The following is a 520035-nucleotide window of genomic DNA, read 5'->3' as shown; positions in this document are numbered from 1 at the left end:
GGAATATAATTTAACCGAGTTTTATAAGAATAATGAGTAGCGACATTGATATCAGCTAGCAATAAGCATCTAGCTGAGTAAACAAACGGAATCTAATAAGGCCTATGTAAATGTTTTCGGCGGAATCGAGTTTGCGCGGGAAATCGCGTTACCGCTCGGCATGTTCCCCGCATTACTTTGAGTGACTGTTTTATCAGTTTTGACGCAAATTGATAGCAGGTGAGTATTTTGTTTCATGCCTTTTATGCCCCGAATTAGGCTACTTGACCTATATTCAATTTCATTGAACAAATACATATTTATAGTAGAACTTGGCCTAGAAAACCGTATTTCACCCTTATCGTCTAAAATAAAAGCTTATGATTGATAAATAAAGTCGATTTGAAAATATAGTTTTATGAAAATAGGATTTGTACTGACGAAAACGAATTTGCGGTACTTCCGAATTGGATGTGACGTCATCTCATTCCTAATTTAATATCTTTTATTTATCGCGCTCGTTATATGTAAGTTTATTTGTACATAAATAATAAAAATAAGCCTAGAAAGATTTGTAAAATATATTTTCTTGAATAATTCAAATAAAACATCAGTTTTATAAATTATCTCCATTTATTGTAGACGTGAAATGAAATGACCAAAACTTTTCTTCAAATGTTTTCAACATTACAAATGATTTCTAATTTCTTATTTAATTATTTTCTAATTTTTGGGTACTTTTAGACGCGTACATTTAGCATATAAAAAATGTTCAATAAAGAGAGCTTAAAATACAAAACGTATGACGTCACACTATGGCGGACAGTGTTTTCGGCAATGATATTCTATGTTACTAAGTATTTTAGAAACTCATTGGTTTTCGGCGCCATTTATAAGGCATATTTTTCAATTAACATTTTTATGGGTTTCTACTGTGTAAAATATTAAAATATAAGTTTTTTTGTAATAATGAATAATTATTAAGCGATAAGCATGAAGAAAAAAATTAGGTCAAGTAGCCTGTGCACCACGTTACTATACTAAGCTCGAGAAGAACACTCTAGTCACATTTATAGTGCTAGTTCACTGCATGATTGGTGCGAATTATCACTCTAAAAAATCAGCCAAGTGCCAGTTGGACTCTCGCACGAACCACGAAGGGTTCCATACCGTTATAGAGCAAAAATAGCCAGAAAATTGTGTTTTTTGTACGGGAGCCCCCTTTAAACTTTTATTTTATTTTAATATTATAATTAAAATATATTAAAGTGGCAGATAGCGTGTTTAGTAAAGGACTTTGTGAAAAAATCAAGTGCCTACGTCTTGTTATTGATATCGAGCAAAAAAGTCCAAAACAATCATGTTTGTTGTAAGGGAGCCCCCTTAAATATTAATTTTGTTTTGTTTTTAGCATAATTGTTGTTATAACGGTAACAGAAATACTTATAAAATCTGTGAAAAATTCAGAAGTCTAGCTACAGCGGTTCCTGAGATACAGCCTGGAGACAGATAGATAGACAGACGGACAGACAGACGGACAGATGGACAGACATCGAAGTCTCAGTAATAGGGTCCCGTTTTTATCCTTTGGGTACGGAACTCTAGAAATGTATGACTCCCTAAAGTGATATACTTAGTTATGAACACCTAGAACATCGCAGAAGTCATTCCAGACCCCTTCTAATCACAAATCCCAAAGGGTTCGCTACCACTACGTAAGACCTTTGTTTTATTAAGAATGAGCGACACAAAACGATATAATATTATTTTAACATAGAATCAACTCAACATAAAATGGAAATCAACTTTTTTAAAATATTTAAAACCAGAAAGATAACATGATAAAAAAATTACAATCTATCTATCATCATAGTTCAACTGTCAACATACTTAAAAATACTGGAACGAAGTTCCTTATCGCGCGTTCGGCGTAAAGGAGGCTAGACAGAACGATACTTGACCTCGACATTTTTTATTAGTACCTGCATGGCAGATGGCGTTTTTTGAGAATAAACAGCGACGCGTTCTTAGTATTCCTGGGCGTCAATAGATGGCGTTTTTTATTAATTTTTTTGAGTACATATATTATGTTGTAGGTTTTTTGAACATTTAAGAAAAAACTTCGTTCCATTCACCTCTCAATTTTTTATGCTCCCTACTCTTAAAATATTATGTCGATTTCTATTTTATAGTCTCTACGAAAGTAGCGTATTAGCAACATGTCCGCAGCCTTAACGTAAATTGAATTCACGTTAAATGTTAATTCAGTCGGTTTGCTTTACGTTAAAGTAATCTAGATCGTATAGATTATTGGCAGAGTCGATCCTGAGATGTTTCGACAAGATTTTAGCCATAAATAATTTTTAAAAACCTTAAAAAAATTTAATCGAACATTATGGCAAAATAGGCGAAAGTTTGTGACAGTGTTTGGGACCATATTACTGAGACTTCGATGTATGTCCGTCTGTCTCCAGGCTGTAACTCAAGAACCGCTATAAATAGAGTTCTGAAATTACAGATTATGTATTTCTGTTGGCGCTTTATAGAGGCATTTATAGTATTTGTTCTTATGAACAAAATATACTTAAAATTCAATAAAATAAATATTTAGGGGGGCTCCCATACAACAAACGTGATTTTTTTTGGGTTTTTTCGCTTGTAATCAATAATGGTAACAGCTAGGCACTTGAAATTTTCACAAAATCCTTAATTATATTTTTAATTTAATAATACAATTTTAATTAAGTAAATATTTAAGGGGGCTCCCGCCCCGCCCCCATACAAGAAACACAATTTTTTGCCTACTTTCGCTTTATACCGGCACGGAAACCTTCGTGCGCGAGTCCGACAAGCACTTGGCAATTTTTTTTTTATTTCTAGCAAAACTATTGAACGAATGGTAAGCTTTGGTATGCTATTCAGTATTCTAATTAAGGCTCTACATTGGCTTTCATTACTTTTGAGCCTGTAAAAGGACAGTGTTCCCATGGGTTACTGTATTTGAAGCTGCAGGAAAATCTATAAATATTAAATACTTACTTACTTATCTCTCAGTACTTTTAGCACAAGCTTTCAAAGTAACTCCGAAGAACCAAGTCACTTTTTCATCTCAATCGACGTTTCAAATAAAACTTGTGACAAACTTATTGATTGCTCGGTTAAAAGTTTCGGTGACGTCACAAAATGGCGGCGCGTTTTTTACAAGCAATAAAACTTTGCGGCCAACGTTACCTCAGTGTCTGGGGACACGGGAAATTAATTTCTAACTTGTCTCCTCGCTCATTTATTGTTTTTAATTATTTTTAGGGTTACGTAGATAAGGGTTGAAACCTAACCTATACTTAATTAATTAATTAATTTATTTATTTACAGTAGGCTACATAGGCCCATACAATATATACCTTAATGACTAACATACATATAAATTATATACACTTAATAACTATTAATAACTTAATAACTTTATCACGAGTTATCGGCGACGTGATGCGCGCTTCATTCCGGAGTCTTCCCCGGAACCTTCGGTAGACTGTTTGTCAATCCAAATCGTTCCATTCGTTACCGAAAGCCTTTTATGCAAACAATCACTGCCGTTATCTTGGTGAAGTCTTGTTGACTGTGAAATTAGTAAGGAACCTCATTTGTGACGTTTCGATCCATGGATCCAAAATAGCAATCACCTAAAATGTGCTTTTAGCCAGCTTCATTGGGCTATTTATTCAAGTACTTTTAACTGTTATTTTAGTCACAAGTATTATTGACTAAAGTATATGGTCAAAAGTAACTGTAGTTTTGACTGATTTTGCTAGTCAATAGTACTTTTGACTGGTTAAGAAATTTGACTGCAACATATACACATTATTTATTTCAGTTACCAGTAAATAGTAATACAGCCAAATCAAAATATATGTACCTAACTACTAGCCTTCAATTTTAAGTATTTCGTACGGAACGATACGCGCGGGTTCTACTCGCACTTGGCTGGTTAGTGGTTTTATAACGGTACAAAACTCAACACTCTTGAGAATAAAGCCATTAGGTAAAACTCAAACAAGTAGAGTGCTCTATAAGTATTCACTTTAACATGTCTCAAGTTAAAGCCTAGGCATGGTCTAGGTTGGTCGAGGCTTAGTTAAAGTCTGGGCTAGTCTGGAGGCTTAGTGCGACTAAGTTCAAAGCTTTGACTGTATTATGTTTCAGAGAAACGAGCAAATAAACAGAGCTAGACAAATCCTAGTTTTTGAGGAGTATTTGAAGTCAGCTATAACTACTGAACCACTTTCCTACACTTTTTATTCCCAACACCCTTTACCTACTTAGGTACTTCGTAAATCGTAACTATTTATAATTTAAGAATATTTTTGCTTACAGAAAAAAGTTACTTAAATATTATGCTTGAGTTCGTCCAACTTTTAGATCGTTCAGTAAAACTGAGGTCTTAACCGACACGTTTTCCTTATCACTTCTTTATAGAATAGCATTATTGACAATATGCGTTCGATAATAATATTTTTATGAAGTCGAAATCAACATTAATATTAAGATCGGCTAAATAATTATAAAGATGCTGTGTAAAAAACTAAAAACGTCTTGGCCAAGGGCTCTGGTAGGGGAAGAACGAAGTGTTAGATATTGTTCACATACGACGATTGGCAACTCCAATTCCGTCGTTCTTAAAGTTGCCCACAGCCTATATCCACTTTGAAAAATTGTGAACCGTAATAAAATGTCATCGGTAACCCGCGGAAGGAAGATATGAAATTAGTTAAAAGCTGCGGCCTCCAGGGCACACTGTAACTATCTATTACTTAGCCAAGAATGGGGTTATCCGTATCGGGAAATGTGACACGAGGATCAAAGTACCGGGTAAGTGCGAGTCGGATGAACTTGTGAGGGGTTCCGTTCATTTCAGCAATGGGTAAGTTCTGAAATAATATCCAGTATAACTAACTGACTAGCGCGTGACGTCTTGAATCATCCTACTGTTGATTTGTCATTTATTATACGATGGAAATATTCGCAATTGACGTAGTACTTATATGACTTTTTGGGGATGTCATATAAAGGAGTGAGCACTCTGAGACGGGCCGTGCCGGGGCTCAGCGTGCCCGGGCTCATCGCAAAAATCCGCCTCCATACAATTTGTATGGAAGCGGATGCGCGTATCGCACACTGTGTCGGGGCGCAGCGGATTTCCGCTTCCATACAAATTGTATGGAGGCGGATTTTTGCGATGAGCCCGGGCACGCTGAGCCCCGGCACGGCCCGTCTCAGTGTGCTCACTCCTTAATACGTCACACTTGTCTTACTAGTGTCAAACAAGTGCAATATGGCGATTGGCGACCTATTCAAATATCATTAATGTACTGGCTTGTATTAGGTTAATTTAGGAACAATTACTGTATTAGCTACCATGGTTAATGGGATAAAGGCTGGTGACAGCGGATCCAGTAACATGTTCAGTTTTTTACTTTGAACATGGAACCCTGAAAGCGTAGGTTTTACTGTAGGATAATTACGTTTTTGGTCACGCAAAGTTTAATAAAAATTGCTACATTATCTTTTGATCAAAGGGTAATTGTTATGTTTGCTATGCTGCGTATTTACTTACTAATATAGTTATAACAGGCATAGTAAAAACAATTCGTAATGTTGGTGTTTCGAATCAATATTTTTTGTCATCGTAGAGACAATGATTGTCAAGAGCTTCTTGGACCAACTACTACAAAGCCCCAATTCTCTTATACATATAAATTAGTTTTACAATAATTAAAAAAGTTGCAATGTGAACTGACCATTTCTGTGACAAAAATCACAGAAATTACTACGAATACCTACTCAATAAAACAGATCTATATCTTTGTCGTAATAAAGTAAGTATTTTTTTTTTGTGAAATAAGGGGGCAAATGAGCAAACGGGTCACCTGATGGAAAGCAACTTCCGTCGCCCATGGACACTCGCAGCATCAGAAGAGCTGCAGGTGCGTTGCTGGCCTTTTAACAGGGAATAGGGTAATAGGGGAGGGTAGGGATGGGAAGGGAAGGGAAAAGGGGAAGGTAGGGAAGGAAATAGGGTAGGGGATTGGGCCTCCGGTAAACTCACTCATTCGGCGAAACACAGCGCAAGCGCTGTTTCACGCCGGTTTTCTGTGAGAATGTGGTATTTCTCCGGTCGAGCCGGCCCATTCGTGCCGAAGCATGGCTCTCCCACGTATAAGTTATATAAGTATATTTTATTGACCGTCTCTTTTATTGACAAATCTAAAACATCTCATAATCTGCTAGGCATAAAGGTATTCCAGATTCCAGACGGATCGTAAAGTATAAATCATATAATTCCAATAAAATGTCAGCTGACGACAACTTTGAGGATAAAATTTACCTTTGAGTATCAGACGTAACTTGAATATAGTGTGGTAAAGACAGGCCCTAATTCACGTAAAAATGTCTCTTAAACAAATGCCTTATGCTTGCTTCATGAAAGTATAGATTTAGGTCTGACTTTTTAGACGCTCATTTTATTATATTTTGATTGCCGATTTGATACTTGAAAGATCATATTTCTTATAAGATAATAAATTGATCAGCCCGAATTAGCCTAATAATAGCTTGGGGTTAGAATCTACGACCTAAGCTACGGTCGAAATAAAAACTTTGAACTACTGATCAAGGTTTGCCCAAAACTCTGTAACTACAAAACTGTCATCAGCGATATTTAGCAACTACCAATTACAGTAATTAGTAACTATTAATTCAAATGTAGACTTAAAATTTACAAGTGAACTGTTTGACTTTCAACTTGGCTACGGCAAATGGACTTATCCCTACTTCAGTATCATAGTTGGTATCATGTTACCTTCGTTATTTTGCTTTTATTCGATCATTGACAATAGGTATCAGGTGTAGCGTCGATGTAAAATGATAGAATAACTTTGGGAGCCATTTCCAACGAAGTTAAATGGAGCTTGAAGTGAAAAGTTTGGGAACGCAAATGAACCGTCAAGGCACGGTCGGCAAAACTTTTTTTAACAGTTTGGTGGGCGGGTAAGTTACCTATTTGACATACACATAATAATAATTAATATTATTATGTGATGTTGTGTGATTATCGTGATTAAAAAAACTTTTTTTTCTTAAACGTTTATTCTAAATTTTTTACAGTATAAAGCTAAGTTATGACTTATGACTATTCATCGAAAATACATAATTATTGTCGTACAAATGAAATGATTTTTACGGAAACAAAGGTATGGTTTGGAGGTATAATTTATAAATAATGAGAAAATGTCCTTCAAGCTAAAAAAATACACATTTCTCATAATTTCTAAGACGAGGGTTTTGACAAATTTATTTCTTTACTAAATTTTTTATTCATTACTTAAAAATACACGTGGTCTCATTTAAATGTACGAAAAGATTTCTTCTGATGTAGGCCTTGTTGAATTACAACTTGTGTTTTTTGCTTTTTACATCAAAGTTGGTTTGTAGACATGGGCGTACCCAGATAGGGGCAGCCCTAAGGGCTAGGGCTAGAAGATAAAATAGACGTCAATTTTCATGATTTTTTGTTTCAATATACCAGATCGACCATTTTCTCGAAACAGTTATTATAATGAGCTGCCCCCCAAGCTGAAATCCCGGGTTCGTAAAAACAATAATAATATGTTATTTTATTTACATCAATGGTTTTTCTAACAAGTAATAAAAATAACGTTGTTTTAAGTAGTATCTATTTTTAATTATCGACGTAAATATTGTAAAATGCCTCCCTGTAATGATTTACCCCGATACTAATAAAAATATTTACAGAAAGAATGGCAAAGTCTTATTTTTGTCTGGAGAATGGACCCCTTAAATATTTATTCGCTGCGTACATAATATCTTTATTAATAAGAGGGTACTTATTTATAAATATATTTTTCAATGTAATGTGAAATGTATGAAATCTATGTGTTTGGATGAACTTACTCGATGTAATAAATATAAGAATAACGTTAAAGTACTTAATATTAACTTATCTAATGGTAGAGTGACCAAATGTTGGGAAAAAATTCAGATTTTTCTCGTTTTAGATTTTTTTTCTTTATTGTAAAAGAAGGCTGCACGTGTCAATTGATAATATACTTATATGAGACTTTCTTTACTTAACACAGTTTGAATTAAAACAATTTTAAATGTAATTTGTAATTTGGAGACTGCGAAGTTTACAAAAGTGTTGATACAGACCAAACTAATCTTTTAAGTCTTGTTTAGGGTATGTTATTCGAATATTCGAATACTCGTTTTATTTGAATATTCGATGATTTTATTATTCGAATATTCGCCAAATTATTTTTCGAATAATTCGAATACTAAAAATATTTTTTATTTTTGTTTAAAATGCTATCAAACATAAAATTAACATGGAATAAGAACATAATTAAGTTTATTTCAGAAAAATAATATTATTTATGAATATTCTACATCTTTAATGATATAAGTATATAAATCTGTTTTTAGTCTAACTAATGAGTATATGACCATTCATCGTCGCCGTTGACCATGTTTTTAGTTCATTGTTGTTCATGTTCATTACGCCAGAAGGGTGTATAATGTATATAAAACAAACTCGTTTTTTAAGAAGGTAATAAATGTAAGTGCAATATTGAGATTTTTAAAATATGTAGTTAAAATACAAAAGATAATTCTTTTATACGGCTTTCTGGCTTGAAGCTCGCGATGTGATCTATTCGATATGTTGATAAAAATTTGCTATTCAAAAGCTTTACCACGGCAGTCCTCGACTGATAATTGAAACAGTTAGTACAGTATCAAAAAATGTCGATGGCTCCTTAATATCATGTTATTTGTGTTATCAAACTTCAAGTTACTAAATTCACCAGCTCTAGGATTGTTTCACCCTCCCCCAGGGCTTCGTTGCAATTTTTTTTCTTTGTTGTGGGGTTGGTTTTCTAGTGGCCGTTTTTTATAATTTCGAGCCACATTGACACAGGTGAAGCCGACTAGGTGAACTAGGTGAACGTGGATCGAAAATATCAAAAAGACGGGTAAGCTGGCTTAGTATTAATGAACAGATATCATAACGTCGAATATCATATTATTATTTAATCTCAACTGCTGCCTAGCAAGACTTAAGCATAATCACATGAGAAAAGTAAAAGGCGCTACGATCGAAAACGGTTTACACTTTACAGCCTTTCTTTTATTGCCCAGCTGTAACCTTAAAATATACATTTTTAAAGTGTTTCACAATAAAAATTAATTATGTCTTTATAAAGATTTATGTTGATAAAAGTAAAAATAAGAATTGCTTACTTTATAGCATTAACAAAATAGGTTGTACATGGCTGTACGAAGCTTTTTGTTACTTTAATCCAGAGTTTTCAGCATTTTTCAATATTTTTTAATTATTCGAATAGTATTCGAATTATTCGAAAAGTTTTGTAAAATATTCGAATTCTTCGAATAGTAAATTTTTCGAATAATAACATTCCCTAGTCCTGTTACAAATTACAAAAGCAGTCTAAAATGTTTATTTTGTTTTAACTCGCTGACAAAAACGGATTAAAGTAATGAAAACATATTTCGGGAGCATGTTTTCGGAGGAAAATTAGGCAATGCCTGCGATTATTATACGCTTTTCTTAATTATTCATTACTAAAATATGGTTTTAAGTTGATAAGGCGTCAGCAGAGAGCATTAATTTTCATTAGAATTTGCTGCATAATTTTAATTTAAATAATAATTCTGATTAAATGTAGAGAAAACTACCTTATTGTTGGCATCGTAATATTGATATTTGACATCTTAGATTTTTGTTTGAATTTATATGAATGCCAATAATTATAATTTAGAATTTTCTGTAACTATTAAAGTGCCAATAATAAGGTGTTTAACCTTACAATTTTTTTTTCTTTAGAAATAGGCGGATATAATGGAATGTCCTGAAATTACGGAAATATATTATGGTCACTTAGAGTATTCTTAAGAGCATTATGAAGATTTGGTAAGGTAAGTTTAGGCCTTAGGACCAGTGTGGTTTGAGGCCTAGTTTCTGGGCCTGGGGCGGCCTTGTTGCTGGTCTTGGTAGTCGTTGTTGTTTGGTCTCTTCTGTGGTGTCTGGAAAGAAAGAGAAAGTAATGAATATTTTGCTTGACATGGTTTAATAGATTTTGAGCTTAACCTATTTAGATGACAGTATACTTTTTTACTAATATACGTTAAACTAAGTAATACTTATTGTGAAGTAAAAAGCGATGAATATTTTTAAAGAATTTTGTATTTGAGTAAAAGATGATGCGAGTGTCTGTGGGCGATGATTTACTCAATTATTCTTTGATTGAGTAAAGAGATTTAATTTTAAATTTTAATCAACCAGGGGATTTTTACTCGGGGACTGTGGCCATCAAATTATAAATAGCAACTAAGATCATTTGCGTATTACGAACTATGTAGTTGAAAATTTTATAGTCTGGCGTATCCATTTTCCAAAGGGCATCAGACCGAGAGATTACGAGTAAATCCTTGGCCCAATGCCGTGGCCAAGCTTTCCGATAAAACACCCATATTTATCATGATTATAATTTATAATTAAAAAATTGGCCAAGTGCGAATCGGACTCGTGCATGAAGGGTTCCGTACCGGTATAGAGCGAAAGTAGACAAAAATTGTGTTTTTTGTATGGGAGCCTCCCTTAAATTTTACTATTAATTATTAAAGTACAAATATAATTAAGGATTTTGTGAAAATTTGAGTAACAGCCTGGAGACAGACAGGCAGACAGACAGACAGACAGACGGACGGACAGACAGACAGACGGACAGACAACGAAGTCTTAGTAATAGGGTCCCGTTTTTACCCTTTGGGTACGGAACCCTAAAAACCACGACTTGGTAGTCATACATGGCCATGTTTATCTAGATCGTGACCACAGTCTGACAGCGTGCGACGCGCAGCTGGTGACTCTGTGGTCGCAACTAGATACTGTTTATACATGATAGTGAAATGGGTGATTTTGTAACCATACAGTCCTATAAGGATGTTTGCGTGACTGAAACCGCTTGTAATGTGGCCCAAGAGAGGGCCACATACACTAAAGGCGACATAGTGGCGAGTAATGGATTATTATTAATTTATTACATTCAATCCCCCATTCTAATATCATTGTAATTATACCATTATCCGTTATCCCCCATGTCAGTATTACAAGATCCTTATTAGATCTGCATACAGCATACTGTCAAGCAGAGCCAGAAGTAATCAAATACGTTTTGTTTAAGTAACATGGATGACATTATACCCAAATACAGTATAGGACGAAAGGATGTGACAGGATGTGACATCTAAATGGATTGGTGCCGTGTCACCAACTGGTGTTGGCACTTGGCATTCATCAGTCCTGGAGTTTTGGCTTGGCTGGATATAATATCGCGTATTTGTGTGTATGTTTGTTATGCATTATGCAATAGAGACATATGACAGACAGACTGTGTGTGCAGCTACGAATAATATAGTTTTTATTATTCGTAGGTGTGCAGTGTATGTGAAGTATTTGTACTATCAGATAGTTTGATTCATAGGCAGATTACGGACCTACGTAGTTTGGTCGAGTTATGTCAAACTCAGACGCCAGATCGCGACTTACATGGAATTGACGTAATCCGACCAAATTACGTAGGTTAACATTTTAAACTTTCGCGTTGCATTATAATTAAACTTTTTTAATTGTGACCACGGCCGTTGCAACACGGCCGAAACGTCGAGGAAAGTATGTACTCGTAGTAGCATTACTACTTAAATAAGTCGCGTTAAGTCCCGATTAAAAAAGTTTAATTCAAATGACGTAGGTCAGTCAACTGCCAACGAATCAATTTCTTCGATGGTACATGCGCCCACTTACGTTGGGTTCCTCCTCCGGCGCGGGTGGGGTGGTTGTCGGTACATCGCAGTCCTCAGTCGGCGGCACGACGCAGCGCAGCGAGCGGCGGTCGAACACAAGCATCGCCGGGCAGCGCTGCAGCCGCGGGTAGCCGCCCTGGCATTGCCAGTAGCGGTTGCAGGACTTGCCGAGCGGCACGTTGCCGTTCGCGTCGTCGTTGCAGAGAGCTGGAATGATGATGATGAAGTTAATAATAATAACTCCCACGCCAGTTTCGGTGACGGTGGTTGGCTTCATTGAAACCAGGCCAGATACGTGGGAGTAATTTTATATTGCCTAAGTGTGTGCGCAGTACACAAGAGCACTCTCTATTTCTTTTACTCTCATAACCCAGTGAGACGGATGACCGACACGACTGGTGAGAGGTTAGGCGCAGGACCGACTTTTTACAAGCCCATCCGACGCATGGATCATCTTACTTGTCCGACAATTAGGTGATCAGCCTTCATTGTCCTAACTTAACTTGGAAATAACATGTTTCCAAAGCTGGAATCGAACCCACGACCTCCTAGTCAAGAGCCACGCTCTAAACCACTGGACCACGAAGGCGTTAAATTGGTTAAAGAGTAATGCCAAAAAAAAAGATTTAAAAAAATATAAATTGCAACCTAAAATAAAGCAGAAAATATAATAGATATCGAAAAGGTATCGATAACAAAATGTGATTTAAGCGAATTTATAAATATAGGACAATACGAATTCCCAGACGTCTAGATTCAACAATAGAGTTTGCACGGAGAATGCTTAATGTGTACCTAGGACCAAAGCGTCTGGAACAAACTTGTTTTCGAGTACAAAATATAGGGGTATTTTAATATTATACAGTAAAAAAATTCATTAAAATAATAAATCCATTGTAAAGCATTATCCTCATTCAAAAATCAAAATAAATAGGCGAATTGTTGGCGAAAAGAGCGCGTTCCTAATTTTAATTTCGTAAAATGACAATATTATATTTTTTATTCCAAAAATGAATGACTTAGAAACATGTTATAAAAGTCCATTATTTTTAACAAGTCACAATAGAGTAGAGATTATAATTATTCTCTTTGCGCTAGATAATGCGACACATAGCGTTGAAAGTAGATGAACGGCTTATTACTGATGATAATTACAGTGAAAGCTGATCCGATGAATCGAGTTGAGTGTCCGCCGTACACGTACATTATTAATAATATTATGTCATGTTCGCGAAACATGTTATGTAATTAGCTACATTCTATCCCAGGCATTTCTACATGGGACACTACGGCTATAATTGGCATAGCTTGTTTTATGCTTGCGAACAATAATATAGAGTCCAAAATAGATAAAATTCGCTAAAGAGCAAAGGACTAGTCTGTATCCATCTCTTCATTAAAAAATATCACAATAAATTCAAATTCAGAACTTCCGATGTTTTAAAAGCAACATTTTTTTTGACTTACAACCATAAAGTTAATATACCTAGCGGAAATATTAACTTTATGGTCACAGCTCACAAGTCACAGCTAATATTATCCAGTTTTTTGATTAACACATGAACTCACGATGTTTCTGACAGCCGTCAACGTTCTCCGGCCAGTCGCAGGAGTGCGCGACCTCGTTGTACAGCAGCCCTCCTATACAGAGCTGCTCGGTGGCTGTGCCGTTCCAGCATGTCCAGTAGCGGGTGCAGGAGGTCTCGTGCCCGAAGATACCGTACAGCCAGTCGCAGTGCTCCGTGCCGATTGGTGGATCTGGAAAATGTTGTTAAATGAAAGAAAAAAGAAGATAAGTATTATAAATGTTGAAAACTTTAGCTTAAAATGCGAAGAATTTGTGCTCTTCTAGGGTCTCCTTCGTCCTTAAATCATTCAGAACCCCATGACAAATGCTTACCTACAATACATTTTGCCAGATAGGAAAGCAAATTTTCAAAAGATTTTAGGCAGAACCCAACAGTTCTGCAAGAGGTTCTGCTAAACTCTTAGGTCTCATCGAACTCACAAACACCTCTCTAGTTGCTTTTTTAATGCCCATTTGCCCACTACATATTTTTTTTAAATGAAATAAGGAGGCAAACGAGCAAACGGGTCACCTGATGGAAACCAAACTACCATCACACATGGATACTCGCAAAATCAGAAGAGCTGTAGGTGCGTTGCCGGCCTTTTAAGAGGGAATACGCTCTTTTCTTGAAGGTTTGCAGGTCGTATAGGTCCGGAAATACTGTTGGTGACAGTAATTCGTTCCAGAGTTTTACAGTGCGCGGTCTACCGCGTAAGAAAGTTACGCGAAAAACGCACGGTGCAAGACTGCCACTCATCAAGGTGATGAGGATGGTATATTTTTCGCGTAAAATTTTTCCACCACTGCAATTCCTTCAAGCCAGACGTCAGGATCAACGGCGGTTACCGACCACAATTCCTTTGATATGATCTCCGAGTGTCCAGGAAATAAGCTAGTACTTAGGTACTTTTTTTTTATGAAATAAGGGGGCAAACGAGCATACGGGTCACCTGATGGAAAGCAACTTCCGTCGCCCATGGACACTCGCAGCATCAGAAGAGCTGCATGTGCGTTGCCGGCCTTTTAAGAGGGAATAGGGTAATAGGGGAGGGTAGGGAAGGGAAGGGAATAGGGGAGGGTAGGAAAGGGAATAGGGTAGGGGATTGGGCCTCCGGTAAACTCACTCTCTCAGCGAAACACAGCGCAAGCGCTGTTTCACGCCGGTTTTCTGCGAGAACGTGGTATTTATCCGGTCGAGCCGGCCCATTCGTGCCGAAGCATGGCTCTCCCACGTATGTGTACTTATTATTAAGGCACTGTATTATGAGTGCAGTATGAGGGAGACACTCTTGAAATAAATTTAGAAGAGAGTGGAGTAGGAAGAAAATCAGAAGTCTCTAGTTGCTTATCTGCACCTTCGGGTACACCAAAAACACTTACTTATCTGCACCTTCGGGTATTCACAGTAATTCGACCTCCACGGGTAGTCACATCCTTCGGTCACTCCTCTGTGCTTGCCAGCGAACACCAGCCCGTTGGGGCAGTCATACTGCACTGACTGTCCGCCGTCACACTCCCAGTATTTGTCGCAGTACTTGTCGTCTGCTACCACGCGAGCCTTCGTCTTGCATGGGTCTTCCACTTGGGCGCAGGCAGCCAGCGATAACGCTGCGAAGAGCACTGGAAATAAAGATGGCGGTTAGCTTTATATTTTTGGGCAGTCTCATTTTTACCTTATTATACCTACCCGAGTATAATAAGGTAATAAATGAGGCGGTGTCCGTAGCTATATTAAAGATATAAGATGTGTATTATGTGATGTGATGATGTAAAGCAACTTCCGTCGCCCAATGGACAACCGCAGCATCAGAATATACAGTGAGAGCTGCAGGTGCGTTGCCGGCCTTTTAAGAGGGAATAGGGTAATAGGGGAGGGTAGGGATGGGAAGGGAAGTGAATAGGGTAGGGGATTGGGCCTACGGTAAACTCACTCACTCGGCGAAACACAGCGCAAGCGCTGTTTCACGCCGGTTTTCTGTGAGAACGTGGTATTTCTCCGGTCGAGCCGGCCCATTTATGCCGTAGGATGGCTCTCCCACGTATGTGGTTATACTAATATTATTCTACTTCATTACAGACAATAGAGGTACAATTATATCAGGAAGTGCATTAGTTTACAAACTCCGAAGTCCGAGATCCAAGATCCAATCTACATCGAGATCCCATTACTTCAGAAGTTTGGACGTGGAGGACTCTTGTCCTTTAACTCACTAAATTTATACACTGTTACGTGTTAAAGAAGTTTAACTTGATTCTAAAGGAATAACTTTGTCCACACTGTGCCTTTTTATGTTCGTCAAGGGCATGCGTTATAGCGCAGTCAATAGCGAACGTGAGGCATGCCCGCGACGCATGCCCTCTGACCGTATCCAAAACTTCAAAAATGACAATACTGGCGTTGCGTTAATTGACGCATTCAATTATTGAATGCGCCAATATGAAAATTGAAGATGAAAGTGCACACTGCACAGTGTGCTGCACAATTAAAAACTGTAAAGTGCGATACAAGTCACAAGGCTTTATATGAACGTGGGCGGCCTGCTGGTAAAGGAGAACTGTCAAAAATACGTTTTTGTATGAGGGCAGTGTTAGTTTCTTTTTTCGCCACGTTCATTTAAAGCCTTGAAGAGTTGTATGTAGGGGTATCTGTTATGACAGATACTGCTAATGTTTTGATGCTAGAGTGCAGCACCAGCACAGACAGTAAATAAAAATTTTTGTTCGACGTTTGAAAAGGTCAAAAGTAGGTACGTAAGGTTTAAAAAACGTTCCAACTTCCAAATCATCAATTTCGCAGCATCGAAAATTGTTTCGATTTAAAAATAAAATTTTAAAAATAGAATCGAATTAAGAGCAGCCGGCATCAAACAGAGAGAACTGAATAGAAATTTTAAATCGAGCCTGATTGTACTGCCATTCATATTCATGGGTGGAAAGCCGAAAATCGCCGTTACTCGATCAAATGCGCAAAAAATTGAATGCATTTTCTACATTTAGTTCAGATCGAAAATTTAAATTGAAAAGATTATCTTTGGTTAAATGATTATTCATTCCTGATTTTCATAGTGATTGTATTCATTGCACGTTAAAATATAAAGATGGATTTTTTATTTTTAGAAAAGATACTTCATACTGGAAAAATTATAAAATATTGTATACATATAGCCAAACGTACTTTGTAAAATTGATTTGATTTTCAATTACTTAATTAATTACTCAAAAATATCTACAACTGGAAATTGGTTAAAACTTATCATGAGGTTTGGTGTCTGTTTGTCTTGCAACATGTAGCTTATAAACATTACATAGCTGTTACCGAATTTGTTATCACACACGGGGTGCGGCGGGTGAAAGTGCTGTTTCGCAACGGAGAGAATTTAGTACAATTTGTCGCCTCTGGAACTTTCTGTGATCTATGATAAATTTTGATAGTCCTTTGGATTTTGAACCGTATGTTACCTAAAAATAAAATTGAAATTTGAAATGCAGGACTTTTCTCTAAATCTGTTTTCAAAAACCAACTGTATATCAAAATGTGAAGGTTCATTTTACTTTGTAGTTTTCTCTGTAAGGTACAATGTGGTAGCCATAGAAGTCTATTTCGTGTAATTAATCTTGTAGAGTTGTTTGATAGCCAAAACGTGACTGCATGTGTGTGAGAAGCACGATGTAGAAAGCGGTTAGAGGATCATAGAGGTTAAGATTTTTGAGGATAAAACTTCGGAAAGAATACCTAACGAAGGAAGGAGAGAAAGTTAAAAAAATACTAAGACAGCACACCTTATTAAATAAAGCGTAGTTTTGTTAAAATAACAATCTGTAATTACACAGCGAGGCGTAGTTAACAATTAAACTCTGTCTTTACTTTTAAATATAATATTATAAATTATAATTAATTAAATGAAAGTTAAATCGCAAGAAATTCATTTTTGTGCTGATTAAAGGGGATAATATATTTAACGAGCTTTTACCCGCGGCTTCGCTCGCGTTAAGAAGTATTATTATATACAAACTTTCATCCCCTATTTTAACCCTTTGGAGGTAGAATTGATTAAAATCGTTTCTTAGCGGATGCCTACGTCATAATATCTACCTGCATGCTAAATTTCAGCCCGATCGGTCCAGTGGTTTGGGCTGTGCGTTAATAGATCACCATATCAGTCAGTCACCTTTAAGTTTTATTATATTGGTATATAGATTAATAGATTAAATATATAATTAATGAAATGAAAGTTAAATCGCAAGAAACTCATTTTTGTGCTGATTTAAGGGGTTATAGATGATATATTTAATTTATGTTGAATATTATCTATGAAAAAAGACAATGCGAAAGTGAAAATTCCACGAGGCATTAAGCCCGCCTTTGTACTAAAATGTGCAAAAACTTTAAAAGAAGAAGAAAGTATGGCGATATTTCTGCCTGTTTGTCTCTTATTTTTTACGCATAGATTATGTTTTATCGCGGTAAAATCAAAGAACAGATAAACTGAGGTTAAATAGAAGTCTTTGGGTAAAATGTACTATCAGAGAAGATGGTTCCTAGGCAGACGGTGGACCTAAGTAATTTGTTCGCGTTGTGTCAAACCCATCCGACCGATCACAGACATTGAATTGACATTTAAAGCCGACCAAATGACAAAGGTCCGTCAACTGCCTAGGAATCAATTTCCTCGATGGTCCTTTTGGCGCAACGGAGTGGCGAGCGTCTCTATAGGCAAGTTGCATTTAACTCTAAACTAGATCGAAGCTTCTAGAGCGACCAATTACCGCTATATTAATACCATCAAATCCTCGCATGGCATTTCGTGAAAGGTCACAGGTTCGCATCCGGCCCTTGCTAGTTATGGAAAATAACTAAGTGGACCACTTATGTAATAGGAAAATTACTAGTTTTACTAGTAGTAATGTTAAAAAATATACATTATATACTTATTACATAATATATAGAATATTTTCTTCGACGAAATTTATTTATCATAAATGTTAATTTTCGGTTGCTTCCTGGGATTTGAAGTGTCTCTATAGAGACACCTCAAATACCAGGCAATAAAGCCTGTGTGTGTGATTTTGATAAAATTGAGTACTTATACCCAATTTCATCAAAATCACAAACGGGACTCAAAGTATCTCTAATCACCATGCTAAATTTCAGCTAAATCGGTTCAGCGGTTTGGGCGTGAAGAGGTAACAGACAGACAGACAGACGGATAGACAAACAGACACACTTTCACATTTATAATATTAGTATGGATACTAAGGGAGGAGTATAGGGGCTGTCAAGGTGCAAGTTATTATTGATGTTACAACCTGACGTGTTCATCCATCGACTCAAAGTTATCTACTTTGAAAGTTTGGTAACTTCCTGTAGATGAGCATAATTGATTTACACAATAGTTAAACAATAAGTTTAAGCACGATGTTTGTTATGGTAATAGGAGCCGTTATGTCAATTTCAACATGTTACTTTACGTAACAGTGTACGTGTATGTGAATAAATATTGCATTACACAAAAACTATTTTGTCTTCACCTATTGGTTTGGAAATAAATATACAGTGTGTAACAAAAATAAGTCATAATACTTTAGGGTGTGTACGTGTTCCTTGTAGAGAGTTCACTGTGAAAGTAGCAGCACTGAAAGACGATTTTTTTTTTCACTTTTGTATGGGCAAGGGCCCGAGCGTCACAAATTTCCTCATACAAAAGTGAAAAAAAAAATTGGTCTTTCAGCGCTGCTACTTTCACAGTGAACTCACTACAATTAATATCACTTATTTTTGTTACGCACTGTATATTTGAGATATATTTCTTGTAACTAACACAATTTATTTCTCGTATACGTAATATAATATTTAATAGATTACATTTTATAGGACTAGTCGATAATTAATATGATTTGTATACTAACTAAAGATGTGCTTAGAAGTCAGAACTGACAGAAGCAACAGCCGCGTTTAGGAAAAAAAAATATTTTATGAGTAAGTACTACTTAGTTAATCCTGGAAAGATAACCATATTTTACCTTACACAAAAGATAACCATACGCTTGAGAAGCGCACAAACTCCCAATGCGATTTTTGTTACTGTACAGTTAAAATATCTACAATTTATTTAGATATTTAAAAAGTATATAAGGAATATGTGTATAAATAAAATGCATTGTTTTTATACTTATGAATTTTTTTAATATTATTAAACTGAAATTACAAAATTCTCAATTAAGACCCGACAAAAATGACTGTCTTTTGTTTAAAGGAACAAATCTTATGAATTTTCACAAAAAATCATAGTTTTTTTTCTACAATTAAGTAGGCAATAGTATAATCAGTCTTAAAAATCACAATAAAAAAGAATTAGCAAAATTTTAAGATGTTTGTGGCAAACGTCAACTTTGTGTTGCACTTTAACATTTCGCGCAAGATATTATGTTGGACATAATTTTCTTTTTATACGTGCAGAAGTTGCAGAAACGCCTTTTTTAGATGGAGGTTCTTCTATGAAGCCCTCTTCATAATCACTCTGTACCTCATCTTCCGACAGGTGATCCTCCCCCTCGCTATCACTTTATCAGCATACATCTTCTTCATTTTCCTCTCACCTGTCCAATATTTGTCTTATTTCATTGTATTTAAAGGCCGTCTACTAGTCATGATATTCCCTTTATGTTTTGCCTAAAACAAAACAATAATACGCTTTATACATAAAAAAATAAAAGAACAAAATACATCGTCAAAAGTTACGCAAAAGATAACCATACGCCTCGCGAGCGCACGTCAAACTCATAACTAAGAAACTGTGTTACTTACCACTATATAACAGCCGTTCCGCGAAAGGATAGATCGGCGACTTAGGCATTGGCTGGAACGCACACGCAGATTCGCCTGCTACTTAAAAAATACAGCATATTGTTTTCTGCGCGGGCGCCTCAGCGACGTAGGTCATCTTTCTAGGGTTAAACTTAGGATACATAAACTCAGTATTCCTTTTAAAAAATATGATTCTTATTGACCCTTTTCAGGTCCGTGGGCTAAGGCGTTTTATGAAGATTTGTAAAAGTATTTTTCTGACAGACGGCATCTGACAGATGTTTTAAATGTCGACCCTTGTCCCTGCACTCATTTAGCGGAGGTCAATGAGTTATAGTGATGAGTGCGATGACCTTTATCGATATTTTTACTTGATTTTTCTGTAGTACTGAATGGTATTCCAATTTCCATATTAAAAATAGCGTTCTTTTTTTGAAACCAAGTGAGGGTATTTCATATAAAAAACAGCGTTAACAGACATCAATAATTTATTACTAACATGCGAGCAGCGTGACCATAGACATTACATAATACAAATAAAATATAATGATAATAAAAATAAACGGCGCCATAAAAAAACGATTTTCCTCCTTTTTTGGTTCTGGAAACATTTTGTTGATTTGATGTAACCTTTTTGTTTGTTATAGCGGTCGTAAACTTTACTAACTGTTTGGGTCATAGGAACTTTAGGGTTCTTATCCTAAAAATAATCTAGTAGGCCGCTGTTCTATAAGCCGTATTAATACAAAAGGGTTGTCCTCCGTAAAAATTTGTATTGACTCTTGTGAGTGGAATTAAAAAAACCATTCTCAGTGAATGTCTACATTCAACAATGTGAGCGATTAATTTTTAACCACGTTTCGTATTTTTTCAGTATAAAACACTCCTGAATATAAAGGTGCAAGCAGAGGGCGCTGTTAGCACATACGGTAAATACAACCAAAATCCAACATTCAGTAGTGCACTTGGAAGGTGCAACCATAAAGTTAATATACCTAGTGGTATTAACTTTATGGTGCAACAGAGTAGATCTTCACTTTAGTCTACTTAATAAGTTTTTATTGTACAAAGTTACAAAGAGCCAACAAAAGAACAAACGTTTTATGTTACATAAACATTTCTCAAATCATTGACATTGTATAATCTTCCGCATTTAGCCGTGAGAAGAGGAAGTTACTTCTTTTCATCTTTTTATTTGTTTTTTAAAGTCGTGAACGAAATGCCTGTTAAAAATTGATATCCTATGTAAAATTTCTTAGATCTTCTTTGACCCATAGTATTGATATCTATATAAATATTATAAAGCGGAAAAGTTTGGTCGTTTGTTATTTTTGAATACGCTAATCTCAGGAACTACTGGTCCGATTTGAAAAATTATTTCAGTGTTAGATAGCCCATTTATCGAGGAAGGCTATAGGCTATATTTTATCACGCTAAGACTAATAGGAGAGAAGAAATAGAGGAAAATGTGGAAAAAACGTGGACTTATACAACGAACTACTGGAGTATTTTTTTTGTTACATTTGGCACAGATAAGAAGTAGACGACGTGAAGGAGAATAGGCTATTTTTTGGCAGTGTTCCCGTAAGATATTTAAAACGTGTGAAGCTACAAGCAAAAGTAGGTTATTATCATTTTGCTCGTACGGTGAAGGAAAACATCGTAGGGAAACACACGTGGTTAGTCCCAGACGTATTGACCAGCAGGGCTAGCATCACCACACAACAGTAGACATATGGGAAAGAATCATTGACATAAAAGAATCGACATACTGACAGATTATACCGACAAAATGACGGATTTCCATTGTCTAACTGTCACTTTGTCTTGTCTAACTGTCATTTTGTCTATTCTTCCGTAGAAAGAAACCTATTCTATGGTGACCATGCTACGCCTGCTGCTCATTCCTCTGGACTAGGCCGACTATATTGCGAGAATGCCGTATGGACTACGGAGGTAATTTGAGTGCCGGGAAAGGACATAGGGTATTTTTTATTCCGAAATAATATAGGTTCCTGCATGATAAAAGAATTTCGGTACAACGGATGTTGAGGCTTGCGTCGCTATATAAATTAAATGCAACGATGCAAAAGGCTTTTCTGAGTAAAGCATAATGTGAAGTGTTTTTTTTAATGAAATAAGGGGGCAAACGAGCAAACGGGTTTACCTGATGGAAAGCAACTTCCGTCGCCCATGGACACTCGCAGCATCAGAAGAGCTGCAGGTGCGTTGCCGGCCTTTTAAGAGGGAATAGGGTAATAACTAATAGGGGAGGGTAGGGCAGGGAATAGGGTACGGGGATTGGGCCTCCGGTAAACTCACTCACTCGGCGAAACACAGCGCTAGCGCTGTTTCACGCCGGTTTCTGTGAGAATGTGGTATTTCTCCGGCCGAGCCGGCCCATTCGTGCCGAAGCATGGCTCTCCCACGTATATAAAAGTACTTTATTTATTACTAGATGACCCCCGGCAACTACGTTGCGCCAAGACACGATTATGGCGCGGGAATCGTGCATTTTTCCGGGATGAAAGTATCCTATGTCCTTACCCGGGACACAAAGTATCTCCATACCAAACAGAAAAATTGGTTCAGCGGTTTTGTACCTCTTTTAAGACTTCTGTCTGTCTGTCTCTATCTCTTATGTTGAGATGTAACAGATAGAGACATGCTTCGCATTTATCCATACTAATATTATAAATGCGAAAGTATCTCTGTCTGTCTGTCTGTCTGTCTTGCTTTCACGCCAAAACTACTGAACCGATTGCAATGAAATTTTGTATACAGTTATTCTAGAGTCTGAGAAAGGACATAGGCTACATTTTGATGTGGGAAAATATCTTATTTCCATGAAAATTTCGATGAAAATGAATTCGCATTGCGCGTGGCCAGCGCACATCCCGGGGGTCCTGGGTTCGAGTCCCGCAGGCGGAACAAAAAGTTTTCAATGTTCCTGGGTCTTGGATGTGTATTAAAATAAAATTTCAAAAATCTTAAACAAATTTTATGTATAATACTAGCTGTTGCCCGCGACTTTGTCCGCGTGGACTTCAGTTTATAGCGCGCGATGTCAACAAAATTGGTGTCAAAAGCTTTTATAAAAAAACCCTGGTACCCCTTAAATCAATAGAGCTGTGCAGTGTGCACACAATAAGTATTTCATTTTTTTATATTAAATTTTATATTTTATGCCAAATTTTAAAGCTTATTTAGCCCTCCAATTACACAACTTTACCCATAAACTATTTATCATTGATAGATTTAAGGTTACGTCACACACAGATAAAGTACTGAGTTATTTAATACCGTAGAATAGATATAACAATCGAAAAAAATCGAAACTTAAATGTAAAATAATACCACGTCTTATAGAAAGACTTTTGAGCAAGCGTCAGCGCGATGTAGAAGACTCACGGCGCCATCTATTATGAATTGTTGGAACTAACTTAATTTGAACAAATTTACGCATTTTCACCCCCTTACAACCCTTTTTTCCAGTAAAAAAAGTAGCCTATGTCCTTTCTCAGGCTTTAGACTATCTGTATACAAAATTTCATTACAATCGGTTCGGAAGTTTTGGCGTTTGGCGTGAAAGCGAGACTGACAGACAGACAGACAGACAGACAGACAGAGATACTTTTGGCGTTTGGCGTGAAAGCGAGACTGACAGACAGACAGACAGACAGACAGAGATACGTTCGCATTTATAATATTAGTATAGATTATGTGCACACTGCACAGCTGTTTTTGGGTATTTTGATTAATTAAGGGCCGCGCTACACCGGAATAGCAGCGGCGAGGCGAGCACTTTCAGCGCTGCCATTCCGGTGTAGCGCGGCCCTAAGAGGGGTACCACTTGCCAGGGTTTTAAAAAGTTTTTAAATTTGACAAATTTTGTTGACACCGCGCGCTATAAACTAAAGTCCACGCAGACGAAGTCGCGGGCAACAGCTAGTAATATTATATAGTGTGGATAAGTCATGCATAATTTAATTTATGTCATAATATAATGTGTACGTTTATTATATTAATTAATCTTTTATATTTCCTGTGATCAAGAGATATTCTAATCACATAACAAGGCTTGAGTTATCTCATTTTCGAAAGCAGGTACATTGTATGGGTTGCGAAGGCTGTGCGAATTCTATTGTTAGAGTTTTGACTATAATGTTGCAATAATAATTATACTGGGTTTAACTATGGTTCATTTAACCATAGTTATGTTTATCTTTACTAATAATATCATAAATGCAAAGGTAGTCTCAAGTCTGTTACCACTTTACGCCCAAACCAAACCAAAGGAAAACCCATTTTGCTTTTTGGTATGAAGATACTTTGAGTCCCGGAAAAGTACTTAAGATACTTTTTCTCGGAACGTCTGATGCCCGATTTCTATGGTTTTGATAGAAGTTTATCTATCTATCTATCTAAGTTTATCTTTTCACATTAGCCAATCCAAATCAATCAATCAAAAAATCACAGTGCCGGTTTTAGCACTACTATCGCGCTGGCGTGATTTCTTCGGCGCCCCTGTCGAATTCTCGAAGCGCAAAAAGGGTGCCCCTTTTTAGCGCTCTGGGCGGTACTGTATACATAAACTTCAGTCAAATACCTCAGAAACTAAACACGGGACCTTTGCTTCGCACTCCATCACTTCGAAGGGGGAGCGAAATTCTTTGGACAAGATACCTACCATAACTAAGAGAGAAGGAAGAAGTTACAGTCTGTCAAGAAATTAAATAGTGGCAACATCGTAGTGCCATCCCTTTCAAATCAATCTAAGAAAAAAGGGATGACACTACGATGTTGCCATTTTTTAATTTCTTTACTTTCTTGACAGGCTATACGAGACAGTAGACCTACTACGATAACGTTTTGAGACTCAAACGATCGGCTGAGAATGCCGCGTCCTACGGGGCTAAAATGGTCACATTTAGCAATTCCTCTCAATCAATTCAGCAAATGAATTGTCAAAACTGTCAAACTGACAAATGTCAAATCAGTACAAAAATACAGAAATGAATTGCAAACAGAGTTGCATTTTGCGATTTTAGAAAAATGAATCATATTATGATTCATATCATGATTAACAAAGTAATTTCTCGTTTGTTAGAGGAGGACGCGGCATTCTCGTACGACTGTTTGAGTCTCAAAACGGTTTCGTGGTACGGCACTTAGGTTGACCAACTAGCACGAGCGCCATAATCGCGCTATCAACATTTTCCAAAGCTGGCTTCGGCCTGCGGTGCTAAAATGGTCGCTTTGGAGAATCATATATTGAATCGTAATATGATTCATTTTTAAACTCCTCTTTGCGTGCAATTCATATAGTGATTCGCGGTTTCGCGGTGACCAATCATTAATCGAAGCGAATCACTATATGAATTACACGCAAAGTGGAGTTTAAAAATTAATCACATTATGATTAATTATAATTATGATTCTCCAAAGCGACCATTTTAGCCCCGCTGACCGAGCATTCCAAGTTCGGTTGAAAGATTTTCTTTTAAAGGCTCTCACGCAATAATTTATATAACTTTAGTCCTTACAAGATTCAAGACTATGAAAATGATGTTTTTTATTAATGTCTAATTCAATATCCGTTACATTGATGTAAAATAATGAAATGTTTCATTATTTTAACCTAATTGATTGGGGTCAAAACTTAATCACGTTAATGTACAGAAAATGTCTTTTTATTTCCCCTAAACATCGGGTCACTTAATTTTTAGGTTATTTCATATTTGGGTTAATTGGAAGGTGAACTCTCGTTAAAGTTAGATTTAAACGGATACCTAGGGCCGTAACTACGTAGAGCTGGCTTAATGGTTTCTTAGAATTTTTGTTTGGAGTTTAATCCATGTTTACAAAAAACTATTTAATAAAATTAAACCCATATACATTATCTGTCAAACTCATCATTAAGGTGCTCCCCCTACGGAGATGCCGTAATTTACCGTTTTTAAAGTAAATAATATTAACTCATAATTTGAAAGCTACAAAATTATAATAAAAATACAGCAATAATCTTCAGCATATCAACATTCCTTTCTCTGTTATTAATTTCCTATTTTTGTTTATTATACTCGACATGATATCTGATATCAGCTCCCTAAGTAATACCAATTTATTTAAATTCAAGCATACATTCAGCATCTCCCTAGTATTTACAAATTACGTTTATTTGAAACACACGCCAATAGATCGACTATAATATCATTAACTACATTTGCCGTTTGATTTTTTTAGGTAAATTTTGAACTAAGATAAGTAAAAAAAAATAGGATTTTTGTGCGATCTCGGCAACGCGTCAAATGTATGGTCAAGGTCGTTTGCTCAGGAGATGGGATTAAATTGAAGTAATAAAAGGCCATTCTTATTACGGTCTCCAATTCTCCATTACGGTCTTAAAACTTACCGATTAAGCTCGTCGTGTGATGCGTCGCCATGTTGCTTCACTTGTCTGAAACAAAAGACGATCACTTTAATACTAATAGCAGCTAATATCTTTCACACCAATCGCTAATAGAGGTAGGTAATAACCGATTGGCCTGCCGCCTCCAAATATGTATATATAAAACTCAAAGGTGACTGACTGACATGCTGATCTATCAACGCACAGCCCAAACCACTGGATCGATCGGGCTGAAATTTGGCATGCAGGTAGATGTTATAACGTAGGCATCCGCTAAGAAAGTATTTTGATAAATTCCAACCCCAAGGGGTTCAAATAGGGGATGAAAGTTTGTATATTATAATACTTCTTAACGCGAGCGAAGCCGCGGGCAAAAGCTCGTCTAGAATATTATTTGAACTGAATAATACACCTTCATATTATAGTGTCTACAGAAGCTAAAATCTTATTGTCCCTGTCCGATACGCTGGAAGAGGCGCTTAACAGACAAAAACAAAACATTGTTTAACTGTAACTTTATCATTATTAATATTATATCATATTATATTTATTGTAAACATCTTTTTTATTTTATTGATAACGAGCTTTTGCCAGCGGCTTCGCTCGCGTTAAGAAGTATTATTATACTACACAAACTTTCATCCCCTATTTGAACCCCTTGGGGTTGGAATTTATCAAAATCCTTTCTTAGCGGATGCCTACGTTATAGACCTGCATGCCAAATTTCAGCCCGATCCGTCCAGTGGTTGAGCTGTGCGTTGATAGATCACTATGTCAATCAGTCAGTCAGTCACCTTTGAGTTTTATACAGGGTGTAACAAAAATAAGTGATAATACTTTAGGTTGTGTACGTGTTCCTTGTAGAGAGTTCACTGTGAAAGTAGCAGCGCTGAAAGACCAAATTTTTTTTCACTTTTGTATGGGGAAATCGTTACGCTCGGGCCCTTGCCCATACAAAAGTGAAAAAAATGTTCGTCTTTCAGCGCTGCTACTTTCACAGAGAACTCTCTACAAGGAACACGTACACACCCTAAGGTATTATGACATATTTTTGTTACACACTGTAAGTATATATAGATAGGCGTTACTATATGCCTCTTTCTCATCTTAATTAATCTTAGTTAAGATCAGAATGACGTCATCAGGGAAACGTCTACTTTGTCCAAAAACTTTTCTATATTCCGTACTGACTGAAAGGCTCATAAAAATTATATGTACTATAAGAGAAGTTGATTCCTAGGCAGATGGTGGACCTACGTTAATTGGTCGCCTTATGTCATACCCAGCCGACAGATCATAGCTAACATTGAATTGCCATAACCCGACCTAATGACGTTGGTCTGTCAACTGCCTATGCATCAACTTCTCTGATAGTACATTGTACCTAGTTACATGGCAATTTCTTCGATGGTTACAATAATTCAGAATTCAGATCAGTGTTCCCGTGAATTTTTGTTTCAATGGGGTCTTTTGGGGTTCAACACAATAAAACATCTAGAATCTAAATCTATTCGTTGTTGTGGAGTTTTCTAGATTTTAGATAGCTTTTATCAATGGGAAACTATGCATTTTGATTTATTATTAAAAATCAGCTTAGTTTATCAGAGCAAATAATGTCGTTATTAAAGATTCCTCGTGTCATGCGTAAACGGTAAAGTGCAATGTGATTTCTCGTAAAGCCGGGTCCAGACGAGTGTAACGTGTAATGTAAGATTACGTGTATTTAGCGTCAACAGTGTGGACGGCACACGAACTCAAAGCGAATTGTCTAAACGAGCCTTTGTGCTCGCGCGAAAACCGACAGCCGATGGATAAACCCCGAGCGTTACATGTAATGCTCGTAGTGCCGCGGCCGTCCACACGTAGAATTCGTGTTACAAGGTAAATTACATTACACGTTACACTCGTCTGGACCCGGCTTAAATGAATCTAAGGATAGAACATCGTCTGCGTATCCGCCAAACTCTCACTCCGTTACGCCAAGATTAGTTTATTGCGCAGGAACCGTATATTTTTCGGGACAAAAAGTATCCTTCGTCGTTTACCGGGGTTCAAAGTATCTCCATACCAAATTTCAGCAAAATCGGTTCAGCGGTTTGGGCGTGAAGAGGTAACAGACAGACTGACACATTTACGCATATAATATAATATTATTACGTGTGCATGGTATTACTTAGTAAGCCCTTTTCTCAACCTATTTCAAATTTTTAAGCAATGTTCCATACAAAAAGGGCCCCAATTCTAAGACTCCCAACAATGGTTAGTAGGTCACGCATTCGATTCCCAGGCGAATAATGGGCGTTTAAGATATTATGGTGATTGTGAAAATGTGAGAAAATGTGTGAATAGATTGACCAAATATGGTCATGTGCGATCTAGATAACAACGCAGTAATGTTCACATCCGTTCTCGTATTCTAGCATTTTGCAGTTTAGAAAGGTTTGTTTTTACAGATTAATATGAAAAGATCAGATTAAAAATACTAATTAATTCTACTCTTCAACTTAACCAATTCTAATCGATCATCGTGTTTTGGATTTTCCGGTATGCTCTCATCTTTCCATCATCGAAATGTCTAGCTGCTTATGCCTATCTTTTTTTATGAAATAAGGGGGCAAACGAGCAAACGGGTCACCTGATGGAAAGCAACTTCCGTCGCCCATGAACACTCGCAGCATCAGAAGAGCTGCAGGTGCGTTGCCGGCCTTTTAAGAGGGAATAGGGTAATAGGGGAGGGTAGGGATGGGAAGGGAATAGGGTAGGGGATTGGGCCTCCGGTATACTCACTCACTCGGCGAAACACAGCGCTAGCGCTGTTGCACGCCGGTTTTCTGTGAGAACATGGTATTTCTCCGGTCGAGCCGGCCCATTCGTGCCGAAGCATGGCTCTCCCACGTATAAATATATAAATATAAATATCTGAGTAAGTCCTGTACAGGGTACTAATTAATATTATATTATTTTTCTGGTTCTTTGTATTCATAAATAAAGGAACTAGCTTTTTCCTGCGGCTTTGCTTGCTAAAAATGAAATATGGTATAAATATATTACCGAAACGCTAGATGCAGCACAGACAGCACAGACAGTAAATAAAAAGTTTCGTGCGACGTTTGACAACGTTTCTGTCAATGTTCTGATATGACGTGTGCAATGTCAGATTATTTGCTGTACGTGCTTGTAGCGCCCTCTGCTCCGACCTTTGCGTATATTTCCCATTGAAAATGAGGAAGATATATAACAGGCTTATAAATTGTAAGCCTGTTATAAATCTTACTTACTTCCTTACTTCAGAATAAGTTATAATTCTAGTACGGATAGTCATAAACATAATAAATTAACACAGGGTATACTAGTGGTCCCAAGTGTAAGCCGCTGACCACTGAGGAAGCCACGGCATTTCCTCTGGTCGTTTACGGTGGCTTACATCACGCGCGCTTTCACCGCACACGTTTGCGACATTCCTGATGCTGTCGCAAGATGACACGCGGACTGACATGCGAAAAACTCGTCACGGGATGACTGAAAGTAAATTGCTTAAATTTCAGAACACACACCTCTAATGTCTTTTTTTATGAAATAAGGGGGCAAGCGAGCAAACGGGACATCTGATGGAAAGCAACTTCCGTCGCCCATGGACACTCGCAGCATCAGAAGAGCTGCAGGTGCGTTGCCGGCCTTTTAAGAGGGAATAGGGTAATAGGGGAGGGTAGGAATGAGAAGGGAATAGGGGAGGGTAGGGCAGGGAATAGGGTAGGGGATTGGGCCTCCGGTAAACTCACTCACTCGGCGAAACACAGCGCAAGCGCTGTTTCACGCCGGTTTTCTGTGAGCCCGTGGTATTTCTCCGGTCAAGCCGGCTCATTCGTGCCGAAGCAGGACTAAAAATAAATAAATAAATAAATAAATGTCTAGAGGTGTGTGTTCCAAAATTTAACCCAGTATAATGATCCGTGCTCATATCTCGAATGTAAAGGCCACAACTAGTAGGTAAAGTTAAAATACTTTTAGGGAGATCGCAGACGACAGACGTCTACCATGCCTACTATAATATAGTGCAGTAGTTTAGTCAATTTATCGAAAACTAGCTGTTGCCCGCGACTTCGTCCGCGTGGCCTTTAGTTTACAGTTGTTCCCGTACATCGATTGAGACGTTTACGCGCAAATCAGAAAAGTATATTGTAAGAATCGCCCATTTTTCCAGGACAAAAAATATTCCTTGTCCCAGATTCAAATTAGTATCTCCAATCTCCATGCCAAATTTCATCAAAATAGATTAAATAGTTTAGGCGAGAATCATAAACGTTTATTGTGCGGGAACCGTATATTTTCCGGGATAAAAACTATCTCTTGTCCTTTCCCGAGACTGAAAGTATTGCCATACCAAATTTCATTAAAATAGATTAAATAGTTTAGGCGATAATCATAAAAGTACGGTACATTTTCCGGGACAAAATTAGTATTCCTTGTCCTTTCCCGAGACTCAAAGTATCTCCATACCAAATTCCATCAAAATAGATTGAATAGTTTACGCGCAAATCATAAAAGTATATTGTGCAGTAACCGTACATTTTTCCGGGACAAAATGTATCCTATGTTCTTTTTCGGGACTCAAAGTATCTTTATACCAAATTTCAGCAAAATGGGTCCAGCCGTTTACGCGTGATGTCGTGACCACGCGAAATATAACGTTCCGCGCAGCTTCGCCCGCGTAAATTAGATATTTCATAGACAAATTAGTCTTCAAAAAATAGCCTATAATCCTTCACGTCATGGTATATTTCTTATCTGTGCCAAATAACAGAAAAATTGCTCCAGTAGTTCGTGAGATAAGCCCTTTCAAATAAGTTCTCCCGTTTTTTTACACTTTCCTCTATTTCTTCGCTCCTATGAGTCTTAGCACGATAAAATATAGCTTATAGCCTTCCTCAATAAATAGACTATTTAACACTGAAAGAATTGTTCAAATCGGACCAGTAGTTCCTGAGATTAGCACGTTCAAATAAGCCCTTTCAAATAATTTCCCCCCGTTTTTTCCACACTTTTCTCTAATTCTTCGCTCCTATTAGTATTAGCGTGATAAAATATAGCCTATAACCTTCCTCGATAAATGGGCTATCTAACACTGAAAGAATTTTTCAAATCGGACCAGTAGTTCCTGAGATTAGCGCGTTCAAACAAACAAACTAACAAACTCTTCCGCTTTATAATATTAGTAAGTATAGATTACCGTGAAATGCTTAATAAAAGATACACGGCTAAAAGATCAATACAAACTGTACAAGTTGACAATCGGCGAGTGTTCCGGAAGTTTTAATTAACGGGAAATTGTTCTTCCCGGAAACTTCCCGGGCAACTCCTAACTTTTACAACTTTCGAATAATCGTAATCTTTGTAAGAGTTTTGTCTTACATGACACGTACCTTCTGTCGCAAATATAGAGGAAGTAATGAAAGAACGGGGTGAAACCACATTTTCAGCCCGTTCTTTCATTACTTCTTCTATATTTGAATGTGAAAATACGGGATGAAAATGCGGGGTAAAAACTGAAAACACGGGGTGATAATGTAGGTTGAAAATACAGGATGAAAATACGGAGTGAAAATACGGGATGAAAATACGGAGTGAAATTACGGGTTGAAAATATGGGGTAAAAATATAGGGATGAAAATACGGGGTGAAAATGCGGGGTAAAAGTCTATTTAATAAAGGAGAAATGTCACGTGACAGTAAAATTCTGACGATCTCTGTGGCTCAGTGGGTGGGCTGTCGGTAGCTCAGCCGGGGGTCGCGGGCTCGAATCCCGCCGACGGAACAAAAAGTTTTCAAAGTTCCTGGGTCATGGGTGTGTATTAAATATGTGTATGATATAATAAAAATCTTAAATATATGTATAGTATAAAAGTATTAAATATAAAAATGGTGGCGGTAAATCGATGAAAGTAATTTCAATAATTATTATTGTACAAGTGCGCCGATCTTAAGATTGAATTTATCTACAAATACGAATGTACGATCAGAAAAATAAATTTATAGATTAATGAGTATATTGCAGCAGATCTACGTTATTTGGTCGGGTTATGTCACAGAATAGGATAATAGTTGGTTATGTCAAGACATTGACAATTATTACGTCTGCTTGACATAACGCAACCGAATTACGTAGACCTCCACCATCTGCATAAGAATCAAATTCTCTGAGTGAAGCCAAACGAGCGTCATTTGTGAGTTGTGAGTCGCAGAATTTCGGTCGCGTGAGTAAATATCTTTTCATACAAATCATGATTCACAAAATTACGCTCTTGTGAATCAAACAGGACTTTTGTATGAAACTCAGTGACGGATTAAGACTACATGATGCCCTAAGCAATCCATGCCTGTGGGGCCCCCCTATCCGTATCTCAACTAGAATCGGTCTTTGAACCTTTACTCTTCTGGTGTCCGCTTAGACGTGGTGGCCTAGGCAATTGCTTAATTTGATTAAGGGCTAATCCGTCCCTGATGAAACTGAATGCAGCAGAATTTCTGCCAGCCGAAATTCTGCGACTCACAAATTGCACTCGTTTGGCTTCACCTAATTCTTAGTATAGTTAGTACCATGGCAGCAGCCGCAGCGCAGCAGCGAAAATTGAAACACTGTTGAACTTTTCTTTGTATAGGTAGGTACATCAAACAAACTTTCTTCACTTACTACATGAATTCAAGTTCACAAATCTTTTCTATGTATATATATATATATATATATATATATATATATATATATATATATATATATATATATATATATATATATATATATATATATATAATAAGTACATAGAAAAGATTTGTGAACTTGAATTCATGTAGTAAGTGAAGAAAGTTTGTTTGATTTATATGTATATATATATATATATATATATATATATATATATATATATATATATATATATATATATATATATATATATATATATATATATATATATTTTTATGTGATAAGGGGGCAAACGAGCAAACGGGTCACCTGATGGAAAGCAACTGCCGTCGCCCATGGACACTCGCAGCATCAGAAGAGCTACAGGTGCGTTGCCGGCCTTTTAAGAGGGAATAGGGTAATAGGGGAGGGTAGGGATGGGAAGGGAATAGGGGAGGGTAGGGAAATAGGGTAGGGGATTGGGCCTCCGGTAAACTCACTCACTTGGCGAAACACAACGCAAGCGCTGTTTCACGCCGGTTTTCTGTGAGAACGTGGTATTTCTCCGGTCGAGCCGGCCCATTCGTGCCGAAGCATGGCTCTCCCACGTATACGTATATATATATATATATATATACGTATACGTGGGAGAGTATATATATATATATAATAGAAGTCGTGACATGTAATGGCGAAACATAATATATTATCCAACCCACGCAGTAATTACACATATAATTGTTTTTGTTTCAAAGCATACAATGTCATTGTCCTACTTAAAAAGTCCCAAATTAGGATCTGCTCTTAAAGCCCAACGTAACTGAAATCTAGTTTCGTTGACGTACAACTATAATGAATGTCGCACATTTTTTGTATTCGGGGTTCATGAACGTGCTCTATTATATAAATCCTATATTATACAATATTGTGACGACTGAAGTTGATCTATTGTGATTTCGTAGAAAATGGACTGAAATGTAATGCAGTATAATAGACAGCTTGGTGGAATAAGAGGGGCAAATCCATACTTCCATACTTCCATACCTACTTATCCATACTATTAAGTACCATATTATATTTCACTAAATATGTACCTATCATATGTACTAAATCTACCAACAGCGATCCGAAAAAAATGTTTAAGGATGATTTAAGGATTCCTTTAAGCGCGCGAGAGGGGCAGTCTCAGAAGGGAATTGAGTATTATTTCCTGTAGCTACGTAATCGTATTTTTTTTATGTCAAATGAATATAAGCGGTCAAAAGTTTTATACGACCATAATATTGATAAGTGATAACCATTAGCCATGTCCACACTGTGCACTTTCATCTTCAATGTTCGTCATCAACCTTCATATTGGCGCATCAATAATTGAATGCGTCAAAGAACGCAACGCCAATATTGTCATTTTTGAAGTTTTGGATACGGTCAGAGGGCATGCGTCACGGGAATGCCTCACGTTCGCTGTTAACTGCGCTATAACGCATGCCCTTGACGAACAGAAAAGGCAAAGTGTGGACAAAGCTAATGATCACAGAAGCTCATAAGTCACGAGTCATGACTATTGAATGTCATGAAATATTTTATAATGAGTATAAAAGTGTGACGTCCATTTAACGATACGTAGACGTAGTTAGTATATTATGCAACATTAAAGTCCCGTAACTTTTACCCCATATCCCAGAATGGATCCCGGGTTAAGGAACAAAGCCCGCGTGTGCCACCAACTTTTGTATAACCGCGTTAAAATATTTATGGCACATTTGGGTTACAGTGCCGTCATCAGCGAAACGTCAAAATTGACAAATTCAGTCGAAAATTGCTCATATCAATAAAATATTCTTTGTGCCTTGCTGGATGCAGTCCGTTTTTTATCAAACTACAAAATGGCTTCCTTATGAAAAGTCAAACGTTTGTTGGACTTACTATATATTGCTGTACGATCGAATAAGGAATGAAGTTGCATTAATGTTGATTTAGAATAGAAACGAGGTGTCACTATGAATAGCTCATATTTTGCTGATTGCTTGTGCCTAGGACCTAGGTCAATGCTAAGGGTTCACTACAAACTTAATGCAAAAATAGTTTTTGTTGAATCTAAAATAAAATTATCATCGGTGAGTAAACGTACCGGTTAAAACAAACACTGACTGTATTGGATCGTCTGCAGTTAGGACTAGGGTTGTCAACGAGAGGAAAATGTAATATTTGAGATCTAGGTTTTGCCCTAGAAAAGGCTAATAATAATAATTTTGCGATTAATAGATTAAAAATATGCAATAATAGTAAATCCGATGCCATTATATTGTAATGGGACAAGTGTCAAGTACAATACATAATATAGGTACCCCGCGTTCCATTAAGCGTTAAATCCTATCAAAATGCCTCCTATTTGAACGTTTTGATCGTTTTTAACGCTTGTCTGACCGATTTAAGTACTTTTTTCATTAAAGCCTTCTTATTTAATAAGTAAATGAAAAAAAAAGAAAACATAGGGACATTGTATTAGTGGCCGTAGATATTCAGGAAAAAAATTATAACTCTACTAGCATTATCCAGGGAGGAAACAGGGGACAACGTTTGTATGGAAAAAAGGGCGGTGTGGTCTCCTCTTGGAACGCGGGGATTATGTAGACGTATAGCGTAGTAGCCAAAAGCCATATTTGAAACAATGTCATTTAAAAAAAAGTCTAAGTCAATGCACCGCCGGTCAGAATATTTTACGAGTTAACAGTAATAAGACGCCTAGTTGTCTCGCTCTTTTACTTTAGACAGCAAACTATGTTTAAAGTTTAGTTTATTTTATATCTTTAAACGAGCAATTCTTGTATATATATATATATATATATATATATATATATATATATATATATATATATATATATATATATATATATATATATATTAATTATATATATTATAATTGGAATCTCGGAATCGGCTCCAACGATTTTCATGAAATTTTGTATAATATAGGGGGTTTTGGGGGCGATAAATCGATCTAGCTAGGAATCATTTTTAGAAAATGTCATTTTATTCGTGTTTTATTGAATACCGAGCAAAGCTCGGTCAAACAGCTAGTGTATTATAAAAGGGCACATGCCTCATTTATCCATATGTTAGGCTAGGTAGAGCCAAGGATTCACTTCAGATATAGCTAGGATAGAGTGACAGCCCTAACTATCAAGGGAAAATATTGATTCGCTCGACACAACAATCATAACGTGGGCTACCATTGGACGGGAATGGCGGGCTTTATCCTACTACATATTATAGAAAATACTGTGGTTTTATATTATGAGACTTCAAATATACCAAAAGTGGTAGAAATACCATCGTACCATCTTAGAAATTGATTCTAATAGGCTTACGTTACTTAGGTTGCAGTAGATATAACCCGACCAAATAACGTATGTCTTCCATCAGCTATGTATCAATTTCTCTGAGAGTACAATATGAACAATCTTAGTACCAGTTGACAATACTAAAAAGTAAAAATACCCCGTGCTAGTTACTGACGCCGGTTTTTCTTGCCTAGTATTTTACACTTGCAAAATGGTCCTACCACTAGGCTAGTATCGATAGGACCATTTTGCAAGTACTATTGAGCAATATTATATTAATACAGACATTAAATATTTTGAATACAATGATTAATGTAATTTATACATTTAAGAACATATTTTCAACAAACTAATATAGAAAACTATACTTATTATACAGAGCTATTTCTCACAGACTTGAGTTAAGCTTGTTCAATGTACTGGAAACGGGTCTGTACACAATAAAACGTAGTCAACATGCACAATAGGAATTTAATGGAATAGTTTAAAATATACTGACTGATGTAGGGACAAAAATAATAAAGAAAAGCTACAATCAACAAAATGGATTCATAGACAGATCAAGATGGCGTATCTATTTGGTCGGGTTAAGTAAAAGTAACGTAATGTTAGTTATGATTTGTTGACTGGGCTTGCCATAACTCGATAAAATTAAGAAGGCCAAACCGCAAAATGAAATAATCGCGCGATCTCTGGCTCTACAAACCATTGAGCCACAGGGTTTGACAAAATATTGATGCCATATTAAGTTCAAGAAGTGTCCATATTTTATATAAACATACGGTCTACCTATTTTGTTTTAGGGTTGGTCCCGACTCACGTAAAAAGGTCGACCCTCAACCCGAGCCAAAAATACACAGGGTTGTTATTGAAGACACGATTAGACAGAAGTGGGTAACTAACATTAGAAGAGTAATTACTCATTTTTTCCCTTATAATTTGAACAAACCTTGTATTTTACCTACTTCATCATAGAGCTAATAATTATATCCTACTAGTGCTACTAATATTATTATGAAGGCGAAAGTTTGTGAGGATATTGTATGGATGTATGTATGGATGTTTGTTACTCTTTCACGCAAAATTACTGAACGTATTTTAATGAAACTTTACAATAATATAGCTTATACATCAGATTTTTTTTTAATGAGATATGGGGGCAAACGTGCAAACGGGTCACCTGATGGAAAACAACTAACGTCGCCCATGGACACTCGCGGCATCAGAAGAGTTGCAGGTGCGTTGCCGGCTTTTTAAGAGGGAATAGGGTAATAGGGAAGAGTAGGGATGGGAAGGGAATAGGGTAGGGGATTGGGCCTCCGGTAAACTCACTTACTCGGCGAAACACAGCGCAAGCGCTGTTTCACGCCGGTTTTCCGTGAAAACGTGGTATTTCTCCAGTCGAGCCGGCCCATTCGTGCCGAAGTATGACTCTCCCACGTATTTAGAATAACACATAGGCTACAATTTTAACCGACTTTAAAAAAGGAGGAGGTGTTATGTTCGTTTTTGTATGCCAATTTGAACAAACCTTGTAACTTACCTACTTCATCATAGAGCTAATAATTAATCCACATTAATTATTTTCTTTTCAATCATTTTCCCTCATAAAGCCTCCATTTATGCAAAAAAAGTCAGATTTCAAATTGTTAGTTACTAAGTTCATCCACTGATGTCTTCAATTTATTCGGCCCCAGACGAAGTGTACGAGTACAAGCGCTATTTTTAAGAAAATAATTTTTCGTTATTTTGTCGATGCATTTATATTTTTAGACGAACCCTCTATAATATTTTTTTCCTTACCATACTTATATTTAGTTATTCTTATTATAATATCAAGACGTGAGCGGATGAATAGGGTAAGTAACATGAAAAAACTTCCCGTTTTTTTGTTTTAATGGAGGCTTTAGGGCCGGAAAAAATATTAGAAATAGAAAAAGTATGGATTATATGTGTAGCCAGATATATTAGCTTGGTTATGAAGTAGATAAGTCACAAGTTTTATTAAAATATTTAGGGAAAAAATGAGTTATTGTCCGTATGTTACGAAATGTTACTTATTCGATTCTTCCACTCACGTCTTATTATTTAAGTGTGTCGTAAGTGATAAGAAAAATTAAGTTTTAGGCTTAAACTATGCCCAAAAGTATTGGTATCTGTGAGAAGGAGCTTTGCTAGGCGCTAAAAAAATTGAAAATGCGCGGTTTCCCAAAAAAATAATTTTGGGAATGAAACAGGAGTCAGGACGAATAAAAGGATGATTCTAGAAACCTTTATATACTTAAATATTCTTACAATATTGGGTCATTAGTATAAATTACATATTTTTTTATGTTTTTTAATATATAGCAAATAGAATTTCATATTATTTAAATTTTAAGCCACACATTATATTTTATGTTACTGCTCGTACAATAACCAACGGATTCGCGCACACTTCGCTCCTATTACAATAGCCATAAAGTTCAAAAGTGGGCTTACAATCTATTACGGTTTTAAACAAGTATTTACTTTTTACAAAACAAATAATGAACAAGTTATTCGAGTCCACAGCCTTGGCATTTCGATACATCGTGGACCCCTCGCATGCTAAACACATAACAGTATATAGGTTGAATATCGGTAAAAATTCGCCAAGTGCTAGTTGGACTCGCGCACGAAGGGTTCCGTACCATTTATTAATATTGAGCAAAAACGGCAACGAAAATACATAAATGAAATTTTCAGATTTCTTGTTATTACCATTCTCGAGATACAGCCTGGTGACAGACGGACAGATATCGAAGTCTCAGTAATAGGGTCTCTTTTTTAGCCTTTGGGTACGGAACCCTCAAGTAGGTAACTGAAGACATAAGCCAAACGTGCATAGGGAAGGTGCTGCGATCGTGTCACCAAATTGAAAACTGCAGTGACGTATGATTTAGTTGAAAAGTACTTCCAAGAGTTCTTGTTCGTTCATTCAAACGTTCTCTCATCAGAAAGTGCTGCCTAATGGTTTCGGGAAAAGCTGTTATTGCAAATAATAAGGGTCCATTATGGAAGTACAGGTAAGAGCGTTTTCCCTGCTTTTCCTTTAGCCTAGCTCAAAATTAAACATCAAGTTTGATTGATCGTGCAAACAATATATTTTTATGTATCACTTTTATGTCCATTTTCCAGTCACTTTGAAAATGTATAATAATAATTATCATTATTTAATTAAATATTATTAGAATAGTATACGATAAGTAGTAATAAGCCGATTCACAAAATATCACAGTAAGTACAGGAAATTTTTATAAATTAAAAATAAATTAATCTATAATAAATTAATTTCATAAATTTGGTAAAAATTAAGTAACTTGAATTGCACATGATGAGAATTCATCACTAAAGTAAGGGTTTGTGATAATCTATACATCTATACATATAAATAAAATTGGAGTGTCTGTTTGTAATATTGAAAGAACCGTTTTTTACTATATGCATATGAATGTATGTAGGGTACAGACACCAAAATAACATTTTGTACAATTTTTGTCTGTATGTCTGTCTGTCTGTCTGTCTGTTTGTTCCAGCTAATCTCTGAAATGGCTGAAGCGATTTTAACGGGACTTTTTTAGGCACATAGCTGATGTAGTAAGGAATAACTTAGGCTACTTTTTAACCGACTTCCGAAAAGGAGGAGGATAATCCTCCTCCTTTTCCATTCCATTCATTTTCTTTTTATAAATGAACCAAGGGTTTTTTTTATCTTTTTTATTATCTTTGTTATCACATTTTGCTGACGCGGACGAAGTCGCGGGCAACAGCTAGTACCTAATATATTCCTGATAAATAAACCTCTATAGAATGGAAGAGAAATTACGAATTTAGGAATCGTTTGAAGAGCATAACGTTAGTTTCTTTATGACAACGAAACTAAGCATACATAGGAACAAGGAATGTTTAACTAGTATAACCATTAACAATTCAACGGAATAAAAGAAAGAACATAAAGACGTTTTTGGGGCTTTTAATCAAATTGTAATTTGTACGCGTCTTTGAACAGTGATAATGGGGTTTTTATCTATACATCTAAACATATAAATAAAATTGGAGTGTCTGTTTGTAATATTGAAAGAACCATTTTCACTACATGCATAATATGAATGTACATACAGTACATAAGTATACCAAAATAGCACTTTTTACTATTTTTGTCTGTCTGTATGTCTCTCTGTTTGTTCCGGCTAATCTCTGAAACGGCTGGGGCAATTTTAACGGGACTTTTTTTGGCAGATAGCGGATATAATAAGGAGTAACTTAGGCTACCTTTTAACCGACTTTCAATTATAAAGGAGGTGGGTATATATTAAATTTTTATATTTGTTCATACATATTTTGTAATTTCAACTTTCTAGCTAGCGCGATGCTTGAGATATATCAGCCTGCAGACATACGACTATAATATTATTGCCACGGACGAAGTCGCGGGCAACAGCTAGTCTACACTAACATTATAAAGAGGAAAACTTTATTTGTATAATTATAATGAATAAGCTCAAAAACTACTGGAACGATTTTAACAATTCTTTCACTATTCGAAAGCTACATTATCCACGAGTAACATAAGCTACATTTTATTTTGGAAAAAATAGGTTTCCGTGAGATATTTGGGTTTTTCGGACACAAGGTGTAAAAAATCAACCAGAAAAGTTACTTATTTTGGTAACGCTGCCTAAACTATAAAAGATAGAACCATAAAATGTTCCAATTAGTTGTAGATTTTATAAATATCTACAAAAAAGTCCGCGACATACTATACCTGTCTATGTCGAGTGAGGCACAACAACCATTTTTTTATTTAAAAAATCTTGATTTTTTTTGGATTACATTTAAGCGCGTTAATTTTACTCATGCTATTAATCCTTATCAAAATAAATTACTTAATCACTAAGTACAGTTTATGTAGATAATATTTGGTCTTTGAATGACTAAAATTGGACGTTTGGTTTTGAAGTTATGGCGAAATTAAAATATTATAAAATAAAATAATATGGGCAAAACAACGTTGCCGGGACAGCTAGTTAATCTATAATTTCATTTAAAAAAACAGAATAGAATAGAATAGAAAACATTTAATTCAGACAAAAATGTGCCCATACTGATATCATTATGAAATATAGAATAATATCCATTTCCAGAATATAGGAAAATTTTGTAATTATTATTATATTATGTATTTTATAGAATGAGTACCCAATATGTACATGATCCCCTCACTATTGAAGGCAAGGGATGTAAGATCAACAGCCGAGGTCGGCGACGCGCATACATTTAAACGCTCATGTTTGTGACTTGGTGAATACGTAAACTGGATAAAGCTTCGGTTTATAGTGAGGAGTATAATATAGTGCCAGAGTATGAGCGTATTGGAAGACCGACACGACTGACGAGAGATTAGGAGCAGGAATTTTACATGCCCATCTGCCGGGATTCAACTGGTAAGCTACCATTCTATTCATTGGTAAAATACTGTTTCAATGTTTAGGTTAGGGCGATGCCGGTTGATGACTTGTTTGTCAGATGAGAAAAATGATCCAAGCGTCGGATACTATTAGCATACGTTTTAGGTGTGGTAGGACGATTACACAACCGCTCCTCTGGCGGCAGGATGTCTTCTAATTGCGCGTGGAAGTGGGCGCGGAATCCCTCGTATTTATTGCTAAATAGTTATGTTATATATTCGAAAGTCTGAGATGGAAACGATTTGGCCTTTGGGATACCAGCTGAGAGACTAAGCTCAGAGTATAAGTGTATTTGCCATATTCATTTTAGGAGTGCTTTTTTACTTTTACGTTTTTTTTCAGAAGTAGCAACTCGCGTCAAAGGGGAAAATATAGAGGGAGCTGGTCGAAATGATCGTAGGCGCCATGAGATAATGTGTCGCTTTACTATTTTTTAGGATTCTGTCCGTGTATGTCGGTCACAGTATCTCAGGAAGTGTGATAGATAGACAATGAAAATACAAAATTTATTTTATCAATAAGTGGGTAAAGTAAGTCGCCAGCAGTATTTCCGGACCAACACGCAATGCAAACCTTCCAGAACAGAGCGCATTCCCTCTTAAAAGGCTGTCAACGCACCTGCAGCTCTTCTGATGTTGCGAGTGTCCATGGGCGACGATAGTTGCTTTCCATCAGCGGGGCTAAAATGTAACATGATTCATTTGTCTAAAATCGCAAAATGCAACTCTGCTTGCAATTCATTTCTGTATTTTTGTACTGATTTGACATATTTTGTCAGTTTGACAGTTTTAACAATTCATTTGCTGAATTGATTGAACGGAATTGCTAAATGTGACCATTTTAGACCGCCAGGTGACCCGCTTGCGCGTTTGGCAACTTATTTTATAAAAAAGTGATTAGAAAACCAAAAATTCCAAAAAACATAAAATTAGTGGCGTTTTAGTATTGGTGGTTGGTATTTATAGTAGGTATGATAAGGTAATTTTAGTATTAACTTTTTTTACTTTAAAAAAATGTGCTCGGCTCCGCGGGCCACAAGGTAGCAGACAGCGGGCCGCATGTGGCCCGTGGGCCGCGTGTTGGCCACCCTTGCTTTAGGGTGTGTGTGTGTATCCCCTGTATAGAGTTCGCTGTAATACTAAAGGGTGTATAACTGTGTATGTGTCCCTTATATAGTTCACTGTGAATGTAGCAGCGCTGAAGGAGCAATTTTTTTGTGATTTTTATGGCCAAGCGCCCGATGGTCATTAATTTCCTCATACAAAAGTAAAAAAAAATTAGTTACTCTTTATTATCACCTAGATTCGTCACACATTGTAATTATATTAAAACACTCTACTTACAACGAAGAAAAAAGTAGAGTTCGAAAATTAATCCGTTTTCGAAAAAAATTCACACGTTTTTCGCAAATCGTTTTTCTTATTTTTCCGAAACTCTGACCTAAGTTCATAATTCATATTACTATTATCTTCTAAAGTAAAGCATAATAATTACTTTCGCATTTATATTAATGTATTAACTATCCATACTACAGCTTTAATAGCCGTAAAACAGTATTTACTTGGAAGTTGGAAGTACAGGCACAGATTACTATTTAAAGTAGTTATTAGAGCGACCAATGGAGCGGATATACGAATGTGATTGTCTGGTCACATCTAAATGTCAGTAAACACAGATGACCTAGAGCTCAAATAGGTCTAGATTCTAGTCTATTTACGTTCTACAGAACTGGATTCGAGGACCTGATTATCGAGAAAACGTTAATCCTTAATACGACCACAATAGACATAAATACGACGGTTCCATATTTTTCCCAGATATAAATGGATGAAGATCTTTTAGAAGCAACAATAAACAATATTTGCCTACATTTCATCTAGAATATTTTATTATTAAGACTTTATACAAGGTGTAACAAAAATAAGTGATAATACTTTAGGGTGTGTACGTGTTCCTTGTAGAGAGTTCACTGTGAAAGTAGCAGCGCTGAAAGACCAATTTTTTTTTCACTTTTGGATGGGGAAACTCGTGACGCTCGGGCCCTTGCTCATACAAAATTTTTCGTCTTTCAGCGCTGCTACTTTCACAGTGAACTCTCTACAAGGAACACTTACACACCCTAAAGTATTATCACTTATTTTTGTTACAGACTGTAGTTATTTGGAAACAAATCGACCCGTATCAACTGGTATCACAGAAGAGTCTAGCGCAGTGGTTCTCAAACTTTTTTAGTAGCGGAACCCTTTTAAGAAGTATTTTTGATAGATAGAGAAAAAAAAGAATGTTTTGTCTTCTGGTGAATTGTGTCCATGCTCTGCAATTGTGTTAAGTTCGTAAATCTTAAGGGTTATATTATTCAAGATGCTAATGAAGCATCCATATTGGATAAGAAAAGAACTTCTTGCTGTTGGAAACTAATTTGAAACACAATCACAAAAGTTAAAAGCTCGCCAATAATCAATAATATGTACTTTTTTCATCCGATTGCATCAGATTTTAATTAATGGATATTATCGAACAGAAAAACGCTGATGATGAATTAAATGCAACACCAAATATGAACTCTATTAATTTATTTAACTTTATGATGCGACAAACAGATACGTAATGCCTGGGTTACTCGGTGCGAGCTGACATGCGAGCAGGCCTAGTCAGTTACTGAGATGCATCTACTTGCATCGTGTGACCGCATCATACGAGTAACTTTCATGTGCGAGTGGGTCAGCTGCTTGGGTCCGAGTTACTTCAACATTTTTTGTTTTCATTCGCCACTCGCCTTCCCCCACCACAGATACAACTCGACTAGGCGATGTCACTGGGACTGGGGACATTGCATGGTGTAGGTTTGACCCAGGGAGGCGAGTCGAGCTGCTCTCTTGCGAGTACACAGGCCCAGTAGCTGCCTGCTGTCATTTTAGTTGCTCGCACTGTGTAACCTATCCCTATCTTATAACAAACCTTAGTTTTTAGATATCGAAAAAATATGTAATTATTTACTTTCATAACAATAAAATTACTTTAAAATAAAGATACATAATATAAATTGCTGTGCATTTTAACATAACGGGTATCTACTTAAAAGTTTAAGTATGTTATATAATTTGGTCACATTATGACGTTTAATTAGTCATAATCTATGTAATTAATATTTATAATTAATTATTATGTTGTATAAAGTTATAATGTGTGAATACAGTTGCTGTGTTGACTTAATGAAACGGAAGTGCTAAACAATGACTAATTAGGTGTGTTTCTTTTTCACATAGAAAATTATGTTAACAAGATTTCTCCTCGTTTGACGGTTTTTCTCTAGCTTTTGAATGACTTTCAGTCATAGAACTTAACTATATTCTTTACAAGTCTTTATTTTATCAATAGCATAATATTCTGCACACATAACGACGGCTTCTGTGGCTCAGTGGGTGAGCGCGTTGGTAGCTCAAGCCGGGGGTCGTGGGCTCGAATCCCGCCGACGGAACAAAAGGTTATCAGAGTTTCTGGGTCATGGATGTGTATTAAATATGTGTATTGTGTATCATGTAATAAAAATCTTAAATATTGTCTGGTACCCGTAACCGGTAACACAAGTCCTTCAGGTACATACCACGGGGCCAGACTGACGTGATGTGTAGCGTCCATAGATATTATAATATTATGTATTAGAGAACGTAAAATAAACCAGAATTCTGGGCTCTGCAACGGCCTTGGAGACACAACAGCATGGAGAAAATTCATTTAATTTCAAAGAGAATACTTTTTCGGGGCGCGCGTCAAAAATGTCGTTTCTTAAAAGGGTTCCACCACCACCAAAAAAGTTTATGAACCGCTGGTCTTAATTAACTAATAAATAATAACATTTAAACATTACGCATATCCATCTTTAAAATATTAGGGTTTTTTGATTTAAACAGCTACTGTTAACCACAATACTTAGTGCATTGTGTAGATTTCTCAAATGAAGTGGTTATTTGTTCTGGGTATTATGTCATACGTCGTGAACATAGTGAAAGTGAGGTTTCGCTTATAATCGATTCTACTGTGTGTTTATCCTACGCAGGTAGTATAGTCTACTACAAGTAGTTGTGGAGGTAGAGTAGGACCTTGTAGTAGAAAGGAAATTAGAAGTTGAAATATTAGGGCTAGAGAATTTAGAAAATTTGAATTTTAATCAGGTCTTAAGGTGTTAAATTTATTGTGGATAGTGATGTTTATTACTATGAAAACAGTCAAAACTTTCTTAAAGATAAAATATACAATAACAAGGAACATTTTTACACGAAAAATATATAAATAATTTAGCAAATTATCAGAAAGAAACATCCTTCCGCAATATCGCGAGGAAATAAAATATATTAATGTTAATTAAAAATAACGCTCTGATATACATAATTAAATAATAAACATAATTAATGATTGCATAATGGTATCAATAGCGCATTAGACGCGAAATTTATTCCTTCCTGTGAATATTAAAGTGGATTAATTGTGTTTATTAACGAAAAATATTTGCTTTATTATCATTTTATAGCAATGTTTGTATATACGATTAAAATTTTAATTTAAATTTAGAAAAGACTACACGACTGTTTTGTTCTGACAAAGAGGTCAGAAGGTGCTACTCAGGGTCAAGAATAAGGCCCGTATTCTTTCTACGTTTACATTAATGACCAAAGACAACATATAGTTTACTTTTTCAATGCAATATCGCTTGCAACACTTTAAAAATAATTGTAAAATTCCTTTAATAATTGTTTTTATAAGCTTTTTATGGTGCATTTAAAACAATGTCTTTAACCTTTCCGCGGGATGAATCCAACGATGCGTTTTATATAACGTGATAATTGTGCCAGCATTACGTTAAAGGCCAATCATTGGGGTCAGTTACGTCACGACCATCGTCAGTGATGATCACAACATGATCACAGCTATTAGCTGTAATGATCATTGCTGTATCGCAATGTATTTTTCTTAGCTAATTGTTATTTTGTAATTTTAATTGTATGTGAAGGTTCTATGGTTTCGTTAGTTGGAAAGTGTGGGAATGTTTTTCCGTGTTCGCTAAATGTCCTGTAGGCTTTGTGTCTTTCATTTAACTTGGTTCAGTAGTTTCTGAAACTGTTCGATAAAATCTTTCTTCCTTGTAATATATCTGCTAGAGATGCGCGCGGCTTCGCCCGCTCATAAACAGTATCCTGCAGCTGTAATCTTACATTTTCCGGCAATGAAAAGAAGTTCTTCCCTATGCCAAATTGTCTGGGTTTCTGTTACGGATATGCCATAGACATTAAATAAATATGGTATCGAGGTCTTGAGGTTGCCTAGGGTCATTTATATATTTAAGGTAATTTTAACGGGTGACCCCCAATGTCTTGTCAACATTTGATTATAATATTTTATGATGAAGTTTTATCTTGTCTTTTATCGTCGGTCGTTTTGAAATGTGTAATGGTATGTATGTAAGCAACTAGCTTGGATTTCGCTTTTCCAATTTTCTAGAGCCTTCTCGTATGTGCAACGATATTGGCCTGGTTGTTGCAATCGTAGTGATATGCGAGCATTTGAATAAAAAGTATTGCAGTCGTTACGCGCATAGTAAAATGCTCGGTTACTGAGGTTTATTCACAAATTTTATGTGAGTACGAGCTTTTTCCCGCGGCTTCGCTCGCGTTAAGAAGTATTATTATATACAAACTTTCATCCCCTATTTTAACCCCTTGGAGGTGGAATTGATCAAAATCCTTTCTTAGCGGATGCCTACGTCATAATATCTACCTGCATGCCAAATTTCAGCCGGATCGGTCCAGTCTGGTTTAGGCTGTGTGTTGATAGATCACCATGTCAGTCAGTCACCTTTGAGTTTTATATAAATAGATTATTTAAAAGTTTTTGGACATTTTTGAGTCGTTGATAGGTTTAGTTTACACTTAACTAAACAAAAGCCTTGGTGAATACATAAACTCCGGCCACAAAAATTCAGACTCCCGGCATTTTAGAAAAATAAAAAGAAAGAGTTTCCAAAATGAAAACATAATTTTGGTAAGTACTTCTTAAATTAGCTTAACTTATCTAGAAAAAGTTTGTAGAAAAATAATTTCAGTCTTCAATATATACCCGATGAAAACTAAACTTATTATTTTAATTCTTTTTCTATTGCATCTAAAAATATATTCTGCGACCCGAAATTAAAAAACAAAAAAAAAGATACACACAAAGACTTACTCTTTAACTCAATAAAATAAAAAAAACTTACAATATTCTCGTATAGCACTAACAGGTGTCCGGCTGAACTCGCGGCTTGAGACTGAGCGTGCGCAGGTGAACGTCGCCGGCGACCAGAGGTAATGGGCAGCTGCGGTCGAGCCACCACGACCACATGCACACCTCCTCAACTTAGCAGGTGTATACCTGTGCGTTGAACTTTGCGGTCTACTTGACAATTGTAATTCATCTCGAGTAGCTAATTTTTATTCGAACTGACAGGATGTTCGTGGTGTTGAGAACGTAAATGTTAAAAATTATTGATGCAGTCCGCAACTTTAGAATGGCGCTGGAACCGTACTTTTTTCCTTAAAAATTCATGAAATTAAGTTAAAAATTAAAAAGTTAAAAATTTAAAAATTGAAAAGTAAATTATAAAGAATTAAGTTAAAAATTCATGAAAGTTAATTCATGAAAGTTCAGCGGCTTGCGGTGGAGCCAAACGATCGTAATTTGTGAGTTGTGAGTCGCAGAATTTCGGCTGGCAGAAATTCCGCTGCATTCAGTTTCATACAAAAGTCCTGTTTGATTCACACGAGCGTAATTTCGTGAGTCATGATTTGTATGAAAAGATATTTACGCGACCGAAATTCTGCGACTCATATGTCACAACTCCCAAATTACGCTCGTTTTTCGCAAAAAAAAAAAAAAAAAAAAAAAAAAACAGACAGAGTTTCTCACTCATAACGATGCATTTTTAACAGCCATACCACATAATAAAATATACTAGAGATCGCCTAATGGTCGAAATTCGACCTTAGTTTCAACGACATTAGGACTACCACCTATATTTTGTAAAATAATATTGACTTTATCATATTTTATTCAACTCTTGCGTCTGGGACTCAGCTGATCTCAGACTGGCCGTGTAATCATTGCCTAATAGTATCTAAGATTCAATAAAAAAAACTATAATCCATTTTCAATTTGTCACCTTGTTGTCAACAGACTTCAACCATAGATAAAAGAGTATAATTCGTATGTATTGCTTGTCACTCAAAAATCTGTCATTTTCCTAGTGTGTGTGTTGTAGTGTGTGTAATGTTTTATTTGTTAAACAAATGTATGATAAAAGCATAATTTCAAAATAATATTAGCTCGATGCACTCCTTTACCATATAAACTATAACTGTGCAAAATTTCATTCACCTACGTTTCCCATTTTTCGTCAAAAGGGATACAAAGTTTTTGGCTCACGTATTAATATATAGATTATGTTGGATGCGAAACAAAAGAAGAGCATCGAGTTTTCACGCTAGAAAGATTTCAAATATTTTATTTAAAAACTTAGTTTGAACAAAACTTTTACGAAGCTAAAAGGTTCATATGAACCTAGAAATTATTCAAAGAAAAATGTGACATGTTCAAAGTATTTATAGCAGAAAAAATAACGACTTGCTCGTATAAAAAAGGCTTTATTTTAGGTTCAGTGATACTTATGTAGGTATAATTAATTTAAGATGTTGCTGAAGTTTCGAATTTATGGTTTAAATAAATGGTTAAGAAAATAAAATACAAAAAGAGCTCTAATTTTCATTCAAAAAGTTGGACATTATTAGTTTCGGTCTGTCTGGAACACTTGAAACGAACTTAACTGAGTTCGATTATGAAAAGCACCTTATTTCTCATCACAAGATGACGCAAGTTACATGAAGTAATTTATCGTGTTCCATAATGACAACTTGAAATATTCATAAAATCCTTAAATATATTTGTATTATTAATAATAAAATGAAAATAAAATAAATATAGAAACAAAAAACATATTTTTTTGCCTACTTTTGCCTTAAAACGGTACGAAACCCGTCGTGCGCGAGTCCAACTAGCACTTGGCCGATTGTATTTAGTAATATTATATTCTTTTACAGGTCATTCATAAAGAGGAAAATAAATAAAAACATATCTTCAAGCTGGCAAATGAAGCTTTTATTTTTATATTCTTTATTATATTCATGTAAAATAGTAGAGAAAGGATAGAGTCAAAGCTCTTAAAGTACAGAGCTCTTTAGTTTCAACACGAGGTTTTCTTAGCGATGGAACGAGAAAATTGTGTCTTATTTTCTGCAAAATGTCTACCCCGAGACTAATCTTGTTATACTCTAAATCAAGGGTGGCCAACACGCGGTTCGCAGGCCACATGCGGCCCGCCCGCGCCGTCTGTTACCTTGTGGCCTGCGGAGCCGAGCACAATTTCTTAAAGTAAAAAAGTTAATACTAAAATTACCTATCATACCTAATATAAAAAGCAAACTAAACACTTTTTTCTTTTACTTTTAAAATCAACACAAAGTGGGGCTGACTTTAAAATAACGTACTGAGCGCGTGACTGGGGTGTTTTCTTTGCTTATTACAGTCCATTTTTTGTTCTAAGTTCTAATCGGAAAAAATTGTATCCGATTTTGACTGTGCGCAGACTACGAGTATATTACATAAAATTTGGTAGTGCGGTCCGGAGTAAAATTCTACTTTCGAATTTTGGCCCAAGTGTCGAAAAGGTTGGCCACCCTTGATCTAAATCTTGCCATCTTACGAATATAAAATACAGAAGTTTGTGAGGATGTTTTTAATGCAAGAAACCGTTGTACAGTTACTAAATGACGCCCGTAACTCCGTTGCGATAAAATTCCCTTATCGCGTGGAAACCGTACATTCTACCGGGATGAAAAGTACCTTATGTCCTTTCTCGAAACTCAAAGTATCTGCGTACTAAATTTCAGAAAATTCGGTTTTGCGGTTTACGCGTGAAGCGGTAACAGGCAGACAGACACACCTTCGAATCCATACTAATATTATAAATGCGAAAGTGTGTCTGTCTGTCTGTCTGTCTGTTACCTCTTCACGCCTAAACCGCTGAACCGATTTTGCTGAAATTTGGTATAGATATACTTTGAGTCTCGGGAAAGGACATAGGATACTTTTCGTCGCGGAAAAATGTACGGTTCTCGCGCGATAAACGAGTTTTGGCGCAACGGAGTTGCGGGCGTCAAGGTTATAATATTAGTATGAAAGTATGGATAGACCTGCAATTCTATTGTACATCTATATTACATCTATATCTATACATATAAATAAAATTGGAGTGTCTGTTTGTAATATTGAAAGAACCGTTTTTTACTACATGCATATGAATGTATATAGTACGCGACATACACCAAAGCAACATTTTTTTTTAATTTTTGTCTGCATGTCTGTCTGTCTGTCTGTCTGTTTGTTCCGGCTAATCGCTGAAATGGCTGGTGTATACTGGAAGATAGCTGATGTAGTAAGGAATAACTTAGGCTATTTTTAACCGACCTCCGAAAAGGAGGATGATATATTTTACTTTTTTGTATTTGTTCTCGGACAACTACGCCATTTGTGGACCGATTTTCAATTCTTTTGAGAGATTTCGGTAACATGAACTAAAGTTTACGCAGACGAAGTCGCGGGCAACAGCTAGTGTTTAAATAATAGACATTTGTCGAGGTAAAAAGCGTGGTAAAATGACTTTATTTCGGACTTGTCGGTCCATTTTGACATGAGGTACAACAGAAAACCTCTTGGTACAAGGAAAGGCCGAAAAAAACCACGGTAAGAAACCGTAGTTTTTTAAACCACGGTAAGAAACCGTAGTTTTTTAAACCACGGTAAGAAACCGTAGTTTTTTAAACCACGGTAAGAAACCGTAGTTTTTTAAACCACGGTAAGAAACCGTAGTTTTTTAAACCACGGTAAGAAACCGTAGTTTTTTAAACCACGGTAAGAAACCGTAGTTTTTTAAACCACGGTAAGAAACCGTAGTTTTTTAAACCACGGTTAAAAACCGTAGTTTTTTAAACCACGGTAAGAAACCGTAGTTTTTTAAACCACGGTAAGAAACCGTAGTTTTTTAGGATCAATATTCACGAAGTTGCGGGCAATATATGTAGTGTTATAAATTGTAATACTTTGATAATGTAAACTTATTACATAATACGTTTATTAATGAAAATGACTTACTTGTATTTGGTATGTCGTCGAACCTTGTCAAATATGTAGCGCTGATTTCTTAATTAATTCTGAATCTGAATATAATTAATTGTAGTTGAAGTTGTTACATTACCAGTTTCCATGACGTGGCTCAAAATAATATTTGTTAATTGAAAAGTTTTTTATCATAAAAGGTCTTGTGTAAAAAGTTTTCTTTCCTGATAAAATTATTTTGCCGTTAAAACGTTGCGAACTACGATAAATAGGACGAACGTACTATTAATAAAATAAATTTGAAGATCGGTTTATTTTAACGCGCTTATTTCAGGAAGTACTGGATTGAATTGAGAAAAATAATTTTGGATTACATAGTCTATATTTTATCGATAAGGCTTTATGCTGCGTAACATTACGCTGCGACTAATAGGAGCGAAGAATTTTATGGAAAATGTGGAAAAAAACGGGGGAAATTGTTGATACATAGTACGGACTAATCTCACGAACTACTCGGCCGGTCATTTGGCAGTTTTGGCACCATAAAGCTAATATACCTAGCGGAATAGAGCAACAATCTCAAGCTGTCAAACGAAACCGAAATTGATTTAGGTCTGTGTGTAAAAATATGTGTGCGTATGTCGTATATACGTACATAAGCATCTTTTTATGAGATTAAATTGTCAACGTGCCGATAGGCGCCGACTGGACGTCAAAAAAAGAGTTCTGCTGTCATGTATCACACGACTCTTTTTAGTTTTTGCCATGCAGTGTTACTAACAGTGGCATCTCGCTTGCTCAGGCCTTTGTTTTTCTATTCCGTGAGGTATATTAACTTTATGTTTGGCACAGAAACAGAATAGAATTACGGGCTACATTTCTGTGAGAAAATGTACAGTTCCTTAATTCCTTATTAACGCGGGTCGCGTGAAACGTCTAGCAAAAGTTATAAGGGCGTTCACCTCCAATTTCCAGAGTAAATATTGGATTTTTATAGCGTTTCCCTTGAAACAGATTATCCCGGTACCCAATTTCGGGAACCTCTTAGACTTGGCCATTTACCGTGTTCATTTAACGAATGACTGGTAAAACCTGAGTTTACCTAAGGTCCATTTGCGACGAACCGACTTGTGTTCAAATAGATATTATGCCTTTTTAGTTTTTAGGTACAAACGAGAAAATGCTTAACCGCGGATTAATTTCAATGCAGATTAGCGGCGTAAAAATCTAAAAATATATTTAATTGGGCTTAAAACCAGGCCATTTAGCCGAAATTTTTTCGTTTTCGTTTCGTTATAGAATCGCCGATCAAAATGTATGGAATTGACATTAGACGAGACGAATGTCAACGTCATTTTAACGAACGCTTATGTCAATTCCATACATTTTCATCGGCGATTCTATAACGAAGCGAAAACGAAAAGATTTTGGCTCACCCCCCAGATGTACCTACAACGCAAATAATACTAGTGAATAATATTATTGTCTGATTCGAGACTTTGCAAATGAATACATTCGTAGCGGTGGCAAGCACATAAGTATACTTTGATGGAATGTAATAATATAATTAATAATACATATCTTGACTTTTAAGTCTATGCATAAATAACAAAATAAATAATATATCCACAGTCGAACATAATATAACCTCCTCGTTTTTTGGAAGTCGGTTAAAAAGAAACTCACTTTTATCAAATGTGTTGGATGGACCCAGGGCTTGTACTATGAAACTGTTTTGAAACTCAAACAATCGGACGAGAATGCCACCTCCTACTCTAACAAACGTAAAATGACGTCGTTAGAGCAGGACGCGGCATTCTGGTCCGATTGTTTGAGTCTCAAAACGGTTTTGTAGTAGGTCTACAGACTCCAGAGTTGTTAGTACAAAATAATTTTTCGTTTTTGAAACTGATGAATGAGTGTGTATTTCCTTGCGGTGGATACTGCATACGTTAAGGTTTTATGTCTGGTAGACATTTGTGTACAAGACTATTTGTTAGCCTTGTTAAAAACAGATAAAAAAGTACGTAAGTAGTTATATTCCATTGGCCATAAAGTATTAAAATATGCAGGCCGTGAACTAGCCCGTCCAGGCAGATGCTGCAGATATCCTGGCCTTGATACGAGCAACCTGTTTGGGCCAGACAATGAGAATTAACCTTACTGGTATTTTCACTTTGGAGGTTTAATGACCGATATTGTAAGAAGAATGTGAAAATGCTGTTTTTTTATAGGCTGAAATAAAACTGAGTTGACAGATATACTGTTTACGTTTTTACTACAAACTTTGGTTTACATGGATGTATGTACCTCGACCTTCGACGACCTCTGTGGCTCAGTTGGTGGGCTGTTGGTAGCTCAACCCCCCCCCCCTCTGAATCATGTTGACGTCCCTACTAAGTATATTATCTAGTACTTTTATCTATAAAAATTAAAAAGTAAGAAAACGATTTTTTGCCATTTGTTTGCAATACTTACTTACATTATTTTTACAACTAAAAATTATTTTTCATACACACCTAGCTTATAAAAAAATCAGATTTTTTTAAACATATCCCTCTGGCCCAGAACCTGGGTACGCCCATGCTAATTGTGTGACATAAACAAAACACTGTATAACTATTCAAAGCTTATATGTTAACGTATTTTACTCTTTCACGCAAAAACTACTGAACGGATTTTAATGAAACTTTATATAGCTAATACATCAGAATAACACATAGGCTAAAATTCGTTCGTTTTTTTATGTTCAACGATTACTCCGCCGTTTGTGAACCGATTTTCAAATTTTTTTTTGTGCATAGATTATCATTCCAATTTGGTACCATATTCATAAAAGCGGTGATCTGATGTAGGCTTATATAAATATACGACGGAACTCCTCAAAATTTATATGAAAACATGTAGTGACTTCGGTTTCGTGAGTAGGATTCTAAGCATATTATGCTGATTGCTACCAACAAGTAAGGTTTTGCACAAAGGTATACCGTGGTTCGGAAGGTGCTCTTTAAAGATACAAGTTTGGCAGCTTCGACGTTGCATGTTTTAAGATCGGAAAGCATATGCTACTATACCTTGCTATACAGGGTGTAACAAAAATAAGTGATAATACTTTAGGGTGTATACGTGTTCCTTGTAGAGAGTTCACTGTGAAAGTAGCAGCGCTGAAAGATCAAATTTTTTTTTCAGTTTTGTATGGGGAAACTCGTGACGCTCGGGCCCTTGCTCATACAAAAGTGAAAAAAAATTTTCGTCTTTCAGCGCTGCTACTTTCACAGTGAACTCTCTACAAGGAACACGTACACACCCTAAAGTATTATCACTTATTTTTGTTACACTCTGTATACCTACTATACCGTAGGTAACACCGCGGGGCACAGCTAGTTGTTTATATTAAATGTTCTATAAGTTTTATGTGGCTGCCTGTGTATGTGAATTTTTAAAGCCAATAATTATTTTTACTCATCATATTTTAATTATTATAAAGGTTATGCTAAAAATATACGAAATATTCCTCTAAAAGACATATAAATATATTTCATAATGCCTAAATGATGTTTCACTAGTAGGGCCATAATTATCATTGTGTTGCTTCACACATTTTGACTGCAGGATATATTACAAATATCTACTAATAGCTTCATTAGGTAATGGCATTTCACGTACCGACCAAAGCTAAAATTGTTATTTTAATTTAGATGTAAACAAGTATGTACTATGTTAAGTATAATAGATGTGTAATTGAAACCGAAACCGAAATAGAAACAAAATCAGAAACTGAGAGGTTGCTGGAAATGACGGATGTTAGGCGCTACGTAGCCGTAGGCTCGTAGCCCGTAGGGTATATCGTGTCAATTGTCGTGCCAAACAGCTGTCATATGACATGAAATAGCTTCCACATGCCACGATATATACTGTTATTATAGGTCTCTCAGACATATCGAAAACCCTAATTTTCCAACCACTCTCCTGGAGTTGCTGGAAATTGGATTCCGGCGCGACTTAACGGCGTCCCAAATTTTCACTGACAGTTTTAATTTTGGTCTAACAATGTATATGTTACGCTCAAAGACCGAAATCGCTCAATGAGGGAAAAAATAGCTCACAATGCGTTGTGGTCACAGTGAAACAGCCACGACGCGAAATTTGCGACGTGGCTCTAATGAAAACGGCCACGACGCGTTCTGGCAATCACAAAATGACCATAACGCGAAATTCGTGTTGTGGCTGATATTATGCTATTCGTTTTTCTTGATTTGTTCATGATTGATTAATCGTCCATAGGTATGGAAGATTATATTTGAATTACCACGCGTACTACAAAATATTTTTTCTTTTACTAAATCACTGCATAACGTGTTTTTCATTTTTATTTATAAAATATCCATAACATATATAATAAATAACGTGACATCCATTATATTTGCGAATATTTAATATTCAACTGCCAACTTTCGCATTAATACTAAAGAACTGATAAAAGTTCTCAAGCCTCAGAGAGACTGCGGCTACGTAATTAAATTTTTACTGTAGTTATAATGAAACATAAATTATTTATTATCTGTAGAAAGTTATTACTTTTTAGTTTTTTACATTTTCTCGCACTGATAATATTGAGCTGTGTAAACGCTTTTGAATAATAATATTATTAATCCGTAATAAATGCATGATATTACGAGTCTTAGCAGATTTGCTTTGTTAAATTATATTTACGGCAGCAGAGATATTTTATGAGAACTTTTTTTTTATGAAATAAGGGGGCAAACGAGCAAACGGGTCACCTGATGGAAAGCAACTTCCGTCGCCAATGGACACTCGCAGCATCAGAAGATTATTTCATTAAAAAAAATATGAAATACGATTGATACAACTTACGAATAACCTGTATTTAAGAGTATAATGATAAAATTCATAAATAGTATGTATCAAACTATGCTGTTTGAAAACAAATGACCCACGTGTGGACCATAAAAGTTTGAAAATAGAATTCTATACTTAGATTTTCGGTAGTGCAATTGGTTCTATCTCAAACGACCTCAGATAGAGGCTGTGCGATATTGCATGTCGCCGGTAGGGAGCCATTGTTTACACGTTAAGGTAGTGGCAAGATGACGGAAAATGTCGCTGCGTTTCGATAAAATGTGCGTTACTTATCGACGATACTGAATCGTGGTATATTTTTACAAGTTAAGCAAAATGCATGATATTATTATTTTTTATTGGTTATTTATCAGAGCCGTCCAAGTCAGACGTGATTTACTTCTAGGTAGATGCGTACAAAGATATTATCACATTAGCTAAAAGCTTTTTTTGCAGATTTAAGTCAATGATGAATTATGATAAGTAATATTATTTGACTGTATCACGAGGATTGATTTAGGTATTCAAAAGTAAAATTTTTAGCTTAACGTTTTTGTACACCATATCATAAAGTATTTTTTGTATTTGTAGGCTTATAACTGCTTCATTTACACTGTGTCTCCTAAACGTTGCCGCATGTATGTCAGTCTGCACCCACCCTGTTATCACGTTTATATCTATCTGGCCAAACAATACAGCCTTGTGCTGCTCGATCGTTTGCAGGCCTCCCGTTGAATATAACTCAAATCAATTGACCTTATACCTGTTCAGACTTCAGAGCCAGACAGAGTCGTCATCTACCCTGTCTAAAAGGCGTTAATTAGTACACAGTCTTATGCTGCTCAATGCATACTAAATACTAATATAATAAATGAGTAAGTGTGTCTGTCTGTCTGTTGATTTTGCTGTTTGGCATGGAGTTGCTTTAGGTCCCGAGAAAGGACATAGCATAATTTTTATCTCGTGAAAACGTACGGTTGCGTTAAACGAGTTTTGGCGCAACGGAGTTGCGGGAGTTATCTAGTTGCTTAATATAACTCAAATCAATTTAAGTTTGTATCGACGCAGCGTAAGCCCGTTAGTCTGCGTACACCCTGACACCGCATTAATATCTAGCACTGCATACAGCCTTGTGTTGCTCAATTGTTTGCTGTTACTACTGTTTTATTTACTTGTATAGTCTGATTTGATGCTTATTGAAAATCTGTTATATGGTCCATAAACTAACCATAAAACTTGGTGTCAAATATCAACATTGGTATGATCTAGATTCTAATTTCTAGAGTCGTGGCTTGGCTTTATACAGTAGAGTGATTACAAAGTAATAACTGTTGCATTGAATTTTTGCTTGTCTATCAAAGTATAAAATGTCCTAAAAATTACTTTGCAATAAGGTTGGAGTGTCTTGAACTCTTGACTCTTTTTTATTCAGCAAAATTCAGATAATCCACACAATGTGACGATGAAAAATATCACGACGAATTTGACTTGACATAAACCGACCAAATAACAGTATAACGCGACCAACTAACAGCTCAATCTGTCTACAATTTTTCTCATGTAGGACGTTTACAACATTCAAGGCCAAAGCTCCATGGATCTTTACCTGATGATATTTCATTAATATTAGCATTACAAACACTGTATGAAGATTAATTGCGTACCTCCATGACAAAGGTAGACGTTTCGTACGTTAATCTCCTCATTCATTACCCCTAGGACTGAACAAGGACAGGACATTATCCGTGGCTTTAGATATGAATGCCGTATGCTTGCGTCACAGTCCTATTAAATACAGGTAACTTATTTTCATTAAAACGAGAATGCGAGACGGGCCAACAAAAAAGCTTAAAGCATAAGTGCGGATGTTTCATCTTAGGTGGTACTACAGGGTTAGGATAACAATTAGAAACGGGAAAGACATACTGAAAGATTTTAGAGACAAAATGGCGGATTTCCATTGTCTAACTGTCACTTTGTCTATTCTTCTGTAGAAAGAAACCGCTTTTTCGGTGACCATGCTAAGTCTGCTGGTGTACACAAGACTTGGGCGTTTTAGCTTGGCATTTAGTATAAAACCCAACAAAATATTATATCATTGAACCCCATTTTGCTCAAATGACTTTCGCAAAACATTTCCGACAAATCCAGATCGAGTACCTGAGCATTCGATGTACGAGAATCGCAATACCAATGCAATTCTCGCTTATTGAGTTGTTTATAGTCCAATATGGGGAAAGGCAGCATAAGGGCAAAGCCACATTGGAGCGTTGCAGTATCGCAGCGGCAACTCTACGACGTTTTCGTATTTTTTAAATGTGTAACATTAACGCTTTGTTATATGTTTTCATCACGGTGTTTTGATGACGCGTTGCGGCGTCACCGTCTTGAAATAGGGAATATTACCCAAAGCAGAGGGCGCTACTAGCACATACAGTAAACAATCCGACAGAAATCCGATATGTTGCAAACGTCATATCAGAATATTTAGGTATAACGTAGTCAAACGTCAAACAAAACTTTTTGTTTACTGTCCTGCAGGCTTGTGCTGCACTTGAGCGGGAAAACTTTGCAGTAATAGATCCCAATTAGTGTTGGTGTTGTGCGTCACCACAACGCTGCTATGTACGAACGTTTATGGCGCCTCTTCACAATCGGCGATGATCGGCAATCGTTGATCGCCTGTGATCGGCAAGGTAATCGCCACGATCATCGTGCAAGCATCTACACGATCGTCCGCGTTCATTCATTGAGCGGCAAGCCATCAAGATAGACGTGGAGGCTTATTTTTATCTTTGTGAAATTTATGTTTGGGATTCCATATTACTGGGTGGTTTTGATAAAGTTCTATGAACTTAAATGTCTCTACATTTGACCACCCAGTAGCCATGGTTTTGCACTTGCACTAACTTTTATTTTATAAACAAAAGCCGACGCGACGGACGCACGCACGGCTCCGCTGTCCTCCGGTGAATGAATGATCGGCGATCGTGTGGGCACGCGCTGCCGACTACACGCGATTCCCTTTGATGCGTGTCCAAAAAACCGACAAGTCACCGATCGCGGCGATCACGACGGCGATTATGGACGATCATGGCCGACTACAGGCGAGTAGCCCCTCTACACAATCGTGCTCGCGCGTAATCGCCTATGATCGCCGATTGTGAAGAGGCGCCATCACGTTCTTGCGACGACGCAACGCACAGGAGTTGTGTGGCGGCGCTCTAAATGGAAAACACCTGTACCATACCAAATGGACCTTGGCTAAATTTAAGTACCTACCCTATACACATGTTCAGTAGGTTACAGTTTTGTCTGTGATGTTAGATAAAAAGGTATGTACGAAATGAAACACTACACATAGCAAACGCCATCATACTTAGCGGTGCATTATTATTAAATCCCACACATTATAATGATACTACTAGCTGTTTGACCGAGCATTGCTCGGTTTCCGATGAAATTGACATTTTCTAGAAATGATTCCTAGCTATATATATTGACAAGAGCAGCATAAGAATTCATCATTACGAGTACATAACGATAAGAGCAATTTATATTTATCTATAGGAATATCTAAAAAACTATTATAAGAACATAATAAGAGGCACATAAGAAAGAAATTAGGTTTTGTAGCCAACATTAAGATAACACAATTACTCTACTGACGTTCTAGTGGTGAATATTTTTAAAACCACCAATAATCAAAATCAACTAAATAAAAACATCAACAAGAGTTTTTTCTTTTAAAAAGCATTTCCTATTCTCTAATGGCACACCGTAGTTAAAAGTATTTTAAGTTAAAGCTTCAATGGCGAAATGAATTGAAATATGTATAATTTATTTTGTATGTTTCACGCGAACGGAGGGCTCAAATTCCGTGCCGAATTTATTTTATCGTAAAAGTTGATGAAATAGTTTTAAAAAACTTATGGGCCTAATAAATTCGTAAATTGAAATGATATTTTTTAAATAAAAAATATTATTGATGCACATTTTTTAATATTTTAATATTATTGATGCACATTTGTTAAATGAATACCTAAACAATGTATTTTGATAAAAATTTCATTTATTTAAGTATTTTTATGTTTACAAATAAATAAATCGCGTATTTTATTGTAACTACATTTTAAGATTTTTACCAAAATGGCGATTACCGTCGTATTCTATTAATAAAAATGGCCTCTAGATTAAATTATCTATAAGTAAGTATTGATTAGCAGATTTACTCCTAAAATTGAGCTAAAGGTAATTTTAAGAGCATGACAAGTCAACTTGCACTTTCACCAGAAAAATTAATCTTTCAATAGTATAATTGTTCAGACCATCCTATCGTAATCTATAGAAAGAAATGTTTGTAAACTATTTTTTCTTATAATTATCTACCAGAGTATATTCACACTGGCATTAGAAGAAGGTGTTTTGTTCGCGTTTTGGTGATTTTTCAGTGCAATACCATATATACTTAATACTCTTAAAATAAAATGTTTAAAGCCTAAGTTCCCTAATGAAGGAGGAAACAGGACTTTCACTAGAGTATACACTATTGAGTATCTAGTCATTGATTCTATAAAGTATAGACTTAAAAAAGTGCCTAACAAATGCATCTAAAAACCTTTTTGATGACTTTTAGAGTAATTGTTCTACAAATAATTTCAATTCTTAAAAAGTATTTGTGATAATAAGTCTTTAGAATAATTGAACTACAGCAGCACTTTTAACAGAGCAAATATAGTCCATAACAAATCAAATTGCCCTTAAGTCAGTGTAATGAACTAATAAAGGTTTTAAAACAAGGAACACTAGATTTTTTTTTCTATTAGAAACTTAGTTCTTATTCAAAACCATGTATAGAATGCCAATGTCTATTATGTCTATAAAAAGCCATGATTAGTCTAAAGTATAAATAGATTTAAGGCGTCTGAAGTGTGCTACTTGGGATCGACAGAATGGACTTGACTAAGTACCCTGGCTTTAAAAACTTCACCAAGCATCTACGATCAAACCTGTACCCTTAAGGAGTGAGCCCATTGAGACGGGCCGTGCCGGGGCTCAGCGTGCCGGGGCTCATCGCAAAAATCCGCCATCATACAATTTGTATGGAAGCGGATGCGCGTATCGCACACTGTGAGGCGCATACAAATTGTATGGAGGCGGATTTTTGCGATGAGCCCCGGCACGGCCCTTTTCAATGGGCTCACTCCTTTAGTCAGGTATAATAGGTACAGGACAATGGAAGCAATCTAAGGAGATTTTCACAATATACTAAGCACCATTTAATCGCTCCAGTAGCGAGAGTAACTCTCGCTGGAAGTCCATTAGCGATCTTCCCACCATTGTGAACTCACCTTGACCTGAATCGCCAGCATTTTATTATGTTTAGATATTGCACCTTTGAAAGTGGATAGTCTTATCCGTTCTGAGTTGTTCTACCTCCAATCGTTTAGTTCTCAATGGCAATGGTTTAAATAGATTGCGCGTACGAGAAAAAATTGATCGGATTATAACTCCTGCTATAGGTTTATGACCGCTCGTTTCGATCTATCGCGTATAGCGTCGCTACTTCTGATAATTTTCTAATGATGGAGGTCTCAAAAGATTTAAATATACATAACTACCGAACCGCCCCGGATTCGCACGGGTTTAAAATAATATTATATTATGATATATGTACATTATACATAGTGTAACAAATATAATATACACAATGTAACAAAAACAAAATTATAATACTTACTTAGAAGTGTGTATGTGTTTCTTATTTTTTGCGATTTGTATGGGAAAACGCAATGAGTTTAAAAAAAGTTACTCTTTCAGCGCTGCTACTTTCATAGTGAACTTTAAACAGGGGATTTTTATCTCATGTCCCTCTATAAAAATAAGCTGTATGTTACTTACTATTATCGCCATAATGTAAAAGGAGCTTAATTACACCTAACTTATAAGTACACAGTTTACAATGTTACTCATGTAACATAGAAAAAATAAACATAATCTAATTAAGAGAAAGATTATTTCTCCTCCCACCAGCAGTGTAATAGCAGAAATAATATTCTTGCTTATCTCAAAATCACAAAGCGAAAAATAAATGTTCAGAACAATTGCAGGAACTGAGTTTACGTCTGTGTGTTTAAGGAATTAGTTAAATACTTTAATACAAATCTTTACTACTATTACTTTAATACAAATCTGTATAAATAAAATTGAATTTCAATTTCGTTGATTCCTTGAGAAACGCTGAACCGATTTGCCAAATTTTAGTCATGTCAGGGAAGGCCAGGTAATACGAAGAAAAAATTTAAGAGTAAAGTGGTACGAAGTTAACGGGCCATCTGGTAATATTTAAAAGAGGAAGATTGTTTGTTTTCATTAATAAAGTTGGCTAATTGTATGGTTCGACTGTTTTATTTTGAGCCAGTTGGCTAAGTCTAGGTTAATCTCCCGGGTAGGCCACGATGCGCTAGGTGTTCCAGCGCATCGTCGCGGAGTAATGTGAAATGGTGTCCACGAGTTGAGTCTGAAGAGGCAGAGGTGTGAGGCGTGTTTCCCGTAGTCCCACCTTCAGGAGCAGGAACGCCGTTGGGGTTTTAGTGGGTAGTCCCGGGTGCGTCTTCCGTCCGCCCCGGGGAGTCACACATACCTCGGTGGTCCTCCCCAGGCCCCGGGGATGCGTAAACGCATTCCCCCAACGAAAAAAAAAGTCTAGGTTAATCACGACTAAGGGCAAGCACACACTAGAGGTGAGCTGTATCTTGGTGTTTTGGTTGGATTACTCTTCGATAAATGATAACACTGCATGTGTAATGGCTACATGTCACTATTAAGGGCAAGAGCACGCTTAGAGTTAACTCAGACCGCAGCGCGACGAGGCGAAGCGAGGCGCGGCGCGGCATAAATTTGTATGGATTTGACAGATTTCAATTGCGTGAGACGTCTTGCGAATCTGTCAAATCCATATAAATTTAGAAATGCATCTACCCGTCGCGTTGCGGTCTGAACCAACCCTTATAGGGAAGTAGATGACGCCCGCAACTCCGTTGCGCCAAAATTCGTATATCACGCGGGAACCGTTCATTTTTCAGGGATAAAAAGTATCCTAATATATTGTCCTTAGCCGGGACTCAAAGTATCTCCATACCAAATTTCAGCAAAATTGGTTCAGCGGTTTGGGCGTGAAGAGGTTACAGACAGACAGACACACTTTCGCATTTATAATATTATTATGGATAAAAAAAATACTATATTGAATGTATATTAAACTCAACGAAATTGTTAAATTAGTATTTCTTTATTTCTTGGCTTCTTCAATTGGTTGAGCTTCAGCTAAAAAATAAGAATAAATTGAAGCACTGTTTATCAGGTATACGTCCTATTGTAAAATTGTAGGTACAATAAGCAGACTGTTCATGGTTTATTCAATAAGCGTGTATCTTGTTTCCGATTGCATTCTACCTCCACTGTGCACAGGTGTGCCTCGGAAACTCAACTCATCGTCTGTCTAGACCAGTGAACCCCAACCTTTTCTTCATAAGGGCCACAAACCTGTTTTCGTTTTGGTGTTGGGCCGCAACAAAATTTATTAGGTTTAAAAAATAACGTTCTTCAAAATTAACGATTTAAAAGTGACAAAAAAAAATCAGGACTTTCACGATGACTACATTATTTTGCCGATGGGCGTGAATTTCAAAATGGTTTACAATCACGCGGGCCACAAATAAAGTCCCAGCTAAAGTCCCAGCTAGGGATAGGGTTAGGGATAGCTGCTCTAGACGTACTTGATAAGAAACTGCATGATGACTTTCAAATACAATTATTCTACAATATTATACAGTGGTACACTTTCGGGCAGAGATTCCTCTTACAATTGTTCTTCCGTCAAAATTCGCATCATACTGCGCTCTTGAGGTATTTATACACAATTTTTACTCGTCAACCCCCACTCCAAGTGAAGCGAACGTAGCCTTGGGATTGCACGTTGTCAGTGTGGCCAGATTTAAATATTAAAACTACCATCTAATTTAGTCAAAAATAGTTAAGTTACAATAATTTAGTATTCTAAAAACAAACTAAGTACTGAATTACGTAAATCATAACATACTCGTGTTACTTTTTATAGAAGTTTGTAATAATATTATGTTATCTACGTTGCTTAATATGTTCCTTGTAAGTAAGTCTATCAAGATCTAGTACACATCACTTTGAATTGATGCCTGATGGTCCTAAAATATGGACTGTTTTATTTGTAGGTGTTACTCTTAAATTATATGACTATTAATCTATCAATTTACAAAAATCAGCTCGTTAGGGTTCCGTTATACGGTTCTGTAATCAACAAAACTTGGTTCACGCCTCGCCTTAGAATGAATGTGTCATCAAAAACTAAGAGTAAAATTTCCATGATTTTTTTCGAACAAAAATTCACCGACACTTGTTGACCGCGGTCACGTTAACTAAACTAAATACTAAATGGTGCCACCTAGTTACAAATTCCTGCATTTTTTCGATTGACCATCTCTCCCGTACGGCCATCTCCCCAGGAATGACCCCTATTATATTTTCTTATTGGTTGGGTCTGTCTTGCTAATAAACATTTTGATTTGATTAGATAATAATATTGCAAACTTCACAGAAAACATAAAAAGAACCAGAACAAAACAAAACAGAACGATAAAATCCTGAATGTAATTATTGAAATCATAGTTTTTCTAATTTTTATTATTCGTAGGTTTTTCACTGTGGTTTTTCATCATGAAAACTGTCAACTGATGTACAAGTTTACAGGTAAAATAAATTCTGAACAGCGAACTTGTTTATCGATAAAATAATAGCAAAAATATAGTATGTAAGATCATTTCAATTATTGCTTTTAATTATTTCATTGGAGAATCCATCGAACTTCTCAAACGAACAAAAACATAAAATTAAAGGCGCCTGATTTATAATTAATGCAATTTCACATAATTGCCCGCTGGTCCGATCGCTAGGCGCTTGTGCAATGCTTAGAATTTAATAAAGTTAAAACTTTTCTTAATTTCAGGTTATTCAACTATGGTTATTCAACTTTAGGTTAACGATAGACGCATCTGTTTTGAATAAGGTCGTAGTAAAGACGGATTTTAATAATAAATAATAACGACAAGGATACAATTATTAACAGACCTATGTAGATTTATTGTTACTAATAATCATCATGACTTTAGAAATTAGTAATACGGTTAAAGACTTTAAAATTACTTTACTTACCGTGCGCACCGGACATCCTTACAATCGAATAAAGATTTGGAGCCCAGCCCCCGTAGACAAGTGGCAAAACGCTTACGCTAACGTTAACGCTAGCGCTACAAAATGTATGGATTTGACATTAGTATTCGCTAGCGAAGCGATGACTTATGTCAAATCGCATACATTTTGTAGCGCTAGCGTACTTGTACCACTTGTCGTTTGAAATTAATACTTTCTCTCTGGGAAGTAGGACATTGTTCAGTAAACTCATGTAGAAGTTAATTTTTGTATTGTTGAAGTTCATACCCTAGGGAAATCAAGATACGGTTTTATACGGAACGACTGGCGGGGTCAAAGTTATTTATATAGGTTATGCTAACATATTCTAGTTTATTTATAGAGGAAAAGGATCTCTAATTGTCTTGTCCTTTAAAAGGAAAAGGAAAAATAAACTTGAATTTTGTACAAAGTTTTTGCCTGGGCGACAAAATACAAAAAATATTATCAACAGTTCATTAGACGTAAAATATAATAAACAGATAGTTTTTGGGAGTTGGATTAAATATAATCTACGGATTAATCATACTTAAAAATAAAATTTCCTATAAATTTTAACTTTCAATATCGCATTGTCTACATTGAACAAAACTTTTATGATAAATATTGTTATAAAAATACAGTTTATTTTATAAAATTAGGGGGCAAACGAGCAAACGGGTCAGCTAATGGAAATCAACTACCGACCCCCACGGACACTCGTAACATTAAGGGTGAAACCAAATGAGCGTAATTTGTGAGTTGTGAGTCGCAGAATTTCGGCTGGCAGAAATTCTGCTGCATTCAGTTTCATACAAAAGTCCTGTTTGATTCACACGAGCGTAATTTTGTGAGTCATGATTTGTATGAAAAGATATTTACGCGACCGAAATTCTGCGACTCATAAGTCATAACTCCCAAATTACGCTCGTTTGGATTCACCCTAAACGAGATGCAGGTGCGTGCGTTGCCGCCCTTTTAAAAGGGAATACGCTCTCTTCTTGAAGGTTTTTGGTCGCATTAGTCCGGAAATATTGCTGGCGACTACAGAGTTTTACTGTAAGCAGAAAGTTACACGTAAAGCGCATTTTGGAAGACCCCCACTCATCAAGGTTATGGTAAAGTGAAGGGAATTGCATACGTGGGAGAGCCATGCTTCGGCACGAATGGGCCGGCTCGACCGGAGAAATACCACGTTCTCACAGAAAAGCGCTTGCGCTGTGTTTCGCTGAGTGAGTGAGTTTACCGGAGGCCCAATTCCCTTTCCTATCCTCCCCTATTCCTTTCCCTTCCCATCCCTACCCTCCCCTATTACCCTATTCCCTCTTAAAAGGCCGGCAACGCACCTGCAGCTCTTCTGATGCTGCGAGTGTCCATGGGCGACGGAAGTTGCTTTCCATCAGGTGACCCGTTTGCTCGTTTGCCCCCTTATTTCATAAAAAAAAAGTGGATAAAATACGGAACCCCAGTCAACCAAATGATCAATTGAGTAGAAAGATGCGTCAGATATTATGGTGAAAACATTCTTCTATTTGCATAGATATGCCAGCATCTGTCGTGACAGTACAGCAATCTGCATACTTTCTAACTATTTGTAGAAATGCGAAATTCTAATTTCCATAGCGCTCAGGATTTCAGGTACGTTTTTATTTCATGCTCCAGTCCAACTCTTTGTTTTTCAGAATTGGTATTTAACTTAATATAATAACACCTTGCACAATAAATTACTCTTCTTAACCGACTTTCAAAAAGGACACGACGAGTTTACAATGAGTAATGACGCCTAACAACGCGCGACGGTATACAGGCTGTAACGAAACATACTGATAATACTTTACATACAAGCCATGTATCCTCTGCATAGCGTTCACTGTAAAAGTAGCGGTGCTGCAAGAAGACTTTTTTTTTACTTTTGTATGAGAAAATTATTCATGAAACTGAAACGCTTGCCCATAAAAATCACGAAAAAATCGCTCTTTCAGCGCTACTACTTTTGCAGTGAATTCTATACATGGAACACATACACAATATACATAGGTTCCCAATCTTTTTCAGCCTGCGGCACAGTTGCACGTAGATTATCATAATATTGACACGGCGCCCTACTCCACCTAGCTATTAGAAAAAGATACATACATAAACACATTATTTTAATGATTATAGTAAGGTTAAGCAAATAAATTATAGTAATAAACAAATATAATATTTAATCATCTATCTGCTTTACTCAATTAACATTATAATTTAATTTTACTCATTATATTTGTGGTTTCCGATAATGATGGAGGATCGACTTACGGCACCCCTCTTGTCTTTCCACTGCGCACCAGGGCGCCGCGCCGCGGCGCACAGTTTAGGAACCCCTGCCCTAAAGTATTATCAGTTTGTTTAGTAACACCCTTTATACTTGTATAGTAAGCCCATTTGAATAGCATGCAGCTTGAATACATGTTACAATTCTGAATTTACATTGTAAGAGTAAGGAACCACAGAATATAGAGAACTTTCCTCTCTGTAAATGGGTGCTTAGAATAACAAGCTGTACGTTTAAGCAGCAGGTAAACGTTCCCTGATGGTGTGCATTCAGTGAAAACTCTGAATGGCATGGCATATTTCCGACCGAATTCCTAGCATTATATTCTATGCCAGTATTTAGTTCACTGTAGGTTGGTGACGTATAATACTACGCTAACATAGAGCATGCATTAAGGTAATAATTACCCTAGTTATTGCATGTTCTCTAGCTATCTTTTCCTATCTAGGATACTGTACATTATTATGCTTTCCTCATGTGCAAAGTGTGGAAATATATGCGTGGCGGCCAAAGGAAGATCTTCCGACCGAGCGAGGTGGTATGCTCGGTCAGGCCGAAGCCCCACGTGATACATTTCAGCTGTCGTATACAGTGTGTAACAAAAATAAGTGATATACAAGGTGTAACAAAAATAAGTGATAATACTTTAGGGTGTGTACGTGTTCCTTGTAGAGAGTTCACTGTGAAAGTAGCAGCGCTGAAAGACCAAACATTTTTTTCACTTTTGTATGGACAAGGGCCCGAGCATCACGAGTTTTCCCATACAAAATTGAAAAAAAAATTTGATCTTTCAGCGCTGCTACTTTCACAGTGAACTCTGTACAAGGAACACGTACACACCCTAAAGTATTATCACTTATTTTTGTTACGACGCGCTCAGAAAACGTCGATAGCACGATGCAGGAATATTAGGCGAATTGGGGGTACCGCCACAAAAGGAATTGTGTGTTAATTCATTCATTTCATGTATAAAGGAATTCTAAGCAGGGCCCGATCTGAAGGAGAGCGAGCCGGGCAAATCCCCAGAGTGGCAAAAAATGAGGGGCATCAAAATTGATTCATTCCCATCTTCTAAGTTCCAACATAGCCATTAGCCATTGCAATTTTTTTTTTGACATTTGTATGAAAAACGCCCCAGCGTTATGAATTTTCCCATACAATAGTTAAAAAAGTTACATTGTCAGTGCTCCCACTTTCACAGTGAACTTTACACAAGCACAAAGGACACCCTAAAGTATTATCACTTAGTTTTGTTACACCCTGTAGAATTCACTGTGAAAGGAATATATTATACGCAGTACGCACCCTAAAGCATTATCACTTAGTTTTGTTACACCCTATATTAAATCTATAAGTTTTGATTAAGCCTTTGTGCTGGATTTGAGAACTTTGAGCTAGCATAAGCTAGCGATCGAACCCAGTGGTTTGATCGATACAATGAGTAGGCAACAAAATATACAACAAAAGCAGGATAATCAATCAATTCCCTCAGATCCGCTAAATCGAACTTAAACTTTTTACATTAGCGTAAATTGACTCATTCATAACGATTTTAAAATATGAGGGTAGAGACTAGGGAGGCTGAATCATAATAATAATTATTATGATTATATATCATGGTGGGCGGTGGCGAAAAGCGTGGTGAAATGAATGGCCCCATTTTGGGGTGTCTGGGGCCATTTTAACAAAGTTTGAAATTGATGTAGATGACGTTGAAGACGATCTGTCAAATATGCACGTGTGTTGTCGCGTATCATCTGGGATTATGAATTCTTTTAATATGATACGGTTAAGAAGTTGTGTAACGGATCTTTGTAATATAGCCAAGTATGTACCATCGAGGAAGTTGATTCCTATGCAATTGACAGACCAACGTTAATTGGTCGAATATGTCATTCTTCGCGCTCTAAATAACGTCATTGTTTAAATTGTATATCACGCTATCCTTTCTAACACGTTACAAATGCATAAAGAAGAAACAGGCCGACTAGTGACGCCAAAACTCGCGCAGCTTTAGTGAAAAAAATTTAAACACGAGTCATTCAAAACTGCGCCATATTGCTGTGGCAGTTCTTCGTTTTATGATCATGTTTTGTGTAAAAAATATGTATGGTGGCACTTGAATTTTGAGTTGTATTTTAAACCTAATATGAAAAGTTGTAAATAAAATATATTGATTACTTCCAAATGTTGTAATTAAAATTATAGCCGAAACTTATCTAATATCACAGTACTTTATGTTGAAAGTTGTATGTTAGCTATAATTGAGTATTTATATAGGAATGGTTGAAAGTGAATAAAGAGTATTCAATTTACAATAAGATTTATAACTTGAATTGACTTGATTCGTACTAGATACGGAAAAAATCCAGTTACAGTAAAAGTCTAGGGCTGTCTGTTGACCATACCGGTTTCCGGTACCATAGACACAGCAAAGTGGCTACTGTCATTTCAACATGCGAAAGGATATACAATTGAAAGGTACCATCGAGAAAATTGATTCATACTTCTAATGCTTAGTACTCACGTACGGTTTTGCTAAATAGTTGTACTTCAAATCGAGTAATAATAATTACTGTGTGGACCGCAAAACTTACAGCTCGAAGGCTCGCATCGAGCCGGCTTAATGGAGTAATGCTGAATGTGTGGGCGAATGCCCAAGCCGCGGGTTTTGCTCGATCGAGCAAAACCGTATATACTATGAGTACTTAGCAACTTTAGGCAGTTGATGGACCTAGGTCAATTGGTCGTACCATGTCAATTCAATGATAGAGATGTGATCTGTCGGATGGGTTTGACACAACGCGACCAATTTACGTAGGCCCGCCATCTGCATGTGAATCAACTTCTCTGATGGTATATATAAAGTACTACAAAATATTATGTTGATAAAAAAATATTTTTTCCAAGTAAAACATCCTCATACTTAGAAATATCTAAGCAAAACTAATACATATATTTTTATTTCCGCATTTTCCGAATCCTATACTAAAATACATATTTTCTTATGACAACGCAAGCCATTATCCATAACCCAAAAAGAACCTCAAATACCTTTAAAAATTATATTTATAGCTCCCCAGAGACGTTTACAGAATACAATAAGAATTTCCCAAGGAATACAGAATGAAATTTTGTTCATAAATCATGAAAATGTCAAATGCACATAAATATTTATACTTGTTGCGCGCGAAGTTTTCCCCTTCAGTTTCAGTCGGGCAGCCATAGACTACAGACGCGCGTTCGCGCTAAAATATCCGAGAAAAAAATTTACCGGCAATTCATAATAATTCAAAACTGACTTAGTATTGTTTTAATAAAAAAAATTACAGTTAAAAGATGTGCTTTTTAAATTTCGAACTCGTATAAATTGTGTTTAGTGCGTGCAGTGTAAAAACTTGGGAATTTGTTTTAGTAATTTGGGTGAGTTTTCATTTAAGGCTATTCAATGTTACAGAATTTTTATAAAACTATTAAAAAAGATAATTACAATATATTATACAATTTATATAAATATTTCTCTTTGAATATTGAATTATAATATTTAGAATATTATTAAAACTTTTAGCACAGTATTTATCACACATTTTCTATTACAATTTAGGGATTTTGTATAGTATTACTTATAATAATGTAGATCGAAAAGAAATATAGTCGGAGTTCTACAAACAATAACGTGAGGCCAGTTTTTCATATATTATTATGTGTAAATAAGGTGGCCTCAGAGAGATTAAATTCGTGCGTTATCTCGCTCTTTTATTTGATCTCAGGTGCAAATAAATCCATATTTCTATACTAATATTATAAATGCGAAAGTGTGTATGTCTGTCTGTTACCTTTTCACGCCCAAACCACTGAACCGATTTGGCTTAAATTTGATATGGAGATACTTTTGAGTCCCGGGAAAGGACATGTGGGAAACTGTTAATCCCGAGAAAGCGTACGTTTCCCGCGATACACTAATTTTTAATCGACTTCAAAAAAGGAGGTTATCCGTTCTGGAAATATAACATACATATGTTATATTTCCAGAACTGTCCAGTTTTCGTATATGTTAATCTATAGCAGATTCTGAACACATTTCCAAATTTCAAAAGTGTATGTATGTATGTTTTTATGTTTGTGCACGCATATCTCCGGAACTACAAGTCCGATTTAAGTGATTATTTTTTTATAGTACTAGGTATTGTTCAACTTAGGGAATACTGCAAGTTTCACCAAAATCGGTTTAGTAGTTTTTGAGATACGGAATTTTAATTCATAATTACGTACAACTTGAAGTCGGTTTTATCTTTTTTTTTTAAATACTATTATGGCGTAACGTAGTTCCGGGCGTCGTCTAGTAAATAATATAAATAAATAATATTACAAAGTCGCCATATTATTGGCTTATTTATTTATTTCTTTATTATTTTTTTGTGATGGGAAATTCTTACCAATTAACAATTTTCTTGTGAGTGTGTTTCTATTGTGTTGTGAGGTAATTAAATATTATGTCATCATGATAATTATTTATGATTTGTTTTCCGTTTTTATTATTCTAATTACAATTTTTACTATTAATTAGTTAAAAAAAGTTGTTGATTCTATTTTTACTACTTATATATAATATAATTAGAATCAGGGAACATCTTAAGCTTTTTTTACCAACAAATTATTTGATTAAGGTTTTAGAGCAAAAATAGGTAAAAAAATGTGTTTTCAGGGTTCCGTAGCCAAATGGCAAAAAACGGAACCCTTATAGATTCGTCATGTCTGTCTGTCTGTCCGTCCGTATGTCACAGCCACTTTTCTCCGAAACTATAAGAGCTATACTATTAAAACTTGGTAAGTAGGTGTAGTCTCTGAACCGCATTAAGATTTTGATACAAAAATGGAAAAATTATTAAAAATTTTAGGGGTCCCCATAGGTACAACTGAAACATTATATTATATACACGAGCTTTTGCCCGCGGCTTCGCTCGCGTTAAGAAGTATTATTATATTCAAACTTTCATCCCCTTTACCGGAGGCCCAATTCCCTTCCCTACTCTCCCCTATTACCCTATTCCAGGGGTCGGCAAGTACCTACTTTTAGGTGGGGTCCGGATACTAGCTAAAACTCTCTAAAGTTTAGGCTTTAGAGTCTAAAGTCTAAACTTTAGAGAGTTTTAGCCCCCTTATATCATAAAAAAGTACTTACTACAAGTGCTTTGTAGTTACTTGCAACATTTATAACTTCATCACTGCAAGCAAATAAAGGACACTAACGACTATTCTCTGTTTAGTCCTGTGATGCTGGACTGAATTCAATTATCCAGTAATAATGGCGTCTGGCCCTCGTTATTGTAACAATGTTTGTAACAGTTTTTAACTCTTATACCATGGCATTTAGCTGACAAATAAATAACTGACTTATGAGTCGTCAATAAATTACGAAAATAACCTAAGATTTTTGTAACAGTCATGTTTTTACTCATTTTGCGTTTATGGGAGGATTTTCCAAAAATAAAAAGTACCATTTTAAAAAAAATAATTGCTAAAACCAACTTACATTGCTAAGTTGGTTTTAGCAAAAAAAAAATATCATATTTGCTAAGCGTTCACTTATTCACCATGACATAAACTGTGTTGACAGAGTAGACAGAATGATAGAGTATACCGACTTAGAACTGATGTTGAAATTTTTAAATTTGACGTATTATGACGAAAATCGTCGCTAGGGTTGTTAACTTGTTACCTACGAATTTAAAACTATGACATATTCGATGGACGTGTTCCTCTTTGGTCGTATTGTTGTTTGTGTTTTGGCACATGCGATTAAAATTGTCAGAATCCAATTTTGAAATCTTTATTTTAAATATTTAAAAATAAATTATATCAGCCAGCGCGAGGCACATTCCGTTCATAATCCTAGTGAAACCCGACGAATTTGACAGATATTGAAACCTGTCCGTCTCTTTGCAGTCGAACTATTGGTCGTTATGTCTATTGTGGTGTTGAGGTTGGGCTGGAGGCCTTAAAATAATTGACGTACAGTACTCCCAAATTAATAATGCGCATGCAAATCTTCGCTAATTGTCGTAATCACGAAAACATCCGAATCTATGAAACATAAGAGCCCCAAACAATGCACTTGCATTTTGCACCTTGTTAAAAGTAAATAGAAGTAAATATATATATCTTATCTGTCTCTTTTTCTGTATACGAGTATCTGTCCGCTGTCGCCGGTTCGTCAATAAGTGCTATAACTCACCGGGAAGCCATCGCGATGTGGCCAGTGACGTTACCATGGTAACGTCCAAGCAACGTCTGGCGCCTCTACGTTGCCGCAAGGCGCTGTTTTTCTTAAAGATAAGTTTAAAAACAGCGCTTTACAGCGACGTCTATTTAAATAGAATTCTTTGGCATCATCACTTTGGGAGCACTGTAAATAATTAACCTCCCTAGCAACAATCGAGAAAAGTTATTTCGTCGCGTGACTTGATTCTTGGTTTTGCCGCGCCAAAAAATATTTAAGTGGTTCCATCTACGTCATACCAATTACCGAATTATCTAGCGACTAGCGTGACTAGGGTTGCCAGGCTTCCGGATAAAGCCGGACACAAGCAGACCACAGCCAGGTTTTTTGACTGCGTGTCCGGCCAAAATTTTGGGGAAAACAGCGCTTTTGTAGAACTTTGAATCTTTAATTTACATGAAAATCCTACTTATTTTAGACCTGGGGGTGAGCCAAAATCTTTTCGTTTTCGCTTCGTTAGGGAATCGCCGATGAAAATGTTTGGAATTGACGCGTTCGTTAATATGACGTTGACGTTCGACTCGTCTTAATATGTCAATCCCATACATTTTGATGGGCGATTCTATAACGAAGCGAAAACGAAAAAGTTTCAATCTAATAAGAATTTAACTTTTATATTTTATTAGAAGTTAAGATGATAAAGAAGTTAAGAAGATGATGAAGATATTTAATAAAACAAAAAAATTGTACAGGCTTTTGTTTCGGGCTTTTTATACAAATCGAAAAGTCATTTTAGCCGGAGCTAAGCTGACGGCTTTGTCCGGCTTTTCGGTTTAGCGAACTGGCAACCCTAAGCGTGAGTCAACCGAACGAAATGACTAGAAATATTGCAAAAACCTATCTAGTTATTAATTAAAAAGCACTCTCAAGAGTTACGAAAACATATTTCAAGGATTTTTACTTGACTGCGTCAAAAGGATGATGATTTTTCGAGTATGTATGTATTTTTATTTTTCTAAAAGGCTCTAGAGTTTAAATTATAAAGCTTTAGTAAACATTAGATTTGGCAACAGTAATTTTTGAGTGCGGAAAAATACATTGAATTGTAGTAGGTTTAGTTTCTTACTTCGTTGGTAGTCAGCTTGTGATAGTCAATTTTTTTAACCGACTTCCAAAAAACCAGGAGGTTATAATATGCTCGGCTGTGGATATATATTTTTTGTATGTTCAACGATTACTCCGCCGTTTGTGAACCGATTTTCGAAATTTTTGTTTTGTTGTATTAGGTTTCACTCCAATTTGGTCCCATTTTCACAAAAGTGATGACCTGATGATTTATATGGAAACATTATATGGTGATTTTGGTTTTATGATTTATCTATGGACGCTTCACAGCACGTTAGTCTGGTCTCGTGCTAAGTACCTGAAGGACTTGTGTTACAGGTACCAGACAACGGAAATATATTTTCTTAATACTTTTATGATATGCATATTATATTTAAGATTTTTATTATAATATGATACACATATTTAATACACATCCATGACCCACCAACTGAGCCACAGAGGTCGTCTCTGGCATCATAATATTATTTACACTAGAGTTGTATGTTTAAATTTCATGTTTGAATGCCATGCCAGATTCTCTGTAGCAGCGGCTCTCAAACGTTTTTGGTGGCGGAACGGAAAGTGTCATTTTTGACCCAAAAAAAGAAATGTTTTGTCTCTAAATGAATTGTCTCCATGCTGAGGTGTCTGATGATATTTCTAAAACAATTTATGTATCGTTCGCGGAGCCTCTACAGGGCCTTTACGGTGCCCCAGGACTCCGCGCACACTTTGAGAAAGGCTGCTCTATGGTATGAACTCTTATAATAATTTGGTGTTTTACCTTAATTTGATCGTGACGTGTTGCCATGCTTGGCTGCAGCGTCTTTTTTATATAAAACTAGCTGTTGCCCGCGACTTCGTCCGCGTGGACTTCAGTTTATAGCGCGCGGTGTCAATAAAATTGGTGTCAAAAGCTTTTTCGAAACCCTGGTACCCCTTAAATCAAAATACCCAAAACAGCCGTGTAGTGTGCACATAATATGTTTTTTTTTAATTAAACTTTTTTTATACCAAGCTTATTTAGCGTTACAACTTACACAACTTAGCTGCATAATGCATTACACAACTTTAGCTTTGCCCAATACCCATAAACTATTTAGTATATTTTATTATTGGTAGACTGTTGTTTCTGATATCTATGTTGGTAAGTGAGTTATTTAATTACATGTATAACAATCGAAAGAATCAAAAAATTAACTCAGAATGGTACCACCTCTTATAGAAATACGCATGAGCAAGCAATAGCGCGATCTAGGGGACTCTTGGCGCCATCTGTTTTGCATTTTTGGAACTAACTTAATTTGACCAAATTTACGCATTTTCACCCCCTTACAACCCCTTTTTCAAGTTAAAAAGTAGCCTATGTCCTTTCTCAGGCTTTAGACTATCTGTGTACAGAATTTCATTACAATCGGTTCAGTAGTTTTGGCGTGAAAGCGAGACAGACAGACAGACAGAGATACTTTCGCTTTTATAATATTAGTATAGATAAGGGGTCAAAGGAGCAAATGGGTCACCTGATGGAAATTACAGTCGCCCATGGAAACTCGCAACATCAGAACAGCTGCAGGTGCGTTGCCGACCTTTTAAGAGGGAATAAGCTCTCTACCGCCATCATCGATTAAATTAAGTCTGGTGTGGTTTCTTAAAAGCTTATTTGAATTTCCTTCCTTCCCTTATATTAATAATTGTATTACATCATTCACGCCTAAAACATACCTACTGATATAAACATTATGTAAGAACATAATTAGTTTCTCTTACAAGAAGGCAAACAAAAGGAAGACTACTTATCCTTATAAAAGCTATAATTAAGAGCCCATATGACCCTAACTTGACTACATACTTTAACCTAGATCTCAAAATCTGTAAGGTCTAGAAAACTGATTTTTTGACACCAGTTACTTCAGTTCATAAAGATTAAATGCTCAAGACGAAAACACGATTACTCAAAAAATGCTCGATAGTTTCTTTTTTACAAAAAACCTTGTTTTAGACATATTTTTGCTTGGATCTTCGAAGTTTGCTGTCTTTTCTTTAATATTTTTTAATATCTAAAAAGGTATTGATAAAACCTAAATTTGCTCAAAACACTTTTTTCATAATTATTATAGTTCGTCTTTTATTCAAGTAAAACTAACTCGGCGATGATTCCGCGCCGTCCTTTTCCACCTGGCATATGAAAGACGAGGGTGAGTGTGAGGAGAGAAGGACGATGTTTGATTTTTAGAGTCAGGTGAGCTCTTAATGTTTTGTTTTCGTTGCTGTTATTTTCGTGATCTTAAGAGTACAAGATGCTTAAGGCCATCCTCCGAGCAAACGACCTTGACCATACATACATTTGCCGCGATGCGGAGATCGCACCAAAATCCTATTCAAAAGAATAGAATTTTGGCGCGATCATACATTATTATGATAAGTAAAAACTTATCATAATAATATATGAAATGTCGATCTATTGGTGTGTGTTTCAAATAACCGTATTATTTGTAATTACTTGGGAGATACTGAATATATGCTTGAATTTAGATAAATTGGTATTACTTTGGAAACTGATATCATGAGTACAAAAAACAAAAATAGAAAATTCATAACTATTATGTTCATAATAATTATGCTGACGATTATTGCTGTACCTGTGTTTAATTATAATTTTGTAGCTTTCAAATTATGAATTAATGGTTCTAAAAACGGTAAATTACGGCATCTCCGTAGGGGTAGCGTCTTAATATAGAAGTCCCTTTCCATAGAATTGGGGTCAATTCACACTGAAACGAAGGAGCTTAACGACGCATGAAAGCAAACAAAATCGGTATAGCGAAAAGCGTGTTGCCGTTTCAAATTTCCTTTCAGGCAAAAACTACAGAACGGATTTTATTGAAACTTTACAATACTATAGCTTGTACATCAGAATAACACATAAGCTACAATTTTAACCGACTTTCTATACCGGGGAGGTGTTATGTTCGTTTTTTTATGTTCAACGATTACTCCACCGTTTGTTGACCGATTTAAAAAAAAAATTCTTTTGGTATATAGGGTGTCATCCCAGTTTGGTATTATATTCACAAAAGTGGTGATCTGATGAAGGATCCATAAGTAACCGAGGGAACACCTCAAATTTTATAGGGAAACATATTGTGATGACTTCGGTTTCGTGAGAAGTATTCTAAGCATAATATGCTACCAACAAGTAAGATTTTGCACCGAGGTATACCTGGTATACCGTGGTTCGAAAGGTTCTGAAAGAACTCCTGATTCTTTATAGATACAAGTTTGGGAGTTTCGGCGTTGTTTTAAGAACGGAAAGCATATGCTGCTATGCAAATTACATTCATCATCATCATCACCACTACGATATTATACCATGCATCGTCCCATGATTATGAGCCTATTATGACCAACGATATCAATGATTATGACCCTGTTATTGGTACTTTTCATAGTCTTTTAGATCGAGACTCGAGTTTGTCAAGTGATAATTTAAAAAAATCTATACATAATATTATAAACCTGAAGAGTAGGTATGTTTGTCCGATTGATTTCAGTGTTAGATAGCTCATTTATCGAGTAAGGCTATAGATTATATAATCATGCTAAGACTACCGAAGAAACTTAGGAAAATGTGGAAAAAAACGGGGGAAATATTAAAAAGGGTTTATCTCATGAATTACTGGAGCAATTTTTATGGCAATATTTGACACAGATATTATAGAGTAGACCACGTGAAAGGAGTAGGGACATAAGCTATTTTTTATGGGAAAATGTACGGTTTTCGTTAAATTCCTAATTTACGCGGGCGAAGCCGCGCGGAACATCTGGAATATTATAAATGCGAAAGTGTGTCTGTCTTTCTGTCTGTCCTGCTTTTGCTAGGCATGGATATACTTTGAGTCCCGGGAAAGGACATCTAGGATACTTATTATCCCGAAAAAATGTACGGTCCCTGCGCGATAAACGGATTTGGTGTAACTGAGTTGTGGGCATCACTTAGGTAATAAATAATAATAAAGTCTAAATTATTATCTGAACTATTTATACTTACTAATATTATAAATTCGAAAGTGTGTCTGTCTGTCTGTTACCTCTTGACGACGAAACCGCTAAACCGATTTTGCTGAAATTTGAGTGGGAGATACTTTGAGTCCCGGGAAAGGACATAGGATACTTTTTGTCCCGGAAAAATGTACGGTTCCCGCACGATAAACAAGTTTCGGCGCAAGGGACTTGCGTCTTGCGGCCGTCATCTGGTTTCAATATAATTTCGCAAATAGCATGCGAAAGGACAAATTGAGTTAAAAATGTAGCCTATGAGTTCGGATTCCGACGTCGTTAGCTCTCAATTTTACATATGAAAGCACCGTCGCAATTTCTAGTTGAGCAGAAAATCCTTTTGCTGTTCATTTACAGAGGCGCTGTGATATATTCCAAGAATTCAATCTTTAGACAGGGGGTCAAAGTACTAAACAGTACTTTTAATAAAGTTGTATAATATATTTTAACCGACAATTTAAATTTAAAAGAGGCAGTGATGTTCGTTTTCCAGAAGTATAGAATTGAACTTTAATTGGTGCTAGTTACCTTCATCGTTGGTATTGCAGACACAATAGATTTTCAATTGTTATGCGGCAGCCGGCTGCCGCTTGGGGATTGATGAGTTAAAGAAGTATTCTACTAGCTTAGTTTAATGTATTCCTCAAATTTTCCTTTCAAATAATATGTTCAATCATTATTAAGAAGCCACTAATCAAAAACTAATAAGGGAATTAAGAAAGAAAAAAAAAAAGAAAAAGGAAATTTATAAGGGTATAAGTTAAAACAAAACACGGAATTTTTCCACAGAACCTTTGTGAAAACATCACATAAATTCACTCCCACTGTGACCTTTGTATATCTTATTTCTACATGTAACATACGTACATAATACATATTAAGTAGGTATATGGTTCTGGAAAAATTTACTTTTTCGTGGGTAGAATGTTAAAAGTTGATAGCGTTATAATTAGAATTAGGGAACATCTTAAAAGCTTTTTTTACATATTCAAAGATTTTAGGGACAAGAAAAGATCGGCCAAGTGCGAATTGGACTCGCGCACAAAGGATTCCGTACTACTTCCGTATTATAGAGCAAAAATAGTTAAAAAATGTGTTTTTTGTATGGGAGCTCCATCCTTCATATATATTTTATTTAAATTTTATTATTAATTATTAAATTATATATACAACTGAGTATTTTGTGAACATTTAAGTGCCTACCTATGATCATTTTTGATATCGAGCAAAAAATGGCAAAAATTGTTTGTTGTATGGGAGCCCCCCTTAAATGTTTAATTTATTTTGCTTTTAGTATTTGTTGTCATAGCAGCAACAGATATACACTATCTGTGAAAATTTCAGAAGCCATAGCTATTCTATTCAGAGGTTCTTGAGATACAGCCTGGAGACAGACAGATGGACAGACATCGAAGTCTTAGTAATAGGGTCCCGTTTTTACCCTTTGGGTACGGAACCCAAAAAAAGTATATTAAAATATTATAGCATCTCTTAGTAAGGCTTCACAAAACTTAAGTCTCTGTGTCGGTTGAGTTACTATACTGTATGCTGTATGATCATTATATTGTGGCGTCGCAGTCGATGTTGATACCCTTATTAAAAAGTTTATGATTAGAAATTTTCTGGTATGAGGTATCCCATTCTTTACAAAAATTCGAAAGTCGGAGGGTCAATTTTCAGGAAAAAATTGGCATACATTTTTATTATCTGTATGCAAGTTCTTGGAAAGGAAAAGATATTATATTGAAACTCTCGTTATATATGAAAAGCTTGAGTAATATAAAAGTTTTGTTAGGCTGACGAAAATCTGGGCCTGTGGTAAGATTCTTATTTCTTAGTTCAAAAGATTCTTGTAGATACTATTTTCAGATAAACATTCTTTAGAATATTTCTAGATTATCTGGAATATATTATAATATATATATCTATAGTATCTGTTATAATAATTAACTAGCTACATGACCGAGCTTTGCTCGGTATTCGATAAAAACGAATAAAATGACATTTTCTAAAAATGATTCTTGGCTAGATCGATTTATCGCCCCCGAAACACCCTATATACTAAATTTCATGAAAATCGTTGGAGCCGATTCCGAGATTCCATATATATATACATATACATAGCATATACAAGAATTGCTCGTTTAAGGATATAAGATTCCAAATATATATTATATATAGTACAAGAATTGCTTCTTTAAAGATGATTAGTAAATTATTACAACTCGAGACTGACGGCGACCATTGTTTGTGGGACGGGATAGCGATAGACGATGTATATAGGTGTATATATATATATATATATATATATATATATATATATATATATATACAAGAATTGCTCGTTTAAAGATATAAGATAAGTACTAAGTAGGTTACGCGACGACGACGCTAATCGCTATTCCACATTTCAATTAATCTTTAAATGCGTCGAATCTCGCTTCGTTTCGGTATTAAAAGTAAGAAAAAATCGTTAATATACATTTTAAAACATACTAAAACACATTAAATAGCAATGCATAATTTAAATAAGCTGATTAAAATTTAAACGTTCTGCAATTTGCACTCGTGAATCTTAAAATAATTTTGTGAAGAGCAAAAATAATAGCAAGCGGACATAATTTTAAGTGGTTCGTTAAAAAAACAGTTCTTACTACTCATTACATTTTATACTGTGTGTTTCTATGGAATTAAAATTAAAAACAACTTTTTACTACTCTACATTTTAAAAAGTAAAATTTTTAAAATGTAAAGTATTTTAAAAATTTTACTTTTCTTTGTCCGCTAGTAAAAAGTTTTTGTGAAATCTTTATTTTTAACAAAAAATTAAAACCGACTTCCAAGGTTTAAACAATAATAACATCCTTATAATATGAACTAAAAAGTATTAAATAATTTTTCCTATCTAATGGTGCCTTTTTCCGAATCATCTTCTTATTGACGCATAGAGAAAGAAATGATCTATCTTTTAATGATCGAATATCAAATTCGACACATTTCGAGTTACGACACTATTGTAATAGCAGTGCGATATGCTTAGGACGTTCATAAAACCAAAATCACCATATGGTCTGCGGTGCCCATACAGTCGGCATGGCCGCGCCATGCCGACCGTACTATGGGCGCCGCAGACTCGATCGCACAAAAAGTCTGTCGTCTGCGATCTCCCTAATATAAATTTTGAGGAGTTCCCTCGATTACTCAGGGATCCCATGATCAGATCACCACTTTTGTGAACATGGTGTGTCGTGCATGCGCAGTGTCGTCTTCTTCTGGATGTAGTCCACGACGTCCTCGACCTCCATGGACCAGTGCAGGCGGGATATGGGGCAGGCTCCGCAGACGCAGCTCAGGTACATATGGAGCGGTGCTGCGATGGTTGCGGGTGGCGGGCTTCTTCTTCCTCCTCTCCACCAGAATGAAGCCCTCCTCATCGCACCCCCTGCTCTCGTCCTTGCCAGGCCGAGAAGACTTCACTTTCCACGAACGCTCCACGCTCTTTGTAGCATTGCGGCTCTTCTTAGTCTTGCGACTCTCCGGAGCCTTGCGGCTCTCATTCTCCCATTAGTTTTCGCCCGCGTGGGAGGTGCGGGGTGACCAGCAACAGTCGTGTAGTTTTGCTGAGTCGCTTGTGAACTCGGCGTCAGCGCAACCGGGAGGGGAACGCGGGCGGGGGCAGCAGCGGCGGTGTTTGTTGACTCGTCCGATAATGCTGACGGGCTAAACGTGATTGCCTGTGCGCCTCGACGACAGTTGACGAATGCGGCGTCAGGTGACCTACATAATGAATTATTACTTTTCAATTGTGATAATTCACTACGTAGGTCACTGATGATAGATTCCGACTCCACACTCCTTTCGGTTCCGTCTCTTCGTCGCGACGGCATGTTCGACGGCGGTATACAAAAAGTTTTCTTCGACATATTTTGACAAGGTTTTTGTCAATATTCTGATACGGGCAAAACTGTCGGATTTTGGTCGGATTGTTTGCTGTGCTAGTGGCGCCTTCTGATCTGACCTTTGCGTAATATTATTCATTGAAGGAGTTCGAACTTTTGTTGTTTTTCATAATAATATGTCCAAAGTATTCAGAGAGTTTTGTCTAAACAGAACGGCTGTACGGTTCAGCGTCTCGATGAACTCGCACGTTGTGCCGTACCATCAATTTATTTGTATAAACATGCAACAATGGAATCAAAATAAAACAGAGCATTATTAAGCATCAAGAGCGTATTATTTGACACCTATCATCAGCATCAGGATCACTATCAGCATCAGCATCAACACTATCATCCCAATTCAACATTTATCACCTGTAGGGGACAACCCCTACAACGGCTATGATGCTGCTCAATCTCTATCTCTAATATATATAAAATTCTCGTGTCACAATGTTGTTTATCGTACTCATCCGAAACGGCTTTACTGATTTTAACTAAATTTTATATGCATATTCAATGGGTCTGAGAATCGGCTACTGGGTACTTTTTATGTTGATAAGTGCATTTGTTAAATAAATAAAAGTGAATTATTACAACTCGAGACTGACGGCGACCATAGTTTGTGCGACGGGATAGCAATGGACGTTGTCACGGTGACATACTTATTTAGTCACTTCAATAAAATAATACGGGCGAAATACTTTATATAGCATAGAAACGTTTGCCGGGACAGCTAGTAATTTCATATTATTACTATCGAGACTGCATCAAAATTCAAAATCTACTCAAAGCTATAATGTACAATATCTTATATCTATATTTAAAAACCGGCCAAATGCGTAGCCAAGCGCAATATAGGGTTCCGTAGTAGAGCTTGTTTTTGATATTTTTTTATGGTCAATGAATGTTGTAAGTACATTTATAACGTGTTTTACACTACTATCAATATCATCTCAGTTATGTTCAAAAGAATTTGAACAAAAAGTTCCTTTATACTTCACTGAATACATTTTTTTAGTTGATCGACTATTACTAACTTATGAAGTCTTCTTAGCCGTCATAGTTTTCCTTTTGAATTTAGCATATTTCCTACTCCTGTGATTTTTTTCACATTGTGGTAGGAGGACACTGGACTCTATTTTTCCACTTTAAAACTTCACATTTCACAAATGGATCCCTAAATCAGTAAATGAATCAATACTCGTAATATTTGAAAAAAAACCTATCCAACGATACCCCAATCCTCGCCTGATGTGTAGGGGAGGTACCATGAAAAATAGTTTTTAAAGATTTTATATACCATTTTGTCGGCATCATTAATAATTATGTGCATTCATGCCGAATTACAGCTTTGTAGGTCTTATAGTGTCTGAGCAAAACCGCAGACAGACAGACGGACAGACAGACGGACAGACAGACAGACGGACAGACAGACAGACGGACAGACAGACAGACGGACGGACAGAGCGAAACTATACTTAAGGTTTCCTTGTTAACTACGGAACCCTAAAAATTAAACAATTCGTAACACTAACACCTTATCAAGTCGCCCTCAAATACGGAATCAAGGAACATCTTATATTATGTGGCCACCTAAAATATTCTATGGTCACCTTTTGTCAGCTGAAGGGTCCTAAGGGTACTATTGTTGGACAGGGTTAGGGACTAGGGTCACGAATAAGGTTTGTGTAGGGTGCGGATTTCACTAACAAAACCCCGTCGAAATTGAACTAATAAGGTGTATAAATGTGATATATATATATAAAGTATTTCGGCTGTATTATTTTATTGAAGTGACTAAATAAGTATGTCACCATGGCAACATCCATCGCTATCCAGTCGCACAAACAATGGTCGCTGTCAGTCTCGAGTTGTAATAATTAACTTTTATTTATTCAACAAATGAACTTATCAATATAAAAAGTACCCAGTAGCCGATTCTCAGACCCACTGAATATGCATATAAAATTTGGTTAAAATCAGTAAAGCCGTTTCGGAGGAGTACGCTATCTAACATTGTGACACGAGAATTTTATATATTAGAGAAATATTATCTTGTATGAGAAGTATAGTTCATCGCAAAAATGTTGAAAATTTTATACTGGAGTTGTATTTTTTCTTTATTTGTAGAAGGTATCCTAAATTCAATAAACTGACTGAAGGAGGCTAACTGGAACTGGCCTAGACGACAGAACTAAAAAAAAATGGTAATAAAACTCGAAGAAAAACGTCAAGAAAGATTCAGGAGAACCCAGTTTGGGAATCCCCGCTCGCATCATAGCCATCAGACTAACATTACAGTTAAACACATTAAAAAAAAACCTATCAGTGTTAAAGAATAGCTTTCGTATTTCGTAGCCAGCTGGACGCTGGTATATTTTATTTGATTTGTGAGCCTATTCAAAATTTAATAAAAAAAATCTAATAAACATTTGAAAAGTCTGAAAAGGGCGAAAAGGTAATAAAATGTAATGAAATTCGACTCGAAGTTTAGACTCGATTGTTAGTGAAATCGATAACAAGGAACAAAGACTGTCCAAACTTTGTGTATTGAGATCGAGATTATAAATATCGATTTTGACCTTCGAGTTCATTAATGAGATATTCCTTATTGAAGTACGTACAATCCCAATTTGATAATGGTTCGTTAATCATTGTAAAGGGGACCTTCGATCCTTGCGGCAAGCGACCACGACCTACTTAAGATGCTCCCCCTACGGACATGCCGTAATTTACCGTTTTTAGAGTCTCATTAACTCATACGCCTCCCTGGTCTAGTGGTATAGAGTGCGGCTCTAGACTCGGAGTTCGTGGGTTCGATTACCGCGTTGGAAACATGTTATTTCCAAGTTTGGTTAGGACAATGCAGGCTGATCACCTGATTGTCTGACAAGTAAGGTGATCCATGCGTCGGATGGGCATGTAAAAAGTCGGTCCTGCGCCTGATCTCTCGCCGGTCGTGTCGGTCTTCCGTCCCGCTGGGTTATGAGAGTAAAGGACTATTCAATAGAGAGCGCTCTTGTGTACCGCGCACACACTTGGACACTATAAAATTACTCCTGGTCCTGTGTAACTGGCCTGGTTTCAATGAAACCGGCCACCGTCACCGAAACCGGTGTGGGTGCTATTATTATTATTAACTCATAATTTGAAAGCTACAAAATTATAATAAAAATACAGCAATAATCTTCAGCATATCAACATTCCTTTCCCCGTTATTAATTTTCTATTTTTGTTTATTATACTCATGATATCAGCTTCCGAAGTAATACCAATTTATTTAAATTCAAGCATATATTCAGTGTCTCCCTAGTATTTACAAATTACGTTTATTTAAAACACACGTGACACGACAATAGATAGGCAATTTCATTAACTACATATTCCCCGTTTGAATTTTTTTAATCAATTTTGAACTATTGGAGTGCCTATAAAGTACCGGCCGTTCCCAATATTTGATCTATCTCTGGTTTTGCCCCACTAGAGATAGGAATAGCTCACATTAGACATTAGAGACATATATTTTATATCAATTGTTAACGGCCGTTAGAGTAAAAGGTAGTAGAGATATAAGTAAAAAAAACATGGTTTTTGTGCGAGCTCGGCAACGCGTCAAATGTATAGTCAAGGCAGCGCCAAGGTCGTTTGCTTGGGGGATGGCCTTAAGTTCAAATAAAATGTCACATTATGAACTAGGCTATAGGTTTAATTTTTTACCGATATTGGTCTAGCCACCCATGCTGCCGCCGCTTTGTAGTGACATAGACTCTAGAGCAAATGAACCAAGTGACATTCTATTTGAATTTTTGTCGGTCGCCGCAAGGATCGGAAACTCATAATAGGTGCCATCGAGGAAATTGATTCCTAGGCAGTTGACGGACCTACGTCATGTGGCTTATGTCAAGTCAATGTTAGCTGTGATCGGTCGGATGGGTTTGTCTTAATGCGACCAAATTAGTTAGATCCGCCATCTGCATAGGATCAAGTTCTCTGATAGTACATAATACATTGCATTGGTACACGAAATAAAAATACTTATTTGAAATCACTTTTTTAAACTAGTAGTAGTAACTAGGTACTTGATGCTTAAAATAGCCCTCATAAACAGCAGTAGTTCATATAATATAATAGTGAACATTAGAAAACGTCGTTAAAAATATTATCTAAATCTAATAATTTTTATGTAATAAAATTTGTGTCTGTCTGTTTTGAACTTTTATTTGTTTTGTTTGTACTTTGTGTCCCTGGAAAGAAAATGGGATAATTTTATGCCGAAAAAGGATGGCAATTTCTACAGTCTAATTATTTTTTAGTTCTCTGTATTAACCTTAAGCAAAATGATTGTACAATAAAAACAAGCCTCGAAGCCATAAGGGAAAAGTACAGAATTAAAATTCTACGAAACATAAAAATTAGATCTAATCGGCAAAAGAGGAAAGTAATTGAAGACGTTAGTGGAAGAAGCAGGTATGTAACAGTTAAAAAATTGCCGGTTTTTTTTGCATAAATGGAGGTTTTAGGGCCGGGAAAATGATTTGAAATCAAAAAATGTGGATTTTATTTTATACAAAAAATGAATTACTAGGTTTGTTTAAATTATAAGGAAAAAATGAGTAATTATTCTTATGTTAAAAATGTTAGTTACCTGGTTCTTCCACTCACGTCTTCAATTTTGTTCGGAAAATTAGAATTGCTCCCCGAAGACAATGCCCAATGACATCGAAATAAAATGTTGAATTACGGTGTTCAGAGCCCCGATTCTGTTCTGTTAGAACGTTATAGCTGCGATATCTTTTCTATAGGCAAAATATTTTGAGATGGCACCACGGTCTAGTCTAGGAGCTATGTAAAAATGCTCGCACTGTATTTTGTTATCTTTAGAAAAAAATTAACTCTTATAAAGACACAGAAAAATGGCAGTAGCCATATTATGTTTCACGATAGCTATTATAAGTCACGTCACGAAAAACTTTTGTCTCTATAGACATAAAATTAGCAGCGCCAAAACTTTTGTATAACAGTCAGTACTCTAGATGTATCTCGGTCTCAAGACACAGTTCAGGGTCGCATCTTAAAATATACTGACCACTTATACACGTAGATAAAGGTGGGCCTTTATTGCCGTATTGTCATGTTTTAGGAAGACTATGGGTAGTCTTCCTAAAACATGACAATAATTCTAAAGTAAGCGTGACAAACACAAAGACCGCAAACAAAATCTTATTTTAGTAAAGCTGGATTCAAATCCGTAACTTTTCAACTCATAAAATTACTTCATTACGTTGTTTTAATCAGAGAATCTCCCAAAATATCCTGAGATGAGTTCGTCTGATAACAGGGTGAATGCCCGCTTTTGATTGGCTGAACTTCATTCTAATGAAAATTCAGGTACCTGTTAAAATGTTAGTTTTCTAGTTAAATTATACTTTTGTTCGTCTGAATATCTTTATATATAAAACTCAAAGGTCACTGACTGACATGGTGATCTATCAACGCACAGCCCAAACCACTGGACGGATCGGGCTGAAATTTTGTATGCATGTAGATGTTATGACAAAGGCATCCGCTAAGAAAGGATATTGATAAATTCCAAACCAAGGGGTTAAAATAGGGGATGAAAGTTTGTATATAAAAATTACTTAACGCGAGCGAAGCCGCGGGCAAAAAGCTCATTAAAAAATAAAAATATACAATAGTATATTATGTCTGTCTGTCTGTCTGTTACCTCTTGGCTCTTCAGTTCACGATTAAAAAAAAAACTTTGAACCCTAGTAGAGAACAAAGGTTCATTTTTGTTGGAGAAAAATAGAAAAATGTACGGTTCTCGCGCGATAAATGAATTTTGGCGCAACGGAGTTGCGGGCGTCATCTAGTTATATACATTATAATATGTCAAAATGTGACGTCGAAATGTAAAATACTAGCTTTCCCGGCAAACGTTGTTTTGCCATAAAATGATTTTCCCTGTTTTCCTGCTGTTCTCCTTAAGTTTTTTCTGTTTTTTTCTATAGACCTCACGGAGCCCGAGACCTTTCCAACGAATGCAAAACCGTCCTGACGCTATAACTCCCGGAAAACCCGACTTATTTTTATATATTAGAATATATTATACAATATACATACTACATAGCTGTTCAATTTTGTGTCTTTGTTTGGCAACAAAAATATTTAAAGTAATAAAACGTTGTGTATTGTGTGTAGACATTTTACTAGAATTATATCTATTTCAATTTTTTTTCCTGTATTTTCTAAGTTAATCAATTCATCTTTTTTTAAGCATACTAATTAAATAATAATGAATTCTAATTATTTTAAATAGTTACTAGTTACTCTTAGGTGAATAAAAATGCACATTCAATCAAAATTTTAGCTAGAATTACAATAGCGAAAATTCACATAGTTTTTAATAATGGTTGAAAATATAAATCATGAATATTGTTAAAATACTTTGAAACCGAGTATTTTTATTACTTAAGCAAAAAACATCTAAAAATATGAGAGTATTTTTGTGTAACGGTATAAATAGCAGTTTTCGTCGGCGCGAGAAAAACATGAAAGATAATGAAAAGCTCGTACGAGAAAAATGTTACGAAAAAAATTGTACGTGCTTTTGTCTGTAAATCGAGCATCGACCTCCGGATATTACTTTTTAGGTACCGACCACGCTAAGGGCCAGGCCACAACATTGCGTTGCGGCGTCGTGTCGTAAAAACCACATCGCACAGAAATGCGATGCGTTGTCACAACGCAAAACATCATCGGAAAAAATCGTCTGTTGTGCCAAAATTCGTTTATCGCGCGGGAACCGTACACTTTTCCGGGATAAAAACTATCCTATGTCCCTTCTCGGGACTCTAAATATTTCCATGCCAATTTTCAGCAAAATCGGTTCAGCGGTTTGGGCGTGAAGAGGTAACAGACAGACAGACAGACACACTTTCGCATCTATAATATTAGTAAGTAAGTATGGATGTCATACAGTGGCATTTTATCGGCCCAAAGTAATCTCGTTCTCGGTGGACGGCGGCTGTGGACACCATCACCCTTACTGTTGATTCAATCCGAAATATTCTGGCCAGTACATTTTTTAATCACATATTATACGTCACATTTGTTTCACAAGTACAATATTGTGGCATACCAGTTTAATAAACGCCTCCGTGGTCGAGTAGTTTAGAGCGTGGCTCTTGACTCGGAGGTCGTGGGTTCGATTGCCTCGTTGGTAACATTATTTCCAATTTTGATTAGGGCAACATAGGCTGATCTGATTGTTTGACAAGTAAGATGATCTATGCGTCGGATGGGCATGTAAAAGTCTGTCCAGAGCCTGCTCTATCGCTCGTCGTGTCGGTCGTCCGTCCCACTGGATTATGAGAGTAAATAAATAGAGAGTGCTCTTGTGTACTGCGCACACACTTGGGCACTATAAAATTACACCTGCGTAACAGGCTTGGTTTCAATGAAATTGGCCACCGTCACCGAAACCGCTGTGGGAGTTATTAATACAATATAGCGTCGTATACATAACCTTAAGAGCACTGGCCTGTATACTGAGTTATATTTCGGAACACAACGTAAATCCGCCATCTTCTGAATCAAGTTCTTGGATGATATATAGCATAATATTATAAATGGACTTGTCAAACGAGCAGTACACATACTTGACCCTTTCCGTCCGCAAAAAGCCCAGGAATTTCCTAAAAAGCTTTATTATCGTGTTGTTAAATATCAGAAAGGATGTTCAAGTATTCCTTTAGGAATGAGAGTCTTCCCAATGCAAAGTACTCTCTTATTTTGGGTGTATAATGTTTTGTGTCGTTTATACAGCGGATAACGAAACTAAGTGAGAGAAACTTTAGACTTTAGGGTGAGTATGAGTCCCCCTGTTTAAAGTTCACTGTAAAAGTTTTAAATTGCAGCGTTGAAGGTCGAGTTACTTGTTTTAATTATTGTTAGAGCAAATTCAGGATGTTGGTGCATTTATCATAGATACAGAAGTGAAAAGTAACTCTTTCCCGTTTTCACTTTCCCAGTGAACTCCATATATGGAACATACAAACTTAAAGTATTGTTACTTAGATTTGTTATACCCTGTATATTATAGCGTATTGAAAATTTAGTTGTAAATGCCTTGAACATTATTTCTCAGAGTTCTAGTAGTAAGTAGCACAATAGGAACCCATTTTGGTCGTCTATTTTTATAAAACCCTCTAAAGAGCGAACAAGTGGACATGTTGGACAGGAGAAATTCCAGTGTCCCATTAAATACCGCTTCCGGTGTCCTACTATATATCGCTTGAAGTGAACAAACGTGCTCCAAGTGTAGTGTGTCGTCTCCGATGTCTTCAATTCTAAATGATTTGAAATTTTCCCAAGGTCTTATACTTCTACATTAAGAGTTTATATTGGATATTTTATATTCTCTTTTGTGGGTTTTTGAATTTAAAGTTTTGAATGGTTTTTACACCGTGTGTTTAGTAATAATAATTAGATATTTTTTTGTGCAAAGGAAATATCAGAGATTATATTTTAGTCCCCTAATAAAACAAAAATATTTACACTATGTACCAAACCTTTCAGTTATACAGTGTTTTGTCCGTCTTTTACACGTAAGAAAAGTGTCTGGGTGTCTGGACAGAAAATAAAAAAACATTTTCAACAATAACGTTTGTATCATCTTTTTATCAATAGGTAAGGGACAAATGATAATGAAGTTACAAAATTGGGAATTACGTTTGTAATATTTTGCTTCTTGACAAAATAAGGCAAAGTTTTCTTCGAGATTGAGCGATGTAACAGTAGTATATCTATACATTTTATTTCGTGTCTATTTTAACTTTTTATGTAACGTTTTCACAATATTAAATTCTAATCTCGAAAATAGGTCGTCTAAATCAAAATGTAACATCTGCAATAACCCGGTGCGTTGATTATTTTTACAAGCGCGGCTCCATGCCTGCGGTCTGTATGCCGTGGCGTAGCTACGTAGCCGAGTATCCTGGGACTAAAAATAAAGTAGGACCCCAGCTGCAGTAGCGATGCAACTCGCAAGACGTAAATTTATGTTGGCTAGGCCCCTTGATAAGAGGCGTATTTGGTTTGACATGCCAGTTATCTTTTGCAAGTTAAAATCTAATTGCTATCTCATAGTTGCCCTAAAAATAGCTGCAAAACAACTGTAAATCGTTATTCAGAGACTGAGGGCCCCAGGCGGCGCCCCATTGGCCTTTAGCAGATATGCCACTGTCTATATGACAGCTTTCAGGTGATTGGCAGTCTGCCATGTTACATCGGGTCTATTATACACTACATAACTCCTGTTTACTACCGTAGTATTGATTGAGGAGAACAAAACACGGAGGCGTGAATGCGAAAACATCGTGTAAATGCGTAGTGTCTTAAATCTAAGGGTCAATTCAGACCGCAACGCGATGCGTAGATGCATTTCTAAAGTACTGAATTGACAGATTTCGTGAGCGTGAGATGTCTCGCAAATCTGTAAATCCATACAAATTTAGAAATGCATCTACGCGTGTAGTTCTGAATAAACCTAAATAGGTACACTGTCTTCAGCACAAAAAATGTAAATGACAGCGCGACTGCGCCGCTATTGAAATAAATCGTTATATTTGCTTGTAATCTCGCGCTGTAGCTGCCAAGCCGCGCGTCCTGGCGTACACATAGGCGACGGAACTTCCGCGGCTGATATTTTATATAATATTGGAATATAATATTTTGCGGATATGACATCTGTCAAGGCACTTCTCTATGTATATGAGACGAGGACAAAACATTGTGTAACATATCGTATGGACACCGTAGATATTTTCATAAATATGTAACTTCTTTTATTTCAGAAGATTTTTACTTCAGAATAACCTGTGAAATGTTTTGTAAAACTTAAATGAACTATTATTCCATAAAATAAAGTTTATAGCTTTCATGCCATATCAGAAAAAATGTTAAAGACCAAACACGCAAGTAATTACAATTACGTCAATGTAAAATCAATAAAATAGAAGTTTAACAATTTAATAGGGATACGTAGAGGTAGAGCAGATGACGCTACTAGCATATACTATATAATATATATATATATATATATATATATATATATATATATATATATATATATATATATATATATATATATATATATATATATATATATATATATATATATATATATATATATATATATATATATATATATATATATGCGTATATATATTGCGTTCCTTTATATACCATGAGCAACATTACATTTTGTAAAATACTAGCGACCCGCCCCGGCGTCGCACGGGTATAAAATATTATATAGCCACTGAAAAAATGATTAATATTATCTGTGCCCATAAACTTATAATGCATAGACCAACAAAGAGTGCGAGAGAGAAGAAAATCCTTTATGGAATTATAACAAGATGAAAAGAGAGAGGCAGTCTAATGAAAATTGTAACAACTTTTATTTGACAGGTCGTCAAAAGTCGTCAATCGTTTTTATGCCCTTTCGGTATTTCCAATATATTGTTCAATTTGTTTGTTATTTTTAATAAATATTATTATATTTAAAAATGGTTACTTGTTCTGTACTTGTTTGCAGTGTAAATCATAAGAATAATCCTGAAAAATATACATTTCACAGGTAATTAATCTTCATGTCCTAATTGCTACGATGTGTTTATTTTTGCTCTATTCTGTCTTTAGCTCTCTATTTCAAATAAAATATTATGAATCCTCCCTTTTACTTTCATATTTTGCGTAACTAAAGTTACTATTGTTCTTATATTACACAAATTTTGAAGAAAATTTTTTAATTAAAACTTTTTACATAATATACGCTAGTGCTTGAATCAAATTTATCGATATGCTTATCGATATTTTACAATAACATAAAACTATAATAAAAATCATTTACCTTTAAATTTATCACCTTAAAAATGACATATTAAGTATCTTATTTTAACGATTATTTTTAAGTAATAAATATCTTTTGACCTAGTATAAAATCAAGGTTTCACAGATCAGTTACTTGAATCTAATACTCATTGAATGCAGCTTTCAATAATATAATAGACAGTTCTCTGACAGAATAGGTATAACTGCAACTTATATTATACTTATTAATAGGACTGGTACCGACTTCAAAATTATGAAGATTGAGAACAGAAATACTGAGTACAGAATAAGGATTATTTAATACATTTTAGTTCATTTAAGTATAATATTACTATTGTCTTTACCTTCAAATCGGTTCACAAACGGCGGAGTAATCGTTGAACATACATAAAAAATATTATATCCACAGCCGAGCGTCTAACCTCCTCCTTTTTGGAAGTCGGTTGAAAATAATTGTAATAAAACGTATTAGGGAGTGCCTCCGCTGCCGGCGCCGGTTGCCGAAATGGCTGCCGGCGCCGTTTTCCGAACTCCGAAGTTTGCCGAAGTCACGCGATGTTTGCCGAATAGGCTGCCGGCGCCTATTTGGCAAACATCGCTTGTCAAACAGGATAATGATCAAAAACATCAGACTTGAGCTAAATGACTATGAAAAGTACAAATAATAAGGTCATAATAATTGTAAGGATGCATAATTATTTGAATCCTTCGATCGGGGATTCTCGGAAATGCTATTGTATTCTATTGTTGTCGCGATCACCGGTTCTCGTATGGGGTTTGAACCTTGGATGGGTTAATGGTGGTGATGATGAAGATGCTGATAAATGTGATCTGAATAGTAGCATTTAAAGACAATATCTTTGCTTCTTTAAGCAACGCTGAAACTCTCTAACATGTATAAGGAATCTGAAGTTCTGTTCAGTACCTTCGGAAGTATACCACGGAGTTTATAACTGTAGCTGTGGTGCAAAATCTTACTTTTTGGTAGCTGAAAAAAGATAGCTAAGGTAAAGCTAAGCTAAGAAAATGCATCACAAAAAACTAAAATATCCACAGCCGAACAAATAGGTACCAAACTTTCACCTTTGGAAGTCGATAAAGTCGAATATATAAATTGAGATTATAATTATTATTTCTTTTTAAAATTTGTATATCGGCACTGGAACCTAGCGCTTTACGCATTATCACCGGCTCCCATTTTGAGTGCCAGCTCCGGCAGTCGTTGTTTTAAATCTCGGCTGCCGGCAGTATACTTACCGTAGTTCCTATTACTGAAATTTTTGGGAGCCGGCGCCGGCAGCGGAGACACTCCCAAAAGTATTATGATATGTATTTAATTTAAGAATAAAATATAATATACTATGTGTGTTGTTTACTTTCAACGTTTACTTTCAATGCAGCAATGTAAGGGCTGATTTACCAGAATATAGATTTTACCTGAGTAATAAATAAGTAACTTTATAATGTGTTATGTGTACGAGTATGTGGCGTTAAACCTGTAAAATAAATACTTACTTACCTATATTTGTAATAATAAAACCTTTATTTTCTTACCTGTGCAAATTATAATATAATGTAAACTTAAAATTAAAAATACATAAACTTGGCACTTCGCTAAAAGTCACTTGCGTTCAACTCTTTCTGGAGCGTCTTATCGCTCGGCGCAGGAGTCTATTGGCGGAGCGCGCCACTCGCATTCAGTCGAGCTCGGGGCTCGGGCATAGAACGGATGCACTTGTGTTATTATTCTCCTTATTCCTTCATTGGTGACCCCGACGTGATTTGAACACGCAACCTTCTGATATATTATTTACCCCTATAAGAACCTCATGTCATAAGTCATAACATATCCGACGAATGACGATTGAAAAATCATTCCAAACGAAAATGTGTATCTACTTTTCAATCGTCACCTTTTTTGCCAATTAAAATTTATAGGTATAAATTTTAATTGGCAAAAAAGGTGACGATTTTGAGGTGAAGATTTTGTATTTCAAATTAGGTAATTTGAAATACAAAATCTGTCAAAGTTGCATATTATTTATTTCTTATTTCACTCAGGTAAAATAACTCGAACGGACTAAACTATCGATAGCAAAATACTATACTATCGATAGTAAAATATAAATCACTAGCACACGCACACATTGACAGATCAAAAATGGTCACGCATTTTCGGGTGTAAGTGGTCTATACGACAGTATATTATAAGTTTATGTCTGTGCCAAATAAAATAAAAATTGCTCCAGTAGTTCGCGAGATAAGCCCTTTCAAATAATTTCCCCCATTTTTTCCACATTCTCTTATTAGTCTTAGCGTGATAAAATATAGCCTATAGCCTTCCTCGATAAATGGGCTATCTAACACTGAAAGAATCATCAAAAAGTTGCGTACTTAGTTTTAAAGATTAAAGGGAACAAAGGGAAAAAAAAAGCGACTTTGTTTTATGTATATAAGTGTCAGGCCACAACAATTCGTTTAGTCGGAGATTTTTACGATGTAACCTCGCAGAACACATCGTGGAAATTGGCGATGCGCCAGCGAGATTTCCGATGAAAGTTTTGCGTTGTAACAACGCATCGCATTCCTGTGCGATGTTGCTTTTACTATACGACGCCGCAACGCAGTGTTGTGGCCTGGCCCTATCTTAGTTTTCTAAATTATGCGTTGAATATAATAATACATTAAATAGGTACAGCGCAATAGCTTGATCCACCATTTCAGAAGAGTGATTTGGTTTATCGTAACACTAAAAAGCCCTGCTGAATAAACTGTTTGTATTCTATTTTCGTTCCGAATATCCTTTGCGATAGATAGATTTGGAATCATTGGAAAACTCAACCGATGTTTCGTAAATTCATATTCCATATTCAGCCACACGTGGCGTCGGGTTTTTACAATTTGGGCGATGGAAATGGACTACCAGCGCTATCTTTAAGAGGATACACCAGGGGCTAGAGAAACGAAAAAAAAGCACGTGTAATATCTATAGCTGTCTCCCTTACCTCAAGCCTATACCGCAGAACGCGATAGAGACAGCTGCAGAATATCCAGAAAATCAACGATTCGTTGTCCCCTGATTCCTTCTCCAAAACTCAACCGATTTAAGTACTTTTTTTAATTAAATATTAAAAAAAGGCTTGAGCTGTGTTCCTATATTTTGCTTTTTTTGTATAATCTAGCCAAATCTGTTTTCTGGACGTTTGAACACAGCGGAAAATCTGGCCATTTTTTGGGTTTTAGGACGTTCATATCTTATTTAATAATTAAATTATGAAAAAAAAGAAAACATAGGGACATCGTATTAGTGGCCGTAGATATTCAGGAAAAAAATTATAACTCTACTAGCATTATCCAGGGAGGAAACAGGGGACAACGTTTGTGTGGAAAAAAGGGCGGCGTGGACTCCTCTTAAGGCGACGCCTTGATAATTTGGCTGTAGCGATATCGATTTTTCTCAGCAATGACTAAAGCTAAGAAATTAAAGTTTATTGTTAGTATTCATCATGTCCTTGTCTTTGAATTACCAATAGCATAACTATAACACAGAATAATCAATCAAAAAGACAAAGTAAAAAAAGGTATTCCTATTTTGCCAACAGAGGAGAGTGATTGAAGCTTCCATTTGTACATAGATTGGTTCAAGCATACACTTTAATTTAAGCGTTTTTAAATTACGCGACAAAAACCATTTTGACGCTTACGCCCTTTCCATTTCTTGTTTTCTATGAGAGGCCGGGCCGGCAGAAAACAAGCAATCTAAAACATATTCCAACACGGTTTTTTAGTTTAACGCGGTGTCACCTTAACTAACTTTTGTGTTTACAAAATCCAAACTCCGTTTGGAGTTTATAACATCGGCTGGGGACAATTGAATGAAGAATTAAGGGAAAAAGGAAAGTAATATGATATTATGTAATTGTTTTCTAAAAATAATTTTCCCTTCTTTTTTTCTTTTCGTCATTAATGAGCAATTTGCGCTAACACAATTAAAACTTTTACGTATATATACGTACTCATAATTCGAGGTGTGCAGGGGGTGAGCCAAGATCTTTTCGTTTTCGCTTCTTTATAAATAGAATCGCCGATCAAAATGTATGGAATTGACATAAGCGTTCGTCAATATGACATTTACGTGCGACTCGTCTTATGTCAAGAAAACGAAAAGATCTTGGCTCACCCCCCAGGCTTACCACTTTATGACGCCCGCAACTCCGTTGCGACAACGTCGTTTATCGCGCTGTTCGTACATTTTTTCCGGGACGAAAAGTATCCTATGTCCCTTCCCGGGACTTGAAGTACCGCCATACCAAATTTCAGCAAAACAGGTCTGTTTGGTCTTGAAGAGCTGTAACAGGCAGATAGACACACTTTCGTATTTATATTTGTATGGAATATGGATACATTAAACTAGCTAAAAGCCGACCTTTGTGAGGGCTCGCGTCGTCACACCTTGACTGACTGATGACTGATGATAACACATCTACATAAAAAAAATTACTATGTAAAAGCAACAATAGGCGTGCCGCGTGATAGTTTTTCCGTAAAGTGTACCACAAAATGTACAGGTTGTGACTTATGGGATATAATAAAGCTCGATGTATTTTTCCACTTAAAATCTGAGTATATATCAAATCAATTCAAATCAAATAATTTAATTCGGGCATCAGAGGCCCATATAACAAATATCTTAAATCTAACATACATATAATATATAGGCACGCTTATATATAGGCATATATAGGCATATAGGCACGCTTAACGATAGACTTCACATTTATATAAAACTAGCTGTCCCGGCAAACGTTTTATGTGGCAAACACATAAAGTATTTCGCCCGTATTATTTTATTGAAGTGACTAAATAAGTATGTCAACATGGCAACGGCCATCGCTATCCCGTCGCACAAACAATTAATAATGGTCGCCGTCAGTCTCGAGTTGTAATTATTTACTATTATTTATTTAACAAATGCACTCATCAATATAAAAAGTAGCCAGTAGCCGATTCTCAGACCTACTGAGTATGCATATAAAATTTGGTAAAAATCAGTAAAGCCGTTTCGGAGGAGTACGCGGCCTAACATTGTGACATGAGAATTTTATATATAAGAAGATTAACAACTTTCCTATTTCCTACAATGTGTCCCTGTGCCAAATCCCAGATTTTTTATTCGTAGAATTAATTTAAAATAGACGTTCAAGCTTCAAAAGTTGTTATTTTAATCGCAACAAAGATCTTATATTCTCTTTGAAGATAACGGCAAAGTTAATAAGCGTTTCGTTAATACTGGCAAGAGACGAAACGGAAATAACCAAATGCCAAGATAAATCAGTAAGGCGATACAAAAATTTGGCACACTTCGAGAAATTAAAGTCTTCCGTTTATCTTAAATATAGTTTATTGTCTTACGGCCGTTCCCAATATTTGATCTATCTCTGGTTTTGCCCTACTAAAGATAGGAATTGCTCACAATTGACATAAAATATATGTCTCTAATGTCTAATGTGAGCTATTCCTATCTCTAGTAAGGCAAAACCAGAGATAGATCAAATATTGGGAACGGCCGTTAATCTTCAGCATAGTTTATTTGCTTTGTAAATATACTCATATTTATATTAAAGGGACCTTTTTATTTTATATTGCCTGGATATAAACTTGTCTTATATATAAAACTCTCGTGTCACAATTAGGGTTGCCAGGTGAGTCACGAAAAAATACCGGACAACCCCAAATGGGAGGGGGGGTTATAAAATTGTGGTCGCCATAAACTAACTATAACTTACATATCGAAATAAAGGTAGGAGCTTCTAAAAAAAATACCAGTAACACCGACGTTCCTCAAAATACCGGACATTGTTCTGTCCGGTATGACCGTTTATTTTTTATCGGACAGGCCTCGAAAATACCGGACTGTACGCTTAAATACCGGACATCTGGCAACCCTAGTCACAATGTTAGTTACCGTACTTCTCCGAAATGGCTTAACTGATTTTTACCAAATTTTATATGCATACTCAGTAGGTCTGAGAATCGGCTACTGGCTACTTTTTATATTGATGAGTGCATTTGTTAAATAAATAATAGTAAATAATTACAACTCGAGACTGACGGCGACCATTATTAATTGTTTGTGCGACGGGATAGCGATGGACATTGCCATGGTGTCATACTTATTAGTCACTTCAATAAAATAATACGGGCGAAATACTTTATATGGCAAAACAACATTTGCCGGGACAGCTAGTATTATAATATCTTCGTTCCGTTGATAGCGGCGACTCAACCAGTCGAAAATCGCAATGTATAAAGCATAAAGTTAATACCTAGCGGAATAGAGCAACAATCTCGAGCTGGCAAACGAAACCGAAATTGATTTACGTCTGTGTGTAAAAATATGTGTACGTATACGTATACAAGCATGATTGAACATGAATTCTATGAGATTAAAGGAGTGAGCACACTGAGACGGGCCGTGCCGGGGCTCAGCGTGCCGGGGCGCATCGCAAAAATCCGCCTCCATACAATTTGTATGGAAGCGGATGCGCGTATCGCACACTGTGCCGGGGCGCATCGGCGCGGATTTTTGCTCGGCGGATTTCCGTCAATGCGACACGGCCCGACAAGACCCGGCAACAGTGTGCTATAGCAAGCGGCGCGCGGATGTGATGCGATGCGGCCCGGCAAGCCTCGGCTCAAAATCCGTCAATGCGTTGCGCGCCGAACCGCCCCGGCACGCCCCGGCACAGTGAGCGTTAAAATCCGTCAATGCGATGCGACCCGACCCGGCAATAGTGTGCTATAGCGCATTTCGCGACCCGCCCCGGCACGCCCCTGCACGCGCCGACAAAGTGTGCGCGAACCTTAAACTGTCATCGTGCCGAGAGGTGCCGACTGGACGTTAAAAAAAGAGTTCTGCTGTCATGTATCACACGTCTCTTTTTACCACGCAGTGTTACTGATAGTGACATCTCGCTTACTCAGGCCTTTGTTTCTCTATTCCGCTAGGTATATTAACTTTATGGTATAGAGACAGAGCGCAAATAAAAGACACCGCGGCACCGTGATCTTCTCTACAGGATGTTATAAAACATAGTGATAATTATACTTTAGGGTGTGTATGTGTTCCTTGTAGATAGTTCACTGTGAAAGTTAAGCAGCGAGGAAAGAGTAAATTTTTTTGTGATTTGTGTTCCCAGCATCATGAATTTTCCAATACAAAAGTTAAAAAAGTAACTTTTTCAGCGCTGCTACTTTTACAATGATAGCTGAACATATTTCGTTGGTAGCGGTGACTAGAAGCGCCGCCATGGTGCAACAAATTTAAATATTAATAATAAACTTAATATTATTACTAATATTAAAATTTATATAAACATGTATGGAAGCTTCCATACAGAAAAAAGCCTTTTTTTTGTATTTTTGGTCGGTAGCAAAAAATGGTGCGGAACAATTCGTGCGCGAGTCCGACTCGCACTTGGTCGATTCGATTGCATATTATTAGGTTTACACTAAATCAAAATGTTGCGAGATTATTAATAAACTTGCAATCAAGAAGTGGATTTACCGTCGTCCGTCAAATAATATTCCAATTTCGTATCGGGTTCGTCGTTACTTGAAATTCAATATTCTGACTTAATTAAATATCAAACTCTAAATTATTTAATCCAATTTGATATTATTATTAATTTTCAGTGTCACTCTTAACTGTTGCTTCTCAATATATCCTATGAAATGTATTATATGTTAAAAATAATATAATATAATATCAATTCAAGAAAAAATGTTATACCCATGGGAGAAATACTCCTAATAAACATAAGCTTGAAATTCCGGTGACTAGACTTACTAAAGTCAAAAATTCTTTTAAAGGCCAATGCATACGCCTTTAAAATAAGATCCCAGAAATCGTTCAAAATCTCTCAATTAATATAATATAATAGATAAAAAAAAGTTGTTAAGAACGTTTGTGTACCAAAACGTACTATAAAGTTACTGATTTCATGAATGATAGTATACCATGGGAATACCTAAGGTCGCCCCCTGCAGAAACGTGTAAAAAGAGATATAAGAGTGGGAGATTTATAAAGTGGGAGAGCCATGCTTCGGCACGAATGGGCCGGCTCGACTGGAGAAATACCACGTTCTCACAGAAAACCGGCGTGAAACAGCGCTAGCGCTGTGTTTCGCCGAGTGAGTGAGTTTACCGGAGGCCCAATCCCCTACCCTATTCCCTTCCCTACCCTTCCAAATTCCCTTCCCATCCCTACCCTCCCCTGTTATCCTATTCCCTCTTAAAAGGCCGGTAACGCACATGCAACTCTTCTGATGCTGCGAGTGTCCATGGGCGACGGAAGTTGCTTTCCATCAGGTGACCCGTTTGCTCGTTTGCCCCCTTATTTCATAAAAAAAAAAAAAAAGAGAAAGAAAAAATTGGTCATTCGGCGCTGCCACTTTCACAGTGAACTCTACAAGGAACTCTAATGTATTATTACGTAGTTTTGTTACACCGTGTATATTACACACTACTTTACTGACTTTCTTTAGATAATGAACTGACAGGTATTCCTCTAACATTTGCAGTAGTTTACTGACTCTATGTCTCTATGTTCTATTGAACTGAGTTTGAATAATGCATACGTGGGAGAGCCATGCTTCGGCACGAATGGGCCGGCTCGACCGGAGAAATACCACGTTCTCACAGAAAACCGGCGTGAAACAGCGCAAGCGAGTGAGTGAGTTTACCGGAGGCCCAATCCCCTACCCTATTCCCTTCCCTTCCCTACCTTCCCCTATTCCCTTCCCTTCCCTACCCTCCACTATTACCCTATTCTCTCTTAAAAGGCCGGCAACGCACTTGCAGCTCTTCTGATGCTGCGAGTGTCCATGAGCGACGGATGTTGCTTTCCATCAGGTGACCCGTTTGCTCGTTTGCCCCCTTATTTCATAAAAAAAATGCATTATGATAGTTCTAGAGTAGTCACTTGGACGTCGGATGGTCTAGTTCTGTATGTTATCTACTATAGCTGTTTATGCGATTCAAGGCAACAGCGATTATTGACCCCCTGATTATCGTCAAAAAATGCGACTGAAAATCAAGATGTGACAAATGCGTAAAACATCTTAATTTAGATACTTCGTTGGAAGTTGGAACTTATATTATTAGTAAGCAGTACATTGCTTTGGACTCAAAAAAGGTATCAAGGCTTCTAATAATCTGCATCCTTTTGAGAGGGATACCTACCTCTCAAAAGGATGCCGATAAAAAATAATAGTTTGTATCTTTATAATTCAAAACAATAAACAAAAATGGACCGTAACGGAGGTGGTAAACTAGTAAGGCCATTGGACGCTCCTCGTCCCCCATATCGACTATACACACATCAACGCTCAAATGAATTTCAACAATAATCTGACCAAAATATAATTTTCACATTCCTGAATTTCGGACGAGTATTAATATTTAATACCAACACGTGATAACCCAAGAGCCAGGGACAGCCAGACTTTCATAATTTTATAAAAGCTGAAAGTTGCTTGTATACGACCCATATAGAGGTAAGAACGACCAGACACTATGGTATCCAATTCTGAAGGTCTGCCTGATCGAATCGATATCGAAGGCGATAAAGTATAAAGCTTTATCTTTAAGTTTTATCTTGTTTTCATTGCGAAATGACTGTAAAAAATCTCGTCTTCCACTGACGGACATATTTGACAGTTGCTTCCCACTGCCAGACACCCTTAAAGTTTATATTATATTAGACTCTGAGGTACTCGTAGTATGGCAGTGTGAAGTACCCGCGACCTAAAACTCCATAGTTTCTGGGCATTCTAATTATCTTGTAGTGGTCATATACAGGTATTTCAGCTTTTATAAAACAACGAAAGTCTGGCTGTCACTGGCTCTTGGGTTATAAACAGTCATTGCCTTGTTATTTTAATGCGATGTATAATATCTCACTTTAAACTGTGACAGCTGTAAGCTCAACAAAATGCCTTACAAATTGATGTCCCTATTTCGTGATACTGAAATAAACTTTTGTTTGAATTTTGTAGAAATCGATTATCTAAACGAGCTATGGCCGCTTTAGCAAACGAAAATACCTCTTGAGAAAAGTTGTAACTTATTATACTATAAACACAGTTATGTATCCATTATATCCAAAAGCTCGAACTTCGGTAAATCTTAAGATTTAAGTGTAAATCTTAGGATTTACCGACACAAGTTGGAAAAGGTAAGTATTTCTAATAATACGACGATTTTTTCGAACATTTACCATTTCAATTCGGTATATGCTAGGTTTTACTACTGTCAACTAGTAAATGTTGGTTTTAGGAATAAAACAATGAGTAATTCTTAATTTTTTACCTTAATGAACTGTTAGACAAAACAGGTAGGCACTTAATAAGTACTACTAACCTATTTAAATTATTTTCATACAGCATATTATAATTTATGATAATATTATAATTTATAATAATATTAAAATAAAGATTAAAGGGGGCCTTCCATACCAAAAACACAATTTCTGGCCTGTTTTTGATCTATAACGGCACGGAACCCTTCGTGCGCGAGTTTGACTCTCACTTGGCCGTTTTTTTTAATGTATACCATTAACGTAAATCCTAAGATTTACCAACACAAACACAGAATTGTGACTCACGTAGGAATCCGCTAAGAAAGGATTTTGATCAATTCTACCCCCAAGGGGTCAAAATAGGGGATGTAAGTTTGTATATAATAAATTAATAATACTTGCTAACGCGAGCGAAGCCGCGGGCAAAAGCTCGTAAATGCAAAAGTGTGTATTGTCTGTCTGTTATCTCTTCACGCCCAAACCGCTGAACCAATTTGCTGAAATTTTGTATGGAGATACTTTGAGTCCCCGGTAAGGACATAGGATACTTTCTCTCCCGGAACAATGAGCGGTTCCCGCGCCATACATTTTTAACGCAACGGAGTTGCGGGCGTCATTTAGTATACTACTAGCTGTCCCGGTGAACTTCGTGTCACTTTAAAACCTTCCCTGGACGTCTACGAATATTTTAAGACTAAAATTAGCCCAATCCGTTCAGCCGTTTTCGTGTTTTAGCGTTACTAACACTATAGGCTACTTGACCTATATTCAATTTCATTGAACAAATGCATATTTCTAGTAGAACTTGGCCTAGGAAACCGTATTTCACCCTTATCATCAAATAAAAGCTTATGATTGATAAATAAAGTCGATTTGAAAATATGATTTTATGAAAGTAGGATTTGTACTGACGAAAACGCTTTTGCGGTACTTCCGATTTAGATGTGACGTCATCATACTTGTAATTTAATATCTTTTATTTATAGCGCTCGTTATATGTAAGTTTATTTGTTCATAAATAATAAGAATAAGCCTAGAAAGATTTGTAAAATATATTTTCTTGAATAATTCAAATAAAACATCAGTTTTATATACAGGGTGCAATTAAACCTTCCTGCCAAATTTTTATATATTGATCCTTGTTAAAAATAAAAATACACGTATTTTTTCTTTTATAGTCACTCAGTACTAAAATGTTGAGAAATAGCTTCCGAAAGTTATCCTAAAAATCACTACAATTAATGGACACGATGCGTCGGCCGCGCGTGACATGCCCCCGCGCGCACGCCTCATCCCGCGTTGACATTCCCCCGCTCCACGAGTTACCATTCTGCAACGATTTTAAATGGGATAAAATATGTCATTGAAAAAAATAACACCCAATTTTTTTTGGTTAAATGGACTCTCCTAATGATACCTAAGCCCTGGAAAAAATTTGGCAGGAAGGTTTAATTGCACCCTGTATTATCTCCATTTATTGTAGACGGGAAATGAAATGGCCAAAACTTTTCTCCAAAAGTTTTCAACATTACAAATTATTTCTAATTTCTTATTTAATTCTTTTATAATTTTTGGGCACTTTTAGACTCGTACATTTAGCTTACAATTTTTTTTTTATGAAATAAGGGGGCAAACGAGCAAACGGGTCACCTGATGGAAAGCAACTTCCGTCGCCCATGGACACTCGCAGCATCAGAAGAGCTGCAAGTGCGTTGCCGGCCTTTTAAGAGGGAATAGGGTAATAGGGGAGGGTAGGGAAGGGAAGGGAAGGGAATAGTTGAGGGTAGGGAAGGGAATAGGGTAGGGGTTAGGGGATTGGGCCTCCGGTAAACTCACTCACTCGCCGAAACACAGCGCAAGCGCTGTTTCACGCCGGTTTTCTGTGAGAACGTGGTATTTATGCGGTCGAGCCGGCCCATTCGTGCCGAAGCATGGCTCTCCCATGTATAAATGTTCAATAAAGAGAGTCTAAAATACAAAACGTATGACGTCACACTATGGCGGACAGTGTTTTCGGCGCCATTTATAAGGCATATTTTTCAATCAACATTTTTATGGGTTTCTACTGTGTAAAATATTAAAATATTAGTTTTTTTTTGTGAAAATGAATGATTAAAAAGCGATTAGCATGAAGAAAAAAATTAGGTCAAGTAGCCTATTGAAAATCCATTTTTATATATTATATAGATAAAGGAGTGAGCACACTGAGACGGGCCGTGCCGGGGCTCAGCGTGCCGGGGGCCGGGGCTCATCGCAAAAATCCGCCTTCATACAATTTGTATGGAAGCGGATGCGCGTATCGCACACTGTGTCGGGGCGCAGCGGATTTCCGCTTCCATACAAATTGCATGGAGGCAGATTTGTGCGATGAGCCCCGTGCGATGGGCCGTGCCGGGGCTCAGCGTGCCGGGGACGCTGTGCCCCGGCACGGCCCGTCTCAGTGTGCTCACTCCTTAATTTCCACAATTGTTCGCGAGATATTGAAAACCTCTCGTGGAAACACGTGGAGCTCGTGGAAGTATTAGTTACGGTCCGACGAACATGATAAACCCCACCTTCATTACACGATTCCACTGGTTAGATTGGAGTTTACTTTGTATTATTGTATTTTATGTTGGAAGTGTTCAAAGTATTTTGTACAGAAATCAGAAATACAGAAAAGTTTCCGGGGGAGACTCCGGAATGAAGCGAGCGTCACGTCGCCGTTTACTCGTGATAAAGTGTAGTTCTTAAGTATATAATATAATATATTATTAATATGTATGTTAGTCATTAAGGTGTATGGGCCTACGTAGCCTGATATAAATGAACAAATAAAATAAAGTAAATTGTGTGTTTTAAGTTACTAAGTAAGGGAGTGGTTAAAAAAGCTTAGCAAAAGTTGATGTTTAATATTATATAGTGACGTTCCTTCACATGTTACGCTCAACATGGTGATTGGTGATATTCTGACATGAAGTTATTCAAACTTCACTTTTGACATGTCGAGTAAAATAAATAGATACAAAATTAAATACAGTTTAATCTTACATAGATCTTCCAATCGTGGAGTCTATAAAATTGGTACCAGAATGCTTGGTAAAATTGTATTCGCTAGTTTCGATAGTGGATTTAGATGTCAAAAATGTATGGGATTTGACATAATGCATTGCTAAGTGTCATGGCACAAGCGATGCATTATGTCAAGTCCCATACATTTTGAATAAGTAAGTTCGCTATCGAAACTAGTTAATGCTATTTACAATATCAAACAAAACCGAAAACATGATATTCGATAAGCGATTAGCGATCTTTATCGCATGAAAATGAAATCGATTCGTTTTATCACACACATTTCCTTCCATTAGCAGCGTCCCTAAACATATTACAGCCGTAAGCGACAAGCGGGAGAGATCAGCTACTTATATCAGCTAGTAATTTTAGTAACAACTTACAACATACGGAAAATAACCTGACAGCTTCCAATTAATGCTGCCCCCCCCTACCATGAGCTCTTATAGCAGTATTACTTTAATATTACTTTCAGAATTGACCGACAAACAAAAACCATACTTATGTTTATATAAATAGAGATCATGTTTGCTTATACGAAATCCAAAAGTAATATTAAAGTAATACTACTATAAGAGCTCATGGTAGTGGGCTGTTCTTGGAATTAGATGGCTACCCAACTAGCAAAATGGTCTTAGGAATAGCAGCTTATAATGCAAGAAGTCCGCCAAAAGCCACAGAATAGTTTTGATTGATGTATGTTGGCTTATTATTGCACTTTGAAATGCTAATCTAAGTATAGTCCTAAAGTAGCACGATATGAGACTCTAGCTCTATGTCAAGTACATAAGTATAAATAAAATCATAACAAAGACTAACACATCTCTACAAAAATGCGTCTTGAGGATGCGTAGTCTTGGGTACGCTATTTATTGTACAAGCGATGCTAGAATTACTGTAGTAGCAAGTATCGTGGCTGTTACAGCAGTAAAAACATTAAATTGGTCCTGATACATTCCTGTATGTTGCATTTTCAAAATCTTGAAGCTTTATATAAATATTATACTTTTTACGGATTTTGCTCAATAAACCACTATGGATTTGGAAAAATGGACACAATTAAAGCGATGTGGTGGATTTAGAAGAAAAGTTATATTTAAATATAAAAAAACGGCAAATGGAAACATTAACATAAGCCAAGAAAAAAGCACTGAAAAATCTAGTGGTTCCGTACATTTTCTGGAACAGTATATCACTCATACAGACCATACTGTTAGTGATTACTTAGTTGATTCACCAGAAAATTCGTTTTTAGAGGAAGCTAGTGATACAGAGGAAGACGAAAGCTGTTTTCCTCTGTATGACTAGTACTAGTAGACTAGTAGACGAAAATTGCTTGAATACAACAATTCTCGCACCAGGAAAAATCTAAATTTAACAAATGTCTAATTTCATAATCCGCCAGAATAAGATGTTGCGGATTTGTACAAATTTGTGTAAATTGACAGTCAAAGCATTTCTCATCTAAAATAAAATGAGTGATTTTCCATGGCCATTTCTTAGACCCATTAAGCAAATAGAAATCATCTTTTGTCAAAAAAGCAAATAGAAATCGTTTAAGTATTCTAACACCACCATAATAATATTTAGCCACTTGATAGGAAGAGAAACTGAAAAGGTAAACTTATAACTAAATCACAAATCACCGGCAATAACTACCTGAGAGGTAGTTATTGCCAGTGGTTTTGTAGGTCGGAATAATGAAAATAAATATACAAGGACTTTATAAAAATGCGACCGGCACACAGAAATTACATACCTAACCTCTAACATTTATTAATCTTAAACGGTTTTTTGATTACCTATGCAAGGAACCCCAATTTAAAATGGTTTCAAACTCTGCAGACACTCTAAATCGGAGCAAAAGTCTTACAATAGCATAATGTCGGACATTACATCTCATAATAGTTTATGAGAGTATTATAAGTTTGTATATTAAAAAAATATATTTAAATAAAATTAAATGTAAAAATAACAAGGTGGCATTGAAAATACACCATATAAACACATATATCAACGAAAAACTTACCTTCGCACTTAAAGCTGGACGCATGAGGTCGCAGTCAGGCCAAATCGCTATTATTTTGATGGCGTTATATATATTGCTTATAATATAATTTGTTATAACTTATAAATTGACAAACACGCGTGACGCACACACAGAGTTTTGTGCAAATCTATTAGTCTCATAACGATTCTAGTTTAGCAGTACTGAAGATATGTAGCACGATATAGTACGTTTTGAAGATCAAATTAAGAGTAATTAGCATTTTTCCTGATCTGTACAAAACAAATTCAAAACCAAAGATCCTGAATTTGTGCCCAAACGCGGTTTTAAAGTAGTCTATGTGACTGTTTTAAGTCTACTTCATACACCATTAGTCTTCACGAAAACGCAAATCTGACTTAATCAGAACCAAATTTTGCTAGTTGGGTATATTCATAGCCGATATAAAAACTGGATGACGTCTGTAACTCCGTTGCGTAGACATTCGTTTATCGCGCTGGAACCGTACATTTTTCCAGCGTAAAAAGTAGCCTAGATCATTTTCCGGGGCTCAAAGTATCTACATCAACAAAACCTGGTTTAAAACATTATCATATTCATCTTCTGTTGCCATTATAATAATTCTAAATTTGAACTTAGCAGGTTTTCGTGCTATACGTACTACGTAGTTAATTAATAATATTTAGATAATAATATTATTTATATAATTAAATTAACCTGCCAAGTTCAACTTAGAAGTATTAGAAGTATGAATCAGGCTGTTGATGAAGATGATTATGATCGATTTTGAAGTGCATCTAAACTTGGCATTGGATTTGATTTTAACTCTTTTTAGGCGAACAATTAGCCGATAGGAACTTGGCCCCTTTTTAACAGGTATGTTTTTGGTAGGATACAGATGACAATATCCGCTTTCCGCTATAACTTAACAATTGTTACTTCCCCTCGCTGAGCCGAAATCAAGCGCTAATGTTTTTCTGATAATGACCAAATACAACACAATAACATTTCGGGATTCGGGAAATAGCTTTTACAGTCACGAGGCATTTTCCGGAAAATGTAGTATATAACAACAACGCCGCGGGTCGGTTGACGGCGGAAACTCGTGACCGCTTTTCTCATATGATTCTCATACAAGTCACTGCACTTTTTTGCTGATCGCACTCTGATGGATACGTGTTGCCTGAATCTGCCACTCGCCGCGCCACTAGAGATATGCTAGAGCCCTATACTGGTTAAATTTCTCGACCAGCCTCTTCTTTCTAGACTTTTAACTTTCAATATGAATATTAATGTGCCTTTATTATTTTAAGGTTTTAGTTTGTACTACATAATAGTTATATATGGGAAACCTGTTATTGGCTTTATTGTTTGTTAAACGCTCTATGTAATTTGTTTTAAGTATGTAAGCTGTTGGTTTTCATAATAAATAAATAAATAAATAAATAAATAATTTTAACGGAATGTTATTTATTGGATATTTTTTGACATTTATTACTCACTATAAAAATATTGTGCAAAGGTTGGAGCAGAGGCAGTGCTAGTAGCACATGTGGTAAATAATCTGACTAAAGTCTGACATATTCTGACACGCTTTAAGAGGATTCCACACCGCCATTTTTTCCATACAAACGCTGTCCCCTGTTTCCTCCCTGGATAATGCTAGTAGAGTTATAATTTTTTTCCTGAATATCTACGACCACTAATACGATGTCCCTATGTTTTCTTTTTTTTCATAATTTAATTATTAAATAAGATATGAACGTTCAAAAACCCAAAAAAATGGCCAGATTTTCCACTGTGTTCAAACGTCCAGAAAACAGATTTGGATAGATTATACAAAAAAAGCAAAACATAGGAACACAGCTCAAGCCTTTTTTTAATCTTTAATGAAAAAAGTACTTAAATCGGTTAAGTTTTGGAGAAGGAATCAGGGGACAACGAATCGTTGATTTTCTGGATTTTCTGCAGTTGTCTCTATCGCGTTCTGCGGTATAGGCTTGAGGTAAGGGAGACAGCTATAGATATTACACGTACTTTTTTTTCATTTCTCTAGCCGCTGTGGTATCCTCTTAATCTATATATACAGTGTGTAACAAAAATAAGTGATAATACTTTAGGGTGTGTACGCGTTCCTTGTAGAGAGTTCACTGTGAAAGTAGCAGCTCTGTAGAGAGCTACAAGAAACACGTACACACCCTAAAGTATTATCACTTATTTTTGTTACACCCTGTATATAAAAATGGATTTTCGATTGTGTTAGTAACGCTAAAACTCGAAAACGGCTGAACGGATTGGGCTAATTTTAGTCTTAAAATATTCGTAGAAGTCCAGGGAAGGTTTTAAAGTGACACGAAGTTCACCAGGACAGCTAGTTCAGAATAAAAAATATTAAAACTACAGAAACATTATCAAATGTCGAACAAAACTTTGTGTTAATATAATTATGTATATTGTATTATACAATATACGTGCAACAAAGAAATACAAGACCACATTATTTTGGTTGAATTTCAAGTTTTTGTTTACATTTAACTGTTTTATCACTAACTACACGGAAATTGAGTTTCTTGTGTACACTAGTTTATTTAACTTTGTTTCCTAAATGTTTGCTTTTCCTTAGATTTGTGTAACAATATTAGTGTCATGTGGATGAAATATGGACGTAATATTGGCAACAGTGGGCACATTTCATAACATTTCCCCAGAATACTTTGTTTTGGTTATAATAATAGTAAGAGTATAGTTTACGTTGTAACTATGAACTATTTAGTGTAGTTTAGGTACGTAGTAAAAACATTGTTATCCTGAAGTTCCAATATAATAATGTTACAAGACAAACAACTTATATAGGTACCTAGTAGGTACCTACTCTGTTTTATGAAATCGCCATGTGTCAATGACTTTTAATCAAAATGTAAAAAAAATTGAAGCTCTACCAAAGGGGTACGAAGATTTTTATATGGTGCCTGGCCGACCTGTCCGCCATTGTTTTTCCGCGTTCACGAATATTTTTTTCAAAAACGCAAAAAAAAACAATGGCGGACATTAGGTCGGCCAAAATCTTCATACCCCTTTATATCTTTGTAGCGTCGTTATAAAATTTGATAAAAATCAGTAAAGCCGTTTCGGAGGAGTACGGTAACTAGCATTGTGACACGAGATTTTTTTATATAAGATTATTTATAAAAGCGCCTCGTAAATATATTGTGTCGGTTCTTAAAAACAGTTCTCCTTGCAACTTAAAATGGAACATTTGGCATAATATGATAAGCATATTCACATGACCACTAAATACGTGAAAACATCATTTATGAACTATAAAAAGTCCAAAAGTAGGACATCCATCACGTGTAATTATTGCGAAGTATTTCGGGAGCATTCCGCGTGTCGCCATTTTGTTTTTACCCGACCTATATCTGTGCCAAAATCGCCATGAATATTAAAACCACGAGGTCCCTCGCTGACACATCTATGCCACTGATTTGGGCTTGTGCAGACGGGCTTACAGGCTGCGACTTGTAGCTAAACAATGGGGTTAGCTCGCTGCCGCCTAAACATAATATTATGATGTAAGGCTTAACCACTGTGTCTGAAGGAGGATAGGAGGAGGATTTTGAATGTATCGATGTCTGCATTCACTATTTTTACATAAATTTACAATCTATGAATAAAGTTAGAGTTTACGGATTATTGCATTTAAGCTAGAAATAGTCGCTTAAATGCAATACTCCGTAGACTCTAACTTAATTCAAATCTATTTATTAAAAAATAAATAAATATCAATGTAAAATTAACATTTAAAACGCGTGTCTCAGCTTTGTGTCTCGGATAGCGGCCGCCTGTGGTCGGTTTGCACGTGCGTAGTAGATGCGTTGTTAACATGTCTGACAACGCATTAATTGTGACGAATCGCAGCTTTGTATGAAAATTAAATGCATTATTTTTCATTTGTATAAAAATAAGCAATATAATTAGACACATACGCGTTTCAAAAATTAGTAAGTATATTATATTGTATACTCCATTTCAATTCAATTTGATTTTAATGTAAGCAAAGCTCTACAATGAGCTGTTGCCTGCTAGCATATTCAGTGGGTCTGAGAATCGGCTACTGGATACTTTTTATATTGATAAATGCATTTGTTGAATAAATAATAGTAAATTATTACACAGCAATAATATACACTTTTCATGCACTTGTTCCACTTTTATTCATTAACAATTATGTTTTACACGACCGGTTTCGATAAAATCATCATCAGGTGATAATACATACATAACATACAGTACATACATAATTGTTAATTAATAAAAGTGGAACAAGTGCATGAAAAGTGTATATTATTACTGTGAAACATGAATTTCCATCAAGAAGTTACGGTACATTCAATATCATATAAATTATTACAACTCGAGACTGACGGCGACCATTGTTTGTGCGACGGGATAGCGATGGACGTTGCCATGGTGACATACTTATTTAGTCACTTGAATAAAATAATATGGGCGAAATACTTTATATGACAAAACAACATTTGCCGGGACAGCTAGTATTATATAAAATAGTTATGCCAACACGTATTTCTTACTTTGTGCGATATTCTTAAGTTCAAACGGCAAATCAAGGCACAATACTCATTATACGTCTTGTTATGTTAAAATGTATGAGTTGCTGTGCCTCGTTATTTTAATAATAATTTTTAATTGATGATTATTAATTTGATTGATCGTTTAATTAACGAAACCTGTAAACCGTCAAGAAAAATATCGCATCGAAATTCGTCTAAGTACTCGTGACTCTTGTGAGTTTATGTGTCTTGTGACTTTGGCGCCTAACAATGTTTAACAATATTTCTTCTAAAATCTGTTAATATTTATTAAACAGTTTTTTTTATTGGAAACACTTTGCTTAGCTATTTAAAAATGACTAAAATTAATTTAGTTTCAAGAAAATTTAATAACAACGTCCATACAATAAACATAACGTTTTAACTACACTGTATAATGTACATAGTCTGAGCATCAGAAAATAGACTAGGAATTCCAAGAACAATATGTATCATAATATGACAAGGGTTTCAGGGTAATTATAATCGATATATTATAATATTATGACGGGCTTACCGGTACGAAGGCACGTGAACAAGGACTAGAATTATTAGATAATTCTGCCAAATACTGACAAAAAGTATACGTGGGAGAGCCATGCTTCGGCACGAATGGGCCGGCTCGACCGGATAAATACCACGTTCTCACAGAAAACCGGCGTGAAACAGCGCTTGCGTTGTGTTTCGCCGAGTGAGTGAGTTTACCGGAGGCCCAATCCCCTAACCCCTGCCCTATTCCCTTCCCTACCCTACCCTATTACCCTATTCCCTCTTAAAAGGCCGGCAACGCACTTGCAGCTCTTCTGATGCTGCGAGTGTCCATGGGCGACGGAAGTTGCTTTCCATCAGGTGACCCGTTTGCTCGTTTGCCCCCTTATTTCATAAAAAAAAAAGTGTAAAAAATACTGGAAAAATGTGTTATTATATTCTTATATCTTTAAACGATCAATTCTTGTATATATACCTATATAATGGGAATCTCGGAATCGGCTCCGACGATTTTCATGAAATTTAGTATATAGGGGGTTTCGGGGGCGAAAAATGTCTTTTTATTCGTGTTTTATCGATAATCGATAAACTGAAAAATATGACTCTTCCTGACATCTATTGGCGAATAATAATACTATTTTGTGAGCAACTAATTGCTTTAACGACACAACAACAGCTAAAGTTATTCCTGCAGATGGCGCTGTTAAGTAACACGAAGTCAATGAGTGTTTGCTATACCGAGCAAAGCTCGGTCATCCAGGTACTTCAAAGTAATGTAAGCAAATATGTAATAGCTCCCACACCGATTTCGGTGACGGTGGCCGGTTTCATTGATACTAGGCCAGCTACGCAGGAGTAATTTTATAGTGCCCAAGTGTGTGCGCAGTACACAAGAGCACTCTCTATTCCTTTACTCTCATAACCCAGTGGGACGGAAGACCGACACGACCGGCGAGAGATCAGGCACAGGACCGACTTTTTACATGCCCATCCGACGCATGGATCATCTTACTTGTCAGACAATCAGGTGATCAGCCTGCATTGTCCTAACCAAACTTGGAAATAACATGTTTCCGCGAGATTCGAACCCACGACCTCCGAGTCAAGAGCCGCGCTCTGTACCGCTAGACCACGGAGGCGTTAGCAAATATGTAAATTGTATAGGAACAGGCAGAGTAATATTTTTTGGTAGGGCTATTTACAAACATTTCTTGCAACTTGCTGTAAACTATTGCAGTATTAAAACGTTATTAAAATTTGCTGCCGTACATGATAGTGTGTAGGTATTTTAATTTTATCCAGACTTTGTAATTTACAGATATAACTTTTTTATAATTAGGGGGTAAACGAGCAAACGGGTCACCTGATGGAAAGCACTGTCGTCTATGGACCCTCGCAACATTATAAGAGTTGAAAGTGCTTTGCTGGCTTTTTTATAATTCCTAGATGTCCCGCGCGGCTTCGCCCGCGTAAATTAGGAATTTTACAGAAACCGTACATTTTCCCATAAAAAATATTTCCCTCGTTTTTCCTACATTTTCCTGAGTTTCTTCGGTCGTTAATACGACCGAAGAAACTCAGGAAATGTCTTAGCGTGATAATATAATATAGCCTATAGTCTTACTCGATAAATGATCTATCTAACACTGAGATAAGTTAAATCGGACCTGTAGTCCCTGAGATTGACGTGTTCAAGCAAACATACTCTTCAGGTTTATAATATTAGGTAGGTATAGATTTTTTTTAATTATCGCTTAACAAACTCGAGTCTCGATCTAAAAGACTATGAAATGGTATAATATGGTAGTGATGATGATGATGATGATGATGAATGTAATTTGCATAGTAGTATATGCATTCTGTTCTTAAAACAACGCCGAAACTCCCAAACTTGTATCTATAAAGAATCAGGAGTTCTCTCAGCACCTTCCGAACCACGGTATACCAGGTATATCTGGGTGCAAAATCTTACTTGTTGGTAGCATATGCTTAGCATACTTCTCACGAAACCGAAGTCACCACATGTTTCCCTATAATTTTTGAGGAGTTTCCTCGATTACTTATGGATCCTTCATCAGATCACCACTTTTGTGAATATAATACCAAATTGGGATGATACCCTATATACTAAAAGAAAAATTTTGAAAATCGGTTAACAAACGGCGGAGTAATCGTTTAATATAAGAAAACGAACATAACACCTCCCCCATTTTGAAAGTCGGTTATAATTGTAGCCTATGTGTTATTCTGATGTATAAGCTATATTATTGTAAAGTTTCATTAAAATCCGTTCAGTAGTTTTTGCGTGAAAGAGTAACAAACATCCATACATCCACACACCCACACATCCATACATCCATACATCCATACATCCATACATCCATACATCCATACATCCATACATCCATACATCCATACATCCATACATCCAAACAAACTTTCGCCTTTATAATATTAGTAGGATAGGATTAATTAATTATTTATATCATTTTAAGAGGGAATACGCTACCTCCGGAAATACTGCTGGCGACGGTTCAATATGTTGCTAAATATGATATATTTTAACTTTGGTATTCTTTTGAGAAAGACAGATTTACTTCTTAGTACAATGAAGCAATAATTAGGAACTGCTAGTTCAGTTTGGCGTCTTAATGTTTATTGTAAAACATGTAATAAAGTGGATAATAATTTAAAAAAAAGTGTCCATAATATATCTTGGATTATGGAATTATTTTCTATCGTCGAAATATAGAATGGCGTATCCCTGCGATCGTTGGTAAATTCACTTACACAAACTTTAAGTTGGACGTTCATTGATATTGATGGTGTCCATTATTGGTTATTGTTCGAGTTGAGCGGTTCTCAGTTCTGACAGACTTTGGAGTTTTACATTGCCCCAGGGAGATTCTAAATAGCTTAAGATAATATATTTAGATTACATTAAGTATGTAATAAATGAAAGATAAATTATTAAGAACCCAAAAGTTTAAAGTAGTGAGCAGGCATGTTAATCATAACATGCTAAGAACACTCATGTCGGTTTTCAAAACTAAATCAAAATCGCTACACCCATTCGCACGCTACAATGCCATGGAGATACATACGCTCACATAAACCTAGACAGACAGACAGACATATTATGTCAAACTTATAACACCCCTGTCTTTTCGTCGGGGGATAAAAATTCGAAACAAGTTACCGAAACAACATTAGGTAACTTGATTTTTTCTACGCAATGAGAGATCCTAGTTTAGGTTCTTTACAAGAAAAAGTTATGGTATTTCTATAGATACTTACGGTTGCTTTTTGGAACGAAGTCGTTATCGCGCGTTGCGAAAGGGAACTAGACGGAAAAAGTTGTAACGACATGACAAAAAATGTCGGTATGTTACAACTAGGGCAAAATGTTATAGTTGTAAGCCGTGCGGTCGCCCGTGTTTCTCTCTCTCTGTCTCTTTTTTGTTTTTTTTTTATAACTTCTTTTCATCCGGGTGTGTCTTGACATCTCTCAAGTTTATTTTTGTATGTTTAATCAATAGTTTAGGCGTAACGTTCAAACTAACGTATGTACGTTAAATTTTCCTTTTGTTTTCGCCGTAGTCGCTAAAGGTTTACAAAATAGTTTAACGTAAAATTACGTCCAAATTGAATAACATTCCCCCGTACATCGACCTTTCAAATCCTGCCCTAAAGCCCTTTATCTCGTACAGCCTCATTTGCATTATAATAGTTTTAGCAAACAAATCTCTGACTATTTATTTTAGGAAATAAAGGCCGATGATCACTAGGTGCCAAGAGAGGTCCTATTCTGAAAACTCGAATATCACTTTTATGTGATGTTTTATATGATTATGTGTGCAAGAAAGGTTCTTCCTACTCATCCTATTTTCTTCTGATTAATTTCGTTGCAGGACCTAAGACAGTTTTAGCATGTCTTTCGGGCTCCCTGAGATCATATCAAAGGGTTTTCGTGGTTGGATACCGCTGACAATTCTTGCCAAACACAGTGGTGGGCCAAATCCCATTTAAAAAAAAGCATGTGTGCGAGTGAGACATGCAATGAAAATAATTTGTAAAGTTTGAGAATCGAATTGGAAAACGTTATTATGTTACAAAGCCCATCCATGTTATTTTGATAATTAGTGATGACTGATGAGCAAAATTGGTCTTGGTGTTGGTGTTGCCTCTTTTGTAAGACCAAGACCAAGTCTGCAAGACATAATTTTGCTTATTACTATTAATCATCGACATACAAGAAACTGACTTCAATTTTTAAGTGAGCGAGGACCCTTATAAAGAGAATAGATTTTGTAATGTAACATTTTGGGAAACAAGTTTGTCTTGTTACTTTGAATATTAAGTAGACCTCGCTCTATAAAAGCCCATGTTTTATATGGGCATAATTACGATCAATTCTCTTTGGCAAGTATTACACGCATCCATAATAATATCATGATTCTAGTATCACGCGATTCACAAGTACTACTGCGATACTGCGATTCGGCCTATTACACCATCAATATTATCACGGAATCGTGATAATATTGATGAGTGTAATATGCCCCTTTAAGATATATCATGTAGGTACTATCAGAATTCAGCAGATAAGTTGATTCATAGGCAGATGAGGGACCGTCTACGTAGGTAATTTAGCCGCGACGTCAAATCCAGCCCATAAAGTTAATATACGGTACCTAGCGGAATAGAGAAACTGAGAAACAAAGGCCTAAGCAAGAGAGATGTCACTATCAGTAACACTGCGTGGTAAAAAGAGACGTCTGATACATGAGAGCAGAACTCTTTTTTTGAAGTCCAGTCGGCACTTATCGGCACATTGACAATTTAATCTCCTAGAATTCATGTTCAATCATGCTTGTGTAAGTGTATACGTACACATATTATTACACACAGGTATAAACAAATTTTGGTTTCTGGTTGTTCTATTCCGCTAGTTATGTTAACTTTATGATCCAGCCAGATATATGCGTGGGAGAGCCATGCTTCGGCACGAATGGGCCGGAAATGGAGAAATACCACGTTCTCACAGAAAACCGGCGTGAAACAGCGCTTGCGCTGTGTTTCGCTGAGTGAGTGAGTTTACCGGAGGCCCAATTCCCTTCCCTATCCTCCCTTTTTCCCTTCCCTTCCCATCCCTACCCTCCCCTTGTTGGCAACACCTAGAAGTCGACATCCGGCGACCGCTGATTGGCGCGTTTTTGCTGTCTGGTGGGGTGCCATGTCGAGTGTGGTGTGTGGGGTGACTGAATAAAACGGACGTGCTTGGCGGTTTAGGGGCTTTTTGCAAAATCACTGCAAGATAGACTTTAAAAGTGATAACAGTGCTCGCGTTCCCCTTGTGATTAATTAGTTTCATATTGTTTAATTAGTCCTTAATTTAGGACGTTAATTATTAAAGTCTTCATTGAAGATTTGTGTTATTTAATGATTATTTGTAAAATAAATACCTGTTAGACGGTGTTCGCGTTTATTTAGTACCCGTTGTTAACACCCTATTATCCTATTCCCTCTTAAAAGGCCGGCAACGCACCTGCAGCTCTTCTGATGCTGCGAGTGTCCATGGGCGACGGAAGTTGCTTTCCATCAGGTGACCCTTTTGCTTGTTTGCCCCCTTATTTCATTAAAAAAAAAGACATGAGACAGATAACAATTAACATTGAATTGACATGATCCCACCAAATGACGTAGGCCTGTCAACAGCCTATGAATCAATTTTCTCAATGGTACTTTTGCTCTGTGTCGTAAAAAACAGTACTATACTCCACTCGGGCTAACTTGTCGCTAGCGGTCATGGACTCCCTGTCAAAAACTTGTCATTTTCCATGTAAACCGCGATTGACAATGAAGTGTTAGATATTGTCAATCATGGTTTTATATGGAAAATGACAAGTTTTTGACAGGGAGTCAACGACCGCTAGCGACAAGTTAGCCCGAGTGGAGTATAGTTGTTTGTTTTTTTAATGAAAACAATAAAATAACATAAAATAAATCAAATTGTCATCTTCAAAAAAATATATTTTTCTCCGTCGGGTAAATATTTATTGAAATCATAAAATGTTTCTTTTGCGGAGTCACGGATGAATTATGTATGCCCATCATGGGCCCGATTGAGCGCCCGCTTGTAAATAATTCACCACTTTATTATTTCACCACACTTTATTTTAATATTTACCAATATATTGGTGAAATGGGAAAATAAAAGACAATGAGAGTTTTATTATTAAATCCGAAGATTAAGCAACAAGACTTTAAAAGGAAAATATTTTTTTAAGTCTCTACCACACCAATTCGCCACATGCAAAGATTCCTTCCTAGACTATAGTAAGGTAAATGACCGGAGGTGGCTTAATCCATTTTGACTTCATATTTTACTTAGAAAGTTTGTACAAGTTAACAAGTACAAGTTACAAGAAATACATTCGTAGCGCTACGCGGCTACCCAGTGTAGCGCCTTGTTGTAGCAATGCTACGAGCGTAGCACCTCTATCAGGATTCAGGGTATACGTAAATCGTATACAGGGCCTGTACCACGAAACCATTTTGAGACTCAAACAATCGTACGACAAACGAGAAATTACGTTGTTACAGGACGCGGCATTCTCATCCAATTGTTTGAGTCTCAAAACGGTTTCGTAGTAGGTCTACACCCTTACTAATAAATAGTTCACCCTTACTAATAATAATAATAGAAACCAGGTCTGCTACGCAGGAGTAATTTTATAGTGCTCAAGTGTGTGCGCAGTACACAAGAGCACTCTCTATTCCTTCACTCTCATAACCCAGTGGGACGGAAGACCGATACGACCAGCGAGAGATCAGGCTCAGGACTTTTTACATGCCCATCCGACGCATGGCTCATCTTACTTGTCAGACAATCAGGTGATCAGCCTGCATTGTCCTAACCAAACTTGGAAATAACATGTTTCCAACGCGGGAATCGAACCCACGACCTCCGAGTCAAGAGCCGCGCTCTATACCACTAGACCACGGAGGCGTATATAAAACATATAAATGCGAAAGTGTTTCTGTCTGTCTGTTACATTTTTACGCTTAAATGGCTAAACCAAAATTGTCATTTTGTAATGGAGATACTCTGAAAGAAGTAAAAGGGCATATTATAGTTTTCTGTTGTGGAAAAATGTACGGTTCCCACGCGATAAATGAGTCTCGGCGCTATAGAATTGCAGACAACATACAAATACGGCCTTTTACACATGGACGTCAAATACCAAACTTATAACGGTATTAATTTGAGTAAGCCAAAAATAAACTAAACTAACGACTAATATTGATTTATAATAAAATCCAGAACGAGCTTACAAAATGTTCAATTTTTCTAAGTGAGGTTATTTATTACTAGCTGCTAAATAGTTCATTTTGAGCAAACTTTTGTGAGCTGCTTTATTAATGATAATAGGTTACTGATATTCTATTTGAGGCTTTATGTTTTATATTTTGATACGTGTTTTAATGAAAACTACATATTGTTAAATGCGTGCGAATTCGAATGGGGGCGGGGCGACGAATCGTTGCAATCGAGTTGGGCTGCGAACCAATACGACTTTTCTGGGTTAGGTTAGGTTAGGTTAGATGGCTAGCCTTGTCGTGGCGGTGGGGCTTAGTAACCGCGGCTTGGACAACCGCGGTGAAGCAAAGAGGCAACCAGGGCCGGCCGGTGTCGCCGCCTGGCCCGAGGAGGGCGCTCCCAGTGGACTGGAGGAGTCCGCTGCGGATGCGCACCGAGGTGGGGCCGCAGAGGAAGAGGCAAGTAGGTATTACGGTGCGCCGCTTGCCCTATCCTCTGCGGCCGAGGACGGATCGCGGGGGGGGGGGGGGAGGGGCATTGTGGTGGGTTGCCGCTTTCCCTACCCCCCCCTGCGAGCTGGCGGGGCCGTTCCTTGAACGGCATTGGTGGGGCCGTTCCTTGAACGGCATTGGTGGGGCCGCAGAGGAAGAGGCAAGTAGGTATTACGGTGCGCCGCTTGCCCTATCCTCTGCGGCCGAGGTGTGGTCGGTGGCAGAGCCACAGACTTGATCTGCCACATGGCCTCCAAGTAGCAGACTCGGGGGGCGTCTGCTACAGCCTTGGTGGGGGCCGAGGAGGAGGGCGCATGTGTTGTGCGCCCATCGTGGTGTCTTCGGGCCGCTGGCGGGGTCGCAGATGTGTGTATCGTTCCTGTGGCCCCGTCAATATGCGGCGTGGCGGAAGATGGGGGGGGGGGTTTTAGTGGGTATACCGTGGTCTCATTAGCTACGGGAGTCCCACATAACCGCTCGGGTCGCCCCCTGCGCCTGGGTGGTATGCGTAATGCATTTCCCCCTCCGGAAAAAAAAAAAAAAAAAAAAAAAAAAAAAAAAAAAAAGGTTAGATGGCTAAGGCGGGAGCGTAGCGCAGTGAAGCTCCCGCCTTAGCCATCGTAGTTATTTTTTTGTAAACCACCCAGAAGTAGGAGCCCCGTGTAGCGGGGCTCCGTCGAATCCTAATTGAAGCCAATTGTTTTTTTTTTTTGGTATAGGTCGCCATTAAAATTTTACCCATTTCTTTGACGTTCTGTTAAGGATTATGATTAGGGGGTAAACCCCATTTATATTTTTATATATAAACGGGGTTTACCCCCTCTCCCCCCTCCTCCCCTGCCCCCCTAAATCGTTGGGTATGATTCTAAACTTTTACCGTTATATAATTCAAGTTCCTACAAATAGAACAATACATATTTTGGGATCATCAAATCAAAGTATGAAATCCTTTCTATCTCTGTTAGCTACCACTTTTTTTCGACATAATATAAAATTGTTGTTCCTCTTATCCAAATGAAGCTACTCACAAAAAATTTGCTTGATAGTAATTAAAAAAAAAAATCTATCCCTGTCCGTAGTAGTCCCTGAATAAAAGTGTTTCATCAAATAGTTATTTCATATTCATTTTTTTTGTTTTAATGTGTGCTCATATACTCAGCTCATTAGTGTATTTTTCAAAGTGGTTTTTGGTATTCGAAACACTTCATTTAAGATAAAATGCCGCTCAGTATAAAAATTACATTTGCCAAATATTGAAAAAAATGCAGGACGTAATGTTGACACTCAAACAGATATTAGGTCGCTCAATAATTAAAAAGCTGCTCATTTTGTATTTTAAGTAACTCAAATAAATAATTTCTAAGTTGCTGTTCTGTTAATTTCTCGTCGCTCACTCTCAGTCGCTCAAATAGTAATTCTATAACCCAAATTTAGTTAATTTTGACACCTAAAACTGTAATTTACAGTCACTCGATTAAATAGTACCCTTTGTGAAATAGGCAAATAAGGCCAATACTTGATTGTTTGGCGAATACATCAAATACGCAATTACAAAAAGCCATGTGAAGTGCCACCATAATAACAATAATCAATAATGTGCATGTCGAAGTCTGAATGTATTGTTTTGTGGAATAAAAGTAAAAGAGAACGCCTTTTAGCTTATTTTCAGAAAATTATTTCACATGCAATAAAAATGTCGCAATTTCATCAAACGAACTGATATCAAAAATGAATTAATGAACAGTGAAAGCTTTCAGTGAGATTACTGTTCGAATTTAATGAATTCTATCAGAATTCACTTACAAATTCACACTTTTTTTTATTAAAGTTATTTCCACCTAAAATATTAATTTGTTTTAAAAAGTCTATTCTTAGAAAAAGAGCCAAGTTATTAGGATATTAAATATGTATTTTGCATTTTTTGCTTGTTTTTACAGATATAAAAGAAACAAGAGATTTTTTGTGTATTTGTATACTTTTTATCAATTTTTATACGACTACCCACTCAAAGTTTTTACTCCCATGAAATGTTTTGTGATGTAGGTTAATTACTAAAGAGTATATAAAACTTAGATCTCTCGGGTACTCAAGGCAACGTATTCCTCAGTAATAAAAGCAACTTCTTAATAATTCCTTTTCTAAATTGCTTCTTCTAAGAACTAAGGACAAAAGAAACGGCACTAAACATCATCAAAGTCGGGAATAAAATTTAATTTTCTTTTACTGTTGGTCTTAAACAGCTTAACGAGAAAGACAAAATAAAATATCGTTATTTAAAGAGCAAACAATACTTTTTTGCTTTATTTATGAAGTTGTCTTAATTAAATAATGAACTACTAGTTTATTTACTTACAGAAAAAAACATACATGAAAAAACATAATATTACAAATGCGAAAGACTGTCGTCATCTAGTATATAGACTAGGACGAGTCGGCGCATGAGTACCGAAAACTATTCCTAAATTAACTTTATTTTATTTTTAGTATTTGTTCTTATTGCGGCAACAGACATACATAATCTGTAAAAATGACAGAAGTCTAGCTATAGCGGTTCTTGAGATAGTACAGCCTGGAGACATATAGACAAACAAGCAGACGGACAGACAACGAAGTCTTAGTAAACCCTATTATTAAGACTTCTGAAATTTTCACAGATTGTGTATATCTGCTGCCGCCATAACAACAAATACTAAAAATAAGATAAAGTATATTATTGAAGGGGGGCTCCCATACAAGAAACGTGATTTTCTTGGCCTTTTTTGCTCGTAATCAATAATAGTAACAGCAAGGCACTCGAAAATTTCACGAAATCCTTAATTATATATTTTGCATTTTAATAATTAATAATAAAATTAAAATAGAGTACTTGTTTAAGGGGGGCTCCCATACAAAAAACACAATTTTTTGTCTTCTTTTGCTAAGATAAAAAAAAAGATATAAAGAATGAAAATTTTTGAAATCTCTATTAACAATATTATTAACTATTGTATATAGAATTAAAAAATATATATTAATTTTAGATTATTATTTTTTTAAATATATTTTTCATCGGTCGAAAGTACCCAAATTTGAGGTTTTTCGAACCTTTAAAAATTAATATCTTTAAAAATATTAACTTTATCGTAAAAAGTCATAGGACCTTTTTTATTAGTATTTCAATAAAGAATATAAAAAAAAAATTGTTCGGTTGAAAAATAACAATTCCTAGCAATTGTTTAAACAATGTTTGTTTAAACAATATGGCACCGGGTTGCGCCCTGGCATTGCATTTATATCATCAGGACGGCAATTTGAAGAGGATCGCATAAAAAAATTGAGGTGGAATAGTTTTCGGTACTCATGCGCCGACTCGTGCTAGTCTAATAATAATAAATGGTATAATATTTTGGTTGTAGCTAAGTAACTAACTTTAACGAAATACGGAATATTTTCTACGATATTGCTATTTATTTTGTACAATACGAGTATAGTTGTAGTTAATAAATATAATATCTATGGACGCTTCACACCACGTCAGTCTGACCCCGTGCTAAGTACCTGAAGGAGTTGTGTTACGTGTACCGCAGACAACGGAAATATATTGAATACTTTTATACTAAACATATATTTAAAAATTTTATTATAAGATACACGTCATATTTAATACACATCCATGACCCAGGAACTTTGAAAACTTTTTGTTCCGTCGGTGGGATTCGAACCCGCGACCCCCGGCTTGAGCTACCAACAGCCCATCAACTGAGCCACAGAGGTCGTCAATAGTTAATAATATTCTCAATATAATTTAGATTATTTTTATTTACCCAAAAACAAAAAAAAAGTGGTAATCCTATTTGCTGTAAGCGCTTAAGAGCTCACCTGACTCTAAAAATCAAACATCGTCCTTCTCTCTTCACACTCACGCCCGTCTTTCATATGCCAGGTGAAAAAGGACGGCGCGGAATCATCGCCGAGTTGGTTTTACTTGAATAAAAGACGAACAATAATGATTATGAAAAAAGTGTTTTGAGCAAATTTAGGTTTTATCAATACCTTTTTAGATATTAAAAAATATTAAAGAAAAGACAGCAAACTTCGGAGATCCAAGCAAAAATGTGTCTAAAACAAGGTTTTTTGTAAAAAAGAAACTATCGAGCATTTTTTGAGTAATCGTGTTTTCGTCTTGAGCATTTATTATTTATGAACTGAAGTTACTTGTGTCAAAAAATCAGTTTTCTAGACCTTACAGATTTTGAGATCTAGGTTAAAGTATGTAGTCAAGTTAGGGTCATATGGGCTCTTAAATTTAAATATCTTGACAATCTGAGGGGAGATAGACGTGCGAATAAGTACGCACTACGCGGACTTATCATGGCTCGACGATCTTTTTCGCCTGTGTGTCACCTTAAAAACGCGTAGTTTTACAGGCGTTTTTTATATTTTTTTATATTCATCAATAACCCCATTAGAATAAAAATAATCCATTCTTAAATATTCATAAGAATTAGAGGTATTTTCTGTTATAAATACACAGTGTGTAACAAAAATAAGTGATAATACTTTAGGGTGTGTAGAGAGTTTACTGTGAAAGTAGCAGCTCTGAAAGACGAAAAAAATTTTCCACTTTTGTATGGGCAAGGGCCCGAGCGTCACGAGTTTCCCCATACAAAAATGAAAAAAACATTTGGTCTTTCAGCGCTGCTACTTTCACAGTGAACTTTCTACAAGGAACACGTACACACCCTAAAGTATTATCACTTATTTATGTTACACCCTGTATATATTTTGAGAAGCTCTTAGAAAAAAAGTTTATGACTTAATTAAGTACTTAACCATAGACTCATTCTGCGGACAATAAAAACTACTTTAATACACCACAGACAATAAAACAAAAACATAAAATAGTCATAAATCTCCTTCAGTTAACCGAATAGAGTCGTAAACAAACTGCGACCCGCCGATATGAGGCTGGTATGGATTATGTAAACTCAGTTTAGAGACTAGTTAGTCGGATAGAGAGGTCAGTTTAGAATTCATCCTAATATTGTTAATGCGAAAGTGTACGCACGTTATTTTGTCGGTTTATGTCTAGTCGAGTCGGAATGCTACTGAATGAATTTCTTTGATAACTATTCTACAATATATTGTTAATATTTTATCAATTATAATAGTGACAAAAGATGTGTCCAACTGCTGTCCCTCTTATCTTGATCACATTTAGATTTTATTTGCTATGAAGATATTCAAAACCATAAGAGTTAAGGCGCTTTGGTTGTAGCAACTACGTAAAATAGGTTTTTTAAAACACGTTTTTAGTAAAGAAAATGTTATTATTTAAGTATAAAATAAGTAGCGTTTTAAAATTGAGAAAATTTCCTATACGCAAAGGTATATATCAGTACACAATTTGAAAAATTCTGCTCGATAGAAAAAAATCTCAAAGATGACTGTTATAACGCTGTTTTTCATAATTAAATCATTTTATGGCTAAATTACACACTTTCTAGAAAAAACAAAAAATGTAGTATACGTGTCGTAACTTAAAGTAAACGATTTGATATATTTGATTTGTGTAATACTAAAAACAAAAGGTTTTTACTCCTATATTCTATTATCAAGGCACGCGGCGAGCGCGTAACAGCCACTGTACAAGGCGCGCTGATATGAATGTTATTTTAATGTTCTTAACGTCGATATTCGTACTGACATACATCGACCTGCTTATTTTAGGGACTACTGGGCCTTAAAGGCCATGAGATTTTATTACGGAAAATGCACGGTTTTCTTATGCAAACGAATGAATGTTGTGCAAAGAAGTTTCTTTCCACCAATCTTTTACCCCTAAGCCGCTAAACGGATTTAGACGAAACTTGGAACGCAAATACTTGAAGGAAAGTATACTAGAATAGGTTTTTAATTTTTTATTTTAACAGAGGGCCTAGACAAGCGGCAAACGATTATCGTAAACGCCGACGCCAACACCACAAAATGTATGGGATTTGACATTAGTATTCGCTAGCGAAGAGATGACTTATGTCAAATTGCATACATTTTGTTAGTGTTTACGATAATAGCTTGCCACTTGTCTACTAGGCAGAAGCTCGTAAATAATGTGTAAGCTAAGTAGAATTAAATAAAAACTTAGAATTTAATCATCTTTGTCGATAAAAATACGATACGATAAAATACGATAATATAGTAGCAAAACTATTAGCCAATAAAAAATAAATAAGAACTAACCGCTGTACGTTTCAGACAATAGTTATACGGTCAATGTCCTACACATTTCATATTAAGGATCTTTTTATGAGTTGTATCTTATTTATCTTGGTACTAAACTTTATGATCTTTAGTCAAACTAACTTTTATACTCCAGTTGTGCCAAAATTACCTTTGCTTGTACTCGTTTCGTCCTACACAACCTGAATTCAGACCGCAACGAGACGGGTAGTCTATACATTTCTGTACTGAATTGACAGATTTCGTGAGCGGGAGACATGCGTGAGACAGAGTAGACGTAGATATGTCTATTGTACCTGTAGCCTAAGCGATAAGTTGAGAATGGCGAAATATAGAGATAAGGGTCATAAAAATACGTGCGATAGCTCATTAGATTCGGGAACACGTCTAGAAAAATGTATTGGAAGCGTGTATTAGCACACAAAAAATTGCAAAAGTTATAAGCAAATTCGGTTGCCAAAAAAAGGTATTACGTTTTTTGTTAAAAACTCCGAAACTAATATCATTTAAGCGCAAATAGCGTATGATGAAGCCAAACGAGCGTAATTTGTGAGCTGTGAGTCGCAGAATTTCGGCTGGCAGAAATTCTGCTGCATTCAGTTTCATACAAAAGTCCTGTTTGATTCATACGGGCGTAATTTTGTGAGTCATGATTTGTATGAAAAGATATTCTGCGACTCACGACTCACAAAATTACACTCGTTTGGCTGAATCCTACGCTTACGAGGTAGATAGTCACACTTTAGAATTCATTATAGATTAGATATTAATTTATGTTTCAATCTGTTTATGATCTACAGAGTGCAAAAAGTTAATAATAATATTTTATTGTGTGCAACTTCCAGCGCCTTCACAGTGACCTCTATACAGGGGACAAACACACACCCTAAAGTATTAATACTTAGTTTTGTTACAACTTACACACTGTATAGTGTATAACAAACCTTAACAGAAAACAGAGATTTCGTGGAGGTATTTAACTTTGAGGTTTTGATAAATGTACGGAGTTGGGGCTTGTATACGTCACGTATAATGTATGTATAGGATTAAACTTCGGTTATACATTATGCTATAAGCCCAAAGTGTTATAAGGAAAACTTAGATATTGATAATAGAATAAGAGCCTGCGACGGCTAGACTTTCCTCAGTTTAGAAAAAGTAAAGCAAAGTCGAGAAAGAGTAAAGCTCAATTTCATACTTTGAGGGTGTCTAACAGTGGGAAGGATTCCTCCACTTACCGCAAAGAATATAAGTTATAAAATTGATCTTTATAACTTTCTCGAAGGTCAGGTAGACCTTCAGAACTGGATACCTCCTAAAGTAACCGCGACCGAAACTCCATAGTTGCTGGTCGTTGTTACCTCTGTAAGGGTGAAGCCAAACGAGCGTAATATGTGAGTTGTGAGTCGCAGAATTTCGGCTGGCAGAAATTCTGCTGCATTCAGTTTCATACAAAAGTCCTGTTTGATTCACACGAGCGTAATTTTGTGAGTCATGATGAAAAGATATTTACGCGGCAGAAATTAAGCGACTCACGACTCATAAAATTAGGCTCGTTTGGCTTTACCCTAAAAGTCACAAACACAACACAACACAAAATTTCAGCTTTCCTAAGCTGAGGAAGGTCTGGCCGTCGCAGACTCTTGGTCCATAAAGTTGCTATATCAGGTACTTAACTGTAGAAGCCTTCGATTTAGGGGTCATTGCCTGCCCACGCAGCTGTCATTGTATGGTGTCCAAGTGTGTTCGCAATAGACAAGAACACTCATTGTTCTTATTTTTGAGAGAGAATATTATGTTACCAGCCAACCAAGTTGCTGGTAACATAATATGAATCTCTCTATCTTTACTTTGTTAATTTAAATAGATAATATATTTCGGCTTTTAATAACTTGTGCCTTTACTTTTTAATATATTATAGGTTTAACAAGATACTCGTACAATATGGCTGTGGCCACATTGCAATATAGCCAATACTTTTAATTTTAGCGGGAAATATTTTCATATTAGGTCGCGTGTAATAAAATGGATATTAAAATTTTGAAATCACTATTTGCTTTGCGTATTCGTACTTTTTTCATTTTTCCATCCAGCTTTCATTTTAGCTTTGTATACAACGAGCTTTTGCCCGCGGCTTCGCTCGCGTTAATAAGTATTATTATATACAAACTTTCATCCCCTATTTTAACCCCTTGGGGTTGGAATTTATCAAAATCCCTTCTTAGCGGATGCCTGCGTCATAACATCTACCTGCATGCCAAATTTCAGCCCGATCCGTCCAGCGGTTTGAGCTGTGCGTTGATAGATCACTATGTCAATCAGTCAGTCACCTTTGAGTTTTATATATACTCGTATATAGATTTATAAAGGAAACTAAATCGAATTCCAGCAGGTATAGTTTCCTGTACGCAAAATTGGATTGTTGCGTTCACCGCAGCCTACGGAAATTACCTTGATAATGTCAATCGCTTGCCACCAAATTTAGAACATGGCACTAAGGCTTATTGACATAAAGTATGCCATGTTAAAAATGATAATGTTGAACTTTTTATAAAAAAGTGCTGTAAATGCTTTAGAACCAAAAATTTATCTTGTTTTATGTTATCTTAAAGGAAATTAAAATTAAAGGTTAGAAATAAGTAAATGTGCCAAGTTGCATTTTGGTATAATATTTTTGTAGATACAATTTTTAATGAATGTAATATTTTGCGTTTATCGCGTGAAAACCGTGGATTTTTCCGGATCAAAACTTATCCTGTAAATTTTTAACGGGACTTTATAATCATCCCCCATCCCCACTTTCGTTTTGTCTGGGGCGTGCAAGCAAGCGTGAAGAGCAAACCGATATTATAAAATATTAGGTAAAGGTCGGAGCAGAGGGCGCTACTAGAACATACAGTACATAATTATTATAATTCGATCTAAATCCGTCATGTTGCAGAAATCATATCATAATATTGACAAAAACCTAGTCATGTTGGGCTCTGGCCACCCACAATTTAGAATTATAACTTAGTGTATGTATGTAGTAATTAAACGTAAGCACTTTAAGGATCCCATAGGTATCTATTACCAGGGATCGTTAGAGGAAGCTAGGAGGTCTTTGGGCATTCGTTGGTAACATCTAACTCTGCTCAGACGTGTCATACTTGTAATTAACATTAAGTTTAAACATTAATAAATTTTAATAGTTTTTAAAAAGGCATTTTCCGCTCCACAAAGTTTGACTACCTTATCAAATGTTGAACAAAACTTTTTGTTTACTGTCTATAATGCTGGTGGTGTCTCCAGCATGAAAAACTTGCAGTAATATATTAATTATTATCCCATTAATATGGATTTTATTGCTCAGAAAGTCCTTTTAATTGTCTGCTAAAGCTTTTACGACGTTCTAATTAACTAAATGTAAAATAGTTTCAACTTCCAGTTTGTGGCGGTCCGAGCCGCCATTTCAAGCACCGTCATCCGAGTCGGCCATTTTAGATTACAATTAGTTATTCAACGTTATATTTGTTAAGTTCTTCGATTACAAAAGGCGGGAAAATTTCGGCCTTTTGTTCCATTATTATCAACAGGTAATTGTATCTTAATGGTTTCGTGTTTTGATTTAGTTGAATCGCTTAAATAATTATAAAATCACCAACTCAATTTACTATAACAATACATAAAATCGAGATAGTAAGTTTGCGCTACTTTACTGCTATACTATTGTATTGTATGTATTTTCACCCCCTAAGAATTCAAGGCCCGCTGTATCTATCTCTTACGGCCGTTCCCAATATTTGATCTTTCTCTGGTTTTGCCCTACTAGAGATAGGAATAGCTCACATTAGACATTAGAGACATAATATATTTTATGTCAATCAATGTTAGCTGCGATCGGTTGTATGTCAAACCAGAGATAGATTGAATATTGGGAACGGCCGTTAATCGACTTTTCCAAATACACACAGATAGACAAAGTAAGGACTATACAAAAAATATAATTTATTTTTGGGTACAATAATTTTTTCGTGCTTTGTCGTAATTTGTAGTAACATTGTATGACGTCACAATATCGTGAATTCTTTGGCGTCAGCAAGTGCCACATTATATTGATTAGCCAACCTTTACACATTTTTGAATATCAAACTCATGTTGGATATTGACGTTAATGGAGACTAATTTATCTATTCAAAGCTTATTTATTTTTAGAACCACAACAAAAACTGTGTACCTATAATTATAATAACAAACGGGCATTACACTGTCAATAAGAGTTTAATGCCCGGGTTACACGAGGCTGTTTTTGTTTGTTTTTCTACGCGACGTGTTCTTGAGATTTTAAGATGCCCAAACTAAGTACGGAGATTAATTTGAAGTTCATACAACTCTATCGTTGCGAAAATCTACAAGGAACACGTACACACCCTAAAGTATCACTTAGTTTTGTTACACCTGTAGATATAAGAACGATTAGCAAATTATTTCAATACGTTTCAAGTAGTGAAGATCTACCAAACTGTGGCCAAAATAAAATGCTAATTTTTTATCCTATTTCCTTCGAATGTATCTGGGAATCTCGTGTTCCACTGCCGGGTACTTATGACACTGCGTTTCACTGCCAGACACCCCTGAAGGCTTTAGGTCTGGTTCATTAATCACTTTTCTTACTTAATAAACTTTGCAATTTATGCCTTATAACTTAGAGCAATAGCATTAAATTAAAAACTTGTGTAAAAACTCGTCCTGTGTAAAAACTATTATGTCGTGTAAAAAGGGAGTATTTTATTTGATTTTGATTTTATTTGGAAAACTTACAGTATTTAAACAATAACATTAATTTTTTAATGCCAATTACAACTAACTCTACACGTGGGAGAGCCATGCTTCGGCAGGAATGGGCCGGCTCGTCCGGAGAAATACCAGGTTCTCACAGAAAACCGGCGTGAAACAGCGCTTGCGCTGTGTTTCGCCGAGTGAGTGAGTTTACCGGAGGCCCAATTCCCTACCCTTTTCCCTTCCCTACCCTCCCCTATGACCCTATTCACGCACCTGCAACTCTTCTGATGCTGCGAGTGTCCATGGGCGACGGAAGTTGCTTTCCATGAGGTGACCCGTTTGCACGTTTGCCCCGTTATTTCATAGAAAAAACACAGTTTATGAAAAATATTACGCAAAGGTGGGAGCAGAGGGCTAGCACATACAGTTAATAATCCCATCAAAATCGAACATGTTGCACACGTCTTATCTAAACTTGACATACCTACGTCACGTCGTATCTTTACTCTCAAACTTTTTGTTTTCTGTCTATGCTGCACTCTAGCGTCAAAACATTGCAGTAATATGTCCCATTATCTTGTTCATTGCCTAGATTGCTTTTAATTTCATTATGTGAAATAATATTTTTTATTCAAAAGTTTAATCACTTCTATTAATAAGTAAAAAAAAACATACTTAAAAGATATTATTGCAAACGAAAAATTTTCCATTAGTTTATTAACCAGGGACTAGTGATTGAACAAAAAGTTATTCATTACGAAATTTATGATAGTGCTGAAAATGATTATGCGTACAAATATAATTGTATAATTTGAACCTTCGCATTCATTTCGATTGAGTGCGGCGTTAGATGAGGAGGCACCGACATGTTCTTCAGTAAAACAGAGAAACAAAAAGAAAATAAAGTTAGGTTAAAAATATTTTAGTTGCACGATTTGTCAATTTGTAGACTTGTTTTGATAATAGAAATTGATTTTATTGTGGTGCACCTTTCGATATCGTTTTTAGAAATTCCGTTGTAAGATTGTCCAATTTAGAGTGCAAGTTAGTATTTTTGATAAACAATTTAAATTTTAGTTTTACAAATAATATATCCGATGTATGAACCATATTTTTGGTGTGAATTCGGTTATAAAGGTCGTCTCGTTTTGTATGATACGAGCTTTTGCCCGCGGCTTCGCTCGCGTTAAGAAGTATTATTATATACAAACTTTTATCCCCTATTTGAACTCCTTGGGGTTGGAATTTATCAAAATCCTTTCTATTTATCAAAAGCCCCAATCTCGCGAGATTTGCATTCCCTAATCACATCTGTCTTGGTGATATCAGCGGACCTAAAATGGTCACATTTTGCAAATCCTCTCAATCAATTCAGCCCCCCGATGCACGATCGTCGGAAAGATCTCACGTGAAAAGATCTCATATTCTGTCAGAAAATGAATAATAGTCAAGACTGTCAAACTGACGAATGTCAAATTAGTACGAATTACTAGGTCAGACATGAATTGCTAGCAGCAGAGTGACCATTTTGCGATTTTTAAAAATGAATCACATTATGATTCATAATATGATTCTACAAAGCGACCATCTTAGCCTCGCAGATGTCATTCTAACTTGCAGTAGCGGCAAGTTAGTCTTTAAATACGAGTAGATTCTACACGGCCCGGGTTACAGTACCCGGTTATAATGGCTTATGACAGTAGCCGGTTACGAGTACAACAGAGTCGTTTTGCGATACAAAGTTGCAAGTCAACGGATCGATTCGATCCATCGTGGAGATTGGACGGGCGACCAAGGACGACGGACAATGCCGTGTAGATATTAATGAATTGTGTCATTACTCATCACATAAACGACTAAGGGCTACTGTACACTTGTAAGCGACGCGACGTTTAAAAAAACTTTCTCTTCAGCTAATAGGGAATACTAGGCAAAGGTCGGAGCCATAAAGTTAATATACCTAGCGGAATAAAGCAACAATCTCGAGCTGTCAAACGAAACCGAAATTGATTTACATCTGTGTGTGAAAATTTGTGTACGTATACACTTACACAAGCATCTTTCTGTGAGATTAAATTGTCAACGTACCAATAAGTGCCGACTGGACGTCAAAAAAAGAGTTCTGCTGTCATGTATCACACGTCTCTTTTTACCACGCAGTGTTACTGATAGTGACATCTCGCTTGCTCAGGCCTTTGTTTCTCTATTCCGCTAGGTATGTTAACTTTATGGTCGGAGCAGAGGTCGCTACTAGCACTATATACAGATTACGAGCAAAATTCGATATTATGTTGCAACTTGCACATGCCATATCAGAATATTGACAAAAACGTCGTCAAACGTCGAACGAAACTTTTTGTTTGCTGTATATGCTGGTGTTGCTTCTAGAGTGAAAACTTTGCAGTAAATATATTATTATTATTATTATTATTATTTTATGAAATAAGGGGGCAAACGAGCAAACGGGTCACAGGATGGAAAGCAAGTTCCGTCGCCCATGGACACTCGCAGCATCAGAAGAGCTGCAAGTGCGTTGCCGGCCTTTTAAAAGGGAATAGGGTAATAGGGGAGGGTAGGGAAGTGAAGGGAATAGGGGAGGGTAGGGGAGGGAATAGGGTAGGGGATTGGGTCTCCGGTAAACTCACTCGGTGAAACACAGCGCAAGCGCTGTTTCACGCCGGTTTTCTGGGAGAACGTGGTATTTCTCCGGTCGAGCCGGTCCATTCGTGCCGAAGCATGGCTCTCCCACCATTATCCTATTGGCAAATAAGAACGGGTTGCACAATGCACTACAACTGTTTGATTTTGTATCATGCAACAGCAACAGACCAGGCGAAAGATGCACTTATTTGCAGTTGCATTGCTGTCGTGAATCCATAATCGGCCAGCAACCTGCTGGAGCGCCAGCAGATATGAAAAAAAAGAAGCAGAGATACATTTTGCCAGGCGGTACGAATGAAGTACATTATATTACTTCCTTTCCACATAGTGTTTATGACTCCATCTTTTATTAACCTGTAAGATATAAAGCTAACACGTGTCTGGACGTGTATCATAGGCTTAAGAAACGTTTTAATAAAAAATGCCTCGGCCGCGGTCACGCAACGATCATTATTGTCACGTCGTTATTTTTGTTGAAACTACTAAATTGATTTAACAACCTTGAGTTAGGTTTCCAATATCTTCTATATACACAACCTATGTTGTTATTACTGTTGTAGTTATTAATGACGCCTCCGTGGCCCAGTGGCTTAGAGCGCGTGGCTCTTGACTCGGGGTCCGTAGGTTTGAGGTTGCGTTGGAAATATGTTTTTTCCGAGTTTGGTTAGGACAATGCAGGCTGATCACCTGATTGTCTGACAAGTAAGATGATCCATGCATCGGGTGGGTGGGCATGTAAAAAGTCGGTCCTGGGCCCGTACCACGAAACGGTTTTGAGATTCAAACAATCATACGAGAATGTTGCGTCCTACACTAACAAACGTGAAATGATGTTGTTCGAGCAGGACGCGGCATTCTCGTCCTATTGTTTGAGTATCAAAACGGTTTCGTAGTAGGTCTACTGCGCCTGATCGTATCGGTCGTCCGTACTCTCATAACCCAGTGAGACCACTGGGTTATGAGAGTAACACTGGGGGAATATAAGAAAGTGCTCTTGTGTACTGCACACACACTTAGGCACTATAAAATTACTCCTGCATACTGGCCTGATTTTAATGAAACCAGCCCCCGTCACCGAAACTGATGTGGGAGTTATTATATAGCTACTAATAATTATAAATCCGAAGGTGTATCTGTCGCTCTCGCCGTCTGTTTGTAACCTTTTCATGCTAAAACCGCTTTAAACGAATTTAAAGTAGTATGGAGATAGTTTGAGTCCCAAGAAAGAATGTATGATACTTTTTTATTCCGGAAAAATGTACGGTTCCCGAGCTATAAACGAATTTCCGCGCAACTGAGCAACAGTCGGTTGTTTTTGCTGTATACTTCCTCGCGTTATTTGATCGCTCATAATGCCTCCTATCTTGAGCGTTTTTAATATCAAATGGAACGCTGGGTTTATGTTGTACCTTCAGCGAGCCTTAGGTTCCAGCTGAAATCACAGCCGAAGTTTAAGGGCGAAGCCAAACGAGCGTACCTTTGTGAGTCGTGACTCTCGTGAGTCTTTTCATACAAATCATGACTCACAAAATTAAGCTCGTGTGAATCAAACAGGACTTTTGTATGAAACTGAATGCAGCAGAATTCTGTCGAACCGAAATTCTGCGACTCACAGCTCGTTTGCTTCATCCTAAAGGTACAAGTTGAAAGCCGGCTACATGAAGTTCTAGTAGACGACGTGTCGTCGCGACACTACTGGTTTCTATGTAGGTACTCGTATTTCTATATGTCGCTAGCTTCGTGTCGCTAGCAGCTGCTGCGGAGGGTATTTCATAGAAATACATAGAAACCAGTAGTATCGCTGCGAAACGTCGTTTGCGGTTGCTCAATGTCGCCTAAATTTAATATTTAACGTTAAGCACGTATTACATATTAATTCCAACAGTGTCATTAATAAAATTAAAAATTTATTTATCCATAAATGCACGCTTGAGAGTAAATAACAAAAACAAACAAGAATTGCTATTTGCTATAATTATCGACTTGCCCCAGTTACCTAACAACTATTATAAGAGACGATTATATAATGATAAAGCCGTTGAAACTAACTAGTATCATTAAAACTAATCTTCGTTAAAGCTAGATACGATAATAATAATAATAATAATATCTATTGTAGTGGTATTAGTGCCCGGAGGACTTTTATTACAGGTACCAGACAACGGAAATAATATATTTAATACTTTTATACTAAATAATATTTTAAAGATTTTTATTAAGTATATCATACACATATTTAATACTTACACATCTATGACCCAGGAACTTTTGAAAACTTTTTTGTTCCGTCGGCGGGATTTGAACCCGCGACCCCCGGCTTGAGCTACCAACGCGCTCACCACTGAGCCACAGAGGTCGTCTTAAATTAATTTACTTTACCAACTTATAGTCATTTCTCTGCATCAGGCTACTCTATGGCATAGTTTGATATTTAATCTCCGAGAAGCGATATAGAACTTTGGTCCTTAATTTGTGTTACGTGGTCTTTGACTGTGACGAAACTAGCATAGTTAGGTTTGTGTTTGTGGTGTATTAAAGATGGACGCGCCTACTATGGAGGTAGTTGGAAATAGTTGGAGTGGTCGCGCGACTACAGCGACGATCACTTCTCCACCAACAGCCGCCAGAGTAGTGTGTTCAGTTATATATATCTGTGTTTAATTTCCTCACCCAGCCATTGTACATACTGTACACCATATACACCGGTACACTCGCCGCAGCTGTAGTTGACGACAGCACAGTGTTGTATACTTGGTCTTGTTTATAGCTACACTATTGTGAAAATGAAATAGGATGGCACTAATTCATTTTCCATTCTAGTCTAGGAGCGATGAGAAAAATGCTCACATTGTATTCTGTTAACTAAAAAAAAAATACTACTAGGTACCTACTAAGGGTACTACTATTACTCATACTTTTACTTTCTAGAAATTATTCCTTACCAGCAATACTACAGGGTGTTAATTGTAATTGATGCAATAATACAGGATGTTTGATGTATTTTTTTTACCTTTTACCCACGTTAAATTTTTTCTCCCGTGGCCTGGCTTAGTAATTTTTTTCATAAAATAAAATGTTCAACTTTTCAAGCCAAGTATTTATCTCAAATTGCTATACCTATTACTGGGTACGAAGGAGGGGCATCCTCCTTCTTTAACCTGCCTAAGTATACCAATGACACCGTAATAAAACCTTTTAAAAAGGCATTAGTATAATGAGTTCGTAAGACAAAAATTGCTGCGGTTTTTTCTCTCTCCGTCCCTTTGGTCCCTTGGTCCCTTGGGAATAATTATTAACGTAATTATTTTAGCGAGGTATTGTTACATAACCCTTAAGGGCTGGCCACTAATGACATTTGTCAAGGACCTTTGCCTTGTTTATTTTGGTAAAAAAATGTAAAATTATGTTGTTATAGCTGTAGATGAGGGGTGAGAGCCAATATCTTTTCGTTATCGCTATTATAATTGACATAAACGCTCGACATTGACGCAAACGTTAATATGATTTGACGTTCGACTCCTCTTTTGTCAATTTCATATAACTGAATCAGCGATTCTATAAAGAAGCGATAAAGAAAAGGTCTTGGCTCACCTTATAATATGGCAAAACTACGTTTGCCGGGACAGCTAGTAATAATATTATATACGTTTATACTCATACTTTGTTCTTTGTTCACAGGTGCGACAGAACTTTCGCTATGACGACAGACAGCGCGCTCAATGCACAAAGGTAAGACACGTGCTATCCATACTAATATTATAATTTGTGTGTCTGTCTGTCTGTTACCTCTTCACGCCTTAACTGCTACACCGATTGTGCTGTTTGGTATGAAGATGCTTCGAGTCCCGGGAAAGGACATAGGATACTTTTAACTAGAGATCGCCCAATGGTCGAAATTTGACCTTAGCTTCAACGACATTAGGACTAATATATTGTTACGTGCTAGGGTTCAAGAATTTGGAGAGAAAGACCTGCCGACTTTCTTGAAGACTTTATTTACAAACACTAGGTTACACTAAGTCCAAAACACTAATCACTAGGTCCAATCACTGAGCACTTTCACTGTTCTAGGTCGTAGCCAAGTCGTAGGTTTCGCTGGTTCACTCTGAAATCGCCTTGACGATCGTTCGAACTGAACTGAATTACGGCCCGTCCTCCTGCGACTATTTATGTGGGTCGAGGCGAGCCCTAGAATGTTCGAGAATATTTCTTCCCGAATGTACATAATTAGCGTAAACAAGTGCGGAATACTTCGAGAAGCTTAACGCCATCTAGTATCCAAAGCGGATTTACGCTGTCTGCGTTTCTTCAATAAGTTGCGCTGGTGTGGCGCTAGATGGCTCTATGTGTCCGTAACAATATATAATGCTTCGAAATTGCTTTGTTAATTTTAAATTTGTCACAGATGACGCAACAAAATGTGCAGTCTCCGCGAAATTTTCTTCATGGAAACACATTGTATGTTTATTGATTGAACATTAACCCTAGATAGCTAACCTTCTGGGGGATCCTGTTTAAGCTAACCATTTAAGTATTAAAAAAATGAGTATTTTAATTGAGTTTTTACCACTTTCTGGACCTGGATTTTTTTTAACAAACATATGATGAGCTTATCAATAAAACAACACTTTGAATATTTACATTTTTTATTTACTTTTGAAACTAGAAAAAATATTCTTAGACCTCTAAAAAAATAGGAACATTCTCAATTAAACTTTTCTTAAACAAAATAAAATAGTACTCAAAACAAAACAATTAGTTTTTTTATCATTATATGGCACATAGAAATATAAAAAGTAATAAAAAATAAAATAAACTACTTTTCTTTCGCACATGTGATACAAAAATTTATTTTATGTCAATCTCATATTGCTCCCTTACAATGGGCATTGTCCAAAAAAAATCACATGTACTTTTTATATTTTTTTTCGTTAAAATAGGGTATTTTAAGAATATAAATTAAATAATTTTAAAATTCATTGGCTAGATTTTTCTCAATAAATTTTTAAAGTTTCGCTCTGACGTCATCATCGGCGGCCAATAATTGACCTCTGCAGTATGTTTTTTCCTTTCAATCTTATTTATAATGGCTGGTTCGTCAAATGCAAGTTCTCATTATGTGATAGCTAATACGAGAAGCATACCAAAAGTTCGAAACGTAATGTTGGTCGAATTTATTGCTTATTTAACGCCATTGAAGGTCAAACAAAGGTTAAACATATTTGTTCAAAAATATAAGTAACTAATGGGTATTTTTTTCGTTTATATACAGAAAAACGATCACTGACCTTATTCCTCGAAATGTTTTTGTAATGAGCAAAATTAAAAAAAAATGGACAATCCCCATTATAGCAAAATATACTTTTGTTCATACGCTTTTCTTTTATTAGCATTTCCCACGTGTTTTTCTTTTCCGTTTTTCTCTTGGAAAATTTGGAAAATACTCTTCTTCGTTCTCTATTCCCTTCAAAGAAGCTTGGCCCGACGACAACTGCTCTGCGCACTATAGTCGATGGCTGTTTAGAAAAAACGCTTCTAAATATTTATTTTACTAAGCTCTTGGTTTCATAAATTATTTATAGCATCTTAAATAAACGGAAACATGGTAAAAATTTACGTCAAAAATAAATACACGCACTTCAGTAGAAAAATTAACGGTAAAGCTAACCACCCGTCGAAACGACGGGCAAAGTCTGCTTAAAACCGAAAAGTATGACACTTATCTGTACGACGAGTGTGCCACTGTAACGACCTCACCGGCAAATGAGATAAATAGGCGAAACAAAATATTCGGACGCGACAATAAAAAGATATGGCGATATTAGTTTGCGCCGCCCGTCGATTCGACGGAGGTTAGGTATCTAGGGTTAAGGTTAGCCGCATACATACGTTTTTCGAATTCGTTTTCTGTATTAAGCATTCCGTAAGACTAGCGCAAACGTCCGTTTTTTTCACGCGCGAACGCGCTGGCTTAGGGTCAATTCAGACCGCAACACGACGCGTAGATGCATTTCTAAATTTATATGGATTTGACAGATTCGCAAGATGTCTCACGCAATTGAAATCTGTCAAATCCATACAAATTTAGGCCGCGCCGCGCCTCGCCTCGCCTCGTCGCGTCGCGTCTGCATCAACCCTTACACATGAAACGTACGTGCGGAATTCCTTCCGTTCGGAAAAAAACGAACGTGTGCGCCAGTTAATGTCAGCCAAACCAAAATATTAATTCGGTGTAGACAGGGCTGTATTAATAATTACGAATCGCTAGAACCTTCGAATTTCGATTACATTAAGCTTAAACTGCTTAACCCACAACCGCAATCAAATTGGCATTAGATCGGAATCGTCAACAGAATTAATTGGCATTGGACTACGATTATGTTCAAACAAACAGATTAGGAAATAAGTGAAATTAATATAGAAACTTTTTAGGGTTCCGTACCCAAGGAGTAAAAATAGGACCCTATTACTGAGACTTAAACGATGTATAACGGGTTAATTGTACACTTTAACGGGTTAATTGTACACTTTTATTAGGTTTACATAGTATGGCGATTTTTCTCTATCGAGTGAAGTTCATGATATAGTGTAATGGAATATAAATTCCACTGTGTTAGATCCTTAACTAACACATATATTTTTTTCAGAATTGAAATTACATTTTTATGTCTCCTGTCACTTTTTAATCTTGAAAATCGTCCGTTTCTGGCAATACAGGCCTTAAAGCACAATATCAATAGGCGTGACAGTTTTTCCGTGCACAAAATGTACAGGTTGTGGGATATACTAGGTCTCACTTATTATTAATAATGCACGCAGTATTTTAGAAGGACATACAATATACATATCTTCTTTTATCGGTCGAAGGGTTTTCATCAACTCTTTTTAATACGCCAATTATAACAGAGGGGTGGTTTTAATTTCATGTGTTTTTCTGTCTATCTTTGTTTTTGTGATATTATCTAGTTAATTTTTTTTTAATGAAATAAAGGGGACAAACGAGCAAACGGGTCACCTGATGGAAAGCAACGTTGCCGGCCTTTTAAGAGGGAACAGGGTAATAAGGGAGGGTAAGGAAGGAAAGGGAAGGGAATAGGGGATAGTAGAGAAGGGAAGGGAATAGGGGAGGGTAGGGAAGGGAATAGGGTAGGGGATTCCTCCAGTAAACTCACTCACTCGGCGAAACACAGCGCAAACGCTGTTTCACGCCGGTTTTCTGTGTGAACGTGGTATTTCTCCGGTCGAGTCGGCCCATTCATTATTTTCTAGCATACATTACATTACAGTATACATTTATTTACTAGCTATACTCTGATGACTAGAAATCCTTTTAAAAATACTCACAAATCTGGCATAGGTATATGCAACTTGCTCTAACGACACCGTAATTTATTTACCTGAATAAACTCAATCGTAAACAAACCCTCGAACAACCCACTCACTTCCATCGATCATAATTGCAAATGTCACCTTCGACGCAACCACAATGCTCGACTCTCTCGACAAATTTGATAAAAAATGATTGATGACTATAATTTTTGCAATGAAAAGTCAGTATAATTTTAGTACCTGAAAACCTTTTAATCAAACCATACGGTTTCCAAAAACAAAGCTTTTAAACTTGCCGCTTGCAAAACATACTTATTGAAGTATTTTTTGAGTTAAAAAGTAGCCTATGTGAGCTTAAAGTACTACCCAGATAATAAAAATCCGTTGAGTATTTCTGCGTTAAAAATTCACAAACATGTCAACAAGCATTCGTCTTTAATTATAATAATATTATTAGTGAGACTACCCAATTGCTAGCTGCGTAAACAATACTTTTTGTAAGCGTACCAAATGTTTTTGCAGAGTAAAAGCAGCCATAAATTTTGGCTTTATCAAAACAAGGTTACTTAAACATGTTCTTAGAAACCCAGCTTTACCTTTTTCAGAAAATCCCGAACTATTTTATAAAGGTAGGATCGAGACGTGGTAATTTTTCGTCACTGTTGGATTTGCGGGACCTACCTGTCGAAATGGATTCGTCCGAAAATAATATATTTTGCTGACAATACTACGCCAAAGTGGTCCTCTGAGTAAGGGACAATGTCCCTTAAAATTCCATTCCTTTCCGACGTATTACTGGATTTGGGCCCGTAACTTATGGCGCATTTTCACTGGTCGATAGGGCCCGCATGCGGGGTGCGGGAGATTTCTGAAACGCATGCCACGACCAATAAAAATACGCCATTAGTTGTCATAGACTCCCCGTATGCTGTAATCTGTATACCGTACGAGTTAACGACTAATGAAAATGCGCCCTAAGGGTAATTTTATATTTCAACGTGACGTGTCTATGCAATGCGATGCATATAAATGAGCCATTCTTTGGCCTGACATCTCAGGCGGCAATGTGTGTCAAAGTTAATGCAAAATGATACTGATAATAATAACACGGCCATACAACTTAACTGGAAGCTCATAATATAAAACTCGTCAGTTACAATGCCGTATTTAAAGTAAAACATAATATCAATACTAGTTTATATAAACCTCATTAGTAATAATGTGGATCGCTGGAAAACGTTAATGCCACAGCTATATAGACCAACTTTCCGGTAAACTGAAGCCTTCATATGTAGTTTACACCGTCCGACACGATATCGCCTGTTTCGTTTTAATGGACAATGTTAAAATATGTAAAATATTTGATTTAAAAAACAATAGATTGTAAACTTTTAACCTTCATAACATTTAATAAAAATAAAATACGTCTGTTATTTTTCGTAATAACCTTTCACGACAGGCTTTTTTATTTAACAATGATATACACAAAAATATACCAATTACCAAATACCAAATAGATACCAAAAGAATATTGCTATAAACTATTTTTTAAGAGAACATTAAATAAACAAAATTGAGTGAAAAATAATATAATTTGCAAAAATTTAAGCATGTATAATTAACAAACCCGAAACAATGACAAAAATGTCATGTCAATTAGTAATTTTAAGGTATCTACAATTCTACATCGTGTAGAATCCATACTTAATATTATAAATGCGACAGTGTGTCTATCTGTCTGTTATATCTTGACACCCAAACCAATGAATCGATTTTGCTGACATTTGGTATGGAGATACTTTGAGTCCCGGGGAAGGACATACGATAAAAAAAATTAGTATCTGAATATATCGCACATAATATAACGTATCGTCTAACATAAAGGTCCTCACGATGTCATAACTCCATTCCTGCAGTTTTCCCGGTCATATTTCTGTGTCGACTGTCACAGTTATGCAACTTTGCGTGGACTGTTTATGCCCATATACGGATTACAGAATACAAAGTGTAATACTTCTAATGCTTCCAATAAAGCTATGGATGACTTCTTTATCTTTTTCGCTATAAAATTAATGATTTTGTTTTTCAATTTTATCAAAGATAATAATGAAGACGTGAGTGGAAGAATCGAACAAGTAACATTTCGTAACATACGGACAATAACTCATTTTTTCCCTAATTATTTTAGTAAAACTTGTGACTTATCAGCTTCATAACCAAGCTAATATATCTGGCTACACATATAATCCATACTTTTTCTATCTCAAATATTTTTTCCAGCCGTAAAACCTCCATTAAAACAAAAAAACGGGAAGTTTTTTCATGTTACTTACCCTATTCATCCACTCACAAAGTTAATATACCTATCGGAATAGAGAAACAAATGCCTGAGCAAGAGAGATGTCACTATCAGTAACACAGCGTGGTAAAAAGAGACGTGTGATACATGACAGCAGCACTCTTTTTTTGACGTCCAGTCGGCACGTGCCGCACGTTGACAATTTAATCTCATAGAATTCATGTTCAATCATGCTTGTGTAAGTGTATACGTACACATATTTTTCACACAGATGAAAACCAATTTCGGTTTCGTTTGACAGCTCGAGATTGTTGCTCTATTCCGCTAGGTATATTAACTTTATGATTTAGAATCATTGACTCTCTTTTTTGTGTGGTAATGAAAGGAGACGATAAAATATAAATATTTTAACTAACAAGCTCTCAGAAAATTCTTAAAATGATCAAAAGATTGTGTTAGGAAAATATAAACTGTGGTGGGATTAAAATAAAAGTTTTTTATTATTGCATTAATAATACAATTATTGTCATAGACCATAATTGGACGCTGTTAAGCGTTAGTGTCCTAATCCACAATTTTTTTTGTCGTTAAATTTTGAATGCAGTCTTGTTCTAAATCATCTAAAGAACATAATAATAGCTCTCACACCGGTTTCGGTGATGGTGGCCGGTTTCATTGAAACCAGGCCAGCTACGCAGGAGTAATTTTATAGTGCCCAAGTGTGTGCGCAGTACACAAGAGCTTAGAGCACTCTCTATTCCTTTACTCTCATAACCCAGTGGGACGGAAGACCGACACGACCGGCGAGAGATCAGGCGCAGGACCGACTTTTTACATGCCCATCCGACGCATGGATCATCTTACTTGTCAGACAATCAGGTGATCAGCCTGCATTGTCCTAACCAAACTTGGAAATAACATGTTTCCAACGCGGGAATCGAACCCACGACCTCCGAGTCAAGAGCCGCGCTCTATACCACTAGACCACGGAGGCGTTAAAAAAAGAACATAACTGCATTCATAACTCAATACGTAATTGTTGTGTGGGTTAGTACACGAATGCTTAACAGCGTCCAATTATATCCTTCGAATTTTTTCACCCGGAAAAATGTATGGTTCCTCAGCAATAAATAAATTTTGGCGCAAAGGAGTTGCGGGCGTCATCTAGTTACTAATTACTAATAAGCTTTGAGTCGAACCTAGACCATCGCGACGTGCTAAATGATTATCTGTTATCACAATAATAAGTGAGTCAGTGATAACTGTTATCAGCGTAACGCAATTTGTCGCCCAAACCTCTAATCTTATCAGCTTTAGGGTAAATACCTCTCATTATGTTTATGTTTTGCGGTAATTTATAATCACCGCCGTTTAGTCTCGCAGATAATAATTTGTTTTTAGGCTTCATTTGCATCCGCGTGAACACTGAGTTTTGAGTAAGGGTATATATTTATATAATAATAATATCATGCCTGAAAAATGTTTGGTTCCCAAGAAATTCACGGATTTGGACGCAACTTAGTTGCAGGAAACATTTAAGGTATAACCATAAGAAGTCGGTTAGGTGTCAAAGTCGGTAGACTTTCACACAAAATTGTATAATCTATACTAATACTAGAAATGCGAAAACGTCTCTATCTGTGTTTCTGTGCCCTCATCACGCCATACTATGAGTCCTGGGAAAGGACATAGGATACTTTTTATCTCGGAAATATGTAGGGTTCCTGTATGATAAACGAATTTTGGCGCAACGGAGTTGCGGGCGTCATCTAGTATTATATTAAGTAATGTGCCTCGATTCTCTGTTTGGTCTTCAGTTACATAAAATTTAAAAGGAAAATTTCCATCGATGGCTTACTCTCATCCAATTTAACATCGAGGCTTTCCCTCTTGGAGCTGTCAAAGAAATGAAACGAATATTACGAGGAACTTGAGATTTCTAACAAGATGTTGCAATGTAGAGACTTTTTAAGAATAATTACTTCAGACATCATAATAATTGGTTCTTAGAATGAGAGCAAAGACGAGTCTTATACCTAATAGGCATGATAACTATTTTTTTTTCTTATCGGTAATTGAAAGACACTTAAAAAATAGAAACATCGTTGAAAGAATGACTCTGATAGCTTAAAAATTCACCAAGATATGACAATTCAATTAATATCTCATAAAAAAGACCTGCCCGAAACGCTCCATACAAAGTGCTACGAAAGTATGACGTCAGTCTTTCGTAGTTTGTACGCATCGGGAGAGAACTTAGTTCGACAGGTATATTAAATATTGCGTTTATGAAAGTGGTTTCATAACAAAAATTGCTTTTAATTGCATAAGTTATCGAATTGTATACAAATATTAAGAAATTTAATTGAAAAAAAATTCGACTTGAATATCCAACTTTGAAGGCGCATAACAAAAAAACCGGCCAAGTGCGAGTCGGACTCGCGCACCGAGGGTTCCGACAGCTTAAAGGTATTATAGACCTGAGTATTTGGTATGAATTTCAATTTAATACCTCTACGCGTTTATGAGGAAATGGGTAGTAAGTTTAAAATTATTAAAAAAAAATATATTATGTGATGTAACTAAAAATTTATGGTTTTCGTAATTTTTCCTTTATCTATGCTATAAGACGTTGCTTCGTACCAAATTTCAAGATTCTGAGTTCACGGGAAGCACCCTGTAGGTTTTGATTCCCTTGCAAGTGTCGAAAATTTGCGGCATAAACGGCTGTATCTTTTGATTGCGTTGGCTTAGAAGTTTGTTTTTTTCACAGCTTCAAGGGACAGTAGACCTGAGTAATTGATATAAATTTCAGCTTCATACCTCCACGCGTTCCTGAGAAAAAGGGTCTTGACAGACGGACAGACGGACAACAAAGTGATCCTATAAGGGTTCCGTTTTTTCCTTTTGAGGTACGGAACCCTAAAAATACAAATGCTATCAATCTTAAATTTTGGGAACACTTATTTTTTACCGTGATTTCTTTCTTTTATTAACAAAATTCGCTAATCTTTGACCTTGTCATCATCTCTATTACTTAATTAGTAAGCACTTGAGTCTTGTTGAGTTCAAATATTATAATGTCCAATAATATACGTAATGTGAGTAAAAATCGAAAGGGTTAAATAATAATCGAAATAAGGCCAACATGGGTATTAAAATAATATTAATCGGTAATAATTATAGGCTAAAGGCCTGTTTCACCACTTTCTGGTAAGTGCCGGATAGGCTATACACCACTTAACTTGACGAATAGAGTATGGAGAATCTGCCAAAAAATTTGTGGATAGCCTATCCGGCACTTTGGTGATGTTGGGCGATGTGGGCCACCAATGGGCCTCACACCCGTTGGACCACAAGGGTTTTCTTTTGGACTTACTAGTTTTGATACTCAAAATTTGAATATCAAAAAATTGTTTCTCTCAACTTTGCATTTTTGATAATCCTCCATCCTCTTCCGTCATTTATCAGAGGGTCTCGCATATATCTTCTGTCTTCGCTCATGTCAAATATTCTAAAATTGTAAAAAGTTGGAAAGAAATCAGATTATGTATTTCAATTGTCAGCTCACATTTACATATTTTTTCTGAAAGCAGGTTATTATAGCCCTGATGTAACTGCAACCCTTAAGGATCTATTGTGACTCCTTCGAGATTTAGAGCACTGTCCCCGACCCAATGCTGCTCATAAACTGAACGATGTGGTAGGGGTTGGTGCCACGAATTTCCTTTGTGGACACCATACCATGTACCATGTGCTAGCAGATAATTCAAAATCCTGAATTCACAGTATTCAAGTCCTCTCTCATTTTGCAGGGTATTCAAGAAGACGTCCCTGAACAACAAGCTGACATTGTACCTGGCTTCCCGAGACCTGATCGTGGAGAATGGCTCCATCGAGAAGATACAGGGAGTCGTCCATGTGGAGGGAGACCTTGAAAACAAGAAGGTGTTCGGACAGGTCACACTTACCTTCAGGTGAGTCATTAAAATCGAATATGGAACATTAACTCATACATTGGAGCGCTCACATAATCAAAGACATCAGTGGATGAAGCCGGTAACTAGCATTCAAAATATAATAGCCATTACTCATTTTTTCCCTTGTGATTCTTTTTTGTAAAATAAGGGGACAAACGAGCAAACGATACACGGCCATGAACAACATTAGAAGAGCTGCAGGCCCGTTGCCTGCCTTTTAAGATAATACGCTCTCTTGAGGGCTATTGATGCTTCATATACAACAAATTATTATTTTTGTTCATATGTAACAAAAATAAGTAATACCACTTTAGGATGTGTATGTGTCCCCTATAAGGCGAGCTTACTTGATAGAGTAATGCTGAGTGTGTGGATTTCGTCCACAGATTCACCATTACTCTATCGAGCAAGCTCGCCGTTCAGTATTCACCGAACCGTTCGAGTCAAAATATGTCTTTTCAACTAAAGAGAAGGTCGCTCTTTCACTCGCGCCACTTTTTTTTTTAATTCTTGTTCCCTGTACTATATACAGGACCATTACCTATTCTTTTTATTTATTACATTTCATTAGTTTGTTTATGTTATTTACTAATCTTTACATCACTGTTGTTAAGAATAAATTTTTATACTATTTTAATACAATTACTATTTTTATCGTTCTCTATTTTTACAGTTTACTATTTTTAATACAATTGTTATGTTATACTTTTTCATTCTAATACATTTATTTTACATTATTTATTTACTTATACTAGAGATCGCCCAATGGTCGAAATTCGACCTTAGTTTCAACGACATTAGAACTACCACCTATATTTTGTAAAAAATATTGACTTTATCATATTTTTTTTCAATTCTTGTCTTTGGGACTCAGCTGATCTCAGACTGGCTGTGTAAGCATTGTCTAATAGTATCTAAGATTTAATAAAAAAATCTATAATCCATTTCAATTTGTCACCTTGTTATCAACAGACTTCAACCATAAATAAAAGAGTATAATTCGTATGTATAAGGTTGTCACTCAGAAATCTGTCATTTTTCCTAGTGTGTGTGTGTTGTAGTGTGTGTAATGTTTTATTTGTTAAAAAAATGTATGATAAATGCATAATTTCAAAATAATATTAGCTCGATGCACTCCTTTGCCATATAAATTATCATTGTGCAAAATTTCATTCACCTACGTTTCCGTTAACCGATTTTCAAAATTTTTCTTTTGGTATATAGGGTAATATACCAATTTGTCCTACTTCCTACTAATATTATAAAGGCGAAAGTTTGTTTGGATGTATGGATGTTTGTTACTCTTTCACGCAAAAACTACTGAACGGATTTTAATGAAACTTTGCAATATCATAGCTTATACATCAGAATAACACATAGGCTACAATTTTAACCGACTTTCAAAATGGGGGAGGTGTTATGTTCGTTTTCTTATGTTCAACGATTACTCCGCCGTTTGTTAACCGATTTTCAAAATTTTTCTTAAGGTATATAGGGTAATATCCCAATTTGGTATTATATTTACAAAAGTGGTGATCTGATGAAGGATCCATAAGTAATCGAGGGAACTCCTCAAAATATATAGGGAAACATGTGGTGACTTCGGTTTCGTGAGAAATATTCTATGTCTAAGCATATGCTACCAACAAGTAAGATTTTGCACCGAGGTATACCTGGTATACCGTGGTTCGGACGGCGCTGAAAGAACTCCTGATTCTTTATAGATACAAGTTTGGGAGTTTCGGCGTTGTTTTAAGAACGGAAAGCATATGCTACTATACAAATTACATTCATCATCATCATCACTACCATATTATACCATGCATTGTCCCATGGTTATGACTTATGAGCCTATAATGACCCTGTTATTGGTACTTTTCATAGTCTTTAAGATCGAGGATTCGAGGCTCGAGTTTGTCAAGCGATAATTAAAAAAAATCTATATGTATCTACCTAATATTATAAACCTGAAGAGTAAGTATGTTTGCTTGAACGCGTTAATCTCAGGAACTACAGGTCCGATTTAAAAACTTATTTCAGTGTTAGATAGCTCATTTATCGAGTAAGGCTATATAATATTATCACGCTAAGTCTTTTTTGGTCTTTCAGAGCTGCCACTTTCACAGTAAACTCTCTACAAGGAACACGTACACACCCTAAAGTATTATCACTTATTTTTGTTACAGCCTGTATATATTCCTCATAAAAATAACTTATGAAAATATAGCATGTATTTACGACCAGGAAGAGAAATAGGTTTACTATCCTAGAGAACCTTCAAGTAGTAAGTAATCCAAAAGGCATAAACCCAAAAATTCTCGTTTTCGACGAGTTATGGTAAAGGCGGTAAAAAGCTTTATCGCAAGACTTTTACGGTTATTTTATTTGTATCTCATTTATCCCTACATTTATTACTACTAGTTTTTATATTCTTACTGAAAATGAATGTACTTTATAAGTAACTAGCTGTCCCGGTGAACTTCGTGTCACTTTAAGACCTTCCCTGGACTTCTACGAATATTTTAAGACTAAAATCAGCCCAATCCGAGCAGCCGTTTTCGAGTTTTAGCGCGACTAACACATTTGAAAATCCATTTTTATATACATAGATAGGATATAAATTCTAGGTTAACGTACGTTTATTTTATTAAATATAGACAAGACACGCTTCGAGTATATATGGACGCTGTTAAGCATTCGTGTACGTTACCACACAAAAATTACGTATTGAGTTATGTATGCACTTTTGTTCTTAAAAATGATTTAGAACAAGACTGCATTCAAAATTTAACTACAAAAAAAATTGTGGGTTAGGAGTTAGGACACTAATGCTTAACAGATAATAATTATATGCCTGTTTATTTTTATTGAAAAACATAACGAAAGTTACAAAGAAAGTAAGTAGTTTAATTATATTTTGAATCAATCGTTCAAAAGTACATAGTGCAGGTTCCCTAGAACATTTTTTTTCAATTGATTACTATCAAGCAAATTTTTCGTGAATAGCTTCATTTTGATATGACAAACAACAATTTACTCTGCAAATTATCAAAAGTAGCTTTAGCTAACAGAGATAGGTAGAAAGGATTAAGTATTTCGATTCAATGGTCCTAAAATATACCTCAATAATTATAATTTAACGAAAAATAGAAAATTAAAAGTTATGGCACGTTTCATAAGCGGTGATGAATAATATCCTGGCTAATAGGTGTAAATTGTTACAGGAAAATGGAGGAAAACACTATTAGCGTCACAGGGAAAATTATTTAATAAATGGCCGTGAAAATTGCTCGCCATTTTGTTACATTATAAAGTTCAAATAACTTTCTACTTACGCTCAACAAAGAGGTCTAAAATGTTAGTTTTAAGATGTTATTATTATACAGTGTGTAACAAAAATAAGTGATAATACTTTAGGGTGTGTACGTGTTCCTTGTAGAGAGTTCACTGTGAAAGTAGCAGCTCTGAAAGACGACAACAATTTTTTTTCACTTTTGTATGGACAAGTGCCCGAGCGTCACAAGTTTCCCCATACAAAAGTGAAAAAAAATTTGGTCTTTCAGCGCTGCTACTTTTACAGTGAACTCTCTACAAGGAACACGTACACACCCTACAATATTATCACTTATTTTTGTTACATCCTGTATAACTAGATGCTGCCCGCAACTCTGATGCGCCAAAATTTGTTAATTGCGCGGGAACGTCACATTTTTGTAGGATAAAAAGTATCCTATATCCCTTCCTGGGACTCAAGGTATCTTATCGGTATGTAACAAATTTCAGCATGGGTTCAGCGGCTTGAGCGTAAAGAGGTAACAGAAAGAAAGACCAGACAAACAGCCAAGCACATTTATAATATTATTAGTATGCTGTATGGATATCATAATATCATATTGAAGATGCAAATGATGCAATACGCATATACTTACATGGTTTATGTCGCCAAATACTGTTAAGGACGCTATTTAGCAGGTCAGTATACTGAAATTTGCTAACAGCTATCAAACATTATTTATTAAACAAAATTGTGTGAAAACCCCTAAAATTCCTTAAACAAAAAAAATCAAATTCCTACAAAAGGCTGAAGAAAATAATTTGGTCGTATTTAAAAATGCATTAGTCTTGGAAGATCACAGGCGAACCGGATTTCCGTTCGCTCTAAAAGCCTTTTCGTACGTCCCCGGGGGCAGACTTATTATGTACAGGGTAACATGATGGTTCATCATTATCATGGAAAATTCACAAAGAAAATTGAATATTATAAAAGAAATGTAATAGGATGAAAATTCAGATTTTTTCGTTTCTTAGCTCTTTGCGCGCTCCTTACTGGGTGCGTTGCTGACATGAAACCCCTAACACTATTCCTATTAACTGCCTGTGCGTAAATTGAGTATACTATATAATACATATGTTTATATTTACACGTGGGAGAGCCATGCTTCAGCCGGCTCGACCGGAGAAATACCACGTTCTCACAGAAAACCGGCGTGAAACAGAACTAGCGCTGTGTTTCGCCGAGTGAGTGAGTTTACCGGAGGCCGAATCCCCTACCCTATTCCCTGCCCTACCCTCCCCTATTCCCTTCCCTTCCCTACCCTCCCCTATTGCCCTATTCCCTCTTAAAAGGCCGGCAACGCACCTGCAGCTCTTCTGATGCTGCGAGTGTCCATGGGCGACGGAAGTTGCTTTCCCGTTTGCTCGTTTGCCCCCTTTTTCATAAAAAAAAACTTTAGCACGCTCTAGACTCGAGTCTAAGGGTCTCTAGAATCTAAGGTCTAAGGCTGGTACGCATTTGTTTTGACCTTCCCAGAATTGCTACGCCACTTCTAATATTATATTAATATTCAGGAGACATACAATGTAGCATTAGGAAATTTATTCATAGGCAGATGGCGGATCTACATTACTTGGTATGTTATATCATGGCAATGTTAGAGTCAATTCAGACCGACGCGACGCGTAGATGCATTTTTTCTATATATTTGTAAAGATTTGACAGATTTGCAATACGTCTAAGGGTCGATTCCGACGGCAACGCGACGCGTAGATGCATCATGTATTTCTAAATTTGTATGGATTTGACAGATTTCAATTGCGTCAGACGTCTTGCGAATCTGTCAAATCCATACTAATTTAGAAATGCATCTACGCGTCTCGTTGCGGTCTGAATCAACCCTAACGCTCAGGAAATCTTTCAAATCAGTACAAATTTAGAAATGCATCTACGCGTCGCGTTGCGGCCTGAACTTGAAGCATCAATTTCTCTGATGCATAATCATATCAATATTCTCCTGTTACATATAGTAAGTGGAGCTTTAAACAGCTTACGACCATGTTCCGGATTAGTTTAATTGAAGCTTTGACCGGAGTGAGCGACTAATAGCTTACTGCTTAGTTAATAGTCTTGATTGGAGCTTCATTCTCTATTACCGGGATTCGTCATCATCGTTGCTAGTAGACCATGTGCTGTATGCGTTAAAACTATTAAGGTTACGGTTTTAGCTAACTGGTTTATAATACTTGTGATTTTATATCCCACGAGATTTTTGGATAATAAACAGAATTAAAACACGTATTAAATCCATTTAGTATTTTTTTAGATTTACTATAACTATCGAAAATATTTTTCTAATAGTAATGAAGAATCATAAAAGATTCTTAAATATTAATTTCATACAAAATATAACGTCTTTGGCTAACTGATTTACCCTCTATAACAGGGGTCACTAATTAGTTTCGCTCGGGGTCCGTTTTAAGACCTTCCTGGTCCACACAATTTATATAAAAAAGTTATTAAATAAAGTTAATTAGGGAAATTACAACGGTATTTTTTAGATATCAATGAGAAAAGTAATCATTTTATGTAGCTAATTATCTCTCTGAAGTTTGGAGTGAAATATTGGTGCAAGCTATAGATATTGACATTAAATCCTGGAGATGTTGAAGTCCTAAGATGAACGAAGATCATCTTTGACATTAAATCCTGGAGATGTTGAAGTCCTAAGATGAACGAAGATCATCTTTGACATTAAATCCTGGAGATGTTGAAGTCCTAAGATGAACGAAGATCATCTTTGACATTAAATCCTGGAGATGTTGAAGTCCTAAGATGAACGAAGATCATCTTTGACATTAAATCCTGGAGATGTTGAAGTCCTAAGATGAACGAAGATCATCTTTGACATTAAATCCTGGAGATGTTGAAGTCCTAAGATGAACGAAGATCATCTTTGACATTAAATCCTGGAGATGTTGAAGTCCTAAGATGAACGAAGATCATCTTTGACATTAAATCCTGGAGATGTTGAAGTCCTAAGATGAACGAAGATCATCTTTGACATTAAATCCTGGAGATGTTGAAGTCCTAAGATGAACGAAGATCATCTTTGACATTAAATCCTGGAGATGTTGAAGTCCTAAGATGAACGAAGATCATCTTCGATCATACTCGGTCCGCACACAACAGGTCGGCGGTCCGGATACGGACCGCGGTCCGCCATTTGCTGACCCCTGCTCTATAATATACTAAATTTCATGAAAATCGTTGGAGTCGATTACGAGATTCCAATTACCTATATATATACAAAAATTGTTCGTTTAAACATATGTAATTAAGGGCCTGTTTCACCACTTCCTGATAAGGCTATCCACCAATTAACTTGACAGATGAAGTATGGAGAATCTGTCAAAAAACTTGTGAATAGTCTATTAGGCACTTTATCAGAAAGATGAAATGATGAAACAGGCCATAAGTTAAAATAAATTATCAATCACCTTGACCGATAAACTGTAGTTTATCGGTCTGTGTGCCTAAAATAACACACCTACACAGAATCAATTGGTGTACGTTTGGAACGGGAACTGTGATAGTTGCAAAATTGCGCCCCTCGTGTTCCAAGGACGTTCGAAGGACCGCCACGCATACTAATATCCGTTGTTTGGGATGCAGTAGCGGTGTTAGGTGGGGGCGACCGCCCAGGGCGCCGGGTAATATGGGGCGCTGAAGGCAAACAAAAGTTTGGAACCAAATTTTTTTAAAACTATCAGCACCCTGGGCGCCGAAGATATCTCGCCCAGGGCGCTGGTAGTCCTAAAAGCGACCCCGTTGGGATAGCTTTTCAGTTACAGGCCAGGAATTATCTTTTGAGTATAACTACTTTACTCTACATCAGGAAGGTAAATCAGAACGTCAGTGCATACCAATTTTTGACTGACTTCAAACAGAAGGTCCTGATTTACTCGAATGTATTATTATTAAGTAGGTAGTCGACGCCCGCGACTCCGTTGCGCGAAAATCCGTTTATCGCGGTGAAACCGTACATTTAAAAAAAAAACATTTTTCCGGGATGAAAATGTTTTTTTTTTCATCAATCAACTAACAAAAAACAAACTAACTAACATCAATTATTTTCTTCAGGCTTTTGAAGGAATTTGATTTTTTTTGTTTAAGGAAGTTAAGGGGGTTCTTACACAAGCTTGTTAAAGCACTTGTTTGATAGCAGTTTATATAATATTTAAGTAGCAATATCTTATATATAAAATTCTCGTGTCACAATGCCCTCGAAAGATATGTCCTTTATCCATAGTGGGGATCTTAGTGCGCGCCAGTCGTTTGGCCGCTACACAACACGATTCATTTTTAAAAAAGCGTCGCGGCGCTACACAACGAGATAAAAATAAGGGTTAAATTAGACCGCAACGCGACGCGTAGATGCATTTCTAAATTTATATGGATCTGACAGATTCGCAAGACATCTAACGCAATTGAAATCGGTCAAATCTATACAAATTAAAATCTGTGTTGCATATAATAATTGATTGTGATCTATCGGTGTAGCGCCTAAAGGTACGCTTATACGGGCAACTAAAATTGCTCCACTCCAGTCAATTCTCGTCAACTTTGACGTCACGAGTCCATCAAGCAATTTTCGGCAACAAACAGCAATATTGCGCAATACATCGCAATATAATTGAGCGATATGGCGCAACTTCATCAACTAGTTACTAGGCAATATACACGATACTCATACACGAGCCCATCGGATATTCGTCAATTCGTATCGGCGACATTGAGCGATATGAAATATCTGGTACAATATTATCGCCGAAATAATTGCCGCAATTTATTGAAATTGCTCGTGCATTCGCGTCGCCGGGCAATTATTGCCGCAATTGTTGCCCGTGTAAGCGCTTCTTAAGCCACTTCGCGCAGACGCATATTAATCGATCTTATGTTTCTACTTGTGTTACATTTTATTCATCGGTCGAAGTGAAAAATGCAAAATGAGCAAAAAATTACCAGTCTGATATCATTTTAAGTCTCGTAAGTTTCCTTAAACTTACGAGACCACCCTTATCTATACTAATATTATAATTCTGCAGAGTTTGTTAGTTTGTTTGTTTGTTTGTTTGAACGCGCTAATCTCAGGAACTACTAGTCCGACTTGAAAAATTCTTTCAGTGTTAGATAGCCCATTTATCGAGGAAGGCTATAAGCAATATTTTATCACGCTAAGAATAATAGGAGCGAAGAAATAGAGGAAAATGTGGAAAAAACGGAGGGAAATTATTTGAAAGGGCTTATTTGAACGCGCTAATCTCAAGAACTACTGGTCCGATTTGAAAAATTCTTTCAGTGTTAGATAGCCCATTGATCGAGGAAGATTACAGGCTATATTTTATCACGCTAAGACTAATAAAAGCGAAGAAATAGAGGAAAGTGTGGAAAAAACGGGGAGATTTTATTTGAAAGGGCTTATTTGAACGCGCTAATCTCAGGAACTACTGGTCCGATTTGAAAAATTATTTCAGTGTTAGATATAAGATAGCCTATTTATCGAGGAAGGCCATAGGCTATATTATTTATTCTATGACTAATAGGAGCGAAGAAATAGAGGAAAATGTGAAAAAACGGGGAAAATTATATGAAATTGCTTATTATCTTAAGATTCTCAAGAACTACTGGAGCAATTTTTATGTTATTTGGCAAACATGAAGAATAGACCACTTTAAGGGACATAGGCTATTTTTTGCGGAAAAATGTACGGTCGTGTGAAATTCCTAAATTACGCAAGCGAAGCCACGCGGAACATCTATATATAATAAAATCGTAGGAAATTCAATGCTGTACATTTAATATTTTTGTACAATAAATAATACTTGGGACGTGATCTACTATACTAACGCGGACGAAGTCGCGGGCAACAGCTAGTTCCTTAATAAGGGTGGTCATTCCAACTTTAAAATGGACGTACAAATTGGACCCCCGAAAACTCATTTTCGTGGAAATTTCTGCGAACTTTCCGGATGTTATCACGATGAGAATTTAATTAATTTTTGAGACCGGAAAATAATGGTTACTCTAATTTATGGCTGAACCCTGTTAAATGTGGTCTTAAACCTGTAATTTATTTTTCACTTTAAAAATCTAATTTCTTACACCTCATAAATATGCAATTATCCTACTATCTTATCGTAAATATATAAAATTCTCGTGTCACAATGTTAGTTACCGTACTCCTCCGAAACGGCTTTACTGATTTTTACCAAATTTTATATGCATATTCAGTAGGTCTGAGAATCGGCTACTGGCTACTTTTTATATTGATAAGTGCATTTGTTGCATAAATAATAGTAAATTATTACAACTCGAGACTGAAGGCGACCATTGTACTTTGTGCAACACGGGATAGCAATGGACGCTGCCATGGTCCCATACTTGTTCAGTCATTTTAATAAAATAATATTGGCGAAATACTTTATATGGCAAAACAACGATTGCCGGGACAGCTAGTAATATTATAAATGCGTCAGTTTGTTTGTAACCTTTTCACAAAAGCGCTGAACCGATTTTGCTGAAATTTAGTATGACGATACTTTGAGTCTCGGTAAAGGACATATTTAAGCTTTGTCCACACTGTGCCTTTTTTTGTTCATCAAGGGCATGCGTTAAGAATAGTTTACACAGAGCCAATAATCTCATTATCTCTTATCCAATCCAATAATCTCATAATCTAATCTCGTTGTCAAACGTCGACCAAGACTTTTTGTGTACTATGCTGGTGCTGCATTCTAGCGTAAGAACATTGCACTAATATATTATTACCCTGTAAAAAAGTATTAGATAAAGAAGCAATAGCTTAGCGTAAATGTATTTATATTATATTAAGCAGCCCAAGCAGCGCAAGTATATCTAGTGAAGCACTATTAGTTATTTTATAGAATTAAACTTAGTATTCTCACATAAGAGTCAATAATCCCTGAAGATATCCTGAAGATATCCTTTATGGATATGGTGCCCATTTTTACTGAACTCGGTGTTCAGTAAAAATGGGCACCTGTCTACACTATAATGACAAGAGCAGCATAAGAATTCATCAATTAGATAACGATAAGAGCAATTTATATTTATCTATAGGAATATCTACAAAACTATTATAATAACATAATAAGAGGCACATAAGAAAGGAATTAGGTTTTGTAGCCAACATTAAGATAACACCATTACTCTACTGACGTTCTAGTGGTGAATATTTTTAAAACCACTAATAATCAAAATCAACTAAATAAAAACATCAACAAGAGTTTTTTCTTTTAAAAAGCATTTCCTATTTTCTAATGGCACAAAGTATTTTAAGTTAAAGATTTAATGGCGAAATGAAATCAAATATGTATAATTTATTTTTTATGTTTCGCGCGAACGGAGGGCTCAAATTCCGTGCCGAATTTATTTTATCGTAAAAGTTGATGAAATAGTTTTAAAAAACTTATGGACCTTTTATATTCGCAAATTTAAATGATATTTTTTTAATCATAAATATTATTGGTGCACATTTTTTAAATATATTTTGTTAAAATAAATACCTAAACAATGTATTTTGATAAAAATTTCATTTATTTAAGTATTTTTATGTTTACAAATAAATAAATCGCGTATTTTATTGTAACTAATTTTTTAGGTTTTTACCAAAATGGCGATTATCGTCATATTCTATTAATAAAAATGGCCTCTAGATTAAGTTATCTATAAGTAAGTATTGATTAGAAGGTTTACTCCTAAAATCGAGCTAAAGGTAATTTTAAGAGCATGGCAAGTCAACTTCCACTTCCACCAGAAAAATTAATCTTTCAATAGTATAATTGTTCTTAAGACCATCCTATCGTAATCTATAGAAAGAAATGGTTGTAAACTATTTTTTCTCGTAATTATCTACCAGAGTATTATCAGACTGGCGTTGGACTGGCGTAAGAAGAAGGTGTTCTTTTCGCGTTTTGGTGATTTTTCAGTGCAATACCATAAAGAACCATTTCTGGTGGCCTTTCTGTTTTATATTACATATTGTCATATTGGCAAAAATATTGTCTGTATAAAATTATTAGGTAGTTGCTTATTATTTTTAAAGCAAGCAAATTATAGGCACCTCTTCATCGCCAGAATCTTCACTATCATTATCAGTTTGTAATTCATAATGGTTTTCATCAAGAATTTTTAAGACGGTGAATGGTGATTCTTCTTCGCAAGCTTGATGAAAATAATTGTCGATCTGTTGCTGAATAGATGACTGATGACTTTGAGGGCAAAGAAAGTTGATGTGACAGTCTAGCGGCACCTTTTTAGGGTTCCGTACCCAAGGGGTAAAAACGGGACCCTATTACTAAGACTTCGTTGTCTGTCCGTCTGTCTGCCTCCAGGCTGTAATTCAAGAGCCGCTATAGCTAGACTTCTGAAATTTTCACAGATTGTGTATTTCTGTTGCCGCTATAACAACAAATACTGAAAACAAAATAAAATTAATATTTATTTAAGGGGTATACCCATACAACAAACGTGATTTTTTGGCCTTTTTGTCTCGTAGTCTATAATGGCAACACGTAGGCACTTAAAATTTTCACAGAATCCTCAAATATAACTTTAACAACTTTAATAAAGTAAAATTCTACTAAAATTAAAATAAAATAAAAATAAAGGGGTGCTCCGATACAAAAGAAAAAGCGCAATTTTTGGCCTATTTTTTTCTCTATGTATAATGGTACGGAACCCTTCGTGCGAGAATCTGACTTGGACTTGGACGATTTTTATACTTTTCCACTTTTCTCCGAAAGCCTGGAGTCTTTCTAATATTATATATCTCCTGCTTTCTTCATGCTTGCAGAACGCTGTCCTTTATATACTTAATACTCTTAAAATAAAATGTTTAAAGCCTAAGATCCCTAATGAAGAAGGAAACAGGACTTTCACTAGAGTATACACTATTGAGTATCTAGTCAATGATTCTATTAAGTATAGACTTAAAAAAGTGCCTAACAAATCCATCTAAAAACCTTTTTGATTACTTTTAGAGTAATTGTTCTACAAATGATTTCAATTCTTAAAAAGTATTTGTGATAAATAAGTCTATAGAGTAATTGAAATACAGCAGCGCTTGTAACAGAGCAAATATAGTCCATAACAAATCAATTTGCTCTTAACTCAGTGTAATGAACTAATAAAGGTTTTAAAACAAGGAACACTAGATATTTTTTTCTATTAGAAACTTAGTTCTTATTTAAAACCATGTAGAGAATGCCAATGTCTATTTTGTCTTTAAAAAAGCCATGATTAGTACTGCTAAAGTATAAATAGATTTAAGACGTCTGAAGTGTGCTACTTGGGAGGTGTAACACAATACCTGCATAATTTATCATTTTCAGTAAAAAGAAATCCGATTTACGTGTCACTTACCTCATCAATTCAATTTGACACACAAAGCGGTATTGAAAGGGCCAAAAGGATATTAATGATACATCTATTTGTATGGGCGTGCATTTGTAAACTCTGAGCTCAGATGAAGGTCACGGCCTCGACCACCAGTTGGCAGGCTCCAAGGCCACAGTCAGGGTCTTTGTTTGGCCTATTGTGAATAATGGACTAGTTTTTAGGTTCTATCTAGCCACGCTTATGCCAGGTTTTTTTTATCTACATTGAATGATATCCAAAACTTCAAAAGTATGAAAGGGGCTTGGAATTTCTTTTCATCCTCACGAATTTGCAGGCAATCTAAAAATTCCGTTGTTATAATATATAACAAAGTTATTCATCTTTAGTTATGATAATTAGAAGCAAATCGATATTCCAAAGAATAATGTCAGAATTTTAGCAGAGTTTGCTAGAATTATGTCAGATCACTATCAAGGAAACACTTTACATAAAAATTCTATTACTTTCCGCTCTATTATTACCTATAAATGATTAATTTCCAGCACCTACAATCAGAATAATTGATATTTAAGTCGCAAGATCCCGTTGACATTAATTAAATAAAAGACAAAACTCTCTATGATATCATTCCTAATCCAGAAACGTAAAACTTTTTTTTTTCTGAAACAATCATCAAGTTTTTTTTCTACAGATACGGCCGAGAGGACGAGGAGGTGATGGGTCTGAAGTTCTGCAACGAGGCCATCATGAGCATCGCGCAAATCTGGCCCATGTACTCCAACTATGACCGGGAACCCAACAGCCAGCTGCAGGTGAGGTGCAGTGATACTTATTTAGATGATTTGGGAGAGAAATCTTAACAATGATGAACAAAGTTTTACATTATTATATATCATCAGGGCGAGCGAAGCGAGCTCCAGTATATCCCACAACCTGTACATTTTGTGGTACACTTTACGGAAAAACTATCAGGCCTATTGATTTGTGCTTTAACATATTAATTTTTATTTATATGTAGATGTGTCATCATCAGTCAGTCAAGGCGTGACGACGCGAGCCCTCACAAAGCTCGGCTTTTACCTAGTGTATTCTGTACTTGAATAATTAGTTTCAAAAACTATGACCCGACCACTTAATAATAAAGATTATAGCTTGATTTATCATTCATCGTGCGTTATTATTAATCTTGTGATATCTCACTTATTACAACCGAACTAGTAGTTGAGGCAGTCTACGTCGTAGTACATGGTAACGCATCGTAGAAAGATTTAGTTAAACGTAGCTTATGTAGCACATCGTAGCACGGCGTAGAACAAAGTGCGTAATGTACTACATCGTTGTTGAACGATGTATATTTGCCAGCGTAGCAACTAGCAACGTAGCGTGGTGCAGCGCGGCGTAGTAGACCGTAGTGCGTAGTGTGCTACAACGTAGAGTCTACGTCGTAGCCATCGTAGCGCGTCGTAGTCAAATAACGTAACCAGCGTAGCGACGTAGCACTACCTTGCACGGCGTAGAACAAAGTGCGTAGTTTCTCAACGTAGAGTCTACGACTTACGTCGTAGACCGTAGTAGCGCGTCGTAGAGCGATATAGCTAAACGTAGCCGGCGTAGCAAAATAGTTCACTGCAGCACGATGGATTTTTTTTTCAAAATGAAGTATCGATATAATATGATCATTAGCTGATCTTGGTATTCTTTTCAAAATTGTTAATGGTCTTATGGACACTGTTCTTTTAGAGCAGTTTTCATTTAAGATCCCTACTCGAACCGTACGTATTCAACAGCTATTTAGTGTACCACTAACATATAATAATGTGTCCAAAAATAATCCTTTGCATAGAATTTGTAATACGTATAACAAAATATGCCATGATAGAGATATTTTCAATTGTAGTCTGATTGCATTTAAACGTGATCTAGCCAAGGACCCTAAGATCTAAATGTTTGATATGTGTTGATGGCCTTTAACCGATTTTAGTTTTAGTTTGCTTAGTTTTTAAGTCATTAGAATTTGTATTACTTAAGGATATTATTTTGTTATTATTGTGGCGAGTTTATATCTAGTTATAGCTTTTAGTTCTATTTTGTTTTGTGTTTTCCCTGTCTTTCACTAAGTAAATCTTATGCTAATATTGTTACCTTCAATGCTGGTGTAGTAATTGAACCTCGGTCTAAATGCTGTGTGTTGTTAATGTTATTTTCTGTATGTTGTTATTATGTGGTCTGTAACTGTACCGTAATAAATAAATAAAATAAATATAAAAATTACTATTCCGCGGCACAAAGTTAGCAAGCTAAGTACTCACATACGGTTTTGCTCGATAGTTTTACGAATCGAAGGAAATGACATATTTGACATATTTAATTCCATCGAGCCGGCTCGAAGCGAGCCTTCGAGCTGTCAGTTTTGCGGTTCACACGGTGGTTATTGCTCGATTTGGAGTAAAACTATCGAGCAAAACCGTATGTGAGTACTTAGCATTAGGTACAGTTTACAGTTATCGTCAACTTGACATTACAACTTACCTTCATAATTAGTAATTGTTGAGTTGACCAACGCATCGCGGGTCCGAAAAGTATGTTCAATACTAATACTGCTGTATTCAGTACATACAAGGGACCAGATGTACAAGGTGTAAAGCGTCCAAAGATTATTTAAATAATAGTTGTACAAAATGTAATTAACTACAACTTATATTTAAACAACGTAGGCGTTGTTAAGTGGTAAATTATTATCACTTGATATTTAATTGGAGTCTGTAATTATGAACTCCGTCGTCGCGTCGCTCGTATAACTTCAGCTAGACAGTTATTAAAATTATAAATTGCTATCATTTTATTATTATGTTTTCATAACAATGTTTAATTATGTAAATTTAGCAAGAGGACGAGAAAATATACGTAACTAGTATTTTGTTATCTGAGCTGTCTAAGGGTCAATTCAGACCGCAAAGCGACGCGTAGATACGCATTTCTAAATTTGTATTGAATTGACAGACTTCAATTGGGTGAGACATCATGAAAGTCTGTCGAATTAATACAATTATAGGCTACTTGACCCATATTTAATTGCATTGAACAAATGCATATTTCTAGTAGAACTTGGCTGCCCCCCCAACTGCCCCCGTAGACAAGTGGCAAAACGCTAACGCTAACGCTAACGCTAACTCTAACTCTAACGCTAACGCTAACGCTAACGCTAACGCTAACGCTAACGCTAGCGCTACAAAATGTATGGATTTGACATTAGTATTCGCTAGCGAAGTGATGACTTATGTCAAATCGCATACATTTTGTAGCGCTAGCGTCAGCGTTAGCGTTAGCGCTTTGCCACTTGTCTACAGGCCCAGGAAGATAAAATCGTCTATTTTGAGCTTAAGTTTCCCATTGACATGGGCTTGAATAAACACTCTTCACTTTAACTTCTTTATCATCCAAACCTGCCTTTATCTAATATCTTCTTTAACCTTCAAGCGAGCGCGCGCTATTTTGTAACGGCAGTGGTCGCTTGTAACCTAAAAGACGTTGTAGGTGAATTTGGGAAACAAAACACTTTTCATTTAACATTATTTATTATTTCATAAATATAATTGTTACTCTTTTTAAAAGTAAACAGTTCACCCAGAAAATGTAATGTGTTTTAGTAAAAACTTAATTATTATAAAATCCGGTAATCCAAAGTAGCTTATCTTGTGTGAACAGCGGCTGAAAAAGTGATCGGAATTTTCTTATCCTAGTTCCAATTTTTTCTTCATCTAGCAATAACACTCGGAGTTATCGGTCAACGACGACTTAGTTTTATAAATAAACATAGAATTTGCCTCAATTATATGAAAACTACATATAAACTTATAAGAGAGGCGCGCGGAGTCTTTTCGATGCCGGCACCGAGACCAAAACAATTGAGGTCCTTGCTGCAAAGGGGGTGCGGAGAGTAAGTGTAAGCTATTTATTTTGTATATAGATACATTATTATGAAAAGCTACTGAGAGAATGATACAGATTCAACGAGAAATGTCGATAATATCAACGAAAATATATTGAGAGGAGTCGATTCGACGCCGCGCGACCGCTTGAAGGTTAAAAACAAATGAATGTGTTGTTAACGATCTCAACTATCATCTCATTTCATTATTATTTGCGTTAATCTAAAATTAATGTGTCATTAACGATCCTTAGAATGTTCCTTGTATCTTCTGAATGGCAGATAATTGTGGTGTTTAGCTATTCTGGGCACGCGCGTCGACGCGCGACGTAGCGCTAATGAGTATTAATATCTTTAGTAATGGCTTACTAATCGTTATTAATTAAAGTTCATTGTACAGGCTGCTCTGTCGTTTTATAGTTCAATGGCCAAATGATAAAAAGAGTGATGAGATACCAAAAATTCGATATTGTACAAGTAAAGTGGTGAAATTGTTTTTAAAAGAGATTTAAGAAATTTGAGTACAAATCTACCTACTACAAGTTGATTTTAGTTATTAGTGTGTAAACATATTTTTTTTGGAATAAAAAAAATATTTTTATTCAAAAAAATAGTTTACGAATCAATGTTTTTTATTTCAATCAATCATCAATGTTTTACTGCTGTGTCCATATGACTCAATTAAGTGGAGATACTTTAAGAGACTTGGAATGGACGTAGAAGCTGGATTGTTTTTTTTCTTTGAAAAATGTACAGTTCCCGCGCCATAAACCAATTTCTGAGTAACGGAGTTGCGGAAGTCTTAGTCCTGTATAAATCTTCTTGTCTTGTTTAATTCGTCTCTACATCCACGATGTAGAGACGAATTAAACAAGAATAAATCAGCTTTCTAATTAATTACAACAAGTTAGATTTTCCAATTTAACTCATAACTTTTAAAACTTTAATCCCATTGAGTTATTCGCCGAAGATAAAATTAATCCACTCTAAAATAAATTACAAGATTTAGAGCTTCTCTCTTTAAACATAAATATTGTATTTCGCATTATATTTTAATTAATGTACAGTCTAGTGAATAACTTACAATATTCGTTAATTTTATTAAGACAATGTATTATAACTGCCTGTCCCGGCAAATGTTGTTTTGTCATAATATAAAGTAATAAGTATTTCGCACATATTATTTTATTGAAGTATGGCAACATCCATCGCTATCCCGTCGAACAAACAATGGCATAACAATGGTCGCCGTCAGTCTGGAGTTTTAATAATTTACTGTTATTTATTCAACAAATGCTTTTTATATTGATAAGTATCAATATAAAAAGTAGCCAATAGCCGATTCTCAGACCCACTGAAAATGCATATCGGTGGAAAGGCAAAAGTTACCAAGCGACATATAGCTATTTTCACAGGAGAGCCGTTTAAAGATTCATTTTTTCTTTAAAAAATCGTAGAAAATTAGCTATTAGAGATATTTTTAAAAATCCAACGGATTTTTAAAGTATTTTAATGCCTTTATTAATTGGTTTATTAAAAAAAAGGTATTTCTGTATACTTAGCGTAGAAGTGGCGTTTGGTTACAATTTACCTAAATTTAGAAGCAGGTAAAAGTTACCAACCGACAAAAACGTTTTATCTTTCAATCTAGTAAAGATATCTAAATATATATTTTTTCCAAATGGTTCGAAAAGCAAAAAGGGTTAAGTAGAGATTTTTTTTATTATTTGAACAAGCAAAGAGGTCTAAATTTCATAATATTCCATTATTATAACAAGCAATGTTTACTATACGACTAATAAAATTCTGTTAGTGTAAGTAATTATTTACCTGCCGCCAAATAAATTTGAGCTAGAACTCAAAAGTTTTAACTTTTTAGACACAGTGAGGAAATTTGCTCAGTATAGTTATGCTGCAATCGAAAATAGCTGAAGTTAAACTGTTGAAGAAAAACCTATCAAGTATACAATACTTGAAACAGAAATATGCCTTTGCCTAAATAATTTCCAAAAAATAAATGAAGCCGAGTTTCTCATTAAAAACAATATTCAGTATTCCAATGAACCGTAACTTACTTACCGACTTCTAAAATGTATGAAGATTGAGTACATATAATAATAAATAGTTTATTTAGGCTTTGTCCAATCGTAAAAATCGGCCAAGGGTTCCGTACCATTATAGAGCAAAATAGGCTAAAATAGGTTTTTTTGTATGGGATTATTCATCTTTGTTATTTTAATTTTATTATTAATTATAAAAGTATAAAAACAATTGAGTACTTTGTGAACATTTCAAGTGCCTAGCTGTTGCCGTTATTGATATCTAACAAAAAAGGCCAAAAAATCAGGTTTGCTGTATGGGAAAATTATTTTTTTTAGAATTTGTTGTTACAGCGGCAACGGAAATACACTATCTGTAAAAATTACAGATGTCTAGCTGTAGCCGTTCTGGAGACAGACAGACAGACAGACATACATCGAAGTTTTAGTAATAGGGTCCCGTTTTTACCCTTTGGGTACGGAACCCTAAAAAGGCACTACTATAAAATAAGAATTATGTAACACTTTTTAGTTTATTCATAAGAATATTAATTTTGTTTTTGCCAAGGAAGTCAGTTCCAATTTTTGTTTGAAAATAATTTATTTTTCTCTTTTTTCCTGCTAGTCAACAAGGAACCCTTATAGTTTCGGTCTGTCCGTCTGTCTGTCCATCTATCTGTCCGTCTGTATGTCCGTCTGTCTGTCCGCGGTTTTTATCAGAGACTATAAGGCCTACAAAGCTGCAATTCGGCATGAATGTACATCTTAATCAAACCGACAAAATGGTAAGTATATAAAACCTTTAATTTTTTTTTTTGTGGTACCTTCGATACACATTAAGCGATTTATTTTTTCCGCGTCCACCCCACCGTGTGGAGTGTCATTGGATAGGTTTTTTAAAAATATTATGAGTATTCAAAGATAATTTTCCGATTTAGGGATCCATTTGTGAAATATGAAGTTTTAAAGTGGAACAAATCGTTAGAGTCTAGTGTCCCCCCTTTTACCAGCTAAACGGTTGCTTCTGGAAATGTGAAAAAATTCACGGGGGTAAGAAATATGCTGAATTTAAAAGGAAAACTATCACGGCTAAGAAGACATTCATGAGTTATTGAGTAATAGTCGATCAACTAAAAAATTGTATTCGTAGAAGTACAAAGGAAATTTTCGTTCAAACTTCAAATTCCTTTGAATGTAACTGAGATGATGTTTTTAGTAATTTAAAACACGTTATAAATGTACATTCATTAACTATACAAACATTATCAAAAATTAGCTGTACTGCGGAATATTGCGCGTGGCCCGACACGCACTTGGCCGGTTTTTTTTTCGAGTCCATCCCAAAACATTTTCATTTCAAAAATCATTTTCCGATTTCGGGGTCCATTTGTGAAATATGAAGTTCTAAAGTGGAAAAATACGTTAGAGTCCAGTGCCCCGCCCCCCCATTCTACTGTGGATGTGTCCAATGGAAATGTGAAAATATTCACGGGAGTAGCAAAGATGCTGAATTTATAAGTAAAACACTCACGGCTAAGAAGACTTAACAAGTTATTTAGTAATAGTCGATGACATAAGCAAATTGTATGAAAAGTATTTTTTCGTTAAAATTCCGTAAAAAATAAATGTTACTGAGATGGTGAAAAATTATCAAAAACTAGCGTTACTACGGAACCCTATATTGCGCGTGGCCCGATACGCACTTGGCCGGTTTTTTTTAGTTATCTAGATGTCTATTACGCATATTGTACGCAGTCAGTGGTGGATAATTTTATCTAAGTGTATATAACTACCACAAAAGTTAACTGTACCTGGGTGTATTTTAAAAAAATACACATTATTTTGATGTGATTAATTTATGACCAATAATAGGGTCATGATTGACGGTGCGTGCCGCGTGGCATAATAACTTTATGGTGATGATGATGACAATTGATGAAATTGATATATTGGCATATTATTATGCTTAAATTAGTTGTTTAAATGCTGAAATCCCTGAACATCTATCTATGAGGATTGAAAAATTCTGTACACGGAACCAAGGTATACATTTTTGCAGAATGTTACTTTTTGGTAGTACTGTATAATATGTTTGAAATCCTTCAGAAAAAGTCAAAATCACTACAGTAAATACCCCTGTACATGTTTCCTTTCACATTTTAAGGAGTTGCCTCGATTCATCGTGGATCACATCATCAGATCACAACTTTTGTGAACGTGGTACCAAATTTCATATATGTCCTATACAACAACAGAAGCACCTTAAAAATCGGTCTACAAATAGTGGAGTTATCCGCGAACAAACATAACTAAATAAAGAACATACTATCGAATTGAGAACCCTCCTCTTTTTTGGAAGTCGGTTCAAAATAAAAAGACGATTCTCTTCACAAATTCGTTTATTTTATAATCATTTTTTGCTACGCAATCAATAAAATATTTGGTATGAGTTTATTATAAAATTAATATAAGAACATACCACATCGGTAAGTTCTTATATTCAAAACAGAAACGCAAAAAATCAAATTAGCTTGAAAATAATAATTTTAATATATACCAAGTGTCGTATCGCACAAAACAGTAGTAAGGAAATGCGCGAGAGCGCGCACGCTGGTTGCCTAAGCGACAGTGGAACTACGACTGATCGAAAAAACCGTTACTATCCACCATATTAGGTATGATTTACAGCGGGGACAAGCGACAACGCATCAAGTGTTTGTTTGGGCTAACCACATTTAAAATTAAATAATTATTTCAGCAATTGGTATCCAAGTAACAAAATTTATAGATAAAACGGCAGGTAAAAGATTACCAAGCGCCACATATTATCTTAGTTTCGGCGAGTAAAATTTACTATATCGAATTTTTGATATGATTACGGTTTGTTAAAAAATACTTAACGACAGAAAAAATATCTCAAGCGTTTGTAAAAGAGTCCGCAATACCATAAATAAATAAATGTATTATAGGTAAAACGTCTCAAGTACCTAATTGATACCATCAGTGGAAAGACAGAAATTACTAACTGTAGTCTGAATTAAAAACGTGTAAAGCCAAAAATTACCAAGTAAAAAAAGAAACATGTCGATATTACCAAATGCCTACTTTTTAAAAAGGTGTCAAAAAGTTGTCGCTTGGTCGCCGAAAATAAGAAAAATACCCGTTTCCACGGAGTTCCTAAGCGACATCAAAAGTGCTCGTAGAGACATGGGACTAAGACCAATCGATAGAGAAAAATTCGCTGATTCAGAATATACAGGGTGTAACAAAAATAAGTGATAATACTTTAGGGTGTGTGCGTGTTCCTTGTAGAGAGTTCACTGTGAAAGTAGCAGCTCTGAAAGACGAAAATTTTTTTTTCACTTTTGTATGGGCAAGGGTCCGAGCGTCACGAGTTTCTCCATACAAAAGTGAAAAAAAATGTTGGTCTTTCAGCGCTGCTACTTTCACAGTGAACTCTATACAAGGAACACGTACACACCCTAAAGTATTACCACTTATTTTTGTTACACCCTGTATAAATAACTCATTTTGACCCCTAGTGTCGCTTGGTAACTTTTGCCTTTCCACCGTCGATATAAAATTTGGTTAAAATCAGTAAAGCCATTTCGGAGGAGTACGCGGCCTAACATTGTGACACGAGAATTTTCTAATATATCAAAATTTTACATGTAACTTGACTAGTGGTTTGGGCTTTAGGCTAACATTGACGTTTAACCAAAATAAAAACAATTATACTCGAAAAATATAAACTTTGGCTACAAAATCATGGTGCCAGGTAAAATAACGGGCAATGTTGTATATTTTATGTTACAAGGTAAACTTTTTTCACATTTTCATCAAGAAATACTGAACAAGCTTTGAAGTTTTGAAGAAGAAAAAATTTTCCATTCCAATGCTCCACACTTTTTCTCTACTATGCTTGTTGTGGAACGCTAGTTTTAAGATGGATATTGTCATAAAGATGCTTTATGTAAAGTTTTTTTTTTTTACATTCATGGCTAATTCATCCTCATAAAAGAGACGAGACTCTATTATATCGAGATGACCTCTGTGGCTCAGTTGGTTGCTCAAGCCGGGGGTCGCGGGTTCGAATCCCGCCGAGTAAACAAAAAGTTTTCAAAGTTCCTGGGTCATGGATGTGTATTAAACATGTGTATAGTATAAAAGTATTAAATATATTTTCGCTGTCTGGTACCCGTAACATAAGTCCTTCAGGTACTTACCACGGGGCCAGACTGACGTGATGTGAAGTGTGCACGACAGACAGTAAATAGTGTATGGACTATGGACATTTTAGTGAGAAATCAGTGTACAGCGAAAAATAGTGCCATTCAATGGGATGGGTTTAGAGCCAGTGTGGTAGTGCCGATTTCTGTAACCGAAAAGTGAGGGAGATAGTATACATCTCGAGCGGGCTATCCTTGTCCCAGACAAGGAAGTCCCGTGCGAAAGGGACAGCCAGAGGCGACCGTTATGTCGGGGGGCGACGAGGTAGTATAAATATAGGAAAAATAGATTTTTTTAATTATTTCGGTTACGGAGGTCGGCACGAACATGTTTATTATGTAAAATTATAACTAAGAGAATTGTACAAATAAAACCAATGTATATTTTGTAAAATAATGTAATTTTCGTGGAAACTCAATAAATTTTCCTTCCAAGGGGGTGAGGCATGGAATGTTCTAGAAGCTGGGTACCGGGGCCGATATAAATATGGGTCGGCCGCCATAATACGCCACTCGCTCTCCAACGTTGCCCAGCTTCGGAACTACTGTGTGCTTGCTACCTGGAACAAGACTGAAAAAGTGTTTAAATTCATCTCCTCATCAAATAGTCATCATCATCATCCTCATTACTACAAGAAGCGCTGACCTAGGCGATCTACGGGGCATTAGCGCAAGCTGTCCCCCACAGATGCTTTATGTAAAGTTTTTTTTTTACATTCATGGCTAATTCATCCTCATAAAAGAGACGAGACTCTATTATATCGAGATGACCTCTGTGGCTCAGTTGGTTGCTCAAGCCGGGGGTCGCGGGTTCGAATCCCGCCGAGTAAACAAAAAGTTTTCAAAGTTCCTGGGTCATGGATGTGTATTAAACATGTGTATAGTATAAAAGTATTAAATATATTTTCGCTGTCTGGTACCCGTAACATAAGTCCTTCAGGTACTTACCACGGGGCCAGACTGACGTGATGTGAAGCGTCCATACATATTATTTATTTATTATTAATTTATATTATTATAAAGGGAAATATGTAACAAACGCCCCAAGATTTTTGTTACGCCTACGTTATACATAAAGGGAAATAAAATCGGTAGATTTGAATAAAATTCGGTAAAGAGATTAGAGACCACAGAGTAAAAAACAAAGTTAGAGAACCTTGAATCTCGAGAAAGGAGATTGTGTTAGTTAGGAAAAAAATACGAAACTCTTTAATCATAAACTTTGTAGTACCATCGAAGAAATTGATTCTTAAGCAGTTGACGGATCTACGGGCTACGGCATTTGGTTAAATTATGTCAATTCAATGTAAATCGTAATCTGTCGGCTGGGATTGACATAACTCGTCCAAACTACGTGGGTCCGCCATCTGCTTATGAATCACTGACCTCCATTACACAAGTACGCTGGACTTATGATACCCTTTGAAGTGACAGCTACTTTTTGTGCCTATTTGAAGCGGAATCAGCGCCCCAAAGCGGGGGAAGAGAACTAAATCTGACGTAAAAATGAAGCCTGAAAATCGCCATATTGGCGCTGATAGCAGTAGAGAGAGTACTAGTTTCTTAGCAGACAGAAGCATAAAGGTCGTAGTTGACGGCGAATGCTCGGAAACTCAGTCTGTTAATGCTGGTGTCCTCAGGGCTGTGTGCTATCGCCTACTCTATTCATACTGCATATCAATGACATGTTACAAACCAACGGCATTCATTGCTATGCGGATGATAGTACAGGTGATGCTGTATATACCGGCTCCCCTAATATTTCTCGGAAAAATGTCACTGAGAGTCGAAACTAACTTGTGTCTAAGGTGGAGAATTCATTGGAGAAGGTCTCTGAATGGGGTAGACGTAACTTAGTCCAATTCAACCCCGCCAAGACACAAGTCTGCGCGTTCACCACTAAAAAGTCACCAATGGTCGTTTATCCTCGTTTCGAGGGCACATCTTTAACCATCTCCCCTAGCATTGAGATACTTGGCGTCAACATAATATCGAGCGAAGTCCAGTTTCGATATCATCTTGAGGGTAAGGCCAAATTAGCCTCGAAGAAGCTTGGCGTTCTTAAGAGGATACAACAGCGGCTAGAGAAAAAAAAAAAGTACGTGTAATATCTATAGCTGTCTCCCTTACCTCAAGCCTATACCGCAGAACGCGATAGAGATAACTGCAGAAAATCCAGAAAATCAACGATTCGTTGTCCCCTGATTCCTTCTCCAAAACTTAACCGATTTAAGTACTTTTTTCATTAAAGATTAAAAAAAGGCTTGAGCTGTGTTCCTATGTTTTGCTTTTTTTGTATAATCTAGCCAAATCTGTTTTCTGGACGTTTGAACACAGTGGAAAATCTGGCCATTTTTTTGGGTTTTTGAACGTTCATATCTTATTTAATAATTAAATTATGAAAAAAAAGAAAACATAAGGACATTGTATTAGTGGCCGTAGATATTAAGGAAAAAAATTATAACTCTACTAGCATTATCCAGGGAGGAAACAGGGGACAACGTTTGTATGGAAAAAATGGCGGTGTGGAATCCTCTTAACAGAGCGAGACAGTACTTCAGTCCGGACCAACGCCTACAACTCTACAAGGCGCAGGTTCGGCCTCATATGGAATATTGTTCTCATCTCTGGGCAGGGGCGCCAAAATACCAACTGCTCCCTCTGGATCGTATCCAACGAAGGGCTGCTCGAATTGTTGACTGTCATAGTGTTTCAAACAGCTTGGACCCCCTGGAATTACGCCGAGATGTAGCTTCACTCTGCATCCTCTATCGGTTGTATCACGGGGAGTGCTCTGAGGAATTGTTCGGAATCATACCACCTGCAACTTTTCGCTATCGTCCCACGCGAAAAATATACCATCCTCATCACCTTGATGAGTGGCAGTCTTCCACAGTGCGTTTTTCGCGTAACTTTCTGCCGCGCACTGTAATACTCTGGAATAAACTGTCACCAGCAGTATTTCCGGACCGATACGACCTGCAAACCTTCAAGAAAAGAGCGTATTCCCTCTTAAAAGGCCGGCAACACACCTGCAGCTCTTCTGATATTGCGAGTGTCCATGGGCGACGGTTGTTGCTTGCCATCAGGTGACCCGTTTGCTCGTTTGCCCCTTATTTAATAAAAAAAAAAAAAGTACTTTGAACTAACTAACTACTAGTGATGACAACTGTTGTTATTGGTTGTGGTTACGTCAGATTTAGTTCTCTTCCCTCGCATTGGGGGCGCTGATTCCACTTCAAATACGCACAAAAAGCAGGTGGGAATCATAAGTCCAGCGTACTTGTATAATGGAGGTCAGTGTTATGAATCAACTTCTCTGGTAACTTGTACAAAAATAAATAAATATTTTTTTGTTCCATCTACCAAAATACATTATTTCCTCTCTTCCCCAGGATGCCCTCATCAGACGTCTAGGCTCAAACGCCTTCCCGTTCCACCTGGAGCTGACTCCTCTGGCGCCGCCCAGCGTGCAGCTGGTGCCAGCCAAACAGTACCACGGGGCTCCCATCGGCACTTCCTATGACGTACGCGCTTATATTGGTAAGGGACTTACAACATTTTAGGTTAAGTTACTGTTGAATGAGATTTTGAAGTTGGCTAAAGAGTAAGATTAGAATATTATATTGCTGCTTATATGAGGGTTTTGTATTCCTACTTTCCAGTAGGTGCCGCTATATTGTAGCCTTAGGGTCCAACGTGTCGAATAGGCATATTATTGTCACGATAATATGCCTATTTGACACGACGGACCTCTAATCTCACTCTTGTCTGAAGATCTTTTGTATGTATAATGTATATATAATATAATATATTTTTAGGAAACACAAGCCCTAGAATGTTAGTGAATATTATTGACTTTCGTTTTTTTTTTTCTGAAATGCTAATTAATTAATTAGCATGATTACTAAAGTTAATACGTCAAGTAAACTTTTTAAATTATAAAAATACTTAACTTATTAGGCTTTATAAAGTTACTTAATAGTTAATTTAAATAAAACAACGTAAAACGTACAATGGCTGTCATTTAAAACGTAATCATAATATAATTATCATAATTAACACCTGTCTTAAAAACTTTGTCGTTGAAACTTTTCAGACTCAATAGGACAATAATTGCTTTATATTAGCAACTAATTAAAAAAGTATTTATCTTTTTCTATATTTTTATTTATTTATTATGATCGAAAGAATATTCTGAGTTCATAGATTCCTAAAACTTTTATAATAAATATTTACATGAAAAAGAAATAAGTATTTCAAAATAATTTTCGTAAACCCAAAAGTTAGGATCCTAAAAGTTTGGAAGAATTTAAATTTCGTCGAAATAAAAGTTACGAAATTTTGTTTGTGACTGAAAGGCTGACGACCCCTGGCTTCCTGGAAGATCTCTATCGAGGGTTGGTCATTTATTATCTACAATAATGTATTGATTGGAAATACTAATGGAGTAAATTATTAAATCCAGCAGACATTTAAAAATAGCCGATTAATTTCGACTATCGCCGCGCGTTAGCACCCATTATTCAATATCATACACACACGACAAAAGTTTGATCTAAAAGTAAACGGAACTACTTATATTATGCAATTAAAATACTATCCATTTATAAGAGTAAATACTCCTTGGAGAATGAATGCTATAAAAGAAATGTAAATACCTACATACTTTGCTATTTGTAGTGCCAGAAGCTTAATAGCCGCATGTTATGGTGATTATTCGTGATGATTGAATATAATATTTTCTTTCTTCATCAATTCATCTCTTTAGTTCCACATATCCATCCAGGGTCCATCACATAGTATTCCCACTGCAACTGGAATAATAAAGGATCTTTAAATCAAATCAAATCAAATAAAATAAAGTTTTGAGGATCTTTAAAATCTAGCTAATTTCATAAAAACTTATATCTGAAATGTACCATCTATTTAATGAAGAATAATTAAGAGCTCCAGACTTAAGTTTTATTCAATCCTCTTGTCTTTTAGCGGAGCGAGCTGACGAGAAGGTGTCTCGTCGCAACGTGGTCCGCATGGGCATCCGCGTGCTGCAGGGCCCGGGGCGGGGGGGCCCCGCGCCGCCGCCTCCGCACTCGCCCCTCACACTCACCAGCCTCGCCCATCAAAATGTTATGAGGTGAGTACGCTACTCATATTGCCTTGATTACCACAACGTCATGAGGTGAGTACTGAGTACGCCACTGGTCTGGCCTTGACCATTACAACAGAATAACCCTTATTCTTAGTTACCCCTATTTTTACTGACCTTTATTCTTACTGACTGCACTCATACGAGCCTCATTGTAAAGAATATCATGAGGTGAGTATGCCTCTGATCTGGATTCTGACCTTTACTACCAAAACGTTATGAGTGAGTACTATAAGTACTTATCTCATATCTGTATTAAGTAACACACGAACAGGGCTCTACACAATGTTATGAAGTGAGTACGCCCCTGATCTTAAGCTTCGCCCATCGACCAACAAAATATTAATAATAATAAATTTTGGGGGGGTCCCCCATACTTCGAACTCAAACTGATTTTTTTGTCATCAAAACCTTTTGAACAACAAAATTCTAAATAATATTTTGATATTAAAAAAATCCATAAATACACGTACCTATATATTTTATGGTTTTATTTCAATATCAAAATACCTATCATATAGAATTTTGTTGTTCAAAAGGGGGGGCGGGGGCATGTTAGACTGGGCCTAGGGCGGCAAAATGCTTAAGCCGCCACTTAAGAAGAGAAAAAAGCCGTAACCAACTTGGTATTGGACGTGGAGAGTCCACGTCCAATACCAAGTTGGTGTCCTTACAATTCATGAAGCTCAAATATCGAGGAGTCCTTCAGCGGGGCTAAAATGGTCGCTTTGAAGAATCATGATATATGAATCATAATATGATTCATTTTTCTAAAATTGCAAAATGCAACTGTGCTTACAATTCATTTCTGTATTTTTGTACTAATTTGACATTTGTCAGTTTGACAGTTTTGACAATTCATTTGCTGAATTGATTGAGAGGAATTGCTAAATGTGACCATTTTAGCCCCGCTGTAATCATCATGCAGACTAGATCCCGAAGGATAACAATCCAGCAGTGTGCCTCATGCAATGTAGTTTTTAAGTAAAGAAACACGAAACACACAGACACACACTCACAAAATTTTCTTTCTAATAATAGTATGATTTGGTTACGCGTATATGACATAACATTTCATTTTCAGTTATGTAAGTGTATAATAATAATAGCTCCCACACCGGTTTCGGTGACAGTGGCCGGTTTCATTGAAACCAGGCCGGCTACGCAGGAGTAATTTTATTGTGCCCAAGTGTGTGCGCAGTACACAAGAGCACCCTCTATTCCTTTACTCTCATAACCCAGTGGGACGGATGACCGACACGACTGGCGAGAGATCAGGCGCAGGACCGACTTTTTACATGCCCATGCGACTCACGGATCATCTAACATCTTACTTGTCAGACAATTAAGTGATCAGCCTGCATTGTCCTAACCAAACTTGGGAATAACATTGTTTCCAACGCGGGAATCGAACCCACGACCTCCGAGTCATGAGCCGCTCTCTATACCACTAGACTACGGAGGCGTTATAATATTTACAAGCGGTATTTATGAAATTTTCATGAAACAGTCTCGCTGCCAATCAAAGTTATGAATTTTACATAGGGCCAGGCCACAACACTGCGTTGCGGCGTCGTATCGCAAAAACAACATCGCACAGTTATGTGATGCGATGTCACAATGCAAACATTTCATATACCTGGGAGGCAATACTCAGGATGTGAACATTTTCCCTCGTAAAATTATCTCACGAACTATTCATGTCTACTGGCAAGTTCGAATGATACGTAAAACTCGTATTCTGGGGACCAATAGAGTATCGAGGAGTTTCTGCCATTGACATTATTTTGCGTTCTTTAGGCATTAAAAAAAACGCTACGATAAATTTTGCAACGTGCGAAGATATTTAATTGTATTCTAGTAAATATAGCTTACGAAATAATTGATTTTATTACACCACTAGCTATCCCGACAAGTTGTTTTGCGGTTATTTTGCCATATGATTAGGTAGTACTTATCTCAAATCTCAATGCATAATATACTTAATATAATTATTTGTAATTAATAACTAAATCCTCGTAAAATTATTTCTTGAACTATTCATTTCTACTGGCAAGTTCGAATGATCCTTAAAACTCGTATTCTGGGGACCAATCGAACAAATTACCAATCGACCTATCGAGGTGTTTGCGTTCCGTTTCGGCATTAAAAAAACGCTTGGACAAATTTTGCAACGTGCGAAGATATTTAAGTGTATTCTAGTAAATAAAGCTTACAAAATAATTGATTTTATAATATTACTAGCTATCTTGGCAAATTGTTTTGCGGTTGTTTTGCAATATACTTACCTATATTATTTGTAGTTAACAGAGGCGGCGCAAGGCGTGGGCGGTGTGGGTTGCCTCTCCACTGGTAGTTAATACGAGACACAATTATAGCTTATCTATTGTTATCGCGGTCGCCGATGACCGCTTGGGGCTTGAAGCATTAAAAACTAAATTATTCTTTTATTCTTTATAATATTTTGTAAAGAACAATTACTTATATTTTTATTGAAGTGACTAAATAAGTATGGCACCACGGCAACGTACGGGACGTTGCCGTGGTGCCATACTTATTTACTTTTACCATACTTATTTATTCACAAACAATAATTTGGTCGCCGAATTTACTGTTATTTATTTGACTAATGCACTTATCAATAATTATAACAAGTATTGAAACAACACTTATTATTCTAATACAGCGTTATAGTACTTGTACTATTATCTATTCTGTGGTTATAGTAATATAAGTAATATCACAATTTAACTTTCGTAATCGGAAGCGGGCGCGAGACTGTCTGCAGCCTGCCGCTGGCCGCAGCCCGAGTCGTTCCGTCGGGAGTCGGGACTCGGGACTTGTCGGGACACGAATGGCGCGCACCCGCTCGGCCTCCAAGGGCCGCGCGGCGCGGCGCGCCAAACCGGAATGGCAGCCGCGGCGAGGCTAACACAGCTAACACTTTCGGTGTCATATGATTTTAAGCTTTATCTTCATGACTGTAATACATAGTGAAGTCTACGGCCGCCCGTGGCCGGTCGTGGGCCTTGTGGCCGCTGGCGGTTTTGATAAAAATCAGTAAAACCGTTTCGGAGGAGTAAGGTAACTAACATTATGACACACACGACAATTATGATAAACGTAATTATCCAAAAAGTAGCTGTCCCGGTGAACTTTGTGTCACTTTCAAACCTTCCATGGACTTCTACGAATATTTTGAGACTAAAATTAGCCCAATCCGTTCAGCCGTTTTTGAGTTTTAGCGTTACTAACACAATTGGAAATCTATTTTTATATAAGTATATACATATATATATATATATATATATATATATATATATATATATATATATATATATATATATATATATATATATATATATATATATATATATATATATATATATATATATATATATATATATATATATATATATATATATATATATATATATATATATATATATATTATATATATATATATTATATATATACAGTTCTATTATATGTATACAGTATAGGTACAATATAATAGAACAAAAGTTCTGATAAAAATATGTAGTCTAATTCAGCTATATTTTAATTTAACGAAATTATAAATAGTTTCTTTTAAAGTTTAAACACATTAACTTATAATTAGTAAGTTATAATTAGTAAGTTATATAGTACGAAATTTTGTACTTCTTTGCTACATATCCACCAATAAGAGGGCAAATTTGTGTACGAATTCCGACATCTACCGGTCCCTAGCACTCGTATGACTCGAGCGATCTTTACACGAAACATTTCTAGTGTGAAGTTCTGAGAATACACAAACTCACAGCAACAAATTGTATCGTGCAGAAACCGGTTTCCAATCGAACGTCTATCCACCAATAAGAGTGTAAATTGGTGTACGAATTCCGCCATCGTAGAAATAACCGGTCCTACTCGTTCGACTCGAGCGATCTTTGCACGGAATATCTCGAATGTGAAGTTTTGAGAATACACAAACTGTGTTACGTTCGTAAAAATCTCATAATTGGGTAATTTTTTCGAAGGTGAGATTTTCTCACGTTCTGAGAATTGGCTTCCTGTACTCTTTACATCGGAAATTTTCACGATGCGTTCTGCGGCGTCGTAGATTTAAGGAGTGAGCACACTGAGACGGGCCGTGCCGGGGCTCAGCGTGCCGGGGCTCATCGCAAAAATCCGCCTCCATACAATTTGTATGGAAGCGGAAATCCGCTGCGCTCCGACACAGTGTGCGATACGCGTATCCGCTTGCATACAAATTGTATGGAGGCGGATTTTTGCTATGAGCCCCGGCACGCTGAGCCCCGGCACGGCCCGTCTCAGTGTGCTCACTCCTTTATACGACGCTACGCCGCGCCGCAACGCAATGTTGTGGCCTGGCCCGTACACTATCATACAGAATTCCATTCACTTAGTGTTGCTGAATAAATGAAAATTTGTTTTACTCTCATATTGTATGCATGGAAACTATTTTAAGAAATTGCTTCAGTTAGATATTGTACTTCATAATAATTTTACTTTTATGATTACTGAGGCAGGAAATAACGTGTCAAAATAGTTATGTTTTTAGTTAAAAAAGTAAGTGCTGAGAAAGAGATGTTAAAAGCTATGAGCAGTCATTCTAATTTCAATTTAAGAAAAGATATAAACATAAAAAAAAACTTGAGAGGTGTCAAGGGACACCCGAATGGAACGAAGTTATTTCTTATGTTCAAAAAACCTGTATAAGTACATATTTAATATACACTCAAAAAAATTATTTAAAAAAAAACCATCTATTGACGCCCAGGAATACTAACAACGGGTCGCTGTTTATTTAAAAAACGCCATCTAGTTGACACACAGGAATACGTGGGAGAGCCATGCTTCGGCACGAATGGGCCGGCTCGACCGGATAAATACCACGTTCTCACAGAAAACCGGCGTGAAACAGCGCTTGCGCTGTGTTTCGCCGAGTGAGTGAGTTTACCGGAGGCCCAATCCCCTAACCCCTACCCTATTCCCTTCCCTACCCTCAACTATTCCCTTCCCTTCCCTACCCTCCCCTATTACCCTATTCCCTCTTAAAAGGCCGGCAACGCACTTGCAGCTCTTCTGATGCTGCGAGTGTCCATGGGCGACGGAAGTTGCTTTCCATCAGGTGACCCGTTTGCTCGTTTGCCCCCTTATTTCATTAAAAAAAAAACTTACTATCAACGCCCTCTGCCCCTAACATGCAGGTACTAATAAAAAAGTGTCGAGGTCAAATCAAGGTCAAATATCGTTCTGTCTAGCCTTCAGATTTACGCCGAACATGCGATAAGGAACTTCTTTCCCATACAGCCGAATAAAGGTGCTCCTCCTTTTTAGTCTGTCACCAGACTATCTCAGCAACCGCGATAGCTAGAAACTTATTAATTTTCACAAGTTGTAATTGCTGCAATCATTTCAAGCCTGATCACCGAATTTTCAGGTATGTATTATAATATTGTATGTTATTAGCAATCATTCCTTTGGCAATTCATAATTAACTTAATATAAAATGATGACAAGATAATATAAAAGTATACCGGGAGTGGAAAGGCTTTTACCATCCGGTGCACGGCACTTAACTTATTAAAACCTCATTACATACTCCATTCCAGGTTGAGGTGTGGACACACTGTGTAATATAAACTATTTTTAGCTTATTTTATGTTATAGTAAAAACTTAGGTAATATTTAAACAAACAGGAACTTGGTTTCTACGCTACAGATTACTATAAAAGCTAGCGCGCACTACGAGTTTTTGCCGCGCGCTTACTACAATTAAGATAATAAATTAGATTAGGGCTCGGGACCGGTATTTTTTAATCAGGTTAAAACGCTCTTTAACCAGGATTTTGGACAAGTGTTCGCTTGGAGCGAAACTGAGATGCGAGCGGTATTGCCTGGTTGATTCCTCGCGGAAAGTAACTAGTGCAGTGATAATTATCTTCCATCCCTTTCTAGTGCACCATCTAATAGCTAATGTCTAGAATGTGTGGACAATGGGTGAGAGTCGTGGTGTGTGTGTGAGTGGGCGGGGCGAACATAATCGCGAACGGTTCTTACCGGTATTTTGAGCAGGAGCAGTTTCATTTTGCTCTTTGAACAAAACCAGGAATAATTTCGGTACGTTAGAGCGGAATCGAAATGAAAACGCTCTTTTGGAAATGTATGGCGTTTCTAACGAACAGGATCGCGAAGATTAACGAGGTTTCCGAGCCCTGAATTAGATTAATAATCGCGAGGCAGAAAGTCGAGTGCGCGCTTGGTCTAAGGCTCAAATCACACCGAAATTGCAGCGCAGCGGCGAGCATTTTCAGTGTCATAATATGATTTTAAACTTTATCTTCATTATAATTGTAATACATAGTATCGATTGAGAAACTTCGCGCGTCTCGCGGCCGCGCGTGGATATGTTATGGATATGATAAAGTTTAAAATCATATTATGACACTGAAAAGCTGGTGCCGCTGCGCTGCCATTTCGGTGTGATTTGATACTGTTAAATTCTTCTCGTAAAAAATTACCATGGTACGACTAATACTCTAGTCTCTGATATTATAAAGGCGAAAGTTTGTTTGGATGTATGGATGTTTGTTACTCTTTCACGCAAAAACTACCAAGCGGATTTTCAAAATGGGGGAGGTGTTATGTTCGTTTTCTTATGTTCAACGATTACTCCGCCGTTTGTCAATCGATTTTCAAAATTTTTCTTTTGGTATATAGGGTATCATCTCGATTTGATATTTTATTCACAAAAGTGGTGATCTGATGAAGGATCCATAAGTTATCGAGGGAACTCCTCAAAATTTTTAGGAAAACATGTGGTGACTTCGGTTTCGTAAGAAGTATTCTAAGCATATGCTACCAACAAGTAAGATTTTGCACCGAGGTATACCTGGTATACCGTGGTTCGGAAGGTGAGCTGAGAGAACTCCTGATTCTTTATAGATACAAGTTTGGGAGTTTCGGCGTTGTTTTAAGAACGGAAAGCATATGCTACTATGCAAATTACATTCATCATCATCATCATCACTACAATATTATACTATGCATCGTCCCATGATTATGAGCCTATTATGACCCTGTTATTGGTACTTTTCATAGTCTTTTAGATCGAGACTCGAGTTTGTCAAGCGATAATTTTAAAAAAATCTATACATAATATTATAAACCTGAAGAGTATGTTTGCTTGAACGCGCTTATCTCAGGAACTACAGGTCCGATTTAAAAACGTATTTCAGTGTTAGATAGGTAGCTCATTTATCGAGTAAGGCTATAGGCTATATATTACCACGCTAAGACTAATACGACCAAAGAAACTCAGGAAAATGTGAGAAAAAACGGGGGAAATATTAGATATGGTTTATCTCACGAACTACTGGGGCAATTTTTATGACAATATTTGGCACAGATATAGAGTAGACCACGTGAAGGGAGTATAGGTATTTTTTATGGGACAATGTACGGTTTCCGTAAAATTCCTAATAATCGCGGGCGAAGCGCGGGACATCTAGTAATATAATAATTTTGATACTTTTTTCCAAAAAAAAACTACAGTGTTTCTGATCCTACTTTCAATACTGCAACGTCTAGGTTCTAATATAATATTTTATTATTTATAATATATTGTTGTAACAAGTTGAAAATCTAGTAAATAACTAGCTGACCCGGCAAACGTTGTTTTGCCATATAAATATTTTTTAATAATGTGAACAGCCCTTATTACTATATGAAAAATAGATGTTGGCCGATTCTCAGACCTACTCAATATGCTCACAAAATTCCATGAGAATCGGTCAAGCCGTTTCGAAAGAGTACGGGAACGAACATTGTGACACGAGAATTTTATATACATATAAGATTAATACCGCGTTCTAATTACTTGTTAAAATTGACTATTTTTAACATAGAATGAATTAACAGTAAATTGAGCCTCTTGAAATTACACTCAATAATAATATTCTATGGCGCTAATATTAGCAAAGGGTACCCCAGGGGAATTGTCTGTTCCCAGTAATGTTTGTTTTGGATTAGCCGTATTTATTTTAATGAAAAGCTATAAATACATAGGTTAGGTAAGGTTATTTAAGAGAATAATATTATGCTTAAAATATATATAAACAAGCTTTTGCCCGCGGCTTCGCTCGCGTTAAGAAGTATTATTATATACAAACTTTCATCCCCTATTTTAATCCCTTGGAGGTGGAATTGATCAGAATCCTTTCTTAGCGGATGCCTACGTCATAACATCTACCTGCATGCAAAATTTCAGCCCGATCCGTCCAGTGGTTTGGGCTGTGCGTTGATAGATCACCATGTCAGTCAGTCACCTTTTAGTTTTATATATAAAAGAAGAAGAAGATAATCGGCCAAGTGCACTAGTCGGATTCGCGCACGAAGGGTTCCGTACCATTATAGAGCAAAATTTTTATACGTGGGAGAGCCATGCTTCGGCACGAATGGGCTGGCTCGACCGGAGAAATACCACGTTCTCACAGAAAACCGGAGGCCCAATCCCCTACCCTATTCCCTTCCCTACCCTCCTCTATTCCCTTTCCTTCTCTTCCCATCCCTACCCTCCCTAATTCCTCTTGAAAGGCCAGCAACGCACCTGCAGCTCTTCTGATGCTGCGAGTGTCCATGGGCGACGAAAGTTGCTTTCCATCAGGTGACCCGTTTGCTCGTTTGCCCCCTTATTTCATAAAAAAAATAGTTTTTTGTATGGGAGCCCCCCTTAATTTTTTATTTTATTCTGACATTATTATTAAATAACACATATAAGTGGGACTTTGTGAAAAATTCAAGCACCTATATGTTGCCATTATTGATGTAGAGCAAAAAAGACCAAAAAAAAACTGGAGATCGACAGACGGACAGACAACGAAGTCATAGTAATAGGGTCCTGTTTTTACCCTTTGGGTACGGAACCCTAAAAATGTGGTTGAAATGGGTACGGAACATGTAAAATGTTCAGTTTGCTTAGGGCCATTATACAGGGTGCAATTAAACCTTCCTACCAATTTTTTTCCAGGGCTTAGGTATCATTAGAAAAGTCCATTTAATCAAAAAATTGGGTGTTATTTTTTTTTTCAATGACATAATATTTTGTCCCATTTAAAATCGTTGCAGAACGGTCACTCGCGGCGCGGGGGAATGAGAGGGGGTGACGCGCGATGAGGCGCGCGCGCGGGGGTACGTCACGCGCGGCCGACGCATCGTGTCCATTAATTATTTACTTTAAGTTATGTTTTGTTATTTTTAAATAACCCTAATAATTTTTAATTTATGTAATACTAACCAATGGACCACACTGTAGTCTGAAATAAAGATATTTGATTTGATTTTGATTTGATTAATTGTAGTGGTTTTTGGGATAACTTTCGGCAAGTATTTCTCAACATTTTAGTGCTGAGTGACTATAAAAGAAAAAATACGTTTATTTTTAACAAGGATCAATGTATCAAAATTTGGCAGGAAGGTTTAATTGCACCCTGTATTATCATACCTCAAAATAAATAACTTTCTCGATATGTAAGCGCACCCTACATTTTCTTGTTTGAAGTTTTTTCTGGCTTACATAATATTATGCGTTTACATAAACATTAAACATGCATCGTACCAAATCCTGAGTTTTGATACAACAACGTACATTTTATTAACACGCTTTTCACCGGTTTTCTGTATACACAATCTTGCTTCCATATTTTACCTATGGCTGACATAAAATATATAACAGGTAGAATATATACGTTCGCCATTTTTCTTAACAATAGTCGGTGGAATACCTCCATATTCCGCTAATGCGAGGTCTGTTCCCCTTCCGCGTCGCGCAGTAAACCATAAATAATTCACATTATCTTGCTTTGCTGAGCATATTTTTGTCCGGGGTGTAACTGATGAGATGTCGCGCAAAATATGAACTATGTTTTGGTCATTCGTTATGTACAGTTTCGCTGTAACATTTAAAATAATAGTCAGCAACATCAAAATATGGCATTTGGCATGAACTGGTTTCTTCCATAAAGCTGCATTAGGTTTACTGTTTTTAGTACCATAAAGGAAATTGATTTCTAGGCAGTTGACGGACCTACGTCATTTGGTCGGCGTATGTCAATTCAATGTAAGCTGTGACCGGTCGGATGGGTTTGACTTAACGCGGCCAAATTACTTAGGTCAGCCATCTGCCTATGAATGAACTTCTCTGATAGTACATTAAATTTTAAAAATATTTAATTGATCATACATCACTTGGAATCAAGCCTTCGATTGATGAGATTGATCATCAACTGCGATACAAAGGTTTACCCAAGACAGCGGATGCGTTTCCTATACCATTGAATACATCTATACTAATAATATTATAAATCCGAAAGTCTGAAGCCTTCAAGTCCAATTTTGTATGGACATATTTTGAGTCCCGGGAATAGGATACTATTTATCTCGGAATAATGTACAGTTCCCGCGCGATAAACGCATGCCCGCAACTCCGTTGCGTCATCTAGTCAAAATATTAATAAGCAAAAATCGCTAAAGCCTGTGCCTTGTGCTACACCGCTTAGGCTAAATTTAGCTCATTCTATCCGTCGCCGCTTAATCCTTTTGTAAACAGTGGACGAAATATTTTTCTTGCTTTTATCCTCTGCTTAATATCATGAATTACGTCACGGAGAATTACTCATAGTTAATTAGGTATTAAAGACTTTGTTTTATGTATTCTTTGATTTATTAGTACAGAGCTACAGACCTACAAGCATAGCTTAGAGCATTATGATTTATGACGTCGCGTCATTGTCATAAGCGCTCATGTAATGCCCAATGCGCGAATGAAAAGCAACTGTCAGTCAAAATGACAATTCGTAATTTGGCCGCATGAAAAGAAGTTGGATGATATTCTCATGCGGGCTCCACACTCGCGGCGCGAAAGTGGTTTCGCAGCATTGTGTTTGCGCTTCGCGGCTTCGTATTTGTACGCATCGTGTTCACGGCGCGTAGCATCCGCGAATCGCGGCAGCCGCGAGTGTAGAGCCCGCATCAGGAAAGTGGGCGTGAAAAGGCTCTCAGAAGCCACATTACAAGATGGCGGCGTTGGTTCTGTGGTTCTGTTTCGGCCAGAATAAAAAAGTTTTAAAAAGCCTTGAAAGATTGCCATTTTATGTTATCATACAAAACTTAAGTTTTGTAAACAAGGGATTGTAAGCCAGGTGTTGCGTGCAACATCGGGACTCGTAAATTTTTCGGGAATAAAAACTGTCCATTGTCCTTTCCTTGGACTCAAAGTATGTTCCTATAACCAAATTTTGTCTAAATCTACAGTGTAAGCGTTAAGCAGTAACAGACAAGGTTTCACATTTGTTTTATTATTAGGGATTCTATTGATTTTGCCATTTATTTATATATTCAAATTGTATCCATAAAAACAGGACTCTATTACTAAGACTTCGTTGTCTGTCCGCCTGTCTGTCTCTCTTCAACTCTCCTGGCTGTATCTCAAGAACCGCTATAGCTAGACTCTTGAAATTTTCACAGATTGTGTATATACACAATCTGTTGCCTCTGTAATAACAAATACTAAAAACAAAATTAAAATAATATTTAAGTGGGGCTCCCATACAACAAACGTGATTTTTTTGGCTTTTTTTGCTCTAATCAATAATGACAACAGGTAGGTACTTAAATTTTTCTCAAAGTCCTTAATTATATATGTACTTCAATATTTAAAAATAATTTTAAAATAAAATAAAAAATTAAGTGGTAAAGAAGGCCAAAAAGTCGCGTTTGTTGTATGGGATACAACAAACGCGACATTTTGGCCTTTTTTACTCGATATCAACAATGGCAATAGCTAGGCTCTTGAAAGTTTCATAATGGCCTTAATTATATTATGTGCACTTCAATAATTAATAATAAAATAAAAATTTAAAGGGGCCTCCCATACAAAAAACACAATTTTAGGCCTATTTTTGCTCTATAACGGTACGGAACCCTAAATGCGCGAGTCTGACTCGCACTTGGCGGATTATTCTATAAAAACTGGACTATTTAAAAAAAACCCATTAAAACATCACAACTCTAGTAAAACTGTATTTAAAACACCGCGTCCGTTACCTAGTTTATGTTCAATTTATGGTGCTATAAACATCGACTATGGAAATATTATTCCAAAATAAAAATGGCTGACGTGATTAGCAAATAAAATTATGCACAAAATATTATACTTTTATTATAGAATTATCACTAGATAGGTCTTTAGCAATCTAGTAAATATTAATTCTTTGTAAAAGCGTACGTAATAAATAAATAGATTTTTTAACCGACTTCCAAAAAACGAGGAGGTTATAATATGTTCGGCTGTTAAAATGTATTTTTTGAGGGTGCTTGCATTATATTCCGGCACTGGGTACTTAGATAACTAGCATTAGATTCGCTGAACGCCTCCGTGGTCCAGTGGTTTAGAGCGCGGCTCTTGACTCGGATGTCGTGGGTTCAATTCTCGCGTTGGAAACATGTTATTTCCAAGTTTGGTTAGGACAATGCAGGCTGATCACCTGATTGTCTGATAAGTAAGATGATCCATGCGCCATGTGCATGTAAAAAGTCGGTCCTGCGTCTGACCTCTCGCCAGTCGTGTCGGTCTTCCGTCCCACTGGGTTATGAGAGTAAAGGAAAAGAGATTGCTCTTGTGTGTGCGCACACACTTATAGGGACTATAAAATTACTCCTGCGTAGCTGGCCTGATTTCAATGAAACTGGCCACCGTCACCGAAACCGGTGTGCGAGTTATTATTAGATTCGCTGTTGCTAGACCGTTAGAATTAACAGACACAGAGACATTTTACAATTACAATTATAGGTAATATTACGCAAAGGTCGTAGCAGAGGGCAATACTAGCACATACAGTAAATAATCCGAACTAAATCCGACATGCTGCACACGTCATAGCAGAATATTGACAGAAACGTTGTCAAACGTCATACAAAGCTTCTTAGGGTTCCGTCTACGAATAATAAAAACTAAGGAATCGTAACTCCCATGCTATCACCGTTTTAAATTTGGTTCCTTTTGATCTGTCATGTAACGTCAGCCTAGTACTGCTCAAGGTCACCTAGATATTGCAAATGTATTGAAATGTGTACCAAAGGTACACTTTTTTGACAAGTATTGTGGAGCATGTTTTTTGACGGAGTTACTTTTCCTTAGTTTTTATTATTCATAACCCTACGAATAATAAAAACTAAGGAAAAGTAACCCAAAGGGTAAAAACGAGACCCTATTATTAAGACTTCGTTGTCTGTCCGTCTGTCTATCTGTCTGTTTGTCTGTCTGTCTGTCTCCAGGCTATAACTCAAGAACAGTAATAGCTAGAGAGTTGGAATTTTCACAGATTATGTATATCTATTGCCGCTGTAACAACAAATACTAAAATCAAAATAAAATTAATATTTATGGGGGGCTCCCATACAACAAACGTGATTTTTTTGGCTTTTTTTGGTCTATATCAATAATGACAACAGGTAGGTACTTGAATTTTTCTCAAAGTCCTTAATTATATATGTACTTTAATATTTAAAAATAATTTTAAAATAAAATAAAAAATTAAGTGGGGCTCCAATACAAAAAATACAAATTTTGGCCTAATTTTGCTCTATAATGGTACGGAACCTTTCGTACGCGAGTCCGACTCGAATTTGGCCGATTTTATTGTTTATTATCTATACTGGTGCTGCCTCTAGCGTGAAAACATTGCGGACTTAATAATAATACATCTTTCTGTATTTTTCCCAAAATTAAAGATTTAATGAGAGGTTTCACTTTTACCAACTCCGAAGAGGCAGTGATAGCGTTCAATCAGCACGTAGAAAACATGCCTTCAGATCTGTGTTCCTCCTGTTTTAAAAAATGGTTGGATCGCTTAAAAAAATGTTTAGAATGTAAAAGAGAGTATTTTGAAAAGCAATAAACATAATATTTCGGTTATAACACGTCGTTTTTTTAAATCTCATTTGTAAATCTTTTGTTACTAAAGGAGTGAAGTAGAGAACTACATTATTATTTTGTGATTTCCGTGTCTGTCATCAACTCTGTCGAGTATCAAACAACAAAACTAAATCCCCCATACGTGGTAGTAATTGGGAAACCGAAACGCTACCCAATTACAGAATATCTTGTCAACAAGCACCTCTATCACGACGGAATAAAGTTCATAATGTATTTCATGTTGTTAAGGATATACGAAATACCCGCAAAAGCCAAGTTTTGACGAAAACACCTTTAGGCGGTCGCAATTCTGTATTTTTTGAGGATAATACAGTACGATGTACATGGATTTTTATGATGAAGGTTTTATGGAAAAAGTGTGGGCCTTTATCATCATAATATTAATAGGCGAAAGAAAAACTTTGTAACCCTTTTTACGAAAAAATGGGGAAACGTAGGTGCATGAAATTTTGCACAGTTATAGTTTATATGGTGAAGGAGTGCATCGAACTAATATTATTTTATAATTATGCTTTTATCATATATTTTTTTAACAAATAAAACATTACACACACTACAACACACACACATGAGCATTGACAGATTTTTGAGTGAAAAGCCTATACATACGAGTTATACTGTTTTATTTATGGTTGAAGTCTGTTGACAACAAATTGACAAATTGAAAATGGATTATAGTTTTTGTATTGAATCTAAGATAATATTAGACAATGCTTACACGGCCAGTCGCCCAATGGTCGAAATTCGACCTTAGTTTCAACGACATTAGGACTACTACCTATCCTCCTATTCCCGATCTAGATATATATACCCATATATATCTAGATCGAGAAGAGTTGAAAAAAATATATGATAAAGTCAATATTTTTTACAAAATATAGGTAGTAGTCCTAATGTCGTTGAAACTAAGGTCGAATTTCGACCATTGGGCGATCTCTAGTATAATTTATTAGATAGCTTGCCATGGTATAAAAGTTTTCTTGATAAATATTACCCGGCTTGTCTTTACAAGAAACTTAAAGTTAAGTACTCCATACCTAACGTGGCCATTTTTATTTTCTATCAAAACGGATCATCGTCAAAATTATAGTGGGAGTGATTATTTTTGCGATTTCAAACGATTACCTTTATGGCCCGCGCCATCGGAAACGTTATTATAGAAATACCAAACAGATTTTAGCGTTTGGTAGGTATTAGGTACTCGAGCACGGCGCGGCGTTGGTGTTGGAAAAACATAATATTAATATATTCCAGCATAACAAACATACTCGGGGATTACTTGGCTGCTTTCTGAAAGTGTATCTTGGTTTCAATGCGAAAACGGTACAATTTGGTTTTTCGACCTTAAAATTAATATACCTAGCGGAATAGAGAAACAAAGGCCTGAGAAAGAGAGATGTCACTATCAGTAACACTGAGTGGTAAAAAGAGTCCAGTCGGCACGTGCCGCACGTTGAGAATCTCATAGAATTCATGTTCATGCTTGTGTAAGTGTATACGTACACATATTTTTCACACAATATATGAAAACCAATTTCGGTTTCAATTGACAGCTCGAGATTGTTACTACACTGCTAGGTAAATTAACTTTATGGTTTCGACGTTGTCTGCGGGGACACCGGAACGGAGTACCGGATAAAGAGACAGTCCCATTCAAAACGGGACGTATGGTCACGTTATCCATACCAAACTTCATCATAATCGGCTCAGCGCTTTAAATCTAAAGAAACAACAGACTGGCTGTGATAGACTCACACATATTTTATGCGTTTCGTATCGATAAATTTTATTATGGAAATTGAACATGTCATAAGGCTTACAGACTACAATGATAATATTTAATTTGGTCGTGTAGCAGATAAGGCATCTTTCGAAGAATACTATCAAAATATTGTTTAGCACATATAATATAACTAGAGATCACCCAATGGTCGAAATTCGACCTTAGTTTCAACGACATTAGGACTACTATCTATATTTTCTAAAAAAATATTGACTTTATCATTATTTTTTTCAACTCTTGTCTCTGGGACTTAGCTGATCTCAGACTGGCCGTGTAAGCATTGTCTAATAGTATATTAGATTCAATAAAAAAACTATAATCCATTTTCAATTTGTCAACAAACTTCAACCATAATTATAAGAGTATAATTCGTATGTATAGGCTTGTCACTTAAAAATCTGTCATTTCTCATGTGTGTGTGTTGTAGTGTGTGTAATATTTTATTTGTTAAAAAAAATGTATGATAAAAGGATAATTTCAAAATAATATTAGTTGGATGCACTCCTTCACCATATAATCTATAACTGTGCAAAATTTCATGCACGTACGTTTCCCCATTTTTCGTAAAAAGGGTTACAAAGTTTTTCGCTTGCGTATTAATATATAGATATGTGCTACATTGCAGTGCAATCTATTAAAGGCATCTTAATAGATTTCTTGAACACTGTTTTCTGTCGCTACGAAGCTCAATTACATTTTCTGGCAAAATATCACCAATACAGCCTTTGAATAAATTAGATATTTAAGAACAAACTTAAATAAGACCCAGAACGAAGAGCAAATTAGAATTTTCAATTAATATTGTTTGTTTCAGATTAAAGAACAAAACGAAATTGAATGCGGACGAGAATGGTGTAGCCAAGAGGGAGGAAATTGGTGAGTTTTCGCGTTTTTCGCTCGTAAATTTAGAAACATAAAGATTAAGGTTTCTTGTACACTGACGCGAAAACGGGACAAAAAATGATAGATCGTGATGCATTACCGTCTGAAGTTAAAACAGTCCTTAGAATGAACGCTAAAGCTAAGTACTCACATACGGTTTTGCTCGATTGAGCAATCACGTAGAGTAAAAACCACGGCTCGGGCTTTCGTCCACACATTCGGTTTTACTCAAAATCGAAGGAAATTAGATATAATTTACTTAATTCCATCGAGCCGGTTTGACGCGAGCCTTCCAGTTTTGAGTTTTGCGGTCCATACTGGGTGTTTTTCTCGATTTGGAGTAAAACTATCGAGTAACACCGTATGTGAGTAGGTACTTAGAATTAGGTACTTGAAATACAACAGTCTAAATTATCCTACGACGAAGACTAATTTGTCTCATATTATAATGGTCAAAAGTCTTAGGTCTTGAGTTAAGTCAGTCTTGGCTTAAGACTGACTACAGACTGTCGTGTCTTAGGGCCTTCGCCCACTGCGACTTTTAGTAGCGATGCAGTCGCGCCGCGTGCGACTATGAAGCACACGACTGCATCAACACTAACGCGCGTTAGTCGCATTTGCTACTCCATACAAAACTACATCAGTAAGAAGACATCCCTTCGCCTGAGGGTCGAATGTCTGCAGTCGCGCCACAAGGTCAACTTCAGTTCCTTTGTGGTGAGAGTACCGACGCATCTTCTGTCGACCTTTGAAGCGCAGAAATTCTGATCGACTGATGTGGTCTACTGAAGGTTCCGGGGGAGACTCCGGAATGAAGCGCGCGTCACGTCGCCGATAACTCGTGATAAAGTGTAATTATTAAGTGTATATAATTTATATGTATGTTAGTCATTAAGGTAAACATTGTATGGGCCTATGTAGCCTGATATAAACAAATAAATTAAATTAAAACACACAGCTAGCGACTGCATCGCGACTGCCAGGTGTGCGCTAGCCGCTAACACAATAATACGTATACGTACTCTCCCACGTAAATTTTTTACGTGGGAGAGCCATGCTTCGGCACGAATGGGCCGGCTCGACCGGATAAATACCACGTTCTCACAGAAAACCGGCGTGAAACAGCGCTTGCGCTGTGTTTCGCCGAGTGAGTGAGTTTACCGGAGGCCCAATCCCCTAACCCTTACCCTATTCCCTTCCCTACCCTCAACTATTCCCTTCCCTTCCCTTCCCTACCCTCCCCTATTACCCTATTCCCTCTTAAAAGGCCGGCAACGCACTTGCAGCTCTTCTAATGCTGCGAGTGCTCATGGGCGACGGAAGTTGCTTTCCATCAGGTGACCCGTTTGCTCGTTTGCCCCCTTATTTCATTAAATATATATATATAAGCTTTCTTTGCTTATAGTCTCATTTCCGTTAATTTTATCTTATTTACCAACGCTTGGTGTAGGCCTAGATTAGAAAGTGCTTACTATGCGTGTCTAACTGCTACCCACAGAACTTATTTAAAATGATTTCAATAAATTGTAATTGAAACCATAAGGAGCTTAAAAGATTAAATTAAAATTAAAATATCAAATCAAAATTGCTTCCCACTCTCAATCGAGCTTAGCGTTATGAAAAACTTTTATGAAACGTATTAATTTTCTAAATGTTTTCTTGAAAGGACGCCAGTTGTTTCAAACTGTTGTCGATTGTTATTTCAAGCGACGATCACTGCTGTTTATATTATTAAAATGTGTAGAGCACTTTTTGTTTCATTCTAATTAGATTTTTATCCGACGAAGAAAGGAAGGGTTTTGTTTTTCAAATCATTTAAGGCCTGAAAGACTTTGGGGTGACATATCCTATATTAGATTTTGGCTTTCATGTTTTGAAAATATACAATTTGAAATCGGCAGGATGATAACGTATTTTGCGACAGGTCTGCAACAGGAGCTTGACAGCAGAAATAGCACAATGCCTGCTGTCTGCCAAATAACGTTACCAACATTTCTGACAGATATCAGATAGTTCATAGCGTACACCATAAAGCTAATATACCTAGCGGAATAGAGAAACAAAGGCCTGAGCAAGAGAGATGTCACTATCAGTAACACTGCGTGGTAAAAAAGACGTGTGATACATGACAGCAGAACACTTTTTTTGACGTTCAGTCGGCACTTATCGGCACGTTGACAATTTAATCTCATAGAACTAATGTTCAATAATTATGCTTGTGTGTAAGTGTATAATACACACAGATGTAAACCAATTTCGGTTTCGTTTGACAGCTCGAGATTGTTGCTCTATTCCGCTAGGTATATTAACTTTATGGTGTACACTAACCACCATTATACAAGTACGCTGGACCCCCGCTAGATACCCTTTGAAATGACTGCTGGTTTTTGTGCCTATTTCAAGTGAAATCAGCGCCCCCAATGCGGGGGAAGAGAACTAAATTCGACGTAAAAATGACGTTTGAAAGTCGCCATATTGACGTTGATAGCAGTAGTGAGAGTACTTGGATGTTTTTTTTTTATGAAATAAAACGAGCAAACGAGCAAACGGGTCACCTGATGGAAAGCAACTTCCGTCGCCCATGGACACTCGCAGCTTCAGAAGAGCTGCAGGTGCGTTGCCGGCCTTTTAAGAGGGAATAGGGTAATAGGGGAGGGTAGGGATAGGAAGGGAAGGGAATAGGGTAGGGGATTGGGCCTCCGGTAAACTCACTCACTCGGCGAAACACAGCGCAAGCGCTGTTTCACGCCGGTTTTCTATATTATTATAATTAATACTAGTTTCTACAACCAATAGCGGTTTGCAAGTTACGTCAGATTTAGTCCTCTTCCCCCGCATTGGGGGCGCTGAATCCGCTTCAAATAGGCACAAAAAGCAGGTGGGTATTATAAGTCCAGCGTACTTGTATAATGGAGGTCAGTGATAGTGTACAATATACACTGTCATGCTAACTTGTGATAAAACGTAGTGACAAGATACGTAATCATGCTGCGGGTGGCCCCAAGACCAGATTCCGGTAAAAAGAACTGAAAATATTTAACAGTCTAGAACAAAGTAAAAATCAATTAGACATTAGATAAAGTTATTTTCATTAACGGTCGATCGTGACCTGTCTTACAATGTTGTCCCAGGGAACATTTACAGCGCTCCGACCGCGACGGACAGAAACCACGAATGTTTTCTTTTAATGAAGTTTCAATCTAAATTGCTACTTCTTGATGCCGGAAGTCGGAACACCAGAAAATGGTACTGAATGATAAATATTTAGTCTGTAATTGTTAATTTTTAATCGATTTCAAAAAAAGGAATAGGTTTCTCAATTCGACTGTGTATTAATAATTGTTTTTAGGGTTCCGTACCCAAAGGTTAAAAACGGGACCCTATTACTAAGACTTCATTGTTTGTCCGTCCGTCTGTATGTCTGTCTCCAGGCTGTAACTCAAGAACCGCTATAGCTAGACTTCTAAAATTTTCACAGATTTATATAATATATGTTGCCGCTCTAACAACAAATACTGAAAATAAAATAATGTTAATAAGTATTTAAGGGTTCCTCCATTAGTTATAAGCTCCATTACAAGAAACGTGATTTTTTGGCCTTTTTTGCTCGTAATCAGTAATGGTAACAGCTAGGCACTTGAAATTTTCACAAAATCCTTAATTATATTTTTATTTTAGTACTTAAATAATAATAAAATTAAAATAAAGTAAATATTTAACCACTTAAATATTTACTTTACCCATACAAATAACACAATTTTTTGTCTACATTCGCCCTATACCGGTACGGAACCCTTCGTGTGCGAGTCCAACTCGCACTTGGTCGATTATTTATGTTTGTTCGCGGATAACTTCGCCACATGCGAACCGATTTTGATGATTCTTTCTTTATACACTTATGGGGTAGGTAAAATTTCGCTTTTGGAGTATGTATACGTGACTTGATCGAAAATTCGTAAAAGAGGAACATCCTCCGCTCTTTCTACCGAGTTCTTAACTGCTCCTACAGTGTTCTTAACTTCTAAAAATTATACATAATTACATTATTATAATATTGTATTGTAAAATTTACAGAACCATATCCTGAGACTTTATCTCGTGCAGCTTCTGCAAGCCTCATCAGTGTAGACGATACTTTCTCGATATTGGAAACACAATTAAATAAAACAAGCCAGTGAACTTGACGAAGGTCGACCTTGCGATATCTAGACTTATTTTTCCGATCTGCTAAACAATTTTACTAGTGTAATTTCATTTGCGATGCAGCACAAGCGATTTTATGTATATTTTCCTTAGTCTTTCTATGGTAGTAGTTAATAATTAATATTAATATTATTGGCTACTTACTACAAAAGATACTCTTTTCATTACCACTTGCAAAGAATTTTCTTCTTCTTGTGTAGATAAAGTTCAATTTTCAATTATGCTAAGTACTCACATACGGTTTTACTCGATCGAGCGATCACGTAGAGTTTACCACGGCTTGGGCTTTCGTCCACACATTCAGCATTACTCGATAGTTTTACTCCAAATCAAGTAAAAATTATCGTGTGGACCGCAAAACTCACACGCTTGATAAAGCTTGACGGTTCGTGTCGAGTAAGTTCAAAGGGAATTAGATTTATTTAATTCCATCGAGCCGGCTCGATGCGAGCCTTCGAATTGTGAGTTCTGCGGTACACTCGATAACTTTTACTCGATTTGGAGTAAAACTATCGAGTAAGTCCGATAGTAGAAGAGAGAAATAAGTGTGTCCGTCTGTCTATGTGCCTATATGTCTTCACGTCCAAACCGCTGAACCGATTTTGTTAAAATTTAGTATGGAAATACTTTGAGTCCCGGAAAATAACTTAGGTTGTTTTATCCCGCAAAAATGTAGAGTTCCCGCGCGGATTTTGGCACAACGGAGTTGGCGTCATCTAGTCGTTTATATAACTGAAACGGAGCATTGAAATCTTATAATATAAAAGAAGATAAAATGAAACGAAATGTAAATTACATTTCATATCAAGTTTTTGTCTTTTCTTTTTTATCTTCTCATATTTAGCAGGCGTCTGGTAGTGTCACGCGAATATTGAATGGAAACGTGTCAGCTGTTACTGCGTTAAATCACGTTTTCTATCTTTTTTCTATTTATATTAAAATATATTATAAGTATTTCAATAAAATAAGACCATAACATAATTCGCGCTTAATATAAGTATCTTTGTTCCATTTCATGTAAAACAGGATGCAATTACGAAGTAAAATCAGCCAAGTGACTCGGACACGGACATACGTACGAGGCCTTTATCGGCTATAAATAATAATAATTAAATAATGAATATTAACAATAATATATTTTGTCAGCAGATAACCAGGAGTCTGCACCACCTCGAGTGGCCGTGGAGAAGCCATTCCTACTGTCCGACGGCAGGTACGTGTACGGCATTGACATAAGAATACAATGGACTCATCCATCCATTTGACCAATGAAAGTAATAGGATTACTACAGGTTTCACGCTAAGCGGCATCACCAGAAAAGACAATAGTTTTGTCCACACGGTCCCTTTTGTGTCCGTCAAGGGCATGCGTTATAGCGCAGTCAACAGCGAACGTGAGGCATGCCCGCGACGAATGCCCTCTGACCGTATCCAAAACTTCAAAAATGACAATATTGGGTTCTTTGACGAATTTAACTATTGAATGCGTCAATATGAAAGTTGATGACGAAAATTGAAGATGAAAGTGCACAGTGTGGACATAGCTATAAAACACGTTCGACAAAGTTTCTGTCAATATACTGATATGACATGTGCAACATGTCGGATTTTGCCAGTCAGGTTATCAATATTTATTACTGTATGTGCTAGAAGCGCCCTCTGCTCCTTCAGCTGATTCAAAGAATATCTGCCATGCATCGATATGGTAACGGAAATAAGGCAGAACCGGCCTAATTTAAAAGCGTTAAGGGAGATCGCAGACGGCATACTTTTTGTATGATCGAGTCTGCGGCGCACATACAGTCGGCATGGCCGCGCCTAGCAGACTGTATGTTCGTCTCTAAGGCCCAATTTCACCAACGTATGTTAGTGTTAACAGCTTGTTAAAATGTCATGTCTTCTCTTTCATTTATATGAAAAACGAAGAAGTAACGTGATACTAATCCGAACGTTAACTTTAACAGTCGTTGGTGAAATTGAGCCTTAGGCTTCTTAGAGACGAACGGCACTTGCCAACAAGAGATACAACTGCAGCCGTCTCCATTTGTCGACGACTGCAGTTTTATCTGCCGTTGTAGCAATCCTAAGATAGGAGAATAATTAGCGATACAATATTGCCATGTCAAACGTACGAACGAATTCATTGAATGAATCCATTTAATTGAGAGACTAATTAAAGGCTAACTTGTCAAGTCGTTGATTACTTTTAACGTCTCAACTAAAGGCCAACGCGTCTTTGACTATAAATGGTTTCATTCAATGAATTCGCTAGTCGTTCAATCAAATAAGAGATTGAACCAGATGGCTACGAAACAGAAGGTGTTATCTATATGTACCTATCTCAATGGTGAAACGTGACCAGTCGTTAAAGGTTATGAGACATAAACAGGTGATAAACTTTTATAGAAGACTATCGATTTTTATTGCAGGTTGTCGTGCCAAAAATTTTACGGTTTTAGTAGACAATTTTAGTTCCTGACTAAACTCAGCGCGTTAAATTTCAGAACTCTGGTGAATTTAACGTGATTTTTACAATGTGATAACAGATAATATTTGAAATTATATTAACTGCTGCTGTTCTCTCCTTAGCGGCCTAAAAATGTCATAGTGTAGACCTCAACTTGAAATAAGAAGTCTCGAATCTAAGGATTTCAGCGACACGGGCAACAAGCCCACTGCCCCTACATTAAGAGGGTACTTGCGTGAGTCCAACATAAAATTCGCCGTATTTTTTAACAATTGCCCATTTTGTTTTTGCCAGGGTGGAGCTGGAGGCGTGGCTGGACAAGGCGACGTACTCTCACGGGGAGAGCGTGGTCGTCAGCGTCCTCGTCTCCAACAACTCGTCCAAGACCGTCCGCAGGATAAAGGTGAGGAACCTACTCACTATATACTCATCTAATATCTATTAACATTTATTCAACACATACACTTGTTATCCAGTTTCGAATTTATATTTTTTCATCATAGTATGCCACTTTATTTCTGCCGCCCCATGTACATCATCTGTAGGGCCTCTATAGACGCTGCCCTAGGACGCTGCTGCCCCTAGGCGGTGACCTACAACGTTCTATTTATAAATCCGGGGCTGCTAATATCTAATAAATGTTAAGAGAAACGTCTAGAAAAAAAAGTTAGGGACCTTTCGAGACAACTTCGTTGCACCAAAATCCGACATTCGAGCGGAAACTGTAAATTGTACATTTCGGGAAAAAAATGTTATTAGCTCGTTCCCGGAACTCAAAGTGTCTCCAAACCAAATATCAAAGTCAATTAAGTTGTTTAATTGTCAAGTTATAATAGGCAAATAGACACACATTCGTATAAAAATATTAGTATTATAACATTCCATTTAATAATAAAAGAATGAAGAATTCGATTCAATTCAATTTTCGAATTCTATCAAATAATGGATACACAAACATTTCCGTTCGGGAAAAGAAAGAAAAACAGTCGGGCAATCAGTGTAACGACGTCATATTGATGTGAAAACGAAGAAAAATGAGTTTTCATTTCAATTGTGTTACATTTTAGCCCCAGGCTGTGAACCTAGTGGGGCCTAAAATAATAGTCTTTGTTGAAAAAATACTTTATTGTTTTACATTAAATGTCCGTAAAATGTCAGTTTTATTAGAATAAAGAAAACTAGCTGGCCCGGTAAACGTTGTTTTGTCGTATAAATTATTTCTAGTCTCAATATAAATGGTAGATAAAAACCTATTCTCAGGCCTAACGAATGTACATGCAAAATTTCATTAAAATCAGTTGAGCCGTTTTGAAGGACTTCCTGCACAAACACACACGAGAATTTTGTAATAATATTTATTAGATAATTTTTAAATAATATTTATTAGAAATAAAAAGTTTGAAACACATTCAATACTTTAATCATAAAAAAGTAAATTCAAAACATTTTATATACCTCTATATAACAATGAGTCGCTACATCAGCTGTGCACCTAAATGCTAATTTCGAGAACGGCTGAACCGAACGGATGATGGTGTAACTTCTCTGCTTTTAGCAATAACCTCATATAAATATGACGGGACGACGTCCGTCGGGACCGCTTGTTTAATATGAAAAATGAAAATACAGCATCCAAATTCAATTAACATTATTAAGGGTGGGTTGCACCAATTTACTTTAACTATAAATTTAACTTTAACTATAACAAAATGGCAAATGAACTGTCAAATCTCTGGTTAAAGTCAAAAATTGACGATGGATGGAAAATATGGATTTAATGATAACCGTAACCTTAACAATACCTGTAGTGTAACCAACCCTAAAACAGCCAGAGTATATCCTACATATTTATAGCTCTGTGGCTCAGTGGTGAGCGCGTTGGTAGCTCAAGCCGGGGGTCGTGGGCTCGAATCCCGCCGACGGAACAAAAAGTTTTCAAAGTTCCTGGGTCATGGATGTGTATTAAAAGTATTAAATATATTTCCGTTGTCTGGTACCTGTAACACAAGTCCTTCAGGTACTTACCACAGGGCCAGACTGACGTGGTGTGAAGCGTCCATAGATATTATTATTATTATTTAGCTTGGCATACCTATTCATAATCTAGATTAAATGGCTAAGAGCTTAACCCGTCTAGTATGTTACCCAGGAGATAGATATATTTTCGTTTAGCGCTCTTCATAAATCTAGTTCTAAAGTTTCGTAACATCTTAGTTGTAAAAATTTATAAGATGTTTCCTTGGACTTTATGTGCAAAAGGTATCCCATGAGAATAGAAATATTTTGCTGCTTTAAAATGTAGCATGTCTATTCCCCTGTAGTGTATAATACTCCTGGCTTGTGACAACTGATATAGGGTTCCGTACTTATAGGTATAACGGGAGTCGGGACCCTATTACAGACTTTGGTGTCTGTCCATCTGACGCCAGGCTGATAAGTTATAAGTCATAAACCACGTTAGACAGTTGCAACTTTTTGAATAAGTAGCGTCAATCTGGACCAAAATATAATCATTATCTTGTTGACACTAAGAGTAATTACATCAAAATCGGTTGCGCCGTTCAGAAGTTTATACACGAACATAATATTTTTATAATACTACTTACTCTCTGGAATGAACTGTCACCAGCAGTATTTCCGGACCGATACAACCTGCAAACCTTCAAGAAAAGAGCGTATTCCCTCTTAAAAGGCCGGCAACGCACCTGCAGCTCTTCTGATGTTGCGAGTGTCCATGGGCGACGGTAGTTGCTTACCATCAGGTGACCCGTTTGCTCGTCCTATTCTTTGCTTTTGATATCCACATCTACTGTGGTAACGAAAACAATCTTTTGTTAAGTAAGTAAGTAAGAATGAAATAATTTCTCTTTGTTTTGATAAGTACATACTTATTACTTAATTAAGATAGTGGTGACTGTCTGAAACATATACATTGTTTTGGGTCCTTTGTCCGTTTCTATTCAAAGTTGGAACGGGACAATGCGGTTGGAGTAGTCAGTAGAGGTTGATATTCAAACTGAACTTGTAAATTCAAGCTTTGTGTAAAGCCTCTTGGCTACTGCAAATATTCATCTTACATGACTAAACATAGTGATTTACTTTGGTTTGTTAGAAGATGATAATTTATACAGGGTGTAACAAAACTAAGTGATAATACTTAAGGGCGTGTATGTCTTCCTTGTAGAGAACTAACTGTGAAAGTAGCATCGCTGAAAGACCAAAAATTATTTTCACTTTTGTATGGGGAAACTCGTGACACTGGGGCGCTTGCCCATACAAAAGTGAAAAAAAAATTTGGTCTTTCAGCGCTGCTACTTTTACAGGACACTCTTTACAAGGAACACGTACTCACCCTAAAGTATTATCACTTAGTTTTGTTATACCCTGTGTATATTTTTATTTATTTATACAGAGTGCAATTAAACCTGCCAGCCAAATTTTTAGGGCTTACGTATCATTAGGAGAGTCCATTTAAGGATAAAAATTAAGGGTGTTATTTTTTTACAATAACATACTTTGTCCTAATTAAAATCGTTGCAGAACGGTCACTTTGCGGCGTTGGGTAGAGCGGGGTGACGCAGAGGGTGGTAACGGGAAGGCGCGAGGGCCACGCCCGGTGTCGCGTAGTGTCCATTACTTGTGGTATTTTTTACGATAACTTTCGGAAGCCATTTCTCATCATTTTAGTAATGAGTGTTTTTTTTTTATGAAATAAGGAGGCAAACGAGCAAACGGGTCACCTGATGGAAAGCAACTTAAGTCGCCCATGGGCACTCGCAGCATCAGAAGAGCTGTAGGTGCGTTGCCGGCCTTTAAAAGGGAATAGGGTAATAGGGTAGGGATGGGAAGGGAAGGGAATAGAGGGTAGGGAAGGGAATATGGTAGGATATTGGGCCTCCGGTAAACTCACTCACTCGGCGAAACACAGCGCAAGCACTGTTTCACGCCGGTTTTCTGTGAGAACGTGGTATTTCTCCGGTCGAGCCGGCCCATTCGTGCCGAAGCATGGCTCTCCCACGTATAAAATACGTGATTTAATATTATTTTTAACTCACATCAATATATCTAAATTTGGCCGGAAATTTTAATTACACCCTGTATATTATATACCACGAAAAGATCAAGATGATAAACCGTCTTCAACAAGATAAGCTACTCAATAAGATTTCAAAAGTTTTACTCAAAAGATCTTTTCGACTCGCTTTTGTCTTCAATTGTATCCAATTTCATGAAATTATGCCAATGGTTTCTAAGAATGATACATAATTATAATGACTTTATAATTATATCCTCTTAAGGGGGCGACTAACCCTAAAGTGTCGATTTTATATTTCATTTTTATATTTAAAAATAAGCCCCAAATAGTTTCATTATCTAAAATTAGATACCTACTACATTATATTTTCGAGAATTCGATCTGAGCAAAAACACGATATTTTAAAATTTTCTCGATAGAAAAAATCACAAAGATGCATCTAATTTTCACGAATTTTTCATTTATTGCCATAACCGTGCATTTAACTAAGTTAATATTTTAGCACATTGTATAAAATTTTATCATTAAGAGATCGACCTAGCGGATTTTTAAAATGTTGTATATTTATCAAGTTATTGAGAAAAAACTAATTGGCGATGAATCCGCGTCGTCCTTTTTCACCTGGCATATGAAAGACGGGCGTGAGTGTGAAGAGAGAAGGTCGATGTTTGATTTTTTGGGTTAGTCGCCCTCTTAACTAGTCGTTGTTATTAGAAAGCCATTGTATTTTTTCTGCGAAACTACAATATTTCCTGTATCAATTCTCTTGACTAGGTTCTCGGAAGCTTTAGTCTAGTATGCCAGTGCTGTCTACAAGCTCACTGGACTGTAACAGAAATGCAAGCAGTCGAGTAAAACGATATGCATTTTTGATTCCAACAATTTCACCGTAGAAATAAAATGTGACTAGAATTTACTCGTTCAAAAATGCAAGGCTATTTTGCCAACTTTTAAATGGTTTGTTACAGTTTGTTTATTTGCTCGTACGGGGTAAGAAAAATAGAATTTGATATTCGTATTTTTCGTAATGTTTAGTCATATTATTTAATCCTTCTTAGGTTCATATGCATATTATAACTACATAATAATTTAGTCCAAATATTTTAAATGCAAAGGTCATGTAAGCTTGACCGATTTTCATGAGATGTGGTGCGGAGATGCTTTGAGTCCCTGGAAAGGACATGTTAGTTTATATCTTGGAAAACAGTATGGTTCCCATTCATAAACAATAAATGAATTATAGCGCGGTTGCTTAAAACTTCGAATTTCCTAATACGATAGTACCTACTACCTAGTACCTACATAGTAAAAAAAAAGTGGAAAGATTCCGTACCATTTCAGAGAGAAAATAGGCAAAAAAAATATTTTTGTATGGGAGCCCCCTTAAATATTCATAAATATTTAGTATCAATTATTATTAAATTACTAATACTATTAAGGAATTTGTAATATTTTATTGAATTTGTAAGAAGCCACTGTTGATAAACAAAAAATGACAAAAATTCAAGTTTGTTGTATGGGAAACCCCATTAAATATTTGATTTAAGTATATTGTCTTAGTATGTGTTGTTATAGCGGCAAGAGAAAAACATAATCTGTGAAAATTTCATCTCTCTAGATATCACCCTTCTTGAGATACAGCCTGGAGATAGCCATGACGGACAGACAGTCGTTGAAGTCTTAGTAATAAGGTCCCGTTTTTACCCTTTGGATACGGAACCCTAATAAACATTTCGAATCGATGTTTATTCTTTTTAAGGCGCTCCTCCTACGAGTACGAAGATGCCGTAATTTACCGTTTTTAGATTCTTATTAACTCATAATTTTAAAGCTACAAAATTATAATAAAAATACAGCAATAATCTTCAGCATAATAATATGAACATTCCTTTCATCGTTATTAATTTCCTATTTTTGTTTGGGTATCATTTAAGCTATCACCAATTTAATTAGTTTTGTGTTTCTTAAATAATAGGGTTTGTCCTCAAAATAGTAGATCTGTCACCAAAATGTAGTCACCAAACAATGCAAAATCAGTTCCACAATAAATCACCTAAAATCCTGAGATATAAGGTCTAGTACCAAATAAATGTTTTTGTATGTATTATAATAGGTGTGTCCTAATAAGTATTTAAGCAAACCAATTTAAAGAGATCACCAATAAATCATATTATGTTACTAGAAAATTGCATTAAGTTCAAATAAAAAATTAGGGTTGTCATCATCGTTTCAACCAAAAGATTCTGCTACTTAACTAGACTCCCAAGGTTCTAAATTTCCACTGGTAGTATAAATTATATTTAAATAAAATTTTTAGCAGAGTAGTAAATAAAACAATTAAAGTCAAAATAATCAATATTTATTGTTTAAAATAATTACCACTGAACAATCAGCGCTGGTTTAAAATAGCTGGCTTATGGCTAGCAGAATAGTAGATAAAACATTTAATTAAAGTTAAAATAATAAAAAAAAAATCGAACCTAGTTACCTACTACCCATCGTTGAGGCCGGATTGGTCAATTTTTAAAGCGCGCCAATTTGTCTCCGCCCCTTTGATCATTTTTTCATTAAAATTATAAATTGATGTATTAAATTGGTAACGAATACTATTAATTTAATATTTGAACGAAATAAAATGTTACTACTGTATTGGTGACAAAATATCAAATAAAAAGGAGTCGCAGTCAGGGATCGATAATCGATTTATTTGGTGACAGATCTACCATTCTGAGCACAGAGCTATTATTTAAGTAACAAAACTGTTATTATAAGAACGAAGTTTATATTTATGTAATGCAATATAATTTTATTGGTTATCGATCTCTTATTTTACTCTTATATTAACATTAATTTGATAATTCATACCTGGGAACAATTTTTGTTTATCTGAGAACGAAAATATTTCGTGGCGATAGATCTATTTATTAGGTGATACAACTTGATGACAAATATAAATTTTGGTGATAGAAAATATAGTTCCCTTTTTGTTTATTATATTAAATTTTCAAAGTAATATCAATTTATTTAAATTCAAGCATACATTACTCTCTAGTATTTACAAATTACTTTTATTTGAAACACACGCCAATAGATCGACAATTTTAGTAACTACATATTCGCCGTTTCAATTTTTTTTTGGTCAATTTTGAAGTAAGATAAGTAAAAAAATAGGATTTAGGTGCGATCTCGGCAACGCGGCAAATGTATGGTCAAGGTCGTTTGCTCAGGGGATGGCCTTAAGGTGGTTTAGCAAATATTTGTTGTTCTCACCTGGTTAAGCGCTCTGTGGCGCGGAAACATCGTGTTGCGACACCATATTATATATTACCAAAGATTACCATCTTTTATAATTAAACGTGCGAGTATGGAAAATTTTAAAACATTTTGGTAGGAACCAATTGTTATTATCATTAAATATTATAGGTTAATAGGTTTTTATTATTCGTAGGTTGATAGTAAAAGGGCTGTACTCAGCCCCTTAGTCAATTGACAATGTTACTAAGTCCAAATACTTTTTAACAAAACTTTAGTTAGATACTAAGAAGTTCGAGGGACCCACTTTAAGAAATCTTTAAATGTCTGAGCGCGGCTGTTAGACACTTAAATAGCTACACTGCTTTTAAAATTAATGTTTGTCAGCACCGAAATGCGACGCGTACGGTGCGGACGAATGTAATTAATATGCGATCACTGATGCTTTAAATAAGTGGCCACTAACTTTTTTTTTTTCAACAGACTCTGGTGATACAGCACGTAGACGTGTGCATGTTCTCCAACGGCAAGTTCAAGAATGTGGTAGCGCTAGTGCGGGGAACCGGACCGCCCATACTACCGGGCCAGGTCCACACCGACTCCTATACCCTGACGCCGCATAGGGGTAAGAGAGCAAATACCAAAATGCACGTAACATCAGAAATTATGTACCATCGAGGAATATTGATTGCTAGGCAGCTGACGGACCTATGTCATTTGGTCGGCATGACAATTCAATGTTAGGTGTGATCGGTCGGCTGGGTTTGACACATAGATCTTTGGTTTGACACAACGTGACCAAATTACTTAGGTCCGCCGTCTGCCTAGGAATCCACTTCTCTGATAGTACAGTCATTCGTTAACATACTCAACTTCCTAAAAATAATATTATTGGTTTATTTCGATGAACACGAAAAAAATGTTACAGCCTAATAGTAATTAATATAATAATTAAAAACTCACTGTTAAAAAAAGTCACTCTTTTTCCACAGGTGTCACCAAGAACTGGATTGCATTAGAAGATTCCTACTCAAAGTCTGGCGCAAGTCTTGCTTCTACAGTACTCTGCAACTCCAATTCCCCAGACGACCGCAACGTGTTTGCTATCTACGTGTCCTACTACGTTAAAGTTAAGCTTACCCTCAGCGGTATGGGCGGAGAGGTATCAGTGAAACTTCCCTTCACGCTAACACATTCCTGCATCAACGAAGCACCAACGGACAGCGTGGTGGAGGAAGCCACCCACAAAATGATTCTAGAAGGCAAAGAGAACAGCGATGAAGAAGACAACAAGGCAGAAATAGAGAAAGACAACAACGGCAATAAAGAAATACAAGAAACAGACGGTGATGATGCTGAAATTAAATCTCCCGATGGCCATCGATGCGTAGCCGATGTTCTGGTAAATATAGAGAATAAGATAAGCGACAGGCCTAAGAAGTTCGAGGGACCCACTGAAGTGCGCACTATCAAGCCAAGCGAGGAGGAATTAGACCTGATAGTGAAGTATACTGGGCCCGATACGTGATCCGACGAGGAGTTTGAGGACACAGGACAGGGAGGCAAGAAGTCCGGAAGGTCTAGCACTAACATAGTTGAAGCTATGAGAACCTGTAAGGAGGAGATGCAACACCACAAAGGAGGTTTCGCTGAGAACCTAAAGAGAGCCGTTTGTTGCATTGACAGGAGAAGACAGTCATAGTTTAATCCTATTTATCCGATAGATTATAAGATAAAATATTTTTCTAACACTATCGAATTTTATTGAAAAGTGAAATTCTGAGCAGTTTTTAACGTTCTGTGTTGGATACCTGAATGTATCATTTATAATAGACTTAATTCTCTGTCCAAGTGTTGAATTGTTATTCGTCGGCGTACGACAATTTAGTTTATTGTTAGTTAATATTTTCTTGAGAGATTTGTATGAAAATTTACATAAATTATACATAGATACATACATGACTTTCATGGCTTTATCAAATCATTTAGATCGAATATGACTTGTAAAAGGAGCCTAAAATTTTATAAGCATTTAATAATACTGCTTGTTACGCACAACTCCTTAGCATTTTTGTAAACTATCTTATTCTGAGTCTTTGTTTTTTTAGTAGTACATTTACTTGTGTTAACTTCAGCCAAAATATTTTTTGAAGGTGCTTTTTTATTGAAACTGTTGACCTTTTCGAAACCTATATAAACCTTTATTTTTCCGTTCAATATCTTAAGCGTTTATTTTATTTTATGAAGTCCCTTCATAAATTTTATTTATTTGTACAGCTTTCATAATAATATAGTATTAAATAAACCTAATTTAATGCTATTGTTAATATATCAATATTAATTATTATGCATCTTTGAGAAGATAGTAAGTATGTTAAGCACCATTATAATTTTCTGTACCTTTGTAATTATGTATATTATTGTTACTTGTCAAAATGTTGACTGAAACAAACGAATTCCCAATCTAGTCAGTAAGTTAGTTAAGATGTGAAGTTGCGTGGGGACTAGGCGACGTGACATTTCTCAACATCGCGACAAAATTCGACGACCAATACATAACTCGACGACGCGACAATTTCGTTGTTTGAAAGTAATCTGCCTGCACTATTTGACTGTAAACAGCACAATATTGTAGTAATCTGGTGCGATTTTTCAACCTCCAAACGCGATATAGTCTTCGTAGATCTTATATCTTTAAACGAGCAATTCTTGTATATATATAATTGGAATCTCGGAATCGGCTCCAACGATTTTCATGAAATTTAGTATATAGGGGATTTCGGGGGCGATAAATCGATTTAGCTAGGAATCATTTAGAAAATGTCATTTTATTCGTGTTTTATCGAGTACCGAGCAAAGCTCGGTCAAATAGCTAGTGTATTATAAAGAAAGGTGGTTAAAAGCGATAATCTGATCACATACAGTATGTGAGCAATATGAATTAAATCTCCAGCATTGGCTACTAACCGACGACAACAAAACTAGGTTTTTGAGGTTTTTTACAAGGATTTATCACTATAATATGCGCTCTTGATGTTGATGGTGTTGTCAAATTCCTGTTTAAAACCCCAGAAACCGGACTGGTGATGCCACTCTCCAGCACTTGGGAGTGTTTCTTCGGCCATGTCGCGTCGATACGCTATAGCATCATAACTCTGTCGCGTCGTTTCCCTGTCGCGTCTCTACCCTGTCGCTTCTCTGTCGCGTCGCTAGTCCCCCGCACGAGTTAGAACCTTGCCAACACGTTGGTACACGCCTGATTGGATATTACGCTTATTATAACGTAGTCGGTGTTAGATTTTTACGGAGATAAGTTCTCACACTAGCTAATTGTACTTATGTAAATACGATGTCTATACAACTTTTATGTGTTAATAAATCTTTAAAATACTCGTTTGTTTTATTGTGTTAAGCTTTCCCAAGACAGTCTCAGCTTTAGATTTCTTACGGTTTTAGTCTAGCGTTTACTCTTAGGCTTCAGTCTCTAAATCAGCGAGCAGTGGGTCGGAATCGGCGGCAGCGCGTTCCAATGTATAGATTTATATGGATAGGCTGCCTAGTAGCAGCGAGCGGCTTTTGAGGCCTGTCCATATAAATCTATACATTGGAAAGCGCTGCCGCCGCTCCCACCCCGCTAGCCACTGATTTCGAGACCCTCCGCTATTTACAATGATTTACTCTTTTGAAACTATTAATACGTATCCAATTTTGTCTCGCCTCGTGAATAAAAACTACAGTATGTCTCTACAAGAACTCCTTGTCTAGCACATTTCAGATAGATAACGGACCATGAATAGTTTACGAAACGTAAATATGTTTATTACTAGCTGTGCCACTAGTCTAGGGAATAGAACATTTTTTTTATTACTATCAAGCTAGATTTTTTGTGAGTAGCTTCATTTTGACAAGACGAACAACAATTATTTTATCTGCAAAATATCTCAAAAGTGGTAGCTAACAGAGATAGAAAGGATTCATACTTTGATTTGATGGTCCTAAAATATGGAGTGTTCTATGTTTTGTAGGACAATGTTACTTTTAAATAAAATACTATTAACCTATCAATATACAAACAAATCAGCTGGTTAGGGTTCCGTTTTAGGGTTCCGTAGTCAACCAAGTTTTGTTGATTACAGAACCCTAAAACGGAACCATAATCAGCTGAATTTTAGGGTTCCGTACCAAAGGGGTAAGAACGGGACCCTATTACTGTGACATTGATGTCTGTCCGTCTGTCCGTCTGTCTCCAGGCTGTATCTCAAGAACCACTTTAGCTAGAGTTCTGAAATTCAAAATTAAGCTGGTTAGGGTTCCGTTTAAGGGTTCTGTAGTCAACAAAATTGGTTGACTACGGAACCCTAATGCGGAACCCCAACCAGCTGTTTTTGTATGTTGATAGGTTAATTAATGGTTATATAATTAAATCCTTCGATCTTGGAAATATTTTGTTATTCTGTTATGTCTCACTCACCGGTGAGCTTATGGGGCTTGATGGGTTAAGACTAAGAGTAACATTGTCGTACAAAGTATGAAATTATTACTATCTCTGTTAGCTACCACTTTCGAGATTTTTCGCAAATAAAATTGTTCGCAAATAAAATGAAACTGCTCACAAAAAAATTTGCTTGATAGCACAGAATAGATAATAGTACAAGAGTAATAAAAAAAATTGTTCTAGAGAACCCGGACCACACGCGGTGTTACCCGCGGTTTTATAAAGTAAAGTGAATTGATTTTATTGATTGTCCCTTAAGAATAAAACATTTTTCCGAATAAAAATATAGCCGTGTTCCATATCAGCTAACTCCATGCCAAATGTTATCGAAATCGCTCTAGCCGTTTAAGCATGAAAAAGCATCAAACATACACATTACACAGTCTCATAAACTTTCGCCTTTATAATATTAGTATGATAAGGAGGTAAATGACCTAAGTATCTGTAATCCTTTGCCAAACCTAACCTAAAACATAACGAAGGTTGAGTAATTTACCTAACCTTGCACAGCAATATCTCGAGAAGCCCATAGAGACCTTTATTGATGGCACAAGTACAGATCGACAACCTCAAACGCCTTTAGCCCTGAGACCTCAGTAATGACACAATAAACATAACGATCCAGTAGGCCGACTTCAAACAAACTGACAGATCGGCGCGGAGACCGCTGTAAGCATGCGCTGCTATGAACGGCTGAGCAACGTAGAGTCACGGCGCGCGCCGGGTGATATGACATACTACGTTGTATAAAGTCGAGAGTTTCGATTAAAGTGGTAAGCGTCAGTCTGGCATTTTGAATTTTTGTCGGTCGCGGTGGCTTTTGGCAAGGATCCGAAAGCCACCTTAAGACTTCTAAGGGTCAGCGCAGACAGAACGGAGCGCAGCGGAAATGATTTTATTAACGCACTCGAAAATAAAATTTAAAATAATTACTTATACACTAAAGTGCATAAATGCTTAAACCTTACAAAAAATGCTCGCGAGTCTTCGAGGATACGCCGAATCCCTTATCGCACTTTAGCGTAATAATTTTAAAGTTTATTTCAAGTGCGTTAATAAAATCCTCTCCACTGCGCTCCGTTCTGTCTGCGCTGACCCTAAGTCGGTCTACTGGTTGGTTCTGCCTATTGTGGTAATACGCAATAAAAGTGAAGCAAGCCCCGACAAGAATTAATCAGAAAATATCAGGTACACCACTTTTTAATTAAAACCCCGCTGAGGAGTAAGGGTATAACTCAAAATTATTTATGAATTGAAGACATGGATGGTTGAAGTGGGTAAATGCCAATTTGACGACTGGCTTTTTTCCATTAATGTAGGATTTAGGACCGGGAAAATGACTTGAAATAAAAAATGTGGATTCTTATATTAGCTAGATGAAGTAGGTAAGTTACAAGATTTGTTCAAATTTTAATGGTGGCATTTCACATGGCTATTTGTATTTGCGTATTTGACGTAATCGGCAAACAATTACCACGTGTAGATGGTATGTTCGGCAAAGTATTGGCCTTATTGGCCTATTTGACAAGTATGACCAATACCAAATACACGTATCCGTACCTTTGTGGATTTTTGACGCACATCAAAAGAGTGGGCACGCACATAGGTAGGCTAGTAAACAAAAGTAAGTAAAAGTTTGGTATTTGACGGTAATGTGTGGAAAGACGTATTTGCTTTTATTAACTCGTTTTTGTATACGTCAATGATGTTGCCAAATACAAAAAATAGCCAATAGCAAATACAAATAGCAATGTGAAGTGCCACCATAGTTGAAAATACTTGAGAGGTGTCAAGGGACACCCGAATGGATCGAAGTTATTTCTTATGTTCAAAAAACATTTATTACATAATTATACACTCAAAAAAAATTAAAAAAAACGCCATCTACTGACGCCCAGGAATACTAACAACGCGTTGCTGTACTTTATGCTCAAAAACGTTAACGCACAGGAATACTATCAATGCCCTCTGCCCCTACCATGCAGATACTAATAAAAAAGTGTCGTTACAACTTTTTCAGGCTAGCCCAAGGCGCAACGCGCGATAAGGAACTACGTTCCAAAAATGTGTAATTGCTCTTATGCTGTAAAATGTTAGTTACCCACTTTATCCACTCATGTATTCATTAATTGAGAATGGAGTTGCGTATTTTACGTGCAACTTTGAAGGCTTCACTTATGAAGGCTTATGATAGATGAGAAAGTAAACCTTGTTAAAAAGACTTCAGTAAAGGTTAATCACATAGCAACGAGACGATGCAATTCTTTAATAATAATTGAAATTTATTTATTACATTACAGCAGGGCTAAAGTGGTCGCTTTGGATAATCATATTATGAATTGTAATATAATTTATTTTTAGGGTTCCGTACCCAAAGGGTAAAAACGGGACCCTATTACTAAGACTTCGCTGTCTGTCCGTCTGTTTGTCTCTCCTGGCTGTATCTAAAGAACCGCTATAGCTAGACTTCTGAAATTTTCACAGATTGTGTATATCTGTTGCCGCTATAACAACAAATACTAAAAACAAAACAAACTTGATTTCTTTGGCTTTTTTTGCTGGTAATTCATAATGGCAAAAGGGTAGGCACTTGAAATATTCACAAAATCCTTATATTCTTTCTTTGATACCTATACATCTATACATCTATACATATAAATAAAATTGGAGTGTCTGTTTGTAATATTGAAAGAACCGTTTTTTACTAAATGCATATGAATGTATATAGGGTATAGACACCAAAACAATTTTTTTTTTACAATTTTGTCTGTATGTCTGTCTGTCTGTCTGTTTGTTCCGGCTAATCTCTGAAATGGCTGGAGCGATTTTGACGGGACTTTTTTAGGCACATAGCTGATGTAGTAAGGAATAACTAAGGCTACTTTTTAACCGACTTCCGAAAATGAGGAGGATATATTTTACTTTTTTTGTAAAGGAACCTTAAAATAGGGATTTTTTCTCTTTTTTACTATCTTTGTTATCACATTTTGCTGACGCGGACGAAGTCGCGGGCAACAGCTAGTTTAATAATTAAATTAAATTAAAATAAATAATTAAGGGGGCTCAAATACAAAAAAAAAACTATTTATTTATTTATTTATTTAACAGTTTATTGCACACAAAAACATTTAACAAATTATAGATGAAGAAAAACGACACAAAAGGTACTGCTTATCTCTAAAGAAATTTCTTCCAGCAGCCCTAAGAAGAGAAATTTGAACACAATCAACAGATAGGGCGTGCAAAAACATAAACGAATAATATAAATTATAACTATGTAAGTAATACTAAATTATTATTATACATATTATGTTCAACAAAAAAAAAATAATAATAACTATTTTTAGGGTTTTGTACCCAAAGGGTAAGAACGGGACCATATTACTAAGACTTCGATGTCTGTCCGTCTGTCTGTGTGTCTCCAGGCTGTAACTCAAGAACCGCTATAGCTATACCTCTGAAATTTTCACAGATTTTGTATATCTGTTGCCGCTATAACAACAAATACTAAAAACAAAATAAATTAAATATTTAAGAGGGGCTCTCATACAACAAACATGAATTTTTTGCTATTTTTTGCTCGATATTAATAACAGAAATACATAGGCACTTGAAATATTCACAAAATACTCAGTTTTGTTTTTACTTTAATAATTTATAATAACATTGAAATAAATGAAATAATTAAGTTGGGCTCCCATACAAAAACCAACCCAACTATCACTTGGCCGATTTTTTCGCTCTTTAACGGTACGGAACCCTTTTTGCGCAAGTCCGACTCGCACTTGGCCGATTATTAAAATCGTAAAATGGTCACTCTGCTTGAAATTTATCATTCAAGACTTACTGCCGCACTCAGAGTGGAACATTATTGACTTAATTTTAATTAATTCAAAATTTTGACATAAGCCCCATACATTATCTGTCAAACTCTTCACTAAATTAAAGGTTAATCGTAATTAAATGTCTCTGAGTACGACGGAGACTCTAGTAATTTGTACTAATTTGACATTTGTCAGTTTGACAGTTTTGATAATTCATTTGCTGAATTGATTGAGAGGAATTGCTAAATATAATCATTTTAGCCCCACTGAAGATACACATAACATTGACACCCGTGGTGTTTGGGTTGCCTATTTAAATTTTAAATGGTTCATTTAAAAATTTGAGCCAACTATAGCTAGGTTACATGTTTTTTTTTATGAAATAAGGGGGAAAACGAGCAAACGGGTCACCTGATGGAAAGCAACTTCCGTCGCCCATGGACACTTGCAGCATCAGAAGAGCTGCAGGTGCGTTGCCGGCCTTTTAAAAGGGAATAGGGTAGTAGGGGAGGGTAGGGAAGGAAATAGGGGAGGGTAGGGAAGGGAAAAGGGTAGGGTAGGGTATTGGGCCTCCGGTAAAAAGCGCTGTTTCACGCCGGTTTTCTGTGAGAGCGTGGTATTTCTCCGCTCGAGCCGGCCCATTCGTGCCGAAGCATGGCTCTCCCACGTATAAACGTTTGACATAATATTATGTGGAACTTATTAGTAAAGAGATGGAGGAGTAGTGAGTATTACATAGAACAGGGAAAATTTATAAAGCATGTAGGTAATAAAAATAGTTTTTGGAACGTAGTTCTTTATCGCGCGTTGCGCCTTGGGCTAACCTGAAAAAGTTGTAACGACATTTTTTATTGGTACCTGCATCATGGTAGATACAGGTTTTTTGAACATAAGAAATAACTTCGTTCAATTCGGGTGTCTCTTGACACCTCTCAAGTTTTTTTATACTATATTTTGTCTACCATTAGCACATCACATACAAATTGAACACTTTTAATATACTATCCATTACGGCCGTTCCCAATATTTGATCTATCTCTGGTTTTGCCCTACTAGAGATAGGAATAGCTCACAATTGACATAAAATATATGTCTCTAATGTCTAATGTGAGTTATTCCTATCTCTAGTAGGGCCAAACCAGAGATAGATCAAATATTGGGAACCGCCGTTAGTGAATAAACTGTTAACTAGTTCGCTGGTTTAATCTATCATTTAATATAACAGTAACTTTGTCTTCACCTTGAACTATTATCTATTCTGTGCCTTTACTATGCGAGCAATCTCGTCTTACATGAGAATAATAGCGATCCAATTTGCATGGAACCGAGCCTTATCTTAAGATTAGGGGATAGGGGATCGGTAATGTATGACTTTGTGGATGACATATTAATAATAGTTTTTAACGTGGGAGAGCCATGCTTCGGCACGAATGGGCCGGCTCGACCGGAGAAATACCACGTTCTCACAGAAAATCGGCGTGAAACAGCGCTTGCGCTGTGTTTCACCGAGTGAGTGAGTTTACCGGAGGCCCAATCCCCTACCCTATTCCCTTCCCTACCCTCCCCTATTCCCTTCCCTTCCCTTCCCTATTACCCTATTCCCTCTTAAAAGGCTGGCAACGCACCTACAGCTTTTCTGATGCTGCGAGTGTCCATGGGCGACGGAAGTTGCTTTCCATCAGGTGACCCGTTTGCTCGTTTGCCCCCTTATTTCATAAAAAAAATATACAGCAGCTATATGTATTACAAATACCCACTTCCTAATGAAGATTTCTAAGTATAATTGAAGAGATGAGTTAAAAAACTAGGCCTTTACATCCGTTATGGATGATTTATACAGTATTTTTCAGAGCGAAGTAACCACTCCTCAAATACTGTAATGCCTGGGACAAGATTTTTAAATGTCCGTATGGTTGCCCAACCGCATACGGCATTCTCGCATCAAAGTCGGCCTAGTCCAGAGGAAAGAACTAGTCAATACGTCTGGGATCAACTATGTGCGGGTTTCCTCACGATGTTTTCCTTCACCGTACGAGCATCGGTATCATGTACTTGAGATCAGAAAATGTCTCATGTACACGCCTCCACCCGGGTTCGAACCTGCACCCTCTAAGAGTGTGAACTAAAGGTCTACCCATTAGGATGAGTAAAAGAAGCATGTAAATAACAGTTAAAAATTGCCGTTTTAATTAATAAGACCTGTATGTAACTCAAATAATATATAAGCAAAATAAAATTTGAATTTGATTTTTTTTTTGCATAAATGGAGGCTTAAGGGTGCGTTTCCACCAGAGATGTGTTGCGAGGAATGTGTTTTTGAGGACCATAGAATCGGCTGCCGTGAAAGCCGCGACCTCGCTCAGCGCAGCGATTCTATTGGATCTTAAAAACACATTCTTCGCAACAAAATACCTCTGGTGGAAACGCAGCCTTAGGGCCTGGTAAATGATTTGAAAAAATATTTATTTTTATATTTTTCTTTATTAAATAAGGGGGCAAACGAGCAAACGGGTCACCTGATGGAAAGCAACTTCCGTCGCCCATGGACACTCGCAGCATCAGAATGGATTTTATGTATAGCCAGATGATGAAGTAGGTAAGTTACAAGATTTGTTTAAATTATAAGGAAGCAAGTCAAACACAGACACATCTTTTTTTGTTAAGGCTTAAATTTCTAATTTATTGACAATCTCTTTTTAGTTGAAATATTAATTTACTTATGCCTTTCTTAATAATTGACTTTTAATTACAATATACCCAGTGCGTGGGAATATACATAATATGTAATTAATTTGTCAATCAAGTCTGTCTACTTGCAGAAGTCACATTTAAGGAATGTGACTTGCCACCCACAGACATCGACGTATCATAACAAGTTGCATAATAATAAGATAAATTCAACATAAAAATTGTTCTTGATTGATATCTCAAAAACTAATATTTATATAAGATTTTGATAAAACTTACAGTATTCCCTAAGTTGAACAATACCTAGTGTATCAAAAAAATAATTACTTAAATTGGACTTGCAGTTCCGGAGATATACGAACACAAACATAGAAGCATACATACATACACTTTTCAAAGGCACATTTGCTCAGACGCTGATTTAAACTAACATACACGAAAACTGAACAGTTCTGAAAATATCGCAAAAGTTCGATGTGAGGTAAATATCATTAAAGCAATAGTAGCAATTTTGCTAATTTTGCTAACATAACTACAGAAGAGTATCAAGTAATCTTGAATATGAATAATCTCAATTGTGAGAATATAAGATTTATTTCTTTCTTTCCATACTTATTTCTACCATTACAGGTTAACCCCAATGCGATAGAAACATACAAATAAAATCTTACTACTAAATAATATTCAAAAAATGATTGTACCTTAATTAAACTGAACAGTAACTTATTTTATACATAGCGTTCCTTGTGAGTTCACTCTGAGCACAGCAGAAAACGTCGCGTCGGTTTCCGACGCAACTGTATTAATATTACAGCGCAGTGCCCGCGTTAGCGGTGCCTGCTGCCTGCTGCAGGAGGTCGTTGCGGACGCGGGGCTCTGCGAGCAGAGGAGGTCGTCTTCGCTGCCACACGTACTTGTCTGACACGTTCAGGTTGACCCGTGCTAGTAAATCCGGGTTGTACAAGAGACCTCTCTGAATAATCCGAACCACAAACCAGACCAGCGGCAGTTCCCTCCTGAGCCGCAGCTGCGTATACGTAGACGTTGTTCGTGCTTGGTATGGTAGGGACCATACCAAGCACGAACAACGTCGGGTAAGACAGGGGATAGAATGGATATACCCCGTACAGTCGTAGATACAGGAATCTAGCAAACTTGTTCTGTATTTTTTCCACCATCTTACAATATTTAATCATTAAAGATGTACCCACTGTCCCATCTCAACAAACTCTGTGAATAAATTATTTATTAGTTCTCCCTGTAATTTTGTTATATCCATTAATTGTTTTGTAAGCAAAGTTAATTCATTCATTCATTCTTAGACTGCGACATCCCTTCCTTTTTCTTTTTTTTTTTTTTTGATGCGCAGGGGAAACCCATCATCATGGGTGCCCCGGGTCGGGGATGTGCCTCAGTTAGCTGAAGCACCCCGGGGGTATGTGGGACTCTTACCCACTAAAACCACCTGCGGTTTGCCTTCAGAATGCGACATCCCTACACTATGGTACGTCGACGTCACATAATATTATTAATTATGCGGTTAATTAGTTTCTGCGGCCGACACAAGTTGCCAGCTGTAATTACTTGGAACCGTACATGTTACAACTTACATCAAAGTGTATACGAGTTCAAACTTAAAACCGCATATTTTGTACGTATAACTTGGTAGTTGCCTGCAACTTTGTTGCGTAAAGACAAAAAGTATCCTAGCTTTCTCTAGACTCTAAGCATCTCTAAATAGCTTTGTCTACACTGTGCCTTTTTTTGTTCATCAAGGGCATGCGTTGTAGCGCAGTCAACATCGCACGTGAGGCATGCCCGCCACGCTATGACACTTTTCTTTCCAACGCGGTTGGATTTTGACGCATTCAATTATTGAATATATAATATGCCAAACGAAAGTTGAATAAAAATATGACATGATGAAAATTGAAGATGAAATTGCATAGTGTGGACAATGGAATCGAATTTCACCATAAGGCATTTTCATACTAATATTATAAATCGATTTTGATGAGATTTGGTATGCTTTACTTTGAATCCCGAGAAAGGTCATAGGTACGGGAGCCCTAGAACATTTTTTTATTACTATCGAGCAAATTTTTTGTGAGTAGCTTCATTTTGATAAGACGAACAACATTTTTATTTGCGAAAAATCTCGAAAGTGGTAGCTAACAGAAATAGAAAGGATTTCATACTTTAACTTGATGGTCTTAAAATATGGATTGTTCTATTTGTAGGACAATTTACTCTTAATTTGTCCTACAAATGGTTCAATTTTAGGGTTCAATAGTCAACCAATTTATTTTACAGAACTTTATAACGGAACCCTAACGAGCAGATTTTTGTATATTGATATATTAATAGTCATATAATTTAGAAGTAACATTGTCCTACAAACAAAACAGTCCATATTTTAAGACCATTAAATCAAAGTATGAAATCCTTTCTATCTCTGTCAGCTACCACTTTCGAGATTTACTCACAAATAAAAATGTTGTTCGTCTTATCAAAATGAAGTTACTCACAAAAAATTACCTTGATATTCAAAATCACTAATGCCACATGGAAGAAAATGCCACAAGGCATTAAGCCCGCCTTTGTACTACAACGTGCAAAAAGTTTTTAAATAAATAAATAAAAATAATCAAAAAAAATGTTCTAGGGCTCCCGTACTAATATTTTATTGCGTAAAAATGTACGGTTCTCGCGTTAAAAAACGGAGTTACGGGCGTCATCAAATAAAATATTTGCTCGTTTTTGCCCGAGGCGGGCGGCTACGGGAGCTACGTCGTAGATCCGTAGCAGCGCTACGCGGTATGCTTTACCGACTTCCGGAAAAGAGTACCAATGTTAAAATATGCTCGTTTGTACGTATTATTAGATGACTAATAATAATAATAATAATAATAAACATTTATTCAACATGTAAACACATTACACCACATTACAAAACAGAACATAGCAAAACAAAAAACAAAGAAAAAAAACAATCAGACGGACATTATAATACACATTTTAATATCTATCTGGGTACAAAACACAATGTAGTGTAATGCGAATGCTGCCGAAAAGGACCCCACTCAGGTGATGATCGCGGTATAGTACCTACACCGCGATCCCTGGTGTTCTGTGGAGCCTTGTTGTCGTTCGCTCGACAGATGCACACTGGCGTGCAAACTAATTATAATAAAATAGTATATACAGGTGATTCCTGCAACTCCGTTGCACCAAAATTCTTTTATCATGCGTGAACCGTACATTTTTCCGGAATAAAAAGTATCCTATGTCCTTCCCCGAGACTCGAGGTATTTAAATCCAAATTTCAGCAAAATCAGTTCAGCGGTTTGGACGTAAAGAGGTAACAAACAGACACACTTTCGCATTTATAATATTAGTATGGATTATTATCATTTGCTACAGATTTGTAAGATAAACAGGTACAAAGTATACATTTAATTACTGAACTACACATTTACACAAGCATACAATGCACCAACATCGTTTGGTCGGATCATGTCAATTCATTGTTAATTATTGCGATGGCTGAGTTTGACTTAACGCGACCAAATTACGTACGTCCGTCATCAGCTGCCTATAAAATATTAACTTCTCTGATAGTACATACTCGTGGTAACGCCTCCGTGGTCCAGTGGCTTAGAGCGTGGCTCTTGACTCCGAGGTCGTGGGTTCGATTTCCGCATTGGAAACATATTATTTCCAAGTTTGGTTAGGACAATGCAGGCTGATCACCTGATTGTCAGACAAGTAAGATGATCCATGCGTCGGATGGTCATGTAAAAAGTCGGTCCTGCACCTGATCTCTCGCCGGACGCTGGATTATGAGAATAAAGGAATAGAGAGTGAGCTTGTGTACTGCGCATACACTTGGGCACTATAAAAAATTACTTCTACTTAACTGACTTGGTTTCAATGAAACCGGCCGCCGTCACCGAAACCGGTGTGGGATTTATTATAAATAAGACATATTATGCTCCTCAAAGTCTTGAAACAATAATTATAATTAATAAAATTATTTCATAACAATTGACTTTTGTTATCGGACATTAAATTATTTTAATACTCATCAAACAGAGATTAAACAAAAGACATAATACTTTGATGCTGTTGTAGCCGCCGCCCACCCCAATGTAACTGTACCTTTGACTTTAAAGCAAATAAATATAGATACAAAGTCTTGTGTACACAATTACCTTTAATATATGCTCAGAGAAAATCTTCAAATGTCAAAATGGCCATAGCACCGAAGTGGGGTCATTGGTCGGATCACGCTTTTTGCCGCGATTTATCATGAAACATGCGTCTATTAGAGGGGTCACCAAATGGCGGACCGCTGTCGCCGCCGACCCGTTGTGTGCGGACCAAGCATGTTCGAAGATGAACTTTGTTAAAAATAAATTTAGGTCTCGACTTACTGATCTCCAGGATTTAATGTCAATAGCTTGCACCAATTTCACTCCAAACAAGCAACAAAAAACTGACACTTTTCTCATTGATATGTAAATAAATACCTTTGTAATTTCTGTACTTAATTACATTGTTTATTTTTTTATGTGCGGACCGTGAAGGTCATTTTATTTCTTAAAATGGACCCCGAGCGAAACTAATCGGTGACCCCTGCTATAGAGTATAGACTATATGCATGAAACAACGAAATTAAAATGCCAAAGTGTGTATAATACAAGATTTCAATAAGTAACAGTAACGCCATAACATGGCAACACTGTCGATAACGAAAGGAGAAACTAAAATAAAGGCTTTCAAAAGTAATGGATCCCAATAAGGTTATATGATCAGTTTTAAAGCTATACAGTTACGGCGCGGGCGATATGAAACTATCGATTTACGGGTAACTGCTCGCTTGCGGATTATGTGCTTTAAAGATGATATCACAGAATATATATTTAGAGGATATAGCAGAAATTGAAGAAAAATACTGTTCGTTTTCTTACTTTAAAAGTATGTTCTTCTTTTTTTTTTGCTCGGTTTTATGGCTCCTTTAAATCACTGACCTCCATTATACAAGTATGCGGGACCCTTTGAAAATACAGCTATTTTTTGTGCCTATTTGAAGCGGAATCAGCGCCCGCAATGCGGGGGTAGAGAACCAATAGCGATTAAGCGGCCATTTGCAAGTTACCTACGTCAGATTTAGTTCTCTTCCCCCGCATTGGGGACGCTGATTCCGCTTCAAATAGGCACAAAAAGTAGGTGGGTATCATAAGTCCAGCATACTTGTATATGTATAATGACTTGACATAACTCGAACGAATAAAGGAGGTTTACTATCTGCCTAGAATCCATTTGCCTGATGTGCAACACCAAGAAGTGCAACACTAATATTTGCGTTTATGTCAGCGTGAAAAAAGCAACAGACAAACATACTTTCGCATTTATAATATTCATGTTAGATCTACTCGTCTATTATGAGATCTGTAAAATCAAACTTGAAATAAATTAGTTTTCTTTTGTGAAACTGTGCTAAAACTTTTGATTTACCTGAAAATGTTTTCACTTTATTTTTGCTTTCCAAATAGATTGAGCTTACAAATCCAATATGAATAAATAATTCCAAATGCAATTTCAGTTTGTGACAGGATAAACAACAATCTGTTGTTCCAACTTGTTGTGTCACATACAGATGTAGTGCGTGATTGTTGGAATAACTATTTGTCACATACAATATGACTGTATACATATACAGGGTGTAACAAAAATAAGTGATAATACTTTAGGGTGTGTATGTATTCCTTGTAGAGAGTTCACTGTGAAAGTAGCAGCGCGCAAGATTCTGGTAGACCTATAGCACATACAGTAAATAGACCGATATGTAGCACATGTCATATCAGAACATTGACAGAAATGTTGTCAAACGTCGCACAAAACTTTGATTACCCTCTTTGCTAGTGCTGCCTCTAACGTAAAACCATTTCAGGGGTACATATCTAGCCACATTACAGCTAAATTAAGTATGAAGGTTCCAAAGAACTTTGAAAAAATGATTTCGATTGGTACATGCATGTAGAAAAACACCATATTATTGCTCAAAAATTTAAATAAACCCTCGTTAGTAGCGAGCTCGAACTATCGCTAAGAACACTTTCGAACATGAGAGCTTTCAGACGTAACGATGCTATTATACAACGGGCAGACAGCCAGACACACACAGACTGACAGACAATTGAGAGCTGAAACCATAAAGTTATGTACCTAGCGGAATAGAGAAACAAAGGCCTGAGCAAGAGAGATGTCACTATCAGTAACACTGCGTGGTAAAATGAGACGTGTGATACATGATAGCAGCTCTCTTTTTTTGACGTCCAGTCGGCACGTGCCGCACGTTGACAATTTAATCTCATAGAAATCATGTTCAATCATGATTGTGCAAGTGTATACTTACGCATATTTTTACACACAGATGAAACCAATTTCGGTTTCGTTTGACAGCTCGAGATTGTTGCTCTATTCCGCTTGGTATTAACTCTGGAATAAACTGTCACCAGCAGTATTTCCGGACCGATATGACCTGCAAACTTTCAATAAAAGAGCGTATTCCCTCTTAGAAGGCCGGCAACGCACCTGCAGCTCTTCTGATGTTGCGAGTGTCCATGGGCGACGGTAGTTGCTTACCATCAGGTGACCCGTTTGCTCGTTTGCCCCCTTATTTAATAAAAAAAAAAGTATATTAACTTTATGGTTGACTCATGAATCATGATCTATTTTCATTTTTATTTACATTAAGATCCTCCAATTAGGTGGGACGACGATCTTCGTTTAGTTGCAGGCCCATGTTCGATGCGAGTAGCAGGAGATCGGTCAACTTGGCGTTCATTGAAAGGCCTATGTCCAGCAGTGGACGATGATGATGATGATGATGATGATAAGATCTAAAATGGAAATAAACTGAAACTGAGTATAGTTCGAAATTAAAATATTATATTTTAATATTTTTCATGTATGTCTATGTATATAAAACTCAGAGGTGACTGACTGATTGACATGGTGATCTATCAACGCACAGCCCAAACCACTGGACGGGTCGGGCTGAAATTTGGCATGCAGGTAGATGTTATGACGTAGGCATCCGCTAAGAAAGGATTTTGATAAATTCCAACCCCAAGGGGTTCAAATAGGGGATGAAAGTTTGTATATAATAATACTTCTTAACGCGAGCGAAGCCGCGGGAAAAAGCTCTTTTAAACATAAATATTAAAATAAGCACATGTTTTTTTTTTTTTACGTGAAGAGGTCATTACATCTTTAACATTCACATTATTATTCAAAGTATATTAATGAAGAAACACAGAGTTCGAAACTTCAGTAACTTTGTTAGACAACTTCGTATTCATTCTTTCAAAGTTCTACTTTTAAAACCTTGCGCTAAAGATATTTTATGTCAAGTAATGATTAATGCGCATAATAATAATAATGAAAAGTTTTCGAAACTCAGGTTCGATCGATTTAGCACGAAAATAATCATAATTGCCATACAAGATAATAATTATAATTGTCGTACCCACTCTTTTTGCCTCAATATAAGTACCTTGTCTATTTATTTACTCCCTGTTTATGACAGTTAAGACTTTAGATAAGAACAAAAGTTTTACAAATTATTATTTTTTTATATTTTCTCGTTGCCGCACATGTTTTAGTTAATAAGACAAACTAGCACCTTTTTTTTTTTTTTTTTTTTTTTTTTTTTTTTCGTTGGGGGAATGCTTTTACGCATCCTCGGGGCCTGGGGAGGACCACCGAGGTATGTGGGACTCCCTGGGGCGGACGGAAGACGCACCCGGGACTACCCACTAAAACCCCAACGGTGTTCCTGCTCCTGAAGGTGGGACTACGGGAAATGCGTGATATACGACCGCAGCCCCACCGCCTCTGCCTCACCTGAGGCTCAACTCGTGGATACACCATTCCACATTACTCCGCGACGATGCACTGGAACACCTAGTGCATCGTGGCCTACCCGGGTCTCGATGTCATGGGCGACGGCAGCCCCATACCGGCGCCCCGAGCTCCCCTGCTAAGGCGGGATATCGCGACCATGTCTGGCCCTTGGTCTCCGCCTCGGCCTTCTCTGAGCCTCGGCCTTCTCTGAGTAAGACAAACTAGCACCTAGCAATTAAGATTCGAATATAAAGAGTAAAAATTAAAATACCCCCTCCTCATATGAATGATGGAGAGTCACCCTTAAAATCCAAAACATTATCTAAGCATTTTATAAATATATAACTTATAAAATATAACAAAAAATAACAAATAATACTAAGGGCCTGTTTCACCACTTCCTGATAGGCTATCCACCAATTAATTTGACAGACTCAAAAAAGTTGTGAATAGACTATTCGCCATTTGATCTAAAAGTGGCGAAACAGGCCCTAAGTATATTATAAAGCTGCAGTATCTGCACAACATTTTGTCAGTTTATATTGTTATGATACCGAAGCAATTAAGGGTGGATGGACGGACGAATGGAATTATAAGGGTTCCTTGTTGTTACCACGGAACAAATAATACCAATGAATATTTTAAAGTATTTTACGCGCTCTTAAAATATCTTGAGGGTTTGACATTGACGGAGGAACGTAACATTGACGTGCAAAAATCCACGGCTTTTATTATTCATGCAGCTTTTCCGAAATTGCTCTGTAGATTAAGAAAAGTGTGTACAGATTGGGATGTGTAAACCTTGGAGAAAATAATACATCGAAAGTGATATGTTTTTACACTTAAAAATTAATAACTTTTCTAATAGGGAATGTTACGCAAAGGTTGGAGCAGAGGGCGCCACTAGCACATACAGTAAATAATTCGACCAAAATCCCACATGTTGCACATGCACACGCCAAATTGGCAGAATATTGACAGAAACTTAGTCAAAAGTCAAACAAAACTTTTTGTTAACTGTTTAATATGCTGGTGCTGCTTCTAGCGTGGAAACATTGCAGTAATATATCTTATTAAAATCTTGCTGTGATGTTACTGTTCTATTCTATTATATTATTACATAAAAAATAAAAAAATAAAATGTCCATGGCGTGATAGACTACAATTATTACAATTAATAATATTATTTTAATTATCCTTGGTGCGAAAAACAATACAAAGATAGCAAAAAAAGGATATGGGCGCAGAGCCCATAGACGGCCTCAATTTAAATTACTTAAATAAAAAAAATAAAAAAAGCTCTTGCTGTGTTTTGAGTGGCATTTTTTTCGCATCCACGACATCAAAATATTAGCCACGCACCAAAACATCCCTGTAGGTACGGTTATAGCCGTCATCTGTCACTTGGGTCAGTAAAACAGGGCGAGAAGTAACAAAGAGTCATTAACGAAGTTTGCAGGAACATTTCGTTTAATGGTGGGACCATCTGCTGTTTTGGTTAAACGTATCTGTAAGGTGGCTTTCGGGTCTTTGCTAAGAGCGACCGCGATCGGTAAAAATTCAAATAAAATGCTACTTTATGACTTACACTATAGGTATCATTTTCTACTGACATTTGCGTGGCGATCCACGCTGCCGCCGGCGGCGGCGTAAAAGCTAGTGGTAGAGTAAAATGAAACCTATAGCCTATGTTATAAAGTGGCATTTCGTTTGAATTTTCTTCGATCGCGGTCGCTCGCGGCAAAGATCCGAAAGCCACCTTAAGAAAGTAAATATTATCAGCTAGATGACGCCCGCGTCTCCGTTGCGCCAAAATTTGTTTATCGCACAGGAACCGTACATTTTTTTCGAGATGAAAATATCCTGTGTCCTTTCCCGGGAGTCAAAGTATCTCCATACCAAATTTCCGCAAAATCGGTTCAGCAGTTTGGCCGTGAAAAGGTAACAGATAGACAGACATATTTTCGCCTTTGAGTCCCGGAAAAGGGCATAAGCTAATAAGATAATTAAATTAAGAAATTTAAAAAAACCCCCGCCAAACAACTTTAAAAAGTAATGAAATAATATATTTTACTGACTTTAAGTTTAAATAATTCCTAAGGGTAAAGTGATATTTTAGTCCATGATTGTTGTCACGGTGTGTCAGGGGACCGCCAACAGTGTCTTTTGCATTTTGTATCGCCATATCACTGATTGTCTCGATTCGGTTCGCTGTGAACTGACCCTTAAACTATAATGTTATGTGAAATCAAACATCTACATTAGCGGTCCCCCGACACACCTTGACAACAATTATGGACTAAAATATCACTTTACCCTTAGGAATTATTTAAACTTAAAGTCAGTAAAATATATTATTTCATTACTTTTTAAAGTTGTTTGGCGGGGGTTTTTTAAATTTCTTAATTTAATTTTATTTCATGCTTTTTAAACTTGTGTTGGTTATAGTGCAGAATAATTCCTATCAACAGGATCATATTATATCCCAATGAATACCATCTACGAATGGATGAGGCCGTCAATATGAGTCCATACATGAAACCTCCACTTTGGGTTCATATGGAGTTCGGCTCCTATAGAATCCACGTGATGCTGCAGCAGTAGCATGCAAAAATTTATTGGTTTTTAATTTGAATTGCGACAACTAGTAAGACGTACTTACTAGTTGTCGCAATTCAAATGAGCCCAAACACGAAACCGTTGCTCTAAGTTGGTGAGGAGTTGAGTATCCTATTGATTACCAGGTGATGCTGCAGCACCAGATCAACTTTCCATTAATGTGTAAATATTCATAAATGTCACGAACTAGAATGCAATAAAGACCACCAAACGACTGCAAGTTGCTAATCGGCCCTTCACGAACCAGATGAACCGCGATTTTTCAGCACGGAGCAGGCTGATGATGATGAACTATAGCTAAGAACACTCTCAATGAAGTCAGCTTTCAGACAAAAAAAACTTGATCGAAATCGGTCCACCCGTTTGGATGCTACGATGCCACAGACAGACAGACAGACAGACAGACTGACCGACAGACAGACACGTCAAACTTATAACACCCCTCTTTTTTGTCGGGGGTTAAAAAGTACTTTATCCCGGAAAATGCCGGCTGCCGGCAAGTGAGTTGCCGGTGTCGTAGTTAATGATTATAATATTTATTTGTTTATTTTCTTTATTGGAACAAAAACAGTTACATGTTATGTAAAAATGTGTTTTAAGGTTCAGTAGCCAAATGGCAAAAAACAGAACCCTTATAGATTCGTCATGTCTGTCTGTCTGTCTGTCTGTCCGTCCGTATGTCACAGCCACTTTTCTTCGAAACTATAGGAGCTATACTATTGAAACTTGGTAAGTAGATGTAGTCTGTGAACCGCATTAACATTTTGATACAAAAATGGAAAAATTATTAAAAATTTTAGGGGTCCCCATAGGTACAACTGAAACAAAAAAATTTTTTTCATCTAAGCTATGCGTGTGGGGTATTTATGAATAGGTCTTGAAAAATCATATTGAGGTTTCTAATATCATATTTTTCTAACCTGAATAGTTCGCGAGCGAGACTCTTCCAAAGTGGTAAAATGTGTGTCCCCCCTGTTGAGGAAAATGGTTGGGAAAATAAAAAAAAAACACTCGATGAGATTAATTCAGATATTATATTTTTCAAGAGCATAGTCGTACATACCACAGCAAAGGTTGGGCCAAGAGCGCGAGCAGAAATTCACGACTTTCTACAAAATGATAATGACAGCTGACATTTTTTTTTTATAATTAAATACTAAGGAGATTGCGTTCACTAGTTACATTTCCAACACCCCCCCCCCCTCAAATTTCTAAAGTAGGGGCATGATAAGTCTAAAAAATATATATGATGTACATTACTATAAAAACTACCAACGAAAATTGGTTTGAACGAAATCTAGCAAGTAGTTTTTTTTATACGTCATAAATGGTAAACCTAAAAAGTTAAAACCAACAAAAAAAATTTTTTCATCTAACCTATGCGTGTGGGGTGTCTATGGATAGGTCTTCAAAAATCATATTGAAGTTTAAAACATATTTTTTTTCTAACCTGAATAGTTTGCGAGAGAGGCTCTTCCAAAAAATATATGATATACATTACTATAAAAACTACCAACGAAAATTGGTTTGAACGAGATCTAGCTAGTAGTTTTTTTTTATACACCACAAATGGTAAACCTTAAATAAACTTTCATTAAATCAACTGAAACATAAAAATAAATCAAAACCCTTTTAATTTCATAAAAATAAACCTTATTGCTGCCGCGGAACCCTTCATGGGCGAGGCCAACTCGCACTTGGCCGGGTTTTTTTTAACTATCTTAGCAGTTATAGCACCTTATAACAATGGTTTTGAGCAATGAGTTTCTAAAATACTAGAGTAGCAATGTCTTACAAAAGATTCTCAGAAATGCGTAACCACTTTTTTGTTCAAAAGACAATGTCAAGTCATATATTCGTTATGTCATTATGTATGTGAGATATGCCTGCAGGCATCTTCGAAGTGGCAACGCGTTGCTACGGTAAACTTCCAATCTAGTTACGTTAGTAACATAGAATATCATTGGTTTTGAGCCTAATATTTTTTTTACGTCCGTGCCTAATCTATTATATGATTTATGTTTCATAATAAATAGTTCTACAAACTATCTACAAATAAAAAGGTGAGGTCGGTTATTCATGTGCACGAAAGTACGCTACTCCACTAAATGTTAGTGGCAAACTGGCAACTGGCAGGCATAACAAAATAATATTATGTCGAATGCTATCTTGCTTTGTTAAATTGTTCAATCAAAATGTTTCTGAACCTCTCAATTTATATCTCAATATTTAAGTTGTTATATTCGAAAATAACGAAAGAATTTCATACAACTTCATTAAAACATTTTTCTTTGACATGACAGCTTGAATAGGAAATTGGACGGAGATATTTTCTGTAACGTCTTTATCATAAACCTATACGACAGTATATATTAAGTCTATGGTCTTTATCATAAACCTATAATACGACAGTATATATTAAGTCTATGGTCTTTATGGTACATTGATAGGTATTTTCCATTTAACTAAAATGTAGTAAGGATTAATAAATTTTACTCGTGTATATGTATAAATTCAAGGAAATTTAGGTACTTACTTATAAATGTAATTTAGAGCGTGTAAAATGTAGATGTTATATTTTGCTCTTTCATTAAAAAAGTTAAATGGATATAAAAAAGATTGAACTCTTTTGGGAGGTTTTTTTTAACCCCACATAATAATTTCTAATCATTTTAGCGTGTGTACGTATCTGCCTGCTTGTAATTTTTATGTGTGTGTGCTATGGTAGCTTCTAATGCTGGCTTCTCACGGCGCATAATATCACGAGCCGCGCCCCACCAGCGGCTCGCCACGCGCCGTGTGAAGGGGGTGGCTCGATGTGGCGCGGGCTGGCTCGAGCAGGCGCGTCCGATCCGATTGAAGTCGATAACTTCAAAGGCGCGGCGAGGCTCGAGCGGTTCATGATAATAATAATATTACGCGCCGTGAAAACGGGTAGCGCTCGTGCTCGCTCGTACAAGTCGGCTCGGCGCGGCACGGCTCGTGATCTTACGCGCCGTGAGAAGCCAGGCTAATTGGTTATTAACCTTTTATAAAGGTTTATGATATAAATTAAATATTGAGTTAATGTGTCGATAATTTTATTTATTTTTATACTTAAATTAATTGGAAAGTCAGAGTTAAATACTAGAGTTCTATAGTTCTAGTGCACAAACTACAACCACACAGCTTTTAACACACATGTGGACCACACAATGTACATGATAAATTATTTAAAATATTTGATTTTCAAATACATCCTAACACAAATGTTTCACATGATCACGTCTCCCGTGGCGACAGGTTTTAATTTCGGTCACAATCAATATTCATGTAAGTACCTACATACATAATTCATACGATGTTGCCAGCTTCGAATAATTGGAGATTACCGTCAAAATAATTCCGTATTAAATGTTATACAAAAGGTGGAATTGATTCATCGGCAGATTTATCGACTGGGCCTGACGCTATGCGACCAAATTAAGTAGGCCCGCTGTTTGCCCATAAATCTATTTCTCTTTTATACGTTTGCCCTTTTTTAATGAAATATGGGAGCAAACGAGCAAAGCAGTCACCTAATGGAAAGCAACCACCGTCGCTCATTGACACTCGCAACATCAGAAGAGCTGCAGGTGCGTTGCCGGCCTTTTAAGAGGGAATGCGTTCTCTTCTTGCAGATTTATTACTTACAAAGAAGTGTGTTCTCATCGTATATTATATTTGTGTTATTATAACGACATGGGCCTGTTCCACTACTTACTGATAAGTGCCGGATAGGCAATTTACAACTTATCTGACAGAATACAGATAGAGCATAATATTCTATCAATCATACCCATCAATTTATTGCCCTAAACAAGACAATCCGAGCGGGTCATTGCAAAAATGCGTCGCATGGTATATTATGGTGATGATATTATATTGATGAATTGAGTCGTATCGCAGCGCAAATGAATGTTTTACGCTCGGTTTTACGCTGATTTTTATAATGATATTATTAAATAGCCGCATCACGATACAACACGGTAAGTATCATAATACTGGATTACGATCCAAACATCGACCATGAAATCCGTGATTACCTGATATTGAATAACCAGATTTTGCTCTCCTCCAATAAACATTTCCCTACAATTTAACGCGGGTTTCGTATGTAAATGCGAACACACGCCAGTCATAGAGCTCATGAATTCCTCCGCTCGTAACATCAAGGAGTAAGGACCGAGAAAATCTATTTGCTACGTGTAAATCACGTAGATATTCATAAAGACAGAGACAAATGTAGTCTACATAATATTTGCACAGAAGCAGGCTCAGCATTGCCAATTGCCATATAAGGGGATAGAAATATTGATAGATTTTAGAGACAAAATGATAGATATTTCTTTTTCAATTTTTCCGTACACATACTCTTTTCATGGAGGTCATGCTAAGCGGGCTTATATTATTTTTTTGTCTCGATTTAGTTAAATGTAACGTGACTATACGTCCCGCTTTGGGCGGGACATTCCCGCTTTCAGGCAGTCTGTCCCGCTGTCCCCCGCGAGGCCGAATCCGTAGATGTCCCGCTCTGACAAAAAAAAACGGTTACGTTAGTTACAGTTATACAGGGTGCAATTAAACCTTCCTGCCAAATTTTGATATATTGATCCTTGTTAAAAATAAAAATACACGTATTTTTCTTTTATAATCACTCACTACTAAAATGTTGAGAAATAGCTTCCGAAAGTTATCCTAAAAAACACTACAATTAATGGACACGATGCGCCGGCCACGCGTGACCTGCCCCCGCGCGCGCGCCTCCCCCCGCGTCACTCCCGCTCATTCCCCCGCGCCGCGAGTGACCGTTCTGCAACGATTTTAAATGGGATAAAATATGCCATTGAAAAAAAAACACCCAATTTTTTTGGTTAAATGGACTCTCCTAATGATATCTAAGCTTTGGAAAAAAATTGGCAGGAAGGTTTAATTGCACCCTGTATCTGACCAACTCGTTACATACAATTGCTTGTGATATCGCGTTGTAGCGGCCAAACCGCTCGTTCGCGCGGTTTCATATCTTTAGAACGTATATGGGTCAATTCAGACCGCAACGTGACGCGTAGATGCATTTCTAAATTAGTATGGATTTGACAGATTCGCAAGACGTCTCACGCAATTGAAATCTGTCAAATCCATACAAATTTAGAAATACATGATGCATCTACGCGTCGCGTTGCGGTCTGAATCAACCCTATATCTTCACGGCATACCTTTTAAGGCAAAACCGCAAATATAATTTCTACCTACTTCCAATCCAATTTCTATTTACATTTCCCGCGGCTTAATCTTAAAGCATTTTCGATGTCAGAAGGTCAAGTCGGTGTAACCTCGTCGGCGCTAAGCGAGAACTCTTGTACGCGGCGGGAAACCGATGTTTCAGTTCTAACCTTGTAACCTTTGACCTTAGTAATATTATATGTTTGTTACTAAACAAATAGAATGTTTGATAAAGTCTGGTCGAAGGATAAATGAAATTTGTCCATCGACGTTTTATTATGTCTTTCACACGCGTTTGAAATGTAGTATCTAGCTCTCAATAATGGCTTGTATCATCATCATCAAAATATTAATACGCGAGCGAAAAACTTTGTAACCCTTTTTACGAAAAATGGGGAAACGTAGGTGCATGAAATTTTGCACAGTTATAGTTTATATGGTGAAGGAGTGCATCGAACTAATATTATTTTGAAATTATGCTTTTATCATACATTTTTTTAACAAATAAAACATTACACACACTACAACACACACACATGAGAAATAACAGATTTTTGAGTGAAAAGCCTATACATACGAATTATACTCTTTTATTTATGGTTGAAGTCTGTTGACAACAAGTTGACAAATTGAAAATGGATTATAGTTTTTTTTTATTGTATCTAAGATACTATTAGACAATGCTTACACGGCCAGTCTGACATCAGCCGAGTCCCAGAGACAAGTCAACAAGTCAAAGTCAGTAGTAGTCCTGAGATCGAATTTCGGCCATTGGGCGATCTCTAGTTTACTTTGATTAGTCATAAGTTCAGGTGATTATTTTAGGTTATTAGTAATCAGAAGAAAAGTAAGTGTGGACAGCGACTGATTAATGCAAGTCCTTTATTTTCTCCTAATCAGTAATCACCTGCAATCGCATTAATCAAAGTGATTACAGGCCCGTACTTTCTCCTGATTACTAATCACCTGCGCTTATCACTAATCAAAGTGAATACAGGCCAATAAGCTACATTTACGCCCAACCGCGCGGTTTGGCGGCTTTGCCGCGGATTACACATATTTTGTGTCAAATCCCCGGTGTAGTCGCCAAACAGTGCATATAATTATTATAATAACCTAGTGTTTTCCCTCCGTATCCTAATACGAATTTAAACCTATTAAAAAGTGCAAAACGCCTAAAAAGTGTTGGCTTCAAAAAGATCCAGTTACATTTTTTCCTTACATTAAATACAAATCCCTCTCAAATCCGAACTACCCTTTAGGCCCTAGAATCAAGAGCATACTAAAGAAATGTACATACACTTATAAGCCTTATTTCTGGTGTGGACTGAAAAAAATTCGAAAATTTCAACGACTTCACTGTTCTTTCCTTAATACACAATAGTAATGATGATCAGGCCCTTTAGCCAAGACCTTTCAATATCGCTTCTTTATAGTATCCCCGATCAAAATGTATGGAATTGACTTAGGCATTCGTTAATATGACGTTGACGTTCACTTGACGTTCGACTCGTCTAATGTCAATTCCATACATTTTGATCGCCGATTTCATAAAGAAGCGATAAAGAAAAGGTCTTCGCTAGAGGGCCAGCACAGTTTCCTTGAAACTCCGGTTATTACCCGTTATATCTTTGAACTACTCGATACAAAAATAAATAAAAGATTAGCTATTTAAAGACTTCTCGCCCTTATGTTATTTAACGAATATTTTTCCCGTTCGGGATACTGTTACTTTCGATTTGGCGCCTTCCAAATCCATACTAATATTATAAATGTGAAAGTGTGTCTGTCTGTTACATCTTCACGTCCAAACCGCTGAACCGATTTTGCTGAAATTTGATATGGAGATACTTTGAGTCCCGGGAAAGGTCAAAAAATACTTTTTACCGCCTAGGGTTTATATTGAACGCACCCGCTTATCAATTTTCTTGTCAAATAAATTGTTCAATGATATACAAGGTGTAACAAAAATAAGTGATAATACTTTAGGGTGTGTACGTGTTCCTTGTAAAGAGTTCACTGTGAAAGTAGCAGTTCTGAAAGACGATTTTTTTTTCACTTTCGTATGGGCAATGGGTCCGAGCGTCACGACGCGAGGTTCCACGTACACACCCTAAAGTATTATCACTTATTTTTGTTACACCCTGTTTATCATTGAACAATTTACTTGACAAGAAAATTGAAAAGCGGGCGCGTTCAATATCAACCCTAGACGGCCAATAATATTGCACATTGCGTGATCTTGCGCAATACAATTGATCGTCTAGGGGCCCGCTTAGAACTTCATTATTTAAATTTCACGAAAAGTAAATTTGAATTTCCCAAGTTGTCTTAGTCCGAGGAAATAAGATTAAGAAAATTAGAAAACCGTATAAGCACTCTTTTTAACCCTTAACACTTTGATTAAATCTTTTAAGTACTCGCTTACGAAAAAGGAAGAATTTAAAAAGGTTGAAAAACACTGCCCTTTAACCTGCCGTGAACACACCCTGGTTATTTATTTTCTTTGCCTGCCTTATCCTCTGATCCCTGAACAAAATAGGCTAACCTCGTAGTTTTTGCTTTGTTCCATTTCGCTGAAATCATAAAATAAGCTTAGTCGATTTACATACAAAATCTGGAATTCTGAGAAACGTTCCTTTACGAAACCCGTCGTTTCCAGGATAGACACTTAAAGCAAAAACTTATGTTTATAAATAATTGCTAAAATATATCATAATCAGTTTTACATAAAATGTTTCTTTCGTAAATTTAATTATTGATTCAGAGTAAAAAAAATGTCAGTTCGTCAAAAAAATTGATTCAAAGAAAAATGGACGATTTTATTTAGTCCGATTATATTACGATGATACGATACTCTGTCGCCTTACTAATATAATACATAATATTATTCTGGACTTGATAAAACCCGACCAAATTACGTAGGCCCGAATCAGGAAGTTGATTCATGGCAGGTGTCGTACGTACGTACCTACGTAGTTTGGTCGCGTTAGGCCGAATCACACCGGAATGGCAGCGCAGCGGCGAGCATTTTCAGTGTCATATATGATTTTAAACCTTATCTTCATTACTGTAATACATAGTATCGCTTGAGAAACTTCGAAAGTCTCGCGGCCGTCGGAGATTTCTCAAGCGATACTATGTATTACAATAATAAAGATAAAGTTTAATATCATATATGACACTGAAAATGCTTCTTCTGTGATTCGGCCCTTTACGTTAAGCCCAGCCGACAGATTTATTACAACTTAACAATAATTATTAACATTGAATTGACATGATCCGTCATCCGACCAAATGACGTTGGTCTGTCATCTGTCTAGGAATCAATTTCCTCGATGGTACTTTTCAAAGTAATAGGGGCTAAAAATTAAACGCAATTTCTTATCACGAAGATAATTCTAAATAATGCTACCAGTAGTGACTTGAAGTATTGTAATGACTGTGTAAGGCTACGTAGGGTTGTCTATTATTAAAATAATTAAATAATAAATATTAAAATACAAATAATCGTAACTGACCATGCTACACAAAAAATGTTGATGTCAACATTTTTTGAATTCTCCAGCTTTTCGTTTTACATTAAAATCCAAAAGCAAGACAGCCATGATAATAATATAAGATCGAATATAGGTCTACCAGAATCGGATGGCAAATTTGGATGGCAGATTTTCAAAAAATATCCTTGATCATTGGATACATTTTTAGGGTTCGGTACCCAAAGGGTAAAAACGGGACCCTATTACTGAGACTTCGATGTCTGTGCGTCTGTCCGTCTGTCCGTCCGTCCGTCCGTCCGTCCGTCCGTCCGTCCGTCCGTCCGTCCGTCCGTCCGTCCGTCCGTCTGTCTGTCTGTCTAGTGTCTTTATCTCAAGAACCGCTGTAGCTAGACTTATGAAATTTTCACAGATTGTGTATATCTGTTGCCGCTATTTAACAACAAATACTAAAAACAAACAGACTCAGCCGCTATAAGGAAAAAAAAGATCAAAATGTTTTATTCCAATTTCTTTCTCTCCCTTCCAATCCAATCCATCTCCAATTTATAACTCACTTTTTGCCATCAGATCCTGGTAGACCTATACATAATATTATTTTGATTGACATCGTGGCGGACCATATAATATAGCGCTAGTTTTCCGAGTGTGTACGGAGGTAAATGATAGACAGCTGAAATCAATCTTGTTGGCAGTGGCTAGACCGAACATTAAAATCGGAAGATCTTCCTTTAGAAATAAAGGAAGATCACATCACACTCACATTCCCACAATACTATATAAAACACACAGACAAACAGACAGCGAAGACACAGTAATTATAGGGTCCCGTTTTTACCTACGGAACCCTAAATTTAAAAACAATACGAAATAATAAATATCCACAGAAAGTATTTTATTGTTTCTCTTGTATAATTTTTCCCATTTAAATTCATATTATCCTTGAAATATGATCCCGGCAGTCGAAATGCGAAAATGCTGCTACCCCGCGCATGTAACCGGAAATGACATGCCGCGGAAATGTGGCGGAAACTTCCGGACATTTGTATAATATCTCGCATCTGCAGCGTATACGGATTTTATATGTTAATCTCGTATAAATAATATATATAATATATTTACATCATTATACATTATAAAATACGCGCATTGTACTATTGTACTAACATTAAATGCAATAATACAAATTACAATGCGCGCATTTTATTTTTGTATTTTTATTAATGTTATTTTAGATCTCAAGTTACTATCATGCTCATCCAAATTAGTTTAGATTGTAAGAAAGTTCCAAAAATAAATAATTGGTCTCTAATTGTTGAACTTAATGTAAAGGTATTTTAAATAAAACAACCTAAATAAAAATAAATAAAATAAAACAAAATTTTAGACGTGGGAGAGCCATGCTTCGGCACGAATGGGCCGGCTCGACCGGAGAAATACCACGTCCTCACAGAAAACCGGCGTGAAACAGCGCTTGCGCTGTGTTTCGCCGAGTGAGTGAGTTTACCGGATGCCCAATCCCCTACCCTATTCCCTTCCCTTCCCTCCCTTATTCCGTTCCCTTTCCATCCCTACCTTCCCCTATTACCCTATTCCCTCTTAATTGGCCGGCAACGCACCTGCAGCTCTTCTGATGCTGCGAGTGTCCATGGGCGACGGAAGTTGCTTTCCATCAGGTGACCCGTTTGCTCGTTTGCCCCCTTATTGCATAAAAAAATTATATATAAAGAAATTATTTATAATGCGTTGAAATAAAACATACCACAAACACTGATAGACACTACATTGAATATAATCTATAATATAAAAATGAGTCGCTGAATGTGTTGCTAAGCGCAAAACTCGAGAACGGCTGAACGGATTGGGCTTGGGACTTCTACGAATATTTTAGTCTTAAAATATTCATAGAAGTCCAGGGAAGGTTTTTAAGTGACACGAAGTTCACCGGGTCAGCTAGTATTATATACATGTTACATACATGCATACACAGACGACAAGACAAGAATAGGAAAACAATGAATTCGGTAAACGATTTATCAACTTGGATAACTTTAAAATTGCAGCATACAATGTCATTTGGAATCATGTTCACCCAATCCTTGGGAATACGAATGTTAAAATTCAGCGCACATCGCCATACTGTATAAGTACCGACAGCGAGGGGATGAAAAGGGGAAAGGGGGGTGAAAAAGGGGGAGGTTTTATGATTTTGTGCACGCGTTTCACCCCCGCGGATGAAAAATTTTGCAGTTGAGTAATTTATATATCAACCAATGAGTAGGTGACTCATAAAATATTTACAAAGCACATGGTCTGACTTGTCTGGCATATTTGAAAAGCCGTTTGACAGAGAAAGACCTGTTAGCTACTATAATATGTTTATTAATCAATTAATAATACGCTTATTAATCAATTAAAGGTTTTTTTTATAAAATTAGGGGGCAAACGAGCAAACGTGCCACCTGATGGAAAACAACTACCATACCCCGTGGACGCAACATCAGAAGAGTTGCAGATGCGTTGCCGACCCTTAAACGCGTCGAATCAACCGCGAAATAAAAAATCCACGTAATATAAACAAATAATCGAACTTTAATTTGGCCGAGATATTTTTTCAGTATTGTACAAAATCATATAATTTAATTTTCAATGTGCTACGTAGTAATCTGCTACGAACTTCGTACAGCTACTAAAAAGTTGTAGCAAATGCTACGCAGCTAGTCTTTAAGATAATAGGGACGATGACAAGGTCAAAGAATAGTAGATTTTTTCGACTTTCAAAAAGTGTATCATGATACCCATTTTGAATAAAAAAATATTTATTATTTTATTTTATGATATAAGTATTTCCAAAATTTCAACTTCATAACTTTTTTTTTGTTATGAGCCGATTTTTTTGTACATAAATTAACTAAATATTTAATTACCATTCGATAACTTATGCAATTAAAAGCAACTTTTGTTGTTAAACCACTTTCATAAACGCAATATTTAATATACCTATCGAACAAAGTTCTCCCCCGATGCGTACAAACTACAAAACGGTGACGTCATAATTTCGTAGCACTTTGTATGGTGCATTTCGGAAACGTCTATTTTATTAGATTTTTTAATGTTGGCAAGTTTTGAAACTAACAGAGTACTTAATTCTTTCACCGATGTTTTTACTTTTTAATGGTCCTTTATTTACCAACAAGAAAAAAATAATCATCACGCCTATTGTTCGCCTATATAAATAAATATTATGAATATTAAATTTTGTTAGTCTCGCTAAAACTCGAGTACGGGCTGAACCGATTTGGCTAATTATTATAGTCTTGAAATATTCGTAGAAGTCTATGAAAGGTTTATTTTATAACAGAAGTGATACGCAGTTCACCAGTAGCCCTAGCACGGTAACCAGTGGAAATGCGAAAGTATAGACAAAATGTGGAGATATGGTGGAGATAAACTAAAGGTGTCGTTCCAAACATTTTTCGTTCCGAAAAATTCAATTAAAATGCCACTTTATGACAGACTATAATCACAAACTGTGGAGATAAACTTAAGGTGCCGTTCCGATCTTTTCTCGTTCCGAAAAATTCAATTCAAATGCCACTTTATGACAGAATAGTCCTAAAAATTCAATTAACTTACTATTACTTTATGACATATACTATAGTCTGTCATAAAGTGGCATTTTAATTGAATTTTTGTCGGTCGCGATTAGCCGCGGTAAAGATCGGAACGGCACCATAAGTTTATGTCCACAGTTTGTCTAAACTTTCGCATTTCTACTTTTCGCCGTGCTAGCACTACAGGTCATCCTGTACCTGTAGAAATGAAACAATAATTATTACACCATAATGAACCATGCAAACCATGAGTTCCATACACCCCTATTGTATCTTATCAGTTGTCACGACTCACGATGGCTCAGGGAATTTGTATGGAGTGTCGCCTCTAAGTGCAGCACGTGAGCGAGTCAACATTGTTAACCTACATTATAAATCTTCAAAATATTACATTTTAACTTATTCAAGTATACAGAGTTAACAAAACAAAGTGTTACTTTAAGGTGTGTATGGGTCCCCTATTATAAAGGGCCGCGCTAAACCGGAATGGCAGCGGCGAGGCGAGCACTTTCAGTATCATATGATTTTAAACTTTATTTTTATTTATTTTTTATTTTTATTTGCTTAGGAAAACTTACAGCTACATAATAATAACTATAACTAAAACTATTACAAAACTGAGAGCCAATAACAAGTTTCTACTAATAAAATTATCTTATCTTCATTGTAATACATAGTATCGCTTGAGAAATCGCGGTCGCCAGCGGCCACGAGCGGCCACGAGCGGCCACGAGCGGCCACGGGCGGCCGTAGATTTTGCAAACGATCTATGTATTAGATACTTTAATGAAGATAAAGTTTAAAATCATATGACACTGACAGTGCTCGCATCGCCGCTGCCATTCCGGTGTGGCGCGGCCCATAGAGTCCGCTGTGCAACAGCGCTGAACTAGTAACTTTTTTTCACCTTTATATGGAAAAAATCATGGGTGCTTGCTCATACAAATCACAAAAAAAAATTCTTTTAGCACTGCTTATTTCACAGTCAACTCTATTATATATTATAAGGAACACATACGTACACAGCCTAAATTATTATCACATAGGTTTGTAAACACCTTGTATAAAATTTCATTCTCGTTTAAGTGTTAACGAAGAAATTACTGAGACGAAGAACTATTGCTGAGACGATGAGAGAGAGAATATGTCTGTCCGTCTGTCCGTCCGTCCGTCTGTCTGTCTCCAGGCTGTATCTCAAGAGCCACTCTAGCTAGACTTCTGAAATTTTCACAAATTGTGTATATATGTTACCGCTATAACAACAAATACCATAAACAAAATAAAATTTATATTTAGGGGGGGCTCCCATACAACAAACGTGATTTTTTGCTCGATATCAATAATGGCAACAGGTAGGCACTTGATATTTTCACAAAGGCCTTAATTATATTATGTCTACATCAAACTTCTAAAATAAAAAAGTAAGGGGGGTTCCCATACAAAAATACAAATTTTGGTCTATTTTGCTCTATAATGGTACTTGGCCGATTTTTGTTCGTTATGTCTAATGTTTGTTTGTTAATAAGTTATGATGTTTCCAATATTTTTCCACATAGAAAACCGACCTTGTGTAGTTATTCACCTTAATATTTTTATTAATTAGAAGGCGGATTCTACATTAATTTTGTCGTATTCCGAGATACTTTCAATCAGTCAACGAATAAAATGCAACGTAACATACAGACCGGAAGAAAAATGTAGGTCGGACAGGAAAATGCGAATAAATCTTTGGAATGGTCGAATAAATTATTGGGGAACTTTCGCCCTAATGGTACTTACTGAAGTACGTTGTTTTTGGTATTGGGAAAGTTGTTTGATGAAAATGCATATACACGCACCTTTTTAATCGACTTCTACAAAGGAAGCCATCATCTGGGTGCACGGTAGTGCCCCCGCTGAGACGAGCTAAGCGAAGCGCAAGGGCCTACCTTTTCTCTTCGTCGTGTTTTAATATTTTCTACTAGATGTTGCCGGCAGGTTTGCTGTGGCAAAAATCATGTTACAAACCAACGGCATTCATTGCTATGCAGATAATAGTACAGGTGATGATGTATATACCGGCTCCCCTAATATTTCTCGGCAAAATGTCACTGAGAGTCGAAACGAACTTGTGTCTAAGGTGGAGAATTCATTGGAGAAGGTCTCTGAATGGGGTAGACGTAACTTAGTCCAATTCAACCCCACCAAGACACAAGTCTGCGCGTTCACCACTAAAAAGTCACCAATGGTCGTTTATCCTCGTTTCGAGGGCACATCTTTAACCATCTCCCCTAGCATTGAGATACTTGGCGTCAACATATCGAGCGAAATCCAGTTCCGATATCATCTCGAGGGTAAGGCCAAATTAGCCTTGAAGAAGCTTGGCGTTCTTAACAGAGCGAGACAGTACTTCAGTCCGGACCAACGCCTACAACTCTACAAGGCGCAGGTTCGGCCTCATATGGAATATTGTTCTCATGCTGCTCTGCAACTGCTCCCTCTGGATCATATCCAACGAAGGGCTGCTCGAATTGTTGACTGCCATAGTGTTTCAAACAGCTTGGACCCCCTGGAATTACGCCGAGATGTAGCTTCACTCTGCATCCTCTATCGGTTGTATCACGGGGAGTGCTCCGAGGAATTGTTCGGAATCATACCACCTGCAACTTTTCGCTATCGTTCCACGCGAAAAACATACCACGCACTGTAAAACTCTGGAACGAACTGTCACCAGCAGTATTTTCGGACCGATACAACCTGCAAACCTTCAAGAAAAGAGCGTATTCCCTCTTAAAAGGCCGGCAACGCACCTGCAGCTCTTCTGATGTTGCGAGTGTCCATGGGCGACGGTAGTTGCTTACCATCAGGTGACCCGTTTTATTTTAATATGCATGTGTTATTTTACAACATTTGAGATAACCGAGAATAAAAAGTTTCAACTTAATTCGCAATTTTTGCGGAATTTTAAAACGCAATAAAGATCAATCATTCAATTTTATAATATCCATAAATTTATATGCGTGAATACGTTTTAAACGCCACATTCATTTCTGCAAATCTATTCAACGACCAACAATGGTATTCCATGAAATGCCGACGGAGCGTTTGTAATGAATGGGTCTCATTTTTCAATGGATTTAAACTCCCTAAGCCCCTATCTGATATTTACATCAAAGAAATTTTAAGTCTCTAATTTCTGTTTTAATTACTCTACTGAAAATTATTAATCTTTTCATATTGTAATTAATATACAAATTTTATTAGTTACTAGAATATTATGTGCTCCGAAATTCCTTTATCGAACAACTACACCGTAATATATTTCCGGGGACTCAAAGTATCACTTTATTTAAAAATTGGCCAAGTTGTTAAGCATGTAGGTAGAGGTATCAGACCGACAAACTGACAGACAGACACAGAGAGAGACAGACATACAAAGAGACACACTTTTGCATTTACAATATCAGTGTGGATTTAATATGCGTCGTTTTAAAAACATTTGGACATAATATTGTTTATTAACATTTTGTGGTTCGCTATTTTATGGAAATGAAAACATAATATTCGATGAATAAATTTAAGCTTTTCGTAAACTATATTAAGCTTGGTTTTTGGCGGAACCAGTGATGTTCACAAAGCTTTGATTCAATTCAACCTATTATATGATACTAGCTATTTGACCGAGCTTTGCTCGGTATTCGATAAAACACGAATAAAATGACATTTTCTAAAAATGATTCCTAGCTAGATCGATTTATCGCCCCGAAACCCCCTATATACTAAATTTCATGAAAATCGTTGGAGCCGATTCCGAGATTCCAATTATATATTTATATACAAGAATTGCTCGTTTAAATATATAAGATTACCACGTTATAAACCTCACGGGCTCACGATTAATAAAGACTTGTATTTAATCTGTACAGTGAAGCAAATAGCAATTGAAATTTCATCTATAATCTTTGTCTAATGGAAAAGACACAGATAGACAAAAGAACAGTGGACCTTGAATAAAATTAAGGATACGCTCCGTATTTCTTTATATTTTATAGCAATAGGGTATTATACATGTATATTTTTATACTTTACCCTGCCACTATTTGGTAATAGACTATGGATTTTAAGACATTATACGGAACTTCAATCAGTAGCTACTTTAGACCACTTGTAACAATTTTCTTCAACAACTTACCCACTTCAAATATATCAATATGAGGTTGAAAAATTAATTGTTACACACTCGAAATACTTAAGATAACAATATATAAAGATTAATCGAAGGATTTCCAAGTCAATAGGCCGATGGCATTATTAAATAATAGTTATAATAGCAATTAAATAATAGTTACATAATAAATATTTTTACTTTATTAACAAAAATGTTTTTCAAATTGTGCTTCATGTTCTTGGCTGTTGGATTTGTTAAAGGTAAGTTGAAACTCAAGGCTTTCAAAGTTTATAAACTTATCCTAAATTAATGAGCAAAGGCTTTTAGAATTAAAAATAGGCGTCCAGATTTTTAAGTTTTTGGCTCGTTTTAAAACATATTTTTCTAATATTTTACTGTAGTTAAAATATAACGTTATAAATTAAATAAATAAATCAAGTACTTAGTGCAAAATCGATTAAGAATAATTTTGGCATTTTTAACTGCAAGATAATTTCAAATTTTCAGTTGAGATATTATCTCAACTGAAAATTACCTACATCGTGTTATTCTTTGGCCCTTTATAACTAAGGTATTTTCTCAGCATAATATAACAATTCGCGTATAATCTGGCCCCTAGACGATCAATTGTATTGTCAGTCACGCTTCAATTTTATTGAACAGTTTATTTGACAATCAGATTGACCCTAGACGGTCAATAATATTACGCAATACGTGATATTGGATCGCCTAGGGGCCTCTAGGGCGTAGGTGGCGTCTAGGGGCTAACACAACGTAGCTGTTGCTGTCTTTGTCCGTCAAGTGACTTTTTTATTGTGCCAGAAAAAGACAAGCAGAACTTGTATAATATTTGAAACATTTTTATTCGTAACAGGGTAAAGGTTTTGTAGGTTTTCTACCAGGTTGTAAATCTCCTAAAACGGGCTATGAAAATCTCTTCCATGTTGCATCTTGAATCGGCCTCCATTTTATAATATTTGAAACATTTTTATTCGTAACAGGGTAAAGGTTTTGTAGGTTTCGTACCAGGTTGTAAATCTCCTAAAACGGGCTATGAAAATCTCTTCCATGTTGCATCTTGAATCGGCCTCCATTTTGTAATATTTGAAACATTTTTATTCGTAACGGGGTAAATGTTTTGTTACAAATGTCTTTGTTTTAGCTTCGTGTACAGAACCTACAGTAGGTTCTGTACACGAAGCTAAAACTAAGACAACCTTGAAAATCACTAAAAATGGACTCTGAAAATCTTTTTTAGGTGCCATCTTGAATCGGCCGCCGATATCCAGGATAGTGGGTGGGGAGGACGCTGCAGATGGGAGCGTGCCGTACCAGGCGTCGCTGAGGAGCATCCTGGGCTCCCACTTCTGTGGTGGTACCATCATCAGCGAAAGATGGGTGCTGACCGCCGCGCATTGTACTGTTGGGTAAGGATTTTTTTAAAATTAAAACAAAGAAACACGAATGATTATTGATTTCATAGGTTTACGGTAATTATTACACATAGTATTATGTTTTATCACTTAAGTACGGATTTTGTCGTGGATATGAAAATTGCTGAGAATTTTGAAGTCTTTCTTCTTGTCTTATTTAGCAAATTCTTCATTATCTTTCCCGTAAAAGCTACGAAATTGTTTATTCTATTACAAATCCTTTCTATCTATAGGCAGTCCAAGCTCACCATGAAGGTAGTAGTCGGCACCAACAGCCTCGTCCGCGGCGGGGACACATACAGGGTGGAGAAGATCTGGGTCCACGAGGCGTACGACCCCTACAACATCGTCAACGACATCAGCCTGGTGAAGCTGGCACAGGACATCAAGATGGGGAGCAAGGTCCAGGCTATTGGGCTGCCAGAGAACGACACCGCTGGTGGAGCTGATCTGGTCCTCACGGGGTGGGGAAGAATATCGGTAAGTTTTAGACAGGGCCCGATCTAATATAAGGGGAGGTGAGCATTTTAGAGCGGCAAAAAATGAGGGGCGGCAAAATTGACTTATTCCTATCGTCCAACCTAGCTATTGGCCATCCAACCTACTTCAGGTGAAAATATAGGGTATATTCTTAGGGTCTGTTTCACCACTTTCTGATAAAGTGGCGAATAGGCAATTTACAACTTTGTTGACAGATTCTATTTTTTTTTATGAAATAAGGGGGCAAACGAGCAAACGGGTCACCTGATGGAAAGCAACTTCCGTCGCCCATGGACACTCGCAGCATCAGAAGAGCTGCAAGTGCGTTGCCGGTCTTTTAAGAGGGAATAGGGTAATAGGGGAGGATAGGGAAGGGAAGGGAAGGGAATAGGGTAGGGGTTTGGGGAATTGGGCCGCCGGTAAACTCACTCACTCGGCGAAACACAGCGCAAGCGCTGTTTCACGCCGGTTTTCATCTGTCGCCGGTATCTGATTTTGACTAATGTGTAGATTTTTTAGATTCTTCTCGTATGGCTGAAACATTATATTATTATTAAATATTTTGCCGCGCTTTAGTGTAAAATTAAGGTTTTTAGATTTAGGGCTGAGTATGTAAGGTTAGAAACTTGGCTCTACATGAGATCTCACTACTTTTTGACACCACGAACTATATGTTCTCATCTTGGCAACATTTTTACATGAAAATTTTTTTGGTGGGATATGGTTTTCTGTATATATAGGGCGGCGAAAATTATTTTTGCCCGAAGCGGCTATTTGCTAACTGGTTAAATAACGTGTTTTCTCTCTTACGTGTATATGAAGAAGCTATGATATTTTACGTAAAAATGAACCAAATTGGCGCATATACCTTAGTGAACTCAGAAAATACCCACCTATATGGGTCCCAATCACACCAAAACGCAAGACACATTTCAAATATATTCAAAATAGAACTTTATTCACTTCCTAAGAAAACATAAATATAATACATGTCTTCTTAGGAAGTGAACAATGCACTTATAATAAAAAAAAGTTTATATTTTCATAGATATTATACTTGTTTAAACCGTGTACTTACTACGTGGATTATTAATTACTCAATATGACTCACTATATAAAAGCTCGCCGCGACCTGCCGCACAATAGATATAAGGACCAGTAGTTCGACTGCAAAGAGACGGACAGGTTTTGAAACCTGTCCGTCTCTTTGCAGTCGAACTACTGGTCCTTATATTGATATTGATATCTGTCAAATTCGTCGGGTTTCACTAGGATTATAAGTGGAATGTGCCTCGCGCTGGCTGATATAATTTATTTTTAAATATTTAAAATAAAGATTACAAAATTGTATTCTGACAATTTTAATCGCATGTGCCTAAACACAAACAACAATACGACCAAAGAGCAATACGTCCATCGAATAAGTCATAGTTTTAAATTCGTAGGAAACAAGTTAACAACCCTAGCGACGATTTTAGTCATAATATTAAAATTTAAAAATTTCAACATCAGTTCTAAGTCGGCATACTCTATCATTCTGTCTACTCTGCCTGCCGCGACTATACTTTTAAGTTTTAATTCAATTACTTTGTGACAATAAATGTCAAAATTCATTAAGTATATATGACACAAAGGTTAATTTCATCGCTACGCGTCGGCCTTGAAAACAATTCCGCCTTTACTCCATTTTGAAAATTAAATTTTAAATTAATTACGAAATGATACTTCCTTGTAATTTACTCTTTATAGTATAATCCTTTTCATGAATAATTTAAGGAGTTGAGCAAAGTTCGTTTGCTGGAAAACCGTTTAGGAATTTCACAAAGCTTCTAATTATGCTTAGTGCACTTTTATATACGCTTCTAATTGTTGAGGAGAAACTTCTTGAAATACGTTAAGCTTTGAAATAGGGAAACAACTCTTAGGGCCAACCCACACGTACCACAGCCACACGACAACCACAGGCACACAACGTGGTCAGACGTATATTTCGTATTATAAATGAACTGGACTATTCACTACCACATTTTACAGTCGTTGTCGACCACTTGTGTGATACCCACCACATCGCAACCACGGCCGACCACATCGCAACCACAACGTTGCGTCGATGCAATGACAGTGCGCGCACACCGCCCGCGCTCTTCCCCTCCTCCGTTTCATTGACTTTCGTACGTAACCACATCGCAACTACAGCTGGCGGTCGCCAGCTGTAGTTGCGATGTGGTTCGACTGCCGACAACGCAACCACGTCGACATTTTGTCGATACCACAACGCAACTACAAAAAGCTGCAGCGACACCATTCACACGTAACCACTGCTCGACGGCATTTTGTCGTTGCGATGTGGTGTGGTTGTGGTACGTATGAGGTGGCCCTTGGACTATGATCAGCAGAAGTGGTAAACGAAGCAGCAGGACCTCATATTATACATTTTTGCCGGCCTGTTGAAAGGGAATATTACTTAGGCCTGTTTCACCACTTTCTGATAAAGTGCCGAATAGGCTATTCACAACTTTTTTGACAGATTCTCCATACTTTACCTGTCAAGTTAAGTGGTGGATAGCCTATTCGGCACTTATCGGGAAGTAGTGAAACAGACTCTTACTGTCCTAATCTGTGCTGGTGGTCTTCTCTCCCTCCGTCTTACTGATATTCGATCAGGTCAAAAAAAGTTTAAGACGCTGCTAAAGTTTTCACTTGAAAGTAAACGGAAGTAAAAATCACTTCTTGCCAGCAGCGGCGTTAGGGAGAGGGCAATCGTCCAGGGCGCCGGCTAAAAAGGGGCGCCTGCTAGCACTACCAGCACTCTGGGCGCCGAAGAAATCTCGCCCAGGCTGGAAGTACTAAAACCGGCGCTTCTTCTTGCAGTCCTATTTATTTAATAATTGTGCAACTATATTCCAGTTCATTCTTCCAGTAATTTCTTTTAGTATAAACTTTTAACTTGCAATTTATAGTTTTAAAGAAGCGTTCCGAAGTTAAATCCTCTGAAATAGAGTGAGACTTAATCTTTTTTTGTGCATCGGCAAAAGTTTTATACTGAAAGGACAGGTTTAAAGAAAACTCGATTAGTGTCCGTGAAGTTTAAGATATCTTTAACTCAAAATTTATAGGAAAAGTGCTGCTTTTGTTATTGCTATTAAGGTCCTGGCAAAGGCAAAATAATTTTGAACGGACTTTACAAATTGTGTACATGAGATCCGTTTTATTTCTGCGAATTGCCACCGAATAGGGTCTTAGCGAATATCGAGAGTAGGAAATTATCTTAGTTCTTATTTCTTAAGGCGGGGATTAATCTCAATCAAAAACGATAACGTTGCACACAACCAAAGACCAAGCGTATACGCATCGCAATAAGATTCATTTTAGCTTAGCATAAAACTATAGGTTCTCGGGCGAATCTTCTCTATTTTTCATGTTTTTTTTAAATATCTTTGGAAATAAATATTAAGAAACAAAATTGTTCGGTTAAAGAATTTTTAGTATAGATTTACTAACAATTTATTCAAATAAAATGTACAATTATCCTAGTTAATACTTATATTTCGATGAAATAGAGTTTTTTCGGAGGTAAGTTTGTAAATTAATTACAGCCAAAGTATTACGTTTTATTAAAATGTTTATGGTTTAAGGTATTTTGAATATTGTGCTTTATATCTCATATTTTTTAACACTTCGTTATTATATTGGAACTAGGTAAACCGGGAGTCACGGAATAACTAATTGGGCTTTATCCTCGCCTTAAACCAAAGATTAAGGTTAAGAAATAAGTGGTGCTCACACTAAAAGTGCGCACTAGGCGTATTTACTGCACAGCAGCGGAACCAAATATTCTTCATAATAATCTATAATAATATTATTATTTATTATTTTATATAATTATAAAGCGGAAGAATTTATTAGTTTGTTTGTTTGTTTGAACGCGCTAATCTCAGGAACTACTGGTCCGATTTGAAAAATTCTTTCAGTGTTAGATAGTCCATTTATCGAGGAAGGCTATAGGCTATATTTTATCTCGCGAAGACTAATAGGAGCGAGGAAATAGAGGAAAATGTGGAAAAAACGGGGGGAAATTATTTGAAAGGGCTTATATGAACGCGCTAATCTCAGGAACTACTGCTCCGATTTGAAAAATTATTTCAGTGTTAGATATCTCAGTTATTGAGAAAGGCCATAGGCTATATTTTATTACGCTAAGACTGAAAGGAGCTAAGAAATAGAGAAAAAAGTGGAAAAAACGGAGAAAATTATTTGAAAGAGCTTATTTAAACGCGCTAATCTCAGGAACTACTGGTCCGATTTGAAAAATTTTTTCAGTGTTAGATAGCCCAGTTATCGAGAAAGGCTATAGATTATATTTAATCACGCTAAAACTAATAGGAGCGAAGAAATATAGGGAAATGTGGAAAAAACGGGAAATTATTTGAAAGGGCTTATTTGAACGCGGTAATCTCAGGAACTACTGGTCCGATTCAAAAAAAATATTTCAGTGTTAGATGGCCCAGTTATTGAGGAAGGCTATAGGCTATATTTTATAACGCTAAGACTAATAGGAGCCAAGAAATAGAGTAACTCACGAACTACTAGAGCATTTTTTTCTGTTATTTGGATCAGATAAAAAGTAGATCACGTGAAGGATCATAGGCTTTTTTTGTGGACTATATTAGAAATATCTAATATACGCGGGCGAAACCGCGCGGAACGTTATATTTCGCGTGGTCACGACTCACGACATCAAGCGTAAACGGCTGGTTTGCTGAAATTTGGTATAAAGATACTTTGAGTCCCAAAAAAGAACATAGGATACATTTTGTCCCGGAAAAATGTACGGTTACTGCACAAAATACTTTTATGATTTGTGCATAAACTATTCAATCTATTTTGATGGAATTTGATATCGAGATACTTTGAGTCTCAGGAAAGGACAAGGAATACTAATTTTGTCCCGGAAAATGTACGGTTCCCGCACAATAAACTTTTATGATTATATTCGCCTAAACTTTTCAATCTATTTTGATGAAATTTGGTATGGCAATACTTTTAGTCTCGGGAAAGGACAAGGGATACTTTTTATCCAGGAAAATATACGGTTCCCGCACAATAAACTTTTATCATTTTCGCCTAAACTATTTAATCTATTTTGAGGAAATTTGGCATGGAGATTGGGGATACTAATTTGAATCTGGGACAAGGACCGTTTTTTGTCCCGGAAAAAATGTGCGGTTCCCACACAATATACTTTTCTGATTTGCGCGTAAACGATTCAATCGATGTACGGGAACAACTATAAACTAAAGTCCACGCGGACGAAGTCGCGAGCTACAGCTAGTATATTATAAAGTTGAATGAGCTTAAGGGTCAATTCGGACCGCAACGCGACGAAGCGAGGCGCGGCGCGGCATAAATTTGTATGGATTTGCCAGATTTCAATTACGTCAGACGTCTTGCGAATCTGTCAAATCCATGTAATTTTAGAAATGCATCTACGCGTCGCGTTGCAGTCTGAATCGACCCCAACCGCACTATGCGGCAGAGACGCTACGCACAAAGCGTCAGTCCTATCGAACGTCGTGTCGCGTCGCTTAGCTGCAGGCTGCCGCGCGGTGTCGCAGAAGAGTCTCGGCTAAAGGCCGGCCACATACGCACTTCGAAATAGGATCTTTAACCTGAAAATCATATTATTAATTCATAATGTCTGGAACACCATACAATATGAGTCAGTTATAGAGCTTACTTATGTTTTAAATACTGGAATCTGGAGTCCAGATACATTCTGAAAAAAAAATATTCTCAAAAAAAATATAGGTTGCTCTATTCCTATATTATCATCATCACCAAGTACGCTAGGCTGCATCGCAACAACCTACAGCTACAGCCTACCATTTCAGTACCCTGGCTCCCTACCCGACCAGCTGCAGACTATCAACCTAACGGCACTCAGCGTGGACGAGTGCCAGCAGATCTACAGCCACATGGCCTCAGTCATGGACTCCCAGGTTTGCTCTCTCACTAAGGAGGGCGAAGGCGCTTGTCATGTGAGTACGCTCTTGGACTATAAGATCTGTCGTAGAAAGAGTTAGCAGTTTGCTCTGGAGTATAAGATCCGGAATGTCCAGAAAAGAGAGTTAGCTCTTGGACTATACAGGTGTAACAAAACTAAGTGATAACTCTTTATGTGTTCCTTATATAGAGTTCACTGTGAATGTGGTAGCGCTGAAAGAGCAAAGTGTTGTTTGTGATCTGTACGGGCAATTTTGTGACACCCTGTATAATCCGGAATTCCAGAGAAAGAGCAATTAGGTTTTGGAGTATAAATCCAGTACGCCAATTTTTTTTATAGTTAGCATTTTGATCTTGGGCTATATCCAGAATGCTGAAAGAGAGCACTCAAAATAGAAAAGACTTAAACATTTTGTGAAAGAATTTTTTTTTTCTCTTTTGAATTTTTTCTTTCTCTCATCAAAATTGAACAAACCTTTATTACTTTGCAAAGTCCCGTCCCTGTCCGGAATACTGAATTAGGCTACACACACTCAGTGCTCCATAAAACGTCGCATGTTTAGAGAAAGCACAATTATTTATACGAATATTGCTAATGTGTAATCTAATATCTGACTATGTCATCTTGAGCACACTTCCCCTACGCGCTTACACGAGGCTTGAATAATTACGACTTCTCTTTGATAAGATCTACCTACTAAGATCGTTTTTTCTACTCCTAAACAAAAAAAAATTAGGTATATAAATATGTAGGCAAATAAAAAACGATTTTCTTATAAAGTTTTGGTCGGATTAGCATATGAGTCGAGCTAGAGATTTTTTTTTCAAAAGTTAGAGAAAAAAAATTGAGGGCCAATTTGTCAATAAAATATGCCATACTTACATCATAACATTAAAGGCTCGGACGCCGGTGTTGGGAAAAATTGTATATATAAAAAAATTGTATATTTTTAGTAAATTGTATATAAAAAAATATATATAAAAAAACCTGGTTTCCTGTTGGTTCCCGTCAATTTAAATAAGACAAGGATTCCGACTGGATCAAAACTGGATATTATATTATAGGATTAAAACAGCATATTATCAGGGTATTAACCTCCATGTAATTTCAGGGTGACTCCGGCGGTCCTCTGGTGGAAGGAGACTCCGTTGTGGGCATCGTCTCCTGGGGAATCCCCTGCGCCAAGGGCTTCCCTGATGTCTACACCAGGGTCTACTCCTTCCTGGACTGGATCACCAATATCACCAGCGACAATGTGGTGGTTGAGAATTAAATAAATAAATGCTAAGATGAAATTGGAAAATGTTTTTATTCAAAGCATGTATAAAATATGCGAGTAGAAACTCGATTATCCGGCCCTCAGTTATACGGATTCGCGATACTCCGGTAGTTCAAGAAAATTAGCTGAAAATTTGGCAAAAATAAAGTACGACTTTTATCTATCAGGATTATATTGATTCAGTTAATTGAGTTCCTAGTTTCTACTTACTGTAAGTTATAGTACCACAGTATCACCGCTTCGGGAACTAGCCCGGCGAGAAGAACCGGCGTAACTCGCACGGGGGCTATAACCATCTACTGTGTTACTTATAAACCGAGTATAAAAGTAATACTCAGAATAAACTTGGAATAAGCAAAATCGCGACTCATAAACAAGGTACAACTTAAACCTAGTATAAGGTTGGTGTAACTCCCATACAAAAGTTATACCATCGTTATACCAACCCCAGCCCTAGTTTAACGTCGGTATAACTTGGGTTGACAGTTCACATTTCGTAATATTATATAGCCTTAAACAGTATTTCATGAATTTATTTTTTATTTATTTATTTATTTATATTATCACCTTTACAATCCATTAAACAACAATTTAGCATATTACATAATAACAAAAACATTTCATTAGGTACACTTTACAGGAACATTGGCAGCCGTACTAGTATTAACTGTGTCACAGCCGCCTGATGTACTGGCAATAGGATATAACAACCTTTATAAAATAAAAATAAAAAACAAGTACAATGTGATTACCTACTGATTGATATTACAATTTTGAAACAATATAAAAAGTGATAACTAAAAATAAAATTGATTCAAATATAAAAACGAAATCAAATAAGATTAAATCAAAATAAATATCATTAAATTAAATCAAGTCAAATCAAATTAAATTAAGTTAAATCAAATCAAATCGAATAAATTAAATTAAGCCAAATTAAATTAAGTCAAATGAAATTAAATTAAATTAAATAACTTAAATAACATGCAATTAAATTAGAAATTAAATAATAACCATTCCATGCTATTTAAAAGATTATGTATGATTATATTATGTGTGTATGACGTATGTGCAGTGATAGAGTTTGTGGATGTGTGTTTATGTGTATGGATTTTGCATGTATTTCTCTGAACTATTGTAGTCTAATGTAATTAACCATTTTTTTAAACATTGCTTGCATTTTCGGTAAGTAAGTGGGTATATGTTGTTTAGTTTATTTGCCGTATTATAGAGGTATGCGGAAATAACGTGAAATTGGCGTCTAGCAAGTGAGGTTCGGTAACGGGGCGTGGAGCAGATTTTCCAGGCTGTTCGTTTGTTATTCTGGACATATGGTATTTCTCTATGCTTACGTAGGATTGCATTCATTATGAATAATTGCCTCACAGTGAGCACGGAGGACTCGCAATAGAGTTGGTGGGTGCTATACCGCCGGGGAAGTCCATAAATGACTTTAAGGATGGCGCGCTGGGCTCGTTCCAGTGGCAGCAAAGTATTAGCCGCACATCCTCCCCACGTGACAATGCAGTATTGAATGAGGGATTGAGCTAGAGCGAAGTACACACACCGCATTGTATCAACATCCGCGGAGCTTCTGAGTTTGCGAAAAACGGGAATCAGCTTTCTTAAGCGCGCTGTTACAGTAATTATGTAAGGCAGCCAAGAGAGATTATTGTCTAAGGTAAGTCCCAAATACTTGATGGTAGTTGTTTGCGCTAGCTTCGAACATTGACATAAGCTTCCGGAGCATGTATGAGCTATGATACAAAAATTTTTTGGTGGCTGAGAGTTGGAGCGTGGTGAGAACGGTATGTATTTTGATTTTTCTATGTTAAGCGTCAAAAGATTAGCATCCAGCCACTGCATAATCTCTCTTATAGCTGCCTCTGTGTGCAACTTAACTTTGTCCCAGGTGCTCCCATAAACAATCACGGCTGTGTCGTCAGCGTAGCTCAACAGTTTGCAATTCTTCAAGGCAAGTGTACACAATGAATTTACATATAGCAGAAATAGGGTGGGGCCCAAGACGCTACCTTGCGGAACTCCATAAGTGAGCTGAGTTGTGCTGCTCAAATATTCTCCTATCCTTACACGCTGAGTGCGATTGGAAAGGTAACTCCGGAAAATATCTAGAGCAACACCGCGTACTCCGACAGACTCTAATTTGCTTAGTAAAAGTGGCACAGATACTGTATCGAAGGCCTTAGATAGATCTAAAAACACTCCTAGCACTTTGTCTCCATTATCTAAATGCTTGGCTATCGTTTCGCTTAGCTGTAGAGTCGCATCTTCCGTAGATTTTCCCCTTGTGAACCCATATTGATTTTCTGCAATGATGTTTCGTTTATTTATAAAATTAATTAACCTAGTATTAAGTAGCTTTTCTAAAACCTTAGAAACGATCGTAAGCACAGAAATAGGTCTGTAGTTGCTAATTACGTCCCTGTTGTCATTCTTATGAATTGGACGAACGAGCGCACTTTTAAGAGCGTCTGGAAAGACGCCAGTAGAAAAGCATAAATTAAATAAATAAGTCATGTGGGGAATTAAGTACTTCATTGCATTTTTTAAAACTATTGTTGAAATATTATCTATACCAGTCGCACAATCATTTTTGAGATTTTTTATTATGTTTTCTACTTCTGCGTGATCAACATTACTTAGGACCATGGAGTCACTCTGTCCTGCGAGTCGTTGTTTTATTGCAGTATTTACAAAGCCTAATGGAGTAATTTTTCGCTTAACTAATATTGCATCAGCTAATGTTTTACCGATTCCTCCAAAGTAGTTATTTACCTGATTTACCGAATCTTGGGGATTCTGAGCAACTTTTAATAGGTCAGTGGGTGGCATGTATGAATTTTTTAAATTTGTTATTTTGTTAATAGTGCTCCACATTCCCTTGGGATTATTTTTATATTTTTGAAACTCATTTTTTTCATATGTTATTTTTAGTTTTTTAAGCAAGTTGTTACAAAAATTTCGATATCTCGTGTAAGTTAGTTGTAAGATAGCATTATTAGGATTAAGCTTGGCTTTTTTATGTAAGTTATCACGATTTCTAATACATCGTATGAGACCTGGAGTAAGCCAAGGTTTAATGGGGCGTTTTTTGTGCGGAACTCTTAATTGTGTAGAGTTTGCAGAGATCGCATTAGATATGATATCAACAAACATTGACACTGCGACATTCGCGTCGGTCGAACGATATATCTGACTAAAATTTGCCAATGCAATATCATTTTTTAAATTATTGTAGTCAATTTGGGTACGCATTATATTCACTTGAGAACGCTTGACTCTGCAATCTAAAGAATATATGATTGGTACATGGTCGGTGACCAACGTGTCCAAGACAAAAGTTTGTGATCGACGGTCCGTTTTGACCATGACGTGATCTAAGCATCTATCTAGGCGTGTGGGATGTAGATGCGCTGGGAGTAGTCCATGCATAGCTAGAGTGTCCATATACGCACAACTGTTTGTGTCAGAACATCCTTGAGCTATATTTATATTAATATCTCCGACTAGAATTACTGACTTTACATTCTTTAGTCCTAACAAACATGAATCCAAGCTATTGCAGAAATTATCTATATTTTTGTAAGATGGTGAACGATACACGCCCATAATCGCAATGTCGCTATCGATGAGTTTAATAATTACGCTATTTGCATCTATTAATTTGAAAGATATTTCTGTTTTTATATTATGTTGAATATTCGATCTAATGTAAATAGTAACACCATCATTTTGGTTGTAATAGTTCGAAGTATATGATATGTAACCTTTTATTTCAGGAATAGTTGTCAGTTTACTCAGCCAGCACTCGGTAAGCACTATAATATCACATTGAACAGTTATTCTTTCCAGCAAGAGTAGTAACGAGTCAAAGTTACAGTTTAAGCTCCTGATGTTCATATGCAAAATATTAAGAGATCTAATTAAGTTTTTCGATTGGTACTTTAGTTCTTCTGGGCTACATACTATTGATTGCGATACCTCTATGCAATCAATATCGTGTGATATATTAGTCATAGTATCGAATTTTATGTACATATACACTTAGAGGTAGAGACAACATACAAAATAGGTTTGGCCACTTACACACTGTATTAGAAAGACGTATACAATAATAATTATAATATTTTGATAATATGTCAAGCAATTTAGGTAGGGTACATTCTTTAGATGTGGAGTTTATAATTGTGTTTAGTTTGTGAGAGTGTAGATTATTATTTGTACATAGCGTTTGTGTGAAACATGATAATAAATTTAGTTTTTTTACTAACAACCAATAGATAATATTAGTTAAAGTAATTAAATGTAGGTACATAATATGAAATGCAGGCAAGTTATTATAAGTAATATCAATTAACATTAGAGATACTTTTTTATAACTAAAATACAGAAGAAATCTAAATAGTCATACTATATCAGGCGATTGAATAAGATTGTCTAGGTCCGTTTCTGATGAAATACGTCGGCAGGGGACTCCTTCTTTTTTGCGCAGGTATACTTTCCCATGGGCTGTCCAGCAGTAAGCATATGCGTGCTTCATGCTAAATTCTCTTGCTAGGTAGTATAGTCTCTTGGTATTTTGGGTCAGACATTCTGTCACAAAAATTGGTTTCGACTCTCCTTCAATTTTTAAGTGTGTTGTGCATAATTTATTGGCTCTATTTACTTTGTTATATGATTTGAATGATGATAAAATTTTGTCTTTCTGGATAACGGTCGTAAAATCAACAATAATAGGGCTATTTTGTTCTTTTTTAGTTTTTAAACGGAAAACATCACGGATTTGTTGATCATCTATGCAGACATTAATTTCGTTACCGATGTTCTTTACATAGCTAAGCAGGTCCTGTTGAGTTTCCTTTTTTTGTATGGGAACATTTCTAACTTCTATAGAACTCTTCCTCAGACTTTTTTCCGTGTTTTCCTTATACTGTTGCACCTGCTGTTCAAGGCTCTTGATATATTTCATGTTGTTGATTCTCTCTGTCTCCATTTTAGATAGTCTGTCCTTCATGTCCTCATATTGTTTTGAAATAAAATCCATAGATTGAATAATGTCCGAATTTTGTTTTTGGATGCCATTTACAGTTTCTTGAAGTTCTCGCTGCTGTTTAGCCATTAAATCGATTGATTTCTTAATGTCTGACATGAAGACTGAGAATTCATCATCATGCCGGCGTTTTCTTCCGCGCGGCCCAATCTCATTAACACTTTCTTTCTCAGAATTCATTGCCGATGCGTAATTGCTGCACGGGTCAGATTCCGTGACGGAGAATCCAGTGGTAGTAGGTGGTGGAGATCTGCTGAGCGGCATATTAATTATTATTGTAGAAATAGTATGTGCGCGGATGGTATTCGAGCCCGATAAAGATCGTTTGATGGTCGATTTGGTACAGCGCCCTCTCTTGGATATAGAAGGCGTTCGGTGCAATTGGTAGCTGTTATATTAATTAAGATCGATCGATAGTCCACTACTCGTTGTTTTAGTTCTTACATATTTACATAGATGTCGCTAGGATCGCCGCCAATTTTGCTTATTCATCCTATTTTTGTGATGATTTTATTGAAATAGTCACTAGTAATGAGCACTTTGTCACAAAAACACTTCTTGTCTTATATTAGCACTGCTGCAGAAGGGTTTTTCCGTTGCCAGTCAGAAATAATTTGAATTTAACTGATTTTTAGTTCACTGTTTTAACACTTGTTTCTAGAGTAAATCCATAGGTTTCAGGTTAGTCCACAATTTGTGTTGTGGTAAACACTTAGTCCGTCACACTGCACTTACTTTTTATAATTAAAGCCACTATTAACTATTTTTACTTGTAAAGTTTCACTAGCTAGACTTTTTGCCGTGGCTCGGTGGCGCCATCTCCCCTGAATAAAACTTATTATAAGTGATTCGAATAAATCTTTTAGTAGGTAATAAAATACATAGGTATCAGTGATAATAAAATAACCATTAAATAAACCCTGCAGATCGATACAAGAAGTGAAAAATAGTAAGAAAAATTTCGTTTAAAATATCGCTTTTCTAAACATGGTGTCCTGTTTATAAATCGACTACTAAGACGTATTTGATGATTTTGATGGCGCAATACATCAGTAAGTATAATAAGTCTATGGCGCAATATCAATGTAGCAAAGCATTTGGAACAGTAGAAATTATCTAAATCAGCTGTTCTTTTTTTATTATGGCACTATGGCTAATAAACTAAGGCCAATGTCGAGTAAATAGCGGGAAAACTATTCTTGTTACAATTTTAACAGCATCGTTTTTCAATCGTCAAGTCCAAAGTCAGAGTCTAAATAAAAGTCAATGCAGTTACTGTTAAAGAATCAAGTCAGTTGACTCAGTAAATTAGTACTTAGTAGTTTTTGGAAGTTGTATCAAGTCTTGCCCACACTTGTGCATTATTATGAATATCAATTAGTAATGGTTAATATTCCACCAATATTTCACATTAAAACCTCAGATAACACAATTTTAGGAAAACAATACAAAAATCACAACATCACTCTTTCATATTCCCGGCAAAACCTCCATCTGTTGATTTATAGTTAACAGAATTCACAGACAAAAACCGAATTTTTACTTTGTTTTATCTAATAGTATTGTCTGTTTGCGGCGTTGCCGTCTTGTGCATCGGGAATAGCGGTAGTATAGTTATGACAAACTTATACCGAGTTTTTGAGTTAGAAAATAATTCTTAGGTTATTCCTAATTTATACCGATTATAACTATTCCTAGTTTAAGCTTGGAATATCCTAAGGATAAACAACTTTTATAAGTAACACTGCTAGTATCCAGAGTTCCAGACTCCATCGGCAATATCCATTAATTTATAATTCGCCTATTTATTCAAGGACTTAAAGTACTTGTGGTCCTTACGTTGTCCCCTCGGCTGTGGCATACCTTTACCGAAGCCGGCCACTTGTATGTGGATATGCAGCGAGTGCGTGTCGCCGACCAGTCCCCCCTAATACAGTGTTCACGCTGCTTAGGATATGGGCATGGAAGGCGGCACTGCAACAGTGAAGATCAGGAAAAGTGTAGTCAATGCGGAGGGGACCATCGTAAGTCCCAATGCGAGAAACTAGATGTGAAACCACATTGTATAAATTGTGAGAGGGATGGCAGCAATGACGCCAAACATGACGCATTTAGCGTGGAGTGCCCGGTGCGGATGAGATGGGACGCCATAGCACGGGCAACCGTTGCATATGATCCCGCAGACCAATAGTAGTGACAATCCATAAGAGTTGTAATTAAGATAATTTAGTATTTATTATAATATTCAATTTGGAATTCTCCTAAAGTAACTTTAGGAGACCCAAAAGTGCCTTATGTATATAAAATATAATTAATATAATGTTTACAAGAATATCATATAAACTCATAATATTATTAAATATGGTATTTAATAATATTATGTTTATATATAACTTGTCATATATATGGTTATAAAATAATATAACATAGCATATACAGTGTGTAACAAAAATAAGTGATAATACTTTAGGGTGTGTACGTGTTCCTTGTAGAGAGTTCACTGTGAAAGTAGCAGCTCTGAAAGACGAAAATTTTTTTTCACTTTTGTATAGACAAGGGCCCGAGCGTCACGAGTTTCCCCATACAAAAGTGAAAAAAAATGTTACTTCCACAGTGAACTCGCTACAAGGAACAGGTACACACCCTAAAGTATTATCACTTATTTTTGTAACACCCTGTATAAATTAAGTAGCAAAAACAAATTGTAAATGTTAGAACGTATATTATGTACTGCAATATAATATAACACATGTTATTTAAGAGGATTCCACACCGCCCTTTTTTCCATACAAACGTTGTCCCCTGTTTCCTCCCTGGATAATGCTAGTAGAGTTATAATTTTTTTCCTGAATATCTACGGCCACTAATACAATGTCCCTATGTTTTTTTTTTTTTCATAATTTAATTATTAAATAAGATATGAACGTTCAAAAACCCAAAAAAATGGCCAGATTTTCCGCTGTGTTCAAACGTCCAGAAAACAGATTTGGCTAGATTATACAAAAAAAGCAAAACATAGGAACACAGCTCAAGCCTTTTTTTAATCTTTAATGAAGAAAGTACTTAAATCGGTTAAGTTTTGGAGAAGGAATCAGGGGACAACGAATCGTTGATTTTCTGGATTTTCTGCAGTTGTCTCTATCGCGTTCTGCGGTATAGGCTTGAGGTAAGGGAGACAGCTATAGATATTACACGTACTTTTTTTTCATTTCTCTAGCCCCTGTTGTATCCTCTTAATCACAGCAATTGCCATAAGAAAACTGTAATTACCCTATGAATAAGTACGTAAATGTAAAAATTATATTTTAAGTTACAAATTTTCAAAAACTGTATTATATCTGCATTTAAAATTAACAGACAATGTGTAGTAAACAGCAAATGTATTTATATAAATGTGATATGAATAAAATATAGTATGTATTATGTAATAGTATGTAATGTAAATATTGTCACTACTGTTGAACCTTTATGCAACGAAATGTGATGCACACCATCGACTTGCAAGCGATTATTTTGTAGGAAAATAATTTATGCAAACCAATCCGCACCATACACTCCGCGCTCAAGCGCAGTAAATTTTGAATTGTTAATAGACCTGTTAATAAAATAAAAATATATATAATATACAAGTACATAAATATAATAATAATGTACATGATATACATAATTAAAAATGTAAAAAATTGTCCCTTCCCTTCGGAAGGGGGAACATGAGGTCCCATATAAGGGGCCATTTAAAAAAAAAAAGTACTTGGATAATACTGACAGGAGAGAGTGACAGTGAGAGTAAAACAATAATTGTTTTTCAAGTGACACCTTACAAGGTAGCGGCGCACCCAGTGGCGGATTTACCAATGGGCTAAGTAGGCTGGAGCCTAGGGCGGCAAATTTAGCTCAATTTTTTATCTTACAGAAATAAAAAATCCCACCACATCCCACAAATATTTCTTGTAAAGTATTAATGAGACGACCACATAAGGTTTACGGTTTACCATGTGAAAAATATATGAGATCTCATGTAGAGCCAAGCTTCTGAATCTACACGGCCTAACTCTACTGACCCTAACTTAAACAAATTCTACATACCAGGAAATATGTACATTGGCTTTGCCGTTTCGCTACCGCACAGGGTGAAACCTTGTGTGGTCGTCTTAGCAAAAATTTTCAAAAAATGTTTTTGGTGGGATATGATTGTGAACTAAACTAACGTATTGAATTTCAAAGGTTAGTTATAGGGGCGGCAAAAAATTGAATAGCCTACAGGCGGCAAATTTGTAAATCCGCCACTGGGCGCACCCAAAACTTCCGTGTAGTTTCGAAGTCTAAATCGGGCTCTGCATGTTAGTCCATGAGAGCTCTGGTTATGTATAGGCAGTATAGGCCATGGCCTATGGGCCGCAGCGTCCTATGGCGTTCTAGGGGGTCGAAAGTGTTTTAGGATGGCGGCAGAGTTCCTACATATTATAGGGGTGACAAAATTAAAGTGACCTATACTCATAAAAATATAAATCCAGCCCTGGTCCATGATGGACAAATACGTCGATTACGAATTTGTAATCAAGATATTCGGCTTGAATTACCCGTGCCCATGACCATTGCGGTTTTAATAACAGTACAGCTTACACAATCTTGGTAATACAGCATGAGCCAACGTGGTGCTGTCACAAACAGTTCAAGACAATTTTACTTTGTTATAAATGCCAACTTTGTAACTTAATCACTTTAAACCGAGGCAGACATTTTATGTCCATTTTAATGGCACTATCAGGGTGCAATACTTACCCATTACATTTGATATAATCTATTTTAATGGTCTCTATAAAACTGCTTATTACAAAAATGGTCAAAGAGTGATTTGTAATAACCATAAAAATGAGGACTTGTAATAAATTATAATCATTTAAAAAAGTTGATTAAGCTATACAATGTTTTGCCCTTGTGCTATCTTTAGCATACATCTAAATAATAATATCATTTTTATAAGTAAGTATGTAGTACTTATTCATTATGTCGAAACATTAATATAATATACATTGTTCCAAAATGTTTTAAAGCTGAAAAGAGGGTTTACTATAAAGATTTTTTCCCTAAAAAGAGTGTCCCGTAAGTGTTGTTGATAAGCTCATTTGGGAGGACCGCTGACGACAAAATGTCGGAGCTTTCAAAATAGCGACCATTCACGAAATGACGCTCTTAGCTTACCTCTTATGTGTAATAAAATTAAAGTATGTAATGTGTGGAACTATGGATATACTTACATAAAATATTGGTAAAGTATAATATTTACATTCATTACAATCGACATTTATTAGCTAATTTCATACTATTACTACATAAATTTATATGCACATCTATTTATTTTGCGATACCATTCCCGCGAAATACAGGGTGTAACAAAAATAAGTGATAATACTTTAGGGTGTGTACGTGTTCCTTGTAGAGAGTTCACTGTGAAAGTAGCAGCGCTGAAAGACCAAATTTTTTTTTCACTTTTGTATGAGGAAATTCGTGACGCTCGGGCCCTTGCCCATACAAAAGTGAAAAATAATTTTCGTCTTTCAGCGCTGCTACTTTCACAGTGAACTCTCTACAAGGAACACGTACACACCCTAAAGTATTATCACTTATTTTTGTTACACACTGTATATTTAAAATACTTTTTTTTTACACACATAAGTCACATTTTTATTGTTTTTTTATAAAAGTGACATTTGTGGCCTATGTCACTTTTTGAGCTTGAAGAGCTTGAATAGAAGAGCTTGTTCTAAATTCAAATTAAGTTCTTTGTAGAAAGAAAATCGCTTTAGAGATTACTGAATTGTGAGCAAAATTGTTATAAATCGCAGCCAATACATTCGCATTATTTTCTTGAAAGACGCGTAACCACCAAAACACGCTCAAGCCTAGCAGAATTACGATAAAATTACATTCATTTTTGTAGATATAATATGGAAAAATAACATAAAAATAATGTCTTATTTTTTTTTTGCTTAATGCTATTAATTTTTGCAACCAAAGCGAATTACTGATGTTCGTCACCTTTCCAAAAATAGACACGCTTTAGGTTCTACATTACATTAACCTTTAGGACGAGGCCACAATGTTCCTGTGCGTTGCGAACGTCGCGCGTCAGAACTGAATAACGCATTAAACGAGGGCGGCGACGTGCGACAACACAAGTCATAGCAGAAGGCGATAAGACAACGCGTCATTCTACTCAAAATACGGCATCTGACGACGTGCTTAACCATAATCAATAACGCTGTTAATACGTCAATGCTGCACACTGCAAAAAGCGACGAAACAGCAAAAGAGCAAGATGCAATAAGACACATTACCTTTTTATTGAAAAAAGCAGAGTCTGGTGCTTTATCGCAGTTCACTGCATCGCACTAACAGCTTAATATCATAAAACGTGACATTAAAAAAGTTCGGTGCGGCCACTCCACTCCGTGGCGTTGCTTCAACGTCGGACTCGTCGTTTTGTCGCAACAATACCGGGCTCGATGTATGTCTGTATGTAACCGTGCGTCGTCACAACGCAGATGTGTCTTTTTGTTATCCGTTATAAATAAATAATAAAATAAAAATAATTCATTATCAGACAAAAAAGTCCATATTAAGAAATGTTTTGTTACAATCTAATTATATTAACAATCTAATTATAATAACAATTATGATGCAGCTCATCTTGCTACCCTGACATGTAGCTTAGTGAGTCTGCGAAGGAGAGCAGAGTCAATTGTCTCCGCTATCATCTTCAGGACACTATTCCGGCTTTCTCGAACTCTATGCACCACTGACGCTACTTTTTTGCGCATAATTGCATAGAAGTCGTCGACTCCTGCATCGGCAAACATCCCGGATGCACTGCAGTAACAAGGGAGCCGCCATAGAGACCTAACAGCAACGCTCCGCAACTTGAAATGCACTGGAGCAATGTCCCACTCTAAAACACAAAATTGACGTCACCCCAACGCAGATGTCACGTTGCGTATCCATTCCGAAAAAGCAACGCTCCGCAACCTCTTTTGCGTTACAATTCGTTGCGTGGCCACATATTGTGTTCTCTAAAATAGTGTCAGACAATGTCTTTACTAAACAACATGGTTAACTGCGTCCCTTTGAGCGTGTGCTGTTGCCCCCAACGTTTGCCCGCGGGAAATCAACGTGCGATCTCATAGTTCGCCCGTTACCACAACATGGCTAATTAAGCTGTTAGACCCGTGATTAAGGGCGGATTTATTGATAAGCGTGTTTGTTACGTCACCATACTAATATTATAAATTCGAAAGTGTGTCTGTCTGTTACCTCTTTACGTCCAAACCGCTGAACCGATTTTGATGAAAGGGATTTGAGTCCCGGGAAAGGACATAAGATACTTTCCCCGAAAAATGTACGGTTATCGCGCGATAAACGGATTTTGGCGCAACGGAGTTGCGGGCGTCGTATAGCAAATAATCCATACTAATATTATAAATGCGAAAGTATCTCTGTCTGTCTGTCTGTCTGTCTGTCTGTCTGTCTGTCTGTCTTGCTTTCACGCCAAAACTACTGAACCGATTGCAATGAAATTTTGTATACAGTTATTCTAGAGTCTGAGAAAGGACATAGGCTACATTTTGATGTGGGAAAATATCTTATTTCCATGAAAATTTCGATGAAAATGAATTCGCATTGCGCGTGGCCAGCGCTCATCCCGGGGGTCCTGGGTTCGAGTCCCGCAGGCGGAACAAAAAGTTTTCAATGTTCCTGGGTCTTGGATGTGTATTAAAATAAAATTTCAAAAATCTTAAACATATTTTATGTATAATATTATAAAAAATCCAGAAATATATCGATGGAATGAACATTTTAGTTCTAATACGATTCAACAGATGGCGTTTTATTTTTTACTTTATTGTAACATAGAACTAATCATACTTATTAGTTAGTATGTTTTTGTTTATAGTTTTTAATACGTTAGAATATTATCTATACTAATATTATAAATGCGAAAGTATCTCTGTCTGTCTGTCTCGCTTTCACGCCAAAACTACTGAACCGATTGTAATGAAATTTTGTACACAGATAGTCTAAAGCCTGAGAAAGGACATAGGCTACTTTTTAACTGGAAAGGGGGTTGTAAGGGGGTGAAAATGCGTAAATTTGGTCAAATTAAGTTAGTTCCAAAAACTCAAAATAGATGGCGCCAAGAGTCCCCTAGATCGCGCTATTGCTTGCTCATGCGTATTTCTATAAGAGGTTGTACCATGTTAAACATGGGTTTTCGATTCTTTCGATTGTTATTTTTTTTTTATATGAAATAAGGGGGCAAACGAGCAAACGGGTCACCTGATGGAAAGCAACTTCCGTCGCCCATGGACACTCGCAGCACCAGAAGAGCTGCAGGTGCGTTGCCGGCCTTTTAAGAGGAAATAAGGTAATAGGGGAGGGTAGGGATGGGAAGGGAAGGGAATATGGGAGGGTAGGGAAGGAAATAGGGTAGGGGATTGGGCCTCCGGTAAACTCACTCACTCGGCGAAACACAGCGCAAGCGCTGTTTCACGCCGGTTTTCTGTGAGAACGTGGTATTTCTCCTGTCGAGCCGGCCCGTTCGTGCCGAAGCATGGCTCTCCCACGTTATACACGTTCTATACTAATCTATACTATAATATTATAAATGCGAAAGTATCTCTGTCTGTCTGTCTGTCTCGCTTTCACGCCAAAACTACCGAACCGATTGTAATGAAATTTTGTATACAGATAGTCTAAAGCCTGAGAAAGGACATAGGCTACTTTTTTACTGGAAAAAAGGGTTGTAAGGGGGTGAAAATACGAAAATTTGTTTAAATTAAGTTAGTTCCAAAAATTCATACTAGATGGCGCCGTGCGTCTTTTACATCACGCTAACGCTTGCCCAACATCTTTCTATAAGAGGTGGTATCATCATACACTTAAGTTTCGGTTTTTTTCGATTGTTATTTCTTTGCGTTATTTAATAAGCCTTATATATTTTACATTATATTACATAGGGTGACGTAACCTTAAACCTATCAATGATAAATAGTTTATGGGTAAAGTTGTGTAATTGGGGGGCTAAATAAGCTTTAAAATTTGGCATAATATATAAAGTTTAATTTAAAAAAAATGAAATATTATGTACACACTGCACAGCTGTTTTGATTTAAGGGGTACCAGGGTATTTTTTATAATAGCTTTTGACACCAATTTTGTTGACATCGCGCGCTATAAACTGAAGTCCACGCGGACGAAGTCGCGGGCAACAGCTAGTATTATGATATATATGACGTAGCAAAAGGCGTCAAGAAAGGCGTTTGTAACATATTTTTTTTAATGAAATAAGGGGGCAAACGAGCAATCGGGTCACCTGATGGAAAACAACTTCCGTTGCCCATGGACACTCGCAGCATCAGAAGAGCTGCAGGTGCGTTGCCGGCCTTTTAAGAGGAAATAGGTTAATAGGGAAGGGTAGGGATGGGTAGGGAAGGGAATAGGGGAGGTAGGGAAGGGAATTGGGCCTCCGGTAAACTCACTCACTCGGAGAAACACAGCGCAAGCGCTTTTTCACGCCGGTATTCTGTGAGAACGCGGTATTTCTCCGGTCGAGCCGGCCCATTCGTGCCGAAGCATGGCTCCCCCCCTCATAACATTCATAAATAAATAAATAAATAAAATCTTTATTCCAATTATTTAACATTACACAACCACAATAAATAAAAAATACAAAAGAAAAAAAAATGTATGAGAGAATGATAAAAAAAAGAAAGCACTATCCTAAAATAAAAGTAAGAATAATTGCATATTTAAACAACACAGTGATCTTGGCATATACTATACACAACTGTTGGATACTGATGGAGCCAGATAGATTGAAAATAGCAAAAAGAGGTACCGTACAATCAGGAAATTGATTCATAGGCAGATTACTCAGCTATGTAATTTGATTAAGGGTGGGCACCAACTTAATTTAGCTATAACTGTAACTTTAACTATTATTAACTTTAACTACATTGCAAAATGTCAAATCTTTGGTTAAAGTCAAAAATAGACGTCATATTCAACCATAACCATAGAGCTCGACAAGGCTTTAAATGCACGTGGCGAAAAAGGGAACTAACGCTGTCTTCATACAAAATCGCCATTTTTGATAGTTCTCCTTTACCAGCATCGCCCCCGCCCACGTTCATTTAAAGCCTTGTTGGACCAGCGACGTCTTCTGTCGAATTATGTGGTCAAAGTTAAGGTTAAAGTTAAATTAGCCTTAACTATAACCATAACTTTGACCATAACTTTAACTTTAACCACGCCTCTGGTGCAACGCACCCTAAAGCTATGTCCACACCAGAGTAGACAGAATGATAGAGTATGCCGACTTAGAACTGATGTTGAAATTTTTAAATTTGACGTATTATGACGAAAATCGTTGCTAGGGTTGTTAACTTGTTACCTACGAATTTAAAAATATGACATATTCGATGGACGTGTTCCTCTTTGGTCGTATTGTTGTTTGTGTTTTAGCATATGCGATTAAAATTGTCAGAATCCAATTTTGAAATCTTTATTTTAAATATTTAAAAATAAATTATATCAGCCAGCGCGAGGCACATTCCGTTCATAATCCTAGTGAAACCCGACGAATTTGACAGATATTGAAACCTGTCCGTTTCTTTGCAGTCGAACTACTGGTCGTTATGTCTATTGTGTCCACACTGTGCACTATCATCTTCAATTTTCGTCATCAACTTTCATATTGGCGTATTCAATAATTGAATGCGTCAAGGAACGCAACGCCAATATTGTCATTTTTGAAGTTACGTCAGAGGGCATGCGTCGCGGGCATGCCTCACGTTCGCTGTTGACTGCGCTATAACGCATGCCCTTGACGAACAGAAAAAGACACAGTGGACAAAGCTTAAGAGAGGTCGAGAGAGTGTCAAGTCAATGGACAATATCAATCCTAATCTGTCGGCTGAGCTTGACATAAGCAGACAACATTACATAAGTCCTCTGCCTGAACCAATTTCTCTAATAATACCTTAGCTACGTTCCCATATTCAACTACTTAGTTGTAAGTTGTAACTAACCTACACAATCCAATAAAGAATATCAACATTCAACAATATTTTTCCCAATGGGCATTGTCCAAAAAAAATCACATGTACTTTTTATATTTTTTTTCGTTAAAATAGGGTATTTTAAGAATATAAATTAAATAATTTTGAAATTCATTGGCTAGTTTTTTCTCAATAAATTTTTAAAGTTTCGCTCTGACGTCATCATCGGCGGACAATTGACCTCTGAGTATGTTTTAAATTTCCTTTCAATCTTATTTATAAAGGCTGGTTCGTCAAATGCAAGTTCTCATTATGTGAAAGCTGATACGAGAAGCTTACCAAAAGTTCGAAACGTAATGTTGGTCGAATTTATTGCTAATTTAACGCCATTGAAGGTCAAACTAAGGTTAAACATATGTGTTCAAAAATATAAGTAACTAATGGGTATTTTTTTCGTTTATATACAGAAAAACGGTCACTGACCTTATTCCTCGAAATGTTTTTGTAATGAGCAAAATTTTAAAAAAATGGACAATCCCCATTCCCATATTATTCAAATGGTTGTAACTTGTAAGTAACCTACCCTACACAGTCCAATAAAGAATATCAACAATATTTTCAAATGTATTCTATTTTTAAACTTACGAGTTCTCGTAAATTTCCGTTTATTTTTCTGTCAATCACCTGCCAGCGAATTCAGCTGTGTTTCGTCAGCACTTCACTTGTTTGTGTAACACAATAGTAGGCAAATGTATGAACTTGACAGATAACATGTATGGGCCTTGTAAAGCGCCTTTGCAGCGAAAATGTGTAGAAAATAAAGGTAGGTTTCACTCACGGCATAAAGGGGAGAATTTTAGTAGAAAAAAAATAAACTTGTTAGTGCTTTTAAAATTTGTTTTTTTTTTTTATTACAGTATGTAACAGTAAACAGGGTGTAACAAAACTAAGTGATAATTACCTTAGGGTGTGTACGGGTTACCTACGTAGAGTTTGCTGTAAAAGTAGGAGCGCTGAAAGAGTAACTTTTTTTTACTTTTGTATGGGAAAATTCATGACACTGGCGTTGTATTTCTCGTAATTTGTAGTCTTAATTCTTATCGAACCAATTTTAGCTTTGAACATACAAGGAAGCCTGTGATAGTCCTTGCTTTTCCAGAACCACTATTAAATCGTTATTCTCTTTACAAACCGTGTGTGCACAGCCTAACGTAGTAATTACTAGAACTGTCATTCCCACTATTTACGTCTGCGAGGGAGTGACGGCTGTATTATCGATATTGTGTGGCACTGTCCTGGCACATCCCTAAATCACTGTCGCGTCTCGACAAATAATTTACGAGACGAAATTGTTACATCACTAGTCGGATGTACTGTATTGTCAGAGTAGACGAGGAGTAGACAGAATTAGCAGAGTAGACAGAATTATAGAGTATACCAAGGAGTATACCGACTTAGAACTGATGTTGAAATTTTTAAATTTGACGTATTATGACGAAAATCGTCGCTAGGGTTGTTAACTTGTTACCTACGAATTTAAAACTATGACATATTCGATGGACGTGTTCCTCTGGTCGTATTGTTGTTTGCGTTTTGGCACATGTGATTAAGAGGATACAACAGGGGCTAGAGAAATGAAAAAAAGTACGTGTAATATCTATAGCTGTCTCCCTTACCTCAAGCCTATACCGCAGAACGCGATAGAGACAACTGCAGAAAATCCAGAAAATCAACGATTCGTTGTCCCCTGATTCCTTCTCCAAAACTTAACCGATTTGAGTACTTTTTTCATTAAAGATTAAAAAAAGGCTTGAGCTGTGTTCCTATGTTTTGCTTTTTTTGTATAATCTAGCCAAATCTGTTTTCTGGACGTTTGAACACAGTGGAAAATCTGGCCATTTTTTTGGGTTTTTGAACGTTCATATCTTATATAATAATTAAATTATGAAAAAAAAGAAAACATAGGGACATTGTATTAGTGGCCGTAGATATTCAGGAAAAAAATTATAAGTCTACTAGCATTATCCAGGGAGGAAACAGGGGACAACGTTTGTATGGAAAAAAGGGCGGTGTGGAATCCTCTTAAAATTGTCAGAATCCAATTTTGAAATCTTTATTTTAAATATTTAAAAATAAATTATATCAGCCAGCGCGAGGCACATTCCGTTCATAATCCTAGTGAAACCCGACGAATTTGACAGATATTGAAACCTGTCCGTCTCTTTGCAGTCGAACTACTGGTCGTTATTCTATTGTGGAATTAGTAAGTATTGTACTTCAATATAACAGCTGTAAATTAGAATAATAATTTTGATAAAATTAAATAACACCAAAAATATACATAATATGAAAAATTTTCGCATACCTAATGATGAGTGAATGAAATTGGCACGGTAAGTTTTGTATAAATGGAGATTTCAACCGAGAAAAAGATTTGAAATCAAAAATTAGAATTAGCTAGATAATATGATGAAGTAGGTAAGTTGCAAGATTTGTTCATATTCTAGGGGAAAAAAGAGTACCTAATTGCTCGTAGTAAAATATTAGTTATCTACTTCATCCACTCATATCTTCAATTATTGGATTTGTGAATTATTGTGGTTATGAAATTCAGGTTTAAACATTCATAATTCCAGGATCCATCGTCGGAACTTCCTTTGTTTAGGAGTGATGTAGGTCAATGCTGTTCCCTGCTCGCTCGATACGGAACCAAGGCCACAAGGCCGCGAATTTAAATTCGAGGCGTTCCAGTCTCGCATTGTTTTTTTTAAATATTAGCTTGAATAATATACTTAAGTCTTTCTCTTAATCTCGTTTTTGTGTAATTTTTATTTTAAGCCTGTTTGTTTCTTGGCACGGAACTCTACTACTAAACCGAGTTTAATGCATTGCAAAATTGTTAACTGTAACTAAACGTCGTGGATGATTTTGGTAATAATTTTAGAGCTGAAAACGTCTCATATAAACTCTCCAACGCCGGCATTCTGGAATCGAATATGCACCCTCCGCATAGGCTCCAAGCCCACAGGATCCGAATTCCGATTCACTGGCCAGCGAACGGGTCAAGCCTCCTCTCGAAAATAGGCAAGAGAAATCAAAAGTCTACCTTCTAAGTAAATATACGTAGGTACTCGAGGTATAGACATAAAGCCAGTAAAGTACGGTACTTAACCAAATGTGTAATTACCTTGAATAAATCATGCCAAATGGTGGACCGCTGTACCCAGCCTCTTTGGCTCGGAAGTATCGTGAACGGCTGACTGATCAAAATCTTCAAGAGTCCTTCAGCGGGTTTTTTACCTTGAGCACCTAGAGAGCCCTCAAGACTTGTCCTTCGTAAAATATTTGTGTTCACCTCATTCTTTATTTTTTTTTGTCGGCACGATTTTATGCAAAAATGTGAATATATTTGGATGGAGTGGCGGTGGCACCGTAATTACAGCTATTTAATTCAGACCCTCACGGGGATGATCGGAATATTTTTAGGTATTTAAGGGTAGGTTGCACCAGAGGCGTGGTTTAAGTTAAAGTTAAGGTTAAAGTTATAGTTAAGGCTAAAATATATTTTAGCTTTAACTTTAACCTTAACTTTGACCGGAGAAATTGACAGATGACAGCTGATCCAACAAGGTTATAAATGAACGTGGGTGGGGGCGCTACTGGTAAAGGAGAACTATCAAAAATGCCGATTTTGTATGAAGACAGCGTTAGTTCCTTTTTTCGCCACGTGCATTTAAAGCCTTGTCGAGCTCTATGTTTATGGTTAAATATAGCGTCTTGATGGCGTCCATTAATCAAAGATTTGACATTTTGCATTGTAGTTAAAGTTGTCACCTGGCCCAGAGCAGGGACAATAAAAAGATAAGAGAGAGAGTAATAAAAAGAGGATTAAACAATTTAACAAATTTATTTAAAAGAAAAAAAGAAGAGAAACCTAGTCAGTCGGAGAGCGGGTAATGTGGGTACGAAGCCTAGCCTCAGTCTATTTCGGGGTTCTTTGAATTCACGGGTAGGGACACTACACTTATCTTGGGATCAGACAGCGACGTGGGGGACTCCAGCTCCTCAGGTCTCCGTAAGCTACCAGACAGGCGTAGGGTCGACGGCCAGCTGTTGGTGCCGAGATGTTTGGGACCCCGTCGGTGGCAGCTAGTTCAGTGTGTGGTAGGTGCATCAATCAGACGGCATGAGCAGCACGTGGTCGGCTCCAGGCGACCAAACTCTGCTGCAAGATAGTAGTGGTCCGTTGTCCGGGACAGAGCCGGGCAAAGTTGTCCGGGAAAGAGCAGGGCAGAGTAGAGTTGTCCGGGACAGAGCAGGGCAGAGTAGAGTTGTCCGGGAGTAGAGTTGTCCGGGACCGAGCAGGGCAGAGTAGAGTTGTCCGGGACCGAGCACCCCTATAACGGGGACCTTTAAAAAAGGGAATAAAAAAAGGATTATGTAGCGAGCCGGAGGGTTTTTATACCCCCGAGCTGGTATATTTTTTTAAAGTTGACAGAGTAACTGTCAAAGAACAAAGGTGGAAGGTCATTATTTTATTTAGGATATGAAAAATATATCTTAAGATAATAAAAAAAACAATACCCTTTATTTACTTAATAAACAGTCTAATAAAAAGGAAAAATATCTGATAAAAATAACAGATATCTCAGCAGAGAATTAATCAGTCTACAACATTTGCTAAGAGATGGCGCTGCCAACCTCATTTTTTTATTCAAACGATCGCAATCGATTAGACGTAAAGGTAACAAAGATGCCTAATAGATGTCGCTATGTGACATATCCATGTCGCTATGCGACAAAGTTATAGTTAAAGTTACAGTTATAGTCAAAGTTAGTTGGTGCAACCCAACCTAAGGAATATAATTTATAATAATCGCCATTATTGATGTAGCGTTATTGAAAAAAGGGCTCGAGACACAGTGTATGTAATTATCGACCTATATCAATGCTCTGTGTGCTAGCGAAGGTATTTGAAAGCCTAATCTGCCCAACTCTCACTCGCTACTTCAAAGGTATTATCACCAAAGATCAACACGGTTTTTGCCAAGGACGCTCTACAGTTACAAACTTACTAAGTTACTTAAACGATATAATAAAAAGTGTAGACGGCCGACAGGAAGTTGATGCGATATACACAGACTTCAGCAGTGCTTTCGATAGAGTAGACCACAAAATACTAATAGGGAAACTACAAGCATACGGCATTCACGATCCCTTACTCTCCTGGTTTAGATCCTACCTAGAAAAACGAGTTTTGACAGTTACGGTTAATGGATATTCCTCTGAACCTTTTTTCGCCACGTCAGGAGTGCCTCAAGGCTCCCACCTCGGCCCTATACTCTTTCTGGTCTTTATTAACGATATCACTTTAAAAATTCGTTTCAGTAAATGCTCCTTGTTCGCCGATGATCTTAAAATATATCGGGTAATAAAATCGATCGAAGACAGCGCCCTATTGCAAAAAGACCTCGACTCTATCCAGAAATGGTGCAGCGACAATAAAATGTCCCTCAATATTCTCAAATGTGCTCATATAAAATTTTCCCGCAAAAGAATTAAACTCAATACGCGTTACTCTATCGAAGGTCAGCAGCTTCAAGAAACCTCAGTAATTAGAGATCTGGGTGTCATGCTTGATAGCAAATTGTCATTCCTGGAACACCAAAACCGAGTTCTTGCTAAATCATGGTCACTGTTAGGATTTATCAAACGAAACACCAAGGAATTTAAAAACCCAGACTGCATTATTACAATATACAACGCCTTAGTACGCTCTACACTTGAATATGCATCGGTGGTTTGGAATCCTCATTATGAAACGCATATCCAAAGACTAGAGCGAGTCCAAAAATCTTTCACACGATACCTTTCCTATAAAGACAAATCTTGTCCATACAGATCCAACTACGACAGACGCATTAAACATTTCAAAATCCACTCCCTAGAGCAGCGTAGGCTGATTGCTGATCTCTGTGTTCTCCACAAAATTGTCAACAGTACACTGGACTCAACAAATTTACTAGATCTCGTCAACTTATATGTACCCCGATGTGTTCCCAGGCACCCCACAAAAACATTTATACCTAGTTCTGCCAAAACGAACCTGGGAAAATACTCTACTGTGAACCGACTCTTAGACTCTTACAACAAACTAGCCCATCACGACATCGACATCTTCCGCGACTCTCTTGTCAATTTCAAGGAAACGTTGTATGATATCGTTTAGACTTAAGAATACAAAATGCCAATAATAATTTGTAAATTGATAATTTATTATGATTTTGACATACTTACTTGTTTATTATTATTATTATTGCTAATGTATTTTGTTTGTACCTATGACATCCCGCTAGCAATTAATCTGACATTTTAATTGTATTTATTCTGACAAAAATTTAATTGTATTATTTTTATTGCTAATGTATTTTGTTGTTTTTTACCTGTGACATCTCATTACTTGTAAGTTGTAATAATTATTCTGACTAAATTAGATTCTATTAATATTATTGCTAATTAGTTTCAACCGATGACACCTTGTTACTAAACTTGTAGTTATTCTCACAAAAAATTAATTATATTGTTTTTTTTTTTTCTTAATTGCAATGAAATAAAATTAAATATTAGTTCTTCTAATTAATTGTAAGTTTGTTTACTATATTAATCATTACATAAAATATTATAGTAAGTTAAGCATCTTATGACACACTTCTAGAAACTTATTTTTAATGAAAGGAGCAAATACCTCTAAAACAGTTGCATACGCCTGTAAATAACTATTGTGTTAGTTTAAAACAAAAATGTATTAGTTTTTAAGTTATTAATGTTGTCACAATATGTTGTTGGTGTATCTTTAAATAAATAAATAAATAAATAAATAAATTCGTTGGGAATATTATGTGTAATAAATATTATGAGGTTCAACTTTTATATTGTGTCTCAGCTAAAATATTATTATAATTTATTCTGTACTGTGTACATGTAACCTTGTGCACCTTATAATTAGGTACCTACGCGGGGTACGCCGTACTGTATAGGTCTGTGCTTATAATAGATCTGTGTAATAGATAGGTATTGAAATGTTACTTTTTTAAATTAAGTTGTTAAAGGTACAAATATTTATTATACTTACATAATATTAATAACTTGCCTTACACGTATTTATTTCTTTGCACCTTTATTAAGGTAGAGACTATCATGAATAATTCATTAGTTTTAATTATTATTCATAGAGTAGAGAGAAAAAAATCATGAGAGGCTTACCGTGTCCGGTGTTCAGGCTATGGGTTTATTCATTACTAAAAAGTTGTTATCTCGGTTTTTAATGTGTAATTATTGGAAGCATAATAACCATTACATATTCGTTATCGTGTACAAGTCTAGGAAAGTGATTTAATAGCCAGAAACGTGCTCTTTTGTGTTCCCTCCAAAACCGTTTACCACTTTACTGAATCGACCGACTTGACTTCTTGACTGTATTGACTTTATACTTAGACTTTAACTAGACTTTAGACCTGAATGACCTGACGATACGGTATAGAAAAAAATGTATTAAAGAATTTTGTTTTCCCGCCATAATATTATACTCGACACTGGCCATGGTTATAGCCGAAGTGCTATTATAAGATAAGAAAAAAAAGTTTACGGTAATGACAGCTGACACTTGACAGCAATTGTCATTTGTCTGTGACAGAAGCAACAACAATCACTAATCAATTTCACGTGTTTTTAATAAAATTTAGGGCACCTTTTGTAACGGAAAATTAAATTAACTAATGAAAATACAAATTAAGCATAATGGACTTTATAGTGGATACTTGTGGTGATGAGGATCTTCAAGAAAAAACAGAATTATTAGAAGAAAATGACAAACTCTTTTTAGGTTAGTTTTATGCCTATTTTGTTATTAAATTTTTCATGTATGAATGTATGTTACAGTCTTCCATACTAATTAATGCCTAGGCATTAACTAGTTAAAATATAATATTTGAGCTGACTATCCATTTTTAATTGCTTGTCTTGTTTCAGATAAAGAAAAGAAACATCAAGATATTCTTGATTTGTTTTATAAGAAGAAGCAACAGCTGGACGACCAGTATGCAGCAGAGGAGGAGGTAGAGATGAAACTAAAAGGTTTGAAAATAGACACACAATTTGATGAATTTTACAGTGAAATGGGTTGGTCAAATTCCTACTTAGTTATGAAGAAGAAAAGAACATTGTTCAATTTTGAACAATTAGACAAAGAGACTGGAAAACTAAAGTCAAATCTCGGTGGTGTTGATGTTGATAAAGAAATGCAGAAGTCTGTTCTCCGACCTGATATAGAGAAAGAGCATGCTTTACCCAAGTACAATGTCAGTGACAGAACATTAAAACATTTGAGAAGGGTAAGTTGTATTTATATGACATTACAATTAAGTGTCTAAACACACCATGCCAAAGTTCCGCGGCGGAAGTTCGGCATGATTCTGCCTGCAATGTATTTTAAATTACCGATGACACACCATGCTGAAATTGCATTGCGTTATATTGTATGCATTTGACATCACTGATGTAATCATGCCAAACTTCCGCCGGCAAACTTTGGCATGGTGTGTTTAGACAGTTAAATGTAGATTTTTTCGAGTAATTTATTTTTATAGATGTACCAAATAATGTTGATATGAAATTAAACAAAATTTAGATTTGTATAAAGTCAAGACTAAATTAGTTTTTTTTATTTATTGTTTATACATTTTAACCTGCAGTAATATATCAAACAAGTATTCTACAAAAAGTGGTAAAATTTTATTGTTTTTTACATGAAAAATTAATTACCACTCATTTTATAATTTACAGAAAGAACGAGAGAAGACCAAGGGACCAGGTTGGTTCAACTTGGCTGCACCAGAAGTTGACGAGGATATGAAGAATGATCTGCAGGTCCTCAAAATGAGATCGGCTCTGGACCCCAAACACTTCTATAAGAAGAATGATATGGAAGTCCTCCCGAAATATTTCCAAGTGTGTATTCTTTGACATAATATGTTACAATTATTTAGCAAAATGTATACCATAAGTATTATTTTAAACCAAGTTTACTACGGCATTGGCTTGTTTTATTGTTAAACGTTTCCGCAGTGCTGTTGGAGTGCGCGTGTTCAAAGATGTAACAAACGAACGGACGAATGGTGCTGCTCAAGCGCGCGACTTTGAAACGCAACTATTACCCCCATACATCTTCGAACGCGCGGCGCTCCAACGGCGCTGCCGAAACGCTTAACGATTAAACCAGCCTTATAATATAGGGTGCAATTTATTTCTTTGATTGTGGATTCTTGGAAATCTATTGTTATTCTATTGTCTTGCTCACCGGTGAGCTTATGGGGCTTGATGGGTTAAGGACATATTCATAATTATGGAAACATAGTGGCAAAATATGGTATAAACGTTTTTTTTTAACTCTGTCCAATGTCCAATTTACAGGTTGGAAAAATTATGGATTCTCCATTAGATCATGTTAACGAGAGATTAACCAGAAAACAAAGGAAACGAACCATGGTGGATGAGTTACTAGCTGATGCAGAGTTCCAGAAATACAACAAGAAGAAATACAAGGAAATTATAGATGAGAAGAGAAAGTCAGAATACAGAACGTTCATGAAGGACAAGAGGCAGAAGAACAAGGCGATGTTAAAAAGTAACAAAATGAAGGCAAAAAAGAGTAAATAAATGTTTTATTTCTCTATGTTTTACTTTTAATTTATAACTCAACTTTGCAACTTAAAGCTTGAATTGTGTTTAAATAAATACAATAAAAATATCCGAGCATAAAGGTCGATTAAAGAAACGACATTTCAACAATAAAAATATTATGTATTTCTTTACAAAAATCGATCTAAAAAAATATATCAACATAGCACCTTATAAAAAAAGTATAAATTAAGTCCACTTAGACTAGTCTAGACTAGTTTGTAAAATCTATCTATCTAGACTTTTTTGTAAAATCTGTAAATAAATTGTTCCCAAACCTGCTATAAAGCCTTTTTTTAATATACATATTTTTGGGACTTGCCCCCCGTTTATTTTAAGTAAAATTCACTGTTTTAAAATGCTCTTCTAATTACTGTGGTTTTGTTCAGCGCATTTCAATAGTTGAAAGTATGTTTTGTTCATTTTTAAAGAATTTATCAACAATAATATTATATTTCTGTGATTAAAAACCTCCAGTAACATCAATAGCTGCACCAGTAACAAAAGAACTTTTATCTGAACTCAAGAATGTGATCACTTCCGCAATTTCTGAAAAAATATACACAAGTAGTAAAATAGAGTCATCTGAAAACTTACAAAAAATAAGAACAACTTTATGCAAAGCTTGGCTCAGTGGCGTAACTATAGGGTGGCAACTGGCAGGGCTGGCAAAAAGCCACGGGCCCCCAATCCAAAACGGCCCCGTCTCAAGAGGCCGTGAGGTCGGAAATATATACATTTGCAATATTTTGGTGGCCTTGAGCGGTATCAGGCTGACGTTACATGACAGTTCGAAAGGAACCAAAAAATCGGTAATAGTATGGGAGTTACGGTTCCTTAGTTTCTATTATTCGCAGGTGTTGTGGTAATGTTATTAACTAAAAATGTTTACCATTTGGTTCTCCCAGCCTTTGCAGTGGAACAAGTTTCAACATTTGTTCCTTAACTTTATCTGGAACTGTGCTTATTATTGGCGTATTGACAAATCCAGGCAAAATCGCGTTTACTCTGTAAAGACAAGACTTGTGTCAATAAAACAATGATAATATTTAGGGCAGCATCAACAAATTTTACATGATGGAAAATAATAAAAAACAATTTGTACTTGATATCACCTAATAAACAATGTTATTATTAAGAACAGTAACTAATTCATTAAGCAGAATTACTGTCTGACATGGCTGTTGGAAACTGGAAGATAAAAGTTGTATGTGACCAAAAATAAATTAAGTAAATAATATAGGTACCTTATGTTCAATTTCCCTAGCTCTTTAGCAGCAGTTTGTGTCATAGCCACCACTCCTGCCTTACTTGCTGCATAGTTAGACTGACCTGAAATATTTAAAATTATAATTGAAAGTCCATAATATTATGTCCAATGAAAAACATTTCTGTAATTCTTTCTTTACTGAATTTTTAATGGTAAAGTTTATCAAGAAATAACTACATAATGTTAAGGAAAAATGTCTTACCAATATTTCCATATTTTCCAACAATACTAGATATGTTAACGATGGACCCAGGAGTCTTTGCATCTGCCATTGCTTTGCCAAAGGTTTGCATTATCAAAAATGTCCCCTGTAATACAGAAAAATATTAAATATGATATCAAAAGTTAGTATAAATTCCTTTGAACATAATATACACTGTTTTAATAATTACTTTAAGTTACAATATTGTAAACAACAAATTACAACTATACCAAATTAAAATACCATCATATTTTTTCATTGTTTGGCTCATATTATGTGACACTTTGTTAGTAGCATTATAATAGCAACCCATTTAGAGCTTAAACTACATTTAAGATTAAGTTAATGCTATATTATTTCATATTGGTCTACAAACTAAAACAGAGTATTTAACTTAAATTTACTAAAATGTCCTATAGATAATAGGATACAAGTACTATTTGTATAATCTCAAATATTTACCTTCAGATTAACATTAGCAACGCTATCATAATCCTCTTCAGATAACTTCAACAACCAGTTATCTCTAGTGATCCCAGCGGAGTTAACCACAATAGTTGGTGTGGCATTGTACTGGGACTTTATTGTCTGCAGTAACTTCTGAACTGAGCTGGAGTCAGACACATCCAATTCGGCAGCACTGTGGTCTCCAATCACTGTTGAATATTTTTAACTTAAAAATATTCAACAACAACAACAAATTACATTGAGAAAAAATTGCTACAGTAGTAGTCTTTACTGGATTAGGTATTGATGTTAATATTAAGCCTAATGTTCAGACGCCATTTTTTGTCTGTTACTGTGACCATATGCCATCATTTATTAAATGTTAAAAACCAGCAAAACAGCACTGACATTAGTTTTGATACATATTTGGTTACACATTTGTAGAGGAACTGCTATTGTATAAATATTGTTGTATGTGTATTAATAACATAGTTTTTAATCTTATTTTAATAAGACCAATTATTATAATGGATTATGTTTGCAAACCAAACAATTGATTACATAAAATTCACCTAAATTTACTTAACTATTAGCACCAGAAGCCAACGCGGTGTGAGTTTTTATGGTCTCCATTGCCGCATTATAGTTCTTATCAGCGGCTATTACTGTGGCACCTTCTCTTGATAATACCTGGCAGGCCGCACGGCCTATGCCTGATCCAGCGCCTGAAAAAATAAATTAAGTACCTACAATATTTTTTTCAAACTCCGAAAATCTTTTATCACGTAGGTTTTATAATCTTAGGTATATATTTTCCAAGTATAAAAATTAAAAATATATTGTTATCTCCTATTTAAAAACATTGTAATAATAAAATTAGGAGGTAAGTAAAACATTATTATATTATTATTATATAAAGGTCAATTAATCTGCAGGACACAGAAGGTCAAAAGTAATGCTTTATGGCTATTTAAGCCTACTATTGCACCTGTTATCATTTTTATCTCTAGTATAGATTTTACTTACCTGTTACTAATGCAAGTCTTCCTGATACAAGGCCTGAGACCATTTTGGTTATCTGAATTAAAAAATTAATAAACTTATTTAATAAATAAGTCCAAAAAGGCGAAAATTTAAGATACAATATCTGTAAATAACGAGTTTGGATTGGGTTCAAAGTTTACTGTCCCTTTGACATTTCTTATCAGCTGTGAGCTGTCAGTTCATTGACGTTTGACAATTTTTTTATATAGCAATACTGCTAAATACTATTGCCAGTTTCTTGTAAAAAAGCGAAAAAAATGTAAAAAAATATTTTAGGGTTCCTTTTATTCTTAATGGTAATTAATCATGGAATCAGTAATATTGTTCTGGTCGTCAGCAGCTTACTGAAACTGGTTTTCTGAGGAAACAATGAGCATGTTATACAACTATGTATTATCGTGGGAATGCCAGACACAATAGATTTTCAATTGATATGCGGCACCTCGGGTGCCACATGGGAGTTGATTATTATACGTCATATGTATTGATAGTTATTGGTTGGGTTAAGAACTAATTGAGATAAATTACAATTATAATAATTAAACTCGTCATGAAGTATTATGGAGGAAAATATTTTAGGCTGGTTTTATAGTAGAGCGTTTCGCAGCGCCGTTGGAGCGCCGCGCGTTCGAATATGTATGGGGGTAGTAGTTGCGTTTTAAAGTCCGCGCGCTTGAGCAGCGCCGTTCGTCCATACGTTTGTTACAGCTTCGAACGCGCGCGCTCCAACGGCGCTGCGAAACGCTCTACTATAAAACCAGCCTTAAGGTTCTATAAGAAGTATATAAAACATACAACTTTATAGTCAGTTTATAAAACTGACATTTATTTGATATTTATTACAAAGTACAAAAATAAAACATTTAAGGAGATCTTAACAAGGCTTTTACACAAAACATAGGATGTGTTACTAAGGCGCAGCAGAGACGACTAAAAAGTATGTCAGGGATAGTCTGTCATCTACGCTGCGCCTAAGACTAACCTAGGCTTTACTTTGCCTACAGCTGACTGGAGTTGTTCTTAATTCAGATTTTAGACTGCAAATGCAAGCTTGCCAAGTCTTACCATCTGAATCATAATAACAAGTAATAAAAGAGTCTTAGAATTAAGTATCACAATAGAAGAGTTGAGAATAAAAAGGTTTTATAACCCAATAGGCTTAAACTGTGTCCACAATTTTTCAAACTCGTTTTTGTATTGCTGCACAATACTTGGCTGCGAGGTTACAATGACATCCTCCCAGTTACCACTCAGAGCCTGATTCGTCCAGTTTAGTGATCCAGATATAGCCACTGGGGTGGTTAGACCACTTTCGTCCATTGTGTCAATCAAGCAGAACTTGTGGTGCATCAAATTAGTTGACTTCATCCAGCGTACTGGTATATTGTGGCTCTCTAACCGTTTCAATGCTGACCCTTGAGAAAAAGCCATGTCTGCGTCCATAATAACTCTGACGTTTATTCTCCGGTATGTAAGCTTGATGATTGCGTGTGCTAAATCCATATTCGTGAGCACATACATGCAAATGTCCAGGTTGTGTTTTGGGGAGCTTAAATAATATAAAATTCTATCCATACTGGTTGTAATGGCACATCGTGAGTATTTGCTTTTCTTCAGTTGAACGTCGTTAGGAGAAAACATTATTACTTCGTGTATTTCTGTTTCTTTCTTCTTAGTAATCTGAGGTTGTTTCCTTTTTCGGTAGTACTCATAAACGAGTGTCGTAAACGCCATAGAAGCTAGGATTAACACAGATACACTTTTGTACTTGAACACCATCTTGTACTTTTATATTGAGCTAGATCTTAATAATTAATTACCTACTTACGTTAATTTAGAACGAATTAGAACAAGACGTGAAGAAATCATTGACTTTTATAAGAAATAAAAACATTGCCGGTTTTTGACCTGTCAAATGTCAATACTCAATTGTCAAATTCAATTTGACAGTTGTTTTTTTTTTAATATTTAGAAATTATTATTTAAAGGCAACCTTCGTAGTATGCCAACTAAAAATTACTAAAATAAAATTAATCAAGTAATTTTATTTTAGTAATTTTTAATCCGGGGGTTTCGGGGGCGATAAATCGATCTAGCTTAGTCATTTTTAGAAAATGTCAATTTATTCGTGTTTTATCGAATACCGAGCAAAGCTCTAGCTAGTATTATATTATTATACTGTATGGTTTCTTTAGGGAGTAACAAATAAGGCACATTCTTTTCTGATAAATATATTCTAAAAACTGTTTTCATAAAGTTATATTGTTGATGCTAAAATCATGTGGTCTCAGTCTCAGATTCAGATTATACGAACTGGGGTGGGTCGTCTGTAATGAGCCACTGTAACCACCTATGAACGAGCAAGATCCGTAGCCGTTCTCAGTACCACTGTAGTTGGAAACATTTTGGCCCATGATATTTCCGTTCGGATACTGTCTGTTGCAATTTTGCATCATCAAAGTATAATCGTTTTGGTACAAACTTGAGTTGGTGATGGGTAGCCCCAGGTTGAAATTCAAGTTGTTTGCTTGGAAATGATGAAGCCACGGTTCTTTTGTGTTACGAAAGTCTTGTCGGGGGTTTTGCGCAATGTCGATAGGCACTGGGATAGGTTCGGGGGAGCTCTGACTTGCCGCTCCTCTGTGGCCGGATAATGCTGATCTTTCGTTTCTTCGAAATTTCGCTCGTCTGTTTTGGAACCATACCTGTTGAACAAAAGGCATTTTGAAACATTATGTATGTACCATCGAGGAAATTGATTCCTTGGCAGTTGACGGACCTACGTCATTTGGTCTAGTTATGTCAATTCAATATCAGTCGTGATCTGACGGCTGGGTTTGACGTAACGCGACCAGATTATGTAGGTCCGCCATGTGCCTAGGAATCAACTTCTCTGATAGTACATACATACAACTACAAATTGCGACTCACAGATTTAAATAATACGGAAGTTTCGTCAAGGCCTGTCAGTGCTTATATCTTATAACTAGCGGTCGCCCGCGGCTCCGCCCGCGTGAATGTCGGCTGCAATTTGCAAAAAGCCTACCCAGGAAAGACACGGTCAGCAAAATGATTCCCAGGTCAATTCACAGACACCGACATTAACATCGACGACGCAGTCATTATCCGCAGGCTGTAAGATTATTATCTTTCTCTGGACGTTAAAATTGATGAGAATATTTAAATGTACTTATTAGTTTTTATTATTCGTAGCAGCTCTTCTAATGTAAAGTCCAAGGGCGACGCGCGACGGTAGTTGCTTGCCGTGGTAACCCATTTGTTCGTTTGTCCCCTTACTTTATAAAAAACCTACCTGAACTCTAGCTTCAGTCAAATTGACCCTGGACGCCAGGTCTTCCCTCACAAACGCGTCAGGGTAGTGAGTCTTCTCGAACACCTTCTCCAAAGCCGCGAGCTGCTGACTGGTGAACGTCGTTCTATTCCTTCGCGGCTTCTTTCTTTCCTCTTTTCCATCCCTTTCTTCCTCCTTTCGTGTCTCCTTCTCTTTCACGCTTTTGGCTTCGTCTATCTTCCTTCTCATGTCTTCGTACGCTAGGTAGTCGACTGGTTTGATGTACTGCCGCTGCAGGTCTTTAGGGTACCAGGTTAAATCGTTCTGGTAAGTGGGCTCGTAGTTTGTGATCTGCCTCCCAGCTGTGAGGTGGTGGAGTCGCAGAAGACTGTCCTCGTGACACTTGATCATTTGGAATAGATTGTTGTTCTCTGGATACGGGGTGTTGTAGCTTATTTGAGATTTCTGCTCGTAGTTCTTTGTGGCTTCTTGTCGATTTTGTGAATCTGGAAAAAGTTAATTAAATTTATTTTACTATCCGCGAAATTGATACATGTTGGTGAATTCACGTTATGTACTGCCATGAAAATTGATTTATTCCTAGATGGCGTAGGTATCTACATTATTTGGTCGGGTAATGTAAAGTCGATGACGTAAAAGTCGTGACCTGTGTCGGCTGGGCTAGACATAATATAACCCGAGTACCAAACAAACAAAATATGTCCAGAGGGCAGAGTACCTACTATACCTTTGTATTAGCTCCGTGGTAGGTACTACAGACCAATCCGCTCTACCACTGTAATTGTTGCACTCAGAAAAAAATCAATGCTAACTTTAATTGTACAATTGCTAACTACGTGCAGTCTATGGGTCAAACATACGCTAGCGGCTTATAGTGCCATGCGGGTCCAATATAATAATGGGTTCCCGGCACTGATGGGGCTGCCGCGATTCTGTAGCGCGTCAGGGATGTTCGCAGACGCCGGAGTGGACGGCTTTGCAGCAGTAATGTGAAAAAGATCTGCATCACTGATGAGAAGAGTACGCGGCAGCTCCAACAGTTACCTGCAACTCATTGCGAGTCGAATGGACACTGAGTGTCCATTCATGATAAAATGGACTCTAATGCATGCACAGTCACACAGTCTCACGTGATTATTTAATGTCTGAAATAAACAATTTGAATTTGAATTTTGAATTTAATTTATTAAAGACTAGCGACCCGCCCTGGCTTCGCACGGGTATAAAATATGTAGCCTACTGCCTATGTCACTCACTGAAAAAAATGATTAAAATAGATTCAGTAGTTTTGAATTTTGATTTATATTCATTACTACCCGTTGGCCGGAACCGCCGCAAAAGCTACGCAATTTTTAAATCTGTAATATTATCTTCGAAAATATTCATTTAAATCATATGCTGTAAAGGGCCTATACGTCAATAAAACCCTCGATCGCGGATTCTTGAAAATGCGACCGCTTGGGGCTTGAGAGGATCAACTATCTACTTTGCTCTTATGTCTGAGCAGACATAAGAGCAAAGTAGATAGTTCTGTCAGAGCAGCCTCTAAGTTCGATCACTAAATCATTAGTTGTAAGTACCTAAAGTCAAAAAACAAACAGAGTTCACGATTTTTTATACAGGCCACATAATGTGAACTACAATAACATAGAGGCCCTTAACGAAAGCTTTCCCACATGCAAAAAGGTTAACGCGTGGGCGGGCAGCGTGTGTAGGGCGTTGTGCAGCGCAAGGGTATCGCTTACAAAACATGTGCTAATGATTTCAGTTGCCGATTGAGCCCTTTTCAGAGGACTGGTATTATAGGGTTCCCTTTTTAGGGTTCCGTACCCAAAGGGTAAAAACGGGACCCTATTACTAAGACTTCGATGTCTGTCTGTCCGTCTGTCTGTCTCCAGGCTGTATCTCAAGAACCGCTATAGATAGACTTCTGAAATTTTCACAGATTACGTATTTCTGTTGCCGCTATAAAAACAAATACTAAAAACAAAATAAATCTAATAATTAAGGAGTGCTCCCATACAACAAGCTTGATTTCTTTGGCATTTTTTGCTCTACTAATATCAATAATGGCGACAGGTAGGCACTTGATATTTTCACAAAGGTCTTAATTATAAGTTTACTTCAATAATAATTATTAATAATAAAATAAAATGAAAATGTAAAGTCCTATACAAAAAAACAACTTTTTTGGGCAATTTTTGCTCTATGACGGTACGGAACCCTTCGTGCGCGAGTCCGACTCGCACTTGACCGATTATTTCATAAACGTTTGTTTTGAACTCGTACATAATAAATTTTTAAATTTGTTAATAGATTAAAATATATTTTCTTTGCTTAAACTGCCTTAAACCATAGATCAAGATTCAGGAACCTATACACAGTAGGTACATACATGCTATTACTAGTTGACGCCCGCAACTTCATTGCGCCTTTCGTTTATTGCGCGGGAACCTTGCGTTATTCCGGGATGAAAAGTATGCTTTCCCGGGATTCAAAGTATTTTATAATATAAAAAAATATTCAAAGTATTCAAGGTATCTCGATTCTCCATAAAATTGCAGCAAAATCGATTTAGCGGTTTGGCCGTGAAGAGGTAAGAGACAGACGGTTAAGAGGAGTCCAGACCGCCGTTTGTCCATACAAACGTTGTCCCCTGTTTCCTCCCTGGATAATGCCGGTAGAGTTATGATTTTTTTCCTGAATATCTATGGCCCAGTGCCGTAAATAGGGCGGTGCCACCGGTGCCCAGGCACAGGGCGTAGACTCTGGGGGGCGCAAGAATGGGTAGACCAGGCAGATCCTTATTCTTCGAAGTGCTCCCGATAAGTTCCCGCTGCGACCCAGAGATGTTTCCCAATGTAGTAAAAAAATATCCACAGCCGAACATATAACCTCTTCTTTTTTGGAAGTCGGTTAAAAAACAAAGGTGCAGTTATATAGAAGCTCGCACAGGGCACAAATGAGGCTATTTACGGCACTGTCTGAGCAGTCGTTCTGCGGTCGAGTTTCGCCGTGCGGTCGAACAACAAAGGTAATGTATGGTCGACTGTATGATGCGGTCGTGTTGCAGTCGTGTACGACTTCAACGCAACCGCTCTATGGCCAGCCACAAATACATAAGCTTTGTAACTTTGAAGTTTGAACATGACATAGTCATGTGGCCCAAAGGTTCGTGTGTGTGTCCGTGGCGATTCTACGCACTCACTGACAAACAATTTTTTGGTTCATACAAGTCTAAGGCCGGCCATAGACGGACCGCATCTTGCAGTCGAGACCGACTGCAAGATGCGGTTTCCGCACGGCGATCTGCAGTTTCCATACTAAATTCATATCCGCAATACACGGGCTGCTCGAGGAGTTCTTAAGCGCTCTGAGCAGTGCCGTAAATAGGGCGGTGCCACCGGTGCCCAGGCACAGGGCGTAGACTCTGGGGGGCGCAAGAATGTGCAGACCAGGCAGATCCTTATTTTTCGAAGTGCTCCCGATAAGTTCCCGCTGCGCCCCAGAGATGTTTCCCAATGTAGTAAAAAAATATCCACAGCCGAACATATTATAACCTCTTCCTTTTTGGAAGTCGGTTATAAAACAAAGGTGCAGTTATATAGAAGCTCGCACAGGGCACAAAAAAGGCTATTTACGGCACTGCTATGGCCACTATTAGCATGTCCCTATGTTTTCTTTTTTTCATAATTTTATTATTAAAAAGATAAGAACGTCCAAAAACCCAAAAAATGACCAGATTTGAGATTGGTGAGACAGCAATACATTTTCAAATAACTATTTTCAATTTCTCTCGCCCCTGGTGTATCCTCTTAAGTTAATTACTCTTTCATAGGAACGACAGAGGAAACTTAGCGGGTGCCAAACCAATAACCGCCGTACTCAGAGACATTTAATTACGATTAACCTTCAATTAAATGAAGAGTTTGACAGATAATGTATGGGGCTTATGTCAAAATTTTGAATTAATTACAATTAAGTAAATAATGTTCCACTCTGAGTGCGGTAGTAAGTCTTTTTGTAGCAGCATGCTATCTTCATCTTTTTGTTCTACCAACCAGCTATTACTTAATGTTTTTTTCTTAAATGAAATATTTTTATCAGAGACATATTATATCAGGTATGTACCTACCTGCTCACAAATAATAATAATATTATAATTTATAACTATGTAGTATGTACTAATAATAATAGGCACCTTTTAAGCTATATAAGACCTAAAAAATTTTTCTTTCAAAATTTTAAATAAATTAACAACGAGTTAAAAAATGTTAATGTCTGCTGGCACTTATTTCTTAGAGACTCTCAATTATGTTCTAAATTGATATAGTGATGAATTGAAGATAGAGGTAAATAGCGCTTACTTGAGTAAATTGAGTTGGAGGCTAACTTCCGTCGGTGAGCCATCGTATTAAATAAATATGTTAAATTAGAGCTAAACCGTTAAACCAAATATCAAAATCCAGTGAGTCCCGGGAAAGGACATAGGATACTTTTGTTTGCACATGCACGTTTCTCTTCTTTACTGTCAATCTCACCTTTGCCCGTGGTGGTTGCCTGGAAGAGATTGCTACCTAGTAATAAGGCCGCCATTGTGACACCTGAATATTTTGTCCTTTTTCTTGTACTCCTTAATTTGTATCTTAATAAGTGTGCACAATAAAGAATATTTCATTTCATTCATTCATTTCATTCATACTTTTTATCCCGTAAAAATGCACATTTCCCGCGTGATAAACTAAATTTGGCGCAACGGATTTGCGGTTGTCATCTTGTATTATTATAAGTTTTATTTTTGGTGAAAGTCACAAACACTACATTTGATAACCGAAAGCTTCATAGGTACAAGTATTTTTTATGTGAATGATTTGAAACCATTTAATGGTTTCAATTGTGAGAATTCGAGTTTTAAGAGCGACCCGCCCAGGCATACTTTATTCTCTATAGCAGTGGTCCCCAACCTTTTTTTTCATGCCTTGGTATCGCGGGCCGCAACAAACAATATTTAGCCCGGGCGCGCACTTGCGGCCAAGGCGCGGCGACCAGGCCGCGGCGGCCATCGAGATGGATACCTTCGTATGAAACCGCCATAGACGACGCGCACCTGGCCGCAACGCGACCTGCTTTCTTTCTTGATACTTTCGATGGCCGCTAGTGCACGCCCGGGCTTAGGGTATTAAAAAATTACATTCTTGAAAATTAACAATATAAAAGTGGAAAAAATTTAACGACTATCACGTAGCCTTTACGTTATTTTGCCGGTGGGCGTGAATTTCAAAATTGTTTAACATCACGCGGGCCACAAATTATAAAGTCCCGGCGGGCTGCATGTGGCCCGCGGGCCGCGGGTTGGGGATAGCGGCTCTATAGTATTCAGTGAGTGATTACTTCGCTCTGAAATACTATACTTATAATATCATCCACAACGGGTGAAAAGGCCTTGTTATTTTTAATATATAAAAATAAAAAAATATAGGAAATACTACCTACTACCTATCTATATAACTTTTTCATCATAAGTAGTTCATTCAACGTTTGATTGCCAAGAACGTTTTTTAAGAAAAAAGCCTGCCGAAAGTAAAGGCATGCTAAAGGTAGCTAAAGGTGCCGAGCACCATTATTTTGTACAAGGTTGGACTGTGATGAAAAACTATTAATATTTTGTAGAGAAAGGTTAAGCTACTCTAGGATTCAATGCTATTTATTAAAAAACAAAACAAAAAAAAAACACAATCGGCGCTTTTCTGGTTAGGTATCCACTAACTACGCGAAAGAATGCTTTTCCGACAGCACGGAAAGCTTTTCTCTAAAAACCGTACCTACCCCTTTAAACAAAAGCTCGTCTTTTCATATTATAATTTAAAAAATATGCGTAATAAATAATAATGTTAAAGAAAAATACAGAAAATTATAAGTAATGTCCAGTTAAAAGTTAATTAAACAGTCGTTTATAATATACTTCAAATAAAATGAGAATATAAAAATTTACTGTGATATTTAAACATACATGACTCACCTTTGTTTTGATCCATCAAAAAATACGAAAATCAGCGTTTTGAAACGTTTTAAATAAATACAATGTCACTATACATTTAAATAAATACTATGTCCAGCTAACACCGATTGGCTAAATAATTGTTATTAATTCACCAACTTATTGAATTACTATAATTAAATAATTCGACTAACTCGGCCTAATGTGCGAACTAATGGAGTCTGTATCTTGATCTGGCTGCTTGCGCACGATTCCGTAACATGTGTGTTTCATGAAAAAAAAACAAACGTCCCATTTCAAATTCCCGCCCACATAAATTTTCATTCTGTGGCTTATGCGCTTGCCTCTAAGATTTAAATTTCGAATATCCCAATTCGTAAATCCTGAAATTCAGTGCCGTTGAAAGTTAAACCTTATGTACACGTGATTGGAGCGCATTTCGTGCGACATGTGAAAATGGGAGTTTCAGTTTTCGTTTTTGCGTTGCATCGTCCAAAGGCGTGGCTTTTCTTTTCCCGCCCAAAGAAAAAAACGGGGAATCACTTTTGAACAATAATTGAGGCGTCAAATTGTATTATTTATGGCCGATCCGATAATTAACATAAAGTGTTTTAATAATTGATTTTGAAATGTTTATAAGGAAGTTTGTCACGGATGTGATTATTATTGATTTAAAAAATAGGAACCTGAAAAAAAGAAGAATGTGGCTGCTATTTTCCTCTTGTGAGTTGTAAGTATATTTTTTCTATTTGTCTATTTACTTACCACCTATCTCGTTATACAATTTAAATATTTACGATAAAGGTATTGGGTCACTGACCTTGTATAATGGATGTTGAAGTGTATTGGGTATACATACCTAATAGTTTAGAATACCGTACATGATTCATGATTCCTAAGCGAGAATCATACGTAGCTACTACGTGATAGGCACCTCTAGTCCCAAAGAAACTTAATAAGTTAAGTCCAATCCTAATTCCTAGTCTATATCTTTCTTTAGCTTACCTATATCTAAGTTTTTTAAATCTTACGTGTAACTTCTTAGGTCTATTACTTACGTTTTTATATTGTACTATAAGAAAGTAATTAATATACTTACTTTGCAATTTGCAGCTAATAATTTAGCCTTTTGATCGCTAATCTAAATAAGTATTTATCGAGGACGTATAAATAATAGCATTTATTATAATCTTCGTTCGACTTTCAAAAAGTGTATCATGATACCCATTTTGAATAAAAAGATATTTTATTTATTTATTTATAAGTAATATTCTCTCCACAAACTGAGCTTCTGCCAATTTTTTCCGAGTTCATGAGCATCTAAGAATATTTCCTATACCAAAATCTGGTAGTTTTGTGCATACCTAAATAAAATAAAATTTAGTCGTATAACACGATCATAAAGTCGGTATAATTTTTGAGATATCTCGTCCCCAGTTTCAGCTGTGCCAAGCCGGGAATAGAACCCGTCGCTTCGAATTAGTGTAAAATGTTGAAAAACGCCTGTACCGTCGCCGCGACAGACGGCTTGGAACATCCGATGTTGTATTAATATTAACATTTATTTTATGCTTACTAAAATATTTTTCTATTCTTAGCTTTGGATACAAAGCGCTTTGTAGTGAAAACGCAATTTTTTAAAAGTCCTAACTCTACTGTACTTTCTTTACTACTACTTCTTTAGTGTTAGTGTTAGTTTTTTAGTATAATTGTATGTATATTAGTCTATAAGGTATTTATAATATGGGCCAAGATGCTTGAATTAAATAAATAAATAAATTTACTCTATTTTCTAAAAAGTTCTTCTGTGTCACCGTTGAGCAAGAAAAATCATATTCTTTATGATTTTGTTGTTTTCTGTAAAATTTTATAATTACAATTAGAAAAAAAGAAAGTAAATAAAATGCGACAATTTATCCGAAAGAGCATCTTTCAGATGGTAGAACAAGACTCGGATTAAATAAACATCCGAGCTTTGTCCTCACTGTGCCTTTTTCTGTTCGTCAAGGGCATGCGATATAGCGCAGTCAACATCGAACGTGAGACATGCCCGCGACTCATGCCCTCTGACCGTATCCAAAACTTCAAAAATGACAATATCACTGGCGTTGCGTTCCTTGACGCATTTAATTATTGAATGCGCCAATATGAAAGTTGATGACGAAAATTGAAATGTGTGGACGAAGCTATTGATATTACATTGTAGTTCTTTGCAGATATCTCATTGCCAATTCGAGTTTATTTCAATATAAAAAATAAAAGGAGATCAGACTAAATTCCTGAACGCAACGTTCTAAATTCAAAAGCAAGCGCGCGAAAGTGTCATGGCGGCAATAATTGGGTTTGACAGTTGTCGGCGGCGCAGGCGCACGCGGTTTGCGTACCCGCGTAACGAGAACGTACTAATCTTGTCTTGTTTCCTTGCGAATATAATGAAGATGGATTGATATTTAAGAGGTTTGCTAATCAATTTTGATTATATTTTAGTGGATAATTCTAGCAGTTTATTATTATATTCTAATTATTGCTAACACTGCCAAGTTAAGGTGCCACATACGGCTTAGATCGCTTTTAGAACGTTATAGGTTCGTAGCGTGATAGGTGGGTACTTTACCGTTGGTGAACTCTACTCCCAAAATTAGTTGGTACTGTTGGTTATACTAGCAACATTCATAACTTAAATCTACTAAGGTTGGGTTGCACCAACTAACTTCAACCACGGCCGTAGCTAGAAGGGGCATCGTGGGGCAATGCCCTACCTTAAAATCATAATGCCCTACCTTAAAAATACCAAAAAACCCAAGAAAATCAATCAATTATGATTTTTTTTTTACTTCCGCCCTACCTGTAACCAATGCTGCCCTACCTCAAATCTGACTTTAACTACAGCCCTGACTTCAACTATAACTGTAACTTTAACTACAATGCAAAATGTCAAATCTTTGGTTAAAGTTAAAAATGGACGCCATCAAGGCGCCATATTTACCCATAACCATAGAGCTCGATACTTGTACTATTATCTATTCTTTGACACGGTTTTAAATGCACGTGGCGAAAAAAATGCTGTCATCATACAAAAACGCGATTTTTTACAGTTCTCCTTTACCAGCAGCGCACCCGCCGGCCGCCCACGTTCATTTATAACCTTGTTGGACCAGCTGCCATCTGTCAATTTCTCCGGTCAAAGTTAAGGTTAAAGTTAAAGTTAAATTTGCCTTAACTACAACCATAACTTTAACTTTAACCACGCCTCTGGTGCAACCCAACCTAACAGTTTTAATAATATTTTTTTTTTGATGCGCAGGGGAAACCCTTTATGGGTGCCCCGGGTTGGGCATGTGCCTCAGTTAAGCTGAAGCACCCCGGGGGTATGTGGGACTGCCGAGCACCGACAAGAGGCGCCTGGCTTACCCACTAAAACCACGGTCTGCGGTCCGCCTTTAGCCGTATACGGAGAGATGTCCTGGATCTAATAAACACAGGACTCCCTCCACCACCGACCGGTCTACCTCAGAAGGGACCGGACTACCACAAATGTTAGGGAACGCTTCGGCAAACTGAAGCGTTCCCCTCGGCGCCGGGACTGGTTAAGCCGGAGACGTTCCCATTCTCTCCCGGAGCCCCGTTAGACGAGAGTTAGGAGGTTTGCATAGCGTCGCCTCCGCACTCCCGCTCCGCAGCCAGAAAGAGACCGCCGCCCGCAGGCCTCATCGCTCTCGAGAGTCGAGCATGCAGCATATTTAATCTAATGCAATAGTCTAATTATAGGTTTATACAGCATAATTTTCGTTTGGTATTTTTTTAATAACAATAATCGGACAGGAACAAAACAACAATGGTGTGGGTTTTCACGGTAATTTCACTTGAAAACGACTCTGAAAAAAACATTTCGACACGGTGGGTCTATATTTGCGAAATGCACTCACCAATGACGCGAGAACAACGTCATTTGTCAAATCTTCCGGTACGGTGACAACGTTAACGGATTTTGAGAGATTTTTGGACGTTTTCCCTTCGACATTTTTGTAACTTGGTACTACTCGATTTCTCGTCATTTATTACCTCGAGAATAATATTATTAATTACCTAACCATTCCATTTATGAAAGCAGTACTGGCAAATTACTTTATTTAAAATATAACATTCAACATATTATGCTATTGTGAATTTTAACACTATTTTATGTTTTGTTATTATAATACGCTTTCTGCCTCTTATATTGGAAAAAGACAAAGTTGAAAGTAATCCTTCTTTTTCAGATGAGTATCGTCGACGGTTTACAGCAGCCCGTCTGTCCGTCTGGACATGACGCGTAGCCATAGTAATATTATGGTTTTGGATTTACAGTGCGACAAGGCTTTATATGAACGTGGACGGAGCACTGCTGGTAAAGGAAAACTGTCAAAAATGACGTATGATGGCAGCGTTAGTTTCTTTTTTTCGCCACGTTCATTTAAAGCTTTGTCTAACGGTACAAAAGGTAAGTACGGTACTTATTTTTTTAAGTAACTACAAGGAGGCTATAGGTAAACTAGTTACGCCCTATCCATCTAAGTGATATTAACACAGGGTCAACTTTAACTATACCTACGTCATACTATGACGTAGGTATTTGTAGGGGTCTAGTGGTATAGAGCGCGGCTCTTGACTAAGGTCGTGGGTTCGATTCCCGCGTTGGAAACATGTTATTTCCAAGTTTGGTTAGGACAATGCAGGCTGATCACCTGATTGTCTGACAAGTAAGATGATCCATGCGTCGGATGGGCATGTAAAAAGTCCTGCGCCTGATCTCTCGCCGGTCGTGTCGGTCTTCCGTCCCACTGGGTTATGAGAGTAAAGGAATAGAGAGTGCTCTTGTGTACCGCGCACACACTCGGGCACTATAAAATTACTCCTGCGTAGCTGGCCTGGTTTCAATGAAACCAGCCACCGTCACCGAAACCGGTGTGGGAGCTATTATTATTTGAAGGGGCTTTAAAATATGCATATTATTTACTAGATATCGCCCGCAACTCCGTTGCGCCAAAATTCTGTATGTTTTTTCGGAATAAAAAGTGTTAGGACACTTTTCCCGGATCTTAAAATATAGACTTTATTCCTAACCTTTAGGCGTTCAGAAACAAAATTGTGTAAAACAGAAATGTGGTGCCAAACTATGTCTATACTTAATCGAAGAAAATTGAAAGAAAAAATAAACATAATAAAGTTAGTGGACACTGCATCACAATTACCTCCAGTTAGCGCGGCCATCGCTCACGTCTGCTCCACGCCACGATGCACCCCAACGATTCATTACTGTACGAGTTTAGATTCGAAAAACTTTATTTATTTAAAAACATTCATTTGCCTAATAATATATAAGAACAGTCTAGGCTTTGGAAAAAACACATGGATAAAAAAAAATTTGATTTTGATTAATTTGCATCCTGCTTTAAACAAAAATGACAAATTTTGTTTGCTATTTTCTTTACTGCGAGGTAAGCGAAAATTTATATAATATTTTAATTATTGTCAGTTGGTCTGAGCCTTGTTTACATTTATATCAGAACTTAACAAAGGTTTTGTGATCAATGATTTTTTAATAATGATAGAAACCAACTCTCTTGGAACTCTCCCACACAAGCCGCGGTTCCATACTTTACTAATCCTCTTTCGAGTTTTATTTAAAAACTTCGTCTTCGTCCGCGTCAACAAAATGTAAAATACATAGGTAAAAAGTAAAAATATGTCCTCCTCCTTTTTGGAAGTCGGTTAAAAAGTAGCCTAAGTTACTCCTTATTACATCAGCTATCTGCCAATAAAAGTCCCGTCAAAATCGGTCCAGCCATTTCGGAGATTAGCCGGAACAAACAGACAGACAAAAATTCTAAAAATTGTTATGTTGGTGTAAGTACCGTCTAAATATTCATATGCATGTAGTAAAAAACGGTTATTTTAATATTACAAACAGACACTCCAATTTTATTTATATGTATAGATATATCTATTACCAAACACTTTTCGACACATTTCTATTCTGATGACCACCCAACCCAACCAGGTAGGTGTGCTCAACACTCTCTTCTTACAATATCTAGAAGTTTTTTTTATTTTATTTTATTTAAGAGCCTAATTAAGATTAGTACATAATATATAATTGCTTGGGCACAACGATGTAGACCTCCGTGTCAAGAGCATAATTAAAAAAATAATATATTTGTCACGACTCATCGCAAGGCACTCCCGTGTTGACGTGTTTGCGAAATTAATGAGTCCCGTCTCTAACGGGCCGTGCGGTTACAATGCCCAAACATCCGGAAGTGCAGGCGCCGGGAGGAAAAAAGAAGTTCTGTTTTATATTTTAAGGAGAAGCTAAGGAGATACTTGCGACGTTTAGTTTTTAATTAAAAAAAATACTTTAACTATAAAAGCAAAGAATACAATATCATAAGAGCGTGCGTGCGAATGGTGTCTTTTTATTTTTCTATTTATAATCTTAGAATTTTCTGGATTCGTCAATAAATGTTACAGAAAAGCTGTTCTTAATTATTATCTTAGAGCAATTTGTTGCACTAGTAACTCAAAAATAAACCATCCACAAATAACTTTTGATGTTTCCTCAGGAAATTTCTAATTTGTGAAGATAACTATAATCTTAATTGAAAACAGGCCACCGTAAAAAAGACGCCGTTTGGATACAGAGATAATGTCGTTAAATTTTGACACTTTTTTATGGGACGTCCTTATCGACATCTTAAGTGCCCGTCAGTGTTGCCACTTGATTTTTACAATTTTTACTGTTCGCCGCCTTTGACAGCTCTCGGGGGAATTCTAATGCGTTGACATCTCACCGTTGACATCGCATCTATCCCAATCGACTTTTTCTATCCCATATGGACGGTTCGGAGCATAAAAAACCGCACGACTCAAGGGTACGTTTTAGTTGCACGCAAGCACGATGCTGGGTGGCATTAACTAACGAGGCTATTCAATTACGCTGCGAAATCTTATTTCAAAATCTAATCTATCTCAGAGATAATTCACTGCTTAACTTTATGATTAAGTGGATATTTTGACATAATCTCCATAAATTCTCGACCAAATTGCTTATCAAATTAAAGTTAAATAATCGTCAAATGCCTCCTAATTCGGCCATTAGTCCAAAATTGCTGATGCAAAACTGCGTTCAGAACTTGAAACCTTCTGGCATTGCCAAAAATTTGCATCGGTCCTTTTTATCCCAGGATACGTACTGAAAAGAACAAGCAACATTCGTGGTAATCCAATACGGGTGCGTTTCTCAAAACTTCACAAATAGCCGACCACCCAATTGTCGGCATATCGGTTTCATGCGCCCGCGCCGACACTGTCAAACGTCATGTCACCGGGTTATAGCGTGATCTGTCTGAACAGAAGCGTCTTTATTAGGCAAAAATTATAATATTTATTGCTAGGATTATAGTTAGTACTATTATAAGACCTAAGTATTTCCAGATTTCAAGTACGTAATACATTATACAGACGCTCGTACGGAGAAGGAAAACATCGTGAGGCAACTCGCACATAGGTGGTCTCAGACGTAAATAGGTTGCGAGAATACCATATAATATGTGCTTGGGCATCCATACGGACATTTAGAAACATGTCCCAGGTACTACGTATCTTCATCAATGGATGTAAAGGCCATGTTTTTAAATAAGTCTTTAAATGCTAGTTACAAAGTCCGAAATCTCTAACTAAATTTTTTGTGTTTTTATTTTAGATTAAATCTTTTGCAGTTTCCATGTAGATGAAAACTACATGGAAACTGCAAAAGTTTCCGTTTTTAAATTTAAACGGGGACTATCCAAAGACCTAAAAGTAAAAATTCAAAATCTTATTATTACCCAATTAAGTATTTTTACACTCAATCCAGACATATTAATACAGTAAGGATGGAAGTAAATTCAGTATTCACACTCGAAGAACATAACGCTAATTGATATATAGGTCATAAAAACTTCGCCAATATTCTTACAAGGTACGATTTATCGTAGCTAATTTCAACCCTATTGTTAAAAAAATAAAGTTCAAAGGCGTTTTTGGAGTGTACGGTGCAAATCCAATTAAAGCTCATACAGTGTGGTGACTGGTGATATCAAAGAGTGGAAATTTGTCCCGACAGTATTTACGGCGGCGAGAGCTCATGATACTGACATCAAAGCTGGGGTGATGACCATGTGTGTGAGAGAGAATGGGACATATTTTTTATGTACTAACTTTCGTATTACATAATAAGAGACACACAATGTTTTTCATATAAGTAGACTTTAAAGTTTAAACTTTAATCTCTTAATCCCCAAAGCTATTACAATCGTGAAATGATTAACTGTCACACAAAGAAAGGGAGATCTTATAAAATGAATAGGGATGATGACAAGGTCCAAGATTAGCGAATTTTGTTAATAAAATAAAGAAATCACGGTAAAAAATAAGTGTTCCCAAAATTTCAGCTTGATAGCTTATATATGTATTTTTTTGTTATGCCCCTTTAAAGTTGGATATTCAAGTCGAATTTTTTTTCAATTAAATTTCTTAATATTTGTATACAATTCGATAACTTATGCAATTAAAAGCAACTTTTGTTATGAAACCACTTTCATAAACCCAATATTTAATATACCTGTCGAACAAAGTTGTCTCCAGATGCGTACAAACTACGAAAGACTGACGTCAGTCTTTCGTAGCACTTTGTATGGAGCGTTTCGGGCAGGTCTTTTTTATGAGATATTAGAATTGTCATATCTTGGTGAATTTTTAAGTTAACAGAGTAATTCTTTCAACGATGTTTCTATTTTTTAAGTGTCCTTCAATTACCGATAAGCAAAAAAAAAATAGTCATCATGCCTATTACCTAACTTTAATGCATTGAAGATTTTGTCATTTTAATTATTAAATGCTCTATGCATTTGCTGCCTAATTTCATTAAACGTCTGTCTGAGCGCGGCCGCAAGCCTCATAAAAATAATAATAACACATTAGAATAAGTAACTCAAATAACTTTGCAGTTTTTGCCGAATATGTTAAAAATATCGCCAACAACCAGATTTGTAAGCTGAATATTTAATTCCTCTTTTAAATTATTTTATTTTTATATTATTATTTTGATAAGTAAGTACTAACTTAACTTAATTATCTGAAATCAATAATTACGAAAAACATAAAACAAACCGAAACCTTAATATATTTTTATATATTTAAAGAAATAGGACTGTCCAAATATCCCCAAAAGGGTGGACACCGCATGAAATCCGGCGTCACGTGTGCGGGTGCAGGTCGCATGGCTCCCGGGGGACGAATTAAAAAACACAAGTTTGTTTTGTAAATAATACTTCGCGCCACGTAAGCGGTTAAGATTTAAGATACAGATAGGATAGTTGAGTAAAAAAGTGGCAAAAATGTTACTAAGAATATAAAATTTGTTTCATTTTTAACCCCCGACAAAAAAAAGTTTGACGTGTCTGTCTGTCGGTCTGTCTGTCTGTCTGTCTGTCTGTGGCATCGTAGCATCCAAACGGGTGGACCGATTTTGATCTAGTTTTTTTTTGTTTCAAAGCTGACTTAATTGAGAGTGTTCTTAGCTATAGTTCATCATCATCAGCCTGCTCCGAAAGTGAAAGGCCGATTAGCAACTTGCAGTCGTTTGGTGGGCTTTATTGCATTCTAGGTCGTGACATTCATGAATATTTACACATTAACCATTGACCTGGTGCTGCAGCATCACCTGGTAATCAATAGGATACCCAACTCCTCACCAACTTAGAGCAATGGTTTCGTGTTTGGGCTCATTTTAATTGCGACAACTAGTAAGACGTAGATAACTAATAAATTTTTACATGCTGCTGCTGCAGCTTCACCTGGATACTATAGGAGCCGAGCTCCATATGACGCGTGACGGCCTCATCCAAAAGGACATTCCTATATGGTATTCATTGGGATATAATATGATCCTGTTGATAGGAATTATTCTGCCCTACAAACACAAGTTTAAAAAGCATGAAATAAAATTAAATTAAGAAATTAAAAAAAAAAACCCTTTTATGTTATCAAAAGTAGTAGCAAAGTATTTAGTATACATTGGTAGCAGAAGCTTGTGTTTATGTAAGTAAAAGTAAACATGACGTCTGGACTATTCGGCTGTCGGACTATGGTAGCTCCAGCTTCCGAGATTGGAGAAATGAGATGCAACAACAAAATTATAACGTTCAGTTGAAACTAGCAGCTCATTATCATTTAACTATTTTTGCCGAGGTAAGGTTAGTAAAGATGAATGGGATAGGCACGATGAATTCTTGTAGATTGAGGGACAACAATAAAATTACATTTTACAAATAAATATTTATATTATACAAATTCAAAGTTGGAATTAGTCTTCGTTTTCTTCTTCGGTATTCTCGCTCTTGTTCTCCTCGCTCTCACTCTTGTTCTCCTCGCTTTCACTCTTGTTCTCCTCGCTTTCACTCTTCTCCTCACTCTTTTCCTCGCTCTTTTCCTCGCTCTTTTCCTCGCTCTTTTCCTCGCTCTTTTCCTCGCTCTTTTCCTCGCTCTTTTCCTCGCTCTTTTCCTCGCTCTTTTCCTCGCTCTTTTCCTCGCTCTTTTCCTCGCTCTTTTCCTCGCTCTTTTCCTCGCTCTTTTCCTCGCTCTTTTCCTCGCTCTTCTCCTCAGTCTTTTCCTCGCTCTTTTCCTCGCTCTTTTCCTCGCTCTTTTCCTCGCTCTTTTCCTCGCTCTTTTCCTCGCTCTTTTCCTCGCTCTTTTCCTCGCTCTTTTCCTCGCTCTTTTCCTCGCTCTTTTCCTCGCTCTTTTCCTCGCTCTTCTCCTCGCTCTTCTCCTCGCTCTCCTCTTTCTCGTCCCAAGCTCCGGGGCAGTTGTAGTGTCTGTTGATGCGGAGCCAGTCCTTGTCAGTTATGTAATCACGCTGTCCCATGATTCCCTCATGCTCCTGAAATAACCATATTTTATTTTTAGTCATGTGTTACTTCTTCCTTTACAGTTGATATTACCTACATCTCTTTGTCGTTTACTTAGCTATCACGTCCAAGACTCCCTTATTAAGCATTATCTTTTATCAAATCTGTCAATTATTATCCCACTACTACTTAAGTTGACGGACCTACGTAATTTGGTTGGTTATGTAACCCTAGCGGAAAGCTAAACTTATAGGACACAACCCGAGCAAATAACGTAGGTCGACATAAACAACGTCTCACCCGCAGGGCAACAATGGTCATCTCGCCGTTGGCGGTGAAGGAATAAGGCCCGTAGTGCATGCAACTGACGTAGTCGTACTCCACGCCGAGGTTGTCAACTAGGTCTGGGCCATAGATGTCAAAGTTGTGTTCGGTACCTAAAATCAAACATTTCAATTTTATTTCGCTAAGAGCAAAATATGAGATTTTATAACACGAACTTTAAATCAACTTTAAATACAAGGCAAAACTAAGCCTAACCCAGGCTAAGTAATGCAAAACATAAGTTTATGCTTTAAACTTCATGTCAATATATTAGTAATAGGGTTTTTCTCAATAATAAGCTAAAAAGCTTAAGGGCTATTAAGTGTCAACCAAATCACGGGCCGTTCCACGAAACCGTGCCATGTCCTATCACCCGACCTACTCTAATTGCGGCATTCAGGGCTCGTACGGCGTACCATGAAACCTTTTTGAGAGCTGAGACTCAACCGAACGAATCGGAATGTCGCGTCCTACTTTAACAAACGTGAAATGACGTTTGTTAGAGCAGGATTCGGCCCAAACATTCGGCCGAAACATTGAATTGTCAGCTTCGCGGTAGACCTCCTGATTCGATCGTTTGAGTCTCTAAACGGTTTTATTGTAGGCCTCCAAACCACACAGTGGTGTGAAGCTTAGGTAGGAACCTACCAGATATGAGGTTCTCCGTAACAATGCGGACGTAGTCGTCACGGTTGTGGGTGGACTGCATGTGGAGGAAGCCGAGGATGTGCTTAAACTCGTGGACGATGGTGGCGTGGCGGAAGCAGCCGACGCCGGGGTAGTTGCGAGCGAGGTTCAGGGTGTGGACACCACGGGACTGCCAGTAGCCGACGTGAGCATAGCAGCCGCTAGGTTCTCCCTGGTAACAGTAGATTCAAAGTTGAAAAGTGGTATATGGGCCCATAATAAAACAGTTTTATAATTTTCCATTTGACAGAACTCAACACACGAAGTCCTGCTTGGTGGATCCGTATTTTCAAAAACATTTAATAAAACTCTTTCTGAACATTGTTATTTACCATCTGTCACCGGGTGGAGCTATGTGGTCTTTCGTATCAATTGTCTTGTCAAACTACTCTTTAGTGCTCACATAACTGCGAATTCGCATCGCAAATATTTGCGACAAAACTCATACTTACTAAAAATTATACTGCGATGCGTTGCAAATTAGAAGCTTTGTGTGGGAGCCCTGACATGTCACAAACTTAAACCTTTATCTGTCGCGTGGCCAGTAGCACGGCAAGCATTGCAACTGGTGACGTTATCGTTCGAACTTTGAACCACCATATCAAGGGTCTGACCAAACAGCTATCGTAAAAGACATTCTCGCATAGAACCTCTTAGCTGTTATTGTTTGCCGTTTGTTTGTTTAAGCAATGATAAAGTATATAATACGTCCTTTATCATTGCTTCAAACTCTAGTGACTTACAGTAAGGCGCACGTAGACGGGCTCGTCCCCCTCACGTTTACGGAACCTGACGCAGGTCTGACGCTCGATGTCAGCGATACCTTCCTCAATAGCGGCCTGCTGCAGGGGACCTGGGGAGATAAATGAAATCTATACGGTCTAGACTTTGGCGTGAAGTAACCTTAAGGGCGACTAACCCTAAAGTGTCGATTTTATAATTCATTTTTATACTTGAAAATAAGCTCCGAATTGTTTCATTTTCTAAAATTAGATACTACATTATATTTCCGAGAATTCGATCTGAGCAAAAACACGATATCTTAAAATTTTCTCGATAGAAAAAAATCACAAAGATGCATCTAATTTTCACGAATTTTTCATTTATTGCCATAACCGTGCATTGAACTAAGTTAATATTTAAACACATTGTATAAAATTCTATCATTGAGAGATCGACCTAGCGGATTTTTAAAATGTTGTATATTTATCGAGTTATTGAGAAAAAACTGATTTGGCGATGAATCCGCGTCGTTCTTTTTCACCTGGCATATGAAAGACGGGCGTGAGTGTGAAAAAAGAAGGACGATGTTTGATTTTTGGGGTTAGTCGCCCTCTTAAGGATATTATAGTAACCGACACTAACGTTATGTTGTAACCATATAATTATACTTTTTAACCCAATAAGATTACTGCATTATTGAGCCCAATCATGGAAACCGAAGAAGTATGCTGCTATTTGAAACATTAATATTGTACTAATGTTAAAGAGCGTAGTGCGTGTACCTAATGTTATAATCTTATTATTTCTAGACAAATTCGTATTGACTAGAAATCAGATAACAATAATATTAAGTATTGTACGTAGGTTGTAAGTAGGTACTTAATTGAAAACAGTATTCTAGATTTCATTTTGATTATAACACTCGAGTTCAATTTGAAAAGTCATGATTATTTTAGGTTTAGATCAAGCAGGTCAATTAAAGTGCTTAAATTTATCACTGTCATAGTAATTTGAAGAGTTTATTAATCGCTTTCATGTTGATTACCTACATAATATTATGATTCTTTAGCAATTAGGTCAGTCAATTTTCTTGCATTTCATACTACAAAAATATACTTACCTATATAAAAATATTATACACCAAAATCTAACAGGAAAAGTTTTCGCAATAGTACGTCAATTTGTCTAGTGTCTAAAATTAAAATTGAATATCATAAAACTCAAAAATAAGGACCTTCCAGGAGATACGCTTTTTGCCTGGATATACCATGTCATATTGTTTATACGCTTCATATAAAATAACCATGACATATTGTGTGGTAATTTTTGTATATCTGATGCGGTAAATAGGCGGGTCCACATCAAGCGAGCAGCCGCGGGCGAGGCATGCTCGCCGAGGGCGAGGCGGACGGGCGTACACAGCAAGGTTGCCTCGCTCGAACAGCCCGAGCTTGCTGCTCACAAAGACACGATGGCACCGCACGTACGCACAGCCGTGGCAGCTTATGCTTTTATTTTGCTATACACAACTATAAAAAATAGGAGAATCTCGTCGGTATGATCCTAACAAAGACTCCATTTTTTTAGATTCTTAAGGCCCACTTGCGCCAAAACTTTGAGTTAAATAAATAACCCGGGGCTTACTAACTCAGAGTTAACATTTTTAATTTTTAACTCATACTACATATTGCACCAGAAGAATTTAATTCAGAGTCAACTAACCCGGGCTTATGTCATATTCATTCATTCTTTTTACATCCAGCCAAATATGATAGAGCGAATGCTGAATAATTTAAGTGTACTGCTCTCTCTCGCTCCATAGTACTTTCATTCTTTTGTCAGATTTGAAATGACACGTGGTTCTATGTCGCATTGTGCGTGCATGTTGTGATATTTTGTGCAAATAAATTAAGCGGAAAATGATAAAAATTGGGTAGAAACACTTGTGTCCAATGTTTATCTAGTCTACCTATTTATGAAGGAGTTCACTAAAGACGCACTAATCCAATATTTATTATCATTAAACTTTGGTAGGAACTTACTTTTTATGCTCATTTGTATATTGCAATTATTTTCAATTTTATTTAATAAAAAGAGAACAGTTTCTTTTTCTAGGCGAAATCTTCGATGGAAATCTTTGTCTCTTTGTGATACGGGACCCTAAACAAATCGGTCCGTTCTACAATTCTTCTGTAATACGAGTCCGAACTAATGTATTCGATAATTTCTTCATCATCATCAGATAACAACCACTGATCATTTATCATGGTTAAACACAAAATAAAACCGGTACCTATTACTAAACACAACAAACTACATAAGTCATAACCGAAAAATCTCAGTTTTGATATTACTAACCCAGAGTTAGTTGATTTAACCCTCCGACATCGGTGGGTTAAATATTTTAAAAATTAACTCGAGGTTAACTCCTAACTCTTGGTGGTGCAAGATATGTCAATTTAAATTCGAAGTATATAATAAGAATTTAAACTCAGAGTTAAGCGTGTTAACCCAGTCTGGCGCAAGTGGGCCTAACAGGAATATTTATTTTGCGGCTGATTTTTCTCCAAGAATCTTCCCTCATCCCTCTGTTAGTATAATTGGGATCCCTAGCATCCCAAAGCCATACATTTGCGGCGTATAAACTTATTAGTTGTCGACTCTGATCGTTCATTTTTGACCGCGGCACAAACCAAAACATGTGACGTCCACATCCGCGAGGCACCTTTGAGCTTCAAAAAACCGACACCGCTCGGCTCAGCCGCGCGCCTGCTTGCCCGAGCGTGAGCATGCGCTCGCCTCGGGCGAGCAACGTCCGTCCACACCATGCGAGCGTACGGCGCGGCGCATGCCGCGCGAGGCCTCGCCCGCGGCGGCTCGCTTGGTGTGGACCCGCCTATCCATTTACATGTTATTATCCTCATTACCGCAATTTAAACAATTTAATCTATTTTATCTGGGGTAAAGATAAATAAATTACCGATAGCTTTATTACAAATTTTTAATCTTGACATAAAATTATTCATTTGGCATTAAAAGATAAAAAAAAATACGTGGTATCGTTCAAGTGATTAAGAAAAAATATGGGGTGCCCATGCGTTTCGGCTTCTTAGGACAGATTTTTAAGTTTTTTTTTTACTTTTATTGTACAGTGTTGTAGTTGTAGTTACAATGTGTGATTTGGACTTGATTTTTGCATTACAATCGTCTGTAGCTCAGTTACCGACTAAACAAAACTGATTTTAAATAAGGCCTTACGCTTTATTACCAATGTCTTTTACACCCATGCACAAAAACTTCCGCACATCTTATGTGTAAATGTAATGTTAAATTAGTGCGGTAATAAAATAGAAGAAGACTTATATTTCTCTAGCGACGCGGCAGAACCAAGAAGAATTTTATTTCATCTCGTACGCCAACAATCATTTTCACCCCGTACTTCGATTATGTCACGCGTTCTGACGATTTTTTTAGGGTTCCGTACCCAAAGGGTAAAAACGAGACCCTATTACTAAGACTTCGATGTCTGTCCGTCTGTGCGTCTGTCCGTCTGTCCGTCTGTATGTCTCCAGGCTGTTATTCAGAACGGTAATAGCTAGTGAGTTGAAATTTTCACAGATTGTGCATATCTATTGCCGCGATAACAACAAATACTAAAAACAAAATAAAATTAATATTTAAGGGGGCTCCCATAAAACAAACGTGATTTTTTTGGCCTTTTTTGCTCTATATAAATAATAGTAACAGGTAGGTATTTGAATTTTTCACACAATCCTTAGTTTTATGTACCTACTTTAATATTTAATAATAATATTAATATTAAATAAAATATTAAGAGGGGCTCCCATACAAAAAAAAAACACTAATTTTGGCCTAATTTTGCTCTATAATGGTACGGAACCCTTCGTGCGCGAGTCCGACTCGCACTTGGCCAATTATTTTGTTATTGGGTCACTTGGTGTTGGGCCACATGTAGACGTTGCGGCCGGCGGCGTACTGCTGCATCATGGCCTCCACTTGCCAGTCGTCCTGCGTCCAGCATGTTCATTTAACCGTCAGTTCATAAAAAGAACTCACCGAACTCTCCCTCTCCGAACTCCCAGACCACGGTGTTGTTGGGCCACTTGGTGTTGGGCCAGATGTAGGCGTTGCGGCCGGTGGCGTACTGCTGCATCATGGCCTCCACCTGCCAGTCGTCCAGCAGGATGTCGCCCTGGTATTTGCCACTGATCTCCTCAGCGTTGGCGCGGGGGTTGAAGCGGGCGCGGGTGAGGTAGGACCCATCATCTGGAAGTTAGATTATGGTTACTATTTAGAATTCTGTAACGGTAGGTTATTGAGGAATGAAGTAGGAATTAGGAACTATTTTTGAACGATTTAGGTTATAGTTGTCAAGACTCATGAATACCTCGGAGCTAAATAGTTTTGATACCAAACTGTTATTTTACTTTTAGCGACCTTTTTTAAAATATTATTATTTAACAGAAATGAGTATGAGAACAGCAGGGCTAAAATGGTCACATTTAGCAATTCCTCTCAATCAATTCAGCAAATGAATTGTCAAAACTGTCAAACTGACAAATGTCAAATCAGTACAAAAATACAGAAATGAATTGCAAGCAGAGTTTTAGAAAAAATAAAACATCGTATGATTCATGTCATGATTCTTCAAAGCGACCATTTTAGCCCGGCGGCTGCGTTTCCACTGAAGCGGAGCGGAGCTTAGCTGTGCCGAATTGACCAATCACCATGCTCAAAATCTTCGCTGTCATTATATATATAGCACGATTGGTCAATTCGGGCACCGCTAAGCTCCGCTCCGCTTCAGTGGAAAACTTCGATTCTTGAGAGGTAGCTGGTAATATTATGTATGGTACTGAGTTGTTATGAATAGTTTCGAGTTTCTTCAGATTTAATTGGAAACAAATCTAGCTAGGTACCTTATTTTTAAGTCATGAGTTTTGTTTTTATCCCACTTCCACCTTCCACTAATTAATTCCCTTTAATCCAAATACTTTTCCTTATACTTACTGGTCCTAGAGTTCTCCAAGAAGCTCCTGAAGGCTTCGATATCCTCCCTGCTCCTGGACACAGGAGGCAGGGCCAGGGCGAGCCCTATGCAGCACAGAACTATCGCAGCACGGAACATCTTGATACTACGCACGCACCAATCTTCCATCTCCTTTTATAATCGCTCTATCTAAAGATAATTTACGACTATGATAATCCTTTCGATTAATTGGTAGCTTTGAGTGGTTTAAATTTAAGTGTCGTATAACTTTATAGAGGCTTTATTTGAAAGTAATCTAAATATAAATAGGATGTATAGGTGTAGTATTGCACTTGAATGATTCTTGGCAGTCCGTTAAAAAGTAGTTTCCTATGCTGTTTTTTCGTCTTTGGTCAAAAATAAAACGCAGTTCTCGTACAATGCCACAAAAGTATGCATTTATTTCTTTACATTCGATGAAAAATTTTAACACAATTTAAAATTTATATTGTGCTGTCATCGTTCGTTTAAATTTTAAACCGTCTTAAAACACATGTTCGACGAGTCTGTGGTGTCATAATATTTTCCAAAAAGAATTAAAAAGATTAAAGATGGATCGATATTGTTTTTGTTTGAAAGCTGATAGAATCTAGACCGTACTTAGCAGTTAGCCACAATTCACCGTCAATTATTTTCTTTATGTATTGTATGTGTATCTTTTACCATATTATGTAGTGACGTACTTCTTACTATTTTTTTTTCTCATCTAGTGATTATTTTCTGAATACCTACACGTCATTTCTACACAATCGTCATATCTTATTCAACCTAGTATACTGTCATAATTCGTCATCATTATTATTATTGATTTGCTATCTGCCTGCTTTAATCAGCGGAACAATACACGATAATGATGATGATTGACAGACAAAGTTGAAGAACGCTATTAGTGTTATCACGTCAATAATAGATACGTATTTAATCTCCTTATCGCTAGATTAAAATATGTCAGCTAAAATCCCAAAATAATAAGATAATTAATTGGTTTTTACCGAAACTTGCTGAGTCAAAAGGTCCTTTTTTAGGGTTCCGTAGTCAACAAGGAACCCTTATAGTTTCGGTCTGTCCGTCCGTCTGTCCGTCTGTCTGTCTGTCTGTCCGCGGTTTTGCTCAGAGACTATAGGACTTACAAAGCTGTAATTTGGCATGAATGACAATGAATAATGCCGACGAAATGGTACATGAAATCTTTAAAAAATATTTTTATGGTACCTTCCCTACACATCAAGTGCGGATGAATTTTTTTTCACGTCTACCCCATCGTGTGGGGTGTCGTTGGATAGGTTTTTTAAAAAATATTATGAGTATTCATAGACCATTTTCCGATTTAGGAATCTGTTTGTGAAACATTAAGATTTAAAGTGAAAAAAAAACCGTTAGAGTACAGTGTCTCCCCCTTCTACCAGATAAACGGTTGCTTCTGGAAATGCGAAAAAATTCACGGGAGTAGGAAATATGCTGATTTTAAAAGAAAAACTATCACGGCTAAGAAGACTTCATAATTTATAGAGTAATTATAGTCGATCAACAAAAAAAAATGTATTCAACGAAGTATAAATTCAATGTAATGTGTCGATCTAGCGAACGGTCGTGATCCACGTTACACACGCCGCAAATATTAATTAATTAATATTTTCGCGAATCGCGCGGCACATTGCCGATGCACGTGACCATGGCGCTCGTGGCCTACGAGTTGCTGGCGTCTATCCAGCACGCCATCGACACCATGGACGAGGTCAGCATCATGCAGATCTGCAAGTCCTCCTTCACCAGTGAGGAGATTTGCAAGGGGAAGCAGCTGCTGTATGAGACGCTCGGCCAGAGCGCGAACATGCCGTCGCGACGGAGAGACGAAACCGAAAGGAGCATGCAGGATATCATCTCCCTGCTGAAGCAGACTGATCCAGATGAGGTACCGGCTTTTGTGGCTAAAGAGCTGCACAAGCTGCCGCCCGTCACGTTGGACCACCTCGACGTCGTCAGCCTACTGAAGGACATCAGGTTTCTGAAGGAGGAGCTGACCGGAGTTAGGGGTAGATTGTAGTCGTCAGAAGCTATCATTAGTGATCTACGTAATGAATTATCACAACTAAAAAGTAATAATTCATTATGTAGGTCACCTGACGCCGCATACGTGACCCATCGCCGAGGCGCACAAGCGATCACGTTTAGCCCGTCAGCATTATCGGACGGGTCAACGAACACCGCCGCTGCCGCCCCCGCCCGCGCTCCCCTTCCGGTTGCGCAGACGCCGAGTCCACAGGCGACTCAGCAAAACTACGCAACTGTTGCTTGTCGCGCGCGGGCGCATAAAAATGGGGAAAATGAGAGCACTTGAGGGTCGAGCACATCCCTCCACTTGAGGGTCGAGCGTCTGCAGTCTCGCCACAAGGTCAACTTCAGTTCCTTTGTGGTGAGAGTACCGACGTATCTTCTCCCGACCTTTGAAGCGGAGGAATTCTGGCCGACTGATGTGGTTTATTTACTGAGAGTTCCGAGGGAGACTCCGGAATGAAGCGCGCGTCACGTCGCCGTTAATTCGTGATAATGTGTAGTTGTTAATTTTATATAATTTTTATGTATGTTAGTCATTAAGGTATATATTGTATGGGCCTACGTAGCCTGACTTAAATAAATAAATTAATAAAATAAAGGAACTTGCTGTTAGTAGTCTAAAACTCGTTACAAGTGTACATTCATTGACCATACAAAAATTAAAAAAAACGAACGGTACTACGGAACCCTATATTGCGCGTGACCCGACATGCACTTGGCCGATTTTTCAATTTTTTGCCGACTACGGCGAAGCCAAAATGAAGGATAATGAACGTATGATTTTGGCAGCCTTCTTATTTGTGAATGTGCCCTCGTAGAATGCAAACATATTAATCCCACAATTTTAGGCCTAATATTGCTCAGTACGGGAACCCTTCATGAGCGAGTCCATCTCGCATTTGGCCTTTTTTTCTATATACACTGTTTTAAAATAGATTTTACAGTTTTAAATACTTAGTTATATTTGCGAATTTAGACTTATCAAGATAAGCTCCTCTTTATTGTACCTAATATAACATTTCCGGCTTAAAACAGATTGTCAGTCTTACAAGTTATCATACTTTTATGTAAGTAAATAATATTTGGAGTAATCCATAAAGTAAGTCACATGTAAAGGGTCGACGAAATGTGACATGGTTTGACAAGGGGAGGGGGGATTAAATTTTTAGATATGTAATTGATTGTACCGATGGACTAAGTACACCTGAAGATGATTAATTTCGAAACCGGTCGTGTAATTTGTTAATAATTTCTTAATATAGTGGAAAAAGTGCACGCAAATATTGTTTTATTAGTGTTCAAATTTTTAGATGTAAGTCCCCATCCGCATTGCGAATTTTCAACGCGCGATTTTTACTCTTACGAATTTATTCATATGTATGTATAATTTTTCCATCGGCAGTGCGGATACTTTTAAAAGTTTTAAAAGATTCAATGCCGACAGGCCCAAGAGGGAGCACGAGTGCAGCCGATGAGAATTTAAACGAAGATACTATTGCCATCACGCTTCACCCTGCGCCGGCACGTGTATTGTGATAGAGACAGATACAGTAAATCGAGGTAACGTAGTCCTCTGATTCCTTCAAAATAGAGCCTATCTATTTTTTTTTTAATATCTTCAGGAAGAAATAGTCTATGCCTCTACGTTTTTATTTTATCTTATAGATCTTTCAAACATAAACTTATAATATACTGTCGTAAGTTTATGCTTTCAAATTTGTTATAATATGGTCGGTGGATTGGCGGGGTACGGGGCAGACATGTTTTGCTATTTTTTAAGGCTCATATTTATTTATTAATTAGTATTAGAAAAAAAAGAACGTAGAGGCATAGAGATCCCAATATTGTACTTATAAAAAAATCATTTGTCCAGGGAGTGAATTGGGAAATACGTTTGTATGTAAAAACAGTGACTAGCGTTCCCTCTTAAGGTACCAATTTGTGTCGTCACGGGAATGTCTCACAAATGTGACCACCTGTGTAAAAGAGATTTTTATATGGGGGGGACTTCATATAAAAATCTTGAAATTCGTGTGACGTACTTTATCCATCCCTAATAAGTTATAAACTAATAACATAATACTATCTACTTATCTATAATAGTAGTTTCATAGATTTGTTTTTGTTATATTATCTTAAGTGACTCTAATGACGCATTTATCACTAATCTCTAATCAGAATAAAAAACATGTTCTACAATACTTGTCAAAAATGTGTACCTAATGCTGACACTTCACATGGCTGTTTGTATTTGCGTACCTATTTGATGCATTTGCCAAACAATCTTCGTGTGTATCTTTGACAAAATATTGGCCTTATTTGCCTATTTGACAAATATGACCAATATCGAATACACGTATCCAATATCCATATATATATATAAAAAAAAAAAAAAAAAAAAATGTCCATGGCGTGATGGACCACAATTAATTAATTAAAATTCATAATATTATTTCAATTATCCTTGGTGCGAAAAATCTAAATAATAAAATAACAAAAAAAGGATATGGACGAACAGTCTATAGACGGCCCCAATTTTATAATAAAAAAAAAAAATATATCCATTGTCGGTTTTTGACGCACATCAAAAGACTCAAAAGAGTCAAATAGGCAAGTAAACAAAATGAAGTAAAAGTTTGGTATTTGACGTCCATGTGTAGAAGGCCGTATTTGCCTTTATTTGCTTGTATGCGTATTCATCAATATTTTAGCCAAATACAACATAAATAGCCAATAGCAAATACAAAAATACTAATAGCCATGTAAAGTACCAGCATAAGGTACACATTTCAATATAGTCTGTCAAGAAAGTGAAGAAATTAGAAAGTGGCAACATCGTAGTGTCATCCCTTTCAAATCAATCTAATAAAAAAGGGATGACACTACGATGTTGCCACTTTCTAATTTCTTCACTTTCTTGACAGACTATACATTTGCAATATTTAGGTGGCCTTGAGCGGTATCAGGCTGACGTTACATCATACATGACAGTTCGAAAAGAACCAAATTTAAAACGGTAATAGTGTGGGAGTTACGTTTCCTTAGTTTTTATTATTCCTAGACCATGTAACGTTTTGACGTGGGAGAGCCATGCTTCGGCACGAATGGGCCGGCTCAACCGGAGAAATATCGCGTCCTCAAGAAAACCGGTGTGAAACAGCGCTTCCGCTGTGTTTCGCCGAGTGAGTGAGTTTACCGGAGGCCCAATCCCCTACCCTTTTCCTTTCCCTACCCTCCCCTATTTCCTTCCGTACCCTCCCCTATTCCCTTCCCTACCCTCCCCTATTCCCTTCCCTACCCTCCCCTATTACCCCTTAAAACCTGCAGCTCTTCTGATGCTGCGAGTGTCCATGGGCGACGGAAGTTGCTTTCCATCAGGTAACCCGTTTGCTCGTTTGCCCCCTTATTTCATAAAAAAAAATGTAAATACTAAATTATACTTTTATTTAGTATAAAAGTATAATTTAGTATTTAAACATCCGTATTTATTCATATTTTATAAATTTTTCAAGAATTAGTAATCTGTAAGCCTACTCCCGACAGAGTCGGTATCGAATCGAGAATCGAGTCAGCTCGATCTCAAAGCTTTTACTTTATCGAATTAGTTCCAAATTGAGCCGCAGCACTAGCGCTAATTCATGCTGCGGCTCAATTTAAAACTAATTCCATCCCAACGCGGCAACGGCTTTTCCCACTCTTGACAGCTACAGCGCACGATCGTAAATCAAAATAATTAATTATGTATTATCTTTCGGGGGTAGGGTTGCCAGGTGTCCGGATAAAGCAGGACACAGTCAAGCTTTTTGATTGCTTGTCCAGCCAAAATTAAGAGGAGTCCGGCTTTTGTAGAGCTTTGAATCGATAATTTTATATGAAAATCTACTATTTTTAGAAGGTTTTACACCTAATAAAATGTAAAAATGTACGAACGTATTCCTACACGAGTTCAGATTCTAAGTACTCGATAGCTGGACTTTTTTGTACAAATGTCCGGCCAAGCTGGCTCCTTTATCCGGCTTTTTGGCTAAGCGACCTGGCAACCCTATTCGGGGGTAATGCTGCTGGTCTATAAGTTATACGCTAGTTATTTGAACCATCTTATTCTTGAGTTTTTAAACATAATAAAATTATTATCAAATTCGGGTCTTCCGTTTTCCACGGACAGTCATAACTCACGGACACACACAGCTGTCGGGATAGCGTGCACACTCCCAAAGGCGAATAGCTTGGCTTGTTGAAGACGAGCTGTCTCGTGAACCGCTCCAGCTCGCTGTATACCGGCTCGTATGGCTTGAAGTGCCGTAGGTAGCGGCTGACAAGATGCTCAGTTTTTTCTATCTAAAAAAAACCGGCCAAGTGCGAGTCGGACTCGCGCACCGAGGGTTCCGACAGCTTAAAGGTATTATAGACCTGAGTATTTGGTATGAATTTCAATTACCTCTACGCGTTTATGAGGAAATGGGTAGTAAGTTTAAAATTATTAAAAAAAAATATATTATGTGATGTAACTAAAAATTTATGGTTTTCGTAATTTTTCCTTTATCTATGCTATAAGACGTTGCTTCGTACCAAATTTCAAGATTCTGAGTTCACGGGAAGCACCCTGTAGGTTTTGATTCCCTTGCAAGTGTCGAAAATTTGCGGCATAAACGGCTGTATCTTTTGATTGCGTTGGCTTAGAAGTTTGATTTTTTCACAGCTTCAAGGGACAGTAGACCTGAGCAATTGATATAAATTTCAGCTTCATACCTCCACGCGTTCCTGAGAAAAAGGGTCTTGACAGACGGACAGACGGACAACAAAGTGATCCTATAAGGGTTCCGTTTTTTCCTTTTGAGGTACGGAACCCTAAAAAGCATATGGAATGTGAAACTTCTTCCTTTTTTGAAGTTAATTTGAAAAGGGGATGCTTAGTAAAGTTGCATTGATAATTTCGACTGTGAATAAACTGTTACTTATTAGACGTATTTAGCTGTTGCCAAATCATTCGTGTATTAATATACAAAAGATCTCGTTAAAAGTACCGACAGAAATTACACCTAAATCCTAATACCCTAATAGAAAATATATAACGGGATAATATACTAGACATTCATTTATGTTTAAGAGTCTTACGCAAAAACTATTATGCTGATCTTGTCGAATTTTGATACGGTAGTAGTTATGTCTTCACTAAATGTGATCGCACATTTATCAGCACGCACGCGCCCAATGTGCCGCATTTTAGAATGATGCGAAACCTCACACATTCAATTCTGAATTATGTGAAATTCATTAAAAACTAGCTGTCCCGGCAAACATTGTTTTTCAATAAAATGATTTTCCCTGTTTTCCTGCTTTTCTCTTAAAGTTTTTTCGGAAATTTTTTTCTATAGACCTCACGGAATCCGAGACCTTTCCAACGAATGCAAAACTGTGGAAATCGGCTCGTGCGTTCTGGAGTTATAGAGTCAGGAAGGAAAATCCGTCTTATTTTCACATTATATTAGATTGTGTAAAACCTCGCGGTGCGTTCTGACAAATGTGCTATCAGCTTAAGGAACGGATCATTACAAGGATCAGAGCGGTCAAATGACCGCGATTTTGAGCACCGACCTGCAGTTGTGTGGAGTAAGCGGGCTGCACGACCGCCAACAGGCAGACGAGATGGTACACCGCCCACACCACCTGCAGGCTCACGTACGACAAGTCACGCCGCGCTGCTGGCATGTCTGGTGGAAGAGATATTGTAACAGTCAATACCAGACAAAAGTAATAAAACTAGATAAGTGCAATAAGTAGAATAGAATAGAAAATACATTATTTGTTCAATTTAAAACTAAACTTAAACTTGAAAAACACAATAAAGGAAAAATATGTACAAATAGGCGGTCTTACTGCTAGTAGCAGTTTCTGCCAGACAACCTTTCCTCCAAAGTATCCTCGCATGCAGTAGCGGCGTAAGGGGAGCGACGATAGGCGACTGCCTGGGGCGCAAACCCACTAAAACCCCAAACCCCCTATTTTTCGCTTTCGCGCGACCTTCGCTGCCCCGGGGAGTCTCACAGGTACCGAATCTTAAAAACGCGTGTGAGATTTACACTCAATAGTTTTACTCCAATGTATTATCAGAGAAGTTTATTAATAGGCATTACTCAGCAGATGGTGGACCTACGAATATAGTCGAATTATATCAAATACAGCCGACAGATCACGAATTAGAGTGCGTTCAGACGTGCGTGTGTTCTGCGCGTGTTCTACAGCTATAATGTATGGGAAAACACGCGCGCGGCACGCGCTGAACCCGCGCAGAACCTGCGCGCAGGCCGCGCGCGTCTGAACGCACCCTTACAATGAATTGACATAATCCGATCAAATGTCGTAGATATCCGTCAACTGCCTATGAAACAACTTATCTGATAGTACGTACATAAAGCGCTCATCAGATAATACGGCGTCACGATCAACTCCAAGAAGTAGTTCATGAGCACCAGCAGCAGCTGGAGACCGAAGCCGTCGTTGACGTCGCGCACCAGGTCGCAGCACTCCCCGAAGACGGTTGCCAGGTCGTGCATGACCGGTTCCAGCTTGCCCGTGTACTTTCCTGTGATAAATTACAGCATGAATATAACCCGGCTACGAAAAAAAACTTGACTTTTTTTGTTACTATTAATTTTTTTGGTTTATTGGACGAACTGTGAGTAACTGAACGTACTCAAAATTGTGAGTACATCTCTTGAGCTGTGCTGATGATATCTGCACTGCAGCTACTGTATCATCGGTCATCACACTCTTGCAAAAGGACACGAGGGGTGACACGAAAAACTTGAGAGGTGTCAAGGGACACCCGGGTGGAACGAAGTTATAAAAAAAAATAACTGGATTGCTTTCTATAAGAGAGACAAAGGGACAGACAGAGAAACACGCACACGCCTCACGGCTTACAAGTTACAACTATAGCAAAAAGCACAGTCACAGATCAAGATAGATACAGCATGTACAATTGTACAATGTACATGCGGTATCTACCTTGATCTATGTCGGTGGCAAAAAGTGTCTAACAAAAAGAGTCGTTACAACTTTACCGTCTTGCCCCCTTTCGCAACGCGCGATAAGGAACTTCGTTCCAAAAATATGCCAGCTACGTAAGGAATTTTTAAGTGCCCAAGTGTAGGTGATACCCAGTACCTACCCAATAGCAGTCTGTTCCTCATAACCCAGTATGGTCCATCCAAGGCCGGATTTATATTTTTATGAGTATAGGCCACTTTATAATTTTGTTGCCCCTATGTACGAACTCTTCCACCATCCTAGGACGCTGCCGCCCCTAGGACGCCATAGAATCGTGGATCATTTTTATTGGAGAATCACCGGGATCAGCCTACGTCAGCCAAACTCTAAGCCGATAGAACAAACAATTATAATATTATGTATGTACTATATTTGTTCCATCGGCCTACCAAAATCATCGCCCTTATAACTTTTTCCACAGTCAGGCAAAAATAGATTTTTACCCGACGACAAACAAATAATAAAAATACTAACCTGTACTTGCTGTTGTTGGAATATTGTTTGTACGAGTATAGTTATAAATACCGACAATATTTCTTTCGGTTCTCCTTAAATCTCTATTAGTATACGTTATCGTTTCTGAAAACACATTGATTCTATGATATTTAAATCCACCATGTGACCATGTGTATTGTGTATTGTGTACATTTTATGTGAACATGCCTTCCAAGTATTAAGCTCCTTATTCACCATCTATCTTGACGTATGTCCCGCAACGATACACGATGCAAAACTAAAGTGGATAATATAGGCTTGGCTTGACGGTATAAGGCACCCTTTGTCAGAGTTTTTTTTTAAATAAAGTTCACCTCTAATCTAACTAAATTATTAACCCAAAGCTGAGTAGACTGAATGAACATAGTTACATACTAAGTAGGCTTGTAACAGTACGTCAGATAGACGATATCGACGTACATGAAGCCTATTCCATGTCGTTTTGCGTCGTGCATCGTGCATGACCTTGGCAGGACCGGACGTACGTCAGGTGGATTAGAGCTTGTAATAGATAATACAATATACATAGAGAGAGCCCGTCCACAAGGCGTGCATTGCGTCGTCGCAACGCATTTATTTTACGCATAGCCGTAGGGGGCGGCGCCTACACGGGGGTTGCGCCATCGCAGCGTTATTACGAAGCTTCGTCTCGGGGGCTGCTGTCCGTCATATTGTGTGCGTTGCGATGACGCAGCGCGCCGTGTCCTTGGTCATATTTTGTTGTGAAACAACGCAACGGCAGCGCTGCGTCGATGTAACGCTGACGCAACCGCCGTGTGGACTGGCTCTAAGGAATACTGCAAGGATTAAAGTTCTACGACGGATCTACGTCGTTTTGGGCGATATTTATGTTATGCCCGGTCTAGCAACTATTTATTTGATTGTACCATCGAAGAAATTAATTCATAGGCAGATGACGGATCTACGTTATTTGTTCGGTTTTTGTCAAGCTGACAGATCTCGACTAATATTGATATTTTGACAAAAATCTACCAAATAACGTAGGTCCGCCATCTGCCTATGAATCCACTTCCTGATGGTACATCAAACTCTACATACTCACGATTTGCATTCACAGTATATAACAATTTCTCCAAACATTCAGTAATCATCATCATCACGCTATGCACCTCGGACGCGATCACTATAAACTGGCACGCGAACAACGTGAAACATAGGTACTCGTAGTAGAAGGCCGTGTATAACACCAATACTCTTACTGTAATAAATGAACACATCTATAGTATGTTATATAACAACATACTAATGAACGGAAAGTACATGCAATACTTTAAAGTTTAAACTATTAAAACGCAGTCACTGACATTAAAAATGTTATCGGCAACTTTGTCGTGCTGAAATTAGTTATTAAAATTAGTTAATCGCTCAGAAATCGTATTTTTTTCGCTATGGAAGCTATTTAACTTTCCTTTCAGTCACCATGGCAACGTCCATCGCTATCCCGTCGCACAAACAATGGTCGCCATCAGTCTCGAGTTGTAATAATTTACTATTATTTATTCAACAAATGCACTCATCAATATAAAAAGTACCTACCCAGTAGTCGATTCTCGGACCCACTGAATATGCATATAAAATTTGGTTAAAATCAGTAAAGCCGTTTCGGAGGAGTACGCGGCCTAACATTGTGACACGAGAATCTTATATATAAGAAGATTAAACGTTATGTACATTTTAATCTTACGATTGTACTCTGACATTTAATGCTCAACTTTAATTTAATGAACAGTTTGATAGAAAACGTAGATTAAAATTTAGTAATTATAATATTATTATTATTTCTAGCAATATTCCATGAAATAAACCTTAACTTGAACAACACACAAGAAAATGTAGAGTTCATTATGTCAAAATCTTAATTTAATTATAATTAGATAAAGGTTAGATCCAATGATGAAATACTCAAACCAGATATGTTACTACCGCGCGCGTTGTGAAGCTTCAAATACGGCCCAATTGGGCCGTCTGTTGTTTAGTCTGCATCGAGCGCAGTCACGAATGTGCCGCGTCTTGTCTTACCTAAATAAATTGAAAATGACGTCGTGCTTGTATCGAAAATGTACCAATTATGACTCGAAAGTGAACAAAACACATGGAATCTCTTACCACATGTCTTGATTGCAATAAATACCTCGATTATTTACATTTTCAATTATTTTTTCGAACAATCTGGAAAAAATCGAATTTTCGTCATAGCTCAGGCGAAGAAAGAGACAGCGATACGATTCGACGTTTAAAATAGAACTGTCTCTTTTACGTAAATGGTTTTTCGTATCTTTTGTTTCACTCATCTGTCAAATTTGTCAATGTCTGCAATTTTGAATTTGATATACATATCTGTATAAGTACAATATCATCGGTTAGATCGCTCTCTAATGCTAAGTACTCACATACGGTTCTACTCGATAGTTTTTCTCCGAATCGAAGGAAATTACATATTTGACATATTTAATTCCATTTCAAGCTGTCAGTTTTGCGGTCCACACGGTGGTTATTGCTCGATTTGGAGTAAAACTATCGAGCAAAACCGTATGTGAGACTTGTGAGTACTAAGCTTAAGCGCTGCCTTTAGGCTGTACTTACCATCTTTCTCGTATTCAATAGCATTGTCTGTGTATTTGAAGATGTCACCGAATATGAGCACAATATTAGCCACAATCAGGAACATGCAATATACACGCAATTTTCCGTCACACCTAACTTTGTTATGCAAACTATAGTTGCCAATAGTTTTTTTCATCTGAAAAAAGGAAAATTAAAATAGGTGCTAAAAGACAAAAAGTATGGTCTTGTAGAGCTATGTCCACACTATGCGCTTTCGTCTTCAATTTTCGTTATCTTCTGTCATTCAACTTTCGTTTTGGCGCATTCAATAATTGAAGACGTCAACGAACGCAACGCGAACATTGTCATTTTTGTTTTTTGGATACGGTCAGAGGGCAGGCATGCCTCACATTCGCTGTTGACTGCGCTATAACGCATGCCCTTGACGAACCAAAAAAGGCACAGTGTGGACAAAGCTAATGTGATGCACATGTTCTCTATTTCGTAGGACAAAAGATTATGTAGCATCATTTTGTTCGCTTCTTTTTCGAAATTTTAAGAACCGTGCGTTTCTCTTCCTTTCTCGCAATCCTTTATCCAAGGGATTGAGGATATTTTGAAATTTCATATAAATATCACTTTAACCGCTTAAGAAATAACATACACCCATAATTTACTTTCCCATTTATAATATCTTTACCACGTCCGATAAAAATTTGCTTTTTTCCTTCCCTGCCAGACTTACCTGCGAAATATGTCATCAAAATCGGTTGCGTAGTTTTATCCACTAAGCTGATATTATACAGGAGGCGGAAAGCGACCTTGTTTTATACAAAGTGAAGTATTGATTCCAAAGAAAGTACCTTTTTAACTGCAGTCAGTACATTCATGATGCACTTAATGCGAGATGGCGCGGCGAGTATGCCGACGGCGCTCATCAGAGACATGTTGGTGATGTTGGCAATCCACACCAGAGACGAAGCGGAAGTCTCCACTCGGAAACTTCTCTCTGGAGGAGCAGCGAAGTCCAATACTAGACCGGCTACTAGCATACAGCCTGGAATATGTTTTATGTACCGTCCAAGAAATTGATTCATAGTAAACCTACGTCAATTGGTCGGATTATGTTAATTCAGTGATAGCTGTGATCTGTCGAATGGGTTTGATATAGTTTACGTAGGTCCGCCATGTGCCTATGAATTAACTTCTATGATATAGTCCGTGCAATCCACGAAGACGAGCCCCACTCCTCCTAATCGTTTATAGTATATTATGACGTGTGAAGCTTTCGCAATGTTTGAGTGTAATCGGTACACACTAATTACCTACGAGTGCAAGCGCATACTACAATAAATACACCAATTAAGAAAAAGTGTCACGGTAAAAGGGAAAGATGCTCACCCAAAAACTATTTATCTATTGACCGAATGACGCCCGTACGACGCGGAAATCATGATTTTCGCATTAAAAAACTATCATATGTCCTTTCTTATCTCCGAAGGTATCTCCATACCAAATTTTATCATAATCAGTACAACCACTTAAGCGTGACGACGTAATTAGACAGACAGACAGTCAATTCGCGCTTATAATAAGCAGAGTAGGCAGAATTATGTCTATTGTGTAATAAGTAAGGACTATAATTTTAACTATGTTGCCTGCAACTTCACAGTGCCAACATTTTTTGTCATGATGGCTTGGGCCTACCTCAAACTGCCATTAATTTTAACTAGCGGGACTCAAAGTATATTCATACCAATTTTAAAATAGATGCAGCGATATAAGAGGAAACGCTAACACTGTTTTTTAAATACAAACTTATTCCCCAATTTACCCCCTGGACAATGCGTCCAGACAAATGATTTTTTATACAATATTGGGATCTGTTAAAGCCATAGACATAATATAATGCTATTGAAAATAGGTATTTGATGATGTATTGCTGTCTCACCAATCTCAAGTCTCCCACTGCAGAGCGCGATAGAGACAACACGACAAAAGTAATAATAAAATAACAGAAAATCTGCGATTCGTTGTCCGCTGATTCCATCTCCAAAACTTAACCGATTTAAGTACTTTTTTCATTAAGAATTAAAGCAAGGCTTGAGCTGTGTTCCTATGTTTTATTTTTTTTGTATATTTTAGCCAGTTTTGTTTTCTGGGTGTTTGAACACAGAGGAAAATCTGGCCATTTTTTTGGGTTTTTGGACGTTCTTATCTTTTTTAATAATAAAATTATGAAAAAAAGAACATAGGGATATGCTAATGGTGGCCATAGATATTAAAAAAAAAATCATAACTCTACCGGCATTATCCAGGGAGGAAACAGGGTGGTAACTCTACCGGCATTATCCAGGATGGAAAAACGGCAGTGTGGACTCCTCTTAAGTGTGAAGAGGTGACAGACAGTCATTTATGTTATTAGTATTGACTACTTACTCATAACCATGAAAACCCCAATGCTGCAGACCCGAAGTCGGCGAGACAGTGTCATCCCGGTGACAGTGAACTTCACCGGGGCTACTCCGAACACCCGAGATGTACGGAACACCAGCCCTACAGCACCATGGAGATCCGCCATCTTGTTCATACTTTTTTATCTACCTAAAAAACATACACAAACAATCATAAAGTTAATATACCTAGAGGAATAGAGAAACAAAGGCCTGAGCAAGCGAGATGTCACTATGAGTAACACTGCGTGGTAAAAAGAGACGTGTGATACATGACAGCAGCACTCTTTTTTTGACGTCCAGTCGGCACGTGCCGCACGTTCACAAATTTAATATCATAGACAATCATGCTTGTGTAAGTGTATACGTACAGTATACACATATTTTTCACACAGATGTATACCAATTTCGGTTTCGTTTGACAGCTCGAGATTGTAGCTCTATTCCGTTAAGTACATTAACTTTATGCAAACAATACAAAGTATAATATTATTAATGAAAATTTAAGGTTTGTATGTGTCCCTTATTGTGATAGTAGCAGCGCTGAATAGTTACTTTTGACTTCGCTGTCTAACTACGAGTAATGCCCAATGCCCAACGTTATGATTTTGCCCAGAAAATTAAGATAAAAGTTACTATTTCAGGGCTGCTACTTTCACATTAAACTCTACAAAATTTGTAAAGTTTAATGTAAAATACAGTATATATACAGTATATATTATTTAATAATATAAACTGTATAGTTTATATCTACAGGTTACAGACCCAAAAGTATTACACCTTTTTTTTGTTACTGCATCCTCTGCAAAATTATCAAATATCCTCAGTCGAACGTATAACCGCCTACTATTTGGAAGTCGTTTGAAAATAGGCCAGTGGCCACAACATTATATTATGGCCATGGGGCCAAATTTTAAGCTTTTGGCATTTTATAATATAGTTTTTAACGAGGTGGTTTTGAAGGGTTGGTTATAAGATTGATGTGGCGTCGTGGACCGTCGTGGCGCATTATCCGAAATTTCTGATCAGAAAAATTCGGACGCCCGCCGGAACGCACTCTGTTCATACATTTTGTTGTGGACCCCGCATACTATCAGAATAATTCAGGCGTGACAAAATGTATAAGCGGGGTGGGGCGTCCGAATTTTTCTGATCAGAAATTCGGAAAATGTGCGGCCTGGCTCTAGTTTATTTTTCCGCTATTTTTCCGTTTGAAAGTTAACACGATCGAGAACGTCTATCCATTATTCCATACTAATATGTATTTTTTATTTTTTTTATGAAATAAGGGGGCAAACGAGCAAACGGGTCACCTGATGGAAAGCAACTTCCGTCGCCCATGGACACTCGCAGCATCAGAAGAGCTGCAAGTGCGTTGCCGGCCGGTAGGGTAGGGGTTAGGGGATTGGGCCTCCGGTAAACTCACTCACTCGGCGAAACACAGCGCAAGCGCTGTTTCACGCCGGTTTTCTGTGAGAACGTGGTATTTATCCGGTCGAGCCGGCCCATTCGTGCTGAAGCATGGCTCTCCCACGTATAAAATATGTGAAAGTGTATCTGTCCGCTGAACCGGATTGGCTGAAATTCGGTATGGAGACACTTTGAGTCCCCGGAAAAGACATAGGATACTTTTTATCCCGGAAAGATGTTACCGCACGATAAACGAATTTTGGCGCAACGGAGTTGCGGGCGTCATTAAGTTCTTACTAATAGTTTATCATCATCAGCTTACTGTATTGCTGCAACTTCTATATCATGACTGTTTAATGTTTATACAATTTCAGTGAGTGGAATTGTAATATCATAGATACATTAAAACTGGAAAGTAAACACGATATAATATTATACAAGCTTTTACATAAATTACACTCATTTCATTAATCAAAATAAAGTACTTTCAATTTTTAACCGACTTCCAAAAAACGAGAAGGTTATATATTCGGCTGTGGATATTTATTTTGTCAATTGAGTGTAGTTCGTAAAAAATGTATTCTAGACTCTTATTTATATACTACTAGGTATCATATTTCCCGCAACTTGACTGCGTCGGAAATAATAATTAATTAAAAATGTCAGTAGATGAACCCGAGTCCCGATAACATTTTATAACATACTGTCCTTCTATATCTATACATATTACGAGTATAAAACAAAGTCGCTTTTTTTCCCTCATGTCCCTTTGTTCCCTTTAATATTTAAAACTATGCAACGGATTTTGATGATTCTTTCAGTGTTAGATAGCCCATTTATCGAAGAAAGCTATAGGCTATATTTTATGACGCTAAGACTAATAGGAGCGAAGAAATAGAGAAAAATGTGAAAAAACGGGGAAAATTATTTGAAAAAGCTTACTTGAACGCGCTATTAATCTCAGGAACTACTGGTCCGATTTGAAAAATGATTTCAGTGTTGGATAGCCCATTTGTTGAGGAAGGCTATAAGGCTATATTTTATCACGCTAAGACTAATAGGAGAATGTGTAAAAAACGGGGGAAATTATTTGAAAGGGCATATCTCGCGAACTACTGGAACTAGACCACGTGAAGGATCATAGGCTATCGATTTTAATAATTTTTTCAGTGGCTATATATTTTAAACCCGTGCGACGCCGGGGCGGGTCCCAGTATGTTATAAAATGTTAGCTATCGGGTAGCAGTACTAATTTTTTTCCCTTATAATTTTAACAAACTTAGTTACTTACCTACTTCATCATCTGGCTATAAAATATAATAACCACATTTTTTTATTTGAAATCATTTTTCCGGCCCTAAAGCCTTCATTTATGCAAAAAAAAATATTTTTTTAACTGTTACTTACCTGCTTTAGCCACTAACGTCTTCAATTGTTTACTGTATAGAAACAATTTTTTCTTGACATAAAAACTATCTTCCGTCTTTTCCCAACACTAAGGGCCTTTTTCACCACTTCCTGATAAAGTGCCAAATAGCTATGTCCACATTGTACCCTTTCATCTTCAATTTTCGTCATCAACTTTCATACTGGCGCATTCAATAATTGAATGCGTCAAGGAACGCAACGCCAATATTGTCATTTTTGAAGTTTTGGATACGGTCAGAGGGCATGCGTCGTGGGCATGCTTCACGTTCGTTATTAACTGCGCTATAACGCATGCCCTTGACGAACAGAAAAAGGCACAGTGTGGATAAAGTTGGCTATCCACAACTTTTTTGACAGATTCTCCATAGTCTCTATCTGTCAAGTTAAGTGGTGGATAACCTATCCAGCACTTTTTAAGAAGTGGTGAAACGGGCCCTTATAGTATTTTAGTTGATTTTAGCAGCTCAGTGTGAACTGTGAAGACGTACCAGACATACTGTTGCGTTTATAATATTGGTGCGTACTATATTCTTACTTTACTGAATATTATTATTATATATATACTGAATACCTATATTATTTTCACAATTCACAAGGTTTTGTAAACTACATTTTTCTACAACCTACGAGCTAGCTACGCCGTAGCAGCTCGTAGAACTTCGTAGCTGTGTGCTACGCGCCTCTACGAGGAACTGAACAATATAAAAACACATAGCTAATATTGTTTTAATTATGTAGCTGTTCCGAACACATTATTATAAATACATAATAAGCTGTCGTGTCAGCTATATTATATATTTACACATTAGTGGAATATATATTCGTGCAAACGCTAAATATGCCTGCATGCCTTATGAATATAAAAAGGATTTTTAAATGATACCAATTAAGAATTTATGCATAATTTAATATTGTTAATTCCCACAATTATAAACATTGCTAATTCAATTATTGTTCTTATGAGTTATTTTTCATATATTAGTATTTGAATAGTGATAGAGATAGTGTATTTAAATTTTAAAGTTGATTATAGCACAGGAAATATATCAATGATACAACTGCAATGCTTGTTTAATTAATTTAATAAATGATTATGATTATTATTGCTCAACATTATCGACAACGACCACTTTATCACTCTCCTCCATCTTGTCTTCGAGATCTTTTACTACCACTTTCTCGCTCTTGTCTTCAAGACCAAACTCCCTGTCCACCTGTTCTCTCAAGCTGGTAACGAAGTCTGCAGACCAGGCACCTGGGCAATTGTAATGACGGTTCAGTCGGAGCCAATCATACCAGGAGACGTATTCGATCTGACCCATTTCACCGTCGAAACTCTGGAAATATCGATAAATTACAAAAAAAAATATCAAGCACTAGATGACGCCCGCAATTCCGTTGCGCCAAAACTCGTTTATCGCGCGGGAACCGTACAAATTAGCCTCGAAGAAGCTTGGTGTTCTTAACAGAGCGAGACAGTACTTCAGTCCGGACAACTCTACAAGGCGCAGGTTCGGTCTCATATGGAATATTGTTCCCATCTCTGGGCAGGGGCGCCAAAATACCAACTGCGCCCTCTAGATCGTATCCAACGAAGGGCCGCTCGAATTGTTGACTGCCATAGTGTTTCAAACAGCTTAGACCCCTTGGAATTACGCCGAGACGTAGCTTCACTCTGCATCCTCTATCGGTTGTATCACGGGGAGTGCTCTGAGGAATTGTTCGGAATCATACCACCTGCAACTTTTCGCTATAGTCCCACGTGAAAAGCATACCATCCTCATCACCTTAATGAGTGGCAGTCTTCCACCGTGCGTTTTTCGCATAACTTTTTGCCGCGCACTGTAAAACTCTGGAACGAACTGTCACCAGCAGTATTTCCGGACCTATACGACCTGCGAACGTTCAAGATAAGAGCGTATTCCCTCTTAAAAGGCCGGCAACGCACCTGCAGCTCTTCTGATGTTGCGAGTGTCCATGGGCGACGGTAGTTGCTTAACATCAGGTGACCCGTTTGCTCGTTTGCCCCCTTATTTAAAAAAATAAAATAAAAACACTTATCCGGGACAAAAAGTATCCTATGTCCTTTCTCGGGACTCAAGGTATACGATGATCAAGATCTTTAAGAATTCGAGAGTGGAACAATAGACTTATCTTAAAGACAGAACTACTGGGAGTTCGGCCCAAAGTTCAAATAGCTTTTGGAAATCCATCTTACTCAGTGAAAAACTTAAGGAAAGAGAGAGATGTATTACACGTACCCTCAGCGGCACGATGGTGGGCAGGCCGTTTTGCGGGAGAAGGCGTGGCTGCTGTAGTGCATGCAGCTGGTGTACTCGTACGGCAGGCCCAGATTGCTCACCAGGTCGGAGCCGTGCCGGTCGAGGTTGTACTCCAGAGAGAGATGGAGAGATGTGTTACACGTACCCTCAGCGGCACGATGGTGGGCAGGCCATTGCGGGAGAAGGCGTGGCTGCTGTAGTGCATGCAGCTGGTGTACTCATACGGCAGACCCAGGTTGCTCACCAGGTCGGAGCCGTACCGGTCGAAGTTGTACTCCATACCTGGAAGTAGGAACAATATCATTGGTGTCCATCGTTATCGTCATCTCGACCGATGCTCGAGTATTGCCGTTATTACTTATTTTAGACCGGCTTTACAGCGTATAGCAAATCGAAATTGAACTTTAATATGTAACTACCAAAAGTATATATTTAAAAGAGAAATATACATTTATTTGCGGGAACAAAGCACAACGCACCGTGTCGTGTTGTGCTGCGATATGCGTCCACCTAGCAGTACATATTTTACACTGATAGATTGATATATAATATTGGACGGAATAATTTTGGAAAGGAGTACGAACCTTTGTGGCATAGGCCATCTTGATTTTTTTCTTGTGCTCGGAAGTTTTGAAAAAAAAAATCAAAATGGCTGGCGGCTAGATATGCCAGGCTCCATACAAAAATGTTCGAACCCTTTGTAGCATAATATGGCTGATGTAGAAAGGGTTTCTACAATAGAAGAATAGACAAAGTATGAAACATTTTGTTCCTTAAAATCGAACACTACTGTATTCTTTAATTCTTTCATATATCTTTTGCCATATAGCTAGTCTGCAGGCTGAGACTTACCAGCGACAACATTATTGAACTGAATGCGGACATAATCGTCCCTGTTGTACGTGGACTGCATGTGGAAGAAGCCGAGGATATGGAGCCACTCGTGGATGATGACGCCAGTCATGAAGCAGCCGCGGCCGGGCACGTCGCGGGCCAGGTTCATGATGTGGACCCCGCGGCCCACCCAGTAGCCCACATGCGCGTAGCACCCGTCCGGACGACCCTGGAAAGTATGATGATACCACCCGCCAGTACCGGATTTATATTTTTTATGAGTATAGGCATAGACTAAGGAAATGCATAATTCGTCTATGGTATAGGCCACTTTTGTTTTGCCGCCAAATCCAGATCCAAATCATAAATCCAGAGCAGCCACGTCCATACCGTAGTAGCGGTAGGAATGTGTGGTGTCCCAATTGCCGGTTAAAAAACTTCCTCTCTCACATTTGGCGCCACTTAGTTTCCAAAAGATAAGCCCATCCTACGTAATGAAATGAATGGCATTACTTAAGTCGGATGGCATTCTATCAGATTCTGCTTTGTTCTAGCTAATCTTGAAGATATTTTTTATTGTATAATGCGGGGACCGTAATTACATGACCTCTAGAGCCAAACCCCAAAACATCAGACTAGGAGGTAAAAATTTTGAGAAGCAAATTTTTAGCAGAACTGTGCATAAGCACAAACAGGCAGGTTGAACCAGAGTACAAAACCTTATAGAAAATCCAGATAAACTTCGACGGTTGATTTCGCAATGATCTTGATAAATAAATCTTCGGAAAACTTTTTCACTGAAACTATGATATGACCATGAACTCAAATAATGAAGTCTGGTAACAACTCACAGTAAGAAGGACATAGTTGTTCTCCCAGGCCAGCTTCCTGCGGAACCTCACGCATGCGAAGTGCTCGATCCAGCGGATTGAGTCCAGGATAGCCTGCGTCTGCGCAGCGTCTGAATTGCAATAGGATAGTTTTGTTTCACGTTTTAAATAAGGGTGCAAACGAGCAAACAGGTCAACCTGATGGAAAGCAACTTCCGTCGCCCTTGGATACTCGCAGCATCAGAAGAGCTGCAGGTGCGTTGCCGGCCTTTTAAGAGGGAATAAGGTAATAGGGGAAGGTAGGGAAGGGAATAGGGTAGGGGATTGGGCCTATGGTAAACTCACTCACTCAGCGAAACACAGCGCAAGCGCTATTTCACGTCGGTTTTCTGTGAGAACGTGGTATTTCTCCGGTCGAGCCGTCCCATTCGTGCCAAAGCATGGCTCTCCCACGTAAATGTAATTCTTTGTATTTAGCGGCATAATAATTATTACCTGCAGCTACCTACTCTCGAAATGATTGTACTATCAGTCGTAGTACATTATGCAAAATATGTAGATTATCCCTTATCATATCTGCGTTAGTAATAATCGAAACAAAAATGCATTATATATTATACAGGATTATTTTTTGACCAGTGTTGATTGTACTAGTTATATAGTTGTCAAAAATAAAAAATACTAGCGATTTTTGTTACTACCCCTTTGGAACAAAAAAACAAAAATATCAAGCCTGGACTTATCCGCTAAACTACTAAAAAATCGGCCAAGTGCGAGTCGGACTCGCGCACGAAGGGCTCCGTACCGTTATAGAGCAAAAATAGGCAAAAAAATGTGTTTTTTGTATGGGAGCCCCCCTTAAATTTTTATTTTATTTTATTTTTATATTACATTTTTATACGGAACCCCTTAAAAATGTGGATGCATTACGCATTTGAGGCAACTCGTGCGCCGCCGCCGCCGCCGCCGCCGCGCCCGACCGATCGCTTACCTCACCTCGCCGCCCCTACTCATACCGCACCCGTTGTCGCCTTGTAATTACTGCGCCCAAGCGGTATTAGATTAGAAATGAAAAAAAAGTGAAATACTTAGCGGCCGGGCTTATACTCTATTATCGATACCAATGACGTGGTAAAATTTATTGTACTGGTGAAAAAAATAATCCTGTATAATATTGTATCTTTGTTTCAGCATATTATGTATGAACCCTACGTATTCGTCATGGTAAAAAATCGGTCAAGTGCTAGTCGGACTCGCGCACGAAGGGTTCCGTACCGTAAAGGAGTGAGCACACCGGGGTTCATGGCAAAAATCCGCCTCCATACAATTTGTATGGAAGCGGAAATCCGCTGCGCCCCGACACAGTGTGCGATACGCGCATCCGCTTCCATACAAATTGTTTGGAGGCGGATTTTTGCGATGAGCCCCGGCACGACCCGTCTCAGTGTGCTCACTCATTTATAGAGCAAAAATCGGCAAAATTGTGTTTTTGTATGGAAACCCAGTAAAAAATGTTTGAAAAATCATGTTTGTTGTATGGGAGCCCCCCTTAAATATTTAATTTATTTTGTTTTTAGTATTTGTTGTTATAGCGGCAACAGAAATACATAATCTGTGAAAATTTCAACTCTATCTATGACCGTTCTTGAGTTACAGCCTGGAGACAGACGGACAAACATCGAAATCTCAGTAATAGGGTCCCGTTTTTACCCTTTGGGTACGGATACCTAAAAAGACCTTAATTTTATTGCATTTTTCAAAAAAAGTAAATTCTTTGTATTCGAAGGCACAGAATATATATTAGTAGTACCAATCGAAGGTTAAAAAAGGCTTCTTAATCCTCACCAAACTCATTAGCCCCGAACTCATACACCACCACATTCCCGGGCCACCTGGTGTCTGGCCAGATGTAGGCGTTCCTGCCGGCAGAGTAGTCGGCGAGTATGCCCTCCACCTGCCAGTCGTCCAGCAGAATGTCACCCTCGAACTTGCCGCTATTCTCCCACACGTTGGCGTCAGGGTTCTGCAGCATACGGGAGGAGAGACGGACGCCATCATCTGAAAATTGCAGAATTTATAGTATGTATGTAACAATACTTTAGGGCCGTGGTCGTCGAATTGCGGCCCGTGACAAAGTAAATTATTTGAATGGTCAACTATACTACACAATGGTTAAAATTACGCCATATTTAACGATAAACGTAAGCGGCCAATTGTAGCCGGTTATCGTTAATGTTTACTTAACAAATGTCACAATAATAACCTAATCCAGTTTTATGGTGTGGAGGTGTGGTGCAACCGAGTAGGTGGCCTACCAAGTAGAATGGCGAGATAGTAGTCGTGTCCGTTTCGTTTTCTTCAATCAAATTGCGCATGCGCAAAGTTGATTTACGATTTACAAACCTCAATGAAACATTAGATATAAAACAAATCCATAGCCGAATATATTATAACCTCCTCCTTTTTGGAAGTCGGTTAAAATTTCCTCATCCGGGTATTTAATCAAATTCAATTCAATATTTATATAATAGATATTATAATATATTAAATAGTTTAAGCAGGATACATAGCGCATCGTAATATGTCATTTGATAACATATTTTAAAGTATCTATTTTATATTATTTAATATTTACGTTACCTGTCCGGCTGCTCTCCAAGTATTTCCTGAAGGCCTCAATGTCCTCCCTGGAGCGGGAGACGGGAGGGCCAGCCAAGGCCAGGCCCAGGACACACAGCGCTGCAGCGATTCGGAGCATTTTTACTTTTTAGACCTAGCAACCTTCAGCCAACTTTATATTATACCCTATCGACAGATTAACAGATAATGCTAAGTAGATTAGTACGTTATCGAAATCTGTGTCTTAATTAATTTTAGGTAAAATGTGTGCTGCATTATTTTACCGCCAATAATTCAAATAACACGGTATAACGCAAGGTCGTTTTTGCCTGAGCCGATTTAAAATACATGAAAATGCTTCAGTTTTAGGAATTTTCAGCAAGCCTTTAGCTTCAGCAATGATTTTTAGGGTTTCGTACTCAAAGGGTAAATAACTGTGTTTTATAAAAAGATAAAACCGACTTCAAAATTGTTTCCTGAATTGAACAATACCTAGTACAACATAAAAAGAATTATTGAAATCGGTATGGTAGTTCCACAGATATGCGTACACAAACATAAAACATACATACATACATACACTTATGAAATTATTTTTTATTTATGAAATTAATAATAATATACGAAAATTGGGCAGTTCTGGAAATATTACATACTTACATGCGCATCGAATTGATAACCTCCTTTTTTTAAGTCGGTTAAAAACGGAACCCTATTACTAAGACTTCGCTGTCAGTCTGTCTGTCAATCTCCAGGCTGTATCTCAACAACCGGTACCTATAGCTAGACTTCTAAATTTTTTTCAGATTGTGTAATGTGGTTGCGTAATTTTTAAAAGTGACGCCAGCCCCCTTATACAAAGTATCTTTCGTTAAAAACGATGACGAAATTCGTTATCAAAATGTATGCGGTTTGACATAAGTCATCGCTAAATGACATTTCGCTTTCGAAGCCTAATGTCAAATCCCATACATTTTGATAACGAATTTCGTCGTCGTTTTTAACGAAAGGGACTTTGGCTACAGCCCCTGATTCTATTAACTATGGTCGCGTAGTGATTCTTCCGCGTGGGCGGTGCTTTCGGGGTCCAAAGAAAAACTTGGCCCACCTCTTTTCGACTGCGTCCCGCAGCCCTAACGATTCTACAGAGTATGACAAAACTAAGTGATAATACTTTAGGATGTGTTCGTGTACCTTGTAAAAGTAGCAGCGCTGAAAGACGATTTTTCTTTCACTTTTGTTTGGGAAAGCGTCCCAGCGTCACGAGTTTCCCCATACACAAGTGAAAAACATGTGTCTTTCGTCGCTGCCACTTTTACAGTGAACTACAAGGAACACGCACATACCCTAGTAAGTATTATCACGAGTAGTTTTGTTACACCCTGTATATAAGTGTCACCACCTGAGGGCTGAGACGCTCCCACTCTCGCCAGGCGTATTGTCCCCTCAAACAGCTCTCCGTAGGCCAGCATGTATGACGTGTCGTCTGGATAGCAGACCAAACGTGGCCCACAAAGAAGGGCCGCTCGCAGGATGCGATGGTAGCCGATGTCACATTGACGGAGTCTGTTTTTTTTTTTTTATTAAATAAGGGGGCAAACGATCAAACGGGTCACCTGATGGTAAGCAACTACCGTCGCCCATGGACACTCGCAACATCAGAAGAGCTGCAGGTGCGTTTCCGGCCTTTTAAGAGGGTATACGCTCTTTTCTTGAAGGTTTGCAGGTCGTATCGGTCCGGAAATACTGCTGGTGACAGTTCATTCCAGAGTTTTACAGTGTGCGGCAGAAAGTTACGCGACTGTATTAATAATATAAGGTCACGAGTTTGCGGGTGTAAGCACGTAATCTCTATGTACGCTCCCGGCGGCCGGCGGTCCCGCCCCCCTGGGTTGATTCAGACCGCAACGCGACGCGCGCGCGAAATCTGTCAAATCCATACAAATTTATGCCGCGCCGCGCCTCGCCTCGCCTCGTCGTGTTGCGGTCTAATTGACCCTAATAGTATATCCACACATGCCGCCGGCTTATACGTAGTGATTTAAATATTCTCTTTGGCTTATACCGCCGGGTTTGCCACTGGCTTTCAGACTGCCGAAGCCGGTGGCATGTGTGGTTAGCCGGCGGCATGTGTGGATACACCATAAGACGCTAAAGCCCGTAGGCCGTAGCCCGTAGCCTATAACGGCCTATTTGTAAATCCGGGGCTAGATGTATATGTATAATATAAAATATAATATATTGTGTTGTATCCTTATAGGTAAAAGTCTACCAAATGTTTAGTCTTTTGGATAAAGTCAAACTAGGTTTGCCACCAAGGGCGTCGCCAAGGGGGGGGCTGCGCCATCGGCTGGCGACGCCCTTGTTTGCCACAAACAAAACTCACAACAAAAACACAAAAAAAAACATTATACGAAAAAAAAGTATTTTATTTTTTCTATATATAAAAAAAATAAATCAGTAGCTTTACAAAATCTATCAATATAATACTTATTACAACATTGGACAACTCTCTTCCCTCCTAATCTTTAATATAAAAATTATTCGGTTCAACCTCGCACATCCGTCACCTAACCTTACATTATCAGTTCGATAAAACATAGTTGCCTGTATTACATACTGTACAGCCGGGAACATAGTAGCTGGAACTATAATTCAAGATATATTTTTTTATGAAATAAGGGAGCAAAACGAGCAAACGGGTCACCTGATGGAAAGCAACTTCCGTCGCCCATGGACACTCGCAGCATCAGAAGAGCTGCAGGTGCGTTGCCGGCCTTTTAAGAGGGAATAGGGTAATAGGGGAGGGTAGGGATGGGAAGGGAAGGGAAGGGAATAGGGGAGGGTAGGGTAGGGGAATGGGCCTCCGGTAAACTCACTCGGCGAAACACAGCGCAAGCGCTGTTTCACGCCGGTTTTCTGTGAGAACGTGGTATTTCTCCGGTCGAGCCAGCCCATTCGTGCCGAAGCATGGCTCTCCCACGTATAAACCATAATTCAAGATAATAATCAAGATATTATAGCTAACTAGCTCAGTCTCTAGACTCGCAGAATGACCTAACGCTACTTGTCTTTTTCGCAAACACGTTATTCGAGGCGGCGAGTAAAAGGAAAAAATAGCGATAGCTTCATGGCCAAAGTCTTAAATAGTTTTCTGTGACCGGGTACTTTTTTTTTCAAATATACAGCGGAAAACAGAATAATTTTACAAATGGAAGAAAAAGGTACAGTTTTATTGTTAAAACGAAAATAAAGTCGTAGCTCATAGGCATAGCAAGTTAAAAAAAAAGTGCGAGTAATCAGGGTAATTTCGGAAAACAGGGTAAGTCCGGATAATTCTAGTTAACGTTAAATCACTGAGTATTTTATAAGCCTGGAATTATGGTGATACAACAAAGTAGCATAACATTGCTTCGCAAGCGAACAAAACATCTGATAATTTAAGGTTAGTCATAATTATCCGGACTTACCCTGTTTTTCCGAAATTACCCTGATATAATTTTTTTATTTTTTTTACTAATTCGTACAGTAACAAGCTAAGCTACTGCGTTCCCGGCCGTGGCAATAGAATGCGAATCACAAAAAAAATCTCAACCGATCGACGTCGATTCATCTGGCACGTTTCACAAACTCCATACAACTAAAATGAGCTGAACTACTAACTAAATAAAGTACTTGTGCCCTTAGCGTTATAATATACAACATCATTCTTATTATTAAAAATATTTACTCCAGTACTCTGACTTCACTAAAAAATGCAGCTATATTCCTTGTTCAATTCAGTCCATTCCCTAATAAAAAGCAAAAGTTCAATACTTCAAGAAGGTAGGCACGAACTGGATTGAAAAGGGAAGAAACCTGCATTAAATTTGCATTAAAATCGGCATACATGCTTATCCTAATCAATGACTGCCTCTATCTGTCAAGTTGCTTGTCCGAAGCAGACAGTTAATATAGCAGCATAGATTTGGATAAGCAAGTAACTGTTTTGCTAATAAGGGGGTATAAATACGAGTATAAAAATAGTTTACGTTGAAATAGAGGGAAACCTTCAAATTATCGTCTCTCTCTGTCTATGCGAAAAATCGTTATAAAAATGTACATTATATTATGTCAAATATAAAAGCAGTAAATAAAAAAAAAATGTGACTTGCTAGACAAATTTTACCGCTTTACAAAACTAACGTTATCTTACCAATGCCGGTCATTAGTAAGATTACTGCGTTAAAAAATAAGAAATATGTATTCTGTTTATTCATATCTAAAGTCATAAAATTGAAATTCAAAAATTCACACAACTTACAGTTTGAAAATTTTCTTAAATATTTGAACTTTAGAAGTTCTTTCTTTTAAGTATTTATAATAATAGCTGGTTACGAGTAGCGACAGTTCAAAAAAAGCTTATTTTTTTTTTATATTGCTTGACAAAATATAATTACTCACACCTATAATATCTAACGAAAAATATGAAAAATCTTGTTATTAAAAAAAAATTACTCTGTTCTTGCAAACTAAAGAGTTTTCAAATCCGATCGTTTTAATCCATCGCAACTGGTTTCTTAGAAAGCGAATATAAGAAACCCATATTTAATCTAATAATATGTGTTACTTTTAAGTGAATTTTATCTCCCTCAAACTGTCGCAACTTTGAACATTATGCAATACAAAAATTCATAAATTTCTTAACCTAATCCTATGTACACAACTATCCTACATAATAATATTTTCAGATATATTCATATAAAAAAATATTGCAACAACAAATTGCTCTGAGCAACATCTTAATTACGGCAGTGAGTTACTGGTTTTAGCTGACAGGCTGATCAGCTTATGCGAATAGACAAAGCGTTTTATATATTATCAAATATATAGACTTTCATAGTACAAGATATATTCCTAAGAAGTAATTTCTATACTATACATGGCAGAAGCAAAATATAAACAAACTAAAGAAGTCACAAAAAATTTTACCACGTGGAAGTTTGAAAAACAAATAAATAAATCTATTGTATAATTTTTTAAGTTTTTTTTTAGAAATACAACATTATGAACAATATATCCGAGCTAAAAACCTTACCTAATTTCAAGTGATAACATTGTATTGTAGCCAAATTTATTTTGTGTTTCCTACAAAAAGCAAAGCATATTGATTTAGGAAAAACTAGGAAGGCAGTAAAATACATAATTATGTAAATATTACAATAAAAATTAATAAATATTACAATAAGTACTAAAAATGCAGTATTAAAATTCCAGTAGGTAGTATTAATTACTATGATTTAACTAGCGCTCTACTAAGTATTTACAAATCAAAAGAAATGTATGTAAGACTGGTCGATTTAACTTATTACAGTATCATTTACTGTAGTTTTTTATTACGTACACACCTATGCAAGAATGAATTATAAATATTACTTTATTGACACTAATCGCCATTTAAAATTATTACTTTTGGACAGTTTATTTATATTTTCATAATATATTATATGTATACTGGAACCAGATATCTATGTTTTATCTTTTCTATTACAATCAGTTTAATTAATTTTAATCTAAACAAAAAATACTACCAAATCATGTGTAGCATTATAGCCCACATCTACTGAGCTTTATTAAAGTTTAGATACAAATGAATTTAATATTTGAAAATATTCTAATAGAAACACCCTACTTATTTATTTTAAAACATTTAAAATGTTTATAATGGCAAGATTTTCCATAAAAGAAAAATCGAAAGTAGTTTTGTTAAAAATTACTAAACGGTAGATCATTATAAAATAATTATTGTATCTTAGTTTTTAAATATTTTTCTACGATTTCTTCTTTATAAGTTTTGGGATAGCTTTCGTGTGTATTTTGGAACTTGATACAATGGGGGTTACCGCGTGTGAATTTGCCACTAGAGGCGCTAGTGTCGCGCGAGGTCCAAAAAAGTTTATTTTGTACTAGTTTTAGCGGCCTTCGTGACAAAAATTATTATTTATCCAATATACTTACTGAAAAGCGGATCTCATTCGTAAAATTATCCCAAAAAGTATTATTTGGGAATCAAAATAAATGGTTTGAGAGCGAAATTAAGAAAAGAAAGAATAATCTTAAGTATAAAAATATTCAGTTATTAAAAAAATTGCAAAATTAAAGGAGATATTATTTAAATTTAATTAAATAAGTATGATTATTACGAATTCGACTTAGATAGCTATATGCTTCGGACCTTATTCGACAGTTGCGCCAACTTGTGAGCAAAAAAACGGTAGCCCCCATTCGTTTTGTTTCCTCAAAACCATTGATGACTTGGATGTTTTAATAACAAACCACCATTTAGTATAATTCCGGAGCATCTCTTACACTACAATATAACCTTAAATATACAAAATCTACAATTTATATACAAATACGAGTATAAGTCTCATTTACATCTAGTTGCTCCCGTGGCCTTATTTACAATTATAAAAGCACTTGGCAGTGTGGTTTCATATTATGACTTAAGGGCTTGTGACGATTTTATAAGACAGGAAAAACAGGGTAAGTCCGGGTCCAAGTATTTTGTTCGCTTGGCACCACAATATGCTGTGGCACAATACAAATTGTCAACATATTGCCAGGCAAACAAAATACTCGCTGATTTTGCGGTATTTTCAATTATCCGGACTTACCCTGTATGCTGTATCCGAACTTAGCCTGATTAGCTTTATATTGTTTTAAATTGTTCTTTTTCTAGACAAAAACGGTGATGCTCATGATGAAGTTTCGAATTTTGATAAAATTAAAAAGGAGGGTAGCTTACGAAATCCTGATGATTAAGAGTAAAAAATAATTCGTTGTTTCAGATAATCGCCACAGAATTTGCTGTACATTGTAAATGAGTAAGTAAAAGCAGTCTTAGTTGAAGGCCAAAAGGGCTTAAGGCAATATCGTTATATCACTTGACGAACGTCTAACACAATATAAATAATATACAGTACACCAACTTTAGAACAGGCCGTCGCATCGCACACAAATAAATTCAGAGTGTCCCGTGAAAATGCATTTGGCTTCGATACCGAAGTTAGATGTCAAAAAATTATAGGAATTGACATAACGCATCGCAAGCGATATGAGAGTTAGCAATGCGTAATATCAAATTCCATACATTTTTGACATCTAACTTTGCTATCCAAACTAGCGAATGCATTTTGACTAACCATTCATATAGCTTTAATGGTCACGCAGAATTTGTGCGATTTTAAGGACGCGCGCGCGGCTTAGTTAATCTACTGTATTATAATATTTATACTGTGTACTAGCCTATTGACACTTGAGCAATATCAGTGGTCGCCCCTCAGCAGCTCCATGAGCAGGTTGAAGCTGGGGCCGTCGCCGTCTTTCTTGTTCGCCGGGTTCAGCATCTCCTTGCCGACTTGCATAAAGAACTGTAAGCAAATATTTTATGTTATTACTTATTAGTTTGAGATGGATAAGGAGGTTTGTGTGAGGGGGAGATTGTTAACCAAGCAATTTGCAGATACGTCTACAGGGTATATTTATTTGTACATATGTGTGTGTGTATGTGTGTGTGTGTACCTGGCAGGTCCGCTGCAGGTCCGGGATGCGCAGCAGCAGCTCGCCGAACTTGGCGGGCTGGTCGGGCGAGTGCGCCGACGTGTACGCCGCCAGCGCCGCCAGAGCCCGCTCCTGCGACACGCGCACCTTCTCTGCCTCGCGCAGCTCTGCAGCGTCTGGAATTCAAATGTACTTGTTGTTGCGTATAGTCCAACCCCCTTACTAATAAACGCTGTATAAGCTTTGAATAGTTATACAGTGTTTTGCCTTCTTCAATCCAATTTAAAATGTCACTTGTGTGACAGGAACAAAACACAACACAACAATTCAAAGCTTATGCAACGTTTATTAGTAAGGGGGTAACTCTTTAACACGAGTGAAAGGGACATAGTAGCGACGACTGTCTCTTTCACTCGCCTGCGAAAGCTACTCCGTTTTTACATACCGAGGTGCGTTCTAACTTCTAAAAGAGACAAATTGAGTTAATGTTCGGATGACCTCTACGATCGAAATATTGTGTCGTGAGCGGTCTTGAGGACACTACAGCATATCCAGTGGTCTAACATACCTGAGGTGAGCAGCACGATGACCTTGAGCGCGACGTACTCGTACCGGTCGACGCGCAGCCGCCGCAGGTGATCCGTGAAGCTCAGCATGCGCTCGATGCACGGCGTCAAACCGTACCTGGGGAGAAGAGAGAGAAGGTTACAAATTGGTTCGAAAGCCTATTCCCACATTGGCAAACTAGCTACGACTAACCCTATATTCAAACTTGACCACGCCTCATCAAACAGCCTAACGGGCGTTTTAGGGTGTAAACATGGCTAAAATGAGAATTTACGCTGCTATTAGTCTTAGCGTGATAAAATATAGCCTATAGCTTTCCTCGATAAATGGCTGAAATAATTTTTCAAATTGATTCCTGAGATTAACGCGTTCAAACAAACAAACAAAATCTTCCGTTTTATAATCTCTTCTGCCATATAATATTAGTATAGATAGTATAGATGTACTAACTTGGCGCTCTGCTGCAGCGTGATGCCGTTGGGACCTCCAACTCGCACCTCGCCGGGGCAGGCGACGCCGCGGTAGCAGCACGACAGAACCAGCAGCTCGCACCAGCTGTTGATCAGCAGGCAGATCTGGTCGTCGATCTGCGGAGAGATGTGTTAGTTAGGGTGTGGAGATATCTATTATTATCTGAAAGGGTGGAGATTGGGAGAAGTTTCCCAAATTATAAATTAACCATGTTGCTAATAAAAATATATACAATGGATACGCTCAACAATGTTTTTCCTCGTCTATCTAATGGTGTTAAAATAAAGATAAAGACTAATAAATCAGTGAAAACATTTTTGAAATCGATAATTTAACTTTTGTAGTATCAGAGTCGGACTACAAATTTAAAATAATTTCTTGTGACATCACGCGACCCGTTGGAGATAAAATATAACTAGAAACATATCTGCAATGATCTGAATAGTTTATAGAAACACCCAGTACACACTCACCGAGATATTCTTAAATAACGGCAGACTCTTGCACCACTTTACGATCTTGTACAGTCTATGATCAGCGACATGACATAGATCAGCCAGGAAGTCAGCGCTGGCGGCGGTGGCTGTGATGCCGGACGCCGCGAGTAGGGGATTCGAGCCCGAGCCCCGGTGCGGGAGCTCCGACTCGTTGTACTGCCACAGGTGCTCCACGTCCATTATCTCCTGAAAATTATTATAGACCATAAAATAATCAGGCTCTGGTTTGCGGAAGTCGTTGGAATGAGATGTATCCTTCACTAGCAATTACCCGTGAAGTAAGCCAAAAGGTGTACGCAAATGAGTGCACGCATGAGTGGAGCATTTACCTCCCTTCCATTAAATGCAGTATTTTCAAAATGGCGGTGTAGATGTTATGAACAGGTAGCGCTACTTATTCAATGTCGTTTTTACTAAAGTTGTTAACAGTGTACGTACTTGCAATAACGGCGGTATGTCTGGCGTGTGGCGACTGCTGCTGCCCTCGCCTCGACTGCTGTACGACGCTGGGCCGTTCACCTGCAATGTCACAAACACAAGTTAATATTAGGTGAAACAAGACATAGCATATAAATATTGTAAATGCGAAAATGTTACAGCTGTGTGTTGGCTGTCTCTCAAGCAGCAGACAGAGTTTTCAAGTAATAAGTGTGGAAGCACTTTAAGTCTTATAAAAGGCTCGTTTTATCCCTAAAAAAGTGTACGGTCACCGTAATAAAATATATACTCACACAAGTGAGGCTGGAGGCGTGTCGAAGCGGCGCGGGCGGTGCGGGCGCGGCCAGCAGCGAGCCGGTGGACGCGGCGCCGGACAGCGAGTACGAGCACTGGTACGTGCTGCGCCCGCCGCGCGTGCGGTCCTCGCGGATCGCTGCAACAAATTATTTATTTATAATATTTTCTTTAAATCTTGCAGCTCACTACTCATAAAACTTCAATTACTACAAAACAAAGAGCCAACAAATTTTAAGGCTGATCAGGATAAATTCGGATGATTCAAATTTACGCTTTATAAACGTATTTTATTTGCCTGGAACCGCGTTAGATATCATATCAAAAGAGCGTAGGTATCGCATGGTGCTGGACGAAAACTTACTCGCAATAATGTAAATTTGAACTATCCGGAATTACCCTGCTTTACTTTTATCGGGTTGATCATTATCCGGAATTAGCGTGCTTTACTTTCATTGGGTTGATAACGATCAACCCAATAAAATATGACCCCCCGGATAACGATCCGGAATAACCTTGCTTTACTTGTATCACGATAAAAGTAAAGCAAGGTAATTCAGGCTTTCCATCAGGTGATTCGTTTGCTCGCTTGCCCCTTAATTTTTTTTATAAAATAAGGGGGCACGTTGATATACCACGCTGCAAACCTTCCATATCATTGATGTGGTTTTCTAGTAAATTCTAAATTTAAAATATGGTTCGAAGCTTTAAAAAAGCTTTTTTAAGACTTTATGTGGCAGATTTTATCAATTTCCTCACCTTCAAGTTTCATCCCACAGCATAGGCACTTGTCGAATCGACACGCGGGACACTTCTTCCTCGTCGCGACAGTGACGGGACAGTTCCCGCCGCGTAGACACATGTAGTTCTTGCGGTTCTGGACCGTGCGCTTGAAGAACCCTTTACAGGACTCGCACGAGAATATCCCGTAGTGGAACCCGGAGATCTTGTCGCCGCAGATGGGACATGGACTAGAAAAAAGAGATTCTTTTTAATATACTTTTTCTATGTTGCTGCTATCTCTTGCGCGCTCTTATGAGACACATGAAAAAGAAACTAAACTTTCTGGAAACTAACCTAAGTTGTTATATTATGTATTGATAATACTTTTTTTAACTTAACAATGCGTTTATTTGACTATTGTTTAGAAGTTAACCCGGCACAGGATACTCTATACTAAGTAGGTGCAAGGTTGATTTCTGCGTGTTGTACCTGTTGATAAGCTGCTGCCTACTGATCCCCTGGTGGTGATGTAGCTGCTCCCCACCATCGTCCTCCTCGACGCCACCAGCCTCGCGATACACCAGGTGCGGATGCCGGCTCTGTGGAAAAAAGACGTTATTCGAACAAGCTTCGCAACAGGATAATAACCGTAGAAATATTAGAATAAAAAAATAAACGAAAAAAAAAACTGTCCAAACGAATGAGTCCATAATCGAATTTTCAAAATATGTTTATGACTGAATAAATACGATGGCGCGTACATCGCGTGCGTGTGTGTGAGTGTAGTACCTGCACGGGTGAGTGCGTGGGCGAGAACTCGGAGCTGTATGAGTAGCAGGAGGAGTGTGATGCATCGCTGTTGTTGCGCGACAGCGACGGCGTGTACAGCCGCTGCGGACGAGGCGACGCTGAAGGACTGCTGTATACACTGTGGAGCATATTATTGTATATTAGAACAGGGCAAATGTGTAGGCTGATCTTTAAGACCGCTGGGCGCGAGAGAGGATAACTGACGCTCTATTTTTACCAAAAACAAGTGTTTGATCACGAATCGCTATTTATCAATAACATCCATCTAATCACTGTTCTGTCAATAACCTCTCAGTGTTTTTTTGACACAATGCTTTAATACCCATAATTTTTCTTTCAGATCTTCAGTCTTTTTATTGCGCCAAAAATTCTAAATGCTAATAAGTAATACATGGTACGCAATGTATATTTTTTGACACAATTGCCCATAATTTTTCTTTCAGATCTTCAGGCTTTTTATTATATACGCCAAAAATTCTTAATACTAATAAGTAATACCTAGGTCTCTGTATGTGCGGACACGTTCAGTTATTACACTAAAATTTCCAAATGCCAATATCAATAGTTCCTACCATACCTGTGAGTATACATGGAGTGTACAGCGGAGTCGGTGCTGGCGCTGGACTGCACGCGCGGCAGCCGCCCCAGCAGCGGTGAGCCAACACTCAGGATCTTCTCCATGCTTAGCGGCTCGCATTTCAATTCTGATGAATGGAGATTAGAATTATTATTAGTAAATAGTAGACGACACTGGGCTGAAAATGATGATGACGTTTTCCAAGGCATGGGTTCCAGTTTATTTCGATTTAATTTCAACTCTGAACAATGAGAAGATTGGAATTAATATTGACTACATATTTGTTCAGCGGTGAACAGTTATAGGTTGATTAAGATGATGATATTCCAAGGTCAGTCTACCACTTGGGTATTTGATAAAAGTTAAGGAAAAGATAAGAAAGGGAAAAATATACTGTGAATTAACAGCAACGACATTGATATCATACAGGAGAAATCAGGGTAATTTCGGATACAGGGTCGATCCGGATAATTCAAATGCACGCAATCCACCACATGGTGGCACGACAAAATAACTTATCGCACTAGTAAAAAAAATACTGACTAGTAAATGAGTTTTTGCCCAGAATCGCTTCAAAAATCTGGACCTACCCTGTATCCAAACTTACCATGATTTTCTTGATATCACTAAATGACAAATTCAATATGGTCTTACCTGAAAGCTGCTCCTTTTTGATGGTGAGGTTCTGTACTTCAGCTAGCGGGTTCGGTGGCGGCTCGAACTCCGAGCTAGGCTTGCCTACGGGGGAAGACGGCCGCCGCGACAGAGATAGACTGCTGTCTGATATCTGGCGAATATAAGAAATATTGTAGGTAAGTGGGCCCCTAGATGATCAATTTTATTTTGCAATATCGTTGAACAATATTATCAGGGCGAGCGAAGAGAGCCCTAGTATATCCCACAACCTGTACATTTTGTGGTACACTTTAGGAAAAAACTATCACGCCTATTGATTTGTGATTTAACATAGTAATTTTTATTTATATGTAGATGTGTTATTAATTGTCAGTCACAGGTTTTTTATTTGTAGATGTGTCATCATCAGTCAGCCAAGGTGTGACGACGCGAGCCCCCACAAAGCTTGGCTTGTAGCTAGTTTAACAATTTATTTGACAAGCATTGAGATATAAGTAATAATAATAATAATAAAGCCTTTATTTATTCCTTAAAAATATTGATTCCATTACAATATCTGGATACAATATTATGATAATTGGCGTAACATTACAGATATTTTATATATTTGTATTATGATTATTTTATAACAATACTTACACATTACAGTCATGGTTTAAATTTTATTATTGAGATATAAGTACTACTACTTATATCTCAATAAAAAAAGGCAAAAATGTATGGGGTCTGGTATAGGGTTCAACAAGAATTGATTGTATATTTTTTGGAAGGTGTACCCATGTACATTAATGACCAATAGGGCGCTTGTCAAGATTCGTTGTACTTTTTGAGTAAAGCCACGTTAAAAGTGACATCAGCGCTTGTACATTTCATGCGATAACATCACGTTATATTATAATTTATAACATGATAACGAATATACGTGGGAGAGCCATGCTTCGGCACGAATGGGCCGGCTCGACCGGAGAAAACCGGCGTGAAACAGCGCTAGCGCTGTGTTTCGCCGAGTGAGTGAGTTTACCGGAGGCCCAATCCCCTACCCTATTCGCTTCCCATCCCTACCCTCCCCTATTACCCTATTCCCTCTTAAAAGGCTGGCAACGCACCTGCAGCTCTTCTGATGCTGCGAGTGTCCATGGGCGACGGAAGTTGCTTTCCATCAGGTGACCCGTTTGCTCGTTTGCCCCCTTATTTTATAAAAAAAAAAAGATCATTTTTAGGGTTCCGTAGTCAACAAGGAACCCTTAAGTTTCTGTCTGTCCGTATGTCTGTCCACGGTTTTGCTCAGAGACTATAGGACCTACAAAGCTGTAATTCGGCATGAATGCACATATTAATGATGCCGACAAAATGTTATATAAAACCTTATAGTACCTCCCGTACACATCAAGCGGGAATGATTTTTTTTCTCGTCCACCCCACTGTGTGAGGTGTCGTTAGATAGTTTTTTTTTAAATATTATGAGTATTCATTTTCTGATTTAAAGATCCATTTGTGAAATATTAAGTTTTAAAGTGGAAAAAATCGTTAGAGTCCAGTGTTCCCCACTTCTACCAGCTAAAAGGTTGTTTCTGGAAATGTGAAAAACTTCAAGGGAGTATGAAAACTATCAAAGCTAAGAAGACTTGAGTAGGTAATAGGTGATTAACTACAAAAATGTATTCGGCGAAGGATAAAGGAACTTTTCGTTCAAACTCCTTTGAACGTAACTGAGATGATGTTATTAGTAACTTGTAAAACACGTTATAAAATATTATGTACATTCATTGACCATACAAAAATGATCAAAAACTAGCGACAATACGGAACCCTATGTTGCGCGTGGCCCGATACGCACTTGACCGGTTTCAAACCTAGTAAGTATATAAGGAATGTTGTGAATTGACATATAACACATACAATGTAAGCGAACGACTGACTAATTAAAAGAGAGAGCGAAAATCGCCCGCGCATTGTTACCTGATCTGCCGTACAAGGGTGAGCGGTATGAGAGAGGGGTTAAACTACTACTGTGAGCGTAAATCTAGGGTGTACAGTCTAAGACAAGCAATTCCTTGCCTTTCTAAGCGCCAAAAAATTTTACCACTTAGACGATAAAATCTACTTCAGTGTCGCGGGCCTTGTACATTGACTACAATGATTTCGTTAAGTACGAATGTTAGGGACTGGGCGCCATATAACTTTTTACCTACTCACTAAGGCCTATCTAATGGTGTATAATTTATCTTTGTTGAGAGTTGAGACTATATACCCAAATGCCTATCATCCTTTATAAACCCACCTCCAGATTAAAAATCAATCTCGCTGAGTTTATCTACCATGAAAGAAATTGATTCATAGATGTCTGAGGCATCTGCCTATTTTGTGGCTAACCGATAGGTTATTTGGCCCAGTTGTGTCAATGCTAGCCAAGATCTATCGACTGAGTTTGGCATCCGATATCTGATGCTCATCTGCACTTGAATAATTCCTCTGAAAATTGCATCACCACTATGTCACTTCGAAAGAGCTATCCTTTTTTTTATGAAATAAGGGGGCAAACGAGCAAACGGGTCACCTGATGTAAAAGCAACTTCCGTCGCCCATGGACACTTGCACACCAGGAGAGCTGCAGGTGCGTTGCCGGCCTTTTAAAAGGGAATAGGGGAAGGTAAGAAAGGGGGTAGGGAAGGGAAAAGGGTAGAGGATTGGGCCTCCGGTAAACTCACTCACTCGGCGAAACACAGCGCAAGCGCTGTTTCGCGCCGGTTTTCTGTGAGCCCGTGGTATTTCTCCAGTCGAGCCGGCCCATTCGTGCCGAAGCATGGCTCTATCCTATACTCTTTTTACATTAACTCACCCTGTTCATACTAAGACTTCTCTGATGCGGCTGCAGCGCGTTATACTTGAGGTCCAGCACGCGGTCGTCCTGTTCGTGCCGAGGCTCGGACTTGATGGTGACATTGCGGAGAGTATCTATGGAGTCCCGAGATGACTGCAGCTCAAGGGAATTGCTGTTCTCGTCTGGAAAAGAAATTGTGAGTACTGAGTAGTTTAAATTAATTTGTATCATATTAGTTTTACCAACATCAAGCTTTTTCATATAAAAAATAAATAAAAAGAACAGAGTGTTAATAATAATAATTATTAAGATTAAGTCGGTACATGACGTTTGTCGTAACAAGCTTTGCTGCTACTAGGTCCACTTGCACCTTGTCTATATTTTTTTAGTTTTTTTTTTAATTATAAGTATTTTACAAATACGAATTAAGTTAGAGTGATGAAATGATATTTGATAGGAATGATAAATGTATTTAATAAACTAGTTAAAGGCACTATTACAAGTTACAACTAAAACATAGTTTTTATTTCCACCGATAGATGGCGTTACATACTCCATTTCATGTTAGAACAACGAGGAGAGAATAAGGAACGCGCAATAAATATTTTGCCCAAATAAATATTTTTATATGATATAATTTATCAGATTTTCCGTCTAATTTAATATAAGAAACGTCAATGTTTTGCAGAATGAATACATTATACAACGAATTGGGTTCATAGAAAAAAAACTTTCTTTTCAGAGTTTTTTTTTCAGAGGCTTTTCGCCCTGGGTGTTTTTTTTGACTCTTTTTGATGTTTTTTTGATTCTCCAGTCGAGCTGGCCCATTCGTGCCGAAGCATGGCTTTATCCTATACTCTTTTTACAGTAACTCACCCTGTTCATACTTTACTACACTATAAAATCTACTATATATTATAAAATCAATTGCAACAAGGTACCTAATATTTTATATGTGGAGGATACAAAGGTATTTACCATTATTCCCACTGGTGTCTATGACCATTTCGGAGTCGGAGAGTTCTCCTTCCCACGACATTGGTCGCTCCTGTGAGGGATTTGGGGGCTCAAACTGTCCACTCGACCGTTTCTTCTTGTTCCGCATATTGACCTGAAAATATATTGAAGCAGTTGAAGTTTGACCAAAATATACAACAGACAATCAGTATTTTTAAAGTGATATTTTTATGGTGCGCTGTAATTTACAATTGTAAAATGAAATATTTACCTAGAATTGAAGGGTTACGTACCGATACAGAGCAAAAATAGGCTGAAAATTGTGTTTTTTGTATGGGACCCCCTTAAATTTTTCTTTATGTTAATATTATTATTTAATATTAAAGTACACATACCTATAAGTAAAGAATGTGTGAAAAATTCAAGTGCCTACCTATTGCCATTATTGATATAAAGCGAAAAAGGCCGAAAAAATCACGTTTGTTGTATGAGAGCACCCCTTAATTAATATTAATTTTATTTTGTTTTCAGTACCGTATTTATTGTTATAGCGGCAACAGATTATACAATCTGTGAAAAATTCAGAAGTCTAGCTATAGCGGTTCTTGAGATACAGCCTGGAGACAGACAGACGGATAGACAACGAAGTCTTAGTAATAGGGTCCCGTTTTTACCCTTTGGGTACGGAACCCTAAAAAGGAATTTAATAATATTAAATGTACTAAAATTACAATGAACAACGATCGAGACAAAAACACAAACCAGAAATTACAAGTCAGAGTTTTTCAACCTGTTGGTCAGGACCCCTTGACCCCTTTATCACGAGATAACATATTATAATGAATTTGTTCACAAATAGGTATTTACATTCACTTGGGTAATGGGTGTAGGTAACTAATTAGTTATTATTATCAGTTGCAAAAAAAATCTAAATACCTCATATTGATGTTGATTAAAGTCAATTTTTGATATTTCGGCATCAGTGGAGTCCTCGTCGTGGATGTCCGACGACACGTTGATGCGGACTCCGCTGGAGCTATACGAGAATTGACCTGGAACGATAGTGATGTTCGTCGGTTTTATCGATATTTTTTATACAATATACAATCAAGGCTCATTGATAGTATAAACATAAACAGAAGTACATAATATATTCTAGAGAATCAGAAGTACCTAATATGTAGAGAATAAATTAAAAAAGTGTAGAGAATAAACTAAAACATTTAGTTTTATTTACTTTAGATTCTGTTATTTATTATTTTTTTAGAAACGAACACACTAATAAACAGTTAACTTACTGGACAGTGGACACAAATAATCAAAACATAACATACCATTGCTATTGTCCGGGCCCGACATGCTGATGGTGGTCACAGAGATATGTCCTCCTTCCACCTTCACAGGCTCAGCGTCACCCATCGTATTCATCGATAACTTCACAACACTACACTATAGCACCATTCAATTATATCGTCCGCAAAAAATTCTCAAAAATAGTCGACGAAAAATCTTCAAAAACTATTCAATTGCATTATTCTAAAAATATTACAAAACTTATCATCTTGAATCGGTCATTTTGAAGGCATCCAAAGATAGTCTGGCTACATGGAGATGTTCACATGTTCTTGGTCCTCGCGGGAAGTCTAGGTAGTTTAAAGGTGGTCTAAAAGCAAGGCCACTTGTTGCAACCATGTTTATCTGAAACAAAAGAAAAAAATATTGGTATTAAATTGTCGACAAAATTTTTAAACTATCAAAACCTGTACGAAAAGGTTTAACAATCCATCCATATATCCATATAATATCATAAATGCGAAAGTGTGTCTGTCTGGTCTGCTACCTCTTCACCCAACCGCTGAACCAATTTGCGAGCGAGCTAGTTGTTGCACACTAATATTATTAATGAAAAATATTTATCAATTTTACTATCTTATAATATAAATGTGGTACTCGATTATTTTTAATATGATATCTAAATTATTATAATATTATAATTTAGAGTTAAGAAATCCTCACACTCTTAACTCTATTTGATTATATCGGGGTATATGAAACATTTAAAAAACAAGACAAACTGAATTCAAAATTGGAACAAAGTCGGAATAAAGCTGTCGTGTAAAACGATGTGTTTGTGTCGACGTACGCGGCGGGCGACACAGGCGGGTCGGCCTTGCGGCGCGCCCAGTGTTGTGCCGTGTGCGTTACCACACTATCGATGTCAGCGCACGACCTCAGTGTCGTTGCCTTTTTGTTTACAAGGCGAGCCGAGATAACGTTAGGCGGCGTCACTTTAAAAATTGATATTAATGTGGCGTGATATTTATCGATTATTCATTGTTTATTATTTATGGCTGCGGTACACAATTATTTCTTATATCGACATTCGAGTGCTATATCACTAGCAAGTAGTAGGGGGAGTTGAGCGGCCTTCACGGAGCCGGTTGTAGCGGCCGGGCGGTCGCGAGCATTTCGCCTTTCTCGCGAACTGTTCTGCCGCACCCATTACGGCCAGTCATTTTACAACACACGGTAGAGTAGCATGTCTATTTTATATTGATCAAATTAAAATCAAGCTATTTATAAATAGAAACCTAATTTTACGGAGATTAAACGTTAGGTACGAAGTTCGCAGTTAATTTCTCAGCAAAGGTTGAACGAACACAAAGGGAGGCTAGATATCAAAGACTCCGAGACCGTCTGGCGAACCAATTAGCGTCCAATAGAAGCCATTATTCGCTGCTACTCAGACATTTCTTATTTATTAGTCAGACAATCCTCGAGAAGCGAATTTTGTCGTTAAATAAAACGCTACCTTTTTATTACTTTATGTTTGTTAAACATCTATACTTACACATATTTTGATCTTGTTATCTATTATTATTGAATAGTGACATGACTCACTTTATAAATAAAAAATTCCAAAGTGAATGTCTTAATATTATTCCTACCTACTTGGACTTGAAAGGGCAAAGGACACGTCTTGTTATCAATAAATTAATACGAATTCCCCGCTTAAAATAACTTTAAGTAGTAAATACAAATATACAAATATACATATTATTATTATTATAATTTACTTATGTGCATATGAATGTAAAATATGTGAATAGCTGTAATTTAGTACTTAAATTTTTCCATTACTTCGACAGCTTTCAATCATGTAGGTGATGTAGGTCCTTAGCATGACCTTATGTTTATAACAAATTTGTTAATATAATAACGTTTAAATAAGTCATTTAAATTCATAATAACGAATGAAAACAAAAAACATATCTATTTTATATTGATCTATATTTAAACACATACATATAACCATCTCTTTCTGTGCTTAGACATTGGTGATGTTGGAGCGGGACGTACACAAATTTAGTGTCCCAATAAAAGGAGTACGTTCGCACGCAAGATGGCGTCATCGCGGCCTAGACAAGGCCGAACGGTCATTTATACGATACGTCAGACGAGCGTCTTTGTCTGCTAGGTGGTTGTAGAATTGAATGGCCGCACCTTGTGGAAAACTTTATTATTTTTTATTTCTCACAAAACACCATTGTTTGTTAATCTGTAAGCGAGAGAGCTATAGTGACTTACGTTTCACTTCACGGTAAACTAAATTTAAATCTCTCTTAACTTACCGTGATTGCCAATTACACACGCAGAATACTTCCTAACATGAAAAAAAAAATACGATCATATTCACAATTTCCGAGCGCAATGAACAAATAATTTTATAGTCTGAAACAAAGACGCGCTTCAATGTCGTCCTTGAGCCATTGTCGATAGAAGCAAGACGAGCCGCCGACCGATAACTATCTTAAGGTCACACCACTATCTGCCTGAGCCCTGACGTAAGCGCAGCGATAAGTACATACTTTTACACAGGTGAACAAAAATAAGTGACTCAAATACTGAAAAACCCAAAAAATTACGTTAGGTTGAAATCAAAATAGTATTAAAAACACTTTAAGGTTATATTTATTTATATATCATCAAGGCAAAATAAAATTTGAGACTTTAAAATAAATTAAGGAATTTAAAAAAACCCCCGCAAAACAATTTTAAAAAGTAATGAAATAATATATTTTACTGACTTTAAATTTAAATAATTTCTAAGTGTAAAGTGATATTTTAGTCCATAATTGTGGTCACGGTGTGTCGGGGGACCGCCAACAGTGTCTTTTGCATTTTGTATCGCCATGTCACTGATTGTCTCGATTTGGTTCGCTGAAAACTGACCCTTAAACTATAATGTTATGTGAATTTAAACATCTACATTAGCGGTCCCCCGACACACCTTGACAACAATTATGGACTAAAATATCACTTTACACTTAGGAATTATTTAAATTTAAAGTCAGTAAAATATATTATTTCATTACTTTTTAAAGTTGTTTGGCGGGGGTTTTTTTTAATTTCTTAATTTAATTTTATTTCATGCTTTTTAAACTTGTGTTGCTTATAGTGCATAATATAAATTACTATCAACAGGATCATATTATATCCCAATGAATACCATCTAGGAATGTCCTTTTGGATGAGGCCGTTAATATGAGTCCAAACATGAAACCTTCACTTTGGGTTCATATGGAGCTCGGCTCTTATAGAATCCAGGTGATGCTGCAGCAGCAGCATGCAAAAATTTATTGGTTATCTACGTCTTACTAGTTGTCGCAATTAAAATGAGCCCAAACACGAAACTATTGCTCTTTAAGTTGGTGAGGAGTTGCGTATCCTATTGATTACCAGGTCAACTTTCCATTAATGTGTAAATATTCATAAATGTCACGAACTAAAAAAAAAAAAAAACACGACAGACAGACAGACAGACAGACAGACAGACAGACAGACACGTCAAACTTATAACACCCCTCTTTTTTGTCGGGGGTTAATAAAAATAGAGACAAATGAGTCAACAGGTACAGAAACCACAAGTCATCTGTAAGATTCTAATAGGAAACTTTGACCTGTCGAGGAAACGGTACAGGTTAATGACATTGTACGTTACATCGCACTTGCACGATAATAATAATTAGTGTAACGAACTGCGCACAGAATTTCCCTGTCCTTGACCCGTATGATGAGGTCGTCTATCCCTAGAGTACGATGCACCCTTCGCCTACGCCAACTAAAATAGACGAGGTGAACACACTGCATAAGCCATTCAAAACTTTTATCTCGAAACACTGTTAGATACTTTCTTTTAACTGTAGTTAGTTTATATTAACCAAAATTCGACGACCATCTTTATCCATCGTCCCTACTTTAGACTTTTGATGGATGAATAAGTCTGCATGGTGTAAAAAAGCGGCATAAAAATATTGTAATACAAATAATATATTCGTATAAAAAATAAATAATCAGTGGAAATCATCACCAAATAACATGATCAAGATAAAATTAGAAAAACATAGACTCATCGAAACAGACCTTGACCGCTAGTAATAAAATTGGTAATAATTTTAAAATCCGCTTTGGAAGGACCATGTACAATTATTTAAATGTTAATTAATGTCTCAATGGGGCTTTCCGAAATGAAATCTTATGGAGAACAACACAAGGAAGTTTTATTGGAAGCAAAATGTCAAATTGGACTAAATATTATAATGAAACATTTGGCTCTATAGGCGTTTACTGCACAGTAGGACGCGTACAGGATAAATAAATAAAACATTTTATTGAAACAATTAGAAACGACTTTAATATTAAACAACATTAATTATAAAACTAATTTAATATTGTAACAATTGCTGGGAATATCATAGCATAATATAATATACATATACTTCGATAAACATTATTCACAGCCAGACGACAGCTGTCCAAATAATAATTTTAATGAAACGCAGAATAAATGTGGAACACGCTTACTTTATAGCTGGCATATATTTGTTTTAATATCTGCGGTCGCCAGTCAACGTTGCGTGTCGACTGTCGACAAGGTTTCGCGATAAAATCTACAATTTGTGATTATCGATGTTGTAATCGTATCCTGTCACCTCACTAGTCGGCAGGGGTGGTTGCCCGTACGCAACTTACAATGTACCTTTGGCACAACTGAGTTATTTTTTGATTGATTATTATTTAACAGAACCTAAATTACTAAATAAGTTTTATGTTGGTTTTAACTGTGCTTTTATGAGATCAATTGTAAAGATATTAGAAATTTGCCCATGTTTAAACAAAAATACTAATGTAACTATATAGTAATTTTTAAGTAATTGAAGTTTAATGACCATACGGATCCCCTGATAAATTTACTCTGGACTGGGATTACGTGTGGAGTGTGGACTCTTCTACCAAGTAGTTTTAAGTTTTAACTCAAGTGTCATTATTATTCTGAAGCAACATTTCCGATAGCAGTTAGTACTTTACGATCGTGAAATATTGCCATTTGCCGCCCTATAGGTTAAGACCTTTCCTCACTTTCTCATTGCTAACAAGCCATTCATTAGGTAATGTAGGTAGTGTGGTAATGTTTGTAAATACATTTAATACCCCTTCACTGTTCTCATTAGAACTACGCGTACATGAAATTGTAATTAATAATTTTTCATTAATTATATTTTGTGCTACAATAATTTCTCTTGCTGCTGTTGCCTGTCAGGAACATAATATTTTTATATTATTCCCGATACTAGCGCTATCAATTATATACTTACTTAATTTTTGAATTAAATATTTATTTTCGTTATCAGATAAAACATGTTTTCGGATTTGGTTGTAAACATTTTAGTTATAGCCAAAAACGAACTGCATTTTGTATCTAACGTTTACATTCAGTAAGCGGGTGGCAGCAAATGTAAATGTAGTACACCTTGGTCTGCAGCTTGCCCAATCCGTAATTATCATGAGTTAATGACTCGGATGACTCTGGCAGACAAGGTCTTAACGCTCACTTCTTTACCTGTTACACTTACCACAGGTAACCTCGGGCAAGCATCATCAGCTCAAAACTATGATTATTCCTTTTTTATATAAAACTAGCTGTTGCCCGCGACTTCGTCCGCGTGGACTTCAGTTTATAGCGCGCGATGTCAACAAAATTGGTGTCAAAAGCTTTTATAAAAAAAACCCTGGTACCCCTTAAATCAATACAGCTGTGCAGTGTGCAAACAATAAGTACTTCATTTTTGTATGTTAAACTTTATATATTATGCCAAATTTTAAAGCTTATTTAGCCCCCCCAATTACACAACTTTACTTTAGCCCCAATTTCACCAACGTCTGTTAGTGTTAACAGCTTGTTAAAATATCCTGTCTTCTCTTTCATTCATATGAAAAACAAAACAGCTAACGTGATACTAATTCGAGCATTAACTTTAACAGTCGTTGGTGAAATTTGGTCTTAAGGTTACGTCACTGCCTGCACAGATAAAGTACTGAGTTATTTAATACCGTAGAATAGATATAACAATCGAAAAAAATCGAGACTTAAATGTAGGATGATACCACCTCTTATAGAAAGACTTTTGCTAGCGCGATGTAGAAGACGCACGGCGCCATCTATTATGAATTTTTTGAACAAATTTACGACCCTTACAACCCTTTTTTCCAGTAAAAAAGTAGCCTATGTCCTTTCTCAGGCTTTAGACTATCAGTATACAAAATTTCATTACAATCGGTTCGGTAGTTTTGGCGTTTGGCGTGAAAGCGAGACTGACAGACAGACAGACAGACAGAGATACTTTCGCATTCATAATATTAGTACAGATTATGTGCACACTGCACAGCTGTTTTTGGGTATTTTGATTAAGGGCCGCGCTACACCGGAATGGCAGCGGCGAGGCGAGCACTTTCAGCGCTGCCATTCCGGTGTAGCGCGGCCCTAAGAGGGGTACCACTTACCAGGGTTTTAAAAAGTTTTTAAATTTGACACAAATTTTGTTGACACCGCGCGCTATAAACTAAAGTCCACGCGGACGAAGTCGCGGGCAACAGCTAGTTATGAATAAAAACAATAATATATAATAAAGTAGGTACCGTATGATTAGTTCTGTTATAATAATGAAGTAAAAAATAAAGCGCCATCTGTTTTCATATATTAGAATTAAAATGTTGATTGCATTGATATATTTTCTGGATGGAATATAGGCCAACACAACACACTCGAACTCCTTAGAAATGCAGTAGGAGTTCTATAAGATAAGATAGATTGATTATTATTATAGCAAGTGATAATATTATTAAACATAATATTCTAACGTATTAAAAACTATAAACAAAAACATAATAACTAATAAGTATGATTAGTTTTATGTTCCAACGAAGTAAAAAAAAGCGCCATCTGTTGAATCGTATTAGAACTAAAATGTTCATTGCATCGCGTCGATATATTTCTGGATTTTTTATAATATTATACATAAAATATATTTAAGATTTTTGAAATATTATTTTAATACACATCCAAGACCCAGGAACATTGAAAACTTTTTGTTCCGCCTGCGGGACTCGAACCCAGGACCCCCGGGATGAGCGCTGGCCACGCGCAATGCGAATTCATTTTCATCGATATTTTCATGGAAATAAGATATTTTCCCACATCAAAATGTAGCCTATGTCCTTTCTCAGACTCTAGAATAACTGTGTACAAAATTTCATTGCAATCGGTTCAGTAGTTTTGGCGTGAAAGCGAGACAGACAGACAGACAGACAGACAGAGATACTTTCGCATTTATAATATTAGTATGGATTAGTATAGAAGTATAGATACATAAAATATATTTAAGTAAAAAATAAAACGCCATCTGTTGAATCGTATTAGAACTAAAATAAAATAAAACGCCATCTGTTGAATCGTATTAGAACTAAATTGCATCGATATATTTCTGGATTTTTTATAATATTATACATAAAATATATTTAAGATTTTTGAAATATTATTTTAATACACATCCAAGACCCAGGAACATTGAAAACTTGTTCCGCCTGCGGGACTCGAACCCAGGACCCCCGGGATGAGCGCTGGCCTGCGCAATGCGAATAAATTTTCATCGATATTTTCATGGAAATAAGATATTTTCCCACATCAAAATGTAGCCTATGTCCTTTCTCAGACTCTAGAATAACTGTGTACAAAATTTCATTGCAATCGGTTCAGTAGTTTTGGCGTGAAAGCGAGACAGACAGACAGACAGACAGACAGACAGACAGACAGACAGAGATACTTTCGCATTTATAATATTAGTATAGATAAGGGGGCAAACGAGCAAACGGGTCACCTGATGGAAAACAACTACCATCGCCAATGGACACCCGCAACTTTAGAAGACCTGCAGGTGCGTTACCGGCCTCTATTCTCCAGAGAATCGTATCAGAAGAATATGATAAGCTATTGCAGTTGCTTTCGGATTTGGACCGATGATAGCAGACCAGTCAGTTATTAAAACTGGACAGTGGATCAGTCTTGACACTACAGGCATCCTAGTTTAACGATGTTAGATGGTAAATAATATCCATCAAGTAAGTAACATGGATCTGTCTACACTCTACTGGAATCTGGATAGATCGACAAAAACCTCAAGTTTCCAATTAAAAACAACACACATAAATGAACCAAGTATTTACATAATATTATTTTATTGATTACTAAATCATTCCTTTGATTGGTTTATTTGTACAGTCTCTGCAGCTTTCTAGCTGTATTTAGTTTCACCATGTTTGTAAATTGTATAGCTACAACTTACAAGCCAATAAATCGGCTGCCGTTGTCAAAAACATAATCTATTATCGCTTGTTAGCCAAATTAGTTTGTTATGAAATGTTCCCTTACTCCGGACTCCGTATCTTTATCTATATCTTATATATAAAAATGTATTTTCAAATGTGTTAGTCGCGCTAAAACTCGAAAACGGCTGAACCGATTCTGCTAATTTTAGTCTTAAAATATTTGTAGAAATCCAGGGAAGGTTTAAGTGACACGATGTTCACCGGGACAGCTAGTAATATATAAAAATGGATTTTGAATTGTGTTAGTAACGCTAAAACTCGAAAACGGCTGAACGAATTGGGCTAATTTTAGTCTTAAAATATGCGTATAAGTCCAGGTTTTAAAGTGACACGAAGTTCACCGGGACAGCTAGTAGTGAATAATGAGTTTGTCTGACGTACTTAATTGTATTTTCAAAATTTTAAAATTCAATATAATATTATGGTATACTTACTAGCATTAGTTTTTTCAGACAAAACTTTTTATCAATGATCATTTTAGTAAAAAAAATCGAGAGACATTAAATTAATAAAACACTAATTTTGCGTTAAAACCTCATTTAACAAAACGATATAAAATAAATTATTTAATTAATCAATTGACATAAGTGTTAATGAATGTCAGGGTCAAAATATTAGCTTATATAAACTGTAATCATTTAATTTTATTAACATGCTTTTATTATTCAAATCAACTTCTTATCAAAATATAACAAGTATGCTATTGGTTTCCAAACGCATTTGTGCGTACGGCCTACGATGCCTATTTTTGACGACGCTTTGTCGATCAAGGCCCCCAGGGGCCGGACGTACAGTTTTGAAATCACTGACTTAGATTTTTCAGGCAAAATCTCTTGAAGTTAAAATGCTCTTTTAATATTACACTAAAAATTCTTAAAATAAAAAAGATATACTTAATTGAAATGAATTAGCATGAATTAATTTAAGATTTTATGTTTTTTCCTTATGAGAGGAATGCAGCTAGTTTCAGGTTTGTGACATTTTTGCAGAATATCTCATACTTAATTGTACCTGTTCCAAATTCGTCATTGTATTGTAATGATTCATACCGATTACATGGTACATTAACTAGTTTTGTCTGTGGTTTCATCCGCGTTAAAAAATTGTATTTGATCCCCTTTTTAATCCCCTTGGGACGGAATTTTGGTAAAGTTTCTAGCTCTGAGGGTTTGGGCTGTACGTTGCCTTTTCTATGTTGTAAAATATGAAATCTTTCGGCGCATATTATGTTGAAGTTGTCCAAAGTTTGGACTCCAAACTGCTGTGTAAATGTTACACAATTACACATAGTAGGTAGGTAAGTACCTACTTATATTTACTTACTTACTTTTAAAAATGCATTTCAAAAGTTAGCAAATTATTTGGTTCCCTACAACGCCTACCTATTTTATTATTAATTTTATCTGTAAACCAAATTTAAGCTATTATACCTACCTATCAACTTATGCCATTGCAAAAATAGGGAAAGGAAATTCCATACGCGCCTAGCACAGGTGCAATACGACCTCAGACACATAGCTCTTAACGCAAAGGCCATAAGGTTCAGATTGTGCAGTATTTGCGATGACCTCGACATTTTAATTCAATATTAGATTTTGGCTCTGATATCCGCATGGATGACTTGAATAGGAATCAAATATAATGCTATGATTATCGATTCTAAAGAGTTAATATTTTTTAGCACCCGATAATTGATATTAACGAGTTCGTATGTAGGAACTTCGTATGCATGCATGCACGCAAGCGTAAAAAAACTCCAGGCTGAGAATTTGACAGATGACAGCTGGTCCAACAAGGTTATAAATGAACGTGGGCGGGGGCGCTGCTGGTGAAGGAGAACTGTCAAAAATGGCGTTTTTGTATGATGACAGCGTTAGTTCCTTTTTTCGCCACGTGCATTTAAAACCTTGTCGAGCTCTATGGTTATGGTTAAATATTGTGGCGTCTTGATGGCGTCCATTTTTAACTTTAACCAAAGATTTGACATTTTGCATTAAGAGCCCGTATGACCCTAACTTGACTGCATACTTTAACCTAGATCTCAAAATCTGTAAGGTCTAGAATAATGATTTTTTGACACAAGTAACTTCAGTTCATAAAGATTAAATGCTCAAGACGAAAACACGATTACCTACTCAAAAAATGCTCGAATTTTACAAAAAACGTTGTTTTAGACACATTTTTGCTTGGATCTTCGAAGTTTGCTGTCTTTTCTTTAATATTTTTTAATATCTAAAAAGGTATTGATAAAACCTAAATTTGCTCAAAACACTTTTTTCATAATCATTATAGTTAGTCTTTTATTCAAGTAAAACTAACTCGGCGATGATTCTGCGCCGTCCTTTTTCACCTGGCATATGAAAGACGGGCGTGAGTGTGAAGAGAGAAGGACGATGTTTGATTTTTAGAGTCAGGTGAGCTCTTAAGTTCTAAAACTACGTGTAATTACTTTACTTTCTAATATATTTTGTAATAAGGTGGCCACTCTTAAAGGTGGTATTTCAAAATCGAGTCTGCAATCATGCAGACTCGATTTTGAAATACATATTATGGTGAGAAAAAAATTCAAAGACTGACATAGGGTGAATCCAAACGAGCGTAATTTGTGAGTTGTGAGTCGCAGACACTGACCTCTATAATACACTGAACAGGCGATCGCTATCAATAAAATATTCCTATTTGAAAGTCGCCATATTGGCGCTGATTGCTATGTGAAAGCAGTAGTGAGTGTACTTGGAACTACTATTTTGCAAATCGCAGTTGTCATTTTCTATATAAATTAGTTCACAGTACGCTCACCGCGGCGCTTCAAATCGGCATAAGAAATAGCTGTCATTTTGTACGGCATAGCCTGTCCAGTGTATTATAGAGGTCAGTGGGACCGCAGAATTTCTGCCCCGTAAATGTCTTTTCATACAAATCATGACTCACATAATTACGCTCGTGTGAATCAAACAGGACTTTTGTATGAAACTGAATGCAGCAGAATACTGCCGAACCGAAATTCTGCGTCTCACAACTCACAAGTTACACTCATTTGGCTTCGCCCTTAGAAATGATTCATGACTGCTTAGGCAGTAGCAGTACCATAGAGAAAAGCAGTAGGTAGGTACTTCTCGTCTTCTAAATTTTAATATTCTAAGATTTTAATTTTGAATAGCGTCGATTTAAAAAATAATCTTTATTTACTCAATCTCACACAAAGATGCTAATTGAGTCTTCAAAACTCAAAAATTCGGCTACACTGCCGTTATACCGAAACCAGTATCCGAATCTTTCCTTACAATTGTATGTTATCAAACGTTTTCGCAATACGGAATCAAACAACGAGGGCATAGCAACCGGTACCACCTACCAGAGGGTAGGGGTAGAGTGGGGGGAGGGAAATAGGTCGCCGCAGCCGCATTCCGCGTCGCCTGTACCTGACTGATTGTGACTCAGACCATTTGCAAACGTCTGTGGTCTGTGCCTATTGCACTAATTAAGAAAACAATAATCGGCCAAGTCCGAGTTGGACTCGCGCACGAAGGGTTCCGTACCATTATAGAACAAAAATAGGAAAAAATGTGTTTTTTGTATGGGAGCCCCCTTAATTCTTTATTTTAAGTAAGTAAGTATTTAAATTTTATTATTATATTAAAGCTACGAATAATAAAAACTAGTATAAAACACAATTGAGTATTTTGTGAACATTGTCATCATTTATAATTAATATCGAGCAAAAAATGGCAAAAAAATCACGTTTGTTGTAATGGGGGCTCCCTTAAATATTTCATTTATTTTGTTTTTAGTAATTAAATACTTACTTTAACATTTTTTTATGAAATAAGGGGGCAAACGAGCAAACGGGTCACCTGATGGAAAGCAACTTCCGTCGCCCATGGACACTCGCATGCAGCATCAGAAGAGCTGCATGCGCGTTGCCGGCCTTTTAAGAGGGAATAGGGTAATAGGGGAGGGTAGGGAAGGGAAGGGAATAGGGGAGGGTAGGAAAGGGAATAGGGTAGGGGATTGGGCCTCCGGTAAACTCACTCACTCGGCGAAACACAGCGTAAGCGCTGTTTCACGCCGGTTTTCTTTGAGAACGTGGTATTTCTCCGGTCGAGCCGGCCCATTCGTGCCGAAGCATGGCTCTCCCACGTATAAATTGTAGTTGTAATGTATTTAATATAGCAAGTATCAATTAATGCATCTAGATAAGGTATACGTATACCTTTATTAATTAAAATAATATTTTTAAGCTACATAGGTCAAGTGTGTTTTTTGTGGAACTCGTTATTTTCCCACAGAATCCGGACTCCGCCCAAAACTACTTGCCGACCCCTGGTCTAAAGCTATAGTTTAGTATGTGATTTGTGAAGATACTTCTGATTTCTGAATCATGATATTCGTAAAAGATGATTCATGTTCTCTCGGCAGATCACGTTCGACTAAATGGATCAAAAAGTTGAACAAATTCTTTCAGATATGCACTAAAATCTACTTTAGAAAAATATATGTACTTAAGTATACCTATTATAGAGCTTTTTTCTATTCTCCAACCATCGCGCGTTGCAGTTAAAAAATACGATTTTTAGAATTTGAATATAGAATAACCTAAAGTTGTCTGTCTACAGGATAGGGCCCATTATAGGCCTGAATTTACAAACACTGAAAGATGAACAATAAATAATTCGTATGACTAAGGAAAATATGTATGTCTGGTCTCTGGTATGACTAAGACAAAGCTTACAACATACAGAGTTATGTGCTCTAGACGCGAAAAAGCACCGGAAATAACTAATAGTAAAAGTAGACAAGTTGCAAGCGATTATCGTAAACGCCAACAAAATTTGACATTAGGAGGATTCCACACCGCCATTTTTTCCATACAAACGTTGTCCCCTGTTTCCTCCCTGGATAATGCTAGTAGAGTTATAATTTTTTTCCTGAATATCTACGGCCACTAATACAATGTCCCTATGTTTTCTTTTTTTTCATAATTTAATTATTAAATAAGATATGAACGTTCAAAAACCCAAAAAAATGGCCAGATTTTCCACTGTGTTCAAACGTCCAGAAAACAGATTTGGATAGATTATACAAAAAAAGCAAAACATAGGAACACAGCTCGAGCCTTTTTTAAATCTTTAATGAAAAAAGTACTTAAATCGGTTAAGTTTTGGAGAAGGAATCAGGGGACAACGAATCGTTGATTTTCTGGATTTTCTGCAGTTGTCTCTATCGCGTTCTGCGGTATAGGCTAGAGGTAAGGGAGACAGCTATAGATATTACACGTACTTTTTTTTCATTTCTCTAGCCGCTGTTGTATCCTCTTAGTATTCGCTACCGTAGCGATGACTTATGTCAAATCGCATACATTTTGTTGGCATTTACACAGTATAGCAATCTATACTAATATTATAAATGCGAAAGTATCTCTGTCTGTCTGTCTGTCTGTCTGTCTGTCTGTCTGTCTCGCTTTCACGCCAAAACTACTGAACCGATTGCAATGAAATTTTGTACACAGTTATTCTAGAGTCTGAGAAAGGACATAGGCTACATTTTGATGTGGGAAAATATCTTATTTCCATGAAAATATCGATGAAAATTACTTCGCATTGCGCGTGGCCAGCGCTCATCCCGGGGGTCCTGGGTTCGAGTCCCGCAGGCGGAACAAAAAGTTTTCAATGTTCCTGGGTCTTGGATGTGTATTAAAATAATATTTCAAAAATCTTAAATATATTTTATGTATAATATTATAAAAAATCCAGAAATATATCGACGCGATGCAATGAACATTTTAGTTCTAATACGATTCAACAGATGGCGCTTTTTTTTTACTTCGTTGTAACATAGAACTAATCATACTTATTAGTTATTATGTTTTTGTTTATAGTTTTTAATACGTTAGAATACTATACTAATATTATAAATGCGAAAGTATCTCTGTCTGTCTGTCTGTCTGTCTGTCTGTCTGTCTCGCTTTCACGCCAAAACTACTGAACCGATTGCAATGAAATTTTGTACACAGTTATTCTAGAGTCTGAGAAAGGACATAGGCTACATTTTGATGTGGGAAAATATCTTATTTCCATGAAAATATCGATGAAAATTACTTCGCATTGCGCGTGGCCAGCGCTCATCCCGGGGGTCCTGGGTTCGAGTCCCGCAGGCGGAACAAAAAGTTTTCAATGTTCCTGGGTCTTGGATGTGTATTAAAATAATATTTCAAAAATCTTAAATATATTTTATGTATAATATTATAAAAAATCCAGAAATATATCGACGCGATGCAATGAACATTTTAGTTCTAATACGATTCAACAGATGGCGCTTTTTTTTTACTTCGTTGTAACATAGAACTAATCATACTTATTAGTTATTATGTTTTTGTTTATAGTTTTTAATACGTTAGAATATTATGTTTAATAATATTATCACTTGCTATAATAATAATCAATCTATCTGATCTTATAGAACTCCTACTGCATTTCTAAGGAGTTCGAGTGTGTTGTGTTGGCCTATATTCCATCCAGAAAATATTTTTACATTTTAATCTATACTAATATTATAAATGCGAAAGTATCTCTGTCTGTCTGTCTGTCTGTCTGTCTGTCTGTCTGTCTGTCTGTCTCGCTTTCACGCCAAAACTACTGAACCGATTGCAATGAAATTTTGTACACAGTTATTCTAGAGTCTGAGAAAGGACATAGGCTACATTTTGATGTGGGAAAATATCTTATTTCCATGAAAATATCGATGAAAATTACTTCGCATTGCGCGTGGCCAGCGCTCATCCCGGGGGTCCTGGGTTCGAGTCCCGCAGGCGGAACAAAAAGTTTTCAATGTTCCTGGGTCTTGGATGTGTATTAAAATAATATTTCAAAAATCTTAAATATATTTTATGTATAATATTATAAAAAATCCAGAAATATATCGACGCGATGCAATGAACATTTTAGTTCTAATACGATTCAACAGATGGCGCTTTTTTTTTTACTTCGTTGTAACATAGAACTAATCATACTTATTAGTTATTATGTTTTTGTTTATAGTTTTTAATACGTTAGAATATTATGTTTAATAATATTATCACTTGCTATAATAATAATCAATCTATCTGATCTTATAGAACTCCTACTGCATTTCTAAGGAGTTCGAGTGTGTTGTGTTGGCCTATATTCCATCCAGAAAATATTTTTACATTTTAATTCTAATATATGAAAACAGATGGCGCTTTATTTTTTACTTCATTATTATAACAGAACTAATCATACCTACTTTATTATATATTATTGTTTTTATTCATAACTAGCTGTTGCCCGCGACTTCGTCCGCGTGGACTTTAGTTTATAGTGCGCGGTGTCAACAAAATTTGTGTCAAATTTAAAAACTTTTTAAAACCCTGGTAAGTGGTACCCCTCTTAGGGCCGCGCAGCGCGCTACACCGGAATGGCAGCGCTGAAAGTGCTCGCCTCGCCGCTGCCATTCCGGTGTAGCGCGGCCCTTAATTAATCAAAATACCCAAAAACAGCTGTGCAGTGTGCACATAATCTGTACTAATATTATGAATGCGAAAGTATCTCTGTCTGTCTGTCTGTCTGTCAGTCTCGCTTTCACGCCAAACGCCAAAACTACCGAACCGATTGTAATGAAATTTTGTATACTGATAGTCTAAAGCCTGAGAAAGGACACAGGCTACTTTTTTACTGGAAAAAAGGGTTGTAAGGGTCATAAATTTGTTCAAAAAATTCATAATGGCGTTCATATGGCGCCGTGCGTCTTCTACATGGCGCTGACGCTTGCTCAAAAGTCTTTCTATAAGAGGTGGTATCATCTTACATTTAAGTCTCGATTTTTTTCGATTGTTATATCTATTCTACGGTATTAAATAACTCAGTACTTTATCTGTGCAGGCAGTGACGTAACCTTAAGACCAAATTTCACCAACGACTGTTAAAGTTAATGCTCGAATTAGTATCACGTTAGCTGTTTCGTTTTTCATATGAATGAAAGAGAAGACAGGATATTTTAACAAGCTGTTAACACTAACAGACGTTGGTGAAATTGGGGCTAAACCTATCAATGATAAATAGTTTATGGGTAAAGTTGTGTAATTGGGGGGCTAAAATAAGCTTTAAAATTTGGCATAATATATAAAGTAAACATACAAACATGAAGTACTTATTGTTTTCACACTGCACAGCTGTATTGATTTAAGGGGTACCAGGGTTTTTTTATAAAAGCTTTTGACACCAATTTTGTTGACATCGCGCGCTATAAACTGAAGTCCACGCGGACGAAGTCGCGGGCAACAGCTAGTATTATCATATTGCTATACTGTGGCATTTACCATAATCGCTTCAATCGATCACTTGATAATAAATGAGAGCTGCTGACCATGGGCATTCGTAAGTCGTAACACGGAACACCACTGGACAGGTGTAGTCTAATATTATCATTATTGTATGAGTTTAGAACGATACTAATCCTCCTTAGGCCCTCAGTTACCTCATTATCTGTGTGAAAAACAAAATAAATTTTGTTTCAAGCTGGTTTTATCATTTATGTAAGGCTATGGAATCGAGCCGCCTAAACTAGCTCATTTGAAAACTTCATCAATGGTTAAGGTCTAAATCAAATCTCTGAACACTTTTAAACGTTTAAAGATTGTATCATCGTTTGGGTTTCAGCAATTAATCAGCCTTAGCCAGCCCCTTGACGAGCAATTTTATTGTCAAATATCACGCTTCAATTTTATTGAACAGTTTATTTGACGATTAGATCAAAGGCGCGCGATGTTCAATATCAACCCTAGAGAATAATATTACGTGATACTGACAATAAAATTGCTCGTCTAGGGTCCTGCCCTGCCGCCTGTTCAGGGAAAAGACGCGTGTGGTAAAATAATTATGTAATATACAAATTGACAAGGACATGTCACTCAGGGCTTCTACACATAACTGCGAATTCGCATCGCATTGCAATATCATTTTTATTATGAGTTTTGCCGCAGATATTTGCGATGCGAGTTCACACTTCACAGTACGTGCAGAGTAGACAGAATGATAGAGTATGCCGTCTTAGAACTGATGTTGAATTTTTTAAATTTGACGTACCTATTATGACGAAAATCGTCGCTAGGGTTGTTAAATTCTTACCTACGAATTTAAAACTATAACCTGTCCGTTTATTTGCAGTCGAACTACTGGTAGTTATGTCTATTGTGGTACGTGTGAGAGCCCTTAATGTTTAGTAAGTTCTCATGTCACATGTGAAGTCATGTTTTACTTCACTTCGTAACTTCAATATTACTTCCCTGTTCTCACTTCACTCAGGTGAGTCGAGTCTCGAGTTACAAATATTCAAACGTCGCCAAAAGCTTGTGTTCGGTGACTCAATTCCGAAACCGAGTGATTCGAACGTTAGGGACCCTGCACAATGTATTTAAAACACTTTTGTTGAGTTTCGAGATTGTAATAGGGGAGCAGATAGGGCGTTCCTAGCAGATACATTTAGTAAGTAATCCGACATGTTGCACATATTGTTAGATCAGAATATTTAATTAAACGTTGTCATATTTTTTGTGTACTGTCTCAGGTCTATGCTGGTGCAGTTTCTAGCGTGACAACATTGCTCATATTATGTATTACATAATATTAAGCATTATAAGCATAGCTTACACATACATATTATGTGTAAGCTATGCTAGAATGTTCTAGTTGTAAAGTTAATAAGACTTGAATGTAACTCAAGAGTCAAGATAGTTGTAACTTGAGACTCGATTAACTCGACATTACTTTAAGTTGGTATACTACTAATACGTAGGTCGCACTGAAAGTTTTGCGTAACTTAAAAAAACGACGTGTTATAACCAAAATATTATGTTTATTGCTTTTCAAAATACTCTCCTTTACATTCTAAATATTTTTGTATGCGATCGAACCATTTTTTAAAACAGGAGGACCACAGATTTGAAGGCATGTTTTATACGTGCTGATTGAACGCTATCACTGCCTCTTCGGAGTTGGTAAAAGTAAAACCTCTCATTAAATCTTTAATTTTGGGAAAAATACAGAAATCACAGGGTCCTAGGTCGGGGCTTTGTGCAGGATGGGTGACGAGTTGTGATTTTTTGGAACCTAAAAATGACTTTGTTTTGGTTGCTGTGTGTGAGAGGCGTTGTCATGGTGTAGGAGAATGCGGCTTTTTGGTCGTCTTTCGCGAACTTTTTTTAATATCCTGGGTAAACAAATGGTAGAATACCACTCAGCATTAACACTCTTTTGATCTCCAAGTGGAATTGTACAAATGGGATCCGTAATTCAGAAAAAAAAAACGCTAACATTTTCTTACCAACGTTTCTCGCCTGCCTCACTTTTGTTGGCTTGTTCTCATTTTCAAACACCCACGCACAAGATTGCTGTTCTTTTTCGGGTTCAAAACAACAAATCCACGTTTCGTCTCCTGTGAAATTGTCATAAACAGCATTACAATGTCCGTGGGCGTGCTTCAGTAGCATCTATGAGCACCATTCCACACGAGCCCGCTTCTGCTCCGCTGTCAGTTCATGAGGGGTCCAACGACAACAAAGTCTCCGAACTCACAATTCTTCGTGCAATTTTTTTTTTTATTTGGCTCATACCACTCCCCATTAGTCCTCAAATTGTCTCATAGGTAATCTGCGGGTTTTCTTCAATTAGCCGCTTAACAGTAGCCACATTAATTTCGTTGACGGCAGTTGAAGGCCGCCCTTCACGAAATTCGTCATGTAAAGAAACTCGACCTCTCTCGAATTCAATATACCATCTCCTCACGGTGTTCAAACAAGGTACTTCCCTCCCAAAAGTATTTTGAAGACGAGCAGCACAGTCTTACGGAGAGAGAGAACTTTTAAAATCATAAAAAATCATCGCTCTAAAATCTTTTCGACATTCCAATTGCGTACGTAGAACTTTGATGCGTGATAAAAAACAATTGACAAATGATTTCCAATTTTTTTTATATTGCTAGAAAGGTTGCAACGTTTAAAAAAATATAACATTCAAAACTCAAATAGTTCCGATTAGCTAGAAGTGCAAAACTTTTAGTGTGCCCCATGTATATTCTGTGCTTTAAGTCAAAAGCTTGAATATCGTTTTGATTACAAAAAAACTCTACTTTAAAATCTAAATCATTTCTACCAAAATCATTGTATTTCCGGAACACAGATTGTTCAAAGACCAAAAAAACTGGTAGTAAGTAAAATGAAGATTTAGGGACCAGAATGGCAATTTTCAGCACTAGAGTTACACGTATAAGTTCTCTGATTGATATTCTAAGAAACTGGACCTAGATTTAAGTAAAGATTTAGGAATCAAAATCGCAATTTTCAGCACTACAATTACACGTATAAGTTATTACTCTGATTGATGTTCAGGTGATGCAATAAATCAACAATATCCTGGTTCATTTCACAATTTAAACATTCAATTGTTTAACTTCAAAATCGACCTCAATTTCCCCTCAAAATCGATACCTCCAATGAGCAAGTCCCTCTACATCGGCGGCGCCAGTCAAGACCAGTTCTGTGAGTCACCAAATGGTTTCACAGAATCCGTTGCGAAACCGAGCCTTTCGGCTTTCGGCGTTCGGCTTTTTACGCGAATACCAACTCTTGTCACATGCAGACATTGTTTTAGCGGGAGTCAGTTTTTTAATCGCTGGACAGCAATTATTGAAGATACCTGGAAGCCTCTGAGGATAGGTCCTAGCCTAGCATATTTTACTAACCCCCGACAAAATAGAGGGGTGTTATAAGTTTGACGTGTCTGTCTGTTTTATGTTTGTTTTATGAAATAAGGGGGCAAACGAGCAAACGGGTCACCTGATGGAAAGCAACTTCCGTCACTCTATATAGACACTCGCAGCATCAGAAGAGCTGCAGGTGCGTTGCCGGCTTTTTAAGAGGTAATAGGATAATAGAGGAGGGTAGGGATGGGAAGGGAAGGGAATAGGAAAGGGAATTGGGCCTCCGGTAAACACACTCACTCGGCGAAACACAGCGCAAGCGCTGTTTCACGCCGGTTTTCTGTGAGAACGTGGTATTTCTCCGGTCGAGCCGGCCCATTCGTGCCGAAGCATGGCTCTCCCACGTATAAAATGTCTGTCTTTAATATTGTAAAATATGCGAGCGAAAGTCTGCACTTATGACGCTGCCGCTTACCAGATTTTAATGAAAGCTATGGGGGTATTTTGAGTCTCGCGAAAAGACAGAATTGTTTTTATGCCGTTACATAAAAGTTAAAGGGGATGATGAGAAGATGAGAAACGAATTTCTCATCTTCTTCAGCGCAATGATAGCGGGCAAGTGGCGACATCTAATAATTTATGAACGCAAATTACGTGAAAAATTAATTATCACCAACCATAGAAATTGGTACAGTCGATGCCAAAAGTAAAATGCAGAATTGACTTTTACAAAAAAAAAAAACGACTTAATTAACTTATGAGCCTTCTGGTAACTGTACAATGTTTTTTGCATTTGTTAAAGCATTCTAGATGTTTTTATATAAAATTTTCTTAGCAAATAGAAAGTTGTAGATTTAATCTTTTGTTTTGACTTAAAATGTAGATGTCGAGTCCAGATTACCGTTTCAGGTCAAGGTATCTAAGAATAGCCGAGAATTGAACACATCTCGATATAATGCACCGTTATAATTAGTTAAATATTATAATGTGACATACGAATTACGATAGGTAACGGTGCGACAGAGATGGCGTTGTCTACGCCATAGGTGAGAAAGAGATGGCTGTATGTCACGCAGTCTCTACTCCACCGCCTACCGCTAAGGTCAAAGATGTGAATAGATGCTTTTTCCGCGACACTATGGATTTTTAGCTTTTTAACCGACTTCTTATTTATCCGTTCGGTTCGATATTTTGAATTTTACAAACAAAATAACTTTCTTGTATTAAGTGAATTGGTAAAACCCTTATTTTATTTTCTAATAGGTATAATTTCAATCTTAGCAACAGATTAACGACGATATTACTTAAATTTATTTGGAAAACATAAGTACCATCTTAAAACTTGATATAATGGTGTACAAAAGTGTTAAATTTTTTATTTTTATTTTCAGTTTGACTACTGATTGATCATTATTATTATATCATAATATCTTATATCTTTAAACGAGCAATTCTTGTATTATATAATATGTATATGTATAATTGAAATCTCGGAATCGGCTCCAACGATTTTCATGAAATTTAGTATATAGAGGGTTTCGGGGGCGATAAATCGATCTAGATAGGAATAATTTTTAGAAAATGTCATTTTATTCGTGGTATATCGAATACCGAGCAAAGCTCGGTCAAATAGCTAGTGAATTATTTATATTGTAAGATTATATTTAGTAGATTCGGCCTATTGGAATTAACTTTGCTATGTGTCATTGTACACTTGAAAAGCACGTTTCATGTACCATTCCGATATGAATCATCTTATGACGATAAGGACTCACCGTGCTGCCACAGTGCTGCGTAGAAAATATAGGAATTTGATACGCCCGAGCTCGACTCTATGTAGAGACTAGAGTAGTCACAATTAATATACTTCTTTAAGCAAATGTACCTCTAGTATGCGATGCTACTGGGCCCTGGTATGACTGCTAGGGATTTTATTACGAAATTTATCTACTATTTATATATTTTCATATGGTTTTAAGGAAAAATGGGAGGACTTATTTTTAAGAAGAAAAGTCTTGTGCGCTATACTCTAGCCATTCTTGTCGATGTCTTGTTAGTTTTGTTAGGACGTGGTTAGAACAATGCCTGGTATCTGAATTCTGCTGTTTCTTTGACAATAGTTTAGCCATACCATAGCGTTGTTGGGTGGTTACGAACTTACGAGTTTATTACAATTCAGATAATAATTAATTAGCATGAATAATTATAATAATAATATGTCACATACTATAAAGTTTTTGCCACCACTATTAAAAATATTAATGTGTTTTTAATGAACCTTCGACCTTCGCCACATATTGTAGGTACATACTATTGTAATAATTATTATGACCGCTGCCGCAAAATTTTGACATAATATTATCACTTTCAGTCTGTTGGCCTTATGGTAAAGGAATAATAAGACAGGATTAAGTAATAAATTCGTTTTGCTTTCTTTTTTTGTCTTCTACGTTTGAACTTGGGAATGAAATTCCAAAGATAATGCCATTATTAGTATGTCCCGTCTTCTTTTCGCTTAATAATAAGGCAGCACAATTATATGACAAACGATCTTTGAAAGCTTAGATGTTCCAAACAATACCTCTTTCGCGGTTTCGTGATTAGTGAGGCAGACGCGCTGAGTCAGACTTCCGCCTGATAGCAAGGTCACCGGCCGCGGCGGGAAAGTAGTGAGAGTACCATAAGCCCGCGCGCATTGACGTTAATTTTTTTTTATTAAAAGAACAAAGGGCATAGGGGGAATTAAATCTGGCCTTGTGTAAATTGTAATTATGTTTTTACGACAGTAAATCATGAATAATGTAATATAAAGTTGTTCAGTATGTATGTCTATTCACAATTTAGCAAATTAAAAATCGTTAATTTGGCAAAATAATATGTACTCACAATTAACTACCATCTTAAGTCATCAGAAAAGTTTGTAGATACATAGTTTAAAATGGAAGATTGGCGTTTGGCGAATCTCGATATTATCGACTAGCTAACTTTGAATAAACATAATTTTCTCATTTTACAATAAGAAAACATTCCCTTAACGTGTAAATGCCAGGGTAGCATTGAGGGTTAGTTAGGAAACAACAAAGCCACCATTGAGGTACTATAGACTGGAGAGAGCCTTATATCGGTGTATAAGCGTCAAAAGCGTGTAATGTTATGTCCTACTTACTAGGACATAACAAAGGAGTCGGTCTGCATATTTCATGTAATAAAAGTGTTAATAAAGGCTTTTAGTGAACATTTAATGCTGGATATTGTTGAGTTTTGTGGTTCCGCTAAATAATAAACCATAAGAATGGTCAAAGAATGCCTCAAACACGTGGATTTAACATTAAATACGTAAGTTTTGAACAATGTTTTTTGGGCTTTTCAATCGGTATTTTTGTAAGCTAAAAAGATAAAAATTAAGTTTATTAATCCCTTATTCGTGTTATATAAGGCATTAGTGCTAAAAATATCACATCAATTAATAATTTGGCTATAAAAATTGCATAGCTTTTTACGTGTGTTTACGGATTCTCATCACTTGAACTATAGTTAATCGATATCATGAACTAATTGACTTTCTTTCCTGTCTCATAATGTGCTTCGAAATAATCGACAAATAGAAATATTCAAGAAAATAAACGCACACTACTTGTATGAAAATAAGCACAAAATGGCCACGAGATGACGGGCTAAGGCTACATCTATACTATAATACTTTATCTATGAAAGCCACGGTATTTTACTTTTTTTTAAATAAAGTCTGTATTTTGGGGCGATGTTGTCAATGGACGTAGGCCAGCCGGCAGCCGCACCATGATCATGGCCCATGGGTCCCTTCAGAAGTACATTTGCTGCACATAAATTACCCCAACTGTACAAACACCTACATGTAACATGGCATTGTGAATTGTCTGTCGCAACGTGAAGGTGTGTCTGGCTCTGGCCTTATATGAGTCAATTTTTAACGCCGTACCATCACAAAGAAAATGAATAAAACATACGTCCTAAGGTATACGACGCAATAGTTTTTTAAACGTTGGAGGAAGCAAAACATTTGCTTTGAATATTTTTTATATTCAAACAAAAGGGATATGTGACCTTTATAATTTACGCCCCTCATTTGGTCGCTTGAAGGCTATTAAGTAGGTTACCTAATTATTACTAACTAGCCATAGTTTTAATTGCTTAACCACGTTCTTGGCATAAAGGGTAAACGTAATATATTATGAAAACTTGAAAGGGTTAATTTACATTTTGAATAAAATATACTTATTTATTCGTTTGTCAATACCATAACTAAAATAGACACTATTAAGAGCGTTTACGCCGTTCACGCTCAATTTGGCTTAAAACTGTACTTTTCAAACTTGAATAAGTCATCAACCACTTATCTTTATAAAAATGTTGATTACTTATTTTTATAGGAAATTTCACTGTCCTTACAGTTAGTAGAGAAAAAAATACGATTTTTAGAGTATTTGTACATTAAATCTCGATACCTTAACAGAGGTTTTCTTAAATTCCGTTTTAGTATCAGTTTCGAAGCTTTTAATTTACGAAACCAGCGACAGATCTAATAAGAAAAAAATAATAACCTATTGACAAGATCTTTAAGCAAATAGTTAGGAGAAAAAATTTTTTCATTTTGTTATATTACTATAAGAAATTTCAATTCAAAGAATGAGAAATATCAAGAATTTAAAACCTTATTTTTACCTATTGAGCTTACTTATTTCAATATAATAATAGCTTCATATGATAGAAGAACACTTTAATTAAAAACATACATTTTAAAAATCAACAAATATTTTGTCATTTTTTTTCTATAAATATTTTAAAACTACTATAAATCGCTGCGCGCAAAGCAATTCAAATTAGTCCGCCGCGAGGCTTGCTGAAGGAAGGACGTATCGCTCCGTGCTGCGCATGACCTTTGTTGACCCTTGTCGCGCATACCAGACTGGTGAACATTTATAGCGCGATCGAAAAATCTTGGTTCTTTGGTAAGAAAAATATTTTATTTTGTTGGTAAGTAATATATTATATTTTATGTATGTATTTTTTATGGCGGAAAATAATTTTACTATTAAAATACATTACATTACAGAACTAATGGGAAACAAAATGAAGATGTTTTTAGCAAAGAAAAGAAAACGCAAAAATGTAGAAAATTTGGAAAGTTTGGAAAAGGCAAGAGAGGCCAAAATGTTGCTATAATTATCACTGTTATCCTTACTTCAACTTATTTTTTCATTTAATTACTTACTTAGTCTTACAAATAACATGTTTTGTGTGCTTTCTGTTTGTATTTCAGGCAATATAAAAGTAAATCAACTGAAGAAACAATAACGGAAAAAGATGAATGTGAAAACCAACACGCAGAAAAGGTACCTTTCGTATTTGAATAGCAGTATTTTGACCGACTTCCGAAGTTTAGTACAGTTAATAGAATAATATGTGCTAGTTTCATGCCTAAATCATATCTATCTGCAAAGCTGAAAGCTATAAGAAAACCTGAAAGTTTGCCTGTTTGTGACCTCTACAGAGAAAAGAACGACCAACAACTATGGAGTTTTGGCCGCGATTACTTAAGGAGGTATCCAGTTCTGATGGTCTACCTGACCTTCGAGGAAGAGTAAAGCTGAATTTCATAGCTTATATTATTTACAGTAAGTGTAGCAATCACTTCTTTCAGTGCCGGACATTTTTAACCGACTTCCAAGGAGGATGTTATATGTTCGGGTGTGGATATATATATTTTTTTAATTTTTATTTGTGTATGTTCAACGATTACTCCGCCGTTTGTGAACCGATTTTTGAAATTTTTGTTTTGTTGTATGAGGTTTCACTCCAATTTGGTTCCATTTTCACAAAAGTGGTGACCTGATGATGGAAACCATGAGTAATCAAGGGAACTCCTCGAAATGTATATGAAAACATACAGTGATTTTGGTTTTATAAGAAGCATCCTAAGCATATGCTACTAAAACGCAAGATTTTGCACCGAGGTATACTATGGTTCCGAGGATACAAAGAGAATTTCGGATCCCTTATAGATACAAGTTTGGGGGTTTAGGCGTTGTTTTAAGAACTGAAAGCATATGCTACTATGCAAATTACATTCATCATCAGCATCATCATTACTACGCTGTCGTAGTAATGATGATGCTGATGAATGCCGACTTCAAAATGAAGATTGAGTACAGAAATAGTTGATTTTTAGCCGAATCTGGAAAAAGGCACTATTAGATAGGAAAAACTATTTTATACTTTTTAGTTCATATAATATGGATGTTATTATTGTTTTTACTTTGGAAGTCGGTTTTAATTTTTTGTTAAAAATAATAATTAACAGTTGTTTCCCACTGCCAGGCACCCTTAAATCTTCTTAAAGTATTAGACTTTGAGTCATGAGGGTGTCTGGCAGTGGGAAACAACTGTCAAAGATGTCCAGCTCTGGAAGACGAGATTTCTCAACTAACTGCGAAGAATACAAACTATGATATTGAGCTTTACTCTTTCTCGAAGGTCAGGTAGACCTTCAGAACTGGATACCTCCTTAAGTAACCGCGAGTCACGACCGAAACTCCATAGTTGCTGGTCATTCTTACCTCTGTAGTGGTCAGAAACAGGCAAACTTTTAGCTTTTATTAAATGACAAAAGTCTGGCTGTCGCTAGCTATTTATGAATGCTTCACGACACATCAGTCTGGTCCCGTAATTGAGTATTTCAGAAAAAAATAATTATTGATTTTTTTAATGTATTTTAAAACCTTATTATTAATTATATTGATATTTAATGCAAAAAGCTTAAAAAAATGTTTACAAAAAAATGTTGTCAAAATACATCATATAAATTCAAAATAACCATATGTTCCTATTTGAATATCAAGGAGTCACCTCGATTTCTCATGGTTTCCATCACCAGACCACCACTTTTGTGAACATGGTACCTACTCGGAACAATACAATGTGCAACAAAAGAAAAAATTTGAAAATCGGATCACAAACGGCGGAGTCATCGTTGAACATACATAAAAAATATATCCACAGCCGAACGTCTAACCTCCTCGTTTTTGGAAGTCGGTTAAAAATAATTGTAAAAAAAATATTATGATATGTATTTAATTTAAGAATAAAATATAATAAGTATACTATGTGTGTTGTTTACTTTCAATGTAAGGGCTGATTTACCAGATAGATTTTACCTGAGTAATAAATAAGTAACTTTATAATGTGTTATGTGTATATTATTTACCCCTATAAGAACCTCATGTCATAACATATCCGACGATTGAAAAATAATTCCAAACGAAAATGTGTATCTACTTTTCAATCGTCACCTTTTTTTGCCAATTAAAATTTATGATACCTAATTTGAAATATAAAAACTGTCAAAGTTGCATATTATTTATTTCTTATAGAAACTCAGGTAAAATAACTCGAACGGACTATACTATCGATAGCAAAATACTATACTATCGATAGTAAAATATACATCACTAGCACACGCACACATTGACAGATCGAAAATGGTCACGCATTTTCGGGTTATCAGGTGGTCTATACGACAGTATATACCTATTAAGTCTATGGTAGTAATAGTATGCTAAAATGTAATAGTAAATCATAATCAATAATAATAAATCGACTCGCATCGACATTGCATCCGCATTCCGCACGGATCAAAATCTTTTGATTTGACTATAATGAACCAACTCACGCACACAGTCGCACTTGCTTCTGTGTGAATAAAAGTGCACTGAATTACATGAAACTTGAATTTATGCGTACGACGTAAACGCTCTTAATATTAAATATTCCTATAATAACGACTTACTTGTACTATCCTTTTACTAATACCTGCCAGGAAAAAAACATGTAAAAGCCATTTTAAAACTAGGAAATCCTATTCTAAATGTTAAAATTGTGTTGAACGTTGAAATATAATTGTTACATCAGGTTTAACCTTGATGTGCACCGTTTTTTGCCGGTGGAACGTGTCTGACTGGGGCCCGGTATTCTTAATTGACCATAGACAACATACGAAAAATATTAGGTATTTTGAATCAAAATGAATCATAATAATATTCTTAATTAAAAAAAATAGATACCTGGCATTCTTCTGACGACCGAGATCAGAGACATTTATTTAATAAATAGTTTGGCAGGAAATTTATTAATTAGTGAACTCTCTAATTGCAGCCGTAAGTATCAACTCCAATATAGTAGAGTATGCGTTCATTCATTTTTTTTCCAAAAACTGCAGAATGAGTGGAAACGATGGAAAAAGAGATGGGGTTAGCTCGATATCTTTTAATATTATGCCTATTATTTACGTAATTCTCAAATAATCGGCTAAGTGCGAGACGGTGACGCGCACAAAGGGTTCCGTACTGTTTAAATAGAGAAAAATTAGGCCAAAAACTGTGTTTTTGTATGGGAGCCCCCCTTAAATATTTATTTTATTTTAATATTACTATTAAATAATATAATACCCATATAACTAAGGAATTTGTGAAAAATTCAAGTACCTACCTGTTGCCATTATTAATAAAAAGAGCCATAAAGGCAAAAAAACACATTTCTTGTATGGGATCTTAAATATAAACTTTATTTTATTTTTAGTATTTGTTGTTATAGCGGCAACAGATATACTTACATAATCTGTGAATATTTCAACTTTCCAGCTATTACCGTTCTTGAGTTATAGCCTGGAGACAGACAGACGGACAGAGAACGAAGTCTTAGTAACCCTTTAGGTACGGAACCCTAAAAAAGACTTTGGCCTAATTTTTGCTACATCTAAAACCTTAAAAAAGCAAGTTAAAATTAGGTTAAAGCAATCAAGTTAAAGCAACGTACTTACAGGTACTACTATATTAGCCCGTGTCATTCATCTACATTTCGTAAAACTAGCTTAAAGCCGAGCTTTGTGACGGCTCGCGTCGTCATACCTTGACTGACTGATGATAACGCATCTACATATTATTATTATAAATAAAAATTGCTATGTTCATACGTAACGTACATAATAATTCTATGGGCGTGATAGATTTTCCGTAAAGTGTACCACACAATGTACTTGTGGGATATACTAGCTGATGATTATTATTATAGTGTTGAAGTAACGGTAAAGCTTATTAGCTTATAAGTTATAACTTGGTTCATTAGTATGCTGCAGCCTTGGTGGCTAGCTCGCCTGTCAAAGGACTCGTTCGCAATTCGCACCTTGTCTTGTCTTGCTTCATACTTGGTCATATTTTAGTGCTTATTCTAAGTTTGTTTTAGCTTAATAACATTTAGCTCATCGTCGTATCGCACGTCATTTTGTCTAGGTAGGTTTTTAAACTGTATTTAAAGTAATTTAGATTTTTTTAAGTCATAACGAATAATAGTCATAATAACGAATAATATTGTTTCTTTTGGAAAAATTCTATATACTTATTATATAATGTAATAAATTTGATTTTTCAGCGTTACTATAGGTAACGCTGAAAAATCAAAATATAATATACTTACTTAATTAAAAAATGTTTAAGATATTTTATAAAGTATTAAAGAATCGCAGACAAATACTACAACAACTTAAACTGTACTTGTTAGTATACAAAAAGAACATTCATAAAAAAACCAGATACACAACTGCATTTCGAATAAGAAAAAAATTTAAGTATTGTGTGCGCGACAGTCCACCCAAACAAAACGCGGCGGGGCGGTTTACGTTCGCCGGGGGCGAGGTGCGGGGGGTGTGGGGTGGGCACCCTCCACGTCACGTGACGAGCGACCTTCAGGCGGCGCACCGACCTTGAGGCGCGCGGGTCAGAGGTGAATGCACGCCGCGCCCGCCCCGCGCGCCCCGCGCTGATCACCGCGACACTACTCACCGTTAACGCCGCCGCACCATGCTCCCACCGCACCACATCCCGGCCTCGTGCGCTCTCCTGTCACGAACAGGTATCAGCCGCGGCACACCTTTCCCATAAAATATCACCGACGAGTTTATTGACTTCGAGTCCCTCACGATTGCGCAAATCCAACTTTTTTCTGTATCGCCCGACACAATATAGCAGTCCGAAACGAAAACTACGAGCACTGTTCACCGAACGCGATATCGATTCACACAGAAATTTTCTTTGTAAAGAAAAACATTGAACAAACTTGTAAAAGTAAACCTACAACTAAGCCATGTCCTTTCACCTCCGCAAAACAAAGCGGAATAAAACTTACTCGAGCGAACTGACATCTTTTGACAAATTGAAAACAAATAGCTACATAGTGACATCTAGCGACGTAGAAATAAAACAAAATTACTAAGAATTAGATCATAGTCCTACATAATATCAATAGATGTCGCTATCAGCTGCATAATACTTTGTTATCTTATTTTCTTATCAATAATTGTTTATAATAAGGATAATATTAAAAATTTATTAAATATTATATTTTAAAATGTTATAAAAATAATTATTGTATCAAATATTGTTTTTTATTTTTTCAAGTAATTTCCATAATAGACAACATTTTGCAGCTGTTGTCTATGGTTTGGAAAACATAGCATGGCTGTATGGGCAACGCTCCCTTTGCCTGTCCCGACCGGGACGAATAAAAAAAAATGTTTATGGTTTGGACAACTGTCATTTGACATTGACATTTGTGCAGTTTCCAAAACCAAAAGTTTTGAACAGCTGTTTTATTAATTTATTTTAGTGAAACTACTCTTTTACGACTAGCAGGATGTTATTAAAATAATTATCTCGAATATCGTGCTTCAAATACTCGATCTTCAACAGTTAGTCATAACCAAAGATCTCGCTGATGCGAAGATTGCGTGTTTTATAAACGCTTCATTAATTAAACAGTGGTATTTTACTGAATCTTCAAGGTTGTTCCAATAAGACGTGACAAAGTGTATTAGAATATTATGTGTACAACAAAGACGTGATGGCTGACGAAAATGATCAAGGTTTCGGGAGGACTGCGAACAAGAATGTTCTGTTAAAAATTGTTATATTGGGCGATGGTGGTGTTGGAAAATCATGTTTGATGAGCAGGTTCATCTCTAACCACTTCGACGACCACAACTTCCACACGATAGGCGTGGAATTTATGAATAAAGTGGTAGAAGTTAATGGTAAATCATATACTTTACAGGTTGGTAGATTTTATTAGATATTCACCATACTTTTAGTGTACATGTAATATGCTTACGAGTCATTTTATCTCCCTGTTATTAATTGAACATTAAGGGTTTCATAATAAGTCTATTATGGATATTATTGATATGCCGGTTTTATTGCCCATAAACTATAAGTACCTTGTTTTTCATTTCTTTTGTGTCAGTAAAGCCGATTTCAAAATCTTTGACATCCAAAATTAAATTAATTAGTGTTCAAATCTAGCCCCAATAAAACCAGTTTGCAATAATATGGTTATCAAAACAACTGTGTACTAGTTTCTGTGCTGAGTCATGGGTCTGTGGTTATCATTTGAATATAAGTTCCATGTCTCAGTCATTGTTTTTTTGCTTACCATTAGTAACCATTAAAATGGTTTTTATTTAATTTAAATGTAATAAAAAAAACAAATCAATGTGCCATATATCTGGCATTAAAAAATGCTATATTGGAAGTATATAATTCTGAAAGCCCAAGCTGAGAAATAGTGGTACAAAAATGGACACCTTTCAGATATGGGACACTGCTGGTCAGGAAAGGTTCAAATCCCTAAGGACCCCATTTTATCGAGGCACAGACATTTGTATATTGGCCTATGCAATAGATGACAGAAGTTCCTTCAATAATATAAAAACTTGGATGAATGAGTTTCTGCATTATGCTGGAGTTAAGAATGGAATAGAGAAGTTTCCATTTATTGTGGTCGGTAATAAGGTAAGAGTAGCAATGTTATTCTAAAGCCCTATTATATGTTTCCAATTGCAGAAGGAGAGTTTAATAATAATAATATCTATGGACGCTTCACACCAGGTCAGTCTGGCCCCGTGCTAAGTACCTAAAGGACTTGTGTTATGGATACCAGACAATGGAAATATATTTAGACTGGATTGCACCAACTAACTTTAACTTTAACTTTGACTACAGTGCAAAATGTCAAATCTTTGGGTAAAGTTAAAAATGGACGCCATCAAGACGCCATATTTAACTATTACCATAGAGCTCGACAAGGTTTTAAATGCATGTGGCGAAAAAAGGAACTAACGCTGTCATCATACAAAAGCCGCAATTTTTGACAGTTCTCCTTTACCAGCAGCGCCCCCGCCCACGCCCATGTATAACCTTGTTGGATCAGCTGTCATCTGTCAATTTGTCCGGGCAAAGTTAAGGGTAAAGTTAAAGTTACATTTACCTTAACTATAACCATAACTTTAACTTTACCCACGCCTCTGGTGCAATCCAGTCTTAATACTTTTATACTATACATATAGTTATCATACCATCGCCTCCGTGGTCTAGTGGTTAGAGCGTCGCTCTCGACTCCGGAGGTCGTGGGTTGGAATCCTGCGTTGGAAACATATTATTTCCAAGTTTGGTTTGGATGGGCATGTAAAACGTCGGTCCTGCGCCTGATCTCTCGCCAGTCGTGTCGGTCTTCCGTCCCACTGGGTTATGAGAGTAAAGGAAAGTAAAGGAATAGAACTCTCTATTCCTTTACTTTCCTTTACTCTTGTGTACTGCGCACACACTTGGGCACTATAAAATTACTCCTGCGTACCTGGTCTGGTTTCAATGAAACCGGCCACCGTCACTGAAACTGGTGTGGGGAGTATTATAGTTATCATATTATATATACATTATACATACTAGATGACGCCCGCAACTCCGTTGCGCCAAAATTCGTTTATCGCGGAAGAACCGTTCATGCCCATAGATATTTATGAAATGTATTATATAATATTTTATATTATGGTTTTTAAATTACGCGACAAAAACCATTTTGTCGCTTACGCCCTTTTCATTTTTTGCTGTTCCATTGCTTGCTATGAGAGGACGGGCCGGCCTAAAACAAGCAATCTAAGACATATCCAACACGGTTTTTTACTTTAACGCGTATATTTTAGTAATTTACTAACCCATATTTCAAAAGTGTATAAGACAAAGAAATGATTTAACTAGATACAATTAATTTAATTTATTAGTACTAGGAATTATTAACAATTTCCACGATCGCGGGTGCAACATCAGAATATCGCGGGTGCAACAAGTCTAAAGAAATTGAATTTACTCATAAGTCTGCTACTAATTTCTACATTTTTGATATGCCATACATGATATTATTAGTAAGTTGTAATAATACTACTTAAAATTTTGTTATTTTTTAATTATCAGTCATTTATCGAACTGTGAAAATAAATCGTCTAAATCACTAAAAACAATTTAATAATGTAACTTAGGCAAACGTTTTTCGATGTATTGTTGTAAAACCGAACTACAGCAAGCATTGAATTCAAAATTAATATCTATAATTTAAAAGAATATGGGAAAATTATAAGTAAAAATATTTTTTTAAAGAAAAATAATGAATATATATGATTTTTTTACGTCATTTCTAGCATGTCTTTTAAAATGTTTGAAAATAAAAGAAGATTAATCATCATTTGAAACATCTGTTAAGTAATACTTGAAATATATCTGAAAATATAAAACACGATGTGACTCTATTGAAATTTTTATAAATCTTGTAATAACATGAAAAGTATTGATAACAAATATAATTTAACGTTATTGTTTACCTTAATAATATTAAATATGACGAAAATTACTAGAATAGTCAAAAAATAAATTGTCGCTTTTGCAATTGTACTGCTTCGATCGCGGGTGCAACCACTTTTAAGGTACTGTTTTTTCATTAAATACCATAAAATAGTTTATTCCAATGATTAATTCCTATTTCCCTCTCAATTCTCCTTACTTTTACAAAGTTTCAAATTATTAACAATTTATTTTTGCGAGAAAACTAAACTTTTGTACCTTTTTTATCGCGGGTGCAACACTGGCAACTTTTGTTTAATAATGTTTGAAAACTAATTCAAAATTGTTTATTTTTTTGCGCAGAAATATAAACTTATGTTATATACATAAACTTGTGAAATTCAACTTCAAGATACGAGTAGTGATTTGTAGTAAAAATAGTCATGTGTGGCATAAGCAGTTTTTCTCGCGCCGTTAGATGATATCACTTCAGAATGTTATAAATCATTCAAATTTATATATTTACTGATAAAAGTTCTTTTGCTAGTAAATATACAACTTTTTATTTATAATTTAATGAAAAAATGTAACAAATGCTGTAATTTAAAAATTCGTGTCAAGGGTCGTCTCTAGCGGAATCGCCCATATGCTAAAATTTTAACAGGAACTAGGTATACATGGATAAAAAGTGTCCTATGTCCTTCCCCGGGACTCAAAGTATCTCCATACCAAATTTCAGCAAAATCGGTTCAGCGGTTTAGGCGTGAAGAGGTAACAGACAGACAGACAGACACACTTTCGCATTTATAATATTAGTATGGATTATATCAGGATGTTGACTATGCATAATAGGCCTCTTGGATATCGTTGCTAAGCTACGGCAACGCCGCGGGTCGGTTGACGGCGGAAACTCACGGGCGCTTTTCTCATATGATTCTCATACAAGTCACTGCACTTTTTTGGTAATTGTTTATATTTTTAGCACAATAAAAAGTAATGAGCCAAATTATTATTGATTGTGGACTTCATAATATTTCCGCAGACTTTTTCCGCGGAAAATCAGTACTTATCGAAAGCTATATTTGCTTAAATATACACGATCATGAAATATTCTTTCAAATTCATTGATTATGATTTTTTATTTTGTATTTTTTTATTTGTAAGATCATCTTCTTAGTTGTTACTTATTACTAAAAACAGGTTGTTTACCTAATTAAAAATTATAGAGCACAAACTAATTCCAAAGCAATCATGTTCATGAAGTCTTCGAAATCCATGATGATGGAGAACGAATCATCCGTGTAAAAGTAATACCACAGACCAGTAGGTAATCGACTGTACGACGTGAAAGTGGAGCTATGTATTGAATTATCTAAACAAATATATTTTCAGAAACTTTTCAACCATACATCCAAAATAAAAATGGATAATGCAGATGTATTTCATTATCAAAGAAGTTTTTCTTTGATTTTTATGATTAATATGTAATATATAATAAATGTACTAGATGACGCCCGCAACTCCGTTGTGCCATAACTCTTGCACAACGGAGTAACCGCGAGGGATTCGGGAACCGTACATTTTCCCGAGACAAAAAGTATCCTATGTCCAGTGGCGTAAATATAGGGCTGGCAAAATGCCACGGGCCCCCGACCCAAATGGGCAAAAATTTTTAAGTACATAATATTGTTTATTATAAACGTGACGATTTTTACTGATAGAGCCCCATCAATTTGCCACGGGCCCCGGATCTTATAGTTAAGCCACTGTCTGTGTCCTTTTTCGGGACTCTTAAGAATATATTATGGAGTTATCCATGCCAAATTTCAGCAAAATCTATTCAGCAGTTTAGGCGTTAAGAGGTAACAGACAGACACACTTTCGCACTTATAATATTATTAGTAAATTAGTAATATCAGTAATTAGTATATTAATATGATTATATTATAAATGCGAAAGTGAATATTGAAGGAATTAGTAATAAATATTGAACCGACAATAATTTTATTTATATCGTTTTTTCAATTACAATTATACATAAAACAATGATATTAAAAATAACTTGCACGTGATATTTTATAAATATTCATGCGAGATTTAGATTTAAGCATGATTAATAATCGGCATGTTGATTTCGATACGTTTCCCAATTCCGTCTCAGAAACGAATAAAACGTTAATTCACGAATCCGAGATTGGGAAATTTTGCACCCTACAACACAACAGTACCTCGTACCGCCCATATTTTCCTTATCCAGAGCACTTTTTAACGTTTTCATCGTGTTTTCATTTATAACTAGTAAACCGTATTTCACAGCTGATTGCACTCTGACACCCACGTGTTGCCTGAATCTACCACTCGCCGCGCCACTAGAGATATCCAAGAGGCCTATATATTATGCACAGTTAACATCCTGAATAGTGAATAATATACTAAAACATTACAGTAAAGAATAAAGTTGTTACTTTGAGAGTATAATTAAGTTTTTTACATGTTTCATCACTGTCTTCAGTCTTGCCTTTAAAGAGTTTTGTGTGACTTTTGTGCATTTGAATATTAAGCAATTGTATTTGTCTTTGGGAGATATTAGATTATCATATATATTGGATCCGAGATCATTGAGTCAATGATATTGGATAATGTAATATACAGGGTGTAACAAAAATAAGTGATAATTAGGGTGTGTACATGTTCCTTGTAGAGAGTTCACTGTGTAAGTAGTAGCGCTGAAAGACCAACACGTACACACCCTAAAGTATTATCACTTATTTTTGTTACACACTGTAGACATATGATTCATTTCTTCCTTGATCATAGATTTTTGACATTTGCTGAGAGATTGGATCCTATACGGTCATAGAAATAGGTGTTGCCAGTTATTTAATATAAGTAAAAAAGAGTTTTTAATTTCTTGTTCGTTAATATGTTTCAAATAATGTAATGTAATTATTTTTCTAATTATACTTGGATAATCTTGCTGAAATAACAAAAAACAAGCCATATTAAAAATGACGATGTCTTTTTACACATCGAATTCTCTGAGATCTAGTAACTCTGACGTCAATACCTGTCAGCGTTAGCGCTCTCCATTGGCTATTGAAACCACATATGACGTAAAATAGGATCAATGAATTATGATAATGTAATAAGCAGATATGATCAAATGATCATATATATTGGATCCTATATATGATCATAGAAATGATAATATAATACCCCCCTTTGTACAGCAGCTGTGATCGATGTACAATGTCACTAGTTCACCTTTATAGGTCATTGGGGTACCGTGTATGTAAATAAGTAGAAATATTTAGAAGAAGTCTTACCTTAAGGTAGAACAGGATTAGCATTACAAATATAATTTAACCAGATGCTGCATTATATTTTTGTCATAGAGAAATTACGTTGATCACTGAACCATACATTTTCCGCGAAAAAAAAAAAGAATGTTTATCAGGCTTTAACCCACACCATGATTTGCACAGAGTACTTTATTATATATAGAAATAGAGATATAACTCAACGGCCTAGACGGGAAACTACTAGTGGCGCCGTCTGATAGTAAGTGTCTGAACTACATCGTGTTTCGATTCAAGCGGAAGCCTACATACATAGCTATATATTTTTAGGTACCTATATAGCTAGATACAATCGTAACACATAAGAAAAAAACAAAATAAAACACGTAAATGGTATTAGCTATTTATTTCTTCTTTGGTACAGACTTTTTGCCTTTATGTATAAATCACATCAAAATAATACAAAGTCGCTATCACAAAATTTTCAGAGCACTAAAGAACGGGGAGAAGCACAAGAAACGCAGGAAGCTCTTACAGTAGTGCTAGCACGGCGACCAGCGGAAATGCGAAAGTATGGACAAACTGTGGAAATAAACCTAAGGTGCCGTTCCGATCTTTTTTCGTTTCCAAAAATTCAATTAAAATGCCACTTTATGACAGACTATAGTCACAAACTGTGGAGATGAACTTAAGGTGCCGTTCCGATCTTTTTTAGTTCCGAATAATTCAATTAAAAAGCCACTTTATGACAGACTATAGTTCCAAAAATTCAAATAATATCGTACATTATGACATATACTATAGTGTGTCATAAAGTGGCATTTTAATTGAATTTTTCGGAACGAAAAAAGATCGGAACGGCACCTTAGGTTTATTTCCACAGTTTGTCCATACTTTCGCATTTCCGCTGGTCGCCGTGCTGACGCTACATGACACAGAGCACAGTTTATTATTGGGATAATTAAAAAGGAACGGGATTACAAGAAGAAATAATAACGCAATGTTATGGCAGACATTTTTCTTGTGATGCAAGATCAAAGACATAGATCACAGAACACTCATAAGTCATACTCCTACGGCATGAAATTACGCGCCATCTATGTTTGAGTGTCGTAGTCTACTAGCGCTACGTAATGCTACCAAATTATAAAGTCCGTTATAGCCATAGACATAAATGGTTATAGCATTACAATGCAATGCTTTTTGGTTGCTTCATTATTTAGCTTACTAATAGTAGTAAAATTTTCAGTTTCATAGTACTAAGCACGGACGTAAAAATACTTTTTTTACGTCCGTGGTACTAAGATTGTCGACCCTGATGATTTATTTTTATTTATTTTTTATTCCAGTCAGATGTACCATCAAAGGACCGGGAAGTGAGTCACGACCAGCTGAAACAGTGGTGCGAGGAGAACAAGATCTCCACATACCTGGAGACTTCCGCCAAAACTGACAACAATGTGGTCGAGGCATTCTCGCTGGCTGTGCAAAGGTATAGTTGCTTACTTAAACAAACTCATCAAGCCCCAAGCGGCCCCCGGCGGCCGCACTACAATTGAATATCTATTGTGTCTGTGATTCCCACAATCGAAGCATTAAAAAACTTAATGCTCATAAGTCATAAGGGTTAAAAATAAGATGAAGATAAAAAAAACTCAAATAAGTATACATTTACGAAAATTAGTTCTGTTGCGAAAATTAGTTTGTGGCGCGGGAGCAGTAACATTCTTCAGAACAAAATCTATCCGAAGTCCTTTCCTGTCTGTCAAATTTGGTTAAAGTATCCCATTACCATCGGTTTAGCCCACAGACATAGATCAAGATAGATACCGCATGTGTATGTACTTCGCGTGCCATATCGCGTTCCCAAACGACGAGCTATGCTCGTCTTTCGAAAGTCTGTTCTTTAGGCTAACAGAATCGGACGTCAATCGGAATTTTAAAAATGCCTAAATGCCTAGAAGTGCCGTATTGAGCTGTAGAAATTCAAATAGAAACGTTGGCCAAGATGGACACGATTCTAATCATCGGTAGGTCACAGTAGGAAGGAAAAAAGTGACACGCTCGTTTTCATACAAATGGAGTTTAGCCGTAAAGAAGTAACAGACAAACAGACACACCTTCGCATTTATAATATTACTTATTAGTACAGGATTGTGTGAGTAAGTTAATTTCCGGTAAAATTGTATACAAAAGCTATTTGATTTACTGTACATTAGCTTACCTCATATGCAATTACATGTTTACAAAATTGAGGCCACAAGAAAACAATTGGTTGTGTTATCTTAGTCAACAATGATATTGGTTTTATAATGACTTCTCAGTGGCGTATTCAGACGTAGATATTGGGTATACTAAGTTTTGATTCTAACATAATGACTATTTATTATTTAGTAAGTATGAGATTAAAATAAAGCAAGTATAAACCTTAGTAATAACTTGTAATAAGTTAATATTATATAAATAATAATATTATATATACTTATCTTAGCTTAGCATTCTATTGGCAACTAATAAGTAAATTATTTTTAGTATTGTTAGAGCTTCTACGAAGGTGAAAACTGGAATGATACTTATAGGCGTTGACATAAGGGTGTTAAACATGGAAATAATATCTACTTAAATTTAAAACCGTAAGCAGCTAACCAAATAAGCACAATCATCTGTGTTATATTATGTAGTTCCTACTTTAAAGTTCCAAGGCAATGAGTATTGAGTAATGATTTATGACGTCATAAAATTTGCTCACAGTCACACCTCAGCATGTACAAATTGTCCAAGGTTGACCTTGCTATATGGTGTAGTTTTTATATGGTTTGACTACGACCGTTGATAAAAAAGATTACGTGCCTCCAACTACCGACAAAAGGTTTTAGGTTGTAACTTGTATCTCAAAATTTTATCCGTGTAACTGTTTTATACTTCTCAAGAACTTTAAAGACGATAATATTGTATATTTTAAAATAATTTTCCAGGTCACAAAACGCGTAGGAATTTGTACATTGACCCTATGGCCTTTTGTCTAATTGGATCCGATTTGGATGCAATATGTGTGACGTATGTGGATAAGTATAGTCCGTCAAGAAAGTGAAGAAATTGTATAGTGGCAATATCGTAGTGTCATCCCTTTTTTCTTAGATTGATATGAAAGGGATGACACTACGATGTTGCCACTTTTTAAGTTCTTCACTTTCTTGACAGACTATACTATGAGTCCTGAGGATGGACATACGACAGCTTGATTGCAAAAAGTCTCCGCCGCGCGATACACGAACTTTGCACTAACGCCATTGTACCATCGAGGAAATTGATGATAGGCAGTCCTTTGGTCGGCTTTTACGTCAATTCAATGTTAGCTATGATCAGTCGGATGGGTTTGACTTAACGCGACCAAGTTACTTAGGTCCGCCATCTGGCCAGGAATCGAATTCTCTGATAGCAGAATAGATAAAGTAAGTAATATTTATTTTTTACTCTTATCTTGATTTTTTTAACCTCCAGATGGGCTGACCTTGAGCAGAAGGCCGAGAGGGAACTCCGCATGTTCCACAATCCGGACACGGTGACGCTGCACGGCTCCCCCGCAGTCAGCCTCCGGTCTGCCTGCTGCTCCAGGTTTTTTGACTCCTAGATCAGGGTATAACCAATACCTTTGGGCAGGGCAACGGGTACCACAGTGCACAGGACATAAACATTTGTGTTATGAACATAAATTCTGACTATGGCCTTTAAATTGAGGATCGAACCCTTTAAATGCAATTTAAAAAGTTCATCTGTCAAAATTGTGACATTTGTGCGTTTTAAAATTGTGATTAAAAAGTTCAAACTTCAAAATGAAGGATATCACATGATAGTTGATGTTTATACTAATTATGGCTGGTTATTACTGCCAGTTGCCACAGGCAGGCATTAATAATCTTACTAACGTTACCTCTGGGTATCGGGCAAAGTTTAGTTTCCAGTAGCATAGCCTGTGTGATCTGTGGGTCCAAGTTATCAGTGGCATAGCCACGCATGTTTTACACTTTTATATAACTACTGTAGGCAGCTTATAGATAGCATAGTAGTAGTAGATGTAAAAAGGGAAAAGGTATAAAAACAAATTAATAGTTACGACTCTAATCTAAATTTTTAGGACCCCTTAATGCAATTTCGTATATTTTGTTTGCTACAAGTATTTATTAGAAAACCTACACTGAATTGGGTTTCTCATAAACTGTGATGTTATAATAAACTGACCAATGGCTTGATTCCCAATTTCAGTACGATTCGTATTACGAAAATTTACTGAGCGGTTATTGGTCAACGCTATTGGAAGTGACGGGCTCTTATTGGCAGTCATGCGTAAAGTTGTCGAATCTAAATTGAATTGTGAATCAGGCCCCTGGAATACTTGTAAAAAATAACAAATGTTCTAAAACTTCTAAATATAACCAATCAGGTAATTCGTAGTGTAGTTGAAAATTTTTACCTTCTCAGTATAGGCTTTATTGACGGTTAAACTTAAATATTCCTCATGAATAGTTTTATAGAACCCCAAGAAGGGCCTAGCCTTAGGGCCTATTGAGGCCACTGCACCAAATACCAGCGGTTGTGTACAGTGACTTAAAATCCGTCCTTCATTTTTAAATAGATCTTAAACGAGTACATATAATACGCCTCTAGTCCACCGACGCAGTTCGCTGCGAAACAGTGGCAAAACAAATGCGAAACAGGAATAGAGCGAGATGCAATATAACGCATTGTCGTGTGGCAGATGAGACAGTAAATCGGTTCGCCGTTGTTTCGCAGCGAACTGCGTCGGTGGACCAGAGGCGTTACAGCTTAAATATTGACAACACTGTCTGTCTCTCTCTCGCATTATGATTAGTCAAAATTTTGTAATTATTATGAGATTACTAAGTTACACTGTGATAGGATATGGAGTGTATCCAAGGTCTTTAATGTCGGATTAAAGTCCTATTTAAAGATAAACGACAAGTTAAACAAGACAAATAAACAGTAATCCTGAATAACCGTTGTAGTAAAGCGATAGTAGGTAGCACTTTCACACCTGCAAGAAAGAGACAGATATATATTGTCAGTTAAGCTATAAGCTATCGATGTGTATGAAGCGAATGGTTTTGTTTTTGTATGTTACTAATATTTGTATGTGATACAAGCAAAATTTGAAAACCAAAGATTTTGTAATTTGTTAGGTATCGTACTACTTTTTTGTAAATAAGAATTATAATCTTATGCGTTTGGTTACTTTTTGGTCTACAATTCTTTTAAAATTTTATGACATTTAGGGCCTGTTTCACCACTTCTTGATAAGTACCGGATAGGCTATCCACCACTAAACTTGACAGATATTCTTTTAAAATTTTATGACATTTAGGGCCTGTTTCACCACTTCTTGATAAGTACCGGATAGGCTATCCACCACTAAACTTGACAGATAGAGTATGGAGAATTTGTTAAAAAAGTAGTAGATAGCCTATCCGGCACTTTATCAGGAAGTGGTGAAACAGGCCCTTAAAGTACTTTCTACCTTACTAATATAAACATTCATACAGTGAATACAATGTCTGCTTGTCTTTGACACATTGGAAAAGTCACTTGACAATACAATTTTGTATAGCTAATGTATTGTTGTTGAAATTAAAATAGGTAATATACTGTTTTGCTTACTCAGTAGTAAGTACTCTAGATATTTTGTCAGTAGTATTTATTATTCAGACTTTAAAATTTAAATACTTTATAATATTATGCAAAATCTTTGTTACCTAGTTTCATGTTACATGTTTTGATAGTTATTATAATGTAGAAATCAGCGATATTAAGTATATAATCTTTATATACATATTATATATTTATATAAGTGGCATAGCGAGCCCTTTATTATACAGTAGCTACATGTATGTGTTTTATTCATTAAGATATTTCATTTGTTGACTTCAGTAAAATGACTTATGCATACCAACTTATAAATTGCTCTAAATGTTTAACTAATAAAGTCCGGTCGCTGCATAGAAAGAAATTTGGCCATTGATCTTTAGCTGCTCATTTAAACACGCGACATAATAATATATTATTTGAAGCCTGTTTCACCACTTTCTGATAAAGTGCCGGATAGGATATCCACAACTTATTCGACAGATTCTCCATACTCTATCTGTCAAGTTAAGTGGTGGATAGCCTATCCGGCACTGATCAGGAAGTGGTGAAACAGGCATCTGGTTTCCACATTACGCTGATCGCATATTTGTTCGCACCGTACGCGTCGAACGCAACGCTAGAACACGAAATGCGGCGCGTACGAATGTGCGGAGTTTCACATCATTTCATACAACCTATGCTAAAATGCAGCGCGTTCGGCGTGTGCGTGCTGATAAACGTGCGATCACCTTTACATGTCATGTGAGCCCGGCAACGATATTTTTGTTTATGTGTTAAAGAGACGAACAATTATTGTAAGTCGATGACTAAATTTCTCTCTATCCGACGGCCGGACTTTATTCCTGTATTACGCATAATATTAATTTGTTATGTCGGCGTCCAGAACTGGATTTTTATAGGCACTAAGTAAAGGGTAGCAGCACGATTTAACAATAACGTAGTTACTAGTTAGTAATTAGTATGTATCTAGAATATTATTTATTTATAATTAAATATTGTATTATAAGGGTCAATTTATGTTAGCGCAGAGTCGAAGCGCATCAAAGCGAAGTATCAAAACTGAACATAGCAAATCCAACCTTATGTCCAAAGCGTTAACGCACACATTACATCTGAGAACTTTAAAAGGCGCGGGCGCATCTGGGCGAATTCGCGCGCATGCGCCCGACCCGACCAACGCTGGTTGATTTCGCAGAAGTGCGTTACGTTCTGGAGTTAAGGTTGAATTTTCTGTGTACAGTTTTTGGGAATTCGCTTCGCTGCGCTTCGATTCTGCTCTATTATAAATTTACCCTAAGTAGTATACTTACATACAATAATGAACTTTGCAGTTCTTTGTTAAGTTTATTTTTAAATAATGATCAATAATTTTATTAGTGAATGGTTTTAAAAGTTTAGTGATAAAGAATGCCAAACATTTTTACTATTTTAAAACTTACATCTGGTAAAAAGTTTATTATGGAGAGAATAAATCGTTATCTCTTTCTTTCTTCGTATCTATGAAAGACAAGGGCATATATTTTGACAAGCAATGAATAGCTTCATTTTACCAATGTCTGTTAGGGCTTGATTACACCTATCGAGTAGAGTGCTAAACAGTGCTCTTGGCCAATCAAATCGTCTGTTTGCACTGTCTCCCAACTCTCCTCGGTAGGTGTAATCACTAATCAGGCTCTTACGGCCGCGCTCTGTAGAGACATTATGATGATTAAACTTCAATTTAATGAAGAGTTCGACAGATAATGGATAGGGCTTATTCATTCATTCATTATTCATTAATGTTGCTTTAAAAACAGGCGTTCTTTTACTTTAAAAACAGGAATTTTTTAAAGCAACATTAATAAGTATGGTGTTTTCAATGACATATGTGTTTCTTATGTCATTTGGTGTTTTTGTGCTTTTTTTGGCTTTTTCCAATGACTGGTACTGTCCAATCTACTAGTCATTTACCTTAAGTATTTTTTTTTAATATTCGCCTCTGAGTGCGACAGATAGTGTTATTGAAATGTTTGATTGTTACGAAGAAAGAAAGAGTAAGCATGATATTTAATCAACAAGCAAGCAGCTTTCTTCAGTTTTAAATTAGATATTCGATGTGAAATGATGCAATTAAGTATCAAAAACAGGATCAAACCTTACAACTTACATATCCAAATACTAAAATTTTAAACTTAGTACGGTCTACAGTCTACACTCGATTTGCAGAGTAACTATGTTTTTATACATTCCATTTAAATGATATTGAATAAGTACAGTGTTCACGTGATTTAGAAATGCATGAATCTATAATTTCTAATAAATTAATTATAATTTTTACCTCAAATTTACATTTTAAATAAAATTAAAATTTACATTTTTATTTTTAGCGTTAACGTAAGAGACAATTTTTTTTGTGGTGAGTAACAAAACATACAACCCTGCAAGGATGTTTTGGCGTGTAGCCAAATTGTAAAAGACGGCTGTTTTGCGCTCACTCTCTCCTGTCATTGTCATTTTGTGTGACAGCTGTTTCACAGCCTCCATGACACTGTCAACTGTCATCCATGTGCCACATCCTTGTAGGTATAATATAATATAATATTATAATTTGTGTCATAATATGAATTTTTGTAATAATAATATGTTTTTGTTTAAGATATTTAACAGCACTATTTAAAAATAGGAATCGCCTACTCAGAGCCGTGCCTAAACGAATGGCAAAGCCAATTCATATTAGAACAAAAATCATGTTGTATTGTATTAGATTTTTAGCTCATAATTAGGTATACTTTTAAAGATAACGGTATTAATAATTATTAAAAGGTACATTATGGCAATGTAAACAAAAATATGAGGTTCTCTCTTATAATATTATTATAAAGGCTGTACCGTAAATCGTAATATGTGTATATCCCGAAATATTGGTTGTTATGGATTGGGAGCAATTTACTATTGCTGGCATTGCCACAAATAGATAACAGGGCAATGAGTTTTGTATCCCATTTTTATTGTAAGAATATCGGATTTCTGAGGTGAATTTTAGGTCTCACACTTGGACAGAGTCGGAGCGACGCGACATGTTTTTCGTCAAGGTATATACATTTTTTTTTTTATGAAATAAGGGGGCAAACGAGCAAACGGGTCACCTGATGGAAAGCAACATCCGTCGCCCATGGACACTCGCAGCATCAGAAGAGCTGCAGGTGAGTTGCCGGCCTTTTAAGAGGGAATAGGGTAATAGGAGAGAGAAGGGAACGGAATAGGGGAGGACAGGGAAGAGAATAGGGTAGGGGATTGGGCCTGCGGTAAACTCACTCACTCGGCGAAACACAGCGCAAGCGCTGTTTCACGCCGGTTTTCTGTGAGAACGTGGTATTTCTCCGGTCGAGCCGGCCCATTCGTGCTGAAGCATGGCTCTCCCACGTATAAACGTACATCTCTACTATTCTATATTAAAGTACTCTGATATGCAAATATAGAAGAGTCGAAGAGCGAATGCGCCGACGCGCGCTAGCATATTTTCATAACAGGAGTTAGTACTTAAGGTGACGCCGCGTTAGGGTTAAAAAATCGTTTTGGATATGTTTTAGATCGCTTGTCTCGGGCTGCGGGCTGCGGGCCGGCCTCTCATAGTCCATAGAAAACAAGAAATGGAACAGCAAGAAATGGAAAGGGCGTAAGCGACAAAATGGTTTTTGTCGCGTAATTTAAAAACTATAAATATATTTCATATAAGCTGTGGGCAAATTATAGTGTATGCTTGAACTAATCTATGTAAACATTTTGGAAGCTTAAAATCACTCTCCTCTGTTGGCAAAATTAGAATCCCTGTTTTTATAGAGGTCTTTTTGATTAATTATTGTGTTATAAAAATTGACCAATCGTGTTAATATGCTATGGTTAATTCAAAGATAAGTACATGATAAATACTGACACTGAACTTTAATTTCTTAACTTTAGCCATTGTTGAGAAAAATCGATATCGCTGCAGCCAAATTATCAAGGCGTCACCTTAAAAAATAGGTCAATAGAGACGAATATGCTATAGACAAAAATAACTCGTCGCGACGCTCTGCTCCAGTACAAATTAAGCCTTATATTATTCCAGCCGCTGTTTGCGTTTAAGAAATCAATAATATCATAAAAAATTTAAATAATTAACACTCCGTTTTTATATAAATATATACAAATCTCTGTATGGGTTTCTAAAATTGCGCCAATTTAAAATTGAACTGTGCAATAAATATACACACACTGGCAAAATTAGCGGAACATAGGTAAAAAGGGCCAAAACTTGAACTCAAGTGGGTCGGGCTGTCTGAAAGTCTTTTTTATAGCTTCTAAGCTCATTCAAGAAATAAAATATTGAACAAAACTGGCAAGTTGACAGGTTTTTATAGCAATTATGCCCTAATAAGTGTTTTTCGATTATTGACGTTGTAAGTGTTCCTGATAAGAATGGCGTTTTAGCGGGGTGAAAGGTATGCTCAGCTCATTTGATTGTTTGGTTTTTGGAAGAACACATTGCTTAGATACAAAATTAGTGATTTCCCAGCATCTGCGACAGCTAGAGCTGTAACCACGATAGAGAAATGTCACACCTACCGTTCGGTCAGTCAGGCCTTAGGTGTGTCGGCTTCCGTGGTTCATCGTAACTTTCAACGCTTCAGAGAGACTGGATCTTACGTTCGGAGACGAGAACAAGGCAGATATCGGGTGACAATGGTTCAGGATGACCATTTTGTAAGGAAACAAAACTTAAGAAATCGACCTCAAACTGCTATGCAGACATGAAACCTGTCGGAACAGGTCCAAGATGAACGTGTAAGTGATTGTACAGTAAGAAGAAGACTCAAAGAAGTTAAATTAAACTCAAAAGTGCCAGCAAGGGCACCAAAACTTGAGACAGGACACCGAAGAGCCAGGCTAAGATTTGCGCGTGAACATCAAAATTAGACAAGTGAGTGAAATCTTGTGCTGTACAGTGATGGGAGCAAATTCTGTGTACATTGTATTGACAGGCGATAAAGAATGTGGATGTCGTAGGATGATTTGATAAATCCGTGTTTTCGCGAAATCCCTAGAATTTTCGCAAAAATTCGATTTATCAAATCATCCTACGATGTCGTAGGATGGATAAATCATAAGGAAAGCTACAGGCCATCAAACTTACCGGAAACAGTGGCCTATGATGCAGGCTCCGTAATGGTTTGGAGTTGCATATGATTTGGAGCCCGCATGGAGCTGATGATTATAGATGATGGTACTTTGACAGTACAGTGCTATAGCACCGACATCCTGGAACTGCGTGGTATGCCTTTTACACAGTTTTAGGTAGTAATTTCAATTTTATGTGCGTCCATAGAGTAAGAAAATCGGGCATTATTACCTAAACGATGCTGGCGTAGCCCAGGTGGAGAGGCCAGCGTGGTCTACGGATCCGGATACGGATGTGGATCCGATTGAAGACGTGTGGCACATCAATGGGTGAACGGTACGAGTTAAAACTCCAGCTCCAAAATGTGTCCAGGAGCTCGAGTTGGCGCTACTGGAGGAGTAGGAGAATATCCCACAGGAAATGATTGACTATTAAAATGCAAGCATGGAATGGCGTATCCTGGCCCTCTTGAGATCCATAGAAGGCATTACACGCTTTTAACATGGCATTTCTTTAATAAAAATGGAGAATTTATCTTAAAAACTTACTACTGAAATTTCAAAGATTTTCTTAATTTTTTGATTTTTGCTGATTTTTTTCTATTTTTCACGTTTTTATGCCCTAAATTTATATAAAATTAATTTTTTAATAATCAATCAGTAAATAAATAAATAAATATATAAAAATCAGTGAACAATTTAAAAAAAATTGAAAATTTTGTTATGTTCCTCTAATTTTGCCGGTGTGTTTAGGAATACAATAGCAAATAAATTTTCATCAAAATGAATTGAAACGGAGAATAATTTCAAATCAAATTGAAATTATTATCCGTTTAAGAAATTGGGCATTTTTAATTAGTTTTGTCTTAAGTTGACAATTTTAGGGGCTGTTTCGCTATCTTATTTTTACTTTGAGAATATATTTGTAAGAGAAACTTACAAATATATTCTCAAGAGACAAGTCTCTTGAGAATATATTTGTAAGTTTCTCTTTCTAACATGATATCGAATGACGGAGACAAACTCAATAAAACAACTAATAAGTTTGTGAAGGCTCTAGTGTTTATGTTTGAAAGCCATGTTGTGTTGTGAATATTGTAATATTGCACTGCTTAATATTTATAACTTATAAGACACTGTGATTAAATAAATTGTGAATTAATAAATAGCGCTTTAGTATTTCAATTGTTTTATTTGAATCTTTTACATGCGACAGAACAGAACCAGGAATAATTGGACACTATCTACTCAATGATGTGATCAGCCCATTTGTTTTAAACAATGAAGTACATATCAGGAGCGCATAACGTATGAAGAGGTGTTTGCGTTCAATTTTTTTGACCTACCCACTAATTATTCTAATATGTTTTTTCTTGTCTATATCGTCATTCATTTTTCATTATACATCCCTCGTGTCAATGTCATCCATCCGCCAAAACATCCTTTATGACAGTTATGGAGGGTAGATGGAGGAGAACTATCTTATATGGGGGATATTTGAAAAAGTGTCCAGCTGTACGCAGTAAATAACAGTTAAAAAATCCTCCAAGAGTGGCGCTAGCTGCAGCAAAGGGTATGGAATGAATGTAGCCGTTGGTGACAAAATATAAATTGAAGTTAGCCGAATAGCCGAGTCACAGAATTACTGGGTTAATAGCAATATATTTTGAAAAATATAACCTAAAATAGCTGAAATAAAAGCTGCTATATGATTTAAAATATATCTCAGCGTTGCCAGACGTCCCGATTTTGGCGGGATGTCCCGATTTTTTTCATCTAAATTAAATGTCTCGCGCGGGACAGGCTCAGTCCTGCTTTTCGGGGAAAGCCCGAACGTACCTGCAGCGAGCTGAGAAAGAAAGGTATTGAAGATACGTGCGTACTGAAGATACGTGCGTATTGAAGATACGTGCGTATTGAAGATACGTATTGTGGGAGGTAGAGGGGTGGAGTTTCTTTGACTACTTTAGCTATCTATTGTCACGTAAACGTTATTTTAACGCAAGTAAAAGGATAAAAATTCAAAAACTTTTGATTTTAGGCCTTTGTTTTCTTTGTCCCGCTTTTGACTGAAGAATCCCGCTTTTTCCCTCACAAAGTTCCAAAGTCCCGACTTGGCACAAAAAAAATCTGGCAACGCTGGTATAACTGCAATAATTTCAATCGTTTTATTAACTTCTATATCCTTCGATCGCGTATTCTTGGAAATCTATTGTTTACGCGGTCAAATTCGATCGCTTGAGAGTTGATAGGATAATATTTAATCATAGTACCTGTATTTATACAAAATTGTATGACAAAAACGCAAGTCTTCCATGATATAATTTATTGAAATCATTATAAAACTTAACGAGACTTAAGAGTTACAACATCTATTTTACAACAATGTGTATTTATAGTGAAAAACTTAATTTACATTAATTACTAACGTTATGAGAAGGAAAATTTTTAATGTTTTCAGAATAACACATCATTTTCTTTTCGAGTAATACCTACTAGCTACCCTTTTGAATTTCACGGATCTGGGATCTGGATTAAATAATAATATCTATGGACGCTTCACACCACTTTAGTCTGGCCCCGTGCTAAGTACTGTCCTGTCCTGTAGTGTCCTGGGGGTCCGGACCCCCCCCCCCCCCCCCCCCCCCATTACTATCCATCTACTTGTCCAATTTCGACAATAATATATTATGTACCTCGCCGATTAAAATCGGTGCAGTACATGAATAAAAAAATATCCCCCTTCATGGGCGATTCCAACTCGCACTTGTCCGCCTTTTTACGTTAGGGACCCCCCCCCCCCTTATCAAAGCTATATATACGCCCGTGAATTTTCATATTTTTATACTATACATATATTTTAGATGTTTATTATAAGAATACACATCCAATAACAAGGAACGTTTAAAAATTTTCGTTTCGCCAGCGGGATTCGAAGCCGCGACCCCGGCTTGAGCTACCAACGGGCTCATCCATTGAGCCACAGAGGTCGCCAATTAAATATATGTATAGTATAAAAATATTAAATATATTTCCGTTGTCTGGTACCTGTAACACAAGTCCTTTAGGTACTTAGCATGAGGCCAGACTGACGTGGTGTGAAGCGTCCATAGATATTATTATAATAATAATTATTATTATTATCAGATTCCTTTGTTGTCCAGTACAATGCACAAAGTTACTGGCAAATCAGCCTTTACTTTCAAAATATACTATGAACAAAGATATCCTTAATTAATTACTTTATAGTGGAGATAAATATAACAAATATGCCACACATATTTTAATCATTAACACAGTCTATTACTTTTATGTTGACAACAAATATTAATTTCTTAAAGGGGTACGAACCTTTGTGGCATAGGCCATCTTGATTTTTTTTTCAAAATTTCCGAGCACGATAAAAATCAAAATGGCCGGCGGGCGGCGGCTAGATATGCCAGGCTCCATACAAAAATGTTCGAACCCCTTTAAATATTTATTTACTTACCTAAGAACTAAAAGAAATATATAAAGTATGTTTGTATGATAAAATAAACTCAAAAATGTTGTTACATTTGGATTTTTACTGCTTTTTTTTCTTAAGTTGCAAAATATTTTAAACAAAAAGAATCAGTCAACCTTAGCAATATGCAAGTATTTCCACTGATAATAATAATCATAAAATGCACTTATCATATTAAGGCTGGTATAAATAGTCAGTACCCAAGATGCATCTCGGTCTCAAGACACGGTTCAGGCTCTGTGATTGGTTGGCTGTCAAAATTTGGACCAATCACAGAGCCGAATCGCGTCTTGAGACCGGGTCGCATCTTAAGGCGGGGATTAATCTCAATCCAAAACGATAACCTTGCACACAACCAAAGACCAAGCGTATACGCATCGCAATAAGATTCATTTTAGCTTAGCATAAAACTGTTCTTGCATAAAGCGGATCTTGTCAATTTTTCATGTTTTTTTTTAAATATCTTTGGAAATAAACATTAAGAAACAAAATTGTTTGGTTAAAGAGATTTTAATATACATTTACTAACAATTTATTCAAATAAAATTATAATTATCCTAGTTAATACTTATATTTCGATGAAATAGATTTTACCGGAGGTGAGTTTGTAAATTAATTACAGCCAAAGTATTACGTTTTATTAAAATGTTTATGGTTTAAGGTATTTTAAATATTGTGCTTTATATCTCATATTTTTAACACTTCGTTATAATATTGGAACTAGGTAAACCGGGAGTCACGGAATAACAAATTGGGGTTTATCCTCGCCTTAAGTACTGACTATTTATATCAGCCTAAGTATGCGATTATTAAGATTGGACTATGATAATGATATCTCAATAATATATTGATAATAGACATGTTGACAGGCAGTCGAAAATCACACACATTTACAAATTAAATTTTGAATTTCTAATAAGATTCATACATCTGAAACAGTTACTTAGTTTAATGGGAAAAAAAATATTTATCGTCCAGGAACCGTATATTTCCGTTTCTCCGGGATAAAAAGTATCCTATGCTTATCCATACCAAATTTCATCAATCAGTTCTGCGGTTTGGGCGTGAAGAGGCAATAGACAGACAGACAGACACACTTTCACATTTATAATAATTATTATTAGTATGGAAATGAATTTTGTTAATAAAATAAAGAAATCACGGTGAAAAATAAGTGTTCCCAAAATTTCAGCTTGATAGCATTTTTTTGTTATGCGTTAACTTATGCAATTAAAAGCAACTTTTGTTAAGAAACCACTTTCATAAAGGCAATATTTAATATACCTATCGAACAAAGTTTTCTTCTGATGCGTATTGCGTACAAAATACGAAAGAGTGACGTCAGTCTTTCGTAGCATTTTGTATTGGAGCGTTTCGGGCAGGTCTATTTTATGAGATGTTTGAATTGTCATATCTTGGTGAATTTTTAAGCTATCAGAGTCATTCTTTCAGCTATGTTTCTATTTTTTAAGGGTCTTTCAATTACCAATAAGAAAAAAAAAATAGTCATCAAGCCTATTTCGAAACCGGTCGTGTAATTTGTTAATAATTTCTTAATATAGTGGAAAAAACTAGGCCTTTACATCCGTTGCGGATGATTTATACAGTATTTTTCAGAGCGAAGTAACCACTCCTCAAATACTGTAGTGCCTGGGACAAGATTTTTAAATGTCCGTATGGTTGCCCAACCGCATACGGAATTCTCGCATCATAGTCGGCCTAGTCCAGAGGAAAGAACTAGTCAATACGTCTGGGACCAACTATGTGCGGGTTTCCTCACGATGTTTTCCTTCACCGTACGAAAAAACCGTACCGTAGTGGAAAAGTGCACGCAAATTGTGTTTTATTAACGTCATAATATGCCGATATGTCGGTCCTTTTTAGTGTCAATTTATATTACATTACTTCCAAATTAATAATGCGCATGAAAATCTTCGCTAATTGTCGTAATCACGGAAACAGCCGAATCTATGAAACGTAAAAGCCTCAAACAATGCTTTAGTATTTTGCACCTGGTTTGAAAGAAATAGAAGTAAATATCATTATTATAGTCGGTACTCGCCTACTCGGTGGCTGTCGCCGGTCCGTCAATTGTCTCTATTTTTGGCGCATGCGCTACAAAACCTTTTATTGCGCATGTCCAAATCATTTCATGCCATGGCAACACCACCAACATAAATAAATAAAAAAATAATAATAATAAATAAAATAAAACAACAGGTTGCTTTAGGCTCAATTCACACCGGAATGGCAGAGGCGAGGCGAGCAGTTTCAGTGGCATGACATGATTTAGACATGCGCAATAAAAGCTTTTGTAGCATCGTCGCAAAATCGATCGTTGTCGAACAATGACGAAAATTTCTATAGCTATTAGCTATGGCCACACTAAGCAATTTCATCTTTAATTTTCGTCATCATCTTTTTATTCAACTTGTGTTTGGCATATTCAATAATTAAATGCGTCAAAATCCAGCCGCGTTGGAAAGAAAAGTGTCATAGCGTCGCGGGCATGCCTCACGTGCGCTGTTGACTGCGCTATAATGCATGCCCTTGATGAACAAAAAAAGGCACAGTGTGGACAAAGCTTATGCGCATTATCACTTTGGGAGTATGTATTCTGCTGGTCTACGAATAATAAAAACTAAGAAATCGTAACTCCCATACTATTACCGTTTTAAATTTGGTTTCTTTTGATCTGTTATGTAACGTCAGCTTAGTACCGCTCAAGGTCACCTAAATATTGCAAATATGTACCTAAGGTACACTTTTTTGACAAGTATTGTGGAGCATGTTTTTTGACGGAGTTACTTTTCCTTAGTTTATATTACTCGTAGGTACTGGTATATTTTTAATTTTTTAGGATCACAAAAATGATTTTTTTCTTACTTTAATATTGCTTTTAATAGGTAGGTAAGTATGTAATTATTGCTGGTATGTTTTTTTTATTTACAAAAAGGTTTTTTTTTAACTTTAATTTTTGCCTAATATTGATTTTAATACAGTAAAAATGTTTTATCAACATGCCTATTCACGATAGCTTTTCAGAATAAAAACCCGGCACATGCAAAAATAATAATAATTATTTGTTTATCAATGCAACGTCTTAATATTACGTTGGCTAGGAAACAAAAGATAATAATCATCGTTAAAGTGACAACAGTTGAGTGTTTTACAATATTATGATCAAACCCTTCAGCCCCCTTATATGAACTTGAACTTCATTGTTTATTTTCACAATTTTGACGTCTAAACTCTTTAAAAAAAAATTAAATAGTTGTAATGTTAACTCCGACGTTCATATTTTTTCAACACTTTTAAACGTTAAAACTGTGGCCATAGGCAATGAAGTTCATGTTAATCAAATTAACATAGCGGCAGTTCTTACTACTCATCAGCTCATAACGGTCTCCTGGCCTTCACCATTTGCTCGCTCATCTCCCAGAGCCTGCTCTCCTCCTCCTTGTTGTAGTTATAAGAGGGCGCGTACTCGGCGCACTCGCGGTAGAACTTGCCCGTGTGGCCTTCCACACTGTAGTCTGTTGCGCAGAACACCACCGTCTCCGCACCCTGGAAAGTCACATTCAAGCGTAAGTAACATAGAGAAGAAAGAAGTTACCGAGTCTAGCTGTCTACCGCTTTCACAGTGCACGGTATCCAAACGGATACGAAAACGTGGTTACCGTGGAGTCCATGTATCCAAAAGGATGCATTGGTACTGAATTCTAGAGGAAAAAAAATCGGCCAAGTGCGAAACGCCGGAAAATCCTTTTAACAAATAAAATCGACCAGCCGGACGTCTCACGGCAAGCCCTATCAATGGTCCCACAAGAGCAGAGCTTAGGTTAGGTAAACCCGTGGGTAAACTTATTAGCCTGCGATTTTTGTAAAGCCGCATGTATAATTTTTTCGCCAAACGGGCCTAACAGTACATCGCATAATATGTATTTTGGAGGACTCAGATTCGATAAAGATAACAGGACTCAGGAGATCAGAAAAATACAAAGCTATCCTGACCATGTTTCCTTTTATAACATGACATTGCATTTAGTTATCCACTCGCTAAAAACACAATATATAATGCAGATTTCGAGTGTTTTATCCTAGACTGATAAGAATATCGCGTGAGGTGTGACGTCACGTTTGTTATTACCTCAGCAGTTCGTTCAAAATAATTCCACCTCAGAGATTCTACGACTTACGACCAATGACCATTATGTCTTTGACGCAAGGTTTATTTTAGAGGTAAAATAAAACGTTAAAGCAACATCAATCGCTTTAATAGATACTGGCTATAATAATGTTATAAGCTATTGGCAAGGTTATTGACCGCACTAGCATTTTACCACTTTAACGCCGAGTTCAATACCGGCTAGTTATTTTAGCCACAACTTTGTATGCGTGACATATCAATCCCACATGGACCGTACGCTTTCGGTTATAAAATTAGTGGACTGTGTAAATGACCATTTTTAGGGTTCCGTACCCAAAGGGTAAAAATGGGACCCTATTACTGAGACTTTGATGTCTGTCCGTCTGTCTCCAGGCTGAAACTCAAGAACGGTAATAGCTAGAGAGTTGAAATTTTTACAGATTATATTGTATTTCTTTAAATAAAATTTTAATAAAATAAATAATTAAGAGGGGCTCCCATACAAAAACACAATTTTTTACTATTTTTGCTCTATAATGGTACGGGACCCTTCGTACGCGAGTCCAACTCGCCCTTGGCTGATTATTATAAATTGGAATGGCTTAAATTAGGCCCACTTAAACGGTAAACCACACAATTATAAGATGTAAGCAATATCTGGGTTAAATGCCAAATTACATAACTAACATGTAGAAATAGCACGATAATTAAGGTGACGCCGCGTTAAAGTAAAAAACAGTGTTGGATATGTTTTAGATTGCTTGTTTACTATGAGAGGGTCTGAAATGACCCTTAGTCGTGATCTGTTGGTTGAGTTTGACATAAAGCGACCAAATCATGTAGGTGCGCCATCTGCCTACTAATCAATTTCTCTGATAGCTGCACCTATCGGCATTATTTCGTAATCAAGACTTATTACCTATGCAACTACTATGTACCTATCTGATAGGTCAGAATATAGGTAGGTATGTATGTCAGTAGTAAACACTTCCTAATCGCAGTACAAAGTTCCCCGCTCTTGGCAGTGTTTAACGTCTGTTAGCGCGTTACAAAATCAATGAACGCTTTACTTTTACGTTCTAACGTAAATTGGGAGTACGGTTATTTTTGGAACACTAGTAGGTAGTAGGTATGGATCGATTTCATACAGCGCTTCTGTTTACCAGTTGTCAATCATTCAAGTTTGTTGCGAGTTGTACAATCACTTCAAAAATCAAACATTATGCTATTACAATTGCGCGAAAATTAAATACTAGAGTTTAGGTATATACTCCTACGCCTGGACTTACCCGACTAATAATTTACGTAGGTCCGCCATGCAGAGACATTCCATACTTAATATTACAAATGCGAAAGTGTCTGTCTGTTACCTCTTCACACTTAAACCACTGAACCAATTTAGCTAAAATTTGGTATCGACTATCGACCAACCACCGTGCGTTTCTCGCGTAACTTTCTGCCGCGCACTGTAAATCTCTGGAACGAACTGTCACCAGCAGTATTTTCGGACTTATACGACCTGCAAACCTTCAAGAAGAGAGCGTATTCCCTCTTCAATGGCCGGCAACGCACCAGCGGCTCTGCTGATGTTGCAAGTGTCCATGGGCGACGGTAGTTGCTTTACATCAGCTGGTGACCCGTTTGCTCGTTTGCCCCCTTATTTCATAAAATAAATCGAGATACTTTGAGTCCCGGGAAAGGACATACGATACTTTTTATCGCGGAAAAATTTACGGTTTTCGCGCACCAAACTAATTTTGACGAAACGGAGTTGCGGGCGACGGGCGTTATCTAGTAGTAAACTAGATTAACAAAATGTCCCTCAATAGTCAAGAGCATGACGTATTTGTTTGTATAATGTCTTGCACTGTTATGGTTTCATTCTTGTTCTTGCATTTTATAAAGTAGAAATATTTACCTGTTTTGCTGACCTCATGTAGACTAACGCTATGGGCGCCATCAAGATGTAGTGGTACCATTTGACAAAACTCCTAAAACAATTATTGAAAATTAGCAAGGTACTTTATATGCTATGTACTCACATACGGTTTTGCTTGATAGTTTTACTCCAAATCCTCCAAATATAAAAAAGAGTTTTTAATTTCTTGTTTATTAATATGTTTCAAATAATGTAATGTAATTATTTTTCTAATTATATACTTGGATAATCTTGCTGAAATAACAAAAAACAAGCCATATTAAAAATGACGATGTCTTTTGACAAATCAAATTCTCTGACTCCAGTAACCCTGACGTCAATACCTGTCGGCGTTAGCGCTCTCCATTGGCTATTGAATCCACATAGGACGTAAAATAGGATCAATGAAATATGATAATGTAATATGCAGATATGATCAAATGATCATATATATTGGATCCTATATCAAAGAAATGATCCAATATAAATGATAATGTAATACCCCCCTTAGGACCGGGAAAATGATTTGAAATACAAGAATGCGGATTTAATGTATAGCCAGATAAATTAGCCAGATTATAAACTAGGTAAGTTACAGTTTACACGGTTTGTTCAAAATAAGGGAAAAAATTAGGTTATCAACTTCATCTACTCACATATTTTAAATATCTCCTCATAACATAACAGTTATAAAGGAGTGTATTTAATTACCTGAATAAATTAGTATAACAGAATCCCGGACAGCATGCATACACGTCAATACCATCTCCTCTTAGTTTACCAGCTAGGGCTCTCGCAAAATACACATTCATTAGTTTACTGTTATCGTAGCCAGGGTTGCGGCGACTTGACTTCCCTTTCTTAGCGTCTTCAATTTGTTTCCTCATATTCAAATCATCAAAATCCAAAGTGCCCTTCTCATGTAGCATGGACGACACAACTACTATCCTATAATAAAACAACAATGTGATTTCCTCCATATAAAGAAAACAATACAAAATTTGTGTCATTGTAAATGGCAATAAACAAATAGAACAATAAATCTACTACTTTATTTGGTTGTGTATAAGCTTGTTGATCTTTGGCCTGTGACATCACATACAAAGCAAAGTTATGACCAAATGAAATTTAAATTCACATAAAAATCCTAATTCATTTCCTATTCTTCAAGATATTCATTTATATTCAAGATGTTCATATTTATAATATATGATAACATAATATACATAAAATAATAATGTAATAAGTAATTGCTATATTATTTATGTAAACTAAAATGATTATTCTTTTGTCACAAGCCACTATTATTGCAATATAAAATACTATTTTTAAGAAAAAACTACATGTATATATTAATTTATGGTTGCAGCCAATAAAAATATTATGGTTAATTAACAGTCACTTACCTGCTGGGAGCAGCCTTTTTTAACAGATCCAAAAGTAAGTTTGTTAAATAGAAATGGCCCAAATGGTTAACACCGAGGTGGATTTCAAAACCCTCTTTTGTTTTTTGGTCTAAGCTCAGTGGTGCGACAACACCCGCATTGTTAATGAGACAGTCAATTTTGTAAAATCCCGTCTTCACCAGCTCAACAAACTTCTCAATAGATTCAAAAGATGCAAGATCTAGTTGCATCGGAATCTAAAATAGGAATATATAGTGTTATTTGATAAGCTCGTGAGAAGGTTATGACCTTACATATCTATGAAGTCATATTCAATATTGAAAGTTTAAGTCGAATATATTACCAATTCTCCTCCCAACTCTTCCTTCCTGATTTCTGCGGCAGTCTGCCTCGCTTTTTCGAGGTCCCTGCAGGCTAATATGACCCTCGCTTTCCTCTTCACTAGGGCCCTCGCGGTCTCTAGACCGATACCGCTGTTTGCACCGGTGATAAGGTAGGTTTTGCCTCGCAAACAAATGTTGCTCATACATTTTCCCCATTTTCTGGATCTCCATTTTCGTGCCAGCCCGAGAGCGATAGCTACTGACAAGGGGATCGCGACATAAATGTACGGCGAGTACGACATTCTCACAGAAAGTTCACTAGTCTTTATTACAGATCTTGTTTCGTAACAAATTACTGCGAATAAGAAATTAAAAATAAAAATTACGCCTTTACCGTCCGAAAATCGTCACAAAGTGATTTTCCGTGTTTTCCGGTGGAACTGTCAAAACTCAAACGTCAATGTCTTCTGTCAATACGCAATGGTACTCCCATAGATTATGTATGTAGGTACTCCGTACGACTGTCAAGTGATAGTGATGTCGACATCGTTTTGTTGTCGATATTAATTCTCTTAATTTTTTACTCTTTATATTGTATGCACTGTATACGAAGAAGTTGTTAATTTAAAATATTAAATAGTTATAAGTACTCCACGCTCCGAGGAATCGGGGACTGAGAATCGGGATATTGTGAGACCATGCAAACATGGCCTCAAAACTGTGCCAAATTAATAATTAAATTCTCCCTTACCTGCTTTTAAGATACATGCATGACCAACAGCTGTATCACGTGTAAGTGGGTATTTAATGAAAAAAAAAACCAGTAATTTCAGGATTTTTTATTTATAATAAGTGGGTAATTTACAGGGTTTAACTATATAAAATTGTTTAAGACATAACTTGAAAAACAACAGCTATACGAGTTATAATAATACAAATTAAATAATTATTACGACTGTTAAAACTTTAAAAGCATTATTATTTAAGTATATGTTATATAAAATAATAACTATTTAACATTATGTTATATTAGTACAAGGTACACTAAAGGCAAGTAAAAAAATTGGATAGGGGTCCGTTTTTGATACCATTAAAATTATAAGGAATGCATACATGCTTTATAAAGCTTTCTTTTTGGAATGATAAAACTTTGATAAAATTAGTCTTATACGAAATAATTATGAGATAATATGTATTTTGTTCATACATTTATTTTTCTTGCTTCCATTTCAAAGCTTTTAAGATTTAATTATTATTTACTTATTACTTATAAACAGAAGATGTGCAGTGGCATAGTAAGTTGGTAATCTCATTTTTTATTATGAGTCCTGAAATTTTGTCATAAATACAAAAAAAGCGACAGTATTAAAAATTATACTAACCATAAGATTACACATTTGATATAATAATATTATTATGCGTCTGCATCTAGCCAATAAGTATTACAAATTTCACGCCGTACATAATAATTTATGGCTTAAAAATATTTGGTACAAAAATGTATAAATATGTATTTATTAAAGCAATACAATGGCGTTTGATTTTTTAGAATATGTATAATTTAAATATCATACTCTTGAGTCTTTAACGCCAATAAAAATACATAATATTATGTCACTTTAGTGACCTCTTAAATATATTTATACGCTTTAAAATATTATAACGTCACTTTTTTATTAAACCTACATAAAACCAAACAATTGGTAAATAATATTACTGATACTATCAATAAATTATATGAAATTGAAAACAATTATCTTACATTTTTATTTGATGCCATTAAATAGGTATATTTTATTAAAAAAGTTGAGAGATTCAAAGATTTAAATGTTATCAAAGTTTGTTCTAAGAATGAAAGTTAGGTCTAAAAAATTAGCACTGATTAACTACTAGTTTTAAAGTGACCGTCTTTAATCGATTTGGAAGCTTTAAATATCAACACGGAATTTAAGTACAGGTTCATAGTAAGTTCATTATTATTGATATAATTATGTACTTTCATTTTGTAATTCTATTTTTTTAATCTCCATTAGAAGAATAGTCTGTTTTCTGTGTATAGTTTTTAACCAACTCATTTATTATTATAGAAATGTTGCTCCTCAAACACACGAGAAGGTATATTTAAAAACATCAACTTTCTTTCTGTACTTGCTTTTTATATTTTTTACATGTATGCAATACAAATTTCAAAGATATGATCGACAAAGAAAGCCATTAAATTATGTCGAAAACAATTATTGACTACACCAATATAGGATTCATAGTTAGGAAGTGTCCGGACTGCGAATATTAATCGCACGGATTTTGTTCGACCTTATTTATTCATATAAATTTACCGCAAATTTTTTATCGCAAGTGCGGGTATTCTCATAAGATTCAATGTGTTACAGAAGAGCGAAAAAAAATCAACGCGATTAAAATTTTCATTGCGGACACTCCCTTAGTATTATAATATAATGACAAGATTTTGATACCTAGTCCATAGAATACTAACAACAGGATATTAAGCATAGAACAGACACTGATACAAATACAGAATCTCACATTGGTGTCGACAGTTGGTGCCTTGACTGGTCGACTCCAACGTTCACGGTGATGACTTTACCGTCAACTGGAGAGGCACTGTCCAAGTCACTGTCCGGCATAATCACACACACGAATGATTTACCACTAGTAGCGTCTCTAGGATATATTGTCATTGGAATGAATTTATCACTAGTGCCATCGACGTATGCTCCTAGCCGCGAATATACCTCGGGAAAGTGCTTCTTCAGAACCACTCCTCGGTTTTCTAATTCATTTATAATATTCCTAAAGCATATCTCTCGAAACTTGTGCGCTGTCGCTGCATTCTTCTCTCCCGCGCTTATTAATTTGGAGGTTAGGATTAAAGTTTCCCTGTCCTCTATCGAACCTTTACTGTCGCGTCTACAGCGTTTTCTGTTCTGTTCGTGTATCGCAGCTGTGACCGTTTTACTGAGACGTAATTTCGCACACCTCGATACCATTTGCCTTTCCCATTTGACCGCGCCTTTCGTCGGGACTTCGCTGATTATACACACGGCAACGTATAAAATAACTCTAGATTCTGGATTATATGCCTTACATAATTTTACTACTTCTGTATATAACTCTACACCCATTTCGTTTGGCTGAAGCGCTGTCCATTTCACAAACTCAGGCTCGCTTAAATACTGGTAGCCGTGCATCGTAAATTTTTCAGCTGCTTCTGGACTAGTAAAGTAAATTTTGACGACACCTCTGCCTTGTGCTAAATACCCCTTATGAGCTATTGTGCTAATTTGATGTAAGGAATCGGCGTCTTCCTTTGCAGCTGATATAATTTGTCTACATAATGTACTAGCTCTGGAGTGTAAACAAACTTTCCTATGTTTCTCCCAGTGTGCTCTTCTACATTCTTTTGAGCAGTACATCGTTGTGCAATTATGACATGTCTTGTAATGCCTTTTCGCATCTGAGGGTGGGGCACGTGAGGGACACTTAGGGTATTTACACTTAACAAAAGCATCGTCAACACTATTTTCAGTTTGTAAAGAAAAAAGGGACGCTCGGGACTCGTGTCTGGTTAGCGTACTTTCAGAACGAAGTGTTGCAGCATCCAAACTAGTTCTGCGATCCAGCGAAACCGTTTTATGGGCAAAGGGCTCGCTTCTTCTTCTCCCACGTTCACCTTGCGCCGACTTCGAACGCCTAGATTCTTGCATCGTCGTTGGTGTATCAACTGAATCCTTGCCTGTAAAACAATATTTGATTAGTACATTGAATTTCACATTTGGCACGTAAAACCCAGGACCATTATTTTAATTGGTAATGAGATTCTATTCTACGTGACAATACAGTCATGCTTGGAGATCGCTATTCTAGGGGGGGATCCATGCTCACTTGACAGAAGAAAAGTGTTGAATATGTGTAGTTAGTCTGAAAGAGTAGGTAAAATCAGATCATGAACCAAAGGATGGATTTAGTATAGAAACTTACTTAATGTCATGTGATTAATTGTACTGGTATGAGATACAACGCGAAAGAGAAATGAGCAATAAAATTTATCTTCTACCAGAAATAATCCCTGTTTTATGATCTGAGTTGGATAGGGTTTGTAAAATATTTCAAGAAAATATGATCGATGATTCTCGTATACCTGAAGGCTTCTTAAATTCCAGTTCGGTTCGATCGGTCACAGTGTAAACGTATCTGTATTTTAAAGCAGTTAAGCAAGCAATGTTCATGAGTAAGAGAGGTGCGAGGTAAGGTAAATATAAAAATTGGAACGGCTCAGACTTACATATCGTTCCTACCTGCTCGTTCGGGATCGGGACTCGGGTCAGTGAAGGAGCTTGGCACGTCGCTAGGGGTCCCGATATAGCGGGACGCCGGGGAAATGCTACTGTGTCCGCTGCTCGCTAGTTGCTCGTAGCGCGGACTCTATGACATCAAGAGTAAACTGGGTGATAAATGTTATTTATATACAGGCTTAGCTAAGTAGGTAATTAAATTTCATGAAGATATTGTCTCTAAAATTTAAACTAAATAAATTAATTACTAGTTTGAAGTATCTGTAGTTACCTTTCCACCCATAAGAAAATAAGGACTCGCAGATTTTCTTGGACTGGGTTGTGGGGTGGGAATTCTCGCTGGTTGCGAAGGTAGGCCGAGGAGGGAGTCGAGAACATCCTCCAACGTGGTGGACCCAGGAGAAGGCCTCGTTACACCCAGATTCAACGAACGCTGAGAGTCTTGCCAGTCTGCAAGTCAAATTATGCTAAATGTCCCATTTACAATCCACTATAAAATAATTTAATTTTGCTTTGTAGTTTCTTTATTCTTTTACTTTTTTGAAAAAAGTTTTTACTTCTTTCAGCTTTACTTTATCGAAGTAATATTTATCGATAAAAATGAATTCCAACACTATGAAAAGTGTTGCCAGTGCATTTTTTGTTGCAAATTATTATATCATCTTAAGCTTACGAATGGAATATCAGTAATATTTAAGGTTTAAAGGCGTGCATCAACATAAATAATATTCAATATAATACCATGATATAATATAAGAGTGTAAATTTATAATGTCCAGCATTACGAGAAAAAGAAAAAAAAAAACAATGGCTAAATAAGATCTGCTACTCACGCCTTTATCTGACTTCAAATTCCAATATTGAGCACCTTTTGAAAGCTAAGGTAAAATGCAGGATACCTAATTACTATTGCATTGAAATTTTAAAAGGTAATGTAAAAGGTCGAAATTCTTTGTCTTATTTTGCCACTGTGTAAGGTTAGAACTGACTATATTTGAAGTCTAATTTGTTAATAAACTATATTGCCAGATACTTAAATAATTTGTAAAATAGCTTTATAATGATGTTGTTAAATGTGCATACATAGGATCGTAATATTCTACGTAGTAAAAAATCACTTACCCAATATTATGCTGTTTAGTATTCAGAATAAAATCCATATTTTAATTGCTAAAATTCCCTTGTTATTCAAAGTTATAAACATAAAATCACCAAAATAAAATTAAACCAAAAAATAAAACAAAAATAATAAAATAAAACTGGATATATTTAATAATTCATTAAAGTAAAATATGAACGAAATACATACAATTCAAATTATTTTAAAGACAGACAACATTATTAATTATTCAAGACTAAAAACATATTAGCACTTAAATAAAAAGGTACCGAGATTCTCTAACATATACCTAATATTTTTCTACGTCAAATATTTAAATTACATTTTAGGTACTATTTTGATTTTGTCGATTAGAGAGCTACAGAACTTTCTAATTGAATGCAGCAACATTCGAGGCTGCACCGAGCTGTTACAATGTTCGTTCGAAAAAATAGAGAAGTGATTAGTCGTTCGAAAATTCTGAATTTGAATTAAAGTGTAGACTTGATGTGAAAATTGCAAAAATCGACTTTTCCATTAGTCAATCGTTATTCGGTTTTTCGGCGGTGCAAACTCTGAACGTGTTACGTTCTCTAACCTAATCAGAACCTGTATAATTTACTGAGGGCAAAACCCAACATAAATTACGAGGTGATTCAAGTAGAAGGAACTTTAATGTACTTTTGTTCGTTTATCACTTTCCACCACTACAAAATTTTGGTTCTGATAACATGCCGTCATTCAGTGGAACGTCGGGCAATGAACAAAATGTATGTTGAAATATTGTGACTTTAGAAAAAATAATAAATGAGACAAAAAAAATATCGGAGTAACAGAAAATTAGCACCTAAAATATAGCAACGATAACTGTATTTACAAAACTATCATTACAGTCTAGCATTAAAACTAATATAGATTTGCATTAAAAATAAACACAAACAAAATAATTTATTCTGTACAAAATTAAAGTTACTACTAATATAATATTATTATGTAACTGGTTCCCATTACTCGAATTGAAAAATAAAGTTATGGCAAAATATCTGTTCAAACTTCAAAGAAATCTTATGCTATTGACTAATATCTATTTTAAAAATTGATTGTGCTCTAAAATTGTGTCCAATATAATATGCAATGTATAAAGATTTTGTGAACATAATATTGATAAATGGATACATTACGTTACAAAATGCATTAATAAATCTGCATAAGTCTACATATAAATTGTAAAAAAACTATTCCTACTCACATTTTATACATACAAAGTGGGTGGTGGAAGTGGGTACGATTGTTCTAGCAACACTGAATAGGCGCCATTTTGAATTATAAAATGTGAGTTAGCGTAGCGGGTAGCCACAAAAACTTTGAAGCTGCTACAAGCTGTGCTTTTCACAATGCAAAATACACTCTATGACAAGTGTTCGGTGCTCTGATGTAATATAAATGGTCCTGAGTTTTACAATACAGTCTATAAAGCTTCACAAAATGAAATCCATCTGTTCTGAAACGTCACGATTTCATTTCACAGATAAAACAGCACAAATTACGCACAGAGTAAAAACACTGCAGGTAAAGACGGACTAAATGCAAGTGTGAATGGTATTTCAGGTACGTTCTCGTTTGTTTCAATTTCGAATGTTCCATCAAAGTTGGCGGTCTTTGTTCAAGACGTTCCACAAAGGCTCAATATATTTAAATATTTTTGAAAGTCATACAATAATTATTATTCTTAGATTGTAATTTGTAAGCGATATTTATCTCAAGTATCGCTGTGATTTTTGCCTGTTAGTCACAAAAGAAAAAAGTTAAATCTAACAGCTTGAAATTCACGTCAAAATTGACAGCAGAAACGTCACATATGACATTTATTTTTTTCTCTCGAGAGGCCAAGACCGCCAACGTTATCAGTATGGGAATGTGTGGTGGGCTGAACCTGCAGTGTACATCACGCTCGCTCACCGGGCGCGGCGCGGTGCTCGAGCCGCAGCGAGGAGGGGGGGCGCGGGTGCGGCGGGGGCAGGTCCGTCACGAGCGGCGTGCGCGGAGACTCCAGGGGCTTTGTACCTGGAACATTACGAGACAAAGATGAAAATTTGAAATTGGAATAAAGACTTGAAAATACTTTTTTATATTTATTCTTGACAATGGATATTATTCCTTCAGTCGTACAGGTTTTAAAAATAAAGAACACATTAAATCACCTGAAAAGATTATGATAATAAGGAAAATGCCATCTTAAAATCTGAAGTCTACCAAAGTATTAGGTAGTTGCATGATTTTCTGAAGAGTAATCATTTTTGAACAAAGTTCGTTAAAATCCAAAGTTCAAAAAAGTTAATTGTAGGTAGTTGTATAAAATTATTTATGATCGTTTTAAATTAAAAACAATTAAATTAATGGAATTACTAGATAATACCCAAAAACTTTAATAACTCGTATTGTTGAAATTTAACGATTATCCTTGAACCTACTTAATAATAATGTGTATAGTGGGAAAATATTTTGTATTGTTTTTTTTTGTAATGGGACCAGTTTTAGTAATAACTTGATTTATTACCAAAATTAAGAAACCTACATAATCAAAAACGCAGTACCTAATCTTTCAAGTTAAGCTTGAATGAAATTTGAATCAATTATTGAAAGTTGAAATCCTATTCCACATTAGGAAATCGCATACGGAAAACGTGTGTTTGCAGCCAGCCTTAGCTGCGAAGTGCCAACCTATGCTCGGTTTTTTAACATATTGGCTAATATTTAATTATGACCGCGACATTATTAAATAGATAAACCTTTTAAAAATCTCAGAAACCGAATAGGTAATAGGCATTAGTGGGGGGGCTGACTGACGAGGAGATGTGGACATCTCCTCGTCAGTCGTCACGACGTCGTCAACGTGGAACGGTGCGGGAACGTGGCACGGTACGTTGACGTGACGTGTAAATTTAGGTCAACGTAACGTAAAAATGCACGTCTTTTGTCTTCTCTTTCTCCGTTTTTAACAATAGCAAAAACAGTATACGTATTGTGTGGTCCACATCTAGATAAGTAGTGAAGAATTTAGCAGTTTTACAAGGCATGGCGACGTAGTACAATGTTGCTATATCGTGATGTCCATTTTACGTTACGTTAATTTGCACGCCACGTCAACGTACCATTCCACGTTGACGACATCGTTACGTGGAGATGTGGACAGGCCCTTACACTCACGCATTTGTTACGGTTTGTTTTTTAGTCGTGAGTGATTAAATAAAGCAAACTCGTTAGTAGTCATCCTATTATTGGCTCCGATTTTTGTTTGAAATACTTAGGCCGGTATAAATAGTCAGTACTCAAGATGCATCTGTGATTGGTAGGCTGTCAAAATTTGGACCAATCAAATCTGAACCGCGTTTTGAGACCGAGATGCATCTTGAGTACTAACTATTTATACCGGCCTAGGACGCCAATAATAGAATTTTCTGATTATGAAAAGTGTGAATGATAATTGGATGTTTACAATAGTTTAAACTCACCAACAAAAGAACTCTCCAGCCAATACAGCTTCTGGCTCGAGCGCGGCGAGGGCTGCCTGTCGTCGCCGTTGGCTGGCTCCAACCCCGACACGTAGTGGACTATCGCTGACGTCACCTCCTTGATAGACGACTGTATCTCCTCGGCGGCCTTCGCGTTGGCCGTCTGTTGGAGCAGGGAGGACGCTAACCTGAAAGATGTTTTTTAATTGTTAATATAGTTTTTTTTATTTAATAAGGAGGCAAACGAGCCACGTGATGGAAAACAACTACCGTCGCCCATGGACACTCGCAACATTAGAGCTGCAGGTGCGTTGCAATATAGTGGCAAAGGCCAAAGAGTAAGCGATTTGGGTTCTTTTATTTTTGTAAAATATTTGGCACTGGCACTCACACCCCCTTACTAATAAACGCTGTATAAGCTTTGAATAGTTATACAGTGTTTTGTCTTCTTCAATCCAATTAAAAATGTCACTTGTGTGACAGGAACAAAACACTGTATAACTATTCAAAGCTTATACAACGTATATTAGTAAGGGGGTCAGTGTCCAATATTCATATTTGAAACTGGTAAACTACCTACAAGTTCCCTAATTCTAGAATCTAGAGGTATAATTTCAATTAGTCAATAATTCAATATAGAATAATTAAGCATATACCTGTTAATCAACAGCCAACACAGCAAAGTCTTACGTTACACGAATTTTTTACGCCACATTCATTGCGAAGAAGCAAAAAATACACACGCTGTATTTTCAGCACGAATTAAACGTAGCGTCAGGTTTTTCCATATATTTCAGTGGAAAACCTAGCGCCAGGTTTAAGCGTATATTTCTGTGGAAAATCTAGCGCGAGATTTTTGCTCATATATTTTCAGAGTTGAATGTTCACATCCAAGCCGCGTGTGCTCTGATTTGTGAAATCCTTTGATCGCCGGTGCAACCACAATTTTAAATGAACAATTTTATATTTTTGTTTCGCTATGATCTAATTAAAAACAATTCGGAAATAGATATTTCGTACATTAAATTGGAATTTTCTCATCAGTTGGCTTTGATAAGAAACCAACGCGAGTGCTTAATGTGTCTGTTTTATTTAGCTAGCTATTTTTCCGCTAACTGAGCGCTTTCGGTCTTTGAGCGTAACATATCCATTATAATATCCATTCGCAAATCCATTTTTATGTAGGTAGCCATATCCTATAGGTACACTATACACTATACAGCCTATTAACTGATCATAACACTGCACTGTTGATTTGTGGAATGAGCTAAATTCCCATTTTTAATTTGGATTTATGACCTATAAGCAGGCCAAAAGTACAACCAAATGGTTCGTATAACAATTACACACTGTTGCAGAACTTGTCTGTTAGGTCGACTTGGCTGGATTCGCTACCGTGTATCTAAATGTTCCCTAAGATCTGCTACTGTGGTTGTAGGCCTAATGGCTGCAAAAAATTCTTGGCACCGGCCGACCTTTAGGCAGCTGTTATAGCACTGTCCTCTCTCCTTACCTCTCATGCGGCGTGCGGGGTGTGTTGAGGCGCTCCTGCGACCGCCAGCCGAGGTATGGCTGGCGCGCGCTGAACGACGACCGAGCTGACGGCGAGCACAGCGGGCTGGCGCCGCGCAGGCTGCTGCGAGTTGACGAGCAGGGGGATGTCTGGAATGTTATATGATGGGTGTTATTTGTAGCATTAGGTTCAATTTCATCAACGACTGTTAAAGCTAATACTCGAATTAGTATCGCGTTACCTCTTTCGTTTTTCATATGAATGGAAGAGAAAACATAGCTGTTAACACTAACAGACGTTGCTGAAATTGGGCCTTAGAATTTAGATGCTTTGAGAATGAGCTCGAAGAAATGAAGTGTCAAGTGTGACGAAAAGATTACTCGAAGATCGCACGCAGCCTTGCAAAGTTCTCTATGTTGGGCCATGATGGGTGATGTCAATTGTCGACAATGGGTAGACATAGACGAATACGAGTGTGTAATTAGTAATTGCTTATACTATCGTAGACCAACGTAGAGAGATTACATAAGATTTAAAAAAATCGTTGACCTCTTATGCAGCTACACAATTGAAACACTGCCTCTGTTCACGAGCTGATAGTCCCACACAAGTTGGATGGTTTAACATAGTAGTTAAACCTGACGTTATCATTCAGGCTACCTGAGACAAAGGGTTTTCGTTGTTGGTAACCACACCTACTATCCTAGTATACAGCGGGGCTAAAATGGTCACATAGCAATTCCTCTCAATCAATTCAGCAAATGAATTGTCAAAACTGTCAAATTGATTACTATAGTGCGATAAGGCTTTCAATGAACGTGGGTGGGGGCGCTGCTGGTGAAGGAGAACTGTTAAAAATGACGTTTTTATATGATGGCAGCGTTAGTTCCTTTGTTCGCCACGTTCATTTAAAGCCTTGTCGAGCTGTAGACATGAATTGCAAGCAGACTTGTATTTTGCGATTTTAAAAAAGTGAATCATATTATATATAATGCATAATAATTGTGATTCTCCAAAGCGAAAATTTTAGCCCCGCAGAACTTTGTAATAGTGCTTAAACTCATAGTTTCTATGTTCTTTGGATTGTGATCTGTGTGTCCTGTTAGTTGTGGCGACAAAACGATCTAGCTAGGAATAATTTCTAGAAAATGTGAAAATGTCATTTACATCGGATATGTCAGTCAAACAGCTAGTTCAATGTGTATATGCAAATGCTCGTTAATCCTGATTCCTCGCATTACCTGGCTTGAATTGAGTCTGCTAGTCGACCACCGTCCAAAGCTGGTAGTATGTGGTGACAGCTGCGGGGGCGGAGGGGCAGCGCCCAGGCTGCCCAGCGACGTGGTCTTGGAGTTGAGGCCGGTCCAGCGCGTGGAGGACGCATCAGACAGCCGCTTCCGCAGCAGGAAACCTTCCCGGGGAGCCGGTGCGTTCTTGTACCTGGAGAGAAGCAAGAGTTGAGAGATAGACACTAACTAAGAGAGAAGCAAGAGTTGAAAGATAGACACTGACTTGTGGATTATTCCGAACTCTTGTGACCTAAATCGTGTAAAAAAAGTGATGAGAGGGGAACAACAGGCCCTAAATCCTAATCCTAGGGGCTCAAAGTGCAATGAGCATTCGTATCGGCCTTTGACAACCGAACCAAATTCGAGCTGTGCTAGACTTATGGAGCTCAAGAGTGTGGATTGGACTTGAGTAAGAACTTAGACGCATCTAAGTTCTTACTCAAGTTCTAAAAAATCTGTAAAACATGCTAGGCCAGTTCCCGAGAAAATATGCCTACTGTTGCAGTGGTGGGCATCCAATAGAGTAATTGACTATTGTTTAAAACTAAAGGTTTTGACTTTAACAATTTTAACGCTGTTCACTCAGAACACCAGTGTAACGGATGTGCAGCGTTAATTGCCTCATTTGTATCTACAGTTTTTCTACCTTATGTCATAATTTTTTACAAATAAATCTTTACAATCAAACGCAAAAGCCTGATTAAAGTACTTAGTCATACGTTGCGATGAGTTGTGTTAGCAAAACTCTACAATCAATAAGATATTTTACTTTATTGTTTCAGTGCTTGGCTTAGTCTCAACTCTCAAGTCAGATAAATAGGTCAGACTCCAATTAAGGGTTTAATTAAGTTTAACCCGGCCTCATGCAAGGTACAGACTTCTCACCAGTCTTGAACGTTACAGTACAAAATGGGTAGTGTTGCTAGCAAAATACTAATAAATCGGTAGTATACATGTATATTGCTCACAAAATCAATGGCACAAAATAAAAACAAAAACCAATTAGATATCTTATTTTAAAATAAAAATAATCAATTGTATTAAGTATAAAAATAATGTAAATTAATCCTAATCTTATATCTTTAAACGAGCAATTCTTGTATATATATATAATATGAATCTCGGAATCGGCTCCAACGATTTTCATGTTTCGGGGGCGATAAATCGATCTAGCTAGGAATCATTTCTAGAAAATGTCATTTTCATCGGATACCGAGCAAAGCTCGGTCAAACAGCTAGTTTAGGAAAAAAGAGCAAATTATCTGTAGCTTAAACACTATTTAAAATAACAGAGCCCTAATTCGTTGTCCTCGTATGCTACTGTTCTTAACAGTACGATTTTTACCGACTTCCAAAAAGGAGGAGGTTATACGTTCGGCTGAATGTATCTTTTTTTTTAATCCCTTTAAAATCTTTTAATAAGTGCACAATGCTACTAAATATTAGCAAAAGTACTGCCATATTATTCCTGTAATATTAATAAACAAGGTCTGCCTACATCATGTCTATGAGTTCGAACTTGGAATCACAGTTCATGTTGATTGTTACTAAGAAAATGCTAGGAAATAAACCATATTATTAAGATGACCTTGTATAAGGCCGATATAGGCTAATGGTAGAAAGTTCCGTGATATAACTCCGATTGTGCTCGGATCACGAAACCACTTCTTCTAAAGTGGCAGCTTATTATAAGCTCGCGTTTCTTGAACCATTCGATTAAGCTCGCGTTTATAATAGAAGTTTCAGAAAGTAGCTCAAAATCTCGAATACGAAAACTTCTAGTACCTACCTAGGCCGGTATAAATAGTACTTAAGATGCGACCCGGTCTCAAGACGCGGTTCGGCTCTGTGATTGGTCCAAATTTTGACAGCCAACCAATCACAGAGCCTGAACCGTGTCTTGAGACCGAGATACATCTTGAGTACTGACTATTTATACCGGCCTTAGTATAAGTAAAGTTCCAACGAATGGCTGCTTATGTCATGTTGCATGTAGCATCTTGTATTAAAATGTAAAAACTTCTTTTGACCAAGCAGTAGAATTAGGTGCTACCTGTTCTACAAGCAATGTCTGTTTTTTTTTTATAAAATAAGGGGACGAACGAGCAATCGAGTAAAAAATTCAATTAAAATGCCACTCTATGACAGACTATAGTATATGTCATAAATAAAGATGTTATTTGAATTTTTAGGACTATATTCTGTCGTAAAGTGGCATTTGAATTGAATTTTTCGGAACGAAAAAAGATCGGAACGGCACCTTAAGTTTATCTCCACAGTTTGTCACTATAGTCCATAGACTTAATATATACTGTCGCTATAGAACGAAAAAAGTTTGGAACGACACCTTAAGTTTATAAAATAAAATAAAAATAAATAAAACTAAAAAAAGGGGTTTATCATGGTTCGATATTCAAAACCTATTGATAAACGTGCTTCCCAAGTGCTTCCAGTCCCAACGTCATAGATAAGCTATTATCTATAATAATCGATACGTTAGCGCCTTTACTGTGACCTATATCGAAGCTTACATGTGACACACTTCGCCCTTATGTAACAGAAGCCAATATTTAATTATATGTATATTATGTACGATATACACTATACAATATACATGTTATATTTAATTGGCAATCAGCCGTCGATAGCTTTTTATTCATGTTTGAATTGTAATCATGTTAAACGTACGATCAGCAAAATAGTGTAACACGCAGAAAATAACTTGGCACCCGCTTTCATAGTGTTTCCTCTAGTGAACTTCTGTGTATAAAATTGAAACTTAAAATGAAAAAAAAAATATAAAACAACAAGTATGTTGATAACTTGATTTCCGTCGATAATCTGGGGGCACAGTAGCGCCCCGCCAAGATTAATATTATAATAAGTATTATTAATAATTGACTCATATCCCAAATATTTTGGTATTCTCATTCAAATATATTCTTATTTCTTGTTTTTTTTTAAATCGTGCTTTAGTTAGAATATTACTATAGGTATTATACTTTTGTTCGCATTACAACAATAAAGAGAACGTTAACCTCATAATATTATTTCGGTTTAAATATTAGATACTTAAAATGATAAACATCAACTGAATTAATAATTAAATAACCTAAACAACATCATTTTTAATAAATATTAATTTATAATTTTACTTATAAAACAAATACCATTTGGTACTTCAGTATACCTTTTGGGCTAAAACTTTTAGCACTGAAAAGACGGTAAGCGGCACACTTTTTCAAGGTTTTTCTTGAGAGAAAGAAAGCTACAACAAAAGGTGTCTATTCTACTTTTACGGTAAAGTAGATATTAAGCCTCGTTATAAGCCCGGCTCGGCGCTAATCCTATTGAAGATCTCTTCCGGAAAGTATTAAGCGGAAACTTTTTAATCAAAAATATATTTCATTTCATCCTTACTGCTATAAACATCGGAGCACTTTATAAACGTGAAAAAAAAAACTATGTCTCAGGTAGACACTGTCTGCTACAATAATAATATCTTTTTATGCGCTGGCAACTATATCCATACTATGTCTGTATGTTACCTCTTCGCGCCTAGACGGCTAAACCGATCTTGCTGAAATTTGGCATGGAGAGAGAGTCTCGAGAAAGGACATAAGATAGGTACTTTTTATTTCGGAAAAATGTACTGTTTCCGCGCGATAAACGAATTTCGGCGAAAACTGTTGCGGGCGTCATCTAGTCTTTTAAATTTGTTTTTAAATCCGCTTATTAATAACGTAGCAACGTTATTGCTGAGCACAGCATTCAATTATTTAAGATTCGCTGTTGTGTTGTCGTTCCAATGTACTAGACAAAGACTAACGGCCGTTCCCAATATTTGATCTATCCCTGGTTTTGCCCTACTAGAGATAGGAATAGCTCACAATTGACATAAAATATATGTCTCTAATGTCTAATGTGAGCTATTCCTATCTCTAGTAGGGCAAAACCAGAGATAGATCAAATATTGGGAACGGCCGTAAGAGACCTTGCATAGCTGTTATCCGCTGTTAAGTATTTTTATTAGTAAGCGTGATAACTGATAACGTTTTATTTAATTTTTTTTGCTGTCGGTACTTATACTCAACATAAAATCTAGAGTGCATGTGATTATTTGATCATCAATTTAAAGCGTTCGCTCAATGTTTGCGATTAAATTATATTGATCGGGGTTATAATATGCAAAACAAATATTATTAATTTATTTTTAGACTTATTTCAAGGTTTCTGGGGTACTTTTCAGGTTTTTTTAACAGCATTTATAGAGTTCCGTATCGAAAGGATAAAAACGTGAGTCGTGACTATATTAATAAGATTGTCTGTCCGTCAATCTGCCTGGCTTATCTATTTAGAAAGAAAGTTATTAAATAAAACGTCTACTTTTAAAGGTTTTTAGTTGGAGCAGTTTATTTTGGATGTGGCCCAAAACCTACAAGTAGCAATATAGTCTTGGACATCTTATAGTCTCTGTGTAAAAAATAGTTTCCACTATTTCTAAATTTCGTAAAATTTTAGCTAATTTTTAAATACTTTTTACTTCTTCAAAGCAATCGATAAAAAATATTAAAAAAAAACAGGCCAGAGCTTAAATACTACCAAATGCGAGCGTAGCAGCAGGCAAAAGTTGTATGTTTACACATAATAAAGCACATATTATTTAGTTTATAAACAGTTTGTCAATGGTTTTAGTGTCTGCGGTTTGGGTTAAACCACAAACCCACAACTTAATAGGCTTCAAAATACCGTATTAAATGACATGCTATCAGGTGAGTGCTCGTATCGTTAATCTAGCATCTAATTTCCGTACGGAAGTGTTGGTCGGCCGAAATTGCGACTTGGGTGTTGCGCTACCGTACTACTTGTTACTTGTACCTTTTTTTAAATATTCGGACCTTTCAGTGGCGTAACTATAACATCGGGTTACCTCGCGGCTTCTTGGGCGGGGCCCTTTTGGGTCGGGAGCCCGTGGCATGTTGCCAGCCCTGCCACCCTATAATAGTTACGCCACTGGGACCTTTAAAAATATCCACAACACAACATCCAACAGAAAACATTACCTCCTTTACCATTTTCTGGTTCAGTGGTTTAGGCGTGATGAGGTAACAGGCGCTCTTGTCTCGACACTTTCGCATTTACAATATTACTTAGTATGGATTGGTAGACTTATTAACGAACATAAACAAAATACAGACGTTCTTTTGTAAACTTATACCAAGACAAGTGGCGCGGGCGTGGGAGAGTCATGCTTCGGCACGAATGGTCCGGCTCGACCGGAGAAATACCACGGGCTCACAGAAAACCGGCGTGAAACGGCGTTCGCGCTGTGTTTCGCCGAGTACCGAGTGAGTGAGTTTACCGGAGGCCCAATCCCCTACCCTTTTCCCTTCCCTACCCTCTCCTATTACCCTATTCCCTCTTAAAAGGCCGGCAACGCACCTGCAGCTCTTCTGATGCTGCTAGTGTCCATGGACGAAGAAAGTTGCTTTCCATCAGGTGACCCGTTTGCTCGTTTGCCCCTTATTTCATTTAAAAAGTAATTATAAGGGTCAATTCAGACCGCAACGCGACGAGGCGAGGCGCGGCGCGGCATAAATTTGTATGGATTTGACAGATTTCAATTGCGTGAAACGTCTTGCGAATCTGTCAAATCCATATAAATTTAGAAATGCATCTAAACGTCGCGTTGCCTTACATCCAAAGTACAGAAGAAACAAAATGTTTCACGGAAAACGTACAAAATGTGCACTTATTTTGTGGATAGCTGTACTCGTGCTTTCAATCAATTAGGCTGGCTTTGATCAATTTGGCGTAAATGGAGTTACACATCGCTCCGGTTTTACCCAAGATAAAGATAGATATAGATAGAAAATATATTATACAGTGTGTAACAAAAATAAGTGATAATACTTCAGCGCTGAAAGACAACATTTTTTTTTCACTTTCATATGGGCAAGGGCCCAAGCGTCACGAGTTTCCCCACACAAAAGTGAAAAATGTTGGAACTGCTACTTTCACAGTGAACTCTCTACAAGGAACACGTACACACCCTAAAGTATTATCACTTATTTTTGTTACATCCTGTAGTATAGCTTTAACCTAAAAGGTATAAAGGACTTTGGTAAAACAGAATAAATAAATAATACAATACCCCAGTTTTGATAATTTAAAATTTTCTTTGAATATTTCGGTCCTGTGTTAATTTTCAACAGCAGAGAGAATTATTGATGAAGAATACAAAGGTTTAAAGGATAACATAAATGTATTATTGGACTTACAGAGCCTACCAGAAAGCTTACCAGAAAATGAGACTGATTGAAAGACTAACGGCCTTAGTGAAATTAAATGACTGGTTGACCTTAAGAGGATTCCACACCGCCATTTTTTCCATACAAACGTTGTCCCCTGTTTCCTCCCTGGATAATACTAGTATAGTTATAATTTTTTTCCTGAATATCTACGGCCACTAATACAATGTCCCTATGTTTTCTTTTTTTTCATAATTTAATTATTAAATAAGATATGAACGTTCAAAAACCCAAAAAAATGGCCAGATTTTCCACTGTGTTCAAACGTCCAGAAAACAGATTTGGATAGATTATACAAAAAAAGCAAAACATAGGAACACAGCTCAAGCCTTTTTTTAATCTTTAGTGAAAAAAGTACTTAAATCGGTTAAGTTTTGGAGAAGGAATCAGGGGACAACGAATCGTTGATTTTCTGGATTTTCTGCAGTTGTCTCTATCGCGTCTGCGGTATAGGCTTGAGGTAAGGGAGACAGCTATAGATATTACACGTACTTTTTTTTCATTTCTCTAGCCGCTGTGGTATCCTCTTAATTGAATAAATATTTTGAAAGAAACTTTTATATAGGTACATTTTCTGTCAAACATTCATCCAATTAAAGGTAAATAATAATAATTTATGTCTCTGAGTACAGTTATATTTTAGACTTCGATATAAGTAAGTGATACAGGTGCCTTACTCCCGAAACTGATATCGATTTCGATTTTCGATTTCAAAGGTTTTTTGACATTTTTTAGACATATTTTAGATGTCTAAAGTGTCAAAAAACCGTTGAAGTCGAAAATCGAAATCTATATCAGTTTCGGGAGTAAGGCACCAGCTCATAAAACGTCCCATAAAATGAAGCTTGGGTACAAATTCCTAAAACACACATAACGGAGGTACCTAATCGCCTGCCATTAGGTTATCCGTTTGCTTGTTTGCCATGAAAATGGCTCGGTTAATAGAAAAATGAACTTTAATCAACTCCGTCCGTCTGTACATCCCATGTCTACGGTAGTCGTCTTATTGGATAATAGTTTCGCTGGTTCTCCCTAGAAATATAAGTGTTGTATGTATAGGAGCTCTAAAGAGGATACGTGCATAATTCTCACAGTAAAGTACACGTTTTTATGTTGGTTTCACAAGAAAATATTAGGCGCCCTTTTTTAATAAAGATTTTGTGAAAATTCAGCACGTATTTGGTATGCAAGAGCTCATAACAACACCAAAATATTTTAAGATGTATACTAAAGTTTTACTTAAATATAAAGCAAGAATGCTAAGTAGCTCTCAACGGTCTCGGCTTTTGCTCTACTTTTAAAAGAAAACTAAGTATTCTTTTTAAAAGATAAACTAATTTTTTAAAAGATAAACTGATCTTTTTAAAAGATAAACTAATTTTTTAAAAGATAAACTGATCTTTTTAAAAGATAAACTGATATTTTTAAAAGATAAACTCACCATTCAGGTACATTAAGCTTCTGCAGTGACCTCTGCACTCTCAGCTCGTGCTCCGAGAGCACTCGGTCTGAATTCTTTTGCAGTTCGTTTTCCGGTGGCTGAAAGAAAAAAAAAACAAAATTAGCACTATCCCAACGGCGAACTAATCTACCGACTAAAAGAAAGTGCGCTAGCAGAAATCAGTGAAATAATAGACATCTAGAAGCAAACATTTATTAGCAGAATTCACATAAGCGTACAATAAAAAAGAAAATTAATCAAATATCAGCTGGTGCGAGACGATAGAACGACTCGAACGTGGCCTCCCTCCGCACGTTAATTATTTCTAGCTCATATAAATTCTGGAGGGAAGAGGAGTCCCCCATTCCTCGGGTCTTTATTGACTGCTTGAGCTTATTGATGGCGAAGTCGGCGTAACCGTCGTCGCCGTCCGATATGTCCTCGATTGCTCTCATCTCATCAGAATGACTTATGACGTTCTCGAGCAGTTCGGTGCTTTCGTTAATTCCACTCGTTTTTATTGCATCTGGCCACGATATGCGGTCGATGGTATCTTGACTCCCATTATATAAGCCGTATATGGTCTCGTTCCACGAAACGGACTGGGAAATACTCTTCGAATCCGAATTTAGCGTCGAATTCTCGCTGTTATCGTCATCGAATATGTCATCGTCCAAATCGGAGTACTCGGGTAGAGTTTCGCTGATATCCTCTATCTTTTTAGATTGTATCGAATCGTCGATTTCGTCGACCGGCGGGGGTGGTATACTCTCGATCAGTCTGCTTATAAAGTTCTGCACCTTCTCATCCTCCTTGTAGAACACCTTTCGCTCCGTTTCGTCAGGATCTTGCTTAATATCGTTCGATTTGATACTAGCCCGGGAGGATATCGAGTTTCTCAAATGCAGTCGCCGTATGTATATCTTGGATTTCCACTCGCTGTGCTTGTTGCGAAATCCTTTCACGGTCAGCGGGTATTCATCCTCGGACTCGCTGCGGGGTATGTCCGGGTGCTTGGCGTAGTAGATGTCCCGGGATAGAGGCTTGTCGTATATGTGCTCCAGCTGCACCTCTTCGAACGGCTCCAGCTCGTGGGCGATCCAGATGGAGTCCAAGCATTTCCAGAACATGTTTCGCTTCAACACCTCCTCGGTGGTGAGCAGCACGAGAGAGACCATCGTGCGACAGATCGCGTCTGTTAAATTCGGTATCGAGGACTCTATTATACGTCGTTAACAAAACTAACACATTAACTTGCGCAAACATTCCCAGGAAATTCGAAAACAATATCTTATCACGTCGGTAAACATATTTTACTATTCGGTAGCTTTTGTCTGCGATGCGAACCATGCGAGGCCGAGGAAGTTATGTAAGAGTTTGTTCACCCGGATTAGGCTCGAAAACATCACGGCGGCAGATTTCTGCGATGTCACACACGGCTTTACTCGGTTCACTCTAATTCTGCGGAAGCACATTATTCTTTACTCACATCGAGCGGGGCTTCGGGTAATCACCGAATTAAAGATCGGGGCGGAAGCTCGGTCGTGCGTCCCCACTGTAGATGGCGTGACTTTGACCTTGAAACTCACCCTGATTTCGGAGGAGGCTAGTAGGGCACACGGGCCCAGCAACCCTACGGTCTCCCAGCAAGTCATCTTACGTCCTTAACATATAAAGCAACACAAAGCGCGAAGGGAAGCAAGCTCGGAAGGTCTGAACATTCGATCGGAATCCAATTACAAGGCTGAAACGCAGCGTTCGCGGGGCTCTGTGGTCCGGGCCTGGCATAGGGCTGGGCTGGGGCAGGCGGCCGCGCCGGTGCCTCCTGTCAGACTGAACTAGTAGTCGTGTCCTTGGCCAGCGCGCATGCGCCCACCCTCTCTCCTAACGGTATGGAAATGTCGCGGTGACCAAGCGGGAGGCGTTTTCCACCGGGACATTTATTGTATTTATTTGTCATCGTTACCTACTACTGGCAATTCACGTTGCATTTTTAAGCCCAGCCTATAAGACAATCTAAACATACAATATCAAGGTAGAAGTTAAAACCTTTTTATATACTTATTTTAGTTTCGGCACAAAATTAGGATAGTTTTTGTATTACTTCGATTGTACATAATTTATTTACCATACCTAGATTACTAAATTTGTTTGTGAATTGTAGCAGGCGTACCTAAGATTACTAGTACTAATTACGTACTGTGCCCGTTTTCAACCATTTGTACTACAGTCTACAAACTTTGTAGTATGTACACGATTCTCGACGGGAATGTCCCGAGAATATCCAAGCCCACGGTCACCGTGCACATCGTTGTAATGACACATATCTTGCAGGGTCTTTCATTTCAGGATCTTGCAGGATGTGTATTGCTGCTTTGTGTTTTCTTTTTTCTTGGCGTTTGATGTTTCAGGGATAATAGCGGCAGGCGTAGACTAGAGAACAATAGGTCGGTTTACTTAATATTGGCATTTCTGATACAATAGTGGGTGTGGCAATATGATATTTACTGCTAGATGTCCCGGTCAACTTAGTATCACTTTCCTCCTAGTAGCTATAAGCCATCCTTGGCCCTCCACAAATATTTCAAGACTTAAAATCTAGCCAAATCGGTTTAGCTGTTCGTGAGTTATATCGAGACTAAGAAAATTTAAAATTAATTTTTATTTATTACTAGCTGTTACCCGCGACTTCGTCCGCGTCAACAAAATGTAAAATACATAGGTAAAAAATAAAAAAGTAAAAATATGTCCTCCTCCTTTTTTGAAGTCGGTTAAAAAGTAGCCTAAGTTACTCCTTATTACATCAGCTATCTGCTAATAAAAGTCCCGTCAAAATCGGCCCAGCCATTTCAGAGATTAGCCGGAACAAACAGACAGACATAAATTCTAATAATTGTTATTTTGGTGTAAGTACCGTCTAAATATTCATATGCGTGTAGTAAAAAACGGTTATTTTAATATTACAAACAGACTCTCCAATTTTATTTATATGTATAGATGTATAGATAGATAGATAGAGATTAGAGATTACGTTAACAATTTTTGGAATTAGTCTTCAGTGGCTGTTCATTTAAACGTTTTTGGTTATACATAATAATTAGTTAATTTTTAGCTAATTCGTATGAAGTTAAAAATTCACCAGTTTAAATTAGCCATTTTGTCATTTGCATTGACGGCTAATCGTTGATTCGTTAGCTTCGTATCCATATATACTTACTAATATTACAAATGCGACAGTGTGTCTGTCTGTCTTTTATTGTTACTGTCTGTAGTTATATGATCAGATTTTGCTGATTTGATTCCTAGGAAAGGATATAGGATTCTTTTTATCCCAGAAAAACGTACGGTTCCCGCGCGATAAACAAATTTTGTCGCAACAGAGTTGCGGGCGTCATATTCTATAGTCCTATTATTATAATATTATAAATTATTGTTTCGTATAAGACGTATAAACTATAAAATATGTATAAGACCTTTAAAACGCATTTGAAATCATTTTAAAATGTTGTTAAATAAATGAATAGTAGGTATAATCTATGAACAAACTGCATCTTAACGAGATCTTCAAATAGGGTCGTAATTTCCCCGATAGCATCGACTGACGTATAACATATTAGCTTTGATAACGAAAGAAATATTAATAGTATTTGCTTAAATAGCTTTGCGCTACAGAAAAAAATATGCCACAGAAAACTTTTACCTATAATTATGTACCTACAATCGTCATTCGATTATCGCGTGGGAACCTTCATTTTTCTGGGATGAAAAGTATCCTATGTCCTTACCCGGGACTCAAAGTATGTCCATACCAAATTTCACCAAAATCGGTTCAGCGGTTTAGGCGTGAAAAGATACCAAACAAACGGACTTTCGCATTTATAATATTAGTAGACTTAGCCGTCTGTTTGTTCTCACGCTTAAACCGCTTAACTAAACCGATCTTCATGAAATTGGATACGGAGATACTTCCTGGAAAAGGATTCATTTCACTCGCACTTGGCATTAAACCTATACATATTAACTCTTGGCTACCACATTTAAGCACTTCAAATACAAGGTGTAATAAAACTAAGTGATAATTTTTAGATAACTTTAGGGTGTGTTTGAGTCCCCTGTATTGATTTCATTGTAAAAGTAGTAGCGTTGAAAGAGTACCTTTTTAAACTTTTGTATGGGAAAATTCCTGACGCAGAGGCGGTTGCCCATACAAATCCCAAAAAAATGTTATCTCAGCGCCATAAATTTCATGACAGTAAACTCAAAATTACATTGGACACATAATATATTACACACCCTAAAGTATCATCACTTAGTTTTATTACACCCTGTATATGTACATAATATACAAGACAACATGGTCAATTCAGTTTGTACATGATGTAATTTACATAGACCAATTAGAGGACATCTGCAAAGTGTTTCTAATTATCTGTAACACAACTCCTGTAAGCCTAAAATTATATTAGCAAGTCGTTTGCGCAACTGGCTGGCTGGAAAAATATAAAATTGTTTATGGCCAATTTTAGTTGTTACAAGTTTAAAAATATCTATTTTTTAGTGTTTGCGCGTCGGGCTAAACTAAAATATTGATGAAAACTTTCATTTACTTAGATATTTTTTTCGACGAGACAGAGATATCTTTTCTAATTAGAACAGGTAGAGTAGAGACAAAGCATAGTTAAAGAATTGGCCCCACTTCGGGATTGTTTGGGGCCAAAGACACGTATGGATTTGCTTCAAACCTACAGCTAGAATCCAGATAGCAAGTATTTTAAAATGAATAAATCACTTTTATCTGTTTGTGCATGTTTAACATAGCGAGCGAGTTATCACACGCAAACTTAGGGTGCACCGTGCACCGCAGACCGCGCGTTGCATTCATTAGCGATAATTGTAAAATATTTAAAAAATAAGGTTATTATTATGTCTGCCTAATTCTACTAGAAAGGACTATTATTGTTTTTTTGGTGCAGTAGACGCTTTTTTAACCATTGAAATAGGAAAGCATTTTCAAAAAACTAATGTTAGCAAAATGCAAAAAAAAATTTAGCAGCATTGAGATATTGAATATTAATTTGCTGTTTAATTTTATTCTAAAATGCATCATCATATTCAATACAATTTTTGTTTACTTAGGTTGGGTAATTGGGTTGCATCAGAGGCGTGGTTAAAGTTAAGGTTAAAGTTATGGTTATAGTTAAGGCACTTTAACTTTAACCTTAACTTTGACCGGAGAAATTGATAGATGACAGCTGGTCCAACAAGGTTATAAATGAATTGTGATGTCTTTACTAACACTCGTTTTTGTTTTAGGTGAATCAACTTGTAAATATGTACTAATATAATTATTTAACCATACCCTTGTTGCTTCACCAGACCTACATTAAATAGAGCAAAGTCTATCTGATACACTCTGACATTGGAAATCAACGAAACTGCCATTAAAGAAGAGGAAGAAGATTATAAATGAACGTGGGCGGGGGGCACTGCTGGTAAAGGAGAACTGTCAAAAATGGCGTTTTTATATGATGACAGCGTTAGTTCCTTTTTTCGCCACGTGCATTTAAAACCTTGTCGAGCTCTATGGTTATGGTTAAAAATGGCATCTTGATGGCGTCCATTTTTAACTTTAACCAAAGATTTGACATTTTGCATTGTAGCTAAAGTAACAGTTATAATTATTAAAGCTAGTTGGTGCAACCCAACCTTATCTTATTACTTATTTTGTTTTGTTTGTTGTCGTTGTCCTCTTACTCGGCAACAGATGGCGCTGTTGCAGTTCGTAAACTGTTAATTAAATTATATTTTGTCTCTTGTGAGGCACGTTTTGTAGAGTAATTAAGCGGCACAGTTACACGTCAAAATATTTTGTCATGAGTTCATGACTCAGGGCGCCGCGCCGGGCCGCTCTACTTAGCTATTACAAAAAGATACATAAATAAATACCTTTAATGATTATAGTTAGGTTAAGCAAGTAAATAGTAGATAATAAACAAATTTATATTAACTAACCACCTACCTGATTTACATAATAATCAATATTATAATTTTAATTTATAATATTTAGGGTTTTGGATAATGATAGAGGATCGACTCACGGCACCCATCTTGCCTTTCCATGGAGCACCAGGGGACCGCGGCGCACACTTTGGGAACCTCTGCTCTAAGGAGAGTCAAACTGAACATATTATTTTGAAAAATGAAGAGTTTGATAAGTAATTTATGGGGCTTATTTCAAATTATTTTACAGTTAAGCAGTTGATATAATTCGTCTCTGAGTGCGGCGGTTAGAGTATATTTTATCTTTTAGTTGCCAGCTACATCTTGTATTGTGTGACAATTGTTACACAAAGCACTCAATCATCACCTATCCTGCGAGATAGCACTTAGCAATTGAGCAAATTGAGGCTTAAACAGATGTATTAAGATTGGCGGCCCTATTTTTGCGTTTGGTTTAAGCCACGAGACTAGTAGCTGGACTTCAATTCAAGAAAGTACACTCCAATTCAAAATCAAAAATATTTATTTCCAAATATAGGTTAGGTTAACAAAGTTAACACTTTTAGAACGTCGTGTCTACATGAGGCCTACCACTGACTCAAGACTGCAAGAGTCGTTAAAGTTTTATTAATAAGCCAGTTAAAATTTTACTCTTAACTTCGAAGTAGGGGTAAAAATGAAAACATTATTATTGATGCTAAAGGAAATAGTTCAGGTTGATTTAAAATATAGAGATGGTTAAATAGAGAAATAGAAAAAAAAAATCCGGGATAAAAACATACTATTATCTAATAATAATAAATAATAATCGGTTCAGTTTTGGCGTGAAAGCGAGATAGACCGACACACAGAGTTACATTCGCATTTATAATATTACTATTATAGATTAAGCTGCTCTACTTTATCCCGCTCAAAAATTTCATACCTAAGCCACTTTCTTTTCCCTTATTATTTTTTCCCACCAGATAGAAAGTGAAAGAATACTTGACGAGTACACGACAAAGAACAATAAGTGTTAAAATAAAGGAAAATTACGTAAGTTGCTTCGTGACAACGCTCAACGATGATTGTTTTAAAATCGTGCCTTTCCAGTAAATATAACTTTTATTTAACCTCTACGCCATCTTGTTTTAGATATGCACGGATGAGGAATAATGATCTTCTCGGTTTTATCGTATTATTAGCTCCGTTTTGTAGATATATAGGTAGGTAATAATTAACACAAGAACAACTTAATATGTTTATACATTTCAGTTTTACTAGAAACTCGAATGAGTGTAAAGTTACGTGTAAATTATTAATTATTAAGTTTACTTATTTAAAATAAGATAATTAATAATAAGTAAGTAGGTACCTATATAAACATTTGCCACAAAATAAACTTTACATAATATATTATATTATGTAGAGTTTGACTACATACCTAACGATTAACTAATTTAATTATTTTTTTACACACCCATTTTAAAAGTATTTACTAATAGATATTCTCGTCGAATATCTGAATAGTAAATACTACTAAACAAGATGGATTATCCAATTCTAAAATATTTTGTATACGGAAAAACTAAAAAGCCGTTTTTCACCAATCAGAGTGCTCCGACAAGCCGCCATGATTGATTGTCGTCATTTGTCAATTTGAAATTGGAATTGAAATCAGACACGACACAGGCTGACAGCTGTCTGGTCGCGACAGTTGATGTAGTAGAACATCAACTGTCGGGACCTTTATCTACTAAAAGCGTGAAACTTATTACTGTTTTAGGGTTCCGTACCCAAAGGGTATAAAAAGGCTAAATATTACTGAAACTTCGATGTCTGTCCGTCTGTCTGTTTGTCTCCAGGCTGTATCTCAAGAACCGCTACACGCGCTGTAGCTAGTTTCTTTCACAGATTGTATAATAAAATAAAATTAATATCTAAGGGCACACATACAACAAACGTGATTTTTTTTTGTCTTTTTTGCTCGTTATCAATAATGAAAACCGGTAGGCACTTGAAAATTTCAAAAATGCCGTTTATCCAAAATCCTATTGTATGTAAACTTAACAAAAAAAAAACAACAACTTGTTGTACGAGTACTTTGGAAGTGCTGGCAGAAATAAAAACAAAGATCAACAGTAGGCATACATTTTCATCGCCTTCAATTTCTCACCTGCGCTGGCTACTCTACGATCTATTCTACAAATTTTCGTAGAGGTCACAGTCCTGACACGAACCACAGAATATATATTAGTAGTACCACCCGAACTTAACATTTTTTACCCACTTGAACAAAAGTACGCGCCAATGAAGAAGTTTTCACTAATAAAAACGTAAAAGCAGGCATAGGAAGAGTCAAAATGGTAAACAATACGATAACTGTTAAGGGGGCGACTAACCCTAAAGTGTCGATTTTATAATTCATTTTTATACTTGAAAATACGCCCCGAATTGTTTCATTTTCTAAAATTAGATACTACATTATATTTCCAAGAATTCGATCTGAGCAAAAACACGATATCTTAAAATTTTCTCGATAGAAGAAAATCACAAAGAAGAAGAAAATTCACGAATTTTTCATTTATTGCCATAACCGTGCATTGAACTAAGTTAATATTTTAACACATTGTATAAAATTCTATCATTGAGAGATCGACCTAGCGGATTTTTAAAATGTTGTATATTTATCGAGTTATTGAGAAAAAACTAATTTGGCGATGAATCCGCGTCGTTCTTTTTCACCTGGCATATGAAAGACGGGCGTGAGTGTGAAGAGAGAAGTACGATGTTTGATTTTTGGGTTTTGTCGCCCTCTTAAGTGATAATATTTTAACAGTTGAATTCAGGACTTCTAAAAACAATATTATCTTAACAAGATATTTTCTATTCTAAAAATAACTAAGTACCTAGTAGGTTCTATTTAAAAATACGTAACTGGAAAGCCGTAATGGAGTCCTTTCATGGCTCTTGCCGGCTGAAAAGCTGGAAGATGTTTTTGAATAGCTAATGCCTCAGGATTTGCCATGTGAATGACCGGGTTACGTAGTACATGGTAGTAGGTATATTTTGTACGGTAATAGATAAAGTAGTTATTTAGAAGTATAGGTTTAATAATATTTTTCGGTGTGCATCCGTTGTCTGATTGCCATAAAACAATTATAACTAAGCAGTGCGTATTTTGCACCATCGAGGAAATTGATTCCTATTTCCTTGTTTTCAAAAAAAATCCAAATACATGCTCTATATAAAACCTTACCCATTGCTCGTCATACAACACAACAAAAAGTATGTTTCCAGGATATCCAAATTGATGTCTTACCTGTAACAAATAAAAATATCTTATTATTTTCTTGAAATTCTTATCATTTTTACAATTTTACAATTATTATTAAGTAAATGCTAGTAAATGTAATATTTTAAAGAGTTACTTTATAAAGATAAGTACGTTAAAACATTTTATAGAGTTTTGTTGGCAATTTAATAAAATTAGGTTTAATGTAATATTAGCATTAACATTGTACATTTATTTAAAAAAACAATAATTGTTATTTTATAAGAATATGTTGTACGCTACTCAACGACAGAGGGCGTGTTAAGTACAATGTAAGTTCTAGAGTCTAGAGTCTAGACTTAGAGTCTGGTGGAGTGTGGTGTGAGTTGTGAGGTGCCTTTAATTTTAATAACCGTGTGTGTGACCATGTCTTATTTAAAACGCATAATTTAAAGTCTTCAGATAAATTTCATTCTTCGGTAACATAATATCTCGGATTGTTATCTTAGGTTGGGTTGCACCAGAGGCGTGGTTAAAGTTAAAGTTATGGTCAAAGTTATGGTTATAGTTAAGGTTAACTTTAACTTTAACCTTAACTTTGACCACAGAATTTGACATACGACGGTGCTGGTCCGACAAGGCTTTACAAGAACGTGGGCGGGGGCGCTGCTGGTAAAGGAGAACTGTCAAAAATGGCGTTTTTGTATGATGACAGCGTTAGTTCTTTTTTCGCCACGTGCATTTTTAGCCTTGTCGAGCTCTATGGTTATTAATGGCGTCTTGATGGCGTCCATTTTTAACTTTAGTCTTTAACCAAAGATTTGACATTTTGCATTGTAGTTTAAGTTAAAAAGTTTCAAGTTACAGATATAGTTAAAGTAAGTTGGTGCAACCCACCCTTAAAAGTCATAAGTAGGTAGGTACTTAAAGATTTTTTGTCTTAGGAACTTAGGTTACTTACTTATATAAAATTTTATCGGTTGGATCAATATAAGTTTACTATGAATCGTTGTTCAGTTTTTAGTGTTATAAACTTAATAATTGCGACAAAGTATTAAGGCATTAAACTTTTCTGAGAAAATGCCCACTTGTAAACACCATATGGCTCAGTTGCAAAATAATTCCCATTCCCACAGTAACGTAATAATATGAACCTTATCGTCTGTGTCTAAGATATCATATTGCATTGTGCTAATTCTATTTTCAATGCTAGTATAGCGCCTACACCAGCGCAAGACAGCTCGGGTATCGATTTTATTGCTAGTATAAAAGATAAGAATTTCACTCTACAATTCACATTGATGTTGTTTACATTGTATTGAAAAATGGCGGTATTGTGCAGAGGTTGTTGTATCAGGACGACATGATAAATGACGGATGACGTCTAGAAAATAGAAATACAAAAATATTTAAATACTAGCTGTTGCCCGCGACCTCGTCCGCGTCAACATAGTATAATACCAGAGATGGGTAGTCCGCTAACAAATATGAAAAATGTAAAATATAACCTCCTCCTTTTTGGAAGTCGGTTAAAAAGTAGCCTAAGTTACACCTTACTACATCTTACTCACGGCTGGAGCTATTTTGCCGGGACTTTTTTTGGTAGTTAGCTATCTACCAAAAAAAGTCCCGGCAAAATAGCTCCAGCCGTTTCCGAGATTAGCCGGAACAAACATACAGACAGACAGACATACAGACAAAAATTGTAAAATATGTTTTGGTGTATGTATCGTATATAGATTCATATGCATGTCATAAAAACGGTTCTTTAAATATTACAAACAGACACTCCAATTTTATATATATATATATATATATATATATATATATATATATATATATATATATATATATATATATATATATAATAAGGTATAGATGTATAGGGCAATTCCATATGTGACTGACTCTACATTTGATACGACTTGCGTTTTATTTTGTCATATATTATGGTTACTATCATGTTGTTAATATCAATTTTAAGATGTCTTTGTAGCAGATTAAACAAGTTAACTTGTGTAGAAAAAATGGTATACACTGTTGTTTTCAAATAGCATTTATTTAGTCAAACATAAACGTGACCGACACTACATGCAAAAGGAAGTCGTTTCCGAGAGTGTTTGTAAACACCAATAATCTTCCTCTCTGTGTGCTTTATAACTCTACTTTGTATTTTTATCGAAAGAGCATGAAACAAACTATTATAAAATGGTTACCTATAACCTGTAAGTTATTTAAATTATATTTATTAGCAAAAGAAATTGTGACCGACACTACAGCCCAAAACGTGACCGACACTACACTCACTTTGTGCAGGTAAAAGTCGGTAGTTTTACATGAAACCTTAAAATTTATGTATCTCAGCATGTACAATACGAACTCTAAAATTATATAAAAGCAAATCACTAATTAGTTAATTCAATAAAATGCTTTTTTTGAATTTAAACATCACAAAAACGAAATCACTAATAATTTATCAAAAAATAACTCCACACGAAATCTTCTCAAAAACTATTAACATAATAACCCAAGAGCCAGCGATAGGCACACTTTCGTCATTTTTTTAAGCTAAAAATTTTCTGTTATATGAGCCCTATAGAGGTAAGAACGACCAGAAACTATTAAGTTTCGGTCGCTATTACTTTAGAAGGTTTCCAGTTCTGCAGGTCTACCTTACCCTCAATAAAGCATAAAGCTCAATAATTTTATCTTATTTTCTTGCGATATCTGTAAGAATTTCATATTCTACTGCCAGATTTTTGTAACAATTGCTTCCCATTTCTAGACATCGCTAAATTTTAGATTTTATTTGACTTTGAGGTGGTCTGGCACGTTCTTAAAATAATAATTTAGCTTTCTGCTTCTCTCTCTCTGCTTTTTATAGCTATTTTCGCCATCTATCAGCAAAAATAACAAACAAAACGCTACTTTTGGGCGTGATTGACTCTACAATGTGACTGACACTACAAAAATATTTTGTAGAGTTTAGGTGTTATAAAAAAAGATGTCAAATTTTTAATGCCGGCATTATTTGAGTAACGCCGTCACGTAGCAAGCCTATTATATCTTTATAAAAATGAATTTTCTCGAATCGCAAAAGCTATATCGGTATTTAATTGTTTGAACAATCAGTGTGTAACAAAATATGACAAGAATTTAAAATACATAACGTGAAAACTAAATCAGAACTGCCCTGCTTTTACATGGAACTGCCCTATAGATTTTGCTCATGTTTTGTAGCAACTTTTCTACAAAACCATGAGCAAAGCAAACAGAGCATCTAAAATGATAATATAATTAGTAAATACCTACCCTTTGGGTACGGAACCCTAAAATCAGTTTGAATAGGTTTAAGTTCTTTACAGCCTACAGGTCCTATCCCCGGGACCCATAATATTTGAATTTTGAACATTGAACAATGATAATTATAAATTTTAAAATAAGAACTTGTGCTAACATGTAAGCTAATAAAAACAACTAAAGTTAAAAGTAACATTTTGAAAATAGAAACAATGTCAAATCGCGCTATTATGGAGCATAGACAATGCAGAGTCACGTATTTGTGTGTGCAGTGTGCGTGCGTTCTCTATAATATTATAATCGTATCATAGGACGTCAGCCCCCCGCTCCCGCGTTATCACTTATCACATTCCACAGGATTACCTCCTCGCTGCACCGTGACGTCACAACATGGCCGACGAATTAGCGGGTAATTGGATGAACTTTATGCTACACAGACCCACTGGCATTAAATTAAAAAAAATATTTTTACGGTAGCCCGTAGCTGGCTGCAGCTACCGTATTTAGACATTTATCAGCTCTACGTTATATAAATCTACTATTTATATAACGTAAGTATTATATCTATTGCGATTCCCAGTATCTGAGGCATGGTTGCCTGTATGAAAGGATTTTGTAAAAAAAAAAACTTAGTAAAAGGGAAGTTATTGAAGTAAGGCTATAATGATTATTATAGGTCTACCAGAATCTGATGACAAAAAGTGAGAAAATAAATTGACTCTAGCAATACCGGGGTAATTGGAATAAAACATTTTGATCCTTTTTTTTCTTATAGCGGCTGATTCTGTATGATGAACATGCAAATATAAAAATGTATGTGTCGCAGCCGACTGGTTTAAATAGCCGTTCAATCAAACAGCTAGCCCTTTGACTGAACAACGCCATTCAATCACACGTCTAGCTTTTATATTGAATATTTTAGTCGCTCAAAACGTTTAACACTACAGCTGATTCAAAAGCCGCCGTCTAATTGAAGTAGTTCAGCGCGCACCGCTGCGGCGCTAGGTGCGTTTTATTTACAATATGGCGTTAACTAGCAGGTGTTTGTTGGTGTTTGTGGTTGTTTTTCGGAAAGAAAGTAGTTAATAAAAGTTACAAGTGTTATTAAAGAGACAAAAATTGTGGAGGCACATACAAGTGAATTAAAATTTCAACAAACATTCGAGGAGAAATTATGGGATTATGAAATGGATGGACGCAGCCTCCCCCGAAAGTGGGCACAGCCCCCCGTCAAAACAAAAACAAACACAATCCAGAAAGTCCAAAAGTTAGGTTAGGTTAGAACTTAGACCACAACACAGAGGGAGCCGAGCGAGCGCAGCGAGCGTGCTGCGGCAGCAGCCGGCGACCGCCGTCAAATAAAAGGGGGGCTCGGGGGGGGCAGCCCCCCGCCAAAACAAAAACAAACCAGTTGGCTAAGCGTCGTCTAGCTGTAGTGTTGAACGTTGTAGTCAACAAGTCGGATAAACGACGTATAGCCGTGTGATTGAATGGCGTTGTTCAGTCAAAGGGCTGGCTGTTTGATTGGACGGCTATTTAAACCAGTCGGCTGCGACATATCCAATGATCAAGGATTTTTTTTACTATCTGCTATCAAAAATTGCCATCAGATCCTGGTAGACCTATAATTTTGATCTTTACTCCTTAGGTTGTACATCTTTACATTATTGTACTTCAGGGATAATTCACCACGTAATCAGGAAATCAATGCTTAATAGGAAATAGGAAAATATCGAATTGATACAATGCAGAGGAAAGAGTAATAAATATTTATCTCAAGAGCACATGTTGTTACAGTTTTAGCCGCTGATCTGCGGTATCCGGTCGGTTCATAGTTCACACTCAATGGAATGCTTTCATTCGCCAGAAACTCATTCCCCGCGTCATGATTTTTTCCATACAACAGTAAAAAACATTGCTCTTTCAGCGCTGCTATTTTCAATTTGAACTTTATATAGGGGACCCATCCACATCCTAAAGTATTATAAATAAATTCTATAGAAACATTACTAAGTCTATTAAAATTAAAAGAAATAATATTATAACATATAATCATCTCTACATAGCATTAGCTCTATAAAAGCAAATTGCGCCATAAAACAAAGTAACTTGAGACACAGATGGGTTATTAAGCTCTTAGCATTTCTCTACATGGTGGCCAGAGCCCACCCATATCATATGTCTAGTAATGATAACGCAAAATTACAATTTAGGTCGACCTGTCTACCTTCCATAATGAAATCAGGGCTAAATAACGATTGCATATTAATAAGCCCTTACTGTTAGACCTTCTAGGGTCTCCAGGGACCTTAGATAATGTAAATCCCTAAAGTCATGCCTTGCATTGCATTATAATATATTTCTGGGCCGTCGTGTTGTTTAAAAGTATTTAGTTCAGTTAATATTGTCTATGAGTAACCAATTTAAATATGGAACGAAATTTTTACAAACTGGGTGAAGAGATTCTTAAAAAAAAAACAAAATAGTAATAATAGCTGTAGTTGAATAAATAATGCGTAGCAGTTAACTCATGAGGAAGGAAGATGTTAAATGACACAACTATTCATAGTTAACTACAAAGTAACCAAGTAACCATACGGTACAGGGTACTTATCTCCGTTCATTAATTAGTTCAATCATTTTATTCATTCATTTGTTCAATAATGACATAAAAACAGCATGGCGGCCCTGCGTACTCGGTAGTGGTTCAATTACTTTTATGTTTCCATTGCGTATTGAGGTCTGTAGACTGTACAACAAAATTATGACTATACTCGTAATAAATAAAAGTTACGATATAGACAATTTAGAAGCAATTTGGTAAGACGACTCTGCTTTTATTTAAAATCATGGATCTTATTAAAGTATCATAGAAGAAACTGATTCATAGGTAGTTGACGCCTGACGGGCCTACGTCATTTGGTCGGATTATGTCAACTCATTTTAAATGGTAATCTGTCAGCTCGGTTTGACATACCGCGACCAAACTACGTAGGTCCGCCATCTGCCTATGATTCAACTTCTCTGATAGTACAATATCACTTCTCAGATGGTGATATTTATAACACTTTTTTAATCCGCGACGAAAACAAAGGCTTTTGAGTATGACGTTTCTTAATTGATACTTATTCATAGTTCACGGTTTCCGTCCGCACCCATTCGTTCAACCTGTTAACCAGGTTGTGGAAACCTGGTTACATAATTATACAACCTCCCACAAGAGATCGGTTGTTCTCCATTTAGGGCAATATTGTTTACTTATAACTGCTAGTGCTAATGCATACATTCCATGCAAACCAGTTCTCCTTGACTCTACAAAAATGACGTAACGGATATCAATCATTGGATGCAAGTTTGAAGAAGCAACTGAACATAGTCAAGTTTGTCCAAATTAGAAATTGATTTCTCGCACAACTACGAAGACATTATTAAAATTAGATGCTATTTAAATGAGAGAGCTTCGACACGAACGGGTCGGCCCATGGTATTTACTACGACCTTACCGAGAACCTGCGTAAAACAATGATGTTGTTGCTAATAAATAAGTGAGTAAGGCAACTGGAGGCCTAAGGAGAAGATGATTTAAATACTAAGAAAACGCTAGAAGGGTCCAAACAAAATCTATCGATGGGACAACGGAACCACTTGGATCATCTGATGGAAAAAGCCATCGTCTGTTGGTGGTTGGTTAATTTAATAATCAATTCTCATTTTTCAAAGCTTACAATTAAAGAATGTCTTATCCATACTCGCATGCCATAATATTATAAATGCGAAAGTGTGTCTGTCTGTCGACGCCCAAATCGCTGAACCGATTTTGCCGAAAGATATGGAGTTACTTTGAGTCCCGGGAAAGGACATAGGATACTTTTTATCCCGTAAAAATGTACGGTTCCCGAGCGATAAACAAATTTTGGCGCAACAGAGTTGCGGGCGTCTTTTAGTTATTTATATTAGATAGGCACAAAATGCCTCTGAGAAACTACCATGGTCTTAACCAGACCAGTAGCTTAGACACTTTCGAAAAAAAAAAGCCTCTGAGAAATCATCCATATAGTTAAATCGAAACATGCAGAAAAGTTGTTCACGTTTTATACATGACAGTGTTCCAAGAAAACTGGAGTTACCGGGGCGGAACAAAAAACTATAATTATCTCCCTGTTCCCAGCGCTCGACCTACATCTAATGTTCTCGAGTCAGTTAATACTTTGTACGGTTATCTCCGCTGAGATAAGCTTAAGCTGTCAGATATACAGCTTAAGATGCAGTGCTTAATCCACACTTCATATCAGGGGTCACCAAATGGCGGACCGCGGTCCGCATCCGGACCGCCAACCCATTGTGTGCGGACCAAGCATGTTCGAAGATGATCTTCGTTCATCTTAGGACTTCAACATCTTCAATATCTATAGCTTGCACCAATATTTCACTCCAAACTTCAGAGTGATAATTAGCTACAAAAATTATATAATTATATTTTCTCATTGATATCTAAAAAATACCTTTGTTATTTCCGTAATTACCTGTTTAATATTTTTTTTTGTAAAATGTGTGGACCGCGAAGGTCATTTCATGTCTTAAAACGGACCCCGAGCGAAACTAATTGGTGACCCCTGCTCTATATCATAAACGCGATGCCTGTCTTATGTCTTTAGATTAATAGCTCCCACACCGGTTTCGGTGACGATGGCCGGTTTCATTGAAACCAGGCCAGCTACGCAGGAGTAATTTATAGTGCCCAAGTGTGTGCGCAGTACACAAGAGCACTCTCTATTCCTTTACTCTCATAACCCAGTGGGACGGACGACCGACACGACTGGCGAGAGATCAGGCGCAGGACCGACTTTTTACATGCCCATCCGACGCATGGATCATCTTACTTGTCAGACAATCAGGTGATCAGCCTGCATTGTCCTAACCTAACTTGGAAATAACATGTTTCCAACGCGGGAATCGAACCCACGACCTCCGAGTCAAGAGCCGCGCTCTATACCACTAGACCACGGAGGCTGTCTTTAGATTATTACCTTTTTAACCCCCGACAAAAAAGAGGGGTGTTATAAGTTTGACCTGTCTGTCTGTTTGTTTGTGTCTGGCATCGTAGCATCCAAACGGGTGGACCGATTTTGATCTAGTTTTTGTTGGAAAGCTGACATTATCAAGCGTGTTCTTAGCTATAGTTCAATATAAATTCAATATAATATGAAATAATTTGAGTTTCACCTATTTAAAATTTTTGATCAGAATTATTCAGAAGTTGTTTTTAAATTTCTTAATTTAACGTTACCCAATTTTGATTTAAAACTCCTACTAGCTCCTGACCCAGGGTTCTTCGAATCCCGGGTCAGGAATTGGGATACTTGCTAAATATCTAGATTCTAAAATGTAGAGTCTAGAATTCTTAAGGTTTAAAAAAACACCAAAACTTAAAAGTACTTTAATAGGTTTAAGGTAAAGAGATTTCTTTGTACAAAAACAATATACTTACTTACCTATATTTTTTTATCTGTGACTACAGAGAATTTAGTTTAAAACCACCACGAAAAAATAAATACGCATAAAATTAATTTCCAAATAGATATTAAATTGATACGTCACACCTAAATTGTTTGTTACAGGTATTAAAGGAAGACATTACGTGGTTTAATGTTTATTTGAAAACGGTAATATAAACTGAGTCAAGGACTTTACGAAATTTATGTGAGCACGTGGGAGAGTTATTGTAGAGTACTGTATGGGGGTGTACACTGTACAGCTGTAGTGAATCATGTTCTAAACAGAATTTGAAATTGGTTAGTTTATGTTATATAGGAAAAGTAAAGGGATATACTATAGCAATTGCATTGTAACAATTTATTTAAATGGTAATACAATCAGTGACGGATTAACCCTTAATCAAATTAAGCAATTGCCTAGGGCATCACGTCTGAGGTTGCACCACAAGGACAAAAAACATCCGTCCTAAGAGCATCACGTCTCACTCTCTCGTCACCAAAAACCACACCAAAAAGTTTCTAGGAAAAAACTAACGTTTTAGGCGGTAAAAGTTTACAGACCGATTCTAGTTGACATACGGATAGGGGGGGGGGGGGGGGGGCACAGGCATGGATTGCTTAGGGCATCCAGTAGTCTTAATCCGTCACTAAATACATGGCTTGTGAATTGTGATCCTTCGGTGTAACCATTGCTTCCTTTCAAGCGGTTTGGCGGTAAATCGAGCCTTAAAATAATATAGTTGAAGTTTCAAAACGGCGAATCGAGGCACAAAATTTTCATATGAATATAATTTGTGGTGTGTGCCTCGTTATTTCGATTATAAAAATGCTGCTAGCAACTTTGTTAGCAATTTATCGTGCCAACCACGGTACATTTCTTACAGCGACGAGGCTATGTGGTCGCTGTTTATGATGAAAAATAATCTACGTCCTTTCCAGAGATTCTAAAGTATCTCTGTACCAAATTTTATCGAAATAGGTAGAATAAAGGATAACAGATAGCCTGTATAAAAATTAAAAAGCCTTTTTTAAAATGATAATATTCTTTTTCACAATTTCAGCCCTTTTATCACAAGTCACAACAAACATTAAAACCAGACACCATTTAAATTGCATTTCGCCTAAGGCTAAAGTTAAAACACTCATATAAATAACTCTCTTGCATGATGAAATTAAATGGAAGATGGAACAATAAATTCATCCACATCCAAATGAGTAAAATGAAACTTTAAATTCGTCAACAAAAGTCCTTTACAGCATCAACAACGATTACGAAACACATGGAAGTGACATTTAAAATGTCAAACATTTTATGTTAAAGTAGATATCTCCATACTAATTAATAATAATAAATTATTGATGCAAGTCGGTCTGTCCGTCTGTTACCTCTTCACACCCAAACCGCTGAACCGATTTTGCTGAAATTTGGTATAGAGATACTTTGAGTCCCGGGATGAAATTGAATAATTTTATCCCGGAAAATTTACGGTTTAAGCGCTATCAACGAATTTTGGAGCAATGGAGTTCGTCCGTCATCTAGTTAAAAAAAAATGTACTTAAGGGGGCGACTAACCCTAAAGTGTCGATTTTATAATTCATTTTTATACTTGAAAATAAGCCCCGAATTGTTTCATTTTCTAAAATTAGATACTGCATTATATTACCGAGAATTCGATCTGAGCAAAAACACGATATCTTAAAATTTTCTCGATAGAAAAAAATCACAAAGATGCATCTAATTTTCAAGAATTTTTAATTTATTGCCATAACCGTGCATTGAACTAGGTTAATATTTCAACACATTGTATCAAAATTCTATATGTATATTTATCGAGTTATTGAGAAAAAACTAATTTGGCGATGAATCCGTGTCGTTCCTTTTCACCTGGCATATGAAAGACTGGCGTGAGTGTGAAGAGAGAAGGACTATGTTTGATTTTTGGGGCTAGTCGCCCTCTTAATAAAGATTTTTATGCTAGACTGGATATGGACTTAAATGGATATTACTAATATTAATTGTTTTGATATGATATTAATATTATTTAATGTGCATAACAGTAATTCAGGATACGATATAACAGATTAATAACGATTTAGTGCGGGCTATCTAAATGATTTAGTTCGGGCGCACATGTGCATTTCCGCGTTCGGTTTCCTCGTTTCATTCAGAACATGTGCTGTTTATTGGCACAACTGTTTTCTGAAACAACGTATGCTAATTTCGCCGATTTTCGACAAAATAGGCCTTTCGTCTGTAAGTTAGAAGAGTGAATGAGATGAATCATATTTGAATTGTAAATAAAGTAAGTAATTTAAATTGGCACTTTTAAATACTTCTTAAAGTTAACGATCGTTTAGAGGAGTTGTTAGATTTTTTTCTACAGTTTACACAATGACATTAAATAAGTAACTGCTAGTTGATGTGTTATGGCCATTGTCATACCGAAAATACAAATTCCAAGTAAAACTGTTATTGAATCTTACCCAAACTTTTTAACATGGTTAACATTCATGAAGCCCCAAGCGGCCACATCCGGCCGCGATAACAATAGATAAGCTATTGTGTCTCGTTTTTCCGTGATCGACAGGATTCGATCGGTTTTAAGACTATTGTGTAGTGCCGCGAGCGTAGAAAATAGGTATTTGGAAAACCATTCTCTGTCGCCACAGCGCTCGGCCCCCGCGCAAACGTGCGATAGAGAGAGTTGCAGTTCGGCTGTGATTCTGGGTATTTTTAGACAAAAATCGCGTTTCGGGGCATAACGTTTTGCATCCCCTACACTGTACTAAAACTAATATTTTTTGGTATCAATCTTTTCAGCAGAATCTAATCTACGCTTGTACGTTTTGCTTTGTTTGAAATTTTACGTTGTTTCAAATACAAACCATTTAAAATGAGAAAGATTTGAGCCTACAAACCTAGATTTTAGAAGCTCGTAACTTTCAAACTAACAAAAATTTTGATAAAAGGAAAACGTAGAAGCATAGTTTTCACTAGAGGCAATAACATAGTGAAAAATCGTTGAAATCGGATAAGTTTTAGGGGTAGCAAAACGTTATGCCTTTTTGTATGGAGATGGACCCGGTAGTCGATCCTCTTAACATTTGAAAGAGCTATTATGTTCATAAAAGCGTACCTAGACGGCTTAATGAAGCCCTGTAAATAAAGCAAGGCAGCTTTAGACGCTGTCTTATTACTGTCTCTTCCAGTAACCGTACATCGGCACTTCATTAGCGAGGACTTCAAAAGGGCTTCACGCATGTGCAGTCCTTCCTGTGAAGTTCACTGAAGTGAGCGGACTTATTTTTAAATAACCTACATGATTACGGGAAGATCCATTTTTGCCAAGGTAAGTCAGATATTGACGTAAAAAAGTAAGTGTGAATTTCGAATGTGCCTGACCGCAAACAGTAGAAGAATTCAAAATTTAATTGAAAGTTACTATAAGATGAAATACATAAATGCTTAGCTGTTAATCGAAGATACCAATTGTTTCACAGACATCAAAGTTAAAGCCCATAAAACTTTAAAGAGTTATAAAATGTTTGCCATTTTCTATGGTTGTTCCAGTTTTGGAGTTCCCTATTGCTAGCAATTTGAGAATAATCCTATGTAATGCATTAAATTCGTAATTCCAAAGTTGTAAAATTGGACTCCAAAACATAACAACCTATTAGCACTGCAGCTATAAGCCATTGGTCATTACTCATTACTCATTACATTACTAGTTTTACTACCGCACTCAGAGTGGAACATTAATTACTTAAATGTAATTGATTCAAAATTTTGACATAAGCCCCATATATTATCCGTCAAAGTCTTCATTAAATTTAAGGTTATAGTGCGTCAAGAAAGTGAAGAAGAAATTAAAAAGTGGCAACATCGTAGTGTCATCCCTTTCAAATCAATCTAAGAAAAAAGGGATGACACTACGATGTTGCCACTTTTTAATTTCTTCACTTTCTTGACGCACTATAATCATAATTAAAATTTAAATGTCTCTGAGTACGGCAGTTAACCCTGTTTGCATACACGAAAAAAAAATAGATTGAATTTATTCGTTCCAAATTCAACCGTTTATTTGTCTATTGTTTTTTAACTAGTTCAGAAACGTATCGAAAGTGCTTGTGGCAATGGAATGCGGATCTCCAGGGGCTATTTCTGGACGCACCGATCACTCGATATTCCTTTTTCATCCCACTAATGTGTTACGCATTTAACGTTTAAATTAATGAAAATGGTCGTCTTTTCACCGCCAATTAGAAAGTCGATGACAGTATGGCTACTTTATTAATTATTATTATAGACTATATTAAAGTTGATTGATGTAAATAGGTTATAACTTATAAAGCAAGGTATGAAGGGGCTAATTTAAATTACATAGTATTAGTAGTAGAGAAATAGTATTTTCAGGTGAAAAATAGAGTTTACACTTTATGGGCGTCATAACGACCAGAAATTAGAGAAACCTTGTTAACCTATGAAAAGTCTGGAAGCAAATGCTTTTTGATAAGATTTTTGAATTGTTTTTTGATAAGATTTTTAAATTTTTAATTTTTTGTTAATTTTTTGGTAAAGTTAATAGCACTCGAAAGCAGTCTTTGGATTTATAGAGAACGTAATAGTTGGGGAGGGGTAGAGGGGATATCGGGAGTAGCTCGAGCGTGTCAGATTAAGCTTGCACAGGCTTCCGACATGTGTCTAGTTATCATGGTATAGAAATCAGATTTCTCACGTGGTGGGTAAATTTTTTTTTTTTAATATCGAAATGTCGTCGAATCTGTCAGATTAAGATAGGGGATGTTTAGTATACCCCAAAGAAGCTTCCATATAAAGAAAGCACTGACGATTCAAAGGTTATGTAAGCATGTAGGGAAATTTTAAAATAAAAAAAATAAAGCTTCATATTTCCCTAACTAAGCTTCGCAGATATTTCATTTTGCTCTAAACTAAATGATTTAGTCATCGTTGTCTAAAATGTATTTATAATTTACTTAAATAAGAAATTTTCTGAATAAATTTTCTTTTTCAAAACTTTAAAATGGCTGCAGTTTCTGAACCCACCGCTAAAATAAAAAACGCTCTTATTCTTTTTTTACCAGCTTTACCTAATGTACAAAACCTACTAGGTCTCCATAACGCTCCCGTGACTACAAAAATAGCACCCTCCCCTCCTCTACTATAATAATTTAAGGTACATAATATTAGTACTTAATTGCCATGGAAGCATTTAACCCGACTGAATATAAAATAATAATCTTATAGACTTGCTGTCGCTACTACAATGTCGTAGACGTGATCGCAACGCAATTTAATCATTTGCATTCCAATCACTCAGCTCTTTATAAATTAGAAAGCTATAATTGCTTTCCGATTTGAATCGTAACTTATTGAAAGGGAATCTACGAATGAAACTTAAAGAAAAAAATTGTTCATTTTTTTAGTGCTTGGTTTTTATCCGAATACGGCGGACCGTGGAGGGAAAAGAAAGGGTGATGATTTTAATGCAGATTGAAGAATGATGATTAAACTTCATTATTTGTTTGTATTAATTTATTAAGATTTAGTTACCAAGGATAGATTTTATTTACAATTTTTTACTTATATTAATTATTGATGGATTAGATATTATATACTTATACTGGTTATGGTTTTATTATTTATTGTTATTAATTTTATCGTTTTAATTGTGGATACTGATGAAATTATTATTTTAATTTTTAACTAAAGTAATACAATTTTATGTTCACTACTATCGCATTAGGTAACCTTGTAATGATAGTTTGTGATGATGAAATAAATAAATAAATTATTTTAATGAAGAGTTTGACAGATAACGTATTGGACTTTTGTCAAAATCTTATTTTAATTTCAGTTAACTGTTAAGTAATTAATATTCTTGTCTGAGTGCAGCAGTAACTGCAGTATATAACTATTATTAAACTATCTCGTAGACTTGTCATCTCGTTGTCATCTGTGATCTAAGGCTATAATAATAATTTATGATCTTTTTTTTGTAGTTTATACGTGGGAGAGCCATGCTTGGGCACGAATGGGCCGGCTGAGCCGGAGAAATACCACGTTCTCATAGGAAAACCGGCGTGAAACAGCGCTTGCGCTGTGTTTCGCCGAGTGAGTGAGTTTACCGGAGGCCCAATCCCCTACCCTTCCCTTCGATACCCTCCTCTATCACCCTATTCCCTCTTAAAAGGTCGGCAACGCACTTGCAGCTCTTCTGATGCTGCGAGTGTCCATGGACGACGGAAGTTGCTTTGCATTAGGTGACCTGTTTGATCGTTTGCCCCCTTATTTTATAAAAAAAAATACATGACGAACAAAACATACTAGATTGAACAAGGAACGAAGCGACATAAATGTATAATTAAGTCAGTAGAATCAAGGTACACGTTGAAATAAAAAAATACGGGTAAAATATTTTCTATAAGTACACATGTAACAGCATGTAGCGTATCAAACCTTTTATTGACGTTCCTTGACAGGCTATTAACCGTCTTTACTCTTGTCGCCGGATATTTTCAGGAAACCCTTTCACATGAAGCCCGAAGGGCGAAGGGAGGAAGTGTCCCTACTCACGAAGGTTAAGGGACGACCTTATTATGTGTACTTTTGTGAAAGAAATGTTACGGTACTTAGCATTATTTTTCTAGAAATTGCGTTGCGCAAAATTTTGATTCTGTGACTATCGTATGATCGTGATAAAAAATAAAAATGATGCTGTATTTACTTAGGAGTGAGAGTATCTACAGACACTTTTAAATGGGTTTTTTTATATAGTATAGCACTGGCCTATATTTTCAACCAATCACATACTATTTAACCGAATATTTTGGTAAGCTATAAGTATGCCACAAGCTGCCAAAGTGAGTACAATACTGTAGATAGCGTAGCCATATGGTATCACATTTGTAACCATATGGCAGCGTTTCCTATCAAATTGATACAAGATCTTTGTTTGAAGACTTATTTGCTGGTATCTTTATTGGAAAAAAGCTATCTCAACCACAAAAAATTACTAAACCATACTTATAAAATATTATACTTAATGCGAATGTATGTCTGTTTGAATGTCCTTTAACTCTTCATGCCCAAACCGCGAAAACGAGTTTATTGGGTATGGAATGGAGATACTTTGAGTCCCAGGAAAGGATATTTTTTATCCCGGAAAAATCCCGGCCCCTTCTTGATAAACGATTTTAAGCGCAACGGGATTGCAGGCGACATATAGTGATTTAATCACTAATCAATCCAAAAAGGGTAAATCAATTAATTTTATCACTAATTCAACCCGTAATTTTCAACCTGAAAATAACCCTATGACTTGATTAGTTGTAATTGGAAGGGGTCGGGTTTAACCGCGGTTTAGCTGATCGGGGGCGCTGATCCGATTGCCCCCACTCCAACGATTCCGCAGCTTGATTCACTAACACTGGATTAAAAAGATTAAACGATGTCGAACGTAAAGTCCGAACGGCGAAAAAATTCCATACTCATAAGTTCCATAGACTGTGCTCATATTATGAACGCAAAAGTGTGTCTATATACAACTCTGTCTGTTACCTTTTCACGCTTAAACCTTGAGAAAAATAGAAATAAAATATATAAAATATAAATAAGATCCATGCGTCGGATGGGCATGTAAAAAGTCTGTCCTGCGCCTGATCTCTCGCCAGTCGTGTCGGTCTTCCGTCCCACTGGGTTATCAGAGTAAAAGGAATAGAGAGTGCTCTTGTGTACTGTGCACACACTTGGGCACTATAAAATTACTCCTGCGTACCTGGCCTGGTTTCAATGAAACTGGCCACCGTCACCGAAACCGGTGTGGGAGCTATTATTATTATTACTTACATAATACATATACCCCTTACTAATACACGTTGTATAAGCTTTGAATAGTTATACAGTGTTTTGTTCCTGTCACACAAGTGACATTTTTAATTGGATTGAAGAAAACAAAACACTGTATAACTATTCAAAGCTTATACAGCGTTTATTAGTAAGGGGGACAATATATTATATCGGTGCCATTTTGTTCGATAACGTTCGACATCTTGTTGGTAGGGACATGATCCCATTGCTATAAAAATTTTGGGGCTTCTGATAAAAAAACTGCGGCAAGTGGTTTTGGCAGTCCTCTTGTGATGTCAACCTGACACTGCCTAAGAAATTCTGCAGCAACCGAAACAGGTGGAAATCTGAAGGTGCAAGGTCAGGACTATACGGCGGAGATAAACTTATTTTTATATACAATTCGAAGAAAATCTAATAAATTGGATACAAGAATTTAAAATAAACGGAGGATCAAGGATGTTATAAGATTTTAATCTCGGTTCTCTCGTGATCATAATATTAGTACCTATAAATCTAAAACGTTAACGACATAAATGGGATCTTATATCATTGTTCATTGACATTTGAATAAACATTATTTAAAATCTCAGATGAAGGAGTTACCTAAGACATCATCATCATAAAATTCATCAATTTTATCTATTACATCATGAGATAAAGTTTGTTGCTCCGAAGTTCCGGAAACCGTACTTTTTGGGATAAAAGTATTCTGCAGCCTTTCCCGAAACTGATATCAGATTTTTTATACTTAAGACATCTAAAATATACAAATATAATGTCTGTGTCAAAAATCTGATATCAGATTGATATCAGTTTTGGGAAAGGCTGCTGTTCTTTTTCAAAGTACATACTTTTATCCATGTCATTATGTCATAAATTTAGCAGTTTACTGCCTCAATCGAGGACGAATATTAATTATATTTAACAGTAAACTGTAATTAAATGAAGATTTTGATATATTAAGCCCCAATTTCACCAACGTCTGTTAGTGTTAACAGCTTGTTAAAATGTAATGTCTTCTCTTTCATTCATATGAAAATCGAAAGAGGTAACGTCATACTAATTCCGGCGTTAACTTTAACAGTCGTTGGTGAAATTGGGGCTAAGTCTAACCTACAGTATCTCTCAAACTCTTCATTTAATCCGGGAGTTGCCAGTATGTTTAAAATTTTAAAATAATTATTAAATTATATATATTTATTGATAAAAACTCTAAAACAATACAAATAACGAAAAAATAATTAATTGGATTTATTAACTGTAAGTCACGTGATTGGAAACGCCAATCTGATGCAGTGACGTCATCACGTCACGTCACGACGACGTTAAACACACTCACTTTTGCTCTGTCTACGCTTGTTTTGTTTCATGAACGATGACGTCACCGTGATCACGTGACCATAATGCCGCGTTTTTGTGACATATTTTGAATTCAGTATTTAAAATAATTTTTAACTCATTCTAGAGCATAATAATGAATAAAATATCAATTTACAGGTATTATTGTAAACAACTGAAACGCTTAAAACTGTTTTTAAAAAGTTGTCATCTCCCCTAGTATTACAGTTAAGTTTTATAGCTAAGCAAATATTCAAGTAGGTACAAGTGATAGAAAACGTAACCGGTGTCCTTACATCTTACAGTCCGAAGAGCCTTAAACGCTTATATTCGTCCCTGAGCGGGGTAGTTAGTCTGTGAATTACATTATTAGTGGACTAAACAGCTGACAATCCGTAATCACGCTATCAAAGTTTCTGAAGTACTATCAGAGAAGTTGTTTCAGATGGCGCGGGCGGACTTGCTTATTTTGACCGCGTTATGTCAAACCGTGGTCAAACCCATCCGATAGATAACAATAATTATTATAGGTCTACCAGAATCTGATGGCAAATTTTGATGGCAGATTTTCAAAAAATATCCTTGATCAATGGATACATTTTTATATTTGCATGTTTCACATACAGAATAAGCCGCTATAAGAAAAAAAGGATTACCCCGGTATTGCTAGAGTCAATTTATTTTCTCATTTTTTGCCATCAGATTCTGGTAGACCTACAGATAACATTAATTTGAGATATACCGACCAAACGACGTAGGCCTGCCACCTGCCTTAGTACCCAGCTCAGGTCGATCTTCCTTTAGACCCTGAGTTCTGACTTCTGAGTTCTGAGTGTCGGCCCTAAACCTCCCTAAAGGCCTACATTCAGATTCACACATTTCAATATTCTGGAAGTTTCCAGTGCATTCTGAGAACCGATTGGAGCACGGCCAACGGTTGTAAGTTACTCAAAGGAACCGAATATAACCGACAGTTAATGTAATTACTGTAATAAAAATAATGATTTGATATTGTGCTAAACCATTTGTAAATGCACCCAAAAAAGACTCACGCGCACTATTTATAATATATGTAGGTAAATACATGTAAATATACATACCGATATTATAAATAGAATGAAAGTCTGACTTACCTTTTCATATTTAAACCTCTGAATAGATTTTTGAGCAGTTTCAGTGCCACAAAAGGACACTTTTATGCCTACTTTTGGAAATACGGACACAAAATCAAAATATTTTTACAAGTGGCAAAACCTCATTATCATCTTAGAAAAAAAAAGTAAACAATATAATTTAAATGTAAATTACAACCCTTAAAAATGCAGTTGGGGTATAAAAGACAATGTACTGGACGTAGTGCACGGATTAGCTGCAGAAGCTGGGGATGTCGCCTCATTACATATTTGGGTCGTCGCCAAATCGAATTTGCAATGCTAAATATTGTAGTATTTTTTATCCTAAGCTAAATAAATATGTAAATTGTAAAGTATAAATACTTATAGCGACTAGTATAGTAGCAATTTTTTCACATGAATAAAGAAAATACGATCAACAATAATAATAATCATTTAAAACTTGCGGCAGACTCAGACAAATGACTGTAGATTTTGACATAAACTCTTTATATTCTCTATCTTACTCTTCATTAAATTAAAGTCATATTAAATGACCGAGAGAGCGGCCGTTATTCTTGAGTAACTATTCCGTCAGTTTAGCATTTTCTTCCCAGTTTGAAAAATAGCCTACGTGTCAGTTAAGCCTCTCAATTTTAACTTTAGTCTTTACATCAATCCCTAGCAAAACAGCGATCCATTGGTCCATTAGTTTTGCCATGCTCCACTTTAGTGTAGTAAAGTGTAAAGAACTAAAGACATGTCAGTAAAACAAACAAGTAGCGGGAACAAAGGGCTCTAACGACCCGGTGGTGACCTAAAACCGGCTCTCTCGACCCGATGGCTATCTAGTGGGGCTTCTGGATACGTGCTAATTAGATTTCGCGCCGCTGACGGGTTAAAACGTAATGTAAAAGTTACGTAGTACTCTAAGAAGTTTGTATAGGTGTTAATAGAGTTTCTTGCTTTTATGAGCAACCCTAACTGCCGTCAGAGACGAATATTAACTACTTCAGTGTAATTATATAAAGATTTTGACATAATTATTATATCTCCACACATTATCTGTTAAACTCTTCATTTAATTGAAGTTTAATTAACATTAAATGTCTCTGAGTACGGCCGTAGCCCGTAACCTAGTTGCTTTGATTACCGCCAAAAAATATTAATGAATCTTCCGTTAATCTCAATATCTATTGTAATGTAATAGCTTAAATGTGTGGAGCTATTTAGATTGTATCAGAAAACGTCAAAAGCAAAAACACAGAGTGAAGGACAAAAATATATCCAGTTTATTATTACTGCTTCCACCAATTTTAAAAGTAACTTCAGATATATTTTTAAGATGTAATAAATTCGCAATTTAAACTTTATATTATAAATTCCTACCGAAACGAATAAAAATAATAATCCATAATATTATGATATTATCTAATTTTTCTGACATTTTATCATTAACAGAATCTAATAGGTTGGGTTGCACCAAAGGCGTGGTTAAAGTTAAAGTTATGGTCAAAGTTATGGTTATAGTTAAGGCTAACTTTAACTTTAACCTTAACTTTGACCACAGAATTTGACAGATGACAGCTGGTCCGACAAGGCTTGAAATGAACGTGGACGGGGGCGCTGCTGGTAAAGGAGAACTGTCAAAAATGGCGTTTTTGTATGATGACAGCGTTAGTTCCTTTTTTCGCCATGTGCATTTTGTTGAGCTCTATGGTTATGGTTAAATATGGCGTCTTGATGGCGTCCATTTTAACTTTAACCTAAGATTTGACATTTTGCATTGTAGTTAAAGTTATAGTTAAAGTAAGTTGGTGCAACCCACTCTTAGTATCTAATTTATGTACAGTATCTTCAACTATTTCATTATTAATTTCGGGGTTACAACAATAAATATAACAATCTCTCCCAATTAATCTCTCGTTTGAACAGCTGTTAGTTGTTACTAAATGTATGTGGGTTCGGTAACACGACACATTCCAGAGGGAAGGAAGTCCCATTACAGTCCATTTAGTGCCACGAATTGTACCATTGTACTTTTATTGGACTCATGTGAGTCTTCGGAGTACATTTGGACTAGGGAGTTTAAAGTTTCTTTATAACTCCTAAATTCGCATATGACGCTAAAACTGTCCTTGTACTTTTCAATTTACTTTTCCAGGAAAGTTTCTGCATTCTAATTTCCAAATATCTAAATAGTAAATCGGTTCAGCTGTTTAAGTTGAAGCCGCGTTAAAGTAAAATAACCGTGTTGGATATGTTTTAGATTGCTTGTTTTATGAGAGGCCGGCTCGGCCTCTCATAGAAAACAAGAAATAGAAAGGGCGTAAGCGACCAAATGGTTTTTGTCGCGTAATTTAAAAACTATAAATAAATTTCATATAAGCTAATTAAAGTATATGCTTGAACCAATCTATGTACAAATTTTGAAAGCTTAAATCATTCTCCTCTGTTGGCAAAATTACAATGCCTTTTTTTACAGAGGTCTTTTTGATTGATTATTCTGTGTTATAAAAGTTGACCAATCGTATTATGCTATGGGTAATTCAAAGACAAAGACATGATGAATACTGACAATGAACTTTAATTTCTTAGCTTTAGTCATTGCTGGGAAAAATCGATATCGCTACAACCAAATTATCAAGGCGTCGCCTTAAGTGTAAAGAGGTAGCAGACAGGAAGACAGACATACACACTTGCGCATTTATAATATTGATAAAGATTAGTGAGTATATCAGTACTTGTCACCTGCAGCACAGAATAGATAATAGTACAAGTACCTGCAGCTTTGTTCTTGTTCTTGGATAAAAACCATCCTATATCCTTTCTAGGGACTAAAGTATAATATATGACCCATCTTTACGGTTCAGGTGTTCTGTCTGAAAATAACAGACAGACAGACACATGCTTATATAATATTATGAGTAATGAGTAATGCCGCTTAAAATACCTTGTGCATTAAGGAACAGAGTGTAAAAAGTCTACCCATAATATGACGTGTGAAGAATTTAAATGAGCACTCCAGTAGTTCCCATATTAGAAGTGCTTCCGTGCCTCAACAAATATGGTTGTTCCGTTACTGTGAGTCCGATTGTCTTGACATAACCCGGCCAAATAATGTCAATTTCTCTAATTGTAATATCTAGAGAAGAATATGATATTACTGCCATGTTTTCACGCTAGAGACAGCAGCACCATCTGCTAAGTACTCACATACGGTTTTGCTCGATCGAGCAATAACGTCGAGCAAAACCCGCGGCTCGGGATTTCACGCATACATTCAGCATTGCTCGATAGTTTTATTCTAAATCGATATATTTAATTCCATCAAGCCGGCTCGATGCGAGCCTTCGAGCTGTCAGTTTTGCGGTCCACCGCATGTGAGTACAGTTAAAAAGTTTTGTTCGACGTTTGAAAACGTTTCTGTCAAATGATATGAGTTATGACGACTGCAACATGTCGGATTTTGGTCGGATTACCTGTACGTGCTAGTAGCGCCCTCCGCTCCGACCTTTGCGTATTCATTGTTCCCTATTGATTCGTAGGCAGATTACGGACCTACGTAAGTTGGTCGAGTTATGTTAAGCCCAGCCGACAGATCGATTATGACACTTGACATAACTTGACCAAATATTGTAGGTTCCTCATCTGCGTATGAATTCATTTTTCTGATAGCTTTTCAATTGTTTCTATATCTCTCATGAAGACAGAAGACTGATTGGCTTTGCACTTGGGTATTCTCTCTATCTCTCTATTATAGTCTAGTGGTTATTCTAAATAAAAACCTATCGAGGTGAAGGTCCAGGTCAATTGTTCGTGTCATCGACGAAGGTTTATTTCGTCATTAATAGAAGGTCAACTGTTAGGTCTACTACTAGTACCTACATACTCCATCTTTGACAATTATTATGAAAAAAAAAACGACAAACAACACAGAGTGAGGACTTTTCAGGTAACCACGATTAACCTCATCATCATACCATATTATTTGGAGGAGAAAGTTTGTCTTGTTAGTTGAAGTATAGTCCTAATATGTCATGGACATAAAGGTCCTGCAAGAGGTAAAACGAATCCACATTGATTGTATCATGAGAATTGGGCCGAATCCGGGCCATAGTAGGTACATACTCTACATAGAGATTAGAGAGTGTACGAAAACGTCGATAAACTAAAACAAATGGAACAGAAAAAAGCTGTCGCTGACACTTGTGCATGTACACTGTACAGTATCCATACTAATTACTAATATTATAAATGCGAAAGTGTGTCTGTCTGTCTGTCTGTTACCTTTTCAAGCTCGAACCGCTGAACCGATTTTTTTGAAATTTGGCATGGAGATACTTTGAGTCCCGAGAAAGGACATAGTATAGTTTTTATCCCGTCCCTTAACGCCTCCGTGGTTAGAGCGTCGCTCTCGACTCCGGAGGTCGTGGGTTCGAATCCCGCGTTGGAAACATGTTATTTCCAAGTTTGGTTAGGACAATGCAGGCTGATCACCTGATTGTCTGACAAGTAAGATGATCCATGCGTCGAATGGGCATGTAAAAAAGTCGGTCCTGCGCCTGATCCCTCGCCAGTCGTGTCGGTCTTCCGTCCCACTGGGTTATGAGAGTAAAAGGAATAGAGAGTGCTCTTGTGTACTGCGCACACACTTGGGCACTATAAAATTACTCCTGCGTAGCTGGCCTGGTTTCAATGAAACTGGCCACCGTCACCGAAACCGGTGTGGGGAGTATTATTATTATTATCAGTTTTTATCCCGGAAAAATGTACGGTTCCCGCTCGATAAACGAATTTGGCGCAACGGAGTTGCGGGTGTCATCTAGTACTTAATAAATGCCTTTCATGAAATTAAACTTACAATAAAGGATAATAATGATAAGGAGAAAGAGAAAAGTTAAGGGAATATGTTATTGTGACTTTCCTAAAATCATCTATAAATCCTAGTCATAAACCGAAGCCGCATGGACCAAAAGTGGCCAAGCGACTTCGATTTTGTTTTCGGCCATTTTGACATATTTTGACATCGACGACCGAAATTATAAATATTACCGCCGAACCGAACAGCACCACAACTTTGGAGGCGTAATTTTGTCTTGATGCCTGACTCCTGAGTTTTTTAATCTTTAATTTTAAATAATTTAACTGCGAAAACTGTACTTGTAAGCAAAACAATCTAGGATTTATCTGTACCGATTGCCGTCGCATTGTGCCGACTGGGGAAAGTCTCGTATTGTATGAACGCTTATTCAAATAGATATCGAAACCATTCACAAAGGCAAGCCTCTTCGAGAGTTTAGTTGCTTTTGCTAGTTTGAAAGTATTAGATTGATTCGTAGGCAAACGGAGTACGGACCTACGTTAATTAGTTGGGTTGTCAAGTCAATGTTAGTCCGACATCTTGAAAACCCGATCAAATCAAGTTTGTCCGTCATCTGTCTTTATAGTGTTCCCGATAGTACGAGAAAGATTGGGTTTTAACCAGTAACGGCGTTAGGGGGGGGGGGGGGGGGTGATAAAAAGGGGCGCTGAAGGCAAACAAAAGGGCGTCAAAGAAATCTCGCCCAGGGCGCTGGTAGTGCTAAAACCAGCCCTGGTTTTAACTAAACTAGGTATAAGGTAGCAGGTACAATATTGATGTGATATAATGGTTGCCATGGTTGCAATTATTGGTGTCACAAAATCTTATAACTACCTTCATATTATAAACTTCATAAACATACTTATTAATTCTGCGTCTAAAGTCTTTACAAACTTTTTAATCTAATAGCTATCTTCCTGATGAAAATTCTATTATTACCTACCTAATGTTTGTTTTTCTATCTTACTTATTAATGAATTCAAAATTACCTATCGACTAGTCAGTAGTAGTAGTGACAACATAGATAATAAATAGTAAGATGGCCTTCTGATAAAATAATTATTGTAACTACAAACAAGACATTATAAATGCCGCACTATCTTAAATATCAATATCAAGCATTTAAAAAACAATTGAAAATTGAAATATCTTTCCAGTTGTACACATAGGTACAAAAGACTTCAAATTTCAGGAAATGGTAGGATTTTGACTATGCAAAAGTTAGAATGTAGTCGATAGAAGTTACGTCATACTTTAAATTCTAAATGGCCACAAAAATCATCAAAATGGCCCTATATTCTATATTCGGTTGTGGATATTTTTGGACAAGCTTTTGGCCTCGATATTCTTACAGAGTCTATGGTTAGAAAGGTCGGCAAACAAAAAAGAAAAGGTGTGATTAGATTAGAACTCTCTTTTGCTTTCGAATTTTCCGGTGAAAACACGCAATCTATGTTTAATTGTTGGCTGCCTGCTGCCAATCATCATAAATATTATAGTTCTAACAAGTCTACAGGATCTTTATTACCAACGCGGCAACGACATAAGGATCAGCTCAAGTAACTCCGAGGCAAAATAATTGTGAATCTTAATAGTGTTCTAAAGATGACTTTGAATATAGAATGCACTTGTCACATGTCATAGACAATTTCGCCATATTGTTTTGTTTGTAGCAAGTAACACCAAGGTTGGTGGTGTTATTCCCACGTCCTCACGACTAAACAATACTCTTGACTTTGCTTATACATAGGAAATAATAATCCATGACATGTTGTCATGATGTCACCTAACAGCGACATGAATAACAAGTGTATTGCGTATATAGATAATGTTATACAGTTAAGGGCAAGGAGCGTAGCTAACGCCGTATTTTTTTTAAATCACAAAATATGATAAAGTAAAAAAAAAATCCTTTGTTAAATGTTACCCCGTAAAGCGTGGAATCGATAGTCACTCTATGCGATTTTTTGTGAGAAGTTTAATTAAAAGAGAAGAGAACTTTTTTAAGGGCCTTAAAAAAAATATATGGGCCCCGCCAAGGCACGCTACGCTTCTGGTTAAGGGTCAATTAAATTCATACGATTTGTGATTGCAACAGTATTTCGCACGAAATAAAATTAAGGTTCATTCAATGGTTACTATGTCTGGGAACAGAATTAAAATTAGTTAAAATCTACGGGCAGTATTATAGGGGAGCTTAAAAGTCAGTGTTTCTCAATCTTCGCATTGAATTACATTGATCCATAATATTTTTAAATTACATTTAAAGTTTTAAATACATATCTATAATATATTAATACGTGAGCCAAAAACTTTGTATCCCTTTTGACGAAAAATGGGGAAACGTAGGTGAATGAAATTTTGCACAGTTATAGTTTATATGGTGAAGGAGTGCATCGAGCTAATATTATTTTGAAATTATGCTTTTATCATACATTTTTTTAGCAAATAAAACATTACACACACAACAACACACACACTAGGAAAAATGACAGATTTTTACAACAAGGTGACAAATTAAAAATGGATTATAGTTTTTTTTTATTGAATCTTAGATACTATTAGACAATGCTTACACAGCCAGTCTGACATCAGCTGTGTCCCAGAGACAAGAGTTGAAAAAATAAGATAAAGTCAATATTTTTTTACAATATATAGATCCTAATGTCGTTGAAACTAAGGTCGAATTTCGACCATTGGGCGATCTCTAGTTGCCATAATTTCAGCTTAAGTTTCAGTAATAAAGATAATCATTAGTGAAATTAGTGCCAACAAAGATTAATATCAAAGACATTACACTTATGGAATACATTTAATTTAATGAATCGGGGTTCACAGAGTTCACGTCCTTAATCAGACATTACTCATTATTATTATTTAGTAAATTATGACTCCAGGCTATGACTCATGTAATAGGTACTATAAACTATTACTATATTACATGTTAACTAATGAACGCTTACGTGTACTTTTAAGTTTACTATGTTGTTTGCATTTTTGTCATTCTTACAAGACTTCAAATATTTTGTTTATTTATTATTAGATGATGCCTGCAACTCCGTTGCGCCAAAACCCGTTTATCGTGCGGGAACCGTACATTTTTCCCGAATAAAAGGTATTCTATGTCCTTTCCCGGGACTCGAAGTATCTCCGTACCAAATTTCAGCAAAATCGGTTCAGAGGTTTGGACTTGATAAGGTAACGTAACAGACAGACAGACAGGACGACAGACCAAAATACGGACAGACAGACACACTTTCGCATATATAATACGAGATTTAGCCCGCGGCTTCGCTCGCGTTAAGAAGTATTACTATATACAAACTTTCATCCCCTATTTGAACCCCTTGGGGTTGGAATTTATCAAAATCCTTTCTTAGCGGATGCCTACGTCATAACATCTACCCGCATGCCAAATTTCAGCCCGATCCGTCCAGTGGTTTAGGCTGTGCGTTGATAGATCACTATGTCAATCAGTCAGTCACCTTTGTGTTTTATATATATAGATATATTATATTGTATTATTAGAAGTCTGACGACGCCCGCAACTCCGTTGCGCCAAAAATCATTTATCGCGCGGGAACCGTACATTACATTTACCGTACATTTTTCCAGGATAAAAAGTATCCTATGTCCTTTCCTGGAACTCTAAGTATCTCCATACCAAATTTTAGCAAAATCGGTTCAGCGATTTGGATTTAAAGAAGTAACAGACAGACAGACAGGCCGACAGACTGACACACGGATTTGTAATTACTAATTATTATTAATTGCGGGTAGAAAGTGTAAATTTAAACTATGACGACCCAATATTATGGAAAATTATTGTAAAGCTAGATTTAATTATGGTTTTTCAACGTGCTGAGTACCGTTATACCTATCTTAGAATAAGCATTAAAATTGCACTTAGATTATAGATATTAAAAAGTAAAAACATTAAAATATGTCCCACCATAAAAGTTTTACTGTCACTATAAGGAAAGCATAAAGCCGGTTATACATTTCGCAACGAGCCTATTCCTGGAGGATTTTTATTTTTAACTATCTTATCTTATACGAGTACCCCACTTCGTATACTACATAAATCACTGTCAAACAAGGAATTTCTGGGAAAAGTTGGCGATTGTTTAAATAATAATATTACATAGTATCAAGCAGGTACTTATCTAAGTTACTTAACTTATGGTCGGTTTCTGAAGATTTTCGAGAGAAGTTCATCAATTAACTAGCGCTTTTTATTGGTTAACCGTTAACAGATTAACCAATCAATACCATAAAAGGGGAAAACTTCTGTTATACTTCAGAAACTGGGCAGTTTATTTAAAAAAGGCAAATATCTCAATAATCTTGTTTTAAGTAATTGATTTTTCTATATTTTCTTAATAATTCTATTGTAATAACGTCAAATTTCTACCTTTGAAATACGTACGTTGGATGTGTTTACTATAAGATTAAAATCGTTTAGAATTTAGAACAGAGAAATGCAATTGTAGTCCCTGTTATCCCAGGGCAATGTCCTCAATTGAGGATTATGTTGCGACTGTACACTAGCCCAGTGCTGAGTGCGGGCAGGGCGAGGAGCCCACTAGGTATGCAGATGATCACTTTCTATTGCCATAATGTCGTAATCCGTAAGCCGTAGATTTACGTCATCGCTAATCGGCAATCGCCCGCCAAACGAATGTCTAATGCGATTGGGCGATGTTTGTAAACAACATGACTTACTACGGTTTTTATGGGCGTATATTTAGGGTAGTGTATTAGCGGTTTATGTAGTTAAGAGGTTAGTGTGGCATGCCTGCAGCTGTGTGCGGCCTGCACCGGCCGGGTGCGAGTGCACTGAATAGTTTCGTCGGACGTTCGCGGTGAATCAATAACGCACGTGTTGACTTACGATAGTGCGCGCTCAGCGTTTTTGTCGGGTTTTTTGTGTTTTGACTTTTGAGTGAATGACGAGTGTTTTGTGGGTTTGTCGGTTTCGGTTTCTTCGTGTGGGGTGGTCCGTTTTGGTCGGGTCGGTGTAGTTTTCGGGACTCACCTTGATGGCCTGCGCGCTGTCCTTGTCGAGGAGGAACTCCATGGACTTGTGGGGCCGCGGCGCGGGCGGCGGGGGCGGCTGGGGCGGCGCCAGCGCCAGCAGCGAGCGGTGCAGCACCGTGCGCTGCGTGTCCACGTCCGTCTCCAGCACGCCGGGCGGCGCGGCGGGCGGGCGCGGCGGCCGGTGCGCCACGCCGCCCGCCCCCGGGGCCGCCGCCACCGCTGACACGCCCTCCTCCTTCAGCGGGATGCGCACGTAAGCCGCGCGCGCCGTCCCGCCGCCGTCTGCCGTCGCCGGCACACCCCCTGCACCCCCGGCGCCCCGCGCCGACGCGCCTGCGCCCCGGGATTTCTTCTCCTTGCGCCCCGAGAATCGGAAGTTCGCGAACCGCGAAAGGAAGCCGGCGATGCGGCCGCGCGGCGCGCGCGCCTCCGTCATGGCCGCGGAGTGGAGTGAACGCGGCGGCGCGCGCGCCTCCGTCCCCGCCCCCACCTCCTCCACCTCCGCGTCCGCGACGTCCACGCTCGCGCTCGAGCTCGCGCTCGACTCCACGCTGGAGCTGCTCTCGCGCCAGCTGACCTCAGCCACGACCGGCGAGAACGTCACGCCCTTCGAGCCGGCGGACACGGAGCGGCCCGGCGGCGCCGAGTCGGGCGGCGCCGGCGCCACCAGCTGCAGCGACGCACGCAGCTCCTCCGGCGTCTCCCGCGGAGGGGTGGCGCGCGCGCGCAGCTCGGGCGTGGAGCGCACGCGCGCGTCGTTGGCGCGCACGGGTGTCGAGGCGAAGGCGGGAGTGCGCACGGGGTCGGGCGACGGGGAGCGCGGCGGGGAGGGCGAGGTGGAGGACGGCTCCATGCGGCGGCGCAGCTCGTCCAGCACGTCGTCCCAAGCGCCCCACGAGTCGCGCAGGCGTCGCGCCGTCAGGACGGACAGCTCGCGCTCGTAGGCGCCGGCGCCGGCGTCGCGTAGCGCTCGCCGCGCGTCGTCGTCGAGGCGGCGCGCCGTCGCCTCCATCTCGCGGGCGAAGGCGCGCTCGGACTCGGTGGTGGAGTCGCTGCCGGCGCTGGGCTCGCGGGCGAGCGGGGGCGGCGGCGCGGGCGCGGGGGGCGGTGGCGGGCGGTGCGCGGGACGCGGGGGCGGCGTCGGACGCGGCCGGCGCGGGCCCCCGCGGTAGTCGAGCGCGGTGAGGTCCGCCACGCTGACGGTGAGGTCGTCGCCGACCTCGAAGGTCTGTCGGAAACGCGCGGCGTGCGCGGCGGCGGGGCGCGGCTCGGAGCACACGTCGAGGTCGGCGGGCAGCGAGGTGGCGCGCGCGGGCGGGTGACGGCGCGCGGCGGCTGGCGAGGCGGCGAGGCAGGGCACGCTGCCGGCCGGCCCGTGCGCTATTTCGGGTTGGGCGCGGCGCGCGGGCGGTGGCGGGCGGCGCGCGCGCTCGCTGTAGCCGCTGTCCTCGCTGAGGTTCTCGGCGGAGAGGTGGGCGCGGGGCGCGGGGCGCGCGGCCGGCGGCGAGGGCGGCGGCGACTCCAGCGAGTCCGGGGACAGGCTGGGCGAGGCGGGGGCGGCGCACGAGCGCTCCAGGGACTCGAACTGGGCCAGGCTCGAGGTGCGCGAGAGCGAGGCCGAGCTGGTGGGCGAGGAGGCGCGCTCCCGCCGCCGGCGCTTGGCGGGGCAGGCCCACTCGCGCTCCGACTCGCTGTCGCACTCCGATCCTGTCGGGAACACCACTATACCGTCAGCCGGAGATTCGCACTATACTGCAGTACACCGAACACCCGCGTCGCTCGGTCCGAGCGTCGTTAATGACAATGACACCAAAAGTGAAATGAGTTTGAGATATACCTTGGAAAGTGTCCAAAATTGTATTGTAAAAATAAATCATTTACGATTAAAATCGCACAAAGTAGAATTAAAGTCGAACAAGTAAAGTTATCCACGCACTAGAGAAAAATACTTATAGTTATGTAATCACTGGGAAATAAAAACTATAAAAATACATTATTATTTTTCAAATAAACAAGTTAACTATAAAGCGCCATCAGTGACTATAACTGCAAACATTTCCAAAGCCACGTTACTAAGAAGTTCCACTTGTATGTACTAGATGGCGCTGTCTTAAATTAATAAGATCGTTCTTAGAGCATATTGAATTATTATTAAGTATATAAGTTTAATGTTAGATATAATATTTTTCAACGTTTTAAATCAGTATTTCATTAGGGATGTTATAGTTTTACAATAAAGTGAAAATTACATCTCTCTAATCTCTTACCTGCCGTGCCTCGCACATGGATGACGGAGTCGGCATCGGAGTCAGACAGCCATGTGGCAGCAGACGATCTCTCGGAGCGCAGATCATCGCTGGTCTCTTCGACTATCGTTTCGAGATAAAGTGCGTGTGTGCTGCCATTGTCACCTGCAACAAAGTTTACAATGTTTACGCTACTCGACGACAGATGGCGTTACTGAGATATTCGCTGCTAATTTTTGCGTAAAAAATTATTATACGGCATTTAATTGATTACGGCGAAGCAAAACAAAGAAGGGTAAGTACTATTATATTAATATAATATTTACATGTTCAGCTAGGTAAGTATCTTCTATTTTATCTTAGGTCTTTATCGGGAGAGATCGGGACCCAAAAAATCTCAACACCCATAATCAAAATCAGTTCAACGGTTTAGGCTGATTTTCCTGTCACGCTGATCGCTCGCTGACCGTCGGTTCCTACACCGAAATGTATGAAATATCAGCGCAGACCGCTATACCTACGTTATTCAAAATTCTAAAACATCTCGGGTAGAGATGTGCCGATCATGACTTTGGCCGACTAGCTGACTAGCCGATTAGTCGGCTGCAAAGAAGCCGACTAATCGGCCGACTAGTCGGCCAAGCCGATCATGGTTTCGGAAGTTTCCGTAACGCTTTTTTTACTCCTGATTCGCGAATCGCGGGTAAGTCACACACGCGGCACGCCGCCTGCGAAGGTGACCTATCGTGTCATGTTTACTTCGCGTACGTTACTTTTTTTGTTTTTATGATACAGTTGACGGTTTTCAGGAAATATTCAATGTACATGCAATTTTGATTTAATAATACATACTTAATTTGTTGTTAAAATATATTTAAAAAATATATTTCTTTACTAGCAAGTAATTTCAGAAACACTTCATTTAATTTTAAAATGTGTAAGGCTGATTAAGTGTGATTTGAACACTTATAATTATCAAGGTTTTTCTTTAATGTAATTCCAATAATAACAAAAATGAAAAAATAAAAAGCCGGATAGTCGGCGCTTTTTGCCGACTATTCGCCGACTAGTCGCCGACTACAAAAGTGGCCGGATAGTCGGCTTTATCGACTAGTCGGCACATCTCTAATCTCGGGACATCAGCGCCACAGAATATAACTATTATAGGTCCTAGTCAGCGCCGAGTGCCGACGGTGCGCGTGCAGTCAGTGTGACAGGAAAATCAGCCTTAAACATGATGTAATAACTGATAACAAACAGATGGACGAAATTATTATGAATGTCTGAAAAAATAACCTAGCAATAAAAGCAATTCATTTCACACATCGTAAAAATATTATGTTGCTCAAAATTAGGTGTAGCAACAACATGAGATTAGCAACATTCACATGCACGATATCGCCGGACATGCTACACGAACACGATGCAAATAATTGCTTAATTCGTTTATTAACACCGAACACGAACTATCATCAACGCATTCACCCGAATTATAGTGAGACAATCGAACTAATGTTGAGAATTGTGACCCTGTGTGCTTAACTTTTAGCCAACTCAGGCCTTAGCATTACCTATCCTAAATTTTGAAAATTGAGAATGGAAATTAGGTAATGTTAAGAAAATTGAATTGGTAAGTATGGTCAAAATAGAAAGGATTTCTTTCAACGAAAGAGTAGACAAGAGTGATTATGGAAATCGCTTAATATTTAAGTACATAATATTATTATTATCTCTAAATTCGAGTTGATATTTTAGCGATATACGAGTACCTAACCTGATTGTTTGCCGATGCTCATTAGGGTTGCCAACCGTACTATAATATATAGTATTGTACTATACTATAATATATAGTATTGTACTATATTTCGAGCCTTCGTACTACATACTGTTGAACTATTATATAGTACGCAAAATAGGTACTATATTTTCAACACTGAAATCTATCAAACAAAATCTTTTTTTTTAATTTATAAACGCGCTTAGTACATAATTATGACTTGACATAATAAGTTGACACTTTTGAATTTGAAATGGCGGGAAGAGAGAAACAGAAGTAGTCTCTCATTAATAAAATGATCTTTTAATTTACATTAATCTTAAAATTGTATGTAATAAAGCATATGACACTTTTATTTTAGACAAAACATTGTTAAAAAATGCAAGAAGTGCAAAAAATATAGTTTTTATAAAAATAAATAAGTAATACTTAAATATTTCATTGAACATTTTTTAATTTTTCCCTAAAATACTATATTTTTTAGAAGTATATTTTTTATAGTTTATTTTGAAAAATACTATATTACGCCGGAGAAATGTTGGCAACCCTAATGCTCATGGACAGCGACAATCAAAAGAACTTGGCAGTTGGTACTTGCTATTATATTGGTTGGTAACAAAAAGTATGTAAACTTTTCAGAGTGATTAAAGAAAGGAAAAGTAGAGGGAAATAGATGATTATAAAATTAAATAATATTATGTGTCACTCGGAGTCTGCCGCGGTAAAGTTATTGCAGTTAGCAGCTAGTCTACGGCTAGCATATACGTCGCACGCACTCAGACACCGTGCCGAAGTCTGCTGAACTAAAACGACGCTAGACGAATGTTAGGTTTATTTTCGTTACGGAATTTATTAGTTTAAAGCCCGCGATAAAAGCTCAATAGCTTAGAAATCACAGTTACTACGAATAGTTTCCAAATTATCGAAACACTAGTTGACGCCCGCAACTCTGTTGCGCCAAAACTCGTTTATCGCGGCGGCACCGTACATTTTATCGGGATAAAAAGTATCCTATGTCCTTTCCCGGGACTCAAAGTATCTCCATGCCAAATTTCAGCAAAATCGGTCCAGCGGTTTGGGCGTGAAGAGGTAACAGACAGACAGACACACTTTCGCATTTATAACATTAGTATGGATTCGAGAGAATCTGAACGCACGCCAATTTGCCAATCAATGCAATAATTCAACAATCAATAAACAATTAATAATTATTATCAATTTATCGAATATTTTAATTGCAGCAATATACTATAATTTTAGAACAGCTATCACGCGAGTCTTGTGCGTTTCTCGATGTAATTTACAACGTTTTGCCAGGTTTTGCTTGATATTCTTATGAGAGAAAAAAAGAACAATTTTCAGTAAGTACGTGTGCTTTAGGAACCTAAAATACGCTTTTTTTGTAGGTCGTATTTAAGCCGCGTACTTTAAAATTTGTGTGAAATAATTTGGCCATATTCGGTAAACAAAAATTAAATTATATAACGTTTTAGATACTTACTTACCTAAGTTTAGATTATAGATTTGACATCTTGAAGAAAAAACATGCCCAAAATATTTTTTGGTCATGTTTGGTACCTAGCCAAGATTCTCTTAAACCTTTAACAGGTAACTACTTAGTATAGAGTATATAGAAGAAATTTATTAATGATACTATATAAATATTAAATAACCTCCTTTCTAACAAAAACATTGCAATTTTTTGTCCTTGTCTGTTACAATTGAAAAGGCATGGTAGAGAAGGACAAAACTAATAATACTATATAGCGTATCCATTATTTAACTATATAATTTAAATATAGTTAAATAATGGATACGCTATTAGAACGTATCCATTATTTAACTATATTTAAATTTATTTGAAGTTGTTTGCAGCAATGTTATTATCACGTGTAACTTTTTAAACCACATCGAGTCAAGGTTAAGCGCGGCGTTTGAACTCCACACACCAGACAATATACGAACAATATTGTAACAATATGGTGTAATTATCTACCTTTATTATTATTTTATGCAGGTGTGTATTAGATGCAATCTATACTAATAATAATATTATAAAGCTGAAGAGTTTGTTTGTTTGAACGCGATAATCTCAGGAACTACTGGACCGATTTCAAAAATTCTTTCACGAATGTAGCTATAGTCCATAATAATATTTTAAATGGGTATCTAAACATTAGCGTATAATGTGGTGTGATTGGAAACAGCCTGAAACAGCTATCTGTCAACTTGAAAGACAGCTGTTTCAGGCTGTTGAAAGCAGAGTAGATTGAAAGTTTCAAGAGATTTCAAGTGACATAATATGAGGGCATTATTTAAGATTTTGGCTACGCGCCAAAAAAACCTTGAAAGCTAATAGCTTGTCAAAAAAGAGTAGACGCTGTACACAATTTTGAAAGCACTTAAAAATATGAAATCGAGATAAAAATGTGCAAGGTGATAATATTTAAAGTTTATAAGTATATGGTCGCTGTTAAGCATTAGTGTCCTAACCCACAATTTTTTTTGTCGTTAAATTTTGAATGCAGTCTTGTTCTAAATCATTTAAAGAACATAACTGCATTCATAACTCAATACGTAATTTTTGTGTGGGTTAGTACACGAATGCTTAACAGCGTCCAATTATAAGCTTTCTCTGTGGAAATACAAAGAGAAAAAACCACCTTTTGAGCGTGATTACATTTAGAAAATTTTGTACTGCGTCTACTCTTTCTTGACAGACTGTAGTACTAGCTAGTTTCGCTCAAGTTGGTTACTAATATATATTCTGTGGCTCAAGTCAAAGTGAATTTAGCTCTCACTAAGTATGTTGTATCTAATATATAAAATTCTCGTGTCACAGTTTTCGTTGCCATACTCCTCCGAAACGGCTTGACCGATTCTCATGAAATTTTGTGAGCATGTTGAGTAGGTCTGAGAATCGGCCAACATCTATTTTTCATACAAAAAAAATAAAAATTATATGGCAAAACAACGTTTGCCGGGACAGCTAGTTATTTTATAATAATAATAGATGAAAATGTACCTTGGATTTATATTTGACTTACATGTACTAGATGCCGCGGACGTCCGCAACTCGTCCGCAACCGTTTATCCGGGCGCCATACATTTTTCCCCGGGACTCAAAGTATCTCCATTCGAAATTTCAGCACAATCGGTTCAGCGGTTTGGGCGTGAAGAGGTAACATACAGACAGATCGACACACTTTCGCATTTATAATATTAGTATGGATTTTATTTTACATCGTCAAATCAGTGAGTTACGACTTACGACATCATGTGAAACCGCAGCATCCGACAACGACATCCTTTATGTGGTAAACGGGTTATATCGTAGACACACGGTGATACAATAAAAATAATAGACCAAGTGCGAGTCTGACTCGCGCACGATGGGTTCCGTACCGTTATAGAGCGAAAAAATAGAGTTTCTTGTATGGGAGCCCTTAATTATTTATTTTATTTTAATGTTATTATTAAATATTAAAGTACGATTATAATTAAGGATTTTGTGAATATTTCAAGTGCTTACCTGTTGCCATTATGGATTACGAGCAAAAAATCCCTAACCCATCCCTAATCCCATACAACAAACGTGTTTTTTTTATGTATATAATAATTTTATTCTGTTTTTAGTATTTGTTGTTATAGCGGCAACAGATAAGATACATAATCGGCAAAAATTTCAACTCTCTAGCTATTACCGTTCTTGAGTTACAGCCTGGAGACAGACAGACAGACGGACAGACATCGTAGTCTCAGTAATAGGATCCCGTTTTAACCCTTTGGGTATGGAACCCTAAAAACAAAATTGGTTCGAAACTTAAAACTAATACTTTCGGATGTCCTACATGATGGCATCCTCGACTGTTTCGGGTACTAACAATAAAGAAGTCAGGAGTTTTGGTGAGACTCTATTTAACCTAACCCTACCCCTGCTATAGCCATTAGCCTGATAACCGAACACCTGGAAATTCGGCTATCGTCGCTCGCTCTCTTAAGATGTCTCAAAATATGTCTTCAAATATAAATGTAAGGGACAAACAGCGTTAGTACTGAATGAATCAAAGAATGTACTCCGGGACTGCCGTCAGAAGAACAAAACTGCACGTCAGGCATACCTTTTCGCCGCGCGGTAGACAGGAGATATTACTACCTCTCTTATGCCCGGGCCGCACCTGCGTAGTGCTTCGTGCTTAAAACAATACCATTGGACGATCTGCGTGTATCGTCCAATGGTATCGTCTCATGCCACGAAGCTCCGTACGATAGACGCATGTGCGTACGTAAGATAGACGGCCCGTCTCAGTGTGCTCACTCCTTTACAGTCACACCGCACGCTCTGGTGATCTACTCTACCACCAACGAATCAATGCTTCGGTACCTGACCCAAGTTTAAGCATTTTCCACCCAAAAAAGGCACGCCAAGAAGTCTTCACTTCAGAAACCTCCTTCGAGTATGCTTTGGAGGGGACAAGGAAGTTTGTAGAGTTCATAACACTCAACACAACGCCCATACATTTCATAGCCCGTAATGCGTTTATAATGTGGCTTCTAGCTTTCTATGTTGATGTAATTTATTGCTTACAACATTATGTTAACGATTTCATAAACAGGCAGACGGTTCACCTGATGGTGAGACTTGAGAGGTTACAATAAGTATGTAATTTTACTCTATATAATATTATTTTGGTAACTATTCATTGTATAATATAAGCATTGAGCCATCTTCATGTGGTCTTATAATCTTTTCAATTCCTTATAATATTGTGAATGTATTTAACAAAGATCAAAGCTATTAGGACTATCACCAGTAGCCCTAGCATGGCCACCAGTAGAAATGCGAGAGTATAGACAAACTGTGGACATAAACTTAAGGTGCCGGTCCGATCTTTACCGCGGCTAATCGCGACCGACAAAAATGCAATTAAAATGCCACTGTAAGGGGAGCGCCCTTTGAGAGATTAATGAAATAAAAGTATTATCAGACTTCATTTATTGCGTTAAGATTTAGTGTTCAATAATACAGGTAAGTATAGGTGCCGGCAGGGCGACAAGCCCTTACGAAATCTTATTAAAGACTAAGTAACTAAAGACTAAAGGGGCACCTGACCTGACACGTATACGAGTATGTCAATGATGCGCACACACAACATAATTATTGCGTATGTGCATAACTGCATATAGGTACTGCACGTTACACCACTTTATGACAAACCGTAGTATATGTCATAAAGTAAGTACGGAAAAATTCAAATAATACCCTAGTATTATTTGAATTTTTAGGACTATAGTCTGTCATAAAGTGGCATTTTAATTGAATTTTTCGGAACGAAAAAAGATCGGAACTGCACCTTAAGTTTATCTTCACAGTTTGTCTATACTTTCGCATTTCTACTGGTGGCCATGCTAGGGCTACAGGCACCAATTTAAAAGTCACCTATAAAAATGTTACATCGAAATTAGAAGAGTTTAAATTATCTGTTTGCACTTTACGTATAATACATTTAGATCAAAATTAATTTAAACTTGTAAGGTTTGTTTATTGTTATAAAATAATGTGGAATGGATACGGTCGCTGTTAAACATTTGTGTATTATACCACAAAAATTTTGGTGTTGAGCTATGAATGCAGTCTTGTTATAAGTCATCTAAAGAACATAGGTACTTGCATTCATAGCTCAACAAAAAATGTGGGATGAACAAATGCTTAATAGCATCCACGGTCCACTTATTGTTTTAATTTTAGAGTCTAGTATCAATTTTTTTATCATGATTTTAATGAATAAGCAAAAAGTTTTTCCTTAAGCAATTACCTACTACACAATGATAGTATAAATTAGATTACTTAACTAATAAAATAACTTTATTATTCCGGAATAAGTATAAAAAATAATAAAGGTAACTCCATAATTCTCTAGTTATTTTACGGCTTATGGAGTAATTTTCTAACGCGGTCGTTGGCGTTAAGTTTTTACAAGCTAACGGCAAATGTTAATCTATCTTTTGATAATGAAAGTCATTATTCTAATCTTGGTGCGTTGACGTCGTTAAATTATATCCATCTTAACAGTTTTAGTCCGGGTTCCGTAGAATAATTTTTTTTTATTACTTTCAAGCAAATTTTTTGTAAGTAGCTTCATTTTGATAAGACGAACAACATTTTATCTGCGAAAAATCTTGAAAGTGGTAGCTAACAGAGATAGGAAGGATTTCATACTTTGATTTGATGGTCCTAAAATATGGATTGTTCTATTTGTAATAAAAAAAAATCTACGGAACCCGAACTATTTTGGTTGATACTTGATAATTATGATTTAAAAGCAGATTTGAGGTGAATTCAACTTTTTAGTACAATACATATAATTTTACTTTAAAATGTTACAACATTAAAATGTATAAAATTTTCATGTTGCGTTGTTTGTTGCTAAACTACTGGGTCGATTTTGTCGAAATTTTGTATATTTTTGAGTAGGTCTGAGAATCGATAAATTATATCATTTACATACTAGAAATAACACTTTATGCTGCTGCTAGCTGTGTCAGCTAGTACCATAATAATCTTCAATATAATCTATATATATAAAACTCAAAGTTGACTGACAAAGGTGATCTATCAACGCACAGCCCAAACCACTGAACCGAGCGGGCTGAAATTGGCATGCAGGTAGATGATATTATGACGTAGGCATCCGCTAAGAAAGGATTTTGATCAATTCTACCTCCAAAGGGTTAAATAAGGGGATGAAAGTTTGTATATAATAATACTTCTTAACGCGAGCGAAGCCGCGGGCAAAAGCTCGTATTATAATAATTTTCTCCAGAGTGCGACAGCAATATATTATATCTCTCTCTCTTTCTGACGTCGGAACAAATTCATTCATGTTATTTGGAGTGTAGAATTAATCTCGGCGATCTACATCCGAAATGTGAAAGTAACGTTTTGTATGTTATGAAATATGCCAGACATACAAGTATGGCGCTTGCGTACTAAAAGACAGATGAACTTTTTGTTTTCTTATTTACATAGTAACTTTTGTGACACAGACTTAATTTTTAACACGCTTTTATAAGCTTGGGCTGTATGTATGTAACGGAATCTTCGAGCACGATTATTACCTATCCCCAGCTGTAGTGTAATTAATTCGAAACTTTGCATACGAGCCAATGACAAATGACAATAAAATAATTTGTTAAAAAGTTACAGTAGCAATTCAGCGAGGATTGGAATAAACTATCTATTATAAAATTTACAGTAAAACTGGAAGCAATATAAATATAATCCTACCAATTTGCCATAGAAGATACTGAGTTTTGTTTACATTTAGAAACGGAAAATTAGTTTGTATAGCATCCAGCTATACAAACTAATTTTCCGCAAAAACTCCAGTATGACCCCATTATAATTATGCTCTGGGGATATTATTAAACAGGTGTATATTTACATCAGGTGACGCTTGCCAACTCCCTAACCGCATCAGAAATTTGAGCTTAGGGCTCCATTACATTAGCGTGACATGAGAGAAATTGTCTTGACGTGTGAATGCCGCTGAAGAGATGCTAAGGGCCGGGACACAAAAACACGAGCCGTATATCGTGGCACGTCACGATGTCGCGTCGTAGTTTTTTTACGATGCTCGTCGTGGATTCCCACGACACGACGTCGCATCGTGAAACGACACTGCGTCGTGGTACAACACGACGTCGTATCTTGTTTTTGTGTCCCGGCCCTAACTGCCACACTCAGCGACGAATAGGTATCATTTACCAGATTCTAGGGCCGGTATAAATAATCAGTACTTAAGATGCGACCCGGTCTCAAGACGCGGTTCGGCTCTGTGATTGGTCCAAATTTTGACAGCCAACCAATCACAGAGCCTGAACCGTGTCTTGAGACCGAGATGCATCTTGAGTACTGACTATTTATACCAGTCTTAGTCTACCAGATTCGGATGGCAAAAAGTGAGAAAATAAATTGACTGTAGTCTCTAGCAATACGGGGGTAATTGGAATAACACATTTTGATCCTTTTTTAGGGTTCCGTAGTTTCCTTATTGCGGCTTATTCTGTGTGTGAAACATGCAAATATATAAATGTAGGTATCCAATGATCAAGGATATTTTTTTAAAACTGCCATCAGCCATCAGATTCTGGTAGACCTATACATAACTGTAATTAAATGAAGATTTTGACATAAGCCCCATACATTATATGTCAAAGTCATTAAATTGAAGTTAAATCTTCATTAAAATATGTCTCTAATGGCTGGTTTACATGTAATATGTATTAAGTTGATAAGTAGTTAACTAAATTTTAACTTAATTTTAAGTTGTAAATTGCATAGTAGCAAGTTAAAAATTAGTAAGTTCTAAACTAGATGACAATTAGAATTTAGTTACTACTTATCTACTATTAATACGTGTAAACCAGCCATTAGTGCTGCTGTAAGACAAGTTTAATTAATAAGTTTTACAAAGTTAGAATTTAAGAATGAATGAGATTTCACAAAACGAATCGCTAAATGACATGGCGCTTACGAATGACGATGCTTTTTATGTCATACTTGAGACTAAATGACGAGCGCAACTCTGCTGCGCAGAAATTCGATAATCAAGCGGAAACCGTACATTTTTCCAGGATTATAATTATTTTATGTCCTTTCCCGGGACTCGCTCCATACCTAGTCATTAAGATAACGCTTAAACCACTAATGCAAATTGTTTAAGCGTTATGAGGTCACAGGTAGACAGACATATTTTGCATTGATAATATTAGTATGTATTATACCAAATTAATCTCAAAATTCGCTCTTGGAATTATCAAAATCTTGATTCTTGACCTCGAAAGTAGCTTTACTCACGTATTAGAAGATTCTATCTTAGCAAAATGTAGAGATCCGAGCTATTGATAACTTTTGATTAAGCAATATTGTGTAGTTGCATACCTACTCTCTGTTTCTATATAATCGTAAATCTGGGTACACGGCAGTGCACCCGCCGAGACGAGCCAAGGGAAGCGCAAGGCCACTACCTACCTTTTCCCGAAGTGTTCGTTGTTTTTTTGAACCCTCATAGAGTTGGTTCCCGATGTACCAGATAGTTCATATTCTCCGGATATAATGTCAATATAGGAGTAATTAAACATACAAAGTCTCAATTGAATAGCTCTAATACTTTAGATTTTATTGATATCTAAACTACACACACACACTGATGATCATCAAAATGTTTGGCTACTTCTTGAAGTACTAGAAAGAAATTTGGTATGTTATAGCTAAGTTTAGTATACAATACAAGTAATACAACCAACAATAAAATTCATAAACTTATAACTTTTGCCCCCCATCCCCTAAAATGGGAATGGGGTGGAGGTTTATATGGGACTTTTATAAATTTTATGACTTAGGACATAAGAGTTAACACGGGACTTTAAACTGTAACTAAAAAACGTTAAAATAAGTAATATAATAGTATAAGTAATCACGTGGGAGAGCCATGCTCATACGTGGGAGAGCCATGCTTCGGCACGAATGGGCCGGCTCGACCGGAGAAATACCACGTTCTCACAGAAAACCGGCGTGAAACAGCACTTGCGCTGTGTTTCGTCGAGTGAGTGAGTTTACCGGAGGCCCAATCCCCTACCCTATTCCCCTCTCTTCCCTCCCCTATTCCCTTCCCTTCCTTACTATATTAACCTATTCCCTCTTAAAAGGCCGGCAACGCACTTGCAGCTCTTCTGATGCTGCGAGTGTCCATGGGCGACGGAAGTTGCTTTCCATCAGGTGACCCGTTTGCTCGTTTGCCCCCTTATTTCATAAAAAAAAAAAAACACAAGAACACACAAAAAGAACTGCGGTGCTAAAATGGTCGCTTTGGAGAGTCATATTATGAATCATAATCTTATTCATTTTTTGAAAAGCGTAAAATGGTCACTCTGCTTGCAATTCATGTCTAGTAATTCGTACTAAGTTGACATTCGTTAGTTTGACAGTTTTGACAATTCATTTGCTGAAATGATTGAGAGAAATTGCTAAATGTGTCACGTGACCATTTTAGCCCCGCTGAAATCCCACCAAAAACATTTCTTGTAAAATGTTGCCTCGACGACCACATTAAGTTTTACCCTGTGAAAAAGATATGAGATCTCATGTAGAGCCAAGCTTCTGAATCTGCACGGTAACTCTACTGACCCTAACTTAAACAAATTCTACATATTAGTAAATATGTATGGCTTGGCTATTTCGTTACTAACTTCAGATCTGAAACTAAATATTCCGATCACCTTCGCGACGGTAGCGAAACGGTGAAGCCATACATAATATTTGTTTAAGTTAAAGTCAGTAGAGTTAAGCCATGTAGATTCAGAAGCATGGCTCTACATGAGATCTCATATCTAGTTCACAGGGTAAACCTTATGTGGTCGTCGAGGCAACATTTTACAAGAAATGTTTTTGGTGGAATTATGATTTCCAGATTTTTCAGAATATTTTGTTCGATATTTTCATTCCAAAATTTTAATCACGGTCAAAACCCAAAGCACGTTAACATGGTTTTGATTCTCACCCATACGCCGTCGGCGAAATGACAAAATAAAGCAAAGCAATCTTCTTTTCTATAATTTTTAAAGTTTATATATTCTTATTTGTAGCTAATTATTTTAATTTTCACTGCCCAGTACAGTTATAGACAACATCATTTAGATTTACTTTTGTTTGAGAGTACAGTTATGCACAGTTTTAATTCGTGGTTTATCTGCAGCAGGTACGGTCACGGTGGGTGAGCTTGCGGCTGGGTACTAATGATAGTTGTACTATAGATACACAAAAGATAGATATGTCTGTTACCCTAACAGACATATCTATCTGTTGATCCCACACGTGCCTGCGAATTGCACATAATAATATAAAACACCTACAGAATGACAAAAACAAAAGAGAAACAAAAATTACAAATTAGGAAATGGCGGTAAAATATGTTTTTTATTTTATTTTTTATAATGAGATCGGCATGTTTACAATTAAATTTAAATGCAATTTCGTAGTTATGTTTAGGAGCTCTGATTAGCAGACTTTATTACGAATTACATTTTATGTTTTTCTTACTTGTTCGATTCTCCTACGTGCTCTACTTAATATTAACATAACTTTTGGCGTCGTTATAAAGTTTTAAAAACTTGTTTTAGGGCCGCCCTTAATGAGTATTAACGTTAAATTCTCCAGTGTTTATATTAAAGTTGCACCGACAGAACAATTTGGTACATTTTAACGTAACTATGAGTAAGTATAGTATACTTAACCATAATTGCGTATATTTAACTGTTAAAGGTTCGCTGTCTTTCTCAAAGGCACTTGAGAAAGACAGTGAACCTTTAACAGTCAGTTCAGTTCAGTGTTCTTTTACAGACAACGACTTGGAGACTAGTTATTCGCTTTATAACACAGGGCCCCAGGGGGTAGAAATATCCCAAAGGCCTAAAAAACCAAGGCAATATAAGAGGACGTATGTAACTTGACGTAATTTAGTTGTAACTTTTTCTTTTTTCCATTTTATGTCGCGATGTGGTCCGGTTTGTCCGGCTGAGTGCTGACTGCTGACCGGCACGGCGGCCGGCGGTTACACAACCACGCGGATGTCTGACATTCTTGTTTACCACAGATAAACAAATAGATCTGGCTTATAGATGAGGTGTATTACAATTCAAATTACATTATTTTTAACGAAATTTAAGAATAACGTTTTAGAATTTGCCAGCCATATTGGAAGAAATAAACACAAAAAGGAAGATTTACTTTCAAGTTCGGACTTCAGACACTTCCAGCAATAGCGGTTTCACATCTCCATTCGTTTAGACATTTCCAGCAACAGCAGTTTCGCATCGAGTAAAGCTATTAAATCGAAAACTAGTTTAACATCGTTAGTGTGTACTGTCTTTATCATGGATGTATCATGTAATACAGTAATATAAAAAGATACAACTTTATTACTTTGGCATATCTATAACACAACGATCTATGGCGCTGGACCACTTAACTAAATGGACGTGTCTGCGTTTCCTCATACTTAACGTTGCGGTACTTTATCAAATATAGTTCCTTACAATTAAATATTTATTAGCATTTCAACCAGCTGCAGTCTTGAAGGTATAGCAAGATCCCTACAAACGTGAGATAGTTTAAGAGCGCTCCTGACTCAAAAAATCAAACATCGTCCTTCTCTCTTCACACACACGCCCGTTATTCATATGCCAGGTGAAAAAGGACGGCGCGGAATCATCGCCGAGTTAGTTTACCTTGAATAAAAGACGGACTATAATGATTATGAAAAAAGTGTTTTGAGCAAATTTAGGTTTTATCAATGCCTTTTTTGATATTAAAAAATATTAAAGAAAAGACAGCAAACTTCGAAGATCCAAGCAAAAATGTGCCTAAAACAAGGTTTTTTGTAAAAAAGAAACTATCGAGCATTTTTTCAGTAATCGTGTTTTCGTCTTGAGCATTTAATTTTCATGACTTGAAGTTACTTGTGTCAAAAAATCAGTTTTCTAGATCTTACAGATTTTGAGATCTAGGTTTAAATATGTAGTCAAGTTAGGGTCAGGTGCGCTCTTAATTATTCAAGACAATCCAGACTAACTACTAATAAGGAATATTACGCAAAGGTTGCAGCAGAGGGCGACACTAGCACATATAGTAAATAATCCGACCAAATTTATCCTAATCCGGTCCGAATCCGATCCGTAAAAACATCAGTTCGTTAGGTTTCCGTTATAGAGTTCTGTAATCAACAAAACTTGGTTGACTACTGAACCCTAAAACGGAACCCTAACAAGCAGATTTTTTGTATATTAATAGATATTTATTACTCTATGGTAATAGTTATAATATAATTTAAAGTAATATTGTCCTACAAATAGAACAATCCATATTTTAGGATTTAGGACCATCAAATCAAAGGATGAAATCCTTTATATTTCTGTTAGCTACCACTTTCGAGATTTTTCGCAAATAAAAATGTTGTTCATCTTATCAAAATGAAGCTACTCACAGAAAATTAGCTTGATAGTAATAAACAAAATTGTTCTAGGGCTCCCCGTACTAGTACGGTTCAACCGCGATAACGAATTTTTAACAACGGAGCTGATTTATCTACGAAATCTTAATAAAGCGCGCACTTTTTGTGGCATTAAAATGTAATGATTGACAGTCATTCGTTTAAATACAGCTCAATTTAGAGACAATGACAAATTGTCATTGACTAATGGCAATCATTCGTCAACTGTTTTTGTGAATCACGCGAAATCTAATTTGCTTTAAAAATATCTCCTAATATTAGAGTACTTGGCAGATGAACTGACTAAAAAAGACAAATCTGTATGTCTGTGAGTTTACCTTATTCTCATGATAAGGATTGTACAGTGTACTACACAATTCGCAAATCGCAATACATTTTAGTTACAAGCTTATGTTGTTGTAATTTCGCAATGTCTCATATTTTCTGTTCACAAAGCGATTTCGATACGAGAACGTTTACCTTGAAGTAAATTTAAAACTATTGGTCTTATTAGTTTGCGTCAAACATCAATTAAAATACATTGGTAACTGGTTCATACTAGTTACGCTGGTCACTGGGTTCGAATTACATTTGGGTGCACGGCAGCGCCCCGCCAAGACTAGCCAAATTATCAAACTCTACAGACTATATTTAACTTGTCTGAGTTTTTTGGGTGGTCATTTCTTAATTACATAAAATTTTGTAATAAAAAAAATATATATCACCAGTTATAGATCTTTTTAGGGTTCCGTACCCAAAGGGTAAAAACGGGACCCTATTACTGAGACCTCGATGTCTGTCCGTCTGTCTCCAGGCTATATCTCAAGAACGGCCATAGCTAGCCTTCTGATATTTTTACAGATTGTGTATATAATAACAATTACTAAAAACAAAATTAAATAAAAATTTAAGGGGGGCCCCCATAAAACAAACTTGATTTTATTGGCCTTTTTTGCTCGTAATCAATAATTGCAACAGGTACGCACTTTAAAATTTCACAAAGTCACAGAATACATTTTAGTTTAAGAAACAAAGTCCTTTATTATATGTGTACTTTAATGAATAATAATAAAATTAAAATAAAATAAAAAATTAAGTGGGGCTCTCATACAAAAAACACAATTTTTGGCCTATTTTTTTCTCTATAACGGTACGGAACCCTTCGTGCGCGAGTCCGACTCGCACTTGGCCGATTTTTTCATTTTATAACCAAGTGAATACAGGGTAAATTCAACATAGTTTAAAATAACAACCAATAGTGCTACACACACTATTGCTACTTGATGCAGAAAAGACTGGCTTGAAAAACACTTCACCTCTTTCTGTACATACAACTATATAATTTCCATGTCCTCACTGACATTTGCAACAAACGCACCGTGATCCGTGACTATTGACTGTCCATTAACAAAAAAAAGTTAAATTTGAATTTAAAAATGGAACAATCAATGAGGGATGACGGTTGCGGCTGCGTTCAGGAATCCGTTGAGAAATCGTCTTGAATTATTTATAATACGTCAATGTTCGCGCCTCGCAAGAGTTCACTGGGCACAATATGGCCACTGCGAAGAATATTAATCGGTGTTTAAATAGATAAACATTTATTGCCACTCCTAAAGACCTATAAAATGGCGTCAAAGAATTAGTGTACACTGTACAATGTTTTGTAAGAACTTGCGTTACAACCAAGTAAGTAACTTCTAGTAATTTTGAATTTTAGAACTTTTCATAGTTAGCATTTCATCATAATAATTATTAAAGTGACCATTTTAAACCTAGTGGTCCGCTATTAAAATGTTCGATTTACGCTTTCGTATACTTAGCATAAAAAACTCGTTAACTTAGATTGAAAATGGTCAATAAGCAATATGTTAGTAAAGGTTAAAAAGTTGAATAAAAAGGTCGAGCCTTGGTCACGGTCAAGGTATATTTGCTGTTGTAACTACCGTAAAATGTTCTCTTTCGCACTATTTAGCCTACTGGCGACTACAACAATAAATAAATTGAAATGTTATTAGCACATTCATAACCTAGTCTTTTCAGTGAAATAAGTTTAACTAAATCATTTGGGGGCACGACCGTGTCCCAGCCAAGTCTCGATTACAATAATACCACAGACTACTAAATAGTTATGTATATATTAAGCCTATAATAATTTATTATTATGCTTTTATCGATATTGTTATGAACGCAAATAGATGTAGAGTTTGTGTAGCTACTAGCTAGGTCCTGTAAATCGACTTCGATATATTTTGAAGTGATAATTTTACATGTTTATTGTTTGAATTTGAATTTATTACAGACTACCTATAATTTTGCAGACACAGTGCTTGCTTTAACATCACTTTTGAATTTCGAATAAACGTGATTTTTATTTAATACATTTATAACCAAAAGTACATTTTTGTTGTTGCGAAATCTGAAAGTACTCTGCAATAATATAAGACCTTATGGTAAAGCCTGGTTACAAAGCCTTAACCTGTGGTTTCAGCCTGATCTGACCTCTATTAAAAATACTAGGTCTATTAATACATGACCTCCGTGACTCGTGTCCCTATACAGGATATATTGTAAGTGGTTGAATTGATCTTGACAGTACGGTTCCTCGTGTCAATGGAAATTTTGGTATGTGAATGTGTAAGAACTGTAAAAAAAACAAGTAGTATTTAACATATTACTTATTAACATAATAGATAATGATAATGTTTTAGTTATTTACATGTAGTTAAGGAGCCTTTAACAGCTGAACGAGTTTTAAAATACAAGTGGAAGAAAGGGATAACTGTAAGTATGATAATAATTAATAATAATATGGCCAATTCCCAATATAGACTATATTTAAAAACAAAAAACAAGCCCTGAAACTGGTAGTTAAAAAAATGTATAGGGCCTATTATAGGCCTTGGAGAAAAGCAAACTTTTTTCGCGCCATGCCATATATGTTTAAACATGTTATAATTTCTGCGCTGACTAAAATATCAAAGAGGTCCAGAATCAAGATGGCAAAGTTGTAAATAAAATTATGTAGTACTAGGAACTTGTGACAGATAAAAATGCGTGGCGAAATATTATACTTTACATCTAAATATGACTGGCTGACTGACTGGCTGACTGACATAGTGATCTATCAACGCATAGCCCTAGTCCCTAACCACTAGTGACTAGACGGATCGGGCTGAAATTTGGCATGCAGGTAGATTTTATGACGTAGGTACGCGCTAAGAAAGGATTTTGATAAATTCCACCCCTAAGGGGATAAAATAGGGGATGAAATATTATTGTATACTTCATTACGCGAGAGAAGCCATGAGCAAAAGCTAGTTACATTACATACAAAGAAAAAACTAGATTTTATGTGGAGCAGATCATAACATTAGGAATGTCATTGAAACATTATCTTTTAATAGCATTCTTGTATGAGGTCAATGAAGTAGTAAACACTAAATACTAGAATTTACTAAATAAATACAATATTTAGTAGTAAATTACGTTTCACAATTTTGTTTTCACAAAAAAAAGGAATTTTGCAACCTATGATCTAAGTCAGTGTATAATTTTATACAAATTAAGAACTTTAAACTGGTTACAATAACATAATGAAATTCATACACTATTTACTCTCATCTCACCAAAGGATAACGTCCTACAAATTAAGTTATATCAAACTGGCAAAAATATGCGAATGAAACTTTAGTTAACAATTAAATATTATAAATCCGAAACGATCGGTCACTGAAAAATACTAACCTTCGGGCTATGAACTTTCTTAGTTGCTAAAGTATAGTACTGTAGACAGCTGACATGCGTTATGCGTTCTCTGATTGTCCATCATGACACAAGAGGCCATACAGATAATATGGATCTGTTACCACAGAACCGGTTACGGTATGCAGGAATGCGGCTCATTCGATAAACAGACAATGGGATCGGGGTATACCTTTGCGGGGATGCATATCGCATATTTTAGCAGCCATTAGTAAGAAAAAAAGTATAACAAAGGAAGAAAAAAGATTAAAAAGGAAAATGTTTTTGGGTTCAAGTTCTTAAATGTTTGAAGACTAAACGATTATCCAAAGAAATACAAGCTAAATAAAAATGTACTAGAGTATTGTTTTTGATTTTAGCCAGTTCTTAAATATTTGACCACTTAATGATCGTTAAATAACTTTAAACTCAGTAACCGTATCTACTACTAGCTGTTGCCCGCGACTTCGTCCGCGTTAGTATAGTAGATCACGTCCCAAGTATTATTTATTGTACAAAAATATTCAATGTACAGCATTGACTTTCCTACGATTTTATTATAAGTACGAGCTTTTGCCCGCGGCTTCGCTCGCGTTAATCCCCTTTTTGAACCCCAAGAGGTTGGAATTTATCAAATCCTTTCTTAGCGGATGCCTACGTCATAACATCTACCTGCACGTCAAATTTCAGCCCGATACGTCCAGTGGTTTGGGCTATGCGTTGATAGATCACTATGTCAATCAGTCAGTCACCTTTGAGTTTTATATATATAGATATAGATGTTCCGTGCGGCTTCGCTTGCGTAATTTAGGAATTTTACGCGACCGTACATTTTTCCGCAAAAAATAGCCTATGTCCCTTAATGTGGTCTATTCTTCATGTTTGCTAAATAACATAAAAAATGCTCCAGTAGTTCTTAAGAATCTTAAGATAATAAGCAATTTCATATAATTTCCCCCGTTTTTTCCACATTTTCCTCTATTTCTTCGCTCCTATGAGTCGTAGAATAATAAAATATAACCTTCCTTAAATGGCCTTCCTCGATAAATAGGCTATCTAGCATTGAAAGAATTTTTCAAATCGGACCAGTAGTTCCTGAGATTAGCGCGTTCAAACTTTGGTTTGGCGAGGTTTAAAATGTATTAGTTTTTAAGTTTTTGAAATGAATAAAAAAAAAAAAAATAATAAAATAAAAAATAAGCCCTTTCAAATAATTTCCCCCGTTTTTTCCACACTTTCCTTTATTTCATTGCTCTTATTAGTTTTAGCGTGATAAAATATAGCCTATAACCTTCCTCGATCAATGGGCTATCTAACACTGAAAAAATTTTTCAAATCCGACCAGTAGTTTCTGAGATTAGCGCGTTCCAATAAGTCCTTTCAAATAATTTCGCCCATTTTTTTCACATTTTTCTGTATTTCTTCGCTCCCATTAGTCTTAGCGTAATAAAATATAGCATATAGCCTTTCTCAATCAATGGGCTATCTAACACTGAAATAATTTTTCAAATCGGACTAGTAGTTCCTGAGATTAGCGCGTTCAAATAAGCCCTTTCAAATAATTTCCCCCCGTTTTCTCCACATTCTCCTCTATTTCTTAGTTTCTATTAGTCTTAGCGTGATAAAATATAGCCTATAGCCTTCCTTGATAAATGGGCTATCTAACACTGAAAGAATTTTTCAAATCGGACCAGTAGTTCCTGAGATTAGCGCGTTCAAACAAACTTACAAACTCTGCAGAATTATAATATTATAGTATAGATGAACAAGAAGGTAGAAATAGCAATGTAAAGTAGGTTTATCATTGCGATATTAATTGCAGTAAATTATTTGAGGCACGGCAGTGCTTTCGCAAAGTCGAGCAAATTTTGGAGTAAAATAATTTCGAGGTGTTATAAAAATAAAAAATAATAAATTATCATATTATTATGTGCTTTAGATTTTACGTTATGATAAGCTTCGTAGAGTTCAACCTAAGTTCAAATGTAAGGAGTAATAACCATTAGGGCGCGGTAAAAATTAAGGGTTTGAACTTGGCTGTTATTTCGTAATAATCGTCCTAATTAACATTCTGTAGGATTATCTGGCAATCGATATTTTTATACCAGAAACTACATAATACATACATGTAAATGGTATAACCCTCTGCTGTGCCAAAAGTAGGGTAAAATACTGAATTTTTACCTACTTTTGTTATAATAAAAAACATAGCTACACGGTGTAAATACAGACGTTATAGTTGCACTTTACTCCTTGTATTGTCAGCTAGATCGTACGCTTATTTACTTATACCCGTAGCTTATACCCTAGAAACTATTTAATCATCAAAGCATTGCAAAAAATTCAGCACTTTAACCGACAAACTTTAACAAGAACTAAGATTTAATGAAATAGCACTCCATGTTAATGATCATTATGACATGACCCCATAAAATACTCTCGCCCACACCGAACAGGTCAAAACTCAGCGCCAAACGACTTCCTAAGTGATTAAAACTATAAACTCTAAAAGGACATCTAAACGTGATTTGAGTTCTATTAGGACTTGTAAAATTCTTCCTCGCCTAAAACAGATTTACTTAGATGGCGGTCTCTGCATTCCAACAATACTACTTAGTATGACATCTGACATTTCCACTTATTTCATTGAGAAATATCAGCGGACGGAGAAATAAGTGGGACCTAATTTGAGTAGTCTTTTTTTTTATGAAATAAAGGGAGCAAACGAGCAAACGGGTCACCTGATGGAAAGCAACTTCCGACGCCCATGGACACTCGCAGCATCAGAAGAGCTGCAGGTGCGTTGCCGGCCTTTTAAGAGGGAATAGGGTAATAGGGGAGTAGGGAAGGAAATATGGGAGGGTAGGGAAGGGAAAAGGGTAGGGGATTGGGCCTCCGGCAAACTCACTCAAGTTCGGCGAAACACAGCGCAAGCGCTGTTTCACGCCGGTTTTCTGTGAGCCCGTGGTATTTCTTCGGTCGAGCCGGCCCATTCGAGACGAAGCATGGCTCTCCCACGTCATTGTTTGTACCACTAATAATCAAAGCATGGAATTTGCATTCTAAAGTCGGTTCATTGTCAGTCTCTACTATCTACTTAAATCACACTACATTACTGTTTTAAAGACAAAACACAAATGTGTGTATGTTTGTAACTTCCTAACGCAAAATTACTCTATTGATATTAGTGATAATGAAGTTTCGACGTAAGGTTTTGGCACTAGTTTAAGAAAGGGCTCTATTAATTGACTACAAAAAGTAGTTTTCTTGTGAGATACTGAACTTACGCAGGCAAAAGCGTAAGAACCAAAGATTTCAAAACCCAGGCAAGTATATTTGACAGTGTAGATTCTGTCTACTCTAGTATTGATAAATAAAGTCAGATACGCCCTCTAGCTGTGGTAGGGTTGATATATAAAGAGATCTCGCTCGACATTCTCTTCTTCTATCAGCTACGAGCTCGAGTGGTAGTGTTGAGTGACATAACAGTGTTTAATTTACTCCCCCTACAAGATTGAACAAGTTGTAAAGACAGAAACGGGCGTACCTGCTCATGTTGTACTTATCATCAATGTCATACTACAAATATCAATTTGGTCCCAAACAATACCGAAGCGGATTATAGTTTATGTTTTCCACAGTAAGTCGAACTGTCGCCAGCAGTATTTTCGGCCCAATACGACCTGCAAACCTTCAAGAAGAGAGCGCATTCCCTCTTAAAAGGCAACGCACCTGCAACTCTTCCTATGTTGCTAGTGTCCATAGACCATAGGCGACGGAAGTTGCTTTCCATCAGGTGGCCCGTTTGTTCGTTTGTTCCCTAATTCTATGTAAAAAAAGTAGCGAACTTACGCCGGAGAAGGTGTGTAAGATAAGACACAAATATTTCAAAACCCGGAATATGTCTTATTTGACTGAATCAAACCGTCGTAAGTACTTGTAACGTCAATGTCACATTGCAAATGTCAAAATGGTCCCAAACAATACCGAAGCGGATCCTCGTTTATGCTTCTACAAGCATATGAACTTACCGATATTCCGTCTTCCTGGCATTTAGGCACAACCTACATTTTCAATGTGAACCACTCCGAACTACTCGAACCACTTTTCGTTTTCGATAATCACACGAGCGCTCTTGGCCGTATCGCGTAGTCGACTCAAACGCGACTCGAACTTGACAAAGCTTATGAATCACTATATTAATATGCGTGGCGAGTGACCATCGTGTCCATACTTCCTTTGCTATGTTATGTAAATAATAACATACGATTGAGACATATACTAGAACATACATACATGTAAACAAAGCAAAAGTATCTATTCTAGTAAAAAAAAACAAATTGTAAGCGACATACAAAGGTAATGGGCGAAAAGCCCATAGACGATACATAATATTACTCCATTAAAAAAACAATAAAGATGGATATGATGGGTTGACCTAGGGAAAGACTGGGGGGACTCTACCGCGACAAAATGTAAGGTTCTCACGTGTTGTTTCCCATCCATGAAATCGCGGGAAAATATCTAGTAACATAACTTTGATTACGGCCATTTAATTAATTTATACCGCATTCCGTAAAGTCTCCACTCTCCATATTATAATAGGTGTGTTTTCGATACGATTTGAATCTAAGTATATAATATTATATATATTAATTATAGTCTTAAAAAAAGCTAGATAACAATTATATCGTCAAACTCAAAAAGAAGAAATCCCTGTGAGAAGAAGGACCTTCATGGAATTTAGGAGAGTGAGTGGCAAACAAACACTGGTGAACATACTGTATCAAACATTCCAAGAGCGTGCTTTGAAAGGAATTTCTATGTCAAGGCCTAGATTGTATTTGGCGCTTACTGTGAGTAAAGTTTGTGAATATTTATTCTTTAGAATTGTAAATGTGGCTTGTCAACTTACTATTATTACAGAAGTTAGAATGGCAAACTAAAATGTCCTTTAGCCTAGTTTAGTGTAAGAGTCAGCGACAGTCAGAGCGTCGTCGATCGACGATATTCCATACATTTATCCTGAACAAGATAAGGAAAAAAAATTGAGCTTTATACTTTATCGCAGGTTACGTAGACTTTCAGAACTGCCCTAGTAGACAAGCTGCAAGAGATTATTGTAAACGCTAACAAAATGTAAGCGATTTGACATAAGTCATCGCTTCGCTAGCGAATACTAATGTCAAAACCCATACATTTTGTGGTGTTGGCGTCGGCGTTTACGATAATCGCTTGCCGCTTGTCTAGGCCCTCTGAATTTTTAAAAATAACTGTGAAACCGAACCGAACCGAAACTCCATATTTTCTGATCTTGCCTGTACAGGGGTAATATACAAGAAAACCTTTCAGCTTTTTAACCGAATTCAAAACGGAGGAAGTTTATCATTCGACCGTATATATCGCTGGCTCTTGCTCTAAACGTACAAGGACTGCTTGTCTTTGTCTGGCGCCTTCTGGCGCATTGAAAAAGTCACGGGACAGAAATAGACACCCGATTTTGAGAATTTATACGATATTTTGCCATCAAATTCGTCATACACATAACTTATATTATTAGTATGGATGTAGGCTTTTACGCTAGCGCCTACTTCAAGTGAGCGGACGTTGCGACATCTTTTGTCCACACAGGCCGGCCATCTGTTGCTATCATTAATCTAGTCGCAGGCTATTGCAAAGCCTAGACGCCATATTTTATGGAGACAATATAAATTAGTCGATACGATAATCAAAAATAATAATTTTCCATTAATATTCTGAAAATAATGCATTGCAATGAATGGCATTATCATATTTCATCAAAAAACCTCAGTCACGATTTACAATATAGCAAATCATATTATTTACTACTCAATACTAGATGGCGGTACAAAAATGTTAATTGAAGGGCGGACAGAACGAAACTTTTGATTGATAATAATAATAATCGTTGTTCGTTTCTTCGTTCGTTTCTTACCCTCCCCTATTCCCTTCCCATCCCTACCCTCCCCTATTACCCTATTCCTTCTTAAAAGGAATGGTTAGTGAAAGCTTAGATTCAGTCTTGGTGGACAGGTTCATTGAACTTCATGTTATGAAGTCTCAATGAACCTGTCAATCATAGACTTAATTTTCTAATTTTTATAATTTTATTTATTAAATTGTGAATTATACAAGTGTACTACTAACATAGTTTTTTAAGTCAAATTGTTACTAACACTATGGATCTATGGTCTGAAAATAAATAATTTTTATTTATTTTATTTTAAAAGGCCGGCAACGCACATGCAGCTCTTCTGATGCTGCGAGTGTCCATGGGCGACGGAAGTTGCTTTCCATCGGTGACCCGTTTGCTCGTTTGCCCCTTATTTCATTAAAAAAAATCCCACTTTGAAATTAGCAAATATAATTTAGGCTGGGTTGGCCACCTAACTTTGACTATAACTTTAACTATAATAACTACAGTGCAAAATGTCAAATCTTTGGTTAAAGTTAAATATGGCGTCCAAGGACGCCATATTTAACCTCCGCTCATACGTATATCTGAATTTACTATGTTTTACAGTGTTATATTTTTCCAGTCGATTTTTACGGATAATTCAATTTTTATACCTTCAATCCCGTTACCTGTAGCTTCCATAAAAAAAAACGCAACAGACAACAATTTTAATTTTCAGACTCCGAGTCCCTTCAGACTGTCACGAATTCTATTATTACATAATAATTATCATTTATTCTGTATGATTTACGCGATAATGTTACTCGTAGTAGACAAAACGCATTTCTACTCATCTCCGTGCTGTCAGCTTAACTTGCCCATCCTCTTGTTTAATTTTTTTTGTATGATAATAATAAATAATAATGCGCATTTCGCATGTGCGTAAGTCGTGCGTGGAGTAGTGAAAATAATATGTAAATAAAACAGTGGAAGCGATGATGTGTCGCTTGACGTGCTGAGTGCTGACTTTCTCTTTATCATAAACTACAAGTATTCGCTTATTCACTGCAGCTTGCCCCACAAATAGACAAGGCCAGAGCTGGTAGTAAATAGTAATGAGTAATGACGCGAGGTATTTATTTAGGGTGGGTTGCACCAACTTACTTTAACTATGACTGTAACTTTAACTTTAACTACAATGCAAAATGTCAAATCTTTGGTTAAAGTTAAAAAATGGACGCCATCAAGACGCCATATTTAACCATAACCGTAGAGTTCGCCAAGGCTTTAAATGCACGTGGCGAAAAAGGGAACTAACGCATCCATCATACAAAAAGGCAATTTTTGACAGTTCTCCTTTACCAGCAGCGCCCCCGCCCACGTTCATGGAGACGCTTAAAGCCTTGTCGGACCAGCAACGTCTTCTGTCAAATTCTGTGGTCAAAGTTAAGGTTAAAGTTAAATTATCCTTAACTATAACTATAACTTTGACCATAACTTTAACTACGCCTCTGGTGCAACCCGACCTTAGGGAGGCAAATCTCATCGAAATTCGAACCTCGTGTAGCCCCAGAAAAAGTAAAATTTAATATATCTCTTTGAGGATCTCGCACAGCGGCAGGCTTCGATCGAATTTGATTTCGTTTATCAAGTGAAATGAAATTGTATTTTACGCGTCCTTGTTTGTACTGTAGGTAGTATGCATTTTAGAGAGCGGTCATTGACATCTTATGCAAAAACTAATTAATGAGTAAAGCATAATATTATTTTATTAGCGTAAAATATCTTGCATTTTCCATTTTACTTATTTTTTTATAAACTTACTAAATAACCTAAAAAAAATATATTTCGTCCTTTAAAGAATATTTTAACCTTTAGACTAGGACATCGCTCTTCCTTGCGAATATCCTGCTAAATAATATCGCAATTAAAACTTTATTTTCCGCCTCTTATTCCAGCTTTTGAGGTTTTTAAGATAACACATTCAAGAGCGCGTTACATTCACCAACGCTATGAATTTAATAAATAAACCCGTTTTTAATTATTATTTTTAACAAAAAATTAAAACCGACTTCCAAGTTAAAATAATAATAATAATATGAACTAAAAAGCATTAAATAACTCTTACTCTATAAAAGTGCCTTTTTCAGAATTCGTCTAAATCTCAACTATTTCTGTACATACTACAGTCTTCATTATTTTGAAGTCGGTACCAGCTAATTTAATCATGAGTTCAGTCAATGTCACAATATCTGAAACTTTTGGGACTGGTACCGACTTCAAAGTAATGAAGACTGTAGTATGTACAGAAATAGTTGAGATTTAGACGAATTCTGAAAAAGGCACTATTATAGAGTAACAGTTATTTAATGCTTTTTAGTTCATATTATTATTATTATTTTAACTTGGAAGTCGGTTTCAATTTTTTGTTAAAAATAATAATTTCACTCTTTTTAGTTATTTACAAGATAAGGCTTTATGCGTAAATAACCACTACGAATGTTAACTATTCACATTATGTTACTGTAAGCGAAATTGTGGTAAATGATTGCAGTTATCTAAGCGATGCTGGAATTTCCAAACTTTTATCTTTAAAGGTTCAGGAGTTCTGTTCAGTGCCTTCGGATCAAGGGACACCTTCGTATGAAAGTTTACTTATTTGTAACATATATGTTTAAGTTACTAGAAACAACCTCTTAATCACTATGTGTATTTAAATAAATTTCAAGGATTTACCTCGACTGCTCATAGATCCCGTTATCAGATCACCACTTTTATAATTGTTATAAAATTTAGATTATATACTATGCAACAACACAAGAATTTTAAAAATCGGTCAACAAACAGCGAAGCAATCATCAAAAACATCAGCTTCGATGCAAAATATCACGAAACCCATGGTATAATTATGTTTGTGATGATGATGATTAATCAAATTGATATATTGGCTTATGCTTTCAGTGGTTTAAACAACGCTGAAATCCCCGAAACTGTATCTATAAGGATTCAAAAGTTCTGTTGGGTAAAAGGTTGGTCAAAGTCTCCGGATCCAGGGTTCAACCTGGTGTGAAATCTTACTTTTTAGTAGCATTTACCTCAAATGCTTCAGAAAAAGTCAAAATCACTATATGCTTCAATACAAATTTCAAGGAATCCTCTCGATTTCTCATGGATCCCATCATCAGCTGTCCTAGCACGGGGATTGTCGATCTAGAAGAAATAGATAAAAACAAGAAATAACTATAGTTTCTTGGAAAATAGTTCCTGATTTAAAGTAAATAAGGTCGTAGATTCATCGGCAACAATAATCATTTTTTATGTAAGTTTTTCGAGAAACTTTTACGACCTATTGTTTTGCGAGCTCGGATTTATAAACATTTTATAAATTGTTACACAATTTGTCTAGCACTTTGGCGATGTAGATTGTTTGAGGGTGGAATTATCAATTTTCCCACGCTAAGCAATGGGTAATAAAAACAGTCCACAAAATGCACTTCAAAATAAAATAACATTGACAATGAATCTACGACCTTATTTACTTAAACGTAGGATCTCTTATCAAAAAAACTATAGTTATATTTTGTCTACGAAGATCGGAAACAAATTTCAATCCCCGTGCTAAGCAAGTAGATCACCACTTTTGTGAATATGGTACCAAATTTGAGCTAAACTCTATACAACACAAAAAGAATTTTGAAAATCGGACCATAAACGACTGAGTAATCGTTGAACATACAAATAAAATAAAAAAAAGATACATACAGCCGAACGTATTACCTCCTCCTTTTGGAAGTCGGTCAAAAACCACAGAAACCGACCAATAGAAGATTAGTATCTTATCGAAATAAACATTAGATCATCTTTAATTACTTATTACACGCATTTTCAGGAAGCAAACGCATCTACGTAAGAGCTAATCGCCGATGTATTTAAATATACATTATGTATAAAGTACATAACGAGTTTCCTTACCTGATTATTTATAAGATGGTTTCCTGAAACTTACGAAAGCAAAGAGAATCTTGCTTATTATTTGTACTAATATGTAATACTAAACTCCGTTGCACCAAAACTCGTTTAAAGCGCGGGAACCGTGCATTTTTCTGGGATGTATCCTATGTCCTTTCCCGGGACTCAAAGTATCTCCATGCCAAATTTCGGCCAAATCGGTTCAGCAGTTTGAGCGTGAAGAGGTAACAGACAGACAGACAGATAGACGGACAGACAGAAAGACAGACCCACTTTCGCATTTATAATATTAGTATGTATTCTGTGTTATTATGTACTATGTAGTGAATAGTAATGAATAATAATAAACATAGACTATCAATATTAAAAAGTTTACCTACAATAAAGCTTTAATCCATACGTCTTACTAATAATATTATAAATGCGAAAGTATCTGACATCTGTCTGTTTGTCTGTTACCTCTTCACGCTTGAATCACTAAACCGATTTGTATGAAAGCTAGTATAAGAGACAAGAGTACCGAGAGAGGACATAGGATACTTTTTATCCCGGAAAAATGTACGGTTCCCGCGCGAGAAATTTTGACGCAACGGAGTTGCGGGCGTCATCGAGATTCTAGTATAGAGATCGTGAAAATATGATATTCAATTCACTGCAAACACATCTACAATGCATCATTCTTCACTATTAAAAGCACATTACCTATTCCGACTTCGCATTATAGTTTTGTAATGGCGGCTGATGGATGTGCGTAACAACCACTTTCTTGTATTGTTCTAGATGTTGGTAAAGTTAAAATGGCGAAGCCAGACACCATACCTAGACTATATTATCTAAAATGTCTTAGTATAAAATTCAGTGCCTCGTTATTTTGATTATACCATCCTTAGTCTATGACTAGATGACGCCCGCAACTCCGTTGCGCCAAAACTCGTTTATCGCGTGGGAACCGTGCATTTTTCTGGGACAAAAAGTATCCTATGTCCTTTCCCGGGATTCAAAGTAGCTCCATGCCAAATTTCAGCCAAATCGGTTCAGTAGTTTGGACGAGAAGAGGTAACAGACAGACAGACACACTTTCGCATTTATAATATTAGTATGGAAGTATCGATTATACTAAAGAATACAAAGCCTCTCTTTAATCTCTTATAAATCTTCCAAATTTAAATATGAGATCCTGAGATCAAATAATAATTTTGATCTAATAGGTGTTTTTTTCTCATACTTAATAATAATTTAAATGCTTTTAGCATGGACTGAGGAATAATCTAGTACTTAACCAAAATTATTGTTATAATACTTTGGTTGATAGGTTTTCCCAAGAAAATAAAGTAATTAACAATAAAATATAATTTACTTAAACTTTGCTCTTGAATTTTATGCTATAGGGTTATCAGGTTTATATGTAACTATCTAGTTACAATAATTACCATGTGTCTAACATTATCACAAATTACTATCGCAAACTTTATCTAAGCTAGATCATATTTTAACTAGCTAAATAATTTTAATAGCGTGGTAAAATATTAGTTTTCCGGTAGGTTTTCCGTGGGATACTTTAAACTTTAAGGCCGTGTTCAGACGACACGCGCCCGCCCCGCCCACGCCACGCGCTTCTGCATCCGCGTCAAACTCGCTTTGAAATTTGCTGATTTTATTTGAGTCTAAATAGATCACAAATTGCATTTATCGAATTCCACCCGCGCACGCCACGCACGCGCCACGCTCCCGCCCCGCGCCCGCCTCGCGCTCACCCCGCATACGCGCTGCACAGTGCACATGCCACATGCCTTGCGCCCGCACTGTGGCTAGTCTACTGAACGAAGTAGTCCAGTCACTAGTAGTTTATGCGTGCGCGGGACGTGCGCGAGGCGTGCGCGTGGCGAGCGCGGATGTAATGCGGGCACAACGCGTGTGCGGGTCCTATGCGTGGTAGACGCGTGTCATTTGAACGCGGCCTAAGGTTGGGTTGCACCAGCTAACTTTAACTATAAGTCTATAACTTTAACTACAATGCAAAATGTCAAATCTTTGATTAAAGTTAAAAATGGACGCCATCAAGACGCCATATTTAACCATAACCATAGAGCTCGACAAGGTTTTAAATGCACGTGGCGAAAAAAGGACCTACGCAGACCTGTCATCATACAGAAACGCCATTTTTGACAGTTCTCCTTTACCAGCAGCGCCCCCGCCCACGTTCATTTATAACCTTGTTGGACCAGCCGTCATCTGTCAATTTCTCCGGTCAAAGTTAAAGTTGAAGCTAGCCTTAACTATAACCATAACTTTAACCCGCCTGTAATGCAACCCAACCTAAAAGAGTATCACACAGAATACTTGCCGCTATAATAAAGCGCATTCCTTCCCGTGGTCTACTCTATAACCATGGTCCATGCAAAATTTCTTCAAAACCTGTTCATTCATTTCGGAGCAGATGCGAACAAATCCTCTTATTAATAACGAGCTTTTGCCCGCGGCTTCGCTCGCGTTAAGAAGTATTATTATATACAAACTTTCATCCCCTATTTTAACCCCTTGGGGGTGGAATTGATCAAAATCCTTTCTTAGCGGATGTCTACGTTATAACATCTACCTGCATGCCAAATTTCAGCCCGATCGGTCCAGTGGTTTAGGCTGTGCGTTGATAGATCACCATGTCAGTCAGTCACCTTTGAGATTTATATATATTATATATAGATAATATTATCTAAGTACAGAATATAAAATTAGTAGTTCTACTACTAGGTAGTAACCTAAGCACTAACTAGGTACAGTGCTATCGTTTTCTCCTACACCCACATCAGTTAATTGTTCGAAAGTGTGTCGGCCGATTGCTGTTATCAATTGAATAATACTCAACGGAATTGCAAAATACAGTCTTTTATTTATGAACGGAAATAAAGTGTTACGGCCGTACTCAGTGAGATTTATCATTTAACGATAACTTAATTCTAATTTAATAGAGATTTTAACATAAGCGCCATATTTAATTTTTCTGTCAAACACTTCATAAAATAAAAGTTGAGTAATTATAAAATGTCACTGAGTTCAGCCAAGTATTACCAGAGATATTATAATTTAGATAAATATCTAAATTATAATATCTCTGGTTATACTTAACCGCACATTTTATAATTCCTCAACTTTACGACACCTTTACCTACGACAAAATATAAAAAAACAATGTTCTAAAAGATGCTGATCAGTGATCGATTATTGCCGTCGCGTCATATCCGTTTCCGTAATCGTGGTTAATTATATTATTAGTCCGTAAATTTCGTCTTTACAACTAAATTGGCTTGCAATATATTATTATTATAATATTACTAGCTGACCCAGCAAACGTTGTTTTGCCATATAAACTGGGGATGAACAATAATTAAATTACTAAAGTGGCTATAAAAATAGGGGTTGGTGATAAAAAAGTAAAAATTTAGGGTTGTATGTATTTTTAGTGCCACATTATAAAAAAAATAAAAACGAATAATTTCGTCCAAAAATAAAAATAAAATATTTAAGGGTGAATGAAAAATAGATGTTGGCCGATTCTCAGACCTACTCAATATGCTCACAAAATTTCATGAGAATCGGTCAAGCCGTTTCGGAGGAGTACGGTGACTAACATTGTGACACGAGAATTTTATATACTTATAAGATATTTAAAAATACTTTTACTACAAGTGTTTTTTTTCTTAGATAACTTTTGAAGTCATAAAATTATAGTCTTTAGTTAAATAGCTGTTACGTGACAAACTCATTTTAAATGGCTACTTATAGAGCGCACTTCAATTCAACAGCCAACATACAATTGGCCATACTTTACTCAATTAGGTTATTGACCTTTGATATTGTTTAAATTGCTTTATAAATTGTTTAATAATAATATGGAATGGGTTGCTCAACGATTAAATTAAGAAGGAGATTGTTGATCAAAATATACACGAAGTATTTTAGGATCAAATACTTAAACTAGAATTATAGAAGCCGCCTAATACAACAATAATATTATATTATGTGAACTGGACATGGATGACAATGCAAAATACTTACTTACATACTAATAGTATAAATGCGATAGTGTGTCTGTCTGTCTGTTACCTCTTCACGTCCAAACCGCTGAACCGATTTTTCTTAAATTTGGTATGGAGATACTTTGAGTCCCGGGAAAGGACATAGAGTACTATCCCGGTAGTAGTACATTGACCATTATTGCCTCCGTGGTCTAGTGGTACAGAGCGCGGCTCTTGACTCGGAGGTTGTGGGTTCGATTCCCGCGTTGGAAACATGTTATTTCCAAGTTTGGTTAGGACAATGCAGGCTGATCACCTGATTGTCTGACAAGTAAGATGATCCATGCGTCGGATGGACATGTAAAAAGTCGGTCCTGCGCCTGATCTCTCGCCGGTCGTGTCGGTCTTCCGTCCCACTGGGTTATGAGATTAAAGGAATAGAGAGTGCTCTTGTGTACTGCGCACACACTTGGGCACTATAAAATTACTCCTGCGTAGCTGGCCTGGTTTCAATGAAACCGGCCACCGTCACCGAAACCGGTGTGGGAGCTATTATTATTATTATTACATTGACCATTGAGCTTCTGTTTTACTTAAACCGACCTATTTAGTAACCAAAACACGGAAACGACCTTGTGATGGAATTTGGAAAGTTTCCACATTTCGTAATCAGGGCATTTCTTTTGCTTGAACTTTATTTAGCTTATGTGTTTGATAATAAGAACCGTGGTTTATTGATCAATAAAAAAATAGAGTCATAGAACTAAAGAAACCAACAAAAGTTATTAATTATTATAATTACTTACTATAGATGACCACACTGTCATGACATGACATGACGCCCGCAACTTCGTTGCGCGATAAATCCTTTATCGCGCGGGAACCGTACATTTTTCCGGGATAAAAAGTATCCTATGTCCTTTCCCGGGACTCCAAAGTATCTCCATAACAAATTTCAGCAAAATCGGTTCAGCGGTTTGGGCGTGAAGAGGTAACAGACAGACAGACAGACAGATAAACAGACAGACATACTTTCGCATTTATAATATTAGTATGGATGGCTGAGCCTTTGAGTTCGCAGAACTTTAAAGATTTTTGTCAGAGAATTTTCTCCGCAAAATTTCTTAACAGTTTAGAGCAACCTCTAGTTCTCTACTATAAAGTTATTATTTGTGCGTTAGAAAGCGTAAACTGTAAAGAATGGTGATAACCAAAATATTGATTTCTAAAGTTATTTATTAGAGAGTGATTGCGCCATAAAAAGTAACAGTTTGCATTAAAAACATTGCATTAGCTATAAATATATAAACAGAGCCAAAAGTTGTATTTTGTTTATTTACTAGATGAGCCGGTGAACTTTGTATCACTTTCCTTCTGATATAAACCTTCCATGGGCTTCCTGGTTTGGCCGTGAAGAGGTAACAGACGGACAGACAGACAGAAACACTTCCGCATTTATAATTATTAGGGTTTCGTACCTAAAGGTTGTTAAACTAATATGTATTCTGTGCTAAAGGGTAAAAACGGTACCCTATTACTGAGACTTCGATGTCTGTCCGTCTGTCCGTCTGTCTCCAGGCTGTAACTCAAGAACCGCTATAGCTAAACATCTGAAATTTTCACAGATTGTGTATTTCTGTTGCCACTATAACAACAAATACTAAAAATAAAATAAATTAAATAATTAAGGGGGGCTACCATACAACAAACGTGATTTTTATTGCCTTTTTTGCTCATAATCAATAATGGTAGCAGCTAGGCATTCGAAATACTCACAATATTATAAATTATATTGTATGTTTAATAACTAATAATAAAATAATTATTTACGAGGGGCTCCCATACAAAAACCACAATTTTTTGCCAACTTTCGCTCAATAACGGTACGGAACCCTTCGTGCGCGTGTCCAACTCGCACTTTGCCGATTTTTACATAGTAAGTATGGATCTTTCACACACACCTGTATGAGAGATCCATTATAGATAAGGAAAATCTCTAAAGTCTAGCGCTTACACAAAATGACCGAAAATAATCAATTCTGAAGCTGATGAGGTGAAAGCCTTCTAGTTGAAAAAACGCTTCTCGCTTTCGCGTAATTTGTATGGATTTCATAAAATTATATTACCGTAGTCTGCATTGTATGATAGACGTATATTAGTAATTTATATATTTATAATATTGCATTTAATCGTCATCGGATTTGGAGATTGATTGCGTTTTCACTTTGTACTTTGAATTACTTATTTTTAGCTCATCACTCATGTATTACATAACCATAAGGTTTTTGTAATGGAAAATCGTTTCGCGAATGCATGGAACACCGTCCATTTAATATAAGGAAGCGCCATTCTAAAATCCAAATTGGCGGATACTGTGTTGCCAGCTTTACGAATTTTAATTTCCTCAGGTGTACATTATGCTGTTGTCATACAAGCAATAAATAACAGATTTGCAACTACAGCATTAGCATGTAACGTCGCGGGTCAGTGCGTTTACACAACTGCGGCGAGGCGCGCCAGTGCAATAGCCTAGTACTAGAATATCTACGGCGAAAACTCTACAATGAAAAACTGGTTATATATTATATAATGACGAGATTTTGAAGGCGTTTTAATAGAATTTTTATTGTTTACATGATTAATGATTTTAGTATTGTAAAATATAGTACATCTAGTTTCATTTATTAATGATCTTATTTCCGCTACGCGTCGGAAAACGCACCCACTGTTTTTTTAACGGAAAATTGGACCAACTATTGCAAATTTTGACACCAATTTTGTTGACGCCGCGCGCTATAAACTGAAGTCCACGCGGACGAAGTCGCGGGCAACAGCTAGTATAAATTATAATAGTTATAGTCTGTCAAAAAAGTGAAGAAATAAAAAGTGGCAACATCGTAGTGTCATCCCTTTCAAATCAATCTAAAAAAAAGGGATGACACTACGATGTTGCCACTTTTTTGACAGACTATACATGAATTTATTTTCTTCACAAGTTGGGAACTCTTGCTCTACTAAAACTAGAACTTATTTGTTTAGCGGACAAAAAGTCATTATAAAATATATTTGTGTATTGTGTTACCGGTTACGTTATTTTCACTTCCTACGTTTAAAACAATTACATTACAAGACTTCCTAAATTTTACAAAAGAAGCATTGTTATTATAAATCGTTGCAATTAACACCGAAGACGGACAATTCATTAAAAAGTAATGACATAATAGCGTTTCGACGATTTTGTAACTTTTAACACACTTTTTAAAAGTAACTAAGGAGCCTATAAGAAGGTCATGAAATTATTTCACAAGACCCGTGTGACCTATACTTTACGAGTATACCTACAAATACTTACTGCCGCACTCAGTGACGAATATTTATTACTTAACTTCCTAAATTAGCAGGTCTGTCAGTGCGAATATCGACGTAAATGACATTAAAATAACCTTCATATCAGCGCGCCTTGTACAGTGGCGGTTACGACGCTCGCCGCGTCTATGATAGGGCGAAATAGGAGAAAAAACCTTTTTACTTAGATAAAAAATAGTATAACTAAACATGTATCCGTACATTTCCCTGTAAAATTTTAATAGTAATCGAACTATCTAAATTATTTTTTGATTGAGTCCCTGCAGTAAGTCCTATAAAACTCAAAATGTTTTTAAAATCGAGGTTGTTTCGGATTTTTTTTTATCGATTAAAATTATCTGCATTGTGTTTCTAACCATAAAAGTCACTAGTTAAAAGATGTATCTATACATGTATATATTTTTCAGTCTTTTTAATAACGCTTTCTTTAAAAATTACTCATTCTAGAAACGTGAATTTGGAATAACCTACCCTTAACTGTAAATAAATGAAGATTTTGACATTACATTATCTGTCAAAGTCTTCATTAAATTGAAGTTTAATCATCATTAAATGTCTCTGAGTGCGGCCGTTTGTTCTTACGGTTATTAATATTTGCAACCCAATATTTATAATATTTTCGAATTACTCGTGTTATACTTTTATGAAAGTATTACAGCGTCATAACATAACTCATTAAGTATTAGAGGGTATATTTTAGTGTGCCTATAATGTATATTATAATACTGAAATGTAGAGTAGTATATACCAGAGAATCCGGTATACATTCACCTAATATCAATAACATACTGTCCTTTGCCTGTGGGTGCCTGGAAGAAATTACTTATTAGTAATAAGGCCGCCATTGTGGTACACTGTAGTTATAAGTTGATAATGTGTTTTTTTTTTTACTTCTTAGTGTGTGCGCAATAAAGAATATTTATTTATTTATTTATTTTATACTTCCGTGAAACAATAAAATCAAAACAAGCGTGATCTGTGCAACCCTGAAAAGACTAATGCAGGTATTGTGTTGCTGCACGTTTATTCAGATATAGATCTAGTAAATAGTGATAGAAACTTAGCACTCAGACGACATTAGATAAAGTCCGCAAGTCGCAACTCTGTTGTGCCAAAATTCGCGCGCGAAGCGTATGTTTTTCCGGTATTTAAAAAGTATTTTATCTGCTTTCCCGGGACTTAAAGTATCTCCATACCAAAATTAAGCAAAACTCGTTTCAGGTGTTTGATTTACTTATTGAGTTACTATCATTAAATAACGTGCACTACTATAATCACACACTTTATAATGGCTAATTAATAAATTAATTAGTAATGTATTTAATTTTTAAGTAATCATCAAAAACAGTTTTGGGACTTAGTTACGACCTTTACTTTCGTGCTATAATGCGGGAACCGTTGTTACACGAAATTGTTCACCATTAGTTGCAGCGCAAAGCACAATACTCGGGAACACGATTCATGGAATCATTATATCACGATTGGAGGATAGCAGGGTGTGTAGGCGAGGCTAGCGTGCTTTGATATTTTTGACAAAAGGCTCTTAAACTCTCTTTCGCTCCTAAAGATGAATAAACTCGGGATTATTAAACTTTTCGGTTTTTATAGTAACCATGGTTGGTTGACTAACACAAACCGGTACTGGTCTGTGGACGCCCACTTTATAGCTGGGGAAAGCACTCGACCACATCATCATAAACTTGGTAACTGGAGCAGAGAATACGTCAAAATGACGTGGGTTTTTGATTTACGGCCTATTTCTGTCTACTGGTTCCAAATTATGCTTGTACTTACTAGATGACGCCCGCAATTCCATTGCGCCAAAATTAGGTTATCACGCGGGAACCGTACATTTTTCCAGGACAAAACGTATCCTATGTCCTTTCCCGGGAAGTATCTCCATTCTCCATCCAAATTTCAGCGAAATCGGTTCAGCGGTTTGGACATGAAGAGGTAACAGACAGACATACGGATAGATTGTAAGCACTAACCAAAATGTTTGATATCATTCTATAACTGTACGGCCGCTTACAACTTTAAAGTCGCTCGGCAAAAACAAACTCAGTTCTCTTCTATGGTGAAGAGAGAAGTGAGTACCTACCTACAGAGTGAGTCACGGGGATTAGGAACACCTATAGCCGCATAGCATACCTATAGCTGCTTTAGTATGTTGTTATAGTATAGCAATTAGCAAGTATAATATTATTGTTTTACGTTTTACGAATCAGTGATCAGAATTCAGATTTCAGATGCAATATTCCTTTGTATCAGTGAACGTTGTACTGTAAGTATTATGAGTTATAAGAAAGTGTTCCGAGAAAAGATTTTACGATTGAGAAAATATCCTGAAACTTTTCTTCGGCTATTGTTCTTGTACTTCTTGTAATATCAATGGTATACTTGAAAGAAATAAAGACCTAAATGCATCTAGAAGTCATTGATAAGTGATAACATTGAATCGTCGTATGACTGATAGGCTATCATAATTCTGATAAACCTTGCCTCTTTTTCTGAATTGCCCAATCTTTCAATATCTCGTCCACTTATCGACCGTCATATTTATTTTTGTCCCGTTTGATATGCTCCAACCCGCCCGTGTTGAGTGGTCGACGTAAACAATAATATTTTCAGCGAGATAGCGACTTTCCGTCATGGTCGGTTTGTTATCTGCGAGTTGTGACATTATCTTAAAATTGAGAACAGACTCAAGGTTGGAAACAAGTGAAAGATACTGCAAAAGAACATAAAGCAATCGTTTGTAGGAAAGCTGTACAAGAGTAACTTTAATTACTTAATTAGTACACTTCTTTCATTTAAAAACAGTTATAAAACTACATTATATTCTTATGTTGTTTCCGGGGGCTTAAATTATGTATATCTTTTACCGTTTAAAGTTAAAGTCAATTTTTTTTATTCAGAATAAGTTTTTTTCAAACACTTTCTGAACGTTAATGCTACTGGGGCCTATAACTGGGTAGTGGATTTGTCACTAAAATCAGTTCAGCGGTTTAACTGTGAACCACAAATAGACACACTTTTATATTATTATTCATTATAATACAACTAATTATTATGGATCAACGGGGCTAAAATGGTCGCTTTGGAGAATCATATTATGAATCATAATGTGATTCATTTTTTTTAAATCGCAAAATGCAAGTCTGCTTGCAATTCATGTCTAGTAATTCGTACTAATTTGACATTTGTCAGTTTGACAGTTTTGACAATTAATTTGCTGAATTGATTGAGAGGAATTGCTAAATGTGACCATTTTAGCCCCGTAGCCCACAGCACTTGGTCACAATATTGGTGCTCTACGAATATTACGCGGTAACTTCAATCTAATGAAGAGTTTGACAGATAATGCTTCGCTCAAATATTTCTTAGCTAATGTATATATGACTTATGTCAAAATCTTCATATTACAGTTAAGTAATTAATATTTTACTCTGTGCGGCAGTTAGAGGCTCTATAATCATAGAGTTGTTAGTGTGGTCGAGGCTTAATACCGGTATAGATCTTAGAAAGAATCGGAAGTGAAAGTAAGCACGTTTTCTTCATTAATGTATCCAATACTTGTGCCATTCTTGCGAATCTAATAAGACGCCTAATGATTGGAAAGAACGGCGTTTTTCGCGTTAAGAAATTCCATAATTTAGTATTGCTAACGCTTTTATCAGTTTTAATTGCATTTCAACATTAAAATTTTGATAAATATTTTTCATATTTCTTCATTAACCACCAACTTTAGGCCTCTGATTCTGTCTTTCATACATGCGAGGACTAGACTGAATGTGGGCACGGGAGTGACCCCGCCAGGACAAGTCTAGCGAAATTCAAGAGATATTGTGTCTAGTAGTGCTTTAGTTCTAGCAGTTCGTTTACTCGTAGAGTAATAGTGCTCTAAAAAAATACGACGTGATTACTAGATACATTTAATACCATGCTTATCTTTTAATAGCTAGGACACAGGACTAAGATCGTGTTTGTGTTGTTAGAGCTTGTAAATTCAAGGTGTGTTAAGTAGAACCGTTGATTACATATTTAGTGATAAATTTTTACAGTGCCAGATATCTTGTCTTGGCAAAATTTAGCATCTAAGATAGGTTTTTGTTAAAAAAAATCTAAATGGATGAAGATCACTTGATCTCAACATTTCTATGTACATGATCTTTCACTATTTGAGTGTCCCTAATTTAGCTTTCAGGTTGATACTACTAATATATTATTATATTCTGTACTTCAGGTAAACTTTTGGGATATAAGAATCATAATTCCAATGCATCGATCTTCTTGAGTTTCAGGTTTGAACTATTCTACATACTGCGGTCGTGACTCGTGAGGTTAAACAGTTGCACTAATCGTCTTCTTAATAGCGGAACCCGATAATCGTGTATTGTATTGGCCTCAATTGTTCCCGAGTACAATTATCTTCGAAATTTAAGTGGCGTGGTCCTTTGAGCCGGCTGTACACATTGATGATTATGGCAACTCCAACTCATTGGAGCCAGGGCTTTGGGCCAACGTGTAGAGCAAACCAAACTTATTTTGATTTTTGTCTACTGCCCACTTTGAGCACAGATTATTTTAAGCGCCCTCCATTGTTTCACTTACTTTCTTATTTTAAAACGGGCAAAAGGCCCACCACACATTCCCACCACTGCAACTCCTGTGTCGCCAGGATCAACATTGGTAACCAACCACGAAAACCCTTTGATATGATCTCAGGGATGCCCGAGAGACAAGCTAAATCTGTCTTGGGACCCGCAACGAAATTAATCAGAAGAAATTTAGGAGGAGTAGGAGATATCCAATTTCCCTCCCCAAGCAAAGCGGGAGACATCCAAATTGGAATGACATTGATGTTCGAACAAAGGGGGAAGCACCACCAAAAATTAAATTATACTTAATACCATATGCCTACTTCATAGAAATGACATTTATATTTTATAGTTTTATAATGACAAACTTGTGTTCGATTGTTTCTAATAGTATTTATGACAAAATCGTTTGAAAGCACTTGCTTTCTTATCCTTATCTTTATTTTAATTAGGGGCTTTTGCAGCAAATTCTATAAAAATAATTAGAAAAGCTAATTAGTCGTTGGTGGTTTGAAACCACCAACGACTTAATTTGTATCCCCGAATTTTCTCAAATTCCCGAATTCCGGGATTTTTGTTTGACAAAATATTATATTCCAAAACTTGCTACTGCTAGCCAATAATAAAAAATAATGTGAGGAGGGAATATATACTTACATTTAATTTAAAATGCATGTACACATTATATATTATGCAACTTTGTTTATGCGCTTTGTTTATTAATTTGCTAAAACTTGTAAGCTCCTTGCTTGCAAGTTAAAAAAGAATCGGATTTAGATTTTTATTTTATTTTAATTTATCCTTTTACAATTTATTTATTTTATTTATTCTCTTTATGTACAATTTACTTTTTTTGACCTTCTCTCTCGGTTGTATCGAGATTATCGAGGTCTTCGAATCATGTCAAGTGTCTACGTAATAAAACTCTTCTTGGAAGTTGGGTCAAATTTTGTTTGATGAGTAGAATAAAACACGTAAAACAATTAAATGAAAAAAAATAACTTCAAATTGCTCGCCTTGCGGTTTAATGTCCTTAACTGTGTGATCTAATTAGAAGATAACATTAGTGACGCAATGAAACCTTTCCACTTAGATAACACCAGAATGTAAATTACGCTTTCACATTGCCACTAATGTCTTCTATGAGAAAATTTAGCATAATTATTACTTTTGTATACGAAATTAAATCTATTTTTATAAATGTTGCATAAAACGAGGTTTGCAACTTGCAACTCTGAAGCAATGTTAGATAACGAATAAGATGAAGGCGAACTAACTGATAAATATTAGTATTATGGTAGTAAAATAAGTGTAGATGTAAACCCTTACATCAATACTAATTTTACCTATTTGTAATTTCCTACCTTCCATGAAAATTAAACTAAAATAGACTAAGGCGTAGAGTTTGTGTAGTAAAGTAAGAAAGTAGGAACTTAAAATATCTGAGGCTAGGCCAGTCTCTTCGTCTTGGCATCATTCTACATAAAACAGTTTTTGTTTGGAATATACTAAGTATACCTAATAGGTAAATTGTTAGGTTACTTCTACGAATATAGAGTTACTTATATGGAGGAACTTGTATTAAAACATTGTATGAACACAAAGCGGCTTTTTAGAGGTCCGGCAGGGTTAGACCTGCTAATCTTTAAATAAAATACATTCTTATTTTAAAATGATACACGTGAACCCATCATTAGGTTAAATGAAGGCATGCGATTCGCCCACGGACGCGGCCTTACCTCGTCGACTGGTCTGACGGGTCCCCACACTAAAGGAATTTACATTCATTGCACCTTGTTGTAATAAATTGTCCTGTCTAGCTCAATTTACTTTCCTTGCCGCATACCGTTTGCGGTCACCCTAAATCACCATTCAAAATGGCGCTATACAGCCGCCATTTTTTGTTTATGGCCAGTGTCATTTCGCATTCAACCTCTTTGCCGAAAGTCACTGGTCATAAAAAAAGTTATATTGGTTGCTCTCTTGTTTAATATGGCTGGGAATTGAAACTAGCCTCCGGAATTGTCCGGAAATTTGAAAATGTAACGATTCGATATTCAGTTTGTCAATTTTTAACTCAATCTATCAATCAGTACAGAGTAGGTAAGTATTGTTTTTGCTTAATTTCATCCTTCCGGATCTATAATTTTGTGTTGGCCTTAAACTTGACAGCTACTTTAACTAATTTTGCACACTAACTGACCGGTATGCTAATCGAAACCCACGCCTTTTGCTCTACCGATGGTTAAAACAAGAAAATTACTAAATTAATAACTATTAGTCACGCCACTCATAATTTCTCTCGTGGATGTTGTTCGTTGACGAAAGAAAGTTACATTTTCTAATGTGCCTCTTAAAATAATTATAAACACAAGTTTTATACAGTAACTGTTATATTAATAATAATAACATCTGTGGCGCTAAGGTTTATCTCTACAAAATATTTCAAAATTCATAGATATATTATCATACGTTCTGTCATAGAAAATCACGTACCACTATTCTGCTACAGTGGTGTAAGGTCAATAAGAAAAGACATAGCCAGAGACCAGCCATTATTACTCTATGACATAGCTTTGAAAAAAGCATTGTTCATAGTTATTTGGTCTACTACATTGTTTTTATGATAATCCTTGTGCCATCAGATTTGGATGACTATCTTGTTAGAGGCAAAACAAAAGATTTACTTTAATAACAGTTTGAACAGATTGTCGTTAACGTAAACAGTTAGATTGTATAAAATTAAAAATACTTACGTAGATGCTTAATGTTTGATAATAATAACTAGCAAGTAAATAGAGGGCAAAAGTCAAAACAAATTCCCAAAACCTTGGTCACGAGAAAGGTATGGAGTTACATACAATAATATATTAAGTATATGGATATTTTAAGTCCCGGGATAAGACATAGAATAGATTTTATCTCGAAAATCTACGACAAAAAATATTTTGCATTGAAACATAAAAATGCTGAGTTGTAATTTGTAATTATATTAAAACTAGCTGTCTCGGTGATCTTCGTATCCTTTAAAACCTTCCCTGGACGTCCACGAACATTTTAAGACTAAACCCAATCCGTTCAGCAGTTTTCGAGTTTTAGCCCGACTAACGCATTTGAAAATCCATTTTTATGTATAACACTAGCTGTCCCGGTGAACTTCGTGTCACTTAAAAACCTTCCCTGGACTTCAAGGATTATTTTTAAGACTAAAATTAGCAGAATCGATTCAGCCGTTGTCGAGTTATAGCGTCTCAACACAATTGGAAATTCTTTTATATATATATATATATATATATATATATATTGATAAAATGAAAAAATACACCGGCAGCGATAAAGTCGACTCGTTATCAGTCATTCAACATTTATAATTACAACGATGATAATTATATTATGAAGAGCAAGGTCAATGATGTTCAATGTCACATTTCACACTAATCCTTGTGCCAAAATGCAGTGCAATATTTTTTAATAATTTAAAAAATAGAAAATCCTAACTTTTTAAGAAGACACTAGGATCTTTTATCTTCGTCAAATCATCAAAGTAGCTTGAAGTATCCACCTTATTAACTACAGCCCGGTCACTGAACACGTAGATTTTGGGCTATTCTATCGCGTACGCAGTGGCGGATTTGCAAATTTGCCGCCTGTAGGCTATTCAATTTTTGCCGCCCCTATAACTGACCTTTGAAATTCAATACGTTAGTTTAGTTCACAATCATATCCCACCTTTTTGGAAAATTTTTGCTGAGACGACCACACAAGGTTTCACCCTGTGCGGTAGCAAACGGCGAAGCCTTACATATTTACTGGTATGTAGAATTTGTTTAAGTTAGGGTCAGTAGAGTTAGGCCGTGTAGTTTCAGAAGCTTGGCTCTACATGAGATCTCATAATATCTTTTTCACAGGGTAAGCCGTAAACCTTAAATGTGGTCGTCTCGGCAATATTTTACAAGACATGTTTTTGGTGGGATTTTTTATTTCTGTAAGATAAAAAAGTGGGGCTAAATTTGCCGCCCCTCTAAATCTGCCGCCCTAGGCTCCAGCCTACTTAGCCTATGTGGTAAATCCGCCACTGCCGGCTTACGCAAGAATATTTAGCTAGATTTCGTTTTCACAAGTATGTAAAGCAATATATAGGTATATTTGCATTCCAATACTTACACGTCGGCATTGGATCCTGTGGCCTGTCATAGGACCTTTCAATAAACTGCAAGATTTGAGACGCATCAGTTGGCAAGTGGCAAAGGGCATAAAGTTACATGTAATATGACTTTCATCGGGCATTGTGCACTCTAGACCTCAAATATGTAAACAAAGTCGTTAATATCACAAACAGCTTGGGATCACGAAGGAAAACCATGATTGCAAAGCTGTCTACACCATACAAAATGTTGGGCCAGGATGGATTCTTCATGGTTGCATCTGAGTACAACCGACGTCGACCATGGAAATTATATTTGTATTCACCCCTCTACAATTTGCTTGAACAGGTCCTTCATAATACCAATGAAGAGAGGGATCATTCCACCAATTAAAGTAGATATAGTGTTATTCCTAATAATAATAACTTATTCCTTCCTAGTCTTTGCTCTCTACCATGACTGCAAACTGCAAAGATGTCGCATAACATTTTAACTTTATATTCTGCAATAATACGTAAAATGTGGAGCTGCCTACCAAAACAGATTCTGTAAGCTTTAACAGTTTAGAGGCTTGCTTATTTTGGTCTGGATAGTGTTTGTTAGTTTGGTTACATAATATATTCTCTTTTTGCTGACCTTCACCTAAGACCTAACCTAAAAGACGTAACCTGAGGGCTCTCGCATGGTGATGAATCTGATGACCATAGCGGACTTTTAAGGTGCCCATACACAACAATTTGTCGTTTCGATCGATCGTTAAGAAAATCGTCCAATCGATCTTTTGAACGTAAAATCGTTTGCGAAATTGCTACACACGTACAATTTGTCGTTCGATTTTAACATCGAGGAGATAAATCGTTACGATAATTGTCCCGTGTATGGCCACCTTTAGTGCAACTCGCTGCTGCACAGTGCACTCTACATTTTAAAAGTGAAGTCACCTGGATCATGAACTCAAGTCCGCTTGAGATAGAGTAGTAACAATTCGGTCATTGAACAATCATTGCTTGACTCTTTCGCTCACACACGAAAAAAATGGTATCTCTTTACCGTGTACGTTATTTTAGCCGGATGCCCATATTTTCGTACGCGTGTGACAGAGACGGTTATATGTCAAGGAATTTCGCTCTGCCGGGCGACCAGACTTTAGCACGGGCTTTTGCAGTCTACCAAAATTTAAAAGATGCTAATACAAGTTACTTTATCAATTGGATCCTGTATGAAGGCTATAAGAGTCCAACTCGATTTACAGGTTTTTGCACATAACTCGCTTTGAATGTAAATAATAAAAAGATTCACACCAGCAGTTTCCAATCTTTGTATCTTGTGAGAACCAGTTGGAGTACATATATTTTATATTATTATCACGAAAATCAGACAATGAGAGTAATAACCAAGACATCGTTATAGACGTTATATAGTTGAAGCATGTAAAATTGTTAAAAGAAATAACATTCAGAAAGGAAACCAGAGTTTAAGAAACATAAAAAATTACAGGAGACACAGCGTGCAACTTGCAAGTTAGACCACAGTCTTCAACAGATTTGTATACGTAAACAAAAGACGGTTGGCATTTTACACAAGGTCACAATTAAAAATACACTAAAACGACTCTAACAAGCTCTGGTCTAAATCACACGCCGATTTCTACGTGCTCTAGTCAAAGACACGGCCTCCTAGACGTGGCAAACACTCACCATTCGTGCCAAAATAATCGTCTTTATCCATTATTTCATGCTGAAAGCCGTAAGCGGGCAACCATGCATGAGAGCCCGGCGGTTCGGGCCAATCCGATATGCGAACTTCCTCCATATCAACATGAACACGACACAACACTGCACAGTTCACACTATATTACAAACATGCATGGAGTACCTCTAGCATCCATTAGATTTTCATTTAGGACGTTAACGGTGGTTGATTCGGTCCGGCTGAGCGGCGCGAAAACTACGCGCGTTCGCGGCGGGGTACGGCGGCGGACTGACGCGCGCGCGGCTGCATCGTGCGCCCGCGCAGGCCCTCGTGTGAACAAACTTTTTCAACCAGTTTGAACTTTTTTGCAGTCTGACGAACCAAGTTTCACCTACGCTGCGTGTCTATTGAATCGGAATCGTGAATCGTCATTCGATAACGGGTAAAGGCATTTATCATAAGCAGTTAGATCATAGTGATCATACTATTCTTCTATTAATAGTCTATAATATACTTACAGCTCAAA

General features: G+C 36.6%; 15 protein-coding genes across 17 annotated transcripts; 4 read left to right on the top strand and 11 right to left on the bottom strand.

Annotated features, from left to right (window-relative positions):
- Positions 1–9849: 9849 nt before the first annotated feature.
- Positions 9850–48485, bottom strand: LOC121729346 (protein obstructor-E-like). Its single transcript, XM_042117827.1, has 6 exons — positions 48421–48485; positions 26668–26712; positions 14828–15067; positions 13447–13635; positions 11879–12084; positions 9850–10098 (listed from the first exon to the last, which is right to left on the bottom strand). The coding sequence occupies exons 2-6, from the start codon at positions 26696–26698 to the stop codon at positions 10027–10029; spliced, it is 738 nt and encodes a 245-aa protein (XP_041973761.1). The 5' UTR covers positions 26699–26712; positions 48421–48485; the 3' UTR covers positions 9850–10026.
- A 23552-nt stretch (positions 48486–72037) lies between these two features.
- On the top strand, positions 72038–211467 carry LOC121729648 (arrestin homolog). 2 transcript variants are annotated; one of them, XM_042118221.1, is made up of 12 exons: positions 72038–72228; positions 89163–89164; positions 140682–140732; positions 150447–150608; positions 164000–164120; positions 176900–177047; positions 178494–178641; positions 195253–195314; positions 200673–200736; positions 202285–202393; positions 209762–209903; positions 210271–211467. In XM_042118221.1, coding segments are annotated over exons 2-12 (1545 nt in total). In that variant the 5' UTR covers positions 72038–72228; the 3' UTR covers positions 210807–211467. The 2 variants fall into 2 exon arrangements, with proteins under 2 accessions (XP_041974155.1, XP_041974156.1); XM_042118222.1 differs by lacking the exon at positions 89163–89164.
- A 35972-nt stretch (positions 211468–247439) lies between these two features.
- LOC121729702 (chymotrypsin-2-like) lies at positions 247440–256529 on the top strand. Its single transcript, XM_042118300.1, has 5 exons — positions 247440–247577; positions 248576–248744; positions 248984–249230; positions 255122–255268; positions 256346–256529. The coding sequence occupies exons 1-5, from the start codon at positions 247529–247531 to the stop codon at positions 256505–256507; spliced, it is 774 nt and encodes a 257-aa protein (XP_041974234.1). The 5' UTR covers positions 247440–247528; the 3' UTR covers positions 256508–256529.
- A 23805-nt stretch (positions 256530–280334) lies between these two features.
- LOC121729469 (deoxynucleotidyltransferase terminal-interacting protein 2) lies at positions 280335–282366 on the top strand. The gene is made up of 4 exons (XM_042117991.1): positions 280335–280523; positions 280670–281031; positions 281483–281647; positions 282110–282366. Exons 1-4 carry the CDS (start codon positions 280439–280441, stop codon positions 282353–282355), a joined length of 858 nt encoding a protein of 285 aa, XP_041973925.1. The 5' UTR covers positions 280335–280438; the 3' UTR covers positions 282356–282366.
- Positions 282367–282819: 453 nt separating this feature from the next.
- LOC121729470 (estradiol 17-beta-dehydrogenase 8) lies at positions 282820–287185 on the bottom strand. Of its 2 annotated transcripts, XM_042117993.1 has the most exons (8): positions 287168–287185; positions 285322–285373; positions 284883–285020; positions 284311–284504; positions 283849–283954; positions 283624–283708; positions 283269–283384; positions 282820–282925 (listed from the first exon to the last, which is right to left on the bottom strand). In XM_042117993.1, exons 2-8 carry the CDS (start codon positions 285362–285364, stop codon positions 282840–282842), a joined length of 768 nt encoding a protein of 255 aa, XP_041973927.1. In that variant the 5' UTR covers positions 285365–285373; positions 287168–287185; the 3' UTR covers positions 282820–282839. The 2 variants fall into 2 exon arrangements, with proteins under 2 accessions (XP_041973927.1, XP_041973926.1); XM_042117992.1 differs by lacking the exon at positions 287168–287185 and having other exon boundaries at positions 285322–285468.
- Positions 286132–287198, bottom strand: LOC121729471 (mitochondrial cardiolipin hydrolase-like). The gene has a single exon (XM_042117994.1). The coding sequence runs from the start codon at positions 287116–287118 to the stop codon at positions 286483–286485; it is 636 nt and encodes a 211-aa protein (XP_041973928.1). The 5' UTR covers positions 287119–287198; the 3' UTR covers positions 286132–286482.
- Positions 287199–287588: 390 nt separating this feature from the next.
- LOC121729569 (ALX homeobox protein 1-like) lies at positions 287589–299900 on the bottom strand. Its single transcript, XM_042118122.1, has 3 exons — positions 299882–299900; positions 288653–289137; positions 287589–288044 (listed from the first exon to the last, which is right to left on the bottom strand). The coding sequence occupies exons 1-3, from the start codon at positions 299898–299900 to the stop codon at positions 287589–287591; spliced, it is 960 nt and encodes a 319-aa protein (XP_041974056.1).
- A 5134-nt stretch (positions 299901–305034) lies between these two features.
- Positions 305035–312458, bottom strand: LOC121729568 (zinc metalloproteinase nas-6-like). The gene is made up of 6 exons (XM_042118121.1): positions 312341–312458; positions 311387–311596; positions 307330–307439; positions 306548–306758; positions 305876–306012; positions 305035–305607 (listed from the first exon to the last, which is right to left on the bottom strand). Exons 1-6 carry the CDS (start codon positions 312456–312458, stop codon positions 305035–305037), a joined length of 1359 nt encoding a protein of 452 aa, XP_041974055.1.
- Positions 312459–316327: 3869 nt separating this feature from the next.
- Positions 316328–325576, bottom strand: LOC121729566. The gene is made up of 7 exons (XM_042118120.1): positions 325388–325576; positions 324564–324720; positions 323023–323178; positions 320824–320997; positions 320010–320125; positions 318591–318752; positions 316328–316390 (listed from the first exon to the last, which is right to left on the bottom strand). Exons 1-7 carry the CDS (start codon positions 325574–325576, stop codon positions 316328–316330), a joined length of 1017 nt encoding a protein of 338 aa, XP_041974054.1.
- A 5339-nt stretch (positions 325577–330915) lies between these two features.
- On the bottom strand, positions 330916–336519 carry LOC121729565 (seminal metalloprotease 1-like). Its single transcript, XM_042118119.1, has 6 exons — positions 336402–336519; positions 335607–335819; positions 333783–333892; positions 332950–333160; positions 332243–332379; positions 330916–331152 (listed from the first exon to the last, which is right to left on the bottom strand). The coding sequence occupies exons 1-6, from the start codon at positions 336517–336519 to the stop codon at positions 330916–330918; spliced, it is 1026 nt and encodes a 341-aa protein (XP_041974053.1).
- A 6622-nt stretch (positions 336520–343141) lies between these two features.
- Positions 343142–384336, bottom strand: LOC121729324 (nuclear hormone receptor FTZ-F1 beta). Its single transcript, XM_042117798.1, has 17 exons — positions 384021–384336; positions 354048–354411; positions 353650–353765; positions 352735–352867; positions 351775–351938; positions 348954–349086; positions 348300–348426; positions 347702–347840; positions 347402–347511; positions 346949–347160; positions 346189–346328; positions 345896–345976; positions 345434–345643; positions 344940–345076; positions 344491–344606; positions 343944–344098; positions 343142–343792 (listed from the first exon to the last, which is right to left on the bottom strand). Exons 2-17 carry the CDS (start codon positions 354139–354141, stop codon positions 343688–343690), a joined length of 2172 nt encoding a protein of 723 aa, XP_041973732.1. The 5' UTR covers positions 354142–354411; positions 384021–384336; the 3' UTR covers positions 343142–343687.
- Positions 384337–384866: 530 nt separating this feature from the next.
- Positions 384867–394876, top strand: LOC121729325 (ras-related protein Rab-9A). The gene is made up of 4 exons (XM_042117799.1): positions 384867–385287; positions 385824–386024; positions 392491–392633; positions 394643–394876. The coding sequence occupies exons 1-4, from the start codon at positions 385078–385080 to the stop codon at positions 394770–394772; spliced, it is 684 nt and encodes a 227-aa protein (XP_041973733.1). The 5' UTR covers positions 384867–385077; the 3' UTR covers positions 394773–394876.
- A 13419-nt stretch (positions 394877–408295) lies between these two features.
- LOC121729707 (retinol dehydrogenase 12-like) lies at positions 408296–413678 on the bottom strand. The gene is made up of 5 exons (XM_042118308.1): positions 413261–413678; positions 412918–413153; positions 412223–412459; positions 411512–411584; positions 408296–409010 (listed from the first exon to the last, which is right to left on the bottom strand). Exons 1-5 carry the CDS (start codon positions 413540–413542, stop codon positions 408840–408842), a joined length of 999 nt encoding a protein of 332 aa, XP_041974242.1. The 5' UTR covers positions 413543–413678; the 3' UTR covers positions 408296–408839.
- A 1336-nt stretch (positions 413679–415014) lies between these two features.
- Positions 415015–519780, bottom strand: LOC121729256 (nascent polypeptide-associated complex subunit alpha, muscle-specific form). The gene is made up of 11 exons (XM_042117715.1): positions 519515–519780; positions 473258–473401; positions 470989–472697; positions 432719–432816; positions 424919–425117; positions 423678–423826; positions 422165–422352; positions 420612–420716; positions 417825–418003; positions 417557–417683; positions 415015–416994 (listed from the first exon to the last, which is right to left on the bottom strand). Exons 1-11 carry the CDS (start codon positions 519627–519629, stop codon positions 415781–415783), a joined length of 4227 nt encoding a protein of 1408 aa, XP_041973649.1. The 5' UTR covers positions 519630–519780; the 3' UTR covers positions 415015–415780.
- LOC121729259 lies at positions 432799–434301 on the bottom strand. The gene has a single exon (XM_042117716.1). The coding sequence runs from the start codon at positions 433894–433896 to the stop codon at positions 432976–432978; it is 921 nt and encodes a 306-aa protein (XP_041973650.1). The 5' UTR covers positions 433897–434301; the 3' UTR covers positions 432799–432975.
- Positions 519781–520035: the final 255 nt, after the last annotated feature.

The sequence above is a fragment of the Aricia agestis genome, chromosome 8, assembly GCF_905147365.1.
Source record: "Aricia agestis chromosome 8, ilAriAges1.1, whole genome shotgun sequence".
NCBI classification, from domain to species: domain Eukaryota; kingdom Metazoa; phylum Arthropoda; class Insecta; order Lepidoptera; family Lycaenidae; genus Aricia; species Aricia agestis.
This window is presented reverse-complemented; position numbering and strand designations above follow the sequence as displayed.

What these genes read in the sequence shown, in the direction of transcription:
- LOC121729565 (XM_042118119.1), bottom strand. Translation starts at nt 336,519, where the DNA reads ATGCTCCGAATCGCTGCAGCGCTGTGTGTCCTGGGCCTGGCCTTGGCT. An exon ending in GTTCGGGGCTAATGAGTTTG is followed by an intron (nt 333,893 to 335,606) that starts GTGAGGATTAAG and finishes ATTGCAATTCAG; the next exon opens with ACGCTGCGCAGACGCAGGCT. An exon ending in ACAACTATGTCCTTCTTACT is followed by an intron (nt 333,161 to 333,782) that starts GTGAGTTGTTAC and finishes CATACTTTCCAG; the next exon opens with GGTCGTCCGGACGGGTGCTA.
- LOC121729707 (XM_042118308.1), bottom strand. Translation starts at nt 413,542, where the DNA reads ATGTCGTACTCGCCGTACATTTATGTCGCGATCCCCTTGTCAGTAGCT. An exon ending in AAAAAGGCTGCTCCCAGCAG is followed by an intron (nt 412,460 to 412,917) that starts GTAAGTGACTGT and finishes GTTTTATTATAG; the next exon opens with GATAGTAGTTGTGTCGTCCA. An exon ending in ACATGAGGTCAGCAAAACAG is followed by an intron (nt 409,011 to 411,511) that starts GTAAATATTTCT and finishes GTGACTTTCCAG; the next exon opens with GGTGCGGAGACGGTGGTGTT.
- LOC121729648 (XM_042118221.1), top strand. An exon ending in AGCGCGCTCAATGCACAAAG is followed by an intron (nt 140,733 to 150,446) that starts GTAAGACACGTG and finishes CTCATTTTGCAG; the next exon opens with GGTATTCAAGAAGACGTCCC. An exon ending in AGCCAAGAGGGAGGAAATTG is followed by an intron (nt 195,315 to 200,672) that starts GTGAGTTTTCGC and finishes TTTTGTCAGCAG; the next exon opens with ATAACCAGGAGTCTGCACCA.
- LOC121729568 (XM_042118121.1), bottom strand. Translation starts at nt 312,458, where the DNA reads ATGTTCCGTGCTGCGATAGTTCTGTGCTGCATAGGGCTCGCCCTGGCC. An exon ending in CCGTCTACGTGCGCCTTACT is followed by an intron (nt 306,759 to 307,329) that starts GTAAGTCACTAG and finishes TACTGTTACCAG; the next exon opens with GGAGAACCTAGCGGCTGCTA. An exon ending in TACGGAGAACCTCATATCTG is followed by an intron (nt 306,013 to 306,547) that starts GTAGGTTCCTAC and finishes GTTTGATTTTAG; the next exon opens with GTACCGAACACAACTTTGAC.
- LOC121729471 (XM_042117994.1), bottom strand. Translation starts at nt 287,118, where the DNA reads ATGGTGTTCAAGTACAAAAGTGTATCTGTGTTAATCCTAGCTTCTATG.
- LOC121729702 (XM_042118300.1), top strand. Translation starts at nt 247,529, where the DNA reads ATGTTTTTCAAATTGTGCTTCATGTTCTTGGCTGTTGGATTTGTTAAA. An exon ending in GGCTGTTGGATTTGTTAAAG is followed by an intron (nt 247,578 to 248,575) that starts GTAAGTTGAAAC and finishes AATCTTTTTTAG; the next exon opens with GTGCCATCTTGAATCGGCCG. An exon ending in AGGGCGAAGGCGCTTGTCAT is followed by an intron (nt 255,269 to 256,345) that starts GTGAGTACGCTC and finishes ATGTAATTTCAG; the next exon opens with GGTGACTCCGGCGGTCCTCT.
- LOC121729346 (XM_042117827.1), bottom strand. Translation starts at nt 26,698, where the DNA reads ATGGCGACGCATCACACGACGAGCTTAATCG. An exon ending in ATACCCGAAGGTGCAGATAA is followed by an intron (nt 13,636 to 14,827) that starts GTAAGTGTTTTT and finishes AACATTTTCCAG; the next exon opens with ATCCACCAATCGGCACGGAG. An exon ending in CGCCGGAGGAGGAACCCAAC is followed by an intron (nt 10,099 to 11,878) that starts GTAAGTGGGCGC and finishes CTTTCTTTCCAG; the next exon opens with ACACCACAGAAGAGACCAAA.
- LOC121729470 (XM_042117993.1), bottom strand. Translation starts at nt 285,364, where the DNA reads ATGGTCTCAGGCCTTGTATCAGGAAGACTTGCATTAGTAACAG. An exon ending in AAGACTTGCATTAGTAACAG is followed by an intron (nt 285,021 to 285,321) that starts GTAAGTAAAATC and finishes TTATTTTTTCAG; the next exon opens with GCGCTGGATCAGGCATAGGC. An exon ending in CTAGGGAAATTGAACATAAG is followed by an intron (nt 283,385 to 283,623) that starts GTACCTATATTA and finishes TTGTCTTTACAG; the next exon opens with AGTAAACGCGATTTTGCCTG.
- LOC121729469 (XM_042117991.1), top strand. Translation starts at nt 280,439, where the DNA reads ATGGACTTTATAGTGGATACTTGTGGTGATGAGGATCTTCAAGAAAAA. An exon ending in AAATGACAAACTCTTTTTAG is followed by an intron (nt 280,524 to 280,669) that starts GTTAGTTTTATG and finishes GTCTTGTTTCAG; the next exon opens with ATAAAGAAAAGAAACATCAA. An exon ending in CATTAAAACATTTGAGAAGG is followed by an intron (nt 281,032 to 281,482) that starts GTAAGTTGTATT and finishes TATAATTTACAG; the next exon opens with AAAGAACGAGAGAAGACCAA.
- LOC121729324 (XM_042117798.1), bottom strand. Translation starts at nt 354,141, where the DNA reads ATGAATACGATGGGTGACGCTGAGCCTGTGAAGGTGGAAGGAGGACAT. An exon ending in AGGCAGCAGCTTATCAACAG is followed by an intron (nt 347,161 to 347,401) that starts GTACAACACGCA and finishes TCTTTTTTCTAG; the next exon opens with TCCATGTCCCATCTGCGGCG. An exon ending in ACGCCTCCAGCCTCACTTGT is followed by an intron (nt 345,977 to 346,188) that starts GTGAGTATATAT and finishes GTGACATTGCAG; the next exon opens with GTGAACGGCCCAGCGTCGTA.
- LOC121729566 (XM_042118120.1), bottom strand. Translation starts at nt 325,576, where the DNA reads ATGCTAGTAGCCGGTCTAGTATTGGACTTCGCTGCTCCTCCAGAGAGA. An exon ending in TACTGACTGCAGTTAAAAAG is followed by an intron (nt 324,721 to 325,387) that starts GTACTTTCTTTG and finishes TCCTTTTTTCAG; the next exon opens with ATGAAAAAAACTATTGGCAA. An exon ending in CTTACTCCACACAACTGCAG is followed by an intron (nt 318,753 to 320,009) that starts GTCGGTGCTCAA and finishes GGTTTTTTTTAG; the next exon opens with ATAGAAAAAACTGAGCATCT.
- LOC121729259 (XM_042117716.1), bottom strand. Translation starts at nt 433,896, where the DNA reads ATGGTCTCTCTCGTGCTGCTCACCACCGAGGAGGTGTTGAAGCGAAAC.
- LOC121729569 (XM_042118122.1), bottom strand. An exon ending in TGACTGAAGCTAGAGTTCAG is followed by an intron (nt 288,045 to 288,652) that starts GTAGGTTTTTTA and finishes TTTGTTCAACAG; the next exon opens with GTATGGTTCCAAAACAGACG.
- LOC121729325 (XM_042117799.1), top strand. Translation starts at nt 385,078, where the DNA reads ATGGCTGACGAAAATGATCAAGGTTTCGGGAGGACTGCGAACAAGAAT. An exon ending in GTAAATCATATACTTTACAG is followed by an intron (nt 385,288 to 385,823) that starts GTTGGTAGATTT and finishes GACACCTTTCAG; the next exon opens with ATATGGGACACTGCTGGTCA. An exon ending in TTCTCGCTGGCTGTGCAAAG is followed by an intron (nt 392,634 to 394,642) that starts GTATAGTTGCTT and finishes TTTAACCTCCAG; the next exon opens with ATGGGCTGACCTTGAGCAGA.
- LOC121729256 (XM_042117715.1), bottom strand. Translation starts at nt 519,629, where the DNA reads ATGGAGGAAGTTCGCATATCGGATTGGCCCGAACCGCCGGGCTCTCAT. An exon ending in CGATTATTTTGGCACGAATG is followed by an intron (nt 473,402 to 519,514) that starts GTGAGTGTTTGC and finishes ACTTTGTTGCAG; the next exon opens with GTGACAATGGCAGCACACAC. An exon ending in TCCCGATCCCGAACGAGCAG is followed by an intron (nt 416,995 to 417,556) that starts GTAGGAACGATA and finishes ATTGTTTTACAG; the next exon opens with GCAAGGATTCAGTTGATACA.